The sequence below is a fragment of the Xenopus tropicalis genome, chromosome 4 (genome assembly GCF_000004195.4).
Source record: "Xenopus tropicalis strain Nigerian chromosome 4, UCB_Xtro_10.0, whole genome shotgun sequence".
Classification (NCBI taxonomy): domain Eukaryota; kingdom Metazoa; phylum Chordata; class Amphibia; order Anura; family Pipidae; genus Xenopus; species Xenopus tropicalis.
This window is the reverse complement of record NC_030680.2, coordinates 131562733-132049347: the sequence shown is the minus strand read 5'-3', so window position 1 is coordinate 132049347 and position 486615 is coordinate 131562733. Positions and strand designations below refer to the sequence as shown.

The 486615-nt window shown below is 42.3% G+C and overlaps 15 protein-coding genes across 27 annotated transcripts; 7 read left to right on the top strand and 8 right to left on the bottom strand.

The window, feature by feature from the left end:
• The first annotated feature begins 27843 nt into the window (after window positions 1–27843).
• plxnd1 (plexin D1) lies at window positions 27844–112699 on the top strand. The gene is made up of 36 exons (XM_002936256.5): window positions 27844–29243; window positions 57645–57821; window positions 63642–63779; window positions 64153–64253; window positions 65236–65368; window positions 65787–65964; window positions 66652–66760; window positions 67240–67336; window positions 71538–71645; window positions 72145–72234; window positions 73033–73126; window positions 77157–77326; window positions 78176–78327; window positions 78408–78507; window positions 79106–79245; window positions 79414–79587; window positions 80157–80247; window positions 81089–81319; window positions 82134–82286; window positions 86468–86582; window positions 87847–87954; window positions 88338–88450; window positions 90853–90960; window positions 92309–92439; window positions 92773–92971; window positions 97901–98047; window positions 102481–102637; window positions 103198–103301; window positions 103479–103542; window positions 104126–104160; window positions 106694–106798; window positions 107298–107461; window positions 107790–107937; window positions 110173–110313; window positions 110593–110667; window positions 110824–112699. The coding sequence occupies exons 1-36, from the start codon at window positions 28107–28109 to the stop codon at window positions 110938–110940; spliced, it is 5604 nt and encodes a 1867-aa protein (XP_002936302.3). The 5' UTR covers window positions 27844–28106; the 3' UTR covers window positions 110941–112699.
• Window positions 112700–114308: 1609 nt separating this feature from the next.
• On the bottom strand, window positions 114309–118405 carry h1-8 (H1.8 linker histone). Its single transcript, NM_001016391.3, is given in 5 exon segments — window positions 114309–114667; window positions 114982–115028; window positions 115545–115686; window positions 116737–117011; window positions 118340–118405. Coding segments are annotated over 5 exon segments (768 nt in total). The 5' UTR covers window positions 118401–118405; the 3' UTR covers window positions 114309–114424.
• A 3614-nt stretch (window positions 118406–122019) lies between these two features.
• On the bottom strand, window positions 122020–125967 carry rho (rhodopsin). Its single transcript, NM_001097334.2, has 5 exons — window positions 125505–125967; window positions 124809–124977; window positions 124081–124246; window positions 123548–123787; window positions 122020–122688 (listed from the first exon to the last, which is right to left on the bottom strand). The coding sequence occupies exons 1-5, from the start codon at window positions 125863–125865 to the stop codon at window positions 122560–122562; spliced, it is 1065 nt and encodes a 354-aa protein (NP_001090803.1). The 5' UTR covers window positions 125866–125967; the 3' UTR covers window positions 122020–122559.
• Window positions 125968–132136: 6169 nt separating this feature from the next.
• On the bottom strand, window positions 132137–185659 carry ift122 (intraflagellar transport 122). Of its 4 annotated transcripts, none has more exon segments than NM_001113021.1 (29): window positions 132137–133738; window positions 135222–135386; window positions 135955–136031; window positions 136537–136665; window positions 147231–147342; window positions 153025–153190; window positions 155686–155786; window positions 157897–157994; window positions 158568–158708; window positions 159437–159539; window positions 160240–160411; window positions 164731–164897; window positions 165802–165963; window positions 167614–167667; window positions 169440–169580; window positions 169911–170108; window positions 172036–172200; window positions 172892–173029; window positions 174549–174751; window positions 175442–175580; window positions 175658–175849; window positions 176014–176089; window positions 176441–176587; window positions 177372–177438; window positions 177527–177603; window positions 182213–182291; window positions 182950–183034; window positions 183571–183637; window positions 185548–185658. In NM_001113021.1, coding segments are annotated over 29 exon segments (3570 nt in total). In that variant the 5' UTR covers window positions 185607–185658; the 3' UTR covers window positions 132137–133648.
• Window positions 185660–185689: 30 nt separating this feature from the next.
• mbd4 (methyl-CpG binding domain 4, DNA glycosylase) lies at window positions 185690–196176 on the top strand. 2 transcript variants are annotated; one of them, XR_001170413.3, is made up of 8 exons: window positions 185690–185807; window positions 191043–191252; window positions 191376–192022; window positions 192227–192298; window positions 192415–192549; window positions 193857–194062; window positions 194909–195012; window positions 195891–196176. XR_001170413.3 is itself a non-coding variant. In NM_001044451.1 (8 exon segments), coding segments are annotated over 8 exon segments (1419 nt in total). In that variant the 5' UTR covers window positions 185767–185784; the 3' UTR covers window positions 195969–196174.
• Window positions 196177–196508: 332 nt separating this feature from the next.
• efcab12 (EF-hand calcium binding domain 12) lies at window positions 196509–206717 on the top strand. Of its 2 annotated transcripts, XM_004914125.4 has the most exons (10): window positions 196510–196607; window positions 199282–200019; window positions 200652–200873; window positions 201030–201189; window positions 201523–201549; window positions 202926–203149; window positions 204121–204334; window positions 204995–205163; window positions 205470–205655; window positions 206292–206717. In XM_004914125.4, exons 2-10 carry the CDS (start codon window positions 199564–199566, stop codon window positions 206437–206439), a joined length of 1806 nt encoding a protein of 601 aa, XP_004914182.2. In that variant the 5' UTR covers window positions 196510–196607; window positions 199282–199563; the 3' UTR covers window positions 206440–206717. The 2 variants fall into 2 exon arrangements, with proteins under 2 accessions (XP_012817165.2, XP_004914182.2); XM_012961711.3 differs by lacking the exon at window positions 201523–201549 and having other exon boundaries at window positions 196509–196607.
• Window positions 206718–209940: 3223 nt separating this feature from the next.
• Window positions 209941–215144, top strand: rpl32 (ribosomal protein L32). Its single transcript, NM_001011414.1, has 4 exons — window positions 209941–209965; window positions 212571–212671; window positions 212760–212941; window positions 214963–215144. Exons 2-4 carry the CDS (start codon window positions 212576–212578, stop codon window positions 215090–215092), a joined length of 408 nt encoding a protein of 135 aa, NP_001011414.1. The 5' UTR covers window positions 209941–209965; window positions 212571–212575; the 3' UTR covers window positions 215093–215144.
• A 2904-nt stretch (window positions 215145–218048) lies between these two features.
• cand2 (cullin-associated and neddylation-dissociated 2 (putative)) lies at window positions 218049–237653 on the bottom strand. Of its 3 annotated transcripts, XM_002936244.4 has the most exons (15): window positions 237566–237653; window positions 234388–234508; window positions 232186–232329; window positions 231610–231764; window positions 230314–230437; window positions 229525–229781; window positions 228778–229017; window positions 225213–225505; window positions 223920–224061; window positions 222170–223669; window positions 221720–221815; window positions 220997–221166; window positions 220703–220867; window positions 220187–220294; window positions 218049–218807 (listed from the first exon to the last, which is right to left on the bottom strand). In XM_002936244.4, exons 2-15 carry the CDS (start codon window positions 234453–234455, stop codon window positions 218580–218582), a joined length of 3690 nt encoding a protein of 1229 aa, XP_002936290.2. In that variant the 5' UTR covers window positions 234456–234508; window positions 237566–237653; the 3' UTR covers window positions 218049–218579. The 3 variants fall into 3 exon arrangements, with proteins under 3 accessions (XP_002936290.2, XP_012817166.2, XP_012817168.2); XM_012961712.3 differs by lacking the exon at window positions 237566–237653 and having other exon boundaries at window positions 234388–236142; XM_012961714.2 differs by lacking the exons at window positions 232186–232329; window positions 234388–234508; window positions 237566–237653 and having other exon boundaries at window positions 230314–230451; window positions 231610–231699.
• sec13 (SEC13 homolog, nuclear pore and COPII coat complex component) lies at window positions 237634–248999 on the top strand. Its single transcript, NM_203636.1, is given in 9 exon segments — window positions 237634–237839; window positions 243558–243602; window positions 244147–244262; window positions 244697–244848; window positions 244977–245110; window positions 245328–245461; window positions 246781–246901; window positions 247825–247971; window positions 248282–248999. Coding segments are annotated over 9 exon segments (963 nt in total). The 5' UTR covers window positions 237634–237836; the 3' UTR covers window positions 248393–248999.
• Window positions 249000–251356: 2357 nt separating this feature from the next.
• LOC101733910 (ghrelin-like) lies at window positions 251357–254928 on the top strand. The gene is made up of 4 exons (XM_004914128.4): window positions 251357–252991; window positions 253604–253711; window positions 253833–253944; window positions 254710–254928. The coding sequence occupies exons 1-4, from the start codon at window positions 252881–252883 to the stop codon at window positions 254730–254732; spliced, it is 354 nt and encodes a 117-aa protein (XP_004914185.1). The 5' UTR covers window positions 251357–252880; the 3' UTR covers window positions 254733–254928.
• An 817-nt stretch (window positions 254929–255745) lies between these two features.
• tatdn2 (TatD DNase domain containing 2) lies at window positions 255746–265715 on the bottom strand. 3 transcript variants are annotated; one of them, XM_002936254.5, is made up of 7 exons: window positions 265482–265715; window positions 262235–262579; window positions 260985–261455; window positions 259750–260580; window positions 258407–258534; window positions 256730–256913; window positions 255746–256115 (listed from the first exon to the last, which is right to left on the bottom strand). In XM_002936254.5, exons 2-7 carry the CDS (start codon window positions 262571–262573, stop codon window positions 255975–255977), a joined length of 2094 nt encoding a protein of 697 aa, XP_002936300.1. In that variant the 5' UTR covers window positions 262574–262579; window positions 265482–265715; the 3' UTR covers window positions 255746–255974. The 3 variants fall into 3 exon arrangements, with proteins under 3 accessions (XP_002936300.1, XP_031757021.1, XP_031757020.1); XM_031901161.1 differs by having other exon boundaries at window positions 265552–265715; XM_031901160.1 differs by lacking the exon at window positions 265482–265715 and adding an exon at window positions 262670–262775.
• Window positions 265716–268375: 2660 nt separating this feature from the next.
• On the bottom strand, window positions 268376–290880 carry irak2 (interleukin 1 receptor associated kinase 2). 2 transcript variants are annotated; one of them, XM_012960900.3, is made up of 14 exons: window positions 290510–290880; window positions 288767–288890; window positions 286397–286576; window positions 285032–285145; window positions 284558–284664; window positions 281630–281818; window positions 280842–280906; window positions 279893–280004; window positions 277847–277956; window positions 272755–272947; window positions 271917–271979; window positions 270491–270706; window positions 269646–270060; window positions 268376–268819 (listed from the first exon to the last, which is right to left on the bottom strand). In XM_012960900.3, exons 2-14 carry the CDS (start codon window positions 288882–288884, stop codon window positions 268701–268703), a joined length of 2001 nt encoding a protein of 666 aa, XP_012816354.1. In that variant the 5' UTR covers window positions 288885–288890; window positions 290510–290880; the 3' UTR covers window positions 268376–268700.
• Window positions 290881–297331: 6451 nt separating this feature from the next.
• vhl (von Hippel-Lindau tumor suppressor) lies at window positions 297332–300849 on the bottom strand. Its single transcript, NM_001016367.2, has 3 exons — window positions 300608–300849; window positions 298053–298175; window positions 297332–297908 (listed from the first exon to the last, which is right to left on the bottom strand). The coding sequence occupies exons 1-3, from the start codon at window positions 300798–300800 to the stop codon at window positions 297721–297723; spliced, it is 504 nt and encodes a 167-aa protein (NP_001016367.1). The 5' UTR covers window positions 300801–300849; the 3' UTR covers window positions 297332–297720.
• A 2319-nt stretch (window positions 300850–303168) lies between these two features.
• thumpd3 (THUMP domain containing 3) lies at window positions 303169–310575 on the bottom strand. Of its 2 annotated transcripts, NM_001199489.1 has the most exon segments (11): window positions 303169–303887; window positions 304731–304854; window positions 305228–305335; window positions 306188–306303; window positions 306711–306780; window positions 307159–307289; window positions 307618–307898; window positions 308019–308172; window positions 308715–308792; window positions 309184–309471; window positions 310457–310530. In NM_001199489.1, coding segments are annotated over 10 exon segments (1473 nt in total). In that variant the 5' UTR covers window positions 309424–309471; window positions 310457–310530; the 3' UTR covers window positions 303169–303716.
• A 16821-nt stretch (window positions 310576–327396) lies between these two features.
• On the top strand, window positions 327397–423428 carry srgap3 (SLIT-ROBO Rho GTPase activating protein 3). 2 transcript variants are annotated; one of them, XM_002936253.5, is made up of 22 exons: window positions 327397–327673; window positions 387048–387243; window positions 388226–388388; window positions 389245–389307; window positions 391601–391786; window positions 391988–392116; window positions 395297–395518; window positions 396091–396192; window positions 396415–396612; window positions 398344–398428; window positions 398641–398668; window positions 399720–399822; window positions 402531–402591; window positions 404381–404458; window positions 405084–405218; window positions 406407–406512; window positions 409469–409696; window positions 410920–410993; window positions 412986–413166; window positions 413666–413815; window positions 414268–414595; window positions 414878–423428. In XM_002936253.5, the coding sequence occupies exons 1-22, from the start codon at window positions 327616–327618 to the stop codon at window positions 415292–415294; spliced, it is 3291 nt and encodes a 1096-aa protein (XP_002936299.1). In that variant the 5' UTR covers window positions 327397–327615; the 3' UTR covers window positions 415295–423428. The 2 variants fall into 2 exon arrangements, with proteins under 2 accessions (XP_002936299.1, XP_004914187.1); XM_004914130.4 differs by lacking the exon at window positions 399720–399822 and adding an exon at window positions 401919–401949 and having other exon boundaries at window positions 327399–327673.
• Window positions 423429–486615: the final 63187 nt, after the last annotated feature.

Here is a 486615-nt window from a genome sequence, read left to right as displayed (position 1 = left end):
GTCCATCAAGTTCAACCCTTCCAAGTAAACCCAGCACCCACAAATCTACTGTATACTGACCTGTCTATACACTCACATACAGACCCATACTGACCTATCTATACACTCACATACAGACCCACACTGACCTATCTATCCACTCACATACAGACCCACACTGACCTATCTATCCACTCACATACAGACCCATACTGACCTATCTATCCACTCACATACAGACCCACACTGACCTATCTATCCACTCACATACAGACCCACACTGACCTATCTATCCACTCACATACAGACCCATACTGACCTATCTATCCACTCACATACAGACCCACACTGACCTATCTATACACTCATACAGACCCACACTGACCTATCTATCCACTCATATACAGACCCACACTGACCTATCTATCCACTCACATACAGACCCACACTGACCTATCTATCCACTCACATACAGACCCATACTGACCTATCTATACACTCACATACAGACCCATACTGACCTATCTATCCACTCACATACAGACCCACACTGACCTATCTATCCACTCACATACAGACCCACACTGACCTATCTATCCACTCACATACAGACCCATACTGACCTATCTATACACTCACATACAGACCCATACTGACCTATCTATCCACTCACATACAGACCCACACTGACCTATCTATCCACTCACATACAGACCCACACTGACCTATCTATCCACTCACATACAGACCCACACTGACCTATCTATCCACTCACATACAGACCCATACTGACCTATCTATCCACTCACATACAGACCCATACTGACCTATCTATCCACTCACATACAGACCCACACTGACCTATCTATAAACTCACATACAGACCCATACTGACCTATCTATCCACTCACATACAGACCCATACTGACCTATCTATCCACTCACATACAGACCCATACTGACCTATCTATCCACTCACATACAGACCCACACTGACCTATCTATCCACTCACATACAGACCCATACTGACCTATCCACTCACATACAGACCCATACTGACCTATCTATCCACTCACATACAGACCCATACTGACCTATCTATCCACTCACATACAGACCCACACTGACCTATCTATACACTCACATACAGACCCATACTGACCTATCTATACACTCACATACAGACCCATACTGACCTATCTATCCACTCACATACAGACCCACACTGACCTATCTATCCACTCACATACAGACCCATACTGACCTATCCACTCACATACAGACCCATACTGACCTATCTATCCACTCACATACAGACCCATACTGACCTATCTATCCACTCACATACAGACCCACACTGACCTATCTATACACTCACATACAGACCCATACTGACCTATCTATCCACTCACATACAGACCCACACTGACCTATCTATACACTCACATACAGACCCACACTGACCTATCTATCCACTCACATACAGACCCATACTGACCTATCTATCCACTCACATACAGACCCATACTGACCCATCTATCCACTCACATACAGACCCACACTGACCTATCTATACACTCACATACAGACCCATACTGACCTATCTATCCACTCACATACAGACCCATACTGACCTATCTATCCACTCACATACAGACCCATACTGACCTATCTATACACTCACATACAGACCCATACTGACCTATCTATCCACTCACATACAGACCCACACTGACCTATCTATACACTCACATACAGACCCATACTGACCTATCTATCCACTCACATACAGACCCATACTGACCTATCTATCCACTCACATACAGATCCATACTGACCTATCTATCCCCTCACATACAGACCCATACTGACCTATCTATACACTCACATACAGACCCATACTGACCTATCTATCCACTCACATACAGACCCATACTGACCTATCTATCCACTCACACACAGACCCATACTGACCTATCCACTCACATACAGACCCATACTGACCTATCTATACACTCACATACATACAGACCCACACTGACCTATCTATCCACTCACATACAGACCCATACTGACCTATCTATACACTCACATACATACAGACCCACACTGACCTATCTATACACTCACATACAGACCCACACTGACCTATCTATCCCCTCACATACAGACCCATACTGACCTATCTATCCACTCACATACAGACCCATACTGACCTATCTATCCACTCACATACAGACCCACACTGACCTATCTATATACTCACATACAGACCCATACTGACCTATCTATCCACTCGCATACAGACCCATACTGACCTATCTATCCACTCACATACAGACCCACACTGACCTATCTATATACTCACATACAGACCCATACTGACCTATCTATCCACTCACTTACAGACCCATACTGACCTATCTATCCACTCACATACAGACCCACACTGACCTATCTATACACTCACATACAGACCCATACTGACCTATCTATACACTCACATACAGACCCACACTGACCTATCTATCCACTCACATACAGACCCACACTGACCTATCCACTCACATACAGACCCATACTGACCTATCTATCCACTCACATACAGACCCACACTGACCTATCTATCCACTCACTTACAGACCCATACTGACCTATCTATACACTCACATACAGACCCATACTGACCTATCTATACACTCACATACAGACCCACACTGACCTATCTATCCACTCACATACAGACCCACACTGACCTATCTATACACTCACATACAGACCCATACTGACCTATCTATCCTCTCACATACAGACCCATACTGACCTATCTATCCACTCACATACAGACCCATACTGACCTATCTATCCACTCACATACAGACCCATACTGACCCATCTATCCACTCACATACAGACCCATACTGACCTATCTATACACTCACATACAGACCCATACTGACCTATCTATCCACTCACATACAGACCCATACTGACCTATCTATCCACTCACACACAGACCCATACTGACCTATCCACTCACATACAGACCCATACTGATCTATACACTCACATACATACAGACCCACACTGACCTATCTATCCACTCACATACAGACCCATACTGATCTATACACTCACATACATACAGACCCACACTGACCTATCTATACACTCACATACAGACCCACACTGACCTATCTATCCCCTCACATACAGACCCATACTGACCTATCTATCCACTCACATACAGACCCATACTGACCTATCTATCCACTCACATACAGACCCACACTGACCTATCTATATACTCACATACAGACCCATACTGACCTATCTATCCACTCGCATACAGACCCATACTGACCTATCTATCCACTCACATACAGACCCACACTGACCTATCTATATACTCACATACAGACCCATACTGACCTATCTATCCACTCACTTACAGACCCATACTGACCTATCTATCCACTCACATACAGACCCATACTGACCTATCTATCCACTCACATACAGACCCATACTGACCTATCTATCCACTCACATACAGACCCACACTGACCTATCTATACACTCACATACAGACCCATACTGACCTATCTATACACTCACATACAGACCCACACTGACCTATCTATCCACTCACATACAGACCCACACTGACCTATCCACTCACATACAGACCCATACTGACCTATCTATCCACTCACATACAGACCCACACTGACCTATCTATACACTCACATACAGACCCACACTGACCTATCTATCCACTCACTTACAGACCCACACTGACCTATCCACTCACATACAGACCCATACTGACCTATCTATCCACTCACATACAGACCCATACTGACCTATCTATACACTCACATACAGACCCACACTGACCTATCTATCCACTCACATACAGACCCACACTGACCTATCCACTCACATACAGACCCATACTGACCTATCTATCCACTCACATACAGACCCATACTGACCTATCTATCCACTCACATACAGACCCACACTGACCTATCTATCCACTCACTTACAGACCCATACTGACCTATCTATCCACTCACTTACAGACCCATACTGACCTATCTATACACTCACATACAGACCCACACTGACCTATCTATACACTCACATACAGACCCACACTGACCTATCTATACACTCACATACAGACCCATACTGACCTATCTATCCTCTCACATACAGACCCATACTGACCTATCTATCCACTCACATACAGACCCACACTGACCTATCTATCCACTCACATACAGACCCATACTGACCTATCTATACACTCACATACAGACCCATACTGACCTATCTATCCACTCACATACAGACCCATACTGACCTATCTATCCACTCACATACAGACCCACACTGACCTATCTATCCACTCACATACAGACCCATACTGACCTATCTATACACTCACATACAGACCCATACTGACCTATCTATCCACTCACATACAGACCCACACTGACCTATCTATACACTCACATACAGACCCATACTGACCTATCTATCCACTCACATACAGACCCATACTGACCTATCTATCCACTCACATACAGACCCACACTGACCTATCTATCCACTCACATACAGACCCATACTGACCTATCTATCCACTCACATACAGACCCCATGACACTGCCTGGAATTAGACAACTTGTTATCTACAAAACCCCCCAGATCCTTCTCCATTAAGGATCCAACACACTACCATTTAGTGTATAACTCACATTTCTATTATTTCTACCAAAATGCATAACTTTGCACTTATCACATTGAACCTCATTTTCCAGTTTGCTGCCCAGTTTTCCAATTTTGTCAAATCGCTCTGCAAAGCGGCAGCATCCTGCATGGAACACTAACTAACCACACCGGTCCAATTAGAAAATGTTCCATTTACCACCGCTCTTTGTACTCTATCCTTCAGCCAGTTCTCTATCCAATTACAAATATTATATTATAGGCCAATATTCCTTAATTTGATCATTAACCTTCTGTGAGGTACTGTATCAAACGCTTTAGCAAAGTCCAAGTAGATGACATCAACTGCCATTCCAGCATCAAGGTTCCTGCTCACCTCCTCATAAAAGGCAACTAAATTAGTCTGGCAAGATCTGTTACGCATAAAACTATGCTGGCACAAACTAATAGTATTGTGAACTGCAATGTATTCATCTATCCTATCCCTTATTACCCCTTCCAGAAGCTTTCCTACTACTGATGTCAGACTAACAGGCCTATAGTTTTCAGGCTGAGAACGGGATCCCTTTTTAAATAACGGCACCACATTAGCAATTAGCAAGAGGTTTGGCAATCACAGAGCTAAACTTGTTAAATACCCTGGGATGAATCCCATCCGGCCCTGGACCTTTGTTTACCTTCACATTTTCAAGTCTCTTTTGAATTCCCTCCCGAGTGACCCATGTGTCAGTAGCTAAATTACTAGAACTGGGTCTAGTAAAAGGGAATCCTTCATTAGCTGGCACCTCAGATGTATAGAGATAAAAAATAAGAGTTCAAAATTTCTGCTTTTTCCCCGTTCCCCCCCCGTGATAATAAGGGTCCCACCCCTTCTTGCTTCATTTTTTACATGTACACCATCCAAACAACTGAATGTGATGTTGCTCAGATTGCTCTTCTGGCTTCTTTTCCTTTTCAGATTTTACACTGCTAAAAAGGGAAAGCCCTTCCGAAAACCGGGGTGTCCGGGTCAATAACGGACAAATGGCCACCCTAGTCACATGACTCTCCTGCTCACTAAACTTCATTTTCTAATCAGAGCAACATCATCAGGCTTTGCTTTTTTCACAAACTTGTACCAATTGTGTCCAGTTGCCTGAAATGACCAGCAGGTGGCGCTGTTGTTTTATTAGTGATCTAATGATTACCAAATCAGCTTGAAGAAGGAACTAGAATGTACTGAAAGCTTGCTATGGTTACCATAGTTAGCCAATAAAGGTATCACCTTTATACCACTTTTGTTATTTTTTATTTCAAAATGGTTGCCTTGTAACATTTTGGCTGGCTAATACGGTACATCACCTTTTCCTGCACCCCATCATTCCCAAACACTAATAATCATTATTCGAGTCTACTTTCTGCCACTAGGTGGCGCAGCAACACTTTAGCATTGTTATAACTCCTGTTAATAAAGTATTATCATTAATGTGTATTTATAAGGTTTCAGCACATTCACCAGTGTGACATATTCAGGTGTATAGATCAACCATACGAATGAATACTGATTGACTAAAGACTAAGTACAGAAATGAGCTATTTCCCATTATCAGTATGGCAAGGGGCAATAGGCCCGGACTGGCAATCTGTGGATTCTGGCAAATGCCAGATGGGCTGCTGTAAGACTTATTGGGCCTGTGGGGGCTGTTTGGGCCTAGTTTGAATCCCAGCCCAGGCTTGACGGGGAATAGAGGGAACTACAGAGCTGCAATGCTATGTGTAGGCGGGTTAAGGGGCCCCAGTAGTATTTGGGGGCATCCCTTGCTGGGGGCATCCCTGACCCCTTTATATATAAATAAGAGCAGAGACACATCCCTGGCAAATGAAATGACTGTAACTGATTTTCAGGGGTGCAGCAGGTCACACAGGAGATATCCTACTCTATGTATGGGCTTGTGTGTTCTGATAAGGGGCTCCTGGAATGTACCATAGGTCTAATTTCTATATGGGTGGTGGGGGGACTAAAAATACCAACGTACTCTGAGGAACCAGGCATGGCGCACAAGGACGGTATTTTCAGACTGGTTATAAGGCACCCACCTCTGTCTCAGGGCCTCCTGTTTGGCACCTATTTAAGCTGTGTGGAACCCGCACTAAGGGTGAAACACAGGGACATGGGTGGGAACAAGCAACAGAAGCAAGGGAAAGTGAGGGATGTTGGAAGCGTTACTGCCTGCTCTGCATTAGATAAGTGCCTTACAGAAATCTCTCTCAGTGCTGGAATTGATTGTCCAACAAAAACTGGGGTGAGCAGGTTGTACAGTCCTGACCTACTGCCTTCTGGTTAATACCATCTTGCTTTACTACACAAACGTTACAGCACATTTCCTTCCTGCTTTCATCCCTTACTATACACACTATTCCATATTTACAGTCCCTGTTACTCTATTAAACACATCACACATTCTCTCTGCTCCTCTGCAGCAGGTACAGGGTTTTACTTGGCCTGGGGCCTGACCATTCCCCCCTGTACAACCCTCTGCCAGGTCAGTGCTGAATTACCCACAGTGCAATGGTGCTTTCCCAGCGACTCACTGTCCGACCCAAACACTCCAATGACAAACAGGATCCGACCCAGCACTTCTTGCAATATTAGGGTTATGGGAATCCATGAATCTATAGATCCCCCAGTGTGAGGGGAATTCAGATGTGTAAGTATTAAGTATTATGGTTCTGCTCTTTCCGTTGTCGCCCTATTGTTCCTATTCTGCTGCTGCCCAGCAGGGGGCGCTATATACCTGCAGCTGGCCACATGCAGAATTACCGGAGGAACAAAACCTGACTACATAACGGCTAATAACAAGTTATTTATATACTGACATTAATAGTTTGTTATTAAACTGTGCAAGGTAGAGAGTGAGCTTCTCAAGATAGTATCTCATATTTTTCTGGATATTTGAGTTATTCTCAACTAAAATTTGATGATTTTGTATGACTTTATATAGAATTATCATCTTAATAATGATAAAAAAAAAAAAAAAAAAAAATAATTGATTAAAATTATTTTAAAGGGATACTGTCATTATTTTTAAGGTGTACTTTTTATTTCTAAATTACACTGCAAATGGTTCACTCTACCATTTAAAATTTTATTCTTGAACCAACAAATGTATTTGTAGCAGTAATATTGGTGTGTAGGCGCCATCTCAGAAGGAGCCAGCGCTACACATTAGAACTGCTTTCAGCTAACCTATTGTTTCTCCTACTCCCATGTAACTGGAGGAGTCCCAAGCCGGACTTGGATTTCTTACTATTGAGTGCTATTCTGATACCTACTGGGAGCTGCTATCTTGCTCCCTTCCTATTGTTCTGCTGATCGGCTGCTGAGAGGAGGGATATCACTTCAACTCGCAGCGCAGCAGTAAAGTGTGACTGAAGTTTATCAGAGCACAGGTCACATGGCTGTGGCACCCTGGGAAATGAAGAATATCGGATTATGCTGGGGAAGCTCTATTAATTGAAAAAAACATGTTTTCCCACGACAGTATTTCTTTAAGGTAAATTTCTACATTGAAAATCACAAATGCATTTATTCACTGGCAGTGGAACCTGATATCTCCAATACATTTATTACCCAGTCTTATGGTGGCCATACACGCACTGATATTATTTTACAAAACCCATAATCGGTGCAGGTATGGTGGTTTACCGATATCGGTGAAAGCCTTGGATATCGGCAGGACTGACAATTTTGATTGGGTGCATTTGAAGGTGCCCGAACATCGTAATGTTACTGTTAATAGACAGGGGCAAAGAATTCCTTTGTTTTTACCTGCGTATCTGACAATTCAGCTTTTAATGTTAGTAGAGTGGATGAATGATCTCTCCTACAACCAATGGTCATGGAAAGATCATAATTGTAGCGTGTACGGCCACCTTTACAGCCCAGGACCTGCCCCAAAGCTTATGGTGTAAAATGAATGAGCGCCCTCTGCTGGCTGGTTGAAGCGAATGCTTGCAGATCAATATCACAATCAGTACAAATAGTTCTCACATTTACAGTACTTGAGCCATGGCTTTGCTATTTTCAGGGGTCTGACTCAAGATCCGACCTCCTAAGGTGGGTCTGTCATAGGCGCCATCAGACCAAGGGCTGCATCAATGAGCCAATGCATTCCCTAATCCGACAGAAAATCAAACCTGCCTGATTGAGATCTGGCCAATTTTAGGGCAGATCTCAGTTGGGTAGGCCAGTACATGGGCAGATAAACTGCCAAATCGGCCTAAAGGACTAAAATCGGCAGCTAAAATCTGCCCGTGTAAATCCGCATTTACCCTTGTAACAAACACTTGGGTTTCTGTATAGGTGATAATCACTGGGGTACTCAAACTACACAGCGCACCTTTGGAACTAGACCTGCTCTGGCTAACACTATGGCTCCTTTTCCTTCTTGGAACTATTCCCTGGGCCCACCCCATCCCAGCTTCTTAATTCACATGCACCCCATTTCCTTTCATACACTAAAGGGTTCACATATTTGTTGGTTGTTGGAAATTCCATCCTGACTGTTAGGAACCCAAACCCTCTGCCTCCCTAGGGCACACTATGCCAAGGGTGAATATAGATGCAAAGGGCTCCCATCATCACAGAAATACAGATACAATAGGCAGAAATGGAAGCAGCTGGAAGAATACTGGGAGTTGTAGTTTAACAACAGCTGGGAATGTCAGGTTGGGCATGCCTGATTAATGATTATGGCCCCTACTTCTCTAACATGGACCCTGCACAATACTTGGAGCTCACACTATGTAACATTACCCCAATGTAATAATAAATGCAACACATAAAACGTTAATTTAATGGTGACTGCCACAAAATACTCTTTCAGCTGAAACCAAATAGTAAAAAGGCAGGGGATAACTTCATGCAAGAATACATGCAATATGGTTCCAATCAGGCTCTGTGTGCAAGACTTGGCTCTCTGCGCAGCAACTGGATGCAGTAACAGGGATGGGCACAACCATCTGCGGCAGAGCACCTCGTTTATTGGCTGATAGGCCCTTTGAACGCTCTTTAGTTCTGTGTGTAACACTGCCAATGAATTCTACACTGCACTGACTTGCCCTTTATATCACAGCAGTAGGAGACTTACAGTTTCTATTCAGATAATAATACATGTGGCACAGGGGGCAGAAGGCTGGCAGCTCACCTGGCACATGAAATAAAGGGACACCTGATTTGTTGGAGTTTTCCCATGAAGCTGGATGGGCTGGCACCATGGATAGACATAACCCTACAGCACAGCATTATTTCCCCTTTATAACAAAGGGCTGAACCTTTTCTTTTCATGGAAAGCTTTTACCGGCGTTTGTTTTGCACCCACAGACGCCGCATTGTATTTCGTGCCCTGGTCACACATTGTAGTGCTGAGAGGTGCCAGGGGGAGCAGCCAGAGTGCTGCATGGTCACTTCCCTTCTGTAGATCTAAGAGGGGCTGGGGGTCTCCCTAATCTGCCCTTATTTCCAGGCGGCTGCTGATTGGATCTCTTATCCAGACTGCCAGCTCTGCTTGCTGCTTCCTCCGGATTTATATACAAAGGCGACTGCTTATCTGCAGGAAACCAGGCCTGCTGCACTACGAGAGGGGACACGGCCGGCAACCCCCAAATTATCTCTCCCCCCAGTAACAGCTATACAGGGCTGCATGTCTCTATCATATAACATGGGCCTCCCATTTCACAGACAGGGAAACCAGTCAGAGGGCTCCTTTGGTTTTGGTCTGCAATCAGTGTAGCCTTACTATGGCCTATGGCACACACAGTGGTTTCAGGCAGGGCTGCTATATCATGGGGCCCCATACTACTAAGTTTGCAAGGCCCCAGTTTTTAGCCCCCCCACTCACCTACTCCCCTGGGTAGTGGGCCCATCTAACAAGTAAAGTGGGGTGCCAATGCTAGAATAAGGTACCAGTCGGCAAGGTTTGGCTATGCTCTTGGGCAAACCCTTCCAACAATTAAGTTCACCACCTTTTATTTCTGGCTTTATAAGCTGATGATATAAAGGGTTGGGGCACAGGGCAAGGTACCAACGTAAAGGGGCAGGTCATAATATGAGGGCTGACTGGACCTGGCATCTCCTGGGTCCCCCTTGCACCACAGTTTCCCTGACTTGAGTACCAGCTCCAATGGCAGCCCTGGTTTCGAGCTTTTAACCCTACTTAAAAGATGGCATCAATTTATTGAAGGAGCCTGGTGTTACTGCTGTAGGCCCTCCAGCCATCAATTGGCCTTTGCAGATTTATACTCCAAATGTCTGCAGCAAGGGAGCTGCAGGGGGTTGTAGATCAAGCAAACCTGGTTGGAAGCCCTGTCTAGTAACTAGCCACAGTGAGGGGCAAAGCTACAGTGTATGATAGGCTGGGAGTGGGCAGAGCATCTACATGGGACCCCTGTGGCATCACTTGTGTTTTTTGGTGGAAACTGACAGAGGCTGCACTGTATGCCGTTGGCTATGGAGCTGTAGGTACAATAACAGCCATATGCCACCAATGCCCACAGAAGTCAGCATTTTTCCATTTAGTGGAGTGAGTTTCAGCTGTTTTGAAACATGAGGGGGCAGATTTATTGATCCTTGTACCATGGTCACACCAGAGAGCACATTCACCCCCCCTTAATTTACTATTATTTTTGAAAATATTCCCCAGTGATAAAACAGGTGCAAACACCAGCATTTAATTGACAGTGTGCTAAGAAGAATCTGCAGCTACTGGCATGGAGTCATATCAGGGTGCCCTGGGCTTCATGATAGGCCCTGGCATTCCAAGTACACAGAGACTCAAACAGCCCCCCACCAGCCCAATAAATAGTGAGTGTCTATGGCATCTTACAGCAGCCCCTCTGGCATTTGCCAGATCTACAGGTTGCCAGTCTAGGCCTGTGTGGGTAGATGGGGCGACAGACAGTTCTGGCCTTGTATTTTAGCACAAGGGAAGAATTGAATATCCATCTGCCCATCATACCCATTTGTGCTCCTGCTATTGCCCAGAATACTGGGTACCCTGCCTGGCACACAAGGGGTAAAAATAAATGCTAACAAAACAAATGAGTTTCTTCCTTCTGCCTGGCACTGAGCAGCCAAATCCAAACCCTTTTATCACTTGCTGATAGGTTTGCTAATGTATTTTAGGGGTTCTGTAATGAAGAAAGTATCACTCAGAGACCCCAATCATCTAAAGGAATTCCCTTATCCCCAAAGGTAATGTGAGAGGCAGGAAAACTCATTCTCACCCCATTTCCACCCTTACTGGGTGGGGGGGTCCAACAGCCGTTGGGACTGGAGATACAGGATGTGGTATTGTCTGCCATAATGACTCACTTCCCTCACTGCCCCATTCCCCCGGGCCCTGAAATCTCTGTATAAATCACTGCCATTTGCTGGCATTTATTTTCTGCCGTATGAACTTCAAAGTCAGCTCTTTGTATTAATCGTATAGGTGCCAGGGGGGCTTTAACTCATGAGTTGGGGATGAGGATTCAACTAATGATAAAGTGAGTGCAATAAGGGGTCTCTCTAACATGAGCCCAGGGGCAGGGTGTGGCCATACTAGGGCTTTGTGTGCCACCCTATCTATCCAAGTGCCAGTCACATACAGTAACGGATCAGCAGTTATTCATTGATTAGTATATATAGCTATATATAGTATTTATATGTTTGTGTGTTTAATGTTGCCAAACTACCCCTTCTATAGATAATGGATACCCGACCACTCACACTTACCTGCAGGGATCAGCTCGCCACCCACCCTTAGGCTTGTAGAGTAATGCAACAGCCCTCCTTTGTGAAGTGATGGATTATGGGTGTTGAAATTCCTCTGCTTTCCATAGTGGCTTGTGCACAGATTTCCTGGAAAGTAGAGGGACCTCAAGTCCCAGAATCCATCTGTGCACCATAAAACAAGATGGAGGGGTTGGATCACTCTGTGAGCAGAAGGGGTGGGGAACTGGTCCCTGCAAACCGAGACAAAATATCATGGCTTCTTTTCAATCTGCCGAATGAGGTGTCTGTGTAAAAAAAAAAACATTTATATTTATTTTTTGGAAGCTCATTGAGTCGATGCCCATTTTCTTCATAATTCAACTGAATGAGCCCATGGCAAAAATGGGAGTTATATTTTCCCTTTAAGGCAAGCTTGCCCTCCCATACGTTGATGCCCAGTGTGGAGAGTCAGTGGCTCCTAAACCAATACTGATGCCACAGTTAGACACCAGCACTTTAGCTCCGGGCACTCACCTCATCTCTCCTAGGGTCACTGGTAGTGATGTAAAGGGGCACGGAATGGGGCAGGTATTGGGTTTGATAGGAGCAAAACTAGGCAGGCTGAGGGGATGTCCTGCATATTACCACAAATAGCTGCCCCAGATGGGCATCTGAAATAACAGCGGGGTGGTAACCCTAGCCTTTCCCCTGAGGACTGTGCCACACATGATACCCCACCAATAGTGTGCCAATATTCACCAGATCTCAGCCAAATGCACATAGCTGAAATCCGCAACGTTAGCGACAGGCAGATGCCAATGATGCCACTACCCCCACATGGGGTTGTTCAGTGTATTATTACTATTTTCCTGCTACCGGTGGAAATGCCATTTCTGACATTGCTCTCAGTCATATTTGGGTCCCTAGGTTGGTGGATTCCTCATCCAGGGGGCTTCTAACTCATTTTTCCAATTGAGAGAACCAGCAGTGCAGAAAGTGGCACTGAACAGCATTACATTTACAAATAACTTGAAAACCATGACACATTTTTAATGAATTTATACTAGAAAGTTGCATGGAATTTTCTTTCATTAGCAAAATTTTATTTTTGAGTTTCCAAGCCTGGAGAGTGCTGCACCCCTGGCCCGTCCTATACTCACATTTTTTTGAATCACTAAGGACTTTGTTAGGTTATTTATTTTCATATTTTGGGCAATAAGCTCTGCAGAAACCTCGTCAGACTGTTGCTCGGCTATAACCTTTTCTGATTGGCTGTTGAACTTGCATATTATTCAGCCGGAAGTACAAATGGCATTGGCGTGTGACAAATGAAAGTATATGGTTTGCTGATATGGGGCCCAGAATGATTTATAGTGCATATAAATAACAACAAGTGAGGGGCCCTGTGTCGGAGTTATACTTGCTATGGGGAGATGGATTTAGCCTTTGACATTCAGGTTCTATCCTGCTTCCCAGATTCCTCTCAGTCCCATTGTGCTTGTATCCTGTTCCCCACACCCCCATATCCTCTCCCTGAGTGACTGCTTCTCTCCCCACTGGATTTCCTGCACTTCAGCTTCATTTCCTTATTTTAATATAAGAATAGAATCTCTGGGCCCTCTACTTTGTGTAATGCTGGCAGAGCTGTCATTCTTGGGCTGTCTAGGGCCCTCCTTGCCTTGTTCCCTTGGTCCCCTTCTCAGTAATCTGTTTGTATTTCCATCAGTATGTCTCATCAGGCCACCCCTAAATATAATGGCATGCAATAAGGAAGGGTGTAATATTAAACAGTGGGTGATTGAACATATAGACATTCACTGGCGTTTATTGGGGGTCATGTTTGTTCCCATTGCTGTGCCTTGATCTTGTTTGTATTCAGTGTAACAAAATAAGGAATAAATCAATATATTAAATACAATTGTTGCTCTGACTTGTTGTATAATATTAGGCCCCCCAGTCTTAGAGAAAGATAAGCTGTTTCTCAAAGTTATATAAAATTGCTCACCGGTATCCCCACAGGGCCCGCTATACTACTGGGCAGATGCTGTACCTGTTCATTGTGTGTATTTGTCTAAAGAAAACTGAGTGATGTTGTAGCTGGCCAACCCAGAATTCCCCGGGCCTGCACATCCACTTCTGACCAGCTGGGCTGTAGAATGAGATAGTTTAGTCCCATACAGAATGCATTGCATGAGTATAGCCTATAGACTGTACAATAACTAACCGATCAGCTCACACTCTACATATCCAAGTTGTGGGCGGCTAAAGATTTGGGTCATACAGAAGAGGGATTTGTTGGCCTAGATGTTAAGTTCACTTTCAGCTCTAAAGCTCAACCTTAATTTTTAAACAGTGCAAAAGCAAAAAAGCTATGTCTATGTGCACTATGCAGAGTTATAGCTGAGTGCCAATATAAAAGAAATACTGGCATTAATACACTGTATAATCTCCCATGGAAGAATCCAAATAGTGTGTCTATTTACAGTTCAAAGGCAGTAATAGGCTGGAATTGTAAGATCAACAATAATTTAATGGAGAGTGCAAACATATGTTCGGCTTATTGCTTATTGGGGACAAGAGCTCTGTCTTCCTTCTATCTCTCCCTACTATACCTGCTATCCCACAGCCACAGTCCCTTTCCAGAGGCTATTATCCCCCCACTGCTACTATAGGCACCATATCTCCCTACTATACCTGCTATCCCACAGCCCCAGTCCCTTACCAGAGGCTATTATCCCACTGCTACTATAGGCACCATCTCTCCCTACTATACCTGCTATCCCACAGCCCCAGTCCCTTACCAGAGGCTATTATCCCACTGCTACTATAGGCACCATCTCTCCCTACTATACCTGCTATCCCGCAGCCCCAGTCCCTTCCCAGAGGCTATTATCCCCCCACTGCTACTATAGGCACCATCTCTCCCTACTATACCTGCTATCCCACAGCCACAGTCCCTTCCCAGAGGCTATTATCCCCCCACTGCTACTATAGGCACCATCTCTCCCTACTATACCTGCTATCCCACAGCCACAGTCCCTTCCCAGAGGCTATTATCCCCCACTGCTACTATAGGCACCATCTCTCCCTACTATACCTGCTATCCCACAGCCACAGTCCCTTCCCAGAGGCTATTATCCCCCCACTGCTACTATAGGCACCATCTCTCCCTACTATACCTGCTATCCCACAGCCCCAGTCCCTTCCCAGAGGCTATTATCCCCCCACTGCTACTATAGGCACCATCTCTCCCTACTATACCTGCTATCCCACAGCCACAGTCCCTTCCCAGAGGCTATTATCCCCCCACTGCTACTATAGGCACCATCTCTCCCTACTATACCTGCTATGCCACAGCCACAGTCCCTTCCCAGAGGCTATTATCCCCCCACTGCTACTATAGGCACCATCTCTCCCTACTATACCTGCTATCCCACAGCCACAGTCCCTTCCCAGAGGCTATTATCCCACTGCTACTATAGGCACCATCTCTCCCTACTATACCTGCTATCCCACAGCCCCAGTCCCTTCCCAGAGGCTATTATCCCCCCACTGCTACTATAAGCACCATCTCTCCCTACTATACCTGCTATCCCACAGCCACAGTCCCTTCCCAGAGGCTATTATCCCACTGCTACTATAGACACCATCTCTCCCTACTATACCTGCTATCCCACAGCCACAGTCCCTTCCCAGAGGCTATTATCCCCCCACTGCTACTATAGACACCATTTCTCCCTACTATACCTGCTATCCCACAGCCCCAGTCCCTTCCCAGAGGCTATTATCCCCCCACTGCTACTATAGGCACCATCTCTCCCTACTATACCTGCTATCCCACAGCCACAGTCCCTTCCCAGAGGCTATTATCCCCCACTGCTACTATAGGCACCATCTCTCCCTACTATACCTGCTATCCCACAGCCACAGTCCCTTCCCAGAGGCTATTATCCCCCCACTGCTACTATAGGCACCATCTCTCCCTACTATACCTGCTATCCCACAGCCCCAGTCCCTTCCCAGAGGCTATTATCCCACTGCTACTATAGGCACCATCTCTCCCTACTATACCTGCTATCCCACAGCCCCAGTCCCTTCCCAGAGGCTATTATCCCACTGCTACTATAGGCACCATCTCTCCCTACTATACCTGCTATCCCACAGCCACAGTCCCTTCCCAGAGGCTATTATCCCCCCACTGCTACTATAGGCACCATCTCTCCCTACTATACCTGCTATCCCACAGCCACAGTCCCTTCCAAGAGGCTATTATCCCACTGCTACTATAGACACCATCTCTCCCTACTATACCTGCTATCCCACAGCCACAGTCCCTTCCCAGAGGCTATTATCCCCCCACTGCTACTATAGGCACCATCTCTCCCTACTATACCTGCTATCCCACAGCCACAGTCCCTTCCCAGAGGCTATTATCCCCCCACTGCTACTATAGGCACCATCTCTCCCTACTATACCTGCTATCCCACAGCCACAGTCCCTTCCCAGAGGCTATTATCCCCCACTGCTACTATAGGCACCATCTCTCCCTACTATACCTGCTATCCCACAGCCACAGTCCCTTCCCAGAGGCTATTATCCCCCCACTGCTACTATAGGCACCATCTCTCCCTACTATACCTGCTATCCCACAGCCCCAGTCCCTTCCCAGAGGCTATTATCCCACTGCTACTATAGGCACCATCTCTCCCTACTATACCTGCTATCCCACAGCCCCAGTCCCTTCCCAGAGGCTATTATCCCACTGCTACTATAGGCACCATCTCTCCCTACTATACCTGCTATCCCACAGCCCCAGTCCCTTCCCAGAGGCTATTATCCCACTGCTACTATAGGCACCATTTCTCCCTACTATACCTGCTATCCCACAGCCACAGTCCCTTCCCAGAGGCTATTATCCCCCCACTGCTACTATAGGCACCATCTCTCCCTACTATACCTGCTATCCCACAGCCCCAGTCCCTTCCCAGAGGCTATTATCCCACTGTTACTATAGGCACCATCTCTCCCTACTATACCTGCTATCCCACAGCCACAGTCCCTTCCCAGAGGCTATTATCCCCCCACTGCTACTATAGGCACCATCTCTCCCTACTATACCTGCTATCCCACAGCCACAGTCCCTTCCCAGAGGCTATTATCCCCCCCACTGCTACTATAGACACCATTTCTCCCTACTATACCTGCTATCCCACAGCCCCAGTCCCTTCCCAGAGGCTATTATCCCCCCACTGCTACTATAGACACCATCTCTCCCTACTATACCTGCTATCCCACAGCCACAGTCCCTTCCCAGAGGCTATTATCCCCCCACTGCTACTATAGACACCATTTCTCCCTACTATACCTGCTATCCCACAGCCACAGTCCCTTCCCAGAGGCTATTATCCCCCCACTGCTACTATAGACACCATCTCTCCCTACTATACCTGCTATCCCACAGCCACAGTCCCTTCCCAGAGGCTATTATCCCCCCACTGCTACTATAGGCACCATCTCTCCCTACTATACCTGCTATCCCACAGCCACAGTCCCTTCCCAGAGGCTATTATCCCCCCCACTGCTACTATAGACACCATTTCTCCCTACTATACCTGCTATCCCACAGCCCCAGTCCCTTCTCAGAGGCTATTATCCCCCCACTGCTACTATAGACACCATCTCTCCCTACTATACCTGCTATCCCACAGCCACAGTCCCTTCCCAGAGGCTATTATCCCCCCACTGCTACTATAGGCACCATCTCTCCCTACTATACCTGCTATCCCACAGCCACAGTCCCTTCCCAGAGGCTATTATCCCCCCCCACTGCTACTATAGACACCATTTCTCCCTACTATACCTGCTATCCCACAGCCCCAGTCCCTTCTCAGAGGCTATTATCCCCCCACTGCTACTATAGACACCATCTCTCCCTACTATACCTGCTATCCCACAGCCACAGTCCCTTCCCAGAGGCTATTATCCCCTCACTGCTACTATAGGCACCATCTCTCCCTACTATACCTGCTATCCCACAGCCCTAGTCCCTTCCCAGAGGCTATTATCCCCCCACTGCTACTAAAGGCACCATCGCTCCCTACTATACCTGCTATCCCACAGCCCCAGTCCCTTCCCAGAGGCTATTATCCCACTGCTACTATAGGCACCATCTCTCCCTACTATACCTGCTATCCCACAGCCACAGTCCCTTCCCAGAGGCTATTATCCCCCCACTGCTACTATAGACACCATTTCTCCCTACTATACCTGCTATCCCACAGCCCCAGTCCCTTCCCAGAGGCTATTATCCCCCCACTGCTACTATAGGCACCATCTCTCCCTACTATACCTGCTATCCCACAGCCACAGTCCCTTCCCATAGGCTATTATCCCACTGCTACTATAGGCACCATCTCTCCCTACTATACCTGCTATCCCACAGCCACAGTCCCTTCCCAGAGGCTATTATCCCCCCACTGCTACTATAGGCACCATCTCTCCCTACTATACCTGCTATCCCACAGCCACAGTCCCTTCCCAGAGGCTATTATCCCACTGCTACTATAGGCACCATCCCTCCCTACTATACCTGCTATCCCACAGCCACTGTCCCTTCCCAGAGGCTATTATCCCACTGCTACTATAGGCACCATCCCTCCCTACTATACCTGCTATCCCACAGCCACAGTCCCTTCCCAGAGGCTATTATCCCCCACTGCTACTACAGGCACCATCTCTCCCTACTATACCTGCTATCCCACAGCCACAGTCCCTTCCCAGAGGCTATTATCCCCCACTGCTACTACAGGCACCATCTCTCCCTACTATACCTGCTATCCCACAGCCACAGTCCCTTCCCAGAGGCTATTATCCCCCACTGCTACTATAGGCACCATCTCTCCCTACTATACCTGCTATCCCACAGCCACAGTGCCTTCCCAGAGGCTATTATCCCCCCACTGCTACTATAGGCACCATCTCTCCCTACTATACCTGCTATCCCACAGCCCCAGTCCCTTCCCAGAGGCTATTATCCCCCCACTGCTACTATAGACACCATCGCTCCCTACTATACCTGCTATCCCACAGCCACAGTCCCTTCCCAGAGGCTATTATCCCCCCACTGCTACTATAGACACCATCTCTCCCTACTATACCTGCTATCCCACAGCCACAGTCCCTTCCCAGAGGCTATTATCCCCCCACTGCTACTATAGGCACCATCTCTCCCTACTATACCTGCTATCCCACAGCCACAGTCCCTTCCCAGAGGCTATTATCCCCCCCCACTGCTACTATAGACACCATTTCTCCCTACTATACCTGCTATCCCACAGCCCCAGTCGCTTCCCAGAGGCTATTATCCCCCCACTGCTACTATAGACACCATCTCTCCCTACTATACCTGCTATCCCACAGCCACAGTCCCTTCCCAGAGGCTATTATCCCCCCACTGCTACTATAGACACCATTTCTCCCTACTATACCTGCTATCCCACAGCCACAGTCCCTTCCCAGAGGCTATTATCCCCCCACTGCTACTATAGACACCATCTCTCACTACTATACCTGCTATCCCACAGCCACAGTCCCTTCCCAGAGGCTATTATCCCCCCACTGCTACTATAGGCACCATCTCTCCCTACTATACCTGCTATCCCACAGCCACAGTCCCTTCCCAGAGGCTATTATCCCCCCCACTGCTACTATAGACACCATTTCTCCCTACTATACCTGCTATCCCACAGCCCCAGTCCCTTCTCAGAGGCTATTATCCCCCCACTGCTACTATAGACACCATCTCTCCCTACTATACCTGCTATCCCACAGCCACAGTCCCTTCCCAGAGGCTATTATCCCCCCACTGCTACTATAGACACCATCTCTCCCTACTATACCTGCTATCCCACAGCCACAGTCCCTTCCCAGAGGCTATTATCCCCCCACTGCTACTATAGACACCATCTCTCCCTACTATACCTGCTATCCCACAGCCACAGTCCCTTCCCAGAGGCTATTATCCCCTCACTGCTACTATAGGCACCATCTCTCCCTACTATACCTGCTATCCCACAGCCCCAGTCCCTTCCCAGAGGCTATTATCCCCCCACTGCTACTATAGGCACCATCTCTCCCTACTATACCTGCTATCCCACAGCCCCAGTCCCTTCCCAGAGGCTATTATCCCACTGCTACTATAGGCACCATCTCTCCCTACTATACCTGCTATCCCACAGCCACAGTCCCTTCCCAGAGGCTATTATCCTCCCACTGCTACTATAGGCACCATCTCTCCCTACTATACCTGCTATCCCACAGCCACAGTCCCTTCCCAGAGGCTATTATCCCCTCACTGCTACTATAGGCACCATCTCTCCCTACTATACCTGCTATCCCACAGCCCCAGTCCCTTCCCAGAGGCTATTATCCCCCCACTGCTACTATAGACACCATTTCTCCCTACTATACCTGCTATCCCACAGCCCCAGTCCCTTCCCAGAGGCTATTATCCCCCCACTGCTACTATAGGCACCATCTCTCCCTACTATACCTGCTATCCCACAGCCACAGTCCCTTCCCATAGGCTATTATCCCACTGCTACTATAGGCACCATCTCTCCCTACTATACCTGCTATCCCACAGCCACAGTCCCTTCCCAGAGGCTATTATCCCCCCACTGCTACTATAGACACCATTTCTCCCTACTATACCTGCTATCCCACAGCCCCAGTCCCTTCCCAGAGGCTATTATCCCCCCACTGCTACTATAGACACCATCTCTCCCTACTATACCTGCTATCCCACAGCCACAGTCCCTTCCCAGAGGCTATTATCCCCCCACTGCTACTATAGGCACCATCTCTCCCTACTATACCTGCTATCCCACAGCCCCAGTCCCTTCCCAGAGGCTATTATCCCCCCACTGCTACTATAGGCACCATCTCTCCCTACTATACCTGCTATCCCACAGCCACAGTCCCTTCCCAGAGGCTATTATCCCACTGCTACTATAGGCACCATCTCTCCCTACTATACCTGCTATCCTACAGCCCCAGTCCCTTCCCAGAGGCTATTATCCCACTGCTACTATAGGCACCATTCCTCCCTACTATACCTGCTATCCCACAGCCACTGTCCCTTCCCAGAGGCTATTATCCCCCCACTGCTACTATAGGCACCATCCCTCCCTACTATACCTGCTATCCCACAGCCACAGTCCCTTCCCAGAGGCTATTATCCCCCACTGCTACTACAGGCACCATCTCTCCCTACTATACCTGCTATCCCACAGCCACAGTCCCTTCCCAGAGGCTATTATCCCCCACTGCTACTACAGGCACCATCTCTCCCTACTATACCTGCTATCCCACAGCCACTGTCCCTTCCCAGAGGCTATTATCCCCCCACTGCTACTATAGGCACCATCTCTCCCTACTATACCTGCTATCCCACAGCCACAGTCCCTTCCCAGAGGCTATTATCCCACTGCTACTATAGGCACCATCTCTCCCTACTATACCTGCTATCCCACAGCCACAGTCCCTTCCCAGAGGCTATTATCCCCCACTGCTACTACAGGCACCATCTCTCCCTACTATACCTGCTATCCCACAGCCACAGTCCCTTCCCAGAGGCTATTATCCCCCACTGCTACTACAGGCACCATCTCTCCCTACTATACCTGCTATCCCACAGCCACTGTCCCTTCCCAGAGGCTATTATCCCCCCACTGCTACTATAGGCACCATCTCTCCCTACTATACCTGCTATCCCACAGCCCCAGTCCCTTCCCAGAGGCTATTATCCCACTGCTACTATAGGCACCATCTCTCCCTACTATACCTGCTATCCCACAGCCCCAGTTTCATCCCACATGTTCAATGAGCACATTTAGCAAATAAAGGGAACGATTCACTAACGCATGCTATAAATAGCGCTTGTTTTAACGCACTTTAGTGAATCAACCCCAAAGTGTATTACAGAAAGAGGGAAAATAATCACTTGCAGCTCAGTGCATATAATCCCTGTACAACATGTTTAACCCCAAGATATCGCTTTGGTTAAATTGCAGTCTAGATGATTTTTTAGATAACTAATTAAGAGAAAACCTGAAGAATTTCTGATTCCAGACCGGAAGGAAAGTCTGTGAATAACAGGAATTTGTGTTCCTCAGTCAGCATTTAGGTTCAGTAAATTTCCTTCCTGATACTCTCAAGGGACTTACTGAGCTTCAGTGACCTATTCATTATGGTGCTTAGGTAATAAGGCACTTGCACTTCAGCATATAAACTGGCACATCCTTACTTGCAGATAATGGCGCCTGGGCTGATTCCCAATAAGAAATAGAATTAAGCACAATAATGCCCCAAACTCACAGGCCCCGCTGCCCCAGGCGCTGCTCTGTACATACCTGCATTACACCTGGGTGACTGGTCCAGAGGTGCAGGGACTCTTATAGTATTTGGAGCTAAAACCATAGCTAAACAACATCCAGTAAGTGGGTAATATCCCATTCAGCCATCTGACACATAAGCATCTCTTTCCTTATGAACCAGGAGCCAAGCGCCCTGCTGAGACTGTGCAAACCAACTGGCAGCGTGTCCCACAAAAGGTGAGAAATTTGTGCTTGTTTGTATCTCTGAAAGGCAAATGTTACAGCCTGTGGCCTCCTAATTATAGGCACAATGACAAAGGGCAGAAATGCAACTTGGTGGTTAGGGGAAAGCTCTTAGCCTTAAGTTATAAGCGCCACCGTTGCAATAAAAATCTGAGCGTTAATATTCTGATTACATTGAGAATAATGACCTCTACTGACTGCTGTACTGCAGCAACATCCTATTCATATAACAGCTTCACATGACCAGGCCCAGACTGGCAACCTGTGGGTTCTGGCAAATGCCAGAGGGGCTGCTGTAAGATGCCATAGACACTCACTATTTAGTGAGCTGCCACTCAAAATAGTCCCTGGCATTCCAAGTACACAGAGGCCAAACAGCCCCCCCCCAGCCCAATAAATAGTGAGTGTCTATGGCATCTTACAGCAGCCCCTCTGGCATTTGCCTGAACCCACAGATTGCCAGTCCGGGCCTGTTTTACATGGAATTAAACAATCTATTTGCCTATCTCTTTTCATTCCGTATAAGATGATACTATCTTTCTACATACAATAATACTGTCTCTTTGCATTCTGCATAGAATTACACATTTTTAGTGATTTTCTAATCACTAAAGTTTCTTGTAAATATAATTGATAATGAAATTGACAGACCTATATGAAAGAGAATCAAGGCATGGTGGGAAATGGGGTCTTGGCTGTAGGGGAGCTGACTACTGAAGCATTGTTTGCATGGTATATACTGTATATTATGGTATATATATATATAATCAGAAGTATGGAAAGTGTGGCTGCCAAAATTGGCATGATGTGGGCTGGTAACAGCTGGAGAAGAGTTTGGTGTCAAAACAGTGAAACAAAAGAAGACAGGATTGGGGTAATTTAAGAAAAAGCGCAAAGCTTTTCCAGGTCAGTTAACCCATAGCAACCAGATGCTAACATTTAAGTAGCCAATTAGTAATGCTACTTGCTGATTGGTTTCTATGGTTATAGGGAATCCCTACCTGCATTAGAGTCCTACCTGTGTTTAATCAGACAGGACTACAGTGGGCTAGCCTGTTGCAGTGTGAGCCTAATGGAAAGGGAAGTGACCCTTTGATCTGCCTGACCATCTCTATGTTCTATATATGTATTTGTACTGGGACATACCCTCCCAGCCTCCCGATGACATTGGAGAGATCAGCAGTCTGGTGATATTGGCCCCTTATTGCCTCCCACCCAAGCCCTTTGCTGGATGGGTATGTAGATAATTTTAGCTATACCATCATTTATTTTTAGCCCAGAGGCCAAGCGCAGAGACGTAAAGTAACAGTTAGTGGCACCCAGTCAGGGCAAGCCTGGCACTGCTATTGTGTGGCTAACAGATTTAACCCTGGCACAGCCACGGGACCAGTTTCTAGTATGGAGGGAGGCCCCATGTAGAGCAAAGCTCCCATCTGGCAGCCTGTAGGGCAGGGACCCCATATGGCCGCACAGGGGCATTTTGCTGACCAGCACCTGCTTGACTACTAAAACCATCTGAGGCCAATCCGGCCAGTAGGGCATTTTTTCTTGTCTGATTTGGGGTGACGACAAAATTGTGTGTTTTTTATTTGTTCTTTTAGCCTGTAAAGGGCAAGTATAGTATAGAATACATTTTGCCTTACGGCTTCTTTGGTCCAGTGGCCCCTAGCCTCTTGTTCTTGAGTACCACATGCAACATCTACTTACCTGCAGGGTAGGGGCGCACCCAGGGACGAAGGCCCGGAGAAGTAGGGTGACACCAGAGGGAGGCGCGTGGGGCTGTAACTTATAAGGCATGGGGCTGTGGGCTTTGCTTTCCTTTAACCATTTTAGTACCAGGGTCTTTTAATCTTACTTTGATGTTCATTTTGGCAGGTATGAATGTGTGAGTGCGTGCACCTCTGGGGGGGTGATTGGAGGCCAATTTTGCACTGGGACCTGTTCTGCTGTTACTATACTGCTTAAGGAATAAACCTTATGGAGCAGAATAAAATATATATACATATATATATATATATAGAGAGAAAGACAGAAGGAAAGCAAATCAGTGCTTCCATTATTAAACTACAAATCTCATTCATTGAACATCACTGTCTGGGGGATGCTGGGAGTTGCAGTTCAGCAGCAGGGCGTGCCTAGCTCTACACCACACTGTGCTAGCTCATATGCGCCATGTGGTTTCGTTCCACCATTTTTGGCAATTTACTTCTCCCTCTGAAGTTAATTTCTCCATTTCTCACACAAACTGAAACACAGACTTATTTGCTGGAAGAGCCTCCCTAATAAAGGAAAAGCTGCCTCCTCATCATCCTCATCCCCTCTCTCCCCTCTCTCCCCCCTGCTTCTCACTCGCACCCCTCGCTCCCCTTTAGGTGGCCTGCCAGCCCAGGGATATTCAGCGCTTTGCACAAAGACCGAAGCTTCTCACTTAATCACATTCACATGACAAGGCGGAGAGGAACAGTGAGGGGCCCGGCCACTGGGTGATATCAGGACAGTAGGGCTGGGGGCACAGCTGCCTGCAGGGCTGCCCCTTGTCCTGGAGTGTGGGGGGGCCTGGAGTAGCAGGGGTATGTAAAGCTGGAACCCCACTTCTGTGAGATAATGTGTAATATATGTAGTAAGGCAAGGAGGTGTCACAGGCTGAATGTGGGGGAGTCTGTATATTAAGGCAAGGGGGCTGTTGCTAAACTGCAAACATCAACAACCCCAACAACACAGGGAGCTGTAGTTCAATATCAGGCTTTACATGTTATTATAAATAATTATAGATGCTGAATAACAGCAGCTGCTGTATTATTATAGATAATGCTGGGTGCTAGGGGTTGCAGTAAAAAAAAAAAAGCTACAGAACATATTGAAGTTAATGATGGGTATTGGGAGTTGTAGCTGAGTAAAAGAAGCTGTAGGAAGCATTGCACAGACAGACGCCGGGAGTTGTAGCTGAGCAAAAGAAGCTGTAGGAAGCATTGCACAGACAGACGCCGGGAGTTGTAGCTGAGTAAAAGAAGCTGTAGGAAGCATTGCACAGACAGACGCCGGGAGTTGTAGCTGAGTAAAAGAAGCTGTAGGAAGCATTGCACAGACAGACGCCGGGAGTTGTAGCTGAGCAAAAGAAGCTGTAGGAAGCATTGCACAGACAGATGCCGGGAGTTGTAGCTGAGTAAAAGAAGCTGTAGGAAGCATTGCACAGACAGATGCCGGGAGTTGTAGCTGAGTAAAAGAAGCTGTAGGAAGCATTGCACAGACAGATGCAGGGAGTTGCACAGACAGATGCCGGGAGTTGTAGCTGAGTAAAAGAAGCTGTAGGAAGCATTGCACCGACAGATGCAGGGAGTTGTAGCTGAGTAAAAGAAGCCGTAGGAAGCATTGCACAGACAGATGCCGGGAGTTGTAGCTGAGTAAAAGAAGCTGTAGGAAGCATTGCACCGACAGATGCAGGGAGTTGTAGCTGAGTAAAAGAAGCCGTAGGAAGCATTGCACAGACAGATGCAGGGAGTTGCACAGACAGATGCCGGGAGTTGTAGCTGAGTAAAAGAAGCCGTAGGAAGCATTGCACAGACAGATGCAGGGAGTTGCACAGACAGATGCCGGGAGTTGTAGCTGAGTAAAAGAAGCTGTAGGAAGCATTGCATAGACAGATGCAGGGAGTTGCACAGACAGATGCCGGGAGTTGTAGCTGAGTAAAAGAAGCTGTAGGAAGCATTGCGCAGACAGATGCAGGGAGTTGTAGCTGAGTAAAAGAAGCCGTAGGAAGCATTGCGCAGACAGATGCAGGGAGTTGCACAGACAGATGCCGGGAGTTGTAGCTGAGTAAAAGAAGCCGTAGGAAGCATTGCGCAGACAGATGCAGGGAGTTGCACAGACAGATGCCGGGAGTTGTAGCTGAGTAAAAGAAGCTGTAGGAAGCATTGCATAGACAGATGCAGGGAGTTGCACAGACAGATGCCGGGAGTTGTAGCTGAGTAAAAGAAGCCGTAGGAAGCATTGCACAGACAGATGCCGGGAGTTGCGCAGACAGATGCAGGGAGTTGCACAGACAGATGCCGGGAGTTGTAGCTGAGTAAAAGAAGCTGTAGGAAGCATTGCATAGACAGATGCAGGGAGTTGCACAGACAGATGCCGGGAGTTGTAGCTGAGTAAAAGAAGCTGTAGGAAGCATTGCATAGACAGATGCAGGGAGTTGCACAGACAGATGCCGGGAGTTGTAGCTGAGTAAAAGAAGCTGTAGGAAGCATTGCATAGACAGATGCAGGGAGTTGCGCAGACAGATGCAGGGAGTTGCACAGACAGATGCCGGGAGTTGTAGCTGAGTAAAAGAAGCTGTAGGAAGCATTGCATAGACAGATGCAGGGAGTTGCACAGACAGATGCCGGGAGTTGCGCAGACAGATGCCGGGAGTTGTAGCAAACCAAGCAGAAGCTTCAGGCTGTATTATAGGTGATACATTGACTCCCACCAGGTATATTCCCTGGGGTCCTAAACCAATGAGGAAAGCTGTAATGGGGTTCGGGGGTAAAGGCAATGAATGGGGGACAGGCTGAGAGAGAGAGAGACAGAGAGAGAGAGGGAGAGAGAGAGAGGGGGGGGGAGAGAGAGAGCTCGGCAGTCAGGGAGACGGAGAGAGGAAGCAGAGAAGCAGCATCAGTTGAGTGAAAGTTGTGCCGCCGGGAGGAGGGAGGAATCAGTAGGAGGGTCGGAGCTGGGGGGGGGGGAGACAGGGAGGCATCAGTAACTAGCGAGGAGTAACATCCTGGCAGCAACGGAGAGGGAGCCGGAGAAGGGCAGTGGGACAGAGGGGAGGGAGAGACAGGAGGCACAGGGCTGGCACAGGGGGCAAGGGACGCGGGGTATTATAGCACAAGGGGAGCCAAAGGGATGCGCAGCGGGAACAAGAGCTGAAGGATCGGCACCCACATCCCCTCAACGGCACCCATATCCCCGCACCCACATCCCAGCACCCATATCCCCGCACCCACATCCCAGCACCCTTATCCCAGCACCCATATCCCAGCACCCATATCCATGCCCACTGATGGCTGCAGCTGTCCTGCTCCTGTCGCTGGTGGCATTGGCCTCAGGGCTAGAGTTGGTCAGTAAGTTCCACTCTCCGCAGGTCACTAATAACTTTGCGCTGAGCGCCGGGGAGGGGCTGTTGTACCTGGCGGCGGTGAATCGCCTCTACCAGCTGAACTGGGAGCTGCGGCCGGAGCTGGAGGATGTTACCGGGCCGGTACCGGACTCCCCGTTGTGCCATGCTCCGCAATTGCGAGAAACCACCTGTGACTTCCCCCGGACCTCAACCCCGAACTACAATAAAATCCTACTACCCGACCCGGAGCAGGGGCTGCTACTGACCTGCGGATCTATCTTCCAGGGGCTGTGTGAGCTCCGCGCCCTGCGGAACATAACGCTCCGCGCAGTGCCCTTCCCTGTGGATAACGCGGTGCCCAGCATGCTCAATGTAGCTGCCAACCACCCCAACGCTTCCACCGTAGGGTTACTGCTTCGGGGGCCCAGTGGGGACACCAAGCTGCTTGTGGGCGCTACATACACCGGATACTCCAGCCAGTTCTTTCCCTGGAACCAAAGTATCGCTGACCATCGATTTGAGAACAGCCCTGAGATTTCAATCCGGGCCCTGAACCTGACCGCCTCCGAGAAGCTTTTCACTTTTGACATCAGTCCGTCCGATGACAACATATTCAAGGTAAAGCAGAGCTTTAAGGCCCGGCATCGCCTGGGGTTTGTCAGGGCATTCCAGCAGGGACCATTCGCGTACCTGGCCATGAACGTGGAACCCGCCCCTGCGGGGAAGGAGAACCGACCCAGTAGTGTTTTAGCGCGGATCTGTCTGAAGTCTGAGCCTAGAACAGAGCCGCGCAAACTCACAGAGTCCTACATCCAATTGGGACTGCGCTGCGAAGGCCCAGGAGGGGTGCTGTATGGTCGCCTGCTGTCAGTGTTCGCGGAGTCGGAAAACATATTCGGGATATTCGAGGGGAAAAATGAGGCGGCGCTCTGTATGTTCCCGCTGCGCTCGGTGGCGCAGGAGATACGCGGGGCGCGGAGGGGCTGCTTTGAGAGTCAGGACGCGGGGGAAGTGACTGTGTTGGACAGTGTGGTGCAGGGGACTGGCCCCAGCTGCGAACGCAGGAACGCCAAGGTCAAGGTTAGTGTTTATAATTATACATTATTTCTCTTGCATGAAATTGGGTATGATTATGGGGCTTACTGAGGAGGGCATTTCCAATCTTTGTTGTTTGCTGAGAGTTGTAGTTGCAGTCAAGAATACTATCCCCCTATCTGTAGGGGATACTGACAGTAAGATTTCTTTGTGCCCAGAGAATGTACTACATGCCAGTCCTTACTTGCCATGACTGCAGGTTCCACAGCCCCTTATACCAAACTATATATGTGATACATTGATATACATAGTCAGAACCCACAGTGCTTCATTCCCAGACACAGGTGCTTGGCAGGTTCCATCATCAGAAATCTGCAGTTTCAGGCCTTATTGCAAAGGAACATTTAGGGGCCACAGACCCAGAACCTGCACAGATTGGAGAGGGGGTTTAGAGCAGCTCTGAGTTCTGATTATTGTACCCTCTTACCCTTTATATATATATATCTATCACTGACATTCTCCTTCGTCCGTTACTCCTTTACTGCACCAGTGGAGCTTACAATCTAAGGTGCCTGTCACATTCACATACACTATAGTCAGTTTAATCGGGGGCCTGTATGTATTTGTAGTGTGGGAGGAAACCTGAGTACCCAGCGCTGGTTTAATACCTGCTGTTCCCTAGGCATGTCCCTCCCCCACACACACTTGTACCCAACTGTGCAATCAGTTTGGATTGGGATGTGCAGTAATGGGCTGTGGAGTTACAAAAAGAGTTGAATATTTTTTCTCTATATAGGTACTGGGGCCCAACCCTTACGCTGCTGCTCTAGGCCCGTGCCCTTAGGTGCCTATATAAATAAATATAACCCTGGGAGTACCCGGAGAGGACCCGATGATGGGGATCACCCCCTGAAACATATATTGATAGAATATGAATTGTACTGGAGAAACCCAAAGGAGTATGGGGAGCCCATACAAATTCCCCGCAGATAGCAGGGCCAATCACAGCCCTTTCCCTGTAACATTTTCCTGTAAGCTACGCCAGGCTAGTGGCTGCCCGCTGACAAGATGGGGTTGGTGGCACCCTACAAGGCAAGGTATTGGGTGCTACTGGCTCCTTTTGGGATGATTTTTAATGAATCAGCGCAAAAGGGGATTTTTAAAGGGTACATTACTTGTAATACAAATGACTCCCTATCCCTAAACCATTCCTCATGTATATATATATATATATAGAGCAGTGTATGCAATACTGTTTCCTGGGTGCCATGCAATTACAATTACAAATGTACCATTAAAGCCTTGGCAGTGTTTACTGAACATATACTGCAAAATGACATTGAATTCCATTTTCATTCATTAGCCAAAAAAAGCAGATTTTGGGTGAATATCCCCTTTAAGTGAATATTTTTCCCCCCCCCAATGACTTTCCATCCGAGTGTGCGTGGGCGTCGGAGCTTAATAAATACAGGAGCGATGCGATACTGACGCTCATCCAAAAACACCTTGTCATTCACTGAGTGATGAGCTGTCGTTGCCTGGCGCTCACATGGCAGGTTGGCACAGAGAGGGAGGCAGACAGAATACGCACCATATTGTCAGTCATACAAAGCAGGGAGACGCACCAGGCGCAGTTATATAGGGGCACATACACTATTCCTTATTCAGCTCCTCTGTAGCCTGAGAGAGAGAACATAGTGTGATATGTGGTTAGTAAATAAGCAAGGATTCACAGGTCTGCTTGGCGCCATAATGGCAACTGAATGGAGGTGCTGGGTGCTGCCATTGTGCTTTTTATGCTGCTAATTTCCCTCATAATAGGGAGTTAATGTTAACTTGCACCTGATGTATCAACACGGATACAAATTAGCACCCATTTTGCACGTTTATGCCCCCCTCTTGTCACTTTCATCATCTGATGCTCTCGGAGTGATTGGCTATTGAGGAGATGGGCTCAGTCAGTTTGTGCAGGGTAAATTGGCACTTGCTGCAAGTTGCAAAGGCTCAGGCATGGATGCAAGTGATAAACATAAATGTATATTAGTTTTACATGCATTTTAGTCCTCTGTACTTGCACTAAATTAGCATCAGTCTCTAGGCGGTACTTTTAAATACTATCAATGTGCCTGTGGGCAGATTCAGGCTGGCCAATTACCCCCAAAAGTGGGTTGTGGACCCCCCAGCCCCTACCTGACCTCTCTGCTCTGTCCCAGTCCCACTACTAATGTTGCGAAGAGTTGCTGCACTTGTTTATATACTCACACTCACCCTGCTCCTCCCCTCTGCAGAACTCAGAGATGGACTGGTCAGATGCAAGTATATAAATCAGCTAAGGGTCAGCACAATTGAAAAATCTTGGACCTGCTATTGCAAGGCTGCATTTGTATCATTAGAGATCTAATTTGCAAAGTGCAGGGCAGGGTGCAAAATGGAAAAAATGGGTGCTAAGCACTATGTAACCTGCACTGCATGTAAACACTTCTCCTATACCCACTACACTGCCTGTCATTCAGATGTGAAACCTAGGGATGCCAACGGGCACAAAGCGAAGCAATGCCCTGTACTTACTGCCAGTCTATGGCTGCAAAGTACAGGTATAGGACCCATTATCCAGAATGCTCGGGACCAAGGGTATTCTGGATAAGGGGTCTTTCCGTAATTTGGATCTCCATACCTTAAGTATACTAAAAATCAATAAAACATTAAATAAACCCAATAGGATTGTTCTGCCCCCAATAAGGATTATTTATATCGTAGTTGGGATCAGTTACAACATTTGATTAAAATGGAGTCTATGGGAGATGGGCTTTCTTTAATTCGGAGCTTTCTGGATAACGGGTTTCCGGATAAGGGATCCCATACCTGTACAAGTTACAAAAATCCCACAGGCAGATGTGTGTCCATGGGATTAATTAATGAGGCTTTAGAATTCTTACAGGCCCGATCTTTATTGCTAACAATTCTGCAGTCATTCATTGCAGTTGTTTCCTAGTAAAGGTCTTATCAGAATGTGAAATAGTTAATGGTGTGAAGAGCCAGAGCAGGATGTGGGTGGCATAAATACTTGCAGAAGGGTAATTGTCATTAACATTGTGAGTTGCAACTGCAGTCAGCTCAAAGCTAAGGCAATCTCCTAATTAAAGTTATTAGCTGACAGTCAGTAGTTCTCCTATGGGAAGGTTTGCAGGGCACCTCAGTAGGTGAGTGGGTGTCAGGGAAAGCATTGCTAATGCCCTCTGTTATCTCTCAAGGAATTATAAGATAGTAATTTCATCCCCATGTTGTTTATCAGTTGTCTTTAAGTAGTGATAACTGCCCTGGGCTTAGCGTATGTAATGGGGCCCCACAGATATGGTTGGAAGAATATGAATATAAAGCATTACACACGTCTTTATTATGTAGGATCAATATTAATCATAGAGCTAATATCTTCTGGGAAAGGACTATGGCTGTGGGATAGCAGGTATAGTAGGGAGAGATGGTGCCTATAGTAGCAGTGGGGGGATAATAGCCTCTGGGAAGGGATTGTATCTGTGGGATAGCAGGTATAGTAGGGAGAGATGGTGCCTATAGTAGCAGTGGGGGGATAATAGCCTCTGGGAAGGGACTGTGGCTGTGGGATAGCAGGTATGGTAGGGAGAGATGGTGCCTATAGTAGCAGTGGGGGGATAATAGCCTCTGGGAAGGGACTGTGGCTGTGGGATAGCAGGTATAGTAGGGAGAGATGGTGCCTATAGTAGCAGTGGGATAATAGTCTCTGGGAAGGGACTGTGGCTGTGGGATAGCAGGTATAGTAGGGAGAGATGGTGCCTATAGTAGCAGTGGGGGGATAATAGCCTCTGGGAAGGGACTGGGGCTGTGGGATAGCAGGTATAGTAGGGAGAGATGGTGCCTATAGTAGCAGTGGGGGATAATAGCCTCTGGGAAGGGACTGTGGCTGTGGGATAGCAGGTATAGTAGGGAGAGATGGTGCCTATAGTAGCAGTGGAGGGGTAATAGCCTCTGGGAAGGGACTGGGGCTGTGGGATAGCAGGTATAGTAGGGAGAGATGGTGCCTATAGTAGCAGTGGAGGGGTAATAGCCTCTGGGAAGGGACTGGGGCTGTGGGATAGCAGGTATAGTAGGGAGAGATGGTGCCTATAGTAGCAGTGGGGGGATAATAGCTTCTGGGAAGGGACTGTGGCTGTGGGATAGCAGGTATAGTAGGGAGAGATGGTGCCTATAGTAGCAGTGGGATAATAGCCTCTGGGAAGGGACTGGGGCTGTGGGGTAGCAGGTATAGTAGGGAGAGATGGTGCCTATAGTAGCAGTGGTGGGATAATAGCCTCTGGGAAGGGACTGTGGCTGTGGGATAGCAGGTATAGTAGGGAGAGATGGTGCCTATAGTAGCAGTGGGGGGATAATAGCCTCTGGGAAGGGACTGTGGCTGTGGGATAGCAGGTTTAGTAGGGAGAGATGGTGCCTATAGTAGCAGTGGGGGGATAATAGCCTCTGGGAAGGGACTGTGGTTGTGGGATAGCAGGTATAGTAGGGAGAGATGGTGCCTATAGTAGCAGTGGGATAATAGCCTCTGGGAAGGGACTGGGGCTGTGGGATAGCAGGTATAGTAGGGAGAGATGGTGCCTATAGTAGCAGTGGGGATAATAGCCTCTGGGAAGGGACTGTGGCTGTGGGATAGCAGGTATAGTAAGGAGAGATGGTGCCTATAGTAGCAGTGGGGGGATAATAGCCTCTGGGAAGGGACTAGGGCTGTGGGATAGCAGGTATAGTAGGGAAAGATGGTGCCTATAGTAGCAGTGGGGGGATAATAGCCTCTGGGAAGGGACTGTGGCTGTGGGATAGCAGGTATAGTAGGGAGAGATGGTGCCTATAGGACCAAACCCCGCCTTGAGAATTAAAGGGTAAACAGCATGGGCCAGCTATTTGATAGGATTGGGTGCTGGGTGCAGGTATTAGCACCTGGGTGCAGTTCAGCTGAGCACATTCATTGAGAACAATAGGGTGTATAAGTGTACGCATGCTCAGTGGCGCACAGGGGGGTTTATGACAACACACCTGCGGGTCCCTTCCCTGCTAAAAGCTTTCGCACCACGGAGGAATGAGAGCGAAACAAGCACAACGCTCAGGTGGCTCATTACATGGCAGTAAAACAGGGAGAATAATGGCAGCCACTCTGCACATTCCTGTGCCTGGGAACATTAGCTCTTACTCCGCATCTCTACAGCTCAGTGAATTAGCCCCATATCAGGCAAGCACTAATTACTTAGCAACACTCTTCCAGCCAGGCAGAATGACAGCGGGGAACTAATATACACCCTGCTCTCCCAGGGAACAGAGGGCTCGGTTACTTGCAGCTCAGGGATGCCCACAGTTTCTCAGTTTGCCAGGCATCAATAGGACAGAATTCCAGGCTTGTATAACTGATAGCAATGGGTGGCAACCAGCTGTAATGATTATGGGAACACCATATCCCATAGACTCCATTTTTAATCAAATACAGGTATGGGACCAGAATGCTCAGGACATTGGGTCTTCCAGATAATGGGTCTTTCTGTTATATGGACATTAAATAACCCCAATAGGATTGTTTTGCCTCCAATAAGGATTAATTATATCTTAGTTGGGATCAAGCACAAGGTACTGTTTTATTATTACAGAGAAAAGGGAATCATTTAACCATTAAATAAACCCAATAGGACTGTTCTGCCCCCAATAAGGGGTAATTATATCTTAGTTGGGATCAAGTATAGGTACTGTTTTATTATTACAGAGAAAAGGGAATCATTTAACCATTAAATAAACCCAATAGGGCTGTTCTGCCCCCAATAAGGGGTAATTATATCTTAGTTGGGATCAAGTACAGGTACTGTTTTATTATTACAGAGAAAAGGGAATCATTTAACCATTAAATAAACCCAATAGGGCTGTTCTGCCCCCAATAAGGGGTAATTATATCTTAGTTGGGATCAAGTACAGGTACTGTTTTATTATTACAGAGAAAAGGGAATCATTTAACCATTAAATAAACCCAATAGGGCTGTTCTGCCCCCAATAAGGGGTAATTATATCTTAGTTGGGATCAAGTACAGGTACTGTTTTATTATTACAGAGAAAAGGGAATCATTTAACCATTAAATAAACCCAATAGGGCTGTTCTGCCCCCAATAAGGGGTAATTATATCTTAGTTGGGATCAAGTACAGGTACTGTTTTATTATTACAGAGAAAAGGGAATCATTTAACCATGAAATAAACCCAATAGGGCTGTTCTGCCCCCAATAAGGGGTAATTATATCTTAGTTGGGATCAAGTACAGGTACTGTTTTATTATTACAGAGAAAAGGGAATCATTTAACCATTAAATAAACCCAATAGGGCTGTTCTGCCCCCAATAAGGGGTAATTATATCTTAGTTGGGATCAAGTACAGGTACTGTTTTATTATTACAGAGAAAAAAAAATTAATTATTTGATAAAAATTGAGTCTATGGGAGACAACAATCCTGTAATTCTGAGCTTTTTGGATAATGGGTTTCTGGCTAACAAATTCCATACCTGTAATTCAGAATTCTTTTTTCTCTGTGATAATAAAACAGTACCTTGTACTTATTCTTAGTTAATTAGTTTAATTCATTTAATTTTGTTTTTAAATGCTAAAAGACCATTGAGGTTCATTTGTCAACCATTCATTGAGGCTCAACAGTAGGTGGAGGGTCCCAGGTTGGACATACCGGTATTCCACTTATTTGTCCCCCTCAGACATCCTGTAATACTTGGGGCTCCGTAAACCAGAACTCCTTTTGCAGCAAATATCTGTCACTTTACTGCACCAGTGATTTTAGTGGCAGCGATTCATATAGATGACCAACCAATCAGAATTGTATATATTTTCATCATTGGCCTTGCTGACCAGTCAAAGCTAATTTTTGATTGGTTACTCTGAGTTACTATTCTAGAATAAGATTACTTGGATTTTCAGTTCCCTTTATGGAATGTAGAGGGTTGACTGAAACCTACAGTCCTGTGCCTGCGCCCAAAATAACCCCTCTGATTGGGGATCATAAAGATATTGATTGGGCAGGTACTTAATCCTGTTCTATTGGGGTGTAGGGCATCTTCCTATCTTTGGCCTGAGGGCCAGACTTCTGATCAGCCTGATTAGGCCTAAAGGTGGCCATACACAGTCGGATTTCAGCTGCCGATTCAGGTCCTTCAGACAGTCGGGTCAATTCGACAGTTTATCTGCCTGTGTCGGGCACCCCCGACAGGCCTACACTACTGATATCTGGCCTAAAATTGGCCAGATCTTAGGTGGGCACATTGAGAGATGATCCGCTCGTTTTGTGACCTCGCCAAAACAAGTGGCTTGCAACGTGAATGGCCACCCTAGCTAGATAGGGCTGTTGTTCCGAGGTTCTGCTCTGGGTCTGGCTATGGGCAGATCGCAGGGTAATCACCCCTAAAGCCAGCTTTCCCCCCCATTTCCAAGCAGCTATAGCTGTATGTATGTGCTGAGTTCATGCTTGCTGTATATCCATGACTCCTGTTGTTTTATAGGAGGCCTGTGGATTGCAAGCTGCCAGATAGATTAATTCAGACTCTGCTTTTAGCCAATAATGCATTTCTAGGAGGGAAATAAGCCATTCCATGAGGGAGCGGGTTTATTTTCCCACGTCCCCTGTCCTCTGCACACTAATGAGTCACAGACTGTTCATTCCTGCTGAGCTCGCAGCTGGTCCCTTTCCCACGTCCCCTCAGTGAGCGCAGCAGAGGTGCAGAACATCTGCCCTGGCCGTGCCCCCTGTGTTTGCCCCCTGTGTTTGCCCGCTGCAAGGGCACAGCATTGTACATATCCAGCCAGTGAGGGGTGGAATACTGTTAATGGAACTTCACCCTTGGGAGAGGGAGAGTGAGGGAGAAAGCACCAGAGAGAGGTTAAATGTATGTCTGGGAGCAATTTGTAAGCTTGTTCTCTGATCCCAAGGTAGATTGCAATCTCTCTGCCATATTTCACTGCTAGCATCGCTCGCCATTTCTCAGGCTTCTGATAACTTTCTCCTCCATGCTGAACGTTTCAGGGCTAACAAATTGCTGCCCAAATATCAATGGAAGTTGTCCAGGAATCAGACTGATCTCACAGGTTATGAAAACAGACGGGGCGGCTTGTTTAACTGTGAGGAATCTGGGGGATACTGCCGCTTGCTGGGAACCTCGAGATTAATTGCTGCTCTGCACTCTGGACCTTTCTATTAAAGGGGAACTCCACCCAAACACAACTTAAGCACACAGTGCAATGCATTATGGGTTATGTAGTTCCACTGCCTGGGTTTCAAATGTTGCAAAAAGAGAAGAACTTTTTGTAGCTAGATTTCCGCATATAAAAATGGAACAGATTACAATGATAGGTATATAGGGGGTTTCTGTGTGGGGCTCTTTAACAAATTTTGGTTCAGAAGCCTGCATAAGGGCAATTGCATTATTATTCTCTTTTTATATACCGTATATACTCGAGTATAAGCTGATCTGAATATAAGCCGAGGTACCTAATTTTACCCAAGAAAACTGGAAAAAATTATTAACTCGAGTATAAGCCTAGGGTGGGAAATGCAGCAGCTACTGCTAAGTTTCAATAATCAAAATATATATTTAAAAACATATACCCCACTGATGCCTCAATTAATGTAATTACATTAATTGAGGCATCAGTGGAGTATATGTTTTTAAATATATATTTCAAAGAAAAACAGTTAAACTAGCTCTGTAAGTGGAGAAGAGGGTCAACAAAAACAATATGAGTACTACCCCATGCTCATTGTGCATTGGCAAACTTGCTGCAGACCCAGTTCTGAAGGACACGTAAGGGGAAATATGGGAGCAGGCCAGGACACTGGAGGGTCTGGCTGTGGGTGTCCTAATTTGCGCACAAAGGGTGCTAGCCTGGAGGGACCCATGGCACCCGACTCAAGTGTAAGCCGAGGGTGACTTTTTCAGCACATTTTGGGTGCTAAAAAACTAGGCTTATACTCGAGTATAAACAGTATTTATATTCAGCAGTGTTTTGCAGAAATCATACAGCAGGTTCTGCCCCAGTGGAGTTTACAGTCCCTATCACATTTACACTCACTATGGTCAGTTTTATGATCTGCCAGTTACCCTGCCTGTGTGATTTTGGGGAGTCGGGAGAGACTGGAATACTCAAAAGAAGCCCAAACAGACTTGGGGTGAACATACAAATGTCTTGCAGATAGTGCCCTCTTGGGAATAGAACTTAGGACCCCAGCTCAGCAAGTCAGTAGCCTTTTTTATTTACTGCTGGTTACAGTAAGAAAAGTAAAATCAGTGGAAAGTGGAAGGCTATTGACCACCAAGGTTCACCTTAAGAGGACCTGGGCAGTTTTGGGACTTTTCTGTGATTTTTTTCCTATGCTGACTATTTCAGTTCAGACTTTTTAGTAAATGTAAGACATTCGTGCTTCTTAGGGGCCGATATATCAAAATGTGAGTCTTGAGCTTAATACATAAAAACTCACCCACATTCTATTCATTCCTATGGGATTTTTAGAAGTGTATTTATTAATGGGTGAAATTTAGAGTTCATGTGATAAATACGCTTCTAAAAATTCCATAGGAATGAATAGAATGTGGGTGAGTTTTTATGTATTAAGCTCAAGACTCACATTTTGATATATCGACCCCTAAGTGGCAGATATGATGCACTGGCATATCATATTTTCAATAATACCTGGTCCAACCAATATCCATGATGCACATATGTTAGGGATGGCCCGAGCACAATGCATGTACTGAGAAGCAGCAAGGTGTCAGTGACAAGTAATGTAGGCTCTCTAAATATAGAATCCCTTGGGATACTGATTGAATTAATTTGGGAAACTCACTGGGGCTCTGAAGTCCAAGTTCCTGTCTCTGTGGATTAACAGAACAAGTGGAGGGAGCAGTTTATTCCCTGACTACTGTTTGTCGCTCTCCAAATCTCATCACTGGAATGAGTCTCCATCTCAGCACTTACTGGATACCCACACAGCCCTTCGCCTCTGTTTATTGTGTAAACACTTCCATTGAGTCATTTTCACAGGATTTGAACCTTACGCAGAAAAAAAATGAACCGCAGCCCAAATTTCCCAAAGCTGAGGCAGGTCCCATGGGGGAGTGGAAGGAACATGCCTTCCTTGGCTAATTCACTGCTCTTGCTACATTGGCCTTGCATAAATCAACGTCAGATTTGGACACAAGATAGGAAGTGTGCACAGAGCAGGGCACCCCTGGGCAGACAGACGGGCTCACTCTATACCCCTCTGATCTGCTCTTGAAATGAAAGGGTAAAGGGCACTTTAAAGCAACATCAGCAGTTTGGGCTTCAGATGACCCAGCCAGTATGGATAGCGGCTACACAGCCAGTCTGTCAGCAGGAGGCCAGAAACCCTAGCTTTGTGCTCTTTCACCATTTGTGTGATGTGTTGCACTAGTGATTTATTCTTGTTAACAAGGGGAATGTTATTGTTACTACTATAATAGATGTTACCCACAGGGACACGTTCATCCAATTTTGCCTGGAGATTGTTATTATTTCTTGGCCCCCAACTCCCACGCACCTAGAACAGAACACGGTATATCACTGCTTACTATCATTTTAATTGCAATTCACATACTACTCCATTGTATCATGTATTATGCTGCGCTAAAACAAATTGCAGTCGGTCTTTGTTTTTTTTCATGTTTTCTTCATGTTGCCTGATGTTCTGAACCAGAACCACATGTGGCTTGGAAGTGTTACCACATTTGAAGCAAGGTAGAAAGTCAACTGTCAATTCATTTCAGTGTGAACATTATTTTAATGTAGGGTTGCCACCTGGCCAGTATTTCACCGGCCTAGTTGATAATGTATTGACTAAAGGCCCCCATACACGTTAGATCGCCAAGCGAGCGGATCTTCACCCGATATCCCCACCTGCGGGTGGGCAATATCGGGGAGCGTGTAGGCTAATTATATTGGCGGCAATGGGGCAGTCGGTTCGGGGACCGCATTAACGAGCCGATGTGGTCCCCGATCCGACTGAATTTTAGGCCAGATATCGGTCAGGCAGGCCTCTAGTTTCTGCCCCTACACAGGCCGAATCGGTCCAAGGGACCGATATCGGCAGCTGCAATTGGCCTGTGTATAAGGCTGGAGCAAGTATTCCATGTTAAATGTATCCTTCCTCGTCGCTTAGGCCAAAAGCCAGTCATTTACACCTTTGATAAAGCCTGTTATGCCCCCGGCCTGCCCAGTTACTCCTCTGGTCCCCTTCATAACCAGCATTCTCCGATCCATCCAGTCGTGATCAAATCCACCCCAATCACAGCCCAACCCTTTTTTCAAATACGGGTATAGGATCTGTTATCTGGAATGCTTGGGACATGGGTTTTTCGGATTAGGGATTCAGTTTGGGATTCGGCCGAATCCAAGCCTTTTTTATCAGGAGCCTGGCCAAACCAAATCTGAACCCCATATAAAGCAAAAAAATTGCCTTGGGGCAGCAGCTATTTCCATCAGTTCACTGGCAATTTTTATTGGCACATAGGGTTCGGATTCAGTTCATGCACCCAGATCTGTTTCAGGGATTCAGGGATTTGCCCGAACATCAAACTTATGGGTTTGGTGCATCCCTACAAGGATCACTTCAAGTTTGTTGAAAAATCATTCATTAAACACCCAAAAGGATTGTTTTTCCACTAAGGATTACTTATTTATCAATTTTTCAAGTCGTTTGTTTTTATAACGCGAATAAACTCGCGTATCGAATATTCATTTATTAATAATAGGGCTGAATGCAACAGCGCTTCCTAGTGGTCCCAAAAGACAGGTGCAGTTCTGTTGCTGTTTAGTTTGCGGAAATAATGTAGGAACTCCCCATGTAGGCTTTTTAAGGGTAGATTACTGCACCTAAAATAAAATCTGTATACAGTGCTGCATTATTGTTACTTAAATGTATTATAATAAAATATAATCTAGAGGTGATCATTTTTAGGCCTTTATCTCTGAGGTTGCTGGGAAATGTAGTCCCATCTTAACAACTAAAATGGGGCATGTTGCACAGTATGACCATTAGTTATGAAACTTGCATGCTGCTGCCTGTACCGAGTTCACACTTCCGTGCATTTCATGACACGCTGCAGGTGATTTACTTGCTTGATGGCAGGATCACACTCTACTTGTGATTTACACCCACAGCTGGTGAGCTGCACCAACAGACAAGCTGCCAGCTGGGGGCAGAGGGCACTTGCAGGCTGAGTTATTGGTTGTATAATGGATACTGTGGGCTCTGCACAGTACAAAGTGATCAGATTTCCAGTGGGAGTGCTAAATTAATTCATTTCTTATCATACTCATAAAAAGGAGAGTATTTACAGAAGTGGCCCAGCGACCCTTCCCGTGCAGAGACGTACCAGATGGAAAGGGAATTCATCAGATACATGTCCTTCATTTATTGTGAGGACTTAACATGGTTAGTTGTGCTGGCTTCGGCTTTTATGGACCATAATTCCCATCATAATATGTTTTTTATGTTTGGATTATTAATTTTCTTATGATTGTGGCTCAAGCCACCCCTGGCGACCATTGAAACTTTCTGTCCATAGGTTCTCAAAAGGAAATATACCACTTACTGGTACTAAAGCATTGTTCTGTTTTAGGGCACAGAGGATTATTTGAGCACCGCTACCCCCCCCCCCCCCCCCCCCCCCAGTGGAGAACCCAATTCAACACACACCATGATAGACCTTTGTGTCAAAAGAGAGCATTTTGGCACTAAGGTCCATCTGTCATCAAAGGGGGTGCTTGCCATTTACTAGTAATAGGAGCGTTGGCAGGGAAATTTAGTTGCCTACTATTATCTAGCAGCAGCAGAGAACATGCTGTGTTTGCCATAGACATGTTGCACAAGGGGCATTTTGTATGCCATTACCATCAGATAGAGAACAGTGGGGAACCAAACTCCCCTATCTGCCTGTCATTGCTTGAAACACTGCAGTATGGAAAGCATCCCAACTAATGCACACAGAGAAGTCAGAGGGGACCTTGCTGCCAAAATGCTGAAGGAACACTCCATGTACGTTCAATCGGACATTTGTCATTCAGTATTATTAGGAGCAAGGGTAGGCTATGAGGGACATTTTATCTACTGCAGACAAAATGCCCCGAGTGCCGCAAGCCAGAGTGTATAGTATATGACACTTGATGTGCCTGATAAGGCAAAGTCCAAATACTCATTGATATGAAGACCCCCTCATAAAATTCTTCTTTACTTTATTCTATTTTGCTTCCCATGCTGGGTGGTGTTCCCATGAATCTACTACCTCCATACAAAGTAGCGTGTCAGCACTTGCCGCATTCTCCTCTTTCCGCCCGTCTTTCCTCTTTCTCAGAACAAGGCCCCTTTCTGAAGCCATCTCCTAGCACCTCTTTCTGTCATTTTCTGGCATTTCCTGTTTTATTTTTGGGTTCCTGTTTTGTTTTCCATTTGCATTTTTCCAGGGTTCACAGTAAATCACTTTTTTTTTATAAATGTTCACTGCCAAAGGCCGGAGTGGATGAACTGCAATAGTTTGTATAGCTAAAACATAGAGCTAGTGATCTCTGTGGCCCTTGCTGGGCAAGGATATAAAGGACCCGCCATGTCTGCTGTCAGCACATCCTAATCCCACTTCAGATGCTTTGAGAATGTAAGTGGGGAAGGAGGCGCAGGGACCAGCGTGCTGATTTATTCTTTTAGCAAGGGGATCAGATTCAGAAGGCAGTCCCATGATGGTTACATGTAGGCAGGACACAAGAAGGGCAGCGCCAGTGTCAGGTTCCTCTGGCTGGCATGTTGGGCATTTGTAAGACACAGGGAGTACAGCTGCTGTAGAGGATCATTCCATACAGAAGCAGTGTGGGTTATGCTGTGCCATCAGCCATTTCTAGTGGCCATGTTGTCATGAAAGTGGTTGAATACTTGTTTGGTTCTCCAAGTGCTTACTGAACTGTTGATCTAAGCATGTAACAGGCATGGCGATTGTTTCTTGAAAACATTACCAAATTATGGGGCAATAACTGCCTGACCCTGAAGTGCACCCCTGGGTCCAAGTGATTGCCCAAGTGCTATGGTAGTAAGTCAGGGGTGGGCAAACTTTTTGGCTCAGGGGCCAAATTGACTTTTAAAATTTGACAGACAGGCTGGGCCGGGCCAGTGTTACGACATTTCTGCTCGTCAGTCCCCATACAACAAGTCTCATGTTTTGAGACTTGCGGAGTCGGCAGGCCAGATTAAAAAGACCAACGGGCCGGATGTGGCCCGCGGCCCGTAGTTTGCCCATCCCTGTCCTAAGTGCTAGCTATTAAAAATGACCAGAAGGCCAAGCAGTGAGGGCTGTATGATCTTTGCATTTAGGACCAAGTTTTTAATTGGGTGCTGTGGGCTACTGCACTATTGCCACCTTGCCGCTATGCCAGGATAGTAGTCTTACATGTACAGGCTTAGCTGTGCTGAGTGTGACCCCCAATGTCCTGGTTTTAGTCTCAATGGGCACATTTGTGTGCTTTTGAGCAGTGGTGCCCTGTGGCTGATAGCTTGCATCTCACCATACTGAGAAGTGGAAAAACTGACTGCAGTTTGGCAAGCCACACATTGATGCCCTCTGTGTACCAATAAATCCTATTGGCAGTTGGCTAAACATACAGTAAAAACCTTTTATTAAATGTCTCTTCTTAATTACTGCATGCCGTACAGGAGTTTCCCTTTTAGTGAAACTCTTTAGCAGTGAGTTTGTTTATTCTGCTCTCATTAACCTTTTTATGTCCTTGTATAAACAAATTCCCAAGCAGCAGTGCTGTAAAACACAATAAAGCAAGGGTGCTTAACCCCTGGGTCACGACCCAAATCATTGGTGGCAACTATGCTATTGTGGGGCAGTGAGAACAGGGTTCCATTGTGTGTCCATCTTACCCGAAGTTCAGTATGTAATGCCTGACAGAGACACGCATGTTCATTGGCAGTCATGGCAGGGCTCTCTCTCCCAGGGGGAGGCTCAGTCTTTTTTCTTTTGGGCAATTTGGTTGCACATTCAGTTTCCTGTCACTCCACAGATAATGATAAATAATTCCCAAACCACCCCCAAATATTCATGGTGTCCCATTCATTCATTCATTAATTAATTCATACATCTAACCCATCAATTAACCTTGGCAGCCAGTAGATTAGTGCATTCTTTCCAAGCATCTGTCAGTTGCAGTGCCAACAAACCAAATGCTGGTTGTATGGCAGCTCCCACTCTATACATAAATCTAACCATGCAAAGAAAAAATGTCTTGTTCCCACAGTCAGGTCAAGGAAGATTAGTAGAGGTTGAACTTAATGACTGGGAACCAGCACATCTTCCAAATGATGATCACCATCAACAAAGTTGAACAACCCTGAATATATCTATGTGTCCTATTGCACTGAGCAGATCCCAACAGAACCAAAGTTGGCCTTACACAGTAAGACCTAAGGTGGGCAATATCGAGTTAATTCAATCATTTGGCCCTAGGGCCAAACCATTGAATTACAACAGTCATAAGCGCCGTTGGACCAAGCCCCGCATCGGCTTGTCCCCAATCTGAAAATCAAACCTGCCGATTAAAATCTGGACAAATTCACATTTGAAGAGGTCACCAAACAAGTGGATGTTTCCTGATATGGCCATCTGTGTGCTGGGCTATCTGTGTGCTGGGCTATCTGTGTGCTGGGCTATCTGTGTGCTGGGCTATCTGTGTGCTGGGCTATCTGTGTGCTGGGCTATCTGTGTGCTGTGCTATCTGTGTGCTGGGCTATCTGTGTGCTGGGCTATCTGTGTGCTGTGCTATCTGTGTGCTGGGCTATCTGTGTGCTGGGCTATCTGTGTGCTGGGCCATATCAGACTGATCTGATCATTTGGCCAACGATTGGATCATAATGGGTTTCAATGCAGACTACATGGAGGGGACCCCATCAATGCACCAATGTGGTCCTCGCCACAAGGGGATCTGTAAAGCTACCCTATAGATTTCTTGCTGCTTTCCTGTGCAGGCGGTTTTTATAGATGTGGAGGAAAGTGGATCTGTTCTTACATTTACAACCCTGTAGCTCCATTGACAGACCCGGTGTTGGCCTGTGTGGAGCTACACAAAGTGGATATCTAGGCTAAAATACATACACGTGCGTTTTCGGGACTATGCCAGGCCTGTCAATGGAGCTACAGGGTTATCTGCTGGTCCTGATTTCCTTTGCAGCTATAAAAAAATGCCTTTGTAGGAAAGTGGTCAATCCACTTAGTGTGCCCTTGCCCTAAGTTTACAATCTGTGCATGTGTGGCCCCCTGTTACTGAGAGATTGGATTTCCTTGCATCTGCAGACAAGGACCCCACATTACCCAGCTTTGCTGTATATGAATAGGGTCACGAGGTCCTGCAACAAGATACATTCATCAATAGTATTTTCTACTATGTCCATATTTTATTGACTTTGTACCCATCCACTAAATTGCTTGGTTATCCATCTCTATTGTCCTGAGCCGTTTATGTGTTCAGTGTCCTCTTGTTAATCATTAAATACTTCATTAAAGGCTTTATCTTACTACAGTCATGTAAACAGCAGAACACTTTCCAGGGGAGACTGGCAGAAAACACAGGATGGGCAGTTGATCATACAATGATTTGGGACATTTATTTAGGGTGAAGACACACAGAACTACTAGTAGCAGCTACTTGTTGTGGCTACTAAAAAAGACAATGCTGATCATTTACTGATAATCATCTCTATGTGTGTTTTAGCAGAGGCAATTCTCATTATTTTCTGGAGTTTAGTAGCCTTGAAAATGAAGCTGCTTCTTGTAGGTCAGTGTGTCTTCACCCTTAGGGCTCTGGCATGCGGGGAGATTAGTCGCCCACATTTGGCCACCAGATATAGGGAAGCTATCACATTTTTATTGGCTCGGTTGATACAGCTGGGGAGTGTGTTTGTGGGGTGGGGGGGCGAGTAGTCAGGAAATAGCTTTCTTTTATGTGTTGGGACAAGCACTTGTTGGCTAATTTTCTTTAAATTACAATGGGTTGGCACATACATTGTATGGAAATATGGTTGGCCAATGAAGCAGCCCTTATTGACACCAGGAATAGAATGAAACTTCTATTCATTGTCACAGTGTCCAACCAACTGCCCTGTATGGGGCCGGCCGTGCGTGTTATTAGTGCACATACTGCAGGTGCACAAGCAAGAGATAGAAGGGGTCATTTACTGACAGCAGGCTCCGATACACAAAGTGCTATGTTTCTGTACTTTGCACAATGCCCCATGGCTGTACCTGATGGGGAAGCTGTTTGCACTCCCAGAATAGAGCACAAAGAGCAAATAGAGCTCTGACTGCCTTTGGCTGCACTGTATTCTTTGGGGTAGGTGGAGGGCTTTGTGTGGTGGTCTCTTTGGACGCCCCCTAACTTGCGCATCATTTAGACATATAAGATATTATAAAAGTGCCATCACAGTGATGCAAACAGCATCTGAGTCTTATTCGTGTATGGATCAGCGGGGGATCTTTTTGACCCCATACACAGGCTGATAGTCTTGACCTTGTCATGCATCTGCACCATGTGACACAGGTCTCCTCCCCTCCTGTGATTGACAGGTTTTCTATCACACATACCACGGGCCACACTGAATTAGGGATGACAGTGGGCGCCTAAGCCCCATGCAAAATGTATGTAAAGACATAAAAGCCTTAAGCCAGTGTTTAGATAGCGCATGTCAGAGTTTATGAATAACTACAGTAAATGGCCGGCCACCTGTTAGATGTGACAAAGGACAGATCAGGCACCTGTGCGGAGTGTCAGGAACAGCTGCTCCAGATAACGTGTGAAAAGCAGAGTCAGCCTTCCTGGAACTGCCAACCCGCTGCCTCCTGGATCCATCTCTCTGCCGCTTCCCTGACATTAATCTAATGAGCGCAGATAAAAAGCCTGATAATCCGCACTCTGCCTGTCCGAGCTGTGCGTGCTCTGTCTCAGCTGCACCTGCTGCCATGTTGCCTCATGGGGAGAGAGCTGCCAGGCGTGTGGGTGTGTGACATAAGTGCAAGGTCACTGTTGCACACCGCTGACTTCTGCAACATGGCTGTGGCCATTTACTTTACTGCTATGCTGGGAGCTGTACTACTAGAGGGCCTCAGATTGGCCATGTGTAATGCTGGCCACACTTCTGTCACGCAACTGAACTGTGTGATCATCTTGCATGTGTGGCCCCTTAAAATGGTCAGGTCAAATAGACTCTGATGGTATCACCCCACTGCTAGTTGGCTAGAACGAAAACCAGGCCAACTGTATTGGGTCATTGGCTGACATAAAAGCAGTGTCGGACTGGCCCACAGGGATACCGGGAAAACTTCTGGTGGGCCCAGGTGTCAGTGGGCCCTCCTGCTTCTAAACATTTGGCCTAATTCATGATAAGTATTTATTTTTCTATGGGAACAAAGCAATTAAATATAATCCCCCCTGGCCTGGACCGTGAATTCGGCCGAACCCAAACCCTGCCAGAAAAGGCTGAATCCTGGATTTGGTGCATCCCTAACTGCGATCTTTTGTAAAAATAAATATTGGTCTTCTCGTAAGGGGGGTGGACCAATGACATGGGTCCAGTGATATAGGAGGGGCGGATCAGTGATGCAAGAGGGTGGGGATATTGAGGTGACTGCCAGGTGAGATTGTGATGAAAGGCGGATTCTTGTGGGATGAGTCCAAAAAACAGTAGAAATGGGGTGGATCAGGGGCAGAACAAGAGGTAACTTAAAATTTACTGACAAATACATTGCTGGTACATTTATAATTCCAGCCCCAGCCTTGGCTACTATTTTACAGGTTAGGACTGTAAAATACCGTCTGGGTGGCAGTCCTGTTTGCTTTGTGGCAGCAGCGACCCTCTTGGCGTATATTGGAAGAGGGGGCAGGACAAGTGTCTTAGGACTCTATTGATATCAAATAATCAGTATGGCATCTCTTATTTATAGGAAACACAAACAGGCAGATCATGTTTAAACTTCATTTGGCAAAATAATGTCATTATATTTTATAAGGTATTTATAGAAAAATACAATTATTTAAGCCATCATTATACTGGTTATACGAACCTTTAATAAAACTATACTGCACTGTTTTGCTTTTCCACATGAATACAGTTTGTTGGAGCAGTTTGCCTTTATAGTGTTTAAAAAAAAATCAACATTTTTTTAGAGGAGGAAAGAAGTCTGAAGACAAATTGGCAGTCTCCATGTGCTAAATTGTTTCATTAGGGGGATTATGTAACTGAATGTCCAGCTTTCTGTGCCGCTGCCAAAATTAGCCATTCATGCCCCCTGTGCCGCTCTGCCTTCTCTTTGTCTCCCTGGCAGGATTTGCAGACAGCTGCAGCCTGGAAGGGGGGGCATCTATCCAATGAGTCTGAGCAATGCTACAGGCTGATCTATTCACGCAACTGGAAACATCTGTGGCTGGAAATCCTGGAGAGTGCAGTGTGTGGGGCCGGCATGTGATCGGCGCAGTTGTGCGCACACTTCCCTCGCCGTGCATTCAGCTGAGCCCTCTTCCTCTTCTCCTCGCCACAGATAGGAAATCCTAGCTAAGCTCTGTCTGGACTGCGCTCCGAACGACACCAATAACTTAATAATAGCGTCGGTTAGTGAAAAGCCCATTCGGCACCGTCGTGATATTGGCATGTTCCGAATTAAAATTCCATTTGAAGAATAAATCTTACATTTCGCAGATTTAATGTATTACTTGTATACATTAAGCTGTGGTTACACTCTGTGTGGCCTTTAAGTGAAGACATGACGAACACAAAAGACTGATTTCCTTATAAGCAAGGCAATGTCTAAATACACGAGGTTTGTCTTACGCCTTCTTCTCATTAATAGAGAGTAAAGCAAGGGGAAGCTAAATTAGTGAGTGCATGTGCCTTTACTGAGTCATTTTCCATAAATAATAATCATCTTCATGTTACATAGTTACATAGGGTTGAAAAAAGACCTGTGTCCATCAAGTTCAACCCATCCAAGTAAACCCAGCACACCTAACCCACACCTACCAATCTATACACTCACATACATAAACTATAAATACAACCACTAGTACTAACTGTAGATATTAGTATCACAATAGCCTTGGATATTCTGATTGATCAAGAACTCATCCAGGCCCCTCTTAAAGGCATTAACAGAATCTGCCATTACCACATCACTAGGAAGGGCATTCCATAACCTCACTGCCCTCACCGTGAAAAACCACCTACGCTGCTTCAAATGGAAACTCCTTTCCTCTAATCTAAAGGGGTGACCTCTGGTGCGTTGATTGTTTTTATGGGAAAAAAGAACATCCCCCAACTGCCTATAATCCCCTCTAATGTACTTGTACAGAGTAATCATGTCCCCTCGCAAGCGCCTCTTTTCCAGAGAAAACAACCCCAACCTCGACAGTCTAACCTCATAGCTTAAATCTTCCATCCCCTTAACCAGTTTAGTTGCACGTCTCTGTACTCTCTCCAGCTCATTAATATCCTTCTTAAGGACTGGAGCCCAAAACTGCACTGCATACTCAAGGTGAGGCCTTACTGGAGCTGGCTTTGCTATTGATAGGACTGTGCTACCATTGCCCTTAATATATTGGACTCTCTCTTTCGGGGAAAAGCAATCGGTGTTACTTGCACCAGAATCCTCATGTCTGTTATCACCCTGTAATGAACAGGAGTGCTTAAAATGAAGTAGTACTAAAATAAACATAGCAGTAAGGCACGTCGGGCATGGTGTGCGTCTGCTTTTAGCACAATTCATGTGTCATGCAAATTCCCCATGGCAGCATGTCCCCGGACACTTAACAAGTATGATATATGGACACTCGCTGTATGATAGATAGCAGCTCTCATGTGTGTTTATAAATGCAAATATGCAGAGGAGGAATGTTCTCTGCATGGAATAAACAATGTCTTTGTAGTTGAATATCTATTTGAAGATCAGGGTTTTGCGCATGGGGGATAGTAATGTACATAAAGTTGTCATACAAATCCCCACATACAGCGGCACCATGTGTATTGAAAGTATTGTCCTTATGTCCTCCTCATGTTCTTGGGTTTTGTTAGGACGATGCAGCACCCACTCTGAGAGTTATTTGGCGCTCACGGTTTCTAGACAACATTACATAAGATTATACAGTGCATTTACTGAATCAGACACAGTGTGCAAGCCCCTTTAGGCTGATGTCCCATGGAGAGTTAGTCGGCAACTACCGCGGGCAACTATCTGTTCTAAATGCCTTTCCACCAGCAATAATAGGAGTCAGTGGTGGAAAGGGCTATGCATTGCTTTGGTTTTCTGAAGTCACTCAAAGTTTCATCCTTAAGGCAATTTCATGCGACTTCTGAAAGCCGAAGTGATACGTGGGCATTTCCACCGGTGACTCCTATTGCCGATGGGAAGGCATTTCAGAGTGGTTAATTGCTTGTGGTAGCAGAGATCTTGTGGGCGACTAACTCGCTCCTTGGGGCATCAGCCGTAGCTGCAATTCTCCAGGTTTTTTGCCAAATGCAGTGTTTATCCCCAAAATTATTATTATTGCAACTCGTCAGGAAAGTTCAGTATTGGACTGGCCCACTGGGGAAAAACCTGGTGGGCCCCAGTCCTTGTTGGCCCCTGCAACCACTAGCCCACCCTCTTCCTATCTTCTTTGACAGGCCTTCTAATCCCATCTCCAGTGCGCATATTTATTCACTGTATGGGCTCCCCCTTGTCCTAGTGGGTCCCACTGCCACTACTCCATCTGGCTGTTTAGGAACTATTTGATTAAAGTGGAGCCTATAGGAGATGGCCTTCCTGTAATTGAGAGCTTGCTGTATAAAAGATCCCATACCTGTCCCTGTCTGCACTGTATTGAGTCCATATGCAACAACACACTTAAGCTTTAGTGACGCTTTAAGAGAAAACAATATAAACCCTTCTTATAGGCTGACTGTATCCCCTTTAGGAAGCATTGCCATCTATTGGGACCCTTTGCTAAGCAACCAGAGTACCATCTCTCTGTAAGTGTTGATGTTCATACTGCTTCTTTATTTTATTCCTCTGGGCTGAATACATGTAGTGCCTTTAGCATGTCCACACTTGCATGGTGTGGTAAAATCACACAGCATCACATATGCCTTGTAAGAAGGTCAAGAACGACCCTTTTATCTTCATTATTTTTATTATAGAGAATATTGCCAAGTCTATGCTGGTTATTTTCTGTAGGTGTCTGTGAGTTGAATGGATACTTCTTTATGAATTTGACACTTTTTGGGGTTAAGCCATTGATTTTCAGACACAGGAAAGTCCAGCTCTATTACATTTGCACACACCATGATCAGTGTTATAAGGAGCCATGTAACCTATATGGCAAAGACTTATAGACTTAGGGAAAACATTGTTGAGACTAAGGGGCTGATTTACTAATCCACGAATCCGAATGAGAAAAATTCGGATTGGAAAACGAACATTTTGCGACTTTTTCGTATTTTTTGCGATTTTTTCGTTGCCGTTACGACTTTCCTGTAAATTGTCGCGACTTTTTCGTAACCGGTACGACTTGCGCGAATTGTCGCGACTTTTTCATAGCTATTAGATTTCGTGAATTGTCGCGACTTTTTCATTGCCATTATGACTTTCAAGAATTGTCGCGACTTTTTCATTGCCATTATAACTTTCGTGAATTGTCGCGACTTTTTCATAGCCATTACGACTTTCGCGAATTGTCACAACTTTCGTATTGAGAGCTCGAAAAAGTCGCAACAATTCGCGAAAAAGTCGAGTACCGATCATTACGAAAAAAACGCATTCGGACGCTTTTCGGACGTTCGTGGATTAGAAAATGTGCCCCTAAGATTTGCCCAACGGGGGAAAGATTTAATTTTTGACTGTAGCTTTTTTCCCACTTAAAGCTTTAAAGGTGTCTTCTAAAAGTATGCAAAGTCTTCCATGGACTGTCCCCCTGATTCATTATCCAGAATTATGTATACATGGCAATGTCTCCTCATTCATGCACACTGACCTACTGGATTGCAATGCTGCGTGGATATGCTTCTGATCGTCTCCCATCTCCCTCCCACCACTGCACGTTCCCAGACTGGAGCATGGAATGCTGCCGACTTTGGAAAGATTCAACAGAGAATTCATAATTCCCTCAGATTCAGCGAGAGTGTTTGTTTGAAGAGCTTAAGCTTTGCCCTCAGTAACCAATCTGCCCATTATTGTAGGTTGTGCAACATAGTTCCACTGGAGATGTCAGGCTGCAGACAGTGCCAGAGCTAACCAACTAGCCAAGCGTCATTGCATTTTGACAGATAGCTATGGCAGGAATATGCTTGTCAGCTCGGTGAAGCAGTTGGATCAGTAAAGTTCTAAAAGCGATGTGGCTAGCAGAATTTAGAGAAAGACTAGTAACCTATTATGAAATTAGACCTGGAAGACATGAGTCTGTTCTGCATTTTTACCAAAAGCATTTGTAGTGTTGAGATTTTACAGACCTGGTGGTCGCTTTTTCATAAACTGGGGAACAAAAGGACGCCTCGCCAAGAAAATGTCTGTGTACCAAATATAATAACCAGTTAGGAATTTAGTCAGCCAGGATTCTTTCATTTCTTCTGATGTGACAACTGGAGGGCACAGGGGCATATAACATTACAGGCTTACAAAAATATTAGGTAATCAGAGCACTCATGACTTCTTCCATTCATAGGAAAATACACAAGGTTGAAGATCAATATAACTCCCTGTTTTAAACATTTATATAGGAAATAATGTGCCCCTATTGTAAAAATAGAACAGTCAGTTCCATGACTGTATGGAGATATACAGAACGCTAAAGTGAGTTTTAATATCAATATATTAAAAAGTAGGGGGCCATTATCTCATGTAATACTCAAGTGATTGTGACACAAGTGACACGACTAAGCACCATTTGTAGGCCTGACAACGTAGGAATTCATGGGAAGGCAAGAGATATGCGGTCTGACAGTGATTTAGATAATTTCCAGGAAGTTTACAACAAACAAACACATTTCAGTAGCCGATCTTCCTTCTCTATAATCACATACCCCATACTCTGCAAAGCTGGGGGACTTGGGAATCCTAAAAAAACATAAGTACAATGGAATTTTCTAAATTTAGCCAGAATGTTTCCCAGGGCTGAGAGAAGGGGGTTGGTTAGGGGAGGCACTGGGGAGACAGGCAGCATCCTGCTTATTGACATGTAAGAGTGGGGATTCTGCCTTACGAGACTTTCTCTTTTGGGTTTGGTGGATTCTTTAGGAGAAGGTTCTGGGAACACCGAGTTACAAACAAACTAAACACAAAAACACAGCTATTAAACCCTGGCTGCATAGGGTTCTTGGAAACACACTATATTTTTCCCATGAAAACAGATTGGCTTGTTCTGAGATTGTGGCTGATCTGCTCCTGCAATAAATAATTTCTGGATGCAAGCCATGTGGGGAGCCTGACAGCTGAAGGGGTTCACCTCCAATAAAACAGAAAGTCCTGTACAGAAAATAACCCCACTCTTTGTTATTCTAGTGGTCTTTATATTTTATAATGCCATGTCGCTTTTCCCATGGTGACACAATGCAGATTTAATGCCACACTTGCCTTATTTCTGTGGTATATGGAGCCTAGCATATACATACTGAGTTATATTCAGGAAAACATAGTTCCTTATTAGTTTATTAGAAATCATACTGGCAGTTGGTGATGGCGTTGGTTACAGATTAATATAAGTATATGTTAGATCCCAAGATATGATATTACTGTTGTGTTTGCTTAATGATCTATTCGCACATCCTTCCGTGTATTCTTCCATAATGTAGTGGTTTGTTTGTCTAGTATCCAGTTTATATCACATTGTTATTTTACAAGTGGCAGAATAATGGAAAGGATCCTCAGTGGCATAACTGAAGTTCTCTGTTTGTAAAGGATAACATATCTCCTGGTTGGACTGGAGGACGTAGGGTTCCATCCCTTCTCCATCCAGGGAATCCCTTGTTCAATTAGGCATTACGTAATACTTTGAATTGTATGTGCTAATACTTACAGGCCCTGCCAAGGGAAGGGACCTAAATATACCTTGGACGCCTGTACACAACCTTGCCAGTTTCCATTTTTGAACGCTTGTCATTTGTCTTCATGGTCATTACAGTGTCGTGTTCCTTGACTAAAGAGAGTAGTGTGAGCGACATGCCAAAAGAATGCGTGCAAAGGAATGTGCGAGTGCAACAGGGTTTTGAACTGTTCTCTGTGCATAATTTGCACAATTTGTTTGTGTCCCCCAGACATACAACTCAGAGGGGGTGCAGGGTCTGGCTGGCGTGGGCCCAGAGTTCTGTTGTAATTATCTTAGAGACTCCAGACAGAAACAATTAACTCATAAGTATTTAACTGTACTATCAGACGCCTGTCAAATGCAGACTAGCACCCAAGGGGTTAAAATTTTGTCAGTTGCCTTTTAGCTGAGAATAATTAGTACTATTTTAATTCACTGTTCAGAATCCCAAAGAGCACTGGTGCATTCCATGACTTAAGGTGGCCATACACGCACCGATATTATCGTACGAAACCTCGCAGGAAGCTGCTGAAATCGGTCGGCTCGCCGATCGGCCAGGTTAGAAAATTTTGATCGGCCGCCATAGAAGGCGCCTGACCAAAATTCTCCCTTCAGAGCTGAATCGGCAGAAGGAGGTAGAAATCCTATTGTTTCTACCTCCTTACCTGCCGATTCAGCCCTGAATGGTGTGTGGCGGATCTGACGATGTTTCGTGCGACCGATGGTCGTACGAAACATCGTCAGATCGCCACGTGTATGGCCAGCTTTACCGTAAGTGGGATCTGTCACTGTGTGACCTTCCCCTGGATCAAATAATAATAGTCATGTTCTGAGCGAAGGCTAAACTTCACTTGTGTATAATATACTATATATATATATATGCTTATATGTGTAAAGTAATCACATGATGACATATTTATACAATACATTTTTTGTACTTTAACGGTGTGTGCTGTCCATTTTTGCAAAATTTTGTATATATATATGTGTGTAAGATTGATAAAATATATTATATTCAGCCCTTAAGTATATCCCAAATCCGGGATTCAGTCTGAGATTTGGTCAAAACCTACCATATTTCCAAGGATTCAGATCTGGACCACTCTTAAATGCCTAGCAGAACCACACCAAACCTATAAGGCAGGGGTGGGCAAATTTTTTGGCTCAGGGGCCACATTGACTTATCACATTGACTGATGGGCCGGGCCAGCGCTACGCCGTTTCCGCTCGTCAGTCCCCAAATGCCAAGTCTCGTGTGATGAGACTTGCGGAGTCGGTGGGCCGGATTAAACAGATCAAGGGGCTGGCCATGGCCCGCGGGCCGTAGTTTGCCCACCCCTACTATAAGATCAAATTACTTTTGGGGTCATTTAGGACCCCAGGGGCTTAACTGCAAGAGCCCCCCCACCAGTTCTCATCTACAGAGCACTTGCGTCTTCCTCGAAAAATCATCTGCAACACAAACTAGGGCCCTTTTATTTGCATAGTTATATGTAGTCATATCATTGGAAGCTGCTATATTATTAGTATTCAGTGCAACCAGATACATATAATACACTGTTTTTTTTGCAGATGAGCAGTGAGTGTCATCTGTCTGGGGTGATAAGTTTCCCTTGACTGGTTAATAATAGAGTACTTTGTCAGTGGGTCCTTTAATTAGCTGCTGACACAATATTTCTTTAAACAATGTAGATTCCTTTGTTTAAAATCACAGAGCTTGTAGCAAAGTGTGTATCATGGTAAACTGCCCTGATATGCACAAACGTGCTTTCTCTAGTATTTTGTACTATCTTTAGCATAACCCTGACAGTAATCATAACTTCACTATAATGTAGCTATGTATATATGTTTAGCTACATTAGCTGAGATGCTTTTACGGAAGGGGATTTATTTTTGGCCTTCAGGGTCCAAGGGAAGATTCAGAGAAATGTAAAAATATATATTATTTAGTGTTATAACTGAAGTTTAATTTGGTGCACTGAATACAGCAGGGGTGGGGTTAAAAAGTAAAGTTTTAAATGCCTCTAATACAAAGGGTATAACAAAGGGGCTACCAAATAGCCAATCCCAGCCCTTTTTGGCACCCCTGGAACTTTTATGTGCTCGTGTCGCTCACCGGTAAAAAAAGACCCCCTGTAGACAGAGGAATTTGAAGACAATTGACTTTATTTGTTATGTTTCATATTGTTTTCACATTTATTGCTCTTCAGCTTTCAGTCATATTTTTTGTAGGCTGAGAGAAGTGAATCTGCTCCTATACGCACCTCAGAAAATCTTTATTGACAAATATAGCTTCCACCTCTGCTAAGCTACACTAAGCGGATCCGAGCAGTGATTGGCCCAAAAACTCGAAAGCAGGCAGACGCTCCATGTACCCTCAGCCTACATTTCAAGACTGAAAGCTGCAGAGCAATAAATGTGAATAAGCTCCATGTGCCCTTAGACTTAAACTGGTTGCTTGGGTTTAATTAACCTAGCAACAAGGGAGCAGTTTTGAAATTGTAATGAAATATGAATAAATGCATGCGCAGTGGAGTGCCAAGCTGAACTTTTAAAAAAAATCCGGCTTTCCACTCAACTGCGCACGCGCCGCCCCCCCGGGATATCGTCACAAGGAGAAGGAAGAGGATCACTCACTTGCATTAACCCCTTGCCAGGGTCGGACTGGGGGGTGCAGGGCCCACAAGGGCTCCCGCCCCAGGGGCCCTGCAGGTGCCCCTGCCAGCCGTTTCCCCTAACCCCCCCATCCTGCAGGGGCCCCCCAAACCCCCCCCCCCGCAGGGTCCCCCACCCGATGTCCTCCCCTGAGCGTGTGTAAATTTAATGCGCCCGGGGCGGAACAGTCGGGCAGAGGGATTTTTCCCGATGTCCCATCGGTCCAGTCCGACCCTGCCCCTGGCTGGTGCAGTTTTCTCCTAATAGGAGCCCCGGCCGGGGATTTCAGCTAAGCAATTACAATCACTGGGGGGTGACATTTGGAACCCCCCAAGCCTTTCCTTCTCCTTTAAAAGAGAAAAAAACAATGAAACTGGAGACACCCTGTCAATCTAGTTTTTGGTTTCCTTACTTCCCACCCTGGAATGATCCTGAATAGGAAGGCTAATGTCTAAAAAAATGTTCCAAAATAGATATTGTACACCAATAGAAAGCAAGCTCAGAATAGACCAATTTATAACATTTTAAAAGATAATGAAAAATGAACTTCCCCTTTAAGCTATTTATCCTTTAGCCTGGAATTAGGGCTCCATCATGGAGGCTTCTCACTGCCATTGACTGCTCTCTCTTCTTTTTGCAGCTGCAGGAGGAACAATTGGACTGTGGGGCGGCTCATCTCCAACATCCACTGGCCATCACACGCCCTCTGCCTGCCGTACCTATCTATAAAGAAAAAGGCTTGACTTCTGTAGCCGTGGCCAATGTCAGTGGTTACATGGTGGTATTCCTGGGGAATGTGAGCGGCCATCTCATCAAGGTGAGTAAAGGTGGCCATACACGTTCAGGTTTAGAACATGAAATAGTGGGCAGACACCAATAGTACAAATGTGACTTCCATTGTAGGTCCCCCCAGGATGCACAATACATGCGCAGATTTGATTGGTATCCGACCAAAATTTTCTAATCAGTCAACTAAACGACTGATCACCATACGAATTTTATTGGGCCGATAATTCTGAGCCCACACATGGTGCTAAAATCTAGGTTTTGTATGATTTTATTGGTAAGTGTATGGCAAGCTTTAAAGGAACAGTAACACCAAAAAATGAAAGAGCTTTCAAGTAATAAAGATATAATGCACTGTTGCCCTGCACTGGTAAAACTGGTGTTTTTGCTACAGTAACACTACTATAATTTATATAATAAGCTGCTGTGTAGCCTCGGGGGCAGCCATTCAAGCTGGAAAAAAGGAGAAAAGGCACAGGTTACATAGCAGATAACAGATAAGTTCTGTAGAATACAATAGTGTTTTATCTGTTATCTGCTATGTGCCTTTTCTCCTTTGAATGGCTGCCTCCATGGCTACATAGCAGCTTATTTATATAAATTATAGTAGACTTTCTGAAGTAAACACACAACTTTTACCAGTGCAGGGCAGCAGCACATTATATTTTAGTTACTTTTATACACTTTCATTTTTTGGTGTTACTGTTCCTTTAACAAAGGCTGCAGATCTGTAAAGGGCTCCCTTTGATTTGTAAAAGAAAATGTAAGCTGTTGTATGTGAGGCAGTCACCCATGTGGCCACAATTGGATTACAAAGACAAAAATGGCATTGAGTTTTAGGTTATCTGTAGGTTTTGGGCAATTGCAGCATTAATGACAACTCTGAAAACTGACATACTGAGGGGCTGCTTAGTCTGTTATCATAAGCTATACCTATTGGATAGGGCAGACATACTTGATAAATGGAATGAGGGAAGCAGCCCAGATGCAGAACTTGACAGGAGATGGGATAGGTTATCATGTAGGTCGATCTAAACATATGCAGGAAGTGAGAGAGGGTCACGCACACTGCCACTTCCTGTTGTCCGGTTATCTTATAGACATTGTCAGGAAACAGTGGCCGACCAGATTTTCTTGTGTAGAACATGTGAAAGTGATTGAGTGAGATTGCATAATGCACTCCAATTGGGATTTTGGCCGGTTTGTTCAAATGTGGCTAATGAGCCACCCTACCTTTTTATTGTCCCTGTTTTTGTTTATTTGCTTTGGAAATGTGTAGTATTTTACCATTTTGTTTGTCTCAATCTCACAATTTATGCCTTGCCTTTATATCTGTTAAGTGCTGACTGTGGCACCTCAGACATTTTGACTGCTGCGGTGCTTTGGGGGTGTGCCACAGCAGTTAGGGTGCCCTTCCCAGTCTGACATGGCTGACGGTTCCCATGTGAAGTAGGATGTTTTTATCCTATGATTCTCCCTGAAAGCATCACAGCAGCCAATATGATGCCTGGTATGGCATAGTTCTTATAACTAACCACCAGGCTCCATTGTATCATAAATCCCAATACAAGATGTCAGGAAGGAGGGGAGGCCTAGTCCACATGATGAGGGGCATGAATGGGGCATTCTCCATAGCAGGGACAACTTCTTAGAATTTCTAATACCCCATGGGCCATAAATCTATTCCAGTATAGGCATTCCCCTCATGTAAGAACAATTTTGCAGCAAACTTGAGGGCATAGTGGCCCTATTATATTACTCACTATTGTGATTATACTCCGGTACTTACACATTTTCTTTCTTTGTGAAAAATATGCTGTTTTGTTAAGTACCTTGACAGTGACAGGGTCAGTGCTGGCCTTTTATGCCTGAGCTGACACAGGGCCAAAATGTGAGCATGTGGGGAGACACAAAAGTATGCTCCTGTGGCGCATTGTGCTGGGCTAAACAAGCACTGTTTTAAAGTCTATGCAAGTCTGCCCTGTGCACACTGGGGTTACCAACTCATATCACATACAGTTCATCTGGCACTGAATTACACACTGTATTGCTTCTAAATACACAGACAAGACACCCACTGTAAAGACCCCAGTGTGCTGGCATCCTCTCTGCACTACTCTGCCAAATGCTTTATTCTCCCCTCTGTGACTCAGTTTATTTCTCTTCTTCCTCCTCTGCCATTAGCAGCCCACAGGCCCTTCTTCTTTTCAAATCTTGATGATTCTATTCAGGGTGATATATTATGTGATGTCAGTGTTCCATTACAGGAAAAAATGACTTTTTATCTTGGTATTCTTTTGTGGTCAGTATTTGGGAATTTTGCCCAGGAATTTTGCCTTTACCGCTTTTTTAACAGCCTGCTCGTATCGCTCATTGCACCCTTCATGGACATTTTCCCACCCAATGAGTGCATATACCAGTCCAACCAGCGCCTTACAGCTGTTGTGAGTAATTAGTTCACAGCATAGGTTGGCCGCCTGTGGAGAAAATGCCTGCATCTAGAACCTTGCCAAGCAAATATCCTTGGTTTGTTTTAATACAGAAGTATAAAATTTAGCCAGGCATTGCCTTAAATTGCATGTTTTATTACCTATTTTTTATATATATATATATATATATATATATATATATATATATATATATATATATATATATATATATATATATATATATATATATATATATATATATATATATATATATAAACCCAGGTACATTTTTAAGCAGACCAGACCAAACACAAAGGGGGAAATCCAGTGCCAAAAAAGAACTACAAAGTTATGCAACAGAACTACAAAGCTACCAGAAGGGGCCGATGGTAGATTCATTTATTTGTATATGTGTTTGCTTTTCATGGGTTACAGTGATTAGCCAGTTACTGGTACTTCCCATGGCCGTCACTTATAAATCTGCCTGTGGACAAACTGTCCAACTTGGCCCACTGGCCAATCTGGTAATTTAGTGATCAGGTCAACTGTATAGTGTGTAGCCCTGTATGGTAATGCTTGTTGTCTGACTGTTGTCCAGAGGTGGCCAAACATGGGTCGATCCCATTAAAATATCCACCCAGATACTGTATGATAGGCTATACATGGTATGGCTGCCCTTTTGTTGTTTTTATTCATTTAGCCCAACAGCCTACCTCTGGTCAACAAGTTTTTAAATCTTTCTGATTGATGAAGCAACAAATATACATAGAACATAGGTATTAGTCAGGATCATTAAGCCAGCATACAAATGTAGAAAATCATACACACTGTATTTTCTTGTGGTCTTATGGTAAGTTCAGATCAGCCCAAAATCTGTCCCTTCTATCCCATCGACACAAAAGGGCTTGTAGTTAAGCAACATCTGGCATGCCACAGTTTCCCTATTCCCGGTGTAAATATGAAATACAAGCCTTGTCATTTGTTATACTCAGTATACAGTTGTTCTGATAAGATCTTGTGCAAGAGCAGGGAGCGCTCTGTGCCCGCATTGTGACCTCGCTGACAGTCATATGGTGCGCTAGCTGTGCATGGGAAATGCAGAAAGTGCTCTTAGTAGCTGCTACTTTGAAAAATTCTGTCTGATAGGAGAGAATCAGGAACAGTTTGAGGGTGCTGTGTCTTATCTGCACCATCAGCTCTTCCCCCCCACCTCACACATCACTAATGCAATTCATAGAATCAGTTGTTATCTGGAACAGCCCTATAACCTCATTTTTATAGCTTGTAATTGAGCTCCATGTTCCCAGGGAGAGGTAGTGATAACGCATTAAGAGATAGAATGAAGGTTTCTGCGATGAGAACCCCCAGGGGAGTCAGCCTATTAGTCACTGGAGAGCCGGAACATGGCGTATCCCATCTCACACGTCTTTCCCTGCTCTCCTCACACCTTAGCAGCATGCACACACCGGCAGATTGCACAGCTAATGCCAACCAGGGGAGTGAATTGAGGTGATCTGCTCCCCGTTACCCGCCTGTTTTCTTTTAATAGGGGGCTTGTAAATTCCCAGATCCCACGTGTCTATGAAAGCAATGTGTTTGAGATTCCTATGAGCCGGAGATAATTAACAGAGTGAGAGAAGTTGGGGTGGGGAAGGCAGTGGGTTGGGATTTGGGGGGGAAGAGAGTCTTGGAATTTCCTCCAGCGTATTGTTTCATTGTCCCATAGTGAGGGAGTAACAGTGGGGCGCGCCTTTCCGCTGGTTAACCCTTCTGCAACTGCAAAGCCCTGTAGTACCAATCCATTTCAGCATCTATAGACCACTGTAATACCAGTTCATTTTAGAAGGATGAATGGGGAATCTGGGTGGTGCCTGTAGGAAGGAAGAGGTAGTTTTAGGCATACAGGGATCCAAACTATGGCAGCTATCAGCTTGTAAAGAATGCTGTAAGCTGGTAGTTGACAAGTATACTTCACATAAACTCGTTGATTGCAAATGGGAACTTACCTTACCTTTTATCTTATTATATAAAAGCTTCTAGGACAAATTGCTGTCAGTTGTTTTCCTTTTTTTTATGAATTTTAAAATTACTGATTCTCTGGTTTGGAAAATGCTATGTGGTTACTATGCGTACTGAAGCTAGCAACCAGTCATTTCTTTAAAAGACAGAAAACTTTGGGTGCAGTGGTTAATCATAGATGGTGCTGTTTTGTTTAAGATTCCGGAGAGTATATCAGCAGATATAAGCAATGTGGCAGCTTCCACTCGAAAAAACATAAAAAAAATGCAGAGACGGTAGACTCTAAACTGTACCTTAGTAGTTTTAAACAGAATTTATTTTCTATTTAATCACTCATGCCACAGATAAGTAAAATCTCAGGAGAGCACAGCCTGCACAGCATATATCAGAATGTGCTATCTGCAATATCACATGTTAAATTCCATTAACACATGAAAATGTGCTGCTGTGTGAATGCAGACTGACAGATGCCTATCGATGAGAATTATTATATGATATATATTATATTTTATTCTGCGCTAAAACCTGCACATTCATGTCTGTTTGTTTTTTTCATTATCCTCCTGTTTGTCCCACGGGGGAAACGCGCCCAGTAGACTGCAGTGCAATATGGTTGTTGTGCATCACAGGAAGATCGCACCCAGGGGACAGCACACCGCAGATACACACATTCCCTGTGAATAACAGTCTGCATAATTATGCCTTTTATTATATGTTACACAGGAGCTGGAGCAAAGCAGCTATAGCAAGTTGTACATCTGTGGGATATTGGCAGTTTGGTATAACAATACACTCCATTTTCAGTATATACAGAGCTGCAATAACTTCCACAGATGCACAATGTATATATTTGCCTTCAACCATGCTCCATCTGCTTATGGGTGTCTGAGGTGCTGAGAGATGTAGTTCAGCAACAGCTAGACAGCTGCAGGTTAGCATTCCTTTTCATAACCATTAACTGCTACTTGTTCCTATCCAGCAAGCTGATATTTTTTTACTTTATATCTAACTCCCAGGCAGGGAATTCACAAAACAGATGTAAGTTTAACCCTGGAGTATTAACCCTTATGAACCACTCAGCTTTCTGCATTCATTTATCTTACACTTATGAACCACTCAGCCTTCTGCATTCATTCATCTTACACTTATGAGCCACTCAGCCTTCTGCATTCATTCATCTTACCCTTATGAACCAATCAGCCTTCTGCAATCATTCATCTTAATACAGATGGCAATAGAGCTGTTTACTGATTGGCTACTGAGAGGTACTCCAGTTTTGAGAATTCACTCTATGCAAGTTGGCATTACTGTACAGATTTCTAATGATGTTAAAATGAACCTGTGGCTGCCATGACATTATTAGATTTATTCTGTTCTTTTGGAACCTGCTGCTTATTCTTTAGATTAACCTGGATGCAGATATGAAAATTATCAACAAATCCATGCAATACCTTGAGATCGCTAGCGGGCAGCCAGTCCACCATGTTATGGAGTTTGATCCCATGGACCCCACTTACCTCTTTGTCATGACGTCACATCAGGTAGGATTTGCACTCTTTGCAACCTTTGCTTGTCCTTTGTTCTTAATGCCTTTATATGTTTGTGTCCAGCATGGATGTGTAACCCGCAACACACAAGGATTTGATAAACTACAATTCCCAACATCCCTCAACATGCTAGAATTCCTCTTTTTGAGAACATCCTAATGATGACCTAGTTCTATAGGTCACTCCACTCCTGCAATAAACAAAGGCACAGTGACAAAATCCTTTATTAGGATCGTGCCAAGCAATCTGCATCTCTCACCAAGGCTTCCCTGTCACTGTAGCCATTGTAAGGTTAAACATTTAGGCCTCAATACAGTTTTTTGTTTCTGGTCAGTGCCATCAACAAGGCCCCTGTTTTTCCTTCCAGATGACGCGAGTAAAAGTGGCAGAATGTGCCAAGTATCGGAGTTGCACTGAGTGCCTTGCGGCAGCGGATGCTTACTGCGGGTGGTGCACCCTGGAAGGAAGGTCTGTACCCCCCATGATGCATCTCTTCTCGTGCTTACATGTCTCCCCATAGAGTTACCAGCTCACCAAAAACATTTTTTCCTGTTGTTCTCACCTGACATGTCTACCAAGTACCCTATTATGATTGAACATTGGCCTGGGGGCTCGCTGGAATAAGACAGGCCAAATTGCTCAGTGTGGGCACACCAGGACTTTATAAAGGGTCATTTAATGCTAATCAACCCATAATACGTTTGTCTGAAAAGACTGTTTCGCCTACCTGGCTCATCTGTCCCCACTACAGAAATTACAGATTTATTGGGCATTGTGTATTCAATGTCACTTCATTACTGTATGGAATCAAACCCGCTGCTTTAGTGTTGGAGAGCATCCCTGTTCATTCCAACCAATTAATTAGTGGGCAAATAAATATATTCTGGTTGGAGTGCTGGGTTATGAAGGTTAAGGAATACTGATATAACACTAATTACTGATCATTATGCACGGCTTGAATTGCTGCTTCTCATTATTTCTAATCAGCTTTGTTCCATTAACCTCTGGGTTCACGCTCTCTAGGTCATTTTATCTCTGTGAAGCAGAGACAGCACATATAGGCAATATGGTAACACAATCACAGTTTTAATAAGGGACTGTATGGAGCTGTGTTGCTTTACGTGTATTTTATTTGTATCCATCATTTAATTATTTTTGCCTACTACAGGGCCTTATTCTCTTTGGTCTTTGTTTTGCTGTCCCATATGGACCAGTTCATTGCACCATTTCCTACTAATGTATTTCTAATTGGATTGACAAGGCCATGTGACAAGACTGCAGCTTTAAAGCTTTGGGTTTATTTGACCAGCTACACAAGATTTGCATCCCTGATCATTTCTAAAGAGTATACAGATCTGTTTCCATTAGACCAGTAGTTTTTCATTCCTTAAAGGATGCTGGGATTTGTAGTTTGCAAAAGCTCACTTACTAGTATTCTTGCTTGTCACAGGTGCTCTCTCCAGAAAGAGTGTCAAGGTTCTGAGGATTCAGCATTCTGGATGAGTCCCAACGTGGGTCAAGAAAACATGTGCCCAGCAATGAACAGCATTCCCAATAAAATTGATATTTCCTCCAGCACCCAGGTTAGACTTGTGCCCATTTGATACCTTCTTGCTATATTGTTGCTCAGGGCAGTGTTAAAGGCATCTCCGTGCAGCATGCTGTATACTGTTCAAATGTGGGCTTGTTAGAATGAGACCTAGAAATCAGTAATTGTGGCTGTACTGCAAGAAGTCATTCCAAATGTCTGTCCATGTGTTCTCAAAAGCAGCCTGTAGCTGCTAATCATTCTGCATCACATGATATAACAGAATCAGTGAAGACAAACAGACTTAAATGCAACATATTTATCAGAATGTTCTGCTCTGTTGAATACAGTGTTTCTAGTCTGTTTAGTCAGATTAAAGAGATAAGCAACAACGATGGCAGAACTGGAACCCTTTCCAGTCTGGTTTTGGTCCTTGCTGAAATATTTTAAAGCTGTGTATATTTTTTCCCTAGAGAATCATACTCCAGATCACTGGAAACCTCCCAATACTTTACCAGATGAATGTGTCATGTGACTACGGGAACAATATAATCACGCCTGCTGTTATCGACCCTGATCAAGACAGTGGGCAATTGCTTCACTGCTCATTCCTTCCCAGGGACCAGTTCCCATCATTCCCACCAAACCAAGGTAGAGTTTTAACAAAGTCTGGTCTGGTTCCATGTCACTCAAGCTTTATTGAAGTTATGTTTCAGTATGTATTTATTGCATGTAACTCCACAGACTTGAAATATCTGTTATTCTTATAAAGCTTACATATATATATATATATATATATATATAAACTTCCAAGTAAATGCCGGCACTCACGTATAGATAAGTTGCTGTTGCCTGGGTGCAGGTCCAAATAATGTTGAAGGTGCTTGAGAGAGGGTCAGCACTCACAGGACTTATACAAACAAATTATTTTATTAAAGAGGAGACTCTTTAATAAAATAATTTGTTTGTATAAGTCCTGTGAGTGCTGACCCTCTCTCAAGCACCTATATATATATATATATAGAGTAAATATAACAACTAGATAAAACGCTACTGACTTTTGTAAGCACATTGACCTCAAGAGCTCCTAGTACCGCAATGTTGACTACAGAGGGAAAACAACCAAACTGGTCATACACTGCCCATGTAGGGTACATGTTTGCAGTTGGTCTTAACTGCAAATCCTATATAATCCCCACCAGTGAAAAGGTGTGAGATAATAGGCCCAGAAAAATTAGCAATGGCCACCTGTCCATTACAATACCTGTGTCATAGCTATTGACAGAAGAATTTTAGAGTCCCGTGTCTTTAACGTCTCCTGCTTCCATTTGTGTGCAGATTATGTGACGGTCAGTATGGCGCTGTCAGTGGGAGGAAACAGCATCATTCAGCACAAGTTTATCATCTATGACTGCAACAGGACGCAAAACATGCATCCTAAGAATGCGTAAGTCAGTACTTTCCATCTCTCACTCTGTGCCTTGCAAGTACCCGGAGGTGCAGTACCTAGAGCAGTGATCCCCAACCAGTTGTTCGTGAGCAACATGTTGCTCCCCAACCCCTTGGATGTTGCTCCCAGTGGCCTCAAAGTAGGTGCTTATTTTTGAATTCCTGGTTAGGAGGCAAGTTTTTGTTGCATACAAAGCCAGTGTAAAGCCAAACCGAGTCTTCTATAGGCTGCCAATCCACATAGGGGCTACCAAATAGCCAATCACAGCTCTTATTTGCACACCCAGGAACTTTTTCCATGCTTGTGTTGCTCCCCAACTCTTTTTCCATTTGAATGTGGCTCGCGGGTATAAAAGGTTGGGGATCCGTGACCTAGAGGGATGCTGGGAGTTGTTCTGTAACAACTAGAGAAATGAAGGCTGGAAGTACCGGCACCATTCAATGCACATATTATATATATGTAAATATATATTGCAGGTGCACCAGCTGTGTGAAGTCTCGCTGGCCTTGCAGTTGGTGTGTGAGCCAACACAGGTGTGTCTCCAGTGCATCACAATGTGGCACCATTGCACAGGTAAGTGAGATATAAACATCTGTGAATGTGTGCTAGGGTTGTCTCTGCCACATGGAGTTTAACTTAATTGGGTTGGAATAAAAAACTGGGTTGCTATTTTAAACCCATGGCACACATAGCAGTTTTGGGCATTGTCCACCATGTTTTTTGCATGAGAAGGAAAGGTAAAAACTAAGTAAGCTTTATCAGAAAGGTTTATGTAAATACAGCCATAAACACATTACAGAACTGTTGCTCTGAGTCCTCCATATTTCTTTCCTTTTATTCTGTATACATGATCTTCTGTGTCAGACTTCCTTCTATCAGAAAAATCCTTCAGGGCACAGCACGTCTACTCAGCTTGCCCCTCTTTCCTCTTGCCACCTCCCTTCTGCTCTCTTGCCCTCCCCTCTCCTCTCTCCCCCTCCCTTCTGTTCTCTCCCCCTCTCATCTATGCTGTGTAATCTGAGCTGAAACCTGTTCCATACCTACAAGCTGCTGCCTGGAAGTGAAGTCAGACTGAGCTAAAATGGCTGCTGCTATCTTAAACAAACAGAGGGAAATCCTATGGCTGTTTACTCAGGCATTGTAAAGTATTCTGCAGAATAAATATAGTGTTAAAGTTTGCACTGTTGTGGTTAATCTATTGGCAATAAAATGCCAAAATTCCATTCCTTCTCATTTAAATGAAACCTGTTTGCACCAAACAAGTCCCACCATCTGTATTGGGAGGGGATGGGTCACACTGCTAAGAGCAGTCAGTCTCTCTAAGAGCAGTCATTATGGGGTGCAAATAGTGCCAATACCAGAGGCTCCTATATTGTGTGGGCCTACAGTGCAGCAGCATGGGGGATAGTAGATATATTAGAGCAAGACCAGTAGACCTTCAACAGTTGATGTACTGGGAACTGTACTAAGAGCAATAGCATAAATTATGGTCGCCCACAAACTCTATTTCTTGCTTGGATATTTAACTAAAAAAATCTTAATGTTTTATTTACATTATCTACTGTTGATAGTAAATAGGGTTAGGAAGATCTTTTTCACAGCATATCATCCCTGGTCCTGTATGTGTATATTGATGGAAAATTGGTAATTTCCGAATATATGTGGTGCCTTCCTCCGTTTTGGTTCTATTACAGCCAATTCACATGATGAAGGAAGAACCGTAATTTTCAGCTGCTGTCCTAATGCAGTAGGTAATAGGATAATGTGTTTTAGGTCCATCTCTTCTAATTAGGGAATGAGATTGCCTGCTAAAATGAGATTCAGTTTGAGGCCAGGAACAGGGATTGTGTAATGGGATAATGGGAATAGCTTCTCCGTGCAGGTAGGAGTCTCATTAGTGTCCATAGCTGGCTTTGCACGTAGACCCCTTGCGTGAGGACATAACAAGGCACTCGCAATGTACCATCATGTGCATCAATCTTTTTAATAAGGGTGGATGCCTGACACCTCTAGAAAACCCTAGAAAAGACCCCCTTCTTATTATTTACTCACAAGACCTGGACCATATATATATATTTTAAAACAGATTTGATCTTGAAGCCAGTATGTGTTTATTTTCTAAACTTTTCCTTAGTGGCTTTCCTCCAGGTATTCCGGATTCCATCTACTCTCAGAAAGGCAGTTAATTGGCTGCTAGTAAAATTGATTATAGTGTGTGTATGAATGTCAGAGTGACCTTAGTCTGCAAGCTTCACTAGGGCAGGGACTGAAGTGAATGTATAATCTCCGTAATGCGCTGTGCTATACATATACAGTATATATAGTATTCAATATATAGGCTAATAAGAATGTATCCAGTTGGAATAGTAAAGTTGAATGTATTTTGATTTCCTTCTGCTTTGCTGCCCTAGCTTCTTTAAAGGTTTTACTGGTTCAACCTGCAGTTTTAGTCTAACCTATGTCTCCACAGTTCTTAAGCCTTCATCACCACATCCCGCGCTATTGTATATTTCTGTTATACTCTTAGAAGTCAGCAGGGAACATAGTTCTGTAGCCATGCTTCTACGACCATCAGTCCCCACAGCTCCCTTCCCCCATGTGTATATATCAGGAGTCAGGCAGGAGGGAGCAGTGATAATTAATGGGACCCAACTAAACATAATTAGGGCCAGTGGGCATAGAAATCATTTAGATGTTTAAACAATACTGTATATTGAAGAAGAGAGGAGAGATATATAGTTAAATTATGGTCCAGCCGCAAACAATTACAATTATGGGACCTGTTATCCAGAATGCTTGAGACCTGGGGTCTTTCCATAGTTTGAATCCCCATACATGGGGAGGCCCATTTATCAGCGTTCTGATTTTAGTGGTTTCAGAGTTAATTAATAGAGTTAAAATCTGGTAAGGAAAACAAGAAAACCCCCAAAAATTCTAAAACCACAAAATTAAATGAAAACTTTTACAATTTGCCTAGGACAGCTCCCTTTGATTTCGACGTGACCTCGACAGGTTTTAGATGGTGTTTTGTCCTTTTTTTCTCAAGTTTTGTATAATCCATGATTTTTGGTGCTAAAAACCATGACTTGAAAAAACCATGACTGAAAAAAACATACGAACATTAGTAAATGGGCCCCTCAGTCTATTAAAAAATTATTTAAATCTTTAAAACCAATAGGATTGTTTTGCCTCCAATAAGGATAACTTATATGTTAGATTCAAGTTCAAGGTACTGTTTTATTATTACATAATATGGAGCTTTTTGGATAATGAATTTTCGATCCCAAACCTGTACAGGTATAGGACCCGTTATCCAGAATGCTCGGGACCAAGGGTGTTCCGGATAAGGGATCGTTCCGTAATTTGGATCTCCATACCTTAAGCCTACTAAAAAATCAATAAACCATTAATTAAACCCAATAGGATTGTTTTGCGCCCAATAAGGATTATTTATATCTTAGTTGGGATCAATTACATGGTACTGTTTTATTACTACAAAGAAAAAAGAAATCAGTTTTAAAATTCTGAATTATTTGATTAATATGGAGTCTATGGGAGACAGGCTTTCCGTAATTCGGAGCTTTCTGGATAATAGGGTTCCGGATAAGGGATCCCATACCTGTACCACCTTTTTTAACTTTGCTGCTTCATTAAATGCGTATCTGAAGCAACACATATAAACAAACCCCAGCTGGAATAATGGCTGAACCAGAATTAGCCTGTCTCTATTTTAATACATTTTCCCTTGGTGTCCACAGTTTTCACTTCTCCACAACTGACATTTGCCTAATTACGTACAAAGCTCAAATGGAGTTATTATGTGTTACCACTGGGATCCACAGTGGGTTCTCGCTGTACTAGAACATTCAAGTGTAATGCATTTTGACATTAATAAATGGTTGTAAGCCAATGATACATCCCTAATTTAGCATCAGAGACACATTCATACCAGCGCCCCAGTTTGGATGGATGGGGCCCTCTTTCAGTGCCATATGTGCCTGGAGCCTGCTCTGTGTTCCTCCCACTAGTTCCTGCCAATGGTGTATGTGTTGTATTAAGATCAAAGGTCTGATAACATTGACATTGGAGCCCCAGGCTCTGTACAGAATCCCTGGGACTCTAGAGAGAATATTAGTTAGTAGCACTGACCCTGGGCTTTGCTAAGTGATGAACCCTAAGCTACTATGAACTTCTCTCTGTTCAGCTTCTGAACGCTCATAGCAAGAGAACTGTACAGTCTTCTTCAGTATAAATGAACTCCATGACTAGAAACGTTAACAGTTTAGTTTGTCTGTTGAAGTCAGCTATTATTATTATTTAGATAGCAATGACATATTACTTAGCTCTTTAAAGAGATCATTCATCATCCACATCAGTCCCTGCCCCAGTGGAGATTACAGTCTCATTTTCCATTTCACATTGACACAACACACATACACAAACACTAGAGTCAGTATCAGCAATAACCAGTTAATCTGCCTATGTGTATTTAGACTGGGAGAAGAGTCTGGAGGAAAGCCACACAGACACGGGGAGACCAAATAATCGCCACTGTCATTAAAGAGATTGTGTAGAAAAATAATTTTTTAATGTAATATAGATTTTGCGTATTATAGTTTGCTAGCTTTTTGGGCACTATGCTAAAATCAGCTGGGAATTGCACCACAACATTTGGAGGCCGGCAGGTTGGGTTTCCCTGGTATAGTACTAGGCCGGTGGTGAGAGGGCTTAGTTACACATTGGCATGTAATCTAAATCTCTCTTTGTGTTACAGAACAGCACAGAGAGCTGTCCCAGGATAACGGCCACAAGCCTGACCCCCACACCCACCGGAGTCACCAAGGATTATACGCTATCACTGCTCAACACAAATATTACAGAGGTACTTTCTCCTCATTTCCTCGTTCTGTACAGGGCTTAGTTCCAAATAAATATCAGTCCTGCCACATTCAGCTGATCTTCATCAGAGGGGGAGATCTAGGGCACTTTGGAGCAAAACAGCTGCAGTCTCATTCATGCACCACAGGCCTTTATATGCTGATAACCTTGGCACCAAAGGGATTTTTTTCATGCCGGACTGGTATATACATGATTGCCTTACACTAGCATTTGGCAAACCATGATTTAGGGAAACTATGGAAAGTTCTCCTTTATGGAAAGGGAGTTACAATGCATTAAATAGTTATAAAGAAAATGGTAGGGGCCACTTCCACAGGGGAGTGCAAGTATACCTAGGATAATCACAAGCATGAAGAGAGGACAAGCAAGTGTTTTGGGGTTGGGATTGGCAGACTAGTTGAGCCAGTCAATCTATGCCTGCAGTTAGTTGTACACTCACCCAGAGAAGCGCTAACAGATGTTTGCTGTGCCTTGCACTTCAGGGCCCGAAACTGGAATGTGACTTCGGAACAGAACAAACTTTCCCAGCAAAATGGTTAAATTCCTCCGCTGTCGTGTGCAGCAATGTACTGGTAAGGGCTCTGTGTGTATCTTATTCCTGACAGTCTGTCACTATTATATGTCTGTATGTTTCAATCACCACAAGTCAATTGTTTATGGCTATCAATAAATTTGCTATAGCATTACAAGGAGTCTTCAGAAAACCCATAAAAAGGGGACACTGGCTAGGTGTTAGCTAAGTCTATTGGTTGGGTTCAGTTTCCATCAGCAAACAGACCCATTATTTTTATAAGGCAGTATTTCCCAACCTATAGAACTCCATCTGTCTTTGACCTACAACTCTCAATGCTCCGTGACTACCTTTGGCTGTTGGAAATTGCTGGGTATGGCACTTGGACAACAACAAACGGGTCTCAGTTTAAACAAAACTTTCCCGTTTGTGCAGTGCCCAAGGAAGTTGCCCCTATCTGCACCCTCCTAAAGACATTTATACCCTTCAGTCCTTTAGGCCTCAGTGCAGTGTCAACCTTTCCATCCCTTAATTGTTGAGCTCCAGTTAATTAGCAGCCTACTTCGGCCAACACTACCTAGCCCCTTTATGTTACAGCCCTTGAATCATTATTACTTACTGATCAGTAATGAAGACTTAGATTGCCTGACACCCAGGCAGAGTCCAAATTTAATTTGGTAATGCAGCACGGACATAGAAGGTAATATAATAAATGTTTCTACATTTGCCCAAGTCTAGCAACCTATAGCAACCAGTCAGTAGGTAGAATTTACTAATTACTCCTGGTGTTACCTTTGTGACATTACCCCAGTAGTTCCCATCAGGCCTTGCACAGACCAACTTTTTTATTATCTGACAGTTGTACACATCTGAAAGAACCCAGAGCTTCCCAATCAACCTGCAGCTTAGTGACCATAAAGGACTGTATCTTGACAACCCATCCATGCTCTCTGGTGAGTAGTAAGCTTGATGGTATACTGCATGCACTGTATGTTTTAGATACATACAAAAGAAAGTTTGTGTATAGAAGTGCAACAAACATATTATACTGTTAAATTTTGGGTATATTCAGTATATTCATCAGGGATATCAAACCTGCAGTTTGCTGTTTAATTGCAACTCCCAGTATCCCCTGCCAGAGTTCTAGAGGGCTGCAGGGTTTATCATATGTGAGTGTACTTCTGATTGGTAGGCCCTCTATACATTTATAATCAAAAAGTGGCTGGTCTAAAAAAGGTGTGTGGGAAAGTGAAAGAGTATTACGTGTTTGCATTGTAAACAACTGATTATTTAAACTGAATAAACAGTGTTATAGGCCTGTTGGGCTATAAACATTAACATATATTTCATGCTTAGAAGCACCTTGATATACAATTTTAGATTTGTGATTTGCTAACATACAGGAGATACAGCTTGAGAGTGCAAATAAGTGCGACATATAATGTAAATAATACCCACTGCATACAGGCTATATTGCTTCCTTCTTATCCTCCATAAAGGGGGACTTGACTATAACTCTACTGGGTGTGGGTGTGAATGCCGCCCTCCCACAGCCAGGCATTATTTATACATACAGACAGTGCAGACTGATTACTGACTCCTTGGAGTGACCCCCCGACCCCCCCAATAATAAAACATCCTCACAGGCCTAGCAGTGAAAGCTTTCTGTGCGTGGGAGGAGAAGGGTTACAATCCGGAATCTTGTTATCTTTGGGAGGGAGTTATAAGGAGCAGGAATTTGGGGCTGGTAAGTGCAACTCTTTGCTGGGGATTATACAGAACATACATGTGTGGGTTCAGTATATACATGGGCCGTAGCCATGTATCTCAGGGCATTACATAGAATAGCTAATAGCTGTACCCTAATAGGGTGTCACATTTGTGTAAGCCTTATACTGTGCATTGCATACAGCACAAATCATGTATGTATTTCTGAGTGCATTCCATACATATATCATGTATCTGTATTAATATTGTATCTGACGTGAGAGCTAGTGTCTTCTATGTATATTGCAGGAACTGTTGCCACCTATACAGTTTTTCCCTGTCTGTTTCAACATTGCATGAGCCAATATCAAGGACCTAAAAAATCTTCACCAGTACCCACCTGTGTCACTGACACTGCCCCGCCACCTGTGTCACAGCTCCGCCTCTAAACATCACAGCCCTCCCCCTTAATATCATTACCAGGCCCTTAATATCATAGCTAACCCCTTACATTACTGTCTTGTCCCCATGTCTAGATTCTGCCACTGGTGAAGGTGGCAACCTAATGTTACGAGACAGGGTGATATTTACCAAAGAAGGCATGAAGGCTCATTTACGAAAGCAGCCCAGTGTATTAAGTGCATCTCCTCCCTCAGTATAACCCAGGGCTTAATCCCCTGCTGTGCTTGCATACTGCCCTGGTGTCAATATCCCAGGCATGCAGCACCTGTTCTGTAAAGTTACACTTCCTTGTGTTGCTCTTAAGTCTTCCACCCTCCAATATCAGAGCATGCCCTTTGTCCTTGTTTTTTTTTTGTCTCCAAAAAAAATTTCTTTGCTCTTGAACTTTATTGCATGGCCCAATATGACTCGTGAGAGCTGTAGCTCTTAAAGGGACAATAACACCAAAATAAACTGGTTTCTAAATAACCATGAGTGCCGGTATTTAAGCTCCAATGCAGCTGTGGGGCTCACTTTGCATAGCAGATAGCATATACTGTAGGTTCATAGAATATAATGGGTTCAGGGGTCAGTTGTATTCATAGCTTGTTACACTCATGTTTGCTTTACTATAGGACCCTTGCTACCAAGATACAACTTATTTTACTTTACAGATGCTGGCAGACAGATTTAATATTATAATATAAATAAACATTTTCACTTTCTGGTGCTATTGGCTGTTTGCAAACTGAGTCATGCTGGATCATTTAATGTCAAGGGCAGTTATCCAAATTCTCTAAATTAATCATTACTGTGTTGTATTGTCTTATTTATACATAGAACTGGTAAGCCGAGACTTTCTCTAGACTAGAGTCCCAATTAAAATGCCTCAGTAGGGACAAGCAATATGGCTGCTGCAATTTTTGAAAAAAATCAAATATAGAAAAGTATCTTATACTTTGTCTTTTCATTAATAAACAGGCATTAGCTCTGCCATATTGCTTGCCTCGCCAGTGACAATTACCCATGTAAAAAAAATAATAACATTCCTAATGACCAAACCCAGAAAGCAATGCTGCCCATCTAGGATTATACTTATAACAACTACATCAATGCTCAAGCCATTAGTGACCATTCCCTATGTGTAGGGGTTAAAAATATTGGAGACTACAGACTGGCTAGAGTTGGGAACAGCATGTCCTTTAAAAATAATTGTCCCTAATAATTGTCTAATGTCCCTAAATAATTGCATGATGCCCTCACCAGCATCTGTGTATGTGCCCAGGGGCAGGAGGTGGTTATAAAGCTCAGCATAGGGTGCTGGTTGTAGCTAATTAAATGCTGGAGCACTGTGAGTGGAATGTCAGTTTTAAAAACTATTGTAAATTTATGTAGATATGTGTTTTGCTTGTCAGTTGGGGCAATTTCATATCTTGAGCTAGGAGACAACTTGCTCATGATTTGCCTTGATTTGTTTGTTATTAAACTGAACACAGTGCAGCTTTGCATCAATGTAAAAGAGAACATATATGCATCCAATTTAAAAGCAAGGTTGTGTTACACAGCAATGCTAATGATTCCAATGTATATAAGGGGACTACATGCTCCCAGATGCTAAGCAGATGTTAGGTTTCTGTAACATGAAAATCCAACCAAAGGCCTTGGGCCAAATACACCCCACAAGCCGAGTCAATTCAGCCCTTCATCTTAATTTAATTAAGTGATAAAATTTGACTTACAGTGATTGTTCCCTTTTTTCTTAGTTTTATTGTGGGAAGCTAGAAAAAAAGTTTATTTAGCTAGAAGCTTTTTGTTCCATGGTGTGTTCTTTCTTGCATTACAGATCTGCAACCTGCTTGCATTTGAAACTTCCAGTCCTCTAGTAACTGTCATGTACTGCATTTGGTTAGCTGGGAGATATGGGAGTTGTGGTTAGCGATTATGGTGCATATAGTAACAGTAAAGATAATAGGGAAGGAAATGTGACCATGGGATAGCAGGTTAAGTAGGGAGAGATGGTGCCTATAGTAGCAGTGGCATAATAGCCTCTGGGAAGGGACTGGGGCTGTGGGATAGCAGGTATAGTAGGGAGAGATGGTGCCTATAGTAGCAGTGGGATAATAGCCTCTGGGAAGGGACTGTGGCTGTGGGATAGCAGGTAAACTAGGGAGGGATGGTGCCTATAGTAGCAGTGGGGGGATAATAGCCTCTGGGTAGGGACTGTGGCTGTGGGATAGCAGGTATAGTAGGGAGAGATGGTGCCTATAGTAGCAGTGGGATAATAGCCTCTGGGAAGGGACTGTGGCTGTGGGATAGCAGGTATAGTAGGGAGAGAGGGTGCCTATAGTAGCAGTGGGGGGATAATAGCCTCTGGGAAGGGACTGTGGCTGTGGGATAGTAGGTATAGTAGGGAGAGAGGGTGCCTATAGTAGCAGTGGGGGGATAATAGCCTCTGGGAAGAGACTGTGGCTGTGGGATAGCAGGTATAGTAGGGAGAGATGGTGCCTATAGTAGCAGTGGGGAGATAATAGCCTCTGGGAAGGGACTGGGGCTGTGGGATAGCAGGTATAGTAGGGAGAGATGGTGCCTATAGTAGCAGTGGGGGGATAATAGCCTCTGGGAAGGGACTGGGGCTGTGGTATAGCAGGTATAGTAGGGAGAGATGGTGCCTATAGTAGCAGTGGGGGGATAATAGCCTCTGGGAAGGGACTGGGGCTGTGGGATAGCAGGTATAGTAGGGCTAGAAGGGTTACAGGTTTGATATTGGTTTTATATCTAGAATATGCTAGAAATATTTTCCCTATGCTAATCAGCATTGTGTGTTTTCTCCCCCAGTCGAGGTGTACAATTGCGCTTCCCAGACCCCAGATTGCTCCAGCTGCTTAGGCCGGGCAGACCTCGGTCACCACTGCTCCTGGAGTGAAAGCAGCATGTCATGTCGGCTGAATAGTGAAATACTATCCATTTCATATCCATACACCTGTCCTGCTCCTGATATAAGGAAGGTAAAAGCAAGACCTCTAAAGGATGAGCTATAGCCTGATGGTTGGGTTGCCACCTGGCTGGTAAAAGTAATAACTGTTATTCTTACATGTTGTTATTATTGAGAAATATAACAAACATAAGAAGGCTGGCAATTCTTTACAGAAAAGGTGGCAACTGTAAGTGAAAACAACAGTATGTGACCCTGAGTGGTTTGGCAATAACAATAGGGTCTGAATCAGGAAAATGGAAGCACCATGGTCTCAGCATCCCCCTGAGGATATATGAGAAATGGGAGGGCCCGAGAGGAAATGAGTGCTGTTTGAAGACTTAGCTAATTCTGTGTACAAAATATTTATTCTATACATATTTCTGTTGTATATATTAACGGAACTGCCCTATTGCTCCCACTAGCTATCATAAATAAAGCATTTTGAATTATAAACATATTGGGATAGTGTATGGGAATATGTGCAAGACTGACAAGCAATCACAGACAAAGCAAGGGGACAGAAATGGGTCTGCTCCTTTGACCACATTACTAACTTTTTATTCTCTGTTAAAATGACCAAAGAACTAAATCCAGGGAAGAAAAAAATACAGTGCCCTGATTGGTGGCCCTTGTGTGCATGTTAAACAGGGAAAGCGAGCAACTACAGGGAAGAGGAAGATGGTCAGTGCATACAATAAAATAACCGACAAAGCAAAAAATAGCAAAGCATCCTTTGAATAGTAACAAGATAGTAATTTCAAGAAGCTTTTAATGACATTTCACTGTAACAAACTTCCAAATGGCAACATCTGCCCATGTTTGATCTAGAGGCTGCTATGCAGGACTGTCTTTCTGAAAACCATGCAATTCCTCTTCATAGATTGATCCAGCCAGTGGACCCCTGTTAGGCGGTACTCTTGTTACTATCCAAGGGCGCAACCTCGGAAGCCGCTTCAGCGATATCAACGGAAGGGTCAAGATTGGAGAAATAGAGTGCACCCCCATCCAGGAGAAATACATTGTGTCTGAGGAGTGAGTCTATTCTTCTGTTAGTGTTATTAATCGTTCCTGCCGTGCATCATTTATATCACTTGGAATATCTCTTCTTCCAGGATTGTGTGTATGACTGGAGAGTCTCCCAAGCTGCTCACTGACTGGGTCTCTGTAGATGTAAATGGAGGCGGCAGGTCCAAGGAGAAATATTCTTTCCAGGTAAATGGTATAAGTTAGATGGATCACCAGTTCCAATGTGACAGGTGATATCTTGCTGGTTGCTCAACCATGCGTTACACAGTAATTCCTGTATACCTCAGTTCATCATCAAGGATTAAAGCAAGATGGAAGATTTACTACAGAGTTGTATCCTTAATAATAAATAAAGCAACACTGCTTAAAAAAACTTTTTTTCCAATCTCTTCAAGATCAGTTGCCCAATTAATACAAAAACTAAGAATAACTCCTACCCTGTGTACAACTGATCTCAGGTTTTTTGTTTATGTGATTGTCGTGGGGCTTTTGTTCTAGCTTCAAACCGCAATAATAAAACTGAGGCCAAATTCCTGTGTTAGATATTAGCAAGATGAGTGAATTAAGCTCCTGACTGGAGCATTCTCTTGCGATAGTAATTAACCAACTTCAGAGAGCAGAGGGGTACACGGGGAAAGTTTTATGGAGACTTTTTTACAGCCATCAGAACTGGAAATGAGGATTCATAGACAGAATCCTGACTTGAAAGTGGACTCAGTTTATATAGGCTCCAATTTTAAATTTTAGCCCAGTAAATGAATAATAAAACTTCTTTTGTTTACAGGTTCCAGAGGTGGATTATTTATCCCCAGATTTTGGCCCTTGGGCTGGAGGAACCAGAGTAACAATCTCTGGTACCAATCTGAATATTGGCAGAGATGTCCGAGTGCTGTTCAATAAGACACAGGAATGCAGAGACCTTGTGTAAGTACAGTCAGTATGTCTCCTCCTATCAATGCCTTGTTTTCTCCTTCCCTGTCTTGACTTTCACACCCTGGTTTTTAGGGTACAACCAGTCTCTCTCTAAATCCCTCTATATCATATATTTTCCAGGACATTATATAACAGTATTTCTCTGTATAAATCTCTCAGGCGCACACAGAGCACCATCCAGTGTACAGTTCCACCAATGAAATTTCTCCCTGAAACCAAGGTACACATCTGTGTCCAGTTTGAGAAAAAATCTTGTGTAAAGGAAGAACTATTTTTCAAGTACCAAGAGAACCCAGTGATCAAAAGCATGGATCCAAGAAGCAGCCCCCTCAGGTAGGAAGGTCCCCACTTTAAGTACTTGGAAAACATAGAGGCCACAAGCATGGATCTAAAGAATGTGAAGGCTGTCCCTTTCATCCCAGTAGCATAAGAACCTAAAGACTGCAGGTATAGAACCTAATGGCAGTATATTAAGAGAGAGCTCTCACTTAACAGTACTGAGAGAATGATGAAGGATGACATTCATGCATGCAAACATTTGCCCTTTTTTGGCAGAGAGATACCTAATTTTCTAAAACAGGTTAATTTAAATTCAAGTTCAAGTAGTATGTTTTAGGGGATTGAAGTCAAGGTTTTTTACCCTATGAGGCTGTTTCAGCCGTTCATGTGAATGGACACCTGATATGCTATCTGTCAGCCTAATGCCCCAACTTCTCTACAGTATACACTGTAAGATCTGGGGGTATGGCCTTTAGTGAAAATCATATTGTGAGAATGTTCAGATGATGTCCACATAATTTATGGGTAGCTATATTAAAGATGCCATCACTGGCACATACCTAACATAGTGCAAATGCTTGCAAGAAGCAATGATCTGTAAACTTCTCTTTTGCTTTGTGCAGTGGTGGGCGGATCATCACTGTGACCGGCGAAAGATTTGACATGGTGCAGTCTATAATGATGGGAATTCAACATGAGAAAGGAAGGCGAATGGTAAGCAGGCCTGTCCAAGTGGATGTAATATGTTCTCTAAAGGCAGGATTATTTTCCATTCTATGAAGATTAACATTTGTGGTCAGTGCTATCATGCCACACCCAAAACTTCTAGGCCACACCCTCTTCTCTTGTATTGAGATCGTAAAAACCATTGTGGAAGTTGAGGAGAAGCATGTGACCTGCCAGCAAAGAGTCATGAGTCACTAAAGCTGCCCATACACGGGCAGATTCGCTCGCTTGGTGATATCGGGTAACATGTAGGCGAATTCGATCGTTTGGCCCTAAGGCCAAACAATCGAATTCTAATGGCGGCAATGGGGCAGTCGGTCCTGGGACCGCATCAACGAGCCGATGCAGTCCCTGATCCGACTGAATTTTCTAACCTGGCCGATCGATATCTGGCCAATTTCAGGCCAGATATCGGTCAGCCAGGCCCCTCGTTTCTGCCCCTACACGGGCCGATAAGCTGGAGAATCGGTCCAAGGGACCGGTATTGGCAGCTACAACGGCCCGTGTATGGGGCAGAAACAAGGGGCCTGCCCGACCGATATCTGGCCTGAAATTGGCCAGATATCGATCGGCCAGGTTAGAAAATTCAGTCGGATTGGGGACCGCATCCGACTAAATCGGATCTAAGGCTAAAGGTGGCCTTAAACTGATTGTTCCTCAATAGTATCTGACTGATTAGCCCTTTGATGAAATTGAATGTCTTTGAGTGAAAAGTGCTACATCATCATGGGTGGGATAGAGGTGATATTAGTTAAGGTTATCTTGTAAGCTTCTTCATACTTGTTAATACAGACTGGGAAAATAATTCTCCTTTACATATTTCTTTCAGAACTGCACAGTCTTAAGCCCAACTATAATCACCTGCCCCTCCCCTACAGCCCCCAACAGCACCATGGAGAACATGGACTTTTTCATTAATGGGGTGCAAGTGGATCTTGGGAAAGCTATTGTGGAAGCCCATTTCAGCCTGGAGTATCAGCCTGACCCAATGTTCTACACAGCCAAGAAAGAAAAGTTGATTAAGCATCACGTTGGGGAACCGCTAACTCTGGTTATACATGTAAGGACTTCAGTGATGCAACCATAAAAGCTCATGTTACCGTCTTACCACCTTTGGCTTAAAAAGCAGCCATTTGTTTTTTTACTCAGATATTGACCATGAAAGCACTGATTGCTGGCTGTGGCTTTCTGTAAAGGGGCACAAGCATTACTAAAAACGCAGCATGGTTTGTCATTTTTTAAGGTAACCATAGCTAAAGCAATATATTCCACAAAAAAACCCATTAAACAGTAATTCACATCTAACATTTTGGGCTGACATCCTATTCTCAAACACAACAAGAATACAACATGTTTACAGGCAAGATAAATATCATCCCTGTACTTTCAACAACGGATCTTTACAAAGAACCTAATTCTCAAAAAAATTAAAAAACTATTATTACATATAGACAATGTACATTCTAATATGATGCCCCACAGATCATAATCACAGCAGTGATGTCAGTCCCTCTGTTCCCTCCATGTCATGGAGTGGATACAGATTCAATTACAGGAAAATGAAGCTGGGAATCAGTATGTTCAGCCTGTTTAAAAAGACATGGTACTGGTAATTTCCATGACTTCCATATGCATTATAGATTTGTGTTGTGAAATTCTATCATGTACTGGCTGAATAGTCTCTCCAACATACAGTAACAGACATAGGCTTTATATATATTTCTGTAACCACAATAGGAGGTTGCCAACACTCCCATGTAAAAAGATGAAGTCGCCTGGATGCATTTCAGATCCAGCAAACAGCGGATTTAAAATTCAACCAGAATCTTTTTATTTTTTTTAAAACATCCAGATCTGCTATTTTCTTTTGACAGAAAGAGCCAGACAACCTTGGACTGAGAGTAGATGAATATCGGGTGAAGGTCGGACAGATTCCATGCGAGTCGATCTTTATCTTTAATGACAAGGTCATACACTGCAGCATCAATGAGTCTTTGAGCTCCTCTCAGCGCTATCTACCTGTGACGGTAAGGAGATAACACAGCTGTACATTCATTGTCCAACCCTCACTGAGCGGCACATAGCTATGGGAAACAGTGACAGGCACTTAAAGGTGTTTTGACCACCGTTGCTCTACCTAAATATATCTTAAATGTACCCCTAGGCTAACGTTCCACCCCAGCATAAACGTTAACAGTATCTGTTTAGAATCCTTTTATTTGTTCATGTGTTTTCCTGACTTCTGAATACCCAGCAAAGCTGTTCTCCAAATGATCATTCTCTCTCACTTGTGTTGTTCTTGAAGTACTTCTCATATGATCATGGGAACTTCCACATCTGTGGATTTGGTCTTTTGACAGTGTTAAATAGAAAAATAAACCTTGATCTGCCAGTCACTTGTCCCTTAAAAAAGATCTATCATGTGCTGTGTGTTTATATATATATATTTTTTTTTTAATTAAAGCAATGTTTATAGCTAATAAAACATTTGCTACAAATATATGTTATATGTATTTTCTTTAGTATATTTCTATAGTTTATTACATAGAGCCCATATTTTATATATAAAAGCAAAAATGTCGGCACTCACAGGGTTTGCACAAAAAAAAATATAGATATATTATTTAATAAAGCAATGTCTATTATGTATGCCGGAAGCAAGCCCATATTGTTAAATACCTAGAATGACAGCTCCCTTATATAATACCGATACATAAAAATATATATATATGCAGACGCCTAAATGAGAATTAATTTTTGTTTGGATACTTTAAATTAGATCCAAACAGGATTCAGTAAATATTTACACCATAAGCAAATGACAGATTCCTTTTCAACAGACAGACCTAGTTCCTTGAGGGTTCCCTTTTTGTATATTTGTGTATGTCAGCGAGGGCTGCCATATTGTTTACCTCAGTAGCGGCAAGCTTGAAAAGTTGTTACTGTAAGCAGTCTGGTCATGGTTTTGTTGCAACTGCTGGTTGTGACAACTGTGTTAAATGGCTAGAACTACATATGATTATGGCCCCATTGCAAATGTCTTTAAGCTAATACGGGCACCCATATGGCAGAAGCAGAAGAAAGTATTCCTGCAACTTTCTGCAGTTTTATTTTTGGTATTAAAGTTAAAATAATCAGCCCAATATCTTTATCTAGTTCATATGGGTTGAGTGTAAGTAGTTAACACTATGACTGGCGTGTAATTTCTGACTTTGTACAAATGCTACTTGCCCTTTCTGTCCATCATATTCAGCCATATACACCCCTTTGTCACTGAATTAATTTAAAAAAAGTTCTTCAGTTTTGCCTTAAGATAGGAAAATATTTCCTGACTGTGAGAAAGTTGAAAGATTCTCCTGGCTACAATATCTAACATTATTTAAATACAGGTATGGGATCCCTTATCCAGAAACCCGTTATCCAGAAAGCTCCAAATTACAGAAAGCCCGTCTTCCATAGACTCCATTTAAATCAAATAATTCAGAATTTTAAAACTGATTTCCTTTTTCTCTGTAGTAATAAAGCAGTACCTTGTAATCAATGCCAACTAAGATATAATTAATCCTTATTTGATGCAAAACAATCCTGTTTAATTCATGTTTTATTGAATTTTTAGTAGACTTAAGGAATAGAGATCCAAATTACGGAAAGATCCCTTATTCGGAATACCCTTGGTCCCAAGCATTCTGGATAACAGGTCCTATACCTGTACATCCATATTAAATCCAGAATGCTCGGGACCCAGGGTATTCCGGATAAGAGATCTTTCTGTAATTTGGATCTCCATAACTCAGGTCTGCTAAAAATCATTTAAATATTGAATAAACCCAATAGGCTTGTTTTGCCTCCAATAAGGGGTAATTATATCTTAGTTGGGATCAAGTACAGGTACTGTTTTATTATTACAGAGAAAAGGAATCATTTAACCATTAAATAAACCCAATAGGGCTGTTCTGCCCTAATATGGGGTAATTATATCTTAGTTTGGATCAAGTACAGGTACTGTTTTATTATTACAGAGAAAAGGGAATCATTTAACCATGAAATAAACCCAATAGGGCTCTTCTGCCCCCAATAAGGGGTAATTATACCTTAGTTGGGATCAAGTACAGGTACTGTTTTATTATTACAGAGAAAAAGGAAATCATTTTTAAAAATTAGAATTATTTGCTTATAATGGAGTCCATGGGAGATGGCCTTTCCATAATTCATAACTTTCGGGGTAAGGGATCCCATACCTGTATAAGGGCCCATTGAAAATCAATTTGAGAGAACCACAGCTCGATCCAGCATTCCCAAACAACATCCGACCATCCTGGCTGATAAAAATCATTTGTATTAATAGTGCACAAAGATAACAGCAGCCTGTTTACATGGCAAGATCTAGTTGAATGGGCAAAGGAAAACTGGTAAAACAACCCCAGCACAGGGCTAAGGAGTTCCTGTGGGTGTTGGGCAATAGAACAAAGTGATTTAAATGGCTGATTCTGACTGCAGATAGTTTCTTATTGTCCAGAATTAACATATGCAACATGAGAAATGTTAATTGGGATAGATATTGTATATAATACATTGATGTCACTATGGTGCTGCCCGTGACCAATAAAGATCCGGACAGTGACTGGGTTAAAAGAGTCACATGTGGACACTGGGTTAAAAGAGTCACATGTGGACAGTGGGTGACTGGGCATTGCCAAACCTTATGTGATATACATGATATCTCAAAGGAAAAAATGTAATCTCTGAATAGTTCTTCTTTTATTCTTAGCAATTTGTTTCCCCTAAGGCATTGGTCATAACATTTCTGTATAATACTGCCAGCTGGAGTTCCCCAAACTGTCTGGACTTTTTGGGATAGAGTCACTGCCAAATAGAAACTCCCTTTATTCTTGCAAGTTCCTATAAACCCTCAGCCTCTATTCAACCTCTACATTTAGGATAACCCTATGTCCGTTTCATATTCTGCTTACTGTACTGACCTCTACTGGGAGACTCTTCCTGCTCAGCAAAGTCAGGACAAAGGACAGTTTTGAAAATCTATTAGATGGGCACTGTGGCAGCAAGATCGGCTATTTAATAGTGTAGTTTACCTAAAAATGAACTTTTAGTGTGATTAGTATAGAGGATGATAAAAATATGAGTAATATACAACAACAAGAATAATAATAATAAGTAGGGCTTATTTACTAGCCAAGGGCAGTGTGCCAAGTGCAATTTGAGGCCCAAGTCACCATGTTTTTTACCAACAATGAAGCATTTATTCCCACATTTCCAGTGTAATAGCATCTGCAGAAGGGTAATACATCTGGTGCAATTGTTGACGCATTGGCACGTGTGCTTTGTTGCAACTAATTGTGATAAAGTCTTGTTGGCATAATTTTTGGCATTCAGAGTAAAAAATGTAATCTGTACATTGTGTCAACTGACATACGCCACTGTGGAAACCCTGGTGCTACCACCACCTTCAAAGTGTTAGCTTTATGGTTCCCCAGTGGGAATAGACTCACTGCTCATGATTCATCCAAAGTGACTGGGGGGAAGCATTGGTACAGTTGGTGCTCGGTGATTGTAACTATAGTCACGCTTTGTAAATGTGCCCAAATATGTTTTTTTTGTTGCCAAGAGTCAGTGACCCTAACAACAAGGGGGCATTTTCAGTTGCAAAGAGCAGCGTCAGGCAGCATAGTTCAGCCCTGCCTGAGCAGTAAGTACAGGGCCCCAATATGGGCTACGCCATGCCTTGTGCCTCTTAGTGACGTGCAAGGTATGGGGCGGGAGGAGATGCGCCTACCTGCCTCACCCCCTCCCCTTTTGAATGGAGCACTGTCTAAAGATTGTGCCTTTTTTGCACTTTGCACACTTTGTGGGGCATTGTAAATGAGCCCTAGTAATTGTTTAGGGAGGAGCTGTAACTTTAATAAAGAACCCACAATAAAAATCTTGGTTGGACACTACCTAGGTACTGCAGTTGCCGTATGGGTCATGTGGTGCTGTCAGCCCAGCATTAAGCTACTGAGACTGTAACTCATTGGTTAATGAATGCCTCTGGATGCCTGGCCCTCTGCAACTGGCCTTCCACTGTGCAGGGAAACCAGTGAGTGCTGCTTGAATGCTAACCCCATGCACATGGAACTAAGTCTATTAACACTGGGCTAGTTTGTACATCCAGAAAGTCTTCTTACATTTGTGCATTTTGGTCTTTTCACAGATACAAGTTGGCAAATTCAATCAGACTATCACCACTCTGCACCTGGCCGGGATAGACACATCAATCATCATCTCCATAGTCATCTGCAGTATATTGTTACTCCTCTCCGTGGTCGGTAAGTTGGACATGCATCCCCCCAGCTGGGAATTCCTCGCAGCAGTGATAAGCTTGTGTCCAGCGCCTTAACAAAATAACCCCAAGGGTAGCACATGATGTGATGACAGCTCCTATCTTTCAGAATCTGAAGGGATGTTAAGTTCATCTACACTGGCAATGTCAAACTCACTACCCTTCAGCTTTTGTCTACTGCAGATGCCAACAGCCTTCAGCTTCCAAAAGCCATTGGGAACTGCCAATTTTAAGTTCTTATCGAAGCAAATCCTACCTATCTTTTTCCATTAGAGGAACATCATCTGAAGGTTTCTCCAATTTGCCTTAGAAGGGAAAAAAGGCAGTGTTGAACTGGGGTACCAGGAGCCCAAAGACCTGACCCACCCCAGACTCTGCCACTGAATTTGATACCCCCTGCCCCAGCTGCCGCCCCTTCCCCCTCCTCAGCAAATACATTCGTTACTGTGATTTAATAGTGATTACAGTCACTGGGAAGGGCCTAAGAAATAAAAACCTATCAGTGATTTTGGGATTTGTTCACCTTTAATGAAAACTTGTTTGTGCTAAAGTCAGGGGATGGCTTCATGTCCATTAGTAGTGATCAGCAAGATTTTTCTTCAGGTTTCACTGCAAAAATACTCCCATAGACTCCAATAACTGCAAAAAAAATGGTGCAGTAAAAGAAATTTCAAATGGATATGGAGACAGTGGATGCGCTTATCACTACTACTGGTTAAAAAAATCAGCAGATAGTTTATAGCAGTTAGAAATGTATACATATTAAAATCTTTGCTATGTTTATTTCGCATTAAAGAAGTCCAAAATGTTAGGAACCCCCCAGTGATTGCAATCGCTTACATGATACCCCTGTTTACCCATGAGCTACACTCAAATTTAAAATGAATTGGGGAGCAACACAAGCATGAAAAAGGTTCCACAGGGTGCCAAATAAGGGCTGTGATTGGCTATTTAGTAGCCCCTATATGGACTGGCAGCCTACAGGAGGTTTTGTTTGGCCGTACTTATGGTTTTTATGCAACAAAAACTTGCCTCCAAGCCAAGATTTAAAAAATAAGCACCTGCTTTGGGGCCCACTGGGAGCAACATCCAAGGGAGAGCAACATGTAACTCACAAGCCATTGGTTGGGGATCACTGCCATAACCCATCCAGAAGCCATTATTATCTGATACAGAGGCAGATATTGCCCTCCCTTGATGTCTTTTGGCTGCATCTGATTGACTCTGCACTTTTCTTTTTGTTTCTCCAGCTCTGTTTGTTTTCTGTACCAAGAGTCGTAGAGCTGAGCGCTATTGGCAGAAAACTCTCGTACAGATGGAGGAGATGGAATCTCAAATCCGAGAGGAAATCCGGAAAGGTAAGAGGTCCAGTAAAATGTTTTAGATCGGGTGTGGGGGTATAAGTATTACTGGACAAAAGGGATTTTCTTTCATGCTAAGAATTATGTTGTCTTTCCGCTGCTTGATTATAGAAGAGCTTTTCATGGTACTTTCTTTTCTGAAAGATAGAAATAACATCTTTCTTCTTATTATTATTATTAGTGGAGAGCTAGTTATTTTTAATAATGCGAAAGTCCTTGCAAGCCAAGAGGGAATGGCTGAAATGATGCAGATGGTCTGTTTTTAGCCTCAGTTACTTTATTGTTAATTTATTGGCTTTCTTCATCCTAGTAACTAAGCTCATGATCAGCTGACACATGCCAATAGTTGGGCTGCTTATGTTTATCTGCCTTGGTTATAGGATTTGCTGAGCTGCAGACAGATATGACAGACCTAACGAAGGAATTAAATCGCAGCCAAGGAATCCCCTTCCTAGAATACAAACATTTTGTCACACGCACCTTCTTCCCAAAGGTAAGACTGTTGCACCTACCAAGGTACTCAGCAAAATTACTTAAGATATCACCTTAATTTATCATCTGACTGGACAGGATTGAAGAAATAACACTTGCAATGTGTTTTGGAAGTCCAAATGAACAGGGCCCCAAAATTTTATTGGTGGGCCCCCACTGCCCTAAGAAATTTGTAATAACCCTCAATCACGTGAAGTTCACTATAGCAATGCAGGCAAGAAATGGTCTGCAATTACTGAAGTAGGTATGATCCCTGGTGTGCTGCCCGGGACCGTGGAGAAGAAAAATGACAAAACAGTGATGCAACAAGAAAAAAGGCAAGCTAATCTCATGCTATAGAGCTCTTCCAGTTGATTAAAATGAGGTGTCTGCCATCTCTGCAGGATACTTCTGCCAGATTAAAGGTGTGCTTGTGAGCCCCCTATCCTGGTGGGCCCTGGCTAAAGCCCCTTATGCCCATTTAAAAGAATTGCCCTGCCAATAAATACGTTATAGGCCAGATTGGTGCCCCACTCAGTTCTAAGGCATTTAAGCATCTACGATGGTAACCTAGCTGTAAGAGTAACTATTTGTTGTGCATTGTTTCCAAAAAAGATTGAATAATACTGCCTGCTGGGTCAGAAAGCTGGTCATAAGGGCAATGGCACCCAAGGCGATTTTGGATGCTTTGTCTGGGTAGTTTTTTTAATAGCCAAGGTGACAAAACATCCTAAAATCACCCCTGCCCCATTAGTTTGTTGTCAGAAAATGCAGTGGTCGGTGTTTCTAAGAAACAGTCATCCAGCGTGTTCTTATATAAGCACTTTCAGTTGACTCACATGAAAGGTCTTTTGGTTAAATATTAATAGAGCAAAAATTGCCCAATGTGTCCCAGATGGCCCAATGAGCACTTTTTGATGTCAAATATAACATTCTGCAGAGGAAGTAATACTAACAAAGTGAGTGCTGACTGTTGAGTCACTTTGTGATTCTGCTGAATTCTGATGTTGTTTAGTGCCCACTTCCCACTAAAATGGAGAAGCAGAACGAGGCCTTAATTGGCGATGCTCCAGCCTGTGTTCAACCTCATGTTCTGCATTCATTTTCAGTGGCACCATCTCCCTCATACTTTTCTGTGCTAAGAATGTTACATGGGAGAAAAAGCAGAGCAGAATGTTTATCTGCCACTGGCTACGTGTTGCCTGGCTACGTGTTGTCCTTTAATACAGGGTAGTGGGGCCAGGGCAAGACAGAGCATGGAGTGATGGTTTATATTATGGCCCTTCATGAACTTCAAGTACCAGCTGCACCTGACAGTCTTCAGCTGTTGCTTCTGCGATATCTAGCACTGCTGTCTCAGTCTTAACCTACTCTATATCCCACACACTTAATTAACTAACAACTGCAACTTTGCTGGTCTCTGGCCAGTTGCCTCTGTTGGGATCCTCTTAAGGGCTCTGGCACACGGGGAGATTAGTCGCCCGCAGCAGAGTTTGATTAGCCAAACTAATAGTTTTCAAGAGGAAAACATGTTTGGATGGGTATACAGTTCTGAGAACTGTCTATAAGAGCAGAGCAGTCTTAGGGCTCTGGCACACTGGGAGATTAGTCGCCCGCGGCAAAACTCCCTGTTGGCGGCAGCTAATCTCCCCGAGTTGCCTACCCCTGCCATCCCACCGGCGAACATGTAAGTTGCCGGCGGGATGGCAGACGCGGCGGGGCGATTTCAGGAATGCGCAAAATCGCGCCGCCGCGTCTGCCATCCCGCCGGCGACTTACATGTTCGCCGGTGGGATGGCAGGGGTAGGCAACTTGGGGAGATTAGTCGCCCGCGAACAGGGAGTTTTGCCTCGGGCGACTAATGTCCCCGTGTGCCAGAGCCCTAAGACTGCTCTGCTCTTATAGACAGTTCTCAGAACTGTATACCCATCCAAACATGTTTTCCTCTTGAAAACTATTAGTTTGGCTAATCAAACTCTGCTGTGATCACCCCAAAGTTGACTGTCTAACAAGTGATGGCCTTCATGTATCAGTTCATTACCTTACTCAGAAGTAAATGGGCTATTCATCAGGTGGGTCTGCAAGTCATATCAGTGCAGTTTAGTAGCTTGTACTGATATCTGGGAGATGATAGTTACATATCAAAGGGTTTGGCCCATATGATGCCAGAATATATGAGTCTGTCCAAATAATTTCTTGTTTTCAAGACTACTCTGTAGTAATGGAAAGGGTTTCTGACTGGGCAAGGGCCTTCAGATCAGAAGCACGTCCAGCCAGCTGTAGAAGATGTTGGAGAAAACAGCACCATGGACCTCAGCCCCCATCCAGTTTTCTTTCAGAGACTAATAAAATATAGTTGTGGAAACTTGGCCTGAAGATGATATTCCTATGGCACAATGTAAGCTTCATTCTTTTTCTTAACAGTGTTCATCTCTGTATGAAGAGCGCTACATCTTGCCCACACAGAACTTCAACACCCAGCTTGGGTTCCAGGTGCCAGAGACACATCCACTACTCTGTGGAGAGTGGAAGGTAAGTAAACAGTGAGGAGGGTAGTTTGCCAATACTTTTGTAGAGGCAGGGCTTTAGGCGTAATTCTAAATACAAAATAGTATTGGTGTAGTTGTTGTAGTGGATCATAGTAATGCTAAGTGGCCTGTTAACTAATTCTCAAACATTTTCCTCTCACCAAAACTAGCTTTATGCCTAGTAGCGAAATCTAAATCTCACCTTGATATAAACTAAAGGTTTATCACTATATATCTGTATTCAGCTCTTACATCCAGAGGTATATGATTATCAGTTATTTTACAGCTCCTACATTTCATAAGTGCTGGATAAAATCATTATACACTGTTTGTGTGTAAATCTAGTTGACTTGCAACAGTCTATAAGTGGACAAAAAACTTTTAAAGATGGTTTTTAATTTAAATGAAGGGAATAGATAATCAGGGCCACCATCGGGGGGTACATGTGGTACTGCAGTCAGGGGCCCTATGGCAGAAAGAGGGGCCCAAGATGGAAATTGTGGAGTTTGGTGTGGAGTTTTTGACATAACAGTAGTGGATGGAGCAGATCAGGGATATGGTTTAGTGAGCTATTAAAAAATATATTTGTAGTAAAATGGTTTAAAGCGGGTTTTACATATGAGCTGTTTTATGCAATATATTTTTATAAAGACCTACATAGTTCTGGGGTATACTTTTCCTTTAAGGAAAACTATCCCACTGCATATGCATGTGATGTCACTTATATTGCTAATCGTCTCTTTACTTAGTTGTTTGATGTTTTGTGAACTGTAAATCTCAAATGCTCCTCCTGCCCAAGATCTACAGACAAAAAAGAAAGTGGAAGAAAGAACGGGGCCATTTACTTTGGCAGAAGCCCCAAGTGGCTCATATAGTTTCAGGACAAAGAACAAGGCAATTCTGAGGGAAACCTAAAGAGCCAGTTCATAAAAAAGCAGCCGGGGAGAGGGAGGGAGAATAGACACACATGAGTATATACTTTGCTTTCTACTGTTACAGACAATTTACTGCTGGAATTTCAGTTTGAAGGAACAATGAAATCAGAGATCAAAAAACTTCAGTAGTTTTGGTTAGAGGATACTCCCTCACCTCAGCCATTAAAATCATGTGAAATATGGCAACGGCTGCCATTGTTAATAACTCAACGGTTCATTGTGCGCGGCTCTGCAAGATACAGGAGTCTGGGAAGGGGGCTGAAAACTAGAAAGAAAGAATGTTTGTTGTCCTAGTGAGATGTTTTTTCTTAAGATCCGTGTTTCCCAGGCACTGTTTATTGATTAAAGGCAGCCAGAAATGGATCCAAAAGCTCTCAGGGTTCCATCACGTATCTCGTCTCATGTTTGGTTTCTCAGGTTCCAGAAAACTGTCGGACAAACATGGAGGAAGGCATTACCCTACTGTCCACTCTGCTTAACAACAGGCACTTCCTGGTCACGTTCATCCATGCTGTCGAGCTTCAAAAGGACTTTGCTGTTCGTGACAGGTATAGTTACAGTGTAGGGTCACTTCATGAAGTACATGAAGAATATTATGTAACCACAGCAGATAATCATATGGCATCAGTATATATATAGGAAACCAAAAGTTCAGCAAAGCACACATCTGCCCCTCTTCCTCTTTTTTAACCACATAACATTACCAACTTGACAATATACTCAACTATAACTTGTGTGAGGTAATAACCATAGTGGTAACTCAGAAGACTGTAATAAATGTGACATTGCCCCAGAACTACAATAAACTAGTAATCTGAAACAAACCCAAATGATATGATACAGGCACTGTTGTTCTTATAGTTGCTGACTCTACTTCACAGATGCAACTTGGCTTCTCATCTCACCATTGCTCTCCATGGGAAGCTGGAGTATTATACAAGCATTATGAAGGATCTTCTGGTAGATCTCATAGACTCTTCAGCCTCCAAAAACCCTAAACTTATGCTGCGTAGGACTGAGTCTGTAGTTGAGAAGATGCTCACCAACTGGATGTCCATCTGCATGTACAGCTGCCTCAGGGTAAGGAGATCTGTTTCTAAGGGGCTGATTTACTAACCCACGAATTCGAATCCAAATTGGAAAAATTCCGATTGGTAAACGAACATTTTGCGACTTTTTCGTATTTTTTGCGATTTTTTCGGCGCCTTTACGACTTTTCGGAAATTATCGCGACTTTTTCGTTACCAATACGATTTGCGCGAAAAAACGCGAGTTTTTCGTAGCCATTCCGAAAGTTGCGATTTTTTCGTAGCGTTAAAACTTGCGTGAAAAGTTGCGCTTTTTTCGTAGCGTTAAAACTTAAAAGGCGCTACGTTTTGCGCAAGTTTTAACACTACGAAAAAATCACAACTTTTTGCTCAAGTTTTAACGCTACGAAAAAATCGCAACTTTCGGAATGGCTACGAAAAACTCGCGTTTTTCCGCAAAAATCGTATTGGTAACGAAAAAGTCGCGATAATTTTCCGAAAAAATCGCAAAATACCGATCATTACGAAAAAACCCGCAATCGGACGCATTCGGCCCGTTCGTGAGTAAGTAAATGGGCCCCTAAATGTTACTTTCAAATGAAATGATGTAAACAACATGAGCAAGGTGTTCAGAAGGTCCAGAGTCCCTTACTAATCAGTTATATGATTCCAATTTTTTTCGTCATAAATAATAAGCAATCACCATAACTGTCCTTCAAACTCGGCCTCTAGAAAACCAGTCCTTCATTGTTAGAAGCTGTGATGTTGGCTGTAAGAACAGCCATCCTATTGGCTTAATTCCACCCCTTTGCATTTACAAGAGTAGTGTTTACCACAGACTATATTTATATCATTTTCTGAATCTTTACACCCTTAAACAATTAGCTGACTCGTGTTTACTAGCTTGGTGGCTCTGTGCGGTATGGGCCACCCATACCACACATTGTGTTTTCCTAATCTGGAAGCAAACAAACTCCAATCCGGATCAGAGCTTATTGTGTCTACTCTCTGCGACCTTTCACTTGTCTTGCAAAACTGTGTTAAATGGAAAATGGCAATAATATATAACAAAGGGAAAATCTAAGAATACTCCACAGGAGACATTAGGTCTTGAAAAATAAATACTTTCTTTCATTGAATTGGGACTGAACAGTTAAAGAGTGGGAATTGTGGTCCTGCAGCTATTGCCAGCTACAACCCCCGGCATGCTCCAACAGCTAAATCTGGGAGTGTCAATCCAGTAATAATTATGGGGAAAGAGACATTCCTGACCAAAAACATTAGTATTGTAAATGTAAACCTTTTTGCCACAGGGCTACCATAGACTAATTAGTAAACGAGAACCATAGATTCCATGCTGCCATGCTGTCTATGTCAGCATTATCCATTCTACGGTCTACAGATTGAAAAGGGTTAAAACCAGTGGCATAACTACAATGCAGCAATACGAGGTGCCACATGTGGTATGGTCACCTTTCTGTTGTTCTGATCGTTCATGCAAAAAACTGAAACAATCAGAACAGCAGGCAGTGACGAGGAGCTGCATCTCCTTCATCTGTAGATGCACTACGGACTGGCTGAAGTGGTGCATGGGCAGATTGCATTTTCAAACCTGCACAATCCCCAAATCGGTCAGTGGGCCCCCATACATGCACTTTTTTCACATTAAATTATCTGTGCATGTATGGCCATCTTTAGGGAGTTGTGTTGAAACTGTATAAAAAAAAGTCTTTGCCCTAAAGTGCCTCTTCTGTTGTTCATGCCAGTTCATGCAAAGTGACATTACTTAGGCAGCAGCTTAGTGGCTTTAGTCATGTCATATGCCCTAAAGCTTTGGGTTTAATACATAAATGAATATACTGTGGTACAATTGTGTTCAAATGTGTTCCCCAGAGGTCTTTGAACTAAAGTATACTTAACCAAGGTTTCCAAGAATTGTGGCACACAGGCATGAATAGCAGATATTCAGCCCCTAGCCTCCTCAGGGACTTGGAAATAATTCCATTCATATCCCTCTCTTGGGAAGTATTCCCATGCCATTTGGAATGAAACAGGCAAAGAGAACACCTATTAGAAACTACCCGTTAATATTTAAGTGTTGGGGCTCCTCAGCTTACATAACAAGTGGCTAGCAGTGTGGACAGCAGCACCGTAAAACAGAACCTGACAGCCAGTAGCCCTCCTGGTTACAATTCAGTGCTGCTAAAGGATTAGTTATTATATCCATATGTTTTTCTCTCTGTCTGTGCATACTGGCCCTGATAGTATCTTTCTTTTATTGGTTATCTTAAAACATGATTAAGTTGATTATTTTTTTAATGTCCCACAGAAGGTGGAGCAATCATTCCTTGTGCGACATAAAGACAACCCTTCCAAACAACCCTTCTAAAGATCTGAACTTTTGTATTGTAAAATTAAAGGGCCCTCTTAGTCCCCTTCCCATTCAGCTCCCGGCCATGAGTGTTAGTGCTGGTAAAACACACAGGTCATTTTCCACAAGGACCTTATTTACCTGTATAAATATACAGTGTATATAAATATGTGTAATAAACAGTTATTGTAATTTATTCAGCAAGACATTTATAAAGGCACAATCAGTTATTATGTCCATTTAAACATTTAACAGTCCTAACATTTAATACAATCAGGTATAGGATCCATTATCCGGAAACCCCTTATCCAGGAAGCTCCGAATTATGGGAAGGCCATCTCACATATACTTCATTTTAATCAAATAATTCACAGTTTTCAAAATAATTTCCTTTTTCTCTGTATTAATAAAACAGTCCCTAGTACTTGAACCCAACTAAGATATAATTAATCTTTATTGGGGGAAAAACAATCCTATTGGGTGTATTTAAAATGATTAGAGTGATCCAAATTATGGAAAGACCTCTTATCTGTAAAACCCCAGGTCATGCGAGCATTCTAGATAACAGGTACCTTACCTGTACTATATATGCGTGTTTATATTTAATATATTAGTGTGTGTGTATGTATATATACAGGTATAGGACCGATTATCCAGAATGCTCTGGACCAAGGGTATTCCGGAAAAGGGGTCTTTCCGTAATTTGGATCTCCATACCTTAAGTCTACTAAAAAATCAATAAAACATTAATTAAACCAAATAGGATTGTTTTGCATCCAATAAGGGTTAAACATATCTTAGTTGGGATCAGTTACAAGCTACTTTTTTATTACTACAGAAAAAAAGGAAATCAGTTTTAAAATCCTGTATTATCTGATGAAAATGGAGTCTATGTGAGATGGGCTTTCTGTAATTCGGAGCTTTCTGGATAATGGGTTTCCGGATAAGGGATCCCATACCTGTATATATATATATAGTCTGAGGAGAGCTGGCACTCACGTTTAGGTAAACAATGATCGCCTGGGTGCAGTATCAAAGGTTCAGGAAACATTGCATAGGAAAGAATATCGCACTCACAGGTCTTAATTGAAGAAAACGTTGGTTTATTCTCACAGCATACAACTGACGTTTCGGCTGCCTCCGCAGCCTTTCTCAAAGTGAACAATCCCTAAATTCCAACCACCATTTAAACATATTATGGCGCCAAAAACCACCTGATGACGTCATACCACCCACGGACGTTTGATACCCAAAGATAAGGTTCTGCAAACATGAAACGTTTACTAGATTTCCCACACATTTACCCGTCTGCTTCTTGAAGGGACAATTTACTCAGAGAATGATTTTTGAAACGGGTCATTAAGTAAATTTGCTGAAGCCCGTGCTACATTGGGAATGACCTTGCGTATTATTGCCCAGGATTGTTTGAGAAAGCCATGGAGCAATTGAATCTCTGCGCGGCAGAATTATCAGTCAGAAGTGGGCAATTTCTGCTTTCCTGAGTCAGAGACTTTACAAGTGAGGGGTCAGTGGTCACGCCGTGATACCAGTGAACCCATTAATGGCCCTGCTCAGTTAAAAGAGGCGTCAGAAAGGGCTCTGGAATGGATTAGCTCTGTCACTTGGGCTCTGAAAACAAATACAGATTTAATTAGGCTTGTGACAGACAATCCAAGATGGAAAGAAAGGAGGGTGGGGGGCGGTTGTCGGCTTCAATACCATATTTTCCGTCCCCTGCGTTTAGGAAAACACAGGCAGCTAGTTTTTCTGTTTTGGATCCATTCCACCCGCTGCGTGATACATTGTTACTGGGTATTGTTCTACACATGTCGTCATGGGCTGCTATTCCTGGCCTCATTGTTATGTGTTTTATGGTAGGGCTGAGAGGGGCCCGTTGGGAGAAAATGTTGATAAAAAGCACAAATCACAAATAATATAGGGGGCTATTTATAATTTTGCGGTTGCGCCTAACTCTACTTAAATGGCTGTAATGTTATGTAATGGTTTTTCAAATAATTTTTAGTGCTATTTCAGCTCTAAGGTGCATTCAGGGGTTCTAAGGGTTGTGGGTTGGACATATTTGAGTTATAATGGTTTTTGCACTGCCTGGTGCTTACTGTCGCCTTTTGCCCCAATATCCATTTCCCTTTTCCCAGCCTTAATACTTTACTTCTGACAATATATTCCCCATAGCTTTCCTTGTGCTGTTCGCCACTAGGGATGTTCTTCTGTATATAATCTCTTAGGATGTCCCAGCAGCTCTTACTGCTATTAATGCCTAAAATTAGAGAGGGGAAATAATGAACCAGCAAAGGGAATAAAGTTTAGGAAATCTTAATAAATGTATCTGGTATTGATAAGAAGCAATAGTGACTATTATTGGGGCTCCTTTTGAGAACACTAGGCAATTTGGCACCAGCACATAACTCATAGCAACCAATCAGGTCATTAGTTTTTAACCAATGGAAACGTTGGTTATTGGGTTACATTGCTGGGTTCCCAGTGTTTGCAACTAATTCCCATTGAAAACAACATGAATGATTGGCTTATTCAAGTGCCGTTAAAAAAAATCAGTAAAAATAAATTGCTGGGTTACTCTTGTCTTTACAGGAAACAGTGGGGGAGCCATTTTTCTTACTGCTCTGTGCCATAAAGCAGCAAATCAATAAGGGATCCATTGATGCTATCACAGGAAAAGCAAGATACACGCTGAATGAGGAGTGGCTGCTTAGAGAGAACATTGAGGCCAAGCCTATGGTGAGTATGGACGAATGTGCAAGCTATGAAGTACTTCCAGGTCTTCCTTTATCTGTTGCTCCTACACACACAACTGACTTGTGCAAGATTTGCACCTTGATTGACACAAGCAAAATCAGAATGCAACCCTTGAGCAGTTAACCAATGAGTGCACAAACTAGCTTGTGTTGGTAAATTGTGCACAAATTGTGGTGCACTCTATAGCAGGTATGCTGGAATTCTGGGAGAAAACACTGCATTGTGCATAAAAACATGACAGTTTTCATGGCTTTTTGTTTTTTCTACATTGCACTTTGCCTTTATCAATGCTTCCTATACAAAAGTAGAGAAGCATTGGGGGGAAAGTAGCAGTGGTAAAATAAGTCCCCTGTTGGCCCATGTTGCGGAGGGGGGACTCTGGGTCTTGAACTGATCAGATGGGGGTGGCCCTTCGGCAGAGAAGGGAACCACTTACTGCTCATGGCTCAGGTGCCCAAACTGTTAAAAGGGGGGGGGGGGGGGGATTAAAGTTCCCCTGTTGGGGGGGGGCCTTAAAACTGGATAGATTTTGTTGTATGAATACAAAACTGGTGCAGTTAATTATTTACTGTCAAGAAGAAATGTTTTTGGAGAGCTGCACAATGTACTTGGGGGCGGGGGAGGACTGCAACAAAGAAAAACAGGGGGCTGGAGGGCTATTGGCAGTTTAGAGACATTACAGGTCCTCTCCAGACTGGAAATACTGCTACATTGGGATTTTTTAGAGATTTGGTACAACTATTGTATAAATTCCTGGACAATTTCCAGAACAAAATTCCAGTAATTATTTTCTTTATAATTTAGAACAGATTGACAGTTTCACTTATAGAAACCAAAGTTTCATCATCTGTTCTGTGCATTTAGAATCAGCACAACCAGCAGCAGCCAGAGGGTTAAAATAGCCAGTTGCCTCTTAGGTGTTGCGCACATATAGAAACCTGTCTCAGTCTGGTATAAGCCATGTATTCTTCATAGCGTGTATATTATTTTATGTTCGCTAGGTTTGTTGGATATTCCCTGTGATGGATTGAACTTTTATAAACATTCAGGAAAATGTAAAAGAAAATGACCATTTTAAGCAAAGATTTATTGATTGATAATATTGTGTGGAAAGACATGTCTGGCAGCACCGACTGCTCGTTCCTTCTTCTGGGGAATTAATGCTCAGATCATGAACTACTGTGGCCTTGGAAACCTATATTTAACTATTATAGTAAAGCATAAAGGGAAAATATAGCCCATTTCTATAAAGGGAAGGAGCGTTTAGTATGTGTATGTAGACAATAAGCTTTCACTTACATTTATATAAAAAATATATTCTTTTTAATTCATTTCTTTATCTGAATTTAAAATGAAAATGTACAATGCTGGTTATACAAATAAATAAATATATATATATATATGTATATATATATATAGAATGGAGAAAGCAAAATCGAACAGCAAAAAATAGAATTTTTTTTAAAAAAAGTTAACCCCAAGACAATGACCCTTAAGACCTTAAATCATTTGCCAGAGGTAGGTAAGATGGACACCTAGCCACAAATAAATATACTGCCAGAATACACATTACCAGTATCTGTAGAAACATTTAAAGATGAGCTTCCCTTTTAAACATTTTGAATTATGAGGCTATGGATGTTTTTGTATGTAGAACACTGTCACTGTATGTTTGCTTGGATGTGTTTATGGCCTTGTCTCTTGGCTAAGGTACACATTGCTGAGGGAAGAACTGTGGCTGCTGCCTGGACTCTATTACAGGGATGGCGGGATGCCTTGGTCACGTATATGGTGCCTTCATCTCATCTTCTGAGAGATAATTGCTATAATGAAGGCCAACCGAACCTGAAGAAGGATCCATAGTGATCTGCTACATCTTGTACTTGACATCTCAATGTAATATGTGAGCTGAACTAGCTATTTATGGTGGCCCTTCGGTCGTTTCTTTATTGGAAGATCAAGGGCAGACTTGACCTGTTGGATATAGTCATCTTAGCCCACTGTGCCTCAGTAGGGAAACATCCCAGACACAAGAAAGGTTTAACTTTATGCCCCATCCGTTTCCTTCTCTGAGGGATTAGAAAGATGAAGGCTCGGTCCCCAGGAGAGCCATGATTTATGGCTCACGTCAAGAAAGGAAGAAGGGGCAAAGGTGGGAGGGAAGGATGCTCATTTCCTATGGGGGATTTAGAGAATAGAGCACAGCTTTGGGGTGTAACTGGAGAGCCCACTACTTAGGGAGGGGTCATGCAAGTGAAATGCTTGCAGCCTCATGTCTGGAACACACACGCTTGTAAACAGACCCGGCATAGGATCAGATATGTTCTGTTTAGCGCTTCCGCCACTACAAGACACGGCGGATCATTTGGTACCAGTTATATTCTCTGTGCGCCAGATGCATTTCAACCAGCTCTGAAATTAATGAGGTCATTAGACTTGCTAAATAAAGGAACCCAGTAGCAGGGGTGGGTATCTATGTACCCGGGGGCACTGCTGCCAGTATTTTGTCTGTCTCCTGCATTTTCCTTGTGGTTACTGTGGTTCCACCAAGTGGGTCATAAGACTGGCGCCATAGAATAGGTCTTACTAACACAAACACTGTATGGCACATTAGCGAGCCCTATCCCTATATACATGCAGTACCCGCTATCCTACACTTATGTGCCCTTGTCTTTACCCACTTATTATACACACTATTCCCCTTGTTTGTTCAATTATTGTAAGACCCCTATTTGTAATAACAATGTAGTGCTGGCTCTATATAAATAAATGATAATGATGATGATCCTATGGTTGCAGCCTTTCCCTCTAACACTCCTATGCCATACTTACCCTCTGCGCTGAAAAATATATACATTTTTGTACCTTTGTGTTCTGTCAGCATCCACAAAAACTGGGGACCCGCACCCTGCACACAGCTCCGAGCACTGGTTTAATTAGAACATGCTTTTATTTATCTGAATGTTATTTGCAGAAGCAGACGTGTCACTGACTAATCTGTCTTCTAATTATGGCTGGAAATTCCATAGGAGCTCTTTGCTCTCCTGACCTCACAGTGTCAGCTTAGATCATACCAGGCTGAAGGCTCCCTAAGTGTAGGCGTTAATTGGCTGCCATAGTGATTGAACTAGGAAATGGCTATACGCAGAGGTGGTTTCATGTTCAATAGAACTTGCACTCACATACATTGCACAGAAACCAAGGAATCATCCCCATGTGGCTGTAGGGAGCTGCTTGTATTACCATGGCATGTAGTGGGCGAGGTCCAACCATGGGTTTACTGGCAGGGCTGTCATAGTTTTCTGTGTCCTATCCAGAGTATTGATTTATTACATTGCTATTTGCTTGTATAAATATAAATGGCTGCTCCTGCTTTGCTTGACTCAACAGTGGCATTCTCCATAGACATCATTATAGCAGTGCAGTCTGTTCATGACCACTTGGGATGGAATGACTTTGGCTATTGCAAAGAGATCTTTTACCAAATCAAGCAATATGATACTTATATACAAATATGCCCAGGGGACTGGCAAAGTGAAAGCTATGTACTAATGATTTCCTCTATTTGTATGTGAAAGTTAGTGGAAGATAACCTCTGTTTGTATATTAGGCCCTTGCCATGTTATATGGTGTAAGTGCCAGACTTCCTGAGGGAGGGAAGGAGGTCCCTGCCCTTGAGTTTAGTGTTGCTAATTTCTCTAAGCTTGGGCATGGCCACTTATAAGATAAACTTTCTACAAAATATACTGCAGACTCAATACTTGTGGGATAAGAGGTGAGATGTGTAGTTTCTCTTTGGATTACACAGACACATCTCTCCCAGTTTCCAGCAGTCTGCACTTTATTGCACGTGGGAGGCAACTATAAAACATATGGCTAAGTTCTATGAAATAACTGTATTTTTTCTGCATTAAATTATTATCTGAAATGTAGCCAACCAAGAAACCACCTCATTACTTATACAGTCAAGTCAACACACATATACACTGCTGTTGTTTTGGCCAATATTTGTGAGATCGACAGATAAGGAAGCGAAGAGCCGCATCTCCTCTTCATTTCCTGCAATTCCGAACCTGAACTGTGTATAAAACAATAGAAGGGTGGCTATATCCTGTATGGCTATTCATGTAAAATCCATTTACCATTCAGTTCTTGGGACAATTGGTTGGATACTACACAGAATTAGTATCACGGTGCCAGATGTCTAAAATGATGAGCAAGCAGGTAGCACTACAGAATATTGTCTACAAATACATTACAAATATAAGGAGGTTTTTGGGAAAATATACAGGAATGTTTCTGGTTTCATACTGTACATTATGAGTAAAAAAATGAAGCTGAGAATGTAAATGCTCATTTCATGTGAATACCAGAGGGCAGTTTGTAACACAGTCTGGTGTGTCTGTTCCTGGCAGAACCTCAACGTGTCCTTCCAAGGCTGCGGCATGGACTCCCTGTGTGTGCGTGTGTTGGACACAGACACTGTGAGCCAGTGCAAGGAGAAGATCCTGGAGGCTTTCTGCAAGAACCTGCCCTACTCACAGTGGCCTAGAGTAGAGGATGTGGATTTGGGTGAGTGCCCAACATAATGACAATGTATCACAATGAGGCCTGGGGTCCTTTACACAAAGGATATATTATACAGTATATGGAAATACAAATGGGCAATGCTGTTATTATTTTTTAGATTTTGTTTTGATTAAATGGTAACAATATTTCAGTTTCATTTTGGGAGTATGTGCATATATTTAACCACGAACCTGTCTGGTTTAGGCAGGAGGCATCAATGCACATCTTTTTTTTTTTAACATGCTTAATAGAAATTCAGCTTATTCTATGAACTCTGTGTAACTGTTTTGTTTTTACACTCACTACATCCCACTCAGTTTCCCTGTAATCAGTTGAGTTAGTCTAAAATGAGATAATGAGCTCTGTATAAACAAATCCCTTCCTTCCCCCATCTTTGATGTATCTGTCTTTGGTTTACAAATAAACAGGAGTCCATCATGCTGGGGGTTTATTTGTGCACTGTTCAGAATTGCTTGCAAGAACCAGCAATAGGAACCTGAAACTTATACATGTAGTGAGCCAATTACACAAAATAATGGCTAACTGCCCCTTCTTCCCAACAGAATGGTTTGCCTCCAGCTCAAAGAGTTACATCCTGCGAGATCTTGATGACTCCTCCATCATGGAAGATGGGAAGAAGAAGCTGAATACGTTAGCGCACTACAAGGTACATGTGTGTTGGTACATATCATAGCTTTATGTGTCAGAATTTCCATAGACAAGGTCATGGGTTTGGTATTTGGCTTTTCAGGAGAGGGAGATCTACCCTGTACTATAGATATCTGGGGATATGTCTCTATATCTAATAATTAATTGTGTGACATCCCCCCCTTCCTTCCCCCAGGTCCACGATGGAGCCTCCCTGGCTATGAGCCTGAAGGACAAAAGAGATGACACCTTGGGCAGAGGTGAGAAACATTTGTCAACCCCACGTTTGTCTGATTCCGAGCATTGTATAGTAACATGCTGAGACCCCAGTATTTTTGGACAAAACTCAGAATCTGGCTTCCAGATAAGGGCTTTAATTGGCTGTTTGTTAGCTCCATCGTACGTACGGCCAACTGGCAGACACCTCTGTTTGGCAGCACACGTGACTTGGTGGCTCCAAACCAGGCATCTAAAAATGTGCACCTGCTTTAAAAGCATTGGGAGCAACACCAAAGCATCAAAGGCAGATTGCTTAACCTCTACACCAGTGGGTTTTCAGTGCAAACTCCTCTTTGAGGTCCAAACATAAGGTCATGGCCCCCCTTAACTCAAAACAAGTTTACAGATATCTAAAAACAATGCTGAATTAGCCAGTCAGCCATACTTTCAAGAATATCTAGGGATCCAATCATGAATCCCAGTTAAGGCCTGCTGGGCATTCGGGTGTGTCTGGCAGAGGTGACATAGTAGTTGCAACATTCTCCCTGTGTGTTTTTATGCCATTACTGTTCATTCAGTTTCACAAGGGCTCATTACATTTTTTTTTAAATTCTGTTTCTGCAGTGAAGGACTTGGACACCGATAAGTATTTTCATTTAGTAAGTGAAATTTGATTTATTTAAATTTTTTTGAAAGAGAACCTTTTATTTATGTAAGATTAATATAAATAATAATAATAATAATAATTTAAATATAAAATTTAAAATAAGTAATGAAAAAAAATTGTCACAATTACGGCCAAGATGATGCTTTAAAGGCACAGCACCCCAGCACACAGTGAGCACAGCAGCAGGCTAGTATGTCTGCCCAGATAATGTCCTCCAGCTTGGAGGGCCAAGGATTCTACATAAGCGCATCACTTATGGGGAACAGAAGCACCAAAACGATGGGTCTCTGCACTTTTTCCATTGCTCTTGAAAAAAAAGTCTTCAGGAAAGTTCTCTGGCTCTTGGGAAAGTGCCTATAGCAAATAGGAATGGCAGCAACAAAACAGCTGATAGGATAACCTTATGTGTATTGGATTGTACTACCAAGTGTTCGATTTTGGCTCATTGTTTGAATTGTACCTCTAGGGCAGGGATCCCCAGCCTTTCTTACTCGTGAGCCACAGTCAAATGTAAAAAGACTTGGGGAGCAACACAAGCACCATAAAAAGTTCATGGTGCCAAATAAGGGCTGTGATTGGCTATTAGGCAGCCTCTATGCACCCTATCAGCTTACAGGGGGCTTGTTTTTATTCAACCAAAACTTGCCCCCAAGTCAGGATGAGAGCAACATCCAAGGGGTTGGGGAGAAACATGTTGCTCACTGGTTGGGGATCACTGCTGTAGGGCAAGGATACCAGACTAACAGCCCTTTAGCATTATACTCAGCTGGCCAAATGTAGGAATAGCACAAATGCTGATCCCTATTATAGTGTTAGTAATGACTGAAAGAAAAATGATATCTATATTATATGCTCAGACACAGCTCGTTTCCAGCTTCTACTTTTTCTACCACAATTTCAGGTCATTAAGCATTTTCAGATTAAAAGGAGCAACAAGATGGAGGGGTCTTAGTGCACAGTGCATCTATACATGAATCAGGAACACCATGTTTTTGCAGGGTATCTTGAAGGGGACAAATAGCTAAAACTTTTCCTGGAACTTTTCCATATCAGACATTTCATGCGGGTGTTCCTGCCCTTTCACTCTCACTTACTGAGCCCCTGTGAGCCCCCCTGCTAGGCAGCATCCAAGGTTTGGAGCATGTCAAGTTCAGCAGCAGTTTGGCACATCAGTCAGTGGCAGACCTGACTCGGGGACAATGGAAATCCCTGTGAAAACACCTACAATACATTCTCATGACTGTCACTGTGAGGTTACAGGAAAGAAAGATATAAATTTATTTATAGAAATTCATAATGCTAAACAAGGGCTATCAGCGTGAGATCTTGCTGTGTATTGTACAGGAATTTGTTTAATTGGAAGCAGCCCCGGCCACAAAGCCTGATAACATTCCTGCCAGTGCACAGGATTTTGAGGTCATCTGAGGAATTCCAGGTTATTGCATTGGTTTCTTGCAAAGCCTCTGCTCTCTAGATATTGCCAATTGCAGCATTGCAGGAAAATGTGCTAACATGGAGGTAACAAGCGTGGTGTGTAAATACATATCCCGTCCCGTGTCCCATCAGGAGACCACAGGCTGTCTCTGTGCTTAATTGCAGCCTGGTGTCATTGCAACACGTTTCCCCCAGTTGGCTGCCATGAAAGTGGAAAGTAAGCAGCCAACTAATCATAATGTATATCTATCAGCAAAGCTGCAAATTAAAGGCACATGGTAGCAGCAAACTGCATGCAGCATTTATTTACCAAGGAGCCAGCACTCACCAGGGATGTCTGACCTGTGGCCCTTCAAGTACTGTATAACTGCCAGTATTCCTATCAGTTGTTTCTGCAAGTATTTCTATTTGCTATAGACACTACCCAAGAGCCATATGACTCTCCTGCAGGCTGTTCCCTGTGCTACTATGGGTGCTACCTGTGCAGCTAAAAGCAAGAATTGTAGTACATGATCCAACCGTACCACAACCATCCTACCTTCATCTGCTGAGCTGTGGGACTGGGACTTCCCAAACCCTTACCGAGAGCTCTAACAATATGTAACAACATGAATGCACATTTATAACTAATGTACACCAATCTACAAGGTAGGAGCATGTAAGTCACCAATAAGCTGCGGCCTTACTACTGTTGTTAAACTGTGACCCCCACGATGACCAGGTGTCCCATGACCTGAATGAAGACCTGAAGTCAAAGGCCAATGGGTTATCTAAATTCAAACACTGACTCATATTACTAATATATTTTCTCTTTACTCTGTCCAAAAGCACCAGTTGTACATAATATTAGAAAATGTTGTTCTAAGCTACATTCCAATACAGACTAATTAAAGGGGAACTCCACCAAAAACCCAAAATTATTTTTTTGCATAATGCAAGAAATTATAATTCTGAGCAACTGTCCAGAACACATTAGTTAAACCGTTTAATGGTTTCATGCTTATGACTGGATCTCGAAACACAAGTGTTTGTGGCTGTGCATGAAACAAGATTTCTTCATTTGTTTTAACTCACTCTGGTTCACTTTTAAGGTTCTTCCCACTGATGACTTAGCCGAAACGAAAAGGTCCCACAGACAAAGCCACAGGAAAAAAGTTCTGCCTGAGATCTACTTGACCCGACTCCTGTCTACAAAGGTACAAGATATTCTTAGTCTGGTGGCACAATGGGAAGGCTCATACATAGCAAGCTGTTCCACTATCTGAATCTTAAGCTGGACACACACGTGGCGATTTTTGATCTTTCGTGCGACCATCGGTCTCACAAAAGATCGTTCCAACCCTCCACTGACGTTCAGGGCTGAATCGTTAGATATGGAGGTAGAAACAATAGGATTTCTACCTCCTTCTGCCAATTCAGCCCTGAACATAGATTTTGCTCGCCCAATCGGCGAGTCGACCGATATCGGCAGCCTTCTGCGATATAAGTTGCCTTGCTGAGTTGCCATACACGCAGCGAATATCATACGAAACAAGGTTTAATACAATATTATTGGTGCGTGTATGGCCAGCTTTACATGTACACCCAGCAGTCTGCTACAGAATGGGGTGGGCACATACAGCTCTCTGCTCCGGAGGGGTAAGTACATACACACAGATTGTCTGTAGACTCATATGTTTGTCTCTTGGCCTGCAGGGCACGCTACAGAAATTCTTAGATGACCTATTCAGAGCCATCCTGAGCATCCATGAGGATCGACCCCCACTAGCCATCAAGTACTTCTTTGATTTCCTGGAGGAGCAGGCTGAAAAGCGAGGCATATCTGACCCGGACACGCTACACATCTGGAAAACTAACAGGTGAGAGCTAGCGCTCAATTCATTAATTGAATAATGGATGCCCCCTACTTGGGTTTAATTTTTTATAATGCAAATGACTGTGAGAATGAGTTAACCTGGCAAAAATAAAACTGGCACTCAAATAAGCAGTGTACTACAAAACAACCTAAGTGTGCCTGCGTCCATACTACATTTTATCTACCAGTTGGCATTTCCTTTCATTATTCAGACTATGCCAATGAAAGCTAATAGCTCATTGGTTGCTGTGGTTTATTGCACTGATGCATATTTGCCATTATGTTAGTGTGCATTATTTGTCCCTATGTTGAGACTGTGTTTCTCTCTGCAGCCTTCCTCTGCGATTCTGGGTGAACATCCTGAAGAACCCTGAGTTTGTGTTTGACATGGATAAATCTGATCATATGGATGCCTGCCTGTCAGTCATTGCTCAAGCGTTCATTGATGCCTGCTCCATCTCTGATATGCAACTAGGCAAGGTGAGGCTTTCACATTGTTTCCAACTCATCAGCTTATTGGGCCCATAGGGATTTAGGATATTTATCATTTTGCTCCTTGATTGATTTTTCTAACTAGATAAATCATGCTGACAGATTGGGATAAAACAGAACATATATATTCCATAAGTGCTTTTCAGCCAATTAAAATAGACCTTATAAAAATCTTACAGTAACAGAAGCCATGTGAATGTGGTGGTCAAATAAAGGGCTAAATACTCTAAATTAAGTTGTAGTGAATCCATGCTTCACTAGTGAATGTGTCCCATATATAGAGAAACTGGGCAGCCTCTACATTCCATGTATGAGCTTTTTTTAGCCTCTGCACTGAAATCAAATCAAATTGATTCTAATTATCTAATGGCCTTCCAAGCTATACTTTCCCTTGCACCTAAATGGATTTTAGAGCTAATCCCCCCAGATGTATGCCACATTTACCTTAGGCCCATCTTCTGAATGAATATCTCTTAACATCTCCATTACACATTATACAAAGGCAAACATAAAAGGCCAGGGGTTAGCATGCCTTTAAGTACATAAAGCTCTTCATACCTAGTGGCACCATCTCAACTGCAGAGCATTTTTCAGGCTAATTCTCTTATCTGAAGGTTAAATGTCTCCCTGATTATCCAGTGGCTCAAAATAAGCTTTGCCATATACATTTTTTGCAACCTCCCACTGCCAACGCTCGGTTAATCATTTCACTGAAGATTGATCCCTTTGCCTGATTTATGAAATGTGACATTTAGCTGAGGGTCACTAATTCATTGTTTGCATGTACAAAGTATTTAGATGGGCAAGGGCTATCCTGGTTCTGCTTCACTTAGATGCCCTTTGAGGTCAGTGTTGGGTTTAGTCGGCAGCTGGAACTGTTTTTGCTGACAAGGGCTCAGTGACCAGAGATAAAACCAGGGAGAGCGGAGGCAGCTATCGGAGATAAGGACTCATTCTGTAAGTGTGGCACAAGGGTGACTTACATATTTACAGTGAGACAGATCAAGAAAAAAAGATTATGAAGGGGCGGGGCAAGAAAATGAGGCAAAGGAGGAGATATAACGAAAGGCAGGAATTCCAAGACACACATGGAGGGAGAGAGGGAATAATAAAATGCATACAAAGTTATGTTTAGGGGTTTAAAATAGAACCAACTGCCCAGGGACCTGGGACTGGGGCTACCCCTAAAGAGAGCTAAAAAAAAAAACGCACTGGAAGAGTGTAACCATATGAATGCACTATAACTAATGTACTCTTGTATACAATGTAGGAGCATGTAAGGCACCAAGAATCCAGGCTGTGGCCCTACTACTGTTGTTAAACCGTGGCCCCTCATTATAGTATGTATGGAATAATAGAGATGAATATAAAGTTTAGGGCCCAGAGACCTGGCCAATAACAGACTGCTGCATAGTAGGTATAGTAGGCAAGGCAAACAGTAACACTTTATTAGTGTATCCCAACCTGCAGCATTTCATTTGCTGTTCAAGTGCAATAGTTCAAGTATAACAGTTCAACAAGAGCTCAGGGTCAATCAGTCATATAAATAATGGAACCTACAAAGTCGGTTTAGCCCCAGGCCTCTCAACTTCTAAGGACAATACCTGGCAATCTCCACTACATCTGTTTCTATGGCATTCAGAGAAAGAATTGCTCGAGTTCACATAGGAGCTTGGGAACCTCTTCTCCCTTGCAGGTTGTTAATCCTTATGAGGCTTGTTGGGGGGAATATAAAGGAAAACTATACTCCAGAACAGTGTTCTCTATAGAAATATATTGCATAAACAGCTCATATATAAAACCCTGCTTTATCTAAATAAATGTTCATAAAAATATACTTTTTAGTAGTGTGTGCCATTGGGTAACCCTAAATAGAAAATCTTAAGTACTAAGGGCTGGGGCTGGGATTGTACAATTCACTGTTCACACAAACAAATCTAGGGCACACATACATGCTAGGTCACATGGATGGACATACTGCCACACTACTCCTGTCAGCTGATCTCTGAGGGAGCACACAGCCCATCACTAAATGGTGGCTCAAGGGAAAAGATGTAAAAGGGCAATATTTACTGATACTGTATATATACTGTATTCCAGTTTGGTAAGATTCTTTAGGAAGCCACTTAATATGGTATAACTATTATTCTAGGGGGTATAGTTGGGGTACGCTAGCATGTTTTCGGATGATATAACAAATTTCATGTATTTCAAATGCCACAGGATTCCCCCACCAATAAGCTGCTGTACGCAAAAGAAATTCCAGAATACAGGAAAATTGTGCAACGATACTACCAGAAGATTAAGGAGATGAGCCCACTGAGTGAGCAGGAAATGAATGCGCACCTTGCCGAGGAGTCACGGGTGAGCCATTGTGCCTGGTTTCTGGGTGAATGCTACATGGGAAGGGGGCACATGGAATTTTTGGAGAAAGACTAATGGGGAGATGACTTGGCCTCAAGCAAAATCTCATGTCTTGTGTCTCATAAATAAGCATGCAAACCCAATATAGAGCTGTAGGAAATGACTGCTGTAAAATATGTGTTTATAGTGGGACCAGGCAGGAATACTAAGATTTATCATGTTGCCAAAGAGCCAGAAAGTGCCAAAGTGCTGACCATGCTTTTTTCTTTTTTGTGACAGAAATATCGGAATAAATTTAACACCAACGTTGCAATGGCTGAAATCTATAAATACGCCAAGAAATACCGAACACAGGTGAGTGAGTCCATGTCTTGAACACACACTGCTGTACTGAGCAGGGACTGGAAACCATTGTACATTATACTACTAGCCCAGAAATCCCCTGATTGGAAGTTGGAGGGCAGAATTTGCCCAATTACTTCACTGACTATGTTCTTTCTTTCCTTGCAGATTGTCACAGCTTTGGAAACAAATCCCACCACAAAAAGAGGGCAACTGCAACATAAATTTGATCAGGTGATTGTGTTGATGGAGGATGACATTTACTCGTGTAGCAGTGAGGCATAAGGGATAGATAATTTAAGACCACCCTCTACCCACTGAAAACTTACAAGGACAGCTAGATTTCCTCAGGAACCTGGGATGACCAATGTTCCGTTCCTCTCAACATGTGATTTATAGAACATTCCTCTGAAGGGAGGTAGAGCCTGGAAGCAATACCTTGGATCATGTCCTTAACATCAAGATCCCACTAAAGGAACATTATTCTTCCAAAGGTATCCATGTGCTGCTTTTACCTGACTATATGTAAGAGGACTCTAAAGATAAGTCAAGCACTGACGGTTTGGGTAAAGCACCTTCATCAGGATTAAGGGCATGAGCCACCAGCACTTCCTGATTGCTTTTTAGCACTTCCTCCTCTCAGTCGTGGGACAGAACGACCCAGACTCCATCCTGATGCAGTTTTTCCTCTTTAATCAAATAAGCTGTTTTGTTTTGCCAAACAAGATTTTGGGTTATCTTCAGGTGTCTATTTAATAGAGCAACCTTTCTCTGTTTCTGAAGATGGGACCTTCATATTGAATGAATAGTGAGCTCCTTGTCCTGTAAATATATAAGATGCCCTATTTAAAGACATTAGAAAAAGTGTGCCACATCAGACTGTCGGGACATAGCACTGCAAAGGGTACAACCACTTCCTAGGACAAAGTAACTATGATTACTGTATCCAACCTCAGACCGGCATCCATTGCAGATACTTGATAGCATGTCACAGATGGGCCCCACACCCCTAACTGTGAGTGCCTTATTGATAGAAACCTCAGGACTAAACCAAGGGATACCTGGTGCTTTGTTTTCTAGGAGAGAAGTCCTCTTGGAACCATGAGCTGCTCTCTTGCTTAGCACTATGTATTCCGATGCCATTCTGCATCCTGGTGCCCTTCATTCCAAACACATGTTCCAGAGCTGACAGGTTTTGAGCACTGCAAATAGTGGTTTATTCTACATTATTATGGTTCCTATTTAGTTTAAGCAGTCCTCGCTGCATTATAGGCCCCTGCCACAAAAACAGAAATATCACTTCCCTGGATAAGTACATTTGCCAAAAACGTCAGCATCACCAATTCTGTAATGGCCTATGTTTTGCTAATAAGCTCTGCCACCTACTCCTCCTAATTATCCCATGTCTGTTATTGGGCGATTTTTGTGATTTTTACTACATATTTTTTTTTCTCTGCTCACACAAAGCAAACGATTATAAATAAGGTTATGGAAATTCAGTTCACAACTTTATCATCCTTAGGCCTGGGAATGAGAGACGTATTAAACGGATAGCTGGCTATCAACAACCTCATTGTCATAATGGCACAAAACAACTTTGAGAGCTTTAAAACATATTCTGATATATATATATATATATATAAGAAACGTTCCAGACACAAGAATTGTGTAAATATCTGCTGAGCAGAGATATAACTTACAGGTGGAAAGGCACAACATATTCTGAATGATCAGAAAAGAGGGACGACACTGGAGATTTTAGGTTCTGAAAGACGTTTATTTTTGGCCACTTTCCTCCCAGAGAATTTCTGCTTTTGACAATCTCACCAAGAACTTCCCCTGTTAAGGTGGACTGGAAGGGCACAGCGTGTCTGAAATTCAGACCAAAACCCAGTTGCCGCCTCCTCTGGCGGAGATCTGTGCATCCCACAGACAAGAGGAGAAAGACGATGTATGAAAGTGTAAATAGTTAAATTCTTCATACTTCTATTGTGAAATTCTTTTAATTGAATCTTTGTAATAAAAATTAATATTTATAGCCTTATATATAGAGTCTTTAATGTGTAGTATATGTGTGTGGTCTCCATTCAGACAGCTGCCTACCAAGCAGGAAACAGCTTCACTCATCGTAAAGGGCCACCATGATGCACTCTGCCCAATGCTGTTACCAGGGGAGGGTTCCCTGGGTGTTGGTATAATCATACTGATACATCATAGTTACTGACAACTAGGGAATGGGTATTCTAAATAGTATCGCTTGCAGGGACATAACTACAGAGAAAGCAGACCCTGCATTTGGAGGGAGCCAGGAGTGTAGGGGGGCCCAAAGGGCCTAGTTAGAGATTTCAGCATAACGTGGCAGAATAGCTCAACATTAGTGGCCCTATATTGCATTTGCTTAGGGTTCTGGAACATCCAGTTATGCCTCTGTTTAATTCACATTTAACATACAACTCTTCTCGACTGTAGGGGAATGTAAGTTGTAAAACCATCCGCTGATCCACATTTACTGCTTGAAGGCACCTTTAGGTTGATTTCAGTGTAAGGACCACACACTTTCACTGTCCAAGGACACCTTAAATACAGTGGAGGGTGGATCATGTTTAATTGATGGGTTGTGTTAGAACATCCTGGAGGTATGTGCATGCCTGTTGGGGTACTACAAAGTCTATTATAGTAACCATGTCATGTTCCACGTCTTTTTGCACAGCCCATTATAGGTAACCATTAGTACAAGTGTATTATAAACACCAAGACTGCCTTAGAGTGCTACCACCCAGTGTCACCAATACCTTCCTGCCGATTAGAGTCATGCAGAGAGCTCCACCAGCAAACTTCTGATTGTACCAAGCTGCCACTGGGAGCTTGTTATAGTAACACTCAAGCCCCCATCTATACACAATATGGTGCTTAGTGTTGAAGTGGGCTTTAGGACCCATAAGACAAATATTCAATAACATTTGGAGCCCATGCCAAGTGTTACAGTGGAAATAAACAGGAATTTCCTAGACTGCGGGCCACCAGGAGAATGGCTGCCAGGCCAGTGTGACCTTGGTAAGGCTCCAAATAGAGAAGATGTTGGCGGAAGCTTGCACAAGAAACACTGTCTCTAGCCCTTTGCTGACATAAGCACACACACTACATTCTGTTACACAATGATGTCCTTCCTAGGAGCCCTAAACTGAGAAGCTGAATAAAAACGGTCCTATGCTTGAATGAAGCTTTGATAACATGGCTCAAAAATAAATTTAAATGGAGTGTATCAGATTTCCTCGCTGTTATGGGAGATATTTCAGTTGTGAGCCAGACCACAAGAAAAGTGGCCAAGGGCCATTCTTGGCCCAACATTTGGGTACCAGATGTTGCCTAGAGGTCTATTTGACACCATTTTAGATGAACTGAAACTTCAAGGGTTGGCTAATTACACATTCCTTTTAATGTTTGAATATTAAATCTGCTGCTTGGGGCAAGAGAGCAAGTTACGGGGGAGGCTGCGCAATATTTATAAATAGCAGGGGGGGTGCCGCAGGTAGGAAACTGAACATTTAGCACAGTAGGACATTAACAATAGACATTTGAGCTTTGCCCTCTGCAGACAGTGGAAAACCTCAACACCGGATGTCATTTCCCCCGACTGCCACCAGCAGAGGGACAGTACAGAAGGCAGTAAAACCAGTTAGTTACTAAGAAAAATAACTTAACACTTTATTTATAGAATTAAACATTAAAACCAGATTTACAGAGTTAAAAGTATCAGTCATGATTATGGTCACTTCTTCCCTTTCTTGCCGGCCTTTACCGGAGCTCCTTCCTCTGCCGAGTCCTTCTGTGCTTTTGCAGCCTCTGCCTTGGCTTCCTTGGCTTTGGCTTTGGCTGGCTCCTTCTTGGCCTTGGTTTCCCCCTCAGCTTTGGCAGCCTCTGTTTTGGCTTTTGGTTTCTTTGCCGGAGCTTTAGCCTTCTCACCTTCTTTTGCTTCAGTATCTTTCTTCGATTTGGCAGCTTTTGGCTTTTCCTGGTGAAAAGTATATTATGGACCATATTTAACTAGAAGCCATTCTGATTGGAATGTGTTCATGTGATTAATACACACATTATAATACATTAACTATCGAGAATCTCAAAGTTGTAGTATAGTCTTGCATTCAGCATAAATAGACAACATGGAGGGTACTGCTTGGAAAACCATGCCAAAATGGCTTTGCTTTTCCAATGCAGCCTGAAGTCTCCTTGCAAGGCAACTTTGAAATCCGATGTGGTACATTGTTTACTTTAGAGCCAGTTTAATTTTCTGCATCCACAGACCTTTATATACAGTACAATACTCACATCAGACTCTTCCTTTGCCTTTTTAGCTCCAGCTTTGGGTTTCTCACCTGTATGAAACAGAATTGTAGAACATGACAGAATTCAACTATATTTTGTGCCAATACAAGAACTCATCTAAAAAGGGAGGGTTGTTCTTATGAGGAGGCAGCACACGATCACACAGTTTCTACTATACTGAAGATTTGGTTTCAAAGAACTCCACCAAGAAGCGCTGAGTATTTGGGGGACCACCCTATTAACTGTTTCAGCAAGCCTGTGCACTATAAAGAGCAGGGTCCATACCAAACGGATGTTTATGCCACTCCAGATTGGCTGTATGTGGTCCTTTCCTACTTGGAAAGGTCACTTGTCATTTCCCAGTAGGTCATTGCTATTGGCAAACTCATGCTGGAATCAGCCAGTCACAGGTAACTTAAGGCACTAGTATAAATGCAACTATAAGGGCAAGACATCACTGCCCACACCTGGGACATCAGATAACGTTCCCCTCTTACATTCCCTCACACATGACTAGATAGGGAGATTGTGCAGAAACGTGAAGTCTAAACCCTTTTAAATCCCACCTTTGGGTTCTTTGTCAGTTTTAGCCTTCTTTTCTTTCTTTGGGGCCTTCTTTTGGGGTTTCACCTCAGCATTTGGGTCAACATTTTCAGATGCTGCATTCTCCTCTTTTCCAGCCTTGGGAGCCTTTACTGGTTTGGCAAGCTGTAAAATTCAATTCAGATCATGTCTTTGTATGACGGTATTCTTTGCATTGAGCTTATAAAACAGCAAACCCAACATGGCTCTATAGGCCTGCAGTATGAAGATATTTTTGGCCCCTGAGGCAGTCAAATCAGTCTAATTTGTCTTAGGATCTGGGCATCAAAATCAGGCAAATTGACATCACTAAGCAATCCGATTTGGTTTATGGGCCAGCCTTTATTCTCAAAAAGATGAAGTTAGCACATTCACATCTGCTTTTTCATGGCCAGGAATCTACAGCAGCCGAGTACAGATCTGATATCCATATAGCAGTGTTGAGTTGGCTATACATGGGCCACCCAACCCTCCAGATAATTGCTTATACAGCAGCTTATTAGCCTGTGTATGGGGCCCACCAACAAGTCTGAGAGACCAATATCAGACAAATCTGCTAGTTCTCATTTGAACAGGGTTTGACAATTCCCTGTTGGACAAGGGACACATCAGCGCATTGATGCGGTCCTAGTCCAATAGTAGGGCCAAGAATCTGTTCTTCTCAATGTAACCCAAAATGTGGGAGGCCAAGGGGGCACAAAGGCATTCATTTAGTGACCTCAAAACATGCAAGTCAAGATGTATGGCTACCTTTAGAAGCTGTAAAACCATTGAACATTTGAATGGAGTTTTTGCTTATTGATAACAAGGACTAAAGCTGGCTTACATGGTAAGATCCACTCTTCTCCCTAGGGCAAAACGATTACATTAAAACGGTGGGTATAGGCACCATTGGTTCGGGGAAAGCATCAACGAGCTGATGTGGTCCCTGATCTGATGGGGGAAAAAAAAAATAAACCTGCCCAGTTGATGTGTGCCCAATTTCAGGCCAGATGTCGGTCAGGGAGGCAAGTTGTTCATGCCCATACACAGACAGATTAGCTGCCAAAATGGTCTAAAGGACTGATATTGACAGCTAAAAATCAGCCGTGCATGGCCAACCTTAAGCGGTGCTAAACCTGGGGAGCCCCAGCAAGGGTTTGACTGGACAACACAGATACTTTATTACGCGCTTACTTTGAATCGTCCCGTAGCTCCTGTTGCACTAGAGTTTAGGGGTCGGATCAGAATGCCCTTCTCTAGCCCTTTGTTCAGAGCCGTCCGTAGCAAGAACTTTAGCCTTAGCGGATCCACAGTGGGATGTGCCACCAGAATCCTGCTCCGAATGGCCTGCACAGAGGTTCCTTTCCTCTCCGTGTTCTTTTTCAGCGCCTCCACCACCATCGCCAGGGTCGGGGGATGCGATTGGGTCTTGACCAGCTTGATAGATTTTCTTTTAACCTTACTGGATCCTACAAACAGAATTTCTATTAGTGCTGAAGAGAAAGGTTGTGTTACAGGTAAAACCAGCCTGCAGTTGCAAGGGTTACCTGAAAAGTGATGGATAAAATGGGAATTGAGGGGGGATTTAACAGTTGACAAAAATAAAAAAACCTTGTTTGCTGGATAGTAGTATCTACTGTATTCAGCCCCCCTCTATTCAATCCCTCTAGGCTCGGTCCAGTAAAAAGACAATGTTAAAGTAATAACTCAGACTGAGCCAAGCACCACCATGTCCGTCTCATTCCCTTCCTGCAGCATTAAACAGTATAAAGCATAGAATTGCTTGCTGGGCGCTCGGAAAACCAGTCTGATTAGGAACTGCCATAATTTCAGCTTAAAAGGGGTGGTCCACCTTTAAATTATCTTTAGTATGTTATAGTAACCAATTCTAAGCAACTTTTTAATTTGTCTTTCAAATGGGGGTCACTGACACCAGCAGCTAAAGAAACTGTTGCTCTGTGCATCTACAATTTTGGCTATCGTTACAATTTTTTTTTTATATTTCTGTTCAGGCCCTCTCCTATTCATATACCAGTTTCTCATTCAAATCACTCCCTCATTTCTAAGGTCATTTGATCCCTAGTAACCACATAAATAGAAAAAACTTAAATGAAGACCAACTGCAGATTTTCTTACTATAATGTACAGAGTAATATTCTAAGAGTAAGCTTAAAGGTAAACAACCCCTTTATATAGGGGCCTATAGAACAGAAGAGCCGCAATTCAACATCTAAGGCTGAGGCCACAATGGCATATTCTCAGCAAGCCAAAAAACGCTTGGCAAGAATACACCCACTACTGTAGGTTTACATCACCTGTGTCTGCACCCAAATGAATGGAATACACTCGGGTGCAGGCACATGTAGCCAATATCTGCCAAAAAAACATGAGACTTTGTATTTTCAGTGGATCTCAGCTACATGTGCCTGCACACAAGCGTATTCCATTCATTCTGGTGCAGACACAGGTAGGTATGGGCCCTATTATCTGCAAGCGATTCTCAGCTTACTGAAAATATACAAGTGGGGCATCAGCCTATAGTGCAAGACAGACAACAAAAAAATAAATAAGTGAATCAGGTACAGCCTACAGGCTCCCTGTCATTCCGCTCAGACTCCCAGCACCCTATAGCACCCTTAGTTTAGTAAGAGGCAAGCATGTAAGGCACAGTCACACTGAGATTATAGGAACTTTTTCTGCAAGTTTCTGCAACACAGCCTCCTCACTGCTCCGGATTCCTGGCTCACTCAGTTTAGTATAAAAAATCCCAGTCTTTCCCCAGAGCACATAACATTACCTGTAGCCACTGCCTTCTCCTTGCCTTCCTCTGGTGCAGCAACTGCCTTCTTAGGCCCCATCTCAGAATCAATGGAGAACAATCAGCTTTCCTGGCTCTCCCATAACTGCACCTTTATACACCTTTCCCTAATTACTCCCAATCAGGCACTAACAAGCAAGGGCTGAATAGTCAGAGGGCTCCCGGCCTGGGCCTGCATGTTACACACACAAACACCCATATAACTACAGGGGTGGCACCAAGCCCAGGGAACATCTGTAAAAGCCCCATGTTGCTGGGCAAGGCTTCCATAGTGATCTGTGGCCCTTACAGCTCACATTTAAATGCTTTTATTCTGAAAAATTACAAGCAATTAAAGGCAAATATAAGCGGTGTTGAACTTACCTTTCTTTTAATATTCAGTAAACTTGTGCCAACAACAAGCACATGATCTAAAGGGGGTTTAGTATAGATTAATCGGAAATCAACCTTCCCACTCCAACATTCCCCCAGTAGTGCATGCAATGTAATGATACTGACAGCTGTAGTTCTGCAACATCTAAAGTGCTGGAGGTTTCACCCATACAGTATGTTGTAGGACTATAAATATCAGTTATTTTCAAAGTTGTTAGATGGTAGTTGTAGTTCTGCAGCATCAGGAATAAATTCTTAAAGCAACACTTGAGCGTTTCCAGTCTGCTCCATCTGCATTTGGCTGTTCTCTGTAGCCAGATGTAGGCGCAGTTCACCTTTAAATTAACTTTTGGTATGATGTAGGCATTGATATTCACTTGCAATTGGTCAAAATTATTTAATATTTGTGGGGTGTCTTATATTATTTTACTTCTTTTTTGCAGCTCTCCAGTTTGGTTCTTCCGTAGCAATCTGGTTGATAGGCTTTTATTTACCCTAGCAACCAGCCAGTGGATTGAATGAGAGGCTGGAGTAGAAATAAAATTCTAGCCACACAGGGCAATGGTTTGTGGCTGTCGGGGTCAGTGACCCCCATTCGGAAGCTGGAAATAGGCAGAAGAGGAAGGCAAATAATTCAAAAACAAAAAGTAAAGAATGAAAACCAATTGCAAAGTTGCTTTTACAAGTTAACTTAAAGCAGTACCTCCCGGTTAAGAGAAGGTTTATATACAGAGCAGAAGAGTAAAGGGCTGGGATGTAAGATGTATAAATGCATTTAGCTTCCCACACAATACAGGGGTTTGAGGAATGGAAATTGCACAGAGGGTCTCAGTTGGGGATATAAACTGCCACTGCCTGGTTGCTAGGGTAATTTGGACCCTAACAACCATATAGCTGCTAAAAGTCCAAACTTGAGAGCTGCTGAAAAGCTAAATAATTCATCATCCACAAATAATAGAATTGTGTCAGAATAGCAGTCTCTATAATATACTGAAACACTTTAATGAGGAACAAATGCTTTAAAAATGAATTTCTGTGCAACACAAAGTCTGTATGTGGTTCCTGTATATGAGATGCAACTTCCATAACCCCCATAATCCTATAGGCAATAATGAATAATACATGGTGCTGCTTTCACTCTGGGTTGAAAATGATCATTATCTTTATAAATGGTCCCTTTATTGGAGCTCCTTATAGATCTGCTACTGTCCCTGTTTCAAACTTACAAAATTAAGTGTGGGCGTGTTCTGTGGGTGTGTTTTAATGGTCCCTGCCAGAAGGAGGGGGTAGCCAATCACAGGCTTCAGTTCCCTATCCACCTAGCTGCTGATTGGTTCCTGCCCTACAGTGCAGTGTGCTGAGTTCCGCCAGATCCCCCGCACAGCCTGGGAAAGGAGGCAGCAGGAAGCGTATTGGATAGGTGGGAATAGTAGGGATTAGGGTAAATTTCTCAATAAATCCAACCAAAACACATTTTTTTTAGCACATTTCTTCTATATTATTTCTATTTAGAGGAGTACTGTATATTCCACTTGCACGTTCATGTTTTTCACATAGTATATCTCCTTTAAAATACAAAGATTATTGTGGAATATTTTTATTCCTTGCATACTCTTTAGACACAGTGCAACTTGATGGGACCATATTACACCTAGAGTCTAGTTCAGGGGAGGGCAAACTACCGCCCGTTGGTCTTTTTAATCCGGCCCGCCGAGGATTGGTGTGTCTCGCTTTGTCCCGACTCCACAAGTCTCATCACGTGAGACTTGGCGTCAAGACTGCATGTAAGTGCCGGCCCGTCTGTCAAATTTTAAAAGTCAATGTGGCCCCTGAGCCTAAAAGTTTGCCCACCCCTGGCCCAGGTCCTAGACGGTCAATGGCAGATCAGTCACTTTAGAAAAACCCTGCAGTCTGGGACAAATCCAATATTTTCAAACATATTGTCAATATTGTTGTCATTGTTTTCATGTTATATGTTATCAGACTTTTACCCCTTAATCGTTACACTCAGCCTGATTTGATCCCAAGATACTGGTTGAAAACCACCAAGCAAGACAAATGGGGGCACCCATTAATGTAATATATTGAGAGACAAAGTTTAAAGCAGGAAATGTCTTTATGTGAAATTCCATCTATAGCTCTATACAGAAATATAGATCTACATTAGAGAGATCGATTCCCACCATGACAACCATTTGTTTCGGCACCCCTTACACCTCATATACATGCCTGTACATACAGTTGTGCTCTGTGTATATGTATATATACTGCACAAAGCAGAAGAGATATTATACACATTCATTTACACAAATATGTGATCACTTCGATTTACAAACATGATACTGTGATGCCTTCACACATGAGGTTCCTCAGATACATCCACTGATATTTGCTTGGATGGTGGAGGTAGAAGTTGTAGTGACCTCCCTAGCACCCTAGTTTTCTTAAGAGGTATGACCCAAGAAACCCTGATCTGCAAAGAAGAAGAATTTTAGACTAAGCTACATGTTTCTTGATATCCTTATGCTATGTAACCTGTTCAATGCCAAGAGGAGATGCTGCTGGTCTATTGTCATCATGGTTTGTGGAGGCAGTTGGGAATTATTAGCATTCCTCTCTGACAGCAGCTGCTATACTGCCACACTGCCTTGGCAGTGCTAAATGTCTCAAAAAAAGCAGACATTAACCCTTTTACTTCTGAATGGGCCGGCAACAGGTTGTGTTGGAGTTTCCACTGGTAGTAAACGGGTTAAGCAGCCATTGTGAAAAGACCATCAGGAACTTAGGACCACCAAGAACCCTCAATGGTCGGAGCCCAAAGAAAAAAGTAGAAGTAATTAAAGAGAATAAGAGAATCTAGTCCCTTACCAAGTTTCTCCATAAACTGACCAATATATGCAAAGTGCACCCTGGGAAACTTGGAACTGATGTTGGCTCAGCATTGGCCCAGTTACTGGACTAAATTCCTAAGTTTGTGAAACCTGATGGGTTCTGAGTGTAATCAGCAATACAATGAGGGACTTGCTCTTGGGGAACCTGCCCAGCAGTATTTGGACCATGAGGAAAGCAATGAAAGAGTTGGGCTGGGTTATCTAAGGGTCCTGGGCTATACAACCAGTTAACACAACCCTGTAGGGATACCGGCCAATATCTTGATGCCCAACTGATGTACCAATGGATTTTCATACCAAAAACCATAGAGTGTTGAAGGTTCTCCATTCAGAGATTCCGCGGGTGGTGCAATAGGATACCCAGAAACGCATGTGCAAAATAAATCGAAAAAGACATTTGACTTTTTGTAGTTTTTTTTTACTTGCAAAGAAATTTTTAATACAGGATTTTAATGCAAGGGGTCTGGCTGTCTATCCTCACTATATCAGACCTTGCCAATAAGCAGAGGAGATTGCATGAAATATGTTATTATATTACAAAAAACATAACTTTCAGTTACATTGTAAAATGGATCTTTTTTGTTACTGACCATGAATAGAAGCAGCATCAATATGTCACCTCCAAGAAAAAAGACAGATATAGAAGTATTGCATTCTCCTTGTGGGAGGTGTCTCCAAACTAATGGTATCTTTATGTACAGCCTTGGCCAAATTCATTGGTATCAACCCATTTTCTGCTGAAAGGACCACATCAGAACACAGCAAAGCTTGGGCCTTCCCAGCAGTAAAGGGGTCAGCTCTTACAGTCTCCAAGGTTGGGCAGAATGGGGTAAACATTAAACTGTGGAATTCTTTGCCTTCGCAACAAGTAGACAGGGCTTAAGTGATGGGAATTGTGTGAGGCAGCGGACCCTGAGACAGCCTTGGGTGAAGCTCTTATGCAGGAGACACCTGGCTGGAAGAGACAGAAGAAGCTTCTGTCTTGGAGCTGGCTGCAGAGGATCCCTCTTCATCACCGAATGGATTCTTTCCGCAGCACAGGGTGGTGATCAAGCAGTTACGGAACTGGGGAGAGAAAGGAGAACATAGTCATTGCCTTGCCCATTGCATTGGCTCTCATTGCATTCACTATAGACATGGAACACTGGGGAATGTTCTGTATTGTTGTGCTCCATTAGTCTCTATTAGTCTATTAAACATATGAAAATAGGCAATTAAAACAAGTAATAGATCTTGATGTCTACAGAATCTTATATTCCTTAGTTCATGCTAATAGACAAGCATAGAGATTTCATTAAGATAAAGGACTGATGTTACTGAAGAGGGGGCCCCATCAGGGGGTGTTAGATAAATTATACATAAATCAGGGATGTCCAGGGGCTATAGCTCTTCAATGTAAAATACTGAAAGCATGTAACATCTCTTATACAATAATTTTGTAAGTTATTTGTAGTTTTATCTGTATTTTTCTCCCCAAAGGGCCTCACTCATTTTGGGACATAAGGCAAATACCTTTACTGCCCCTACCATTAAAACTGCCATGGTAAGGTATGGAAATGTTTACTTAGGCATGTAAAGGTTAAAAGATCTGTCATCTAGAAATAGCATCAGGGTACTATTAGCAAAATCAGTACATAAAAGTACAGAAAATAACTTATTTCAAGTGGCATGGCAGTTGTGCATGGCAACACAATCATCATCAGTAGCAAAGCATCCACCCTGACATCGTGGAACTACAGCTATAGAGAGTACACTTGAGTACACTTTGCTTTTGATGAACTGAAACTTCCATCATTCCTAGCTGGTAGCTGAAGACTGATGGGAGTTATAGCTAAACAGAAGCTTGTGTTCAGAACTCTTGGCAACTCATAAGTGGACAGACTACAGATAAAGAATAGGAACAGGCTTGGAAGCAGTTTAGTACCTGTTTGTTCAGGACAATGTAGATGACAGGGTTGTATATAGCAGAGCTCTTGGCAAAGAAAGCTGGGACTGTCATGAAGACTGGGCCAAAGTCAGAGCCCTGGTGGGTGAAGATGTAGAATGCCACATAGGCATAGGGCACCCAACAGATCAGGAAGAAAATGACCATCATAACAACCATTCTGGTGACCTCTTTCTCAGCCTTCTGGGTTGTAGCAGATTCCTGTTGCTGGGCTGCAGCCTGTTGAATGGGTACAGAAAGTTAGGAGAGAATAGAAACAGTCTAGTAGGAGATAATGGGTAAGATAGATGTAGGACTCTCTGTAGAGCAGTCTTTATGATCTAGAACAGGAATGTGTAAACTGTGCCACCCTAGCTTTGACTAATTCACATCTCTCCAGTCAATAAGGTAAGGTAGAGTTCCAGAGAGTAGTAACAGTTCAGCAATATCTGGAGGGTCTAGGTGTGGACAACTTTTATCAACAACTAGCTGAATTGGCTTCTGACCATGATCACATGACAATGTTTACTTACTTCCTTGACAGTGCACAGCAGGCGACCATAGCAGAAGAAAATGACACACAGGGGGATGGTGAAGTGGACAATGAACATGTAGACGACAAAGGATTCATTGTTGACCTCAGGCTTCAGTGTGTAGTAGTCTACTCCGCATGAGCACTGCATTCCCTCTGGGATGTATCTGCACGGGGACAATATAGTGTCAGAACCAGCAAGCAAGTGCTTTCTTACCCCTCAGTACAGGTGGTTTCACAGACATCCTATATCCCTCAACCCTAACATTCTTTATCAGCAATAAACTGAGTCCTTGGGGAATTAGCACAAATTAATCTGAATGTTAGAATAATTCTAGTTGGAATGCCCCCCAAATCTTGAAACATTTCAGTGGTTATTTTGCTCAACTACATTTTGCAGCCCATGGCTGTAGTGGGGGTGCAGAAGGCTGAATTTGAGCAATTCTCAATATTATTATTATATGGCCACTGTAAGATGTGGGCAAATAATTCTTCTATAGTTTCAGTGAACAACATATCCCAAATCTTAACCTTAAACTGGGCTCCTATCCAAAGCTTGGAGCCCCCCAGAGCACCAGCTGCATTAGCTGATCCTTTATTGTGACCTTCCTTAGCTCATTCTGTAATTTTGGTGGATGTTACTACAGGTTTCATTATAGTTATATATAGTTATATAGAGAATAGATATGTTTTCTAGGGACTTGCTCCCTCTACCTAATATACAATTACCTGGACCATCCAAAGAGAGGAGGAGCAGCACAGGACAGAGCCATGATCCATGTGAAGACTACACCCATGATAGCATGGTTCTCCCCAAATCGGAAGTTGGCCATGGGCTTGCAGACCACCACATATCTTTCAATGGCCAATACTACCAGTGACCAGAGGGCCATTTCACCTGTTAGTAGAGAACACAAAGGCAAAAGGTTAACATGACTCAATACATGACTCAATACAGGCCATTTGCCCCCCTCACAGTCTGATATGTTGAACCTTGTCTAGCCTGGCATACACTATGCTCACTTCAGTATTGCCTTTTACCCTGGATAGAGTTCATTAGGAAAATGCATTCTGCAGGATGAAATCTAGTATAGGCCTTTCCCTGGTAGCTTGTTCCTCTACAAGTGGGTCAGGAAATCTATGGCTGTACAGTTGTTTAAAATTATTACTTCCACCTCCCATGGACTTCTAATAGCAGTTTATGGTTTGGAAGGCTGCAGGCTCCCCATCCTTGCTTTAGAGTAAGAATTGAAGACTAACCCCCTTGCTAAAGGCATTTTGTGCCATTTCTTTGTACCGTTATATCCATTTCATTGCACCTTTGCTTATGCAAGATGGAGTACAAAGATCTACATCGCTTTCCAAGAATTTACTAAATTTAGCTCTGCAATAATATCAATGATAAAAAAACCCACTGTAACTTACCACCAAGTGTAGCAAAGAAGCCTTCAATGTAGCAACCAGTTTGGCCAAAGATGAAGTAGCCGTGCATTGAGGTGTACATCGTCACCGTGAACCCACACAGGACCATGAAGTGATTGGCAAATACCAGGTTCAGAAGGATGTAGTTTAGGGGTGTTCTGAGTTTCTTGTGCTGGATAGTGACGTACAAGGTCATGAAGTTGATGGGGAACCCAAGCAGAATGAGCAGGAACATGTAAGCAGCCAGTGCTGAATATTTCCATGGCTCTGCTAAGTAATACTGAGGGTAATCGAAGGGGCTTCGTACCACCCCAGTTTTGTTGGACATGGGGATATAAAAATTTGGACCTTCTGTTCCGTTCATGGTAGCAGCTCTAAAATGTCCTTTCCTGTGTAGAAAGAATACCTTCTGTGTTTCTCCTTTGCCTTAAGGATCCCTAGAAGCTTGTGATCCCAGCTGAAGCTGTTCTACACTGAGACCCACTGTCCCCGGGTCCTTTTAAAGTCCCACCTGAAGTAAGCTGCCAACCCCCAGCGTCAGCAACAAAGGATTTAGCGCACTAATAATCATTGTAATCCAAGCTAAGGTTGCAAAGTGTTAATTGGCTTCTCATAAACGTATTAAGGCTACACCTGTCTCTCTGTTAAACACACAAGAAGAAAGTGTATTTAAAAGTGACAGGAAGAAATCCAGGTCTGACCCACAGGAGACTAATTGCACATTGCAGGAGCCATTGCGGCCCTATTTGGGCTTTGTTTAGTCTCCTCTTCATTGGGGAATCGATATTGAGTTGAGTGCAGGAAATAAAAAATAACAAAAGTGGTATAAAAGCGATTTATTGGCTAACTAAGGTAACCATAGCAAGCTTTCAGAACATTCTAGATCCTTTTTCTAGCTGATTAAGCTTGCTATGATTATCTTAGCCAATAAAGGTATCGCCTTTATACCCCTTTTGTTATTTTTTATTTCAAAAGGATTACCCTGTAACATATTGAGTTGAGTGAGTTGAGTATTGAGTTGCTGCTCTCTCTGTATAATGGCAGCTCCCCAGCCACAATATGGAGAACTTTCTCTTGGTGGAAATTCATTCTTGTGCTCTCAGTAAATTGGAGAATATTCACTGGAAGAGAAATCTCCCCTGGAAAAGATGTGAATTTGCACCAATGTGAAGAGAATTCTCCAAAACTTGTTATAATCTCCTTTTATAAAATTGGCAATGGTGTGGGAAATGTGTATTTTTTCACTTTCAGCATTTAGTAAATATACCCCATAATGTTTGTACTTTGTACCCTGCCCTGCACATACGTATATAGTTGCACTCAGGAATGGAGCGCAGAGACCTGAGTCCCCCTGATGAATACAGTGATTCCAACATCCAGCGGCACTGTTTGCAGAAGGGGCAGTGGGAGACATGTAGGTGTCCCCATTTAGCCAGTGGGTGCAGTCTATAACAGAGCTCTGTACTTACTACCTGCCGTATAGAAGGCAGTAATGACGAGGGATGCACCGAACCTTTGATTTTGGTATTTGGCCAAATTCTTTAATCATTGGGTATGGATTCAGCCGAATACCGTACTAAATCAAAACCTAGAAGGGGAAAGTGCCAAAAATGAAGGGCAAAACGCTGCAAAATGTGACTTTTTTTTTTTAACACGTAGGGTTCCGATTCGGTTTGGCCAGGCTCTTGGATTCGGGCAAATCCCAATCCTGCTACAAATGGCTTGGATTCGGCTGAATCCCAAACTAAATTCGGGATTTGGTGCATCCCTAGTAAAGACAGGGCTGCCTGGCACTTTTCGGTGCTGCACTTGCACCTAGATTTCCAAACCAGCTCTAGTCGGGGGGGGCGTCCAGACTTGCCCAGATGCAAGTGCTTTTTGAATGAGCCCTAATGATCTCTCTTTTGCACCCCTTAGTACCCCAGCACTTCTGTGGGGGTCACATTAACTGACCTCTCTATGTCCTCATTCTTTTGTAGGGGCAGGTTGAACTCATTTGGGAGCAATTCGTTAATTGCTTCAGGTCTTTGCCCCTTATGTATATGCCAGAACATTTTTTCTGCCTGATTCAGTAAGTTCATATGACACTAGAAACCTTGGATTCCTCTTTGTAATTAACACTCGTTTAAAAAATTTGCATTTTTCTCTTCCAAATAGAACTACTGGACATTTCCTTCTCAGGCTTAGGCAGAACTGTCAATCGGGGGACCCCAAAAATTGAACTTCGGGAGATAGCCAATAAAATTGTGAGAATACTATTGGGTGACCAGGAGACCGGGGGAAAGAAGGCAAAACTGGGTAACTTCCAAAAAAATACGAGGGGGGGTAAACAGCTCTGGGTTAGGCCTAGTAATAGTGTATAAACCCCAGTTCTCTTTACCCCTAGAATGCTAGTTTCATGGTAAAGCATAAATTGTGGATAAGACTTTTTTTAACCATGATTTGACATCATTAATCTTCCTTACTGCCGCCCTACTCACCCCCAGGCAGAAAGCCCTGATTTAGCAGAATGTGTGAATGCATTTAATGTCTATCCGTACCTCTGACAAATGTAACATAAAGCTCATTATAGGCTTGGAATGAAGCAGCCACTAAGTAAGGACACAGTGGCAATGGGGAATTTCTTCCATTGGTGCCAGTACCCAGAATAAACCTTTTGTGAATTGACTCAGGAGACAAGTGTCAGCTCCTATGTTGTGAGTCTGGACCCAGTTATGATATATGTATCACTGGAAAGCGGGGGGACCCCATTCTATCCTCTAGTGTCAGACCCCAGGGCACATACTAAACTGCTGAACACATGACTTAACAGACCCCATTCTATCCTATAGTGACAGTCAGAGCCAGTCCAAAAGGTAATGCCACCCAAGGCAAGCCCTCCATCCTCCAGAAAGCCCCCATCCCGCTTGTTGTCCACCAACACAGACCCCACACTATCCTATAGTGACAATATTCATGGCACCACACTAAACATTAGAATGCATGACTTACTAGACCCAATTCTTTACTAGTGTGCTTTTACCCATGGCACCACACTGAACTGCCCAATGTAGCGTCACTACAGGATAAACTGGGGTCTGTCATGCATTCAGCAATTTAGTGCGGTGCCATGGGTAATGTCACTATAACATAGATTGGGGTCTGCATTGATGGTTGACAAACAGAATGGGGGGCCTACAGGGGGGGCTTGCCTTGGATGACATTACCTTTTGGACTGGCACTAGACTGTTACTATAGGATAGAATGGGGTCTGTCTAAATTCCTGTATTTAGCAGTTTAGTATGGTGCCAGGGGTACTGTCACTATAGAAAAGAAATGAACATATGTGCCTTACAGGGATCCATATCTCAATACAGTTGAGCTTCAGGCTTGGCATTCCTAATTACATAACCCCTTTCCCATGTTGCACCCCCACTTTTCTCTATTAACCACTTGACTCTCCAACTCTGGCCCTCAAGACTCTGCACTAGTACCTATCCAAATATCACACACTGCATGCTAGTATGGATAATTAGTTCCACACAGGAACCAATCATTATAGCGAGAGGAATAAACTGTTCAATCCAAACCCCCCAGTAACGTTAAAGCAGGTGATGATACAGATACGTGTCACTGATCTTGCCAATGCACATAGCTAGAACCTTGGGAGGAAGTAGAATAAAGTATACAAATTTGAAATCATATAAATTATTTCTATATTTATTATTAATATCTAATTTTTTCCAGGTAATAACACCCCTTTAATATGTCTGCCTGATTCAGCATACTCCAAGTCACTTGTCAGCGAAGCTGTTAATCGGTTTGCATGGACTGTAGTGAATTTGCAGTTCCGAATCCCTGGGCAAGAAGGTGAAGGATTCAGCAAATGGTTCTAATTAGCAGACAGAGTGCCGGGCAGATATAAATTTCACTAATCCTGTCAATCACCCAGGGGATTAGGATGCAACCAGATAAATAGACTATCTGCACCCTGCGCTTATGTTCTCTCCTACACGCTGTCAGGCAGCTTTCTCTGTAGCTGAGAACCAAGGTACCAGTTTGTTAACAGCAGTTCTGCAAGGTCCAAGAGCTTGCACTCTAATAGCAAAATAGACTGTCCACCAATTGCCCCCTCGAGAGGTTTATGCTCTGCAACTACCAGCATCCCTCTGACAACTGCTAGCTCTTGTGATATGCTGGGAATTGTGGGGCTACATCCTCTGGGTTGTTACAGGTTGGGCATTACTGACGGGAAGGGTAAAGGGCACAGTGAAAAGATATACACCAGGACAGTGGGACCTTGAAAGGGCACAATGGGCCAGGAAAAATTTAAAGCTGCAGTGCGAAGGAGAATAATACAATTCCACATGCAGAGTTAAAGAATTCAGCTTAGTCTTGAGGTTGGGATACCCTACTAGAGACACCCTGTTCTAGAGACAAATCTATCTGTGTATACCTTCATGTGACTTCTTGTCCTCCAACAAAGAATTGTAAAGATGCTGGTCTTTAGAAATGTTCTATATACCACCACATTCCAATAGAACTACCCTTCCTACATATCGAGAGTTTAGCCATTTAGGTTCAGCAGTGGAGGTGGTTCTTGTATAGGGATAACTGCAAAAGAATGGAAGCCACAGGTCCTGTAGCTTGTGGTAACAGAGTGTAGGAAAGTTTGGGAACAAACCTGCCATTCCCACATTATCTGTAGGAATGGCCTCCTCTTAGAACCCAGAATCCAAATAATTCTTATTCTAGGCTACTCACATATAGTACAACTATTTCTCTATGAGCAAGTCAACAGGTTGTTGACATGATGTTTTGGGGTGAAGGATCCTGCATATTATTACTAAAAATATTATGATGTATGATGGTGGGCCATGAAGGTGGCATCAGCCAAGAAAGAGTAGAATAAAGGACAAAACCCCCTTCGCCATTTATTCATAAGCAGACATTATTGCTCTATCTTGTGATTTGTAATTGTCACCATTGGACACAGGCTCCTGCTGGTGGATCATTAACTTGGGCAGTTATGGAGACCAGGGTAGATTAAAAGAGAACTTTTTAAGAACCATCCTAAATCCTACATGAAATGAATATAACTCCTGTTGGTAAGATTTGTACCATGTAACACCCCATTCCTTTGGACTTTTCCATACACTTTATTTTCATCCACAGGGAAGGCACAGAGCTTGTTCTACTTCTCAGTGTAACATGAGTACTTCTTTCATGCTTTTCTTGCATTACTTTCAGAGAGCAGCCAAATAACTTGCAGAACACCAGTTTTTCCATGATTATGAAAAAGCATCAAATGGCTCATAGGATATAAGGGAGGTGGAGACTCAATCATTTATTGAAGGTCAAAGATCTCCTATGTACACCTATATAATCACTGGCTAGGAAGGTCAGTCCAGAACTACAGAAAATGTAGACATGTTCCCCACACAGAGAACAATGTTCAAGATATTTGGCTTAATTTCCCCATCGTTCTCATTCTATGCATGTGTATTTGCAACATTAGACTCTGCATGTAGAACTTGGAACTCACACCTACAGCCCTTACTCTTCACCCCTTTACTGCTCATGCTTAAAGAATCTCAGTATCCATGGCAGACTCAGTATTGGCGCTGGCCTAACTCCAGCCAAGCTCCCCTCCTGCACCTCATGTACCCACTTATTCAGTGTCAGACTGGGAAGCCAGGGGCTTCCTCTTGTCTTTTTGCTCTCTCTTTTCTTTACATACAATATTCTATTCTTCCATTTATTTAGTGTCTTTGATCCCATACAGAAACAGGGACTGACCATTAAATATGCAGTTGGCTAGAAGCAGGAGGGCCCACTGACATCTGGGTCCATCGGGAGTTTTACTGGTATCCTTGGGGGCCAGTCCAACACTGCTCTTATTAGTGTATCTCTGAGCTGCATATAGCCAAGCCAGCCTTTCATGCATTAAATGTATTGAACCAATGTATATTTCTATTGTCACTGTCTATTGTCTGGCACTCTCCTTTATTGTGACATATTTGGGAAAGATTTTGCTGCCAGCGAGAGTCACGGGCTGCTATATCCACACCCACTCCTGCAGACTGCAGCCTGTTTTTTCTGGTCCCATAGAAAATGATTAATTGCCCTTTCAATAAACTGATGATTTTTAAGACTAAACACCATAAGGTAGATGACCCAAGATAAGCTCCACCTTGGCAATTTAGACATAAAGTCAATTATATGGTTATTTATAATTCTCTCTGAGGCCAAAGTAGCCAAAGATGTGTTGAATTTTTAGCCTATAAGGCTCAATTTCCAATATCCTATCTAGGCTCCTTATAAGCTGCAAAGTATTTTGTAATGCTCGCAGTGTAAGACAGGAGTCTAAGCCCCTTGCAACTTTTGGGGTTATGTAATAAAAGGTACCATGTTTTCATACGTACAGTAACCCCTAGCAACCAATCAGCAGGTAGCATTTACTGCTCACCTGTTATAAAGCAAACATCTCATTGGTTGCTATTGGTTACTGCTCCTGAGTTCCTTTTATAACAAGGGGGTTAGTTTCTTAAAATAAAAACAAACCCAACATCAGGCACAAGAGCACCTCTAAAGCCGTGAAGCCCCAGTGTGACTGTACTGGCACGGACTCAAATGACAAAAGGACAAGTAACAGCTTTTTAAAAATAGGACATTTATTGAAATGTATAAATTAGACACTGTCTTCCCTAAATTGCATGAAGAGGGTACAGAGCATTTACACAGTATAAAACACAAACATACGGATCATTTTATTATAGATATTAATTTATATATAAAAATATTGAGCTATTAATACAGTGGCTTTTCATTTGCAACTACATGGTTATAAATATTGCAAGGAAACCTGTTGTCCAGAAAGATCTGAAAACTGTCGATGCTTTTCCACACAATATATTCTTTAAATAAACATTTCTTACATTTCAGCTTCCTTTTTGCTCCTCTATAATAAGGCAATGTCTTTTACTTGATGTTAATTAACCTAAGGTTGAATAGTGAACTCGGAACTGTGCTGAATACTAACATTCCACTGAAAATAAATGACTGCTCAAAGCAATGAAACACACTCAATTCACTCAATAATGAACTGCCACTCTGTGTCAATTCATTAACACCTTCCTATCTGTCAGAGAAAGTGTCTATGAATTGGGAAGAACAAAGGAACTGCTGGGAATGCTTCTTGATTCACAGTTGGATCTTTAATAACTGTGTATTGTACACAAATAATGTACCCCCTGTTGCTAAATATAAAGATATTGCCTCCAGATGCACTCATTGAATAAGCACTTGCAGAAGTCTAAGTCACCCCAGAGTTCCATGTCCTGTATAAAAGCACTTTGCCTTTTGCTGATACAGGTTCTTGGAACTTCTCTGTGACTATCCTTACATGTTGCAATAGGGGGAGGTGTTATTGCCATACATATAATACCCTGGGTTAGTTTGTAAAGCAGGTTTTAGGACAGACAAGTGTGCACCTACTGGTTCCTAGAAGAGCAAACTGATGAGTGGTGTCCCTAGAGCAGTGATCCCCAACCAGTGGCTCAGGAGCAACATGTTACTTACCAACCCCTTGGATGTTGCTCCCAGTGGCCTAATAGTAGGTGCTTATTTTTGAATTTCTGGTAGGGAGGCAAGTTTTGGCTGCATACAAACCAATTATTACACCAGAGCCTTCTGTAGACTGCCAGTCCACATAGGAGCTACCAAATAGCCAATTATAGCTCTTATTGGCACACCTATGAACCATTTTCATGCTTGTGTTGCTCTCCAAAACTTTTTCCATTTAAATGTGGCTTGCGGGTTTAAAAGGTTGGGGATCCCTGCCTTAGGGTATAGGAAAAATGACATTACTATTGGACTGAATGACTGATACGTTTCATTCACCTTCTGAATTATTTAAAGTGCACAAGGTGTAGGAATGACAGGGTGCAGCCACTTCTTCCCTTCGAGATTTCCGACAGGGGCAGTAAAAGCCAGACTTTTCTTTGTTCCATCTTTGGTTTCCATTATAATTTAGTGATAATTTATACGATTAAAAAGGAAAATATACCATTTACAGATATTAAACCATTATACAGATAGTAAACAATGCAGTCTCTCTCTCTCTATCTGTATTAAGCCAACTTAAACTTGCATCCTTTGCCTTTACATCATTGGCTGGACTCTTCTATGGGTCTTCGACAGTAGGGGCAGCAGTTGTGCTGCAGGACGAGAAGTTCATAATCTTCGGTGTGGAACATCTGGGGTAAGAGAAGTAATAGGGTGTGAGATATGAAGCAAGGAAGGAAGACAGCAGCAGGGAGAGGGATGGGTTACTGCCAATGTATAGCTCAGTGGAGTGACATGTTGGAGTAAAGTGCTAACTTCACATCTACAAATAAATGTAAGAACTGATATTTGCTTCTAGAGCTACATAAGAATGACCCAGGCATGGGCAGATTTGCTACATGGCACAATGCAGCTGTCCCATTGATGACAGAGCATGGATAAAATTGTCTGTAGGGGCTACAGGGACACAGATGGTACAGCTGAGTGCAGGTCTTCAAGCCAATAACTTAGCACAACAAAATGGGTACACTGACCAACAGGGAGACTGGCACTGCTACTTTGTCATATATGTTTCTATCAGACACCCTTAGTGATCCAATCCTGGGCTATTCTTTACAGAAAGGGTGACACGTTAGTCTTACAGTCAATTTGTTGGGGTCTCATACAGATGAAGAATTCAGAGGGGCATGGGACAAACAAAAACAAGTCAAAACATAGAAATGATTTAATAATAACTGAGCACTGTATTATAGTGACTGGCTGTGTTTTATATAAGTGCAATGCTCTAGGCCTGGCTACACAGCAATGGCAATTGCTCAGGCTGTAGCATAATGTCCCATAAGCAAATATGCACAGTAAGACTACAAATATATATATAATATATATACACACAGGTACTCTGGAATATCACTCATTTGTTCCACTTAAGCCTGAGATAAACCTAATCTTCTAATCGCTGCTCTTGGCAGGTTACTTAAGGTTACCAGACTGCATAAACGTCACTCAAGAGCCCTTAATCAGTGATTGTATTTATTAGCTACTGTCAGTGTTGAAGTTCTGCTCCACTTCTACATGGCTGCCATACTCCTCTTATCCCTATAACTGTGCCACCCTCCTTGGACTCTGGGTGATGACCTTGCCTGATCAGCCTTTGGCGGCCATTATTAAAGCATGCTGCCCTAATTAAACTCTGGCACAGATGCTGAGCCAACTGGACCACTGGCAGATTTCGCTGTAACCAGTTGCCCTGATCAGACCAGTGCAGATTGCCCTGTTCAGGCCCAGCAGAGCTTTCCTGTAAGAACCTACCATTCCCAGTCCCTGGCAGATGTAGGAGTAGCAGGCTGCCTGAGTTGATCATCTACAGACCCTGGCAGGTGAATCATGATAAGGGTACCCTATAATATGCCCCATTTGCACACACTGCATATTTTCCATTTACATGAATGAGAAGCAGCCTGAGAGGGTGCATTTCCATGACCATTGGTTCGCAATGGAAAGACTGCAGCAATAAAAAGACTTTGTGTGCCATTAGCCTTATGGTCTGTATGTGACCTAAAGGAGTCTAAGGCAGGAGAATGCAAAAAAGAGGAATCTGTATGGTGCACTGCACGTATTCAACATAACATGGTTTGTGAATCTTGTTAGATGAAGGCTAAAGTGCTATGGGTCTACCTGGAAACAGGACGGACACATGGTGATGGAGACATCAGGGAGCAAGGAGCGGAAATACTGCCACTTGAGAGGGAGCGGCCAGCGCTTGATCAGGACATCCCTCCTGCTCATGGTTCTTAGGACTGCACGATTCACAACTACAGGGACAAACTCAGAGCCTCCTTGCTGTAGAAGCGCATATAATGTATAAAGGAGAGAAAATGGGTTATACAGAGAGCCACCAATACAGAGAGAGAGAAGGTATATGTAAGTGTACTGACTGTTACTAAAACATTCCTACCAAGCATATTAATTGGAATTTCCAAAGCATAGCAGGGAAACACACTGATACCAAGTTCTGCAGTATAAGAACATGAGATGTGAGTTCTCCTAAGTGCCTGCCACTGCACCTATTCAGGGCATCAATATTAATCGTGGCCATATATGGACCGCATTATAGGTTATCCAATCCATAACTGATCTAGAAGTTATTACCCTTCACACAAGGGTCCCTATGAACTTGCCAGCCAGCTGGATTTTAAAATGATTGCAGAGGGGACTAATACATATAACAGCGGTCAGCGTATTTAACTGTGACTTAAAGTGATAGGTCCTTGTGTCCAGCTTAAAAAGGTAAAGGTCTGATTTGCTAAAATGTTGACCAATAAATTAATACAAACATCTTGTACCCCCCACCCACTAGTACTTGTCTGTTACATTATACAGTATTATAAGTTAAGTTGTATGCACTTACCTCAAAGCTTAACTTGGCTGTGAAGGGATCATAAGTCATCATGTCATCTCCATCATCCAACCTTAGCGTCTGGGTATCTTTACATTGATGGTAAAGGCTTCAACAGTTACTCAGAGCACAGGGAACAATTGCTTTCTGCCACCCCCAGTTCATGTATTTCTCATGGAAGGCACCATCATCCTGCTAAACATGTAGCTTAAAGGTCTACATCAGTGATCCCCAACCAGTGGCTCGGGGGCAACATGTTGCTCCCCAACCCCTTGGATGTTGCTCTCAGTGCCCCCAAACCAGGGAGTTATTTTTGAATTTCTGACTTGGGGGGAAAGTTTTGGTTGAATAAAAACAAGATTTACCACCAAATAAAGATATTACTACACCTTCCCAATATGTTGGGATTTTAGGGAATACTTGCAGTTAAAGTTAAACGTCAGGTTTAGCCAAATGATAAAAGGGAGTGATCTGAGTACCTACAGTTCCTTAAGATCATGTTGGATTTTCCCTTTGCCACAACCCCAATATGCACTGGGTTTACATGACGGCTAATCATTATCATCTCATGTTACTCTCCATTGCTAAGGATACCACCAGAGGACATTTCCCGCCAACTGTCGGCTTTTGAGGAACTTCTCGGAGCTTCAAGGTCAACAAGTGAGACAGCTTCTTCGTCAGAAATCCCATCCTCAAGGTAAAATTCCACTAGTGGGAGCACTTCTTTGGGAAAGAGGGGCACAAGCATTATTAGCAGGACTAAACCACACCTATGGAGGCACTGGTCCACAAATTCAATGTTAGTGTAAACACCAGTGTGTAGTTGTTTACTTTAACAACTGAGTGTTTGCAGGGTTCGGAGGACTTTATCCAAAGGCTTACCTTACACAGGGTATTTATAGTCAGTAAGGGGGTTTGTTGGGACTTCTTTACCCAGTGGGAAATCTCCTCTCTGGCAGGCCATAAAGAGCCCAACAATACCTGCCCAGTGTGTCAGGGCCCTAAAGCTAAAATCTGCCTGTGTATGGCCACCTTTACTTTGGGCCAATGCCCCTACTCTTCAAAAACTGTACCAGCCTGAGGCTGGAATTCTATAGCTGACTTCCCCAGACTCCCAGGATCCTTTATTTGTAAATGTTTTGTACTGTGCATGCACCAAGTTTAAAAGCCTGGTGATACATTGATCAAGCTGGAGCAAGATGGTGCATCCCATAATACTACCCAAGGGCAGTGAGCTTTTTAAAGAAGAGGACTGCTGGCCAGTGTCTGGCCAACTGTAAAGTGTGCCTAATACAACCCCCCTTCCATAAACACTCCAATCCCCTAGCTGAGTAAGTTGCACAGTGGGGAGGGTTTGATTAACTAGAAAGGTGGCACCAAATCGTGGCTCTCTCAGCCGGACAGAACTAGGCAGGTAGTTGAGGTATGTGCCAAGCACTCCCCTTTAAATTGCACCCTACGCACATGTCACTTCTGCCTGCCCATAGTGCGAGCCGTGCTGCCGGCCTAGGACAATAAGTAAGTGATTAGTCGCCTGTAATTGGTGTGACTGAAGCTTTACTTGTCCTTTAAAGTCCTGGATACTCAGGTTGACAACTTTTTATTTACAAATGGTGCGACTGTAACATTTTTCTCAGCTCTGAATACACAAATAAGAGTTTGGGTCCAGTTCAGTATTTGGCCAAATCATTTCTGTTGGATTCAATATTGTTTGTCCCAATTCCAAAATGATGTGTTGGGCGTATCCCTGCTGGCTTTATATGGGGGCAGTCAGATGGACTCAGTAAAACTGTTCTTATCTCCCAAAACAAGTTCCAGTTCCTCGGGGATGAAGCACATCTGCAGAATGCTCTGTTTCATTTATCTCTGCAAAAATAATAGCATTTAAGTGCTCCCTAATGACCCATCATTCAATTAAGCCGGCAATATCGTCCCCTAGGACAGCTGTATCCATCATTATCTACACTTTGCTTTTATTTTCCATGTTCCTGTAGTGCGTATAGATTGTTAGGCTTATTTTAGCTGCTATAAGTATCAGGGTGTTACCACTGTTGAACAGTACAAAACAATATGTTTGGACATTTACAGTTTTAGTTCTTGAATGTTCTGCCCAAAAACACTCACTAGATTAGAGCACCTTGAGACTGAAAGGCGGATGTGCCATCCTAAAGTAAATGGTTACGATGCAGAAGTCGGGTTGCTTGGATGAAAGCAGTGTCAGTGAGACAAAGTGGATAATAAGCCCCACATGGAGCAAAACGAGCAGCTCATTCCCTTTGTTATGACTACATTAGATGCTCAGCGTGTCATTGTGCCAAATTGTCCCATAAAATTAAGACGAGTTTTATGAAACACCATAGGAAACAGACAATTTAAGATAATTTAAATGTAAAAATGTTATCTGCTGGATGGCTGATGCTTAGGCAAGTCTCGTGCCATTTATTGTTGTCCATAGAGAACAGCGCACATCTGAGCAATGAGGCTGCAGGTCGGGATGCACCAAATCCAAAAACTAAAGATCTGGTCAAACATTAAACTGAATCTTAGTTTATACATGTACTCAGTGTTCATGTGTAGCACCTATTGATGCACCCCACCCTGGGAACCTTGGCATTACCTCCATGTCCAGGGTGGTGGTATCTCCAGAGTTCCCCAGCATCCTTAAACACCCTTGCAAGTAGCAAACTGTTCATCAGAAGAGGCAGGATGGGCGCACTGGTACTTAGAGCAACATATACAGATGAAATACCTCTAATAACACGGATATAACTTTGTGCTTATGTAGCGCACCAACACTGGCAGTTGTAAAGAAGGCTCTGGCCAAAGTCCTAACGTGCAAAAAGTGCAGAGATTGAGCTGAAAATTGAGAGGAAAACTGGATTTGGTGCATCCAGGTCATATAGTTACATGGCAGTATCTAGTGAGCATTCACAGGCACTGCTGCGGTTTCCCACACACCTGAATGTAAAGCAGTCGGAGGTTGTCCCTTATCTATCTTTGCACCCCTGGACAGTGCCAGCAGAGCACAGCAGCCGCTGGAGCCCCTCTCTGATCCCATGTGGCAAATTATATTCACATCTTGCCTATTTCTCTATCAGACTAAGGCACTGATATACAAATATCCCTTTAAACCTTGACCTGAGCCCATTAAAGTCACACCTAATACCCTAACAACTTGCTGGCTAAACACCAAGTAAGCGGCTGAAGTGCAAGCTTATCTGTCTCCTAGCAACGCTCCGATCCCAGTGCTGCTGAGTGAGATCACAAGGGATGAGCGAGGAGGCACTGAGATGAACAGCACCCTCCCCTATTATGTGCACAATAAATATACATATATTATATACTTTTCCCCAGAATAAAAAGGCCTAAATGCTATACAGATAAAAACTGTGGCCCCTTATTGCATCCAGCATTGTGCACAGAGCACTGCATAAGACCCCTGGCCCTCCCATTTTACTAAATAACAAATCCTACATGGATATTTAACTCTTGGGGGGAATTCACAAAAGTGGAGAGAGCCCTTTTTTGGAGTAAAAGTGGTGGAAAAACTGGTGAAAAACACTTTCTCCAGATTCACAAAAAGAAATTCGCCTAAATTCCACCTTTTAAGTTTTTTGGTGAAACAAAGACAATTTACAGACACTTTGGTGAATTTGTCATCAAAAGAGATTTATACGTTTTAACAACATTTTCCCCAACATTTTTCCCACCATTTTCAAAATGGAGTAAAGCTCAGTGTGACTCTGTCAGACCAATTCTAAGCTCTGCTGTTTTGTTTTGTTTCACCACACCTCTGGTAGGAGTCACATTGGGGGATCATTAACTTACTGTACAGCTGGATTGCTGCTGACCAGTAATGAGTAGGGGCTAGAGAAGAAGGTACAGTATTTAGATCCTTAAATCATGTTACAGAAGTGGAATTGCACAGAAATATAGAAAGCCCGGCTTGTCCTGAAAAACATGATGTACAGGTCCTTTTCAAAAAATTAGCATATTGTGATAAAGTTCATTATTTTCTGTAATGTACTGATAAACATTAGACTTTCATATATTTTAGATTCATTACACACAACTGAAGTAGTTCAAGCCTTTTCTTGTTTTAATATTGATGATTGTGGCATACAGCTCATGAAAACCCAAAATTCCTATCTCAAAAAATTAGCATATTTCATCCGCCCAATAAAAAAAAAGTGTTTTTAATACAAAAAAAGTCAACCTTCAAATAATTATGTTCAGTTATGCACTCAATACTTGGTCGGGAATCCTTTTGCAGAAATGACTGCTTCAATGTGGCGTGGCATGGAGGCAATCAGCCTGTGGCACTGCTCAGGTGTTATGGAGGCCCAGGATGCTTCAATAGCGGCCTTAAGCTCATCCAGAGTGTTGGCTCTTGTGTCTCTCAACTTTCTCTTCACAATATCCCACAGATTCTCTATGGGGTTCAGGTCAGGAGAGTTGGCAGGCCAATTGAGCACAGTAATACCATGGTCAGTAAACCATTTACCAGTGGTTTTGGCACTGTGAGCAGGTGCCAGGTCGTGCTGAAAAATGAAATCTTCATCTCCATAAAGCTTTTCAGCAGATGGAAGCATGAAGTGCTCCAAAATCTCCTGATAGCTAGCTGCATTGACCCTGCCCTTGATAAAACACAGTGGACCAACACCAGCAGCTGACATGGCACCCCAGACCATCACTGACTGTGGGTACTTGACACTGGACTTCAGGCATTTTGGCATTTCCCTCTCCCCAGTCTTCCTCCAGACTCTGGCACCTTGATTTCCGAATGACATACTTTGGACCACTGAGCAACAGTCCAGTGCTGCTTCTCTGTAGCCCAGGTCAGGCACTTCTGCCGCTGTTTCTGGTTCAAAAGTGGCTTGACCTGGGGAATGCGGCACCTGTAGCCCATTTCCTGCACACGCCTGTACACGGTGGCTCTGGATGTTTCTACTCCAGACTCAGTCCACTGCTTCCGCAGGTCCCCCAAGGTCAGGAATCGGTCCTTCTCCACAATCTTCCTCAGGGCCCAGTCACCTCTTCTCGTTGTGCAGCATTTTCTGCCACACTTTTTCCTTCCCACAGACTTCCCACTGAGGTGCCTTGATACAGCACTCTGGGAACAGCCTATTCGTTCAGAAATTTCTTTCTGTGTCTTACCCTCTTGCTTGAGGGTGTCAATGATGGCCTTCTGGACAGCAGTCAGGTCGGCAGTCTTACCCATGATTGCGGTTTTGAGTAATGAACCAGGCTGGGAGTTTTTAAAAGCCTCAGGAATCTTTTGCAGGTTTTTAGAGTTAATTTGTTGATTCAGATGATTAGGTTAATAGCTCGTTTAGAGAACCTTTTCATGATATGCTAATTTTTTGAGATAGGAATTTTGGGTTTTCATGAGCTGTATGCCACAATCATCAATATTAAAACAAGAAAAGGCTTGAACTACTTCAGTTGTGTGTAATGAATCTAAAATATATGAAAGTCTAATGTTTATCAGTACATTACAGAAAATAATGAACTTTATCACAATATGCTAATTTTTTGAAAAGGACCTGTATAGTTTCCCTGGGCAAACTAAAATTACCCCACAGGAAATGCCCCTAAAGTGAAATGACAAAATGAAATGCAAAATCCTGCTGGTAAAATCCTTATTCCGAGGCTCATGTAGATGTGGGGCCGGGTTTGATGGCACTGACAGATTTACTAAGAGCTAAAGGCAAATTAATAAAAAAATGACCACTTTATTATTCCTTTTGTATAAAGACGCAAAGGCAATTCGCTGCTCAGAGTTCATTAGTAATCAGTTTAGATACATGACTCATGGCTGCTTGGGAATCAGTGCAGTCTGCAACGTACTCAATACTGGAGCCGTAGTCTAGACAAAACAGCTCAATGGTTAGCGTACCCCCTGCTGAACTATATACTGGCTGAAGAGTTCCTGATAATGCATAGAAGTAGGGTGAATCTCCTGTACCATATACCAGCAGGGGATAACAGATAGCGCTCACAGGATATCACCTGTATTACATACCAGCTGGGCACTATTATACGGCTCAGATAATATTTCCATTACTCTCCTATCAGCTCCCCATAGACTCCATTATAAGCAAATAATTCTAATTTTTAAAAATAATTTCCTTTATCTCTGTATCAATAAAACAGTGAGTTTGTACTTGATCCCAACTAAGATATCATTAATCCATATTGGAGGCAAAATAATCCTATTGGGTTTCATTAATGTTTAAATTATTTTTAGTTGACTTAAGATATGGAGATCCAAATTACAGAAAGATCCCTTATCTGGAAAACTCCAGGTCCCGAGCATTCTGGATAACAGGTCCCATACCTGTATCATAAATCGTGAGCTGCCCTTGAAAGTGCAAAAAAGAGGATTTGTGGGGAAATGTAGCCATTGAAAAAGCCATAACGACAACCGCAGCGGCCCATTTCTGGGCCAAGCGGTCACCGGGACATAGGGAGGTTAAGTGACTTCTGTCCAGGGGTCACAAGGGCGTAACCTGTGGTGAGGCATATTTCTAGCTATGGGGGGATTAGAACTACTGGCTGGCTGGCTTAAGGCGGGTGCCTTGACCACTAGACTAAGCTTGCTCCTCCCGCTCATAGGCTGTTTTTTTCGTCCTCTTGTCAGCGTCATATTGGCGGTTGGCCTATCCTAACCGACTGAATGAAACATTCAGGGTTAAAGCCTGCCCCTTGCACCAACACCTATATAACTAGGGGGATGAATCCTCCATTTATCAACATTCTCTGAGAAAGCTGATAAAGTGAGCCTCAATGTCTTTAACTTTAAGGTTACAAAAGATGCTTAATAATGTAGTTAGCTTAAGGGTCATATTGAGATCTCTGGGTGAAAGTGCTGCTCAGTTTTCCATGTGCCATCATGCAAAAAGAATAAAGCATTATTTTATCCATACCTTAAGTCTACTAAAATATCAATAAAACATTAATTAAACCCCATAGGATTGTTTTGCATCCAATAAGGATTATTTATATCTTAGTTGGGATCAGTTACAAGGTACTGTTTTATTATTACAGAGAAAAAGGAAATCAGTTTTAAAATTCTATATTATTTTATTAAAATGGAGTCTATGGGAGACGGGCTTTCCGTAATTCGGAGCTTTCTGGATAATGGGTTTCCAGATAAGGGATCCCATACCTGTATAGTATAACTGGTGGAGGGAAGACATGGCCATGCTAAGTAATCCAAGGTGGCACACTACAGATATATATGAAAAGACCTCCTTTTTAAAGGTCGTGTGTCAACCCCCCAAAAAATTTTTTTGCCTAATAAAAGAAAACATAATTCCAAGCAACTTTCCAATGTGAATTTAGTAAAAATTATTAGGCAAAAAATATTAAACAAAAGTCATGATAGAGATTTGTGAATTAGGTGGAAAATCCGACAAATCTATCTCCACTTTTATTTTGTCTCAATATCACCCCTTTTGTGAATTCCCCCCCTTCCGTTTTTATGTTAAAGAGCTGAAGTTCGGTGTAACTGGTTCATGCTACGAAAAAAAATTGTATAAACATTCAGTCCCCTTACAATATTATGTAGGGCTGCTTTTGCGCAGGATTAAAGGAGAACTAAAGTTTAAGAATTTGGGTTCATTTCCTTAGCAACCGGGTAAGTGTCTGGAGCTCAGAGAGAATGAATGATAAATAGAAGAGGGACTGAAAATAAAGAGAAGTAATAAAGATATTCATGTAGATTGTAAGCGCTCTGTATGTTTATACTTATGTATTTATTGTAATATTCTTCTCCCTGGGGGGATTTTTCCATATTGTAGGTTTGCACAGTGCTGTGTATCCGAGTAGTGCTTTATAAATTCATGTTTTGCTGCAATAGTTGGCATTTAAAATAGCAATTTTCTTTCCTGCATATAAAAATGTCATATTAAAGGGGTGGTTCACCTTTAGGTTAACTTTAGTTACGTTATAAAATTTCCTATTCCTAGCAACTTTGCAATTGGTCTTCATCGTTTTTTTTTTTTTTTTTTTTTTTTTTTTATAGTTTATGGATTATTGCTTCCTCTTCGGCCTCTTTCCAGCTTTCAAATGGGGGTCACTGACCCCGGCAGCCAAAAACTATTGCTCTGTGAGACTACAATTTTATTGTTATTTTTTATTGCTATTGCATCCATTACCAATTCATATTGCAGTCTCTCATTCAAACAACTGCCTGGTTGCTAATAAGACCCTAGCCACCAAATAGCTGTTGAACAAAAAGTTAACTTATAAATCACAAGAAATAAAAAATGAAGACCCCTGGCCTTCAAGAGATCTCTAAAAACGCATTTATTTAGAGAAGCTTACCCTAATCTTGTTTAAAATAACCTCAGTGTGCTGCTAAAAGCAATACCCTGTGCCCCACCTCTTACACCTCTGGTCATGCCCATTCCCACACCTTGTGTCTGAAACCTTTCTACTTGTAGATTGTAAGCTCTTTTGGGCAGGGCTCTCTTCACCTCTTGTATCGGTTATTGGTTGCTTTATATGTTACTCTGTTTGTCCAATGTATGTAACCCACTTATTGTACAGAGCTGCGGAATATGTTGGCAATTTATAAATGTTAATAATAATAAAAGACCAACTGCAATTTGTCTCAGAATATCAATGTCTACATCCCACTAAAAGTTAATTTAGGTTAACAAGGTTAACTACCCCTTTAAAGTGGATTTAAAGCTAAAAACCGCATAGGTGTAAACTTACTCAGAGGGGTCCAATTTACATTCATTTTCTGAGATATTAGCAGTTTATACTGCATGGCAGGCTTTCAGCATAGCAGCTCTTTTACAAGGCCCCGAGTGTCAGCGACCCTCACTGTCTATGCACTCCCTGGATTTGGTTAACCCTAGGGTCACTGGCTCCCAATTGAGCCAAAAGCCTGGATTTAGCAGTCTGAAATGCAAATATATCAGTAACACATGAAAATGAATGTAAATTGCAGCAGTGCTCAGAGAACCACCCTGAGTAGGTTTCCATCAATTCATCAAACTGCTGTCTAGGATTTGTACCAACACAAGAATTGGTAATGGGTCTGAATACTTCTGCTAGGCACCGAATATAAAGAGGTTGAAAGCTACAGATAATAAATTGCCATCTGATGCGCAGTCCCTTAGGGACACCGTACACCCACACAGTGGTATTCGGCAGAGGGGCACAAATGGGGCTGTTTGCCTTTGCAGTGCTGTAAATGAGTCGTGCTGTTTTTATGAGAAGATTTACTTTGTAAGGAATTAAAACAAACACTGATGGGTTGAGGTATTAGACAAAGGGAAAAACAGAAGAGGAGCCAGAGTCTTGGGGGGGTAATGTATCAAATGGCAACAGGTCTAGTAAACTCACACCGCCCAATCAGATGTTTACTTTCTATCAGACCAGTAAAAGCAACCTGCTGATTGGCTGATATGGGTCATTAGAACTGAAGCAAACTTTGAACATTATTACATTACCTTTTTTATTGTCATAGGAGCAAAGGGGAAATGGGAAAGAATGCAGTTAAATGGCCTAGAACCAAAGTGTAAAAATCATTCAGTTTGTGAATATGGAGTTTTATACACTTTGAAGTCAGCCGGTTTATCCAGAATCTGGAGTTTGTCAAGTCTCCAATTTACACTGTTTTGTTTTTTTAAAAAACGCATTTAAACACACTATATCAGTATTTACATGTTTAGGATACATTATTAAACACATAAAAAGAGACCTTAATGCTACTTTTGTGAATTCTCCGTGTGTGATAGTTAAAATGGCATACAGTCTGTAGAGTTAGGGTTCTATGTTCAATTGCGTATATATAACATGTGGCACTCCCTTAAAGGAACCAGCATTAGACAGAATCTGGGAGTTGTAGTTCTACAGCAGCCTGGGGCAGTCCCAGTGAGATGTGCACATATAAAATGCAAGCCTGTGTTCATAACCCTAACCCCCTGCCCCCCACTCTCGAGTGTTTGCCCAGTGAATGTGCCCTGGATGGGAAGGCAAGGTTTGAGCACTATTCTCACAGCCAGCCAGCAGTAACCCTCTTGTGTACAGATTAGCAGGAGATTAGCTCGTTACTCTGTAATTACTGCTGTGACAGTGCAATATTGCTTTCTGCTTGCAGCAGCCCTAAGTTCTCCTTGACACGATGAGTCTGATCCTCTTGCGGGCAGGAGAAACGGGAAGCGCGGGCAGGCTGATAGGAGTAAGTGTGACAGCTCTGCATATGGCACTTCATTAATACTCTGCTGACTGATGTGAATAAGCATGGAGCCCAAAGCAAAGTGTATTCAGCTCACCGTCTTCCCCTACAGAATCAATATGGACCATAAGCCCCACTTGCAATCCGATTCCCTTGTTATTGCCATGGGAAATTACCATTGTCAAAACACATTGTAACACTCAGTGTAAGCTCCTCGCCGCTGTACCTAATCTCTCCCATAGGAAGCATCACTTAAAGGCACATTCATCTTAACATGATATTCTTTTTGTGCAGCTGGTTCCAACAATCCAATGGCAATGTGAAAGTCAAAACAAAGGCCAAGTAAGAGGACAAATTAGGAAAGGAAATTAAAGCACAAAGTTAAAGTAACTAAAGGTGGCCATACATTGGTAATATTCGCTCGTTGGTGGGTGATACTGTGCTAACGACAAGTCAGAGTGGGACCCGCATCAATCAGCTGATGTGGTCATTGATCTGACTGAAGAATCAAGCTTGCCCGATTGACATCTGTCCAATTTTTGGCCTATCAGAGGGCCCCATACATGAGCATATAAACTGCCGAATCAGTCTGGAGGACCCAAATCAGCAGCTCATATCTGCATACACGGATGCCCACCTTAAGATTACTATCACTCACAATAGGGTTTGGGTTCTAGATTTTTACAGCCCCCAGCCATACAAATAGCCTTAGGCTAAAGGTACATGCCATTAAGAAGTAAACAGCAGTCAAAATAACCCTGAACACCTGTTACCATTCTACTGGAAAGTGCCCTGTCTGACCCGAATCTGCAGCTCATATCTGCATACACGGATGCCCACCTTAAGATTACTATCATTCACAACAGGGTTTGGGTTCTAGATTTTTACAGCCCCCAGCCATACAAATAGCCTTAAGCTAAAGGTACATGCCATTAAGATGCAAACAGCGGTCAAAATAACCCTAACCACCTGTTACCATTCTACTGGAAAGTGCCCTGTCTGACCCCACACACAGCAGTGCTCCGTGCAAAAATGCTCCCTTGCAGCATGCCCACCAATGCAGTTCCTTTGCCCACCCTGATCCACTTACCGTAGGAGGATGCGGAGAACACAAAGCGCTGCCTGCAGTTGATGCACACATTGCCCAGGTTGTTGAGGAAGGGATTGTTAGTTGAACATCTGTAGCACATGGGAATCAGCTCCTTCAAGAAGAAAATTGGGGCAGATAAAGTTATGGGTATATGAGCTAGAGAAATATTTATATTCTATAGCAGCCAATAGCAAGAAAACATGTAAAGCAGGGTTTTCATGGTTTGGGTCTGCCATGCACTTCCCCCAAAATCACAAACCTGCCCATCTGACCAATCAGGCATTAGCATCCCGTAATGGTGTAGAAACACTCAGCAGTACACTGATAACACATACCTAGCTGTGCTCCGTTCAATAGCATGCTGTTCTAGTGGGACAACATAAAAAGGGAACCATGTACTAATTGTCTGGTCAGATTGGGTTTTATGCATAGTGCTTCATGCACCAAAGGAAATACAATTTCAAATTGGCACATGATGCCAGTAACCCTGTGACTAGCACCATGTACAGACAACAGACACAGACAGTAGGGGCACTATAACCAAGAGACATTTATCCTGCCTAAATATTTTTGGAGAAAACCCAAATAATCAAAGGAAACCCATGCAGACACAGGAGGATGGTAGAGACTCCATGCAGATAGTGTCTTTATCAGCACTGAAGCCACAACCCCAGCAGTTCATGGCGGCAAGGCAAACCCGTGTCACTGTACTACCTATTATCTGCCTATTTATATTTACTAAAATGAATAGAAGCTGCCATAATGATTACTCTGACAATTTAAAATAAAATGGAGCTATCATAAAAGTATTAAATATAAGCTTCATCTTGTGTAAATAATTAAATCAGTTGATTATTCTGTTTCATTTCTCATATGATCAAGTTACTCTTCACTCTTTCTATCTCAGCAATCCGTCTCTCTACATACAGCTTTGGGTTTGAGCCATTTATTTTGATGGACAGTTAGCTCTAATAGGACATTGGGCTGTGTTCCCCTTGCCTACACCATGCTCTGATTAATGGACTCTGCAGCTACAAACGCTGCTGCCAAACACAGGCTGGGTATAACCTAGGGCCACACAGGGCATAACAGACTAGGCAAGACTGATATAAATTTCCAGCATGCTCAGTAGAGGTAGTTCAGTTGTGCATAAGGAAGCCACTCATGGGACGCCGGCCCAAGGCAATATTATGTAGAGAATATGTTGCCAAGACAGATCTTATGCACACACACATCACAAGCTGCTGCTACACTGGTGCCTGCAGGAGCTCCCAAAGCGACTACTTACCATGGACATTTCAGCAATTGGAACAATATCCAACATGAAAATTAGAATGTAACTTCTTCTGCCAGCATTTTTCTGCTTTTATGGCCTAAGTAAGCTTTGAGTAGGCCTCTAGGGCCGCACAGTGTAATGGAACCAGATGTGCACTCCTGTGCAGAATCTATCTTTTCTTTCCTCACAGGTTTTGTGCTTTCAGCGGGAGCCAGTAACTAGGCTGCATTTACAGTAAATTATGGATATGCTTGCAGTTTACATAAATCTGGGCGGGAATGGTGCTGGCGAACAAGTCCCCTGTTAGCATTTCAGGTTTGCCTGTAACTGCTGCCTGCATTTCAGCTAGTGGTTTTCACATAGCGGAGAGGGGATATTTTGACCACCAGCATTTTGTGAGGGAAAGCAGTGTGGCATCGCCCTAAGGGTTGGCCCACATTGGAATCTTTCAAAAAGTGCTGGGATTTAGCCATAACCTATGCATAAGATAGGTCATCTATCTTAAATGCATAATCTTTAAAAAAAAGTTTCTCTGTAATAAGACAGTATCTTGTACTTGATCCCAACTAAGATCTTAATCCTTATTGGAGGCAAAACAATCCTATTGGGTTGATTTTAAGTCTGAATCATTTTTAGCAGACTTAATGTATGGAGACCCAAATTACTGACTCATTATTTAGCATTCCAGATAATACATCCCATACCTGTATGTGTATAAAACTTTTAGCTTTTCATAAAACTGTTAATTAGGCAATGACTCATTGCAGGGGCATTTTGGGTCCTAGTGTCGCCCCCTCATACCTCTACCCTTAGGTTTTCTGTGTCATAGGGGGCTGAAGGGGGTTGCTTCCCTGGTGCAGAGAGTGCAATAGATTTAAAATCAGAATTTTGTCACCTGAAGTTACTGGGAGTGGCTTTTTGCTGCCCCTAGTACTGCAGGCGTGCTGCCTCCTTGGGTCAGTTTCTCAAGTTGGCTTATGATAGCAGCGCCCCTGCCCCACTGGGCCCCCAGCTAACACATGGCCTGCTTCCTCCATAGTTACTGTCCTGCAATCCTCCCAGTAATATGCAACAATAAATTCAGCCTCCCAAAATATTTGTATTAATAAATCTACCTCCTAATAACATATAACACTAAGGGGCACATTTACAAAAGCACGTTCATGCGAATGCTCCGAGCATATTTTCGCCGATTTTTTTGGGCGTCCGCACGACTTTTTCGTACACTGCACGACTTTTTTCGTACGCTGCACGACTTTTTCGGAAAGGTTTTACCGCTGTTTACAATTGTTCGGTACGAAAATTTCGTGACTTTCGGATCGCCAATACGATATTATCGTGACTAATACGATTTTTTCGTAAGCATTTTCGTGATATTTGCGATCTTCCGAAATTTTTGTTTCCAATGCGATTTTTTCCCATTTGTGATTCAGATTCGTGGATTAGTAAATGTGCCCCTAAGGGTGAGGGCACACTGAGCGTATGATCTGCTATTTTTTGCCAATGTTTTGTACGCACTCCTATATGCTCTTTAGAGACATGCACAGCATGGTCTGAGTGCAGCTACACAGAGTGGGTATCAGGCCGAAAATGCATTCGTTCACATTTTTCTGGTCGATCTCTGCTGTGTAGCGGCACTCAGGCTGGTGTTGTGTCTGTCAGTGCAGCTACAACAGAAGGGTATAGGAGCGGATCCGCTTCTCTCTACCTATGCAGGAGGAGAGATGGGGATTGTAACTAGTGTGCCCTCACCATTAATCCAGCCTCCCAGTTATATTTAAATGTAAGCCTAACCTCACAATTATGCACTACACTACATTCAGCCTCCCAATTCATACATAGCTCTAAACCAGGGGTTGGCAAACCCGGCCCGTGGGTCTTTTTATTCCGGCCGCCAAGGATTGGTGTGTCTCGCTTTTCCTAACAGAGACCACAGTCCGCAATCTTCTGTCTTTCAGAAAATCCTGACTCCGCAAGTCTCATCACGTGAGACTTGGCGTCAAGACTACATGTAAGCGCAGCAACGCAAAACCTAGAGGACTGACAAATGGAGATGGCGCTGGCCCGGCCCGTCTGTCAAATATTAAAAGTCAATGTGGCCCCTGAGCCTAAAAGTTTGCCCACCCCTGCTCTAAACTGTGGTGCCCTGAATTTAGAGGTATGTACCCTGGGCATGCAATGTTCTCCCAAACAAAAAGTGCCATTCAGAAAGACCCACAGCATGCCTCGGCTGAGTACCCTGGTTGACCCTGTTGAGTACTTTTGAGCGCACAGGTCTTAAAACTACATTTTGCCCAACACGCCAAAAATGCATATAGAGCTGATCAGCAAACTGTAAATCTAGCCTAGAAATCTAAATACCAGTACAGACAGAGAAACCTGACAAAATCCGAATATGAAGGAAGCTAATCTTTCCTGCAATTTACTGCTGAGGGATTTCTGAAAGGCTTATTGTGACTGGTGCTGACAGATCCCTTCAGCTCTAATCGTGTGTGGCAGCTGCAATTGGGGGCCTTTTGTGCGTTTGAATACCAGGCTGCAACTTAATAAAAGCTTGATTGCCCACTCACTGCAGAAATAAAGACCCATGTATAGAGCTTCTTGCATTCAATGCTGAGGGTCAGGACCTGCTGCTGGGTAACTGGGTCTTGGAATGACAGGTATAAGTTAAATGACCCCAGTCAGTTCAAATTGCATGTTTTTGGCTCACACAGACATCTTCTGGGAACAAAATAAAATCTGAGAGGCTGATTGTTAATGTTTTCTGTCAACATGGTCATGCTATTAATTGCCTGATTATGTGAAAAGTGGGACTCTAATAAAGGGCTGTCCAACTGGAGCCTGCGGGCTGGACATGGTCCTCCAACAGATTTTTGTAATAAAATCATTATCAGTGTGTACTACTTCTGTATAGTTAAAAAGCACAGCGCTGCATATATATATATAGCAGCACTATAAAATATACTGAGAGATGAATGTGTCTCATGGACTCAGTGAACCCATGATGGCACAACTAAGCACTTTGTACACCTTTTAGAATGTAAGCTCTTTTAGAATGTAAGCTCCTTATCCAAATGTAACTGTAAACCTTTTTTTTTTTATGAATTGTCTATATGTACATGTTAACTGTTTTGTCTTTTGTACCCTTCTATTTTGTAAATAATAATTATAATAATAAAGAGACATACTCAGCCTTAAACAATGAAATCAATTAGATCTGCTTGTACCCAGTCTTTGGAGGCCCCAGAGGCAGAGTTACATTCGAAGCAGGTTTCAGTTTACACAAGGGAATTAAAAGATTATGTAGCAGCATGGACAAATGTTTGCCTAACACTACTGTACTACTATTTGGCTGTCCATACATGGTGAGATCCAATTTATATGAAATGTTGCCAAACAAGTGGATCTCTGCCTGCTTTATGAGTTGGGCCAAACTGAGATGATCTAACTGTTGGCCAAGGAGCAGAAAATTCAATAATACAGCAGTCCTCAACCAAAAGGATTTTAAAAGCTACCTGATCAACGTCTGATCAATTATCAGCCAGATATCAGTTAGGAAGACTAAGGGTACATTCACTAACCCACGAACGGGCCGAAAAATTTTTGCGACTTTTTCGTAGCCATTCCGAATGTTTCGCAAAATGTCGCGACTTTTTCGTAGCGTTACAACTTGCGCGAATTGTTGCAACTTTTTCGCAGCTTTCGCGTCGTGTACGAAAGTTTCGGATTCATTCAAGCTTCAGTATGGTGACTTTTTTTGGGCCAGGTTGGAGCTGCAGAGTGCCATTGAGCCCTATGGGAGACTTTCCTTGGGCCAGGTTGGAGCTGCAGAGTGCCATTGAGTCCTATGGGAGGCATGAATACGAAAAAATCGCGACTTTTCGCGCAAGTCGTAATGGTTACGAAAAAGTCGCGACAATTTCCGAAAAATCGTAACGGCGATGAAAAAAATCGCAAAATGTTCGCTTTCCAATCGGAATTTTTCCAATTCGGATTCGTGGGTTAGTAAATGTGCCCCTATGGCTGATGAGAGAGAGTTAGTTGCCCGCGATCTCTGCTACTGCAGGCTTCTAGGTCCTCTGAAATGCCTTTCCACCAGCAACAATCGGAGTCGCCAGTAGAAAGGCCTACACATCACTTGGGCTTTCCAAAATAGCGCAAAATTTCCTCCTGCAGGCAACTTTGCGTGAGTTTGCAAACATTTCCACTGGCAACTCCTATTGTTGGCGGTGGAAAGGCATTTCGGAGCAGTTAGTCACCCCCTCGCACTGTGGCTCATCAGCCTAAAGAAGAAGTTTTTATCAGTCTGTGTATTTGTTCCCACCATCACCTAGATCCCAAGGAAACAGTACATATATACCCAGATTCATATAGAACACCAAACCCTAGGCTTTAAGTGTTACTGCAAATAATGGACCATATATGTTTTCCATCTTTCACCTCAAGAACATCTCAAGCTGAAAGGCCCCAGACTGGGAATCCAGTTCCCTAGAAAATGGTACACAGGAGTAGACTTGCCTCACTGTCATGGAATGGTTTAGATCGGATCGTGATGCTTCCCAGCTCAATGGACTCCAGAAACCTGCTGGGAATCCGCAGACCTTGCAGCCTTTCATACACCTGTCTGGCCAGTTTGTACGCTCCCAGGGCTTTGCTCTGTTTCGCCAGAGTGAACAGTGTGTTGCTGGTGCCATCTAATAAGGAAAATAGCAGCGCTGCTTGTGCCCTGTGTACATTCACCTAAAAAATACTCACTGCCTTCAGTGCCAATTTTAACATGTTAATTCTACTTTTTAAAAGTCATTGGCAGTGGAGATAGGCTGTGATTTTTATATGATTGGATAATAACAGCCAATTCCCTGCTCCATCTGATCCAGATTTGCCTTCAGTGTGATGCTCATTAACATTAAATGTTCCAGCCTGTTAAATGCCAGAGAGGTCACTCATTTACAAGTTGTGTTTTCTCCTTCCACAAACTGTGCCCTTTAATCCTACCCAGTAACTGCTCCGCTGGGAGGCTGCAACTACACAGATGAAAGGAAATGCTGGAGAATATGATCTTGGGGGCAATGAGGAGCCAGAGTGTTTTGTACTTCCCCTGTCAGCTACCCTATAAATGTCGACATAAGTGGAACAATGTGAGAATGCAAAAGACCTAACGTGTGACACTCTAGCTTGGATTGCTCATAAATAGGAAGAAAAAAAAAAGATCATTTTCAGCTTAGCAGACAAAAGCCAGCCAAGTCCCTTATTCTACCTTTATTAAAGGGAAAATATACCCAAAAATAAGTCAGGATTAATTTAAATGATTAAAAAACTAATTGTGAGCACTGATCACCTCTTTTTTTTTTTTTACACATTAACATTTATACACAGTAAGCTCAGATGAGTTAAAGGGGTCATTTCATTTGGACTTGTTATGAAATGTTTGCCCTTTCCCCTTCTTAGAATTTAAACTGCTAGTGTTAGTGTTACTGACCATGGCAACTAGAAAGCAGATGCATTGTGAAGACAGATGTAAGATTATTACTGTTTCCACTCAGGCTCCCTTTAATTCATCTATCAGACTGTTTCTCAGTTTTCTGCCTAATTTCAGAGCACACCAAAATAAAAGACCAATACCAGCTGCCATTTGTATTAGAATGCAACAGTCTACTGTACAGCATACTGGAAGACCATACAGCGGAATGCTCCATGACCACTAGGGGGTTTACTGGGAATTAGGGACATCCTTAATTTACATGGTTTATCTCCACAGGTTGGAAGACATGCCCTCCTTGCACCACTCCATGACCCCTGCTCTCTAGCTCCAGCCCTGCAAGCAATGATCCAATATGTACTGCCCTATATGCAACCTTTAAGTGTAATTTATTTCTCTATGACCCCAATGGCTTCTCTATTAAACCCCATCTACTTCTTTTTCTGCACTCCTTTCTCCGCCATCCTATCACTGCTCATTTCAACCTTTCATTTGCCTGGTAGCGAGAGAGAATATCTCTGAGCAAGGACTGCCCTCAGCCAATCAGATATTGTGTTCACAGGTACCCTGGGCTGGTGCTGTTTTCTTTTAACAGGAGCACCAGCCCGGGGTAAAAGATTAAAGTCACTGGGGGGTGCCTAACATTTTGGCATCCCCCAGTGACTTAGCCTTTCCTTCTCCTTTAAGCACCTCAATAAAACTACATCGACAAATACAGCTTCCGCCTCTGCTTGGCTACTTGAAGTGAAGGGGAGTGGGGACTAGCCCTAAGGTGCCTGCTTTTGCTGAGGGCACACCAAGCACTGGCTCCGCTGCTCTCCACCTGCAAAAAAACTGCGGATCTGCTTCCATATGCACCTCAGTAAAACTGCACTGACATGTACAGCTTCCACCTCTGCTTGGCTACACAAAGCAGAGCCAAGGGGGGGGGGGATCAGTCCAAACACGAAATGAGGCATTTTTGGGCTGATCCCCACTCGGCTCCGCTTTGTGTAGCCAAGCAGAGGTGGAAGCTGTACATGTGAATGCAGTTTTACTAAGTTGCGTAAGATAGCGGATCCACTTCTGAATCTTAAAAAAACAGCAGGCAGTGGAGCAACAGCTCCATGTGCACTCATCCTTATAATGCTTAGATGTATATAATTGTAGTGACTTATCACTTTTGCATCTGCAGAGCATGTTTTGTCTTTTGGTGTGTTCTTTTACATAATGGCAAGATGGCAGGTAAGAAATTAGGCAAGACGTAGAGTAATCAGTAAATATCTTAAATAAATATAGGTCCCTCTATATATCTTCCTCCCTGATAAAACAATACAAATCTAATCACCCTTAATGGAAAATTAGGCAATGACCATATACATGTCTGAGGTCAATAACTGAGCAGGGCATGCAATGTGTGTAACAATACTCTGAAATCTGATCAGTTAGGACTTGGCCTTAGCAAATGTGTCCATCCATGTGAACCTGAATTGCTACTGAAAATCCATCTGAAATCAACTGAAAATCACACTGCTGCCACCACTTGACTTTTTAAATTGCTGCTCTGACCCCCAATCCCTACCTATTCCCAACAATCTCATCTTTTTCTTGCGGTTGTGCCGAAGGAATCTCAGTGCCACATCTGAGACAGAAGTCAATTCTAGACCTATGTGTTTCTTATCACTTTGAATTAGTATGTGCAGTGAGTCTGGAAAGGATACACTTTGGAGATCCCCAGAGGACTTTCCTTGGTCAGACTGTGTAACAGGAATCTGGAAATGTTGAAGAGCGTCTCGGGCAGGTGGGAGCTGAAAGGTTCATCCTGCAAATACAAAAACAGTATAAATACTCAAGAGTAATTATATGCAAAATATAGACCCCAGGGGTGCATTCCATGCACAGAACTTCAAAAGGCAATTGAACACAAAAAAGGGTTCTACTTTCTGGTGCCAGGGCCCTTGGGCAAAACATCTTGTACAGGTCCCCATAATGCATGCTTTGGTCTGTAGCTTTTCTGCCTTGAAAGACAACCCTTCAGATTCCCTAACATCTTTGAGCCATTAGTGAATATGGGAGTTGTGCAGCAACAGCACAAGGCTACAGATTGTAAAGCTCTTATATAAATTCATGGGGCACAATAATGTTTAGTTACTTCCCTTGGCACAAAGCTTTTGCTCTTTACAAAGAGTGAGCCCTGGAAAGTTGCACTGGCCTGCACCACCCTAAAGATAACACTGGCCACTTCTAAACTCCTTTGTGAATGCATGCATTATTGGTTAGTTTAACTTTTAAGAGTCTTTGTACATGAATATCTGGAAAATGTATTAAATTTGAGGGGGGGGGGGCAAGGTAACTCTAGATTCCCCTTCTGTGTGGAATACACCAACCCCCATATGAAATAAAAGGCACTAAGTTTGCTCAGTAGCAGTAACCCATAACAACCAATAAGATGTTTGATTCTGAACAGGTGACCAGTAAATTCTATGTTCTAATTGGTTGCTATAGGTTATTGCATAGGTTACTACATAAACCCCCATGTGCTAAGAGAGGATCATATGGCCAGTGTTGATTTTCTCAATCATGTGACCAATTTAGTGTATTCAGGGAGACAGGAGCCAGTAACTTTAGTAAAAAAGAAATGAGACTGTTGGAATTCTGATGGCCACAGTGTTTGCCCTTAAGGAAGGGCAGCTAGATGCAAAGTGACATAGCATATGGCTTCCATGGGAGGAATACCTTGCTCTCAAGTCTCATGGTGAGTTTAAAGGTGCAGCCAGAACCTGTAGTTTTGGTAACTTCAAACAGAAGGTTAATGCAGGGCTTTCATTGGCATTTGGTGCACCCTGCAGCCATGTTACCAAGTTGTGCCTCACCTGGACACTTATTTAGGTGTATATTACACTTTTTTACGGTGTACCGGTATATTGGAGCCAGGTTTCACTAGGTTACTCTATATTACAAGTATATTGTTTTGTAAAAGTTAAAGAGTCTCAAATTATAAGTACATATGCATGTGCATCCATTAACTTTTGTAAATCCCTTGGTGATTGGTAGATCAATCGTGCTCTACAATTCGATAATTAACAATGTATGGTAATTGGTGTTCTTACCTTTAAATTCACGGTTGTTTCAAGAAGTTTTTAGCCTATTTCTTAGCCTATTTCTTAGCCTATTTCTTAGCCTATTTTTAGCCTGATAAAGTCCCCCTGTTTTTAGGCATGAAACACATAAGGCTTTTTGGTTTTAGATGTTTTTTCTTTAAATAAAAGAATGCTTTAACTAAGTTATTAAATTAAATTAAGTTTTGTGCCAGCTACTTACACCATAAAATAATATTGTTGTAAACATTCTTTATGCTGAAGGCTTGAAGCATGCACAACTGGACCTCTTACTGGTGAGTTTTGTGAATTCATCCCAGGAGTTACAGTTACTGGAATTTTTGTATAGTATTTTGTTCCTTGTGGTAAACAGAAAGCAAACTTAAAGGCTAGTGGCACGTGAGGCTGAATCAACCCTACGCTGGCATTCTTTCCCTGTGCCTGCACCTGGAGCCATTGTGTTGGCTCCGGGTGCAGACACATGAAGCAGATTTCAGCTATGAAATGACTGAGTAAGCATTTGGTGCCGAAATCCGCTCAGTGCACCTGCACCTAGGCCGATGCAATGGCTACGGGTGCAAGCACAGGGAAAGGATTGCCAATTTATGGGCTGATTTTTTGTCCTGTGTTTATCCGCAGGCTGAGACTCAGCCCCCCGAGGCATTAGCCTAAGTGGGTTCAAGCATTCGTCTCCTTAACAAAAGAGCCCCTAGGCTGTTGAGATCAGCAAGAGACTGCGAATATTTTGACAAAATGATTCCAAACACGACAGTCCTTCAATTCTTTCCGTGTTCTTGTTCTGTGTATACCAATGTTTATTTACACTGACTTAACTGTATATCTGTGAATGGAGTGGTAGACGTGGTAAAGCTCTGCCAGATGTTGAAAATGATAGAACTTCTGTAGCATTGCATCCTGCTTCTCCTCCTTGTCTAAAACAAAAAGGGCATGACGTACCATTAGTGTTTGCATTCTGCTATATATAGAGTATTATGGGTAAGGGTGCATAATGCACTGCTATTAATTACACTCTGCTATATGTACAAGATCAAATCATGGGTTCCATTTTGACATTTTACAACAAACTTTTAAGAGAGGCAATCACTTGCAGAAGGGACCACACCAAATCATAAGAAGAAGAATAAATACTTGTCAATAAACACAAATAACTAAACTGCTCTTCCAGAGCAGGGATGTAAGACACACAGATTACCAGATGCTATTCTTTTACCAGATGAGTTATTTTTTGGTCATTTTTGTTTCAAATCCCAATTTATGGGATAACATTTTATCAGAGCCACCCTTAGCTTTTAACTAAGTTATAGACATGAAGATTTTGGCGTATCAGTGACTGTTTTCTTCACAGTTCTAACCCCAGGCTGAACTCTGCCCTGTCACCTCCCACTTACTGTGACCAGTCTGCTTCCCGAGTATCAAGGACAGTTCTGTCCTCAACAGCAAATTCTATCTGGGAACGTTTATGTACAGTCCTGCATCCAACTAACCTTTTGAAATTTCCAGGCACTGCATGGACAACATCCAGTAATAATAGGCAGCATCATTAAACCTGCTCTCCACCACTGCATTGTGGGTAAGCTGCTCCAGCACCCTCACCGCCTCGTCCTGCCGGCCAGCTTTGTGAAATGCTGAGAGAGACATTGAAAAAAGTGTGTATTGTGAAACGGTAGGATACTAACGAAAACCAACACTTTAGAACACAACACCATTTCCACAGTGTATTGTATTATTCAACTACAGCAGCAACAGAAAAAACAAAGGTTATACTGCTTCCAAAGATGCTCAGACTCCAGATTATACCAGACACAGCAATGGTTTCAGACAACATGAGTACTGGAGAAAAGGTTAATGGTCACTTAATGGCATGGAACAAGCAGTATATGTGTTGGACTGGGATTGATCATGAGCAATTGAATCATGTTCAAGTTGAAACAGATCATACTCCTCAAGTTTTGGGGCCTAAACTTTATTTTTCCTTTGGGGTCCAGTAAAATTTAATTATGCCACTGCATCTATACTAACCAGAATGTATTTTGGGAACCAATTGATTTTCATTAATTTTCTTGCACAAAATATACGGTGCTATACAGTGTTGTGCATTACATAAATGCATAAAAGCAGACACTACTATGAATATAAAGAAACATAACTTGAGAGCAGCTGTGAGCCACATCTATTGTCATCTGACCTAATATTTGCAGTCTGGTAGAATCTATGTTCACATGGAGATCTGCCCCCTATCTGTAAGGGTGAAGAGGTGCAGCTCCATGGGTACAGTCCCTTTGTCCTCTAAATCCCAGAAAACAGAGACGTGCAGTAATCTCTTTGGATTAGAACAGGAACAATCTCATTTTACCCTTCTGTGCCTCTTCAAATCTGTCATGCTCTGCCAGCCACTGCGCATAAGGAATATACACCTCATCTTTATACTCCGGGTTCTTCTCTACCAGGGCAAAGGCCTAGAAGTGAGATAAACAGTTTGCTGCTCAGGCTTCCACTCTATGGAAAGTATAATTGTACACATTCAAACATACACATCTCACATCAGTGGCCAGGTTTAGGAGCTATTATTTGAGTAGGCTGCCAACCACAGATGAGGCAACTAAAAAGAAAACGTTTTATAATGGTTTCATGTTTACATCTCGAATGTCTAACTTGCAGTGCTCCCTAACTCCTGAGGTGGCTTCAGATAACTTAATGCAGAACTCACTGGAGGAATGCCTGTCCAAGGACTTAAACTCTTTATTCGATTGCGTTTGTTCGTGCCTGGTTCATATTTATCAAAATGGTGTTTTTCCCTTTTAGCGGCTTTGTTATCACTTCTAATTTCAGGATTAATTATTGCATGTAGTACATGTACATATCTGCTCTTTAAAAGATGCCTGGCTTTTGTCACTGAATTGGAAGTCCTGCTGCCTTGGACAACTGGTAAACAGAATTCACTGGGGTGCAAGTAGCATATAAACTATATATATACACATGTGAAACACAACTTGCTAGTCCTTGTATAGCTTTAGATACCCGAGTTGATGAGCCATAGCATCACGTGAAATGGGTGTGAAAGTTACCGCTGATACTGCATAAAATGAAAAGCTCTTTGCCCAATGCCCACTTTAGCTCTATATTTAACGATACATTTTGAAATCAATAGTTTCTCACCTCTTCCCAACGCTGAGTTTCTACATATAGTCGGACCAGTGCTTTCAGGTCTCCAATCTTCATGTAGGTTTCGGCTGCATAACCATGATGCTGCAGCTTCTTAAAGTAGTATGCACACTTCAGCAGAGGCTCCCTCTCAGCCTTGTCCAGCTTCCTTGCTATCTCAATCAGCCTGAAATGGCACAACCAGATTTCACTTTATCATCGAGTGCATCAAGTCAGCACTTTGGCTGTAACCATATAAATGTCTCAGCTCAACTGCTGAAAGCCATTTTTGACATATGGGAAGCAGATCCCTGGCATTTAAAAAAAAACAGTGACTGTCTATGGTATCTTACAGCAGCCCCTCTGGCATTTGCCAGAAGCCACAGATTGCCATTCCGGGCCTAATGGGAAGCCACATCACTGGGCTTGCAAACCAGCCAGGATTTTACAGCTCTACCTAGTAAATGATAATTGACATCAGTGTTATAAGTTTTACATAAAAAAGGCCGCCTTAGATGCCAAAAAAAAGCAACAGACTCCCTCAAAATAGTGCCTTCTGAAATGGAAGGCTAAAGCTGGCATTATACAGAGTCTCTCCCAATGATACCAGGCAAAACACTCATTTTTTTAAGGACCTAAAAAGGTCTTTCTGGAAAGTGGACTGGGTTTGGATAGGTTAGCAGCGTGAGTGGGCACAGCTCTCATAGATCAGATGAATGGCCTAATATATTTTGATTTGCTATCGGTATTTTGGAGAGGTATGATAAAGAGGATGCCATTCATTTGTTAAGAGATTTTACCCAGCAGAAGGCAAGGGTGTAAAGGTGAAAGAGCTAACATAAATATTGACAAATGGTCCTGCAGATGCTGAAGGACTACAAATCCCAACATCCCACTGACAAGCAAGCAATACCTTGAGTTCAACAGATCCCCGCTTTCAGGAATGGTCTGTGCCTCCTTTTTTCTCTTGGCTGTACTGTTTCCCTTCCTGTTGTTATGCTAAGTTATGGGTGTGTTTGCAGCAACAAACAATATTTTTAGCAGTCTTGGTGATCTTATTGTGGAAAGCTGTGGCCAACCCTCTTTGTGACTAAATATGCCTTTTTAAAGCTGTAGACGTCTGGCTGAATTCAAATATCCCTATATTGTATGGGTGGAGGAGATTATCCCTGATTTAATGAATAATTATTTATTGCTGTGTGAGGAACTCAGAGGAGCTTTAAACAACAGTCATTCTCAACAGTAAATTCGTAAAAAGAGCCATTTGTGACTGCAGCCCTGATGCACTGACGGAGATCCACATATGGCTACAATTATAGCAGCAATGTATCCAGATTTCTGGTTTATAAAGATGGATCCTATATTTCATGATGATGCAACCCTGCCATGTTTTTCCCAGCATGCCACAAGCTAGTACAGGTATAGGACCCATTATCCAGAATGCTCGGGACCAAGGGTATTCCGGATAAGGGGTCTTTCCATAATTTGGATCTCCATACCTTAAGTTTACTAAAAAATTAATAAAACATTAATTAAACCCAATAGGATTGTTTTGCATCCAATAAGGATTATTTATATCTTAGTTGGGATCAATTACAAGGTTCTGTTTTATTTCTACATAAAAAAAGGAAATCAGTTTTAAAATTCAGAATTATTTGCTTATAATGGAGTCTATGGGAGACGGGCTTTCCGTAATTCGGAGCTTTCTGGATAACGGGTTTCTGGATAAGGGTTCCGATACCTGTCCTAGAAGCAGCACAGAGCATGTATATGGAAGTAATGAGCAATAAATGGGTTAAAAGGAGGAGGCCAAAGGGAGGGGGCCAAAATGTTAGGTAAGAACTGTTCACCAGGTCCCCCCAATAAAAAATCTTTGGAGGAGCATGACGCACACAGACTCTTCAACACAGCCCTCCCTTCACCCCTCCGCAGAATCGATTGTGTACTCCTGTTCGTTCAGGGCTGAATCGTCAGATATGGAGGTAGAAACAATAGGAATACTACCTCCTTCTGCCGATTCAGCTCTGAACATAGATTTTGCTAGGTCAATCTTTTGACCTTGCCGATCAACAAGTCGCAGCCTTTTGCGATATCGGTCGCCTCATCGAGCCGCCATACACGCACCGAATATCGTATGACACCTCATCAGTGTGTGTATGGCCGGCTTAATTCTATTTAGCTGCACCCATTATAGCCAACATTTACTATAGAGCTGCTCAGAGTGGCTGCCAATCTGCTGCTAATGTACACTGTGTATTAGATGTGAATTACATAGGCAGTAGCTTGTAACTAAAAGACCAAGTCACTGTAATTTTAAGCTGGGATATTTACACAGAGCTGGCTTTGGGCAGATGTGACTTGGAGCCAAAAATAATGTAATTAAGGGCTGGGAAACCATTTTATTTATTTTCTATAATAAACGGATAGTGCTGTTCACTTCCTATTCTTTAAATCCAAGGCATTTGCAGCACCAGAACACCTCACTGCCAAAATAAACATTTAGATGTATGCAGGGAAGAGAAACAACTTTAAGGACATTATACATAGTACTGCATTGCCGGCGCATTAGTGAAAACATATAAAAGTAGATATATTATTAACCACACACATTAGGGTTCATTTGCAAACTTGAGCGCAGCATGCAAAGTGCAAAAGAGGCTGCAATCGGCCATTTTTTTGCACTTTGCATGCTGTGTTCGCGTGTGCACCAATTGCTACGGGTCTTTTTTTATATAAAATTGCCATGTTTTTTTTCCCCATAATGCAGCGTTCTTTCCCAAGAATTCCAGCATCTTTCCTGTCACAAAGGGGCATTTCACCTGATACATCAAAATTAAAACAGTGATTGCACTTCAGCATAAATTGAACACAACTGTGCTTTTTGAAGCCTGACTGCTGTAATTTCCAGAGTTCGCCATGCAAGTGACACGTGTGGCCTATTGATGTAGGGAGTTGAGGGAACCCTGGAGCTACTGCCTGGTCCAGAGATGGTGGTAGCTCATTTGCATCAATAGGTATAAATGCGTTTGATTCTGAACAGGAAGGGCAGCATAGGCCCTGGCATTTCACGTACACAGAGGCCCAAACAGCCCCAAGCAGCCCAATAGTGATTGTCTATGGCATCTTACAGCAGCCCCTCTAGCATTTGCCAGAATCCAGAGATTGCCAGTTCTGGCCTGGCAAGTATCTTTAATGTATATAGGTTTTGAGTGCAACAATCTGCAGGGAAATTTGCAGGACTGCAACTGCACGTGCAATCATAAATGAGCCCTGGTGTCTTTTATGACATAACCCCCATAGTATTGTTCCATATGTAATAAAGACATACCTCAGTTATTCTAAGTCACATCAGCAGCCTATTCAAACCATCTCAAATCCTTTAAGTCTGACCCATTTGGAATCATACATTGTGACTGGCCCACCTTTGTGGCCTTACAACTTGGTCATCCACAGCAATGGATATGATTCTTCAAGGCATGGTGGTCACCAAGCGCGGAACAGAGGAAAGGGGCAGACACTGGTGGGTTGCTCTGTGTGGTTGGGAAAGGCAGCAATGCTAAACACTGACCACATGATAAAAGTGTTTTGAATAAATCTTATGTGACAAAAAATAACTACAAAGTCTTTGTCCATAACAGAAATACTGATGCTGGCTGTATATAACCCCTCCAAGCCCTTTGCCTGTAGATATAACACCACCCTAACCAAACCCTCTGCAAAATGGAAAAAAGATGATCAGTGGGGGAATTTTCCATAGGAAGTTGTGATGCTGTTTTGCCTCTGTATATCTGCACAAAGCCTCCTTCCTGTCCAATTCAGTCATTTTGTCAGGTATGAGGGGGACAACACAAAGGGCTAAAGATAGCCAATGATTGTCATGAGCAGCTGGAGAATGCAGTAAGTGTTGCTTCCCACATGTGCTAATGCTACATCCTCCTGCTTGTTTTTGTGTCTGTGTAGGTGAAATACCCAGAGGAGATCCCTACACACACACACACCTCTTCCGATGCCATTGTTGGAGGAAAAAAGCAAAACAGAAAGAACGGAAATCACGACCAGCTGAACAATGTTTTCAGGCTTAGGTGCAGTGAGGTCCTACCCACAGGTTTACGGTGCAGATGTTTCTACCCTGCTCCTACTCCCACTACAATTAGTTTAAGATTAGTGCCCCAGGAGGAGCAGCTTACGTAACCGTGAATGATGTTATCTTCCTATGTTTTGCAATCAGGTTCCAGGATTCTATAATAATTTGAAGGGTGAATTAAACTGGTCTGGATGAACAAAATGTCCAGCCTTGTGAATGTCAGGAGGTAGAGAGTTTTAGTCCATCAACAACTGAAGGGCTACAGGCTTTAAATCCCTTGTGTACCCTTTTCCTCTAACACAGCATGCCACAACCAAGTTCTACTTTCTATACACTCATTTCATGTTGACTCTTAACAGCACTTCACACACTGCACTATGCCCATTGCTTGAGCCTTCTTACCCAAAGTAAGTAACACTTACATATCCACCCAGCCATGGTCTCCACTCAGTTCAATTGCTTTCATGTTCTCCCCTGCCGACAGGTACATTTCAGCTGCTGTTCGTGGTTCCCGGATGTTTCGGGCCCAGTCTGCTTGTTTTGTAATCAGGGTTTTTGTGTCTTTTGGGTCTCCTGATCCTAGGAATTCCTAAGAAAAAGAAAAATGGGGTCAAGAAAGACACCAGCACTATAATTGCTTATAATACTGCAAGAAATAATGCATTCACATGTGATTTCTCTATACTAAAGGCTATGACAATTAAGCTACAATAGCTGCTATTCTGCAGCATTGATTGAAATATACATAATATATATATATATATACTCATAACTTCTTCCAAATGAGAAAGGAGGATACGGTAACTGCTTTCTTATCACAGAATTAAATACAGTGGCGTGACTAGTGGGTGCCAGGCCCTCCTGCAAAAAAATGTAAGGGGCCCAGTGCACTGCAACTCCTGTCTGGCCTCCCATACCCCCTGTGGGGTATACTTCCTCTATAGTTACATCAGTTTGTAAAGGGGTAGTTCACCTTTAATTTAACTTTTAGTATGTTATAGAATGAACAATTCTAAACAACTTTTCAATTGGTCTTCATTATTTATTTCTTATAGTTTTTGAATTATTTGCCTTCTTCTTCTGCTGCTTTCACTGACCCCAGCAACCAAAAAACTATTGCTCTGTGAGGCTACAGTTTTATAGTTGCTACTTTTTAGTACTTATTTTTCTATTCAGGCCCTCTTCTATTCATTTATCAGTCTTTTATTCAAACCACACCCCAGTTGTTAAGGTAATTTGGATCCTAGCAACCAAATAGCTACTGGAACTCCAAATGGGAGAGCTGCTGAACAAAAACTGAAATAATTAAAAAACTATAAATAATAAAAAATGAAGACCATTTGCAAATTGTCTCAGAATATTACTCTCTACATCATACTAAAAGTTAGCTCAAATGTGAACAACCCTTGAAGCTCGCCAAGAGAATAAAAACAGGGAACAGAGACAGACAATTGCTCCAAGTTATCATGGTTTCTGCTGGGTACTGTCAGTACCTTTGCAAACTCAAACATGCGAAGGTCTGTGTACATATCCAGTGCCCTACTCTCTTGTCCCGCTTTCTTGTAGAGTTTGGCTGCCTCGTGAAACTTGCCCTGATAGGCAAACACATCTGCCAGGAAAAGGTTGTCATTGGCATCTCCTCGTTTTTTTCTCTCCTAGAAGAAAAATGAAAGATATGGAATATGTAATAGTTCAGAGGGTACATCTGAGCAACCAGAGCTTATGTTGATGAGGGGTCTGCTTTAGGAGAAAACCATAAGCAGAGAGGGAAACAAAAGTTAATGCCAATTACATAATAAGTATTACTTAATAAATACTGTCTAGAAAATGGCATTGGCTTAGTAAATGAACCCAAAGGTTGTAAGAAAGTACAATATATTTTTTTTTTTAATTCCAAGATATTAATGGTTAAAGTACTGTTAATATGAATGAATTTTGTCACAACAGTACCACTGTTGGTCATTTTAGTAAGAGTGTTCAGGAGAAAGAAAGAGGACTGACCTAATCTTTTTCTGGTTAGGTAAAACATTAGAAACCTCAGGTAACTTTTTTCATGCCCTTCCTAAATAGAAAAACATCAGCCCTCTTTTTTTCTCCTGAAAACTTTGACAAAATTGTGAAACTGACCAGCAGGTGGCTCTGTTGTGACAAAATTCATTCATATTTTCAGTACTTTAAACCTTAATATCTCAGAATTAAAAAAAAAAGCAATAATCATTTTCAAAAGTGATTAGAATAGAACTATCATCAGTTTTACATTCAATGAATACCCAAAGCAGTAAAAAAATTAATATGCTGCCTTCGATAGTCCTAGAATCCCATTTTGAAGGCCAGTTAGGGAGACACTTGGGATATTTATTGCTGCTTTGGATATTCTAGAACTCTAAATTCTACACCAATAGCATATATCTGAAATCTATATAAAGGGAAACCCTAACTAAATGTTTGACTGCCTTCTAGCTCTGTGGTCCAGAGTTCAATTCCAACTAGGGCACTATCTAAAAGGCAGCTGAATGTCCTCCCAATGTCTGTGTGGCTGTGCCTGTGTCTGTGTCTATGTGGCTTTCCTCTGGGTACTCCTGTTTCCTTCCGCACTCCTCAACCATAAATGCAGGTTCATTGGCATTTGATAAAACTAACCATGGTGATTGAAGGTAGTGGCCAATGTAAATGATAAGCATTGCACAATAAAGGGCAAATAGTCCCTTCTGCCATGCTCTAAAACCAGCCCTGCAGTGGAGCTATTATCTTCACAAGGCATTAGGAAGAAATAAAGGCATTATGGTTATGGCAGATGCATTTTTTTTAAGGTAAGTACTGGAGAGCACATCAGTAAGGAGCCCTGAACTCCCTCTTCCTGTTGTCCAGGAAATGTCAACATAATACTGGCAAAAGGGATCCCAAAATGGCATGAAGATATGGCACATGCTGACAGGAAAAGGTTAAAAAAAATCCCACTGGGTTGTGGTTGAAAATAGAAGGAGCTGGAATAAATGTTCAAAACAAAATTTAACAGCAGAGGAAATGTAAATGCAGAAGATAATGACAATGATGTAATGCTACTGAACTGGAAACAAGAGCAGAGGAAAGAAAAGGAAAGACCTGCACAGTATTCACTGCCTCTCCCAGGGGCCTGTGACCTCGGCGTGGCAATGGAATGTCTGTGTTGTTGCTCAGGCCCACAGACATAGTGAAAAGCAAAGTTATTTACCCCTGCTGCTCTACAGCACGGCAGTACTGAAGTGCAACTGCTTGAAGGCGGAGAATAGAAAATGGCTAATGGGTTTTAGTGACTGATCTGTTACCTCTATGCTGTTGATCAGCTCCAGGTAGCGTAGATCTCGCACACGTATAAAGGCCTGATGAGAAACACAAAGACATTTATTCATTTGTAACTGTAGGGGAGCAGTGAGTCAATGATTATTGCTGCATCAAAAAAACACGTTTTCTAGTCTTTACAATATTAAGAACAATTGAAATATAAGTAATTCTATAAAAATGGCTAGGAGTAACTAAACTTCCTGACATACACAACAATCGACCAGCAGGCAGCCAGGAAAAGCTCATTATTCAGCTGAAAAGGAAGTGAAGAGAACAAAGAAAATTGGATTCTGTATGGTTCATGTCCCGCTATGGCCTGACATCACCCCATGTATTTAGGGGGTGACTGAAATGCCCCCTGTGTTCAGTGACAAGCAGATGTCATTCCTTTTAGTGTCTAAAATTGGGGTGATACTATTGAACATATTGAGGTTTCATCTCTTGGCATTTTCTGCCACCACAGAAAAAAACAGGGTGCAATATTAGGCTAAGAACACTGCTCAGTGGTGGTTTTAGAGTGTGGTAAAGAAGAAAGCCCCAGCATCACAGGGGCCCTATTGGGGGGAAGAAGAATTCAGATAAAATAAAACAAGAGCATATATAATTTAAAATCTGTTAGATATGCAGTATATACAGTACACTTAGAATGTCTAAACTGGAGCCCTCCAGCTGATACAGAATTACAACTTCCTTGTAGATTGTAAGCTCTTTTGGGAAGGGCCCTCTTCACCTCTTGTATCGGTTATTAGTTGCTTTATATGTTACTCTGTATGTCCAGTGTATGAAACCCACTTACTTTACAGCGCTGCAGAATATGTTGGCGCTTTATAAACAAATGTTAATAACAATAACTTCCACCCTTTTGAACATAAAACAAGTTAAATGTGGCCAAAGAATGACCAGTATTGTAGGCTGACCTAAAATAAAAGACCCCCTCCTTTAGGCACTTCACTAAAAGCTGCAAAATCAGCAGTAGAAAAAGGCTTTCTAAAGACTGCTGAATGGGAGATGCATGAGGAGGAATTTCATGTGGGTCACAGGTAAGAAATAAAAGAATCACATACATTCTTCCCCTTTAATTTAGGCCACAACCTTCCTGCAGTGCCCCTGGCCATGTATCGCTGACTCCAGCCCTGTAATTCACTACTAGTGGAAATGGTGGGGCATAGTTAAATGCTTCTCCAAGTGTTGTCAAATAACACTGTCACTGGCACTCCATTGCAAGGGGGAACTTTCTGACACCAAAACATGGATATCTGGGCAAAACTATAGTATGCACAGTGCAGCTCATGAAGCAACCACGCCATCTGGAATATTCCTGGGATGATCATGATTATTATTAACACATATTAATAAAATGCCATACAATAGGTTTACATTAATTAAAATTGTTAGGCAAGCATACACTCCTCTGTATAACCCAAATACAAAGAACACATTCATGCATGTTCTCTAAACAGGACCCCTCCAAGTATAAAAGTTTGTACACAATGTGAAAGATATTACTATTAGTAAATAACCGCTATTGGTAAATGATGTGTATTGCTCATATCAGGGTGCATGTTAGTGCTTTCTCTGTAAATAAATCTGTTGGACCTCTCTGCTGGTCAACCCAGGGTTATTACAAAAAGGGATGTATAAGTGTCTGTGTATCTGTTATATTGTGTCAGCAGTTTCACATCCACATCTAAGACAGGATGGACACTGAATGACAGGATGTCCCTCGAACCCTCTAAGCCTGGAAAATCTGCAATAAACAAACAGTGTAATGTCAGACGGCGCATCCTGTCAAACAGGAAAAGATCACCACCTTCTTTGCTGTCTCAAAATCCAGTCCTTCCAGTGCTTCCATTGCCAGCTCCTTCCAGTCCAAATCAGTGACCCCTAAACAGGCAATCTGATAGGCTTCTCGGAACATCTTCCTTTCCAGGTACTGGTACATGGGAGCAGACTGCAGAGTGTGCAAAGACAGGTCAGGACATATACAAAATGTACAAGTGCACAAAAATAAACAGCATCCTACTAATTTACAACAGGGAGAGTTGTCAGGAGAAAAAAAGAGGGCTGATCTGATTTTCTTTTAGTTATTCGTTAAATAATAATAAATGTAAATTGCTTAGAATACTACTTTCATCAATTTTACATTCACTTATTTAAAAGGTTTACTTATCCTTAAAAGAGAGAACAGAGCACCTGCTGACAAGGAAGTTCCCAAGCAGTTGTATAAAACTACCCATAATGATGGAGCAGCAGACACAATATGATATTGTTGCCTTAATACCTGAGGTACTTCTACAGCAGACATTGAGTACACGTGCAGGCAGAATATTTTGGATCCGTTGTAGCCCACTACGAAGCCCTGCAGTTTCTGCTGATGCACGGGGAAGTTACTGGCTTTGATGTTCAGGTATCCACCTCCAGAGAAGCAAAGCATGTCCTCACACTGTGTGTTCCATGCCACGCTGTTAGCATTGGGCTCCTGGGGAAATCAATAAATACAAATTGGTGTCATAACATAAGGGGATTAAATCAATTCTTTCTTTATGATACTCCAGTCTGAGTGTAAGGACAGACATACTAATTGCTGCTGTATTTATCTATTTATTATTATACTTTGTATTTATCTATTATCTGTTTGTATTAATGTATTCTACTGTACAGCGCTGCGTACATAAGTAGCACTTTATAAATAAAGATATACATACATACACCAATACTCTATCTGTCCAGTCTAGAAGCTTCCTAGGGATTTAGGGTGTTGTAGCACTGTACCCACTGACTACCTATCCCTGATATACTGACCAATTAGGATGCAGAGATCCCTGCTGAACTGAAAACCTCTGCCTAAACATCATGTTGATAATTTGAGTGCACTGATAATGCTCTTTTTATCTCCCAAATATTAAATATGGTAGTTAGGGTTCAGATTCAATAAGGTTATATATTTATTTATTTTTACCCGGGGAGGACTCGGTAATTAACTGACATGGTGATGTTATGACTGCAGTGCCAGAAAAGTGCAATGTGCATAAATATTTAAGTGACTATACCTCTGACTAGGGCAAAGTTAACATAAAATTGGGCATAATGTTAGAAGTACCTCCAATCTGATGGGGAAATTCTGATGTCAGTAACAGTTCTGTGCTAGTAAGTAATACAAAGTCAAATATCCTTATCCACATTTCAGCCTAAAAGCCTGTGGAGATTGTCTGGGCCTAGGACTGAAACATAATCCTTACCCATTGATGGAATGCCAAACACAAAAGGAACTGCAGAGCCTGCCAGAATATGTTCACATTTATATCCCAGAACTACCAAAGGGGGAATAAAGGGAAATCTATTAAAGGAAGACCATATTCTTTTTATAAGGATGGTTTATCCTCTAATTGTTTTTTATAAGACCAAGGCTGTCCAGCTGGATGCCTGTAAAGTAAATGTAGCTCTCAAAGAGATTTTGTGCTCTGCAGTTTGCCCAATGGCTCTATTGGCCTCTATGTCTGACATCAGTTTACTGAATAATCAGCCCATTACATAAAAACAAAATATTGGACAGCATAGAAAGTATATATGTCCGGCTAATCTGCGCACAGAATATTCTCTACCTAAACCTGAGGCCTTATTTACTCTTGCCTCAGACACAAGTGCAAGAGTACTTATGGCCCAAAAATGCACCATTTAAAGCCCATGCATTTCCTTAAAGCAAAGGCCCCTACACTATGTCAACTGGAAGAATTGTTCACCATTACAGATATTGTACAGATTCCTATGGATAAAAGAACAGCCAGAAATACGGTAGCCCCACTATGTACAGGTGCAAAACACAAAAAAAAGACACAAAGCATCCCCTTGGGCACAGCACTTTCAGCTCCTAAACTGAACAGTAAGAGTTGTGTCTCACTCTGCATGCAGTATTGGCTGCATTGTTGCATCGGGGGGGGGGTTGAAGGAGGCACATGAAAGTCACTTAGACATGCAAGCTAGGAAGCAATTGGGGCACGTGGCACTGGTGAGCCCTGCATCTACCTTCCTATGGCAGCCATTAAATAGAGTGATCCCTTGCATCAGACAGAGATGAGCATTGGGCAAAGTGCACAACACGGACAATACCTGGTATTGATAAATTATAAATGGGCCATAAAATGTGCAATTTTGTACTACTCAGTATTAGGTCCTTTACACCTCTACCATTAGTAAAGGTGTGCTGGAATTCTTTCTGCACACAATTATCTACAGACTTTATAAAAGGAAGATATACTCTGCTTATACATTTCTATCTGTTTTCCCTTTACAATCCAGCAGGTGAGCATATTGCAGCACGAATCGCTGGTGTCCGAAATTCTCCACAGGAGAAAGCTCTGTTTAGTGTCTCCATTTACCCATCTGCCAAAGTCTGGAAGGTTTCTCACCTGGAATAGTAGATCCTTGGTTGTAATATCATACACTAGGCAGGTGTTATGCTCATCTACCACAGCCAGCTTGTTGCGGCTAGCGCTCATGTCCAAACACCGCACAGATGTTGCCTGCTTGAGCAGCGTGATGGCAAATGGGTTATCCACAAATATCTTCAGGATCTGATGGGAGAGGGAAGAACATACATTTTTCACTGAAACAGAAATCTGGAAAGCACAAAAATGAATCATAATTTAATATTAGCAATAATCAAAATATTCTTAAACTAAAATGGTTTTGTTACAAACTGAATTTATTTTAGTGTATTAAAAATTACATGGACATAGAGCACCACCTGGTGGTCAGTTTTGTAACTGATAATACCCTTTGTGCCATTCTTTGCTGAAAAATAACGGAGTGCCACAGAGATCAGATTCTCAATTCCCTTTCGGACTGTGCCCCTTCTCATCCTATCTGATATTATTAGCTGCAACTTGGACCATTAAGGAGAAAAAATAAAGTTGCAGTTTTTAGCTACTAATGAGGAGGGTTGGCAGAAATTCCCTCTCATGGCAGAGGAAGGTCCAAATTTCAGTTACATTTGCTGCACCGATTAACCAACATATGAAAGTTGCTTGCTAAAGATTAATCATGCCCTGATAATGATACAGTGAAATAAATATCAGAGTGCTGTATGTATTTCTGTCCCTATATACCATTTCCTTTTTGCAGTTGACACCCTAATCAGTGTTAGCTCAGTAAGTGAAAAACCTTTGCTGGAGCATTTGCGCCACCTTCTGGAAGAGTGTCAGACTGCAGGTCATTCATAGGTTACCGTAACTATTACAGATATAATGGATGTGTTTTCTTTACCTGCCCATTCTTCAGTCCCACCAGGAGACCCTCCCTCCCTGCAGGACCCCCAATGACTTTGATATAGCGAATCAGAGATTCCATCATCCATTCTCGTTCCTTCACACCTTTGAAGGACAAACACTGAAGCCGCTTCTCCTGCAAAGACACAAAGGTGATCAATAAGGCTGAATCCAGCAAATGGCAGCGGTTCAAACTGCAAGCAGTATAGATATAGTAATTCTAGTTGGTTTAGAGTGGGACACAGCAAACTGTAAAAGTATCTGCTTACATACGGTTTAGGGCAATTGTGTTCAGACCTCTCAGTTCCAGTTATAAGTGTACAAATATGTGAAACATTGTCATATCAGAGACTATATTATTGTTCCAGAACAGTGTTCACAACAAATCTCTTCTTAACTGGCCTTTCTCGTATCTAGGACAGCAAACAAGTATTTATCCTAAATCTTAAACTTCTGGCCCTTAGCCTAAGTCCCCCATGCATTTTCTCAGGCATTCAGGGCAAATTAATTACTTTTCTTTTGCGAACGCCTTTTCCTAGCAACCCAGTACCCAGCTGCTTTTACTTTTCTTAACTAAAATATCTGGAACCCTTTACTCTGTGTATTCAGAATAGTGTGAATGAATACACAGAGCTGTACATTTTTACAGTGTAGAAAAGTACACACAGGAAGTTTACAAGCATAATAATCAATAGTAAATAAGTAACACAAATAGTGATAAAAAGTACAATATACAGAGATTAAGTGCCATGTGCTAAAAGACAGAGTAGGAAGAAGGTCCCTGTCCTGTAGAGCTTACAATCTAAGTGGGTGGATAACATACAGACACAAATCAAAGGGGCAATGACCTTAAGTGCTAGGACTGGACCAGACAAGTTATATTCTAGTGCTAAAAAAGGTAGGATCTGAATTCTTAAAGAGATTCAGAGGAAGTTCCCTACAGAGGAATTCAGGGACAGAATGCCAGAGGTAAGGAGCTGCAAGCAGAGAGATAGCAGTGGGTGTGGATGGTGTAAAAAGATCGAGGCTCTGAAAAGAGTGCAGGAGACAACCAGGAATGTACAAGTAGACAGTGCAGAACATTGAATGTTTGAAGGATTTTTTAAGCTATCCTTTGCTTAACAGGCAGCCATAACAGGAATTTTACCAGTGGATGAGCAGGTTACCTCTTAGAAGAGAGCAGAAGGATTCTAGCGGCAGAGATTAAGATTGATTGCAAAATGTTATTATTGCAAAGGTGGCCATACAGGTTAATATCCGCTTGTTTAGTGAGGTTGCCAAACAAGCAAATTTTTTCTCAATATGCCCACCTAAGGTGGGCGATATTGGGCTAATTTATAACGAGATATAGGAGCCATCGGACCAAAGACTAAAGCAATGAGCCAATGTGGTGCCCAATCCAACAGGAAAATCAAACCTGCCGGATAGACACCTGGACGATTTTTGGCCAGCTATCAATCGGGGAGGCCCATTGGGGGTGCCCATACATGGGCAGATTTACTGCCGAATTGGTCTAAAGGGCTTGAATCTGCAGCGTAAATCTGCCTTTGTATGGCCACCTTAACTTTCAGGAAATTACCCCTTTAATTATAGCATTCCATTAGTAAAGCATGTGATGAAAGCATACAGCATCCCATCTCTGAATAGCTGCCCACCTGACATAGGATGATATGGTGAGAGCACACCACCAGCAAATTGCATTCAAACTTTTTGACAATCTTCTCCTTCACCCGGTAGTGCATGTCATTCACATCATCAGAAAAGAGCTCATAGATCAGGATCTTTTCTGGCATCTGGATAGCAAGTCTGTTCTTGTATATTGCAATCTTCTTTACCAGCTCCCGACACTTTATTCTTACTACAGGTGTATATAGAAATTAATATATTCACAGACATGCAGCATATGCACAGCATTTACAAAAATGGTAAATAGAAGTGGAATTAGCAAGAGCGCCATACATGGTTATGTCCAACCCAAATGGCCATTATCTACAAAAAGTTTAAAATGTATATAGCAACTATTTTGATTAGTCAACCAATAAACGGAAACTCTATTTCACTATTTTACAGTTTAATATAAATGGATTAAGGGAAATCATGTTATATACTTGGGTATCTTGATTCAACACCTGCCCAGGGAAACTGGATTTATTTTATACTTGATCCAGCACAGGTATATTTCCTTTCTCTCCTACTGAAATGTATCTGCTGGATTTTGCCAAACTCTTCATTCTATAGCAGAACCCTAATTTCTGCATGTAGTTAATGCTATTTTTCGGTCTGAATTATATCCTTTTACAGCTCTGAAATCCCTAACTGCTGGGATGCTTGAAACTTGCATACCCACAGGCTTCCTTGCTTTGCCCTTTCAATATATTTTCTGCATTAAAGAAAAAATTCTATTATCCCAGCATTATGCCACCCTTCCAGGTACAATCCCTTATTACTTGCAAGTCTGAGAACTGTGTCAAACCAGATCAGTGAAGGGCAACCTGCTGATGTTGTAGTTCAAGGGAAATCTGATTACTCAGATGTTTTTGCTACACACCTTTCTGCTCAGTGATGAGATGTTGCACTATTACATCGGTCATGCTGTCCCTGTAAGCATATCGGTCTTTATAAAGGCCATGAACCGTACTGAAGATCAGCTGATAGAAGGCAAGAGTTCCATCTTGACAACCAATTACCTGCCCAGGAAAAGAAAAAACTTAGTAATCTGGCCTAGGAGGCATACACTAAAGAGACCCAAGACCAAATCTCTTACCACATAATTAGAATCAGGTTTCACTCTACATGTCCACACCCAGGAGTTCTGCTCCCCAATTGGCCCCAATCGCACACCATCCTTAGTAAAGAGGGACACCTGCTTGTCAGAGCCGCTGACAATGATATATTCCCCCTTGGAGAAATAGCTGACGCAACACGGGTCAAAACCCAGGACTCTGTCCTTTCCCACCTGCAGGGAACAGAGACATCATAGAGTTTGTTAGACAATAACTTTATATGAATTCTAAAGGATTGATTAAATCTGGATCTTGCAAAATGTTTTATGATTTTGACAAGGTCCCAAGTGGATTTACTGTATCCCTACTTAAAATACAATCACATTCCAGTAGGTACCTGTTTACCGCTCAGCTGGTAGAAAGATAACTTCTGTCCCCAGTCTGCCACAGCCAGAATGTCATTGTGGTCATCTCTTACAGGGCAAAAGAAAAATGGAGAAAACGAGGAAAGAATTTACATAAAGTTGTCATCATTTTAGAAACGAGGCATTCAATGACAATAATCAGTGTTTGCACAATAAATATAGTGTGACATACTAGCAATATGAATAACCAACAGTGCTACCTAACCTTCCCTCTCCTTGTCTGTTGGGTATACAAAAAGATGTGTCTTCACGTGATAATTCCATAAATCTACCTGAACATTTGAAGTACACAGAAGCCCAAACAGCCACAACCCAGCCCAATAAATAGTGACTGTCTATGGCATATTACTACAGCCCCTTTATAGATTGCCAGTGCTGGGCCACATGTAGGACACTTACTTGGATGGATTCCAACAGATAGACCATATGGGGGACAGTGCTCCACCAGGACGTTCTATTTTAACTTTTTCCTCTCCATTTTTATTACGTATGCTCACTACACCATTGAACATCCCCAAAGCAAGGTACTGCCCATCGTTTGTCCAGCTACAGTTTCAAGAAAAATTAAAGGAAATGATACAAGTGAGATACAGCAGAACAAAATAACTCACTCTAGCACTATGCATTCCTGCCATATAAGCTTCTTCTACACATGAGATCCTACAATAATGAACATACTTTGATCACAGATGATGTTTCAGATATATGCTGTGATCACACTGCATTGAATTTTCTAGAAAGAACTCCCACACTTGTCCCTGCCTGCTTTGTGTAAGGGAGGAGAACTGTACTTGGAAATCAAACCTGAGGACAACTGGAAGCACTGCTAGGCTATCCTGAATCTCCAGCAACCATCTATTATAGAAGTTCTTTAGGGTGAAGACACACAGAGCTACTAGTAGCAGTTACTTGTCATGGCTACTAAAATAGACAATGCTGATCATTTACTGATAACTGTCTCTGCGGGTTTTAGCAATTAGAGGCAATTCTCGGTATTCTCTATGACAGGGTATTTTCTGGAGTTCAGTAGCTTTGAAAAAGCAGCTGCTACTAGCAGCTCAGTGGGGGTCATTTATCAACACTGGGCAAATTTGCCCATGTGCAGTAACCTATGGCAACCAATTCAATTGTTGCATTTATTTTTCTACCTGTAGTTGGCTAAAACGTCAGTCACTGATGGGTGCTGCTATGGGTTACTGCCCATGGGCAAATATGTTTATCTGAGCTTCCATAACTGTATATGTGAATATTTATTTATATCTCTAATTACAAACTACTGAAATCTGCAGTAGAAAGACTGAATATTGGATTGAGAATGTAATATAATTACCTGCAACAGGTGATCTTACTGCTTACTTTGTGTTTGGAAACAGATTTCTGCTCTGGAGACCAAAGACCTGATGTAAAAGAATAAGATATCTGTCTGCAGGCAGCTCACTCATGGGGATATAATACCATAACTATAAGCCAAAGCAAACTACTCACCAAAATCACTGGAGGAGCATGAAGCCAGCTGATGGGTAACTGGGTTATAAGAAACACACTGGATAGAGTCATTGTGCCTGCAAATCAAAGAGTAAGGTTAATTTATTGCAATCAGTTATAAGCAAGGTTTATTACTGCATTGCCTTTTAATATACCTAATTAAACACAAAGTATATTCTGTTTGTATACTAAATGATGAGACTGGACTTCTTTTCTTCCTCTCTTTGCATTAACACTAGCTCCTCATTCTAGTACTACAAAAAAAAATACTTTCAGAAGTGGATTTTCAAAAAATATTTTGTTTCTGAAAATCAGGTGTAGAGATGTGATGGTCAACATACACAAAACACAAGCTATTTAGATTTACCATTAACATTACAGTAAACACATTTATTATTACAATACCATGCATCCTGTGATAATGAATTTTGTTACAGTAATTTGAACAGCAATGCAGGTCCTCCACTGAATCACATTTTGACCATGTACCCCTTACAATAAGATATAGCAACCAAAAGCAAAGGACTCACGGCATTTAACATGAAAAAATTAAAAATATTTATTATTCAATCATTGTGCCATTGACATGGATGCGTTTCGATCCAACCTGGGACTGTTGTCATATGTATATATATATATATATATATATATATATATATATATATATAATCTTTTCATTGTATTACGCAGTATGGCTAATTATGGGCCCTAAATTCTCTGTCTGGTCTGGTCTACAATGTTTCCTGCTAACCTTTTACTCACCAACAAGTACCCTGACACTAAAGGGTTGATTATACTCTGCCTAACCACATTTGGGTACACCTGTTCGTCACCACTGGATGCTTTATTGGACGGGTGGTGTGTCCCTTACCCCTGGTTACACCCTAATTCCTGTATGGGTTTTGACAGGTGGTGGACCACACCTAGTATCCAGCGTCCTTTTGGTTCTTTGCACCATCTATTATACTTATTGGTGACAAGATGCCTCCACAATTGACCACCTGACCATGACAACTCTGTGTGTAGTACCCACCTGAGTCTGAAACCCTCCAATGGGTGCCCTTAACCCTCTGTCGTGGACTGCGACACTCCAACAATACCTCTTCTTTGGCTTTTTCAATCAGAGGTTCCTCTCCTCAGCCACTTACCTTTATTTTATCTCTACTTCTCTCACGGTGCGCTGCTCTACTTTGAGATAGCTTACAACATGTCACTTTCTTTCCATATCAAATCACACCTGTGTATTCTCTCCTACTTTTATAGATAGGGATGTGTTATCCTCTGCAAGAATAATGACTCCGATGTTTTATGAACTACAACAAGTGTTTTTGATTATTAACCTGGCATTTTAACCTACTTGAGTCTGGTTGCTATGATACTGGCAACCTAGCAACCTGTCCCTTGTATGTATATTCACACCCCACATAAATGGATTTGTAATCAAATTAACTTACTGTGATGAACCTCTGAGTACTTATACTTTACCCCCTACTGTCCCAATGGGGAGTGGTGTAAAAATTGTAGTGTTACTAAGGCAACCAGTTACCATAGCAACCCGTTTTAGCCCTATTTAAGTTTCCATTTACTGACCAAGTTTTCTTGATTATGGGTCTATTTCAACTCATGGGGCTCATGTGAAACAGAACTGTGTTGATACAAACTTGTTACTTTCTCGGCTCATCCCTGACAGCTAGCTACAGTAGTGTGTTAATTTTGATACTTTTGTTTCTGTTTAAGCTGCTGCTTAGACCTTTTGATTACTTGCTTGTATTGATTATTTCTTTTTTGTTTTTTGTTTTATTGCATGTTTTCAGTTTTTTATTGATTAATCTCTGGTATTCTGTCTCTGGCGACGTTTGATGATGTCATCTCCACTTTTTCCCGCCACTTTGTGCTTTTTAGACACTGTGTTTATTGTATTCACCACTTTGAAAAAGGCTAGAGTGCTAGCCGAAATGTTAGTCTCCTCTTTAATAAAATAATTTGTTTGTATAAGTCCTGTGAGTGCTGACCCTCTCTCAAGCACCTTTATATATATATATATATAATAGAAAGAGTGCCGCACACATAGGGACTTGATACAAAAGAAAAAGTGGTTTTATTGAAAATGACAAAGAAATGAAAAGTCTCAGAACAGTATCATTTCAATGGTAGGTTTATTTTAACAGTGGCAGATAGCACGTCAAAAGGAAAATCGAAAAAATAACTTTAAATAAAAGATAGCAACTGATTTGCATTTCATTGAGTGAAATAAGTTTTTGAACCCTCTAACAAAAAAAGACTTAATACTTAGTGGAAAAACCCTTGTTTGCAAGCACAGAGGTCAAACGTTTCTTGTAATTGATGACCAAGTTTGCGCACATTTTAGGAGGAATGTTGGTCCACTCCTCTTTGCAGATCATCTCTAAATCCCTAAGGTTTCGAGGCTGTCTCTGTGCAACTCTGAGCTTGAGCTCCCTCCATAGGTTTTCTATTGGATTAAGGTCCGGAGACTGACTAGGCCACTCCATGACCTTAATGTGCTTCTTCTTGAGCCACTCCTTTGTTGCCTTTGCTGTATGTTTTGGGTCATTGTCGTGCTGGAACACCCATCCACGACCCATTTTCAGTTTCCTGGCAGAGGGAAGGAGGTTGTCGTTCAGGATTTCACGATACATGGCTCCGTCCATTTTCCCGTTAATGCGAATAAAGTTGTCCTGTGCCCTTAGCAGAAAAACACCCCCAAAGCAAAATGTTTCCACCCCCATGCTTGACGGTGGGGACGGTGTTTTGGGGGTCATAGGCAGCATTTTTCTTCCTCCAAACACAGCGAGTTGAGTTAATGCCAAAGAGCTCTATTTTGGTCTCATCAGACCACAGCACCTTCTCCCAGTCACTCATAGAATCATTCAGGTGTTCATTGGCAAACTTCAGACGGGCCTGCACATGTGCCTTCTTGAGCAGGGGGACCTTGCGAGCCCTGCAGGATTTTAATCCATTGCGGTGTAATGTGTTTCCAATGGTTTTCTTGGTGACTGTGGTCCCTGCTAATTTGAGGTCATTAACTAACTCCTCCCGTGTAGTTCTAGGATGCTTTTTCACCTTTCTCAGAATCATTGACACCCCACGAGGTGAGATCTTGCGTGGAGCCCCAGAGCGAGGTCGATTGATGGTCATTTTGTGCTCCTTCCATTTTCGAACAATCGCACCAACAGTTGTCACCTTCTCTCCCAGCTTCTTGCTAATGGTTTTGTAGCCCATTCCAGCCTTGTGCAGGTCTACAATTTTGTCTCTGACATCCTTGGACAGCTCTTTGGTCTTTCCCATGTTGGAGAGTTTGGAGTCTGCTTGATTGATTGATTCTGTGGACAGGTGTCTTTTATACAGGTGACTAGTTAAGACAGGTGTCCTTAATGAGGTTGACTAATTGAGTAGAAGTGTCTAACCACTCTGTAGGAGCCAGAACTCTTAATGGTTGGTAGGGGTTCAAAAACTTATTTCACTCAATGAAATGCAAATCAGTTGCTATCTTTTATTTAAAGTTATTTTTTCGATTTTCCTTTTGATGTGCTATCTGCCACTGTTAAAATAAACCTACCATTGAAATGATACTGTTCTGAGACTTTTCATTTCTTTGTCATTGGACAAACTTACAAAATCAGTGAGGGGTCAAATAATTATTTTCTCCACTGTATATATATATATATATATATATATCCAGCACAAATAGAAAGCACTCACGGCTTTAGTGTCCAATAAGTCAGTTATTTATTTAAGCATACTATCTACACATTTCAATCTACTCAGGATCGTCACCCTGATGCAGATCTCTTCATTGCTGTATCTAGTTCTTTATCTGGACCTGCACCCAGGATATTGTGACCTGATTGATGTGAGTGCCGGCTCTCTCCTGATGTCTATATATATATATATATATATATATATAGGGTGCTTGAGAGAGGGTCAGCACTCACAGGACTTATACAAACAAACTATTTTATTAAAGAGGAGACTAACGTTTCGGCTAGTACTCTAGCCTTTTTCAAAAAAAAAAAAGGCTAGAGTGCTAGCCGAAACGTTAGTCTCCTCTTTAATAAAATAATTTGTTTGTATAAGTCCTGTGAGTGCTGACCCTCTCTCAAGCACCCTCAACATTATTTGGACCTGCACCCAGGCAACAGCAACTTATCTATACGTGAGTGCCGGCATTTACTTGGAAGTTTATATATATATATATATATATATATATGGTGTTATGAGAGAGTGGGTGTTTTAACAGTGACTTTTGATCACTCAAATTGATAAAATACTTTCAGACGCTGGCATTGAACATGTTAATTAATTGTGAGCACTGATTAGTTCACTTTTGTATTTATGTATGCACTTCACTTCCTTTCCCTATCCTGATGATGATCCAGTGGGGGTCGAAACGCGTAGATGCGATGATTAAACGGACTGTTTATATACTTATTGCCGTGAGTGCTTTATGCGCTTTATGTGCTATATATATATATATATATATATATATATATAACAGTGCACTCAAAACACTGTCCTGGTTATCCCCAGTATATTTAAGATCCAAAATTCATATCCTCTAGTATAGAGAGAGCGTTCCCTAGGCATTGGAAAGCGCTACTTAGGCGGTGTGGGGCGCACAGTTGCCCCTAATGCTGGACTCAATCACCTCTGCAATGTATAACTCACGTGTATTTTAAAATTCCTTCCAGTTTGGATGTCCATATGATGACACTTTTATCTGCAGATCCAGATGCAAAACGTTTACCTAAAATTACAAAGAGAACAAAAATATGTCAAAAAAAGGTTTGGGTGAGAGTGAAAAGAAGGGAATATAAAAGCAGGGCATGTTACCTTACTCGATAATCACCAGTCAAAAAACTATGAAGCTTATATTTTCTAATTGCCCTTAATTAGGGGGGGCACACTTAGGGGCAGATTTACCAAAATGTGAGTTTAGAGCTTAATACACAAAAACTCGCACATGTTCTATTCATTCCTATGGGATTTGAAGAAGCATGTTTACCAATGGGTGAATTCTAACTTTCACCCATTGATAAATACACTTCTAAATATCCCATAGGAATACATAGAACATGGGTGAGTTTTATGTATTGAGCTCTAATCTCACATTCTGATAAATCTGCCCCTTAGTCTATGCATCTGAAAACAGCAGGTTTTACAAAACAGAAGTGGTATATAAGAAGTTTGGGTACTTAAACTACCGTTGTTCCAGTTGCTAAATCATTGGTCGGAGCTTATGGAGCAATTTAAGACATTTAGCTCCAATTACCCCTAGCAACCGGGTTTGTGGTCAAAACTTGAAGCTTTATATCAATTATATTGTTATTATTATTTATACTAAACGTTCTAACAGTGATAAAACATAAAATAATGCTAAAAAAATAATAATATCAATAAGTTACCATCTTTTGCATATGCCACACAATAGACCGTGTCCTTGTGCCCCTTTAGAGGTTGAATCATAGTCCCATCGGACGTGTCATAAACCTGCAATGAGAATTTAGAGGTTACCACCTGAAGCCAACTTGGCCTGTTACGGCTATGTCACATGTGGCATTTGTGCTCCACTACTGCTCTAAGTGCTCAGACGCATTTCCAGGCCAAAATTCACCTCATGTGAGCAGTGATAGGTGGATGCCATTCATGCCACTGCTTAACAGACACAGGGTGGTTTTTAATGCGACGTGACAGGAGTCTAACCCTGAGCTACCATCCACACACTGCAGTTCATATTTGTTTTAACATTTTTAAATAATTTTCAGATTTAGCGCAGCAGAAGGTTTTTTTTAAGATATTACCTGGCGGTTAGCTGCTGCAAAAATTTTTAAAAAAAGACAAAAAACCTATGGAGCTATAGAGATTTCCATTTACCACGCTGTTGAGCTGAGTAGATCAATAGATGTTTGGCCTGGGTTTGTTCCCAGGCATTAATTTGAAACACGTACAAAAACAAACACATTAATAGTTTTCAGGAATTTCAGTTGGAGAAAAGAGTTAAAGCAAATGAAGAGTTCTGCCCGTACCAGCACTCTGTTTCCTGCAGCCACAATCAGCTGGGTTCCATCAGGCTTAAATGCAAGGTCATAGATACTGAAAAAAACAAAAGGGAAAAGGAATGGAAAGAATTAACAAAGGTCTGATCTCCAACTCCAATTTTTTTAACCAAATCTCTCTGCCTGATCAATAAAATATCACTAGGTGAGGTGATCATTTAGGGCCCATACATACACGCACCAATAGGCTGATGACTGGGTAAGAGTGGATAAACACATAAAGCCAGGATTGTTAACCTATGGGTTTCCATGGGTACATTCAGTAGCCAAAATCTTTCCATATATGAGTATCTTTAGAGGTGGTTGATATAGATGGTGCTTTTACTTTCTCTTGGTAGGTAGCATGCAATCTGTGATATGGATAGAATGGTAGCTGTTTCTGGGCAATGGGAGACACTACTAAACCCAGGTCAGGGATGGAAAAGGTAACCAGGTGGAACAGACTGAGCATGTACTGAATATGTGCATAGGGCACTGGCTGGGTGCTCCACAACTGCTTGTGTGACAGTTCCCAGAGGTTAGAGGGAACACTACTCCCAGTCAGTTTCATCGCAAGCCACATTTGTGCCTTTTCTTCCATGGATTCTAACCACAATGCCTCTCCTCTTCTTAAGCCAAAGGCAGGCCCGAACTGGGAGTCTAAATACGCCCTGGCATTTCAAGTACACTTAGGCATAAAGAGCCCCCACAGGCCCAATAAATAGTGACTGTCTATGGCATCTTACAGCAGCCCCTCTGGCATTTGCCAGAATTCACAGATTGCCAGTCCTACTGGGGTGATGGGGGGGGGGGGGCTGGGGGCAGTGGGGCAATGACTGATAAACAGTTTCTTGAAAGATCAATATACTAATTTTGTACTAGGCATAAGTTATGGCATAAGTTATGGTTATTATGGTTGGGGGTGCCAAAATGTTTGCCATAGTAATTATACCCCGGGCTGGCGCTCCTGTTAGGAGAAAACCACACCAGCCCGGGGGAGCAGCGAAAGAGCGATCCTCTTCCTTCTTCTATGTTTGCGCCGCTTGCGCAGTAGAGTGAAGAGCGGAACTTTAACAAGAGAGTTGTCATCTTCACCCTACTGCGCATGCGCTGGCCCCGAGTTTTGGAAGAATAAAGACAGAATGAAGAGGATCACTGGTTCGCAGCTCCCCCGGGCTGGTGTGGTTTTCTCCTAACAGGAGCAGCAGCCCAGGTATAAGGTAAGTGATTACAATCACTAGGGATGCACTGAATCCAGGATTTGATTCGGGATTTGGCCAAGATTTGGCAATTTTCAGCAAGATTCGGATGAATCCACACTCCTGCCCGGACCGAATCCGAAACCTTAAATCATGTGGCTTTTTGTCACATTAGCAGACAAATGTGCGCTCGGATTTGGTTCAGTATTCGTCAGCGAATCGTCGGCGAATCCGAAAATAGTGGATTCAGTGCATCCTAACAATCACTGGGGGGTGCCTAACATTTTGGCACACCCCCTGTGATTTTACCTTTCCTTCTTCTTTATTACTAGGTACCTTGTATTCCACCAGTATATGGCATTATACTTCTTCCCTTGCCCAGATCCTTGTTGTTTAACCCCACATTACAGACGCAGTCTCTCCTAAATATATGCATTTTACCCCCAGCTGTCACAGACCCTTGTCCCCCCCCCCCCTTGTTGCTAAACAATGTTTTCACCCACATCTCATGGCTATTCAGCCCCTGACATTTGGCAGTGCTGTACAACAGAAGGGTCGAGCTCATTAGAGCTCACAATCCAAAAATCCCTATGCAATGGTTACTATGCCCCCCCTTTCCCCACAATAACTCAGGGGGTGCTGCAGAACCCTGGTTGCCATGTACACTATAACCCTATGCAACCGGTTGCTATGGCCTTTCAGCCCGCGGTTGCTATGTAAAGTGCAGATTTAGAAAGAACAATCCTTGGTTTCTGTGAAACCCTCATACCTCTGCTCCAATTTATCCCGGTCATGGACCTTATCTACCCAGGTGGGCACGGCCCTCATGGCTCCGTATTCTCGCTACCCGCGCCCGAACGGCTCTTCAGTTACCCGGTTGCCAAGGGTTCGGGCTGATTGGCATAGCTAGCTCCGCCCCTCGGATTCGCCATAGTAACCGCGCATGTGCAGCAGAAACAGGCTCACTGGAGGAACTGTGTGTCATGTGACTGGCTAGGGAACCAACATGGCTGCTCCTGGGTTGGAGAGGTAACTAAGAGCTACTTCTTAAAACTTGGCGATCTGCTGTTTTGATAATAAAAGCCTGTTACCGTGCAACCAAGCTGGATTGTGACAATTTACACAGTGACCTGAGACAGTTTGATTCATGACAGTATTATTAAGAATTGAACAGTGGCATACTAAACTGTAACTCCCCACATCTCGTCTCATTGCAGGGATTACAGAATGCTGGCTGGTTGCAGTGTTACAGTAGTGTTTTAGACCTTTACTTACACACATGTAAAATAGCTATTCATTCTAATATTCTATATTGTATGATAATGCTCATGTATGCCATTTGGGAAGCCCTGTTAATAAGGGGTTTGTTGGAGGTTGTATAATCTATGATGAGCATCAGACCAACAGCATTTCACAGGAAAGACCATTTCTGTCTGCCCATTAAATGCTTACAACTTTCTTTTCTTTAAAAACCTTAAAATTGCCATACATGTTTGAATTCTTTTACTAAATGAAAAACATTTTCTTTTTTTTTTGTATTGAATCCGTTTATTTTCAAAAAGGTAGTAAAGCTTCACAATGTACATTCATAGCCTTTTACATTGGTTTAAGCGATTTTGTTTCCACATTCTTTACATCTTATCTCTTTATAATATAGATACTTTAGAAAGAGGCTATCATATATGTTGAAGGATTGGAAGGAATGAGGGGGGGTAGGGGTTGGGTTAGGTGATGATAGAGGGAAGTATAGGTAAGTGAAAAAGAGGAAGAAAGTACAAAGAAGATGTAAAATACAGAGGTGATGCGGTCGCCTGGTTGTGCCTGTTTTATTGCAGAATTTAAGTGTTTAGGTCATATAATAGGAGATCCATGGTAACCAAGTAGTTATGAAATCGTTATGTTTATTATTGAGTGAGGAAGATAATTCTTCCATATGACATATTTCGTTAACCGTGTATCGCCATTCTTCAATTGTTGGCGGGTTTATGTTTCTCCAATGTTTAGGAATTAGGGAGCGGGCTGCTATCAGCATTTGAAGGAGAAGGCTATGTTTAGAGTATTTTTCCCCTTGGGGCGGATGTAGTAGGATAATTGAGGATGGAGACAAATCAAATCGGTTACCAGTGATCTCCTGACATTTTTTACTAAAGTCATCCCAAAATGGTTTTATTTTTTGACATTCAAACCAAATATGTAATAGTGTCCCTGACTTCTCCTCACATCTCCAGCACAAATCTTTAGGTATTAGGTTCATTTTATAAAGTTTCTCCGGGGTCCTGTACCATCTTGCCAGAAGTTTGTATGAGCTTTCTTGGTATTTATTGCTTATAGAGCACTTTGCTGTTGTTTTAAAAATTGTTCGCCATGTTTCTTCATCCAGTTGGCATTGTAGTTCCTTTTCCCATGCTTTTGTGTATGTGGGCAGCTGCTTGTATTTCTCATCCAATAGTAGTTTATATAGGCTTGAAATGGCGTGTGGAGGCATCATTCTCCTGTCGCAGAATCTTTCAAGTTCTGATAGTGGCCTGTTGGCCTTTGACCATTGTTTATTTGTATTAAGTAGATGGGAGATTTGTACGTCTCTCCAGTTGTCCCTTATCGTCCAGTCTTGTTTATTCCTATGGATAATAGATTTTGTATTTCCTGATGGTAGTATGTGTCGTAGTTGTAATTGTTTCATTCCGAAGGCTGTGTTCATACCTGCGTCTGTTATACTTGGTGCAAATTCGATGCATTGGCCCAGGGGTAGGAGCGGAGATGGGTATGGTATTAGGTTTAGTTTTGTGTTTATTGTATTCCAAACGGTGATGGATGTAGATATTAACTTGTTGGTTTTTATGTTTGGGTCTTTCGGTGGGTTTTTGTTCCAGACCACGTTACTGATTGGTATATCTAGCCATGCCTCTTCCAGTTGTTTCCAGTGGACTACTGACTGTTGGCGAGTGTATTCTACTATTCTGGTCAAGATGCAAGCTTGGTAATAGGATAGGAAGTCGGGTTGGCCCATGCCACCTGATAGTCTTGTTTTGTAGAGTGTATTTTTCTGAATTCTGGGTCTAGATCCTGACCATATAAAGTTGTTGGTTATTTTATTTAGTGCTTTGAAGAAGGATCCTGGCAGATTTATTGGAAGCGTCTGAAACAAGTATAGTATCTTTGGTAAAATTGTCATTTTTACAATATTTATCTTGCCGGACCATGTAAAGTATTTTCCAGACCAGTTTTTGAGCAGTGATGTAATGTTGTTGAGTGTTGGTAAGTAGTTGTATAAGTACAGGTTGTGGAGATTTGTAGATATATTTGTTCCCAAATATTTGATTTTATCTGGTTGCCATTTAAAGGTGAAATTTTGTTTTATTTGTAATTCCAGGTTTGTTGGGAGATGTATGGGGAGTGCCTCTGATTTGTCCATGTTTATTTTGTAGTTTGAGAGAGAGCCATATGTCCTGAGCTCCTTAAGCAGATTTGGCAGGGATATGTGGGGATTAGTAACCATGAACAGTAAGTCATCAGCGAATGCAGATATTTTGTATTCACCTTGCTTTATTTCTAGACCTGTTATATTAGGGTTCTTTCGGATTGCCACCAGTAGGAACTCCATGCAGAGTACGTAGAGTAAGGGGGATAATGGGCACCCCTGCCTAGTCCCATTTCTTATTTGGAAAGTGTCAGAGAGGATCCCATTTACTTTAATTTTGGCTGATGGTAGTGAGTATAATGACATAATTTTGCCTTTAAACCATTTCCCTATGCCCAGACTTTCTAAAGCTATTTCAAGGAAGGACCAATCGACCCTATCAAAGGCCTTCTCTGCATCTGTGGAAAGAAGGAGAGAAGGCCTTTGCAGTCTTTGTGCCCATGCTATTAAGTTTATTGTTTTCATTGTATTTTCTTTCCCTTCACGTCCTTGTACAAAGCCCACCTGGTCTCTGTGTATCCAGGTTGGTAAAAGGGGTTGCAGTCTGTTAGCTAAAATTTTTGTAAAAATTTTTAGATCAATATTTAGAAGGGAAATCGGCCTATAACTGCTGCATACTGTGGGGTCCTTACCTTCTTTATAAATCACAGATATATGCGCTAGTAGGAATTCTGTATTTAGGGGTTGTTTGGTTCCTATATTGTTAATAAATTTTGTATATACTGGGGTAATTTGTTTTTGTAGGACTTTGTAGAATTTAGCTGAGTAGCCGTCCGGGCCTGGGGCTTTTTGTAGTTTTAGAAGCTTTATTGCTTCTTGGACTTCCTGTTCGGAAAAAGGGGAGTTTAGAGTTTGTAAAATCTCGTGGGGAATTTTGGGTAAGGCATTTTCCCTTACGTATTGTTTTATTTTATTTTTAAGGTTAGCAAGTTCTTGTGGGTTTTGGTCTGCAGAAATATTATATAGTTTTATATAGTACTGTCTAAATGTTTCGGCTATTTGTTGTGGGATAACTTGGATTTTGTCTCCTTGACTTTTAATCTTGTGTATGTAGGAATCTAAGTATCTCTGTTTTAGTGCATTTGCTAAGAGTTTTCCCGTTTTATTACCATATTCATAGAATTTATGTCTCAATCTAGTCATAGCATTTTTGGTTTGCACATCCATTAATGTTTTCAGTTCCTGTCTTTTTCCATTTAGTTTAGACAGAGTCTCTGTATCTAGGGTTTGGGTGTGTTTTTTTTCTAACTGATTAATTTGTTCTATTAGTTTGTTCATTGATTCCCTTTTCTGTTTCTTTATACGGGAGCCATGCTTTATTAATATGCCTCTTGCTACACACTTTAGCCCCTGCCATTTGGCCAATTCAGAGGATTCGTCTGATTGTATAGAGTTAATATACTCATTTAAGGTTTGTACTAGGTCTCTCATACATTCCTGATCATCTAGAAGGCCATCATTGAGCCTCCATTGCCAGCCTGTACTAGGTCTGTTAGGGATCTGTATTTGTATTGAAACTGCAGCGTGATCAGACCAGTAAATGCTGTCCATGGAGGCTGATTTAAGCCATTGCAAATTATATTGGGATAATAAGATGTAATCCAGTCTAGCATAGCAATTTTGGGGGGGAGAATAGTGGGAAAATTGTTTTGTTGTGGGGTTTATAAATCTCCATGTATCTATAAGTCTCAGTGATTGAATAGTTTTTAGTCCTTTTTTGAGTTGGGGATATGGTATAGTTGAGTATCCTTTGGATGTATCTTGGAGTGGGTTAAGAGGGAGGTTGATGTCTCCACCTATTATTAACATTCCTTCCCCAAACTCTTTAATTTTATGGGCAATTTGGCTGAGGGTGAAAAACATTTTCTATTTAGAAACCCTCCTTATATAACCTTTACAAATTCCATGGAGTATGTAAAGTTATTGAGGTAGGGAAGGCAATATACTGTATAATTGACAGCTTAATACAACATGCGGATGTTTAATTAAACTATTTGGGGAATTATACAGCTTTTTGTTTATGGGGTGACAGTTGCCCTTTAAAGCCACACATACACAATAGACCTAAATTAAAACCAATTCTGGACTTAGGAAGGGAAGATATACACATAAGCTAATTTTATTCCACAGCACATGTTATTTAATAATATATATTGTGGTTATCTGATCTGCCAAGGCTGTAATTGGTTAAATATACAATATTGTAAAAAATAGGGCATAACACACAGGACTCCGAGATTTTTTGGGACACGAGCATACCCCAGATCGCCATGTGTCTTTTTGTATGGTATCAATATTTGTATGAATCTGGTCCTTAACCAAATTTGCCAGGTCCCTGTCATGGAAAATTTTACAGAGAACTGAAATAGGCTCAAACACTGGCACTTTGTCTGACGAATATCTGACCGTATACTGCAGTCATAGCCTTATAGTCCTGTGGTCCCATATGTAGTTTCCCACCACCACTGTAGCCAGAAAACCACATTTTTCCCCCCAAATAATGCATTCTAAGATTGAATTGCCTGAGACCAATATCAGGTCTTGAAAAACCATATTGTGAAACACAGAAGGAGAAACTCCCTAAATAGGGAGGAGGAAGGCAAGATGAAAAATGCCACATCTTTGCAATACCTTAGCTGCAAGCTGTTCCAACTTAGAGTTAGTAATTAGGTGCCCCATATTAGGGTTCTTTTCTGGTTTATGTGCACCCCTTCACTATTACAACTCATTTTACAGTTTGGCGGGTCACTTTTCTCTGGATTTATGTTTTGCCATTAGCAAAAACCAGTAACCCAAAAAGTAACCCAGTGCTGTTAATGGCATGATATTAACTTGTATTATTCTAGGGATGAATCTGCAGGCCCTGAGGAAAATCTAAAAGCCCAGCATGAAAAGGTCCAACTACAAGATAGCTACACTGGTGCATCTTACCACAATGTGGATGACAGAAATTCAAGTCCTGATGTCATCAGATCCCTCCCACAGGGATGGAAAAGAATTGTAAAACAAAGACAATCGGGCAAGACCTCTGGAAAATATGATGTATACTTTGTAAGGTTAGTTAGTTACCCCGTACTAGTACACTATTCTTATAATGTTACCTCTCTACAAGTAAAAATATAAATGCTGTCCTTATACTTTATTGCTGTCCTTACAATACTTTATTTCTCCCCTTTCAGCCCTCAGGGGACAACTTTAAGATCCAGAATTTCTCTTGCAAAATATCTTAACAATAACAAAGAAATGAACCTTAAACTGGAGGACTTTGATTTCTCTGTCCCAGATCAATCACAAAAGCAACGTACAAAGAAGGAAACATACAGGGGGCGGAATGAGGGCAGAGACCAAAAAGAAGCCATTGAAAATACACAGTATACAAAAGAAACATCTGTAAAAAAAAGCACTGTTTGCAGAAAAAGAATTAGAAGCCACAGGAAAGCATCTGACAAAGGTATTATAGAAGGCAGGCCAATTAAACGGCAAAGAAAGCACTCGTCTGAGCATCTGACACAACGCAAGCAGAAAAAAGCCATCAGGAGCAGGGGACCAAAGAGAGAACTGGAACAAAAGAAATCTAAGAATAACAAAGTGAACATTCAGCAAGAGCTAAAAGTCAGTGTAACTGCTCCAAGTCCCTCCTGTGATAATGAAGAGGCAGAAATTCTTTCAACTTTATCTGAGAACGATCACAGATGTTCTGATACCGCAGATGATCAAGCGGTTCCCTGCACACCAGAACTGCTCTGTGATGCTGGAATAGAGGAAACAAACAGCGATTCCAACAGGGATGATGGTGATACTTTTACTTCTGAGAAACAAACCGATGGTAAGTTGCTTGGGTAGCGAGTAAAGAAGAACTATAACTAAATGACCAGATATTCCTACATGGAATATATTTATTTTTATTTAATTTTTTTAGATTTTTTTTTTAACAGAATCTTATATTGTAGCTACAATTTTCTAAAACACTTCCCTGGTATTTCCCCCGAATATCAGTGTTTAGTCATTTTTTTTTTTCTTTCTTTTTCAGATTTTATCACAGCATCTCAAGTAGAAAAGAGAAAAACCAGTCCATATTTCTCCAGAAAAGCAATAAAAGAAGGCTTGTATAATATGAGTTCATAATATTATATGGATGAATGTTATTGTCTGACTGGCTGGCAGTTTCATTGCTTAAAAAACTCCCTGAATTATTGTTGGGTTTTTTTTCTTCTCCAGCTCTTGCGCCGCCTAAGAGAAAAGCTTTTACCAAGTGGACCCCACCACGTTCCCCATTTCATTTGGTTCAAGAAACTCTTTTTCATGACCCATGGAAACTGCTTATTGCAACCATCTTTTTAAATAAAACCTCTGGTGAGTGAATACATATATCTCTGTGAGAAGAAAACAACAAGGGAAGGCCTAAGAAATTTGCAGGGTTTAGGCTGTTAAAATGAAACTGGATGAACATTGATTCATCTACTCTACACTAATTTGCTAGTTTTACAATGGATGATTTAGGAAGCTCAGTGTAAATATACTGTGAGAATATTGTTCCAGTAAACAGAGTAATACATGTTTTACTTGTTGTCTGAATCCTCATCATTTTGCCAGTTACTGCTCCATTACCAACCAAAGTCATGCTGGATACTGCAATTGTGCTGCAGCTATTATAGGAAAGGCAGACTTATTCAGATGCTCCTCATTGTAGTCTGTGGGAAGCAACCCCTGCTGCTTACCTGTGTTCCTATTGTCATTGCTCAGTACCAGCATTCCCAACACCCCATATGCCCTAAATTTGTCTTCCATGTAATTTACTAGACAATAGAAATCAAACACAAATATCAGATTCTGACACCCATCAAATCCATTAGCCATGTTAAGGCCTGATATGGCCGAGGAGGGCCCATACACAGGCAGATAAGCTGCTGATATGTTCTGAAGGGCCCAAATCGGCAGCTTAAAGGGGAACTCCATCCAGACATCCAGTTTTTTGGGAGAAAACATTATTTCAAGCAATATACAAAAATTGCAGTCTTTTCATGATTTCATGTATATGGTTTGGAACAGTTCCCTAAGCCCCACCCGCTGTTCCCCTCTTGATCTGGCTGGCTACTTTGGGACTCAAATAAAATGTAACAGTAATCGACTGTCCTCAGCCTGCCTTCAGCCTGTGTCCTCCAAATTCCCTGCAAAGTGATGTCAATAAGGAAAGGAACATCAGTGCAATACATTGTAGTTTAAGTAGTTCCTGCATGCTGTATGTAAGCTGTGGAGTTGTTACAATTTGTACCATCAGTGTTTTAGTCCCTCCTCCCCTGCCAGGATTTCAAATGATGCAGAAAGAGTAGAACTGTTTTGCAGCTGGATTATAGCATATAAAATGGCATTTATTTATACTTTTTAAATGAACAGATTACAGTTATAGGTATTAGGGGTTTCTGTGTTGTGTTTGCAAGCCAGAGTTCCCATTTAAATATGCAAGCATATGGCCAGTTTAAACAGGGCTATGGTTTAAGTCAGTTTTGCCAGGATAATTAAATGAGATTTATATTTTCCAAGTTTGTGTTATACATATAAGTATTATTGCTTAACATAAAGAATTGAAAGCAGAAAACAATTTCAGCAGTCATAAAAATGCCTCAAACGGTATCCAGTATTTATCTAAAATTCTGTTTTAGGGAAAATGGCGATTCCTGCTTTGTGGCAGTTCCTGAAAAAATACCCTAATCCTGAAGTTGCTAGAGCTGCGGACTGGAAGGAAATGGCAGAACTGCTTCAGCCGCTGGGGCTTTATGAACTCAGGGCAAAAGCCATCGTCAGATTTTCAGGCATGAAATGTATACTGTCATAGTGACCATAGCACTCTGAAATCAGAAGGTTGCAGGTAACATAAGCATTTGTTAATAGGTTAGGGAGGGCCTTCAAATATAAATCAATACTTTTGAGGTCTCCAAGTGATGTTCATCTATGTATCCTAAATGAATTTAAGCCACCACTTCTTAGTAATATTTCACCAAACTGTTCTAGCTTATCCCAGTCAAGGGACTCATGTTTAACTGTACATTATATATGTACATATATATGTATAGAGAAGCATATTGTGGGAACTTAATCATACAGTATTGCATTTTCCCTGCAAAGGGCTCCACACATCTCCTCCTAGGCGCATCCACGTGTTTCCCTACAGGGTAATTATAGGGCCCCATACTATTATGTTAGCAGGGATGTCTCTCACCCCCAAAGGGGTCACAGTTATTACCCCACCGGTCACCTGGCCCCCCTGGACAGTGGGCCCTGTCAACAAGTATAATGGGGCCCCAAAACAAAAATTGTTCAATGCATGAATGATCACTAAGCCTGAGCAACACCCAATTACAACTTAACTTGCCCATATCCCCCCAAACCTTGCCCATTTGCTACAAGTGTATAAGTGGCCCTTTGTATGGGGTACTTTTAATATAGCTGTATGAAGGAGTTTTCTTGTTTTTTAAGTACCCAGTGCTTGGATATTTTGATGGGCCCAAGACCTTATGGCAAACGAGGTTATGAAAAACAAGTATGGAATACAGCTTTCATGCACCAGGGCAGTTTTATTCCATTAGGAACTAAATGCCTTCTCTGCAGTAGATGCTATTATTAGGTCTTAACCAAAAGTCAGTAACATGAGCAATAGGACTGTTTTATCAAGAAAAAAAGGGAATAAGAGATCTTTGTTTTTCTTGCTGTCCAGATGAGTATCTCACTAAGAAATGGAGATATCCAATAGAACTTCACGGAATTGGGAAATACGGAAATGATTCATACAGGATCTTCTGTGTGAATGAGTGGAAGCAGGTGTGATGCTAAATATGCTGTACTATCTTTCTGCTCAGTCAGTGAGGCTTTTGCATGTAGCTTTTGTGGTTAATGCATTAATGCACAGGAGATATCCTAAATGCCAGACCCCATGGAATTATAAAAGAAAAAACTTTAGACAGTGCATCTACATATCCTAAAGCAGTTATCCCCATCCAGTGGCTTGTGAGCAACATATTGCTTACCAAACCCTTGAATTTTGTCCCCAGTGGTTTCAAAGCAGGTTGAAAAAAAGGTTGCATAAAACTCAACTGGCTGCCAACCTACATAGCCTTATTTGCCACCCCTAGGATTTTTTATGCTTGGGTTGGTCCCAAACTCTTTTTACATTAAAAAAATCCCCATCCTAAATGATAATGACCCAAGGGCCATTACTCTCCTATTAAAGAAGAGGGAAAGGCTCCTAACAGGAGCACCAGCCAGGGGTATCAGGTAAGCAATAACAATTACTGGGGGGTGCCTAAAATTTGGCACCCCCAAGTGATTTAGTCTGTCCTTCTCCTTTAATGTGGTAACATATATAGCAGTGGTGAAAAAGATACCAGGGGGCTCGCGCCGATGTGAATTGGCATCTGGGCCCCAGCACTTCTAGTAACATTAATAAAAAAATACATATATATATGAAAATCTTAAACTTGAGGCACCTGGGGGCAACTGATGCACTTAGTCCCCGAGGGGCTCTCGCTTCTGGACCCAAGCGTCTGGCCCCGCGCTGGGCGCGACCCGCTCTGGGGCCAGTAGCAATGTTGTTTCTCTGACCCAATGAAAGTAAGGAAGATTTTCCTTTAAACACATTCTAATTAGGATGAAAACCAGATGGCAAAAATATAGACATAACTGAATTTTGTTTTTTACAGGTACAGCCACAAGATCATAAACTGAATTTTTACCATACCTGGTTGTGGGAAAACCACAAGAAGCTCGGCCTGGACTGAACCGTGGTTTTACCTTCCATAAACTGTTACCTGTTCAACCCTCATTTTTGTCATTAGTGATTTATTAAATTGTGATATTACAGATGAGCTGGTATTACTCTGGGGAAGGACTACACTTTTTCTTTATTATGTATATGTATGATGATAAGAGATAAAGAAATCATTTTGTATTTTTATATAAAAGTTATTAAACGGTTTTAAATGCTAATACTGCAATCATTTGTTGATTCTCTTTTTGTAGCTGCCATTTCTCATTAGCTTCTGTGGGCCTAGCTTTAGGAGGTAGGTTAAAAAGCAGGGGTTCTACATGGGGGTGACAATTTACACTGGAGCTGAGGGGCCCTCTATTTACTTAAGGTTTCCATTGAGAAATTCAAACGCAACCTCCTGCATTACCCGTACCCTATAGGATCTTTTCGCGTTACACACACATATATTATATTTTGCCCTGACACTGCTAAATACTGACTGCAGACTTTAGCCCACATGGGTTGTCACATGACTCGCTGCGGGCTTTGTTGACGGCGTTCAGTTTCGTCTGCCGTAAACTTCCGGGTGGAAACCAGGCTTTCGGGGGCGGGGCAGTTACTATGGAAACGGAGTAATACAAGTTTGTGCACTCTTGCGCTGCCGGAGCAGGTAAGTGCAGAGGGGGCCACCCACCAACTACATAAGTTATCTCCTCTGCAAGTACTGCTGCTTTGGGCCCCCCAGCATTAGTGGCGCCCCCTAGGCCAGGTTAGCGGGTCTACAATATCCAGCTAGGGGGCTTCACTTTTTGCAATTTAATTCAAATATAATCAGTGGAGCCATGCAATGAGCGTTTATTAGAGATGTCCCTGGATTTTCACGTCATTTATAAACTTACCCTTGGGCAAAGGGGTAGATAAATGGAGAATGTAAGTATTATACTACACAAGTTTAAGAATATTCATCAAAGCTGGACAGGCTGGAACGTCTGTATTTTCACAAATACAATACCTAGGGGGCACATTTACTAATGCACGAACTGGCCGAAAAGCGTCCGAATGCGTTTTCGTAATGATTGGTATTTTGCGACTTTTTCGAGCGCTCAATATGAAAAAGTCGCGACAATTTGCGAAAGTCATAATGGCTATGAAAGAGTTGCGAAATTCACGAATGTCATAATGGCTATGAAATAGTCACGACAATTCACGAAAGTCATAATGGCTATGAAATAGTCACGACAATTCACGAAAGTCATAATGACTATGAAAAAGTCGCAACAATTCACGAAAGTCATAATGGCTATGAAATAGTCACGACAATTCACGAAAGTCATAATGGCTATGAAAAAGTCGCGACAATTCACGAAAGTCATAATGGCTATGAAAAAGTCGCGACAATTCCCGAAATTTGTAATGGCTATGAAAAAGTCGCAACAATTTGCGCAAGTCATAACGGCTACGAAAAAGTCGCAAAATGTTTGTTTTCCAATCCGAATTTTTCCCATTCGGATTCGTGGATTAGTAAATCAAATGTTCTAAAAAAAAGTGGCCTTACTGTATTTTTATCTTTCTGGCCTATAAATAATATTGACATGAAGGATAATTTTTTTTTTATCTTTCATTTTTATTGTTTTATAGCAACAAAATAAACATTTTACGTTACATGAATCAAGTTGCATATTTTTTTTTTTTCTGACATTTAAATAATATTGTCATGATGATACATGTTCTCTTACTATAGAGTACAATTGTGATTGCTTTATCACAATATATTATGTCAGTTCCAACAAGTAACAATAACAGAAATATCTCCTTTATAATAGTGGAGACAAGTATGTAGATCAAAAGAAACAGAAAAAAGAAAGGGGTAGATAGCAGCAAGGGAGTATAATATTAAGCATAGTTCAGTTTAAGAACATTTTGGCATGAAGGATAATTTTTACTGGCCAGGCATGTATAATTCCGACCCTGTTGTAACCCTAACTATACCCCATATTTTAAAGAAATATTACAGGTATGGGATCCCTTATCCGGAAACCCGTTATCCAGAAAGCTCAGAATTATGGAAAGGCCATCTCCCATAGACTCCATTATAAGCAAATAATTCTAATTTTTAAAAATGATTTCCTTTTTCTCTGTAATAATAAAACAGTACCTTGTACTTGATCCCAACTAAGATATAATTACCCCTTATTGGGGGCAGAACAGCCCTATTGGGTTTATTTCATGGTTAAATGATTCCCTTTTCTCTGTAATAATAAAACAGTACCTGTACTTGATCCTAACTAAGATATAATTACCCCTTATTGGGGGCAGAACAGTCCTATTGGGTTTATTTAATGGTTAAATGATTCCCTTTTCTCTGTAATAATAAAACAGTACCTGTACTTGATCCCAACTAAGATATAATTACCCCTTATTGGGGGCAGAACAGCCCTATTGGGTTTATTTCATGGTTAAATGATTCCCTTTTCTCTGTAATAATAAAACAGTACCTGTACTTGATCCTAACTAAGATATAATTACCCCTTATTGGGGGCAGAACAGTCCTATTGGGTTTATTTAATGGTTAAATGATTCCCTTTTCTCTGTAATAATAAAACAGTACCTGTACTTGATCCCAACTAAGATATAATTACCCCTTATTGGGGGCAGAACAGCCCTATTGGGTTTATTTCATGGTTAAATGATTTCCTTTTCTCTGTAATAATAAAACAGTACCTTGTACTTGATCCCAACTAAGATATAATTAATCCTTACTGGAACCAAAACAGACTTTAGTTATGGAGATCCAAAATACGTAAAGACCTTTTATCTGGAAAACCCCAGGTCCTGAGCATTCTGGATAACAGGTCCCATACCTGTATAAGTAAGTCACCTCCATGACTTGAGTTAAAGCACTTGGTAAAGCCTCAACACCGTGTGCCATTATATGGTCTTTGAACACCTTAAAGTTACATGACCTGTATAAAAGCACTCAGCCGTTTCTTTAATATGGTAATGGAACTCTATGGTCAATTGTAATATCCTTATATTTTACAAAAGGGGGTAGATTATTGCCTATATAATATAGTATGAAACTCCAAATATTTTGCCACTGGGAGCTTTGCTTCATTAAACTGTAACTGTATTTTGTCAGCACAAGCAGCACTGGGGAGCCTATAGCCAGTTTTATCATAGGTAGAGCGGCATTTGTCCAGGGTCACAAACATCATATTGTGTTGAGGCTGTTCATGTTTGAGATGTTTTTTCTTTAAATAAAACTATGTTTTACCTGCACAACTTTTTGGCTATTTGGTCCAGTTGTTTTCAGTGCCTGCTTTGTTTTTCTCATTTTGTTGCAGGGGTCTTAGCATTTACATGAGGGATGTCCATTCTGCTACGCTCCAGCTGTTAATGAACTACAACCTCCAGCCCCCTCTCCCATTGATTAGTTCACATGCATCATCAGATTGCGAGGGGCTTTCTCCCCTTTAGCTCCACCTCCACATTTTGCAACAAGTATCCAGCAGCAGATTGAGGGATTTAGAAAATAGCAATGTTCTCTCTTTCTCTTCAGTCACTGCACCTTTGTATCTATAGGAATTAAAATAAATAATTTTGAGATATAGGCACAACATTGGACAATGGCCAAAGAGGTTTCCTTCTTAGACAGTCCCCTGACAGCAGATGACAATATGGCCAAATATAATCAGCGAAATCTGCACAAGACTCTCTTCTTCAAGATGGCCTGCAGAACCTTTGGCCCTCCGAAATCAAGGACACGACGGATTATAGCTCCGCATATGGAACAACTTGTACTTGAAAACCCAGACCCAGATGGGGCTCTATGTAACGTCTCAAGCATCAGTACTAAAGCAACATGTGATACAGTACCAAGCCAGGAAGGGGAAGCTGTTAAGAGCTGTGCTGACTGGATTTCAGAGAGGAAGAAATTTCGTGCCCAGCTGGACTCTATGGGAGACTTGAAGAAGTGGTTTCAAGGGAAACCATCCCTCACTGAGCTAGAATGCCGAGTGGAAGAGAGGATAACTGATAAATGTTCTCAGAGCCGTATATGCTTTACAACTTTGCCAGACACGGTAGGATACTTTGTCTTTACTAGTTAGATGTATACAAACTTTTGGTTGTGCAACAATTCTATATTCACAGAACCATACAGAGCGGATATCGGTGCAAAAATGCATACTTTTGCATTTCTGCACAAATATCTGCTCAATGTAGCTCTACACAGGCCTGTCAATCAATAGAGTTACAGGAATGAGCACATGAAAGCAGATCCGCTGTCAACTGCCTCTGCACAAACAGAGGAAAGTGGACAATCCACTATGTTCAGGGCCGGAAGTGTAGCCAAAACAGGCGACTGCCTATAGCAACTTGGAGGTCAGAAAGTTATTCAGCAGTGCAGGGAACATGACCGAGGCAGCAACCAGTGTGGGTAGCAGCAGTGGCAGTGCAGAGGGCTTTGTGAGCAACAAGCTGGGTGGGGGTTAGGGGGGCCTTATAAGCATCCAGCAGCACAAGGGCTGCACATCAGGCCTTGGGCACCAGTAAAATATGGCCCTGAACTGTCTACATGTGCCCCTGCTATTCCTCCCTGTGTGTTCTACTACTGTAGTGGGTGGCTGTGAGTGTGATATCATAGGGTTATTAATGTCATGTAATATGAATAAAGGACCAAGAATATGCAAAATCAAATTTTTTTTTATTGTAGATTATGAGTGAGATGTCCCGGAATGCAGATCGCAGTGTTACAAAGAGTGCCCAGAGCCAAATGGCCAGACCCTCTATCAAGCAGCCTAACCCAGATGCCCTGGCCATTTTAGATCAGTATTTGAGAAAACACCACTTGCGCCTGGTGGATCTTTACAATCAGACAGACAAAGGCAAGATGAAGAAAATTTCCAGCAATGACCTGAAAGCTGTGAGGAAAGAGGTAAGTTATGTAGCTGAAATTCTGTGCCACAAATCATCTCGGCTTCATGGGAAGTAAGAAAGCAACAAAGCAGGTTTACGCACAATGAACAATTTACAGTTCTTTTAATGCAGTATCTAGTCATTCATAATTCTGTTTTTTTTGTTTTCCATCTAGGCTCCAATTCCAGTCAGTGACATTCAGTTTGATAACTTGGTCATCTCACTCAGTAATAAAGATCCCAATTATATTAACTACAAAGATCTGTCAAGGGGAAGGCGTCAGTGGAAACTACAGAACAGGAAAGTGTCTAGAGGAAGCATGGCTATGGAGTCAGGTAATACAAATGAACTGTAAGTTCTGAATGTTGGGCCAGTCACTATTCTAGGGAGATGGCACAAAAGGGTCTTCCTGCAGCTGGAAGAAAATGTTATACAAAAAAAATCAGAATTACAATATATAAAAGGTCTGAGTGTCTGAGGGCCTCCTCCTCTGCGCCATCCGTATAGTATGTCAGTAAGAACCCCTGACATGATAGACTACCTGACACATGGTTAATCTGGTTTCTAATTTATTTTCATCTTTTTGTACTTTAATATAGCATGCTGAATAGGAAGAGAGATTTCTTTAACTGTTTCTAAAAAAAAAAACTCTTTCTCTTTAATTTTAGTGGAACACAGGCACTTCAGTAAGACAGGTAAGACAAAAATCCATTTTTTGCAAATATCCCACATTTTGAAAAGGAAAATGTCAGTTCATTCAGCTGAAGTGGCTGTTTAATATTACTTCACGAGCAGTCTATTAGTTTTTGAGACACAAATGTTTAGTTATTGAGCTTCCACATACAATCCACTCTTACTGTACCAGACTCTTAACAGGAGCAATTGTCGATATCTCTGGTAAATTGTTTGGATAAGCAAGTATGTATCAGCGATTTCCATGGTGCAGAAAATGATGCCATGCCACATAGCAGGACTGACTTGTCTGCAGCAGAGAAGAATATTAGTTCAATAGAACACATCAGTGATAGATACAAAAATAATAATAGCAAAACCTGATATTTTTTGAACAGTTTAATTAAACATGCACCAGAAACTGGGTGTATTTTTATAGCTATGAAATTACTTAAATGTGATCAGACCTCTGATAATGTTCAACTTTAGGTTGATTTTTAGACTGGAATTAAAATTAACTCCATTTGAAAAGAATTCTTTTTTTACATTGTATAAATACATTCTACCCACATATTCCAAGTCAAAAACAAATAAAAGCAAACAAACAAATGCTTATTTTTGTTTTTTCTGTCCTAACAAGCCTACAGCTCTTGCCTTTTGTTTGGGAGGGTGCTTTATACATGCATTGATTGGAACTGTGGCATCTAAGCAGCAAAGCCTTGTATAAACCCTGACATACAGCACAAGGAAAATGGCATTGACGGTGAGGTGCCAATATGTGAATCCAATTGCTAAGTTTTTTCCCCGTGCCAATATTCCTTTTAGGAAAAACGTGCACTGGCCTGGGGAAATAACTAATAGAGCATCATGCCACTGCATAAGTGAATGTCAGTCAGCATTAGAGATGCCTGGAAAAGGTAATTAAATTGGCAGTATGGTGTTCTGGTAGTTTTTTACCTGTGCGGGTGCAGTTTTTTTTCTAAAAGGAGCACCAACCTGGGCAAAAAACCTAGCTTTGATATTCACTGGGGGATGCATAACATATTGGCACCCCCCCCCTGAATGAGCCTTTCCTTTTCCTTTAAGTTTCTCATTGGCATAAAGTATAATTTGTGCAAGCTGGGCTGATAAAATACCAGCTGGCAATAAAGCTGACAATATCTAAAGCATGTAAAAAAGGTACACTGGATTGGATAAATAATGTGCTTGAAAGGTCTGGTCGAGTCAAAGCCCAGGCCTAAACGCAGTCAAACAATAATATTAATTTTATATTATTGTCCTTCAAGATCCCTCCTCTATACCCACCCTAAGCTCAAAATGGCTTTCCACTTAATGATACTGTGTGCTGCTGCTCAGTTTGTGCCAATGCACCTAGTCAATTGGGTCCTCTCTCTCACAGGGGAACAGGATGTGGTCCAACAAGCTGCAGAGACACCTGTTTTGAACAGTAGTATATGCTATCTGCAGACAGTATCCCCATCAGGCAACACTGATGTAAGTGAGGGAAGCAGGAGCCAGTTTCTGCAGGTTCCATCGCTTAGCCTGGATGAGAGGAGGCCCATGACTTATGAAGACATGGAGGAAATTGGAAAGGGCTATAGGGAAACAAAGCGTAGAGCCAAGGTAAGACAAACCAAATGTCACGTATTTCCTTTGGTACATCAGTGTCCCTCGCTTCTAACATCATGAAAATGCCTGATAAAGAGAAGCGATATATATATTAGTTATATAATAATCACATTACCACAAAAAATCTTTTCTTCTTTCAATGATATACACAGATGCTATAAAGCATGTTTAGTTCATTCCATATTATTAATTTAATAATAATTTAATTTATTAATTTAATTTTTTTACTGATGTATGGCACACATAGTGGCCTATATATTATAATGTGTAAAACAAAATTTGCTGAAAAAATTATGTAAAAAGCTGTGTGTAATAAATGGCAAACTTATCAAGGTGTGTTTTATTTCACACTGTTCGATTGCCAGATTTGACGCTGTTATTTTACACTGCTTCAGATCTTGCGTAAATAAATTCTGTCAGAAGTCACTCTAAGAAAAAATAGTATGTATGCACCTTTTTTACACCACATAATAAATCTGTCCCATAGTGTATTAGTATAGTTCAAGCCACACTATTGTTTGCTGAGTATCAGGAATCATTTGCCAAAGGTATGTATTATTTACTGCAATTGCAGATTCCAGATATCTCCCTGTAGGGGTAATAGCAGGTTCTCCAGCAGGTAGTATTCATTGGTCTGTTGGTTGAAAGCTAATATCTTGCTAATTATTATCAGTATTAGACTGGAGCAAACACTGTGATTTAATTTGCCTTCTCCTCACATTACTCTGTTTCCCTGTGTCATATTGTATAACTGAGTCTGTGATGTAAAACACAACTAGATTTGGTGAGTACACAGTGGCATTACTAGAAGTTATTGGGCCTCACAGCAAAATCATTTTAGGGAGCCCCTAAACTTTGGGACAGGTCAATTTTTTTAAACATATTTTAAAACGGTTTCAGCAGTCAGGTCTGCTTTTTCTCTTGTTACACCTCTTGTGAATAATATAGCTGTTTTATTTCGGCAGAGTAACACTCGGTTGTTAGAGTGGTTGGAGCAGTGCCGTATGGTACGCACTGGTAATGCAGCTGTGGATTCACATTCGGTGCCCTCTACACTAGAAGAAGAGGTTAGAGAGACAGTCGATAGATACAGGAGGCAATGGCTTGAGCAGTATCACCAGATCCTAAAGCTTTGCCAGAGCCATGGAGTGTCCCTCTCTGAAAGCCTTCTGGAAAAAGGTGGGGCCATTTAACAGTATTGATTTAGCTTTGTTACAACAACCTCACTGAACCTTTTCCTATAGGACTGTTACAGGCCTAGGGCAATATTGACTTAAACAGTCAGTTTTCAGTGCTTGTGAGTCAGTAGTCAGGGCTTCTTTATACATTTCCATGTAGCCGTATGGTAAGACAACTGTCATACCTTCTGGGTTCTTCTCTCAAGGTAATGCAATGCAAATGCGGCTGTATGCCAAAATATTATAAGCTATATAGTATCCTGGTGCAATGAACTGCTACAGGGGGAAATGCCCTTAAGCCAGACCAGGACCAGACAGTGAATATTTAATATGGAGGACCTAACTGTGTCTACATAGCACCTGTATACCAGTGAAAGGTAAAATGACTAGCCCTGTCCCTTAATACTGTTAAACTGCTATTATCTTCCTAGGACTTTTGTTCCCATTTAAAGGAAAAATGAAAATGTAATTAATTAAAATTTTCTTTTTTTGATATTACTGTTCCTTTAAGCAATTTCATTTCATATAATCTCAATAGTTCTATCTAGATCTGTAGAGCTATTCCTAGCAAGCGCCTTGGTTGTTACATAGCAGTGTAATATCCCCTAACTTTTGGCCTGGGTTACCTATGAATTTCATTTTCCTTTGTTTCTTTGAGCAGCCTTACTCTACCCTGGGGATAAACTGATCTGTGATTCAGGACAACAGCTCAGAAAACTGAGACAACCTGGGACAGCCCCTGCCAACAGTGAATATTTCCGAGGGAGACAAGCGTCAGGAAAGAGAAACCATAAACTGATGAGAGAGGCTTGGAGCATTCCTCTGAAAGGGTTAGTTGTATCGCACATAAAAGACACATGCTATATAATATGGCTAATGTCAAACACAATCTTGTTTTAAAAACCACATACTGTGATTTAGACTACACAGAATACTGTAAACAACACTGATAAAAAAAAGAAATATTTATCCTGCCCACCTTTTCTTTGAATCCAGCTATTGCTCTGTCTGCATTCCTGACAAAGGCCTTTTTCATTAGGGACAATGTGAATGATGTATAATCAGAATATGTTGGCACTATATAAAAAAAGCATTATAATAATATGTATTGGTATTGGTTTTATCACTTCATCTAGGTTGCCCAGAGACACACAGACATCCTGCCTGGTAAGCGATTTCCAGAAAAACATACCCAGCACAGCACCATATCCGCCAGAACAGTATGTGAACCGGGTCAGAGCCAAAGTACGGGGGAGAAAGGAGGCTGGGATTGAAACCCTGAACTGCTGGATCACTTTTGAACAGTTCCAGAAGATGATTGGGTCAGTAGTGAGACAAGCCTCAGCCAATACAAACTTACTTTGAACTAGACACATTCTAATAGAACTGCATGTTTCCCATGCATCTCTAAATAGATGAATGGAGATGCGATTCTGTTACTGAGCAGACAGAGCCTAAATTATGTTCACTCAGCATAGTGTGAGCCTGACTGAGATACTTGCAACATAGCAGCTGTCATAAGCTGTGTTTATTATCCTTGGGTCCCCATATATTGTTGGACTACAGCCATTCTTTAAATATATAATCAAAGGCATACTGTAGTCCTACAAGATAGTTGATCCATTACTGGAGACCCCCTGCACCAGTATAATGTTCCGTGACAGCAAACACCACACAGGTAATGACAGGTTTAGAGAGAACAATATCATGTTCATTTTCTGCAGGGGACACCTGTTACCCTGCACCCCCACATATTTGGAGCCCTTAGCCCACAAATTAAGGACTAATGTTTAGCCTCGTGACTTTGAGATGATATTCCACCTGCATCCCACCAGCTGAATCACAATTTCCAGAAAGAAGTAACAGCCTTTAGCATGAGTTCTAGTGTTTTCTAACATTACTGTCAATTCAATGGCATTTGCATTCACTCCTCATATTTATGTTTCTTGCCATTCTAGCAATATTGTGAAGAGATACCCTCACTGCTTCCTGACCTCAGGGGAGAATGCCTTCTGGCCGGGACAACTTTTGGATAAACTCTGCATCTATCTGCCAAAAGCATCTCAGGGAAACCCCAAACAAGCATTAATAGCACCAGCTACATAATCTCCAATTCCTCGAAGAGACTGAGGCATCCAAAAACTACACCAGTCAAAAGACTCTTACAGAACATGCTTGAAACTTAATTAGTAAACAAAATTGATCATCATGAAGGGCTCAGGCAAAGAATGGGTGTCAGAATATTGTATTATTAATTGACTCGGCCATACCTTTTTCGGCAGGATTTTAGTACCGGCAAATCCACATGCCTAGCCAAACCGAATCTGAATCCTTAAGATCACGTGAATTTTTATCATATAAACATGGAAGTTGAAAAATTTTAACCAGGCGTGCAGTATGTGGTTGTCGTTAACCCTTTGCGTGGCCTGATTTGCGTAGGCAAATTAGGATTCGGTTCAATATTCAGCCAAATATTTTTACGAAGGAATCAGGGTTCGCCAGAATCCCAAAATAGTGGATTTGGTGCATCCCCATGTATTATACAAATATAATATAAAAATGTGTATGAAACAGACAAATTTTCTAAAAAAAATAATTTCACAAAGAATAACTGTTGAACAAAGAACATCCACCTTAAGTAAGAATTTTTACTGACCCCCAACAAGGGCATTGACATAAGGGGCCAGGCAGCAACACAATGGAAGCAGTAACTGGGCATATTGGGGGGGGGGGCTGCTGCCAATCTGAGGATTCTGGCAAATGCTGAAGGGGCTGCTGTATAATGCCACAGACACTCATTATTTAGTAGCCTTTGTTTGTGCACTTTAAATGCCTGGGCTTATTTTGAATCTCACTCCACCCGGACTAGCCATCTGTGCCTTCAGGTAAATGCCCAAGAGGCCAGCCTCTTCATAATGTAACTGGGCTGCTGAGGGTTGCTGGAGGCATGTGCATCAGAAGAGGGGGTCCGCTTGATAACTAACCAATACTGAAAGGGTTGCATGAAGCATCTGCGGTTTAGTGTTTGGCTTTAAATGTATGTATGTATGTATAACTTTATTTATAAAGCGCCACAAAAGTACGCAGCGCTGTACAATCTTACAATATACACAATTACCCACAGGGAGGACAAGTGTTATAATAAATAAGTATAAATTCACAGGCAGTAAGTGCCATGTGGTATGAGACACAGTAGGAAGTAGGTACCCACCCCGTAGAGCTTACAATCTAAGTGGTTGGGTAAAATACAGGCACAAACTGGAAGGTAAGAGTGCACCAGGTATGGGCATTTGCCCTTAAGCGCAGGACTGGGCAAAATAATGTTATAGTGCTCCAGAAGGTAACAGCTGAGCTTTTTCTTAAAGTGATACTGACACAAAAAAACTACTCTTCAACATATAAATGTATGTTAAAAGTAACCTATAGGTCACGTTGATCATTTTTCACAGATAGGGCTGCTTTTGTAAGTAATTGTTTTGCCAACCTGACTGTCCCTTCTCAGCCTGTCAGTTATAGTTTCTAATGCTAACAGACTCCTGCTGCACAAATATGGCTGCCCCCTCATAAAGCAACATGGGGGATCAGATGGGTAACATAAAAGCATTGGGCAAATACTTTTATGGCAAAATTATAAATAGCACGCAAAGGCAGTTGTAAAAATGGTTTCATTTCTGGTGTCGGTATCTCTTTAAAGAGAGTGGGTGAGTGTTCCCTACGGAGGGATCCAGGGATAGAGTTCCAGAGGTAAGGAGCAGCGAGATAGAAAGGTTTAAGACGAGAGAGCGCAGTGGGTGTGGATGGTGTAAAAAGATGGAGGCTCTGAGAGGAGCGGAGGAGACGACCAGGAACGTGCAGGGAGACCAGTGAAGAAATGTAGTGAGAAGCAGAGGAGTGAAGGGCTTTGAATGTCAGCAGAAGGATTTTGTAAGCTATCCTTTGCTTTACAGGTAACCATGCCAGAGAGCTTAAGTGAGGCTGAGCAGGTTCCCTCTTAGGAGAGAGCAGGAGGATCCTGGCAGCAGAGTTTAAAATTGATTGCAGGGGAGAGAGGTGGGAGTCTGGGAGGCCGGTTAACAGGAGATTGCAGTAATCTAAGCGGGAAAGGGTAAGGGCATGGATTAGTGTTTTAGCTGTTAACTTGTGAAAGAAAGGGGCATATCGTGGCAATATTTTGGAGGTAAAAGCGGCAGGTTTTGGCAGTGTTATTAATATAGTTAGAGAAGGAGAGGGATCTTTCTGTGATCACGTTGTTCTCCCAGCTCAAGCCTATGCTGCGCCATGCCTATCTGTTATCCTGTAAGAGAGAGAGAGATGCACTCAGTACAATTTGCAAACAAAGTTTGGGTGCACCACCCATATATGCAGTGATTTGCAGTTCAACACTAGTGGTGTGCCAGATAGTTAAATTAGTAATATACAAATAAAATCAAAAGACAAAAGAAAAACCCATACTGGCACCTACCAGGAGATTAAAGGAAGAGTGGTATTTAGGCAAGTGAGGCCTTATAATTATCCCTTCAGCAATATTACTGAGCATGTGCTTTGGCCTCACCCAGTTATGATGTAAGCTCCCTGGTGTACTGGCTGTTTCTTAGTTGCACCAGGAGAAATTAGAAGCTGAAGCGTTGAAAGAACACGCATGATCTCACTTATCACATAGGGTGGTTTATGTATAGGGTTTATTGCCATTTCAAACCCATATATGCTTTAGTATTATTATTATTAACATTTATTTATAAAGCGCCATTAGTAGACAGATTTGTGTATGTTGGCTGCTTTGATTCTTTTGCCAGGGCTGCTTTTAACTCCCAGTCTGGCTCTGATCTCAGTCTGGGCCTGGTTGGGCCTATTGGATTAGGGGAATGCTGGCTGGGATAAGAGCATACATTGGGGCAGAGTGGGAGAATTACTGGGCACACAGGGGTCATAACTGGACACTTAGGAATTACAAATTTGCTGGTAATTCTGTAATAGCTGCTGATTTACCAGACAGGCCAGTGAAATACCTCAAGCTGGCAACTTTAGTCAAGGATCTGTCTCCTAAACTGTATAAAGCATGCTGACTGGGGTCTTGTAAGGGCACTAATTACCATTCAAATAGCAATAACAGAAAATAAACTAAAAAAAATCCAGCTGCTGCAAGGAACTTTGTTTTTATTAATTGGGTTAAAAGCAGAAGGGCAAACATTCCGGGGGTAACTACAGGGCTGGAGGCCCACAAAGTGGATGTTTTATATGAGCCTCCTTAATTCAGCAAATGTGTTTAAACAAACAAAATAGGCTTCAAAAGTTCTAATGTCACCGCATTGTCTTGGCATATTTTGCGATATCCCCACGTATATGAGATAATAACACTGGAATATCTATCCCCATTGCCCAGCCTGGGCGTTTCTAGTCATCCTATTGCCTGCAACCAAAGGAAGCATTGCAATATACATTATACCGGCGTTTTGTCACGGTACAATTCACTGATCGCTTTGGAACTGCTTGTCTATGTAATACCCGCTAGGTGCCGCAGCGGAGAGTGGCGCTGTGGTTTCCGGAAGTCGCCAGCTGCTCTTTATCCCGCCCGAGTTTGCTTTCTCTCTCTCTTCCTCGGGCTGTCTGCGGCGAAGGCGGACATCTCGAACCGGTGAGTGAATCCATTGCCATCCATACTCGTTCCATTTGATTAGTGTTACCGTCTATACGCTGCTATTGCCTGTAGCCTGAGCTGAGGCGTAATATCTCGTTATTTGTGTGCTGATGCGGTGAATTGATGGGTTTATTGGGAGTTTCCTTCCCCGGCCTTCTCTGACTTAGCTCGGTGCAATATGGCTGCTATCACAGGCCGTGTTATATGGTTAGCAGCATTGGGCTTCACCGCTGGGCTTTGGGGTGGCAGTTTCTAACAAGGGGAAAGTGCGGGGTGGAAATAGTAAGGGCGAATAAGCTTCCATAGGAATGCGTTCCGCTGCCATTGCTGCGGGTAGGGGGGGGGGGGAGAGTGGCCGGGTTTATACGGCAGCCGGTATTGGCAGTAATAGCTATTCTCCCTATACACACACTGCCATACCTAGCTATTAATAACATTTATTTATAAAAGCGAAGCCAGGTAACCTATATACAAATATAAGTTATACCCATAGGCTGCCCTGGGGCAATGGAAGCCAAGGTGCCAGTGTTACTAACATATTTGGTAGGAATGTGCGCAGTTTGTGTCCCCCCTTAAATGGCAATGGAAGTTGTACATCATAGGGTCCCCCTGTGTTACTTGGTACAGTCCTGCATCAGCTGCCTATTAGGGGATATAACGCAGAGTAATGCAGCATGGCTGCCACAAGGCCTCCCTTCCCATGTGTTTCACTGCAGCAGGTACACTTCTGGCTTCAATTGCGCAAATTACTAAATTAGTAACAGCACCAAGTTGGCTCAGACTGGCAATCTGAGGGCTCTGTAAGTTGCCATAGAGCAGGGATCCCCAGCCAGTGGCTCACAAGCAATATGCTGCTTACTGGCCCCTTGGATGTTTCTCCCAGTGCTACTAAACAGGTGCCCATTTTAAATGCCCATGTGTACTGCCAAACCATCTCCTGTATCCTGCAACTCAGCTTCCAAATAACCAATCACATGCCTTATTAGCCACCCCCTAGGAACTTGTTTCATGCTTAATTTGCTTCCCAACTTTTTATATATTTCAGGGTTGCTTATGAGTAAAATAAATGGGGACATCTGCCCTAGATAGTCACTATTTAGTGGGCTGGTTGGGGGGCTGTTTGAATCCTAGTGTGGGCACCAAGCAGCTATGGACAGGAAGTGAAGCCAGCATGTAAATAGTATTCTGAGCATAAACTTAAATCCAGGTGCAACATTACCCCTACGCGTTTCATGCTGATGTAACACATAAGGCTAATTTTGTACTTGTTTTAAAGGATTCTTTAATGCCATAAATCACTTTGAGCAGGTACTGATGCATCCAGACATGGCAGCCGCCAGCTCCACTGCATTTTATGTTATCAGCTACAGGGAATAGGGTTCCTGCAGAGCCTGTATGATATATAAAGCACTTTGCTTACCCTTTAAAAACTGTACAGCACAATGGGTTGGATAAAGTGCTACAATGGTTTTATGCAGAAGGCTTGTGTGCATGCAATACAATATGCCTGGCAGCTGTTAATATACATGTGTTTAAGTAAGAAGTGACTGGTCAGTAGGAAACTGTCTTTATATGCAACTTTATCAGGCCAGTGCCAGTTTCTTGGTTTGCAGATAAACTAAGCTGTGACGTTTAGCAAAGGGCCCCTGGTATTACACCTCAACCTCCAGGCTCATGACTGGGGAGCAGTTGTTGCTCTTACAGCATTTTCTAAAGGAGGGAGATTGTTGCAGATTGGCCCATTCCTTGCTCAGATTTATGTACTGAGTAATGGAAGATAATCTGGCACATGCATGAATGAATTAGAGCTGCTTAGCAAAGTAACAGTACAATGGTTGGCCAGAAGTATATGCCGGGAAGGTACTGCGCACGGTTATCTGTAATCCAGAACTGCGTGGGATCTTGGCTGTAAGTGATGCTGGCTGTATTTGTATAGGAAATAAGCACATTAGCCTTCCTTATTATGTGTGTTCCAGGAACGTTTGTGTGTGGGGGGCTAGTTTGATGCAGCTAAAAAAATTATTTATAAGAATTGTTTTTTCTTGTGATCATCTGAAAGTAAAATTGCCGGCTATGTTCATTTGAGCGCATCTTTGTAAAAGGGAATGTGTCATTGCTTTTGATTTAGCTCTTTGGGTGAAGACACATGGAGCTACTTAGTAGCAGCTACTTGTCAGGGCTACTAAACCCCAGAAAATACCCTGCCATAGACAATACTGAGAATATCCTCTGCTAATACACATGTACAGACAATTATCAGTAAATGATCAGCATTGTCTATTTAAGTAGCCATGACAAGTAGCTGCTACTAGTAGCTCTGTGTCATCACCCTTAAAGTAATACTGGATTTATATTTAAGGACTAAACACACTGCATGACTGTCTGTAAGCAAGCAGATCATGTGACTGCTCAGTAGAGCAGAATAGAAACATTCATTAATTTCCGCCATTGCTCATTGGTGGTAGATCCATGTTAAAAAGTACTGGGCATTGTAGTTTTGGGATAAGTTTGGTATGTTTTCCTGACTGTGCATCACTCCTGTATATCTGCATGTAACTGCCATTTTACTATTTAACAGCAAAGCATCCCTGATTTCTTTTAGGTACCATGGCGGCCCTAAGACCTCTCACCAAGCCCAAGATAGTGAAGAAGCGGACAAAAAAGTTCATCCGCCACCAGTCAGATCGCTATGTTAAGATTAAGGTTTGTGTGGCTGCTACCCCAATCTGTTGTGTAAGAACATTCACTGCTCCTTTCTCTCCTCCCCTCATTGTGTGCTTTCCTCTTACAGCGTAACTGGCGCAAGCCCAGAGGTATTGATAACAGAGCCCGCAGAAGGTTTAAGGGACAGATCCTGATGCCCAACATCGGTTATGGTAGCAACAAAAAGACAAAACACATGTTGCCCACAGGATTTAAGAAGTTTCTGGTGCACAATGTTAAAGAATTGGAGGTTCTTTTGATGAGCAACAAGTAAGTAGCGTAATGTGTCCCCTTACATTAGAATACCTTTGTTATAATCACTGCTTAGAATCACAATCCTTCCTTTTCGTCAATTAAAGGAAAAGGTAATTAAGGTCACCCATAGGTGGCTATTTTGAGAGAGCTGGACCAGGGTAACATGTCAGCAGTTTTATTCACTAGGGCAGTGATCCCCAACCAGTGGCTCAGGGGCAACATGTTGCTCCCCAACCCCTTGGGTGTTGCTCTCAGTGCCCCCAAACCAGGTAGTTATTTTTGAATTCCTGACTTGGTGGCAAGTTTTGGTTGAATAAAAACAAGATTTACTACCAAATAAAGCCCCTGTAAGCTGATAGTGTGCATAGAGGCCCCTAATAGCCAATCACAGCCCTTATTTGGCTCCTCCATGAACTTTTATGGTGCTTGTGTTGCTCTCCAAGTCTTTTTACATTTGACTGCGGCTCACGAGTAAGAAAGGTTGGGGATCCCTGCACTAGGGGGAACTCTTGCCAGTGTTTATCTATTTGTTCTCCTTTTATAAAGCCTGTGTGGAACTCATTAAATGCACTGCTTTAACTTGTACAGCACCTCTATTGTTACCTGATAAGGAATTCATAGAAATGCTAAGTGACCTAAATGGGGTTAAAGATGTTTTTTTTTTTTTTTTTTTGTACTATAAATATAATCATGCATTTTGAATTATTTTTCCACAATGGCATCTGTAGGCCTGGACTGGATGCTGTGTCCAAGAGATGTTTGTGGCTGTTAAGGTAGAAATACACTAACTAAAGCTGGCCATACACGTGGCGATCTGACGATGTTTTGTGCGACCGTCGGTTGCACGAAACATCGTCAGATGTGCCACACACCATTCAGGGCTGAATCGGCAGGTAAGGAGGTAGAAACAATAGGATTTCTACCTCCTTCTGCCGATTCAGCTCTGAAGGGAGATTTTGATCAGGCGCCTTCTATGGCACCCGATCAAAATTTTCCAACTGGTCCGATCGGCGAGTCGGCCGATATCAGCAGCTTCCTGCGATATCGCTCGACTCGCCGGCATACCATACATGCACCGAATATCGTACAAAACGAGGTTTCGTACGATATTATCGGTGCGTGTATGGCCACCTTAAATGCCATACAATTGGCCACTCTTGTTCCGCTCAGCCCTAGTGATAGAACTGAAGGAAGTGAAGATGGAGCCATGGCTTCCCTTTACTTTCTCATCTGCTCTCTCCTACATGTGCTCTGGCAGATAACAGACCCTATCGGATTTCAGGACGATAAATCAAAATGGCTCCCAGCCTAATAAATATGTCCAGATGGTCGGGCAGTATTGTGGGCATCTGCCAAACTGTCCAACTAGATAAGGGCATAATTGGTCACCTTGAGGACTGCCCAAGTGGACTGTAGTCTAACCTTTACTTTAACATAATTCAGCCCCTGAACATTTAGGAGCATATTTATTTTAGTATGTGACCCAACATCACAGGTGATGGTGCCCATGGCAACCAATCAGATCTTTGATTTTGTTTTCTAACTTGTAGGTGACCGTTCAGTTCTAATTGCTGATTGGTTCCTATGGACAACATCACCAGTGATGTTAGCTTACATACTAATAAATATGCCTCTAAGTTTACCATATCTTTGATAAGATGCTAAATTACCTAAAATAGACTCATTTTCTATCCTAATAAAACACCTAAGGTTGATTGACTGAGTAGGCAATGAGATATTCTTGTGTGACTAGTTTATGTACATTTTAAGGTCATAGTATATCATTTGCACCCCATATGCTTGTATTGGTTGTATTTTTGTATGCAATTTTGTATAGTGTATACACCCATGTATTGTACAGAGCCTGAGATAATCCATGTATGTTTGTGTAAAACAAAAAACTGTTTGCTGATCATACATAGATATGGTCTGCTATCATTATAAGACCCCCTGTTCATTATCAGTTATGGCAAAGCGCTGTATATATAAATGTAATAATGATGACAAACACTGATAGCCATTTCTTTTTCTCACAGAACTTTCTGCGCAGAAATTGCCCACAATGTCTCCTCTAAAAACCGTAAGACCATTGTGGAAAGAGCAGCACAGCTTGCCATCAAAGTGACAAACCCCAACGCCAGACTTCGCAGCGAGGAAAACGAATAAACTTCCTGTCTCTGATGTTGCTCTTTGTAATAAATGAAAAAGTAAAGTTAAACTTGAGTATTTGTGTGTGTGTGTGTGTGTGTAACCGCAGGGTTAATAAGGAATGCAGGAACAGAAACTAGATTATCTGCCTGGAAATCAGTGTGTATAAAACAATATCCATCGTTTTATACTCACTGATTTCCAGGCAGATAATCTACTACTGTTAATTTCAGTAGTTAGACAGTAAGGGGGTAGGGTTTTATCATCTGCCCTATACCAGGGGGGGGGTAAGGAGAGGGCTGGCCTGCATGAATGAGCACTGGGGGGCCCATTTATCATTTTAGTGACTTTTAAAACCACAAAAACTAATTTTTTACTAAAACCACAAATGCCAAGTAATTTATTAAAATACGTAATATAAAAAGCACACAAAACCCATGAGAAGAATCTGAATAAGAATGCAAAACCTCAATCCTGTTTGCAAGAATTTTCATGCACTTACAGGGGAAGAAAAAAAACTTCTAAAACCAGTTAAATGAAAACTGTTACAAATTGGCCTAGGCAGCTCCCATTGACTTCTACATGGTCTCAACAGCTTTTAGATGGTGTCATTTTGTATTCATGTTTTTTGTGGTTTTTATATTTAATATGGTTTTTTGTGCCTCAGATATAAACCAATCAAATGGTGTTCCATGCAAGATCATTAGGAATAGTAATCGGTAGATCTTGCATTATATATGGTTTGTACGTAACCTGAATTAACTGGCTAATCTTGGGCAGTTATCAAATTGTTTTGGTACATAAACATACAAAATCTATATAATCTCAATTACAGCATCTTAAGTGTTGAATTACTAAACAGTCTGGCCTAAAGCAAGAAGTAAAATGTCAGCCTAACTGTCCTACTATGGTTGCATTAGTAAGTGGTCTGTCATGAATCCACTTCATTCTCAGATCTGAGTTTTATGCTAGGGAGCTAAAACTGGGCAATAAAGGGAAACAAAAGTACTTTGCTGGGTGCGTACGGAATCCAGCCCTATGCACAACATGGGCAAGTGAATCTGATTGTAATGGTTTGGTACATAACAGAATTAACACGGGCAAGCTAATTATAGGGTATTGTGTCAAGTTCCTTAACTTGTGACCAGTTCTGCACAGCTGTGGGAGAGTAGAGAAGTCCAAATAATTTCCCACCATAAATATCTCTAGTTTATCCCTTTCATATAAGGATATCATGGCAACATGGAGATAGCGGAAGGCTTTCCTTTGGTTTACTGGGGGCATATTTCATGCACCTTTATTTGCTACTAAAGAAGGTGCAAGCAATTTGGGCAGCAGCCCTCCTAACCAATCCCTAAGTGCCAGGATTTTGAGTGATCGTGTGGAATTCATGCTGCTCCTGTATAGTAACCAAAAGACCTGGCTGATAATTGGGACATTATATCAAACTACACAAGGGCTAAAGATGTAATTTAGACACTCGGCACTGGAAATGAAGGCAACCGTTTCAGTTGTGGGTAGGCCACTATTACACTTGAATTGTAGGAGGGAATTACTGCATACTGGGGGGGGGAAACATGGCATATATTGCAAGTATATGATCCTTATTTTCATATTTAACTAAAGTATATGGTTTCAAATTGGCTTGATCTTCATTGCCATGTAGCAGACTAAAGATTCCTTGCTGGTTTATAAGGTTGGATAGCTGGCTTTGTTGCCCGTTTCCCATGCCGTTGTTAATCAGATATAACAGTAAATTTCAGCATTTGGTACAGAAATCAGTTTCAAAAAATGTTCATTGGTGGTCGGGGGGCAATGGGACGTATTTGATCATTTAAATGTTATGGCATTTGGTGTGCAAGTCGGAAAGCTCTGGGGCCTGATAGTGTTCAGGGGGACTTAACCGATACAGTGAGGAGGATATTCATGAAACTGTGGCTGAAATAATCCAGTTTTGATATTGTGCTACCTCATGGTGTTCTGACCAAGTGATCTCAAAGTGGTGCTTCAACTGTTCAAAGTTTCAGCTGCCAGCTGAAACACTGGGTGCTTTTTAAACGGATCAATTGTAGGCCCTTTTAAAGGGTAAGTTCACCTTTAACTTTTAGTATGTTATAGAATAGCCAATTCTCAGCAACTTTTCAGTTGGTCCTTATTTTTTATTCTGTATAGTTTTGGATTATTTGCCGCCTTCTGACTTTTAAATGGGAATCACTGACCCCGGCAGCCACACAAAAATATTGTTATTGTTACTTTTTTTTATTCTCTTTCTTTTCAGGCCCCCTCTTATTATAGTTTTTCATTCAAACCACTGCCTAGCAATCGGGTGCTGAAATTCCAAACTGGAAGACCAAATGCAAATTATTTCAGGATATCACTCTATATCATAATACAAATAGTTAATTAAATCAAAGGACATACAACCCCTCAAAGTAGGTGCAAGGGTTCCTAGCTCACCACATAATCCATATTATATTTGTATTGCCCTAACTAAAGCCCAATGGGTAAGTATTAGAGGAGCCACCAAAAAAAGCAAATGGCACTCAGGGCTATAAACAAGGGAAAAACCCTTAGAATTTTATTGCGGAGGTGCAACGTTTCGGGGCGACGTGACCCCTTTATCAAGCATGCTTGATAAAGGGGTCACGTTGCCCCGAAACGTTGCACCTCCGCAATAAAATTCTAAGGGTTTTTCCCTTGTTTATAGCCCTGAGTGCCATTTGCTTTTTTTGGTGGTTGTACTGGTTTTGGAGGGTGCCGATCCCTCCAGCAGTGTGCACCGGGCATATAATTTTGGAGTACTAGGGTGTGCGGATAAGGTCTCTGTAGTACAATAAGTATTAGAGGAGAACATACATTTAAACATGGCTGATATATTTCTCAAAAATCCTATATATATATGCACAATGTAGACAATGCAAAATTGCCTGAGAAATCTAATAACTAGGGTTGCCAGGAAAAAATAAAGCACAAACCTCTCAACTTTAACTTTATTTTTGTCATAGAGAATCCAGATTTAGAAATGAGTGTTTAATCTCTGTACTAATATCTTAATGTAACATTCATTACATGACTTTAAAGGCATTGCTATCTGACTATAGTGCACTATACCTTTAACATGCATCACTCTTTTAGCCCTTGATACAGTCGCACTGTTATGGTTCTGCTGAGTGGGTACATTCACCGGGTTCCACGCCTGCCCATAGTTGTGGGGTAGTAGCAGCAATTGGTTTCCTATAAACAACGGAATATTCCCTGTAACATTATTCAATATCACTTATGCTGCTTGGTTTGATATCACTGAGGATAGTAGGGTGTCGGTGCTGAAACTCTTGTTGGTGGCAATGTGGGCTCAGATCTAACGCTAAAAGCATGTAGAGAAAAGCCTTTTGAAGAACCCTTCAGTGTCACAGGAACATTCTGACCCAAATCCTAAAGGTCTCTAGAGTGATTTCAGCAGCGGCACAGAGCAATGGATTACACTGGGAAGCTCGGACAAGGATCCTTAGCTTATCTCCATAGACTCCGCACTGCACAGTGACACCGTGTCTTTCTGGACATTTTCAAAGAGCAAAGACAGCTCCGAGTTGGCTCTGATCTGGGACAGGAACTCTGCCATAGCCCGGCTGTTCTCTACCTCGGGTATATTGAGCAAAGCAGTGACTGTTCTCATGGCCGAGCGCTTCAGTTCATCTTGCTTCTCAAACTCTTGTTTTACAGACCCAGCTTTCACCTGCAGACAAAGAGGAAATATCCATTAGTAAGTTCCAAGGTATGCCTGCCCTGCTTTCATACTGACGCCCTGCTGGGGGGATACGGCTTGGTTCTACCAAAAAGGAGCCTGGTCAGGGAACAGAATACAATCTCTTGTGCTTTGGCCTTTAAAGGTGAAACTCCGGCTTCTGAACCAAAATTTGTAAGAGCCCCACACAACACAGAAAGCCCTAATATACCTAATACTGTAATCTGTTCCTTCAAAAAGTATTAATAAATACCATTTTATATGCTGAACTCCAGCTGCAAAACAGTTATTCTCTTTCTGCATCATTTAAACTCCTAGCAAGGGAGGAGGGACTAAAACAGTGATGTAACAAGTTCTCCACAGCTTACAGACAGCATGCAGGAACTGCATAACCCACAATGCATTGCACTGTGATGTTCCTTTCCTTATTGTGCAGGGAATTGTGGGATTGGGAGGATGCAGGCTGAGGACAGTTGACTACTGTTACATTTTATTTGAGTCACAAAGTAGTCAGCCAGATCAGCAGGGGAACAGGGGGCGGAGCTTAGAGAACTGTTCCAAACTGTATTATTACATTACAAATCATGAAAAAGCTGCATATTTTTAACTGATGTATATTGCAAAGTTGCTTGAAATTGTTTACTTTTCAAAAAGATGTGTTTGGATGGAGTTGCCCTTTAAATAAGATTGTTGTTCCAACATTGCATTTCATTTCAGGAATGCAGGGATCCATGCAACTGAACCCAGCCAGCTTTGTACAGTTGTTGCTGAGGCCGCACTGACCCAGCAACCAGAGAGAATGAAATATGAGTAGGAAAAGGCCTGAGTACATTTGTTAATAAAAAATAATAAGAATCCATAAACCTTAAAGTGAATCTTCTTCTGGTTGATGGTCATTGCTGACTCAGGCAACCACCTAACATTTCACATTATACAAATATATATAAAGGCAGAAAAGAAAGGCAAGTAACAAGAAATAAAAAACAAATTAGGACCAACTGCAAGTGATCTTTTTTTTTTTTTGAGCAATTTTTTCGTTCCCCTAAAATCAAACAAAAAGAGATATAGTTCTGGAGCCAGGTTTAATGCAGTCCATATTCCAGGATCCAGTTATTATGCTTAGGAAACTCCGGAGGTTACGTAGTGCCGTGAGAAGCAGGGATATCATTTTGTACGTAAGCAGTAGTTTTGATGGCACCAAGAAATATTGCCTCCCAATTGTCCTTATTTAGGCAGAACAACCCTGATTTGTGGATGTGACACTGGGGTAAGTGCTGGGTAAGTGTAGATTGGATCATGGCCTAAACCTAATTATTTAGGCATATTATGCGGCATATAGCAAATGGTTGCATCCTAATCATAGAACAGACCTTTGTGGTGCATGTGGACCTCAGAGGTTCAATGAGCTGGTCTAAGCGCTGGAGAACTGCAGCAGGGCAAAGGGCAGACAGGCGCGTGAGGATGATGAAGGTCAGCATCTGGAAAGAGAATAGTGACCAAAATTAAGAGATGAAGGCCACATATTTATCAGCAGCTAGAGCAGTGGTAATCTGATATTTCCAGTTGAAATCCAAATTTTGGGCAGCCCCCCCCCCTTTGCTTACACATTTCACTAAATATTGGTGTATTAGCCTTTTAGCTATTGTTTCAAGAATATACTGTATACAGGAGAGCAAATCCCAAATATCACCTTAAATGTTCTATAAACTAGACTTATGTATATGTATAAGTATATATAGAACAACCAAGCATACTTCTCAGGCTTCAGGGTAAGTCTCCATATCCCTATTCCACACCACACCATCTTTGCTCTGGGACCCCCCCAAAGGGCAGCCCCACAGTTTGGGAAATACTGCAAGGTAAGATGAAATGATTTCTGCTCTTACCCTTATATCATAGTGATCTTTCAACCCATCGTCCACATGATTTAAATATTCATAAATGTCGATCTGATCCAGGCAGCTTTCCAACAGGGTGTACATGCATTCAAATGCTGCCTTCCGCACGTCCAAGCCATCATCTACAGTGTGTTTAAATGGGCCCATCTCCACCTTAAACAAAGCAATGATGCATGAAAAGCTTAATATGAACAAGAGTACAAGGCAGAGGATCAGTGTAACCTAAAGATGTTCATTATTGGTCAAGATACATCAAGACGTCATTGCCTCTCTTCTCCTTACCTCCCGGATTAGCTCCTTTTTGACCTTGGTCTCGTTGTACAAGGGAGGCAGAACAACGTTAAGCAAGTCTCTCACCAGAGAAGGCTTGTTATGGGCAGCGGAGTTAAACATAACCAGAGCTACACGGCGAACGTTGGGATCTGGGTCCTTCATGGTTTTCAAGAATTCACCTGTGCCAAACAGAACACAAAGGGAGGCTAAACTCAGTCAAAGAATTTATTTAGACCTTCTGGCATGAGGTGCAGAGAGCCGCATTGGCTGGGGCAAGTCTTTATTGTTATAGGGCAAGTGAATATGTACAGAGCCCCAATGTGGCCTGCACCCACCTGGAAGAGTAAGGTATTCCCATATGAATACAGTGCTGCCGAATGCAGGCAGTTCTGTATTCATGGGCCATCACAGGTCTCTATGCTCCAAAACAGAGCAGAGATCTGCAGCAGTACATCTAAGCTGGAAGGAAGGGTGCAAACTGCTAAAACAAGGCCAACTGCATCCATATTTTGTACTTCCCAAATTACCCTTATAGAGTATCTGTCTGCACGGTCCATCTAGGTTGTGATTATTTACCTCAATGTCCATGTTGTACTTTTTCCCAGTGCATACACAACTTTATATACAAAGTATTGCATCTCAGTCAAGATACACAAATACAAGATAACATTGAACAGCTATCGTGTTACTGTATATGTTCAACTTCACTCACAGTAATGCTCTCCAACTCACCAATAGATTTTTGGAGCAAGGAGTCAATGGGTGCTGGCTGGTCAGATATGGTAAATTTAATGGCAGTAACCACAGTGCTACGAGTATGGGGTGAACCTGAAATCAGACAATTAACTTAAAATTAGATACAGAAGTGCAATAAAGGTCATTAGCTCTGACAAATAAAAACTGTCCCAAAACATTTCACAAAAAAATGGCACAGACCTGCGGCAATTCTTTTATGTGCAGGGTATGGTGCAAAGTGCAAAAAACATGGCAGAGTGCCCCACACAGATATGCTTGCCCCACGCCCTTCAACCACTAAGGACTGCCCTGATCTGCAGACCTATTACCATTGATGCAGTCCCACCACCCTCTGAAATTAAATGCCAGAGCCTACTGGGTCTTTACTGACACTCTAAGAGATTATCCCATTAAGAGACCGTCCCAGAAGGGGCACATATACATCACCTGAGCTAAGCTGTTTGCACAGCCTGGGTAGGAGCTGAGAGGGATTCACCAAAATAAGCTTTCCCAGGCATTCTGCCACGACATTTCTGGTGCCCTCTTCCGCAGCTTCACAGTGCTGGAGAAGTAGTTTCCACACATCTTCCTGATATGGTTTCAGCTCTTCACTTGGAAGAGAGGTAAGTGCTTCCTTAAGTGAATTGAGCAATAGGTATTGTCTTTTAGGCTGCCCACCAATCTCATGAAGTAAAAAGGGCAAAAAGTCTGCAGGGCCCCCAACACTGGCTTTCCCCAAACCATAAGATGCTGCAGATTTGACATCCTCACTGGGGGAGGCAAATGCCTCCAGAATAACACTCTTCAGCTCACGCTGCTGACCTTCTAAGCTCCTTTCACATCCAATCTCTGCTAGCGCCAAAAAGGCTAATACTTTCACAGGATCCCCCACACGGGTGTTCTTGGCATCCTGTATGAACTGGTTTATGGAAGCATTGGATTCTTTTGGACAGGCACTTGCTAAGGCAGCCACACACTTTGCAACAGAGTGGTAGGCTTGTTTGTGGAGTGCAGGCCCTCCAGAGTAGATGGGTCCTGTTAGTTGTTTGACCAGCTCTGGATAGCCCAGATGAGGAGTATGGCTTAGAACTAAAGCCCGTAGAAAAGACAAAATGGAGGTGAGTGCGCCTCCTTGGAGGAGGGGGGAGTTAACCAACTGAAAGAGCTGAGGAAGGATGCTGGGACCCAGTTTAGGTAGTGCAGCTGGGTAAGCACTGACCAGAGTGGTGAGAAAGTCCACAGTGACTTGTGCCACATGCATGTCTGATTCTGCTAGCAGGGCGGGCAGTTCTCCTAGTAATGGATCTACCATACCCGGTTTCAAGCAATCACTGTAGTTTCTCACCAATACACCTAGGGCAGAAAGAGTCCCCAGTCTCAGAGCTCTCTGGTTTTTCCTCAAGAAAGAGGCCAGAATAGGCAAAGCTTCCTTCAGCAGTGGCCTCAGATCAATCTTCAGTGGGGACCCTGCGATCAGAGTAAGTACTTTCACAGCAGTGAGACGGGTGATCTCATTTCGCAGCCGTTCTAGGATTATTTGGAGAGTGGGCTGCAAATCCTTTCCTAGCTGATCCCCAAGGTGACAAATGAGGTGCCCCATACAAGATAGAGCCCTCTCCTTCACTTCCTGGTCTATGTCAGCTGCTTGCAGTCTCTTCAGATTGGCATTGAAAAGTTCCTTTGTGTAGGGCAAGGCATCAGAAGCCTTGTCCAAAGCCTTGTCCAGAGGTCGGATCACTCTGATAAGTTGTTGGGCCACCAGCAGGGCCTCAGAAGTTATTTTATAGAAAGAATCAGAGATGCAGGTGACTACAGACGGCATAAGGGCTGGGAGGTGGGGCTGGAAGCATTCTGGGGGGTGGCTGCTCAACACAACATGTAGAAAACTCAGAGTATCCAGGCGCATATTGGAAGTGCTGGACTTGTCGGTGAGGGAGAAAACCAGCCCTGAAAAAAAAGGAAGAAAGAGAAACAAACTTCGGTATATATGCCACAATAGACAAACATAGTATTGGTCTGGATGAAGGATTCTATACTTATATTCTTTATAACTGATTAAATAACACAGGTAGCAAATTACCCCAGTGCGTTTGTCTGTAGCTGTTCTACTAATCAAAGTGATTTGCTGTTTGGTTGCTATGAGCACTGGTACCAGAACCTATGTTAGTAATTTGGGGCATCTCAGACAGGACCATACCTGGGACCAGGGTAGGGATATGCTGGGATAGGCAGCCTGGCATAGCATTAGTTAACTCTGTGAGAACAGCAAAGCAGCCCTGGCGAGACTTGGCACTCTTGTCTCTGAGCAGTTTGTGTAGAGATTTCATCACAGAGGGAACCTGTGAAGAGACAAAACACGTGCAAACGCCAGTTGTCAATGAATGTCATAGCAAAATAGGGAAAGTCACAGAGGTAATAGGCGACCAGCAAAAATCCAAAACAAACAGACACTATGGAAGGGGGGGGGGGGACAAAATAAGGTGAAATCCTGCTTTTTATTTATCCCAGTACTCACAGAGCATAGTACTCGCAGTGCGCTCAGGACACCAAACTTCCTGCAAATATGATTATTTTGGAAGCAAAATGATTCGATGATGGATTTTTTTAAATTCTAAACCTGTTGTGTTGAAAGGCTGCTGGGCAGGCAATGCCTTCTGTTCTGTGCCCTTGCTGGCATGGAAGCCAGCTGTGATGGAAAAGAAATACTAGTCTCTTTCCAAGCTACCAGTTCCTCTACTGATCATCCCAGCTAAAGGCAAAGCCTGTTCAACAGCTTATGGAACCTCCTCAGCTGAGAGGGAAATAACATAAAGAATCTCATATGGACTTATTCTGCACTGGTGTTTTCAACAGGTAGAGAAGAACCAGAATAAACCCTTGTAGCCTGGGTTCATGCTGAATAGGCATGGAGAATACATTAGAACAGGGGTAGGGAACCTATGGCTCGGGAGCCAGATGTGGCTCTTTTGATGGCTGCATCTGGCTCGCTGCCAAATCTTTAATAAAAAAAATAACGGGGGTGTGGCTTGTGCTCGGCGGATAGAAGACTTGTTCTAAGCCTTACAACACATCTTCTATCCCCCGAGCACAGGCCACCCCTCCTCAGCATCGCATCCGGCATCCTTGGGACCCACCCTACCTTGCCCCTGCACTCGGCGGATAGAAGACGTGTTCTAAGCCTTAGAACACATCTTATATCTGCCGAGCGCAGGCCACGCCCTGCTCTGCATGGCATCCGGCATCCTTGGGACCCTCCCTACCTTGCCCCGCAGCATCCACGGCCAAACATATTGTATGGCTCTCACGGAATTACATTTTAAAATATGTGGTGTTTATGGCTCTCTCAGCCAAAAAGGTTCCCGACCCCTGCATTAGAATAAAATCAGCCTATGGCACATTGCTACCTAACAATGAAGATAAAAACAGGAATATTCCCTGTGAATTGTATTCCCACCTGGTCACACCTTATGCAATATTAATGCACAGTTACCTGGTTCTGCAGAGCTCCGAGTGGTGTGTCCCTTTGGCTAGAGATGTCTAAAGGTTGCTTCCAGCTCTGGGTGGAACGTGTCTGCCTGAGGAGGGTGATGTATGCAGAGAAGATATCTGCTTTCACATTCTCCTCCCGCTCTTTGAAACGCAGGATAAGGGCTGGGGCAGCTGTTTGGTGAAACTCTTGCAAAAGGTCTGGTCTGGCACTAATAAGTGATTCCAGGCACTTAGCGGCAGAGCGTCTCACCTTCCAACTCATGTCATCATCATCACTGTACTCATCATCACTCTCTGCAAGAAACACGGACACCTTTCAGCTGATAGTAAAAAAGTTGGCAACTAAACACTTCAACTGGAATAGTCACTCATGTGGCAAGGTTGCCCAGCAAGTTGATCTTTGCTCAGTTTGCCTACTAAGGTTGTGGGTCAAACAAGGGAGAGCAAATTATTTAGCCCTTGGTCTAACAAACAGTACACATTGTAAGCCCTGAAACAGCCTTACAGAGTCAAAGGGGGGAATTTACAAAAGTAGTGATACTGAGAGAAAATAAAAGTGGAGATAGATTTGTCGGATTTTCCACCTTATTCACAAACCTCTATCTCCACTTTTGTGAATTTGTCTTTTATACAGTTTTCAGATTTTGTCATTTTGCCGACATTTCTTTATAAATTTGTCTTTGGCTCTTAGTAAATCTGTCGGTGCCATCAAACCCGGCCCCACATCTACATGAGCCTCTGAATAAGGATTTTACCAGCAGGATTTTGCATTTCATTTGCCATTTGTCACTTCACTTTAGGGGCATTTCCTGAGGGGTAATTTTAGTTGCCTAGTAAGACCATAAATCATTTTTTTCAGGACAAGCTGGGCTTTCTAATGTTTTCTATATTTCTGTGTAAAGATTTAAGTGTCTAAATACTGTCTTCTCTAGCCCCTACTGATTACTGCTCAACAGCAATCCGGCCCACACGCCAACATGCCCGGCAAAAAGGGGCCCAACAGGACTAGGGCCCACCGGGTTTTTAGCCAATGCCCTGTTGGGTCAGTCCAAACTTGTACCCCAATATCCCAGTTTGGGTGCCAGTGTGCATGTGCTGTTTGCTGATCACCAAGATGGCGGCTGGGAACAGAAGGGGCACAGCTAAAGGTGGGGGACAATACTGTAAAGCAACTCTGTAGTTCTGGACATGCTATGGGGACACAGATAAGTTGGGGCAAGTGTCAGTGAAGTAATTAAAGAGGGGGCACTGCTACTAAAACTAAAAATTTACCTGGAAAGTTTTACTTATTATTGCCTCATTCATTAAGCTAAAACTAGCATAATCATGCAAATGTGAGCTAAAAACTTATATAAATTAAACTTTTTTTAATCAGTGTTTTACTTGTTTAGAAAATGTTAATGAGGCTTTTTGCACCTATAGTTCTAGGGTTAGACAGAGACTTGTCCCCTAACAATGAGTCTGCTAATCCCCGTTAACATGTTCATGATCCCCCAATGGGACTCCTACCAGAGGTGTGAAATGGAGACCGGGTGAAACAAAGCAAAACAGCAGAGCTTAGAATTGGTCTGACAGAGAGTTACACTGAGCTTTACTCCATTTTGAAAATGGCAGGGGAAAATTTTGTTCAAATGTGGTGTAAATGTCATTTAAAAGACAAATTCACAAAAGTGTCTGTAAACTGTCTTTCTTTTACCAAAAACAGAAAAGTGGAGGATAAGATGGAATTTAGGCAGATTTCTGTTTGGGAATATGGAGAAAGTGTGGAGAAAGTGTTTTCCCACCACTTATACTCCTAAAAAGGGCCATCTCCACTTTTGTGTATCACCCCATTCAGTCGGTTAGTACGGGCCAACCGCCAATATGACGCTGACAAGAGGACGAAAAAAACAGCCTATGAGCGGGAGGAGCAAGCGTAGCCTAGTGGTCAAGGCACCCGCCTTAAGCCAGCCAGCCAGTAGTTCTAATCCCCCCATAGCTAGAAATATGCCTCACCACAGGTTACGCCCTTGTGACCCCTGGACAGAAGTCACTTAACCTCCCTATGTCCCGGTGACCGCTTGGCCCAGAAATGGGCCGCTGCGGTTGTCGTTATGGCTTTTTCAATGGCTACATTTCACCACAGATCCTCTTTTTTGCACTTTCAAGGGCAGCTCACGATTTATGATACAGGTATGGGACCTGTTATCCAGAATGCTCGGAACCTGGAGTTTTCCAGATAAGGGATCTTTCTGTAATTTGGATCTCCATACCTTAAGTCAACTAAAAATAATTTAAACATTAATGAAACCCAATAGGATTATTTTGCCTCCAATATGGATTAATGATATCTTAGTTGGGATCAAGTACAATCTCACTGTTTTATTGCTACAGAGAAAAAGGAAATTATTTTAAAAGATTAGAATTATTTGCTTATAATGGAGTCTATGGGAGATAGCCTTCCCGTAATTTGGAACTTTCTGGATAATGGGTTTCTGGATAATGGATCCCGTACCTGCAAGTGCATTTTAAGGTTATTGTTGGGAATTTGATTAGGATATATGGAAATAATCATAGAACAGAATCTACACTGAGGAGCTGATAGGAGAGTAATGGAAATATTCTCTGGGCCGAATAATAGTGCCCAGCTGGTATGTAATACAGGTGATATCCTGTGAGCGCTATCTGTTATCCCCTGCTGGTATATGGTACAGGAGATTCACCCTACTTCTATGCCTTATCAGGAACTCTTCAGCCAGTATATAGTTCAGCAGGGGTATGCTAGCGGTTTTGTCTAGACTACGTCCCCAGTATTGAGTACGTTGCAGACTGCACTGATTCCCAAGCAGCCATGAGTCATGTATCTAAACTGATTACTAATGAACTCTGAGCAGCGAATTGCCTTTGTGTCTTCATACAAAAGGAATAATAAAGTGGTCAAGTTCCATTTGCCAAAACACTGTCCAGCCAGGGGTCACACCATAAAACTGGGCAAATGTTAAATCCATTTATTCCCATTCATTCCTAATAGTGCAGGGCAGCCCTGGGCATTGCAGGGTTAAACAGAGAGCAAATTAAACACATTCATATGGGGAATTAACAAAAGGGGTGATATTGAGGCAAAACAAAAGTGATAGGGATAGATTTGTCAAATTTTTTTAATAGAACAGTAGGTGCCCTGAGCAAGGCAAGAAGTCGATATACGATATACATTCTCGCCAGTGGAATGGCATTTCGGGGAGATAAGTTGCCCGCGACAAGGGAGATTTGTCACTGGCAAATAATCTCCCCATGTGTCACAGCCCTTACACTGCCATTGAAAGCAATATTTGTTAATATTCTTTTTACGTCTAGTTCTGGCTCCAACCCCACTAAGCCCTGTGACTGGAACCAATGCCGTGCAGTAGGCACTTATCCCAAGAAATGCAACCATGCTGGGAGGTGCCAGCTTTTGAGTTAAACAGTTTGGACCACCATATGGAGATTACCTTGATGTGGTATGGTGGCTTAACAATTTTATGATCACAATTGTAACTAAAAACCCCTGTTTTCTGAAAATACATGCACTAGATACCCCACATACCAACCTTGTTCTTCTTCACTCTCTGTCTCCATAGCTTCCTCATCCTCACTGTCATAGTTGTAGTTAGGATCATAGGCAATGTATTTCAGACACAGCTCCATGACAGTGGGTACATGTGAGGAGATCTCTTTCGGACAGCGCCTGATAAAGGACTCCAGAGCCTGGAAACACTGCTCCTGCAGTTCATCATCCTCTACCCTGCAGAACCCCACCACTAGAGGCACAAGCCGTTCTAAGTGTGGGCCTTGGGGAAGGCATGAAAGAAAGAGACAGATGTAGTAAGAGTAATAGAAGTAGTGCATGTGATAAAGAAACGTATGAAGAATAGTATGCTGCACCTCCAAACCTTCACATATCCAGGAAGCAGTTTCCCTGGGCCTTGGGCCAGAACATGATCAGAAAAGGAGATAGTATAACAGTTTTCAATGGAGCATAGGAGACTACATATAGGCCATAGGAGGCTACTTATCCCAAAAGACAATGAAGCCCTGATACAAGGAACCATTCTGTGTGTGAGGAATGGTTATTGGAAAAACTAGAAAGTATTACACTTTTCAGCTTTTAATATTAAGGATATCAAACCAGTGTCCCTTCAGCAATTGATAAACTGAAAATCCCAATTTCCTACATCAGCTGGAAGACAGCAGGTTCCATATTATTTTATCATTACATGTTTCTCATAAGTTGGGACCCTAGACTTCTTGCCTTGCACAGGGCACCTACTGTTCTTTAACGTCAGTCTTGCATTTACCTATTCTGTGCCCAGCCTGCCAGCTGACAGTGGCCACACACTGGATGTAGGTTCTAGTGGTAGATGTAGACTCATTCTTTTGCAGCTCCCCCAGAAGGTGCTCTACAAGTTCAGTGAACAAATTCCCATTGCAAGTGTGCACCAGGTGTCCTAAGGCCAAAATGGCTCTTTTCCTCACAGCCAGTCGTGGGCTGGTAAGTTGGGGCAGAAGGCAGCTTAGTATAGAGGGGTGGAAGGTGAAGAGAGTGCCCCCTAACCTACAAAAGAAACAGAGTTTATGTTAACAGGATTATACATTAGCTTCATCAGATACATTAGATAGCTTCAAGAAGGGGTTGGATAGCTTTTTAGCAAGTGAGGAAATTCAGCAGGTCCGTACTAGATCTGTGGGTTCAGGCAAATGCCAGAGGGGTTGCTGTCAGATTCCATAGACCATCACTATTTATTGGGCTTGTTGGGGGGCTTTTGGGCCTCTGTGTACTTGAAATTCCAAGGCTTATTTTGAAGCCCAGTCCAGGCTTGAAATACAGGATAACTGAATATAGCTCTTAGAACAAGTTGATCCAGGGACTGGTCCAATTGCGATCTTGGAGTCAGGAAGGAATGTTTTCCCCTTCTGAAACAAATTGTAGAGGCTTCAGATGGGGTTTTATGCCTTCCTCTGGATCAACTAATGGTTAGGCAGGTTTTATATAGACATAAAATAATGACGTGTGTTTTTTCAACCTAACTTACAATGTTACTATGTATCCTGTAGATGAACAACACACATCTGGAGAGAGCCCTCACCTTCCCAGCATGTCAGACAGTATGTCCAGGGCTTCCAGCTGCACTGATGCATCCTCCTGCTTCCCAATGGCCCCAGTCAGCTGCCCGGTGATCTTCCTGCAAACGTTGGCAGCCAAAGATGATCCTGTAGGGAATCAACTGTATTCTATTTATAAATCTGCCACAGATTTCTGTGCCCATTACAAATACTTTTTGAGATTTGACTTGAGATCTTTCTCTACTGAATAAAAATATCCATAGTGCTAAAGGGCAAGGCGTAATCCTAAAAGTAGGGGGTGAGGATTGTGAGGATATATGGGTGGGTATTAAAGGAATAGTTCACCTTGAATTAAATGTTAGTTATGTATAAATTGTAGCATTCAGACACAATATAGTTTGCACTTAGTATTCATATTTTTATTTTGTAAACTTATTTAATTATTTGCATTATTTATCCTAGTAACCATGCAGCAGTTTAGAAGTCAGAATGAACAGTAAATAAGAAAATGCCTGAGCAGAAATAAGAATAACAATAAAACTGAAGCCTCGCAGTCAGTCTGTTTTTTGGTTACTGTGTTCAATTACCCTGACAACCAGGTAGAATTTTCATCTGCAGGCAGAAAGAAGCAGAATAGAAAGGACTATACATTTAAAGACACAAAAAGTAGACCACTCTAAAAACTTATTAGGATAATAAAATGAGCTTCTTCTTTAACAGCTGGTGGGAGCAGGAATCATGGATGTTTAGGGGATAAACAAAATTTCACTGGCCCAGTGGGCCTCTGGTTTCACCATTGGTCTGAAATAACAGATCTCCCAGCGCACCACTGTATGCCTTAGGTGCCAGTCTGCCATTCAACACTGGATATTCAAGTTCTGCAACTACACAATTACTACAGAAGTAAGGGGCAGATTTAGCAAAAGTTCTTTTTTTCTATGCAAATGTGAGCACAAAAAATGGTGCTTTCCTCTGTAATGAGTAAATATATAACATTCACAAAAAAATCAGATTGATGCAAACTTTTTTTTCTCATGGTTACTGCATGGTAACCTATTGCCAAAATTGCTGCAATGCTGACCAGTTTTGCCCACGGAAGTTCAAGAATGTTTTTTTGCGAGGTAAAAATTGTTATAGAAAATTCTGTTTGTATGTGAAAATAAAAATAAAGTGTCACCCTAATAATAAATACAAAAAAAACCCAGTTTTTACACAAACACTTGCATCTACACACAATGCTATGTACATTGTTCTACCACTCTTCATGAATTTCTGCAATCACACAATGCACCGTAGCCCACACCCTTCCTGATTTCTACCTGTGCTTGCTGCAGGGAGCTCGGAGATGACTGTTTTTAACCCAATGCTACAGATATCTCTTAGTTGCTCTTTGTCGGATAGCATGTTACTGCACAGCGTGTCCACAATGGTCTCCACCTGATACTCCTTCACCTTTCCCACCAGGGGACCCAGGCTGGTAAAAGATAGAGAAATCCATTTCAGGCACAAAATATCTAATTGATTTTAGTCATGTAAATTCTTGTATGGAATGATTCAGTTAAAACATCTAGTTTTAAGGCGAAGACATAAATTGAAAGCAGCTTGAAGGAAAGGTCTCCAGACAGTACTTTCATGACTGAAGCTACCTTTAATGGGCAGCAGATATATAAGTCTATTGTACAGAATGTCCCAGAAGGAACTGGCAAGAAGCCCTTTCATATAAAATCTCCCTCACCACAAGATCAATTTGTTGTAATTATCAGGAAAGTCTCTGGACTAGTTGACTATTTTCTAGGTATTGATATCTGTTTGGATGGCTTTCTGCTCCATATTGCAATGATGGCTATTCTGAGCACTATGCACAGGTTGCACAGATGCTTTATGGTTCCTCTTACCATTTAACTGCAAGGTTCTGCACCTCCCCATTCTTATCCTCCAGCAGTTTCAGTAACATCTTTACCACCTTCCTTTCACTGTCCTCATCCAGCTTTATGGAGTCCTTCTGCAACTCCACCATCAGGTCATTTGTTGCCATAAACCTTGCAATGAGATAAAATTCTGAATTAAGCAGAATATGAAGAACCAGATGTACCTTGTATTGTATACAGTCAGTTCAGCACATAGCTGTCCGCTGTATCCTTGTTACCTGGCCTAAGGCAAGCTAAAACAGCATTAATACTTGACTACGTGACTGGCTCAACATCACCCACTGGTAAATCACAGCCAGGGTATATGATCATTTCTACATTATTGGGGCTTCTATAAGATTTCTGGGTTTTCTGCAGAGCCAAGGATGCGGTTCCATGTTCACATTTAAAGTAACAACACTGTTTCCATGTTTTGCAAAAATGCAAAAATGCAGGAATGCTGGGAATACAAAAAATGTGCTCCAGGTTCAGAGGGTGGGGGTCATTTACTAGGATGAAAGGTAATTAAGTTCAGAATTTGACACAAATAACATTATTTACAAACAGGCCTAAGAAAGCACTTATTATAGGACAGGATGTCAAGCCAGTGTGGATGGTTGACACTACTAACCCCACCAAGCAAAAAGGGGTCCAACTGATACCACTGAACTTAAATTATTGTTGGTGCGAAGCAGTAATACCCAACCAGTGGCTTAGGTGTTCCTCACCTTCCCCATCAGTGTTTTAAATGTATGTATATTGAAGAGCTGCTTAAAATGACATTTTCTTTCACTATATGGATAAGCCAGATCCCCACACTGAACAGGCCTAAAGTTACATCCCTACAATAATGGGCTGGGATTCAATCATTTGCCAAAGAGAGAACTGAAGCTGTTTGTAAATCCTGGTAGTTCACTTCTGCTGCAGAGCCATTGCATTTAAGCTCTTGGCTAGCAGTGATGGACTGGGCCTCCTAGGGCCCACCAGAACCTGAGAGCCCAGTCTTACAACAATAAGAAAGCAAAAAGTATCTGCACACTCAAAACCAATAAATACAAAAACCACATCATAACAAGTATAGCCCAACGCGTTTCAACCCATAAAGGGTCTTCCTCAGGGGCCCCTTTTTTAATTTTTTCCCCTGATAAGGACCCTTTATGGGTTGAAATGTGTTGGGCTATACTTGTTATGATGTGGTTTTTGTATTAAATACATTTCTTTTTTTATTTATTGGTCTTGAGTGAGCAGATACTTTTTGCTTTATTGGATTTTTTTGGAGTTACTAAATGGTTTTTCTCCAGTGTTTTTGCACCTCCATTGTTTACTACAATAGAAGGTGTGCACTCTCACATTTTGCTATATTCACAACAATAAGATGCTAAATGCTATAGATATCATATAGACCCATGGTGGTAATGAAAAAGGGCTGATGGTAATTGTTCTAGAGCTGTGGCCAGCCATGGTGTTCTCTGATCTGGTCTGTCCAGTCCTGATGGTTAGAATACATATACAGGCACACATAAACTAAACAACTTTTTTTTTACTTCATCTTAAGCAAGTTTAAAACCTGTGTACCTCCAGCCATTACTATGTTGGGTCCCTCATTTTCAATGTGTCTGGCTTCCCAAAATCTTTTCTTGTACTGGGCCCCACAGAGCTAAGTAGTATTATAATGGCAGGTTTGACCTACAGTATTTTACAGTAAACAACATGCCTTTTGTATGCTGGAACATAGCATGAACTGTACATTGTTTCCCTTCACTCAGATTCGGGAGTGCTGCCATTTTCTTTGACAAGGGGGCAGCAGGTGCCAGTCTCACAGCTCTTTTAGCTTTCTTAAAGGTTGAGGAACTTCCACAACGCAGTGTATGTAACTTAATACCGATAGCCTGAGTTAGAGACAGTAGGCCAGGCCAAAGGGGAGATTATACAGAAACAAAACACAAAAAAACTGTGTGAAATGGTGAAATAATCAACTTTTAAAAGCCAAACATGAGCAACCTGAAGGACTCCAACTGTTGTTGGACTACAACTCCCAGCATCCCACAACAGTCAAAGGCTAATAGTGGTTAGTTTTTCGAGCTTCGCGTACTCGAATTAAACAAAATGTAGTTCTTCTATCACAGTCATACACACATCAACACCACCTCCACCCACTCCCCCAACACATGTAGCTGAGCCCCCTCTCACCTGAAGTCCTTGTCACTGGAAGTCATTTTCTCCAGCAGACTGGATATGTGATAGGTAGCAGTGCTCATAGTCACAGATACCTTGTACACAGATGTAAGAAAGATCTAAGATTCAAGCAGCTCTGTTTAAAAGAGAGAAGGAAGAATATGGCGAAGAATGGCATGAACAGGGGGGACTTGCCCACTGCCCCCTCTTTGGAAGTCGCTGGAAAACCTGACACTGCGCTGACTGTCACATGGATATAAATAGACAGCCTATAGCTCAGAAAGGACATCTGCTGGTGACTGGCCAGTAGTACAAGGGCCACAGTCTGCAGTCTGACGTTAGATGCTGCTCTCGGTGTAAAGGGATATTATCAGATATTATCATCATTTTGATAAACTTATAATAAATCTAGTTTTCATACTGAATATTGGTCTGCCTTTGCCCTGCCAAGTGTATTTAACTTTATTTCCGAAATTAATCCTAAATTGAGGATTTATGCTTTCTTTTTTTTTTTCCTGTTCTCTTTATTTACCAAACAGAACCCTACTTCTATTTTTATCATTTACTTTTGCTCTGTTTTTCTCGTACTTTATTTTATTCAAATAGCTACTGAGGAATCGGTGTAGTAGATTCTATTAGGTAAATTCTATATGACTTCCTTTTGTAATTGTAAGTTTTACTTCTCTTATCTAATACTTTTCTTGTTTCAATTGAACAACAACTTAGTCTGTAATTTAAGAATCCTCAATGGTCTGTAAGACATATTTTTATTTATTGCCTTGTTGTTATGTAAAATGTATCCTCTGTTTAAAGGAAAACTAATGAAGTAGGCTACAAATGATACAAATTATTTTTAGAACGTCTTTTCTAGCTCAAGCTCAGATGCCTCCAGCAAATTCCCATCTTTATGGAGCAAATCACAGTATACAGAATATATATATAAAAGTCACAATACTAATTAATAACAAATTCATATTCATATTACATGGCAGCAGTGAATTCTGCACTCAGAATGTAAAACTCAGCCCTGTAGCATCAGCTTCTATGATAAATGATCCTAATTGTATGCTTGATGATTACTAATGACCCCTAACCTTAGCTTCTAAAAAGCAAACCGAGAGCATAATGGGCATGTGTCGGGCCACTGACACTCAAAAGATGGCTTAACAAGTCTGAAGGCCTGGATGATTTTTATTGGTGATGGTGATATACTTTGCTAGATGACTGGATGAAGAATAGATTACAAAGAGTGGTGGTAAATAGAACATTTTCTGATTGGGCCTGTGATGTTAGTGAAATAGTGTTCTTGGTCCTTTGTTTTTTAACTTGTTTATTAATGGTGGACATTGAAAGTATTGTCTCTAGTTTTGCTGATAATACTACATTGTGCAAATCTGTAAGCTTTATGCTGGATGCTGCTAATTTGCAGTGATTTGACTAAACTGGAAATATGGGCAGCAAAATGGAAAATAGGGTTCAATGTGGATAAAGGCAAGGTTGTGCACTTTAGTACAAATAACATAACTGCAAGTTATACATTAATTGGTAGTGCGTTGGGGGATCCTTAGTTCAGAAGGATTGGGGGATTTTTGTAGATTACAAACTGTTTAACTCAATGCAAGGTCAGTCTGCGGCTACTAAACCAAATAAAGTGTTGTCTTGCATAAAAAAGGGCAGTAACTCATGGGATAAAAACATCATTTTTACCAAGACCCCGGTAAGGCCTTACCTTGAGTATGTAGTACGGTTTTGGGCTCCAGGATATTAATGAGCTGAGATGTACAATTAAACTGGTAAAGGGGATTGAAGAATAAAACTATGAGGTTAGACTGTCAAGGTTGGGGTTTTTGGAGAAAAGGCACTTGTAAGGGGACATGATCACTCTTTACAAGTACATTTAAGGATATTATGGCCAGCTAGTGGGGGATCTTTTTGCCCATAGAAAAGAACACATCAGAGATTCCCCCTTCAGACTAGAGGAGCAGAATTTCATTTGAAGCAGCGCAGGGGGAGCTTCACTGTGAGGGCAGTGAGGTTGGGGAATGCCCTTCCTAGTGATGTGGACCACAGAGACCTTAACCGCACACCCTAACACTCCAAAAAAATTTGTCCGGTGCACACTGCTGGAGGGATCGGCACCCTCCAAAAACACTGTAGCAACAAAAAAAGCGAATGGCACTCAGGACTACAAACAAGGGTTTCAAAACTTTCAAAAGTTTATTGCGGAGGTGCAAAAAAATTGCACCTCCGCAATAAACTTTTAAAAGGGTTTTACCCTTGTTTGTAGTCCTGAGTGCCATTCGTTTTTTCTTCCTAGTGATGTGGTAATGGCAGATTCTGTTTAATGCCTATAAGAGGGGCCTGGATGAGTTCTTGAAGAAGCAGAATATCCAAGGCTATTGGTATCATTAAGAGCTACAGTTAATTAGTATATTCCCATATAGATTGTAAGCTCTACGGGGCAGGGACCTCCTTCCTCTTGTGTCCTCGACTCTTAACTTATTGCAGCTGTATTTATCTGTGTTTATTGCTATACTTTGTATTTATCTATTATTATCTTATTAACCCCCTGTTTGTTATACTTTGTATTTATCTATTATTATCTTATTAACCCCCTGTCTGTATTAATGAATTCTACTGTACAGCGCTGCATACATAAGTAGTGCTTTATAAATAAAGATATACATACATTAGTATAGGTACTATAAGGGAGCGTATATATAGCACCATTTATGTGTGTGATACATGATGTGCACATTGGTTCATTTGGAAGCGCAGAACTTGATAGGCTTCTGTCTCTCTATGGAACAGAATATAAATAGAGCATTTCTATCCCAATCCAGACAAAAGCATGTAAGTACAGTGCTCCATACAAAAGCCTAGCTGGAGCAAGGGAAACATGGTAACCCAGTCACTACCCCAAGCTGCTTTGGTAGCTGGCTCACTGTAAAAGGTGAGCAAATAATTCACTCATGTTTCACATAATCTGGCATTGGTAACCTGCTCTAAATACAGTGGATATACTGGCTGCCTCACAGAAGGGATGCTGTTCTCTCTAAGCTGTTTGCCACTAGTTCTCCGCTACGTACAGTCAATAGTCACTAAGTAACACACTGAAACTTCTCACTCACTAGTACTATGTTAAAATTCATTATAAATGAAGGTAATCGTCTTGTTGACCTAAACGACTTACTTCACGTACAAGGTACGCATTTATACGTGACGCGCTCAAACTACTAGAATCCGACCGAACTTGCGCACCGGAAGTACGGACACGGAAGTACGGCTGGGTCCTGCAGCGCACTACACCCGGAAGTGATTATTGTTGCAGCCGGAGCAAACGAAGCGCTGTACACCCGGAAGTTCTGCTGAGCAAGATCCTGCGAGGAGCTGCCGGGAGCTGCCACGTCTGAGAATAGGGGAGAGTTACTTTGTAGCTAAGGAACCTCACTCGGTCTAGGAAAATGGTGAGTAGCGCCTGGTAGGCAGGAGTTTGTGCTGCTCTGGGGGACTGCCTACTGTCATAGTGTTCAGTGTGTGCCAGCACCCAGGGCTGTCCTCCTACATCGTCATTTAGGTTCTCAGTATAGTAGGTAGGGTGTCAGGGCGTAAAAGTGGTGCTTGGGTGTGGCAGAGAGGGCATGTATGCAATCTATATGCATCGAGTATGTCCAACCTCCACCTGTTCCACCCACAGCCAGAGCAGAGGGTTGTAGTTCTACAATACTTATAGGGCTGTAAATTGGACACCAACAGGAGCCAGGGCCTTTCTGCAAAGTTCTGTTTCATACACCCTTCTTTTAGATTGTAAGCTCTACTGAGCAGGGTCCTCTGTACCCTTTGTATGCTCCTTTCTATTATACAGTGCTGCACAATATGGTACAGGTATCTGCTGGTAGCAATCTCAGGGGGCCTCTCTTCTCCATCCGCAGCCTTGATGTGCCTGGATAAGGGATCAAAGTAATGAGGGGCCACATTGCCTGAAGTAACATTCAACCCTGATTGTTTTGGCTTTGTATAACAAGGCTGTGTGTTATAGGAAGGGCATGTGTATAGTAGGGGGCACATTCATTAAAGGAACAGTAACTCCAAAAAATGAAAGAGCTTTAAAGTAATAAAAATATAATGCACTGGTAAAACTGGGGTGTTTGCTACAGTAACACTACTATAATTTATATAATAAGCTGCTGTGTAGCCATGGGGGCAGCCATTCAAGCTGGAAAAAAGGAGAAAAGGCACAGGTTACATAGCAGATAACCGATAAGTTCTGTAGAATACAATAGTGTTTTATCTGTTATCTGCTATGTGCCTGTGCCTTTTCTCCTTTGAATGGCTGCCTCCATGGCTACATAGCAGCTTATTTAGATAAATTATAGTAGACTTTCTGAAGTAAACACACAACTTTTACCAGTGAAGGGCAGCAGCACATTACATTTTAGTTACTTTTATATACTTTCATTTTTTGGTGTTACTGTTCCTTTAAAGTATGACAGGTCTGATTACAAAAAAATGTTATTTTTTCTAAAGTTTACAACTTTTGCGTATTTTCTGCGATATTTTCATTTATTTGAGCGACTTTTTCATACTTTGCAACAATTTCTGTGACAAAATCGTATTTGTCGCAACGAGTACAAAAGTTTTGGATTCATTCAAGCTTCGGTATCATGACTTTCCTTTTGCCAGGTTGGAGCTGCAGAGTGCCATTGAGCCCTATGGGAGACTTTCCTTGGGCCGGGTTGGAGCTGCAGAGTGCCATTGAGCCCTATGGGAGACTTTCCTTGGGCCGGGTTGGAGCTGCAGAGTGCCATTGAGCCCTATGGGAGACTTTCCTTGGGCCGGGTTGGAGCTGCAGAGTGCCATTGAGCCCTATGGGAGACGTTCCTTGGGCCGGGTTGGAGCTGCAGAGTGCCATTGAGCCCTATGGGAGAATTTCCTTGGGCCGGGTTGGAGCTGCAGAGTGCCATTGAGCCCTATGGGAGAATTTCCTTGGGCCAGGTTGGAGCTGCAGAGTGCCATTGAGCCCTATGGGAGACTTTCCTTGGGCCGGGTTGGAGCTGCAGAGTGGCATTGAGCCCTATGGGAGACTTTCCTTGGGCCGGGTTGGAGCTGCAGAGTGCCATTGAGCCCTATGGGAGACTTTCCTTGGGCCGGGTTGGAGCTGCAGAGTGCCATTGAGCCCTATGGGAGACTTTCCTTGGGCCGGGTTGGAGCTGCAGAGTGCCATTGAGCCCTATGGGAGACTTTCCTTGGGCCAGGTTGGAGCTGCAGAGTGCCATTGAGTCCTATGGGAGGCTTCCAAAATCATGCACAGAAGGTTCAAAGTCAGAAAGGTTTTCGCGCCATTTACGTAACTTTCGGATCATACCACAATATTTTCGTACAAGCACAACGTGATTTTTCACAAAATTAACGCACATTAGAAATTTTTGTATTTAATGCAAATTTTCGCAAATCGTACTTGTAATTCGTACTTTAATGAATTTGGCCCTTGGTATGCACCAAATTCATAGTGTTTCCATGCAGCTAGATTGCTAACCAGGATTGTGCAGGGGAGGCCTTGTATCTGCGGCTGCTCAGCACAGTCATCGGTAGACTTTGTCCTTCAGTGAGTAGAGCCAGTTTGTGCAATATGATAAGCTCAAAAGAGTATCCATTAAAGAGAAGGAAAGTTGTAATCACGTACCTGAAACCCTGAGCCGGCGCTTCTTTTAGCAGAAAACTGCACAAAACCGAGGGTCTTCTATAGAGCACCACATCACAATCTTTTTTTCATATCAGGCACATGGGCTGTAGAGTGAACTTTAAGCAAAAAGCCAGCTTTTTCACTCTGCAGCACATGTGCTGGTCTGGGGAGTGGAAGGAGTGGAAGTAGTTTACATATGGTGCTTCTACAGAAGTACCCCAGGTTGATGCAGTTTTCACCAAACAGGAGCACTGGTTTATAATTACTTGGGGTGCCTAACATTGTTGATAGTAACACAGAAATTGTCTCTGTATAACTGTAAGTGACCAAATAGGCAGGTTCGAACTGGGGTGTACGGGCGTCCCCCACATAGGCCCCCGCTGCCTGCACACATCCCTGCCCCTCCTCCTAGTGAGCATATCTGATACTTACCTAGGTATGTTTGGGGGAGAAAGGTCAGTGGTAGGAGCACTGGCGGGGATCAGGTCTGGAAAAGCGGAGTCCACCAGGTTTTTTTCCCCCCTTTGTCCTGCGGGCCCACTGTGACCCTGCGAGCAGCGCAGTGTACAACATTTTGCCCTTTTGGTGCCCCTCTGAAACTAGCCATTTTACAAACCTTAATATTAACTGCTATTTATGAAGCATTGCCATTTTTATAAATTCTAAATAGTATTCAGCAAATTTCATGCAATCGCAGACACCCAGGAGCTAAAGAGGGCCCTGCATGTAATTAAATGACAGCTTTTGATTGCATGTGTCAGGAACCACAGTAGCAAAATATCAAGTTAAATGCTAAACTGGCTAGCTAAGGCTGAAGGCACATTTACTTCAATGTAAATCTGTGCTTTCACGGGCAACAAATCTCCAAAAGATGCCTTCCCCTTCACTTACCTTCAGATTGCTGCTAGTAAGGGCAGTGGCAGACAGGGAAATTAGTCACCCCGCGACAAATCTTCGTTGCCGTGGGCGACTAATCTCCCCACAATGCCATCCCACTAGCAAGAATGTAAATCGCAGGTGGGATGGCATACGCGTCACTACGATTTCCCGAAGTTGCCTTGAAAGAAAACTTTGGCCGACTTCAGGAAATTGTAGCGACGTGTATACCATCCTACCAATATGTCGCGGGGCGACTAATCTCCCCTTCTGCCACTGCTCGTGATGATCTGGCTTAATACCTGGAGATTGTCTTCTTTCAGCCAAATGAAGGAGATTTGATGCCCATGGTAGTGCATATTTACATTGGGCAACAAATCTACCTGTCTGCCATGGTGGTGAAGGCTTTCTTTCAACTGCTATTTAAATTAAAGCATTTTGCCCAGGTTACACTAGTACGACATGACCCACATGGAAGTGTCAAGATATTTGTGTTTGGAAGCTTCAGCTTGTAGAGAAATGCAAATCATGGGTACATTTCCCTGCACTGGGTGTCCCGGTTTCTTTTCCTAGCACTGCAGTCCCTGCCTTTATTTTAGCAAGTGAGAAACCCTTTCCTCAGCTGAAATTGTTTACTTTGCAGATGAAAGAGTTACACTTGGGGTGTAGGTTTGCTTCATTAATATAGTCATCTGTCGCTAAATCAGATGTCTCCCAGTTTGGCACTTGTCCTCCTTTATTCAATAAAGGTTATTATTTTTATTAATTTGTTCTTTTCAAAGGCAAGTCAGTTGTGGCCCCAAAAAGGAGTGTCCCTCATGGGGAAAATATAACATTTCAAAGGGCAGTATACACCGAAAAATACCTAGAAGTAAGCAGGATATTTAGGATTGTGTTGATTACATTCTGCTGATATTTTAATTTCAAAATGTCCACATTTTCCTACTGTTTTCTTATTATAAAGAACTAATTTGAAAGTTGGGCTATTTTAACTGAACTCACCTCCCCCTTCATTTATAAACAGGGCAATTTTTTTTATAGCTCCCTGTCAAACAAGCCCCTCCCTTGTCTAAGCAACAGCCTTTGAGCAGCTCATTGTCAAGGGCTTCTCAGCAGACTGGTAATTAGTTTTATCACCTTCTCTGATGTTCTGCAGGATCAGGAAGTACTAAAGTGAGACTGGCTTCATATTCTTGGTTACTGCGAGAAATAACAGAAACCATAGATATTTCCTAATTAAAACAATAGTCAAAAAGTATGTTCAGCCCAAGTCCTATTCATTTAGCTAATGCTATGTTAGCCAACAGTGGTAGCACTTGGAGCAGCTAGAAATATTCAAATGTTTATTGTTCCCACTAGAAAACTAGGAACCCATGGTGACTTGCATCATCAGAAACAATAACTGTTGGCCATAGAGCAAGAATATTAAGAAAATATAAACCAACCAAAAACGTTAGAGGTGATATCCTTAAAAAATGCTCTCCTGCACTTTTGTAATTTAATATTTGGTGACATCATGGTGGCACTCTTTACTTGCATATATGCAATGCCATGGGATAAGGGATAAAGTAGGAAGAAAGCCCCTGGCTCATAAAGTGGGTAGATAGCATACAGACATAAATAGGAGGGCAAATGTGCATAGTTCCAAAGCTTCTCCAGTGAGTAGGAGAATCAGGCCCATGTCAGATTAGTAATCTAACTTGGTATAAGGCCTTAGAAGGTTCTGCTGGGCTGGAACGGGGTGACTTCTTTACTCTACCTCTTGGTATAGCTCCAGAATGGTCTGAGTGATGAATATGCAGAGAAGCTTCTTACTGAGGAAGCCACTTGGATATTCATTTAACTCCTGAGCTATTCCTCAAGGAGAGGTTCCGTGCCCAAAGCCAGAAAATATGGGAGAAAATTTCTGTATCCCAAATAATCTTTTGTGGGTTCATGGTCCCTTTAAGTTACAGCAAGAGATTTGCCAGTTTTGCACTTTGCAGGCATCTCTTCCACTTTGCCACAGGTTGGTAGGAGAGTGCAGAACTCCCAGTCTGCACTGCTAGACTTTAAGCCTTTTACTGAGTCCTCCCAAGATGCCAGCAGTGCTGCCGCAGTGCCACATATTGACTACTTTCAGAAGAACCTGTAAGCCTTGTGAGTCTGGCCCTTAAAGGAACAGTAACATCAAAAAATTAAAGTAATTAAAATATAATGTGCTTTTGCTCTGCAAAAAACTGGTGTTTTTGCTACAGAAAAGCTACTATATAAATAAGCTGTTGTGTAGCCATGGGGGCAGCCATTCAAGCTGGAAAAAAGGAGAAAATGCACAGGTTACATTGCAGATAACTAGTAGATAAGCCCCATATAATGGGGATTTGTCTGTTATCTGCTAAGTAACCTGGGCCTTTTCTCCTTTGAATGGCTGCCCCCATGGCTACACAGCAGCTTACTTATATAAACTATAGTAGTCTTTCTGAGGCAAACACCCCAGCTGTACCAGTGCAGGGCAGCAGTAAATTATATTGTTATTACTTTTATACACTTTCATTTTTTGATGTTACTGTTCCTTTAAGCCCACAGTATCCCATCTGTGTTACTTGTATTGTCAAGTGTCATGTTATTAACGCTTCTGTCATTGCAGGTGTCAGTAATAAACACCGTGGACACTTCCCATGAGGATATGATTGTAAGTTCCACATCCTTTCATTTACTGTGCATTTAGGCATGATTATGATTAGATTGGGGGGTTTGGCCATTTGTGTGTAAATTACCAAAAATTCGTTTTTGCTGGGTGTGCTATGTTTTATTCCATTTCTGCAGCTGTGCAGCCCAAAACAACTGGCAACACAAAATCAGCGTTTTGGCAGTGATATATATATATATATATATATATGTATATATATATATATATATATATATATATATATATATATATATATATATGTATATATATATAATATTTTTTTTTTTTATTTTTTTTAAAAAGGAGAGAATATTTTGTTGTATTGTTCTGTCGCTGAGAGATGTTTCAGGTGACCAAAAGCATAAGTGAAGGCCTCATTATTATGCGTAAAAGCAATGGGCAGAGATAGAATATTCTGTGCCCTTACACCATAGTGGTTAAGGTTAAAGAAATGCAAGATAAATGCTATTCATAACAATAAATAGGGCAAATTTTCATCAAAAATCAGTTTTGCTTACTTGTTTTATTTCAATGTCTTGACTTACAGCATGATGCCCAGATGGATTATTATGGCACTCGTCTTGCTACTTGTTCCTCTGATCGATCTGTGAAGATCTTTGATGTGAAGAATGGAGGGCAGATCCTGATAGCTGACCTGCGCGGGTGAGCAATGGAATGGCCTGTGCATGTCAAACTATTATTCTCGCCTCCCTTTCTGATGGTTCATATGCCCCTGGTTATTTTGGCTGTTTGTTATAGCAGGATAGGAACAGGAAATGTAGTATATGAACACTGTTAACTAATAAGGAGCTGGATTGCCTGGCATTTATTAAAATGGGGCTAAGGTTGAAACAGTGTTTGCTCCATATATAAATATATACAGTATATCTTATTACAGTTTTACCATGTCAGTCATTTCAGGTGACCATGGCACTTCAGAGACAGATCATTCATAATTTGTTTGAAATTAATCCATTTTGGGTCATGTTTCCATTATTTCTTCTATTGTATATCTAAGAATCCTATAAAACTGTTTTGCTATAAATATAGCAGATTCTCTGCACATTTCTCATACTGCTATCTTGTTTGGGTTGCAGGCACGAGGGTCCGGTTTGGCAGGTTGCGTGGGCCCACCCTATGTATGGAAACATCCTGGCCTCCTGCTCCTATGACCGAAAAGTAATCATTTGGAAAGAAGAAAATGGGACCTGGGAGAAGACGTATGAATACACAGGGCATGACTCCTCAGGTAAAACACTGTGCCTGAACCTCTTGCAGTCTGAACTGAGAGACATTAACTTTGTGTTAGTACAGAATAAAATGTAATCTATGGTTATATAAAATCCTAATGACTGTTTTTACTTTCTGTCTATACAGTAAATTCTGTTTGCTGGGCTCCCCATGACTTGGGGCTCGTGCTGGCATGTGGCAGTTCGGATGGAGCGATCTCCATTCTCACCTATACTGGAGATGGGCCCTGGGAAGTGAAGAAGATCAGCAATGCACACACAGTAAGTAAAGGCCTACTGGCACCTATTTAGCCTATTATTGACTTTGTGGGATTGCTAACACAGCTGTCTGTCTGTGGTGTGGCTGCTTTATATGCAGCTGCAAAGTCATTGAATAGCAAAATAGGTTTCTGCGGCCACCTAGGAAATATTTGCTTTTTCATTTGATCTCAGGCTCACTGTCTTTTCATGTTTCTCTCTCCTTCTCTTTCATGCTCAGATTGGGTGTAATGCAGTGAGCTGGGCTCCTTCTGTTGTCCCTGGAAGCCTTGTCGATCAGCCATCAAGTCAGAAGCCCAATTACATTAAGAGATTTGTGTCTGGTGGATGTGATAACTTAGTGAAAATCTGGAGGTAAATTGGCAGCACCACACTGCATTGTTATATAATGTGACAGTGTGAATCATCACAAGTTAAAGCCTAACTAAATAAGTAGGGCAGAAATGTTTTACATTATGTTTTGGGTTTCTGTACCAGTCAAAGGCAACCACAGGCCTTTAGCAGGGAAGATCTGTACCCCCAGTAGCTCCCCATCTTCTTTTCTGCCGATTCACTGCACATGTTCTGTGCTGCTGTCACTTACCTGAGCTTAGGGAGCTACTCACAATATTCTGTGTATATATAGAATGTAAATGTAACAATATAAGGCTGATTAGTAAAAAATACTGATTATTAGTAAAGAGCAGCTCTGAAATCAGTACAGTTAGCATCAGAATTTAATAACCAGCCCTGTAGCATTAGATTATATGACCTTTTAAACCTCATTTTCTGCTTGATAATTTATGACAACCCCTAAGCTTAGCTTTTCAACAGCTGCCCAGAGCCCACTGAGCAGGTGCAGTGCCACTGACACTTCTAACAGAATCCAAGATGGGGAGCTCATTTAAACTTTAAAGGTCTGGATCATTACTACTATAGAGATGCTGAACCTTTAGGCTGGAGCTGAAGGTTTGGTATGTAAAATATAGCATTTGTCTGATATTTGCCCGACATGCTTTCCCTGCAGTATATAAAAATTCTGGACAAAGGTAATACAGGAGACTAGCCACCTCTCAGCACTCATAGTCCCCTTAACCTGACTATGCTTTTATTGAACCAGGCAGAGGAAATGTCCCCAATTATAGCGGAAAGGGCGCTGCTATGCTTTCTCTTTATTCACTCAAGTGGAAATCTGTACAACCACTCAAAAAAAAAAAAAAAAAAAACACCAGTGGATAGAATTGGTCAATAGTTCTGTCCCCTTATATATATCAGTCGACCTACACTAGAAGAGGCTGCCCTCAAAAAAATTTAGAAAATGTGGTCCCCATAGATAACCAAACATCTGTGCCAATTGTCGCCAGACCCCTTACACAGTTCCCCCATTTCCTGCGAATGACGGCACTCATTAATGTTTGGATAAAATGTTTGTTTGTTACACAACACAGTTGACATCTTTCTAAACATTATACAGACATTTTTTCTCTACTTCTACTTGTCAACTGTGGTTTAATGGTTTGTAAATCAGTTATTGTTCAAAGCAAATTAAACAATATATAGACAATTTGGAAAAAGAATATAGCATTTGTAGTTATATTCATTTTTAGGGTTTAGTTCTCCTTTAAATTGTTTGCTTCATATCCAACAAGTTTGGCTAAATCTGAAATGCTGCAATTTGTATGCTCTGACCTTAGGGAGGAAGATGGCCAGTGGAAAGAGGATCAGAAGCTGGAAGCTCACAGTGATTGGGTGCGGGATGTGGCCTGGGCTCCTTCCATTGGTTTGCCCACTAGCACCATTGCTAGTTGCTCTCAGGTGAGAAGTTCTCTTAAAAAAATAAATCTAAATTGCGTAATCACTTTCTTCTTCAAAATACCAGTGGTTGTTTTAATTGGTATTTGGATTATTTTCCTTCCAACCTAAAGCTCGCAGCGATGTCACTCGGCACGTTTCCATCATGGCTACTTGTTGCGCTGTTCAGAATGCCACTACTCGCCACACATCACCCTAAGCAACAGCAGTTGGGCTGCCCCAAGACACAGTGGTGCTCATTTTCATGTGCTAATTGCCTGTGCTAAAGGGTCCACGGTTCTTCTTCTTCCTCCCAAATGAAAGTGACCCACAGTCGGTAGCACTTTAATGGCCATTAACCCTAAAACCTAAAAATACCTTTAGTACAGGTAATCTGTTATAAAATTTATTTTGTCTTGGCAGCAGCAGAGCTGTATTATATAAGAAATATTCACTGTATATTTATGTAGAGAGCCATACATTTCTCTCCCCGTATACCTCATTGTGCAACATGAGTGTAATGAATACAGCTTGTGCTGAACATACTTTTTGCTAATTGTTTCAAAACATGTTTGTTATTTCTTGATCTAAAGAGAGAGACTGAAGCTACTCCATGTTTACTTTGTGCAACGTAGGTAATTTGATAATATACCAGAATACAGCCCCTTCCCTTCACTTTTTGTTGCGACTGTTTTGCTAGCAGGAGTCCCATGCAGGATTATCTGTGCACTGGGAATCTAATTATCTACCTCACAAGTGCCAAACACAGAGTAGCTTCTGCTGTGGCCAACTGCTCAGTGCAACACATTCTATTTTTGATTTGTTTTCATTTTTCTGAGATAATAATTTCTTTGAACTTGCTTTAAGGTGACCCTTCCTGCTTAATGCATACACACTTTAAAAGCTTTTTGCCATGACTGGAAGCCATACTTTTCTTTCCTTTGCAGGACGGGCGGGTATATATCTGGACAAGTGATGATGCTGCCACCAACTGTTGGAACCCAAAACTGCTGCACAAGTTTAATGATGTCGTTTGGCACGTGAGCTGGTCCATCACAGCTAATATCCTGGCTGTGTCTGGGGGAGATAACAAGGTATGTTCTGTGTGCGCTGATACCATAGGCTGCCCATTTTGCTCAGGTTTTTACAAGCTTTTATTTATATATAGTTTTATATTTGAGTTTTCGGGTTTTTGCACTTAAAAAAATTTGAGTTTTTGAGCCATAATTCGAATTGTGTTTTAGTGCTACAAAGCTCAAATTGTGAAGAAAAAAAAAAGAAACTCAAACATTGATAAATCTACCCCTTAGTGTTACTTTCCCTTTAAAAGTGAGTTTTTTCATTTCTCCAAATATTCAAGAACTGCCGTAATGTGCTTGTCTTTTCTTTTGTGCCGTATTACAGGTGACTTTATGGAAGGAGTCTGTGGATGGACAGTGGGCCTGTATCAGTGATGTAAACAAGGGGCAAGGAGCCGTCTCCACCGTGACAGATGGACAGTTGAATGAGCAGTGACCATCCAGAGATGTCATAAAAGTGTGTCCATTTTAGTTTTGCCCAACACCAGTCCTTCAAGCTACTTTGGCATCCAAGGGGTTAATTCTACCTGGACAATTTGCACATGATTTTTAACCCCTCATGTGCACAGAGGACTGTACTTAATGGCAGCATAGGGAACTAATTGTCATTCGTATTCTCTTTGGGATTTTCTGGTCTCAGCAACATAAATTATCTGCAAAGTGTTTCCTTCCTTTTTCACAGAAAGAAGAACAATTGGAGTCAAAACCAATTTCAGTGATTATAAGCTGCTTCCCCCAATATCAGTTCTTGTGTTCAGGGCAGACCCTTTAGCCACACAGGTAGGACCATCCCCTTATGCACATGTGCTCCTTTGATTGAAGGGGGGGGTCTTCTCTTTATCTGCCCTGCTAGGCAAGTATAGGGAGCTACTGTATCAGATGCTCAGAGAGAGCACTTCATTCCAGTGACTCCCCTCCCACTTGCCTTAAAGTTTCCCCTTCACTAAAAATGTAGGTTTGTTTTTCCAAAAAAATGTTGTTCTCAAGCTGGAATAAAGGTTTATCTACATAATAATTTCACAGATTAAAAGATATGGTTTTTAGCTTTTTGGTTTGTGTTCATTCCTTAATTCATAACCAAATAATGTAGAAGCTCCCATAAAACAGAGGGTCCCATGGTGTGTGGGCTTGGCTCTCCTAGGGAAATTCAAAGCAGAATATTGGTAAATCCAGCCTGGATAAGAAGTGTATTAAATGCCACGCTGGATACTTTAGGGCTCATTTTATAATCGCAACTGCAAATCACTGTTTTGGCTGCAAAATTTAGATCACAGTGCTATTCGAAAAGGTATTCCCCGCCCATTCCTACTGTCTTGCAGGAAGGGCCTATGTGCACCATCAGCATGTTCTGAAGTATTACTGGGAAATGCACACAGTGACACAAGGGGTTAGAGTTAGAATGTGGCTGCTGGTACTTTCTGGGCTAATTTTAGCCATGGCTGCAAATGACTTGCACCAAGTGAATTGAGCCCTAATGGCATTAATAAATATATAAAGTGTGCCAGGAGTAATGGTTTTCCAACACAAGATGTAGGCGGAATGGCATGTGCTGCACTGTGCATGGGATTTACCAAAATGGATGCTAATTTGTCACCATATTGGTACATCACACACAACTTGCTGTACCTGCAATTACACTAGAATTCTGGGAAAAAACATGGGTAAAGAAACCTGTAAATTAGGTTGCTGCATGTATTGTATCAGGTCATTTGGGTACCTTGGAACAACCCCTTGTGTAGGTACCCTCTGCTTTCCAGGATGGCACAGAGCTGAGCCAGAGTTTGGTTTGAGGGGGACCCCTTCTGATACAAAGTATTCTCCTTTGGAAGAAAGGGGTAAGTGCTTATGTGCGTAGGTGGGGTAAGGGGGGGGGCTCTTTGGTTCTGTTATTCTTGCAGGAATGAGCAGATTCATAACGTCTGTGACTGAAACCCAACTTAACATGCCTTTTCCAAGTTACACTGCCTTTTAAGTGTGACCCAGTCACACAGAAGGGGGACAAAACCCTCTTCTTAGGGGGGGAGACTTTCTGGAGTTTCAGTCTTCTTCCCACCCTAACATGTATCGGGACATATTTTATTGAAACAACCCACAGGTCTTATAGGCTTTGGGCTAAACCATGTCCCTTACAAGCCTAAATGGGTTTAGAACAGCCTGAGCTCTAGCAATTTTGGCCCTGCCCTTATAATAACTAAGGATTCTATAATAACATAGACAACATTTTTCCTGCAGTCAGCATTTAGGATAATGAAAAAAAAAAACAATTGGTTATGGTGGCTTAGTGGTCAGGCCTACTGGATAGTAAGTATATGACTTTTAGGTCTTGAATCCCTAATGAGGGCAGTGCTACCTGTACCGTCTGATGGCTGCCCTGAATCATGCAATGAAAGTTAACTTTTAGTATGTAATAGAATGGCTAATTCTAAGCAAACTTTCAGTTGATCTTCATTTTTTCTTTTTAATAGTTTTCTTCTTCTGTCTCTTTTTAGCTTTTAAATAGGACTCACTGACCCAGGCAGCCAAACTATTGCTTAGTGATGCTACAATTTTAGTGATACTTTTTTTTATTATTTAAAGGAATACTGTCATGGGAAAACATGTTTTTTTCAAAACCCATCAGTTAATAGAGCTTCTCCAGCAGAATCCTGCATTGAAATCTGTTTTTCAAAAAGACGGATTTATTTATATTTAATTTTGAAATTTCACATGGGGCTAGCCATATTCTTCATTTCCCAGGTGCCACAGCCATGTGACCTGTGCTCTGATAAACTTCAGTCACACTTTACTGCTGCGCTGCAAGTTGGAGTGATAACCCGCCCCCCCCAGCAGCCGATCAGCAGAACAATCGGAAAGGAGCAAGATAGCAGCTCCCAGTAGGTATCAGAATAGCACTCAATAGTAAGAAATCCAAGTCCGGCTTGGGACTCCTCCAGTTACATGGGAGTAGGAGAAAGAATAGGTTAGCTGAAAGCAGTTCTAATGAGTAGCGCTGGCTCCTTCTGAAAGCTCAGACTCAGGCACAATGCACTGAGATGGCGCCTACACACCAATATTACAGCTAAAAAATTACATTTGTTGGTTCAAGAATAACATTTTAAATGGTGAATTGTTTGCTATGTAAACAGTGTAATTTAGAAATAAAAGTCTACTATAAAAATCATGATAGTATCCCTTTAACTTTCTATTTAGTCCCTCTCCTATTTATATTCTAGTCTCTCAAATCAATGACTGGCTGCTAGGGTAATTTGGACCCTAGCAACCAGATAGCTGCTGGAATTCCAGACTGGAGAGCTTCTACATAAAGAGCTAAATAATTCAAAAACCACAAATAATTTAAAAAAAAAAGGCCAATTAGAAACTGTCTCAGAGTATCACTCTCTACATCATACTAAAAGTTAATTTAAAGGTGAACAACCCCTTTAATGTACTGTTGCCTTCACAATATTAAACTCATGTATTTATACAAATATACTCTTATACACTGATCTCGGAGACACAAGGACCCGCCTGGAAAGGTCAGCACCAAATTACCTGCTGCTCTACCAATGGAAGTCGGTTGTTTTTCCAGAAACGGTGCCACGGTAGATAATCCCTAGTATGTACATAGAATATTACACAGAATTATTATCTTTTAGTGGCCTGATATTTCCTGTCCTATCAGCACAGTTGTGTTTTTCCCTTACATTTCAGACATTTGCTGCAAGGTTGCTCTAAATACAATGACATTCAAATATTTGCTTTGCAGCCGTAATGTATACGTGGGCACATGATAAGAGCGGCCAATCTGTAATGATTCCATCTGCGGGGAATAAGTACCAGAGAAACCTACTGTTTGACTTACTTTCCAATGAAAGAATTTCTCGGATCCTCGGAAGAACCCAACAGCAAATAATGACCCTGGGGCTATTTTCTCCTATAGGTTTATCAGTAGTTGAAGCAGTATCTATGGGTCACAGCCATTCCAGTGTTGTTTACGGGCAACCGAGCACTAGTGAGATGGATATCTTGGACAGGGAATGGCATTCTGGGTCTCCCAGGAGATTCTGATCTGTATTATCATAGAATTCACAACAAAACTGTAATATTTACAGAGATAAACATGTTTTTTTTCCCCTATAAAAATGTTGGAGCCCATGTAGGTCTTCATTATTCTGATAGGATATTTCAGGTAAGTAGTTATTTAGTACCTTTGTGTATTCAAATCTGCAGCATGATCTCTAGGTGTTGGTGAAATATAACTCACAAATGCCACACTGGGAGCTCACAGTGATCCGTGAGTTTGAATACCAGCCCCTTACTGATAAAAAGGAAATTATATAGTAGAGAAACTCTGCAGTTCTGGGATCTATTATCTGGAAAGCTACTGGTTATGGGATTTCATAAAATGGAACATTGTGCCTTAAGGACAAGGAAAGGTACAATAACTAGGGGGTGCTGACAAGGGACACCCTGTGCCACCTGTTATGCTGGCCCCCCTTCACTGCGCTTATGTTTCCAGCACCGGATTGTGCTCTCTGCAATAGAAGAGCTGAACGTACGGTTTATTACCTGGGAATTCAACACTTAAAGTTACCAGAATAGACATTTTTGCCACCCCTGGTAACTTGTGGGGTGCTGCTGCCAATGCAGTCTTCCCAAAATGTTTCGGCCCTGGGTACTTTTCTGCACAGCATTGTGGTATTATTCTCATCCAATCCCCCAGCATCCTCTGTGCCACCCTGGCCTAGCCCATGCGTGTTAGTTCTTCCCTGATTTCTATACTGTGCAGAGGATGCTGGGACAGCGCATTGCTGAGAAGTAATGTCCCCTGGACCACAACATTCTGGATAACAGATCCCATACCTGCATTGCATTTTGCAGCTTTTGCTGAATTCTGTGTTTTTCAGCTTCCTACCAAGAGGCACATCTGTGGAACAGACTGAGGATGTGGAGCCGAGTCTTTGTCTGTGGGGTGGTATCTCTCTGTCTCGTCTGGCCCGAGGCTGTTACCGCTGGAACCAGTTTTCTGAGCCCGGCAGATTTGCAAAAATCTTCAGTAAATATTCAACCAAGAATTATTTTTAAGTATTTGGTTTAGACAAAACCCACTTACTCAGATGAGCCGGATCTGCTTTCTCACTCCCCTTATTCACTATGTATTATGTGGCATTGCCTTGGCACTGCTGTATTTGGGCAGAGTTTCCCTTACACTTAATTTCCCATACACTGAATATTACAAGTTTGTAATATACCATTTTGATATTTTTCCTTTGATAGGGGCAATAATATAGGCTTTGAGGTATTAACATATAGGTCCGGGATCCCCAACTTTTTTCACCCGTGAGCAACATTTAAATGAAAAAAGTGTTGGGGAGCAACACAATCATGAAAAAGGTTTCTAGGAGTAGCAATAAGAGCTATAATTGGCTACTTAATAGCCCCTATGTGGACTGGCAGCCTACAGAAGGCTCTGTTTGGCATTATACTTGGTTTTTATGCAACCAAAACTTGCCTCCTAATCAGAAATTCAAAAATTGAGGCCACTGAGAGCAACATCCAAGGGGGTGGGGAGCAACATGTTGCTCACAAGCCACTGGTTGGGGAACACTGATATAGGTATTCATGTTCTGCATTGCAATAACGCCATGAGTTGCATCCCCCGTTCCAGGTTAAGAGACCGCCCAGAAAGCTGCAGCACAATGAGCATCGCAGGGAGGCTTTGGACCCTTGGGACAGTCCAGTGGGTGAAATGCCCGATGAGGAGAAGGGATTCAGGGTTTGTATCTATTTTTCAGCTTTAATGCCAAAGGGCATTGTACAAAATAAATGAACTGGTGAATGATTTATGGCAATGGCAGTGGGATTCTTGCAGCTGACTCCTTTCCTATCTAATGCAGCTCTCACTCCCACTGGAGATCAACCTGAAAATGGCAGAGGAGCAATTCCAAAAACAAAAAGCTGCTCTCCAGGATATCTTACTTGCGTTATTCTCCATCACTCCATCTCAAGGTAGGCTCTTCCTATGAACTTAAAGAGGCGGTTCACCTTTAAGTTAACTTGTAACTATTGCTCTGTGAGGCTACAATTTTATCTCTCTATTCAGGCCCTCTCCTATTTATATTGCAGTGTCTCATTCAAACCACTCTCTGGTTGCTAAGGTAATTAGTACCTTAGCAACCAGATAGCTTATTTTTGTTCAGCAGCTCTCCAAACCGGAGAGCTGCTAAACAAACAGTAAAACCATTAAAAAAACACAAATAATGGGGGAAAAAAGACCAACTGCAAATTGTCTCAGAATATTACTCTCTACATCATACTAAAAGTTAACTCAAATTGCTAGCAATGTCCTGTTCTTAGCAACTTTTCACTTGGGGGCACATTTACTTATCCACGAATGCTCCGACCGTTCGCTTGATCGGTCCAATCGTATTTTCTGCGACTTTTTCGGCGCTTGCATGACTTTTTCGGTGCTTGCACGACTTTTTCATATTTTTAACGCGAAAAAATCGGATTGGTTTTGCCGCTGTTTACAATCGTTCGATACGAAAATTTTGTGTCTTTCTGATCGCCAATACGATATTATCGTGACTAATACGATTTTTTCGGAAGCATTTTCGTGATATTTGCGATCTTCAGAAATTTCCAATCCGAATTTTGCCCATTCGGGATTCTAACTCGTGTTTTGATAAATCTGCCCCTTAGTCTCAATTTCATATTTATTTTTTAATTATTTGCCTTCTTCTGCCTTTTAGCCATCTGATCATTTTTTTGTAGATACGCAAGATAGAACTGAATAACAAGGAAGAATTGACTAAAACCACATGATCCAGTGTGACAGACAGCTACTCCCAGCAGCTCCCAACATGCTATTATGTCTCTGATTAATACAGATAAGTTAGGTTAGGCAAACTCAGCAACATTGTATTAGTGGCACTTACATCCTTACAGCTGTATATTATTTCTGTAGTTAATAAATATATACTATGCATTTCATCTTGGTGTGGTTTAATCAGTAATGTTCTCATCCTCTGTATGTTCTGTTACTTGTACAATGGGGGTCAAAGAAAATGTAGGGTCCAGCCTAAAGGGTGGGCTGCTGTTTCACGTGTGCTGTGATTATCTGGAAGGGTAGGGTAGGACTAGGCTGCTGGGCTGTGGGTGTTTGGGGGGAGTTTGGGCTGCTGCACTGTGGGTGTTTGGGGGGAGTGTTTGAATGAGTGTAATGGGTGCAAAAATACATTGGCCCAGCCCGGGCTCATTTAGGACATTCATGTCAGAGAGGAGAGACTGTTCATATTAAGGACAGAGTTAAACCATACGGCAACAGTGGTGTAGCCAACAAATGCACAGTTATTTGAACCATACACTTATAAGAAACCTTTGCTAGATCCCTAGCAGGAATGCCATCATTCACCAATTAGTTCAAATAAACCTGCATCAAAGCATGAAGTATGAACAAGAATGGTGGGGAAAGGGGAAAAAAAGAGCAAATGATTATACTGCAATAATTGAATTCAATGTAATGTGATAAAACTCTTAGTTGGAGAATTTAGACTTTGGGTTCCAGCAGCATTTTACGGACGTATTTTATTTCTGTATTAAGTCCCTCTGCAGTTATCCAAATCCCTTTGGCTGTTGGGGGGTGGTATGAACAGTTCCAGAATTTGGAAAGCGGCAGGTTACATATCAGTGTCAATTACTGCACCAACACTCACAAAAGTGACCCAGGAGGAGCCGGCAAAGGAAGTGGCAATGCATTTCTGGCTGATGCTTACAGGTTATATACACAGTAAAGGAAAACATTTCAAAATAATAATACATTTCATTTTAATTACCAAATTTAAAATTTGTTTGTTTTTGTTTTGTTAAAACTGCTTTAAGAAACACAAAAATAGCATTGATTGTGATAACTTTTATATTTCTGCGTGGTTTCTGAAGTTCAGGAAAAAGACAAAAACTAAGAAAGTCATAAAATAAGGAAATGCACCAATGGCTTCAAGTTTCCTTAAAAAGGTGAGAGCACACACACATACACACGCCTATAAGCTGTACAGCCGGTTAGTGTTCTGCAGCAGCGTTGCCAGGACGGACTTCACCGACAGGTTCTTGGTTTTTGCAATCTCCTGTACTGTGTGCATGGCCAAACCTGGGTGGGAGAATTTACACAAACTTTTGGGAACCTGAAAAAAACAGAAATGTAAAGGTGATATATGTAAGCAGAGCATCTTAAGAGGGCCATGCACTAGAGTCCTGCACAGATCCAGTCAGGCAGACCAGTGTTCAACCTGGATCCGCTGACCCATATCCTGATCCTGCTATGCCCGCTACCTTGAAACGCTAACCTAATTCACCCACAATGAGATCTGACTTGGGACCTGCAAAACCAGAAGCAACGTCATTCCAGAGGTGAATCAAACAAGTAAATAGAACAAAATTGCTTAATTAATGGTGATGGGTGGAAGGGGGATACCCAAACAGGATACCTGCAGACTACTGGAAACCTAACCACTTTGAGGGTATTCCGGAGGAACCTGACCTGCTGCAGGTCTCTACCATACACTGCTTGGTCAGGGGACCCCGTACATGGGCCAAGCAAAGCTGCTGAATAAGTCATGAGCTGCAACTCAAAATTCTGCTCTATTAGAATTATTATGCCACTCACTCAGTCAGGAAGCTGATATACAGTACTTGCTGTTATACAGGAAGTAAACTACCATTTATAGTAAACAATACCTCTGGTAACCCATATATATGTATATAACTCAAAATCAATGCCTTATATAAAATATATCACCTGTCTGGGTAGAAAGTAGGGAGCATCTGTTTCTACAATCAGCCTCTCCAGGGGGATCTGTTTCATGGCTTCTCGTGCTTCCTGGGCAGAGGGGTATGTGAGTACTGCAGTGAACCCAACAGCCATGTTTGGGAATTCAGTCAGAAAGGGTTCTATTACCTTGTAATTCCCAGTGAAGCAGTGCCTAATAAGGAAAGAAAGTGCAAGGTCAATACACATCATAACCAGGAGAGGTTATCTCACGCCTACGAGACATGAAAGTCCTGGAAGAAATGACAGCCAGACTCAGGGGGACATGTGCACAACACGATACAATATGGTCAAAGTGGGATTACTTTATCTCCCAAAACTATCCACCCCACAGGAATAGACCTATGTAACAAGGGATATCATTTTATATACGCTAATCTAAGAGCAAATATAGAGGTAATAGATAGAACCTAAACCAAGCCCCTGGGAATTATAATGAAACTGTTATTGTATTGACTCTGTTATGTTTGCTAACTGTTTTGTCATTTTATCTATATGTACAAAATTCGACTTGACTTTATGCTACATGATCCTTGCCATTGACTATAAGAGCTACAGTATTATACCTTGAGGAAATAAACATTGTATGTTAAATAATGCTGTCAAAACCAAAAAAAATTTAAGTTACAAAAAAAAAAAAAAAAAAAAAAAAAAAAATACACATCATATTCAGCAGTACCAGAATGATACACAACAAACAAGCACACAATAATCATTGCCAATGCAATGAAGTAGTGAGAAGATCTGCTGAACTAAACATTATACAGACTAGGTTTTAACTTTTTAGTATGAAGACAGTGATATTCTGAGACAGTTCGCAAATGTTTTTCTTATGTTCAGCAGCTCTGCAGTTTAGAAATGCAGCAGCTATGGTAGCTAGAGACCAAAAAGGCCTAGCAACCATGGCAGTAGTTTGAATTAGAAATTGGATGATGATGATAAATAGAATAGGAAGATAAGTAATTAAAAAAAGTAAAAGTAAAATGATAGCCTCAGAAAGCAATAGTTATTTGGCTGCAGGGGTCAGTGACCCCCTGATTTGAAAGACCATTCTATAAAATATTAAATGTAAACCTATGGTAAACTACCCCTTTAAAGGAGTTGTTCTCTTTTAATTTAACATTAAGTATGATGCAGACAGTGATGTACTGAAACACTTTGCAATTAGCCTTCATTTTTATTTTTGAAATTATTATCTTTTTGTTCAGCAAGTTCTCCAGTTTGGAATCTCAGCAGCTATCTGGTTGCTAGGGTTCAAGTTACCCTAGCAACCAGGTAGTGGTTTGAATGAGGGACTGAAAGATGAATAGGAGATATTATGGGTTCTTTTTCTTCTTCTTCTTTAAATCAGTCCTTACTAAGAGACGTTAGGCAGATTTCACAATTACTTTTACAGTACCCTGACACTGTATTTAGGACAAGACTTTTAAGTTATTTATCAAACAATCTGCCCTTTTACTTAGGTAACGTTGGATTGAACATATCTAGAAAATGCAGTCATGCATTCTGTTGGCCAGAGAAACAAACTTTGCCTTTAAGATAACAACAAATGTTCATGAGGACTAACAGGAACAGGAAGCGAGCGGTCTAAACACACGGTGAGCAAAAATCATCCCTCACAAAAACATGAGCAAGGTTGTTTCTCACCGATGGATCTTGTAATCTCGGGGAACGCACTTCTTCATAATCTTCATCAGATCCTCATCGGCATCCCGACAGTGAATAACAAGAGGCTTGCCCATTGAAACAGCCAGCTTCAGCTGCTTCTCAAACACCTCCACACATGCAATGGAAATAGAAAGATAAATACCTTTATGTTTGGGCTTAGAGTACACACTCTTAGAGAAAGCCAATTCAACTCCATAAAGTAAATATATAGGGAGAGAACATGTTGTTTGTATGTGAACCACATTTTAGCATCTCATAAAGAAACAGGTTAAGGGTAAAAAGGAAATGTATATTAGTTGTGTTAAAGTGGAGGTTTCAATTGACTGCAGGGATCTATGCAACTCTGAGATTTATAGGCATTGACACATGAGGAGATTAGCTTCCCATACTAAATGTCCTCTACCACAGGTGACTAATCTCCTTCAAATGCTTTCCCACTGGCTAAAATGCAAATTGCTGGTGGCAAAAAATATACAGCGCAGCTACTTTGCAACATAGCCCAAAGCTGCCCATCGAGGAAACTTCCGGCTACTTTGGAAAATAACTGCACTACATATGTTTCCCCACTGATGATTTGCATTTTAGCCAGGGGAAAGGAAACAAGGGATGTGTCACTGCACTAAAAGGCCATTTACAATCCCAGTGCAGTATAGACCATTCTGGTGTGTGTGCGGTCAAAAATACCATTAGGGCATGATGTTTATTTTTGGCACAAGTCTGCTGCACCTAATGACTCGGCCCTGGAATTGCTGCCATGCTCAGGGGGCAGTAGCTCCTGGGTTCCCCACTGTTTATAGGCGCAAAATTCACATTCGGTATGAGCAATGCCATTTGTTAGTACTTGCGTCCAAACACACACCTAGTAGCGCCATAGTATGCATCCTACTTCTTCTGTTGAATTATTCACAAGCCCACCTATTGACACTGGGCAACCCTGGAGATACTGCACCTTGAACATGGCAGAGCTGATTCAGAAGGCTAATGCAGTTGTAACACCATGCAGTCATAAATAAATTAAATTGAATTATTTGAAATCCAGCCTTTCCAGCTTTGTTGTATAAACTACTGTCTGGCTGCTGGGGTCAATGAATTGAATACTTAATTAATAAAAATATGAAAAATAACAACTAAACTGAAAGCTAAGCAATCCACGTCCAATGTCCATTGCCTCTTTATCATAGGTCACATAACACCACAAGTGGCACAATCCATGAAAACAGCCCCACTATGCTTAGTATGTACTATGCACATTTGTCCTACAAAGCACAGGTTTCACTCAGAATGAACACACAGAATCCAGTCATTGCTACACCCAGTCTCACCTCGTGCTGCACTGATACCTCAGTGGAACATTTGTATGAATAATCTAAACCCATTTCTCCATAGGCAACTGCCTTCGGATGCCTCATTGCCTTCAAAATCTCTTCTTGCTTTTTGTCATTGTAATACTGTGCAAAGTGAGGATGACAACCAAATGCCCCCCAGACCATGTCCTCTTCAAGCAAATGCTCCCACTGGTGTTTGTGTAATGTACCCGGGTCACAGAAATCAGCAATGCAGCCCTGAAATTCCCTAGGGAATGTGGTGGTGTATTTCCTTCTAAGCTCTGTAAAAGAGCCACTGAATGAGAGTTTTGAAAACAACATGTCCAGGTGGCAGTGGGTGTCAATGAAGCCATCCTCCAGGAACTTGGGAAGTTTAATAGTGTCTGTGAGGCATGGCTCTGATGTCCTTCTCATCACCTTAGTTGTGTTCCCATAGGTCCAAGAGGTATCGAAGGAGCCAGATCTCTCACGGCGCCTGCTTCCAGCACTATCACTATCGCTTGACACACTAAGAACTGTATTATCCACAATGTTAGCAGAATGTTCAGAAATAAGGCTGCTGTTGGCTGCATCCTGGCGCCAAGTGTTCTCCTCGGTTCTGGGCACATATGTGGAGCTACTGGCTGACCTTTCCATGTAATGTCTCCATGGGCTTCTGTAGAGGTGCAGTGGGTACATGACGTAATGAGAAGACACATCGAAGGTCTCCTGTGTGGCGGGACTGGAAGGAAGAACCTCATCTTCCTGTGAAAATCTAGCCAACGACACCACATCTTCAATATCAGAGAAGTCACTACCAATGGATGGATCCTTATCCGAAACATCTTCCTGCACAAATAGAAAACAGAAAATCATACTAAGGAAATATAACTTATAAGAGTCCATTCTACCAAGGATAAATTCAGCTAGCAGAAAAGCTCAAACTACTGTCTCCCAATAACTCAAATAGAAAATTGCATGAGAGCATTGGTGCTTTTCAGCCCAGAGACTTTGGAACATTCAGGTTTAAACTGCCATTCTATTTCCTATTCTATTTAAGATAATAGGAAACACCAATGACAAATTCAGCCACTTCCCCCACCCTTGTCCCATCTAAATAAGCATAAAATATTGTGTTAAATCACCGTTTTGTGGCCAATTAATTAGTCTAAGTAAAATACACTGCTTTTGTGAAAGCATACCCATGAGCATGCCAAAGTATGTACTGTGCAGCTCACCACACAAATTCTCACCTTGTCACCCTCTTTGTCAGAATCCTCATCATACAGAAATACAAGACGTGAAGATTCCTGCTGTGTATCAGCTCCTGGCTCAGGTTGAAGCTCTGGGGTTGCAGGGCTAGAATCAAGCAACTCCGCACAGTTTTCATCATTCTCTTCTTGATGCTCTGATGCTACAGTCTCTTTTACCCCAGGCAAGGTCTTGCTCTCTGTTTCTGGGCTATAAGATGTCTCTGCTGTGCTTGTATCATTACCCTTCTCTTTCAGAATAAATTTGTTTGATTCTTCATCACTTTCTTTCTCTCTATGTCTTTTTTTGGGGGTGCTAGTCAGTGACTGTGTTCTCTCAGGATTCTTTATGATATCTTGAAATGCTTTCATAAACAGCATAGAGGGAGCCTGAGCTCTGGGTGTCCTAGAGCAGGAGATGTCCTTTTGGGACCGTCTGGTATTTTCAGTACCCTGATCAGCATTATGGTTACCCTGCAAAGCAAAAGTAGCTGTATCTTAAAATAAATTAAAAACAGGAATAGCAATAATATCTTGCAAGGCTTTTAAATGGACCTGTGGGAGATGCAATGAATATCCATGACATTTTCACCACCAAATTGTTTATCTGGTTAAAGGAGAAAGAAAAGTTAACAAACCATGGGTATATTTATCATGCAGTGTAAAAAGTGGATTAAAACATTACCAGTGATGTTGCTCGTAGCAGCCAATCAGATGCTTTGTTTTGGTTTTGTAACTGTTAAAATCTAAGTGCTGATTGGTTGCCCTGGGCAACATCACCGGTAATGCTTCACTCCACTTTTTACACAGCATAATAAATATACCCCTAAGGGTGCCAATATGGTGGGCTGCTGTGTCCCCCATATAAATCGCCCTGGCCTGAAGCACTTTCTGCTGGAGAGCTGTGCCACCATGTTTGATTCATTTTGCAAGTATCCCCTGGGCAGGCACAAGCTCACCAACAGTACCATATCGCAAATGCTTCTGAGCAGGGGATACAGGTGAAATGGATTTAACATTACGGAGTGGGCGCTGGTGCATTTTTCATGGAAGACATGAAGAAGCCCTGGCCAGAAGGCTAATGTCACTGGGTCTGTCCAACGAATTAGCACCCTACAGTGTTTAACTTTAAGTATGAAAAACACATGTCTAAGTAGTACTATGAAGCACTTGATTTCTTTGGTCTGTAGGCTTAAGGGCACTGAGATAATATATAACAGATTTAGCCAAATAAAAAAATGGAACTCAAGTACCTCTGAACGCTTAGTCGAAGCTCCTGCTGAGGTCACCTTCAGAGTGCTTTCATTCACAGAAGAAGTATGTAAACTGGGCCTGATTCTGCCTTTGGCCCGTGCAGAATGCTCTTCAGAATCCTCATTCCGGAACCTAGGGCTCTCAGATGGAGCAGCACTGCGTGGACTTATGGTTACGCGTCGTACAGATGCCTGGGGGGGTCTTTCTGACTCTTCGCTTGTGGTGTAACTGACCCTTCTCGGTGGATCGCTCTCACTACGCTTAAGGTATTTGTTGGGGGACATCTCTGGTGGACTTGACCACCTATGCTTTCTTAAATTGTTACTACTCGAAGCCATAATTGCCTAAAAATAAAACAACAGTACATAATTAGGTGCAGTTAAAAATAACAACAGCATGGTAAATGAAGATATTGCACTTTTGTATCACTTTACCTCTTTAAACCCAATTAGTTTGCACACTGTCACCCAGTACGTTTTTGTTTCATGTTGTTAGAAGTTACCTAGTTCCACCAAAAACAGCAGATTCAAAATTCAGAGGCCGATATTATAATCGGAAATACAATTTTTTCCCTGCACGACAAAAAGATTACTAAGTGCATGTGTTTTGGGGCCAGTACTGTACATTAGCAAATTATTAACAGAATTTTACATATACATAGTCTGCAGGTCAGCCCTTTGTTGCAGAGGAACTACGTTGAAGCCTTTCCTAACTTTAAAGGGGCAGTATGCATTCTTTTTATACATTAGCTCAGTAAATATGGCTTGTGTGCAAAAGAAAATATCTATAGTTTTTGTTAAAGTGAAAGTACATTTATTTTACAACTTCCTGGTTTGACAAAGAGAAGGTGGTTGAACAAATACCAGTGCACAAATAAAGCCTTTATATAACAAACACCTTTTAATCTGTAAGCCTCTGGCACAGCCTGTATCTGGCAGGGGGGTCGTTTATACAGAGCTCATTAAAGAATTTTCCTGATTACAGTGTTATAAAAGGGGTGGTAGCAATTGTTAAAAAGGATAGCAATTATCCAAGTGCTTATAATAGAAAAAACACCTGTTTAGGGTGCCCATGTTAAATACATTCAAAGCCTGACATCTGATCTCGGGCTTTTGCCAAGCTGCATTTCCCAGCATCCACTGCTAAGTTTTATTGTAGTTGTATGAAGCTATAACTGGCTCCACTGGTGCAGTAGGCTTTGCAAATCTGGACCTGATATTCTTGTTATCTATTGCAATATCACTTTCTAGGAAAGGCCACAGGCTTCATATAATTAAGAGTAAATAGTGATTGCCCAGGGTTGGCACTAATGATAATGAGCACTATGACTGGAAAGGTGCAGTCATTTTCCTAGAGACACAAATGTATAATTTATGATGCAACCTTAGATGTCGGACTCTATAAATGAACACAGATTTTGCGAGAAAACCAAATTTTATTACATATATTTTGTATATTTATTAACTCATTTTTAAACCACATATTGTGGGGTTCCAGAGTCATTTATAATCTCCAATTAAATCCTAGCACCCCCACATTACCAAATGCCCTCCTTTCCTTCTCCATATGTTACACCATCCTTGCTTTCCTATCACTACCATTTTACTAATACAGGTATAGGATCTGTTATCAAGAATGCTCAGGACCTGGGATCTTCCGGATAAGGGATCTTTCCGTAGTTTGGATCTCCGTGCAAGTTTACTAAAAAATAATTTAAACATTAAATAAACCCAGTAGGATTGTTTTGCCTCCAATAAGGATTAATTATATCTTAGTTTGGATTAAGCACAAGGTACTGTTTTATTATTACAGAGAAAAGGGAATCATTTAACCATTAAATAAACCCAATAGGGCTGTTCTGCCCCCAATAAGGGGTAATTATATCTTAGTTGGGATCAAGTACAGGTACTGTTTTATTATTACAGAGAAAAGGGAATCATTTAACCCTGAAATAAACCCAATAGGGCTGTTCTGCCCCCAATAAGGGGTAATTATATCTTAGTTGGGATCAGTTACAAGGTACTGTTTTATTATTACAGAGAAAAAAGAAATCATTTCTAAAATTTAGAATCATTTGTTTAAAATGGAGTCTATGGGAGATGGCCTTTCCGTAATTCGGAACTTTCTGGATAACGGATCCCATACCTGTAACTGCTAACAGGATTCAAGCTCTTTTGGCATTCATGGGTTATTATTTCTAACCTTTACAGCAACCCATGCAGGCCCAGACTGGCAATCTGTGGGTTCTGGCAAATGCCAGGGGGGCTGCTGTAAGATGCCATAGACAGTCACTATTTAGTGGGCTGGTGGGGGCTGTTTGGGCCTCTGTGTACTTGAAATTCCAGGACCTAGTTTAGACATGAACCCACTATGTGATGGAAGGCAACATCAGGCTCATATAACTATAGAGGAGGCAAACCCTGCACCTACAGAGGGCACAGAAGGAAAATGGCTCAGTGGTGCACCGACTGATAATTAGTTTCTACACATCTTATTCTCAGTGCTGTGGGGGCCCTAAAATTATTTTTCCTGCAGAGCCAAGTCCCTTCTGGTTGTGCCGCTGAGCAACACACAGGTTTGCGCGTAATACTGCCCTTGTTACAGGTACAGGGGCATTAAAGGGTGCAATATCATGAAGGCTCATTCACTTTGCCTTGTCCTTAGTGCCTGCCCCAGGGATGGGCGAGTCGCCATTCACCCAGTTGAAATAGGGACCCAGTTTCACATTGTATATGTTTATAAATAATATCTTATTCCCAAAGTTAAGGGCCCTCAGCTGATTCTGCTGGGGGGCCAGCTCATTTCTATTTATATCAATGACTTGAGGGTGGGCACCTATGATTTATAACCTGTGTGTGTAAATTATATATATATAATATATATATATATATATATATATATATATATATATATATATATACACACACAGGTTATAAATCATGGGTGCTCACCCTCAAGTCATTGATATAAATAGAAATGAGTTGGCCCCATTATGTGTGTGTATATATATATATATATATATATATATCTTACAATATCAGTTTACTCCTATTATACATTCCCCCCAGATACCCTTAGCATATTGGGACCACTGGGCATATGCTTTCTCTGTCCTGCCTGAGACAGGTGAAGGGAGTTATAGTTCTGTAAGAATGAGTTCTTATCTGAGACCATGACATATATTTATAACTTCACTGCTGCTCTAACATTACAGCATTTTACAGGGAGGCAAGCAAATGGACTTACTGGCTGTGTTGCCCCCGTATAACTCCCCCCGCTTCTGCTCTCTATTCTCTGCGCACTGCATCACATTTACCCCACGTCTTCTCTTCACCGCTCCGGCCACATTTCTTACTCCTTCCGCCCTACTGGTTGGTCAGGTTCTAGGTTGTGATTGGCCAGAGCACATGCCAATATGTGAAGTGGGCTTCCTATTGGCAGGTGTTGTTAGTACGGTGGGATCAAAATTAATCGGCCCTATGCTGGCGGAAAAAGTAGTGTCCATGTTGTTTGAGGCAAGACGCAGGATTTTTATAGTCTTTTCCTGTCATAGTGATCGAATAATGAGGATTAATGGTGATTATTGGGCTACGTAGGAGCATGGGCTTTCTTTGTTGCAATGTAGGAAAGGTTCAGCCCTTATGAGAAAATTACATACATCTGGAAAGTCCCTGTTAGGGTTGCCACCTTTTCTGGGAAAACAATGTATTAGCTTTCCTCTGATTGTTATCTCTTTTACCTATTAATAGCTTGGACGTGAAACTGCATTTTTACTAGCCAGGCTGGCAAAATACCATCCAGATGGCATTGTTTGCTGTGGCCTCCACTGGCGTCCCACTTACACCACTGGCGTCCCACTTACACCGCTGGCGTTCCACTTACACCGCCGGCGTCCCACTTACACCGCCGGCGTCCCACTTACACCACCGGCGTCCCACTTACACCACCGGCGTCCCACTTACACCACCGGCGTCCCACTTACACCACCGGCGTCCCACTTACACCACTGGTGTCCCACTTACTTACACCACTGGCGTCCCACTTACACCACTGGCGTCCCACTTACACCACTGGCGTCCCACTTACACCACTGGCGTCCCACTTACACCACTGGTCCCACTTACACCACTGGCGTCCCACTTACGCCACTGGCGTCCCACTTACGCCACTGGCGTCCCACTTACACCACTGGCATCCCACTTAAACCACTGGCGTCCCACTTACTTACACCACTGGCGTCCCACTTACACCACTGGTCCCACTTACACCACTGGCGTCCCACTTACGCCACTGGCATCCCACTTACTTACACCACTGGTCCCACTTACACCACTGGTGTCCCACTTACGCCACTGGTGTTCCACTTACGCCACTGGAGTTCCATTTACACCACTGGCGTCCCACTTACACCACTGGTGTTCCACTTACACCGCTGGCGTTCCACTTACAGGTGTGTGGGATTCTGGGAGCTGTGGTACAAGAGGGAGAATTTATTTATATAGTGTGTTTCTCTCATGGGACTCAAAGAGCTTTTTACACCAAGCAAGGCGACCCCATTATGTATATATATACAAAAGATGCTAGAAAGCTGCACACCATGAGGTTATGTTGATACCTGGGTGCACAGGCACCCAGGTATCAACATAACCTCATGGTGTGCAGCTTTCCAGCATCTTTTGTATACTATACCTTACAGCAGCACCCAGCTATGTTTTATTTGTTTGGTGGATGGTAGACCGATCATTCCCTTTTTTTGCATCGGTGCTTTATCAATTTTGAAATCACGTGAAGGTTTGTCTACACTGCATACAGTCCAGTAAGGGTGAAGACACACGGAGCTACTTAGTAGCAGCTACATTTCATGACTACTAACTCCAGAAAATACTCTGCCATAGATAATACTGAGAATTGCCTCTGCTAAAACACACTTAGAGACAGTTATCAGTAAATGATCAGCATTGTCTATTTTAGTAGCCAAAACAAGTAGTTGCTACCAGTAGCTCCGTGTGTCTTCACCCGTATGTTTCCGTATGCCTGTTTCTGGGTCCAACCTCTACCAGTGCTTTATAACAGCAACCTAATAATTTGCTTTCACAGAAAAAGAGGAAATTGGGGGCAATAAAAAACACACAGGATACAACAATAGTAATTCATTTATCTTTTCTTATCTTCTGACCCTTTTATGCAAACAATAGTAATTTAGATAAGAATCACTCATCGTTAGGGATGTAGCGAACCTCAAAAAAAAAGTTTGCGAACCCGTTCGCGAACTTACGCCAAAAAGTGCGTACCCCATAGACTTCAATGGGAAGGCGAACTTTAAAACCTAGAAAAGCCATTTCTGGCCAAAAAACTGATTTTAAAGTTGTTTAAAAGGTGCCACAACCTGGACAGTGGCATGCAGGAGGGGGATCAAGGGCAAAAATTTCTCTGAAAAATACGTTGTTGACACAGCTTTGCGTAAAAACGCAAGCTATTCCTATGCATACGCAAAGGCAGCTGGCAGACCTAGCGGAAATGCGCTGCGTTTTTTGCTATTTCGCACTATTAGCACCATGGAAACGGGATTTGCTTACGTCACCAGTACTAGGCTGAAAAACGCCATGTGTGGCTTGTGCGGCGTTTTTAGGCCGAGAAAAAACGCAGCGGAAAAACGCCTAAGGCGAACCCAAATTGCGAACATCGCGAAAAGTTTGTGAACTTGCGAACACCCGATGTTCGCGCGAATTAGTTCGCCGGCGAACAGTTCGCTACATCTCTACTCATCGTGTCCCTTAGGGCTCTGGCACACGCGCCCGCGACAAAACTCCCTGTTCACGGGGGACTAATCTCCCCGAAATGCCATCCCACCGGCGAAAATGTACACGGCGCAGCGATTTCCCTGAAATTGTGGAAGTTGCCTTGAGAGGAAACTTCTGCAATTGCAGGGAAATTGCGGCGCCGCATATGCCATCCCACCGGCGATTTACATTTTCGCCGGTGGGATGGCATTTCTGGGAGATTAGTCGCCCGCGAACAGGGAGATTTGTCGCGGGCGACTAATCTCCCCGTGTGCCAGAGCCCTAAAGCTGGCCATACATGGAAAGATCTGCTCATTTGTCAAGTTGTCTTTTTATCTTATCAAATAACAACCAGACACCTTCATGTATAAAACTTTATTATGTAATTACACTTCCTTTATTCTTAGAAATTATTTACACTGATAACAGGTTTTGGCACTGTAGAAATTCAAAAAGTGCAGTCTCTAAGTCAGTTTGTGTAATAGATGTTATAAAATGTGTTTCATAGTGAAAGGCAATATCTAGAAGCTTGGATCAGTTCTTCTGTTTGGGGTTTCCCTTCTGTTGCTTTCATTTTCCACCGAGTGTAGGGAAAAGCCAGAGATATTAGTGGTTCTTATATAGAGGTAGCATTTGGTGTGAAGTCCAGATATGGGAGTTTCTTGGACAGTTTGTTTGGCCAATATCAAATGGAATCAAAAAGGGAGCCACTGTCCAACTTGTTATCCCGGTAAAGGTCGAAGTTTTGCAGGAGCTTCTCTTTCTCTTTATTCACTATTATCCCCCAAGATGGTGAACTACTATCTGGAAATTACAAAAAACAGAGAAACTGCAAATTAGTGGAAACGTGGGGAAATAAAACATAGCTAGCTCTATATTTTCTGACAGGACTTGGAGCATTACATGCATTACACACAGCTCAGCATTCAGATAGGGGGGTAGTTGTCATTCAGACATGCAACCTAAGGCTTATACCACACATGGTAGAGACTCTTCCCCTATGCTCGAATCAGTACTCTTCTGTGCCTAGATTCTTACCTTGTGTTTATCCACAGGCTGAGAATCTGTCACGTGGCAGACCCCACAGTTGCAGGGGGCCAGGGAATAAGGGGGCCTGGATTGCGGGGTCTTCTTCCTCTACAACTACTAAAAATGTGTGCACCTGCTATAGATGCAGGTATGTATGTCCCTACACAGGGCTACCATCAGTAATTGTGCGGCCTTGTAACATTAAGTTAGCAGGGCCCTACCCCTAAGGGGCCCCAAATATTAGCCCATCTGTTTTGCCCCCCTCTATAATGACCAGACTCTCACAGGCAAGTCTGGACTGGTGTTCAAAATAGGCCCTGGCATTTTAAGTACACATAGGCCCCAGCTTCAATCCGCATCTTACAGCAGCCCCTCTGGTATTGCCAGAAGCCACAGATTGCGAATCCGGGCCTGCTCACAGGCAATTAAGTCCCTTTCTCTAACCATGGCCAAAAAATACTAGGCTTAGCTTGCTTAGCATTTTTTATGGTACATGTCCCTATTGGTTCAATGCTGGTAATTACATGACCTACCAGGGACCAGTGCCTGATGCTTACTTCACATGCTTTTTACAGGTACCTGTGCGCACCCCTCCATTTACCTGCAGACTGGTCAGAATATTCTCTGCTTTTCTGCCATGAGAACTGTACATTTCCATGGACAGCTTCAGTCTGCTCCAAAGCGTCTGATTGAGTGGGCTGATGGTCACATATAGCTGATGCTGCTCCAACAAGATGCCTGCTTCTCTGAGTCGGCAATACATACAGTGTAGAGTCATCAGATTCACATGGGGTTCTATCAACATCTCTATTTTCTGTTTTGGGATAGTGGTTCCTTTGGTTGTGGTCATCCATAGACCAAGACCCTTGTGTTGAAGTACACGGCATCTTGGATATGGCCCCTTCCATAGGCTCAAGAGATAAGGAATCATCAAAATCACTTTCCTCTGGGACATTTAAGGACAGATTCTGGGAATCTCTGGAGCACTGGTCAGCTTTTTCCACCCATGTGTAAATCTGCAAAGGAACCAATATAGGAGTTTTCATGTTAGAGCTGGTATGCACAAGGTTGTGTATTGCAATTTACTTTACACTTGTGGCTTTAGTGTTGAAGAGCATCAGAGGTGTTAGTCAAAAATTGTTATGTCCTTGGTTGCTGTGGTGGTAAGCCTCTTCACTATTAACCCACCTCTTCCCCAATGCCATGGATGAAGCATAATGAATCACCACCCTGTGCAGGAGGGAAGGCAGGAAAATGACATCCAGTACCTCAAAATGCCATGGAAGTGGTATAGGGCCAATACAAGCTTTAGAAACTACTTGCCACCTACTCCAAACCTGGAAATAGCACAGTTCTTGCCATGGGGAAAACCCACTTCTTGTGAATATTGCTTATGGTGAAGTGAGCATTTTTAGGTTTATGGGAAGAAGTGAATGCCATTCTTACCTCTTGTAACAGAGGCCTTTTCTTTGTTAGACATAAACAGGCTGCGAGACTCAGTTGGAAGGCAGCGTTATTTGACAGAAACCCAGCTCTGGAATCAATATATTTACGGCTAATTTGATGTGAACAAAGACTCTCTGGAGACTCGTGATCTGCCTGTTTCCCATCCGAATCCAAATATTCTTTTGCTCTCTCCAATTCTTCTAGAAATAAATCTTTCTACAAAAAAAAAAGGGATTTTCACTTCAGAGTATGAAATACAACTCCCTTATGGTAATAGGGGCACGAGGCAAGATGCCCTAAAACACACCATACACTCTGAATAGGAATTGTCTGCACAGAAAGAGTGTGACACCCACTTATCTCTCAGGTACATGCATTGATGAGTGACTGCACTGGGTGCATGCAGGTGACTCCCAGTCAAAGGGAAAAAGGGGTGACTGAGCATGTTGTCCCCCTCCCACAGAGCAACAGAACCTTTGGGTTGCCATTAACTTTAGGTTTGTTCATTTGTGCAGGCTTTTAGAATGTTCTTTCTTCCCCTCTCACCTTAGGGTGAGAACCCAAGGAGCGGTTGAGTCGCCAGCGATAGATCTCTGGTATCGCAGGCAATAAACCACTCTGAAAAGGCTTTCCACTGGCAGTGGAAAACCCTTTCCATCGGTATTCCAAAGTTTTGCGAAGTTTCCTCCTGTAGGCAACTTTGCGCAACTTCAGAAAAAGAAACTATGCTACTGTTGCCAGTGGAAAGCCTTTTCTGAGCGGTTTGCCACACGATAGCAGAGATCTAATGCAGGCAACTCAACCGCTCCGTGGGTTTTTATCCTCAAGGGTGAAGACACACAGGGTGATTAATCGACGCGACTAAAGTCGGTCGCGGCAACTTATCACTACAACTTAGGTTCACCCTAACAAATGCTTCTCGCGCAGGTTATCTCAAAAAATCCACCTGCTCTGCTAAACACTAGTGGCCAGCTGTCGATCAGACAGCTTCAAAAATCCTGCTGGGGAAGGACCACATTAGCTCTGGTGAGGAGCACAGTGCCACAGAGTGCCTGTACTGGGAGTTGGAGCTCAAAGCAATCAACACTGTGTGATCATGTCACTGTTGTACATTAGTGACTATACAGAAATGCTTTGCAGCAATATATACCTCAACAATTACTGAGTGATTCTCAGAAAATGCTACTTGCACAGTGCACATAAAGACTTTCATATGGCTCTTGTATGGCCTAACAACCAATTAAAAAAAAAATAAGTAATTGTATATAAAATGGTTAATTAGGAGTGCATACAAATATTCTATCTAGAAATATTGAAAAAGAAAAAAAAATGTGGCAGTGTCTGCATCCCTTCAATAAGATGTTAATGTTAATAACCAGTTTTTTGGGATATTGATACTGTTCGATGCATGTTCATATGTCCTTACCAAGTATACAGGATTCCTGGATTTGTCACAAGCTTTCTGACCTGTCAGTATTTCAGCTAGAACCTAGGAGAAATTGATTCATGAAAAGATGAAAGAATTAAAATTGAGTACTACATTGGCCTATGTTATATACACAGAACATGGTCCTAGATTGTGATAGAACACCTAACAAAAAGGCCAAGGAATAAGTGTTATGTCTGTTAATAAAGGACATTTACCGCCTGGGTCAACTGTTTACAAAAGAACTGTACTGCTAAAACCACCTCTGTAGCTTTTTATTCTTTGGTATTATAAACTCTGTGCCGTTAGATGTATGCTTGTAGCCAGGGGCAAGTGCTACCGGGCACCCCCACAAATGCCTGTGACCCCCTCTGAAGGCTCCCTTTGACTTCAATGCACTAGAGAACAGACTAGTAACTAGAAAAAATGTTTATTACCTCTCCCAAGAAAATGCAAATATACATTATTTAGCGATGCACCAAATCCAGTATTTGGTTCGGGATTTGGCCAAGATACGGCCTTTTTCAGCAGGATTCAGATTCGCACATGTGCCTGGCCGAACCAAATCCGAATCCTTAAAATCATGTAACTTTTTGTCACTTAAACACGGAAGTTGAAAATTTTCAAAGGTTTCCGGGGTTCGCCCAAATCCCAAAATAGTCAATTCAGTGCATCTCTAATATTATCAGCAAAAAAAAGGATTTAACTTTTTTCAGCAAACTATAAGTCACAGTAAGGAGGAGTGATGGGGAAAATGTCTCCATAGTACCATGCATTTGTTTCCATAGTTCTTTGTTTTATTCCCTTGCAGCACTAGTAATTATAAGAAGCTACTTACAACACCGCAAGAAAAGATATCCGTTTGTACAGTCAGCTGGCCATGCCGAAAGAAACTGTCAGGCAGATACGGCTGGTGGACTTGCAGGTCTTTGCTCTTTGCTTTCGTGTAACCTGCCTGTTTATCCGGACAGAACCGAAGCCCAGAATGACCCAGTTTTGGAAATGAATTTTCATCTAAAAAGATGTTGGAACTGTGACAGACAATAATAAAGTTCAATAACCAATTAGAAACAGGCCTTTGCTCTAAAGAATTTCCATTTTAAAGAGACATATGTCTAAAATATTGGTTTTAGCATCTTGTAGTGAGAGAGGTAATTTTACAATTTTGGTTTTGCCTCTCTATAAACTGGAATCCAGACTGCTGTCTGCTCTCCTCTTCTGTTCATCATGTAATATGTCATTTAAACAGTTGCCACCTCTTCCCATTTGACATAAGGTAACCAATCCAAACCAGAAGTTTGGATTAAAGGCCGAAAAGCCACAATACAACAAAGAGATTTATAAAGTACAATAGCAAATATTGCTGGAATATGAGTGTGTATATGCTTGCCAGAATCCTTAGTCACAAGCACCCAGAAGTATTAGAGTGGATCCACACTTGACATACCGTGGACCCATTCTCATCCACAGCTCAATGTAGCTGCACTGACAGACACAGCATCGGCATTCGACATTCCCAGTATTCTCAGAGAGCCAACATGTTGCACGGTGTGTTTGACCCCTGTGTTTGACCACCCAACACTATGGTGAAAGCACCTTCTCAAGAAACTATTCTCCTACTTAGATGCCCTAGGATTGTGCCCATTTCTCCAGGCATGTGGAATCCCATATTGTACAGATCCATTCCTTTCAGCTTTCGTTAATCATGTGGCATTTATTGGCAGAAAAACTTACTATACGACGGATAATCAGAGACTATCAGTGCCAGTCAGTCACATTTGGCAGCCAAAGCTGATGGCTCAGTTGCATTACTTCTGCTATTCAACAGTTACCATTAGCTGTTTTTCCCAAAGCTCATACCATTGCTTCTCATCAATTCCATTCCCTAACTCATATTACCATGCTTTAATGTAAGAACGGTTAGTAAATGATGCTGGGAAGTTAAAGCGGAGGTATAAAAACATATTTGCCTAATGGGAAGCATTCCAACACCTTCCTTCAAAAATGGGTGTGGTTTAACACTGGGAGTGGGACGATTTCCAGTAAGAGCTATGAGAGTCACAATGTGTTCCAGCTACAGGGAGCTGGAAATGTTTGTGTAATTCATCTATAGTGTAGGAGCAGTAAATTCCAGTAAATTTATGATCATTCCACCACTGAAAAAGTTTGACCTAGGTTCCTGAGGTAAAGAAAGGGTTTTTTTTCAATATTGATGCTACCAGTTTGTGGGGAGAAACAAGGGTATGTTTTTGTCCTACCAAATAACAAAGTCATAATCAGTGGTGTAAATAGTAATTTCCCAAATGTGGGCATCAAGAGTTGGGTTTCCAAAATAGAGATTCTGTATTATAATGTTTTCTAAATGATCCAACAGCAAAGGTATGGACTCTACATGTGGCAAAGGAACAGCCACCAGCTTTGGCACATGATAATAAAGCTGGCCATACACGTTCAGATTTTAGTCTTTTTCCAACAAACATTCAGACATCGGTCATACATTTAAATGGAATTATCTGAAACTAACATTAAGCCTGAAATTGCAGGATAAAGCCCTTAAAATACAAATTGGAGGATGTTCTGAACATGAAATAGTTGGCAGACACCAGTCTTACAAAAGTGCATTCCAATGTAGGATACACTATACATGCGCAGATTTTTTCATTAGCCAACCAAAATTTTCTAATGTGGCCGATCAACTAAATAACCAATCGCCATGGTACGAAAGTGTCAAGGAAAAACTGTTGGATAGGCCAGTTTGATTGTAGCTACATTTTATTCCTACGAAGGCAGTATCCAGACATTATTAACAGAACTGTCTCTAAGCTGATACTACATCGAATGTCACAAAACATGTCAGTCTTAGGGCTCTGGCACACGGGGAAATTAGTCGCCCGCGACAAAACTCCATGTTCGCGGGCGACTAATCTCCCCGAGTTGCCATGACCCGCCATCCCACCGGCGAACATGTAAGTCGCTGGCGGGATGGCACACGCAAGTCTTTTTCGGCGATTTCGGGAAATCGCGCCGCCGCGTGTGCCATCCCGCCGGCGACTTACATGTTCGCCGGTGGGATGGCGGGTCATGGCAACTCGGGGAGATTAGTCGCCCGTGACAAGGGAGTTTTGTCACGGGCGACTAATCTCCCCGTGTGCCAGAGCCCTTATAGTCCTGAAACACTCTTATCAGTAGTTAGCTCTGTTATCTCTAAGAACAGAACAGGCAAAGAGGCCCAGTTGACCATGACACCCAACACACCCAAGAGGCCTCTTTTCACAAGTTTGCGGACTCATCAAAAACGTTTTTACAACAGCAAAAAGAAACATTTTATACAATGTATTTCAAAACCCCTCTGATATTAAATGATATGAACAAGATGGAGTAAAGAAACAAGATGGTTTCTTTTTTTCTCTCACAAAAGTTATTGGAAATATAATTAAGAGCCGGAAAAACTAGGTTTCGATTTTATTGGTACGTGTATGGCCATCTTAAGCGTGTAAGTGTGGGAATCCCAAGCCCCCAGCATCACTGGATCTATAAAGAACCGTCCTTACACAGACCCTAGGGCGACGCCTTTCCTAAATGAAGGAGGAAAGTATTGCTTGGAAAAACATCAGTGTGGTTGATCGAAATTGGATGTGCCCTGAAATAGTGTAATAGTTTATGAAGCAATGTTATCTTGATATGCCAAATCCTCCTGATCCATGAAATATGGTATTTGCCCCACTTCTTTAGTATTTTGGTTTAAAGAGGGAAGGAAAATTGCTGTGACATAATTGTTTAGGCAAACATGTAAGCTTAACACCCAATAGACAGACTGAGGGAGGCCATTCAAATTAAGGGTTCAAGGTGAACAACTTAGGGGCTGATTCATCAAAGTACGAGTTCGAATCCTGAAATGGGTAAAATTCGGATTAGATACCATAATTTCTGATGATCGCAAATATGGTTCCAAAAAAAATGCTTCTGAAAAAATGTATTAGTCACGATAATATCATATTGGTGATACAAAAGTCACTAAATTTTCGTATCCGAACGATAATAAACAGCAGGAAAACCTTTCTGACTTTGATCCTTCAATGCATGATTTTTAAAGCCACCCACAGGACTCAATGGCACTCTGCAGCTCCAACCCGGCCCAAGGAAAGTCTCCCATAGGGCTCAATGGCACTCTGCAGCTCCAACCCGGCCCAAGGAAAGTCTCCCATAGGGCTCAATGGCACTCTGCAGCTCCAACCTGGCCCAAGGAAAGTCTCCCATAGGGCTCAATAGCACTCTGCAGCTCCAACCTGGCCCAAGGAAAGTCTCCCATAGGGCTCAATGGCACTCTGCAGCTCCAACCCGGCCCAAGGAAAGTCTCCCATAGGGCTCAATGGCACTCTGCAGCTCCAACCCGGCCCAAGGAAAGCCTCCCATAGGGCTCAATGGCACTCTGCAGCTCCAACCCGGCCCAAGGAAAGTCTCCCATAGGGCTCAATGGCACTCTGCAGCCAGGGGCGATTCTGGACATATCGACGCCTGAGGCGGCTCCTGGATGCCGCCCCGCTCCCCAGCGCTTACCTTCTGAGCGCAGGAGCGGGTCCGTGGGGCGGTGAGATCGCTAGTGCAGAGAGCGCAATTGCTGCAGCTCCAACCCGGCCCAAGGAAAGCCTCCCATAGGGCTCAATGGCACTCTGCAGCTCCAACCCGGCCCAAGGAAAGTCTCCCATAGGGCTCAATGGCACTCTGCAGCTCCAACCTGGCCCAAGGAAAGTCTCCCATAGGGCTCAATGGCACTCTGCAGCTCCAACCTGGCCCAAGGAAAGTCTCCCATAGGGCTCAATGGCACTCTGCAGCTCCAACCCGGCCCAAGGAAAGTCTCCCATAGGGCTCAATGGCACTCTGCAGCTCCAACCCGGCCCAAGGAAAGTCTCCCATAGGGCTCAATGGCACTCTGCAGCTCCAACCCGGCCCAAGGGAAGTCTCCCATAGGGCTCAATGGCACTCTGCAGCTCCAACCCGGCCCAAGGGAAGTCTCCCATAGGGCTCAATGGCACTCTGCAGCCCCAACCCGGCCCAAGGAAAGTCTCCCATAGGGCTCAATGGCACTCTGCAGCTCCAACCCGGCCCAAGGAAAGTCTCCCATAGGGCTCAATGGCACTCTGCAGCTCCAACCCGGCCCAAGGAAAGTCTCCCATAGGGCTCAATGGCACTCTGCAGCTCCAACCCGGCCCAAGGAAAGTCTCCCATAGGGCTCAATGGCACTCTGCAGCTCCAACCCGGCCCAAGGAAAGCCTCCCATAGGGCTCAATGGCACTCTGCAGCTCCAACCTGGCCCAAGGAAAGTCTCCCATAGGGCTCAATGGCACTCTGTAGCTCCAACCTGGCCCAAGGAAAGCCTCCCATAGGGCTCAATGGCACTCTGCAGCTCCAACCTGGCCCAAGGAAAGCCTCCCATAGGGCTCAATGGCACTCTGCAGCTCCAACCTGGCCCAAGGAAAGTCTCCCATAGGGCTCAATGGCACTCTGCAGCTCCAACCCGGCCCAAGGAAAGTCTCCCATAGGGCTCAATGGCACTCTGCAGCTCCAACCTGGCCAAAGGAAAGTCACGATACTGAAGCTTGAATGAATCCGAAACTTACGTACTCGTTGCGACAATACGATTTTGTTGCATAATTTTTGACGCACAGTACGAAAAAGTTGCGCAAATCAGCAAAAAAAAGGCGAAAATACGCAAGGTACGAAAACTTAGAAAAAATACGATTTTTTTATATTCGGAGGCAATCGTACTTTCATAAATGGGCCCCAATACACTCTGTTTTAGGGAGATTTCCCATTTAGTATTTTCAACGTTAGTTCTTAGTCCCAAATAAGTTCTATATGTCCTGCAATTCCACAATAAGTTAAACAATCTGGCATTTGGCTACTGAATTAGCTACAGGTAAGTACCATACCTCTTAATGTTTCCGTGAAGTATATCATTACTGTGCAAGTGCCGAATGGCTTTTAGGAATCCCAAAGCGATCTTCAGCCTTCTTTCCCAGTTCAGGATATGATTCCCACTCTGTAAAGCACAGGAGTGAGCCGTTATTTTGTACATAGCACTACCAGTTCAGCGCACATTTTGGAGATATAGAAACCATTATCACAGTTTGAAGGATTTTAGCGGCATGTTCTTGATTGAATGGTTTGTACACTTATTTTATAGAGTATGACAACATTATGAATTTCTATTTTATCTTCAATAATAATCTGCTAAAAAGAAAGGGGGAGTTACGGGTGGGCGATATCGGGGAGCAGTTAGGTTAAAAAAAAATAATCCGATCGTTTGGCCCTGGGGCCAAACGATCGGATTATGTGGGCGGCAATGGGGCAGTCGGATCGGGGACCGCATCAACGAGCCGATGCGGTCCCCGATCCGACCAGATTTTCTAACCTGGCCGATCGAGATCTGGCCAATTTCAGGCCAGATCTCGGTCGGCCAGGCCGCTCTGCTCTCCCCATACACGGGCCGATTAGCTGCCGAATCGGTCGAAGGGACCGATATCGGCAGCTATAGTCGGCCCGTGTATGGCCACCTTTAGACCCGGGCAGTGAAGTGGGCGCCCTTCTTAAGGTGTCTATATACGGTAAGACCCACTCATTTGGCGAGGTTGCCAAACAAGCGGATCTTCTCCCAATATGCTAAGGTGGGCCTTATCGGGCTAAACGAACAAATTACAATAATGACCGTGGTAGCCATCAGGCCAAGGACTGTATCAGCTTGCTGATGTGGTCCCTGGTCTGACAGGAACATCAACCCTGCCCAGTCCACACCTGGATGATGTTCGGGCAGATATCAATTGGGGGGCCCCATACATGGGTACATAAGCTGATGAATTGTTGTAAAAGATTCGAATTGACAGCTTAAGTCTGCCTGTGTATGGCCACTTTTAGTTTCAGAGAGGAGTAGGCAAACCACCATTTAAGGGAGGTTAGCAAAGAGAAAAGGTCCCTGTCCGCTCTTCCTAGGTGGGGGGGGGGGGGTTGGATTTTTTGTTGTTCTAGTTTCTTGTTTTGCTAGTTGTTGCTTATGTGGTTTGGAGGGCAGGGGTACACTAGTTTTAGTTAGTTAGGAGGGGGGAGCCAGGAAAAAGAGTCAGTAATCTGTTTACCCCTAGTAGTTGTCACAGCTGTTAAGCAGGCCCTTGTCAGCCATATTAGTGTAATGGCTTGGGAATGGAGTTTTAGAAAATGATCTTTGCAATTGATGGTGGGTCTTGGTTATTGGTTGCTCAGTGGCAGGGGGCCAGTTGAGTGAGGAGGGCTGGGGCCAGTTGAGTGAGGAGGGCTGGGGCATATCCTCTAAGATAGGTGCATTGAGGCTGCTGGATAAGCTCTAGCTTATGGCACGGCAGACTGACAGGGGCCCTGGAGGTATAGTACATTATATTTCTGTGGAATATGTATAACTGTACTATTGAATTGTTTGTTACTGTGATGACTTGTACTGTTTGGATTTTTTTTAATAAAGCTGTGGCCATTACAACAATGATATTGTCACACATTTTATTAAGTAGTTAGGTTAGCGTGATAAAACATGGCTGATACCAGGGTCATAAAACTGATCCTTGTGCATATTTATTTGTGTGAAGATGATAAGAGTAATTAAACTGTAAGCTCCAAAGGGGCAGGAACTGATGTCATGTTGCTTTTATATAGTAAATAATGTATCCTCTATTGATAAATAAATGGATAATAAAAGTCACAGACGCGTTCCATGCTCTCCAAGGTGACTTCTAATACAACATGTTGCACATTACATTTTTCACGTTCCACGTGGCACAAGTGACATCACTAGGCAATGACATCACTAAACTATTCTCTTCCTTAAAGGGCTGCATCTACATATTTATGACATATTTATGGCAGATTAGACAAACCTGACGGGGCACTTCTTCTTACGTTATGGTTGCACTTATATTCATTTCGTAAGTGAAAAAGAATGTAGGTCCTTTTACCTGTTGTAATGCCAGATCTAAAGATCCATTCCTGATGAACTGGTTTATAAGGCAGGAACAATCACCCTCTACACAGAAACCAAGCAACGGCAGAATATTTGCATGACAGCACCTGTGACATTGACAACTGACAGTTAGTTAATAGGCAAGTAATTAGTTATGGATAAGTAATACTACTGGTTGTAGATGTGTTATCTCTATGTTTCAGTGGTAATTTGTTTTACACTGCGGTGCCCTCAGGGAGAGCTGAAACATTCAAACACCTTTACATGGCCAGCATCTTCATCTACAATACTACTTGGCCTGGCAATGCACCCTTCCCTGTCTGCAGGATGGAAAAATAACCTGCCTATGGCCAGGGCTACCATTCTCTGGAGCTTAGTAGATGTGTGACAGAGAGGCCTTTATGTGACACACTATACAAAATCTTATCGAATATTGGTTTACAAGGCCCTAGAAATGATGGGGCAGCCCAGGCCTACAGCAGACACTAGCATTGTCAGGTGGGAATTGTTTAGAAAACGCCAGTGCAAGTGGACATGGTGGAACAGTGTTTTGGCCACTGCATTTCTCTCTCCACATGTACCATAGACCTAGGCAGTTTATGGCCCCGTAAGTACAGTGCCCCCTTGTGCTGACAGGCAGCTACTCTGATCTGAGCACAATACACCCCAGCTGGCCAACAGTCCCAACATAAAGTTAGTGTTACTGTATTTCCTATACATATCTGCAGAAAAACAAAAGCTATGCTGGAATGGTGACAGGCTTGTCCATCTGTTTTGCAGCCCCTTCCCCTTCTTGTTTTTATATCAGCTTTTTACAACAAGGGAAGTGATTTACTTTTACCTGTCTCACTTCCTGAATAGAGCAGTACCTTACTCTGCTAGGATACAGCAGCATATGAGATTGGCCATACTATCTGTAGAAGTTCCCTAATGATGGCACGTACCGGAAACTGATTTGAGCCTCTGTGTGGAAAAATGAAGACATCCTTTTTTGCTCTTCATCCTGTACCTAGAAGAGAAAACCACAAACATTACAAATCATGTTATTACATCACGGGAGGCACGAAATGAACTATGAAGGTGCTAGTACTGCATGGAAAAAAACATGCTTGAGATTTCAGGGTTTTAAGTTTGTGGTCCTTGGTTAGGGTTGCCACCTGTTTTTGCCACCAATATCCGCCTTCGGGTTGGGGGTGGACAGTGATGTCACTTGGGGGTGGAGTGATGTAACAGGGTGGGAAAATAGGTGGATGGGGTGGGATATGGGCTGGATGTGCATAGAAATGGGCAGGGAAGAGGTGGGCCTCTGCTTTAAAGGGGGTGATTGGCCATGGAGTGGGTTAGAGAAGGGAGGGATTTATAGGTAGGGTTGCCACCCTTACAAATTTACCAGCAAATATATTGCTAGTAAATTTATAGTACCAGCACTGGCCCTAGCTGGTGATTTACCCTAGACAGCTCACTAACATAGAGCAGGGCAAAGTGCAATGTCAAAAAAAAACAGGAGCAAAACACCATTGGGGTCATTAATCAACACTGATTGGCACTGATGGGCAGTAACCCATGGCAACCAATCAAATTGTTGCACTTATTGTTCTACCTACAACTGGTTGGTTGCTATGGGTTACTGCTCATGGGAGAATTTCCAATATTGATAAATGAGCCCCAAATGTTTTGCACTTTGCATCCTATTAAAAACAGAAATGAATATCCATGGACTAATCTACTTTACCTTTTTAAGCCTTTTTATTGCATATAGTTTGTCTTGTTTGTGTCCCATGTAAACGTCGGCAAATTCTCCTTCGTGTATGATTTTGCTGCTGCAGAAACAGTCAGTGGCATCCTCCACGTCCTTCTGCGTCCATATTTTACACAACCCTTTTGAAAAGGAACTTTTCTCTTGCTGCGGGATACTAAGAACCTTTACAATCAATGAAAAATAAAATATAGTACATTATCCAGAAAGCTCCGAATTACGGAAAGCCCGTCTCCCATAGACTCCATTTTAATCAAATAATTCAGAATTTTAGAACTGATTTCCTTTTTCTCTGTAGTAATAAAACAGTACCTTGTAACTGATCCCAACTAAGATATAAATAATCCTTATTGGATGCAAAACAATCCTATTGGGTTTAATTAATGTTTTATAGATTTTTTTAATAGATTTAATGTATGGAGATCCAAATTACGGAAAAACCCGTTATCCTGAATACCCCTGGTCCCGAGCATTCTGGATAATGGGTCCTATACCTGTATTTGCTTTAAAATGTAAACTGTATCAGGCTGTTTCATATCATTAACATGTTTTACTGATACCTTGCACTTGGGTGCCACATTGTTATTAAAGCATTGGGAAATCTTTCTGGCTGTATGAAAGTCATAAAAAGCAAAAAGAGAAATATATAATAGAGTTTAGGGATCCCTGTTTTTAAGAATGGCCATTCCAGAATAGTACTCCCTCTGTCCCAAGGAATGCAAAAATCATCCCATCCCCCATGATTAGAATTACTATCTTTGGACCCTGGGAAAGTGCTGCTCTTCTCTAAAATACACACCAGCAGGGGTTCCTATTAACATCCTATGAACGTACACATAGATACCGGGTTACTAACCAATTCATTACTGCTCTGATATCCATTAGGCTAAGTGAGGGAATAGCTGAGGGGTCCTCAACCAATCAATATAAAAATGATGAAAACAGCAGCACTCCGGTTGTTTTGAAAAATGTGAATCTTTACTCAAGTGCCAAAAAGTGCTGCTGTTTTCAGCATTTTTGTATTTATTTGCCCGGGCAGTGGGTACAGCGTGCACCTGGGGCTGCAAGAAGCTATTTTCACTGTGTCAGCACATGTTAACTGATTCAACCAATCAATATACCCACAGATCATCTTATTGAAATTTTCAACTCTTTTATGGTCTATAAAGATACAATATGTCTCTAAATGAGAAGAAAACCTAGTCGGATGCATACAGCTGGCCAAACACAGCATAACTTCCTCATTTGGTGACCTGACCATCCAAAGCAGTTGGCCCAATCAGCTGATTCAATTTCTGTCCCTCACTGAAAAAATCATTGGATAACCCAGGTGATTTTCACATACAATACGATATCTGCTGCCCTTAATATGCAGGATTTATTGCCTCTGCTGATGATATCTGACCTAGGTTCAATCAGATATAAGTCAGAGAAGGCATCATTATGCCAGCATGCTGTCTATATATAAATGTGCATTTATATTTTGTTCTGGATAGTGTTTATGCATCTTTTCTACAACGCCTCAACTGAATAAACTCATGTCAAAAGGGGGGTTTATAATTTTTTTGAGGCTAATATCCCAGGGAAGGTAACACTAAGCTGGATCTGTACTAAATAACATGTGAACAGTGCAGTGTTTCTTATATCTCAGTCTGTGGGGCTTCCAAACTGCGATGTGTGGGTTGTACAATTAATTAAGCACTAGAAAGCAAGGTTAAGGTTCTGATCAAGGGCTTGAATAATCTGAATGCTGAAGATGAGATGTCTCTTTGTGGTTGTATCTGTTTTTTTCCCAGTATACTTATCAGATATATTGCGTTGTAAGTTTATCTGATTGGCAAGCTGCATAGCAGATTTGGTGATTAGGTGCAGACCACAGATCTGAGATACTATAGTTGTTATTTTTACAAGTCAGAAATGGAACTCAGGGAGTGGCAAGGAGTCCATTAATTGCAGAAAGCCTGGGGCCTACAACTCAATAACTCAATTTAATGGGCCCCGTAATGAACTGTGCTATTAAAGGAGAATATTTATGTTTGCGTAGATGGAATATTTTTCTTAGTAACGCCTAAAGAAAACCATTATGAGTTATTTTTTGGATCTACATGCTACCAGTGATCTCAGACCTGGGCCTCTAGGCCTTGTTTCTTTCCAGATTATTGTGACATTACCAGAACTGTAAGGGTTAAATCCTGTAATCTCTGTTCGTAACACCTGTAGCACGAACTGTTAGGGTAAATCTCTGTAACTCTGTCTGTGCACCTGTAGCACTGTCCCTATAAGCAGTCACGGACCGGTCCGATTTAATCTGTGCGTCGGCGAAACATCTGATATCGTCTGCGCATGTGCGCTGATCAGGGAACTTGTACAAACGATACAACCAGTATGTGTATTGCAAACAAGTACCAATTTATTTTGTTTTGATATTACTTATATAGTAGATAGAAAAACACATCCCATTATGCTTACGTATCATGGGTGGGTACATTGCAATTATTAGTAGAAATACAGAAATTATTTAATTAGCTTATAACACAACATATGGGCTGTCATAAAGCTTTCTTTTTAGGTATGTTTTACGGAAAGGATAATCTCCCTATTAAAGCCAGGCCAAGTAGATTTGGCACCCAAGGCATGGATGGCAATGTAAGCTATCACCCCCATGGTACAGCACACCATTACTACTGTCTGAAAGTGCTGGAAGTTGGGGGATAGACAAGAAACTGTTCTACTGATGAGCTGTTTAAAAAGGGCAACACAGTTATGATATATGAACCTATGAACCAGCTACTATGACAATAAGAAGTGGATTACAATCAAATGTGAGATTTAGGTATTGTTACATACAAACAAATTAAAATTACCTATTAAAAAAGAATTGTAGACCAAATGGCAGGGACTTACCTCCTCAGGAGAATGGCATGTCAGACTACATTCTGATTGGATGGACAGTGAGTGCAACAGATCTGATGGAGGAGGAGGTGGGGCAGGCAGTGGGGGAGTGGGAAGTTCTGTAATATACAAACAGAAAGTGATTTAAGGGAATCTGGTCTGAGGTACGGCTCCCATATTTCCTAGTATCAGTTTAATATATGTGGCCAGGTTCGGATTAGCCTTCTGGAATACCAGAAGATCTCCCAGTTGGCCCCAGTCATGGACAACCCTGTTAGCTCATCCTTGTTAAGGTTAAATATACATTTTTGTTTTAACATTCAGCACCATCTACATCAAATTCTCAAGAGACTTGGGTCTGTATGTCAGTTACTCCGATGGGCCCTAGGATATCCCGGTTCAACACAGGATCTGAGAGTCCTGTCCTAAGATCTGTTTGTGTCTTTATGCCCTATGATTAATCTAAACAGAGAAACTGCCTGTTACCTAATGGTGAAGTATATGTAAGTTCTGGCAGCTTATTATCTGTCTTCAAATCAGACTCCTTTTCAGCTTTTCTTCTCTCTGGTACTTTAGAGGCTATTACTGACAGTGGAGACCCTGAAATGCAAAAAAAAGCATTATTTTCAGAATAATTCAGTCTCTGCATTACCCCTGCATGTTTCCAGCTATTGCCTTTCTATATCTCATTCTTCTTTTCAAGAGGTAAAGGAGGGTTATGGGGAAACCCTGTACCCTTTATGTTCTTTATCTGAAGTCACTTTCTGCTTTTCCATGTATTGGGGATAAAATAGGAACTGACCCTTTTAATTAATGAGGCTTTTAAGTAAAACTACCAGAGAGGATATCTCTGAAATGTGTTCTTGAGAAGGTCTGGGGTGTCCTGCAAGAGTGTCAGAGGCCCAGTTTCCATCTGCCTATTCTTTTTTTTGTATTTCAACAAATCTTTATTGAATACTCACACTTTAGTTACAGCATAGTTATCTCATAAAAGTAGAATATGTATTTATAATCAGATACCCTTAGATATTGACAGTTAGCTATATAAAGAGAAGGAGAAGGGGAAACCGGAGAAGAGGGGACGGAGGAGGAGCAATCAACCGTAAAGAAGGCGATGTTCAAGATGGTCTAAGGGAAGGAGAGAGGGAAGGGAAGAGAAAGGAAGCAGAACCAAGAGGAACTACACGGCATTTTCAAGGTAAGTACAGTAAAATAAAGTTACATTAAGTTGCATTAACTCGGTATGGCATGGCAAAACGTATTATAATGGTCATAAACTATTATGAGAGTTTAGGTAAGAGAGCCAGGGCTGCCAACACAAAACAAACTCCTGATGTTTCTCATGTATAGAAGAGGTAATTTCTTCCATTGTGTATATCTCATTCATGACTACAAACCATTCTTCTACAGTAGGGGGATTTACATCTCTCCAGTGTCTGGGGATGAGAATCTTAGCTCATCTGCCTATTCTTATTTGCACAATATAAAATCTAAAACATCTAGAATTGCCTACATATAATGGACCCTATGTTTCCTTGTGGGCCTTTGAATGTCAACATTGATTCTGCCAGGGGGTAAAAATGGTTAAACAATGATGTCCAACCAGTACTGGGTCTCATGTACTCGGGTGGGCCTTTGGATGTCCAGTTCAACACTAGTTGTGCCAGTGGGTATGGCCATAGATAGGAACTGTCCTGCAATGAAGTTCCACCAATACAAGAGCTCATATAAAACCACTTTAAATCATAGATGCCAGTAAATGCAAAGGATGTCAAATGCCAGAGAATTACTGCAGGTACAATGCACGAACATACAGTTGCTTGTTATTCAGAACAAGACAAGGCCACTCACATTGCTGTAGAATCCCCAAGGCTCTGTACATTTCCAGCTTCTGGAGGCGTTCAACCAGTTTCTGCAGAGTCGGCAGTTTTTGTCCCCAAGACCACATAAGCTCCCGGGTTACACTCACCCCTGTCTTCTCATACGATCGGATTCTCCGCAGAACCGTTTGGTCATCGATCACAGAAGATGCTATTTGGACATAAGATGGACATGCTCTTCACTGGAGGAAGGAATTCCAGCATTTATTATGTATGTTCTCAAAACCCATATCCATTCTTGACAATTGAGTGCAGAATGGATTTGCTGAGATGGGGGTGTAAGTGTTTCAATTAACTTTTATTATGATATAGACATTGATATTCTAAGAGAATTTGACATTGGTATTCATTTTTTATTTGCATTGGTTTTTTATTTATTTAGCTTTTGTTTAGCAGCTCTCCAGTTTGGAATTTCAGCAGCTATCTCGTTGCTAGGGTCTTATTTACCCTGGCAACCAGGCAGTGGTTTGAACGAGAGGCAGGAATATGAATAGGAAGGGGCCTGCATAGAAAGATACATAATAAAAAGTAACAATAACATTGTAGCCTCACAGAGCAATAGTTTTTGGCTGCCGGGTCAGTGACCCCCCACTTGAAAGCGGGAAAGAGGCAGAAGATTAAGGCAAATAATTTAAAAAAATATAAAAAATAAATAATGAAGATGAAGTGCAAAGTTGCTAGAAATAGTACATCCTATAACATAAACTTAAGACATGTCATATTAAAAGAAAACATGATTCTAAGCAACTTTCCAATATGAATTTATCAAACATTTTTAGTGCTTTAAATGTAATTGCTATTGAAAGCAGCATTTTTCTTAATTCCTGGTTGTTAGTTTTTAAACAATGTGGCAAATGTCAGTGGCCTGCAGCCAATAAAGGTCCGTCAGTCGCCTTGTGTTATATTTTGTTTAAAAAAATCAGAGCCCCCAGGGCAGAGATTAGAAAAGAATAGACAAACTTGCTTTTAAAGGAATAATATATACAGATAACTTAAAAACCATTACAATTCTGTAATGAATGTAAATTGCAAAGTTGCTTAGAATTCCTTCAAAGCTGGACTTTCCCCTTTAACGTCTATGCTCAACCTCTCACCTATAAAGGGGAGCAAATCCCACCAACAATGTTCCAGGCATCTAGGGGAAATCCTTCCTAGAAGTGTAGGTTATAGGCAGGTTTGTACTGAGCCCCAGTGGTCCAGATCCGATCCCTGTCGCCACTGTCCCTCCCCTGACACATTGAAAGTAAGTTTGGTGCTCAGGGGAGGACGTTGGTTGGGTGGCGGGGGCCCCTGCGGGGTGTTAGGGTGGAGTGGCGGGGGCACCTGCGGGGGGTTAGGGTGGAGTGGCGGGGGCACCTGCAGGGGGTTAGGGTGGAGTGGCGGGGGCACCTGCAGGGGGTTAGGGTGGAGTGGCGGGGGCACCTGCAGGGGGTTAGGGTGGAGTGGCGGGGCACCTGCGGGGGGTTAGGGTGGAGTGGTCGGGGCACCTGCGGGGGGTTATGGTGGAGTGTCGGGGGCCCCTGCGGGGGGTTAGGGTGGAGTGGTGGGGGCACCTGCGGGGGGTTAGGGTGGAGTGGCGGGGGCCCCTGTGGGGGGTTAGGGTGGAGTGGCGGGGGCACCTGTGGGGGGTTAGGGTGGAGTGGCGGGGGCCCCTGCGGGGGGTTAGATTGGAGTGGTGGGGGCACCTGCGGGGGGTTAGGGTGGAGTGGCGGGGGCACCTGTGGGGGGTTAAGGTAACCACTGGGGGGCCCTGCACCCCCCAGTCTAATCCTTGTTATAGCAGCAAAGACAGGACAAACTTTATATTAAAACCCTTGGTTGTGTAATGATGAGTGTGAGTGAATCTGTCCCATTTCGCTTGGCCAAAAAATGTGGAACTTTTTTTGATGCGCAACAGATTTTTCTGCAGCGAATTTTCACAGAATTTTTGGGAAGCAATTCGCTAATGGCGAAATGCAGAAATTCACTGCTAATCCATGCCTGGCAAAAAAATTTGCTCATCACTAATGATGAGCCAGTTAGGCATATAGTGTTTTAGTTTGTAAGCTCTTTTGAGCAGGGCCCTCTATACCTGTATTTTGTAATCTATGTAACCTGTTTAATGTGTATACACTTATTTATTGCACATTGCTGCACAATATGTTGGTGATTTATAAATACAGGTTAACATAAAAAATATAGTAACTCTTGTTTAGGGTCAGGACCAATTGGTTAACAATCCCTATCTAAACTCAACAACTCAGGCCCCTCCTTTCATAGAACGGTGTGTAGCACACTGTAAATATGAATATACCCAGTTTTGTAATTATTCTGAATATTTGCAGCAAGAGGGTGATCTTACCAAAGCGCATCCATTCCCAGTCACTCAGACAGTCCATACAGCGACAGAAGTCATCCATTATTTTGGCTGGTATATCAAAGATACGAGGGGAGGAACCATTGTGCTGGGATCCTTCCATTCTTACCTATGTAAGGGGGATAAAAGAGTAAAATCTGGTTTATGCCTGTAAATAAACATCTCTTTCAAGTGTCTCTTAACAAAGTGTCTTTAGTGCATATAAAGTTAAAGGTGAAGTTACACCAAAAATGCATGGGTTTACAAATTCTAATTTGATAACAATTTACCTGCACTTGAAAAAACAGTTTAAGGTGTAGTTTGCCTTAAAATTATCTTCCAAAGAAGATTTCACAGGGCCTGGCACAACTGTACCCACAATCCCTGCCTGATGGGGGCCCAGATCACAACAGCAGTTTGGGAGTCAAAATGGATAATGAATAGGAAAGGGCATGTAATGAATGTGAAGCAAGGATGACAATCTAACTGAATGCTCACAGTCTGTATAAACATGGTGGTCAGGGTCAGAACTTTTTTTTATAATCATAGGCCAATAATAATATAATAATTCAAAAGCCATACAAAGTAAATAATGAACTTCTCCTTTAAATTACTTCTGAGGTTGTAATCTCTTTCTATAGATAATAAACCATGGGGGGCTGGACCAGTCGGACACCTTTTGTTTGCCTAAATCAGTGATCCCCAACCAGTGGCTCAGGGGCACCATGTTGCTCCCCAACTCCTTGGATGTTGCTCTCAGTGCCCCCAAACCAGGGAGTTATTTTTGAATTCCTGACTTGATGGCGAGTTTTGGTTGAATAAAAACAGGATTTCCTACCAAATAAAGCCCCTGTAAGCTGATAGGGTGCATAGAGGCTGCCTAATAGCCAATCTTAGCCCTTATTTGGCTCCTCCATGAACTTTTATGGTGCTTGTGTAGCTCTCCAAGTCTTTTAACATTTGACTGTGGCTCACGAGTAAGAAAGGTTGGGGGGGGACCCCTGGCCTAAATTCAGTAGGGGCAGCTCATCCTAAAATCAACTGTTAGTATCTAGTTAGACAGTAATATCATAATATTCTGATATTCTTTTTTCATTTAGCAGCTCTCTAGTTTGGAGTTTAAGTAGGTATCTGGTTGCTAGGGTCTAGTTTACCCTAGCAGCTAGGCAGTAGTTTGAATGAGAGACTGAAGGTGAAAGAGAGAGTTCCTGAATAGAAAGCTACGCAGTAAAAAAAAAACCAATAACAATTACAATAACAATCTAACCTTACAGAGCAACAATTCTTCTGTAAATGGGGTCAGTGACCCAGACAACCAGGTAGCACTGGCAGAAGAGGAGGGCAAATAATTATAAAAAACTAGAGAGGTTGTTTAAGAACACAGAGGCAAGTGCAGTGAATGTAGCTGCCTCTTCTGCTGAATCACGTGTAAGTGCACCTGTCCATTCTGTAAAACCTGCTACTGCCACCCTGAACATGGGGGTAAATGCAGGGATCCCACAGCGGGTTGAGTCAATAGGCACAACAGACATATCCAAAAGAGTGATGTGCAAAGAGCATTTTCCAAGTGTGGAAGCGACACTGTCCCCACTACCCCTTTAATGCCCTATATACGTCAAGAAAGATTGTTTCTACACTGCATTAAAGAGGTACAGTTTGGAGTTGGACCCATTTTGTGCTCTCACTACACTCAATACAACTACAGGGTGTTCCTAGGTACATATAACATGATGGGAAAGGATACAGTACCTTCAATGCCCTCTTCTCCCAAGGACTGAGCACCCACACAGAAGAAGGATCCTTACTGAACAGCTGGACGCTGTGTGTCTTGTGAGCAGGCAGCGCTGGAGCAAGCAGCACTCAGCAACACTGGTTTCCCCCTGAAGTTAGTCATGCAAAAGGAAAATATTCATGACGTTATGAGCTGTTCCTCAATTACACAATCAAGAGTTGGCTGTGATGTTCAGTGGCAAGTTTGCGCCAGCCTCTGTCTGGCTTGTTACACCAATTTGTGGAGAGGCTGCTCCTTTACTAAAAATCCTCCCCCCAGTGAAACGACAGGCTCCATGGCTCACAATACGACTTCCTCCCATTACTGCGAGCCAGTGCCTGTGTGTGTGTCACTGAACCCGTTTTTCAGGAAGTGAATGTCAATGCGCTAGTGTTCTGCCTCAGTGTTGTGAGGGGTTATTCACCCAAAGAAGTGAAAGCCATAGTGAGGAATGCCACTGTGCTACAGCCAGGCCTTTAGCTACTGGGGTCTGGTAGGTCAGAAACACAAGAAGGGCTGCTGCACAGGGCAGCCCTGATACAAAGCCATACACGGGATGATTTTAGCTGCCGATATTGGTCCTTTAGACCAGGGATCCCCAACCAGTGGCCCAGGGGCAACATGTTGCCCCCCAACCCCTTGGATGTTGCTCTCAGTGCCCCCAAACCAGGGAGTTATATTTGAATTCCTGACTTAGTGAGAAGTTTTGGATGAATAAAAACAAGATTTCCTACCAAATAAAGCCCCTGTAAGCTGATAGTGTGCATAGAGGCTGCCTAATAGCCAATCTTAGCCCTTATTTGGCTCCTCCATGAACTTTTATGGTGCTTGTGTTGCTCCCCAAGTCTATTTACATTTGACTGTGGATCACAAGTAAGAAAGGTTGGGGACCCCTGATTTAGACCGATTCTGCAATTTATCTGCCCCTGTATGGGCCCTAACGACGGGCCTCCCTGACTGACATCTGGCCTGAAATCACCCAGATCTTGATCGGCAGGTTCGATTTTTCCATCAGATCAGCAACCGCATCGGTTCGTTGATGCGGTCCTGAACCAACGGCGCCTTTTACTCTAATGGCACTGGCTTTCAAGCTTCTCTCTTCAGGACCCACCCCTAGTAAGTATCTGCTCTTGCTGTGACAGATACTAGCAGCCAGCTGGGAATTTCCCATGTTGTTGGGCACTAAACATAAGAGCCCTACAGAGGTGCTGATCTGCCTGAATTTCAGTCAGTAAAAAGAAACCAAAAAGCCATACATATGTTTAACACATTGAAAGCATGATAAAAATAAACAGTTTGTTTGGTAGGGTTTCATTGCACAAACTGTAAAAATGTATTAGGCTAATGTCCTGCAGGGAGAATTAGTCGCTGCGGCAAGTTGCTTGTCTTTTCCTAACAAGCGATTACTAGAGATTTCAACAACGGAGCGATTCTATTACCCACAGATCCAAAGCATTGTCATTCAAAACTATTGGAATCGCTGAAAGTAAAACCCACTGAGCGGCAAGTTGCTGCGATATCCCCATTTAATTTCTAATTGTGGGGGGGGAATATGACACCTGGATTTGTGGGAAATAAAATTGCTCCGTTGTTGAAATCTCTTGTAATCGCTTGCTATAGTAAAAGACAATCAACCTGTCGCTGGAACTCACTTTTTAAGTCTTTAAGCCTTACAGTACAGGCATAGGATCTCTTGTCTGGAATGCTCGGGGCCCAGGTTTTCCAAAATAAGGGATAGTTCTATAATCTGGATCACCATACCTTATTTTCTGCTAAAAATCATTTAAACATTAAATAAACCCAATAGGATTGTTTTGTTACCAATATGGATTCATGCAGCTTAGTTGAGATCTAGTACAAGCTTACAGGTATTATTACAGTAAAAAAGCAAATCATTTTTAAAAATGGGAATTATTTGCACTTTCTGGATAACGAGTTGCCAGATAAGGAGCCCCCTAGTTGCATCTACATCTCCACTGAAACTATTGGGACTAAAGTTAAGCACCTATATAATTTTCCATATTTGCACTTTTCAACTGATTGGCCAGCACATTTATCTGTTTTTAGGGGACCACACACATTCATATAATACTTTTTAGAAATTAAATGCCAAGAAAAAAAGAAACTGCTTGTGTGACCAGTCCAGGGTCAGACTGAGGGGTCCATGGCCCACTGGGCCCCAACCCTAGGGATCCACTTCTCCTACCCCCACCACAAACTCCCCTCAGCACTTAAGTGCCTGCCTACTCACATACCTATTGCGCCTAACTGCCCACCCAATGCACTACCTATATCTTGCTTAGAATATGTCAGTCTTAGTGATGAGTGAAATTTTTCGGCAGGCATGGATTTGCAGGGAATTTCCGTGTTTCTCCATTGGAAGAATGGGCGTTAAAGATGCTGATTTATCAATTTATCAAACAAAAGTTGTGGTTGCATCAAATTGGGAGTGGTTGCATCAAAACAGGTGGGTTGCATCAAAAAAGTTGCACACGTAAAAAAAAGGGGTTTTGCAAATTTTTTGCCGTTTCGCAAATTATTCTGAAGTTTTGCACATTTTTCACAAAGCGAAACGGGACAGATTTACTCATCACTAGTCAGTCTGTAGCATATTTAAAGTTAATGCACAGTTGAACTTCTTCCTGCAGCGGATACAACCAGTGGGCCCCCCTCTCATGCAGATGGCTGGTGATGAGGAACTTTCCTATCGTGTATCAGAGTTATTTATGCAGACTTTGTACTCAGTCATCAGTGCATTTATCTACAGACGTGATTCCCAGCAGCAGTTCCTGTCTATACCCCAATGGCCCTTGGCATTTCAGATCTGCCCACACTGGCATTAGGGTTTTGCCAACAAACCAAAGGATTAACGTAAGCATCTGATCACATGTGCAAGATTGTATTTCTGCATCAGACCACAGTGAAATTCCAAAGCGCTGCTGTATTAAGTGGTACAGGAACATGTAGAAGTTGCAGAAGTTACCCTCAAAGGGGAACTCAGACACAGTTTTATACATGTAAAATCAATACACATGCCCCTATGTTCCACAGTCAAACACTCATAGGATCAGGTACCTTGAGGGTGTTAAAGGGGAAGCAATGTAGTTTTGAAAGCTTAGGCTCCTCACTCCTACCTCATGGACCAGACTCCCGAGAGTAATCCTGATCCCCCGGGCAACAAAAGGCAGAGCTGTGCAGCGAGGTGGCTGCTAGGTCCAGACTGAGAATCAAAATAGGGTCTGGCATCTCAGAGAGGCCAAACAGCCCCCCAGCAGCCCAATAAATAGTGAGTGTCTATGGCATCTTACAGCAGCCCCTCTGGCATTTGCCAGAACCCACGGATTGCCAGTCTGGGCCTGATGGCTGTCATGTCTGATCTTGTTACTTCTGGTCCCTGTATGTAACTAGGGGCTTTCCTGACCCCAGCTCTCTCTCTCTCTATATATATATATATTTTTGCCAGGTTGAGATCAATGTGTTTTAGTGCTACGTTATGGGCTATATCATCACTTTCTCAAACACTATCACTGCATAAATACTTTGGAGTGCTGTGTATTTTGATTTTATATACAGAACAGAATGTTCCTTCTACTATAAGGACCATATTTTAAAGAAACAGTTCAGTGTAAAAATGAAACTGGGTAAAATAGATAGAGTGCGCAAAATAAATATTTCTTATTTAGGTTAGGCAAAAATGTAATCTATAAAGGCTGGAGTGAGCAGATGTCCAACATAATGGCCAGAACACTACTTCCTCCTTTACTGCTCTCTAAGCTGTTAGCAGTCAGTAACCAATCAGTGACTTGCGGGGGCATAAGTACAGTACTGTACCTTGTAATTGATCCCAACTAAAATATAATGAATCCTTACTGGAGGCAAAACAAACCTACTGGGTTTAATTAATATTTATAATTAATTTATAATTACATTAACTAATTATAATTCCTTAGTAGACAAAGTATGGTAATCCAAATTATAAAAAGGCCCCTTATCCAGAAAACCCCAGGTCCTGAGCATTCTAAATAACAGGTCCCATACCTGTATCCTCATTTTACAGCCAGGGGTATAGTATTTTTTTTTAAATACACAAGTTTAAGTGAGTCATGTGACACAAATTACATGACTAAGCACCTATTATAATTAATTAATTACATAACTGAGCACCTGTTATAAGAATATAATTTATGGGATAACTATGGTTCTTTTGTATTATTCCTTCCATAAACCAGGAAAATTCCCCCAATATTCCCAAACAGCTTGTGATTATGTTATTGTATAAGAATCAAACACACACAAATTTACACCAAAAGATGAATTTCTCTTTATAAAAGGAATGTTTGCATGTATTTACATTTCATATATAATACAAACAATTGCAGGTAATGTCAATGAGTAACAAAGCAAACCAACTATAGTGCAATTCAAACTGAGATTAGCAACTGGGGTTATGTCTTGGCTTGCATATGGCTGCGGAAATGTTGTGAGAAAACAAGGCAGTTATAGCATTAAATGTATAAAAAATATTAAAGCAGCAATTTAAGAAGAAAAACAAGTCCCAAAAGTGCAGTGCCCACACATGACTTTCATAAACGACACTTGGTACGGAAGTAAAACTCTGCTTACATAGCTTTACGCAGAGACCTTTAGGTAACTCCCTACTTGCATAATATTGATATATTTTGCAGCTCTGATTTCTTGCTATCTATATATAACATACATTGTCTTATCTTCAAGTTATCACTTTAACAAAATTTCAGTCATTAGGCCCCCATGGCATTGATCACAGCAAATTAGGTGCCCAGGAAAATACAATGGAAAGTAAATATTTATTGGACAGTTAAGCAAACACTATTGGGAGGGGACTGCATTGGTATGGTGCTCAGCCAACAGAGATTTCAAACCTGTCCAATAGATATCTGCCCAATTTTCAGACAAATATTTATAGGCAGGCCACTAGAGACCTACATACATTAATATGCCTCTGACTCGGTCCCAAGGGCCGTACATTTCAGATGTATTTTGTTAGTACAGGAATGGGATCCCTTATCCAGAAAGCAAATAATTCTAATTTTTAAAAATAATTTCCTTTTTCTCTGTAATAATAAAACAGGAGCTTGCACTTGATCCCAACTAAGATATAATTACCCCTTATTGGGGGCAGAACAGCCCTATTGGGTTTATTTAATGGTTAAATGATTCCCTTTTCTCTGTAATAATAAAACAGTAGCTGTACTTGATCCCAACTAAGATATAATTACCCCTTATTGGGGCAGAACAGCCCTATTGGGGTTATTTAATGGTTAAATGATTCCCTTTTCTCTGTAATAAATAAAACAGGAGTTTTCACTTGATCCCAACTAAGATATGATGAATACTTATTGGAGGCAAAACAATCCTATTGGGTTTCATTAATATATAAACGATTTTTTAGTAGACTTAAGGTATAGAGAAAAGAAAGATCCTTTATCCAAGCATTCTGGATAACAGGTCCCATACCTGTACTGTTACTATCTTCCATCCCTAAACAAGAAGCAATCCTATTTACAGTGGCTGAAAGTCTCAGATAACACAATCTGTACATCTGGTTTCTTAGAAAGCCAAAGTACACGACAGGAAAAAGGAAGTCATAACTTGGCGTATAACTCACAAATAACAAATTGAGAAATACAAAAAAAAAAAAAATCAGCGTGATTTTAAAAGAGATAAGAGACTTACATGTGGTGAGGTTTATAATAACTATGTGCAATAGTGGCTTGCTAAATATAGTTGCATTACAGACCTATGTATCATACCCCTATGCAATAACATTTATATTCAACAAGCGACAAATAAATCAAATAAATAGGGTTTGGTTTGTTTTTACCCTTATTGCCTCCCCCTTGGTATGAGCAGAGTTATTGGCCATGTATGGTGCTTTAATGACAACTGATACCTGATTAGGGCTTGGACAGACTCTGGCTGGAAAGCTCCATTTTGCAATGACCACATCAAGCTGTAGCTGCTGTATATGCCTGATGGATCTACTTGGGGACATTTCTTTCTATTTATCTCACCAGCTGATAAAAGCAGTCAGTCAATGGTTGTCAAATATGTGACCAGCTTTAGTTTAGTGAGCCCTCCAAACTAAATGTCCTACACATGCCTAATTTTTGAAGCTGACGCTGAAACTATACAGTGTATCACAGGCTTGGACAGTAGTCATAGCTAAATTCCAACCCCCCGAAAGTCACATAGGTGCATTTTACTCCTATTCTGTTACAGATAGAACCTGTATGCTCTCCTGAGATATCTATATTTGTCTTTTTCCTTCAGCCACTATTTTTCAGTGTTCTGTGACACTCACCGAGCACCTAGCTGGAAAAAATGCAGATTCTACTTGTATCAGGAAGAATAAGGGTGAAGACACACGGAGCTACTAGTAGCAGCTACTTGTCATGGCTACTAAAATAGACAATGCTGATCATTTACTGATAATAGTCTCTATGTGTGTTTTAGCAGAGGCAATTCTCATTATTGTCTATGGCAAGGTATTTTCTGGATTTTGGAAGCCATGAACTAGTAGATCAGTGTGTATTCACCCTTAGGGGAGTAAAATGCACAGCTCTGTTTATTCATTGGCTGATATATGTGTACCCTTCATTTAGGGCTCTGGCACACTGGGAGATTAGTCGCCCGCGACAAATCTCCCTGTTCGCGGGCGACTAATCTCCCCGTGTTGCCATCAGTTGCCATCCCACCGGCGAACATGTAAGTCGCCGGTGGGATGGCACACACGGCGGCGCGATTTCGGCATTTTTTTCTTTTTAAAATAAAACGTTGCATCGACTTTATTGTATTAAGGCGACGTCACAGTTATGTAAACACTACATTCCCTGCGTGTTTCTGAGCATTACCTGAATGTTGCCTGACCTCCCTGTACTGTGTTATATAAAACCACCTTTGCAATCACTTGCTATTTAAGAATTGCAGGGACAAAGTAACTGCTAGAAATAAAACTTAACCCTTTGTTTATACATTGAAACAAGTTAAAGATCTGAAAACTGTATTTTCTAGATATAATGCTTTATAATACATGGTCCCCTACAAGATTCTTTTGCATAAGGTCTGTCCTGAGCACTTTCACAGAAATGCCATTCAGCTTGCCGTACTGGGTTTCCATTAATCTGGGATTCGATGTGAGCCTTTGTTTTCATGTTTCCGAGTCTGATCCTCTCGTTTGTTCCCAGAAACCGACTGCCAGCCGGCGTAAGTCTTTCGCAACATCGGGACGGTTTTCTAGATCTTCATACAAAGAAACCACTATTTCCAGCTTTCGGTAGTCCTCTGGTTTCACAAGACTCCTGACAACTTGTAGACAACGCTCTTTCAGACTAAAAACTGTAATGAAAGAACTGGTGTGACTGAGTGTTTTCAGAAGACTGTATTATTGCCATACAAACGGGGATTAAAGCCTTACAACATAGGTTGAGTGCGTTATGTTGAAGTATTGTCTTGGGCACAACCACATAACAACCTGCTTACCTGGCAGTGAGATATTTACAAGAGCGGGCTGTCCATTTACGTTTGGATTGGGCACATAAACCTCCTTCTTGTTAACCATGAGACCCACATCTGTTTCAGCTTCTCGGAATAGCCATATGTGCCCTGTGTTTTAGGGAAGAGGAATTGATAAAACAAGTGTGAGAAGGCAGATAATTCTAAAAGGGTTAGTGAGAAAAAGAAAATAAATGATATGGGCATCCGTGTTCCAATATTAATGCACCCTTCCCTACTTAGGTAGATGTGCATTAAGTTTGAAAAACCTGTTTACTGGTTTGCACCGAAGATCATGCAGATGATTGTGTTTTGTTAGGCACAGCGCCTGGGAGCCACAGCTGACACGGGGAGTAACACATATGTTAACTGATCACATTCCACCTTGTTGGGTGTTCAATGTTGGTCTCAGCCCCTGTGAGTACAGTTGGTAAAGGCAGAATGAGATCAGTTCACATCATTTACAGGAGGAAGTGCTGTATCTTATCCTATATTGCAGCAATAAAGAGATTTATTTAGGGTAAGAAGATTGCACTTGTTATACATTACAGAGTGAGGAGCACAATTTTCTCAGAATCCAAAGTGACTGATTTATTGGTAGCACAACAGATGTGATAATTGCACTAGGAACAAATCACTGGCACTGTAAATTCAGAGAGCTTTATGAAAAAAAAACGCCAGGCAGCGGTGTTTGCTGAGTGCCGTGCTGCCATCTTCTTTACTTCTCCCAGGTGTCCCCGCACCAGTTATAGAAGGGTGCATGTATAATTCTCCCCAAAAACTCTGTACTGCGTATGGCACTCAATAGCCCAGCCTAGGCAAGTAACTAGGGTCACTGAGAACTATTTGCCTCCCACCAAGTGATTTTCCCTTTCCTTCCCCTTTAACACTGGTGAATAGATGGTGTTGCCAGTGATAAATGGTGCTAACTCTTAGGGGCACATTTACTAATCCATGAACGTCCGAAAAGCGTCCAAATGCGTTTTTTTCGTAATGATCGGTATTTTGCGACTTTTTCGAGTGCTCAATACGAAAGTCGCGACAATTTGCGAAAGTCGTACTGGCTATTAAAAAGTCGCGACAATTCACGAAATTTGTAATGGCTATGAAAAAGTTGCGACAATTCACGAAAGTAATAATGGCTATGGAAAAGTCGCGACAATGCGCGAAAGTCGTACTGGCTATGAAAAAGTTGCGACAATTCACGAAATTTGTAATGGCTATGAAAAAGTCGCGACAATTCACGAAAGTAATAATGGCTATGGAAAAGTCGCGACAATTCGCGCAAGTCGTAACGGCTACAAAAAAGTTGCAAAAAATATGAAAAAGTCGCAAAATGTTCGTTTTCCAATCCGAATTTTTCCCATTTGGATTCGGATTTGTGGATTAGTAAATCAGCCGCTTAGTATGATGTAATGATATTCTGGGAAAATTTGCAATTGGTTTTCATTTTTTATTTTTTGGGGATTTTTCTGTTATTTAGCTTTTTGTTCAGCTCTCCAGGTTGGAATTTCAGCAGATACCTGGTTGCTAGGGTCTGGCTTACCTTAGCAACCGGGGAGTGGTTTGAATGAGAGACTAGCATATGAATAGGAAAGGGCCTGAATAGAAAGGTAAGGAATAAAAATGAACAGCCTGCATCCCCCAATCCCTCAATTACCTGCACATGATGTCAATAAGGAAAAAATACAGTGCAATGTATTGCAGGTTATGTAGTTCCTGCAAGCTGTGGACAAGTTATTAGAATTAGTAACATCAAAGTTTTAGTCCCTCCTCCCCTGCTAGGATTTCAAATGATGCAGAAAGAGAAGAACTGCCTTGCGGCTGGATTTTGGCATATACAAATGGTATTTATTCATACTTTTTGAAGGAACACATTACAGTGATAGTTATTTTAGGGGTTTCTGTGCTGTGTGGGGCACTTTAACAAATTTTGGTTCAGAAGCTGGAGTTCCCCTTTAATGAAAATTCTGTATTTTGTCATTCATCATAATGTTTTGAACTCACTTACTACTCAGCGGCTTAATTCTGAGGCCCATGTGTAAGGAGGACATTAAAAGAGAATGAAAGACAGAATCATTGGGGGGGGGGCAGTTTGCTTGGCACCTGTGACTAATGGCTAACCCACTGTGGGCAGCTGCTATCATTTCCAGGCACCCCCAGCACTAACTGCAGCTGATGGGCAGAACAGAAATCATGCCCTACTGTGGGTGCTGGCCCAGGGTGGCACTGGGGGTGCCAGCAAACAGGGAGGGAGATGGTGAGCTCTGCAGCAGGTACCCAGCACCCTAGCATATTTTTAAAAGAGCAGTGCCAACCTGGGTAGCAGGTTAGTAATTAGAGTCCCTGTTAGTTGCCCAAAAGGTTCCCCCCCCCCCCAGCCTTTAGCCTTAATACAAAAGCATCACTTTAGCTGTGGTCATGTGATACCCGGAAGCCCTCAGCCTCAAGTTGATAAAGAACTTCCTAAAAGCCCCCTGGCTCGGCTAAGGATGCTGGGAACTGTAGTAGAAGCGCTCTGTAGCACCGACTGTGTACCGTACCGAGGTAGGTGTTCATCCGACGGCCCGAACCCGCTGGGAGTGTCGGGTAAGACTGCGGATCCCCCTGGAAATTGACCCATATGGGCTGCACGGTGCGCGTACTCCGGTTACAGAACACAACCTGCACCGGCTGGCGGCTGTTAAAGGATCGGAGTTGAGGAACGGAACCTGGACGGGAAACGTCCTGCGGCATCCCGGGGCTTTACAGTAGGACTAGGCCCCACCGCTCACCATGGCAACAGCCCACTGCGTCGAACACGCACACCACGTTCGCAGGCTTCCAAATGGTTCCTACAGGATTGGCGCTAGGGGGCGCTCGCTGTCCGAAAAGAACTTTGGCTCGTACTATAGTTAGCAACTAGTTCCGCCTGTATATGGCCGGTTACTACAAGAACTGCAACTCTGCAATGATAGGCCGGGGCCGCTATAAGGGGAGAAGCAGGAGAGTGGGCCCAGAGCAGAGTTGGTGGGTTTTCCACCACTTGGGTTACTAATTTAAGTACAAACCTGCCAAGGTTTAAATTTGAGCTAGTTTTTGGAGCCTTGGTGTGGTTGTAGTTTGGAAACTAGCCAAGGTTTTTCCCCTTACATGCCTATCTGTATGTATATCTATCTCAGTGCATGCTGGGTAATGTAGTTTGTCTCTTACAATTAGCCTACAGCTAAGATTAATATAAAACTACAATACCCAGCATACCCAATTGGACAGTATAAACAGAAGCTCCCTTTTCTATTCCTCTTTGCTGAACCTGAAGCAGCAAAACTACAATAACCTGCATGGACTCGGCACAGAGGGCAGGGAAACATCCCAGTAGCTGGAGAGGGGGCGTAGGGCATGGGTAGTAATTATACACTTTAAAAAGGCAAGTTTTCCCATATATACTCCTATATTGTTTTCATTGCATGTATTGGGCTATTTTTGGACTACTTTTGAAGTGGCTTTTGGCTAGTTTTGGGCTGGTATTAGAACTGACTTGGTTTGGAAAAATAAATCTGGCAACCCTGGCCCAGTGTATAGTTATGTACAGCCACTGGCAGATAAACACATGGCCTCTCCATATAATGGTGAATAAAGCATGGCCCAAGCATAACTAGATATCTGCCATTTATTACTATTGGATTTACAGCTGAAAGCCAAGAGGAAAGGGTAGTAACTCTAGTCATTGTTATCCTGCTGAAGGATTTGTCAGTCCATTAGAAATCTAAATATCTGCCACCTCGTCAATGACTATGTTTCTTGAAAATTGTAGTAATATTTCCTCTGTTCCTGACTGGTTTTTAATTATTCTTCCCCGCAGTTTCTCAAAGTACCCACATCTTAATTTTTACCCCCCATGAACAAAATACTCAGGTGCATCTGTATGTACTCCACTCACAAACTCACTGCTCCTCACAAACTCACACTCACTGCTCCTCACAAACTCACACTCACTGCTCCTCACAAACCTTGGGTTGACACCATTACAAGAAATTGGAATGTTTAGTGAAATTCTGGGGCTACAATTTAAGGGTCTGCTGGAACACTGTCCACAAAACTACTTTATAGGAAAAGTAAACCCTATAAAACTACATTTCTCAAAACTATTCTAAGCTCTGCATACAATATTATATGAATTAGTAGTAAAGTATTTTTGTTTTCATAATATTAGCTTTTATAGTTATTTTAAACAGTTGTGCCACCTGCTGTTGACTTCAGCTGACTGGCTACAGTTAGTGAGAAAAGGAAAGTCTTGTGATGTTGCTCTGCTCAGAAAATGAAGTTAATGGTGAGTTCTAAGTAGAGCCACATGACAAGACATTCCTTCTATTTTTGACTGTAGCAAGTTGGTTGGAATGAGCAGCAGGTGGAACATACATAGTAAGTTAGGTTGAAAAAAGACATACGTCCATCACGTTCAACCATAATGCCTATATATAACCTGCCTAACTACAAGTTGATCCAGAGGAAGGCAAAAAACCCCATCTAAAGCCTCTCTAATTTGCCGCAGAGGGGAAAAAATTCCTTCCTGACTCCAAGATGGCAATCGGACCAGTCCCTGGGTCAAATTGTACTTTGGAACCGTTATATCAAATTGCGAAAAAAGTCACAAAACATGTAGACATTTATGGGCTTTCATATATGTGGCACCAGTTAAAAGGCGTATACATTCAGCACCAGCAATATATATTATGTTCCTGCTGTATTGTGGGGAGAATTTTTTTTTTTATATATATATTCCCACAATACAGCAGGAACATGATAATATATATTGCTGGCACTGACCTGCCTGCTTGAACATATATGCCAGGGGGTATGGTGACTGATCATACTAGTATTTGTTTTCTATATTAATGTTGCAATAAAAAAAAATAAAAAAAATTAGCATGGTATTTACTGTGAGATACATATTGAGAGGGAAGCGCTATTAACATTGAAGGTTAAGACTGTCTAACTCGGAGCCTGTTATTTTTTGTTTGGCTTTAGGGCCACTCACTTCCAATATTCCAATAACAATGTTGGGGATGTCAGCCTGCTATGAGCATAGCCAGCAGTTTGATATAATAGAAAACAGACTTTCGATGCTTTGTACAGAACAGGTTACATTTATTTAAACAACAAAAATAAGGTTGTAAATAAATATAAGAGAATCACCTTCTCTACCAAAACCCTTAAAGGGAAAACAAATCTCATTATAACATGGCATCAGCAAACTACTGAATACAGGGGATACTGAACAATTTCTGCATATATCTGTATATGACTTGCAGTGCTATTTGCCTCTTGAATCATTCTCCACTCCCACCAAAAAAACAGTGCCATTAAGTGCTCAGACAAAGGTAGGCGTCAGTTTATATGAGATCTTCCATTGCATATTGAACAAAAATATTGTTAAGGCATTAGGCAGTGCTCTGCTACCTTACCAGTTACTGAAAGAAATAATCATGGATGACTATGCCAGTATAAGAAGTTGTATTTCCCCTTTAAAATCAAAGCTCAGCCTTGGGCTAAACCAAACTAAGAAACCAGTGTCGCCTCAGTAAAGGTTAGAAAACCAGTTAGCATAAATCCACTTGGAACACCTGAGTAAGTTATTAGAGCCCGTTATTGAGAGGACTTCAGGCCAGTCGGTCACTCATCCTTAGGGCAAGGGGCAGGATCGGCCAGCTGGCTTTCCCTCTGCGTTTCTTTAGTGCTGTCAAAGGAGGTCCGTTTCAGAAGGTAAACTCCAGCGTGAAGCCCTCCTATGTTCACCCAGACTGTGTGCACTTTTCTCCATAAGTGTCCAGCTTTGGCCAAGGCCTAAAACACAGCAGATATAAAGGTGACCCAAACTTTAGTGACTGTGTAAAGCAATTGCTTCATTTGGATAGTACATGGCAGTAGCAATAGAAAGTAAAACAAATATTAAAATTATCATAGCTTTAAAGGAGAAGGAAAGGTAAAAACTAAGTAAGCTTTATCAGAAAGCTCTATGTAAATACAGCCAGAAGCACTCACAGAAACCCTGCACTGAGTCCTCTGTCAAAAGATACAGGATTTCTCGTCTGTTTGTTTTCCTATGCCAGAGACATGCAGCTCTCTCCTGCTCCCCCCTTCCTCAAGAATGCTAAGAACTGCCCGCCCCCTTAAGAATGTGTGATCTGAACCAATCAGCAGGAAGCTTCCTCATAGTCTTACTAACTGAGCATTTACACCAGTCTTGGTCTTGGTGCAGGAGCAAGGCATTATGGGAACGTTCTTTACAGAGCTCAGTATTTTTTTCCTATGAGGCTTCTGATCATCTGAATGGGAGAAATATGGGTAGACTTAATGGTACTATTGAGAGAACTGAAGGTATGCCTGCAGCTTGAGATTAAATCTATTAGCCTTTCCTTCGCCTTTAACATATGCTAAGACTTTCTATTTATTAACACCAGATGCTTGTCATATAGATTCAAGGTTACCCATGAAACAGTACAACCTGTCCCTCTGCACAGCCATTCCCTAATCCACCTAGATCTGACCAAATCCTGCCCCTGGTCCAACCACAACCCATCAGAGAGCCTCAACACATTTTTACAGCTGTCCAGGACCCCCTGTATCCACTGGGCCCCAGACAGAAGTCCTGCTACAGTGCTCCCTTTCCAGCAAAGTCACGGATACCTTAATGAAGCACTTCCTGTCGTGCGTTAGCAGTACAGCTCTGCCCGTCCCTGCTCTGCACACACGGCTCATCTCCCTAAGGCAGGCTGGATACAGGTCCCAGTTCTTTTTCTTTGAACCCATTCTGAATACAAAAGAAGAAAAACACTTGGTCACCTGGACGGAATCTTTAGTCTGGACAAAGTGAAAGTATCACATTAAGTGCAAAACCTACAGAGTGTCTAGTAACCAATAGAAAGTGCTCCAGCAGGCACCATTTCCTGGTTTCCTCTCTGAAAGCATACTTCTCATTGGTTTAAAATAATTTATAACCAGGACATGTTTTTAATACATGGGCAACCTGTGGCCCTCTAGTAGCTGGATAATTACCGGCATCCTTGGGGTAGTATTGGAAGCTATAATGTGATTTAAGCACTATATGGTTGTGTAGTAAAAGGTGCAAAGCAGACTCCATAATGGTACTTTTGTAAACCCACCGGTGTCACAGCAACACTCACCTCTTTCCAAACGGCATGTCCGTGACAATGACATCCACTGATCCGTCTCTTAAGGGCAGGCTGGAAATATCCCAGTGAACTGCATCTATACGGAGATTCGATGGGGCACTGAAGAACAATTTAGAAAAAGGAAAAGCCTGAAGTTATTTAAAAGATGAGATATTAGAGACCCTTCTATTTATTCCGTGTATTACTTTTGCTTTATAAGCACAGGGCCGTATTTATATTAAGGCACCCAAGGGCCTGTGCCTGGGGCCACAGGTTTGGGGGGTGGCCCCTGGGTGCCTATATATTCATTTTTTTTTTTTTTTTTTTAAATGCTTCTAGTCTCAGCTACAGGTTTCCATAGAAAATACCAATCCCAATGTTTGCTTTTAAACAGGTGACCAGTAGATTTTACATGCTGGTTGGTTGCTATGGGTTACTGCTCCTGGGCAAACTTAGTGCCTTTTATTACATAACCCCTTTTGAGTACCTGTTCACTACAGTCACAACCCATAAGGGATGAAGAAACCACCAGGGAAAATCTGGCCCTGTTTAAGTTACATCACCGATTCTTTCTTTTCACCATGAATCACCCATGCAGGTAAGGACCCCCCTAAAGCGCACGCTATACATGTCCTCTGGTAATGCCTATGGATACAGTTTCTAGGTAGCGGTCAGGGAAGTGGCACACAGGAAGTCACCCGTGGTTAAATTTCAGCTACTGCGAGCAACTAATGTCTCCGAAATGCCTTCCTACTGGCAATTAAGTGAACTGATGGTGAGAAGACACAGCGCTTGATTTTCTGAAGTCACCTGAAGTTTCCAGCACAAGAGAGTTTGGGCGACTTGGAAAAACGAATTGTTCCACATGCTTTCCTGTTGGTGATTCACCTTATCGCTGGTGGGAAGGCATTCTGGGGAGATTTGTCACCCAGCCGAGATTTACCTGTCACACTTGCCACAAGTATATATCACCTTTCTGGGCTCTGATGCTTTCTCAGTAACGACTGGATATTGCTCCCAGTTCTGTTCACTGCCTGTTTGTTATTGTCTCCAGCAAGGAAGAAACTGCCCGGCCACTCGCTCACACCCTGCAGAAATAGGCACAAAGTCAGGGAAAATGGGATCTGCACATTACTGTGTTAATAACAATTACTGCACAGTTGGGGCAATAAGTCATTTGGTTTCCTGGGCTGGGAACGGAGTATCAAAGGAAATATTACGTTTTTACACTTGCTAATATAATGAATTTGAAACAAGCGGAGAAACATCACTTGGCACTGGATTTAAACCCCTTCTGGATTTCCCAAAGCCCAAGCTTTAAATACATTCAGAAAATCCTTAAATACTGCCCTTAAACCAAGTTAGGAACCCTCTTAAGCTCTGCACTTAGTTACTTAAAGAAAAACCTATATCCTCATGAATATAGCCCTGAGCTATAGCACAAATATATCCTGGTTTTCACATAGCAGGTCAGTGGCAGCCAATACAATATTACCTCTATGGGGATGGCACCCGTCCCACACATGGGGTCGATAATGACATCTGAAGGCTGCAAGTCACAGAGTCTGAAGGAAGAAGATAAAAGCTATTTAATGGATAATACAGGTTAATCCATATATCACTTTCCAAGTTGGGCTCCATCCAAACTTATACAAAATGCATGTCATTCTTTAAAAACATTAGCCAGATATTCCTGATAACTGATTATTGGATTATAACAATACATTTATTCCTTAAAAAGTAAACTGGAGAAAAAGAATCTCAGTCTGAATGACGTGTGCTTATTTACCCTCCTTATTTCTGTTAATGAGTCGTATGTTTGTTAATGCACAAAATACTCTTATATGCTATTTAGCTTCTCTTCACAAGTATTTCAACTACAACAGGCTGTGGTGGGGGCAGCGGATTCTTGATGAATGAGCGACCCCCACATCTGGTCTCACCTGAGCATCCCATAGGCTAGGGTGGAGCGCAGGGTGGTAGGACCGAAATGCGTGATGTTTCTGCGATGCAGACTCTCTTCAGTGAGCGCAATTCCCACCACCATCTCATTATAGCTGATGTTCAGCAAGACCTGCGGAAGAATGAATTGGGATCATAAAACCAGAAATCCATCACTTCACAGTGGGGGTGGGGGGGGGGTGTAATGCTTTGTACGAGTCAGATGTTTTCCTTTCAATCTATGGAACTGAGTTTCTGTGTAAAACATGAAAACAGGTGTTTATGCAACTTTTTAAAATAATCCCAACTAAATGGGTTTATGTCAAAAAGGGTAGGTGTATTTTCCCTTTAAGGGAGATTTATGTGTCTCACTGGGAAAAGCATTGCTCTGTTTCTTGCATTCTAAAAGTTGAACTTCCCCTTTAAACCACACACCCTGTGATACAAGCCCATTGGCTCACCTCCACATCAAAATTGGTCATATCCGCTTTCCACTGGAAGTGCTCCTGCACCGCCCCGCCGAAGTCTCTCGCTGCGTCGTTGGATGTGAAACTGTGTTTGTCTCCGGCTCGGTTGCAGGTGACGCGGAATTTCAAGACATTACCTGAGGCCGTTCCATTATCCTTCCCTTCTGAATCAGGCGGCGTATCTGCTTCCTTGTCTGGATTCTGGGTTCCCTGCCCTTCTGCTACTGATGAAGGCAGAGTTTTGGGAGAATCTTGCATCTCCTCAGAGATTTTATCTGTTGCACCCTCCTCTCTTGGGTGTTCGACTGAATCCTCATCTTGCAAACTCTCTCTCTCCAATGAGCCCCTCGACTGCTCTGTATCTGCACCCTCCTCTCTGGGAGTCTCTGCTCCACTTACTGTCACTGGCTGCTTCTTCTCTTTCCCAGGGTACCCTGGTTTCTTGCGCTTCTTCCGTTTTTTCAGACTGTTGTTAAGTTCCCAAGCGCTTAGTGCGCTCTCCCAGGGTAACTTTTCAGCGAGATCCCCAAGATCTTTAAGTGCATCTTCCTGTTAGAGTAAATCAGACAACCTTTAGTTACTAACAGTACCTGCAGTACTATATCAATGGGGGAAAGACTTGGAAAGAGCACTTCTTCTCAGCACTATTGCAATTTACATGACTTTTTTCTAGTCTCTAAGATATCAGTAGTTTTTAGACTGCTAGTATAATAACTTTGAAACAACAAAAAAAACTCCTGTGCTGTTACTCTGCTTAGAATTGAATAGAGAAACATTAGATGACTCTTCCCTAAATTTACTTTCTGAGCAGAGCAACATCCCAAGACTTTCCTCTGCTCAACAAATGAAAATTCTGCAGACTACGGCCAGTTGGTAGAACTGAACAGCATGTAGCATTGTTGTTTTAAATTCATTTTATTAGCTGCTAATGTTTTGAATACATATCAATAATAATTAATTGATTAATTGTTCAGAAGAGCAATTTTATATAACTTTGTTTCAAGGCTTTGCTTTTGCTATAAAGAGAGAACGCAAGAAGGGGAACAAGTATAGAGAAGGCTGCCCTGCAGAATGAACGCTCAAGCACTGACCTTTGTTTCCTTGAATGGGAAATCTGAAAACTCTTTCACGATCACAAACAGATTGTCCACTGACCTCAAGCGATGAACCTGCGTATCAGGATAGGAAGGATAGGAACCAATCAGCAGCTAGGCTGACCTGATAGGGAACTGAAGCCTGTCTGTGCTTGTTTGAGTGCAGGGCTGTGATTGGCTCTCCCCCTCCTACTGTGCTTCTGGCAGGGACCGTTAGGACACGCCCACCCTTCATTTGAAACAGGGACAGAGAACTGATAGGATCTATAGGGAGCTCCAATAAAGAGGCCATTTTTACAGATAGGATTAATATTTAGCCCAAAGGGAAACCAGCACCGTATAATATCCATAACTGCCTACAAAATGAGGGTTTTTTCCATTTATCCAATATGTCTCCTTTAAAGGGATATTTTTTTTTATATGATTTTTTTCTTTTCCCTTTTTTTTTTTATATTCCCCCACCTACCTGGGCTAGTCTATCCTTCTTGATATCAAAGTAGATCTTGCCTCGGTCTTTGCTGATCTTGCAGGGACAGCCCAGCTTCTCCTCCACTTCTGCGGCTGCTGTGAACTCAAACCCAGTGGGGACCGTGGCTCCAATGGTAACATGGGCGTCTTCTAAATTGGCATCGGCACTTGGCACTGTACTGGTGCCTGCTAGGGTCACCTCCAACAGGGCTCCTGTCACTTCATCAACTTGGGACATGTTGGTGTCTCAAATATCAATGGTCTGTCAAATGTCAAACCCTTCAGACTGTAAGAAACATATGTTACTGGGATGGAAATAACATTTTGAAGTCACAAATTTTGTTATTATCTAAATACAGAGCAATAAATACCCCCATTTACTCTTTATATTGGCCCAGTGCTAAAACTAGTTTACTATACTGCTTCTGAATGGCAGAGGATAGAAATGCAGAGGGGTTCATTATTGTTGACACCCTGAAAGCCACTGGACAATGACTGATATAGTTTTAATTTACAGTAAAAATGAATGTTGCCTTAAGGGCACTGTAACTGCTGGCTATGCCCCTGTAACTGCTGGCTATGCCCCTGTTACTGCTGGCTATGCCCCTGTAGCTGCTGGCTATGCCCCTGTAACTGCTGGCTATGCCCCTGTAGCTGCTGGCTATGCCCCTGTAGCTGCTGGCTATGCCACTGTAGCTGCCGGCTATGCCACTGTAGCTGCCGGCTATGCCCCCGTAGTTGCCGGCTATGCCCCCGTAGCTGCCGGCTATGCCCCGGTAACTGCCGGCTATGCCCCGGTAACTGCCGGCTATGCCACAGGAGAACTAATGTTACAGTTGTTTAGAAACCTAAGGAAAAAGTAAAGCTTGGGATGGTGATCCCCCACTCACAGACTATGTGCTTGGTAACCCCATTACTAAACCAAGGTTTATAGGACACATTGTTCACCTGCCAATTGTAAACCTGGAACATTTAAACCACGCCCCTTATAACCTAGAACGATCTAGGATGCCCTAAAGCTTTCCCTGTAGCAACGGCTGGAACCACAACTCCCATCCATCACCCCCTGTGAATTACAGAACTAAGTCTAAAATCAGCTGCGAATCTAAACTCGTAATCGTTTGCGTTAAGAAGCAGCCCCAACACCCCAAATGTCTCCTCCAGTCCCCCCACAGCTAATCCCTTGGCATTGCTTGTAATCGCTAAGTAAGTAGAGGGCTGAGCGATATCAGTAGTTGCGATCCACAAGTGACCCCCTACAGTCTACTTACTGAAGCAGAACCCCTTCCAGGGCTCAATCAGGATCCTGCTAGAAGTAGGCAGCGTGCGGACCGGAGGCAGACATGACACTCAGATTGGTTACTCGGCGCTCGGCCAGCTGGCCTGGGTAGGAATAGGGGTGCGTTTCTAGAACCTTTCCAGCAGGTGTCGCTGTTTGATTTCTGGAAATTCTGGAAATGCTTTCGCCTGATTATGTTTGTGGTCTGTGGAGCTTTAACACAAACCAATTGTAAATGTATCTGACTATTATGAAACGTATTTTCCTTATTACTGTTGCAGATAACTGTGAAATCAGCTCAGTTAAGCTCATTCCATCCAATTTTTTTTTTGCACAATTAAAAATAAAAAAGCTATCCCACAATAGTTGAAGAGCTAGAGCATTAATATTAATGTGTAACAGTCACCTTTTTGAAAGAATGGTCCTTCTGAACAATGAGCAAATTTGTACCTGGGCAGCAACCAGTCAGGTCAAATGTGAGGTGCGCCAAGGGCACGGTTAGGTTCCATAGGTTACTGTCCAGTGCAAATTTGTCCGCTCTTATCTGTCAGTGTTATCTTGCCAATGTCCAGAGTTGGGCCAAGTAGTATTTGTGGCCTAGGCAATACTACCTGCTTCAATTACATCTGCCTCCCCCTCCCCTTACAGTTATGAGCCATATTTTACTCCCTTCCCAGTGCGCCCCTGTAGCAACAAAAACAGACATGCGCTTCCCCTTTCTATCCTGCACCCACAAACCTGCCATTCCTCCTACCTGTCTCTGCCAAACCTGAATCAACTGAACAGGAAAAGCCAAAAACCTGTGGCCTCCGACCACTTATTGCTCTCCCCTGTACTTATGTGCCCCTAGGCATCCCCCATCCTCTTCTGCCTGCCTCATTCTAACCTGGTAATGCCCGCTGCTATTCCTCTAGCCTTAATTATTTATAGGGGTAAGTATAGAAGAGCTACGTGGCTAGGATCCTATAGCGCTTCCACCGCCACACCTCTTCTGCTTACCCCTAATTCCAGTATTGCTAAGGCCCCCTTCCAAATGCTATTATCCTCTTTTCTACTTTAGGCACCATTTCTGCCTACTATACCTGCTATGCCACAGTCCCTTCCCAGAGGCTATTATCCCCCCACTGCTACTATAGGCACCATCTCTCCCTACTATACCTGCTGTCCCACAGCCCCAGTCCCTTCCCAGAGGCTATTATCCCACTGCTACTATAGGCACCATCTCTCCCTACTATACCTGCTATCCCACAGCCCCAGTCCCTTCCCAGCGGCTATTATCCCCCCACTGCTACTATAGGCACCATCTCTCCCTACTATACCTGCTATCCCACAGCCACAGTCCCTTACCGGAGGCTATTATCCCCCCACTGCTACTATAGGCACCATCTCTCCCTACTATACCTGCTATCCCACAGCCACAGTCCCTTCCCGGAGGCTATTATCCCCCCACTGCTACTATAGGCACCATCTCTCCCTACTATACCTGCTATTCCACAGCCCCAGTCCCTTCCCAGAGGCTATTATCCCCCCACTGCTACTATAGGCACCATCTCTCCCTACTATACCTGCTATCCCACAGCCACAGTCCCTTCCCATAGGCTATTATTCCCCCACGGCTACTATAGGCACCATCTCTCCCTACTATACCTGCTATCCCACAGCCACAGTCCCTTCCCAGAGGCTATTATCCCCCCACTGCTACTATAGGCACCATCTCTCCCTACTATACCTGCTATCCCACAGCCACAGTCCCTTCCCAGAGGCTATTATCCCACTGCTACTATAGGCACCATCTCTCCCTACTATACCTGCTATCCCACAGCCCCAGTCCCTTCCCAGAGGCTATTATCCCCCCACTGCTACTATAGGCACCATCTCTCCCTATTATACCTGCTATCCCACAGCCACAGTCCCTTCCCAGAGGCTATTATCCCCCCACTGCTACTATAGGCACCATCTCTCCCTACTATACCTGCTATCCCACAGCCCCAGTCCCTTCCCAGAGGCTATTATCCCCCCACTGCTACTATAGGCACCATCTCTCCCTACTATACCTGCTATCCCACAGCCACAGTCCCTTCCCAGAGGCTATTATCCCCCCACTGCTACTATAGGCACCATCTCTCCCTACTATACCTGCTATTCCACAGCCACAGTCCCTTCCCAGAGGCTATTATCCCACTGCTACTATAGGCACCATCTCTCCCTACTATACCTGCTATCCCACAGCCACAGTCCCTTCCCATAGGCTATTATTCCCCCACGGCTACTATAGGCACCATCTCTCCCTACTATACCTGCTATCCCACAGCCACAGTCCCTTCCCAGAGGCTATTATCCCCCCCACTGCTACTATAGGCACCATCTCTCCCTGCTATATCTGCTATCCCACAGTCCCCTTCCAGATAGAACAGTATTAACAATATAAATTTCCATTCCACCAGTAGAAAAGAACGTGCCAGCTGTCAGAACTCTTTAGTTTCCCCTTGCCAGACATGTTCTTTATAACAAAAGCTCAAGGATAGTAGATACAGATAACAGCAAATAGAAGGTAGGAATCATATTTATAAATCGTGTTTATAAGTAGAATATGAAACAGATGGAACTGCGCTTTAAATAGTTTTGAGCGTGACTTCTCCTGCTTTTGGCAGAGCACAGTTATAGATGTTTTTATATAACTTCACGAGTAAAACCCAGGAACATTCTGCAGACAGGTGGGAACCAGACTGGGGTGCATCAAGCGCCTTCGGAAATGTTTTATGTAAATTATATATTTTTTTCTGCTGCCTTCAGAAACAAATTTTAGACATTTCCTATGGCTGCAGTAATGTGATACAGGTATGGGATCCATTATCCAGAATACTTGGGACCTGTGGTTTCCCAGATAAGTGCTCTTTTCCTAATCTTTTCCTTTTTGCTGATTTTATATAATTAGGGTGTAACTATAGAGAAAGCTGACTAAGTGACTGCAGGGAATATAGGGGCTCTAGCAGGACACTGTCTAGTAAGCAGTTTTAGTACCAATTTGTGAAAAATGTCTTATTCCCAAAGTTAACAGAGCCCTAAATTTTGCTGTCCCAGTAACTTCTAGTCCCAAATTAATGAGCATCAGTAGGCTAAGCTCTTTGGTAGAGACTTCCATCCCTGCCTATCTTTACCATGCGGTGGGCCAATAAATATATCACTGACATATAAGTTACTGTACAGTACTGTATCTGTCCTCAGTCCTTGGATGTGTAACTGTGTGTCTCTAAAGCAAACAGGTTCTTAGTACAGGTATGGGATCCCTTATCCGGAAACCCATCATCCATAGACTCCATTATAAGCAAATAATTCAGATATTTAAAAATGATTTCCTTTTTCTCTGTAATAATAAAACAGTACCTTGTACTTGATCCCAACTAAGATATAATTACCCCTTATTGGGGGCAGAACAGCCCTATTGGGTTTATTTAATGGTTAAATGATTCCCTTTTCTCTGTAATAATAAAACAGTACCTGTACTTGATCCCAACTAAGATATAATTACCCCTTATTGGGGGCAGAACAGCCCTATTGGGTTTATTTAATGGTTAAATGATTCCCTTTTCTCTGTAATAATAAAACAGTACCTGTACTTGATCCCAACTAAGATATAATTACCCCTTATTGGGGGCAGAACAGCCCTATTGGGTTTATTCAATATTTAAATGATTTTTAGCAGACTTAAGTTATGGAGATCCAAATTACAGAAAGATCCCTTATCAGGAAAACCCCAGGTCCAGAGCATTCTGGATAACAGGTCCCATACCTGTATAGGTGTTTAATCTAGGGGCATTTCTTAAATATTGGAATAATGGGTATTTAGAATGATACTTAATATACTGACATTTTCCTGTTCTTGTACAGATATTTTGAAGTATGACCCCCCAATAAACCCCTGTTGGTATGTCAGATAATTTTGGACTGCAGCTACAAGCCTTTAGGGCCCTCTGGAGGGCCCTAACAGCATTACAGCATTGCGGGGACCTCACACATAGGGGTAAGCAGGTGATCACTGTATGTACTTGGTTGGCCCGTCTACTGACTAATCCTCAGTTATTACTGCTGGAGAAATTACAGTCTAAATATATTTTCTAATTGGTGTGTGCGGTGCGTCACACTCGGAGTGTGAATAGTGAGCCTGGAGGGGGGATTATTAGAAAGAACCACATGGCTGGTTTGGAACCAATTCTTTCTTTTGCTGAAATCTGTTACAACCAAGTTGGCAGTGGAAGGAATGGCAGGAAAAAGAGCTGCTCTACATCCGCCTGGCTGCAAAAACTGCAACTCGTGTTCTGTCAATATTTCCAGGAAGCAGATTGTCAGGAGCTGCACATAAAAACATGGTGGGGGGGGGGGGGAGAAAGGGAAAGAGGGGCATATTTGTGGGTCATATATACTCACATATAAATGATAGCTCCTCTGCTTTGTGTTTTTTGTGTTCAACATATGGTTCTTGAGGTGGAGACATCATGCCATCTGGGCCGCCTGCAGTATAAAGAACCCAAACCATTTCTCTACCTTCGCAGGTACCTGGCGTTATGTGGGAAATTTGATGTTATGTTTTTAAAATAATAGAACAGACAAAACACTTTGCCTTGCTAAGCACTTACACAGTGGATAGTAATTATCTAATGCAATGGAATGCCACAATGTCATTTGTCAGATTTGTTGGTAAATAGACTGAATAACCAAGCCTACCCAACTTGGAAACCCCTATATATATGGTTTCTCCCATGCAAAAACCAGATTGGCCAGATGGCAAGCATGTGATTTGGGGGTAAACAGATCGAAGCTTTGCACCTTGAAACTAGAGATGCACTGAATCCAGTTTTTGGGTTCGGCCGAAACCCCCGAATCCACCCTGATGGATATGGCCGAACACCGAACCGAATCCAAATCCTAATTAGTATATGCTAATTAGGGTCCGTAAGGTTTAAAAATCGCAGTGCGCAGCAAAAATTTCCCCCTAACATGGAACCCTTCCAAATGCTAATTGGCATTCAGATTCGGTTCGGCCAGGACCATGGATTTGGCCTAAACTGAACCCTGCCAAAAAAGGCCGAATCCTGCCCCAATACCGAACCCAAATCCTGTATTCGGTGCATCCCTACTTGAAACACCCCTACACTGTAGGTGATTGGACTAGAAGGTTTTGCCCTTTGCCAGAATGCATTGCTGCCTAGGCCTTCAAATTGTGGATAGGTCTGATGGGAGGCAGTGATTTTGGGGTAAATGTTTGAAAGAATTTAGGTCACTGCCTTTTAAAACCTTTATGTACATGTTTTGTTTGTTTGTACTTAGTGTTTGGGGCTTCTGCTGCCTGATTTAGCAGCCCCGATGCCGCCCCCCCCCCCTTACACACTCCGCACTTACTTCTTTGGTGACACCAGTGCACTAGAAGAGCTGAATTTCTGGCTTAACTGCCCTCTCATGGCTGCCTGAGGCAAAGGTTCCCAGGAGTGGCCCTGGTTGTACTCTATGGAATGGAAATCTGATTGGTCATATAAAATGTGGTAACGCAAAATAAACACATCTGACAGGCCCCTGAAATATGCAGGCCCATTGCATACAGGGGCCATTGCATACAGGGGCCATTGCATACAGGGGCCCCATGTTTTTTTTTCCATCCAAAGGGATAAAAGGATGGTCACACATTCCATTTGCTTGTACTGTGTGTGGGATCCTATAGACACTCAAACCAACAAATCTACAAACATTCTTTTTTATACATGATATTATATCGTATATTGTGACTGTGCATTATGGGGAGGATTCAACCTCTTTCATCTTGCCAGTTTATGCTATACAGTACTCACTCTCCTAGACCATTGGGATTTAAAATGTCAAATGAAATTCAGCTTCTCTTGATATCCCATGTTCAATCAAGGTATGAGAAATGCTTTACACATTTAATGTTTACAAAAATATTTATTTATATTAAGTTAAGAATGGGTCTTTACCTGGTTTGACCTACAATGGGGGGCCAAATTAGACTTAGACAGTTAGATCATAAGAGGGTCTTATATAAACCTGGTGGCACAGGAGCACATCAACAGCCATGTTGTCCTTCTCAATAGATATCTGGCCCATCCCCAACCAGATGTAAAACTGCCATTTCAGTGCCACACATGGGCCAATAAACTGGAGTGGCGGAGTTGGCAGCCAGCGTCAGTCTATATATGCCCTGGTACAGCAAAAAATAAGAGAATATTCTTTCTATGACGTACTTTAAACAGCTTTGCCCTACCCTGATTCAATGATTTCAGGTTAAACTGGAACTAGGTATGCAGTGGTATTTGTCAATAAGCGCCTAAAGGGACAAACAACCTCAAATGCAATTCGGTTTTATATGAAAAGCCATGCTGTGACCTTTAAAATAATTCTTGACTCTCGTTTGAAAGGAAATATGGCATCATTCATCCACTGCACCATTCATAACAGCTCCCATATACTTTCCAACTTACAAATTGAAATAAAAGCGCAACTGGGAACTGGTTCATGGGTATCTTCTTTATAAGAGACACAAGGTACGGAGGAATGGTGTGTAGACATTTTTTTCAAAGATAACTGTGGCAGTCATCGTTTCCATAAGAGGAGAGCTTCATTAAGAAAATGGATGTCATGAGTAGCGGTTAGCACAATGGATCCCCATGATTTTAATTCTGACAATGGTTACACGTGTTATTATCCCAAAGTAAGTGATTGGATGGGGACCCAAGAGTATAGGGGCCACACTGTGGTTCCAAACCAAAATTGATCATCTTCTCAAAGGTCAGTGTTGGAATGAGGCGCCTGGGGGCCTACAAAGTACCTGACCTTATGGTCCCCCCCTGCCCATTGCACATGTAAATTGATGGTGGGCATGGCCAGTGCCTACCTACAGGAATGGACAGGAAAATTAAAAAGTTTAACTATGTTGCCTCACTGGATGGATTAACCTGGGGTTCACAAGGACTGGAGCCCACAGCATTTTTCCCAGTCCCCCCCCTTGGGCCTGTCTTACCCTGCCAATGGTGTTGGTGATGGGAGGCCCTACAAAGAGTTTGTGGCTTGGTGACTGCTAAATAACTGCTAAAGGCTTCCAATCTCCTTGACTAACCCTTTCTTTCTTTACATATGCCGTGCCTCAGAGTGCAGTCACAGGTTTAGACTGATTCAAGCACTGACTTTCGGCTTGCATTTATCCACAGTCCGAAAATCAACCCTGTGTGGCATTAGCCTTAGAGTATGGAGGTCAGTAAGCTGAATTAAGATCCAGCAGGATTTCAGTAGGTTAAGATGCTGTTGCATAAGGCAGGCATGAGGGTGACCCAGAATAAGAAGGCGACTGGTGGAAGGCTTAAGAGAGTAATCCCAGGAAGGATCCTTAAGATCACAAGATAATGTTTGTAGTAATTGCACTATTTGCTGCTATCACACTGAGCATATACATTACTATTGTATGTGATACCTGAAAGATCTGACAGAGGTAACGAGTATGAAGCATCATTAGGTTTCCATGCCAACAAAATGCGAGAAAACACTTTCCTGCTGCCCCAGTTCTCCAGTAATTCTTTCCATAGATACAGTAACAATGCTGCGGCACAAAGTGACCCCTATAGAATCGAGTCTTGGAGAAAGCTTAGCACAAGTGCTCTATGCTCAGGATCCTTATGTATAGCACTCTGCTGATAAGGGCTTAGTGAGGGATATACAATACACAGAAAAGATGATATACATTATGGGATACTATGTACACTGCTATATATATATATGGGGCTTTTAAGATAACCACATGTAAAACTTATACAATGTTGCTGCACAAGGGCAGAGTGAAATTTTTGACACAATTTGAGATGTTGTTTTACCCAGAATTGGCTTTCTCTCCCCCCGTAATTCAAGTATAATTGCAGCTATGAGTGGTGTTTCCTCTGCTCAAATTGCTTCCAAATCAGATGCAATTATACTGTAAATTTTCAGTTAAGATAGCACAATTTCTGGTGCTTGCCTTTCAAATGATATTCTTTAGTCTGCTTCATTGTATCCCAGGGCCAATTCAATGTATAATAACCCGGAGCACACACAGGATAAACCACCATTCCAAATGTAATGCCCCTGGACACATGGCAGGATACTTCATTTATAATATCATCACCCTGTTTGTCATAGCAAATTCATTGGTGTTGGTTTGGGGAGACTGAGCCTCCTCCAGCCTCATTAATATTTGCCCATGTTGCTGAGATTCGGGGAACCTTGTGTGCCAACACCCACAGTCTTCTATACAGGGTGCAAGTGGGGCAACCTGCATCATGTCTCACTGGCTTAATTTTGTTTCATTTTGTGTCATAACTGGTAAAAATGGTGGGGTGGACCCATTGCAAATCTTGCACCTGGGCTTGCAGGATACAGTCACATTATATTTCTATATTATATTGTGTTATACTTTACATCATGTCTGTCCAACCTGAAGCCTTCAGTTCTTACAACTACAACAATATCTACCAATATCCCAAGATCCTGGTGTATGGTCGGCATAAAGGAATAACTACATCAGGCCCACACTGTCAATCTGTGGGTTCTGACAGATGCCAGAGGGGCTGCTGTAAGATGCCATAGACAGTCACTAATTAGTTGGCTGGCGGGGGCTGTTTGGGCCTCTGTTTACTTTAAATGCCAGGGACTTTTTTGCATCCCAGTCCTGGCCTGGACTACATTAGAGAGAGGGTACCTTCTGTTATTAGGGTATTACAGAGGCAGCAATGGCAGAGAGACATATTCTATGATTCTATAGATGTGGGGGCAGAGGTTATGGAGTAGGTGATAAGGACTCCCCACTGTACAGCCTGCGTTATATGATTCAGCGAATACATCTTCTGGAATGTGATAATAAGCAGTGGCCGACCTTTGGATGCCACAATGCCACCATTATTCCAGTTGCTACTGCATGCAGATTAAAGACGTCATGAGGAAAGAGAGGGTCCCAGATTATGAAAGGATTGTTTCTTAACCCCAGATCCACGATGGATTTCTGTTCAAACACATTACTGCCACCATATGCAAGAGCTATTGTGCATGGAGATGTGTGTAATACACAGAGCATCCAGTGTGAGGCGCAAATCACATTGCTTGGTGCGCAAGGAAGCCCACTACATAGACAGTTTCACATGAATGTTCTGATAACATTGAGAAGTGCATAATTACAGATACAGCCCAGTGATTTGTTCCATACAGTAATCTCTCAAACATCCAACTGAGAATATAAGCCAGCTGCTGCTATGATTTGGCATAGACAAAACTGACAATAGCCTATAGTACAGTACTGGAGTCTTTCATTTCAGGTTTCTTTTTTTTTTTTCTTTTTTGAGGGGGTGCAATGATACAACAATATTACACATCAGCACGGCCTGCTGGCCCTTTCCATTTAAGTAGAAGTTTGTGCTTCAGTTACTCTTCCCCTTTAAACACAAGCACAGAGACCTTAGAAGGCATTTCTGTAGCTTTCATTCTTCCTCAGAGAGTCCCAGGCAGCCAAAGAACGCTCCGAAGCAGAAGAAAAAGGCCCATGTGCATCAGAATATTATTTCTCTGCCTCATATACCTCCTGCCAGAAGGCCTGACATTCCCATTAACCCTGCCTGTGGCACACCGGCCAAATTTCAGAATAATGTGATTGTGGACCCACTGCACTTTGTTTTCCAGCCGCTCACCATCTCTGGCTGTGAAGGGAAGAAGCAGAGAAATGAGTTGTAAGGCAGCTAAGTATCCATGCGTGAGAAACAGCAGAATTGGGGCAGAGACAAAATGTCATTAAAAAATAAGTTTTAGGCTTATATTTTGACAGCCACTCCCTTTGGGCAATGGAAAGAGCATCCGTCAACCTGTTACCGGTCCTGATGTTGGCAAATGGATAAGCACCCAAGCTGACACTGATGGACAACTAAACAACATAATATCTGTCCCTGTGTAAAGCCCCCAATGACTAATTTGGCCAAATCAACTTTGTGTTGAGTCTGTAGAGGCCCCTGTGTGTAGCAATCTGTCCAATTGGTTTCCAGGCAATTCACATTTGTCGAAACTGTACCATCATGGAAATACTTTGATAATTGGATGGAGTATGGCCAGCTGTATAATAAAGAAAGTGTGCTTCCAACCAAGGCCAGTTTCAGGGTACATACCCTAAGCGATTTAACTGGCATTCAATGGATTTTTTTTATGAATTCCACTGTACAGTAGTGCAAGTGGTTATTCAGGTTGCCCTGTGGGTTTGTAGCCAGGACTGTCATTAGGAATAACAGGGCCCCATATTACAAAGTTAGCAGGGCCCTTCCTCAGGGGTTCCCAATTGGTCACCTGGCCCCTGGCAATAGGGCCCTACCAACAAATGCATTATAACCCCAATAAAAAAAAAATGCCCTTGCTTGCATAGCCATGCCCTTACCTACCCCAGTCATGCCCCATTATGTCAAAACCTGCACAAAGTGTTGAATAAAGCACAAAGGACATGTTGTGTAATAATTAGGTATCTATGTATATAAAGCAGCCAAAGGATTATGGGGGATTCTGGGAATTGTAGTGCAGCAGTTTAAGGGTTGCATAAAATCCCAGAATTGTATTTTTTTGCCCCTTTAGATCGCACTACTCAATTTTTCTGTATTACCCAGACCCCCAGCATTTACTCCTCCAGCCCTACTTTCCCTCTCAGTATCTGCAATAAAGCAAAGCAGCCTGGGAACTATAAATCTGAAATCTCCTTTATTTGTAGAAAAAAACTGAAATAATGGGAATGTAGGACAGACGGCAGTGGCGCTTGGAGGGAGCCGATCGCCAGCAGCTGAATGTTCATTCTGTACGGTTGGCTGGAGACAGAGCCTCTGTAGAAATGTACTAACCATTCCATAGCCAAGGCTAAGCAATTTGTCTCAGTGCGGTGGCTGCCATGTATCTTCCACCCTGCTGAAAGGTAATCTGATCAATTGCCGATAAATCACAAGTTTAAACTGAAGAGCTACAAAAAAAAACGCACCATAAAATTTCCTCTAAATAGTGTCAGTATAAGGACATGGAGAGGTGGAATTTTTACCTGGACCCCCAGTCACATTGGGGCCCCATTTACAGAAACTGGCCTTAGTAAATGTAGAAGTTACCCTTCACCTCTTATTATTGCTTTATATGTTACTCTGTATGTCCAATGTATGAAACCCACTTATTGTACAGCGCTGCGGAATATGTTGGCGCATGATAAATAAATGTTAATAATAATAATACCTTAACTTATATTTTTATTTGATATAGTTTGCCCTCCAGCAGTTGTGGCACTATAATGCCCAGAAGTTGTAGTTAGAAGGCAGCAAGTATTGCAGGTCAAAATGGCAACAGTAGGGCCAGATTGAAGAAGACAGGCAATAGTGGAAGATTGTGGCATTAGGGCATAATGGTAACTGAGACATATTGTATCATTGTTATTACATGCAACCCCAGCACCGACCAACAGCTAGTAGCAGACAATGTTGGGCCTTGAGTTTAGCTAAAGGGCCACAGAGGGAACAATCCTATTTTATATAATAAGGCTCCGCAGTAACTTGTGCTTAGGGCCCCTCTTTAACTGATGGCAGCTTTGCCTGCTCTGTAGATCATTTCCCTAACCCCAGCCCTCCTTTCCCTTATATACAGAATGAATCCCTGTTAGTGCAGGCCCATCTAATGGGACCTTTTCTGTGAATGCCCGTTCTTGGAGGGGGGAGTGTAACACCCACCATGAATTACTGCTGCTGAACAGACAATAGAGCCGCTCTGTGCTTACTGCTGCACAGTCACAGCTTCCCAGGCCCTGTTTTGTGCCCTGAAGGCATATCAATGAGGAGCAGAGGAGGGAGAGGGGGGGTATGGCCATGAGCAGAAGGGGCGGTGGGGTCAAACTGCTGCTAGGAAAAAAATTTAGGAAATCAGTCCCAGGTGCACTGGCAAAGCCTGAAATAAGATTCTCTGGGCTACATTTACTAAGTGGTTCTACAACTGCCCACAGCTGGATACAGGAGAATGAATAACTGTGCCTGTGGTTTAAGGTATTTAAAAAAAAAACTGGGCTACCTGTTGTGATCAGAAATGTAGACAGGGGTAACTGGCAAGGGGGTATTTACCCCTAGCTCATTTTTAACTAGGATTGTTGCCCCATTAGTGTTTGACTTATTAAACCCTTAATGCAGGAGTGAAAGTGCAAGTCGATGTTTACTCTATAAAAAATGACATTGAATGGGTGAGAAATGGCTTGGGTTGGCCCTCGTGGTCAAGGGTCAATTTGTTTGTCTTTGTCCTCTGAGTAAAATGTTGCCAGCCCTCCCCTGGCAGTAGGGTTTACTTTGTGACCCCAGTGCAGCTGTTTGGTGTAGCCAAGTAGATCTATAGGTCTGAAGGACATATTTAATGAGTTTCTTCTAAATTGAACTCAAGATGCTGCGTTCAAAGAGAAGAACTTTATAGAGAGTGGGCCATTCCCTCCACTGTTCCTAAGTAATATAACCCCCCTTTCCTACCCCCCTTGCACTTATTTAGACCCACTAATAAGCATGCAATCTCCCATTCCAGACAGCAGCTCTTACTATAGGCTCCTAAACTGGGAAAAGCTGCTTCACTGAACTCTATGAATGGGATTTGAATAGGATAAGAAGCTTGAAAGCAGGTGGATCCTTCAAGGGAAACTCCACCCAAACACAACTTAACATTACAAAACATTTCAAGCAACTTTGCAATATGGATCAATTAGAAAATATGCAGCCTTTTCATGATTGGTAATGTAATAATATTGGAACAGTTCCCTAAGCCCAGGCTCAAATAAAACAGTAGTCAACTGTCCTCAGCCTGCCTTCAGCCTGCATCCTCCCAATCCCACAATTCCCTGCACACGTGATGTCAATAAGGAAAGGAACATCACAGTGCTGTGCATAGTGGGTTATGCAGTTCCTGCATGCTGTCTGTAAGCTGCAGAGAAGTTGTTACAATATGTAACACCAATGTTTTAGTCCCTTCTCCCCTGCCAGGATTTTAAATGATTCAGAAAGAGTCTGTTTTGCAGCTGGATTTCAGCTTATAAAAATGGTATTTTTGAAGGAACGCGTTGCAGTGATATATTAGGGGTTTCTGTGTTGTGTGGGGCTCTTTAACAAATTTTGGTTTGGAAGCCGAGTTCCCCTTAAAGGGGCAGTTGATGCCTTAGATAGTCCATGGTGTGGCAAACTGTGACATAGAGAATCACCGGTGCCCCAACATTCACTTTCCTGTCTCTAGGGAAGAGATATTTGTTTACTTGTTGGAAACCCAGACTTCATGGTTCTGACTGGATCTGGCCAGCCTTTTACATCATATGATAATACTGTGACAGTTAGACCAAAGCTGCAGTCTACTGCCTTGGCTTCATCTGAATAGAAGGACTTGGATCTGGGTCAGGTGCATGAATGTCCTCACTGGACAGAAATCTGAGAATGAAGTCCAGCCCAGAGCAATGAAACGCAGGCTCTCGTAGCAGCGAAGGCAATGGATCATCCCATTTAGTTTTGTGTAAGTAAAAGGAAGAAAGAGCCGTGGCTGCGGTGCCTGTGGGCAGGAAACAAACGCTGAATTAAAGCTGCTCTCCTGCATAGCAATGCATCCTGGCCTCTCGGAATCAATGAAAAGGATCACAGAAAGGGAAACCTAGCAATAGGAGGGAGAGGGCAGGCAAAGAGGCTGCTAAACAAAAGCGAATTGGCTTCGGACCCCACGCAGGGTCTTCGACCTCCTTTCACATTACGTAATGTTCTCACTGTTGGGCTCCTGAGCTGGAAATGGAGTTAGAAAACCATGAGAATGGCTCAATGCTGAGGGAACCAAACAAGGGACAGTACCCTGGGCATGTTTAACTTCCCCTTTACACCATAAAAGTCTGCGGAGAACACTACTTAAAGAACAAGGCAATGTCCTAGAAGGAAATCAATAATAGGTATATAGGTCTAAGCAATTTCAGTGTAGAGAAAGCTTACCCGTGTACATGGTAGGTCCAAGTGCTCATGCTCCAGACCCTCAGCATAACAAAAATAACGAAATAGGCAGGCACTCCGGATCTCCAAAAAAATAGGTAGGTGTGAAGCCCAGGTATGAAGTAAAATCAGAGTAATTTTATTAGTAACATATACACATAAATGTTATAAAGCCTTACACGTTTTATGCCTTAGGGCTCTGGCACACAATGAATTGTAAATCGCCGGTGGGATGGCATACGCGGCGGAGCAATTTCGATCACGCCGCCACATATGCCATCCCACCGGTGATTTACATTTTAGCCTGTGGGATGTCATATTGGGGAGATTAGTCACGGGCGACTAATCTCCCCGTGTACCAGAGCCCTTACTGGGTACTTAATCAAAGGCTGTTCCTGATATCTTACCTTATCATGTTTGCTGTGCAGTACCTATACACCCATTAGTTCTGTCTGCCCATATAATGCCCTAGAAGAGTCAAGGACTAAAGGTCCCCATACACGGGCCGACTATAGCTGCCGATATCGGTCCCTTGGAGCGATTTGGCAGCTAATCGGCCCGTGTATGGGCAGAACAGAGCGGCCTGGCCGACCGATATCTGGCCTGAAATTGGCCAGATCTTGATCTGGCAGGTTAGAAAATTCGGTCGGATCGGGGACCGCATCGGCTCGTTGATGTGGTCCCAGAACCGACTGCCCCATAACCACAAATGTAATCCGATCGTTTGGCCCCATGGCATCGCCAAGTGAGCGGACCTTATAGTGTATGGGCACCTTTAGGATTTGAGGGGACCTAAGCTTGCTTTGATTTCATTTTGTGTTATAAGGTTGGGGGGGGGGGGGTGGCCTGAATACTTGAAAACCTTGTGCAGTTTTTCATGCAGGCATATGGGCAGACAGAACTAATGGGTGTATGGGTACTGCACAGCAAACATGATAAGGTAAGATATCAGGAACTTTGCACTCAGTGGGGTTCTACTCAGTTCATGGCCTTTGCTCAGAGACTCCATTCTGCTGTGTGACTTCAGCTTTGTTTTTATTGAGACAAAAGGCCTGGATCAGACAGCATCGGCACTCAGCGCAGGCCTTTGGTTCCTATATAGAATACAGGTTTCCTCCACCAGCTGGTGTTAAGGCCACCATAAACAGCCTGGCCTTCACATACACAGCTCCTACAATCTTCTCTTTGGTCTTTGGTGAGCAGCAATCTTGGCTTAACATGAAGTCTCTATGGTGTGACCTGTTACCATGGATACCTCTGCCCAAAAAGGAAGCATTAGTTCTCCTGTGTTTGAATCACACTATTGTTGGGTGGGGATCCTGATCCAGGGATTTCATTCAGTCTTATAAGAGCCGCCTCATAGAATAGGCTTATCAGTAGGATTCTGGGTGTTGTAGTTCAGAAGCTGCTAAAGGGTTGCAGGCTGAACATCACTGATGTACATAGAAAAAATATCAACAACTGTTTAAAATCATTTTGGGTTTTATCCCATTTTCCCAAAGGGACTGGGCCCCTTTCATATGATCATAAACAGGACTGGGCCGTATTCCTATAATGGGTCCATTGATTTAACATTAAGCACTTGCGGTTCTGTTGGGCTAAATAAAGATAATATCTATTCGTATTATGTAATTCGTCCAACACCGGTCATTGCCCGTATCCTTTAGTACAGGCAGCAGTTCTCTAAAGTGACATTCTTATATCATAATAAAGTAAAATGTTTCCTAAACACTACAACGCAATACAATGCAGTTGTGACATGAGCAGGGGGTAAGGGTTTCTAGTGAGTAGGGAGTTTGGGAGTTGCAGTGATATTGCTAGTGAGCAGGGAGTTGCACCAATATATTGCAGTGAAATTGCTAGTGAGCAGGGAGTTGCAGTGATATTGCTAGTCAGCAGGGAGTTGCAGTGATATTGCTAGTGAGCAGGGAGTTGCAGTGATATTGCTAGTGAGCAGGGAGTTGCAGTGATATTGCTAGTGAGCAGGGAGTTGCAGTGATATTGCTAGTGAGCAGGGGGTTGCAGTGATATTGCTAGTGAGCAGGGGGTTGCAGTGATATTGCTAGTGAGCAGGGGGTTGCAGTGATATTGCGATGGAGCAGGGAGTTGCAGTGATATTGCTAGTGAGCAGGGAATTGCAGTGATATTGCTAGTGAGCAGGGGGTTGCAGTGATATTGCTAGTGAGCAGGGGGTTGCAGTGATATTGCTAGTGAGCAGGGGGTTGCAGTGATATTGCGATGGAGCAGGGAGTTGCAGTGATATTGCTAGTGAGCAGGGAGTTGCAGTGATATTGCTATGGAGCAGGGAGTTGCAGTGATATTGCTGTGGAGCAGGGAGTTGCAGTGATATTGCTGTGGAGCAGGGAGTTGCAGTGATATTGCTGTGGAGCAGGGAGTTGCCGTGATATTGCTGTGGAGCAGGGAGTTGCAGTGATATTGCTAGTGAGCAGGGAGTTGCAGTGATATTGCTGTGGAGCAGGGAGTTGCAGTGATATTGCTGTGGAGCAGGGAGTTGCAGTGATATTGCTGTGGAGCAGGGAGTTGCAGTGATATTGCTGTGGAGCAGGGAGTTGCAGTGCTATGGAGCAGGGAGTTCAGTGCTATGGAGCAGGGAGTTGCAGTGCTATGGAGCAGGGAGTTGCAGTGCTATGGAACAGGGAGTTGCAGTGCTATGGAGCAGGGAGTTGCAGTGCTATGGAGCAGGGAGTTGCAGTGATATTGCTATGGAGCAGGGAGTTGCAGTGCTATGGAGCAGAGTGTGGGAGTTGCCCTGTTGCAGTGAGACTGGTTTCTGTGCCCAGGAGACAAAGCCCCAGGCAGGGGCGGCTGGCCGGCAGTATAAGGGACAAGGTTACACCGGGAGCAGCGAGTGAAGGTGTCCGGCAGCAGCGACAGGACGCACCAGTGTAGCCTGTGTAATAGGAGCTGGGCGGAGCCAGGGTGACGTTGCGCCTCAATTCAGCCCTGCAGCAAGAAAAGAAAGAAGGAGAAAAGGAAAACAATCTGGGCGCAGAGGAGCGGAGCTGGCAGAGCAATGCAGTGCCCAGTGAGTGCCGCGGCTCTGCAGCTCATCTCATCCCCATGAAGGGGAGTCGGTGCCGGACTCAGAGCAGCGAGCAGAGCGCATAGAGCAGGAATCATGTCCAGGTTTAAGAAGGACAAGGAGATCATCGCTGACTATGAGAACCAAGTGAAAGGTTAGTGCCAGGCTCCCATGCTGTGACTGTAGCGCAGCGCTAACCATCTCTTGCTGCAAATAAAGGTGCAGATTGATTGCGCCCAGTGTACTCCCTGTGTGATTAGCAGTCACTGTGGCATCTCTGTGCCCTCCTACAGCCTGTGTGTGTGCATGGTGTTGCTAGGGTGTGCCATCTCTGCACCTACTCAGCCAAGCCCTCCCTGCATCAGTCATATCCAACCTGCTACCCTCCAGCTCTTGTACTTCATCTCCCAGCATCCACCAACAGCTGGCAGTGGAATCTGCGAGTTGTAGTTATGCAGCTGCAATGGTTGGACATCTTCTTCTGTACCTTTCCCTTGCCTCTGTGCCCAGTATATATTGTGTGTGTGCGCATTTCCCTGCTTCATGTCTTTGCATGTCACAGCTATCAGCTAGTGCTCCTCCCTGCAAGATGTGCGTCTGTGTGTGCACTCTCACATTGCACTACTGTGTTGGTGCTGAGAGTGAACTTTTCTATGTGTAACCACTTAATAGTAGTATGTTTGTGTGCACGTCCCCATGCCAGCTTTGTGTGTGCTAATTCCCACCTTGCTGCCAGTCAGTGTGTGCTTATATCCACCTTGCTGCCAGTCAGTGTGTGCTCATACCCACCTTGCTGCCAGTCAGTGTGTGCTTATACCCACCTTGCTGCCAGTCAGTGTGTGCTTATACCCACCTTGCTGCCAGTCAGTGTGTGCTTATACCCACCTTGCTGCCAGTCAGTTTGTGCACCAGTCCCTAATAGGAGTGTGTGTGTCCCTCAGTACTGCCAGTGTGCATGAATAGTTATGTGTATGCCCAGCTGCCAGTGTGTGGGCCTCATTGCTTCCATTTCCCTGCAGTCAGTGAGCGTGTGTGCCTTACTGCCACAGTGTGTGTCCCCACCTTCCCACTGTCTATTGCATATGTGTGCGCCCCACTGTGCGTGTTCCTCCCTGCAGCTGGCATTGTGCAGACATGTATTTGATGCCAGTATGTGGGTATTTCCTTTTTGCCAGACTGTGTGATTGTTTGTGAACCCCCTCTGAACAATTTGTGTGTGCAGCCCCCCCCCCCCCATTGCCAGTGTGCAGGCACTTAGCTGTAGCCAGTGTGCCTGTGTGCCTCCCTTTGACTGTTACATTGGCACCCTCCTGCTGCCAGCATGTGTGTGCCCTCACTGCCAGTGCAGGCATTTAGATTCTTCTGCTGCTAGTATGTTTGCATGTGCATTTTCCAGATGCCACTATGTGGCCACCTACCTGCTTTTCTGGAAATATCATGGGCACCTACCTCAGGGCTAACAGTGAATGCAGGGGCACCCACCATACTGTATGTTTGCAGAGGTTGATAGGTAGTAGGGCTATAATGGGCCCAAAAGCCCTCCCACCCTGCATTAAATGCAGCAAGGCTTCCTTAATTTGCGTGTCACCCCCCATTATTCCTTGAGTCAGAGTTGAAAACTCTAATTTTTGGTTTTACTTATCCATTTTTTGTGAAGCATGGGGCAAGTGAATACCTTCTGTTATAAAGAAGCCAATAACTGCCCTGCTGCATGCCAAGCCCTTGGCTACTTACACACCGTGCCTTTTTAACACGCAGACTCCACCTTTTTTCTTGTGTATGTGGGCACCCCAGCCTCTGCGACCTCCCACTCATTCAGTTTGGCCGCACATCACTGGTTTTGTTTGATAATGTGCTTCCCGTATGAGTGCATTCAGTGGAGTGCAGAGGCACCGGTGCAAGGGAAGAGGGGCCACAATGGGCTGCCATTGCTCAGTCACAGTCAGGCACTGGTCCTTGATAAAGGCAAAGGCTGCTTTGTTCAGCTCTTGTGATTCGTCATGTCTGTGGTCCTGGTTGTGTGCCATTATTCTTATACTTTTCTTATACCTTTCATCCAATCAGAACTGTCAGTTTGGTCTGTATCTGCCCAGGTTTATAGATCCTCGTTCATACATGGCCGCAGCCTATGCTGGTGCTTTTATTGTATTTTGATGTGAGTTTGTGGGCCTGTATAATGTGCCCTGGGCACTTGTAATTCCATATTCTCCTGCTTAATGGAACATCCATTCAGGGCTGGCTTTTTCTTTTCCTTGGCCCCTAGCCAGAATGAACTTGCCTCACTCCTCCCTTTCTCTGTGCGCTACTTTCACCTTTATTAAAGACATATGAGCTGCTATGAGATTTTCTGCTTTCACAGATGTCATTTACAGGAAAGATCAGGCAACACTGTATGTTTTGCTTCAATGGGCGGCCTTCATACCTAGAGAATTTTTCTTGATTAGGGCTTAGGAAGGGGGGAGATCACTTTGCTTTCTTCTTGGTCTGTAGATTTTGATCTTTAGTTTTACCATTGTGATGATGGGGCCTGTGCCCTAACTCCTAGCAACTGGCTCCATGGAATGCTGGGGCTGGAACAGTAGCTGGAGGAGGGCATATTGGCATCACTTTAATGCCAGGTCCTCGTTCAGAGACAAAATTAAGATTCACTGACGGACCTGTTGGTTCATATATATTCATAATAATATACATATAGCAGTTATCCAATGGTATAAAGCTCTGTATATGGGGCATGTGCTGTATCCACCCCCGCTTTTCCTGGTGCAGTGAACTGTGTCAATATGGCCCTGCCAACATGGCTAATATGTTTCTTCACTCCCCCCAGTATGAGAAGGAGTTTCTGCCTGCCCCTTTATATATTTCTGTGTCTGGGTGTCCTCATTATCATGCAGTGGATCAATCTGCTCCTTATTAATGTGCAGGGCCTGTCTGCTTTAGTCAAGCCATGCAACGTTCATGGATCTGAACTATTGGCAGAGCTGCTCCCTCCCTGGGAAGTGCTGTGTTATTGCTATTCTCGCAGGAACTTGTGCAGGGCAGTCCCCCCCCCCCCCATACCATTAGCAGAATAAATCACTCCAACAAAGAGAAGGGGTTAAACAAGGGCAATTGCCTTGGGCCCAGCAGAGCCGCAGGTTTAGGGAACACCTTATTGATTGTATCGGGGGAACCTATAACCATAAGATAATAGTTTGACAGTAACTATAACATCTGGGCCCTACGACCAATGAAAATAGCCCTGCAATGAGTACATGCCAAATAGGGACCATCTTTAGCAAGGACAAATCAGACTCCTTTCTTCCATTGTAACATAAAAGCAACAGACCAACGCCCTCGATAACGAAATGCTTAGAAAATTCTGTACTTACTCTTACTCTGTAAGCAAAATTAGTTTGGAATAAACATATTTTTATTAGACATGATATTCAAAATGATCTGGTAACCATTTCCTAAATAATGCATGGATTTACTTGTCCTTTAAATGAATAGTGGGGAAAAGTTTTGTGTGAAGGCTTTTTTTGGGAGGGGGGGGTTGCTGGCAGTAGCCCAATAATCAGATTGTGCAGGTTGTTGTAAACATGCTGGAAACAATACTGGCTATATACAGGTACAGCAGATGTTATCCACGATGCTCAGTAGCTGGGGTTTTTCAAGATGTCTTTCTGTAGTTTGGATCTCTGTACCTTAAGGGTAAAGACACACAGAGCTACTAGTAGCAGCTACTTTTTCACAGCTACTAAACACCAAAAATACCCTGCCATAGACAATACTGAGAATTGCCTCTGCTAAAACACATGTTGAGACTGTTATCAGCATTGTCTATTTTAGTAGCCACTACAAGTAGCAGCTACTAGTAGCTCCATGTGTCTTCATCCTAAGTCTAGTAACCGATCTTTTTCTGATCTGATTCTTAATCCTGTCTGATAGATAAGTGTTTCTCCATAATATCAGTTGGGTATCCTATTGTTTTGGCTCCATGTGGCTAGTCCTGACCAATTAGGCAGCCAAAGTTGGCCGATGTACTGCCAACATCAGAAGCTCAGCAGTCTTTTAACCTAATCTCTGAGGGAAAATAAAGCATTGTTTTATGTGGGCCCCTAAAGTTGTTTGCCAGAGCAGGAAAAAGTCACAGAGGCAGTAAAATATCATGCCATGCTTCAGCAATGCACATCTGGCCAATCAATAAGCAGGAAAAGAAATGGATATTGTTATGGGCAGTCTATTGATACAGACACGTCTGTCTGGGGCTTCCCAGGTCTGCGGGGTATAGTCTAGCGTCTGTAATAGTCTCGGCTAGGAAATATCAGTACATGAACCCCAGCTTCCTTTCATTCCTTCTAGTGGCTATTACTTCACCTTTTACTTTCTGGGTAGAGAACAAGTAGGTAATGCTACACTTCTGCCCTTTAAATAGGCTTTCCACCCCAAACTGTCTCTTTTTTTTTTTTGCATAAAGAAATGTAACTGAAAATATTGAATTTGTGTATATTGTAAATATTTTTCTTTCATTATTCAAATAGAGTTTCAGGGCGGAGATCCAAATTAAGTTCCGTCTTGTTGTTACTGGAGTATTTAGGCGAAGCCTTTGCTGTTCCAGATATTGTAGAACTACAGCTTCTGACATCCCCTCATTTGATTGTAGTTCTGAGCTATAGTCTGGCCCAACCATTTGCACTGTTCCTCTCCCAGTAATAGATGCCCAGTGCCCACCCTGCCCCTCTCAGTACTGGGCAGCACCCTTCCTGCTCCTTCCAGCCTAATGCAGTGCCCATTTGGCATTCACTGGTACATCTCATTCCCAGGGATTGGCATGTTAGTATGTCCTAGCTGAAGATAGCAGATGCACCGTCTGTCTGCTCCTATTAATATGTGCAGCCTTCATTTCTGACAGTTAATAATGTCCTATTTCTGTGCTTCCTTCCAGCCTGTACACTGCCTGCTAATAACTTGTGTGCCTCCTTCTCTGATCCCTGTGAAGTCCAATAATATTAAAATGCAGTGTCTGCCTTTTCCAATTAGGTGTTGTGCATTTTTCTATTTACCAAGGCATGATGGTGCATAACAGGTCATAATATTCTATCCTGCTAGTCTAATGAAAAATTCAACAAGTGAAAAACATAATTCCCTATAATTCAGAATTTCTAGAAATGATCACTAAAATATAGTATTTATAAATGTATTATTTATATAAACATACCCACCTATACACCCCCAAGCTTAGCTTTGTGCTTTGGCTCCATGACCATGAGAAGTTTAAGGAGCACTGAATGTGTCAGTCAGGCTGGGCTGGGGGAGTGCAATCCCCTGACAGGCTGCCGGGTTGTTTACTTTTGAATTCTGGCCTTTTTTGTAAGATTGTGCTGCCCCCTATCCAGTTTGATTGACAGATCTGGTAGTCCTGGAATTACACTGCTGGCATGTCTGTGTTTCCCAGTGGGCTGGAGGTGCACAATAGGGGGAATTTGTAAAATAACACTGCCCTGGTACTCTGTCTTGTGGTATTTTGCTGGCATAAAGATGGGCCGAAAGCAACTTATTCTTTGTCAGGAAGAGCGACAGCGGCTGTGTGACCATGGGCGAGGGACCCTTTAGTCTCGCTCTATGATAGTTGTTTGACATCATTCTCACTTAGAGATGACTCCCTCACCTTTTAAATACTAAAAAGAATCATCTTTTTTTTATCTCTGCTGATAAGTTGAATGCACCCTTCTAATAATATTAGTCCCACCATCAAAAAGCTGACTAGTGTATACTGAAATAAAACTATTTTTTGAGACATTTAGCTCTTTAAACTCCTGTTAATAATTAATAGAATTGGTCTCTTCCATCTGTTCCTCTGGGAAATGATTGGTTTCCCATTGTTTCTCTTTTCCTTCTCTCTGATATTCTGCACTTGACTTTACTTCACATTCCTATTCCTTCCCTTTCCCATTTCTATCATGTTGGGAGGAATAGGTATGACTATACTTCCTTCACTTATTTATTTATATATGGGTATATGTTATGTCTGTGCATTTATGCTTCCTAGTCTGCTATGTCATATTATTGCAGGTAATATAAATGTGTTATGGATATTTACATCCATTCTTGCTTTGAAATGTAGCTTTGCCCATACTATCTTCCCAATAATCATATGGATGAGCTCTATGCATGTGCTTCCCTCCTTCCCTGTAATATATATATGTTTGTGTAAAGACCCTACACCCTTCTGCACTTTCTGGGTCTATACATCCATTATTCATAGTACTTGTTCAGTATGTCTATACTGTCTAACTTCTCAGGTGCCCATTTTCAGCTGCATAGATATGTATATTCTATATCCTTTCTTCCCAATAATATGTTTGCAGTATTAGTACCTGCTTCCAGATGTGTATGTGCTAATTTCTTTTTTACATCCTTCTATACCATAAATCCATATGTACTTGTCTTGTCACCATACTTCTATTCATCCCATGAATGTGCATGTGTTCCATAGTTACTTCTTTACTCCTACTGATATTGCTTGGCCCTAACTCCCTGCTTCCTGCTAATATATCAGTGCTAGAACTGCACATCCATTCCCTCCTTTCCATCCAATAATAACCTACTATTAATGCATATATCCATTCTACTTTCCTTCCTTGACAACAGTATTTATGTTCTTTGTCAAAATATCCACTCTTCCTATTAGTATGTGTCTAACCATCCTTACCCCCTGGCAGTATGTGAGTGCAGTATCTGTACATCTTTTAGTTCCAGTAATATTCATTTTCCATATCTGTGCATCCTTTCTTCTCAGCATTATGTCCTGTCCCTGTGGCTGTTTCTCATTCCCTTCCACTAAAGAGATTATTAATGACTACCTTCTCTCATGGTTCTCTCAGCACCAAGGCAGTGTAGAAGAGGTGCGGCAGGGAACTGATAATTTACTTTTACTGAAAAAAGTAGAAATGCCCCACAATCTTAAGGGGGAAGACACACGGAGCTACTTAGTAGCAGATACCTGTCGCGGCCACTAAGGGCAGTGGCACACAGGGTGATAAGTTGGAGTGCGACAAATCTTCGTTGTCGTGGGCGATTAATCTCCCCGCAATGCCTTCCCACCGGCTAGAATGTAAATTGTCAGTGGGATGGCATACGCGTCGCTGCAATGTCCCAAAGTCGCCAAAGTTTCCTCTCAAGACAACTTCGGCCCACTGCCCTAAATGTTTGGATGCCACTAAATACAGGTTTAAATCTAATCTGAGGCGGGGAGGAGGGGGTTGGGCAGGCAGCGAGGGGCCCCTTGGGCATGTGGGGGCCCATGGAGCGGCAGCCCTGGTTGGCCCTGCACCTCCCAGTGACTCTGATAGCACTTATATCATTGTAGAACTGCAGCTTCCAGCATTCCTCTACTGGCTAATCTGTTGGATTCTACAATAGCTGTATGTAGTACTGCACTTATTTACATTACTGTCATATTCACATCATTATGCCATTGTGAGCGCATCATTTCTTATATATTGCCTATACAGACAAAATGCAACAGTGGCTTGATCTATTCGTTAGAGGAAGAGTATTCCAGGGCATCTCCCCGGAGTACTCTATATATTAACCAGTGAGATGCCACAATGGGTGTGTGCAGTATCTTACAGCCTGTAAATATGCTACAGTATATGTGTCCTCCAGTCAGGCTTGCTGAGAGCATTGCATCATTTTGCTGAGTGCTTTTAATAGCTTGAGTGGTTGAAAAATTCCTCAGGGAATCCCTTGACAATCTGATCTGGCCTGACTTCTTTCTTTAGTCTTTACTATTAAGTCTTGATTAAGTTTGAAAAACCAAAATGTAGTCTCTGTTTCTGTTCTTTTCTTGTTTTAATATGACTTCCATAAACTGCTTTATCTATAGGCAGAGATGTTTTTAGAGGGCTCCATAGAAGCAGTATGTAGGAATTGCATTGATATCTCAGTTATTCTCTGTATAGTTGGGAGAGATGGTGCCTATAGTAGCAGTGGGGGGATAATAGCCTCTGGGAAGGGACTGGGGCTGTGGGATAGCAGGTATAGTAGGGAGAGATGGTGCCTATAGTAGCAGTGGGGGGATAATAGCCTCTGGGAAGGGACTGGGGCTGTGGGATAGCAGGTATAGTAGGGAGAGATGGTGCCTATAGTAGCAGTGGGGGGATAATAGCCTCTGGGAAGGGACGGGGGCTGTGGGATAGCAGGTATAGTAGGGAGAGATGGTGCCTATAGTAGCAGTGGGGGGATAATAGCCTCTGGGAAGGGACTGTGGCACAGCAGGTATAGTAGGGAGAGATGGTGCCTATAGTAGCAGTGGGATAATAGCCTCTGGGAAGGGACTGTGGCTGTGGGATAGCAGGTATAGTAAGGAGAGATGGTGCCTATAGTAGCAGTGGGATAATAGCCTCTGGGAAGGGACTGGGGCTGTGGGATAGCAGGTATAGTAGGGAGAGAGGGTGCCTATAGTAGCAGTGAAGGGATAATAGCCTCTGGGAAGGGACTGTGGCTGTGGGATAGCAGGTATAGTAGGGAGAGATGGTGCCTATAGTAGCAGTGGGGGGATAATAGCCTCTGGGAAGGGACTGTGGCTGTGGGATAGCAGGTATAGTAGGGAGAGATGGTGCCTATAGTAGCAGTGGGGGGATAATAGCATCTGGGAAGGGACTGTGGCTGTGGGATAGCAGGTATAGTAGGGAGAGATGGTGCCTATAGTAGCAGTGGGATAATAGCCTCTGGGAAGGTGGGATATCAGATATAGTAGGGAGAGTTGGTGCCTATAGTAGCAGAAGAAAGTACATTTTCTATAAGGATAAATTATTCCTCTGCAAAGTCTGCTTGCAGTCCCCAGGCCCCACATTACTAACTAAGACAAACCTGGCCGTACCTATAAATCAGTACATATTGTAGAGCTTTGCATGGGTGTCCTAGTAGAGTACCGTAACTCCATAAATCACATGACCAAGCCTGGAGAGGAGCTTGTTGGAGCCTTGTAAAGAATTGGAGGGGGTCCTAGAGCCAAGATCATGGAAGGATGAAAAGAGCTCTTAGTTTAATAGTTTTATATTTGCACTCATTAGTCTGTGCCAGGCCCACTGTAATTTAACCTTCTGCTGAAGCAGGTCAGACGAGAGAGGCCTAATTGGCAAGCTTTAGATGTTGGATAGAGCGTAATAGAGTGTGATCTGTCAGCCTTGAAAATGAGAAAGTTCCAGCAAAGGAAGCAAAAATGGTATCCACCTAGAAAGCTTTATGGAGTTCTTCTTTAGATGATTTGTTGGAGTGTTTGTATCAAATTTAAGTATCTTAAACTTGTGGCTCTCTCACTTTAATGAAATAAAGCTTCCAGCGTCCTCTGACAACCAACAATCAGCTCTTGCTCCTCAGTGAGGCCGACTATTCCTGCAAAGTATAGGATATTTTAGTCCAAGTCCAAAATGCGAAATCATCTAATAATTTGTGCTATTATTAGTGAAATTATAGGAAAAAACACTGCATTCTGGGTATCATGGAGAATTTGTGATATTGTGATTTGATATTTAGAGCTTTTCACATAGTCCTTATTTGATAAAGGAGCCCTAGAATGTTTCCATCTTTGTCCTAATGACATGAGGTTAGACAGCCCTGAGCATGAGAGCTTACAATCTATTAGGTAATCAACCTCTATCTGGACAGGAGTACTAGCAACTATTCTATAGTAGGAATAATATGTGTCCTTTCCATAAGCGCAGAGCAAAGTGTTCTTCATCTTTGGATCTTAGTACCTGGGAGTTATGAATGTACTTGAGCCACTTGATCCTCGGCAGGTCTTGCCATAAGAAGGAGTAATAGTTGTGCTGGCTCACAGTGTTCCTTCATACACTTACACTTTCAGCGATATACTGGTCTTTACAGCAAGTGGCCAGTGACCTCTGTATTTCTGTTATATGCTTTGGGACACCCAGTATACTGTTACTCACAGTTTTATGGTTTAGATTACCGGTACTTCTGTAAAATTCTGCTTGACAAAACATTGTTTATCTATTATAATCTGAAAAAAGTACAGCACTCCCATAAGCAGCTTTCACCCATGAGATCTCGTTGCATGCAAAGTGCATAGCCTGTATTTCTGTATATTTGCAGCAAAAAGCTATCTGGACCTGTTTAATGTACTGTATGTGGTTCTGGAAACTGCAGCCTGACAAGGCAATATTCTATGTAATGAGTTTATGCAGCCTGTATCTCTGCAACATGTGTCCTTACTCACAGCAGCCTGCAAAGTGTCCATATACAGAGCCTCCTGCAATTCATGCCCATATACAGAGCCAACTCATGCCCATATACAGAGCCAACTCATGCCCATATACAGAGCCAACTCATGCCCATATACAGAGCCAACTCATGCCCATATACAGAGCCACCTGTAACTCATGCCCATATACAGAGCCAACTCATACCCATATACAGAGCCAACTCATGCCCATATACAGAGCCAACTCATGCCCATATACAGAGCCAACTCATGCCCATATACAGAGCCACCTGTAACTCATGCCCATATACAGAGCCAACTCATGCCCATATACAGAGCCACCTAAAACTCATGTTCACATACAGCAACATGCATATACAAATAATATTAGTACAGGTATGGGACCTGTTATCCATAATGCTCGGGACCTGGGGTTTTCCGGATAAGGGATCTTTCCGTAATTTGGATCTCCATAACTTAAGTCTGCTAAATATCATTTAAATATTGAATAAACCCAATAGGTTTGTTTTGCATCCAATAAGGATTAATTATATCTTAGTTGGGATCAAGTACAGGTACTGTTTTATTATTACAGAGAAAAGGGAATCATTTAACCATTAAATAAACCCAATAGGGCTGTTCTGCCCCAATAAGGGGTAATTATATCTTAGTTGGGATCAAGTACAGGTACTGTTTTATTATTACAGAGAAAAGGGAATCATTTAACCATTAAATAAACCCAATAGGGCTGTTCTGCCCCAATAAGGATTAATTATATCTTAGTTGGGATCAAGTACAAGGTACTGTTTTATTATTACAGAGAAAAGGGAATCATTTAACCATTAAATAAACCCAATAGGGCTGTTCTGCCCCCAATAAGGGGTAATTATATCTTAGTTGGGATCAAGTACAAGGTACTGTTTTATTATTACAGAGAAAAGGGAATCATTTAACCATGAAATAAACCCAATAGGGCTGTTCTGCCCCAATAAGGATTAATTATATCTTAGTTGGGATCAAGTACAAGGTACTGTTTTATTATTACAGAGAAAAGGGAATAATTTAACCATTAAATAAACCCAATAGGGTTGTTCTGCCCCCAATAAGGGGTAATTATATCTTAGTTGGGATCAAGTACAAGGTACTGTTTTATTATTACAGAGAAAAGGGAATCATTTAACCATTAAATAAACCCAATAGGGCTGTTCTGCCCCCAATAAGGGGTAATTATATCTTAGTTGGGATCAAGTACAGGTACTGTTTTATTATTACAGAGAAAAGGGAATCATTTAACCATGAAATAAACCCAATAGGGCTGTTCTGCCCCAATAAGGGGTAATTATATCTTAGTTGGAATCAAGTACAAGGTACTGTTTTATTATTACAGCGAAAAAGGAAATCATTTTTAAAAATTAGAATTATTTGCTTATAATGGAGTCTATGGGAGATGGTCTTTCTGTAATTCAGAACTTTCTGGATAATGGGTTTCCAGATAAGGGATCCCATACCTGTATATAGTAATATTAGTAACATTTGCCAGACCCACTGAGTAGCTTTTGCAAATGATAAAGTTAATTCAATGATACTGTGTTTTAATTTAATATCCTCTTTTTTTACTGGAAGCAACATGTGCACAGCACAATAAAGAGAGCTTTCAGTGGTTGGGCGGCCATGGGAGTATCAATAATACTTAGCATTGTACCGCGGGCATCTTCCGAGAGTTCCTCGATCCTTCATTATGAGGTCACTATGGTGACAGAACGTTCCTTCGGTTGACTTGGCAACCGTATGAATTAGAGTCTGATACAAATTTCCCGGTAGGATCCCTTGACTCCCCACCAAAGCTGCAAAATGTAAAGAAGTACCAGATAATAATTATTGTTTATTTCCATTTTTGGCTTCTCTGATGTTTGGAAGCAGCGTCCCAGCTAGGAGATTAACTTTTTCTTGGCACCAGATTGACGCTTGTTTTGTTGCTGGAGTTCAGAGGTTAGCTCTCCCTCCATGGGCTCGCCTGCTTTCTTTATTAAGAGGCTCTGGAACATTTCATTTGAAGATCTCCCTTGTTTCAGTATTGTTTCCCTCCTGGTCCAAACAGATCCATTTCCTTCTTCAGTAAAGAGCAGATTATCCTCTGTTTTTCTATCTGTACAGGTGGCACAGAAACAGGGTTGTTCACTTTAAAATTAACTTTTAGTTTGAGGTAGAGAGTGATATTATAAGATAAATTTGCAATTCCTTCCTTTTTTATTATTTGTGGTTTTTGAGCTATTAAGCTGTTTGTTCAGCATTTCTTTAGTTTGGTTTTTTTTTAGCAATTATCAGGTTGCTAGGGTTTAGATTACCTTAGCAACCAGGCAGTGACTTGATTAAGAGACTGATATATTTATAGGAGAGGGCCTGAATTGAAAAATAAGTAATAGAAAGTTACATCAACAATACAATTGTAGCATTTAGAACAATAGTTTTTTTTTGGCTCCTGGGGTCAGTGACCCCCATTTGAAAGTTGGAAAGAGAAGAATGGAGACCTGTTGTAAAAGTTGCTTAGAATTTGCCATTCTATAACATACTATAAGTTAACTTAGAGGTAGACCACACCTTTAAAGAGGATATCCACCCAATAACTATTTTATTATAAGAATATATAATTCTGAACAACTTTCTAATATCCATTCATTAAACGTGTTCAGTAGTCAGGAGCGGGCCGAGCCGACCGGGCGCCCTAGGCACCTCGCGGCTACCTCGCCCCTGCACCACTTTATCGCACCCCCCCGTGTGTGGTTTGACGCACATGCGCAGTTCAGCGAGGGGGCGGGGCGCGACGCGGTGTGCGATGCGGCGCAACGCAAAACTGTACTAGGGGTAGGCAGGAGAGGCTGCTGCCTGGCGCCCCCCAATCATTGCGCCCTAGGCAGCTGCCTCTTCTGCCTACCCCTAGTTCCGGCCCTGTCAGTAGTTATTTGTAGAAGTAGTTTCAGCTGAGAGCAGTTTTCTTATCCCTTTTTGTTCTCTGGTTCTGACTCTTGCAACAATGTAGCAGCATAAGTCAGTTTACTTCCAGGTCTGTCAATTTACTGTTTCTGCTACAATGATTCTGAAGTCAGGCCCAGAAGGGCAGAGAATACAAACATATCTTCAAGCTGGGCTTTTTAGGTATATCTAGGAGAGCAATAAGTACTTTCCCCCATATTTCTCCCTCAGTGGTGTTTAGGATGAGCAGTTCTTGCCACTGCTACAAGCCCCCACCCCACAGTTTGAGAACTATTGCTTTAGAACAGTGCTGTCCAACTTCTTACATGCAGCGGGGCCATTATATAGCATACAGTATGTTGGAGGACCTGATTAAATTAAAGTGATGATGTTATATAATGAAATTTAGGGAGCCTCTGAGCAGACTGAGACCATAAAAATTCTTCAGTGTGGGGGGGGAGGGGGCAAGGTCCTCACGTCGGACAACTCTGCTTTGGAAAATATTTAATGGGCAACCAAAGCTGGAGTGATGCATTATTTCCATAGTATTATGGTGTAGCTGCTTTACCAGTCTTTAGGCGATTTTATTGCCTGTTGTATGTGCCTGGGGGTGCCGCCTGCCAGGGTCCATGCTTCCAGTACAAATGTGCCCAATCCAGGCATGTACACATGTGCCCAATCCAGGCATGTACACATGTGCCCAATCCAGGCATGTACACATGTGCCCAATCCAGGCATGTACACATGTGCCCAGTCCAGGCATGTACATGATGCCAACAAACAGCCCAGCAGCCAGTAAAGTATGAGAGTGGCAGGATCAGGGGCAAACATTTGGCTTTTAAAGAAGACGACAGGATCCTGTCTGTAAAATCAAATATTGTGAGATAATAATGGAAGCATTGTACTTGGGTGCAATTACTACTTTGTTATTAATCCTATTTTTACAGAATACTGTAAGTCACACTGGTGTCTTGACCTATTTTCTTTATCAAAATGGTTCTGCTGCAACATCAGCTTTGTTCCTATATGCAATTTCATTTAAAGAACAATAAAAAGGTAGAATTCCTGAAAAGTACCAATTAGTTAGGGCAACTAGTGAGTCTAGTCCAGTGGTTCTTAACCTTCCTTATGCTGCGACCCTTTTATACAGTTCCTGATGTTGTGGTGACCCCAAACCATAAAATTATTCCTAAGACCATTGGAAATATGTGTTTCCCGATGGTCTTAGGCGACCCCTGTGAAAGAGTTGTTTGACCCCCAAAGGGGTCCCGACCCACAGGTTGAGAACCTCTGGTTTAGTCACTCCTTAAACCCCTGCCCGGTGCCCTTACTTTTTCAAAAATACACCAGCCCAGGGTGATACAAAGAGAAGAATCGCTGGCCTGGGGCCTAAAGTGAGTTACTAGAATTACTGGGGGTACCTAACAACCTGGTACCCCCCAGGGATCCTACCTTTTCTTGCCTTTTAAATGATCTGTACCTTACTAAATGACTTATACAGTAATACTACAGGTATGGGACCTGTTATCCATAATGCTTGGGACCTGGGGTTTTCCTGATAAGGGGTCTGCCAGTAGTCTGGATCTCCATATGTTAAGTCTACTAAAAAATAGGGATTCACAGAATCCAGGATTTGGTTCGGATTCAGTCATATTCGCCTTTTTCAGCAGGATTCAGATTTGACCGAATCCTTACACTTAAAACCATGTGACTTTTTGTCATATAAACATAGAAAACATATATAAACATATAAATAGTTAAAAATTTGTAACCACGAGCTGCTTGCGCAGTTCTCTTCAAACCTTCCATAGCCTCATTTACATATGCAAATTTGGATTTGGTTCAATATTGGGGTGAATTTTTTATGAAGAATTCAGGGTTCGGCCGAAACCTTAAAAAAGTGAACTTGGTGTATCCCTACTAAAAATTATTTAAACATTAAATAAACCCAATAGAAGTGCTTTGCCTCCAATAAGGGGTAATTATATCTTAGTTGGGATCAAGTACAGGTACTGTTTTATTATTACAGAGAAAAGGGAATCATTTAACCATTAAATAAACCCAATAGGGCTGTTCTGCCCCCAATAAGGGGTAATTATATCTTAGTTGGGATCAAGTACAGGTACTGTTTTATTATTACAGGTATGGGATCTGTTATCCGTAAACACATTATCCAGAAAGTTCCAAATTATGGAAAGGCCATCTCCCATAGACTCCATTATAAGCAGATAATTCAAATTTTTACAAATGATTCCTTTTTCTCTGTAATAATAAAACAGTACCTGTACTTGATCCCAACTAAGATATAATTACCCCTTATTGGGGGAGAACAGCCCTATTGGGTTTATTTAATGGTTAAATGATTCCCTTTTCTCTGTAATAATAAAACAGTACCTGTACTTGATCCCAACTAAGATATAATTACCCCTTATTGGGGGCAGATCAGCCCTATTGGGTTTATTTAATGGTTAAATGATTCCCTTTTCTCTGTAATAATAAAACAGTACCTGTACTTGATCCCAACTAAGATATAATTACCCCTTATTGGGGACAGAACAATCCTATTGGGTTTATTTCATGGTTAAATGATTCCCTTTTCTCTGTAATAATAAAACAGTACCTGTACTTGATCCCAACTAAGATATAATTACCCCTTATTGGGGGAGAACAGCCCTATTGGGTTTATTTAATGGTTAAATGATTCCCTTTTCTCTGTAATAATAAAACAGTACCTGTACTTGATCCCAACTAAGATATAATTACCCCTTATTGGGGGAGAACAGCCCTATTGGGTTTATTTAATGGTTAAATGATTCCCTTTTCTCTGTAATAATAAAACAGTACCTGTACTTGATCCCAACTAAGATATAATTACCCCTTATTGGGGGCAGAACAGCCCTATTGGGTTTATTTAATGGTTAAATGATTCCCTTTTCTCTGTAATAATAAAACAGTACCTGTACTTGATCCCAAACAATCTTGTTGGGTTTAAATTATGTTTAAATTATTTTTTAGCAGACTTTAGGTATGGAGATCCAAATTATGGAAAGATCCCTTATCCAAAAAGCCCTGGGTCCTGAGCATTCTGGATAACAGGTCCAATACCTGTACAGCGAAAAAGGAAACCATTTTTAAAAATGTGAATTATTTGATTAAAATGGAGTCTATGGAAGATGGCACTCCTATAATTTGGAGCTGTCTGGATAAAGGATTCCCTGATAGTGGATGACATACCTTTACTTATAGTTCCTAATTTAGGATATTGCCTATTTATGCATCACTTTGACTGGTCAGGTCCTTTTGGTAAGTAAAAAAGATAATTAAATATAAGTTATATATATTTTTATTAGGGAAATTCATAGAGAAACAAAAAATAAAGTTATAGTAGCCTTAAAAACCCTTTAAAAACTGGATATTAGAAGAAAACGGTAGCTGGTTTTTTTATTTGAGTGCAGGAGAGGTCGCCAGCTTACTGCAAGGGTTAAACGTTCCTGCTAAGAGAAGCAGCACAAATCCTTTCTGCATTTAACTCCTAGAAGCCCCGGCCATCACTGCCACTTATTACCCCTTGAGAAGAGGAGCAGGCAAAATCCTTGCTTATTTCATTTTTAGCCAAAATACTCTGGCCGACAGATCCTGCTCGAGATGTCAGTGCGTCTCCGGTAATTGCTGCTGGAGGAGCCGAGTTCATTTTCAAATGAAGCTGCATGATTTATACCAGATCTGAATCAATGTCTTGATGGGTTTCAGCGCTGCCACTAAATATGTAAATCCCTTCCCTTAAAGATCTGCAGGAAGGGAAAGCTGCGCCTGGAAAGGATTCCTCCGCCTGGGGATGGAGATTACACAGAGCCGCCACATCCTGCTCTTTCTCTGCTCCTCATATCTCTGGCCTGGCATCAATGGGCTCATGAATATCCCACTGCAGCCCCCGGGGGGGGTAACCTTGTGCAGGGGGGCATATAAATAGCAAAAAGAAAAGCTGGAATGGAATTGGGTGTGAGTCTGTGTTCCCCATGATACTGGAGAGAGCTTAATCTTAAGTAGAGAAATTGTATAAATATATGTATATATTCTGCAGAGATGGGTACTGAGGTACCGGGGTAAGAGTCTATAATGGAACCAACTAACTATTATTTGAACTATTTAAGTCTTAGTTAGATGAGAGAGTTTCAGAGTAGATTCGGCCAAAACCGAACCCAGCCAGAAAAGGCAGAATCCTGGCCGAATACCAAACCGGATCCTGGATTCGGTCCATCCCTAGTTTCAAATTATGTCATAAAAAGAGAGGGCTGCTGTATTGGCCTGGATATAAAGCAGCCCTGTCATAGAAGAGATACCTTGCCCTTTACTGGTTTCAAACAGGCTGCTGTAAGTTAGAAAGCCTTCATATTAATGATCAGCTCAGACTGAAGTTGGCCTTGCCCATGTGCATGTCTCTGCCCATGTATGTTTGTACCCTGTAGTAAGATGTTGCCCAAGAGAAGTGGCAGTCTGTGCCCAGTAAAGTCTCATGAAGCGGCCAGAGCAAATACCGTGCAATAGATGGGGCACTTGAACACCACACCACTCTGTCCCAGCCGGGGGTATAAATATGGACAATAGCCAAAAAATACAAGGTTCCTTGGCAGGTCTGTATCTGTTAAACAATAGCCCCTCCCCACAGGGCCCCTGCCCCCTTACCCATGCACCGATGGCTGCTCATTAAAGTCCTGGGTCCCTCCACTCCAGCCAAGTTGCACAGAGGAGTTGGCAGTCTCCCTCAGCAGGGATTTAGTTTTAATTTGGGGGATTTAGTTCTCTCTTAACCTTTTTCTCAGGACACCCAAATTAAGTTTTGGTTTAAAAATCATTATTTGTCATTGACTGTTGCAGCACACATTTTCAAGCAGGTACTACTGGTATCACTGGGCTGGGGGCAACCCTCTCCCACTTTCCTAGTAGTAATGAATACTGATATATCTATAAAAGGAGAATTCCACCCAAGCAGAACTTGAGCTTTTAAAAAGTAAACATAATTTCAAGCAACTTTGCAATATACATCAATTAAAAAATATGCAGCCTTTTCATGATTTTTAATGTAATGAAGTGGTTTGGAACAGTTACCTAAGCCCCGCCCCCTGTTCCCCTGCTGATTTGGTTGGCAGTATTTGGCAGTAGTCTACTATCCTCAAATGGTTTAAACAAGTAAGTAAGGGGAGCACTCACCAGGATAGTAACCCATATATCAGTCGCCCGTGCTACCACGCCTCCAAACGCCCCCAATCCAGGCGAACTTGAGCAACAGTAGAGAAGGAATTAAGTGGAGCACTGGGTTCTCTCTCATTAAAAACACTTCTTTATTATTTCCATTATTAAAAACATAACAGAGAGCCTTGCTTAACGCGTTTCATGGCAACATGCCACTTCCTCAGAAGCCATATCAGTGACCCAAAGCATATGTGTATGTGTCTATTTACACATGGGTGCTTTGGGTCACTGATATGGCTTCTGAGGAAGGGGCATGTTGCCATGAAACGCGTTAAGCAAGGCTCTCTGTTATGTTTTTAATAATGGAAATAATAAAGAAGTGTTTTTAATGAGAGAGAACCCAGTGCTCCGCTTATTTCCTTCTCTACTATCCTCAGCCTGCAATAAGGAAAGGACCATCGCAGTGCAATGCATTGTGGGTTATGTAGTTCCTGCATGCTGTCTGTAAGCTGTGTAGAAGTTACCATGTCAGTGTTTTAGTCCCTCCTCTTTTGTCAGGATTTGAAATGATACAGAAAGAGAAGAACTGTTTTGCAGCTGGATTTCAGCACATACAAATGGTATTTATTCATAATTTTTGAAGGAACAGATTACACTGATAGGTATATTAGGGGTGTAGTGTGGGGCTCTTAAACAAATTTTGGTTTGGAAGCTGGAGTTCCCCTTTAATTTCCATAGGATTGTGTCAGTATCACTTTAAGATTAAATGCAGTTTTCTTCTTTTTGGCTTTGGTGCCTCTGGCTTTGCTTAACTTTCTCCACCTCTCTGCTAAACGATCCTATTAATATCAGGCTGCCAATTCAGAGACTGTTCTAATCAATGCAAGTTGCTGGGCTGCCCTGATTGCGAACAGATTGCCATTACATGGAGTTAGTGCAGCTGAAGTGGAGCTGAGTTTTCTTGTGTCCCTGATGTCTGGTAACCTTATATTTATGGCTCCGTAGCCTGCTGTGTTGAGAAAAATAGGTTTCAGATAGAGATTCATGACTCATATAAGTTGGTGCTGTTATAATGATAGATGGGGTGGGGGTGGGAGTTGGATTTTGGTTGCACTCGGAGGGGAGCGCAGCCTCTGTAACTGCTTTGGCTGCCAGAATGCAATGCAGAATAAGGTTACATTTAAGGTTAATAAATGCATATAAGGTCATCGATCATTTGAGAAATCAGGGGCTCTTCTAATAAAGGCAAGTGTCTGGGCCTAGCTGATAAAACACCTGCCAAGGCCGGTACTGCGAATATAGTGGCAATGTAGTTGCCAGTAAATTTGCAGTAACCTTAAGATTAGCTCCAGCCAACCCCTGATTCTCGCCCGCATCACCCAATTTCCCTAGATCTTACTTTATTCCTTCCAGGATGCACTCCATCACCTTCCCTCCAGCAGTTGCAATACTATAGCTCCACCCATTTTACTTCATTGTCCTGCCCTTTTGTGGCTGCACACCTGCTGGTAAAAGCGCTCTAGAAAGGTGGCAACTCTAGGGGGCCCATTCATTAAACCACAATTAAGTTTTTTTGAGAAAAAGTTGCTTTTTTCTCAAAGACTACGACCATTTCCGAATTCATTCAAGCTTTGGTATCGTGACTATTGCGAACATTCGGATCTGAAAAATTTGTGACTTTTGGAACGCAACCATAATATTTTCGTATGACTGATAAAAGAATTTTCGTGACATTTTCGAAATCAGAAATTATCATGGTTACAAAAAAAAATTGTGGTTTAATGAATGAGTGAGGTTGTCCCTGATCTGAAAACCTTTGTGTACTAGTGATAGTGTGCTCGCCCAAACTGTGCCCAACTTGCTTCTTTGGTCCCTTGGGTGAATGAGTATATTGCAAGGAAATACAGCCATGTTTTTGGAAAGGATTGTTTATATATTAAGCCTAATTTCAAACTGCAATGCACAATGTAGTGTTTTTTCCCCAGAATTCCTGCATGATTGAGGATAGATGCCAAGTTGCATCCACCACAGTTGTGCCAGGTTGCATTTATGATTATCAAACTGGAGATGGCATCACTTCTTGCAGTAATAATGGCCATAGTGACCTGTTTATCATGCTGAGTGACTAATTACAATACTCATCACCAGACATTGCTGCATAAAAAACATTGTATTTGTCAAGCTGTTAGGCATTTTCCCAGTAAATGTGAATAGCGTCCAGGTGATTGCTTTGCTATGTGAGGTATTTGTGTTGCTGGAAGGTATTTGTTTTATGAATTTTCTATTAATGGCCATTAGGCATGTAACTGACATGTACAAACAAAGCAGCTGCTGTCCTAGTTCATCATAATGTTACCGCAAATAGTCTCCACTAATAGGCATAGATACATGGGGTCTACATCTGGGTCTTGTACAGTATAATCAAATAAAAGGGGAAATTCACCTTATTGGTAACATTTACTGTCCAAGATTTTTATCATTTGTCTTTTTTTTTTGTCTTTGGTTTTCAAAAGTCAGGTCCTAAACATAAAAAATTAAACAATTAGTTCTTTGGAGTGGTGGTCGACCTCCACACAGTTTTCCTATGCTGAAACCATTGCTGCCTACATGAATAGAATGAAAAATCTAGGATAGTTTAATTGCATGTAATTTCCCCCTGTACTTATATGAGAATCACAAGGTATTGTGTTATAGATCCCAGCATCCCACCAAGAGCCAAATAGGCACCTGTTGCACCCAGATATGTTAGCTGCTATGCAAAGTGGGTTCCACTTAATAGGCAAGTCAGTTTAAAAGTGAACTTGCCCTTTAAAGGGGAAAAAACCTCTCCATGGATTTTTAATTGTTAGCCCCAGTGCTCAGTTCTCCACTGGCCCCAAGTGAAGTGTTCTCTTGTACCTTCATTTAACCTGCAGAGCAGGGCAGTCACTATGTTGGTCCGAGGGACTTTTCTGTCCCAGCAGTGATCCATGAGGAGGAGGAGAAGTGACACAAGCAAACATGGTGACTGTGCAGCTTTGCAGTTGGAACACAGATATGGGGAAACACTTCTATAGGGGCAGTAATGGTGGCACAGTTGGGGGCACTTTGCGCTGGGGCTAACAATTAGGAATACATGGGGCGGCATGGCCCCTTTAAAAGGCAAATTCATATTGTATTATTTTTTTTTTATTGTAGGGGTGATGAAGCTGGTGCATTGGAACTAACAGTTAAAAGTCCTTGGGGATGGTTTAGTTCCCCTTTAGTTCAGAGTGTTACACGCTGAAGTTGTGATAAGTTGGAAGCAGGCTGATAGTGCAAGATGTGCTGAGCTCTCCAATCTAAATATATCCATGCGAGGCAGGCAGATGGCTATGGGACTTGTACAAGGGAGATAAAGAGCATCCCTTCTCTCAGCGCGCAAGATGAAATATTCATGAAGTTTCATTCTTTGCAGCTTCTGTCCTTAAAAAGTCTGATTTTTGATGTTCGCTTTAAAGAACTAAAGGGCAACTAAGAACTGAGCAACAAAAAGGGAAGGAAGGATTAACTTGAATTTTCTTAAAAGAATTTTAGGTGTGTAAATATGTATATGTCAGTGTGTATATCTATAAAGCTACTTAGTCTAAAGGACGATCAATGAATAGGTAACCACAAGACCTGATAGAGGGAAAGCCTTATTTATAGTATTTGGTCTGATACTATATCATATACATTGGTGCAGTGATTCCCAAAACTGTGAATTTGCCTCCACCGGAACAGGCAGGGCAATTCTGTGGCCGTCTAAATGTCAAACTCAAACTCCCATCATCTACTGATACTTTGAGTTATAGTTAAAATCTGAAGGGTAGGGGTAGATAGATACAGGCCTAACTAGAAGGGCACAGTAAAGGAAAGCTGGGTGCTTACTGCTGCCCATATAGCCGGCTGCTAGCTACACATTTATAAATATCTGTGACTTTCTGTGTGGTGGTGGTTCACCTTTAACTTAACTTTTTAGTATGTTGTAGAATGGCAAGTTCTTAAAGAACAATCCGAACGTTTATAATGTTATCATTCTTTAAATATTTGTCTTCCTTTTCTGACCCTTTCAGCTTTCACTAGTAGGTCCCTGACCCCGGCAGCTTTTTGTGGCTACAATTTAATTGTTACTGTTACTTTTTATTACCTATTTGGACCCTCTCCTATTCATATTCCAGTTGAGCATTCAAACCACTGCCTGGTTGCTAGTGTAATTTGGACCCTGGCAACCATATTGCAGCTTAAATTCCAACCTGGAGAGTTGCTGAATAAAAAGCTAAAGAATTTAAAAACCACATATAATAAAATATGAAGACCAATTGCAAATTGTTTCAGAATAAAGCTCTCTTCAACATACTTTCAGAGACATCATCCTTTCAGGAAAGACCCAAGCAAACAACTCATACCAGGAGGTCCTGAGGTTCTTAGCCATGCCATGCCCACATCATGGTGTAAACACTTGCCCCATTGGTCTCTGACTGGCACTTGTGAACGTCAGTCTTAGTGCCCAACCTCCTTCTCAAACCTGCCGCCTGATTTAGCCGCTACTGTCCCCCCCCCCCTAAAGCTGATACTGTAGGCATGGGCCCTTGTGTGTGTGTATACAGAATATACAATATACTGTGTAAGTACTGATTCCCTTTTCCATCCCTTCTCCAGGCTTCCTGGCAATTATGGATCAGTCGTTCAGCCTTATTTCCTTTAGAAAATAATGCTGCGTACCCCTGGCAGTATAGATGTACAAATAACCCTATGGGTGTCATAAACTTTCTTTAGATAAATACACAAATACTGTACTAAGTGTTTATTTTTATACCTTTAATAACATATAAACAGCAATGTGGTATTTTTATACATAGTACATTATAGGTTTTACTAAGGTTAGTACAAATTTGGTCAGTTAAAAATGGCATCCAGTAAGGGACATGAGTGGTTAGGCCATAATTAATATGTTCATAACCATGATACTATTATTGGGGGCAAGTGTGATCTGAGTGGTTGGGATCAGGCCCAGACTGGCAATCTGTGGATTCTGGGAAATGCCAGAGGGGCTGCTGTAAGATGCCATAGACACTCACTCTTTATTGGGCTGGTGGGGGAGCTGTTTGGGCCTCTGTGTACTTGACATGCCAGGGCCTAATTTGAGTCCCAGTCCAGACCTGGTTGAGATCTCTCACTAAAATGCTGTTCAGTTTTGGTCTCCAGTGCTCAAACGGGACATTATTGAGCTAGAGAGGGTCCAGAGAAGGGCAACTAAGCTGGTAAAGGGTATGGAAAGTCTCGGTTATGAAGAAAGACTGGCCAAGTTGGGTCTGTTTACACTGGAGAAGAGGCGCTTAAGAGGTGACATGATAACTATGTATAAATATATAAGGGGATCATATAATAACCTCTCTAATGTTTTATTTACCAGTAGGTCCTTCCAACGGACACGAGGGCACCCACTCCGTTTAGAAGAAGGGAGGTTCCATTTAAATATTCGGAAAGGATTTTTTACAGTGAGAGCTGTGAAGTTGTGGAATTCCCTCCCCGAATCAGTCGTACTGGCTGATACATTATATAGCTTTAAGAAGGGGCTGGATGGATTCTTAGCAAGTGAGGGAATACAGGGTTATGGGAGATAGCTCTTAGTACAAGTTGATACAGGGACTGGTCCGATTGCCATCTTGGAGTCAGGAAGGAATTTTTTCCCCTCTGAGGCAAATTAGAGAGGCTTCAGATGGGGTTTTTTGCCTTCCTCTGGATCAACTTGTAGTTAGGCAGGTTAGGTATAGGCATTATGGTTGAACTTGATGGACGTATGTCTTTTTTCAACCCAACTTACTATGTTACTATGTAAAAACAGTAGTGTGAAAGAGCCCCTTTTAGACTGTAGCAATCAAAAGGTTTCTAGACGTAGAAGTACTGAGAGGAAGTTAGTGGTGCCACATCCCTCTGACCAAAATACCACTGTCTCTGTCTCCATATAGCCGGGCTCTACTTCTGCATAGACTCTCAGTTACTGCTCCTTAAAAGGAAGAAATCTACTCTGGATATCACTACAGACATAGCCATTCTTATATATAATACCACTCATTAGAATGTATTCATTACTTGCTCTAACTGCCCCATCAAATATACAACAATGTAATATAATACTATATACCCCGGTCTTCAGCCTAATTCCACCCTTGCTAAACTGCTTTGTTTGACCCTATGGCCAAGATGAAAATAACTTTTTATATAAAATGTATAAAACCTGTGTTTTCAGAAATGTAGTCTTACAGCTTAATGGTTCACAATCTTCTGAAAAAGAATAGAAATATTAAAGCAGATCTGTCATACTGATTGTATACAAATCATTATTTCAACAAATGTTTTATGGGGAGAGGAGGCTACCGATTACTAATGAAACCTTCAGTCAGTAGTACGTTTAGTGAGAACCAGCAGTGCAGCAAATAGCAAGGATAGGGTTAGGAAGTATTTAATTTAATCACTCAGTTTTGGGGATTTTTTTTCTCTTAAAGGAGACATGTCCTATAAAAATTATGAATGTACCAGAGAATTATACTCCTAGATATAGAAGGATTGTGCTTAAAAAAGTTGTGTTTCAGACTGATTTATTGAGAGATCCCACAAAAACCCCACTAGCCCCACCCATCTGTGCCACTTCCTGCTGGCTGAATTCTCTGGATGAGCTGGGGAGCCGGCGGCCCTCCGTACCCTGCACTGTAGGATAGGAACCAATCAGCAGCTAGGCTGACCTGATAGGGAACTGAAGCCTGTCTGTGTTTGTGTGAGTGCAGGGCTGTGATTGGCTATCCCCCTACTGTGCTTCTGGCAGGGGCCGTTAGGACACGCCCACTCTTCATTTCAAACTCGGACAGAGAACTGATAGGATCTATAGGGAGCTCCAATAAAGGGGCCATTGTTACAGATAGGATTAATGTTTAGCCCAAGGGGAAACCAGCACCTTATATTATTCATAACTGCCTACAAAATTAGGGTTTTCCCATTTATCCAATATGTCTCCTTTAAAATGATTAAGTAGTATTAATAATAGTGTATATAATATTGTAGATAGGCCTGCACTTCTCAGTAATAAATGCCAGGTGCAAATCAAATATTTTTTGCCTTCTTTTACACCTACATATACAAAAGTAAAAATACTCTGATGCACACTGCTCTTATATCAAAATACAAAAAAGCTTAGCAAAAAAGTCATTTTCAAGTCAACTTTTGACACCACAGAGAGGTATCTTCCTGAGGACAACCTTTAATAAAGTAAGCTTTTTTGTATCTTGATAGTAGTGTATATATTGAAAATAAGTCGTAGCAAAATGCTGTCATCCGTGATCTGTTTCTGAGCAAGTCTTGCACCACCTTCCTCATCCTCGCTTTCCCCACAGCCCGTGTTGCACAGCCAGCTGGTAGTGCCTAAGCCCTGAGTAGTGAATGTACAGACCGTGGGTTACTAACCAGCTCCAACCATTGATTTGAACCTTTTTCTTTTCAGGTTGACTGGGTTGTTGAGTTGCTGGGTGTCCTGTGCTTGAAAGGTTAATTAAAGGAGCTGAGTTTAGTATGTTTACTTCTTCATTAAATTTTCCATGATCTGCCCTCAAATCATTTTTATGGTTCTGGTAACAAAGGGAAGACTGTGCAGCCACAGAATGTAAATGTATATGGAACAAGTCCCCAGAATGCACCTTTGTTTCCATTTACCGTATAGAGACTGAGGCTCATCTTGACTTTGAGGAGAATAAAAGTTTAAAACACTGGGGGTGCCTATGTTTTGCTGTTATAGATGGTGCAGTTTTTGTAGATGTGCCCGAGTCTGATTAGATATTGGCCAGGGAAGGGCGCATTTTGGCCTTCTTTATTGACCACCAGTAAGTTGCTTGAATAATTGACTTTTTGTAACCTGTGCCTTTTCTCCTTTCTTTCAATTTGAAAAGATACCCCTGTGGCTACACAGCGGCTTTGTCCACTGTCCTTGTACACACAAAGCAGACAATTTGGGATAGTAACAATTTTGCTTTATTTGGGGGCCCTATGACAGGGCTGCTGTGGTGTTTTATGCATACAAGGGGTTAGATGTAAGCTCTTAAGGCCACGCCTCTCTACATTTGTTTTTATGCAATTAATCCCCCTATTTAACCTAAATAATATAATAAGGAATTCTCTTTATGTGCATTGTGTGCTCTGCAACATATTTGTATTTAAAATAACTCATGGGAGCTGTTATATTGCCTGCCTCCCCCATAGACATCAGAAAAACTGACATCTGTGGAGTAGATAAGCAACGTGGCAGGTCCCACTAATACAAGGGTTGCCATATTTGCCATCTGGAATAAATATCCACCCTCCTACCTCTTTGGAATAACGTAGCATTTTTAACTGTAAAGGTGGCCATACATGTTAAGATTTTTCTCTTGCTAGCGACCAATTTCAGTGCAATTCGACAAATCCATCATATATATCACAAGGGTATATGGCACATCTAGTGATTATTTAATCGACATCATTCAGAAAATCTATTGGGCAGGTTTGAAAATGTTCTTTGTTAACAATAAAATTTGCCCATTGTCCAACTCTTTGCAGTACCAAGCAGGTAGTGTTCCTAGCTTTCTGGTGGCAACCCTAATGCTAAATAACATGGCCGCCCGTACCTGGAGCCCCCTCCCAGTGTGGGCAGCCTAGCACCGGCAGGGATTGTTTTTTTTAAAAGAACAAACTATTGTCTCCCACAACCAAAGTGCAGGCTTTATTAGCAGTGCAGCCATTAGGGGTCCTAGGTGGCCAAGTTGATGCTGACCCCCTCTTTTTCACTTCAGAGGGGGGCAAAGGCCACATCGCTAATGCAGAGAGCATAATAGCCTGTCCATTAACCCGCACTTCTGGTGACGGAAGCAAATTTAAGGTGATAGGTGCCCTTTAACTGATACAGATCATTGCAAATATTCTGTTAAGAAATATTCTGCACAAATGAATGTTTTATATCAGAACTATTGGCCCTCAAGGGCACCAATTACTTTTATGCATGACTTCATCATTTTATTATAGACTGGCCCCCAAACTATCAGTATAGTGGATAATTGGCTCATGACATGGAAAAAGTTTGACAGCAGTGCTCTATACTTACTTGTCTATTTCAGGAAAGGTAGACACTACTTATAAATACCGTGTTATTAGGTAGCCCTGCTTCATTGTGCATTGCAGAGCCTCCTTGGCCGCACACTGCTCCGTCTGTAACATATTCTGCCCAGAGAATTACCCGTCCCCATCAGTTTGCTGTTCCGCACACTGACCCTTTCACTGCTTCGCTCATTGTTTATAATCTCTGAGTCGGCTAGAGGAAAACCAATTAGAAGCTGACAAAACTGATTTATCTCATTAGCAAATTCCCATCTGGCTGTGGGTAAATGGTTGGCTCTTCTGCCACTGTGAGGGATACATCTTTTTTATAATGTGCCTTTCTGTCACCCCCATCAAGGCAGCAGTGAGCGCCAGGGACCTTGGGCAGGATGGCGATTAAGTCAAATGGAACGGGGAGGGTCGGATCTGCACAGGGAGATGGTTGGAGGGGTCACTTTCTACAGCAAATGCATCTCAAGCAAGCAAAAGGCACTTGATCCTAGAATTTGAAGGATACATTTATTTTTTTGTGTTTCCATTTCATACACATCTTCCAGTGCAAAAAAAAAAAAAAATCAACTAAAAATTGTCTTTAAATGGAAATCATTCCCACTCTTCAAAAACAGACAGCCAGGTTTACTGGCTCCTAATGAAACTATCCACAGTTTGAATGTGATAGGGACCAAAGATTGTAAGCTCCACTGGGAGAGGTTTGCAGGGAGACATGGTGAGTTTTTTTTCTTTGTGATAGATAGGGATGTTGCACTCAAATTTAGATCTGCTTAATTTTAGACCAGATATCAATCGGGTAGGCCCGTGGGGGGTGCTCATAGTCGGGCAGGTACGCTGCCAAATCTGCAGCCACCATTACTCATGAACTAGTTGGAGGTTCTCAAGATAATTGGAGATAAGGCCTGCTTTCCAAGATGCACCTGAAATCCCATCAGGAAGGTTATCTAGTGTGAGATTGGGGGGGTGGGGGGGCAAAATTATATGCAGCCCTATTTTTGGATCTATGGCTTACTGGTTGATACACCAATGTTTTCCTGTAGATCTGGTGTGAACTAAAAGGGCCCTGACCAAAGGTTGGAACTGGAAAAGTCTGGCAACCACTGGTCTGAATTCAGAATGTACAGTGACTTGTTGCAGGTTCATCCATTCCCTATTTCAAAATAATCCTTCCGACATAACTGAAAGAACAGCTCCCATTCTCCCTCCTGGTCTGAAAGAAAATGGAACTCTAAAGCTGAACCTTTGGCATTATCCCATAGCTGGCAGTGTTGGGGTCAGTTAGATAATATTCAGATTAAATAAAGAATGGCAGCTAACATGATCTGCTCTCAGTAGAGTTGTGGTTGCTTACATTCATTAGATGGCCAGTGCCCCTCCTATACCCCATTATAGTATATATATACAGTACCCCAATTTTCTCTTTGGTGTCACCTCACTGGATTCTGATTGTTCATGTTGATGGTGTGAGGGTTTTGGGGGGGCCGTGGTGGAATATAAATGCATTGGCCAACCTTGTGGCTGCTTTTGTGGCCAGCTGAAGGTGCCTCTCTCCTCTCGCTGACAATAGAGTACCGGGCATTCCCAGACAGAGGGTAATTGATCATGTTTAAATAATATTGATTGTGTCTGTTCTGCGTAGTAATTCTGTGTGTGCGGACTCTTCCTTGTGACAAGGGGAAATTAGACACAAGTCATATGTTAGAGAGGAGACACATCTCTGTGCTAGCAAAGTTACCTTTATTTAGAGAAATTACATTTGCTTTTCTACTTGTAAATGCTATCCATTTTGTTGAGCAGAGAATATGCTAATAAACTATTATATTGGGTTTCTTTCCAATTCTTATGTTATTTTTGGTAACAGTAGTGAGAAAACGGTTGAGTGGGGTCCCTGGGGGCCAATGCTGTGGGAGGTGGGGGCTCTTTTTTTTTTTAAACTAGGGAGCCCAAGGACCCTCTTCTTTCCCATTTTAATGTTGTAATAATATTTTTTTTCTTCCTCTCTTTCTCTGTTTTACTCCCCCTTTTGCTTTCTGCCCTGCTCTTTATTGCTTTACCCATATATAGTTTTATTTTAAAGGGATACTGTAAGGTAGGTAGAGATTGGGTTTGGAAATAAGCCAGAGTTGCCAATGGGCTTAATGTGCTAGAATTAATGTGGATTGGGTTGTAGGCTGAAATGTCTAGATATTTAACAAAGGTAATTTGGGAGATATACATATCTTGTGCCTGCCATTTAAATGGTTAAAATCTACAGGAGGTTGTTGTTTTAATGTAACAGGCTGGATAATTCATACTCCAGGGTCAATATACCAGTGAAGGAAGGATCAATATCTGGGGCCGTAAACGCAGTTACCTAATATAGTTCTTCTATGTTCTGATAATGGTTTTGACTATAGTATGTCAGGCATTATTGCAGGCCATTAGAATAACCCAAGAGACGAAAGGAAAAGCAGGCAGACGTTAAAATCACCATTACAATTTGGGTATATGCATCAGGGCTGGAACTAGGGGTAGGCATTGGCAAAAGAGGCACGGGCCTAGGGCACAACAATGGTGGTGCAGGGGGTGCTAGGCATATATCGTTAAATAGGCATATAAGGTTAAAATAAGGCATATAAGGTTAAAATAAGGCATATAAGGTTAAAATGTCCAACAAGTTGGGGCATCATGGAGAATGCTACCAGTATTTTCCTTAGAACTCTAGATGAGGATACAGCCCCAAGTGGGCCCCAAGCACCCTAGTCCAACACTCTTAGCCACCTTCTTTAGTTCTATACAGTATTCATTATGCCTGGAAGGTAAGGTATAATATACAGACATAAATATAGAGGTTATAATAGACTATAGAAAACATTAATGGGATAATCATCTTTAAGTTAAAGAGGTGGTTCACTTTTGGTATATTATAGGACAGCAAATTTTTAGCAATTCATTTTTGATTTCTTAAAGTTTTTGAATTACTTGTCTTTCTCTTCTAATTCTTTCAAGCTTTTCAGCAGCCAACAACTATTGCTCTACCGGCATCAATTTTATTGTTATTGTTACTTTGTATAATTTATCTTTCTATTCAGCCCCTCTCCCATTCATATCCCAATTTTTTATTTAAACCACTACCTGGTTGCTAGGGTAATTTGAACCCTAGCAACAAAGTACCTGCTGAAATTCCAAATTGAAGAGCTGTGAAACAAAAAGCAAAAACGTTTGAAAACCACAGATCTAAAAAAAGGCCAGTTGCAGTTTGTCTCAGAATTTCAAGCTCTACATAATACTAAAATGTAATTGAAGGTGAACCCTGTCATCCTGTCAACAGCCTGTCCATTGGTCTTCTTTTTTAATTTTGTGTAGTTTTTCTAATTATTTGTAATTATTTGCCTTCTGATTATTTCCAGCTTTCAAATGTTTTCAAAATTATAAAAACTCTTGAAGCTACAATGTTATTCTTTCCTTTTATTACAGAGATATCTGGTCAGGTTCTATTTATATTCCAGTTTCTGCCTGGTTGCTAGGGTAGGCTAGACCTTAGAAACTAGATAGGTTCTGAAAACGCCAACTAGAGGGTTGCTGAGTAAAAAAACTTAATTTAAAAACCACAAATAATAAAAAAAATTAAGACCAATTGCAAATTGTCTCAAAGTATTCTCTGCAAAGTTAAATTTAAGGTGAATAACCTGTTTAGATACATGTAGTGTTTCCCAAAACAGAGAAATTGAGAGAATCTCTCCTGTGTATATTCAGCCTTTATCTGTTGTCTTCGGAGCCTCGCCCAGTACATTGTGTCCAAACGAGCCTGAGATAATGCATATTTGTATCCTGCTCATAACAGCCCTGCTACAAAGTTGTAAGATGTAATGTGTTTTCTACAAATGATTTTTGGAATGTTCAAGTGCAGACTGAGTGATCATTATGGCTTAATGCATTTAGGGCATTTTTTATTTTCCGGTGTCAGTGGCCCTTTAATTGAGATCACATGCTCCTGCCAAGTCTATTATCTGCAAGTACTTCTACATTTAGCTGCATTATAATTTCTTTTAACCAAGTCCCACTCGGTATAATTAAATATATTAATCTCAAAGGCATAAACTTCCAATTATCTGCATTCTCTGTGGTCTCCCACTTAGACTTCAAATCTGTTCAGGACCCCCTGCATTGACGCTGCGTAGCTTTTTGTTCCCTGCATAGACCTGTGCTTTAGCCGCCTGCTTCTGTGACATTAATAGACCGAGGCAAGACCCTGCTGGCTGTACATTCACTGGATGAATCAGCTATAGCCTCTGATCGCAATTTTTAAAATCATTTTCAAAATCTGTCTCCTAAAACAATATTGAGTAGGTCCGTTTGACTCTGAATAACCCTTCAGATACTTCCCACTGTCATTCTTCTATTCTGAGACTCTATTCCCATGTCTGATTGGGGGAATTACATTTGCTTTACCTAATGCATTGCACCATGCCAAAGGGGAGAACCTGAGAAGGTTGCAATTAAACAGTTGTAATTAAACTCTGCTCATAAGGACATGAACCCAAACCATCTGGCTCTGGTGCTTTTTTACCAATCATTTTGTCTAAATGCTTTTAAACTATAACTTGTCATCCTTGACCTTCCATTTGGTGATACGATGTTAGCACTACTAGTACTGTGCAAGAGCTCCTTTATCACTTGTGCTTTTGCATATTCAGCAAATAAATTTGCCATAATTTCCATTGTTCTTCTATGACATTGACCAAGTGTTGTTTCTATGTTCTTATGACCTCCAAGGGTAAGATCCAGGGAAGTAGATAAAAGCACCATAACAAATGAGAAAGTCTGAGTCCAGCATCTGGTCAGGTACCTGGTTAGGATTTGAGCAGAAGTTTGGAGCTCCCTGGTAATCTTCTTAGGTCTCCCAACCAATTTGTGACAGCACTTTTGTTTCTATGTGTCCACCACTACTCCCATCACTTCCAGTATGAAGAAACTTCTGGTGGTAGGCAGGTCTCCTGTGGGGAACATGTTGGTCGGGGCATTGGGGTAGGCAAATTCTTGAAGGCAACTGCAGTGATAAAACAGACCCATACAGGACTCTAGTCAGAGGTGGTTACAGGCAAATATTTGGCTGTAATTAAACCATGCTCTCTAGGTCTGATAAACCCCGGCCATCTGGCTCTGTCTGCTTTGTTCACATTATGATTGTCTTTTATGTTTTTTGGATTATGGCTGTTATTCATAAGCATCCTATTGCTTGTAAGATGGTAGTAATACTTCTGTGCAAGTCCTCACCTATCATTTGTGCTTTTGTATACATTGTGTAGAAATATCACATGTTTCCTTCGTTGACCAAGTTTTGTTTCTATGTGTTTATGACCTTTGGGTATAAGGCAGATACAACCTGCAGAGCAACCATTCTAAATGCAAAAATAAGAGATGGTTACAATGAAATATTTGGCTGTAATTAAACCCCTCTCTCTAGGACTTAGGAGCCCAAGCCATCTGGCTCTTGTGCTTTGTTCCCATTAATTTGTCTAAATCTTTTTGGACTGTATTTGTTGGTGGTAAGCTGTAGCACTGCTACTCTGCAAGCGCTTATCCATCATGCTTTTGTATTCATTGTGCAGAATTATCACATTGTTCTTCTTTAACCATATGTTTATGACATCTATGGTAGATAAAAGAGGTATCAGAGCTGCAGACAGTATGGCAGTTCATCTTTGTATTATTATTAAATGGAGAGATACGCCCTGACAAGCCGTCAGCTGGAAGATTTAATCAGATATTGACTGGTGCACATTTGGATGATGTATTATCGTCTCAGGTGGCCACACAGTGAGTGCAGATCATCATTTCCTGATCTTCTACTCATTTTTGTATTCAGAAATACATAGATGATGGAATGTTGTATATTATACACAGAAACACACAAGCAATACACATAGGGGTTATATACTACACAAGTGCTAGATCACAAAGTAGTGCAAACGCTTGCCCATCCTAAAATCAGATGTGTCCGGGTTCCGGTTGTGCTCTGCACCTTGCCCTAGTTTGGAAATCAGAAGGCAGACTTGCCATTACCCCCTCACATGGGGCAAGCAGTAGGTACAGGGCTCCATTGCAATCCCAAAATTCACATCTGAATGACACACACGTTAGAGGACGGTAGGGGGCAGGATTGGGGATGCCTACGTCACTCCCCCCTGCTTGCCCCACATGGATGCAGAGCTGCCAGGAACAAGGGCATCTTCTTTTGCTGAATTGAAATCTACAAAATAGCTCTGTGATCCAAATCTTGGATGTAGTGATCCCCTAGAGCAGGGGTGTCCAACAAGAGGCCTCTGGGCCACATCCAGTAGTTTTTTTTATAGCCCCACTCTTTATAAATACTCCATAGACCTCACTATATGACATCATTTTAATTGAATATGGCCCTCCAACTGCTTTAAAAATATAAGCCTATTACTTGAATTAAGTTGTACAGCATTGCCCTACAGCTGTGGCTCCCAAACTGGTGGCCCAGAGCAATGCAAGGGGGACCCAGGAGACTTGCTGTAACTGCCATGTGTTTATATTTCTGTAACATTGGTTCAAGGAAGGCCTTGAAGAGAGGGGTACCTAAAACCAGAAATATGAAGACCTCTGCCTTAGAGCAAAAATCATTATCTTTGTCCTGCATGTGTTGAACGTGTTTGACTGTTTTGCTTCTTCCTGCCCACTTTTGGAATAACATAGTTGTGAGAGAGATCCATAAAGCGCCCGATGTCTGTTACGTCCTACTTCATGTAATCACTTTTAAAGTTTTATTAATAAAGAAGAATTTTTAATGCAAAGCTAAGGGTATTTTTTCTAGGTCTTTTTGAATAAATGGAAGTACTGCCAAAATGGCACATCATATGCACTGCAATTACTAGTTTCTCTCTCAGCTGATATGTGCTTTCTCTGTGATAAGAGAAAATGTGACCTGGGAAGGGACTCTGGAAAATGTGAGTGGTAGAGAAACAGCCGCTTCCAAGAAATCGCCCTTTTATGTTATATTTCTGATTTCCTGACTTTTTCTGTAGCCCATCTAATGCAAGATCTAACTGTCTTTCCTGGACCTTATCTTATCACTACTTGTGTGTGTTTATGGGTAGTAAACGTGTGGCTCTGCAATCATTAAGCCACTTCCACTGAGCAAGGAAACACCAGTTTGAGTATGGGCACCAGTAGGGAGAGATGGTGCCTATAGTAGCAGTGGGGGAATAATAGCCCCTGGGAAGGGACTGTGGCTGTGGGATAGCAGGTATAGTAGGGAGAGATGGTGCCTATAGTAGCAGTGGGGGGATAATAGCCTCTGGGAAGGGACTGTGGCTGTGGGATAGCAGGTATAGTAGGGAGAGATGGTGCCTATAGTAGCAGTGGGATAATAGCCTCTGGGAAGGGACTGTGGCTGTGGGATAGCAGGTATAGTAGGGAGAGATGGTGCCTATAGTAGCAGTGGGATAATAGCCTCTGGGAAGGGACTTTGGCTGTGGGATAGCAGGTATAGTAGGGAGAGATGGTGCCTATAGTAGCAGTGGGATAATAGCCTCTGGGAAGGGACTGTGGCTGTGGGATAGCAGGTATAGTAGGGAGAGATGGTGCTTATAGTAGCAGTGGGGGGATAATAGCCTCTGGGAAGGGACTGTGGCTATGGGATAGCAGGTATAGTAGGGAGAGGTGGTGCCTATAGTAGCAGTGGGGGGATAATAGCCTCTGGGAAGGGACTGTGGCTGTGGGATAGCAGGTATAGTAGGGAGAGATGGTGCCTATAGTAGCAGTGGGGGGATAATAGCCTCTGGGAAGGGACTGTGGCTGTGGGATAGCAGGTATAGTAGGGAGAGATGGTGCCTATAGTAGCAGTGGGGGGATAATAGCCTCTGGGAAGGGACTGTGGCTGTGGGATAGCAGGTATAGTAGGGAGAGATGGTGCCTATAGTAGCAGTGGGGGGGATAATAGCCTCTGGGAAGGGACTGTGGCTGTGGGATAGCAGGTATAGTAGGGAGAGATGGTGCCTATAGTAGCAGTGGGGGGATAATAGCCTCTGGGAAGGGACTGTGGCTGTGGGATAGCAGGTATAGTAGGGAGAGATGGTGCCTATAGTAGCAGTGGGGGGATAATAGCCTCTGGGAAGGGACTGGGGCTGTGGGATAGCAGGTATAGTAGGGAGAGATGGTGCCTATAGTAGCAGTGGGGGGATAATAGCCTCTGGGAAGGGACTGGGGCTGTGGGATAGCAGGTATAGTAGGGAGAGATGGTGCCTATAGTAGCAGTGGGGGGATAGGGGAAGGGACTGTGGCTGTGTATAGTAGGGATAGGGTTGGGGTGCTAGCAGAAAAAGGCTAAAGTACTTTGTTGGGACAGTGCTGGTGTCCAACCATTTATTAAAATTTCTGTTTTGGGGTGATCCCTGATAACAGCTTTGCAGTGGATACATTCCTATGTCTGCATTACACTGATATATTAATCCAATTACATCTTTTTTCCCAGAAAAGTTCTTTATTGAGTTAACAAGATAATTCCAAGGGGGGCATTGGGTGAAACAAACAAACCAATACCAGATGTATTCACATTTATATGTTTCTGTACAGCCTTTGGTGCCAAATGCAGTTGTTTGACTCCCTGGCCAATTTAGAGCTACTAAATCTATTATTCTAGTTTATAGTTTTCTAGTTTTATTTAGCATTTTTTAACATTTACAGTCATGGAGCTATGGGGCACACATGCTGCCAATTATGGATCCCCCTCTCTATGATATCAGCTGGATTTTCAGGAGAGACCCTCTATGGGAGACCAGTACCAGCAGCAGGGAAGCAATCCATGGAAGGGAGCGGGTTTTATGGCCTCAGGTCAGAGATATTCTGAAAGGTGCAAACGTGATTGTTGCATAAAATACTTTTTATTTATGTTCTGTTAAAGTGTCAAGATAAGTCATAAGTGTCAAGATAGTCATCCTAAAAAGATTTGGACTAAGCAGATGCAAGTTCAGGTTGTGTAGCCTCTGTGTTAGAGACTTATTAATATCTAACGCCTTTATACATTGCAGTTTATCAGTTTGTGCTTGGGGCTCATGTACATATATATGTACTGTATGTGAGTGTATAGATAGGTCAGTATGGGTCTGTATGTGAGTGGATAGATAGGTCAGTATGGGTCTGTATGTGAGTGGATAGATAGGTCAGTTTGGGTCTGTATGTGAGTGGATAGATAGGTCAGTATGGGTCTGTATGTGAGTGTATAGATAGGTCAGTATGGGTCTGTATGTGAGTGGATAGATAGGTCAGTATGGGTTTGTATGTGAGTGTATAGATAGGTCAGTATGGGTCTGTATGTGAGTGTATAGATAGGTCAGTATGGGTCTGTATGTGAGTGGATTGATAGGTCAGTATGGGTCTGTATGTGAGTGGATTGATAGGTCAGTATGGGTCTGTATGTGAGTGGATAGATAGGTCAGTATGGGTCTGTATGTGAGTGGATAGATAGGTCAGTATGGGTCTGTATGTGAGTGGATAGATAGGTCAGTATGGGTCTGTATGTGAGTGGATAGATAGGTCAGTATGGGTCTGTATGTGAGTGGATAGATAGGTCAGTATGGGTCTGTATGTGAGTGGATAGATAGGTCAGTGTGGGTCTGTATGTGAGTGGATAGATAGGTCAGTGTGGGTCTGTATGTGAGTGTATAGATAGGTCAGTATGGGTCTGTATGTGAGTGGATAGATAGGTCAGTATGGGTTTGTATGTGAGTGTATAGATAGGTCAGTATGGGTCTGTATGTGAGTGTATAGATAGGTCAGTATGGGTCTGTATGTGAGTGGATTGATAGGTCAGTATGGGTCTGTATGTGAGTGGATTGATAGGTCAGTATGGGTCTGTATGTGAGTGGATAGATAGGTCAGTATGGGTCTGTATGTGAGTGGATAGATAGGTCAGTATGGGTCTGTATGTGAGTGGATAGATAGGTCAGTATGGGTCTGTATGTGAGTGGATAGATAGGTCAGTATGGGTCTGTATGTGAGTGGATAGATAGGTCAGTATGGGTCTGTATGTGAGTGGATAGATAGGTCAGTATGGGTCTGTATGTGAGTGGATAGATAGGTCAGTATGGGTCTGTATGTGAGTGGATAGATAGGTCAGTGTGGGTCTGTATGTGAGTGGATAGATAGGTCAGTGTGGGTCTGTATGTGAGTGGATAGATAGGTCAGTGTGGGTCTGTATGTGAGTGGATAGATAGGTCAGTGTGGGTCTGTATGTGAGTGGATAGATAGGTCAGTGTGGGTCTGTATGTGAGTGGATAGATAGGTCAGTATGGGTCTGTATGTGAGTGGATAGATAGGTCAGTATGGGTCTGTATGTGAGTATATAGATAGGTCAGTGTGGGTCTGTATGTGAGTGGATAGATAGGTCAGTATGGGTCTGTATGTGAGTGTATAGATAGGTCAGTGTGGGTCTGTATGTGAGTGTATAGATAGGTCAGTATGGGTCTGTATGTGAGTGGATAGATAGGTCAGTGTGGGTCTGTATGTGAGTGGATAGATAGGTCAGTGTGGGTCTGTATGTGAGTGGATAGATAGGTCAATGTGGGTCTGTATGTGAGTGGATAGATTGGTAAGTATAGGTTGTGTGTGCTGGGTTTATTTAGGGTTGAACTTGGTGGTCTTTTTGATCCAGGAGGACAATATTTCGTCCCACTGTGTACTTGTATGTATATTGTTGGGATGACAATAAAACTCTACTTACTTACTTTTTTCAACCCTATGTAACTATGTTAGAAAGTTGGGCTGATATATTTAGGGCATGTTTAAAAATCCTCATTGACTTTGATTCAGGTGAATCTTGCTGCACTTTGCCCCATAATAAACGAGCTCTTTGGTTTTTTGGGAAAGTGAAAGAGATGAGGAGCAAAGTACCCTTTATCTATAATTCTGTCTGCAGCTCCCTGGGGGCTCTTATTCTAGCAGCCTCTAATGGCTGGGGTTGTAGTTCAACGTCGGCAGCGGGATGTATTTGAACAGTCCTTATGTAAATCTGTGGGGTACAATTAATTTTCCCTCTGCATATTGCTGCTCTCCTACACAATGTGGAACCTGGGGTGGTCCGACAGCATGTCCCCCCCACCCAAACACAGCGCTGAATTGTACAGTTCCTGGGCCCTACCCCATGGGTCTGCGCGCTGCACCCTCTTCCTTCCTCATTTGGTATCAGGTGCAGATGTCATTCCAGGATGGATTCTGCCAGGCAATGAAGCCAGTGAATATCCGTTATATGAAAGCCATGAACCCAGTAAATTAGTGGATTGTGTTTATGTGGGAAGCGTAGGCTTGGGGAGATGGATGGGGATTCAGGCATTGAGCCGTGAGATTTATGGCTGGACAGGAATGGGACAGCTGAGCCCTGGGCGACTGAGAGGAAGCTCTCTGCGCACAGCATATACATAGGCACTGCATATACAGACAAAGGGGCCTCAGAATATACAGAGAAAGACTGCAGAGCTTGATTTCTACTCAATAAAAAATGTAAAAAAAAGAATTGCAGCATTGGAACCCAGAGAAAAGGGTTTAAAATACAAATGGCTGTTGTTTTGCAACCACTTATTAGAATTCCAAGGAGGGCACAGGGCAGATTTTTATAGAAATATTTCACTTATAAATATGAATAATGAATCATCTGCTTGGAGCTGCCACCCTAGGCAGGTTCCTTTGGGTTCCTATACAGCCCTGTCTATACACTCTTATTGCTGGCATCTATTCATAGGAGGATGAGCCTCCCCACCACCAATGAATTTCCTACACCATGCTCAATACATACCGCCATAGGGTGGCTACCTGGCCAGTTGTGACTGTGTCATTACCTCACCCCCAACATAACGGACCTGCCCCAGTGTCACTGCGCTACTCCTAGGGGCTGATTTACTAACCCACGAATCCGACCCGAATTGGAAAAGTTCCGACTTGAAAACGAACATTTTGCGACTTTTTCGTATGTTTTGCGATTTTTTCGGATTCTGTACGAATTTTTCGTTACCAATACGATTTTTGCGTAAAAACGCGAGTTTTTCGTATCCATTACGAAAGTTGCGTAAAAAGTTGCGCATTTTGCGTAGCGTTAAAACTTACGCGAAAAGTTGCGCATTTTTCGTAGCGTTAAAACTTAACGCTACGAAAAATGCGCAACTTTTCGCGTAAGTTTTAACGCTACGCAAAATGCGCAACTTTTTACGCAACTTTCGTAATGGATAGGAAAACTCGCGTTTTTACGCAAAAATCGTATTGGATCCGAAAAATTCGTAAAGAATCCGAAAAAATCGCAAAACATACGAAAAAATCGCAAAGTACCGATCATTACGAAAAAAACGCAATCGGACTCCATTCGACCCGTTCGTGGGTAAGTAAATCAGCCCCCTAGTGTTGGCACCTTTTTTTCTTTACAATACCTTCTTTACAATAAACTTCAGGTTTGGGGCGGGTAGTGACTTCACTTGGGGGTGGGTAATGATGTCACAGGGTGGGGAAATGGGTGGACTAGATGGCAGTAATGGGCATATGGGGTGGGGAAATGGGTGTGTAGAGGAAATGGGCGTGTGGGGGGATGGGCGGGGCAGATCCTGTCTCTATATAAAACAGGCTGATTGGCCACAGAGTAAGTCAGGGGAGGGAGGCATTTATAGGTAGGGTTGCCAGCCGTACAGCCGCAGGTATATTAATATATATTTGTAATACTGGCACTGGCCTTAGCTGGAGATTTGCCGGCTAGGTGGCAACCTTAGCTACCACCAATGTCAACACTGGGCAAATTTGCCCATAGCAGTTACCCATAGTAACCAATCAGTGATTGGATTTTTTCATCCAGCTACAGGTAGAACAATGAATGCAACAGTTTGATTAGCTGCCATGGGTTACTGCCCACAGGCCAGTGTTGCTAAATGACCCCCAAAATTTTCTGGGCTTAGTATGGGTCAAATTGCCAACATATTTATCCAGTTATATACTGGGTACATTAAACATAGAACTGGTCGTTTATCCTGCATTGTATTATACAGAGAATTTGCCCAGGATATTATAAAGGAATCAGATTAGGAAATGCCATGCCTCCCCATAAAAACGTCCTCCTATTACTTTGGTATTCTCGGAAAAAAATTTCTGCATCATGGGTAAAAACAATAAAAACATGGTGATTGTGTCCCTTTTTGCATTTCACATGTTGCGTCTCTTTGCAAATGAGCCTTTCATTGTGTGTTGAAAAGAGGAGCTCTTTCCTTGCTAATAATGTGAGTCTCTGGCTTTGTGTTGGCACCGATTCAGGAGAATCACACGGCTCTGTTCCCATCGCCGTTGTATCACAGTGTTATGATACTCCTGAGATTAACAAGGAACCAACCCTGTGTTTATTTCAAGAATGCAGCCATCAAAACATATAATTTTATGTGAAATGCCACTCCTAAGAAGCAGACGACTGCGCTACGCCGCTCTGTCTGTGTTTAAAGGCAAACAGCATTAGCATATGTTTAATTTACAGATTACCTTTAATTAATCAGCTGGCTCCCCGTGGGGCAAACACCGATTGGAGGGGCCTGCCTGGCAGAAAATGGGCTAGATTTTCTATTGTTTATAGAGAATGCTCGGCACAATGACTATTGCATACGCCAAAGCAGGGTTGGGCAATGTGTGGCCTCGTTGGTGTTGGTGACATGTTGTGGTTAGGCTTGCTACCTCTACCAAAGAACAAAAAATACCAGTGTGAGTCATAACAAATGGTGGAGACTAAATGCAGTACATTTTAATTCTGTTTTTAAAAGTACATTCTGTTAAGTAGAGGTCCCTACCACAGGCCTCCTCAACTGATCTATCAGACTCCCAAAATGCTCCCCTGTCCCTTCGAAATGCAGAGGGTTTGACTGTTTGACTGGGGTGGGGCATTCTCATTGAAGCCCAACCTGGTCCTGGCTTTCATTGCCCATGGTGCTGATCCACAAACACAGCTTTGGAATCTTCTATGATTGGCACATACATAAGGATTTTAGGACATAGGCACCGATCAGATGGGGAAAGGGTAGGCAGGGTGTTGTTCCTAGGTCAGCCACATACAGATCTTGTGCTGGCTCATTTTGCCATTTTAGCCTTGATTTAGCCACCATTGTCTCCCTGGCAGGCTAGCCACGTGCTCTTACTACCCCCCTTACACTTACTATTATGTAAGCTCTTGCGAGCAGGGCCCTCCCCTTAGTGTCTCGGATTCTCATCCAATGTAACTGCAAACCATTTTTGTGAATTGTTTATATGTACATGTTAACTGTTATGCCTTCTGTACCCCTCTATTCTGTAAAGCGCTGCGTAAATTGATGGCACTATATAAATAATAATAATCGAAGAAGGCAGAAGGAGGCATAGTCCAGGGGCATGCCATGATATCATTAGGGGCTCACTAGGTTCTCATAGCCTGTCCAAAGGCATATATATATAATACACTATATATAATATATATATGCCACAAAAGTATCCACCCTCCATTCTATGCACAATTCTGCTGGAAAATGTTATATATAGTGACGGGTATAGTTTAAATGGCTTGGCCTCTGCAATACTGTTTTTGATTTGTTATATTTATTTTGCTGTGGGTTTTCATCCTGGAGGGACAAATTCATAGAAAAACAAATACAATTGAATATACAAAACAAATAATATCCAGATTTAGGGGGGTGTACATGACCTTCCAGGATGGAAACATTTAGTTCCCAATGCGTTAGAGTTGAACTTGCTTATGGTTGAAAGCAGATAAAGTGTTTCATGGGAAACTGGGAGCTTCGAGGCCATCCTGTTCCCTTTGAAGTTTTATCTCCCCTTGCATCCATAATTGCTTTTGAAAATTAATCCAAATGAATGTGAAACAGTGCTGGGCAATTATCCCTGTGAATAATTAGCGCATGTTAATGAGTGCCGATCGGATGTGCCGTGCAGCCTGGCGCTGTAGCTGATCTGTGGGATCCTGATATAGTTCTCTAATGGCAGATCTTCCTGCAGGGCTCACAGTGGGCACGTAGCTGGGTTCAGGGGAATATGATAATCGAGTTTTACTTTAGAGGGTTGGAAGGAGTGTATTTGAAAAGCAAAGGCTGTCTGTGTAGGTCACTGTCAGTCAGGAGTAATAGTAATTCCAAGGATGCCCTTGGTGCTGTTTGTGCCTCTATAATAGATGTGCTTCCTGCAATCCCACCTTTAGCCCGTTTGTGTGGGAGACAAATTCTTTCCATTGCCAGATATAGAATACAAACGTAATTCCTATTACACTGCTGTAGGGTTCTTGTGATCTTCACAGCCATTTAGAGTTGGACTGGGGTGTGTGGGGCCCACCAGGGCTGACGCCTGGGGGCCCCTACCCCTGTGCAGAGCTGATACACCCCCCCCATACTGCACTTCCTCCTTGCAGCTGCAATGGGTGGGGGAGAGCCAGTGCCCGCAGTTTTTGGCACGGGGGAGTGGTCATGGGTCGATGGGGGCTACAGGGCCCATGAAGGGTGAGGTCCACTGAGTTTTTTTCAAAGTGCCTCTAGGGTTGCCAACTTCTGTCTTTAGTAACTCCAGGCAGGGGGTGGAGTGGTGACATCATGGAGTGGGGCATGTGATGTCATGGGCAGGCTGGTAACATCAGGGTTGGGGCTATGATGTGGCAGTCTGTGAATGGCAGAACACCTCGTCAGTCTAAAATGGTCCTGCCCAGTTTTCTTAGTTTGGAAAACCAGGCAGGCAGTGTCCAGGTCAAAACCAGGTAGGTGGCAACCCTAGATGCCTGCTGGCCCAGTCTGACCCTGCAGCCATTAGCCATAAACATGTGAAACCCTCGTCCAAACAACTGAATGTGACTACTGTTCTGCTACATATTTTGGCCCCATTCGGTGATGGGATATCATTTTTCAAGGCCAGTGGCTCACATAATTTTTGTCATTATTTTTGTTTGGGTATGAGGCAGCTCAATATAGCCACACTAAACTTGCTGAGTCTGCTGTTGGTTGAATTAGACCAGGAAACTTAAGTGTACCTATGCAGTTGGGCCTTTACATGGTCATTATTAGGAATACAACTAGTCTGCACTGGAGCATCATAGGGCCACCTTGGTTTTACACAGCCATCATTGATCTGTTACCTACCCCTTTGCATCCTTCCATCATTTCTATCTCAGAGCTCATTTTCTGTCAGTTGGAAGCCTTTATATTCATTTCATGTCAGCTTATAAGTTTATTTTACCTGCCAAGCTTGTTTAGTTCCCCTCCTTATACAGCTGCTCAGTGGCTCACATTCCCATGCTGTAGTTGCCTGGTACCTGACCTTCCCCCATGTAATGTTTGCCAACTAACACTTGCTGGAACCATTAATTATATTAGTTGTCATTAATTTTCCCCTGAGTGCTTTGTTTTACTTTTGCCTGTAATAATCATAATATTGTGGGAAGCAGAGTAGGTTTGGAATAGATATTTTGGGTTACTGCTGGTAAAGTTAAGATTGCACTAGATCTGCAAATATCAATCAGATGTTTGCTTTTAAACAGATGGGCAAGAAATTCTTCCCACTGAATTGTTGCTATGGGTTACTAGACAGGGTGCAACTTATATTACATTACCCCACAAACTACAAACTATAAAATAAATGTAGGAAAGCTTAACCTATATTATGACAGAATAGAAGATAACAGTGATATATTTTGTGAAAAAGCTGTGTGTGGGGTATAATGAAAGACAGTATCCCCTGTGTTTTACTCTATTTGGATTGAGGTTGCATATGAACAGACCTGAGGTGGGAAATATATGATCACAATGACGGGACAAAGTCTGTTTGGTCGAGGACCTCAACAACGAACTGATGTGGTCCTCAGTCCAAAGGGAAAACCAAACTTACCCAGTCGATGTCTGCCAGATTTTAGGCCGGATATTGGTTGGGTAGGCCCCATACACAGGCAGATAAGCTACCGAATCAGTCAGTCACTTCTATAGGGGGAGTGAAGAAATTTATTATTTATAACTGACCAGTTAAAGTGTAACCCCTCCCCAAACCTGTTTTTTGCACAATGACAGAAAATTTCAGATGACTTTTCATTATATATTCATTGAAAAAAGTGCAACAGTTTTAAAGTTACCTGTAATTGGAAGAAGTATTCATTCCCCAAAAAATGCCTTTGCTGCATTGTTCTCACACATGATGCATTTGGGGTATATATTGTACTTTATGTAGATTTATTTTGCAACCGTCCCTCTAACCTCCCATTTTTTCTCTTTTTATTTTTTCCTCCCACAACCCTGCCCGTGTCCCTCTCTAGCGCTCTCTCTCTCTTTATTCTCTTTGTCTGTAACTTGCACTCTCGCTCCCCCACCTCTCCCGCCCCAGTCCCTGCTTTGGCTGCACAAAACTGCAGTAGGTGCCAGAGATCCTGTTTCCCAATCCTCCAGACACCTCCAGCTAAACTGGCCTCTGACTCTCCCTGCACATGTAACCCATGTCATTCGATAAGCCCAACGTTAACCCTGTCCGCTCAGCGTGAAAACAAATCTCTGTTCCGAACCCTGCCTCCAATTTATTTGATCCCATTGGGATTTCGGAGCAGTAATGGAAGATGAGCGGAACGTGGCTGGAAGCGTGGAGGGGACAGATTTCGGATAGAGACTGTTTTCGATTCCGTGTCTCATAGCCAATGAACTCTTTAATTCGCCTGCCCGGAAATAGAATTTCAGTGATTGTGGAAGCCGCACAATGGAATAGGTGCATCACATCCCTAGAATCAGCCAAGAAATAGCAGAACACCGCACAACAGCTGCACAGAGACATAATAGCTTGTCTATTCCAAATAGCTGCCTGCTCTAAATACCTCTCTCTGCTGGAAAATTAGATTAGAGGAGGGTTTCATAAATATCGGCTTTCCACGTGACCCCAATTCCTGGGTTCCTTGGTTCAGAAACGCTGCTTCTCAAGTAAGACACGAAGCATCATTAAAAGAAGCTTTTATCGTAGCGTCAAGGGCTTTTAATCCCCTTTAAATCCACTCCATCCTGTTGTGATGCTTTTTCAGGTTCTAATCATAGTGAATGCATCATTGGCAGTCTTTACAGGCAGTCACCTAGAGGTCCAGGGTGAGGCCTGAGTAAGTTCTGTTGCCTCTCAGTGTCAGCCCCTGCCCTGCTATGCACTCTGGGAATTCCATATTTATAGGCAGGTTGGATGCTCTGGCTTTAGCTATGAATGTGAGCCTAATGAGCCAGCGGGGGATTAAGGGCCCAGCTGCTGCACATTATGAGTTGACCTTAGGATTTACACCTTCCTGCTTCTCGTAGGCTTTCGTACAATGAGTGAATTTGTACTCTTATTTTTTTGTCTGTAATGGGCAGTCCTGGCTGCCGAAGAGGCAAACAAAACAAACTAAGCAGGCCTAAGTAGTACTAGGCTCCTGGGATCATTTATCCCTGTTTGCTGTGTTGTTCATATTGCACTTGGCTGGTGTACACTCTCATTTGCAGCAGCCCATTGTGATTAAACATTATAAGGATATCGCTCTGATGTACAGATTGTAGCCAAACCCTTGACAGAGTCTTTTCTGCATAAGCACCGAGGAGCACAATCTGCCCAGGGTAATAGTAAATGACCCCTTAAGGATATAGGAGGTCCCTGCATCATAAAGCCTTTAAAAAAAACCTTCACTTACCTGCCAATACTTGATGCCATTGCTGTACCGGAGGATTAGTGAATAACAGTGGATGGATTCAGTCAGGCCTGGATTTGTGAGCAAGACACAAAAGGCCAGGGCCTAGGCAGTATTTTACTAGCGTAGCTGGTAAAACACCTGCCAAGGCTGGGGCCAGAGTTACAAATTTACCAGCAATGTGGCTGGTAATACCCCTAAGTGAAGCCCCTGGCCGCCCTTTATGCTCCCCCAATTCTACACAAACGTACATTTTTTTCCTCCCAATTGCTCTTCCTTTCTTCCCGCTGGACCTCCTGTGCTGTAGCTCCACCCTTTTCTAGCATAGCCCCACCCCTTTCATATCACCGCCTGCCCCCTTTTATTCCCATCCCACATTGTCCGGTGAAACATTTTTAAAAAATTGCCAACTCTAGATATGGGGGTGGCACGCTGGCTGCAGCCTTACTGGGGACTGGGCAAAAGATTTTGATAGCTGCTTGAATCTCCTGCCTCCCCTGGGGGTAAAGATTTTGTCAGAACTCCTGGTGGATGGGTGGAGGAGCTATAGACTGGTGGTTAGTGTGGGCCACTGGGGGTTTGGGTGGAAGGAGGGGGTTTGAGCGAGAGAGGACTGGGTCCCAGCTGTTTTACCTTCCAACACGTAAAACAAAACTTACCAGAAATTTGCTTAAACTTTAAATAACCTGCAAAATTTGGTAAAATTTGAGTGGTATTTAGGGGTGTGGTCGCAAAAATGGGCATGGTCAATAAATTTCACTGCGCTACGCTTGCCATTTCTTTTTGTCCCTCTTTGCCTTTTTCAAATGTTGGGAGGTACAGTATGTAACAGCTCTTGTCCCAGCCAAGCCCTACACCATTGTAGACAGAGGAACTCACAACTCTTTGATATTGGATTTGAATGTACAAAATCAGATGCTAGTTATTGGTAAATTGTCAGTACCCCTGTACATGAACAACTCCCATTGTACTTTCTGATATATTTTCTCAACACAAGGGACTAAACTATTCAATGTTCCTAAGCTTTCACATTCTGAGAACTAACAACCTACTATACCTCCCCTGATCCCCATATTGCTTGGGGTGTTGGTGAATATAAGTTACACTTCTACATCTTTGCTCTTTTCCTGCTGGAGGAACTAGTAGTACTGGGATCAATAGCGCTACTTGCATTCCAAACAGCTGTAACATTGAATGGGTCCATGTTGGGCTACGACAGTCCCTGGAATGTTCTGATTCAGCAGATTAGCTATTAAATCACATTTTCTGCTCAGTCAGTAAATCTGGAAGATCAATTTGTTTGCTAAGTTTGGATTGGTTATTGATTAACATTACTCCTAATTGGTTAATGGAGAGAAGGTTTGCATGCTGTATTTAAAGTGCAGCAGGATTATTAGCAGAATCCTATCTACATGTGAAAAATACACAGATTTTATGGATGTAAGTTTGCCTTGGGGAAGCAATCTGGTCTGTGTACATAGTAATCAGATGGCAGCAGTATGAAAGCGGAACTAGATATAAAACAGAACTTATGGTGAAGATGAACCATCAGTTGTTATTAGGGACAAAGTACATGAGTCCCTGGCAATGCATAAATACTGGGGCCCTCCAGCTGCTGTTGAACTACAATGCCCAGAATCCCTTGCAGGTAACACTTCTGCAACACACTGGATGTAACAGTTTTGCAACATCCATGGCTTGGACACCCCTAATGTATATAGTGGCATAGTGACTGGGAAAACCCTAGAGGATAGGTATGTCTCCATGAGAATGCTTAATGAGACACAGGAGATGTGGAAAATAACAAGGGCAGTGTTCACTCAGGCTAAAAAAGCCAGTATAGGTGCAGAAATGAATGAGACATGGTTAGCAATGGGTTTAAAAGTTATTAGGAGAGAAGAATTTGAGTTTTACGGGAAATATGTAATTTTATATAAAAACGACTGAGGTACCATCAAGGAACAGGTTCCTTACAGATGCAGGCTGCCAAAGACCAGTTGGTCCTGGTTTCAGAGGAATGAACTTTCATTTGTGTGTTGCATATGTTATGTACAATCGAAACATTGTATAAAAAAAGAAAAAACAAAAAAGAACCCTGCTGTGGATAAAACACAGGCACATACCTGTATGATGATACCCTGGGTGTCACCATCTCTTACTTTGGAAAAGGTATTACCTTCTGCCATTTGAGTGAATCTCTACAATATAATACGTCCCTGGCACATTTTACCACCAAGGAAACCCAGTGGTGCGGGAGAACCAAAACAAATACCTCTTTGTCCTGCCTTAACGGCTCTGCTAGTTATACAAGGCAACACTGCATCCATTTAATTGCTAGAGCTGCTTTAAATCTAAAAATGAATTGCCAAGCCCTGCGTAAAATAAGTGACATCCACGGACATATATTTACCTTAAGGACGTAATATTGACTAGTTATGGATTCAGAAAGCAATAACCTTTTATTATGGCTTTTGTTGCTGAGTAAACATGCCTGGGAGATCCATCAGGGGGCCTGCCTAATAAAGCCAAACATTTTAGCAATCTGTGATGTTGTTTCCACTTCATTTGCATAAAACAAACAAATATTGCATCATGGTTCCTACTATTTACCAAATGTGTGTTTACAGTTAAAGGGTATGTAAGCACTACTTATGAATTAGGGATATTTTTCCCCACCAATGGCTATGTGGGTTGAGGGCCGGATAAGGGCATCGGAGAGTAAGAAAGAACAAATACATTACATAAGGACCTTGTGTTACAAAGTTCTCTTTCACATACAAGTGAATGCACTTTAGCTATAATTATCCTTTATATCTCCAGTCCAGGGCTGTTTTATTGAATATCAGGTTTAAATTGCTTTTAGAGTGCTGGCTCTAATGCAGGGGGGTAGTTTCCCGTCTGTGGTCTCCTGTATCAGACACGCCATTGCCTTCCTCCTCCGCCACGCTCTTGCCCAACACTAACCACTTCTCCTTCCGAGTGCTGCCACGCGGCCGCTAATTACAGATCTCAAAAGTGCAGGAGTTCTGGTAAACAGGGCAGTAACCCAATACAGATACAGAGAAGTAGGCTTCGCTAGCAGAGACCCAAAAGGCTACAATGTAATGATCCGTTTCACTTCTGGCACCATACTAAAGCCTACAGTCCTCCCCTGCACATTCCCATGAATACCATTTGTCTTTGTGCCCATCTGGTATCATGCATGCCAATCTGCCAACATGGCTTCTAGTTGTATACTGAAGGTAGCAATTAGCCTTCCTAAATATAACCGAGCCTTTGGCCCAAGGAAATGATGACACATTGCAAGAAAAACAGAGAGTGTTCCAGTTTCCAGAATGGTTTTTTGGAAGCCAGTGTGCAAAGTCATGAACGTGTCATCTTGGAGTTCTGACTCAAGAGCCCAACACCTAAATGGTTATTACAGCTGGAGCAGTGTGCGTCTCACATTGGGGGAGCCAGGACTGGCATGGAGGAACTAATGGAATCTATTGCTGGCAGCAGCCAAAAAGTTGAGTACAAAGCAGGGCGGAAAAGATGCTGAGTCCTTGCTTAATTGAAGCTTTGTATTGATGGTTACAGCAGCGAGCCACTAGTTGTTGGCTCGTGTGAAGAGCAAGGTGGCCCTCTATGTTTACACAGCCAGTTGTCTACCTAGCAGTCACATGGTCCCACAGAAACATCATTACAGGGCCTCTAATATACATTTAATCTGAATGTCAGACAGTGCCCACAGGCCTGGGCTGGCAATCTGTGGATTCTGGCAAATGCCAGAGAGGGCAGCTGTAAAATGCTATAGACAGGCATTATTTATTGGGCCAGTGGGGGCCTCTGTGTACTTAATGTGTTAGGTTCGGACTGGCCCCCCCAGTAGTCACAGGTTCTGCGTACTCTATAGTTACTCCCCTGCACTCAGTGTTTTCTTTTATAGCGTTACCTTGTGCTTTAGTGACCCAAACCCACATAGAGATGTCGTCATTGCCCTAGATTAGGCATTCATATGCCTGAGAATAATATTTTGTGCACAACCGTTTTATTTTAAATGGGGAACTCGAGTAAAAAGCTGTTTGTTTGCCTAATGAAAGAAAATGTGATTCTAAGCTGCTAAGTTATTTGTACACGTAATTGCTACTGAAAGGTGTATCTATCTGTCAGGCTGTTGGTATTCTCTGCATTTCTGATTCTGGCTTCTAAAACAATATAGCAGAAACCAAGACCTGGAGGAGACAAGGCCTCTTTTTAGAACAGAAAGGGTTAAACAAATACTGCTTTAATGGCAATTACATTTACAAAATAACTTGAAACAAAACAATGAAAATCTGTATTGAATGTATATTGGAAAGTTGTTTAGAAGTATATTTTCTTGCATTTGGGCAGAAATTTTTTTTTGAGTGGAGCACAGTGTTATTCATGGACTGGGCCACATTTTCTTATGAATTCATTTTCTCTAAACTTGCACTGTAAACTGACTCTTATAGGGCAACATGTACGTGTGATGTTTCTCATTGGCACCTTCCTGTCACCACCATGGAACACATAATGGGGGCTACAGCTATAGATGTATCTACCTATCAACAGACCATGTGAGCGCAGGGGCACCAGGGGGCGCTAGAGGAAGGGGGTTACAGTTAGGTAATGGGGAGGGGCCCCAAAAATGCCACTAGTTTTATCAATTTGGTCACAAACATAGAAAAGTGTTAACCATTTCTGCTCTTGTGGTGCACCAAAAGGCTAGCTTTGTATTTAGGGTGCTCCTGCTGCTTGGATGGAGAGCTTATATACTGTATATAGTGCATTAGCGTTCATATGATGTACTCTTTGTTAGAGATGCACAGAATCCAGGATTTGGCCAAGATTTGGCCTTTTTTTCGGCAGGATTCGGATCTGGCATATGCACATTAGGGTTCAGATTCGGTTTGGTATTCGGCCAAATGTTTTATGAAGGATTTGGGGGTTCGGTCAAACCCAAAAATAGTGGATTTGTGCATCCCTACTATTTATAAGTGATTTAATATTATTTTATCTTATCTATATGCTGTTGCACAGGGCTTTTCAGACTTATTCAGGACCCCCTTAGATCACAAGTTTACAGATACAGGAAAAGATTGGTATCAATGATTGGGTTATAGGTCCATAAATATCTAGGGGCGCAAGCAAGTGTTCACCCCAAATCTTTCTCTAATTGACCTTCAAGTTGAGCCTGTCACCTCCAGTCTCTGCCATAGGCAGGGTATTTCCCATGCATTTATACGGAAAGTGGCACCTAGGGTGGTTTATTGGCACGGCACCGCAATGGTTTGGCTTGTATGGGATCCCCTACTCGTATGCACAAACAGCAGGTATCAACATAGGTGCTAGTTTGCCCCAGTGCAGTTACCTATAACAACCCATCAGATCTTTGCTCTCGTTTTCAAACTCAAGCAGGTCATAGTTATGCAATTCTACCACCTAGGTTGCTAAATTAACCCCACATAACGGGCACCTTTAAATAAATACAAAATAAACACTTTTTTATTAATAAGTTGTACTTCTTCTTTAAACTCTGTGTAGACTGCTATAATGAACTCAGTGTGGTATTTGGAGGGGGTATAACTAGAATCCCCTGAGGAGCCATAAGGGCAGCTGTCCAAGGTCCTGATCCCAGCTGGGTTTTAAAGGGGGGTCCAAATGCGGAGAGGCAGGTGCTGTAGAAACTGAACATGTCACTTGGCAGCTCCAGCGAGTGACATTGACGTGGGCTGTGTGAATTGGGCTCCCAGTATCCTCTATTCTGCTTCTTCCACACTGAGAAATTGTATGGAACGACTAATAAAGGGCCATGATTCTTCGGTCGCTGTCACTTTAAATAGAACGTCTCCATATTAACAGTGGCATGCTATGTGGGGACCCTTCTGAAAGGATTTATATATCACCCCTTAACAAGAGGCAAAATACACCAAGGAAGGTCAAAGGTCAGCCAATCATTTTTTAAAGTGACAACTCCATGCGGGGGGGGCTGTAGAGGTGTCACGAAAAACCAAGCTTGACCTGATATGATAAATTGTGCATATACACTGTATATATTGAACTGATAAATGTAAGACTAATAACATATACTGTATATGTACTGTATATATATTCCATAAAACCAAACAGCATATGTGTGCATATACACTGCATATATTGAAGTGCTAACTATAGTATATATATATATATATATATATATACAGTATATATATGTATATATCGATTTACAGTGTATATGTATATATTCCATAAAACCAAACAGCTTAGGATAAATAAGGCCAATGCAATGTTGCACCATCATTGTATTGTAGTAGACAATTGTAACCAATCAGCATTTAGCTTGATCAGTCTAGTACAGATAGAGCAATTGAAAAAAATTGTCTAATTGAATGCAAAGGGATGATGTTTCCATGATAGTATTTATAAACAAGGTGCTCCGTCCCTTATTCTGGTACAGAGCCTGGGTCTGACAGCCCTGCTTTATGCAACAAGGGAGTATTCCTCATTGGGTATTTGGTTGATGGAAATGTTGGGGGAGACTCTCTATAACTTAGTGCCTTTAGCTCTGTTCTTCTATGTTATACAATAAAATATAATTAAATCCTGTTACTGAAAGTTCAGGGTTATACAGGAAACTGAAGGAATCTTGTAGCTGCTACATGCTTTAGGCAGTCAGAAATTACTCACTGCTGTGTACTCTTTACACTGGGGCAATATTTACAGGTCTGGACTGGGATTCAAAATAGACCCTGGCATTTTCAGTGCACAGAGGCCCAAGCAGCCCCCCACCAGCCCACAAAATAGTCTATGGAAGGGGTCCTCAGCCTGATTTACCTAAGAGCCACATTTAAAAATACAAAAAGTTAGTACCAAATAATTGATTGGTTAATTAATACATGACTGGTTATTTTGTAGCCCCATATGGACAGGCAGACTCCAGAAGGTTGTATTTGGCAGTACACCTGGTTTTATGCAACTAAAACTTGCCTCCATGCCAGGATTTCAAAAATAAGCACCCAATTCCACTAATAATACCACCGAAGCAACATCACAGGGATTGGTGAGCAACATGTTAGGATATAGGATGGTTGGGCTTCAGGGGCCAGATAGAATAGATATAGGATGGTTGGGCTTCAGGAGCCAGATAGAATAGATATAGGATGGTTGGGCTTCAGGAGCCAGATAGAATAGATATAGGATGATTGGGCTTCAGAGGGCAGATAGAATAGATATAGGATGGTTGGGCTTCAGGAGCCAGATAGAATAGATATAGGATGGTTGGGCTTCAGGAGCCAGATAGAATAGATATAGGATGATTGGGCTTCAGAGGCCAGATAGAATAGATATAGGATGGTTGGGCTTCAGGAGCCAGATAGAATAGATATAGGATGGTTGGGCTTCAGGAGCCAGATAGAATAGATATAGGATGGTTGGGCTTCAGGAGCCAGATAGAATAGATATAGGATGATTGGGCTTCAGAGGCCAGATAGAATAGATATAGGATGGTTGGGCTTCAGGAGCCAGATAGAATAGATATAGGATGGTTGGGCTTCAGGAGCCAGATAGAATAGATATAGGATGGTTGGGCTTCAGGAGCCAGATAGAATAGATATAGGATGATTGGGCTTCAGAGGCCAGATAGAATAGATATAGGATGGTTGGGCTTCAGGAGCCAGATAGAATAGATATAGGATGGTTGGGCTTCAGGGGCCAGATAGAATAGATATAGGATGGTTGGGCTTCAGGGGCATATTTAGAGTTTTTCTTGGTAGGTCCTTAATTGTCTATGGGGCTTTCCTCAAAAAATAAGCAGATTTCTTTTGGGTGAGGACAGCATTGGCATGTTAACCCTTTCATATCCACAGGCCCCCATTATGACCTGGGTGTGAGGATGCACCATGATGCTTAAAAGTGTGGTACACATTTAAGTTAGCTTTTAGTATGTTGTGGAAATGACTCTTTACATGCTTTCAAAAGGGGATCACTGACCACGGCAGCCAAAAAAAGGAATGTTCTTTGTTGCTACAATTTCATAATTATTGTTACTTATCTTTCTATTCAGACCCACTCCTCTTCATATTCCATTTTCTCATTCAAACCACTCCCTGGTTGCTAGTATAATTTGGACCCTAGTAACCAAATAAAATTCCAAACTGGAGAGCTGCTGAATAAAAAACTAAATAAATAAAAAACCACAGATAATAAAAAATGAAGACCAATTGCAAATATATATATATATATACTCGAGAATAAGCCGATCCGAATATAAGCCGAGGTACCTTATTTTACCTAAGAAAACTGGAAAAACGTATTGACTCGAGTATAAGCCTAGGGTGGGAAATGAAGCTGCTACTGCTAAGTTTCAATAATCAAATAAATAATAAAGGACACATAGGGGCTGATTTACTAAGACACGAATTCGAATCCGAATTGGAAAAATTCCGATTGGAAAACGAACATTTTGCGTCTTTTTTGCGTTTTTTTCATTACGAAAAAAACGCAATCGGACGCATTCGGACGGTTCGTGAGTAAGTAAATGGGCCCCTTAGAGTGACCCCCTGTGAACTCTTCATAAACATATAATGTTGACAGCTGCAGATTAGGGAAAGGTGGATGGAGGACCCCTTGACCCTCCTGCCTTGAAGCTGCCATACTAAGTATCAAGATAAGAATGCTAATATGAAGATACTTTAACATTTAGTTTAAAATAATTATAGTCCCACTTTTGTTCAGTTGTTCTTTTGCACCTACAGTAACTGTAACAATAACAATAAAAAATATAGTTGCATTCAGGACTAGGCACTAAGTGTTAAAAGGCAAGTGGAAGGCGTTCCCTGCCCTACAGAGCTTACAATCTAAATGACTATGCTGTTTTGTAGGTTTATGTCGTGTGGCACTTGGTCTTTGGGAAACCTCTCTACATTGCCATGTTTATGTTGTTCTACCCCTTTAACCAGCCAATCACATCACCTAACCCCCCCTCTACCACAGTGACACCCACCTGCACCCACTGAAAAACAATGCACACTCCCTGGGCACATCGTAAAGGTTGCTGTGCTGCCTGGAGGTTTCTGTGACTGGCATGCAAGTGCTCGAATGAACTTCTGTGCGCATGAACGCACGCATGCGAACATACGCGTCGAAAGCATATACTGACTCGAGTATAAGCCGAGGTTGAGTTTTTCAGCACATTTTTCGTGCTGAAAAACTCGGCTTATACTCGAGTATATACGGTAGTTTCAGAATACACTCTCTGTGACATACTAAAAGTAAATTTAAAGTTCCTTGCATGTAAAGAAGCTCTACAATATACAAACACATGTACAAATGCCTAAATGTTCTTTCAGCCCAACACATGGAGTGCAGAGTAACTGCTGCAGTTTTATTTAGACGTTATTTATAGGGAATGGAAACAATTTCCAACAGTTTAACCTTGTATAGGATACAACATGGGAGGACTGTGCTTGCTGCTTGTGGCTGAAGGCTGAAGGTGTTGGAAGTTAGCCACATCTGGAGAGCTGCATGCCGGTTGCCCATAAATGATTTATTTGCTCTGTGCCCAGGCTGGGAGGCAGCTGGCTGAAATTCCATGAACTGTGATGCTTTTCTTCAGGTGCAGGAAACATGTTAGCGTGCAGCGATTCACACAGGCTTATTTTTTTTTTGTAACTACTTATAAATAAGCTTTTAAGGGAACGCTGACTATTGTTAAGGACTCATTGATTTATTATGACTTGCTCTTTGTGTTTGTTGTTTATGTTTATAGCAATTGTGAGAGGATCAGGCGTTCTGATGTTCCTATTGTAGAGCTTTCTTTTGCTGCAGACTCTTTTACTTATTTTTTTGTTACAAGAGACACTATCAGCATTGTAAGTGCTATTCTTCTTTCAAAATAGGGTATTGGCATAGGGGGCCAATTATAATGGTAGAATGGGTATGGGCAGAGCAGGAGCATCACTAATGGAAGAGAACAAGCATAGTTGGAAAGACAGACAAAGCTAAATCCCTTGGCTCACAGAGAGAGAGAGAATTTTTACAGTTTCTACCATATTCACTGCCATGTTTTAGGCACAGGTTCCGGCTGCCTGAGTACCAGAGCACCTCCTGTTGGGCCCAGGCCCTATTGGGCTTCAGTCTGTGACAGTCTGTGATCAGCCCATTCTTATTTTAACCATGAATTTAGGTAGACCCTATACCATTTGTTATGTGTCCTTCTAATTCCCCTGCAAGTCAACCCTGAATGCCAGGCTCCTCGGTGGGCTCAGTCTAACACTGGTTTAACATGTTTAACATGATGGGAGTTGACTGTACAGAAAGTTACTGAGTTAAAATCTATAGGAATTTGTACTAATGTGTATTAAAGTCAATTATATTTCTTTAGTTCACAGTAATTATTGTAAATATTTACCCTTTTTTTTACATTAACATATTGGGGCACATTTACTAATCCACGAACGTCCGAAAAGCGTCCGAATGCGTTTTTTTCGTAATGATCGGTACTTTGCGACTTTTTCACGAATTGTCGCAACTTTTTCGAGCTCTCAATACGAAAGTTGCGACAATTCGCGAAAGTCGTAATGGCTATGAAAAAGTCGCGACAATTCACGAAAGTCATAATGGCAATGAAAAAGTTGCGACAATTCACGAAAGTCATAATGGCAATGAAAAAGTCGCGACAATTCACAAAATTTGTAATGGCTATGAAAAAGTCGCAACAATTCACACAAGTCGTACCGGTTACGAAAAAGTCGCGACAATTTACTGAAAAGTCGTAACGGCGACTAAAAAAATCGCAAAAAATACGAAAAAGTCGCAAAATGTTCGTTTTCCAATCCGAATTTTTCTCATTCGTATTTGGATTCGTGGATTAGTAAATCAGCCCCATTGTGTAGCATACTGTGGGTTATGTTGCTTTACTTTGTTGATATTATCTGACATCTACCATTGATATCTTATATTGTACTGCTGGAAACCTTGGGCTGTTGACTAGTAGGGATGATCATGTTTTCTGTCACACCAGCCAGGTGGCTAAATGACCAAGGTGGCCAATGATTAAAGAGCACTAATCCAGAGGGTTAAAGCATTTTTTCCTTGATGGAATCCCTATAATATACTGTTATGCCTGCTTTAGTATATAAGGTATAATGCAGCTGTTGATATTTAGTCATCAAAACCAGATTTCCCATTTCTCTGCCCCTCCTGTTTCCCTCCCTGCCCCTGACAAGATTCCCAGTCCCGGCTGATGAAAAGCAGACCCGTATTCTAATAATGAGAGCACCATGTTTGACAGCAGGGATGGCGGTGCCTGGATTTGCTCCAGATGTAATTCCCTGCCATCCGGCCAAGAGCCAACTTTGCAAATTGATTGGCATATTGTTAAATTACAGACATTCCCTCTCTTTTAATACATTGCACTATGGAGATATTTGGGTGTTACTGTTGGCCCCCTAGTGGCGTGGGGATTGTGTGTGCTCCTTTGCTGGGTGGCCTGACCACTCACTGAGCACCATGCATTGTGCGCTGTAACCATCTGAACATATGTGTTTGTCCATGTAATAAATATCTTTTGTTCTTTTCTGGGTGGCTCTGTGTATTTTTTATACACCAGAATTCAAGCCCTATGGCCTGGTTACGTATTGTCTTGGGTTGTGCTAAATCTTTGAGAAATAACAAGATATGGGTATCAAATATCCAGTATTGGTATATGTATTGTGCTCTCCCCGTGTATGGTATTACAGCTGTGAGGCGCTGCAGGTATTGTTGCCGCTACATTAATGAACGTGTAATTCTTCACTCTCTGGGAGTTTTTTTGTTCTAGTATTGCACACAGACACAACCCTTCCCTTCAACTGTATTAAGGTGGCCATACACGTTACGGTGTCATTTGATTACACCTTTACCCCTAGGGCCAAACAATCGAATTACAATGACAGGTATAGTAGCCATCAGGCCGAGGATCATATCAATGACCCGATGTGGTCCCCGATCTGACTGGAAAATCAAACCTGTCTGATTTTTGCCCAAATAACGGTTGTAGAGTCCCATCGGGGGTCCCCATATATGGAAAATCTGCCCAATCGGTCTAAAGCAGTGCTGTCCAACTGTGGCCCCCCACCTGTCTGGCTGCTTTGATGGTTTACCTTTGAGTAAGCATTAAATGGTATCAGTACTGAGATTAACTGGCCCCCTGCATGGTTCTCACCTCAGATTCAGGCTGTAATCCCTCTGTATTGTTTAAATATGTAATCCCCTGTGTTTTTCACACCTTTTAATACCTGCATTGTTCACCCCCTGCAGTGTTCACACCTCAGGCTCAGACTGTAATCACTCCCATTGTTCACTTCTTCACACCTCAGACATAGGTACTGTAGGCAGAGTATGGCACATACAGCCAGCATAGGGCAGGTAGAGTATGGCCCACACAGGCAGCATAGGTCAGGGAGGGTATGGCACACACAGGAAGGGTAGGGCAGGCAGAGTATGGCACACACAGTCAGGGTAGGGCAGGCACAGTATGGCACACACAGTCAGGGTAGGGCAGGCAGAGTATGGCACACACAGGCAGGGTATGGCAGGCAGAGTGTGGCACACACAGACAGCATAGGACAGGCAGAGTGCTGCCTGTGTGTGCCATACTCTGCTTTCCCTATGCTGCTTGTGGGAGGTGAACCTGGCAGGGGTTTGTTGTGGGAGTTTGTTAGCAGTTGGAAATAGCCATTAAATGGTCCCTAAGGTGTGTAATTATGTACTGGGGGTTGCTGTGCTATCCACAGGGGAGGAGGAGGCATATGGAATTTAAAGGTATATCTTAATATGACATCATTCTTTCACATATGAATGATGGTTGATATCCCCACAGTAAGGACCAAGCATTTGGGAATTTGCTGTGCTACCACCATTGTGATAAAATAGGTGTGGTTTGAAGTGGGTGTGGTTTCAAAAAGGGGAGTGGTCAAAACTGGCTTCCATTAGCGGCCCTCCACCATGTATGCTAGAGAAATTCCGGCCCTCGGCACCGTAGAAGTTGGACAGCACTGGTCTAAAGGACTCGAATCTGCTTAAAGGGATGGGTTATTTCTAGTAATTTTGCAATTGGTTATATTTATTTTTATAGTCTTTGAAATATTTACCTACCTCTTCTACGTCTTTCCAGCTTTCAAATGGGGGTCACTGACCCCGGGAGCTAAAAAACTTGTCTAGGTGATACTGTGACTTTGTACCTACCTACTCCCTTGTATTCAATAAGCGCACAGATTACAGACAAATGACCCATTCATTTGCTTTCTCTCCTGCTGCAGGAAAGGAATTGATGATGTTTTTGAGGAGCTATAGTGTGACCTTTATTATTATTATTGTGTCCCCTTGCAGAGATCCGCAGCCAGCTGGTGGAGCAGTTGAAGTGCCTGGAGCAGCAGTCGGAGTCCCGCCTGGCCCTTCTCCAGGATCTACAGGAATTCTTCCGCAGGAAGGCGGAGATTGAGCTGGAATACTCGCGGAGCCTGGACAAACTGGCAGAGAGATTCTCTTCTAAGCTGCGCAGTGCCCGCGAGCAACATCATTTCAAGTAAGTGAGAGAAATCATTCTGCGGCCTGTATTCCTCCACTGGTTTCTGTACTAGAGTAGTGCTTTTTAGACTCTGGGGACAGTGACCCCCATTTAAAAGCTCATAAGAGCCGGAAGAAGAAGGCAAATAATTCCAAAACTATAAAAGACAAAAAATGAAAACCAATTGAAAATTTGCTTAGAATTGCTCATTCTATAACATACTAACAGTGCCACCCCTTTAAGGACATCACAGTACAAATTTACCCTGACTTTAGCATAGGCCCCTGCATCTACAGCATTGTGCCCCTATAGGGCTCTGAATTGGGTGCTAAAATCACTGCCAAAGACTTGCATTACTTGTGCCAGTGTTTGCCTAGTGACAGTGGCCTAGTGACAGTGGCCCGACAGTTGGCTTAATACATGTTTTAATACATGTTTTTTGGCTATTGCTGGAGAAGTAACGGCACAAATGTAGGATTCTCCATTTATTCTTTGGTACATTTACCCCACGGGTTTTTATTTTCTTTACCCATGGTAAGTGATGCAGCTTCTAATTCCCTGTCTCTCACCCAGTGCCTTCATATCCACTTTCCCCTTTACTCCCTGTGCTTTCCAATACATATGATGGATACTTGCTGCTTATAAGCACTGTTGCTCGGGGTCATTAGCGGCAATTTTGATCCCTGTGCAGCTGCTTTTCTGCCAAGGTTTTATATTGCCAAATGAACCATAATGTTCAGTCATATCTGTCGCCTATATGGGCTTCTGTTGTAAATGTGCGGGGAAGGTTCTAACTATAACAGCAACATGGAAAAGTTAGGATCCTTATGATTAAATGCCCTATTCTCCTATTATTTTTTATATCTGCTGTATGTGACTCTCAGAGGCTACACCTGATAATTATTATTTTCAGTAGAATTCAACAGTCTCTATTTCCCCATTTAAAAGAGAGAAATGTTATTAAACAGAGGAGATTTTTACCTTTTTTATCTTTTCCCAGGAAGGATCAGCATCTTCTCTCCCCTGTGAACTGCTGGTATCTGGTTCTGACTCAGACCCGGCGGGAGAGTAAGGACCACGCCACTCTGAATGATATCTTCCTAAATAATGTGATAGTCCGACTCTCGCACATCAGCGAGGATGTCATGCGCCTCTTCAAAAAGGTGAGGGGGGGGCAGAAGCAATAGGGATTTCTGCAGAAAGCTTCCACATTCCTTTATAATGAATAAGTAGAAATTACAGCTCGGTTCAGTTGCCCTTTAATGTAAGGCTTAACGAATTTAGAGAATCAAAAGATTCTCAAGAATACGATGACTTATCTGATATTAACTCAATTATCTGTGTACCCATCAGACCCATCAGTATGGCCATTACCCACAGGTAGTATTCAAGATATGACTCTATAGCCAAACGAAAGTTCCCAGCATCCCCTGGGAGACTCTCAAGTGCCCTAAAGCATTGTGAAATTGAACAACGAGATCCACAGAATCCTGTGAGGGTTTTTCTACCAGGAAATGCTAGAATACAACCCAGAATAGCATTTGATACACTCAATTCTGCAACAGTACATTTAGATTAATCTATAAAAAGGCTCCTCATTGCTGCAATATCTGGTTCCTATGAAAAAAAATCTTATTATATCTTCCATTTCCTTCAGTATAAAGGTACAGCGTTTCCTCCCATAGATTCCCATGCTGTGTGTCTGATTTATAATATCTATTCTGGAGCATATTATATGCCTTCTTAGAATATATCTCCCTAAGTGATTGAGGCAGTAACTGTCCCTCCCCCTCCGTTTCTCTGACTATGAGTCTCTATTAGCTTTGAGGGTTTGTCTGAGCTCTGACAGTGGTATTTATATTCTGTACCCCCCAGTGTGAGCAGCCTTCACTGTGTTTGTTCTACATAATGGGGAATAGGAACAGCCACTGGGATTTCTTGGCAGATTCACTTGTTTCATTCCTTGAGACTCTAAAGGGATTGTTACCTATTTGAAATTCTGTATTGTGTCTGTGGCAGAGCAAAGAGATTGGACTCCAGATGCACGAAGAACTGGCAAAGGTCACCAATGAGCTGTATACGGTGAGTGGAACATGGAGAAACATTACATGGCAGCGGCCTTCTCTCTAAATAGAGCAAATTAGCAAAAAACAGATACGAATGTGACATTCTGACGGGGCCAGTGCCATGCACACCTATATTCTTTTTAAAGGAACAGGAAAATAAAAGTGGTTCAAAGTAATTGAGATATTATGTACTGCTGCCCTGCCCTGGTAAAGCTGCTGTGTAGCCATTCAAATAAAATAGGACTAAATGGCACAGGTTAAATAGCAGATAACAGATAAGCTCTGTAAAACACCATTGTGTTCTACATAGCTTATTTGTTATCTGCTGTGTAACCTGTGCCTTTTCTTCCAATTTCCAACTTTAATGGCTGCCCCTGTGGCTACACAGCAGCTCATTTATATAAACTATAGTAGTCTTTCTGAAGCAAACACACAGCTTTTACCAGTGCAGGGCAACAGTACATTATATTAAACCACTTCAATTTTTCGTTACTGTTCCTTAAGTATATTTATTTTCAAATGCTGTTATATAAGTCACAGGTTCTATGTAGTTAGTGCATCTAAATGTGTCCCATCCGCTGCTATGGGTTGAGCTGGGGTCTTTGCTTTTGCTGATGCCACTGCCATTATGCGTATAGCAAACCATCTGATCTCCATAATCTGAATTTCCAACCTTAAATGCTTTGTGCTGCCCAAGCCTCATTCACAGATGACTTCTCGTTATTTTCCCACCACCATCTTGCCCTAAAGCAGTGGTCCCCAACCAACAGGTGTACTGTCAAACAGAGCCTCATGTAGGCTGTCAGTCCATATAGGGGCTACTAAATAGCCAATCACAGCCCTTATTTGGCACCCCCAGGTACATTTTCGATGCTTGTGTTGCTCCCCAACTCTTTTTCCATTTGAATGTGGCTCACGGGTATAAAAGGTTGGGGATCTCTGCCCTAAAGCAACAAAGCCCTACTACAACTACAGCCTATGCCTGTCTCTGTTGTATACATAATCTTTGCATTTCATACACAATATACATATTATTATTATATATTATATATATATTTACAGACATGTATACACATATATTATTTTTTCTCTATTTGGTAGGAGAACACTTTTACTGTATGTAAGATCAGGATCTCTAATGTGAAATATTCTCCATGGTGGAAGAGAAACATTTTGAATAAATGTGCCTGCCCTGCCCCAGTAGCATGATGTATATTAGCTAGCCTCTCTTAAAGGGGTGGTTCTCCTTTTAGTATGTTATAAAATGCCCTGTTCTTAGCAACTTTGCAGTTGGTTTCCATTATTTCTTTTTTATAGTTTTTCATTTATTTACCTTCATCTTTTGCCTCTTTTCAGCTTTCAAAGGGTGATCACTGACCCCAGTAGTCAAGCACTATTGCTCTGTGAGGCTACAATTTCATTGTTATTGTTACTTTTTCTTACAGGTATGGGATTCATTACCCGGAAACCCTAAACCCGTTATACGGAAAGCTCTAAAATACGGGAAGGCTGTCTCCCATAGACTGCTTTTTAATGAAATAATTACAATTTTCTTTAAAAAGTATATCCTTTTTCTCTGTGATAATAAAACAGTACCTTGTTTTTGATCTCATTTATGATATAATTAACTCTTAATGGGGCAAAACAATCCTATTGGGTTTATTTAATGCTTAAATGATATTTTAGTTGATTCAAAGTATGGAGATCCAAATAACAATAAGATTCTGGATTACTGGTCCCATATCTGTACTTATCTTTTTATGCAGCCTGTCTCCTATTCATATTCCCCCCTCTCGTTCAAACCACTGCTTGGTTGCTAGGGTGAATAAGACACTAGCAACCGAATAGCTGCGGAAATACCAAACTGGAGAGTTGATAAACAAAACGCTAAATAACAGAAAAACCATAAATAGTAAAAAATGAAGACCAATTGCAAATTGCTTTAGAATATCAATGTCTACATCTTACTAAAAGTGAATGAACCTACCCCTTTAAGTTATTACTGCCTTAGCTTGAGGTTTCATTCTTGCCAGAACATCTACTGTTTTCTGTTGCCCTGCCTAGCCCAGACTTTCATAATCTCCCCCATAGGACTCTTGTAGCTTTATGATCCCTGCCCATACTGTACTTTGGCATCAGCAGCTGCAATGAAATACTGAAATACTTCAGGCATAGCATTAGCAGAAACGAGTTTTTGTTAGCCTGCAGAGAAAATATATATTTATTATAGTATAATACTCTGCCCGCATAGATATTCAAAATTGCTCATCGCAACTCAGCTGGAAAATGTGTTTTTGCCTCTTGCGCAGGTGATGAAGACATATCATATGTACCATGCTGAGAGCATCAGTGCTGAGAGCAAACTCAAGGATGCCGAGAAGCAGGAGGAGAAGCAGTTTAGCAAAGTGGTGGAGCTCACCTCCAATGCCCTGCGGCTCGAGGAGCGACCACAGAGACGCAGCTCGGTCAAGAAGATTGAAAAGATGAAGGAGAAGGTGAGTTGCAGCAATGAAATCAGAGCAGTATTTGTGAATATTGTCCTTGGAGTTGTGTATTTAGGTATTTGGCATTTCCATTGGTAATAATGTTGGCAAATTGCTAGTGTGAACAGATTCATAAGGATTACTGAAACACAATTCTGTAGGGCAGGATGAGGGCCCATTTGCTCAGTAACCATTGTTTCCTTCTGCCTTTAGAGACAAGCCAAGTACTCCGAAAACAAATTGAAGTGCACAAAAGCCAGGAACGAGTATCTCCTGAACTTGGCTGCTACCAATGGCTGCATCAGCAAGTACTACATCCATGATGTGTCTGATCTAATAGATGTGAGCACATTTCTCCAACTTTCCCCCCAACACACCCCAATGATACTTTGTACTCCCTCTTTCTTTTGTTTGATTTAGTTGCTTCTCAGGAGTGGGAAACCTGCAGTTCTCTCCATGTTGTTGCTGAAGGCCATTGTGGGGGGGTGTTAGGGGTTGTAGTTTGGAACATCTGGAAAACTGCAGTTTGCCCATCCCTGCTCCATATATCTTTTCTCTATATATTCCTCGTTAATACTATATTACCGTACTAGCAGGCCTGGACTGGCAATTTGTGGATTGTGGCAAATGCCAGAGGGGCTGCTGTAAGATGCCATAGCCAGTCACTATTTATTGGGCTGGGGGGCTGTTTGGGCCTCTGTGTAATGCCAGGGTCTATTTTGTATCCCAGTCCAGGCAGGGCTACTAGAAGACTTACAGTTTCAGTACAGATGTTTGAGAGAAGCTTCCTATCTTTCCCTCTTGTTGCTGCTCTATCCCTGCAGGGGTGAAGCAGATGGCTTCATTTTTCAGCCCCCAGATGCCTGATGAGGCCCCATCTTGCTCTTTTTTTTGCTGCTCTAATTACCTCCTATCTCTGACGGATTTCAGCGAGTTTTGCTGTCAGAGAAGTCTGGAGCCCAGGTGTCTGATTCCCTTGTGGGGCATGGAGCTGCTTGTCTTCGTGTGCTTGGCTGTGCTGTACGGGCCACTGCCATCAGACGTGACTGCTTACTTTGCATTCATTGCTCAAGCAGAAAAAAAAGGAATTGACCCTGTCAGTCTGTGCCTGTTCTGCAGCACCTTATAAATGAAGGAATATTTCATTGGAGCCAGCTAGTGTTTCTTAGTATTTATTCTCAGGGATCCCAAAGAGTTCGTTTCAGTGACAATAAATTTTAAAGGGGTATTTCCCCTTTTAAATCAACTTTTAGTATGATGTGTGGTTTTTTTAATCATTTAGCTTTTTGTTCAATGCTTTTATGACTTCAGGGGTCAGTGACCCCCATTTGAAAGCTGGGAAGAATCAAAAGAAGGAGTCAAATAATTCAAAAACTATAAAAAAATGAAGACTAATTCAAAACTTGCTAAGAATTGCTAATTCTATATCATTAAAAATGTACATACCCCTTTACAATCAGTTTTGTACCGTTTTTTCATTGCTGTTTTTTGTTATAAGAATAAATGTCACTATTAAAGGGGATCAGATGAGACCCAACTCAAACAGCACTGGGCCTGGCTCCATAGGTTAAAAAACTTTGCAAAACTGGTCTATCATTAAAATAGTAACACCCAAAAGAGAATTTCTTTGTAACTGAAATGTCTACAGTCCCTGCTCCATTGATAATTGTGGGAAGGAAGCAATCTGTAACCATATAGTGATGCTGAGACTGACCCTGAGGAACGTCAGAGAGCCCAAACGCACAGAAGCAGACATTATTGATCCTCAGAGCCATGGTTTCCAATTGAACTTCATACCATTCATTTTCATTGCTTGGACCAAAGAGCTCTGCAATGTGAAAGCCAGGGAAATTCTAAATAAACATTATTGCTTTGTAGAAAGGCAGGTGAAATACAGATAGTATTTTCGGTGGCGGGGGGGGGGTATTTGGGAAATAGCTTGCAGTGTGTTTGTTCATGACACATTGTATTTGCTATCTCATTATTACATCAGGCGCTTGTTCTGTTCATGGCAGCGAGGTAGATCAGCTGACTGCCTCTCAGTCAAATCACAGTGAGAAAGGAATCAGCAGGACGCCAGGTTGGGCATGTGATGTAGGAAAGGAAGAGTCAGCTCTTTGCTCTTTTTTCCATTCTAGATAACAATGAATGCGTCTGTCACTCCTGGTGAGCACGGTGATTTTCTCTGGGGTGATTTTCTTGGAAGCAATAGATGGGGGGGGGGGGGGGGAGTTATTGGATGGGGCATGTATGCACCGAATGGAAAATAAGAAACAGGCGGGTTTAATTAATGTTAGTGAATATAAATACTTATAAACTATTGGAAATGTAAGCACACTATCCTCAAAACAAACCCTTAAGGTCCTATAATCCCAGTTGAATCTTTATTAATATACATTACAAAGCAGCTTAAGACACATAGCTGTGTTGGACTGAGATAGGGGAACATCAGTTTTGTGGCACACAGACTTCTAAAGTATTATATATCAACATGGCAGCCTTGTATTACTCACTCACTCAAATAATGCTTTAGATGAGGGTCTAGCTTCTAGTTTCACCCCCCCCCCGTCAAGCCAGAGTTGTGCCATTTAAATGCACAGGGGGATCACAGGCTGTGTGGGTTTTGCGTGGGGCCAAAAAAATAGAAATCTCTTCTATTCAGCAACAAGTGAATAGGGGAGGCCTTTGAGCTTTTTGTCCCCCATCCCCACTGAGCTACTTATCACCTGGGCAACACAATGCTTGTGTCTTATAGGCTGTTGCTTTTGGTTTTCACTCCAATGCTTTTTGCCAGCTTGGCTTGCCTTGGCTATGGGGCTGCCTCTGCTTAAAGCCTTCTTATTTATAAGCACTTGCACAAGCAACATAAATAGAGGCTGGCAGGAAGAAGTGCCGGGGGCAGGAGGCAGATTGCTGATTGCTGGAGGAGGCAGAGAAGAAATAAAAATTGGCAGATTCTAGTAAGGACGGCTGCCAGCTGAGCAGTGCCAGAAAGAGACCTGCAGAGAGCATTTTAGCTTTGCAGGTACAAATCTGTATGTACAAATAATGTATATTGCAGATGGATGCATTTGAATTAACACACGACTATACCACAGTAGGGGTTAAAAAAAGTAAAATTGCTTGCAATGTGAAAGACAAACAGGGAGGCAGGAGGCCTGAGTTGCTGGAGCTCACACACCAATTAATCCTGGTAGAAAAGGTATAATTGCATAGAGTTTAGATTGGCCTGGAAAGTGTTTCCACTGGTGCCCCAACTAAGCACATATTCCATCGCTCCCATTCCAGGCTGTTCCATGTGCCCATTAATTTAATGGTGCATGGGTATTTACATGAAGAATTCAGTTGCATATGTGCCTTTGGTTCTTAAATGATTACCATTGTATTTTACTCACTGTCTCTACAGTATTTATTTCTTTACAAAACATAGCAGTTCTTTTTGTCCCTATAACAGGTTTTATTATTTATTATTGATAATAGAAACCAAAAAGCCCTATGACTCTTCTTCTTTCCTCCATGCAGTGCTCGGACCTTGGCTTCCATGCCAGCCTTGCCCGCACTTTTCGCACATACCTCTCTGCTGAGTACAACCTGGAGACGTCGCGGCACGAAGGCCTCGATATCATTGAGAATGCTGTGGATAATCTCGACGCCCGCAGTGACAAGCACAAAATCATGGACTTGTACAACCAGGTCTTTTGCCCCCCACTCAAGTTTGACTATCAGCCTCACATGGGGGATGAGGTACGTTTAAAATCTGACTTGGTATTTCTCATATTTAGTGAAAGCATAAAAACTAAAATGCTGGGGTAGAAAGTGTCTGAACTAAATTTTCATAGCAGTAATAACAACAGTCGTATTTGAGGCTGAAGAAGACACATCCATAGTGGTTCACCTTTTTCCCAAGTAAATCCTATCTAACTACAGCAACAAGCCACTCATTGAAGGCCCCTGCTTTAGTGTATACTGTCATTGTCATTTTGAATCTGATATCTGGGGTGTCATAGAAATTTAGGGTTATAATTTGCACTTATTGTATGCAGCCTTTGTCTCAGAGGGTGTGTTAACCCCCAAATGGTTCTTACTTCATATATAGTTTCAAGTTATTATGGTATCTCAGCAATCCTTAGGTTTCCATTAGCACTACAGGTATAGGATCCATTATCCATAAACCTGTTATCCAGAAAGCTCCAAAAATCAGAAAGCCCTTCTCCTATAGACTCTATAGAATTCAAATTTCCTTTTTTCCTGTAATAATAAAACAGTGGCTCGTACCTGACCACTCTGAGATGCCCTCATTGGGTCTTCCATTGCAGGTTTGCCAGGTGAGTGCCCAGCAGCCGGTACAGATGGAGCTGCTCATGCGATATCACCAACTGCAGTCCCGACTTGCTACCCTGAAGATAGAGAACGAGGAAGTGAGTCTGGTTTCTTCTGTGTATTAACTTTTGTGACTGATCCATTGTAAGTGAAGTCAGCAAACACTGAGCTGTTCTTTAGGTGCCATTTAGAGGGAAACTTGTTTGAGAGTTACTATGTATTGCCTCTGCTTTGCACAATACCCCCGACTTCTTTGAGAGAATATTTCTATACTGCGTTTTTACTCTCCCCAAAAACCATTGTATTGCTTGTGCTAATAGGTACGGAAGACTTTGGATGCCACCATGCAGACCCTGCAGGACATGCTGACAGTGGAGGACTTTGATGTGTCCGATGCCTTCCAGCACAGTCGCTCTACAGAATCCATCAAATCGGCTGCCTCTGAGACCTATATGAGCAAACTCAACATCTCCAAGAGGAGGGCCAACCAGCAAGAGACTGAGAGCTTTTACTTCTCGGTGAGGGAACCTGTGCATTTATAAATTATATATTGCAGTCAGGTTATGGCTATTACAGCTGGATGTTACACATTGCATCGTAGTGTAATGAAACACAATCTTTTGATATATAGTACATTTATATACATTGCCTTGGAAAAGTATCCAGTCTCTTAAGTCCCTTCTCTCATTTTACTGGTACCCATCAGCTTAGCCACACCAACTTTTGCATTTGCAATGCATAGATAACTTAGAGGGGACATAGAATAGAAGGCAAGGCTGAGTGGTAGAGATCAGAATGAAACACTGAGGGTAAAGGTATAAAACACTGGTGAGCTCCTTGGCAAAGATAATGTTAAGTATGGATAAAGCATTGTTTTGTGAAAATAAAGGTCTGGCAGTCACAGACTTAAATCTACTGAACTGAACTTGTGTCTCCTATTGTCTTAGAACAGGGATCCCAAACCTTTTATACCAGTGAGCCACATTCAAATGGAAAAAGTGTTGGGGAGCTACACAAGCATGAAAAAAGGTTCATGGGGGTGCCAATAAGAGCTATAATTGGCTACTTAATAGCCCCCTATGTAGACTGTCAGCCTACTGAAGGCTCTGTTTGGCATAATACTTGGTTTTTATGCAACTAAAACTTGCCTCCTTACCAGAAAAGTGAGCAAAATGAGCACCTACTTTGAGGCCATTGGGAGCAACATCCAAGGGGTAGGGGAGCAACATGTTACTCACGACATCCAAGTTATTCCAGAGTTGTACTTCTATGCAGAGAGACTGCTGGGTAACCTAAAAGATTATGAGCCATTACAATTGTTAAGATAAGCTAGAAAAGTGTCAGGAGACCCTATGGTCTATCAGACACCATATGTTCCTTAACAGCACATCATTGAGTGTTACATTCTGTTTCCCAGTCTAGAACATTAACAATTCAGAATCGTCACATGGCTTGGAACCCTAAAACAGCAGTAGTAAGCAAGATGGGTTATTTGCGCAGAGTTCATCAACTTTATCTTAGTCCATAAAAGAAATTGAATAAATGGAATGTGAAACCGCTATAGCTTCAATTGTGAGGTTGCAGATCCATCAAAGTAATACGCTTAATGTAACCCTCTGGCTTCTCACCACTATTTTTTCTAATTAAAGTGATAGCCTTTACTGGCCAACTGAATTGATTTTTAATTGCAAGCTTTCATAAACTATTGTTTTGCAAATAAAACTGTCTCCTTGTCAGGTTTAGTTGTTATATGCAAGCTCTGTGGTTTTGTTAAAGGCAAAATACCCCCCCTCCGCCTATTCTTTTTTAACATGAGCTCATACAGTTATTATGCACCTTGTACATAAGCCCAACTGAATGAGTGCATGTCAAAAAAGGGACTATCTTTTGTTTGTTTGAAACCAGGCAATACCACCATTACATTTTTGCATGGGTACCATATTGTGTATATAGAAAATCTCCTTGACTTGTCTCATTTACATGACGATCAGAAGAGCGGAATAAACTTCCATCACCTTGTAATATGGCACTTACGGACAGGGGAAGATAATAACTATTTCTCTGAGATCAAAATAGCCTCGTGCCCTACAAATATGAATGATCAGCAAGAATAGAACTGTATCCATCGATGCAGAATAACAAAGAGAACATTGATCTCACTTAACTGCACATATCTGTTCTATAAATCCTGTTTGCCTGACTTGTCATTTCATGCATCACTCACCCACTGCATCTCCTCTCTTCTCTAGAAGTTTAAAGAGTACTTGAATGGAAGTAACCTCATCACAAAGCTTCAGGCCAAACACGACCTTCTGAAACAGACTCTAGGAGAAGGTGAGCCACTCAATAGAAAAACCTGCATTTCTTTGCTTAGACTGCATGGACAGGTTTGGGACAGGGTTATAATGTTTGATCAGGCAAAAATGGTGTTAGAATATGTTGGTCCTCAGAAAGATGTATGTCTTGTGTCCTACTTTTCTTAGGACCTGTCTGGTATTTATCTGTAAATATCACTGATCTCATACATGTATCTGTTTTTCTTCCAGGAGAACGAGCAGACTATGGAACCACTAGGTAAGCCTGTTGTCAAGTAACACTTTCTATAACTAGCCCCAAGATATTGGGCAGCAGGTCTGGGAAATATGTCATGTTTTATCACAGCTTCTAGGCACATACTTTCTGTCCATTTACCTGGTCCCATACTGGTTTGGTAATCTAGGGCAGATTTATCAAATTGTGAGAGATCACCGCATAAAAACTCAACCACTTTCTATTAATTCCTATGGAATTTTTAGAGAGTATTAACCAAATGGTGAACGCTTCTAAAAATCCTATAGGAATTAATACAAAGTGGGTGAGGTTTTCAGTGGTGAGCTCTAATCTCAAGTTTAACTAAATCTGTCCCATATTGTTGGTAACAGGTAACAGGTAGGCAAAGCCTTGGCGGAGGATTAAGCCTGTTAAGCAGTCCATGTATAGGGAGGCTTGCTCTGCCAATTTGGTTTTATTTTACACCAATTTTCTATTAATTGTTTTGCCCAGGCTATCCATTGTTATGGCAGTAGGGGATCCTAGGTAGTATATACAGATACATACACATGTTTTGTGGGCATGTAGCCCTCTGTATGAACAAACCTCTGCAGGGCATCCAGTTCTATCAGCAGAAGCCAATGGAGTTAAATAAAAATGTTGCAAGTGGTACCCCTGTGGCACTAATAAGCTGATTGAAAAGCTGATATTTCTGCGGAGGTATATATATATATATATATAACTATTTGTGCCCAGGGACAGGATTGGGTGTTGATCAGTTTGGGGTGGAAGGATGCACCAGTAATTGCATTCTTTTGTGACTCCAATTTTGGTCACATCTTGGCAGAATGGGGGTAAAGTTACTCAGAAAGCTAAATAAAATGCAGTTTTTTTTAATGGGTCACCAAACAGTTAAAACTGCTATCTGCAGTATCAAGCTTTGGTTAAACCATCATCATTGCAGTACATGTTTATAGGGAGGGGCTATCCTTGCTAGTATTTTCATTTTGCTGTTCTTCCACAACTTAATTGAAATCCGCCTACATTTCCATATGTGTTCTCTAGTGTTTTTGATACATTGTTCCCTTTCCACCAGGCCCCCATCACTCCCCCCTAAGCCCCAGAAAATGAGGAAACCCCGGCCTCGATCATCCTATAACCTTAAGCTCTTTAATGGGAACATGGAGCTGTTCATTAAGGTACCAGCAGAGGGTGCTGTGTGAGGGCTGAGTCTGCTCTGCTGCCTCTGACTTTCTATGCACCGCTCCCTTCTTGCTGCTGGCCCTGTGTGTTGAGCTCAGTCTTTCTGTATCTTGTTCTGTCCTGTGGAGCCTCATTTAAGCACCTCTGTGCCAGCTAGTGGCACCCCCAATCATGGGCACAGATTATAAAGGGGTAGCTGTGGAAAACACATATCTTTGGAGTAGGCTGGTTTTAAAAGAAGAGTCATGAAATATTCATAGTGCAAATACTCGTTGTCCTTATTGTCAGCCATGTTGGCGCTGTACAAATGATAATAATAAGTAATAATACACAAGGCTGCTGAACTAATTAACACATACAGCAGCCCTTTACTGACAAGTTTTGACATTTTAGATGTTCCCTGCAGGTCTGGCACAACATTTTCTCTGTGCCTAAAGCTTATGGATTGTTCCCTGCTGTGCCCGGGGCCCTCAGTTGCCCACGTGCTTCTGCCAGTCTGGGCCGTAACAGGACAGCAATGTATTAGCAGCTTAGTACTGTACAGCTCAGTTATACAGTATCCCCAGCACATAATATATGTTTGTGAATTATTCATCCTATCCTTCCATATGAAAACATCCTGCATCTCAGAGACTCCCGTGCTCCCCTGCCATTTGCTGCTGCTCTGAGCTTTCAATTGATTTTTTCAGATTGATAATGTGCCGATTGTGTGTAAATATTTCTTACCTCATCATAACTTCTGTCTAATGGAATGCTTCTTAAAAAAAGTAAATTCTCAGTTTTGTACCTGTGTATATGACTTTGTGATTAAGGTATTACATATTGGTCCCCCCATGACACCCACAAGTATCTAAAGAGTTCCAAATCTAGGGAAGCAGTTGCATGTTACTCATGGTAACCCCCCTTCAGTTAAACAACTAGCTTTGCCATGTAAGTTGCCAGCAATAATCACATATTTATTTTACTTAAAGACTGGCAAAGACTGGCAAGCTAACTCACACAGCAGCCTAGCTCTGGCCCCTATGCCCATATTGTAAAATACCTGTCATGGAGGCACCAGTATGTAAACATGTAATAAATACACAGATACCAAAGAAGATTATCGGATATAATTATCTGAACAATGTGATGTTGCCAGACCCGGACTGGGATTCAAAATAGGATTCAAACAGCCCCCACCAGCCCTATGATTATGGAATTGTACAGCAGCCCTTCTGGCATTTGCCACATTCCACAGATTGCCAGTCCGGGCCTGGGTGTGACAAATTAATATTTACAACCCAATCAGCACCTGACCCAGTCTGAGTGAATAGTTTGGCTATTTAGTTGCTGCCATTTGCAGATTTTTTTGCAGTCTCTTAAATTAAGGAATACTGTCATGGGAAAACATGTTTTTTTCAAAACACATCAGTTAATAGAGCTTCTCCAGCAGAATCCTGCATTGTAATCTGTTTTTCAAAAACACAGCCATGTTCTTCATTTGCCAGGGTGCCACAGCCATGTGACCTGTGCTCTGATAAACTTCAGTGAGTGATATCTCCCCCCTCCATTTTACCCCCAGCAGCTGATCAGCAGAACAATGGGAAGGGAGCAAGATAGCAGCTATCTGACACCTGTATTGCTAAAAATGATATCAGAATAGCAATCAATAGTAAAAAGTCCAGCTTGAGACTCCTCCAGTTACATGGGAGTAGGAGAAACAATAGGTTACCTGAAAGCAGTTCTAATGTGTAGCGCTGGCTCCTTCTGAAAGCTCAGACTCAGGCACAATGCACTGAGATGGCGCCTACACACCAACATAAAGTTTTTTAGTACTTGCATATCACACTCTGTTTCGTTCATTAGTGGAGCCCACTTGCAGTTATTGTGTCTGCATTATAACTCTTCTAATCCCTACCCTGGGGCAGGATAAACACAATTTATGTTCTGATGGTTCTTTCTTGCCCTGTGGTTCTCTGGTGGTGGGGCGAGACCTGCCGCAGTTTTCTCCTGTCTTTTTCTGTGACTTGGAGCTTCTCTCTGACTCTCGCTTACTCTCTTCTATGTATCTGCGCTGCTGCTGCTGTGTGTTTGTGTTTGTTGGTCTCCTCAGAGGAAGAAGGAATGCCCGGAGCAGAATGCAGGTACTATAACATTTCATAGGGCCACTTGTTCCTATAGGGTGGTCCACATAACCATAGTTTGGGCCTCTCTTGAGAAAGCTGGCCATTCTTCATATGACTTGGCCCTTGGTCCTGGCATACAGTATATTGACAGTACATTTCTGGCCTGCCAAATAAAAGCACTGTGTGCTGACTTAATGGAGCCCACCATTTTCATGGCCCACCACAAAATTCAGTAGTAAAGGTTCTGTGCAAGGGCTTGCAACCAGAAAAGCTTCAGATCTTGTTGAATAACTCCCAACACCGCCAACAGCCCTCCAGCTCCTACCACTCACCTTCCATGACATATACAAGGGCAATAAAACTCCAAATAATGTTTGTAACCATTATGGTATGCAGTATGCAACCCTGTGCTTTATAATTTACATGCCCAAGTTTAACCTTACCCTATCAACCAGAGCAGTTTTCCTGGGCCCAGTGTTTTGGATCTGTTAAGGGTCCGTGTAGGCACATATTCACTTGCACATAGAATTTCCATGCACATATGGACATTTACCATTGGCAGCAGAGAGTGATTATTATCCATATTGTATTTCTGCCAGGACTCAGGCCAAGCAATCCCTTTGGTGGTGGAGAGCTGCATTCGGTACATCAACTTATATGGTGAGTTCTACATTGCTCCTGCTCCCTGACAATGCACCCCCCCCCACCCCCACTGTTACTTCCAACATAGTGTTCACAACTTGTTTCAGTTTGGGTTTTATCTATTTCAAGTCCTATAAATTAGAAATGCAGATGTGGCAATAAGCTGCCACCACTGATTTAAAGGCTCCATACAAAAGCTTCTGCCAGGAAGGCAGGTGGTGTAACCATACAGGTAACTTACCCTGCCACATCTGGGGTAGCGTGGAAGTGTTGGCACGGATATACTGTAGTGGGCCACTGATACCTTGACATCTGCAATTCTAACTTATATTTTGCATAAGAGGTTATCTTGCCATAGTGTTAGGGCTCAGTAACTTTATCAGTGCTGACAGTCAGTGTGTAGAAAATATCTGTACTTAGGATCAAGAAAACTGTCATATATATTGAAGCAGTTTTATGAATTTGTGAGAAACTGGTATGGGATCCCTTATCCAGAAAGTTCCAAATGAGGGGAAGGCCAATTTAATTCAAAATGTTAACAATTATTTATTTTCTCTGAAATAATAAAACAGTAGATTTTACTTGATCCAAACTAAGATATAATGAATCCTTATTGGAGGCAACACAATCCTATTGGGTTTTATGTTTAAATGATTTTTTAGTATATAGATAGGTATAGGCCCCATACCTGTATAAATATTTTGTTAGTGTGGATTCATTTGAAAGAGGTAAGGCCTAAGGTCCCCAGATGCCCATTAAAGCCTGCTCCTGCTGCAGATAACTCAGTCATGCTCTTTGCAGCTGGATGTCCTAAATCTCTGGCTCATTGGGGGAATCTGGGTGTTACTGACAGCATTAGGAGTTAGCTGTGACTTGGAAAAACCTTTTGTGGTCAAATATGACACACTAGTAATAGTGTTGGGGCAAACATTGTTATAACCTAAGCTAGTGCTTTATATAGAGAAAATGAACCAATGTTAAACTTTAAATATATTATTAGGGACCATGAGGAGTTTTATGACCAGAAAAAGAAAGAAGGCAATGGGCTAGTTGCTTTATACAGGTCTTAGGGCTCTAGGGTGTCTTCTAACATCCTCATATAAGTCATGTCACATTAGTGACATAAGTTTTTTATAACTGATATCACTAAGCATCATTTATATTATCATTATTTTATAATATATAGGGAATAATATACCACCTATTATAAAATATAAGGATATATAGGATATATATATACATATATATATTATAAATCATTAAGGAGTTCTATGACCACATAAAGGTACGATGCCAAAGACCGAGTGCTTTTATACAGGTCATAGAACTCTTAGGTGACTTCTAATATCCTCATATATTACAGCAAGGGAACAATATTACACATGTTTCAGTGAGTCATGTGACAAATGATATTAGTTAGCACCAATTGTAACTGATTACTTCACTAAGCATTGTATATAAAAATATAATTTACAGGATATTCAAGGCTCTTGTCAAGACAAGTCAAGGAAATGGTGTATTATATAGATATATTTTATAGGTCAGCCATGGCTTTTAAGCATTATATGCTAATTGAGCTCAAGAATACACTTAAAACAAGCACTGTTATTGGAATTGGAGTTCTTATTAGGAAACCAGCTGCGGCAAAGTTTTAACATAAGATCTCTTGATCTATATTCATTTATTTACATCAGAGCTTTGAATGCTTACTAGTCATGTGTTTAGGAGTCTCACAAATAAATCCAATAATACTCCAAAGTGCAAGCTTTTTGTACCTCTGTATAATTCCTCATATGTGTTCCTGCAGGTCTCCAGCAGCAGGGGATATTTCGAGTTCCAGGCTCTCAGGTTGAAGTTAATGACATCAAGAATTCATTTGAAAGAGGTAAAATCCCAGGTCCCCAGGGGCCCATTAAAGCTACAGTATATACACTGTCTCTAAGTGCTGTTTCCAAAGTTGGCACTGAGCACTTGCTGGGAGGCTAAAACAGCCTAATTAGCCATCGGAGGTACTAGTCCAGCCAGCTTCTGTCAAGCAGTTTAGGGATTGCATATAAATACTGTTCAGTTTGCAGTATTGTTGGGAGAAATCTGCCTTTGACAACTCAAATATAAAAATATATTAAATGTAAAAGAGAAATGCTGAAATGTAGAAATAGAAGGGGGTACTGGTAGCACTGCAATGCTAATTAAAATACTAGTAAGGTTGGAAGAGCTAATAATATGGCCAAAATCCATCTGGAGCTGAGTCACTTTCTGTTCTATAATAGTGAACAAACGTGATAATGTTAAGAGTACACTCACTGTAATTAATGGGGCTGAGTGAGTTCTTGTCTTCTATTCAGCTGCAGCCATATCTTGCTATTATATGTAACTCTGAGGTGCACTGTGTGTAAAAGAAACAGCTAGGTTTAATAATGTGTGCAAATGCCTTTCTCTGGGCTAAGCACAGGGCTGGGTGCTGAGCTAGAAACATGTCCGTAACACTCCCGCCGCTGTGTTCTGATCAGGTGAGGACCCGCTTGTGGAAGATCACAGTGAACGTGACATTAATTCGGTGGCGGGTGTGTTGAAGCTGTACTTCCGAGGCCTGGAAAACCCACTCTTTCCTAAGGAAAGGTTTCAAGACTTGATATCAACAATCAGTGAGTATAACTACGGTCAAATAGTCTGTCTGCTAGAAAAGCTTTGGCCATTTTGCCTGCTTGCTGCTCACTCCTATGTTCTGGCTAGGCGTAACCTAGGTCTGAGTGCCTCCAATTGGAGACCATCTAAAAGCATCAGGGTTGGACTGGAGGGTACAGGGCCCACAGGGGATACTGCCTCACGGGCCCCTGCACTCCCCCAATGGGCTTCGCTCGCGGCCTCCACACCCCCTGCAGGGGCCCACACCACCTGTCTGACACCCTTCCCCGAGCCACATAAATTAAACTTACCTTCAGTGCATTAGGGAAGGGAGACGGACGGCTCAGGAGAGCGCCCTGCGGGGATAGGGTCTGGGCTGAGACCCACAAGGGCCAGGTTCTTCCCGTTGCCCCGGCAGCCCAGCCTGACCCTGAAAAGCATGGGTACTCCCAGCCAATTCTCTATAGCAGTGATCCACGAGTGGAGAGTCTTTGGATGTTACCCCCACTGGCCTCAAAGCAGCTGCTTATTTTTACATTCCTGGCTTGGGAGAAAGGTTTGGTTGCATAAAAACAGGTGTACAGAAAATCAGAGCCTCCTGTAGGCTGCCAGTCCAACTAGGGGCTACCAAATAGCCAATCACAGCCCTTATTTGGCACCACTGGGAACTTTTTTTATGCTTGTGTTGTCCTGTTACTGAGCTTATGGTTGCTCAGCAAGAACTGTCCAGTCCCAGTAGTTGCACCCAATCCTTAGACAACTTAATCTCAAGGTGTTAAAGATAATCTTATACCACAGCATTGTTGTATTTAGGGGGGTAGCACTAGTACTGGGGGTCATTTATCAACAGTAGGCAAATTTGCCTGTGAGCAGGAACCCATGGCAACCAATTAAATTAATTGTTCTATCTGCAGCTGGCTGAAAAAAAGCTGAATCACTGAACCGTTGCTATGGGTTACTGCCCATCTGCAAATTTGCCCAGTGTTGATAAATCAGCCCTCAGCTAGGCCTACTGAAGTGTTTTTTAAGCATGTACCTGTTGGCTCAGTCTTATTGGGTCAGCCTTAGTATTGTCTCAGTATTCTTTCTGTGAGTCGCTATAAATCCATTGGTCAGTATATTTGCCCAGCATGACTAAGGTGGAACTATTCAGTCAGTGCTGTCTCATCATCCTCATCATGCCTCTCTCTCTGACTTGCTTATTTCAGAGATAGAAAACTGTTTAGAGAGGGTGCATCATATCCGACAGATCCTCATCACGTTGCCCAGATCCGTCCTGGTGGTCATGAGATACCTCTTTGCCTTCCTCAACCAGTGAGTCTTTATCTCTATTCCTGGTGCTACTAAAATAGACACAGTGTGGATTTTGACTAATGCTCAATGCTGATCTATCTATTCATGAATATCAGTCTCCTGTTAAATATCAGACATCGGGAGCCTGCAGATCTCCAGAGGTTTTTGCTCTACAGCTCCCTGCATCCCCTTTGACAGCTGAAATTAGGAAGAAAAAAAAATAACATTTGGAGCCCATAGGTCCCAAGTGCTTGTAGTTTTATCTTTTTTTGGATATAGAGTGAATACCTTACTGTAAAATATAAGGATTTTACAGGTTACTGAGGAGTTCTATAACCATAGCACTATTTATATGGCTGTGAAACTCCGAGGCGACTATATTCTCATATTTTACAACAGGGGGTACATTAGTTATTATAATACACAAGTTTTAGTCATGTGACAGAAATTACATCACTACGTACCAATTATACCTGATGACCATTTATAAGGATATAATTTATAGAATATTCACGGCTCTTGTGTAGTATAAATAGAATAAACTTTAAAGCTTTAATCTCCGTAGGTTAAAACACTGTCCTATTTCTTTAGCCCCACTAGGAACCAGCTCCATAGGTAACAGAATGCAGTCGGCTCCCAGTGCTTACCAAGGGACATAGCTCTGACTGCACTTTTTCATATTATGAGACATGGGTTGGGGCTTGGATCCAGCTGAAGCTTTTCTTAAAAACCCATAGAGACCAATGCAGTGAGAAAACCTCCATCAGCCCTGAATAATGGGCCTAGCCCTGCACCCCAGCCCAGTAATATGAAATAAAAAAGCTCACAGAAAGAAAATACATAGTACAGGTGTGGGACCTGTTATCCAGAATGCTCGGGACCTGGGGCTTTCCGGATAAGGGATCTTTCCTTAATTTGGATCTCCATACCATAAATCTGCTAAAAATCATTCAAATATTGAATAAACCCAATGGGATTGTTTTGCCTCCAATAAGGATTAATTATATCTTAGTTGGGATCAAGTACAAGGTACTATTTTATTATTACAGAGAAAAAGGAAATCATTTTTAAAAATTAGAATTATTTGCTTATAATGGAGTCTATGGGAGATAACCTTTCCATAATTTGTAACTTTCTGGATAATGGGTTTCCGGATAAGGGATCCTATACCTGTATATCTAATGGTAATGGGCCAGGGGTTTATCCTCGCTGGTCTTTCCCTTAAAGCTCAAGAGTCCAGCTGCCAGTGACAGTGAGCGGAATGGCAGGTTTCCTAGTCAGTTTATATGTACAATTGAACACTATATTGATAGCGACACTACATACACTGCAATGCTGGCCTACGCTCGTAGGTGTAATATTTCCCTGAAGTCAGAGCAACATATTGAGCTGTTTCCAGGGTTATTTTTAGTCTGTAAATTCAGTCTACAATCTGTTTAGTGCTATTCATACAGCGTCTTCAGGAATGCCAAGCCCCTGACATTTTGTTATTAAGGAGAAACCAGATTGCTTGTCTTATTATAATCCCACTCAGCTATAATAGTATAAATGTTTCCATACTGTGACACCAATTTACGGGAGACTGCAGGAAGCTGTTTTTTTAGGGTTCTATTGTTTAGGTGTTTGTGCTGTTTTGTGTAGAGAGATTTAGGGTATTTGCTTTTACTGTAAATGGAGTAAAATGTGTATTGTAATAACTGGGCATAGGGGCAGTTAATGTACTATGTGCTGGCTATGTAATTATAATGGCTGCATGGCAAATACCAGCTCCTGTGGACTCTATTGGGAGGGATCTACAGTATATGACAATTATGATTTTTATTTGGAAACCCATTATCAAGAAAGTTTCCCATTTAAACTAACACTTGTTTATTTCTATGGATTGGCTTTTTTCTGTAATAATGAATATATAGATGTTTTAATAGCCTTAAATGGATTGTTCACCATCAAGTATGTTATAGAAAAATTGGTTCTTAGCAAGTTTTCAATTGGTCTTCATTTTTTATTTGTTATAATTTTTTAAGCTTTTTTGCCTTTCTCTTCTGACTCTTTCCAGCTTTCAAATGGGGGTCACGGACCCGGCAGCCAAAAACTATTGCTCTGTGAGGCTTTAATTGTATTGTTATTGTTACTTTTTATTAATTACCTTTATATTTATGCCCACCCATATTTATATTTCTGTCTCTCTTTCAAATCACTGCCTGATTGCTAGGTTAAATTGGACCCTAGCAACCAGTTTGCTGCTGAAATTCCAAACTGGAGAGCTACTGAAAAAACCCAAAACCCACAAATAATAAAAAATTAAAACCAACTAAAAATTAAATTAAAAGTTAATTTAATGGTGAACAACCCCTTTAAAGCTGCTCCCCAGGTCCCATCTGATCTGGGTAATAATTCCATATCTAAATTCTCAGAAACTCATGCCAGAGGGCTCAGTGTTCTAGATAATGCTCAGTTTGGCATTTACTAATATATATGCTTGCTGGCTCTTACAAAACAGGACCAGGTCCAGAAATGTATATTGGGTATAATGTGTAGCGGTTTCTGCTGCTGTAATATATGTCTGTCTGTGTCAATATATTTTCTGTGTGCAATGTAAAATTTTTTATGTCAGTAATTGGGTGGGACTGTCCACATAATTGGCCCCAGACTGGCAATCTGTGGGTTCTGGGAATGCCAGAGGGGCTGCTGTAAAATTCTATAGACAGTCACTATTTATTGGGCTGGTGGGGGCTGTTTGGGCCTCTGTGTACTTGGAATGCCAGGGACTATTTGGAATCTCAGCCCAGACCTGTAGGCAGTTGCAGAAGACCCACTAATGTGATCTGTGTCCAAGGTTTTTTAGTTCAGCAGTCCTGGTTGCTTGCTTGCCCATAGCTGACCAGGAACTATAAAGGGATCTTTATTTTGCCAGAGTTGATATTTATAATAGTATTTCAGCAGCTCACTGACTTGATCTCAATGAAATTTGCCGCAGTTTATCACAGTACAGCGATGAGAACATGATGGATCCATACAACCTAGCCATCTGTTTTGGACCAACCCTGATGCCTATCCCAGATGGGCAAGATCCTGTGTCTTGCCAAGCACATGTCAATGAGGTCATCAAAACCATCATCATCAGCCACGAATCCATCTTCCCCAGTCATCGTGAGCTGGAGGGGCCGGTATATGAAAAGTGCATGACCGGAGGAGAGGATTACTGGTGAGTACTATTCTTTCATTGTACCCAGGATTAGTCCCGTTATTCATCTCTTGTTCACATGGTAGGACCTGCGCCTTGGATATTTTTAATAAAGGGATTCTGTCATGATTTTTATGGTGTTTATTACTAAATTACACTGTGCACATTGCAAATAATTCATTTTACCATTCAAAATGTTATTCTTGAACCAATAAATGTATTTTTTGTAGTTGTAATATTAGTGTGTAGGCGCTATCTCAGTGCATTGTGCCTGATCCTGTGCCTTCAGAAATAGCCAGCACTTCACAATGGAACTGCTTTCAGATAAGCTATTGTTTCTCCTACTCAGTGTAACTGGAGGAGTCATGGGTCAGATTTAGGTGTTTTACTATTGAGTGCTATTCTCATATCTGCCACTAGGTGGGGAATTGGAGCATTTTTAGCAATACAGGTGTGAGGGAGCTGTTATCTTGTTACGAGAGTGATATCACTCCAACTTGCAGCGTAGCGGTAAAGAGAGACTAAACAAGCACACAAGTACACACAAGCACTTACACAATTACACACAATCACTTACACACAAGTACACACTTACACACAAGCACTGTACACACAAGCACTTTACACACTGCACTTACACATCTGTATAACAGGTGCATTTTACATTAGTTTCTTTTTTTTAGATTTCATTATATGGGCATGATGTATAGAAGCATCAGAAACGGAATCTTTTGCCATTTTGCTTGGCCCCAGGCCAGACTGGACAGTAGGAGGCGCTCCCGTTACACATATATGACATTAGCAAATTAAAATAAAACTCTCATTATCATGATTCCTGCTCTGTGGAAAAATAGCACTGACAGCTCTCATGTTTTTTGAGTGTTCTAACAATGCATTCTGCCGTTGGAAGGTGCTGTCTGTAAGGTTACTATTTTCTGTCTGCTCTATAGGGAATAGAATTATGTTATTTTTGTGTTTATAAAGAAGAATATTCAGTTAAATGGGTTTCATCTCATTTGTTACAGCATTCGTCTGGAAATAGAGATGAGCTTATTACAAATTATATATTACAGTAATTAATTAGTGGTCTCTGATGAAAGGTATAATTAGAGGGCACTGCGTGTACAATGCTTTCCCTTTTATTATTGCTAAAAGCTGATTAACCAATGAGATGCCAGTTGGGTTCAGCCCCACCAATAGTGCAGAAGGATGTTGGATGTAATGGCGCTTATGTTTCATTACAGTGACAGTCCCCACAGTGAGCCGGGTGCTATCGATGAGGGTGACAACGGCACAGAGCCTCACACTAGTGATGAAGGTAAGAGCCTACAATAGGCACCCAACAAAAACTCAACACAAACACCCATTTTCATAGGGTTCCCGTCCCTCTTTGTGGTCTGACATCCAGTCACCTACCAGCTCATAAGGTTGAGGTTTACGTACATCTTTATTCGGCATTAGTGTGAGTGCAGTTTCGGTGCCTGAGTGTTATTATCTCATTTTTTTTTTCATTGTTTTTTTAACACCTTTAACCCTTACCCCCCTTTTCTTTAATTAACATCCACTGGGTGGTCAATATAACTGCTTACAGAACAGAATAATGACCACTGTATATGAGATGTGTTGTATCACAACTATACAACTATGGGACCTGGTACCCAGAATGCTCATGACCTGGGGTTTTCAGGATAGGGACCTTTTTCATAATTTGGACATTTATACCTGGCGTCTGCTAAAATATCATCATCATCATCATTATCATTTAAAAATTAAATAAACCCAATAGGATTGTTCTGCCCCCAATAAGGATTAATTATAACTTAGTTGGGATCAAGTACAGGTACTGTTTTATTATTAAAGAGAAAAGGGAATCATTTAACCATTAAATAAACCCAATAGGGCTGTTCTGCCCCCAATAAGGGGTAATTATATCTTAGTTGGGATCAAGTACAGGTCCTGTTTTATTATTACAGAGAAAAAGGAATCATTTAACCATTAAATAAACCCAATAGGGCTGTTCTGCCCCCAATAAGGGGTAATTATATCTTAGTTGGGATCAAGTACAGGTACTGTTTTATTATTACAGAGAAAAGGGAATCATTTAACCATTAAATAAACCCAATAGGGCTGTTCTGCCCCCAATAAGGGGTAATTATATCTTAGCTGGGATCAAGTACAGGTACTGTTTTACTATTACAGAGAAAAAGGAATCATTTAACCATTAAATAAACCCAATAGGACTGTTCTGCCCCCAATAAGGGGTAATTATATCTTAGTTGGGATCAAGTACAGGTACTGTTTTATTATTACAGAGAAAAGGGAATCATTTAACCATTAAATAAACCCAATAGGGCTGTTCTGCCCCCAATAAGGATTAATTATAACTTAGTTGGGATCAAGTACATGGCACTGTCGTATTAACACAGAAAAATAGGAAATCAATTTTAAAAATTTGTTTGATTAAAATTGAGTCAATGGGACTTTCCATAATTCAGAACTTTCTGGATTACAGGTTTCTGGATAACAGATCCCATACCTGTACTAGTAGGAAACTGATATGCTAGATTCTATTTAGATTGTAGGTTCATTAGGGCATGCCCCCCCACTACTACTTGCATCAGTTATTGGTTGTTTTTGTATGTAAATGTGGATGTTCAATGTATACACCCATTTATAGTACAATGCTGCATAATATATTGGCACTTTATAAATACATGATAATAATAATAATAATAATAATAATAATAATAATAGAGTGTTTTGGGCAAATTTGTATTGTTACTGGGTACCTCTCAAAAAGAGAGATAAAGTAAAAATGTACAAAAGAGTAATGCTGCCCTCTGCTGGCTGCAGCTGAGAAGTGCATTGGTGCATAAAGGCCTTGATTAAATGTGAGGCCCCAGATGACAATGCTCCTTGGAATGACCAGCAGTTTATATGAGCATATCATATTTGTGACGCTGACAGTCAGATATGTTCTGATCTTTAAGTGAGGGGGTGACAATATTTTTATTGGGGGTGAGGTCTATTGAAAATAGAATCTGTTTTGGTCAGTTGTATCCTCCTGCGGATATGCTGTGTGTATCATGGGCATGCACTTTATAGCCCTCCAGCTGCTAATGAAGGATGCTGGGGGTGTATATAACATCCTAACAGTATACTTGTTCATACAATATGATTCACTTGTTTTTTTTATCATTTATCATGGTCAATGCCAAGTCAGTGACAAGAGAAGAGTCATCTTGCCGATTATATTGCATTATTCCTCTATGTTCTGTGCCCTCATATTTACCTTTGCTTTTATCCTCAGAGGTGGAGCAGATTGAGGCTATCGCTAGGTTTGACTACGTGGGACGGACTCCCCGAGAGTTGTCCTTTAAGAAGGGGGCATCCCTGCTTCTGTACCACCGCGCGTCTGAAGACTGGTGGGAGGGGCGTCACAATGGGGTCGATGGCCTTATACCGCATCAGTACATTGTGGTGCAGGATCTGTGAGTACCTGATAGGGAAATTGCTTTAGGTGCCATGGTGCCAGTATCTGTTCTTCTTATATGGTCATTTGTGGAGGATCCCAATCCCTCAGGTATAGTCAGGAGTTCATGGTATATGCGCGCCGAGCTTTGTATGTGTGTTCTACTGTGCCTTATACTGTTTCATCATCATCATCTTGTACATTTATATATTTATATATAGTGAATAATGTACCCCCAATTGTAAAATATAAGGATATTGTAAGTCAGGTCATGGAACTCCAAGGCAACTTCTAATATCCTCATATTTATAACAGGGGGTACATTATTTAATATTATGCACAAATTCCAGTAAATAATTTCACAGAAATGACATCACTAATCACTGATTATAACTGATGACATTATATATATATATATATATATATGACCCTGCTGATGGTTGCTTGTGCTGCTCTTACTGTTGTTTTGTCTATTTTACAGACATTCTGCCATTAACTCTTTTTTGTTTTTCTCTTAGGGATGATGCATTTTCAGACAACCTTAGCCAGAAAGCAGACAGCGAGGCCAGCAGTGGGCCCCTACTTGATGATAAGGCCTCCTCCAAAAATGATATCCACTCCCCTACTGAGCATCTGCAGGAATACAGCTTCCCTGGAGTGTTGGGCAGGTACTCTGAGACTAACATTATGTTCTGCAGCTTTGCTATCAGGTTGCTAGGCAGGGTGGCCATACCAACTAGGCATCTGTAATGTCAGAATGCTTGAAATTGCCTGCCACTGCTTGCCGTAGCCAGGCATGGTGCACATTCTGGGAAGGGACTGGTGGGCCTCTGTTTGGAAATGCCAAAGCAAACATTTCTGATTGGTCTTTGCCCATTGCAGCCAGGTATTTCTCATACTTCAGTAAGGGAAGCAGTTACTGGTGATTTTGCCCTTTTTGTCCCCTGCAGCAGTTGAATGTGCTATAGTGCTATAAGCAAGCTACTGACCCATAAGGTATGCCCCACCCTATCTATGCTGTGCCAATCAGGGATGTATTTATATATAGGAATCCAAGGGCCCTACATTGGAACCCTAATGCTACATGTACCCATGCCATTATTCCATTTTTTGCACTCAGGGTGAGACTGAGATCTGATGGAGCTGCCATACCACGAAGAAGAAGTGGCGGTGACAACCACAGTCCCCCCCGACCTCTAGGTCCTTGTATAGATACCCCTCCCAGAGCCGCTGCCTGTCCCAGCAGCCCACACAAGCTGTCCCTAAACAGAGGAAGGGTGGATAGTCCTGAGAAGCGTCGGATGGCAACCTTTGGCAGTGCCGGGAGCATTAATTATCCTGAGAGGAAGGGTCTGAGTGATGGAATCTCCCTGCGTTCAGTAACCGGAGGAACCAGACACAGCAGTCTGGGGGACCACAAGTCTTTAGAAGCTGAAGCTCTGGCTGAGGTAGGACAATAACCCATAAATAATAGGCAATGACCCATTTCTGCATATGTGCTACTATTCAGTTTGTGTGCCCTATAGTGGTTAAAAGCAGTAAAAATGCTACAATTTCTTTGGGAAATGAACTGTGGTTAAGCCAAGAATGTACTGATCCTGATATATACTGAATATATATTTATGATATCATAATTATGACTTGGGTGGGTCTTTGTCTTTTATGTTTTTAGGGTGGTCTTTTGTTTGTTTGTTAATTTCTAATTTTCTCATATACCTCATTTTGTTCAGGACATTGAAAAGACGATGAGCACGGCCCTGAATGAGCTGCGTGAGCTGGAGAGACAGAACACGGCCAAACAGGCTCCTGATGTGGTGCTGGACACATTGGAACCCATGAAACACCCGGTACTGGGCACCCCCAATTCTGAACCAGTTAGTCCTTTGCACACTATTATGATCCGCGACCCTGATGCTGCCATGAGGAGGAGTAACTCCTCTACTACAGAGATGATGACTACATTTAAGCCTGCCCTGTCGGCACGCCTTGCTGGGTCTCAGTTGCGCCCCCCACCTGTAAGGCCGGCAAGGCCCATGGTCCAGCACAGGTCTAGTAGCAGCAGCAGCTCTGGGGTGGGAAGCCCGGCACTAACACCAACAGAGAAGGTGTTCCCCAGCAACCCGTCTGAGAAATCAGGGACCATGTAACTGCCCCCTGAACCCATTATCCTGGATCCTCCTGTGGTATTCTCTGTATGGTACAGCTGAGAACTGGATCAGGGGGACACAGAAGCTGAAAGAACTCAAGTGTTTACACTAAAGAGCCAGTTCCAGTAGTCTTAGATAAAATTCCCTTACCCATGTCTGAAATATGGTTGTGTACATACATATACTCCCTACATGTGACTCCCCCTATTCATCTCCTCTCTTGCCAATACATCCAATCTGTCCTTGCACCCAGGCATACAGATTCTTAGGCACCCAATCACATGTACATATCTCATACATACCGAATAGTCTCTCTCTCTCTCTCCATGCACTTATAACCACATGGTTCTTATTCAAGAAGCTTTTTTTCCCCACTCAAGATGCGTCTATGTGCCCATTAACATGTAACCATCTCAGTGGGGTCACTTCCTGTGCCCACCATTCTCTTTGGATTTATCAGTTAGGCCCATTATCAACACTCCAGACCCCAGTCACTCAGTGACTGTTACACTGTGCACCCACTCACACAAGATCTAACTCCATGCACCCGCTCGCAGAGCATCTTACACCATGCACCCACTCACACAGCATCTTACTCCTTGCACCCACTCACACAGCATCTTACTCCTTGCACCCACTCACACAGCATCTTACTCCTTGCACCCACTCACACAGCATCTTGCACCCACTCACACAGCATCTTACTCCTTGCACCCACTCACACAAGATCTAACTCCATGCACCCACTCACACAGCATCTTACTCCTTGCACCCACTCACACAAGATCTAACTCCATGCACCCACTCACACAGCATCTTACTCCTTGCACCCACTCACACAGCATCTTACTTCTTGCACCCACTCACACAAGATCTAACTCCATGCACCCACTCACACAGCATCTTACTCCTTGCACCCACTCACACAGCATCTTACTCCTTGCACCCACTCACACAGCATCTTGCTCCTTGCACCCACTCACACAGCATCTTACTCCTTGCACCCACTCACACAAGATCTAACTCCATGCACCCACTCGCACAGCATCTTACTCCTTGCACCCACTCACACAGCATCTTACTCCTTGCACCCACTCACACAGCATCTTACTCCTTGCACCCACTCACACAAGATCTAACTCCATGCACCCACTCACACAGCATCTTACTCCTTGCACCCAATCACACAGGATCTTACTCCTTGCACCCAATCACACAGGATCTTACTCCTTGCACCCAATCACACAGGATCTTACTCCTTGCACCCACTCACACAGCATCTTACTCCTTGCACCCAATCACACAGGATCTTACCTCATACAACCAGCCACAGAGGATATTATACCATGCATGCATTGTAAACTGTTTATCTCACCATTTATACCACTATGATATATCCGATTAGACGTATGTCAGCTGACTTGCTCTTTTTACCTTCAGTGGGCATCATTCATATCTAAACCTGAGCAGCATTTTTTCTCCTTGCCCATTTGTAATACAAATATATGTACCACACTGGATCTTACCCCAGAGCTTTTCCCCATGGACTCATCTCATGAACCTCTTCATCTCAAGGAATTGTACCATAGTGATTCTTAAATCTTCAGTTGGCCTTAAGATGCACTAAGACTCAGTACAATTTATACTGTATGGCACTGCATTTATGCGTGTGTGTTGGCTTGGATACGCCGGAGATGATAGAAATATGGAGGGAGTAGTCCAGTCAGGGCTGTATGTTTTTATCCCTCTGGGCTGTACTTGGGCACCATGGATTGTTGCTAAGAGAATGGCAATGAATCAAACAAAATGAGAATTACCTGTGGAATGCTGTATTTCTCCTTGAGTTTTTACCCATTCTGCCCTGCTCTTAATCAGCTGGATCTCAAAATGCCTTTTCTCAGCCTGACATTGTGGGTTTCCCCAAATGATTGGCCCGTCTGTATGTTGTACCCTCGACTGTGGCTGCCATGTGAGGGCCCTGCTGTCTGATCTGCCTGGAGAAAATGTAACTTTGTACAGGTTTATGGATTAGTTCTCTTATTAATCCTGTGTAGGCCCCAGGCCTAGTTATTATAAATGTGTATATATATATATAAACATATATATATATATAGTAGTTGAACGTAGGATAATTTGAATTATGCTTGAACTGAGTTCCTAGAAAGGCTGTTTGTGCTGCCACTGGAAAGGTGATATATATGTGTGTGTATATATATAGTATAAATGTTATCAATCCCTGACATTTACCTCAGAATTGTATTCCAATAACACCTTCCTTATGAATGTGGGACCTGGCATTGACCAACAAAAGCTTTGTATCCCCTAAATGTATCTGTGCATGGGGTTAGATACAGGGGCAGAGGTACTGTGCCTGGGGGCTAATGTAATCACAGGTGCATAGTTTGACCTAGGTCTGATACAGAAACCAATCATTAGGTAGAATTTGCCCGTCAGCTGTGAAAGCAAACAACTGGTTGCTATGGGTTACAAGATGTAGCACTTAATATTGCATTACGCCATTGTTTGTAAAGTACCCTGAACAGGTGTAGGCCTGTGGGCATTTACTCAGCAACCTCCACGTGACGTCACCAGTGTCTGCTATAGGCAGAGAGTTTCCCATTTATATAAGTGGCATATAGACAGCTGTGCTCCTCCCCCCTCTGCTATAAGCCTTACTGGGTCACCAAACCTAAAATAGACATTTAGTAAATATGTCAATCTTCTTAAACTTTCACACAAGTTATGCTGGTTATCCCAAAATGTGGCTGCAATAATTTCACTATACACTTTGCTCTATAAGCAGCCATGTTGGACTCAGAGACTCACTGAACTGTAGGCCAAAAAGCCTAGTTTCTAATAACACGTGCATCCCTGTGCATTACTGGTGTCTGCTTTGTATAAAGCACTTTGTATTTTAGGTTTGCTGTTCCCTTCCCCTGGCTCAGGTTACGGGTGCCAATGAGTACAATATGAAAGACTGCCCCCTCAGGCGCCACGAGATTCGTCCCCAATGCCAGCCCTTGGTGTTTCTGCCCCATAATGCCCTGTGTGTAATTGGGTGCATTGTTAGACTCTCGTGCCCCTTTTATTGCCCGGCAGGGATGTCTTCAACTGCTGCTGGCATTTACCCCAACCAGCGCCTGCTGTGGGATGCTGGGAACTGTAGTTTAGAAGCAGCCCGGACATCACGGTATCACAGCTATTTAGACATAAACATAGCCAGATGAATATTTAAAGGGGAAATTCACCTTTGAATACAGTTGGATGGTTTAAATGGACCTGTTCTAAGCAACTTTTCATTTGCTCTTCATTTTTTTAATATATATATATAGGTTTTTTTTTAATTATTAACTTTCCTAGCATACTACTAAAAAATGTTTTATGGTTGTTGGGATCACTGACTATACAGGCCCTCTACTACTCATTCCTCCATTTAGACTTTAAACTGCTGCCTGGTTGCCAAGCCTGGACTGGCAATCTGTGGATTCTGGCAAATGCCAGAGGGTTGCTGTAAGATGCCATAGACAGTCACTATTTATTGGGCTGGTGGGGGCTGTTTGGGCCTCTGTTTATTTAAAATGCCAGGGCCTATTTTGAATCCCAGTCCAGACCTGATGGTTGCTAGGGTAATCAAGCCCTAGCCACCTGGCAAACTAAAAAACAAATTAAATAGAAAGTCCGGATTATTTTAGAATACCACTGTTTAAAACCAATGTTAAGGCAAACTACCACTTGAGCCAATTGTTTCTCAGATTGGGAGGTGGAACACAGACAGGTGAAGCCTTTCTGGACTCAGCACCGCAGTTATTACCAGCTATATAGAACCAATGCATTGCAGTTCTTCTTGTTATAGCTTGTTGTTTAAAGGAAATTTATAAATGTATAATATGGGGCATTTCTGTGGACGCCTCGTTTGGGGCGAGGTTTCATAGTGTGCATCATGGGTGCTGACACAATAATCATGTGAGGTGTTGGCGAATAAAGTTCAGGACCACAGTTTTAGGGCAACTATGAGGGGGCAAGCGAATCCTCCCATAAAACACACACTGCTGTGCAGAGAGGCCACTAAGTCACTACGAAACACACAGGGCCAGTGGCAGGTTCTCAAGGCCAAGTGGCCCCCTTGTGTCTCATTGATGCAACTTGTATATCCCGCCAAGTGCCAAACCGGTGGGCTCCGGTTGTTCTGTTTATGACTTAATCTTTGGTGCCAATAGAAGAAATGTACTTTAACTCAACCTACCACTGTGCAGCAACAGATACGACACTGGATTGTACCCTAATGCTTGTCTCTGAGCCAGTCCCCTAAAACAGGGCACCCCCACAGGGCCACGTATATACACTTTCTTTCTGGAAAGAAACTCACATTGTCTCTGTTATCTCTCTGTTGATGGCCTTGGCATCCAGTTTTACCAACCAGGCTGGCAGAATACAGGCCAGATATACTCTCTGGGGAATAACTTAAACCACCCTTCCCTTAGGGAACATAATGATATGAGAATCACCAAAGAAATCCACTTGGCCTGGGACCTCATGCTTTTATACAGAACTTTAGGATGACTCCTATTTTGAAGCAGAGGATTTCTTTTGATATAAGGGCCATCACTAAGCATGGTTCATCACCGATGGCATCACTGGGCACTATTTATATAAGGATATATGTATGGGTTATTCATGGCCCTTGTGTACTGGAATTGACTGAATCACACTGATTAGCTGCAAAACTTCAAATAAAGGAGCGGAACTCTTTTCTCCAGTTCCAAAGCCTGCTGAGGTCCTGGCGGTGTTACTAACCGCCCCATTACCCGGCATGTTGCACTGAGCCTCAGATAAAATCTGTTAAATCCCCTAAGCTCCTCGAGGCCTGGCATGGATTTACTTCCTAACTGATACCTGATACCACTTCTGCTCATTGCATTGCGTGTTCTGGCTCAGGTCCCAGAGTTGCACTCTGTGTTCTGTGTAGGAGGCCTGGGTCGGGATGCAGACCCTCTTTGCACTCTCCGGCCCATAGATCTAGTGCAAGGTACCTGCTTGCACGTTCTGTGCATGGGGCTTTAATCCGTGCGCTGCCCCTCGGCCTTGGCGCAGTCTATATGTCTTGGACAGGTAGCCTTGTTGCATGCTGCTCTTGTTTGGCATTGAAAGCACACAGAGAATGAAAGATTTAGGGTTTGAACAAAGATACAAATTCATACAAGTTCAACCTTTGGAGCCAGCATATGGATGCGGCATATACAAAGCATGCATTTAATTGACTTTACGAATGCTGTGAATGTTTAGGATTTATAGGTGCTTTCAGGGACTCCTTAAATCAGGCTTGGGCAACCTGGGGCATTTTGGATGTTATTGAACTACATCTTCCAGCTTCACCCGGATGTCTGGCTATGATCTTGGAAGTTGTTGTTCTACACCATGCCTATCTGTGCCATAAATAAACACTGTGCCAGTGCCCATTATCATGCTCAGACCTAAATATTTAGATACAAGAATCCTATACGGACAAAGGTGTGTAAAATATATACAATCACACACGTGTTGTGTTTCTGTGTGACATCATATGTGCAGTATATGGCAGTTAGAAATGACAAATGTAGGTATGCAACACTTGGGACATGCCACCTATGCCCACCCTGTGTCCCTCCAGCTGTTCTGAAAGTCAATTCCCAGCATAAAGTAGGGCGCAGGGAGTTTATTAGCAGGGTCCCACACGGTGTCCCAGCAGGGTCCCACACAGTGTGTATATGTGAATAAGAACATGCAGTAGTCAGAGGGAAGCCAAAAATGCACAAATACCAAGCACAAATACCAGTAATTATGTATGGAGCAAATTCCTCAAGTGCCCTCAGACCTGGGCTGCTTTGGGTAGTTCTAAAATGCCCATCAGGTCTTTGCTGCAAATCCCTCCAGGAAGTGAAAGTGTTAATTTATATAGATATAGGCGTAATGAACACCAGGTTAGGGTTGGAGGGGGGCTGCCTGCCAAAGCACAATGTTTAACCCCATGATGTGTATGATTATCCAGTTCAAAAAGGGAGTCACAGGTCTCTGCACTATGGAGTGGAACGTAAAGGCCTGTGATGCAACAAAAGAACAAAAAAAAAATGGTTGATTGTGATCTTTTTTAGCACGCTGCATTCGGTACACTCTGAAAGGCCGCCTGGGATTGGTAAACTATTACCCCCATGTTATTGAATTCTGACTCCCTCTCTTGAAGTCATGAGTGAGCTGAGTATGAGCAGCCTTTTCTCTATGTGCTGTGCCGGTGGGTGGCATTCAGATCTGACAGTCAGGATGCATTAAAGGGCGGGAACAGCAATACCTCCTGCTTGTCAGAGCTATGTTTACCCACAGGAAGTGTGCTTCCCGCTAACCATGCCATTGTAATGGTTGTGTGGCATAGGATACCAGAAACCTGTGAAAGTGGCATATCAGTTTCATGTTACCTACAATAGCTTGTGTTTTGCTAAATCTGCCCTACAGCATAGCAACTATCAGCATAGCAACTATCAGCATTTCAGAAGATGAAGGCAGGTGCTTTCTTCAAGACATAACAATAATAAACTAGTAAACTGTGTTGTACACTCACCTTTGTAATATAAATATGTATTGCACATATCCTTGCAAAGGATTACCAGTTTCAAAATGGCTACTTTCTTTCCCATTGTTGGATCCAGCCCACTATAAATGCCCCCTCTTTGCTGGAAGTCAATCACCATCATCACATCATGGCTAATTAATGAAGCTGAAAGATTACTCTTTATTTACATTAAAAAAAAAATATAGTCCATAGACTTGTATGACCACCATGCAACATTATTATGGCCACATCAGGCAGAACGACCACTACATTTAATGGCCATTTAACTATGAGAGTTGTAGCTAAATGTAGCAGGTGCACTGGGGCTCCGGCACCTATATGGAACCACTCAGTCCTTCATATGGAAATATTAACCATTTGTGCAGTGATTTTCTTTGCATTAAGGGCCCCAAAATAACCCAATGCCACTGCTTAGTAGCACCACTGATCTTCTTTGTACATAAAATGGTGGTAAAATATGATTTAAACATGGTTTGCTCCGTGACCTACACATGCTTGTGACATTGTGACTTTGTTGCAGGTTTTTGGGAATGGAATAGGTTTTAGGGTAGGGTAACAGGATAGATCAGGGGTGTAGACTAAAATGACCCATTTCTCATGGGAGATGTGAGTTTGTGACCGCACAACTATAGGGTTTGTACGCGGTGGCCAATATTTTGCTTGGCCAAGAGGGATGAGTTGGATTGTGTGCTAGGCACGTACTGGGCGACCACGGCTATCTAAATAAAAAGGAAGATTCCTAGGAATTAGCACTCAAATAGAACTTGTAATTACAATGTACCAAGGGAAATCAAACTACAGACATTAAATCAACTAAACTATTTTCCACTGAGTACGGACAAAGGGTTATCCCCTCAGCATTATACTGACTGCAGATTGGATTGATGTGACCAGCCTTAGTACTGTATGTTACAGCAAGTTCAGTTTAAAGGATCATATCCGAAGGCACATGGGCCCAGTTTGAAGTAAAACGCAGTAGGAGGGGCTGGCTATTGCTATATATTTCTTGTTATGCAGCCAGATCTACTTACCTTTGCTATTTATACTAGAGTATTTATCCTGTCCAGTAGCAACCTACAAGTCATGTGTTTGTACCACTGTCTGCAATGAATTCTGGGTACTGTAGTCCAATATACCTTACCTGTATGTTCTCAAACTGTGTTTATGCCTCTGCATCCTCTCTGACAATATACTCACGCACTGTGCTGTTCCCTTATGCCACCCTCGGGCCCATAATGCAGCTGTACAGACTCTTCTATAACGACCCGTCGGGTCACCACAGAAAAGCACATGACTCGTAGCCACTTCTGATTGGCTGTTTCTACTTCTATGGTGTTGCCAGGTAACATTAGAGGAACCGCTGATTGGCTGTCCCTGCATAATAATAATATTATCCTATAAATATTGTCAATGTTGTGTATGGAGACTGCTCCAGCCGTGTGTCTGATGCCATATGCTACTTATATGCTAATGAATCCCATGTAGAATAATAAACATGACTGGAATATTAAATAAATGGAAACATTTTTAGGATGTGCGTGCTGTCGTTTTTGAGTAGCCGTCGCTTATGTGAAATAATGCACAGTGGGTTTTGTGTCTGTTGATTGTGGACATCTAAAATGGAAGCACCATTTTGGTTACTATAAGACATTTTGGTTTCCTAGGAGTCTTAAGGGCTCGTTTATGTCCCCAAGTGCAGTTGTGGGCCCCACTATATCCCCACAGTCACTTTCATGTAAAACCACTTTCATGAAATGTTCTTAAATGTGCACCTTGTACTTCCTTTGACACAGGGGAACCGTGGAGCTACCGTTACCGTGGGACCAAGTGGTAACTCCGGGGTTCCCTCAGCACCCTGTGTCAGTCGCCCTAGGGTTGCCCCTTTTGTGTGTTGCTAATAACGCCCTTTAGGATGGGGGGACGGGCGTGTGGATGGGGAAATGGGCGGGCTGAGCAGGAATGGGCAGGGCAGAGACAGGCTTCTAGTTAAAAAGGGGTTACATTTGCCACTGAGTGGGTCAAGGAAGGTTGGGATTTGTAATATCGGCACAGGCCCTAGCTGGCAATTTGCTGGTTAGGCTGGTCAAATACCAGCTGGTCAGCAACCCTAGTCACTGCACTTTAGTTGCGCTGAAAGAATAGGACGCACACGTCACTCAGACACCGCACACTGTAAATGACGCCATCCAGACTTAAAAAATATTTGCTGTGATTGTGCCGGATTTGTGCCAAAAACACAAGCAGCTGCATTGATTAACCAATTTTTGGTTAATTGTGGTAATCACAGCGCAGTTACGCCTAGCACCTTTGTGACCACAATGAAGCTGGAATTCTGGGCAAAAACATTGCATTATGGAAAAAAAACATGGCAGTTGCTCTGAAGATTGCACTTTGCTCACTGCCCTTGTGGGCATACAGTACAAGTGCCCTATAGACTCCATTTTGGTTTCCTATGAGACATCAACTTCATTTTGTGTCCTAGGAGTTAGCAGCTCCATTTTGGGTTCCCAAGAGTCCATACACCACTCCATCTTCCTTTCCTATGCTGCTATTGTGAGAATATAATGGATACTTAACTGCACCATAACTGCTAAGCTCACACCTGCATTCCTATCTGTTCCCTAATGTTGCCTGCGGCCTCAAACCATTACTGTGTTAAACGAGATCCTGATGTTTATTCCTGGGCCAACATTCCTTTTCCATTAGAGGCAATAGAACAGCAATGGATTCCTTCACTTTAACACATTTCCTCTGTGTGACCTTTGGCTGCTTTCCCTCAGTCGGCAACACAGATGTTACATAGAGCAGCCATTGCTTTTATCTCTAATGGTGTGAAATCCTATACCTGACAATGGCAGTAATTCACACACAGCATCAGTGCAAATGAATATGTTGGGGGTGAATAGCATACAGGGTTAGGCTTTGGCCCATGACGGGGAATCAGCATGATGTAATCGTGGGAAGCCATCTTGTGTGCCTTACTTCCTGACCATCAGGCATTGCACAAACACCTCAAAATGAAGTCTGAACACATCCAACCTGAGAATTCTCTTTCAGTGGTTATTGCATTGGCTGATCTGGAAGTGAGAGGGCCCACAGCTCCCCCATGTTTGTCATTCATGTGGATAGAAACAGGGCTGCCAACAGAGGGGGACATGGGGGAGTCACAATGAGGGGGGCCAGACAGATGCAAAACCACACAAGCCATTGCTGCCTCACATGCAACTGAGTATAACTGTCTGCATTTGCCATAACATTAGCAATTTTAATTCTGACTTTTCTAATTGGAACTGAATTGGGTCTATGGAATTTTACTGGGAAAACTCACCAAGTCTGAATTAATATGTTTTCCTTTCTCTGAACAACATGGAGGTAGGTTTGATAGAGTTTATCATGATGGATATGTACCTTTTGTGTCACTGTGTAACAATCCCCTCTGCCCCAACCTTTCCTTTAAAGAATAAATGTATTTTTCTTGAAAAGCCAGGCAAGATAATCTGCCAGGAACCTAGAGGAGGTTAGAGAGTTGCTTTATTCTCCCAGGCGAGAGGTTCACTCCTCATCAAGATCAGAAAGAGCCAGAAAAAGAAAGATGACAACATAACCCATAATAAGCTTTAACCGTTTATCTTTTCCATTCTGAGTAATGACACATGGGGGCCTTTTGGGCTCTCTCAGCATCAGTTTTAAAAAGCCTTTGGGAAACTTTGCAGGGGCAGGCAGCAATCGTCAAAATCCATATTCCAAGTAAGGGTAAAATCCAGTTAGATCGCAATAACAGGAAAGTTATGCTTCAGCAGGATCTGCAGAGGATTTTGCCCCATACATGCCCACTGATGAGCAGGGAAACTGCTGGCACACATGGCTACTCATGCACACACACAGAGCACAATCCTGCCTGACAATGTACTTTACACTACTTCGGCTCTTACTGCGTTACAAGTCAATAATAATAATAATATGCTGCCAAGAGACTTATCACTTCATCAGTTTAATATACTTTGGGCCCCAAAACATGGGTAACTGGCCCACCTCAACGGCACATTGCACCGAGATATAATATGTTATAATAATTTATGTGTCACAGTTGCCAACTCTGCGAGGGAAAATCATATTACTGATCAGCAATGTCTGCCTGAGCAATGCGGCTTTCCATTTGGTTTTGTTTCCTGGTTGAAAAAATGTTATTATGGAGAATCTGAGCCTTTATGAGCACCCAGACGAAAAAAAAGGAGATAATGACCATATTCAGCTCTGCTCTCATCTTCCTTCATGGCCTCAGAATGAGGCATCCGGGGCTGATTTGTGATGTAATTAAAGTGCGTATGTACACAAAGAAACGAAAGGAAAGATGTCTCGAAATGAGACCCTTCATCCATCATGTAAGAGGAAGGGAGTGAGTCCCATCAGCTGCAAACAGGCTGGCATTCTAACAACACTCGCTCCTTCCCTTCATTCTTACTCATGCACAGAAAGGAAGGGTTTCCAAATGCCACTGGCACAGACATGATATTGCTATCATTATTACACCTTAGCAACTGCACTAGAGTGGTATCTCTGCATAAGGGAATGTAAAAAGGAAGAAAGATTCACCAAAAGAATTAGTGATGCACTGAATGCATAATCTTTGGGAGTAAAATCCTAACAGAGATTTGGCTGAATACCAAACTGAATCCAAACCCTAAGTTGAATATTAAAAATCCTTAATTCTAAATAATTTTATGGTTTTTATAAATACCAAGGATCCTCCCTAATCTGGGTCCTACTGAAAGAGATTGGACCTGTGCAGAACCTGAACCTGATTTATATGCCCCCGTTTATATAATACAGACAACCTCACAGAATTGAACAGTAATCTGTATGGGAATAAACTGTAGCTGGTACTACAGGAAAGTGCCCACCTGTCACTGCCAGTCTGCCATAGTCTGAACACTTCCCATCGTGGTGGTTAAAAGGGTTTGACCCCAGCCGTCCTGCCTAACAATGGCCACGTCTCCAAATCAATAAAAACCCCTTGAAGTGCCCTCAACAGGCAGTTATCAACTTGAAAAAAGGCTGCGTGAAAGCCTGAAACGCTGCTGTTTGTTAGAGGTTGAAGCAAGATGTGAGCAATAAAGGCTTTTTAAATCCTTTTCGGAGAAGGTGCTGTGATTACTACGTTAATTATCATAGAATGACCAGGGACATGTAGGGCATCACTGATTGCATTTAAAATAAACTGCAATCAGTTGGATTTTTTAAAAGTGTCTCTGAATGTCCAAGTGATCTGGTCCTCTTAAATCAGGGGTCCCCGACTCGTGAGCCACAGTCAAATGTAAAAAGACTTGGGGAGCAACACAAGCATCATAAAAGTTCAAATAAGGGCTGTGATTGGCTATTAGGCAGCCTCTATGCACACTATCAGCTTACAGGGGCTTTATTTGGTAGGAAATCTTGTTTTTATTCAACCAAAACTTGCCCCCAAGTCAGGAATTCAAAAATAACTCCCTGGTTTGGGGGCACTAAGAGCAACATCCAAGGGGTTGGGGAGCAACATGTTGCCCCCGAGCCACTGGTTGGGGATCACTGCCCTAAAGTATCATCCATAAAGATATGAGATATGGGAAACAACTTATAGCAGGTAGTTACATCAAATAGGGCCACACTGGCCAACTTAATATAATACACTGATAATATACAGTATCAAAATGAATCCATGGTTTCAGATAACACAGTGAGCTGCTACCTAAACTGATAAGTACAGAATGAGTTTAGGCAAACAGACAAAGACAAATCCTCTGCATTTGCCCATATCAATATATTTAGTGCATTAAGACATTATGCCCTCCTGTCTTAACAAAACATTGTTTGTCCATATATTACAATAAATACAAGCTGGGCAGCTCTGTCAAAGTCATCCCCAATCTAGCCAGTCCTACACTTTCACTTTCTTTCTATAATTATCTTATTCTAGTATTTATTTTGGAATTTCTATAGGGAGTTTTTCCTGCAAATTGCTTGGCATGGTTAAAACTCCCAAATATTGGACACCACAGAGATCATGTGACTATAGCTGTGGATGATGGGAGCTACAAGGGGCTGGCCACGGGCTCCTAAATAAACTATAGCAAAAAGGGAAAGTTGTGCACCCTCACTTAATAATGCAAAAATGTTTAGTAGTGAACTGTTATAGTGGCCATTTCTGTACTACACACACATATACTTCCAGGTAATTGGCTGACACTTTAATGGGTTAACTCCAGACTCTTGGCCTATGATATATCAGTGTTTTCTTGCCTAGGCCTAGCCTCTATCTGGGGCAGTAAATAGCCACGCTGGTAACTTCAAGAGCCAAATTTGTATTTACCAAAATGTATCTTTTAGTACAGAGAGTGGACAAGGAGGTAATGGGAGGGGGCTGCATTAAAGCGGCCTCCCCAGAATTGCCCAAACCTGAAGCATGGTTTACTTCATATAAAAATAAACACTGTAAAGTGTCAGTTTTGCCCTGAGCCTCACAACTACTAAATACCCACTGTGCAGGCAGATTATTTCTGATTTATTTCTTTCTGGAATGGGATGCTGTGCTAAGATCCGACCACAGGGTGGCGATAAAACTTCAGTAATGGCTGCACAGGTTGAAATACTGATATCCTGCTTTCTGCCAATTCAATAGAAGTAAACATTTTGTTAAGCAAACAGTGTGAAAACTAGACATTGATGGCAGACAGGAACCATTTGGCCCACCTAATCTGCTCTGGTTCTGTTGAAACAGAGAGATTCCTTATGGACACTTATGCATTAAGGAATTTAATTATTTTCCTAGGCAATATCACCGATACATTATATAGGATGCAATCATGCTTCAGAGAAAAGTAATTAGATTTAAATTGCTCTCCAGTAAAGAAATCCATCCGAGGCTCCCACCTTCCCACATTCCCCATATTCTGGGTGAGCCCTGGGCACCTCGGGGGTCACTCGCATTAACAGAACGTGAGCCCAAGGGATAGCAATCAGTTTGCCAAAGTGGGAATATTCGTTAGTAAATGTCCCTGCTTGTTACTCCCAAGCTTGTAGCCGCGCCTGTAGATGTTGCACCTTTCCATAACCTCTTGCTCTTTACTTTTTTTTTCACTCCACTTTAAAGGCTACTTTTCTTTTTTTTCTATTTTTACCACATTTCTTTCTAGACCCAGCCACATTATCCTTGTTCCCATCACACAGTAATTTTTATCTGCCCCCCCCTCCTGTACACTGAAACTCTTCTGATGTCCCTTCTTCTCCATTTTCTCCTTATGCTTCACTATCTACGGCCTAATTCATTTTTTTTACACTCCTTGACTTTTTTTTAATGTTGTCCCCCCTCCCCATTTTCTGGCCTTCACAGCTACATCCACTGGCCCACTTGCTTCCTCCTTATGAATCTTTTATTTGTCCTCTTCTTGTAGCCCCTCTGTCCCTACATTTCCTTTCTTTTAGTCATTAATTCTCACTTTTCCTCTCTCCTATCTCTCTCATACTTATTTCTTTCTCTTCTCCGGTACTGGCCCAAGTCGATCGCCTCCCCACCCACCTGAAACTGGTCAAAGAGCCCGCATGAAGCCCACCTGAGCTGCTAGTCCCTCGCCCACCAAAGCCGCCTGCCCCCCTACCTGAGCCACCCGTTCCCTTATCTAGCCACCTGCCCCCCACCTGAGCCACCCGTTCCCTTCTCTAGCCAACTGCCCCCCCACCTGAGCCACCCGTTCCCTTCTCTAGCCACCTGCCCCCCCACCTGAGCCACTCGTTTCCTTCTCTAGCCACCTGCCCCCCCCACCTGAGCCATCCGTTCCCTTCTCTAGCCAACTGCCCCCCACCTGAGCCACCCGTTCCCTTCTCTAGCCACCTGCCCCCCCCACCTGAGCCATCCGTTCCCTTCTCTAGCCACCTGCCCCCCCACCTGAGCCACCCGTTCCCTTCTCTAGCCACCTGCCCCCCCACCTGAGCCACCCGTTCCCTTCTCTAGCCACCTGCCCCCCCCACCTGAGCCACCCGTTCCCTTCTCTAGCCACCTGGCCCCCCACCTGAGCCACCCGTTCCCTTCTCTAGCCACCTGCCCCCCCACCTGAGCCACTTGTTCCCTTCTCTAGCCACCTGCCCCCCCAACTGAGCCACTCGTTCCCTTCTCTAGCCACCTGCCCCCCCCACCTGAGCCACCCGTTCCCTTCTCTAGCCACATGCCCCCCCCACCCTGAGCCACCCGTTCCCTTCTCTAGCCACCTGCCCCCCCACCTGAGCCACCCGTTCCCTTCTCTAGCCACCTGCCCCCCCACCTGAGCCACTTGTTCCCTTCTCTAGCCACCTGCCCCGCCACCTGAGCCACTTGTTCCCTTCTCTAGCCACCTGCCCCCCCCACCTGAGCCACTCGTTCCCTTCTCTAGCCACCTGCCCCCCCACCTGAGCCACCCGTTCCCTTCTCTAGCCACATGCCCCCCCCACCCTGAGCCACCCGTTCCCTTCTCTAGCCACCTGCCCCCCCACCTGAGCCACCCGTTCCCTTCTCTAGCCACCTGCCCCCCCACCTAAGCCACTTGTTCCCTTCTCTAGCCACCTGCCCCCCCACCTGAGCCACTTGTTCCCTTCTCTAGCCACCTGCCCCCCCACCTGAGCCACCCGTTCCCTTCTCTAGCCACATGGCCCCCCCCCACCCTGAGCCACCCGTTCCCTTCTCTAGCCACCTGCCCCCCCCACCTGAGCCACCCGTTCCCTTCTCTAGCCACCTGCCCCCCCCACCTGAGCCACTCGTTCCCTTCTCTAGCCACCTGCCCCCCCACCTGAGCCACCCGTTCCCTTCTCTAGCCACCTGCCCCCCCCACCTGAGCCACCCGTTCCCTTCTCTAGCCACCTGCCCCCCCACCTGAGCCACCCATTCCCTTCTCTAGCCACCTGCCCCCCCCCCACCTGAGCCACCCGTTCCCTTCTCTAGCCACCTGGCCCCCCACCTGAGCCACCCGTTCCCTTCTCTAGCCACCTGCCCCCCCACCTGAGCCACTTGTTCCCTTCTCTAGCCACCTGCCCCCCCACCTGAGCCACTCGTTCCCTTCTCTAGCCACCTGCCCCCCCCACCTGAGCCACCCGTTCCCTTCTCTAGCCACATGCCCCCCCCACCCTGAGCCACCCGTTCCCTTCTCTAGCCACCTGCCCCCCCACCTGAGCCACCTGTTCCCTTCTCTAGCCACCTGCCCCCCCACCTGAGCCACTTGTTTCCTTCTCTAGCCACCTGCCCCCCCACCTGAGCCACTTGTTCCCTTCTCTAGCCACCTGCCCCCCCACCTGAGCCACCCGTTCCCTTCTCTAGCCACCTGCCCCCCCCACCTGAGCCACTCGTTCCCTTCTCTAGCCACCTGCCCCCCCACCTGAGCCACCCGTTCCCTTCTCTAGCCACCTGCCCCCCCACCTGAGCCACCCGTTCCCTTCTCTAGCCACCTGCCCCCCCCACCTGAGCCACCCGTTCCCTTCTCTAGCCACCTGCCCCCCCACCTGAGCCACCCGTTCCCTTCTCTAGCCACCTGCCCCCCCCCACCTGAGCCACTCATTCCCTTCTCTAGCCACCTGCCCCCCCCACCTGAACCACCTGTTCCCTTCTCTAGCCACATGCCCCCCCCACCCTGAGCCACCCGTTCCCTTCTCTAGCCACCTGCCCCCCCCACCTGAGCCACCCGTTCCCTTCTCTAGCCACCTGCCCCCCCACCTGAGCCACCCGTTCCCTTCTCTAGCCACCTGCCCCCCCCACCTGAGCCACCGTTCCCTTCTCTAGCCACATGCCCCACCCTGAGCCACCCGTTCCCTTCTCTAGCCACCTGCCCCCCCCCACATGAGCCACCCGTTCCCTTCTCTAGCCACCTGCCCCCCCACCTGAGCCACTCGTTCCCTTCTCTAGCCACCTGCCCCCCCACCTGAGCCACCCGTTCCCTTCTCTAGCCACATGCCCCCCCCACCTGAGCCACCCGTTCCCTTCTCTAGCCACCTGCCCCCCCACCTGAGCCACTTGTTCCCTTCTCTAGCCACCTGCCCCCCCACCTGAGCCACTCGTTTCCTTCTCTAGCCACCTGCCCCCCCCCACCTGAGCCACCTGTTCCCTTCTCTAGCCACATGCCCCCCCCACCCTGAGCCACCCGTTCCCTTCTCTAGCCACCTGCCCCCCCCACCTGAGCCACCCATTCCCTTCTCTAGCCACCTGCCCCCCTCACCTGAGCCACCCGTTCCCATCTCTAGCCACCTGCCCCCCCACCTGAGCCACCCGTTCCCTTCTCTAGCCACCTGCCCCCCCACCTGAGCCACTTGTTCCCTTCTCTAGCCACCTGCCCCCCCACCTGAGCCACTCGTTCCCTTCTATAGCCACCTGCCCCCCCCACCTGAGCCACCTGTTCCCTTCTCTAGCCACATGCCCCCCCACCCTGAACCACCCGTTCCCTTCTCTAGCCACCTGCCCCCCCCACCTGAGCCACCCGTTCCCTTCTCTAGCCACCTGCCCCCCCACCTGAGCCACTTGTTCCCTTCTCTAGCCACCTGCCCCCCCACCTGAGCCACTTGTTCCCTTCTCTAGCCACCTGCCCCCCCCACCTGAGCCCCCTGTTCCCTTCTCTAGCCACATGCCCCACCCTGAGCCACCCGTTCCCTTCTCTAGCCACCTGCCCCCCCCCACCTGAGCCCCCCGTTCCCTTCTCTAGCCACCTGCCCCCCCACCTGAGCCACTTGTTCCCTTCTCTAGCCACCTGCCCCCCCACCTGAGCCACTTGTTCCCTTCTCTAGCCACATGCCCCCCCCACCCTGAACCACCCGTTCCCTTCTCTAGCCACCTGCCCCCCCCACCTGAGCCACCCGTTCCCTTCTCTAGCCACCTGCCCCCCCACCTGAGCCACTTGTTCCCTTCTCTAGCCACCTGCCCCCCCCACCTGAGCCACCCGTTCCCTTCTCTAGCCACATGCCCCACCCTGAGCCACCCGTTCCCTTCTCTAGCCACCTGCCCCCCCCCCCACCTGAGCCACCCGTTCCCTTCTCTAGCCACCTGCCCCCCCACCTGAGCCACTTGTTCCCTTCTCTAGCCACCTGCCCCCCCACCTGAGCCACTTGTTCCCTTCTCTAGCCACCTGCCCCCCCCACCTGAGCCACCCGTTCCCTTCTCTAGCCACATGCCCCACCCTGAGCCACCCGTTCCCTTCTCTAGCCACCTGCCCCCCCCCCCACCTGAGCCACCCGTTCCCTTCTCTAGCCACCTGCCCGCCTCTACTTCCATCTTTGTTATGTAGTGACAATCGTAAAGATGAAAGCAGTTGGCGAGTCTGTGGCTGCTTGGCTGCAACTTCCAAAACCAAGGGGAAAATTCACGCCCCCTCTGCCCCCCCCCCTTCCAACACCTATGCATAGGATATTGATCTTGTTCTGGTACCCTTTGCCCCATGTATGGAGCATTCATAGATACAGCCTTCCCATGCTCTTATATAACATAAAATAAATGATCTTCACTTACTGGAACTCATTTGCCATTCCATTTCTCATTGTCTGTTTAACTTGGTATTTCTCAAAATGAGAAGCACATGTAATAAATTTAATATAAAGGAACTTTTGCACTCTTTGGCAAGCCCACAACATACCCCCTAGGGGGGCTGACAGCTCTGCATACCCCTCTGTGTCAGGGTTAATTTAAGTTATGTCAGTATGTGGGACCTCATTTATTGAGTTCCCTTGTGGTTAAGGTGAAAGGACAGAGGAGCATATTATAAACAGGGGGTCCCCATACAAATATAAATGTGTAGACCAATGACACAGGGAACACACAGTATCTTAATGCTTTATAACAGTGTTGTTTATTTGTGGAGCACTACATGTTTTGGCTTAACAGCCTTCTTCAGGTACATACACCTGTGATACAAGCAAAAAAAAAGATTATAAACCCTACACCCCACCAACAAGTTTCACCAGCTCCTTAGTGTGGCCAGGTAAATAGATTATCATGAGACAAAGGTTTACTGCCATCTAGTGGCCTACTGCTCAATAGCACCTAAACAGCAATCATTGTTCATAAGTTGATTTTTACATATTGCGCACGTTTAATACATAGTATGTTACATAGTTCAAGAGTACAACTCATAAGGAAGACAATCTCCTACCAGATACCGCCTTCTAGAGACAACAATTCTGTTCTCATGCAAAATAGTGTCCATAGTTCAAGAAAAGTTCAATTCAGAATAAAGTCCATAGTTTCATTATCTGAAAGTGAAAAATGTAATGTTATAAAAAGCACTTAAAACTCAAAGCTTTATTCATACCAAGTGGTTCTAAAGTATCTATAGTATGCATCCATAATTGTTTACAGCCAGCAGGGGGTCTGTGACCTGTTGAGGAGCACTTATTATTATGAAAGACGCTGCATAAGGGCTTATTTGCTACTTTGTGGATATCCCATGCAAATATAGTGTAGGTGCCCAATTCTGCTCATACCAAGCATCACTGTGATAGGGATAGTGGCAGCAAGACACTCATCTCCAAATGACCTGGGGGGACACAACTTTAACAATAACAAAATGTATTATGAAATTAAAAAAAAAGATTTAGTTTGGCCCACTGGGAGCCCATGTCCTCTTAGGGTCCCTGGGCAGCCACTCAACCCCCGGCCTTCAGGAATCTATTAAACTTATGGCCCCATTAGCACCCCTACTATTAACTGCATAGTGTGCAGCTGTCCAAAAGACCTCCCATTGGATGAGAATTTGACAGCATTAACCATTAACTTACATCTATCTTGCAACATCCTGAATCAGTACTCTGTAAGGCTAGGTATCAGTACTCTGTAAGGCTAGGTATCAGTACTCTGTAAGGCTAGGTATCAGTACTCTAAGGCTAGGTATCAGTACTCTGTAAGGCTAGGTATCAGTACTCTGTAAGGCTAGGTATCAGTACTCTGTAAGGCTAGGTATCAGTACTCTGTAAGGCTAGGTATCAGTACTCTGTAAGGCTAGGTATCAGTACTCTAAGGCTAGGTATCAGTACTCTGTAAGGCTAGGTATCAGTACTCTGTAAGGCTAGGTATCAGTACTCTGTAAGGCTAGGTATCAGTAATCTGTAAGGCTAGGTATCAGTACTCTGTAAGGCTAGGTATCAGTAATCTGTAAGGCTAGGTATCAGTACTCTGTAAGGCTAGGTATCAGTACTCTGTAAGGCTAGGTATCAGTACTCTGTAAGGCTAGGTATCAGTAATCTGTAAGGCTAGGTATCAGTACTCTGTAAGGCTAGGTATCAGTAATCTGTAAGGCTAGGTATCAGTACTCTGTAAGGCTAGGTATCAGTACTCTGTAAGGCTAGGTATCAGTACTCTGTAAGGCTAGGTATCAGTAATCTGTAAGGCTAGGTATCAGTACTCTGTAAGGCTAGGTATCAGTACTCTGTAAGGCTAGGTATCAGTACTCTGTAAGGCTAGGTATCAGTACTCTGTAAGGCTAGGTATCAGTACTCTGTAAGGCTAGGTATCAGTACTCTGTAAGGCTAGGTATCAGTACTCTGTAAGGCTAGGTATCAGTACTCTGTGAGTTGGGGTATCAGTACTCTATGAGTTGGGGTATAAGTACTCTATGAGTTGGGGTATCAGTACTCAGTAAGGCTAGGTATCAGTACTCTATGAGTTGGAGTATCAGTACTCTATGAGCTGGAGTATCAGAACTCTGTGAGGCTGGGTATTGTTAGCGTTAGTCTCTTAAAGAAACATGCTCTTAAACAAAGAAAAAATTCCTTTAGAGATGATTTATTACATGCATGTGTGGAGCAGGAGAAAAGGGATTTGCTGATCCCCAATACAGTTTTGAGACATATATTTATATTATTCAAGTTCCAAATCAACATTTTTTCAAATAACTGGATGGATAGTAATTGTGGTGTATACTGATTGGCATACATTTAAACTACTAAATAGGTATTCCTTAGGAATGTGCCTGGGTCCAAGGTATATTGTAAACATATGGGAAAGCCTGCACACATTCCCTCGCAAAGGAACAGGTAAATAGATAGGCTGTGCAAAACAAAAATATGTTATCTATAAAGGCTGGAGTGGGCAGATGTCTAGCATAATAGCCAAACACTACTTCCTCATTTACAGCTCTCTAAGCTGTTAGCAGTCAGTAACCAATCAGTGACTTGAGGGGCGCCCACATGGGACATAACTGTTTGCTTCTGAATCTGACCTGCATACCAAGGATCAAAAGCAAACTAACTGAGCAGTTATGTCCCATGTGGCCCCCTCTTCAAGTTGATTACTAACTGAAAGCTGGAAGTAGTGTTCTGGCTATTATGTTAGACATCTGCTCACTCCAGCCTTTACAGATGACATTTTTGCCTATATTTAATTTTGCGCAGTCTATTTACCCAGTTTAATTTTTACACTGAGCTGTTCCTTTAAGAACATGGAGAGTTTTTCTTAAATTTTATTAACCCTTACAATATCAGTACTCTATGAGTTGGGGTACCAATACTCTGTGAGGCTGGGTATCAATACTCTATGAGGCTAGGTGTCAGAATTCTGGGAGGTTGGGAGTAAGCACTCTATAAACAAAAACAAGAGCCCCTCTGCACTCACCTATTATAAAAAGCGCAGAGAACCTTTTTGTTTCTATTTGAGCACAACTTTCCCTTTCTTGCTACTGTTTATAGAGGAGCCATGGCCAGCTCCATGTTGTAGCCACACCCTTCCCAGCTACAGTCAGGCCATCCCAGTGGAGCCAATAAAACGGCAACCATTTTAACCTTGAAAGCAAGTAAGTTGCAGGTAAAACTCAGCCCCTGTATAAAATGTACAATGAAGCAGGAGAATTCTTATTGAATAAGAAAACTAAGTGTAGGACTGGCTAGACCGCGGATGACTGGGATGTAGTTGGCCAGCTTGGATATATTGCAATATGTGGACAAACAATCCCTGTTTTGTGCAAAGGCTTTAAAATATGAACATGATACTTTCCCTTTCTTACTATTGTTAAGTACTCTGTAAACTGGGGTATCAGTACTCTGTAAACTGGGGTATCAGTACTCTGTAAACTGGGGGTATCAGTACTCTGTAAACTGGGGGTATCAGGACTCTGTAAACGGGGGGGTATCAGTACTCTGTAAACTGGGGTATCAGTACTCTGTAAACTGGTGTATCAGTACTCTGTAAACTGGGGTATCAGTACTCTGTAAACTGGGGTATCAGTACTCTGTAAACTGGGGGTATCAGTACTCTGTAAACTGGGGGTATCAGTACTCTGTAAACTGGGGTATCAGTACTCTGTAAACTGGGGGTATCAGTACTCTGTAAACTGGGGGTATCAGTACTCTGTAAACTGGGGTATCAGTACTCTGTAAACTGGGGGTATCAGTACTCTGTAAACTGGGGGTATCAGTACTCTGTAAACTGGGGTATCAGTACTCTGTAAACTGGGGGTATCAGTACTCTGTAAACTGGGGTATCAGTACTCTGTAAACTGGGATATCAGTACTCTGTAAACTGGGGTATCATTACTCTGTGAGGCTCAGTTATCAGAGGACTTGTGATTAGGGAGCAGCAGACTGGATTCCCCCGTGGGACAGTGGCCTGGCTAATCATTCCCACATACAGATTGGCACACGTCCCCAGGCTGTTGGCAGCCACATGGATAAACACTGAGCCTTCGTGGAAGGCAAATGTACCTGTTCCAATTCCCTGGAATATCCTGCTACAGATTCTCTTTGTAATCTCTGAACTTTAGCTTCTGCCGTCTCAGCCAATAAAACTGAGCTACTGTTCCAGCTACAAGCTGGGAGTGAAGTGATGATTGTAAGGAAGGGACTGGGCCAGCACTGTACTGAACTTTACTGATCATTCTGGCCCCGTTAGTAAGGCTCAGAGTTCTGCCAACAACTAAACTATTTAGGTCAAGCCCCAATCTAAGTCACCCACATATCATCTGAAAGTACAAAAAAAAAAAATTAGAAAATGTTATCAGATCACATGACTAAATCATACACGTGCCTAATAAATGCAAGTTTGGATTAAATGCAATCTTTGCTAGGGTCATATTCCCTATACAGGTACCCGAGGGCATGTACCCAGGGCGCCAGCTTTACCACAGTGGCTTTTGGGTGCCTATTAGTGAAGTTTTTCAACCTGTATGAAAACAAAACCCACCCTCACCCAACCCAAGACTGACCCATTCTACTCGGATAATTTATATACCAGTGGCCGACCCCCCTTCAATGTATATAAATACAGTTAGACGATCTTATGTTAGTGCAGTTATTACACAACTAATAAAATGTATTCACTTCTCGTAACAATGGGAATTTTCTGACCACTAAGGGACCACTCTGAGGCTGGGGCCCAATGATAAAGACATGGCAGGTATTTATTTGAAGTTACTGAAATCTCTGTTTTGTCCCTGTAGGATGTCACTGATAAAATAGATGGGGCAGAAATAGGATAGAGTATGCAGGGAATGGCGGCAGGTACTGCTGCTCCAATGGGCCTGCCCTGCAGAGCCACAATCATGTGCCGGACTGCTCTGCCGCTCTGCCATTGTTTTCATTAGGGAGAGGAATAGTCTCTCAGAGTGAATTCCATTCTGCAAGATCAAATGCTCTTTCTCTGGATATTGCACTGGGCTTTTGCTTAGGACTGGAAGGGGATGACAGCTCTGGGCAGGGCTCTGTACATTTAATGCAGCACAGACTTATGTGGAAGAGCAGCCAGGCAGCAGTGAGCATCCCTAGGTATGTGCAACAGGCACAACAAATCAGCACAATACAGAAGCAACACTAATAGGAAAAAGCTTGCTCAATCCATACACAGTCCTACAGGGCTGCATTAGGGGTGTCTGACCTGCGCAGTTGCATAGGATGCCACATGGAGGCGCTAGACCATCCATATAAAGAACAGAAAGACCTATTAAATAAATTGTCAGTTTGATGTAAACAGTGATATTCTGAGTCTGTTTGCAACTGTTTTTATCGTGGTTTTTAAATCTTGTTTTTTTTTTGTTCAACAGCCCTCCATTTTGGAATTTCATCAGTTATCTGGTTGCCATTGTTCACAGAGAGATAAAAATATAAGTAATATAAAGTAACATTTCCATCCACCGGGGTAAAATGTGTTAGAAATAAATCTTAATCAATCTTGGTTATGACCAAATTTAAGGGCTCCCTCCATACAAATGTTCTGTGTCCAACTTGGTCAACCCTCCCACACCCCCATTACCTGAAGACTGAAAAACCTTATGGATCAGGCTCCAGTAACTATTCTACAGCGGAACAGCAGTCCACAAAACAATGGATTTTGCAGTTTGTAGGTCCCTGCTACAGCAATAAGGCTGGGAGTATTGGTCAACAAGCAAGACTATCTTGCTAAATGTGTACTGCTTGACCCAACTACTGATCAACTACTGACAGAGCAGAGCAGAAACTTTATTGATAAACTTCCCCTCATGGATACTGTGCTGTATTCATGAAGAACATGCAGGTCTCTGGGCTCCAAAGCAGAACCCAAGCAATTCTGTATTTATAGGGGAAGTGTAGGGCCATTCGGGAGCCCAAAGGCCTGTGCCCACGGTGCAAAGTACAGGGCAAAAGGCCACAAGAACAGTGTCTGTTTATTCCATTTAATACCCTGCCCTGCACTTTTTAAACAAGCCCTAGCTGTTAATTTTTAAAGAATTCTTTCATGGAAAACATTTCTGTTTTTTTAAACCCATCAGTTAATAGAGCTTCTCCAGGAAACTCCTGCATTGAAATCTGTTTTTCAAAAACACAAACAGATTGTTTTATATTTAATTTTGAAATTTTACATGGGGCTAGCCATATTCTTCATTTCCCAGGGTGCCTGTGTTCTGATTAACTTCAGTCACACTTTACTGCTGAGCTGCAAGTTGGAGTGATATCCCCCCTCCCCCCCAGCAGCCGATCAGCAGAACAATGGGAAGGGAGCAAGATAGCAGCTCCCAGTAAATATTAGAATAGCACTCAATAGTAAGAAATCCAAGTCTGGCTTGGGACTCCTCCAGTTACATGGGAGTAGGAGAAACAATAGTTTATCTGAAAACAGTAAAAAAATACCTTTGTTGGTTCAAGAATACATTTTTAAATGGCAGAGTGAATTATTTGCTATGTACACAGTGTAATTTATACCATTAAGATCATGACAGTATCCCTTTGATTACTATCATCCCTTCTATTTAGATCCTCTCCTCTTCTTCTTTCATACTATCATGAAACCACTGCCTGGTTACTAAGATAGTGGGACCCTAGCAACAAGATAATCTGAAGTCCTAATGAGAAGTCACATCTAACCTAACACAGACTGTTGGGGCACAACTTATCATAAGGTAAAATATAGGAAAAGTATAAAATGCATTTTGAGTGGAAGTTTGAGAAGAAATAACTTTCCCATTAAGTCTTTGCAGGGTCATCTTTTATTTTTTGCTTTTGATTCACCCGCCTCCAATAAATCTGCTCTCACTCTGGTATTCGCCATACATTGAGATTCTGTCCTTTAAAGTGTCTGTTGACAGATGCTTTTCTGCAGTCATGTCTGCAAACTGAGAGTCCGTGTGCGTTTAATCATATTGTATAAGCACGGCTGCTGATCCATGTCTAAACTGCACATATCAAATAATCCCCTTTCAGTTACACACAGGGAAACTATTCCTCCAGCTCCTCTATGGGAAATAAGGGGCTGCCTGTCACTCAGGGAACTGTGCTTGGTAGCTAACATACATATATATATTCTGTATATATCTGTGTCCCCACACATTCTGCACACCACAGCTCAAGAAAAGTTTGACCACAGGCACATACCAAGGCCACCGTAAGGGAATAGATAAGAATAAACCTACCCCTGTCTCTCTAAATAACCACTATAGTAGGTAAAGCTGGAGAGCAGGTGCCTTGACCCAGCTCCAATGTGGTTAATTCTTCTGACTAAATGGGTCAGTGCTTCCATTTTGCACATAGTAATTCCTTGGGACAGATATATTATAAATGAAACTATCCATGGAAAGCAGGTGCATTCAGGCATCTATGTCCCTCTCAGCCAATGGTTGTCATGAATACTAGAAGCTCAAGTTGTAGTTCAGTAACATCTGAACAGCCACAAATCTAAAGATCCATAATATACTGTACTTTAGCCTAGCACTGTGGTCCCCATATATTACGTTTAGCCTAAGAGGTGCAGACTGGCCAATACTCTTCTTGCCTGCTCATCTGTCAATCAATATGAGCCCCACCCCTGAACAACTCTACTATATAAGGGCGTTTATATAGTGGGGGACATCTGAAAACATCTTCATTAACAGAGCCTTATGTTCTTCTTAAGTAGATGAAAGGGAGCACGTTTTCAAGGAAGTTCTCTTTCTCAGTTGCATCTGATGAACAAAAATATGTACAGTGTTTGCCTCCAAGTCAATAAATCTGCACTGTCCGATGCTGAATATTTTGTATCGCAAGGAATGGACTAACCAGGTTCTCCAATTTGGTGAAAATATGTTTGTGAACTTCTGAATGATGATCTGAACCCATATAAGTCAATGCTGTGTCTTAAGGCTCTTACTGGATAGCAGATGCTGAAAGGTTTTTCCAACGTTCTGATGGCCTCTCTCGGAGCATATAAAGCACTAATCAGTTAAGACATTGAATTCGATTCCAGTCCAGTCCTGAAATTAGGCCAATGCTCCCTGTGGAATCTGAGGCAATTAGGAAATGGTACTTGCCATGAACTTTCCATGAGTTATTTATGATTTCTGTAGCAGCTGTTTCCAGCATTATATGAACTGTATTACCATAAATATATATTCTCATGAGCTGTATCAAAAGCTTGAAGCAGTGATGAGACTGGGTTGCGAATCTACCGTACATATGAAGCACATACAGTATCGGACTGGAATGCCATTGGCCCACCAGAAAACCTTAGACCAGGTATCTCCAACCTTTTTAACTCAGATGTAAAAAGTGTTGGTGAGTCACACAAGCATGAAAAAGTTCTTTGGGGGATGACAAATAAGGGCTGTGATTGGCTACTTGGTAGCCCCATGGGGACTGCTGGCCTGCAGGAGGCTCTGCTTGGAGTAAAACTGTGTCTCTGGGCTTCCAAAACTTGTCTCCACCTACTTTGAGGCCACTGGGAACAACATTAAATGGGTTGGTGAGCAATACGTTGCTCACAGGCCACTGGTTGGGGGTCACTGCCCTAAATGAATAGTGGTCATGGTATAGCACACAAGCTGGTAGTACTGCAGGAGAACTGAGCTAGATATCAACAAGGAGTGTAAGAAATATTTTATCCACCAAGACCATTTCATTTAAAGCAAATAGACTTAAATAGAGTTTGCCCAGCAGCAGTAACCCATATCAACCAATAAAATGTTTGCTTTTTAAACAGGTGCCCAGTTAATTCTACCTGCTGATTGGGAAAATCAAACCTGCTCAATTGACACCAGACCAATTTTCAGCCAGATATTCATCGGGGAGGCATGTCGGAGGTCCTCATACACGGGCAGATAAGCTGCTGAAGGACGCAAATTGGCAGCTTTAATCTGTGTATAGCCACCTTAATACTGCCATGGGAAAACATGTTTTTTACAAACCCATCAGTTAATAGAGCTTCTCCAGCAGAATCCTGCATTGTAATCTGTGTTTCAAAAACACAAACTGATTTTTTCATATTTAATTTCCCATGGGGCTAGCCATATTCTTCCTTTCCCAGGGTGCCACAGCCATGTGACCTGTGCTCTGATAAACTTCAGTCACACTTTACTGCTGCGCTGCAAGTTGGAGTGATATCACCCCCCTCCCCCCCAGCTGCCGATCAGCAGAATAACAGGAAGGGAGCAAGATAGCAGCTCCAAGTAGAAATCAGAATAGCACTCAATAGTAAAAAATCCAAGTCCAGCTTGGGACTCCTCCAGTTACATGGGAGTAGGAGAAACAATAGGTTACCTGAAAGCAGTTCTAATGTGTAGCGCTGGCTCCTTCTGAAAGCTCAGACTCAGGCACAATGCACTGAGATGGCACCTACACACCAATATTACAGCTAAAATACATTTGTTGGTTAAGAACAACATTTTAAAGTAGAGTGAATAATTTGCTATGTAACCAGTATAATTAGAGATAAAAAGTATATCATAAAAATCATAACAGAATCCCTTTAAGACTTGGTGAACATTTTGTCACTTTATTACATTACTCTCCAGGAATATCCAGCTGGGTGGGTAGGGGGTTATGCTGCTGTGGGTGGTCCCAGGGAAAAAAGAAGGCCTGTAAATTATATTAATTTTGAGGGTCTCGACTCTGCCTGGGGGGGGGGGGGAGTTAATATTACATCCTTTGTTGGCTGTCAGCATCCCTGAGAATTTGATGCCATTATTTGCAGAATGGACAGTTATAAAGTAACACAACTACTCATCAAAATGTATATTTTTCCCTACTCCCTACAATTCATCATATATTCTCTTGATGTGGGAATTTAGTATTTTGTTAGCACATAAATGTTGCCACAGTCCCAAAAAGCTGGTTTTATTTGCTTCATAGGTACTACAAGTTGACTTGATATTTATATATTCACCTCAAACGTCTCAGCACTAACCACCAATCCCACACTGCCCCACCATCTGCCCTACTCTGTGTATCGTGGCTTTGTGCTTTCAGAGGGGCCGTGAAATTTCTTTGCCAAAGGCCAAACACACATCTGGTTTGTTGGAATTTTGAGGGCAAAATGACTTTCCTTTACGACTAATATGTCTTGTAATGACTTATCTCTTATTCCTTGTGTACATATGTTTTGGCTGTATCTCTGTGGGAAGCCTGAATTCCTTTCTTTCCTGTGTTGTGCATGTTATATTAAGCACTTGTGTTAGGCAGGCAGAGAGATATGGGGAAGACTAGACATTGCACAAATAATTCATTTATAACAAACAAGGATATAGATTGTAAGCTCTACGGGGCAGGGACCTCTATCCTCTTGTGTCTTTGACTCTTATCTTATTACAATTGTATCTTTTATTTATTTGTGCTTATTGTAATACTTTGTATTTATCTATTTTAATACCCCCTGTTTATTTTAATGTATTCTACTGTACAGCGCTGCGTACATAAGTAGTGCTTTATAAATAAAGATATACATACATACAAGGATCTTACAATCATTTGACTAACAAGGGTTTACAAAGTAAGAATAGTATCAGAAGGCCCTACTCGCAAGAGCTTGTAATCTAGAGCAGTGCTCTCCAAATTCTATTGTATGAAGGCCAGAATTTTTACTGGCCTTCATGCTGGAGGGCCAATAATGGAAGCCAATTTTGACCACCCCCCTTTTTTAAACCATACCCACTTTAAATCACACCCATGTTATCACAAGAGCTTTTAAGACCATACCCATACTCCCACCAGGTTCACCTCCCATAAGCAGCATAGGGCAGGCAGAGTATGGCACACACAAGTAGGGTAGGGCAGGCACACTATGGCACACACAGACAGCATAGGGCAGGCAGAGTATGTCACACACAGGCAGCATAAGGCAGGCAGAGTATGGCACACGCAGGCAGCATAGGGCAGGCAGAGTATGGCACACACAGGCAGCATAGGGTAGGCAGAGTATGGCACACACAGGCAGCACAGGGCAGGCAGAGTATGGCACACACCGGCAGGGTAGGGCAGGCAGAGTATGGCACACACAGGCAGCATAGGGCAGGCAGAGTATGGCACACACAGGCAGCATAGGGTAGGCAGAGTATGGCACCCAGGCAGGGTAGGGCAGGCAGAGTATGGCACACTCAGGCAGCATAGGGCAGGCAGAGTATGGCACACACAGGCAGCATAGGGCAGGCAGAGTATGGCACACACAGGCAGCATAGGGCAGACAGAGTATGGCACACAGAGATAGGGTAGGGCAGGCAGAGTATGGCACACACACAGGCAGGGTAGGGCAGGCAGAGTATGTCACACAGAGGTAGGGTAGGGCAGCAAGAGCATGGCACACACAGGCAGGGTAGGGCAGGCAGAGTATGGCACACATGGGAAGCATAGGGCAGGCAGAGTATGGCACACACAGGCAGCATAGGGTAGGCAGAGTATGGCACACAGAGGTAGGGTAGGGCAGCAAGAGCATGGCACACACAGGCAGGGTAGGGCAGGCAGAGTATGGCACACACAGGCATGGTAGGGCAGGCAGAGTATGGCACACACAGGCAGCATAGGACAGGCAGAGTATGTCACACACAGGCAGGGTAGGGCAGGCAGAGTATGTCACACACAGGCAGGGTAGGGCAGGCAGAGTATGGCACACACAGGCAGCATAGGGCAGGCAGAGTATGGCACACAGAGGTAGGGTAGGGCAGCAAAAGCATGGCACACACAGGTAGGGTAGGGCAGGCAGAGTATGGCACACACAGGCAGCATAGGGCAGGCAGAGTATGTCACACACAGGCAGCGTAGGGCAGGCAGAGTATGTCACACACAGGCAGGGTAGGGCAGGCAGAGTATGGCACACACAGGCAGCATAGAGCAGGCAGAGTATGGCACACACAGGCAGAGTAGGGCACATACAGGCAGGGTAGAACAGGGCAGGCAGAGTAGGGAAGGAGACAGGAAAACCCATCATGACTACGCAATTAACTGATCATGACCATTTCAAGATGAACAGTTGGAACTGTTTGGTTGAAAGGAGGAGTCAGTGCTGGATATTGCCAGAAGACAAAAACCATAAAGTCAAGGGAACTCTTAATATCTACTTTCAAGCAAGCAGAGCCTCCTGCAGGCCAGCAGTCCACATGGGGCTACCAAATAGTCAATCACAGTTCTTATTTGGCATCCCTTAAGAACCTTTTTCATGCTTGTGTGGCTCCCCAACACTTTTTACATCTGAGTGTGGCTCACGTGTGAAAATCGTTGGGGATCCCTGTCCTAAGGGATCATCAACCTGCCGCTCTCTAGTGGTCGTGAATCTACTCCACCTGCAGTTTAACCGCAAGTGGAAGGAGCAAGCTGAAAATCTCTAATTCATTTGCTGAGAAACATCTGCCAGCTTTAATAAAATGTAATCTGACATTTTTCCAAGGACAAGCAAGGAACTGAGTGTGTATGTGTGTAGGGGGGGCAAGCGCTAATGCCCTTTAGCACCCCCATTGCACTTGCCCTGCCTAAGCAACAAGAAAGAGACCTCTGCAGCAATGTTCTGCCCAATAGGCAGCGAAACAAAATAGCTTTCTGTGGATGGTAGTAATAGTGATTAGCTGTTCTCCCAGAAGCACTAGGGAATAGATGCCAGGGTAGGAAAGAACTGTACTGAGCACATTGGCAAATAGTGGCTCTTTTTCTGATGCCCAAACTTGTTATTGCTCTGTGCTCAAGTCATTTCCATGGCTTCAGATGACACAATCCGAGTTTGTGGCATGAATAATGGAACACTTCTATATTTGCTTTTCTTTTGATACATAAATATCCTTAAGCAGCCATCTCGCTCTATGTTTTGTCTAATCTCAGGCTAAAGCACCCTCTTAAATATGTTTAAATCTCTTTTCTCTTTGGCAAAAAAAAGATCAAAGATTTTGTACATTAGGTTCAGCATTTTCTATTCTCTCTAGAGCCAGACTCCTGGGGGAGTGGGGGGACTAAAACTTGGGTGTTTATTGCATTCCTTGGATAGCAAAAAATTGTAATCTGGGAAAACCTTTCTGGTGCTTATCTGATGTCTGTGGAAGTATTTGCATAATAAATATTCTGCCTTTGTACTCTCCATGTCTGACAGGTAGCAGACTAGCCGCCCCAGCTATCTGAGCTCTGATCAAAATCCTCTATATATCATGAAGAAATAAAGTCAAAACAGAATATAAATCTCAATTAAAGAGAAAATGAAATCACTAGAATTCTCTTTTAAACAGGTCTGGTTTTGGTTGAGGGCAGAGCTGGCATTTTCCATATGCCCGTGCCTAGAAATTGTCCTTGGTACAAGAACAAATTACATTTCAGGTATTATACTGCAACTCCCAGAATCTCATTAACACCCAAAGGCTGGCGGGTGAAAGATTACCAACTGGGTTGAAAACAGTTTATCCTTCTATGTAAATGTTTATAGTTTTGGCCTGAATATATATGAGCATAGCTGCCAAAGGTTGCCAAATTCAACTCTAGGCTCTAGGGCCAAATGATGGAATTACAACAGCAGTCATAGGCACTGTTGGGCCGAGGACCTAGCCGATTTAATGCCAGATATCGATCAAAGAGGCTATAGGAATAGGTGGCCATACACAAGCAGATTTAAGTGCCTGTGAATGGGCACCCCCGATGGGCCTGCCCCACCGATATCTGTCCTAAAATTATCCAAACCTCGATAGGACAGGTGATTTTCCTGTCAGATTGGGGACCCCATCGGCTCGTTGACGCAGCCCTCGATCCAATGGCCCATATACTCGCCATTTACCCGTAGGGCCAAACAATTAAATTAGCCCAATATCGCCCCTTTGAGGTGGGCACATTGGAAGAAGGTTTGCTCCTTTGGCAACCTAGCCAACAAAGGAATCTGTGTATGGCCACGTTTTGTGGCTATAGCAATACGGAAGATGATGTTATCTCTAAAGTAGGGGGGAGGTAATTAGAAACCCAATAGTTGTAGACCCTGCAGCTTCTGGGGGCCCAGGAATGTAAAAGGCTCAGTGGTGGTCAAGATGCTTAACTTTAATATGTAAGTGGAGAAAAGATTCCATCTCCCATGGTTTGGGGGTGTAGGTGTTCAAGTAACAGGAAAACAGTTTCCCAATGCCCACTCATAAACAACCTATCCTACATAAAAATATATCTCTTGAGAATTGGTCTTCATTATTTATTTTTATTGTTTTTTAGTTATTTGCCTTCTTCATCATTATAGAACAGCCAATCGCATAGTTTAAGACTGCTCTACAGCTTGACTCAAAGACACCTGGGTTAAATTCCCATACCCACTCCTTGGCATTGGCCAAGCTTAGGATATATTTGTTGCTTTTGGAACTGCCTATTTGACAAATGTTCCATTGGTAGCAACAGAAAGGACAGTAGCTATCGATATGAAAATTAATTAAGACCAAAAGAATATAAAGTTAGGGCAATTCTATTGCATTTTGATGAGATTACCACTTATATTTGACCAATTCCTAAGAAATGCTATGAAGACGGCAGCCAGTAAAGCCAGGGGCACCCATGTATGGCTAGCTTTAGATGAGGCTTTGAACATTTACTATTATTATTATTTATATAGCGCCATCCTTTACAGAATAGAGGGGTACAAAAGACATAACAATATATATACAATTCACAAAAATGGTTTGCAGTTACATTTGGATGAGGATCAGAGACGCTAGGGGGAGAGCCCTGCCCGCAAGAGCTTACATTCTAAGAGGGAGGGCTGAGACATAAGGTCAGGGTAACTAGCATGGCGTTAGAGTTCATGTAGGTGTGTAAAGTGACAGTAAGTGCGGAGTGAGAGGTGAAAACCAGTGGTTAGTGAATGTTTGAGGGAAGATTAGGGGTGCTCTACTATGTGACTGACATTAGAAAAAACTGTTACAGTCTGAGTAGAAATGTTAATGGATAATTGGTGTTTCCTGTGTGACTTGATTATGAAATGTTGCCCACATATTGAATGATAAGATCCTATGAGATCTGACAACACAGGTGTATAGCATTCTGTAGACTGAACAACCAATGCTTACGGACTGCATAATAAAGTCCCTCTAATTCCATATTTTATAGTGGGATATATCATGTTCCCATGACTAGAATATTAGCATCATTGTCCTGCTAAAAGGCAACGAACAAATACATTAAAATGAGATTTTCTTTAGGCTGTGGGTTTGCGTAAAATATTTGAAGAAATTAGATAATTCAATTTAGTTCTATTTGTGGAAGGATCAGAATGTCATGCAGACAGCAGTGCAGAGATAGGATTAAGATGGTGTCAGCAAACTCTGCTTCCGGCTCTAGGGAACGGGCTCTATGATGTACAGGACTGCATGCACTTCTATGAATTTATACCCACTAGGGTCATTTATAATACAGTAGAGGAGCCTGACCAAAGGGCTGTATTTACCAAATGGCACTTGAAGAGCCATGCCTAGGGCAGCCGCTGTAGGAGAGCCAATATTTAGGGGAGCCTATATTTAGGGGTGCCTATATGGTAAAATAATTTTTTTTGGGGGGGGGCGGAATCTAGGGGGAACTGAAAAGTCCTCATCAGTAAATGCAGAGCATCACACTTTCTTATATGCAAGTGCCTTTCGGGTTGTTGGGGGCTCACTGTCCGGAGCCTTGAGTGGCACCCGCATCGCCCAGTCCTGATCCTGACCTGCTGCTACACACGTGGGGGGTGAAGGGGCTGGCGGTGAGTGAGTGGGCAGGCTGGGGGTAGCAGCCCCAGTGGCCTTACACACTCCAGTCCAAACCTGGATGGCCGCCCCCAACTGGGCATTGCCAGGGTTTTTCATGGGCAGAGCATTTTTCATTCACTTAAATAGGAATCATTCCCTGGTGGAGAAGAGCATTTCGACTGCCCTGCTTTTCTATCTTAGGCTTAAAGTTAAGCACTGAGCAAGATACACAAGAAGGTTGAAAAATTATGTCAGTAATGCAAAGTCCCAAAAGTCAATTCAACTTGACTGCTGGTATAACACGCGTTCCTCGGTCAATATTCAGTATAAGGTAGCAATGATAGATGAGTCTACGCAATATAATACCAGTTAGTAATTAATTCAGATTCTCATTACATAATAGCATAATATTTTGATAAATTTTGACAATCCCCTGAACTACATTTCTCAACAGAAGCCTTGAGCACTCTGAGCATGTGCTGTGTCACTGGCACACAAAAGATTGCCTAACAGGATCCAAGATAGGGAGCGGCCATGTACAACTTTGAAGGCCTAGATAGTTACTGTTATAGGACTGCTGAACTTCTGATCTGGAACAGACAGTTCATTATATGAAATAAAGTGTTTAGGCAAAAGGCATTAGTTATCCTTTAAATGGGCAAGAAAAAAGGGATACCTGAGTAAGGGATACCAGCCAAGGCGCCACCAGGAAAATAATTGTGTTGAGGATTAAGAGGCCATAAACTTATTGCACTGACCTTTGTATAATGCAAATAAACCTGCAGCCTACTCAGGCGCACTACTGCAGCTGATGAAAGCCTTTAGTTTTCATATAAACAAAGACAAACAGTTTGCGCTATAAATCCCTTTCTGTTCTAGGTAGCAAGACAGCCCCAGATACAAATTACTTAAAATAAACTCTGGGATATTCAGTTCTGTGTAAAGGATCTGAAACAGTTTGATCTCATACCTTTTTACTAGAATGATCCCCAGCTTCTGCAAGTGCCAGATTTATAGAAAGGCATTTCCTACAGAGTTATACTGGATCCTCAGCACATATTTACAGGGAAGGAGGAATAGTACTTCAGGCAGGGACACGGTTAATCCACATAACATGTATCTGAATTGTTGCACCTTTGTGCCCGGTGCCGTATGTTCAACGTACCATGGAGGAATGCATGGCGCATGATGGATAGGTGATCAATTCCGGCAATTGCTGGCATACAGGATGACACATAGGAGCAGAGAGAGACAGCAATCTGCCAGTCGACTTACAGTACAACTAATAGCTTTGGAGCAAGACTGCCTCTCTAAGCAGAATCATGTGCATAACCTGTACATAGAACTGTTCCTATATATAGGGACTCTTCAATAGTTAATAAAAATAATACTTTCATTTCAATATAGTGCTAAAAGTAAAACCAAAAAAGCAGTGAATTAACTATATTGTTGGTACAATGAAGTCCAAATAAACTGCAAGAACTATTCAGAATATGGAGTTGCTATGGTGCTGAGGAAGATAGTGCTTTTTGCTGGTCTTTGGAAAGAGCTTCTGAATGAACAGAATGTTTCCGTGTTTATCATTAAAAAGCCATTTGTGTTGCAGCATAGTATAAGAGTCCATTCCGAGCCCTGAACCCATGAATGAACGTATGCAATAGAAGAGTACTGAGGTTAAAGCTGAATAACAGACCTGCAGACTGCCTGTTGTCACTTAGCCAAAGTGGATTTCTTCTGGCATTCATTCAGTTCATTCTGGTGAAACCCAAGTCTGCTACTGCTTTAGCCTTGTGTTCAATAGGATTGTATGCTAATTGCAATGGTGACCTCCCTTCCTTAGTACAAGAACTGAGGGCAGGCCCAATGAATCAAATATAAAACCTAAAACCCAAGAATACAAATGGTTGTAGAATGCAGTCAAAAGATCTGGTGGCATATGATTTGTGATATGTAATGTTAGATTAATGAAAACTGCGGCAAAGGTGACCCACCAAATGCAAACCATATGCCCCGTAAACTCCTGCTAATCCTGTTTAGGCTGCTATTCCTAATGTAATAATAAAATGGGTTTAGGTGGGATATCAGATGACTCTGGTGAGCACCCTCTGTTATAAAGATAGCTAAAATCTTAGCCATAAAGTAGGACTCAGTTGTTGCTGTGTGGGATAAAATTGTGAGATGTCGGATTTATGAAACATTACTCATTGGTTTCAGGAGAAGTCTGTACAAGCTTTGGTTGCCATTCATTATTTTTTGTTATTACAGTGTGGATTGATTCACTTTGTCCTACAAAAATGTAACAGTGGGAGTCTAGGAAGGTGGGCAGGTGGTAAAGGCAGGCATTCATTGGCCAGTAGTCTTCTGTAAATGACCTACTAGCCACCTATTGTTCTAGTGACCGAGATAACTGCAATGATCAGAAAATGAAAGGTGTTGTTGTGCCTCCTTCACATTTCCTTATGTTTGCAGCATGGTGCATATAGGCATAGGCACATTCCTGTTAAACTTGCTCACAGGGGACAGGAAAGTAGATTAAAGTTACCCATACACAGACCAACCTTGCTAACTCTTATCTAGACAAGGTTGGCATCTTAATGGTCTAGGTATAGGGTCAAATTGACAGCCTAACCGGTATCTAGTCAAGGATTAGTCAGGTATCTATTGTGTTTGAGGGCCACTCTGGACCATTGATGCAGTCTTCTTCTGAGTCAGTCTGTTTAAGCTCCTGTTGTTCATGTTTTTGATACAAGAAAACAAAACTCACAAGCAGATTTAGATGAGAAGAAAAAAGGGATGGAAATAATTCACAGTAAGATATTTAGAAACGACATTAGGAGTCATAAATTGCCTCCTAGGCAGTTTTCATAATGCAAAATGGGTGCAGAATTGTCACATAATGCAAAATGCTTGCAGAATTGCCACAGGTCTCTGCAATATGTTTTAGAGCACAGAGACATGAACCTGCCAAAGAGAATATAGGGCTGACTGCATTGGAAGGCACTATATTGTTGGGGAGCAGGAGGGGAGGCACAAAGTTGTCCCCCTTGTGCCCCTTAACTTGTTTGTAATTCAGATGTACAAGTTAAGGAGTAGTTAGAGATGAGGGTCACAGTGGGGCCCTATCCTTACCGTCTGCCATATGGCAGATAGTAAAGAGAAGATTGGCCTGCACCATCTGATACTCTGCTGTGCACTGCCATAAATTGAATGAGCCTGAGTGGCTCTAAGGGGCACAGTCTTGCACCCCTTTAGTGCTCTTGTACTTCTGCCTGCCACTTTTTGTCAGTGAGGGCACATATCAGTGGCAATAAAGAGACACATTCTTGATGGGACCACTTAAATATCTGTCTAATTCCTTGTTTCACGTTTTTTGGTTTTGCCCAGTAATTCAAAGATTCTGGAGCGAGGTTCTTCACTATATCAATGAGAAACTCACTCCTTGAATCATGCTTATTAGGAATAACAGGAGCCTTCAGCTCCGGCCCCACACTAGGATGTGCTATTTGCAGTTATTATACTACACCAAAAACGCTATCTTAATGCACTGAAAATCTCTCGATTCCCCTGCTACTCATCTAGTTTTGGCAAAAACTAGTAGATGATTTACTCAGAAACTCACTTATCTATGAGAGGTTGCCTGGAGAAATTTGATGCTATATGGTATAGTTGGTTGAATATGGTTGAATATACAGAATATTTGATTGTATGTAAATCTTATTCTGCTAAACCAAAGTGCAGGCGCTCATTTGTCAACACTGGGCAGTAACCCATAGCAACCAATCAGTGATTTGCTTTTTTCAGCCAGCTGCAGGTAGAACAATTAATGCAACATTTTGATTGGTAGCCATGGGTTACTGCCCATGGGCAAATTTGCCCAGTGTTGATAAATGACCCCCCCACTAAGTGCACTTGCCTCACTTTAGTTTCTCTCTTTATCTTCTCCTTGTCTCTTTTTCCTTCTCTTTGTAATTGTTTTTAATATCTGTTTGAAAAGTTCAAAATAAAATCTAATGCAGGGATTCTTAACCTATGGCTTGGGACCCAAAAAAGTGGGTCCTTATGCTGGTTATGGGATGGTCACCACATTCCCCCACAGTGAAAGTTTCTAAAACAACAGAAAATAATGATTACAACATTTTTGGCACAGGAAGCTAATTCTAACTTAATTTGGGTCTTTTGAGAAAGAAGTTTGAGAAAAACTGCTCTGATGGAAAAATAAGCAATAAAAGTCCAATTATTTTCCTTTCACTTTCACCATTTAAAAGGCTACATGGTGTGCTGAAAGCTTCATTGTTATAGGGGTAAAAAACAAAATGGCAGCTGCTTTTTTCTACGGAGACGCATGATAAGCATTTATGATTATAGGTTAGTAGATATTTCAGCACACCCTGTATACATTATGTCTCAGTAAATGCCTATTCTGAGATGGCAGATATTTGTTATTGTTCAGTGAACAAAAGTTCATCTCCTTTTTAACACGGAGCGGAGGTGAGTCCCACACGGTGTAAGTGCTTCTCATTAACCTGCAGCCTGTAGGAACCAAATCACTGCACATTATATTTAACCAGGTGCAACAGTACAAGCTGTAACTCAGAGGCCGAAACCCAGCAAAAGACTTTACTCAAATATCAAAAGCAGATTGCTAATAGCACTAGGGGTCTTTGCCCTCCTAACACAATATATGGTTTTATTTATTTTCTCCTATCCCCACAATCAGTGAAGCAGCAGAAGCAGACAGTTTAGTCGTTTATACCCAGTGTGTGTGGCATGGAAGGCGCAGATGGCAGGCAGCATGGAACAGCAGCAGAAAATAAAGGATTACAAGCACAAAGTAGTGTGTTTTCTGCGCTACGATTTGGATTAAAAAAAAAAGTTAGGGCAACTGTAATAAGCTTTTATTATTGTCTATCTCTTTACTTCATGTACTATTGCTCAGAGTGCTCTTCTGAGCACATTTGCAATTGAAATAATTTTTTTGTTTGTACGATATCAGGAGTCGAAAGCTGCTAATAACATGAATGAGCAACATGAATTGCTCGTTGGACCCAGATAAATGGGCTGAGATTTACTAAACTAAGCTCCATTAACACCATTTTACTAGAAGCTTCATACAAAGTTATGTTGAGATAGTTCCTAACACCAGAAACAATTCCCACATTCAACCCAACAGTGAACCCCAACTATTTTAAGGGTTGTTCACAGTTAGGCTCTATGTATCATATCTGGTGGACTTTCCCCATAGTTACTTATGTTTGAACTAGAATATATTGTTATATTTCACATTAATATTAGATGGGATCTGGTGTAAGCTTTACTTAATGGAAAATGTAAAGGCTTTACTAAGCATCAACTTAAATCATTAGCCATAAGTTTCTCACCTGCCAAGCAAAGCATTTCTAAAGCATGGATATGTAGGGCAATTTCCTACTATTTCCCCTATTTAAGCATAAGGTGGACTGGATAATGATGAACGGAAAACTAATGAGTATACTAACTGATACTTATGTACAATTTGTGAACACCTGGCAACCTTGGTTAGACTATAGAGGCACCAATCAGCTAACAGGTTCTTTATTATCATCATTACTATCATTATAAATGAGCCAAAAAGGATTAACTGACCCAGCCATTTATTGATGAATAATACATTCTAGATGGAATTTGGAATAATTTAAAAATAATCGTATGAAATGTTAAAGGAGAATGCAAGTCAAAATGTAAAAAGCATACTGCCCAATAGTCCTCCTATTGTTTAGTAAAAACGCCACACTTTTGGCTCACCTAATCAAATATTTACTCAGTCACACTTACTTCACATTTTCTAGAACAGGCAGCCATCTCTAAACAGGTATTCTCCCTTCCTTTCCCTCCTTGCTTCATACTGCACATGTGTTTCATTCCCTCCCCCCCTCCCCTCTGCCAGATCCGCTTCTGATTGGCTGGTGGGCATGTGTAGCTCAGAACAGGAGACAGGATCAAGTTACACACATGCTCAGAGAATAGGAAGGCTGCCGCTGGCACCTACAGGAAGGGGAGAGAGATTTCAGTGATGTCACTGTAGGCTTCACACTGCTGTAGGCTGCCAGCACCATATCTCAGAGAAGCAAGCAGGGATCTGGGAATTTAGATATGCAGTAAGTACTTAAAAAGAATGCCTTTAGACTTACTTTTAATTTATATTAACCTTTCATTGTCCTTTAAGCTGTTTATGTAAGAAAAGTTACACCAGCAACAATATGGTAACAAAATAGTTGTAATTTTAAGTTATTATCTCTGTTAAAGTTTTCCTTCTTAACTTTTATTTTCCTGGAAACATTCTATATTGGTTGTTTGTGACAACTGTACCTTTTCCCTGCCTAAAATAGAAAAAATACATAAAAAATGAATGAGCAACATGAGTGCCCCTACCTGGACAAAACTCCAAAAGCTCAAGCTACTGATGCAGGAAGGGCCTCCTGACGCTTCTCAGCTCAGTTCAGTGGCTCCTGTCACACCAAGCATTGAGCTCAGGCATTTCGAGATGCTTCCTCCATTAGTAAAAAAAAAAGCATCTTAGGTTCTGTATGGACCTTGATGTTTGCAGAAGTAGAAACCAATAGCTCAATATATTTTTCTTGGCTAAGGGGACAAGAACTAGATCATGGGTTTGGTTTGTAGGAAAAGCTAACTCTGTTGACGTTAATAGCAATTTCATGCCAAATATCATAGAAAAAAACTGATTCCCAATGGTTTTTTTTACAAATATTACCCACAATGCTCTCGTGAATTCAGTTTTTTCCAGAAAGTGCTCAATAGGTCAGCGAATTCCAAAAATGATTGAACTTTACATCAAGGGAAACTTGTGAACTCGATTAATACATGATTTTTAGAAAAACACTGGGATTTTGACTGGAATTGAACAGATGACCCACGGCAGTGATATTTGCATAATTAGTATCACATGGTCTTTGTATTGTTTTAACCTTTTGCATTTTGGCTACCCAGAGAAATATTTGCACCAAGGGATTTTACTGTACAGTTATTATTCACGCGAGTATCTTGCACGTTACTTTTAAAAAAAAACAATGTCCTATTTTTTCAGGGGATTTTTTTAATCGAAAGGGTGTAAGCAATGTGCTGTGATGGCAGATGTTTACAGTAAGTAACAAATTATATATAAAACTTTGTGTTGCATTTTGGCTAATTGTAAGAATATATATGTATATTTATATTTATTCATTCCATAAATACTGTACTCTAGGTCCACCCACTCCTACTCTATCATTAAGCCAACCATGAGAACAAGCAATGCACTAATAACCACTCAGTACCAAAGGTTCAAGCCCCATTTTTAGTTCATTATCTCTTAACAAGGAACTTGCGATATATCGGCCAATAAAAAAAAAACCTTCCAAGGTTATCTAGGGCAGCAAATAAATCTAAACTTAACTGACCTTCAAGCTGAGCTTCCAAGAGAGCAAACTGCAATTCACTCCAAATATCAGCCCTACTGCCCTTCAGGGCTCTGGCACACGGGGAGATTAGTCGCCCGCGGCAAAACTCCCTGTTCGCAAGTCTTTTTTGGCGATTTCCTGAAATCGCCCCACCGCGTCTGCCATCCCGCCGGCGACTTACATGTTCGCCGGTGGGATGGCAGGGGTAGGCAACTCGGGGAGATTAGTCGCCCGCGAACAGGGAGTTTTGCCGCGGGCGACTTATCTCCCCGTGTGCCAGAGCCCTCAGACTTGCCACAGCAGCCACAGCAGCTAGCTCCCCTAGGTGGGCCAGCAATAAACTTTGCAGAACACTGCTCTATACAGGGTCAGACTGGGCCGCCGGGACACCGTGAAAAATCCCAGTGGGCCCCGGCTCTAGTGGGCCCCGGCGGCCCAGACCCGACTCTTACGGCGCTCCCCCTGCCGACTGCTCCTGCCCTGACGCATTCAATTTACGTGCTCGGGGGAGGACGTCGGGTGGGGCCCTTCACCCCCCAGTCCGACCCTGGCTCTATACCCTCCTCTGTTATACTGGATTAGGAAGATACACCCCTGAAAAGTTAGATCAACGTCACCAGGTTGGTGCGGTTTTCTCCTAACAGGAGCACCAGCTCCTTCTCCTTTCCTTCCCCTTTAAGGTAGGGCACACAGGGTATTTTGGCCTTGTTTTCTAGCATCTCAGGTGCATCTTAGCAAATAATAGCAAAGAATGTATAATCTATGGGTGTGCAACAGGACACCCACGTACTGCTCATGCAACAAATATCATAGGGCCAAGTGCAAAAAATATGCTCCCGTTGTTTGACTTGTTGTGCCGTGCCCCTTTGTACATGAGTTAATGGTGTTCCTTGTGCAGAAGGCAATTTACCAGCCTAGCTATGCATTGCTGACATGACTCTCTTGATAGATCCATCTATATGTGCTATGGGTGTCATGCTGAGCACTTACACTTTTCCCCTTCCCAGTTCTTCGTCTTCTTTGCAAAAACATGTTATGCATGTGGGGATTGATAAATGGATTGAATGCTATGTTCCAGCACACTTTGGCTGCATTCTTTGACTAGTTATCCAGATAAAAAGGATTTTGATTTGATTCAATTGGAGGCAAATTAAAGCATATTTTGCAGATTATGTAGAGGATTGGAGTTATACAGATAGCTTCTGTTTACTGGCTAACAGGTGTAGGACTGAATTCTCCAGAGCCCTATAGACCTTTTCTTGCTCAGTTGTTTGGTTAGAAGACTGACAAATAAATTGGGACCTAAGTGCTGACAACCATTGTGAAATGCGCCATCCATCAAAAGTTGAAGGGGAACTGCAGCCAACATTATCTGTGCTTCATCTCCTGATAAACATCCTTTTAATCCAATGCTCTGTGCAGCCTGGAAGAGGACTTTGGCAATGACACTCATGCACAGCAGGAAAAGGACTTTATGAAGGTGGGAAAGATAAGAAACACTAGGTCCTGCTTATTAAACAGACCCCATAATGAAATAAAGATTGATTGGGCCAACATTTTATCCATGATAACATATTTTAAACATGTCATGGAATGAGGTTTAAGCATGATATATATGGTTTATTAAAGTCAGAATAAAACATAAGTTTGCTGTATATAAGATATACCTGAAACACAGAACTTCATACAGTTTTATGGACTTTAAAGCATATTATGGGCTAGTCTGAGGTCCCATTTTATTCCTGCTGATAAATCAAGAACTGTATAAGTTCCAACTCGGCTACATGGGACATTTGCTATGTCAGGACACATCCATTACTAGGGGGAACAAAAAGGTCAGTCGTAAATTCTTTTTCTTCTACCAGTAATCATTTTATGAGCAGCATTTATTATACTTGAATTCACTGCAATTATTACATCATGTCTTTAGAGAGCTATTCGTCTTCTCTGCCCCACACATATCCATTAAGTCCTAATTAACTAATTTGCTAATAATTTAACCAATTACGGTAATACAACAAAAGATGGCATGGAGGCTGGCACAGAACATTTAGCTGCTACATGAGCAATTGCACACCAGCTGGAAATAGATTTAAATGTTATTTTTATTATTTGCCTGCAGTTTTGGGTAAGTTAAGGACAAGTTTTAGTCCCCCAGGATATGGTGCAGACGTGGCTGAACAGTCTCTCATTTCTGCACTCAGTTCTCTCTTCCCTCATCTCTAAACTCTTATCTTAGGTGTCTTCTATCACATATGAGCAATTAGAATATGACTAGCCATGGACTTACCTGTGTCCTGCAGTCTTTATATGGTCTTTATTTGGTCTTTTCTTATCCTCCTAGGTCTTCCATCTTCTGTTTCTATGCCATAGTTATAGTAATAAGAGCACCATCGTGACTCTTTCAGCTGTGGCCTTCTCCCTGGACCTTAACAGAATAATGCAATCCATTTATGGTTATATAGATTATTATTATTAACATTTATTTATAAAGCGCCAACATATCCCGCAGCGCTGTACAATAAGTGGGTTTCATACATTGGACAAACAGAGTAACATATAAAGCAATCAATAACCGATACAAGAGGGGAAGAGAGCCCTGCCCAAAAGAGCTTACAATCTACAAGGAGATAATCACAATGTTCAATTAGCAAGTGCTAAACTTCATGTGCCTCCAAACTTTCACAATAATTTATTCTCTTTAGGTACATAGTTCCATTGTACCACTGAGGTACACAAAAATATGGTTTGTATAGGCATAGGCATGACTGTAACACACAGTATAACCAATATAACAGCAGACATGATAAACACTAGTAACTTTACCTTCCTGTTGACTAGCAGTTAAGTTCTGTTAGTGTGGCATACTTTCCCCTAGAGGGAAGGTATTTCTCTTCCAAATTGCTCTATGAAACAGAGCAGATGTGGAGGATAATAGGAGCTGTGTTCACTCAGGCTGAAAATCCAGTAAAAGTATTGAAATTACAAAGTCATCGCCTGTAATAAAGGGATGAGGCTGGAAGTGGGCTGTCTGTTCAGGAAGTAAAAAGCTGCTACAGCTGAGAAGAAAGGAGTTGTCCCAATAATGCACTACCAAAGACCAGGTTTCATGGGTATTCAGACTGGCAGTAGACCAATCTGTTCTGGTTTCAGAAGAATGAAGAACTTATTTATTTGTACATGGCTTTTGGGAAAAGGAAAAGAGCCCTGTTTTGTGGAAAACCATGGTGTGACTCAAACGCAGACACGTCATTGTTTGAAATTACACTGGGCGTCCTTCCTTTGAGAAACCTATGGCCACTTCTGCCATCTGAGTGATTCGGAAGTGTTGTTATCTGGATATAAAACATAAATGATTGATTTCTGTCATAATCTGTTGTTTTTGTTCACACTATGTGATCACGTTTGGTGCAATCCTGCAGTAGATATTTTTCTAATTACAAACTCTTTAGCAAATTAATGGCAAGTCTGATGTTTAGTCTTTCAAAGCTTCTTTTATTATTGGTCCTATTATGTTTTGAACTTAAATATTTTAATTAACTTATTGGCTGCAGGTTGTTTCTACCTTGATCTACTTTTTAGCTGGATACACTTTCATACCCTATTTCTAGCAATAATTTTCACTTCACAAGCTTAATAAATTGTGGGAATATATGAAAGCATGCACTGTGGCATTGACTACATTCTGCATGACTATGCATTTCTCTAGTCATATCTCTAGTCATAATCTTATAAACAATGTCTTGTCTGATAGGAAACCACTAAGACCATTTAAGAAAACAGAAAGTATAGTCTGAAATCCATAAGTAAATGGCCAGCCCCTGGTATCTCATCCCTAGAGGTATATTGAACTTGATGGACCTTTTAGTGGAATGTTGATGTGAAGCTTTTCTGGCCTCCATTCTCTTCCTTACGGGGGATGAGAATCAGGATGTGTAAGTGGGACTCCGGAACGGGATTCTGATAGCAGAGATATAATTGGAGAGCAGCATGGCTCCCATAGAATAGGAATTATATAATATCCTTCTGAATCCCCCTAATACATAGAACAGCCCTATAGCATCTCCTAGGGAAACATAATAATGAAGGCTTTTCTGCATTTTGTTATTACAGCAATATGTCTCCTTCAGCTTCCCCCCCCTCCCCGGGAAACTTATTCCTGTATCATGTCCCTAGGGCCCACATTTAATAAGGGCAAAACAAGGATCCAAGATAAACTACAAAAACCAAATGCTTTTCTGGTTAAATGTCCATATCACATCTTAAATATGTGACAATTAGATTTTTTTTCTGTTTTAAAGAGGATATTTTTAAAACTTTCCTGGAAGAGATGAAAGATTCAAAAAAGCTTCAGGATATTACACTTCCATTTCCCACAACTTAAATCTCAAGAGCGCAGAAAATAGTACTGAGTACCAACCCTTTCCTTATTGTGATGCAGAAATGTTTATTTGTATTTTACTTGTTTTCCAATAACTCATCAAGCATTTGAACTCTCCAGAGCACTAACACTTTATATAATCGCAGGGCCTTCTTCTAAACTGTGAAATAAAGAAGCACGTACCACATTCTGGGTATTTTCATTTGTTTTAAATAATTTATTTCAAAGTCGTGGACTTGGCCTGACTGGCAAAAATGGTGCTTAATGCCAATGTTATTAATAGGGATAAAACATAAAACTATAGGAAGGCTAGTATTTTTTTATCCAGAAAAGGTGGCAACCCTAGGGGGTATATTTATCATGCTGTGTAAAAAGTGGAGTAAAACATTACCGGTGCTCATTGCAGCCAACCAGATGCTTTCTAACCATTGAAATCTAATTGCTGATTGGTTGCCCTGGGCAACATCACCGGGAATGCTTCACTCCACTTTTTACACCTCATGATAACTATAACCCTTAAGTGGTATTATGAAAATAGTGGAAGTGACTAGGGGGGATAAAATTAAATGTTGGCGAGTGGATACACAAACCAGGTCTATCGGTTTCTATTCATACTACCAATGTACAGATATCAAATAAAACATTTATAGTAAATGAGGGATATAGAATGGTGCTTATGATGTATTTTAGTAGCCTGAGAAACTCCATTAACGAAATCCAACACATCTTAAGGGATAATCACAGTTTTAGCAAGCAAGGTACAAATCTTACTCGTAGTAAAGGTGGGTCCGGGTGCTCATGCCCCAGACCTTCAGCTTAGGGAGCCCTCATGGGGAAAATCACATATAGGAACGATATAGGCAGGCACTTCGAATTCCCAAAAATATGTAGCAAAAAATTGTATAAAGTTTATTTAGTCCATATATAAAAGAACAGAGAAAGCCTTACACGTTTCGTACCAATAGGCACAATTTTTTACCTACAATACAGCTGCTTTTTGCTACATATTTTTGGGAATTTGGAGTGCCTGCTTATATCGTTCCTATATGTGAAACTCCCTTAACACCCTAACACTATTTACACAGTGTTTAATATAAACTTTGCTGAATGAAAGAAAATGTCTCATCTTTAGGCTTATCATTAGAGAAATGATCTGTAATTAAGTTATAGCTGCATATGCCTAGTTTGATATACCTGCCTGCCAGTTGTTTCTATGTAATAAACAGCACTATGCTTGAGGCCTCATTTATATCATTACGCCAGCGAAGTCCACTGACAGAAGAGATTAAACTCAAGCCAATGTTGAATTGTCCTTATAAGGTCTCAGATCTCAGTTGCTATATTGATCCAGCCCAAATCATAATTAGCCAATATTTTTCTTTTATTTGTAATGTGAAGGATGCTAAGGTTTTGCCAGAGAAAATCTTAGAAACTGGCGAGGCTGAGAAAAGAATTCTTGCAGACGGGTTCCTGACTCTCTAGGCAAGTAACCTCAGCAACTGTTTGGTAAATGTCTAGCAGGAACGCTATGCTTTAAATAGAGATTGCCTCAATGCTCTGTAATATTTGACAATGTATAAAATATTTTATAGGACAGGATTGAAAATGACATGTCCAGAGCAAGTATACCTTTCTCATTTTTTTAAAACATTTTCCATAGGCCTCAGATAGTTCCATATATACCACAAGAGCTAATTAAAGTTTTAGGTGCTATAAGGGGGTGCAAGGTGATTTGCTTCTTGCCTACAATTTGCCTTACCACCCCTACTGATCCTATTTTTATTCTGTCAAACTATTGTAAGGTCAGTGTTTATTATAAATTATTGTAAAGTGCTTTATAACTTGTTGGCACTATGTATTAAAAAAATGACGGTGATGTCCATAACATTGTTAGTTGGAAACACTAAACTCTTTAATACACAGGTGCCTATTTACTAACATCCAGAAAAATTATACATTTCCTTTTCAACATATTGCCATTGGGGTTAGGGCAATATATTAATCTATTTCATGATAGTGTGAAAATTCCCAAAGACATATTCATGAATTCAATAATCATGCCAGTAGGGGGGGCTTCACTACAGCTGCAGAGTAGTCCTTCTGGCTGTGCCATCTGACTGCTTTCCTTTGGGCAGAAAGTGGTTTTGCTGTATATTGAATCTGTCCACTTCTTTAATGACAGAAAATAACTCAAAGCCACGTTTCAACATAGAAAAACAAAAATTAATGATTTGAAGTAAAATAGCAACTGCTAGCATTTTGACATTTACTATTGCCAGACTACAAAAACAATGTATTGGAAATCAACAGTTCCCACAATGACATACAATGTTTTGCGCACTACTGTTATTTCCCCTTTTATGGATCTGTTAATCATGGGAATGCAATGCATTGTGGGAACCGGAGTCTTAGCTGGAGGTTAGCTGGCTACCAGTACTCAAGCAAAGGAGAGGAGAGAACTGTAAGACACAGATACTGTTTAAAGCAGTATAGCAAATTACAATAAAAATGATTTTAATTATTGTATATTGCAAAGTTGCTTAGAGCTATCTTTACAATACAATAGCTTCCCTTTAAACTCCTTATCCATATGGGATGCTACTAAATTCTTTCATATATAAGGAAACTGGATAATACCTACAGTTCTTAAAATTAAAAACGTTATTTTTAGTTTTGAAATGAATACCCAACTCTCAGTGGCCAGAGTAGAGAAGGACATTACAGGTCCAATTCCCTCTGCCATCTGCCTCTACAATAGCAGAGTGGCAGTTCCATGACGCAGAGTCCACAAATATGTATAATTGTAAAAACACACAATGCTTAACACAGAGCAGCAGGGCCATATCTGTATATATACTGTATATATAGGCACTTGTGGGCCTGTGCCTAGGGGAGCAGCTGTAGAGAGTGACTGACCAGAGCATGTATTAAAAAAAAAGAAAACACACAGTACACAGTACAGAAACTCTATTGTGTGTGCACTTACTGCCAAAAGAGATAGCTATGCCATTGGCTCTGGGGCCGAGGATGGCACTGAAGGAAGATACAGCTCTGTAGAGGGGTATCCCACAGACAGAGAAGGAATGAGGGCATGGGTAAAAGAAAACCAAACTCCTACATTGTCATTGCGAGTCCCCACAGACCCCTCCAACCACATCACCCCAACAGTGGCATAACTAGATGTTACTGGGCCCATTAGCAAATTGAATTTAAGGCCCAAAACATTGGTAAGATGACCTATTCTACTAATATAAACTGCAATTGCTCATTAAAGTCTAAAAATCCCAAGAAAAATTATTGGAAACATGCTAATATTGCACTTTTGTTTAGTATAAATCCTCTCTTCTTGCATTCACATCATTGTCTCCCCAAGCCCTGCACAATGCAGCTCCTACACTTCTGTGTTGAGCAATGATGTTGTGTCCGGACTAGGGGGGATTGTTCACAGATAGTAATGAAGAGGGGTGGTACACATGGAGAAGGGAAGTGACACGTAATTAAGGAAGATGATGGCTGGAAGCTCTGTCTGTATGTAGAAGATAAAAGCCAGCAAACTATTGTAGGGACCCCAAAGAATTGGGCCCCTCCAGGATTAGTTCCCCTTTAGACAGGCACCATGAGGGTGGCCTTATGAGATTTGGACACCTAAAGGTGGTCCTAGGTGTTTATGTGTGAAAAGGGAGTTTCCCTGCAAGTTAACAGCAACCACTAGATGTCGCTGTGCTAAAAGTATAAAAGGGAATGACTCCCATGTTCAGCAGGTCTTTCTGCCTGGGACCCCCTCTGTAAGGAGGTCAGCAACAGGCTAGTGTTCTAGTACAGGAGGTACTGTAACAGGTCACTCTAGGAGTGACAGGCAGGCTAGAGAGAAAGGGCAGCGATAGCCCCAACAGGAGAGAGAGGGGTTAAGACCCCCAGCATTCATGGCTGGAGTTCAGGGCCTGTAGTGTGTAGTAAGAGGAGCCAAGTCAGCACCTGGGAGTGTTCCCAGTGAAGGGGCCCTACGCGTGGACCGGGGTGAGTTCCTAGGTGGAAGCATCCGGCGGGAGTACCGGGGGTAGCCCAAAGAGAGTGTGTGACTTGAGCCGTCTGTGTGACATCCTCTAAAGTGTTCTGCCTGCATCATCAATAAAACAAGTTCATCTGGTTTACCATTTTAACCAGTATCTTGGCTGTTCATATACTGAGGATCCTCAACTGCCTGGTAAGCAGCTACCCCAAGGGAGGGGCAAGGTACCGGGAGTTGCGGGGAGTCCTGGTCCAAGGAGGACCCCATTGAGTTTTCCCAGGGAGGAGACATATAGTTCTACCTATACCTACCCTGGGTGGAGGCACGCCATTCATTTATATCATACCTGTCCCCCATAAATAAGCGGGGGCTCAGGGCTTCTGTAGCGCCACACGCAGGGTATTGCGTGTTAAAAGTACAACCGTAGCCAAATTAGGGTTACACTATATTGATAAATTATTTTCTGACCTGGAGTTTCTTGAGGAAGCAGGGTCTGTTGCCCCTGACCCCCACTAAAAGTTAGCTGTTCTTTTGGACCTGCTGATGAACTGCCGAGTTGATTAGTGGACTTGACAGCCACCATGGTTGGTCATGTCACTTCTATTTCTAGGTTCCATGAAGGTGATTGGTGGCCAAACATGGACACTGGAAGCTGCACCTGACCGTGGCTTATCTTGGCCTAGTGTTTTTGGGCCAGGACCAGTGTTCACTTCTGGGCCCATTAAGGAGGGTTTGCTTGCTCTGTATTATGCTCCTGATCCCCACACAAAGTTGGCTGTTCTTCTGGACCTGCTGCTGACCTGCTGAGTTGCTCAGTGGGGTTGGCAGCCATATTGGTTGGCCATGTCACCCCTATTCCTAGGTTCCATAGAGGCGAACAGTGGCCAGAAGCATTGACGCTGGAAGCTGCACCAGGCCCAGTGTTCATATTCCTGCTGGGTGACATTATTATTAATATTGTAAAGTTGCTACATATTTTGCAGCAGTGTACAATAAATGGGTGTACACAATAAACATACTAACTGCATAAAATAAAAAAGACCCACAAAGTCCCAATTTCTATCCTACGATAAGATACATACAGTATTTATTTATACTTCCAGCGTTATGTTGGAAGGGTCCTCACTACTAAGTAATACTGTAACCCGATCTGCCCTCCACTTCTAATTAGTGAGGGGGTGATGAACTGACATTTACTTTTTATGCTTGTGCAGCTTTATAAATTTATTTCTTAATATAATCTCTTTCTTCAAAGGTAATTAAACCAACAACATTTAAAGATAAATGTGTCATTATTATGAGCTTTTCTGGATTTATGTGTTATATTATATTATATGTAGGGTTGTGAATCAATCAGTTATATATCATATATATATATATATATATATACCAAAATGCTTTCATAAGGAGTGGTTTACAAGTACTAAGGTAAGTGTTAGGCATCTCCATATGCTATCGGATTACTGTGGTCAACACATGCATTGAACAGAATGAACCATATATTTAAAATATATGTGTGTGCAAGAGTGTATTAAACAGTTCCCACTGGGGGGGGGGGGGGGGGGCAAAGCTATACATGAGGGGCTTAGCCCAGAGGCCAGTTAGACAGAGAGTGAGAAAATAAAGCTAACCCCTCAATTCACAATTCTAGACCTAAAAAAACGTTCTTGAACTTAAAAAGAAATCTCTTACTATATCAAAAGAATTAGCTAATTATTTATTTATGGTCATGACATCTACTCGCAAATCTCTTTTCCAATATTGGATTCAAGATAAGGTCCCATCTTTAGAAGGTATTTTGTTTCACTTATATAACGTGTGTTTACAATAAAGCTATTACATACAGATCTGGATCCCTGCGATTCAGATGTAATTTTATGAGTAATTTGGGCCCATTTATAATATAAATTTATCGGATGATGTACAATGAAAGACATCTTCTTTGTTATACTGCTTACTCATTTTACTTTCATTCACATTGCAATATATAATAATAAGTATGACCTTGTGCTTTTCAGATTTCTGAACAGAGAGAAACCTGCTTCTGGTTACAGTGTTTTTTTATGTACTTTTGGTTTGTACGTCATTGACAAATATTTCTCATATTCAACTTGTCATTTCATACATGCTGCCTCTGTTTGTCTGCATTGAATTTTGCTTGTTTAATTTCAAACTAATAAAAATATTTGAAAAAGAAAAGATTGAGATTTGGAATTAATGCTTATTTGCTGTCAGAGAGAACACAAAATAGATATTCTTTGAATACAGGAGGCTGCCTTTTGAAGATTGTTTATATTTTTATTGTTTGGCCATGAGCCTGGATGAGGGGCTAGCGCTGCCAAATAAAAAAAGAATGGATCCACAGTCAGATATGATCCCGCCTTTCTAATCAATATCTGACTCACTATTTGTCCCAATGCATAGACAAGCTGCCATGGTGGTCTAGATTGCCAGTAGTTTGCAGCCAATATCAGCCTGGGTAAGGCTCGCTTAATCATTCTTGCTACAGGTATGGGACCTGTTATCCAGAATGCTCAGGACCTGGGGTTTTCCTGATAAGGGATCTTTCTGTAAATTGAATCTCCATTACTTAAGTCTGCTAAAAATCATTTAAATATTGAATAAACCCAATAGGCTTGTTTTGCCTCCAATAAGGATTAATTATATCTTAGTTGGGATCAAGTACAGGTACTGTTTTATTATTACAGAGAAAAGGGAATCATTTAACCATTAAATAAACCCAATAGGGCTGTTCTGCCCCCAATAAGGGGTAATTATATCTTAGTTGGAATCAAGTACAGGTACTTTTTTATTATTACAGAGAAAAGGAAATCATTTTAAAAATTTTTATTTGTTTATAATGGAGTCTATGGGAGATGGCCTTTCCGTAATTCAGAACTTTCTGAATAATGGGTTTCCGGATAAGGGATCCCATACCTGTACAACAATAGTGGTGTGACTGTAGGTTGGAAATCCCAGCTCTATAAGAGACTCCAGCTTTTCCTGCTTCGTCAGCCCTCACTACTAATGCAGCTGCCATAATTCCCAGCCAAGGCCTAACCCTATGTCAGAAGTATAATTTTGTGTATTGATGCAATGTTTTGGAAAGTGATTGGGATCCCTGTCATTGTTTCATCCCCTGCTGATACTCGCTCTGCTGATTAGATTTGTTATATACAGTATGTACGGCGCTGCTGATGGGGATGCGTCCACTCAAATCAGATCTTTCACAAATGCAAAGTAAATGCGAAGAGACAAATAATTAATCTATTGTTTGTATATTCACAGTGATGATTGCTGACGAGCTGCTTATAAAAAGAAAAACATCAGCTTCCAGTATCTGTATTAACCTTCTTGTATGACCCTGGTAGGGTTATGTATATGATTACAAGGTGCTACTGAGAAGAATTTGCAGTATATAATTCACAAATCTATAGGAAGAAAATCCTAGAATGTGGTTTTCTTAACCTGATTGGCAGGAGAACAAAACTATAATCTGGAGTCAATTTTATCAACCCAGTTACAGGTAGTAATGTTATTCCATCAATTCCTGTAAGAGTGTTAAATGTTCATTTTAAAGGGAAACTTCACCCAAATACAACTTAAGCTATTTGAAAAGTAAACCTAATTTCAAGTAACTTTGCAATATACATCAATTAAAACATATGCAGCCTTTTCATGATTTTTAATGTAATAATAAGGTTTGGAACAGTTCCCTAAGCCCGGCCCCCTGTTCCCCTGCTGATCTGGCTGACTACTTTGAGACTAAAATGTAACAGTAGTCGTCTGTCCTCAGCCTGCCTTCAGCCTGCATCCTCCCAATCCCACAATCCCCTGCACAAGTAATGTCAATAAGGAAAGTAACGATACAGTGCAATGCATTATGGGTTATCTAGTTCCTGTATGCTGTCTGTAAACTGTGGAGAAGTTGTTACATTTTGTAACATTGCTGTTTTAGTCCCTCCTCCCTGCCAGTTTTTCAAATAATGCAGAAAGAGAAGAACTGTTTTGCAGCTGGATTTCAGCATATAAAATGGTATTTATTCATACTTTTTGAAGTAGCAGATTGTAGGTATATTAGGGGTTTCTCTGTTGAGGGAGGCTCATTAACAAATTTTGGTTTGGAAGCTGGAGTTCCCCTTTAAATGTGCTTTACCATACTGGCAATAAGAAGACCAGGAACAGATTACAGTGGTATAGTGGTTTTAGTTCTGCTACTTCCAGCACAGGGTCATCACCCAGGGGAATACTTTGATATGAAACATAACAAAAGAGAAGGTGATACCTTTATTGGTTAAATGATATGATAATCACAGCAAGCTTTCAGAACATGTCAGTTACAGTTAAAGCTAAGAAAAAGCACTGGAATAGATGAAAGCTTGCTGTGATAGACAGTTATAGGCATTGAACAGTATTACCCTGAACTTTTTGACTGGCTAACAGCACAGCATCTTTAATTTCTCAATTACAGGTATGGGATCCGTTATCCCGAAACCCAATATCCAGAAAGCTCCAAATTATGGAAATCCTGTCTCCCATAGACTCCATCTTAATCAAATAATTCAGATTTCTAAAATTGATTCCCAGTAAAAATAAAACAGTACTTTGTATTTGATCCCAACTAAGATATAATTAATCCTTACTGGATGCAAAATAATCCTATTGGGTTTAATTAATGATTCATTGATTTTTTAGTAGACTTAAGGTATGGAAATCCAAATTACGGAATACCCTTGGTCCCGAGCATTCTGGATAACAGGTCCTATACCTGTAATTTACTTTTATTAGTTATTTTAATCAATTACTAGGAAAGGGGGTGAGACTAACAGGGAACGGGTGGGGTTTAGCAAGATCATGGGTTGGGTTTCTGAATAATGGGATATGCCAGGTCCCTGCTAATTTAGTATTATGGGGCCCCACTGATAGTGGTCCTGTAGACAACTGATTAATAATGAGGCTAGATTTTTATTGTTATTAATGTTATGTTAAGGCTCAATAAATTAATCTTACACTAGTGCCTGGTTGCTAGGTAAAGTGGGGTTCCAGCAACCAGATAACAGTATTCCAAACAACAAAGAGTTGCAAGTTGTCTTAGATCACTGCTGTAAGGGGCAATAATCACACCCATTCAACATGGGTTCAGGGAATTACTTTTTCAAGACAGAGGAACAGATTTCTATAATTAATGTACTTGAATAGTACAGCTGCAAGAAACATGGCCTGGCTCATGGAGATGAAATGGATCACTCTAGAAATGATATCATTATTTAATTGCAGGAAATTTCTAATGCTAATTGGCTTATTTATTTATTTTGAAGCTGTGGGAAATCTCAGTTTTTCTGTTCCCCACAAGACATGTCAGAAGAAAGCAGTTTATTAACAGTAATATGCAGTGAGATAAAGCAATAGCAAAGGAGAAGGCCAGTGGGCTCTGTGGGAGCCTGTTGGATTCAGCACCTTGCAGCTAAATTCCAGGCTGAGAATAGCTGCAGAAGCTGCAGTACGATTGGGCTCTGGGGAAGCCTCAGAAATGTTAATCAGTGAGGGAAATTAAACAAAGAGCAGATCCTGGTGTGTGGTAAGGCCCAGAAGCAGCTCTCATATGAGCATACACCCCCAGAGATAGTAAAAGGGAGCCTTTTCACATGACTCTATTGTTTACACATTCAGAATGCATTCAGAGAAGTAACCATGTACAATGAAGCCATAGCAAACATCATAAAGATGATTTTTGGAGAAAAGACAAATGCCTTCAATGAAAAGGGAAAGAAATATACCATACTCATCAGATGGTAGCACCAGAAGAACATTAAAAGCACTTAGCTTGTACTGAACAGCAGTTCATTTAATTGTAAGATGGTTACCCATTGAAGTCACTGAGCAATTGGCCTTTACTGACGCAGCTGGAATAGCTGGAAAGTAAACATTTGATTTGTTGCTATGGGTTACAAGATTGCCTAATAGCTGCATACACAACCTTAGAATGTTGCAAGACAAAGTTGGTCTTGCCTTATCCTAGATAGAACATATTACATTGTTGCATTAGAATCATGTAGAAATTGCTTCTTTTTTGTTGGATCAAATCTCTGATTCGTTCCTGATAATGGGGCTGACAGCAACTCAACAGCAAGAAATACAGAGAATCCTAAACCTGGGGGCAGACTGAATTAACGTACCATCAGTACATTGTCAGTCTACAGTTATTCGCTGTTTGAGGGATGGAGAAGGGAGAGTTTCATGTTGGCCCATGCTCTTTCTTCAGAAGAACTATATATTAGCTGCTATTAAAGGCCTCTATTATATAGGTGCATGTTACATAGATTTACAATATTTATCTGGGTGTAAGCAATCTTTTGGAGGTTATGCCTTGGAGGTTAAGCTAGGCACAGCTGCAGTGGGTCAGGTTGAACCCACCTAGCCAATAGACCATGCCTTCCCTGATATAATGAGGGGACCCTAAGTAAGGGAAGCTACTCATGGCCAGAGCTTTCCTTATTGGGTTGCAAAGAAGGGTATCTGCCTCAGGTTCTGTTCTTGAGAAGGACAGTGGGGGGGGGGGGGGGGGGGTCTTTTACTGGATAGCTTGCCTTCAGCTGTCTATACCTGTCCTGCTTATTTAAGTAAATAGCACAATTTTATACATCTGACATAGGATATAAAGAAGACTAATGGCTAAGGGCCATGTCAAGTGAGGTGTTTTCTCCCCCAGTGTATCTGACTTAGCCCTAATAGGAAAGGCTTGAGAGAATATTCCCAGACCTAATTATCTCTTGTGTTTTTTTCGTTACAAATGTAAAACAACGCTTGCACATAAAGTACATATAAAATAAGGTTTGAAATTGTGCTGGAATCATCCAAAGTGAAACATAAATGCAAGAAGGGCAGCATCTTCCCAAGAGCCCCATTTGGCCCTATCCTTGACAGAACACATTTATCTTAGGATGAGTGATGGGCCATAGAATATCTTTGCCTGTATCCAGTAGACTAGTGCAAATGTCAGCAGCCTAATAGATATCTTGGCAGGATGAATAAGTCCTTCGCCAGTTTTTCAATGTGAAAATGATAAAAACATGTTTATTTTTTCAACAACATGATCAATTTTTGGAATGCCTTAATGAGCCAACAATATAAATGTAATTTTCCCACTCACAATTCTGCATTGAACTTTTCTCTTTTTCCAATGGTTGCTTTCCATTTCAGTTATATGCACCCCCAAATATTCTTATTTAAAATGGAGACTTTTTTTCTGTTTTCCTTGTCGCGCAGTACAGGGAAGAACCAAATGCTGCAGCTATAAAAACTAGAAAAGAGCTGCTAAATCAGACATTATAGATGATCAACTCATCGGGCTCATTTACCAACAAGGAATGAACAAATGGCAAGCAACCAACCTACAGTTGGCTGTATAAAAGCTGATCGCTGATAGGCTACTATCTGATGTCTGAAAGAGGAAGTCTGAGGTTTGGTTGGATAGTTGTCATCTAAGGCTTGGCGAGGTCGCCAATCGAGGGGATCTTCTCCCGATATCCCCACCTACAGGGCCAAACGGTCGAATTATAACGGGAGCAATGGGCGCAGTCGGTTCGGGGTCTGCATGAACGAGCCAATGTAGTCCCTGATCTGACTAAATCTTTTAACCTGCCCGATCGATATCTGGACAATTTTAGGCCAGATATCGGTCAGGCATGCCCCTTGTTCCTGCCCCTACACGGGCCGATAAGCTGCAGAATCAGTCCAAGGGACCGATATCGGCAGCTACAATCGGCCCATGTATGGCCACCTTTACAGTATCTACTTATATATTGACATTTGGCCCAATTGCATCTGGGCATTAAACCATTGCACCCAATCAGTGATTACAATGTTAATACATGAACCTACTGATGGGGAGACAGAAGGGAGGGATGAACGGAAAATGCAAGGCTGCCATACGATTGTATTACACGTGGTTCATTGCCATTTTGGTCTGGGAAAGGATTTTTTTCCTGCACTAAAACATTTTGTATTAAGTGGACTTATTCTGCAAGTGACAGTGTTTTGCCAGCTATTATTATGGCTGCCGTGGAAGCTCCATTTTCTTTTACAGTGCCAGAGAGTTCATGTTCATTGTCAGTCACAAGTGAATCTCTCTGGAAGGGAACTTTTTTTTTAAATAGAAAATTCTATAGAGTCACACATCTATGAGCAGCAATGTTGCGTGTTTTCCTGCACGGCTATCTAGTTACTGCAAGCTGAACACATCTGGATTTCCAGTTACTTAAAGGGATACTGCCATGATTTTTATGGTATACTTTCTATTTCTAAATTACAGTGTTTATATAGCAAGTAATTCCCTCTACCATTTAAAATTGTATTCTTGAACCAACAAATGTATTTGTTTTAGCTGTAATATTGGTGTGTAGCGCCATCTCAGTGCATTGTGCCTGAGTCTGAGCTTTCAGAAGGAGCCAGCGCTACTCATTAGAACTGCTTTCAGCTAACCTATTGTTTCTCCTACTCCCATGTAACCGCAGGAGTCTTGAGCTGGGCTTGGATTTCTTACTATTGAGTGCTATTCTGATACCTACCGGGAGCTGCTATCTTGCTCCCTTCCCATTGTTCTGCTGATCGGCTGCTGGGGGGGGGGGAGGGGGGTGATATCACTCCAACTTGCAGCTTAGCAGTAAAGTGTGACTGAAGTTTATCAGAGCACAGGTCACATGGCTGTGGCACCCTGGCAAATGAAGAACATGGCTAGCCCCATGTGAAATTTGAAAATTAAATATAAAAAAATCTGTGTTTTTGAAAAACAGATTTCAATGCAGGATTCTGCTGGAGAAGCTCTATTAACTGATGTGTTTCTTTAATATGTATGATTTCCATACACAGACAGGTATATAGTGGATTTAAACTTTTTACACATAGTACAGCACACACAGAGCCCAGATGTGGCCAAGTTAACACTCCAAAGAGTAAGGCTTACAGTGGCATTTCTGAGAGCTGAGAGCTAATGGGTCACACAACAAAATCATTTTAGCACTTTAGCACATCATTAACACTGTCTTTGCGTGCTATTGATAATTTTGCCATAAAAGTATTTGCCCAATGCTTTTACATTACCTATCTGATCCCTCATGTTCCTCTATGAGGGGGCGGCCATATTTGTGCAGCAGTAGCCCATTAGCATTAGAAGCTATAAGTGACAGGCTGAGAAGGGACAGTCAGTTTGGCAAAACAGTAACAATTACTTACAAAAGCAGCCTTTTCAGCGAAAAATATTGAACATGACCTAAGAGTAACTTTTAACATACATAAATATTTTGAAGAGTAGTTTTTTAGTGTCAGTATAACTTTAAGGAAGGCCCTGTATATTGAACCTGCACACTAGTTAGGGCTGCACTGGGCCCTCTGTACTAATATACCCCAGAAGAATTACAAGGTTGACTTCCCCTGTTGTTTACTGGAGACAAATATTTTAGACTCAGTAAATACACTGTTCCTATTACAAAATACCATGTCTTATTTGGGCATGTCCCATCCTTACTTGAAATAAGGGGTTGGTAAAATTCAATCCCATTGGCTATTAGAGTCCAGCTGCAGAGGCATCATATTTCCAGCACTCACCCATGACCTTAACTAATTAAGCCCTCTAATTTTAGGACAGGCCAGAGAGGGTATTTGCCCTAGGCCATCCCATGGAAAGAAAATGTTATTGGTCTGCTATATGCAACTTGCAATCTTTCTGGGCTAAAACACTGTGTTTCTGGGCTATAACACCATGTGACTGGCAATGTTCAGTATCACCCACCCTAACTCTGGCTCTGTCTTTTCAAAACAACCTCTAGATACATGTAAATAATGCAAATCCTACTAAGAACAACCTGAAATGACCAACAACAACAAATTCATATTGCACCTTGTCTAACACAGGTACCTTTCTTGTTTTGTTTCCAAGCACATGTCCGATGCCAAAAAAATCTTTAAGGTCTCCTAGAGTCACCCTCCAGAGTGTCCCACATAATATATTGAACTGTTCTAAAGGTTCCATTTATACAGACATGGTTCTTGGAACGATTCCACTCTTACTTAGAGTCACACATTCTAACATGATTAGAGAGCAGAATATATGGCAAATAATTACTACTCACATCATAAACCAATACCCCAAAGCCTCACTGGTTACCACCAAAATGATATATGAATATTTGATTTCTTTTCCACCTAAGGTTAATATAAATGGGCTACTCTGTCTTGGTGCATAAATAAAACCACAAACATTCCAGGATTCCTACATGCCAGGGTTTTTTTGGTTATATCTAAACATCTTTGCTGCTTTGGCTTACAGGAGGAATGTGTACAGTCATATTTATTCACACTGTAGTGCTATAACATTTCTCATTTGGCAACCATAACTATTTTTATGCTCAATGGAAGTATACCCCAAAATAAATAGTTTGTTGGACCACTTAGCCTCTCCTTGCTGATGTGTGCATTTGCAGTGTTCGGATTTGCAGGAACACATGCTATCTATAAACACTTTGCTTGGACTTTGCTTGGAAATATTTCTTGTTCGGTTGGAAGGAGTCAGTTTGCATGTGATGCTTGGAATATTAAGAAGCAATGATGGAGTAAATGTTGTTTAAAATATATTACTAAAATACAGATGGAGAAAACTTGTTTGCAGCACACACAGCAGCTAGTGAATGTGTTCTGTAACATTTCAATCTACTTGGCCCCACATCAGCTTAACTTTGCATGCACTTTAACATTTCGACAGAACTGTTCATGGGTTTTTTTTATGAAATCTGAAAATGTAAATTAGGGTTCAGATTCAGTTTGGTATTCGCCCCAAGCAAAAAAATGATGGATTTGGTGCAATCCTCATCTATTCTAGTGTCATTTTGTAGATAAGTTAGACAAAATTGCACAGGGACTTATGAAGATCAGGTTATCCTTGAGGAAACAAACATCTTCTTCTTGTTCAAAAACATAAAAACCATAGAGTGGTGCAAGTCCATAGTATGATTCTGAAATATTCTTTTAATAAACTTAGCTCCCAATATATTGAGCTGACAATATAATTTTACCGTCTCTGATGGTATAATGGAGAACACGGTAGAAGTTTGATTATTGTCTGAGATATTGTGAATACAATTTTTTATTATTGATTTTATTACAATAATTTTACAGAATCACACTATGGGTTTGTGCCCCTTTATACTTTTTATGTTTAGATCACTGAGGATGTACAGTATAAATTAACCTAGGATAATGGAGGCAGCTGCACCCAGGGCCGGAACTAGGGGTAGGCAGAAGAGGCAGCTGCGTAGGGCGCAACGATTGGGGGGTGCCAGGCAGGAGCCTCTCCTGCCTACCCCTAGTGCTACTTTGTCATTGCCTGCGCCGCTTGTCATTAGCGGTGGAGGCAATGACCGATCTAATCACAGGCGGGGCAATGGGCGGAGTTGGCCGACCGGGTTGCCTAGGGCGCCCGGTCGGCTTGGCCCGCCCCTGGCTGCACCTGAAATACTCACTCCTGCTAATTTGGAACTAACAAGAGACCTGTGGATCATTAACTCTTACCTACTAATAACTGTAATAACCCTTTACTTCTATTAATCATCTTCTTGTTCCTATACAGGAGGTGTTTCTAACAAATAACTTATTTTATTTACTGTTACTTTTTTTCCATTTTCTGTATAATTAAAACATATTAATGATATTCAGCGCTATATAACCTAGAAAACACCATAAAACAAATTTCTCATAAAACGGACTGGTGGGACAAAGAATGAGTTGGGAAATTCTTGGTGGTTCTAGCATGATCATTTACAAACCCATCTAAAAATGTTATAAAAAAAGAGTATAAAACACCAGATTACTCTTTCCTGCTCTTTTCTAAGCAGAGCAACATCAGATGCTTTCTTCTTCTGAAATTTTTTCCTGACTTTCTGTTGGAAGAACTGGCTATATTAGCAGTTTACAAATTGCTAATATTTTGAGAACTAAAACTAAAATTATGTAAATTGCAGTTATGCTCGGGGCAGTAGGAGGATTACAATTAGCCAATCCAGTCCCTATAGTGAGATTTCCAACTATCCAAACGGAGACCACCATAGTTCTTATAAAATCACAAATGCAAAATAGTATATGTTCAATTGTTCTGTCTAGAATATGTTTTTTCTTTAATAGAACTTTTGGATCACAAAAAACACTTATTGCATTAAGACTTTGCTCATAGTGTAATAGTGACAGCCAGAGGGGAAGATGCGTCTTCCCTTAAGCCCAACACAGAATGAGAGCACTGGGGCCTATGTCAGGTTGATAATAGGATCCAGGTTGAGAAGAAGAAAGCTGGAGGCTTTAGAAAGCAGTACTTAGAGGTTTCTCTACTGGGTGAGACAACACATATATATAGTAGAACAGGGGTGAGCAAACTACGGCCCGTGGGCCACTTCCGGCCCCTTGGTCTGTTTAATCCGGTCCGCCAACTCCGCAAGTCTCATCAAGCAAGACTTGGCGTCTGGGGACTGACGAGCGGAAACAGCGTAGCGCTGCCCTGGCCCATCGGTAAGTCAATGTGGCCCCTGAGCCAAGAAATGGGTTTATACCATACTTTTAAAGCTTGACAATACGATCAGGTTTTTCTAAACTTCTTGCCATTGCATATTGTATTAAAAACGTACTGTGCTACTATCTCATTATTTTGGATCCAATGTACTATGTTACTACCTCATTTTTCCTTGTATGGATCCAACGTACTATGTTACTACCTCATTTTTCCTTGTATGGATCCAACGTACTATGTTACTACCTCAATTTTCCTTGTATGGTTCCAAAGTACTGGATGTTTGGATCCATTGTATGCTACTACCTGATTTTTCCTTGTATAGATCCAGTGTACTCTGTTACTACCTCATTTTTCCTTGTATGGTTCCAATGTACTTTGCCACTACCCCCCTATGCACCTCATATTTGGTGAATAAACAGGGTTCATGGTTAAAAAACACTGGCTTCCCTTATTTGTTTATCTTTGTTGTAGTAACTAAACTATCCAGTCCAGTCCATTTCCTGACAGTGTCATATGAAAATTGAAACCCCATGTTAAGACTCTATAGTACTTCTTAAAACTCAGATCTATGAATATGCAAGAACATAAGGAAATGCACGTGTTGGTCTTAATGCAGTTGAGTCTTTTTTATTGATACATAAATACAACAAGCTTAATACATAAAAGAAAAGTGTAATGCGAATAATAAATGATTGTGGATTACAGGCGCAGTTTTATGAAGCATGAAGTCTCTAAAGGTGTTTACGAAAAGCAACAAATGAGGTGATTACATTTACAAAGCACCATCAGTAAGTGTACAGGAAAGTGCACCTTCACTCTGCAAATGTATTGTGTAGTTAGGAATCGGGCACAAACCCCCAATTACGGCTCCTATGATATTATTCAGACTCAAGAGTGATATATTGCAGCCTGTTAATTGGATGCCATGTACAAAGAGGCAGATCGGTTGTTAGGAGTAACAAATTGCAGAAAGTAATTCACTGGTCTGTGAATGCAAATGCATCACTGAATATAACATCAGTGTTTAAAGGGCCACTACACCCTCAGATATTCCTGATTTATATTGTGTTAATATATTATTCACAATGCTTGCTGTGACATTTGTGCCCTGAGCCCATCATTTGGGCAATAGGATGGGTATTACTGGGGAATTGTGTCACTGTACTCAGGCTGTTTTCTTGATTCATTTTAATTTTACAAGTTTTCTTGTAAATTGGAGGACAACTTAATTAGTAGTTTCAAGTTTATTGTCATATACAAATAACAAAGCATCATTACTGTAATGAAATTTTTTTTGACCCGTGTTCCTCCCAACTTTACATAGACAAACAAAACAAAACAAAACAACAAAAAAATACAAATATTAAATATAATAAAAGTGTGCAATAAGGTACAAGTATTTACAATAATAAAATGCAATGCAATATTTGAAATTGTGCAGTGAGGATTTAAAGTGACACTGTGAAGAGTCCAGTAGTTATGGGGAGTGTGTGTTGGTTTGGGTAGAATGTCAGCAGTTCAGAAGCCTGATGGCTTGTGGGTACTGTGTCCAGAAAAAAGAGGGTAATTGGCTTTAATCCCAGGTTTGGGCAGGACAGGCTGAAAGAGTTTGCATCCGAAGTAACAAGCAGCTGGAAGGTGTGTGGTTCCCCACAACACCAAATGTATTGCATTACTGATCTTTATTAGGCCTGTGGGATAAGTACCTGAGAGCAGCAAAAGTTCAGGTATAGTACAGACTGATTGGGGCAATCTTCTGGGAAGGGACAGCTGTCCATCACCCTGAGAGATTTTTATATAATTTACAATTCCCCTATAAATTCTCACTAATCCTGATGGGGGGACAATAAGCTTCTACCAGTTATTAGTTATGCAGACCCCTTTGCTGACAAATGGATTCAGCTCCTGGCTGAATACTTCATATTAATATATGTTGTAATACTAAGCAGAGTTGAGGCTACAGACGACCAGTAAGACTGGGACTGCATCTGTTTTCTATTAGCAACTGAAAGGTCAAAGTTTTCAACTTGTTTCCAAATAAAGTTCAATTGCTCATAGTAAATAAAATACCAAAAATACTAACCCAGCCCTTTTGCTTCACTGGTGTACAGTCTTCCATCAGTGTCACAGCACCTGATGTGACATATGGGACAAGGGGTTTTCCAGATAAGGGGTCTTTTCATAATTTGGATACCTTAAGTCTGCTAAAAAAATATTTAAACCCTAAATAAACCCAATAGGATAGTTTTGCCACTACTATGGATTTATGCAGCTTAGTTACCATACAAGGTACTGTTTTATTGTAACAGAGAAAAAGGAAATCATTTTTTAAAATTAGAATTATTTGCCTTAAATAGACTCCATAGAAGATATCCTTCCTCTACTTTTTGCTGGTATAAATGAATGGTATGTTACTGTACAGACTATGATAAAACCTGCATTCTGGACTGACCATGCCCCTCCCCCCCGAGGTATTATGCTGATCCTCCCCCCTTAAGGTATTATGCTGATCCCCCTCGACCTTTAACTTTTCAATTAAGCCACATATAGAGGGATAATAGGTATAGTAGGGCAAGATGGCAATAGTAATACAGTGTTACCCAACCTGGAGCCCTTCAGTTGATGTTGAAGTGCAAATACCAGCACTTGTGGCCCATAGATTCTATTAACTTATTACATATGTTTGTAGGTGTAATGTTATTAAATAGATGTGAACTACTAGTTTATTTATAAGATATTTTGGAAACTTTATTTCAGTCATATAAATGAACTAAATTGGCCTTAAAGGCTGATATGTACAGTACTGAATTTAGAAGTAGCATTATATAAAGTTATGCGTATATTACATCTCTCTCTTTACACACCCTGCCATTACAGTTCTTTTTATTTTGGCCAAGACCCCAATTATGATGGAGCACACCTCTACTCTATCAATTATTTAGGGGGCTATTTAAAATAATGACTGGGCTTTGGGAAGTGACAAATTACATTGTGTTCTTTCATTTTAAGGCAAATTCTCACCCAAAGCTATAAAGACCTTCATACCATCATAGAACATCCTTGCAAACAAAGCATTACACATTTCTTCCTTTACTATTTCCATTAGATAACTACATCTCACGAAACAGTTTGTGTAAGGGAACAGTAAATCCCTTGATAAACACAGTCAGGGAACAGTTTATAGACAGTAACAGCTATTTAAACACAAAGCTGGAGAACTTTAGACAGACCTGTTGATTCCCTCATCTCCTCTACGGCTGTACCGCAACTTGACAATTGATATCATATCTTGATATAGCAGCACCATAGAGATGAAACCCAAGGTCAAAGAAATGTTCAAGCTGAAATCTAGAAATGAACTGAAAAAAGATTCTGAAGAATTACACGGGGTGGGGGGAATGCAGAAATGCAATAAAAGAAGATAAAGCAGCTACTGTGCAGAAATGTTCTGGCACTGCATTTTCAGAGGCTAGAAGATAAAATGATTTATTGCACTTCCCCAACACTGTATACCACAAAGCGATGGATAAGAATGAGTATATACAGGCTATACAGTGATGCAAGCTATGGGCACTCAGGGGAAGGTCTGGAACTAGAAGAGGCATGTACCTAGGGCACAAAAGCTTGGGGGCACTAGGCACATACCTTTTCTGCCAGCCAGTTCAGGCCTCTCTGTCCTGTATGTAGCACAGTTATCCCCAACCTTTTTTACTTGTGAGCCAAACTCAGATGTTAAAAGTGTTGGTGAGCCACACAAGCATGAATTGAGTACTTTGGGGATGCCAAATAAACGCTGTGATTGGCTATTATGTAGCCCCATGTGGGCTGCTAGCCTGCAGGAGGCTCTGCTTGTAGTCTCTATGCTGCCAAAACTTGCCTTCAAGCCAGAAATTTAAAAATGGGCACCTAGTTTAAGGCCACTCAGAGCAACGTCAAAGGGGGTGGTGGACAACATGTTGCTCACAAGCCACTCATTGGGGATCACTGGTCCAGAGAGAAAGGCTGATATGGTCCCAAGTATTAAGCAAGACTTTTGTCTTTCATCAAATGAAATCACTTCATGACCCAGTGATAACAGTAAAGACTGTATATGTCAAAGAAGTATATAAGATAGCAGCACAGAGCCATGGAATTGGTCAAGCACAGGAGCTTTCACTTTATTCTGTTTATCCACAAGTTGTTTGCTTTACTGCAGGAGACAAAAACTTCTATTTATATATATACAATGCCTAGATAATAAATTGAATTATATAGAAAAGAGCAGAAAAAAAGCTGTGTGTATGTCTTCATAGAAGCACTGGCAATAACAATAGTAACATAGTAACATAGTAAGTTGGGTTGAAAAAAGACATACGTCCATCACGTTCAACCATAATGCCTATATATAACCTGCCTAACTACTAGTTGATCCAGAGGAAGGCAAAAAACCCCATCTGAAGCCTCTCTAATTTGCCGCAGAGGGGAAAAAATTCCTTCCTGACTCCAAGATGGCAATCGGACCAGTCCCTGGATAAACTTGTACTAAGAGCTATCCCCCATACCCCTGTATTCCCTCACTTGTACTGAGAGCTATCTCCTATAACCCAATGTTCAGAGAAAATTGTTGAAACCTTTAAAATAAGTGCTTATTTGTTAATGAAAGAAAATAAGGTTTCCCAACACTGAAACTAAACCTGAGCCTGGTGAGGACCAGAGCTGCCCTGCACCAGGCTACAGTTCTTAGACAATTATTCAGTTATGCCACATACTGCAAATACAGGAGGAGAAGCAAATACAGTAGCTGCTTAGGAGAGAAGTAACCACTTAAAATATTACCTATTGTCCTGACAACTATTGAAAAATAGATTGAAAGGTCTTTAAAGATGAACAAGGCCTACAGTATAAAGATGACAAGGTCTATGAAGATGACAGAGATTAATGGAGGTGGGGTGAGGGTCATTAAACAAAATACAGATCATTCTAAAAGTGCTAGGAAGAAGAGATAGTTAAGCCAGCAAAACATTATTGACATCAGTAAGTGTTTATGGCCATATGAATATTGGGTAGATCCTCAGACTAATATATGGAAATACAAAGCAGCTCAATTGGCATTAATAATGTGCACATAACTCAGTTATGTCAATATTGCAATACTTAGAATACTAATTAAATGAATTATTTGGTTTATAATGATTTATCTGTAAACTATGCCAGTCATGAAGGACCTATCACCACTTCTCTGTCCACCGGGAAATGTGCATTGACTGTTCTCTTCAAGAACTGTTATATTGCACAGTATCAAAATAAATATTTGGTTATTATATAGTAAGTTGGGTTGAAAAAAGACATACGTCCATCAAGTTCAACCATAATGCCTATATATAACCTGCCTAACTACTAGTTGATCCAGAGGAAGGCAAAAAACCCCATCTGAAGCCTCTCTAATTTGCCACAGAGGGGAAAAAATTCCTTCCTGACTCCAAGATGGCAATCGGACCAGTCCCTGGATCAACTAGTACTAAGAGCTATCTCCCATAACCCTGTATTCCCTCACTTGCTAAGAATCCATCCAGCCCCTTCTTAAAGTTATATAATGTATCAGCCAGCACGACTGATTCGGGGAGGGAATTCCACAACTTCACAGCTCTCACTGTAAAAAATCCTTTCCGAATGTTTAAATGGAACCTCCCTTCTTCTAAACGGAGTGGGTGCCCTCGTGTCCGTTGGAAGGACCTACTGGTAAATAAAACATTAGAAAGGTTATTATATGATCCCTTTATATATTTATACATAGTTATCATGTCACCTCTTAAGCGCCTCTTCTCCAGTGTAAACAGACCCAACTTGGCCAGTCTTTCTTTACCAGCTTAGTTGCCCTTCTCTGGACCCTCTCTAACTCAGTAATGTCCCGTTTGAGCACTGGAGACCAAAACTGAACAGCATATTCTAGATGGGGCCTTACCAGCGCTCTGTAAAGGGGAAGAATAACCCCCTCCTCCCGTGAATCTATACCCCTTTTAATACAGCTCAAAACCTTGTTTGCCCTTGCAGCTGCTGCCTGGCATTGCTTGCTACAGCCAAGTTTATTATCTACAAGGACTCCAAGGTCCTTCTCCATTATGGATTTGCCTAGTGCAGTCCCATTAAGGGTATACGGGGCTTGCATGTTTTTACATCCCAGGTGCATGACCTTACATTTATCCACATTAAATCTCATCTGCCACTTAGCTGCCCAGATTGCCAGTTGGTCAAGATCCTGCTGCAGGGATGTCACATCCTGGATAGAATTGACTGGTCTGCAGAGTTTTGTGTCATCTGCAAACACTGATACATTACTCATAATACCCTCCCCTAAGTCATTTATGAACAAATTAAACAAAAGTGGACCCAGTACAGAACCCTGAGGGACCCCACTGAGGACCTTATTCCAAGTAGAGAATGTACCATTAACAACCACCCTCTGTACCCGATCCTGTAGCCAGTTTTCTATCCATGTGCAAACGGCTTCACTAAGACCAATAGACCTTAGCTTAGAAAGCAGTCGTTTGTGGGGAACGGTATCAAATGCTTTCGCAAAATCCAAATAGATTATATCTACTGCATCCCCACTGTCCAGCTTCTTACTTACCTCATCATAAAAAGCAATTAAATTGGTCTGACATGACCTGTCCTTCATAAAGCCATGCTGATTACTGCTCATAATGGCATTCTCCACTACATAATTTTGAATGTGATCCCTTAACAAGCCTTTAAATAACTTGCCCACCACGGATGTCAAACTTACAGGCCTATAATTGCCAGGCTGAGATCTTACTCCCTTTTTAAATATGGGAATGACATTCGCCTTCTTCCAATCCCTAGGTACCATACCTGATGAAAGAGAGTCTGAGAATATCAGAAACAAGGGCCACTGCAATTCTGCCCCTAGCTCTCTCAGTACCCGAGGGTGTATTCCATCTGGCCCAGGTGCCTTGTTTACATTTATCGTGTGTAACCCTTTAAGCACCATATCCTGTGCCAACCACTGTGTAGTTGGAGCTGAGGCAACAGTGCAGCTATTGGGTGGGACTTGGCCCACTGGCTCCTCTACTGTATACACAGAAGAAAAGAACTGGTTAAGCACATCTGCCTTTTCTGTATCCGCTGTAACCATATTGTTATTATAACTCAATGGGGCCACACCCTCAACCTGCATCTTTTTACTATTAATATACTTAAAAAACTTTTTGGGGTTAGTCTTGGCCTCGGCCGCGATGCGCTCCTCATTTTCTATCTTTGCCTTCCGGATTGCTGTTTTACAACACTTGTTATAGTGTTTAAAATCATTAAACGCAGCTACTGTCCCCTCTGACTTATATTTCTTAAAAGCTTTCCTTTTTCTCCCTATTAACTTCTTTACCTCAGAGTTAAGCCACATAGGGTGATTCTTAACACTTCTACTTTTTCTTATTAATGGAATAAATTGAGAACAGTAATGATTTAATATCATTTTAAATGACAACCATTTCTGCTCTGTGTTTTTATCAGAAAACATAATGCCCCAATCTATGCCCTGAAGCGCTGCCCTTAAGGAGCTAAAATTTGCCTTCCTAAAATTCAGTGTCTTTGTTGCCCCCGTGTAAATTTGTTTCCTGCACCAAACATCAAATGAAATAACATTATGGTCACTATTACCCAGGGGTTCAACCACTTGCACATTTGCTATACGTTCTGGGTCATTAGAGATCACTAGATCTAGTATAGCATGGTTCCTGGTTGGCTCCTCAACAACTTGTGACATAAAGTTGTCATGCAGCAAGTTTATAAACTTGTTCCCATTTACTGTCCTGGCAGTACTATTGCCCCAGTCAATATCAGGGTAATTAAAATCCCCCATTATTATCACTTGCCCCAAACTAGCAGCCTTTTCTATTTGCAACAGTAACCTATAAATAGAAGCAATGTTTGTTTGTGTCTGAAGAACCATAGTAACCATTCAAAGGTTAGCATTTACTGAGTTGCCTAAGCTTCATGAATTAAATCAAACATCAAATTAGTTTATGACAGTTTATTAGACCTGAGCAGATGTTACCCCAGTTAAATTTAGTCCTTACCCAACACCTCAATGCTGCTCCATCTACATAGTTACCCAGCAGATATTTTTTTACCTTATGCCAGTTTAAAACCACTTTTAACTGGTAAAATACACAAGAATATACTGATACCATGATATATCCTGTAAATTATATCCTTATAAATGATGCTTAGTGATGTAATTTCTGTCACATGGCTTAAGTAAAGTAAAAAATGTAAATAATAAAGTACCCCCTGTTGTTATATATGAGGACAAAAGGAGTCACCTCTTTATAAAAGCACCCAGCCTTTGGCCTCATGCTTTAATATGGTCATGGAACTCTGACGTAACTTATATTTTACAATAGGGGGTACTTTATTCACTATATAATGGCTCTGCATAGTAATAGAATTTGGCAATGGCTGCTGCAACTTTAGTGCAGCAGTAACTAAGATATATTCCCTTTCAAAAAAAAATCTGCAATTATATGGCTGCCATTAAAAAGACATATCATGTTAAAATTAAGAATGTACTAGTGCATTATGCTCCTCTAAATACAGAAGGATTGTGCTTACAAAAGTTGTGTTTCAGACTGATTTATTGAGAAATTCCCCCCAAACCCCACTAGTCCCACCCATCTGCTCCACTTCCTTCTGGCTGAATTCTCTGGATGTGCAGGGGAGCCAGTAGCCCTCAGCACACTGCACTGTAGAACAGGAACCAATCAGCAGCTAGGCTGACCTGATAGGGAACTGAAGCCTGTCTATGCTTGTGTGACTGCAGAGCTGTGATTGGCTACTCCCCTCCTACTGTGCTTCTAGCAGGGACCATTAGGACATGCCCACCCTTCATTTGAAACCTGACAGGATCTAAAGGGAGCTCCAATAAAGGGGCCATTGTTACAAATAGTATAAATGTGAAACCAGCACCATATAATATCCATAATTGCCTTCAAGATTAAGGTTTATTTCTAGTGA

Excerpts from the sequence above, each read along its gene's own strand:
- plxnd1 (XM_002936256.5), top strand. The coding sequence starts at position 28,107 with ATGGCTGCAGCTGTCCTGCTCCTGTCGCTGGTGGCATTGGCCTCAGGG. Across the intron at positions 92,440-92,772 it reads GACTTTGCTGTTCGTGACAG|ATGCAACTTGGCTTCTCATC; the intron begins GTATAGTTACAG and ends TCTACTTCACAG. Across the intron at positions 107,938-110,172 it reads CTGATATGCAACTAGGCAAG|GATTCCCCCACCAATAAGCT; the intron begins GTGAGGCTTTCA and ends CAAATGCCACAG.
- rho (NM_001097334.2), bottom strand. The coding sequence starts at position 125,865 with ATGAACGGAACAGAAGGTCCAAATTTTTATATCCCCATGTCCAACAAA. Across the intron at positions 124,247-124,808 it reads CCTCTCTTTGGATGGTCCAG|ATACATCCCAGAGGGAATGC; the intron begins GTAATTGTATAT and ends GTCCCCGTGCAG. Across the intron at positions 123,788-124,080 it reads TGCTGTGCACTGTCAAGGAA|GCTGCAGCCCAGCAACAGGA; the intron begins GTAAGTAAACAT and ends CCCATTCAACAG.
- ift122 (XM_012960529.3), bottom strand. The coding sequence starts at position 185,606 with ATGAGGGCCGTGCCCACCTGGGTAGATAAGGTCCATGACCGGGATAAA. Across the intron at positions 183,638-185,547 it reads CGGGATAAATTGGAGCAGAG|TATCTATGACCTTGCATTTA; the intron begins GTATGAGGGTTT and ends TGTTTTTTTCAG. Across the intron at positions 157,995-158,567 it reads GTGCCTGGAAATTTCAAAAG|ACAAGGAGGAGAAGCAGGAT; the intron begins GTTAGTTGGATG and ends TTTTTGTTTTAG.
- efcab12 (XM_004914125.4), top strand. The coding sequence starts at position 199,564 with ATGGCCAAAGAGGTTTCCTTCTTAGACAGTCCCCTGACAGCAGATGAC. Across the intron at positions 200,874-201,029 it reads TGAAAGCTGTGAGGAAAGAG|GCTCCAATTCCAGTCAGTGA; the intron begins GTAAGTTATGTA and ends TTTTCCATCTAG. Across the intron at positions 201,550-202,925 it reads CAGGCACTTCAGTAAGACAG|GGGAACAGGATGTGGTCCAA; the intron begins GTAAGACAAAAA and ends TCTCTCTCACAG.
- rpl32 (NM_001011414.1), top strand. The coding sequence starts at position 212,576 with ATGGCGGCCCTAAGACCTCTCACCAAGCCCAAGATAGTGAAGAAGCGG. Across the intron at positions 212,672-212,759 it reads ATCGCTATGTTAAGATTAAG|CGTAACTGGCGCAAGCCCAG; the intron begins GTTTGTGTGGCT and ends TTCCTCTTACAG. Across the intron at positions 212,942-214,962 it reads GTTCTTTTGATGAGCAACAA|AACTTTCTGCGCAGAAATTG; the intron begins GTAAGTAGCGTA and ends TTTTTCTCACAG.
- cand2 (XM_002936244.4), bottom strand. The coding sequence starts at position 234,455 with ATGAGCACTGCTACCTATCACATATCCAGTCTGCTGGAGAAAATGACT. Across the intron at positions 229,782-230,313 it reads CTGTCTGACATGCTGGGAAG|GTTAGGGGGCACTCTCTTCA; the intron begins GTGAGGGCTCTC and ends TTTCTTTTGTAG. Across the intron at positions 221,167-221,719 it reads CTTGCTCCAAAAATCTATTG|GTGAATTCTTGAAAACCATG; the intron begins GTGAGTTGGAGA and ends TGTTTGGCACAG.
- LOC101733910 (XM_004914128.4), top strand. The coding sequence starts at position 252,881 with ATGTGGAGCCGAGTCTTTGTCTGTGGGGTGGTATCTCTCTGTCTCGTC. Across the intron at positions 252,992-253,603 it reads CAGATTTGCAAAAATCTTCA|GTTAAGAGACCGCCCAGAAA; the intron begins GTAAATATTCAA and ends CCCCCGTTCCAG. Across the intron at positions 253,945-254,709 it reads CTCCATCACTCCATCTCAAG|ATACGCAAGATAGAACTGAA; the intron begins GTAGGCTCTTCC and ends ATTTTTTTGTAG.
- tatdn2 (XM_002936254.5), bottom strand. The coding sequence starts at position 262,573 with ATGGCTTCGAGTAGTAACAATTTAAGAAAGCATAGGTGGTCAAGTCCA. Across the intron at positions 261,456-262,234 it reads CTTCGACTAAGCGTTCAGAG|GGTAACCATAATGCTGATCA; the intron begins GTACTTGAGTTC and ends TTTGCTTTGCAG. Across the intron at positions 256,116-256,729 it reads CCTACTTTCTACCCAGACAG|GTTCCCAAAAGTTTGTGTAA; the intron begins GTGATATATTTT and ends TGTTTTTTTCAG.
- irak2 (XM_012960900.3), bottom strand. The coding sequence starts at position 288,884 with ATGGAAGGATCCCAGCACAATGGTTCCTCCCCTCGTATCTTTGATATA. Across the intron at positions 280,005-280,841 it reads GAGGCTCAAATCAGTTTCCG|GTGCTGTCATGCAAATATTC; the intron begins GTACGTGCCATC and ends TCAATGTCACAG. Across the intron at positions 268,820-269,645 it reads ATATTCTGACCAGTCTGCAG|ATAGTAGTTCACCATCTTGG; the intron begins GTAAATGGAGGG and ends TGTAATTTCCAG.
- vhl (NM_001016367.2), bottom strand. The coding sequence starts at position 300,800 with ATGCCGCAGGACGTTTCCCGTCCAGGTTCCGTTCCTCAACTCCGATCC. Across the intron at positions 298,176-300,607 it reads TCGGATGAACACCTACCTCG|GGCACATATGGCTATTCCGA; the intron begins GTACGGTACACA and ends CCTAAAACACAG. Across the intron at positions 297,909-298,052 it reads TGTAAATATCTCACTGCCAG|TTTTTAGTCTGAAAGAGCGT; the intron begins GTAAGCAGGTTG and ends CTTTCATTACAG.
- thumpd3 (XM_012960798.3), bottom strand. The coding sequence starts at position 309,423 with ATGTCCCAAGTTGATGAAGTGACAGGAGCCCTGTTGGAGGTGACCCTA. Across the intron at positions 308,793-309,183 it reads AGAAGGATAGACTAGCCCAG|GTTCATCGCTTGAGGTCAGT; the intron begins GTAGGTGGGGGA and ends CCTGATACGCAG. Across the intron at positions 308,173-308,714 it reads TCCCATTCAAGGAAACAAAG|GAAGATGCACTTAAAGATCT; the intron begins GTCAGTGCTTGA and ends TTACTCTAACAG.
- srgap3 (XM_002936253.5), top strand. The coding sequence starts at position 327,616 with ATGTCCAGGTTTAAGAAGGACAAGGAGATCATCGCTGACTATGAGAAC. Across the intron at positions 396,193-396,414 it reads TGAAGATAGAGAACGAGGAA|GTACGGAAGACTTTGGATGC; the intron begins GTGAGTCTGGTT and ends TTGTGCTAATAG. Across the intron at positions 398,429-398,640 it reads GAAACAGACTCTAGGAGAAG|GAGAACGAGCAGACTATGGA; the intron begins GTGAGCCACTCA and ends TTTTTCTTCCAG.